The sequence below is a fragment of the Podarcis erhardii genome, assembly GCF_964252035.2.
Source record: "Podarcis erhardii genome assembly, chromosome: Z".
Lineage (NCBI taxonomy): Eukaryota > Metazoa > Chordata > Lepidosauria > Squamata > Lacertidae > Podarcis > Podarcis erhardii.
Window position 1 is genome coordinate 20925101 of NC_138504.1, and position 562755 is coordinate 21487855.

A 562755-nucleotide genomic window follows, 5' to 3' on the forward strand; every position below is an offset into this window, starting at 1 on the left:
CACTGGAAAACAGACACACACAACTCGTTATGCTTTGGATAAAATAAGTTTCTCCTCTCCCTCCCTCTCTCTCTTTTTTCGAAAAGTTCAGGTGTGCCACTTTTGAAATTAATCCATCATGCTGGATAGTTAGCAATGTCTGTGGGTTGACTTCATCACTTTGCAGTGCAAGGTCAATTGACAAAACTGAACAGTCAGGGTTGAGTTGTATATAGTAAACTTGCTTGCATGATTTTCGTGGTGTCAAAGGGCAGGGGGTGGGGAGCCCGACATGCTGGGGTGTGTGAATTGACTAGAAAGGACCATTTCCCATGGTAGATATCATGGTCAACTTAAGTTGGGAGGTGATTAGCAGGTGTCATTCAGAGAAAATTACATGATGCCTATGCCCATTTTTCAAGTGTGTCTTGGAAATGGTGTGATCACACAGTGACCATTTTGGGAGCTTTAAATAGTGCAGAAGTCACACCATGCTCCCCCTCAAGCTAATGCTAATGAAGACCCTCCAACTTGCCTAATCTGGGAAGGTCACAGCTATAGCGTAGTAATGGTGGGTTGTTGTGTTCACTGATAAAACTTGTTAGCCATGCACTTAAACCTCATTGATTTTTCAATCAGATAGAGGGGTGCCTATCTCCATTTGGGCAGTGCTCATTGTAAATAGAAAACCTGTGGGGCAGCATAGCAGGAAGGGTGTGTATGACACTTACCCAGAATCAGCCTAATGATGTGTTTGATGGCAAACACTCATACTGGTGTGTCTGCCAAAATAACATCATGTTTCCTGACAATGAATGTTAAGCACAAGAATGTTGTCACCACTGCCATAATCACTCTTGCAAGGGAATGAGGTGGGCTGATAAAAAGAATAATGAAAATGTGCTTTCGAGGAGTGTGGCTGGTGATTGTTATATCCCAAGGCAGCTATCTTGGGACTAAGCTTTTAAGCAGTTATTATCAAATTTGTTTTACCAATTGTGACTGTTATTATTATCTTGATAGCATATAATTTTCTGTTTTGCATGTAGAGCTTTTTGTTTTCTTGTTCAGTCCTCTATACAGTACTGAAAAAAAATGAAACAAACCCCGAGTTTTGCCCAGCAAAGTTGTTTTGTTAACAAAATAACTCCAGTTTTACTCCCACCTAAAATATTGGAACTTTGGACCAGAGTAAACTGTGGTTTACTGTTGTAAATCATCTCAATTTCTGATCCACAACTAGCATATGCTTTCCCTACCCTTCAATTTTGCATTCCCAGGCAGGCTGCAAAAACAGGTTAATCTACCCGAAGCGAGCTTCCATTTATGCTTTGTTGGCTGCCATTATACCTTGCATTGGCCTATTTATTGGTAAAAATGAGGGCAGCACCCAAAATAGAAATCAGAGAGAGAGAGACGGAGAGAAACAATCTGTAGGAGGGGGGGAAATAATCAAGGTTTCCATTTGAAAGGCATTAGGCATTTTCTACTTTTTTCCAGAACTTTGAGATTTGCCTCTCTCTTTTTTAAAATCTTTATTTTAAAAAAATGTTTTCCCAGATTCTGCAAATTAAAGAGGCATACCCAAGGAGCACCATCAATTAGGAACCCAATAAAATGAACTAAATTGGACAAGAGCACATTCCACACTCTTGAACACTCTTGATCTAGCTCTGAGGGCCTTCTGCCGATTCCCTGTGAGAAGTAAGGTTACAGGGAACCGGGCTGAGGGCCTTCTATGGAATGCCCTTCGATCAGATGTCATGACTTTTAGAAGACATCTGAAGGCAGCCCTGCTCAGGGAAGTTTTTCATGTTTGATGTCGTATTGTGTTTTAATCTGTTGGAAGCTGCCCAGAGTGCCTGGGGGAACCCTGTCAGATGGGCAGCAAATAAATAAATTATTAATAGTATTATTTTTATTATTAGTATTATTATTATTGGCACACTTCCCAATCATTTCATTAGAACACCAACTGGAGATGTTTGTAGCTCAACAGCAGAGTGGTGTTGGTTATGCAGCTACAAAATAACACTTTACTAGGTTTTTGTAGGGATTTGTTTTGTGGGTACACGGGCGCTCCCTTCCCTCTCTTTTCTCACAGCGTGATGGATGTTGGGTCATTTTGGGAGCTGACACATAACAGTCTGTATCTGTATCAATAAGCCCTTAACAGTTTACAGGGGGCAAGCCTACATATATCTTTGTTAAAACAAAATAAATATATTTGTAAGCTTGATTTCTTAGCTGTCGACTGAATTTTTTAGATTATTGATGTATGAAGTTGGTAACTCTACGAGATGGTAATATCAAGTATGAAATGTTCTTTTTAAAAGTCAATTTTATTTTTTAATTGGGGTGGGGCGGATTCAAGTCCCCTGATTTTTTTAACATGTTAATACATGTGCTTCAGTGCAGCAGTCTCTAGTAGTAATGGGCTCACTAATGAACAGAACTTGCCTGCAAAGCGCATTTTTCTCCATTTCATGGGGTTTGCCATACACATATCATGAAATACCTTTTTACCTGGAGCTTAGTTCTTCCCACTGAAGTATATGGGACAGGCAGCATCTATACATAACAAAACCTCTTGGCTATGTGGAATAGCCACAAGTCGCAACATTGCCTAAAGGGCTAACATAATGGACTTTAATATGGGGAAGAGGAAGTCATGAATGATGGGCAAGATGACCAAACCTTCCGGGCAATTATTGCTTTTTAAGAATGGAGTACAAAAGAGACTAGAGCTATACTGAAATTTCCGCCAGGGACACAACAGGTCCCCACAGGTTTTCTCAATGCAAGCTGATACACTCCTAAGGAATCTTGGGGAAGCCATCTCATCTTATCTCCAGAACTGACACATCTAAAGCAACAAAAAGATGAGGTTGTAAATCACAGCTCTGAAGCAATTAAGAAATTAAAGGACTTCACTACGCATCTGTCAGGGGTTCAGGAGCAGAGGCAAAGCAGAGTGAGCAAATGGAAAGTGAGGAGGAGGAGTACGAAGGGGGAGCAGGCAGTGACAGTGGGCAGAGTCAATCCACAAGCCTCTCTAGCGAATCGGAGGACTCACAGAAGGGAGCACCTATGGCCAGAGCGAGGGGGGTTCCAGGGGGGAAGCCCCAGGAGGGAGGGGCCAGCGGGGAGTCCCTGAGCAGCAGTTGGAAATCAGGACCAGCTTCTCCACCAGAGCGCAGTGGGGAGGGGGAGTCCCAGGAGTCGGGACCAATGTTCTCATCTCCAGTGGGAGGAGAGGAGTCAGGCTTGGCAACGCCCACATCAGGGAGCGGGGAAACGGTCAGAAGGAAAGTTACCGGCTGGGCGCGCGCGCCAAGTTCAAATGTACAGGAGAGCGGCACAGCAGGGAGTCCTGACAGGGAGCCAGGTCCTAAAGCCCGCCGAAAGGAAGGGGGAGACTCAGGGGGGTCAGCGTCAGAGGAATCCAGGAAGGAGGTAAGATCAGAGGGCAGAAGGACCCAGAGGAGGAAAGAACAGCGTAGGAGGTGGAGCAAGGCTAGAATCTTAAACTGGTGTGGGTTCAGCAGCGAGTCAGAGGGAACTTAGCCGGTCTAGCGTCAAGACGTGGGTCTGCGCGCCCAGAGCTTGGAAATGGAAACTAAGCTTCAATAAAGACTTTTGTATATGACATCCACTGGGCGCTGGTCCTCTGTGAGCTGGAACCTAGCGGCAGGCCTGACAGTAAGTTCCCTCTCTGCTTTTTTCCACCAATTTTACAACCTCGTGGCGTGTGAGAAAGCAGTGGGGGGTGAAGATTGGTGCTTCGCGAGCTCACGAAGAACAGGGAAATGACTACCGAAGAGAAGATAGCGAGTCTGCAAAACGCAGTGACGCAGCTGACCGCAGAAATTGCAGCGTCCAGAAAGAAGGAACAGGAAGCAGCTGCTGCCTACCAGGATCTGCAAACCAGGTTTGAAAAGCTCACTACACAGAGGCTACCGGCCACCAGACCAGAAGGGATTGGGCTGGGGAATAGAGGAGGGAGCCTTGTGTCCCATTTCAATGGGGACCTGCAGGAGTACCCTAACTTCAGAGCAGATGTAATATATGCCCTGCAGCTGCTAGACCAGGACTTCAAAAATGAGGAGGAGAGAGTGGGATTTATTGTTTCGCATTTGCGGGGAGAGGCGAAATCGTGGCTGCGGAATCTCTGGAGAGATAAGGATCCAGCCCTCCATGATGCAGTTGCCTTCGTTAAAGCGATGGATGCGTGTTTTTTGTCTGAGATTGATGTTGACATCGCCAGGAGACAGATTCATGGGCTAAAGCAAGGAAGAGCCACTGTCCGGCAGTATCATTCACGCTTTTTCGCATTGATTAATTCACTGGGGTGGGAGAAAGACTCAGCTGCCGTCAAAGACCTGTTCTGGGAGGGGCTGAATGGAGCTGTGAAGGACGAGATTGCAAGGGGGGAGAGACCCCAAACCACCAAAGAGGTTGTGCAGAGGGCTCTTACGATTGGAGTGAGGCTGGAAGGACGCCCTTGGGAAAAAGAGGAAGGGCATTGGGGACGCACACCAACGAAAGCACCACCCCCCTTTCCCAAGGAAGCGGCGCGAGCTAGATCCCTGCCTCCAATGGGAGGGGGAGAAGAGCCGATGGAGATAGGTGGTGCTAAGGCTCAGTCCACAGCTGGAGCCCTAACGCTGAGAGCAGCCAAAATGAAGCCTCCTAGAGGGACCAGGAAGTGCTACATCTGCGACAGTGCTCAGCACATGGCAAAAGAGTGTCCCCAGCGGTTTCACAAGCACACTGCAGCAGCAGCAACAGTAACAGAAGCAGTGCAGCAAAGAGAATCGCAGCAGGAAAACTCCACTGTCTGGCTGGAAATGGAGCCTCTGGGCAAATCAGTGAAGCAATCCCCAGGGACATTGCAGCCCACGGACCCCCTCCCACCCAAACCAGTGGTGCAGCTCACCGCATCCCTTCAACTTCCCAATGGGCTCACTGTGGAAATTCCCATTACCATTGATTCTGGGAGCAATGCAGATTTTATAGGCATGGAGTTCGTCCAGCAACATGGCATAGCCCTTCTGCCAGCGACGGTACCTCTGAACGTCGTCACGGTGGACGGCAGGGAGCTACTGGGAGGGCAAGTGCTGCAGCAGATGCCGCCTATGGTGATGCGTATTGGTAATCACCGCGAAGTCATCAGCTTCAACGTCACCAGACTGTCGGACACGCCCATAGTGTTGGGCATGAGTTGGCTGGATAGGCACAGCCCGGCGTTAGCTTGGTACCAGCGTCAACTAACCTTCGGCTCCTCCTACTGCGCAGAACACTGCATCCTGGCTGACTTGGAAGGTGAGGGGCATGAGGATGGACCACAGCTAAACTTCGGCATGTTGCAAGCAGTACCCAACAAGTACAAAGAGTTTTTGGAGGTCTTCTGCGAGAAGGAGGCGGACAAGCTGCCGCCCCACAGACCCTACGACTGCAAGATTGACCTCCTGCCGGGGGCGACGCTGCTGACGGGGAAACTGTACTCCATGTCTGAAGATGAATTGCAAGAACTCAGAGAGTTCATAGAGCACAACTTGAAGCGGGGATTCATCAGGGAGTCCAAGGCGGCAGGGGGCAGTCCCGTGTTCTTTGTAAAGAAGCGGGACACGCCCCAGAAGAGGCTGATCGTGGACTTTCGCATCTTGAACCAGAAAACCAAGCCCTCAGCCTTCCCTATGCCCAAGATCGATGACCTGCTGGCGACGGTGAGAAAGGGTTGCATCTTTACCAAATTGGATCTGCGCGGAGCGTACAATCTCATTCGCGTAAGGGAAGGCGACGAGTGGAAAACGACCATGTTTACGCCGCTGGGAACTTATGAATATAGAGTTATGCCTTTTGGATTAAAAAATGGTTCCCACTGTTTTCAAGCCTTCATGCATCATGTCTTGGCGGGTCTCCTCTACAAGAAGTGCGTATGCTTCCTGGACGACATCCTGATCTTCTCAGAGTCGCAAGAGGCTCACGAGAGAGATGTCAGGGAAGTTCTGCAGAGGCTGCGGGAGCACAGGCTGTACGCCAAGCTGGAGAAGTGCCAGTTCGACAAGACGGAGGTGGATTTCCTAGGCTACAAACTGTCCGACAAGGGACTGGCCATGGACGGTGCCAAGGTACGAGCAGTGCTGGACTGGAAGAGCCCACGCAATCGGAAGGAAGTCCAGAGGTTTGTCGGCTTTGCCAACTTTTATCGCAAATTCATCAAAGGTTTCGCCATGCAGACAGCGGCCATCACCGACACCCTCAGTTCCAAGAAGAAGAAGTTCATCTGGACGGAGCAGGCGGAGCAGTCCTTTCAGAAGCTCAAGCAGCTCTTCGCTTCCGAGGAAAACCTGCTACACGTAAATCCCAGCAGGCCCATGAGAGTGGAGACGGACGCCTCGGACAGGGCCGTGGGAGCCGTTCTGTTGCAGCAAGACCACCAGGGGGACTGGAAGCCGTGCGCTTTTTACTCCAGAAAACTCAGCAAAGCGGAGCAGAACTACACCATCTGGGACAGGGAGTTGCTGGCCATACATGCAGCCTTCAAGGCGTGGCGGCACTTTCTTGTCGGAGCCAAACACACGGTGCAGGTCCGCACAGACCATAAGAACTTGGAGTATTGGCGCACGGCGAGGTTCCTGAACCAGCGACACATCCGCTGGGCGGAGTTTTTTGCAGACTTCGACTTCAGAATTGAGTACATCCCAGGAGACAGCAACGTCTTGGCGGACGCGCTGTCCAGGAAACCGCAGTATCTGGAAGCAGAGGCACCGGCAGCGGCCAAGCACATTTTCACACCACAGGCGTGGGCATGCGCGTCAGCCACGGTGGACCTGGACGCGGTACGCCGCGCGCTGCAAACGGACTCTTTCGCCCGGGCCAAGATGGAGGAGCTGCGCAGCGGCACGGCGAGGGACGACGAATTCCAAGTACGCGACGGCCTGCTCCTCCGCAAGGGAGTCCTCTACGTACCAGGAGACAGCCTCCGTGCGAAGGTACTGCAACAGCTGCACGACGCGCCCAGCGCCGGGCACTTCGGCAAGGAGAAGACGGTGGACTTAGTGGCCAGAGACTTTTGGTGGCCTAAGATGCGGGGGGATGTAGCGGACTACGTCAATAGGTGCGACACCTGTCAGAGGGCCAAGCCTGTACACCAGCCGCCGGCGGGCCTGTTGGAACCGCTACAGACGCCGTTCGAACCGTGGGAGAGGGTGGCACTGGACTTTGTCACGGATCTGCCTAGCTCGAGGGGCAAGACAGCAGTACTCGTGGTAGTAGATCTGTTCACCAAGATGGCCCACTTCATTCCTTGCGCGAAGGTGGCCACGACCGAGCAGACCGCTAAGATGTTTATAGACCACATGTTCAAGGTGCACGGCCTACCACGGTCTATTTTGTCCGACAGGGGGCGCCAGTTCATCTCCAACTTCTGGCAAAAGCTGATGGGTTTCCTGAACGTCAAAGTCAGCCTGGCGTCGGCGAGACACCCGCAGACTAATGGGCAGGCGGAGAGGGTCAACGCCATCATGCAGCAGTACCTGAGATGTTACACGAACCAGCAGCCCTCGACCTGGGTGGACTATCTACCGTTGGCCGAGTTTGCCTACAACAACACGAAGCATGCGTCCACGGGGGTGACACCGTTTTTCGCCAACAACGGGCGGCATCCCAGAACCTTCCCGGGGTTGGACACAGTGAGGGAGGGGGAGCCGCAGGGAGCAGAGGCCGTGGCAGCGGAGTTGCAGGAGATACACAAGCAGCTCAGGAGGCAGTTAGAGATGGCGAAACAGGCTTACAAAGTGCAGGCAGACCGACACAGGAGGGTTGGGGAAGACATCCAGGTGGGAGACTGGGTCTGGTTAGCAGCCCAGGCAGTTCCAGCCAGATCGTTGGCCAAGAAGAAACTCGGACACAAGCAGCTAGGGCCTTACCAAGTAGAGGCGCAGATCAACCCAGTGGCCTTTCGGTTGACACTCCCGGAGGGGTCCAGAATGCACCCGGTCTTTCATAGATCAGTGCTCACACCCTACAGAGAGCCCCACAGGTTTCAGGCACCAGGGACGGCGCCAGACCCGCTCAGGGAAGCGCCCAAAAAGGGGGGGTCGCCGAGAGGGGAGCCACTTAATGAAGCCACGGAGATTTTAGACTCAAGGTGGGGGGAGGACGGGATTGAATATCTTCTCGCCACAGAGGATACCCCGGCCAGCACCAACAGGTGGGTGCCGGATTACGCGGTGGAGGAGCAGTGGCTCAAGGAAGAATTCCATACGCTTTTCCCGCACAAACCCATGCCGGCGGGCTTTTTCGACGACTGTCTGTTCACACCCACCCTTTCAGCCAGCACCTTCAGGGGTTTCTCTTCAGTGGAGGACTCGGTTCAGGGAGGCAGTTCCCCAGAGGGATCGCTCTCGGGTTTTGGCACGGGGGGATCTTATTGGTGGGAGGACCAACCTGAAGTGGGCTGGCGCAGAGACAGGCCGAAGGGACCCGGGGAAGTGGAGTCCCCGCAGGCGACAGGGGGAGAAGGGGTCTTGGGTGATTTGGGGGCGGACTCAGATTTCGAACACACCGCTCAGGAGATGGAAGCGGAGGAGATCGCCGTCGACGAGCCCTTGGGGGACTTCCCAGACTTATCCCGATGGCTGCATGCCTCGGGGGACGAACTGTATCCTGGACTCACCCCCACAACATTGGAGCACCCGGAACCCGCACCGAAAGAGGGGGAGGGGGGAAGGGGGGGCTTCGAGGGGGGGATGGATGTCAGGGGTTCAGGAGCAGAGGCAAAGCAGAGTGAGCAAATGGAAAGTGAGGAGGAGGAGTACGAAGGGGGAGCAGGCAGTGACAGTGGGCAGAGTCAATCCACAAGCCTCTCTAGCGAATCGGAGGACTCACAGAAGGGAGCACCTATGGCCAGAGCGAGGGGGGTTCCAGGGGGGAAGCCCCAGGAGGGAGGGGCCAGCGGGGAGTCCCTGAGCAGCAGTTGGAAATCAGGACCAGCTTCTCCACCAGAGCGCAGTGGGGAGGGGGAGTCCCAGGAGTCGGGACCAATGTTCTCATCTCCAGTGGGAGGAGAGGAGTCAGGCTTGGCAACGCCCACATCAGGGAGCGGGGAAACGGTCAGAAGGAAAGTTACCGGCTGGGCGCGCGCGCCAAGTTCAAATGTACAGGAGAGCGGCACAGCAGGGAGTCCTGACAGGGAGCCAGGTCCTAAAGCCCGCCGAAAGGAAGGGGGAGACTCAGGGGGGTCAGCGTCAGAGGAATCCAGGAAGGAGGTAAGATCAGAGGGCAGAAGGACCCAGAGGAGGAAAGAACAGCGTAGGAGGTGGAGCAAGGCTAGAATCTTAAACTGGTGTGGGTTCAGCAGCGAGTCAGAGGGAACTTAGCCGGTCTAGCGTCAAGACGTGGGTCTGTGCGCCCAGAGCTTGGAAATGGAAACTAAACTTCAATAAAGACTTTTGTATATGACATCCACTGGGCGTTGGTCCTCTGTGAGCTGGAACCTAGCGGCAGGCCTGACAGCATCCCTCACATTTTATTTTTACACTGTATTGAAGCTAGTACATACAATTCTCCCAAGTTCAGTAGGTGTTATGGCATAGCCCAGAGCTATGTACCGGTAGCTAACCTCCCCTTAGAAATATGATTTAGTCCTATGCTGATGTGGCTTCTTGGGCAAAATCACCCCAGTTTACTTCTCAACCTTTCTAAAGTTGTTTCAATGTGTGCTACACAGTTCAAAAATGGTTAGGAGAGTTGGAACATGGCGTATTCACTATGTCTCCCCTTTCACACACAATTCATTCTCCCTGATTGGTCCTAATTATGCATTATTCTGCAGGTATACTTTTGGATTATTATTTTTTTGCAAGCTAGGCGAGGAGGGATTTCTGTCTTTTTTCCAGGAAAATACAAACAAAAAATGAAATGATAATTTAAAAAATGAAACAAAACACCACAACCCAATGTATCCTAAAGCATTTTATCCACACTTTGCACACTTGTTTTTTCTAAATAAACTATCTTGTGTGTTCATATTTTTGAAACTTGGAATGCTTTGCTGTTACACACACCCACACCCACACTTTCCACAGAAGCACAAACTCCAATACCAGAATTGCTGCTGGAACTTGAATACCGGGAATCCATATACTATTAGTGCTAGGACAAATATCACCCTGTGGCGGAGAATTCACTGAATCCTGGTTTGGAACAGCTAATTCAACTCAACCATGCCTGCAATCCATGGCTCATGTTGCCCTGGGAAGGGAGGCGAGAACGGCTGCACCTGAGGGGAAGAAGGAACATGAGCCTGTTCCAGAATTCAAAACCCTGGCTGGAAGATTAGGAAAGAAGCTGAATCAGCGTCTACTGTAGCCCGTCACCACCTTTTTGGGAGCTCTTTTTTTTTTTAATGGTCATTTGTAGTTCCCTTGCAATTAAGATAAAAAGAAAACAAAGAATTGCCCATCCCAGTGTAGAGCTATATAAAAAATAGTCATATGCTTTGGTCACTTATCAACAAGATTTTGAAGAGCCACCACAAGTAAGTGCAGGATGGATTGGGTAATAGTGTGGAGCCATAAAATACTTGAATGACACATCAGGGAACCAAAGGGTGCAAAGGCTTAAGCAAAGGTACTTTTTATATGCCCCACTGGATACTTTTGGAGGATACACCTCCATGTTACTGCTACATCACAGTCAATATCTGGTATCAAAAGTGATCTCTGTTTCAAAAGTGGTTTGTCAAGTGGGTTCTGTGGGGCAGCAAAATATAAGCCAGGAAACATCTGGAAAAAGTTGAGCAGTAATCTGAATCTTGGCCTAGTTTGAAAAAATACTTTTTTTTTTTTTTTGTATTGCTTGATGAAATAGATGTGCAGAGATGTTTGGGAAGCTGCTATAAAAAGTCACTTTTCCATCAGTGATTTGGTCATTCTAACTAAGGCTCATGTGCAAATTAGCCCTTTTCCTCAGCGCATCTCACTTCTACGAATCACTGGCTGATGAAAGGGAGGAGTTTGAAGGCAGAGTCAAATTTTGAGTATTGCAGGACCATGTTATGGAAAGCACTAGGAAGCAAAATTAAATGTTAACATTAGAAACATGGACCAAGCACACACATCCTGATCCTAAATATGCTTCAAAATTTACTTTGCAGCAAGTCTCACTTCATTGGTGCTTATTTTCAAGTTCAGTGAATTTAAATTTTAGGTGCAAGGTCACTTAATATAAAAACAGTACTGGAATGCTATTTCATAATAAAATTAATGCACCCCCCTATGCTGTGTGGCATTTGCCAAGCAGAGATATCATTAGTACTTCCTTTTTGGAGCACGCAGGCAGATGCAGCAAGCTGTTTTACCCTGCTATGTTTCTACCGGCATTGATCCAAATCAGGGTAGCTGTTCTGTTGCTGTTATTTTGAACAGCCTTGTTCCAATACTTGCACTATGATCAGAGTGCAACCATGGGAGCAAGCTGCCTGCTTCCACACAAGCCTGCTAGTAGTATATGTGCATGCACAAACACACATACAGTGCACACTCAGGAGTGAGGTGATGCCATTTAGTCAACAAGTTCTTCAAAAACACTAAAGGGAGGGGTGGCAAGTACACTTTTTAACACAGGTACATACTGTAATACCACATCATGATGGAGCTTAAAATGAATTTAGTTGTACTTTTTGTCTGCTTTCAATACCACTGTTCCAGCTCTCAGTGAACTACAGGTACTGCAGATTCAATGAACGGGCAATATTGGTTCACTCAAAGAGGAGGCAAGACTGAATATGAACACAATTTTTAAAATCACACACTAACAATTAAATGAAAAAAGTCTTAACCACTATCTTTTTCTGTAAATGAGAGTTCTGTCTTTGCACTCTTAATCAATTACAATTAAAAAAACAAATCTGACGCTTACTGTGATTGTGATTTACAATAAATCCTCAAAAACAGTGATCAGGATGTCAACAATTAAAATTTGAACTAAATGATGAGTAAGCAAAACAAATATCTAGCCTGAGCAAGGAATGCAAACTTTTTCAAGAAGCTTGGAGTGCAAGAGATGCATTTTATTGTATGCTCATTACAATGAGTAACACATTTTGAAATAATAGTCCCACATAACAGTGACAATCTTATTTTACATCGTGTACATCATTTTTTACAGCCACATAAAACACAAGGTTTCCCAAAGTTAACTTTCTGAAGTTTAGAAATATAAAAAAAATTTATTCTCAAGGAACTGATTCTCATCTGGTGCAAAAACAAAGTATGAACATTATCTGAAACACAAAGCCACAATATAGTAGCATGAAGTAAAGTTACAATTTATTATGTGAACAGCTGTGTGCAAACATAAAGCAACTTAAAAAAAAAAGTTTTAAAAAAGTACACATTATATGCATAACATTTATGAACAGTTTTTAATTATTAAATAGCCCTAGACCAGCTTGTTATATTAAGCGCCATTTTGATTTGCAGCATGCTAACACAAAGCATTGTTTAAAGGGATGCATATTTCAAATGTATACACTGTAAACTGAAGATCCACCTCCAAACTCTAGCGGCAGCATATTGTTCTGGTTAAATACTGCATATATAACTTTCTTACAGATTGAAAATGCATGTTTATAGTATGGTATATGTTTTGTATGAATTGATTAAAAGGTGCAATTTTCATTTCTAAATGGAAAGATTTTTAATTTGCAAGGAAGGACCACAGTAGTCTACCCTTGCCAGGAACACTGCCCCCTAAGATTCCCTAGGCATTTCCAACTAATGTAATCTTGATACTCTTTTTTGAAAAAGGAAAACAGTAAAATAGCAAGAAAAACAGTGCCAAATCATAGCACCAACAGCCGCAGCCATCAATTTTTTATTCTTTTTCAAAAATATTATAATAATTAGATCGGCCAAAAGGTAATTTTTTTATATCTGCCATACTGAACATTCAACTGCAGTTTTCAGATAAAAAGGGAAATTATATACACACACATCTTCAATCCTAGTACTGAACAACACCTTTTGAGCTCAAAAACAATGCTGTATTTTTAACACCATATCCTGCGATAACATAGGTCAGCAGCTCTGGAAAAAAAAAGTTTAAATATTGCTCATTGAACCTAAATAAAGGAAGGAAACTATGTTTCCTGGTGAAATGTGTGTTTGCTTTAACAACAACAAAAAAGACAGATCTCAAAATCTAACCAATTCTTGTTTCCCAGCACAGTTAAAAAATGTAATGACAAAGCAACTGACTTCTACCTGCATATTGTAGACTTGCCATAGCAAACATTTCTAAAAACTCCCACCCCCAGTTTTCATTAAGGATATAAATGGCGTTATTGATAAAGGGCTAAGATAACGGTCTTAGTATTTTCTTTAGCTTAATTATATATAACACTTTAAACAGAAGACATTCAAGGTCTCTTTCCGCAGCTTTTCAAACATTCATCTCTGCATTTTATAGTGTTCTTTAGGTTTTGATGAGCAACAATCATAGGGCTATGAGATCCCCTGTCAACCCTAATACTTTTAAAGACTTGTAATACAAAGAATGTAAAGTTATGATTTAATATCAAGCTTTGAAACCAGGAGAAACAGTTCATGAGAGTTTTCTTCCCCAATTAAGCAGATCACAGTTTCTAAACCGTTTTCTTCTACAGCTCATATGTTACATTAGGGCCTCTTTGTGATGTCTCATTATATGCTGATTTTTCTCTGATGGTCTACGGAATCCCTTTTTGCAGTACTCACACCTGTGCGGATAGTCTTTTGTGTGTATTGATATGACATGCCGCTTGAAGCCTGATGCATCTGTAGTGCTATACTCACAATACTGGCATTGATAGACTTTCCTTCCACTGTGGGTCTTCATGTGCTTCTTCAGTTCAGTTTGTTGCCTAAATCCTCTCTTGCATCTTTTGCATTTGAAAGGCAGGTCCTTAGTGTGAACTGAGAGAATATGCCCACTAAGTACAAAAGGATCTGAAGTCTTAAAGTCACAGTGCCTGCACTGATGTACCTTTTTACCTTTATGTGTTTCACTGTGCTTCTTGAGCTCCGATGGACGGTGGAAACCTTTTTCACACACCTCACATTTGTGAGGAAAGTCCTTTGTGTGAACAGATATTATGTGCCGTTTCAGGTCACTTGAGTTGGTGCTCTTGTGGTCACAATGTGGGCACTGATGAGTCTTATGCCCTTGAAACAACTCTGTGTGCTGCTGGAGTTCTTTCTCATCTGTGAATGCCTGCGGACAATGTTCACATTTAAAGGGCAGGTCAGTACCATGCTTGGTTTTGATGTGTGTCTTCAAATTGGACTGATCAGCACAACGAAAGACACAATGCTGGCACTGGTAAGGCTTCTCCCCTGTGTGGGTCCTCATATGCTTTTTGAGCTCAGAAGGATGGCGGAATCCTTTCCCACACTCAACACAAACATGAGGGAAGTTCTTGCTGTGAACCGCAAGCAGATGTCTATTAAGCAGTCCTTGCTCTGCTGTCTCATAGTCACAATATTTACACTTGTGCAATTTAGGTTCCTTGTCCCTTAAGATCAGTTTATTTGAACTCAGTGGGCTTGCTTCTCTGTATCGCCTGGTGTACTCTGTGAATTCATGCGTTTTGTCAACTTTGTTGATGAGCTTATGGCTTTCCAAATGATTATGAAAGCTTACTTTCTTGTTAGTTGTAAAATCACAGTCTGTGCATTGGTATTTCTTCTTAATCATGTGATCTGGGTGGTTTTTCATATGCCTTTTCAAGAATCCCCTGGATTTAAATTTTTTCCCACATATGTGACAAGGGTAGACGGTTAAGGGTTGTCCATCAGGACCTATTATAACAGCTGTTTTAAACAAACAGAAAATATTATGAAATAAATTGTAACAAGAAAAAGAATGATTCTGACATCAATGAAGCAGAACACAGTATCATTTTTAAAAAAACACCAATCATGTAATGTTTTGAATAAAGAACAGAGCAATCCAAAAGTGGGAGAGTGAGAATTAAAGGCAGATTAATTGCTTTTTCCTATGACCAACTAGGTTCTTGCCAGCAGGGGAGAAAGTATTGGGCCCCCACATTTTGCCTTTTTAATGTTCCTTTCCCATGCTAGGATTTATTTATTTTTAAGTTTCCCTCCCACTGATTTCAATAGGATATCAGTGAAGTGGGAGTGGGTTGAATTCTGTGGATCCAGTCTCAGCACATTTGTGGAACATTCTTTTTGCCATTTTCAAAATCTGTGCTTCCGCGGTCTCAAAGAGGAGGCATACAAAGTTGGATCACCCTCTTCTAGGGTCAACCTCTCTCCCATTCACTAGATCTTAAGAATCCTATTACGACTAGAATTTGTATTTATTGCTTATAATACTTATAGTCTTTTCACTTTCTATTATTCAACCATATTTTCAATTCTTCATACTTTTGTCAACGTATGCTGAAATTTACTGCTGATAACAATTAAACAAATCTTCACTTCTGAGGATTCACCAAGAGGCACTGAAATTTAACACTTTTACAAAAGAGACTGAGGAATGAAAGACAGTTCTTGTGTCCAAAGCTGAAACTAAGAACTTCAAACTTAGCAAGCTTCTAGCTGGATAAGCTCAAAACACTTGTCATCAATATTTGGGCTAACAAGTATGGAGATTAAGTCCTAAAACAATACCGGAAAAACAACAACTTTACATGGATGGCTTTCAAAGACAACTGACCACCTCAACCAAAATTCCAAAGTCAGGGTAGTACAATATTCCAAAGTGAAAAAGTGTGGTGCTAGAAGGATGATGGTTAAGTCTATTTCCCTGTATCAGTTTTTGTTTGAAAAATGGCGTGGGACATTTTTACCAACACATTAAGTTGGCCGGAACAAAAAAACTTCCTAATAAGGCATATTCTATGCACCCTGGTGTTTAGAAGCACACACAAACATCTCCAAGGTTTGGGTATTTATATGTATTCCTGGATAGTTTCTGTTTGACATTTTTACTCCAGTATTTTACACTGGCTGGGGTAAAGAAATACTTCTATTGAAAAATTCAGTTGATTTCCTTGGAATTTTTATGTGGAGACTTTTTATTTTTGTTTTCAGAAAGAAAACTGTAAATGTCAGTGGCTGAATTACCGAAACATGGATTTCTGCTGTGCAAATGACTATGTCCCATAATGACTACACTGTAGTCTAATATTGTGTAAATTCTACAATGAAAAATGCACTGAGTGGTGGTTCTTTGCCCTTGCTGATTTTTTAAAAAATAATTTTTTGTGCTGGCTGTGCACAAGCTGACAGTGCAACACAACAAAGAATAATCTCTTATAAATTACCTTTTAGGAATTTCCAATCCACATGCCTCCTACTATATTAATATAACAAGAACTTAGCTACTGCAGAAATACTACATGAACTTGTAGTATAAGAAAGTCAGGAAATACTCTTCTGACTATGCAGCTAATAAGATAAGAGAAAACTCCTAACACTGTAAGAATACGGAATCAACTACACTTTTATCTTCTAATTTAAGAATGCTAAAAGCTACAGATAAGTAGGTAAAAGCTAGCCAAGGAAGTCGTTTTACCTGTTTGCCACTGCCTTGCTTCCCCTCTCCTCCTTTTCTTGGCTTTCTGTTTAAGCAGTCTGTTTGTGCTAATGCTATCACAGATTTGCAGGAATTGTGTTGCATTAACATTTTTGTTTTCTAATCTTGCATCCAAGTTGGTTCCTGATGTAAAAGACCAGATACGCATCACAATGTGGCAAGAGGCTACCTTATAAGAGCTTATTTTGAACACTGAAGCTGTTTAGAGAAAGGACCATCTGTTGCAATTGTGTTTGCACTGAGATTGGGACAATGGGATTCTGCTTCATCATAAGATGCTAGAAACACACACTGGATAATAGCTACATATATTTTTTTAATACAACACACAGAAAGCAATGATTTGCTTTTGTTTCTATTCATCTTACACAAGCTGTTCTGAAGCTAAGACTGTGAAGAACAGGAGGAAATACTTTGAATTAATAAATGAAAAAAATGTCAGCCAACATCATTCTCACATTCAGGCTGTGATCATATGCACGTTACTAGGAGTAACTCTCAATGAACTCAGTGGGGTTTATTTCTGATTAGACATACTTAAGGTAACTTATTGAAAAGAACTCCTATAATGAAAGATTCACCAGATCCAGCACTGGGGATAGAGCAGAAAGGCACAAAAATTGCTCCAGCATAGCTTCTTCTTGCTTCCTTTTAGCATTTTAATGGAGTATTTCATCCAAAAATGAAACAGAGGTAGCTGCTTGTAAGAGCTGGTGCCAAGTTTAAAAGGAAAGAGGGTTTGTTTTGGGAATGTCACAGCAGGGCTATTGACAGCCCTACGCAAGGGGCTGGTTAATATCATAATTGTGTTTTCATTTACATTGAATTATCTGCTGTATTAATATTAATGTGCCAATTCTTATATAGTTGCTGATGAAGCCTAAATGTAGTTCTCAACATCTTTGCAATACTAGACATATGAGCAATTCTTCATCTACTGACCTGTTGTTTGACAGTCTTCATACCTCCGGGGAAGTCTTCTATCATCTCCTAGGGGAACAGGTAGTTCCTTGAAACAGTTCACACATTCCAACTGCATGATGATTTCAAAGCAGTCCAACACAGAAAACAACTAAGCTAATCATTTCTATTTCCAAGTTACTTTTTTACCAACCAACCTCCCAAATCTCACACTAACTTTCACTTTAGATACATGATTTGCTGTCAGTTGCTTCAAAAATAAAACTTAGTAATAGTCACTGCTTTCCAGACATTCATCTTTTTTATGCCATAAATGTAGTGTCTACATTATTATTTTTCATTACACACAAAAATAAGTAGCAACTAGCCTTTAAATGTTTGTATGAAGCTATTCTACAAAATAACATTTGCACATTAGTTCACAGCATTAACAGAAACACTATACAACTTGTTAGCACTGAGCCTCTGATTTGTCGGAATCATATGAAGCAGCCTTACACGGAGTGTGACCATTAGTCTTTCCTAGTTTTGTCAACTTTGACAGTAACTTTCTAGGGTATTAGATAATTGTCTTTTTTAGCATCTTATACTTGCGATCCCTTTTTAAAAGAGATGCTGTGGATTTAACCTGAGACCTTCTACAAGCAAAGCATATTCTCTACCACTGAGCTACTGTCCCTTCCCATAGGAACATAGGTATGTGCACACATTGCTACACATAAGCGGTTGTTTGGCTAACTAGGGCCTTCAAGCTACAGGCTAACCCTCCGTATTCCCTTTGCCACAATCTTTTATTCCAGTGCAAAGATTCAGAAAAGCGTATATATATAAGAGGGAACTAAACAGAATGAGGAAAGTTAAAAGGAAGTTTAAAAATTATTCTCTTGCTCAGCCAGTTGTGAGGACATGGGACAGGATGGAAGACATAACAGCAGTCTATACTGCAGCAGACTTGGGCTGCTTAAAAGGGAAAATGTTGGCACTTTAAAAAACCAAAAGGGCAAAATATAAGAGCTTTTCTATTCTGGAGACCATACCTACAATTCTGACTACCAGAATTAAATTGTTGTCTGGTATGGAAAGTGTGTTAACAGTATTTGTGGACCTCTGCTTTGTACAGTGGTCAGATAGCATATGACTTTTGTCACATTTGTAACACCATTTGAATTTGCCATCTAGTGAGAGGTTTTTAAAAAAATGAAATATATATTTGTATTTTGGGGATCTGGGTTTCAAATGCTTCTCTAATTTCATTAGGTGAATTCAGCCATTTTTGTAACATTTTCTGGAAAAAGAGAATGGGTAGCACAGGGGTAAACCTCAGAAGCCTAGGAGCAGCACTTTGAAGTCTAAGTGTAGGTGGGCTGACAATTTCCTATAATTACAAACAGAATATGCAGACACGTACATGAAAATGGGTTCTTTGAGCAAGTGTTTGAAGTTCCCTTACTATTTTAAAATATTAAAACTTAAGACTTAATTCTGAAAGCTTCATTTCAATTGCCACATGAACTGCTAAAGGCAGAAAGAACTCTGGAGAGTCTTTAAAACGAATCCATGGTCCTCTGTACAATACATTTTATTATGCTTTTATGTCCACTAAATGTTAAAATTATTATTGGGGTAGAGATGGGTTAGTACAATTAGAAAGGAGAGAAGGGACTCTCATGAAGTCATAATCTAGCATCCTACCATAAGCAGCAGCCCATGCAACAGGAACAAAAGTTTTATTCACACCAGTGTCTTCAAGCTGTGCTTCAGGCAGCGATGTTGCTTCTTCTTCACCAACAATAACCTCCATGTAAACTTCATCAGCTATTTCAGCACAACCTATATTTAGTTTTAAAGGGTATATAAATTAATGACACTATATATGCCATTTTCCAGCTTTGCTCAATTAATTTGTATTTGATTTAGTAGTTATCTCCTAAACCAGAAGCTACCAATCTATTTGTGAAAATCCAAAATCAGAATGCCAGATTCATGAAATTGCCATCAAGAGTTTCCCCTCTATGTTCAAGACTACAAACTGATACAGATCTCATAGGAAAGAAGCCCACTTAACTTGGTAGGGGCTGTTTCTCAGCAGGAGCAGACAAGAGGAGAGGGGCACACCTACATAGCTGACTTCCTGTTAGTGGGGTCAATGTGCATACCAGGAAAAAGCTCTGATGGGAAGGTTGGTGCAGTACAGGCTGCACCTAGTTCTAAATAAAAATGCTGAGGATTGCATTTCAAAGAAAACTGCCCATCTATGTATCGGATCACAAGTCCATGATGTGCAATATAGTGCAAACAACAGCACACATGACAAAGTTTGGAATGACCTCTCATTTGCAGTTGATTGAATTTCAGCTTGTTTCTGGACTGGTGCATGTAACTTAGGCGGGGTGTGTGTGTTAGGATCTCTATCCTCATTTTAAGTATAAAATAATCATATAACTATATAGGGATAAAATCCCTTCATGTTCACAGTGGTTGTGGGAGGGAAGAGAAATGACAAGATTACTTTCTTAGCAACACAAAAATATAATTCTTACCAATATCTTCATCCTCTTGAGAGGAATCTTTAACAGCCATATAAACCATTTTCTCTCGCTGTACTCTGCCGACGCCGCCTTGGTCTAAAACTCCAGTTACAGAATGCCCATTATGAAAGTCACTTTCTGTTACAATTTCTGTTCCACCTTGAAGAGAATAAGTAATTTTTATTTGATAACGTTTTGATAGGAACAGTAAAATGTTTCATTTCTTTTCTGTGTGCTTGATGAAATAACAAGACAACAACTGTCATTGGGGGGGAAAGACAGCACGGTGGGGCAGCATTTTAATTTCCATTTAGCATGACAAATTGTCATGGGTTGGACATATGGGAGAAAGGAACAAACTCAGAGGAGTCCTTACAAGGGCATGGGGAAAGGGGTTGGTTCTGGAAGTTGAGTGAGATAGCCAAGGCAGAAGCTGGGGGTGCTTCAAGCTATATGTAATCTATGGGCAGAGTTTTCATGGTTTTGTTTTGGTATCTTAGTTATTTTAGATTCCCTTATGAAAGACAATGGAAGGAATTTAATTGGAAACCACTACGAAGAAGTATTTGTTTTACACAATGTAAGCAACTGGATTTTGTAAACACTACAAACTAGCAAGTTGTGATACTTACCTATTTCCACATCATCCTCAGCTTCAGCTTTAAATATGTAAACTTTAATGACTTCAGAACCAAAACCATCATCTTTAGATACATCATCATGTGAAACCTCAGTGCTGATTTTTAAAGGTGTGTTTCCAATATGGTCTAGCTTTTCCCCAACATCATCCACTATAAAAAACAAACAACAATAAAAACCAGTTAGAAGGAAGCAAGAAGCAAGTATTACCAATGTTGCTCAATTGTTCTTAGCTCGTATATGCAAAACACAACATGATTTACAATATAAAGCTGGCATGCAGACCAATCACCTTATTTTGCCTGTTTTGTGAATATTTCACATATGAATAATTTGTTTTATTTTACTGTTTTAATAAATTTCACCACCAAAAATTACAAGCACACTGTAGAAACGTGTCTGTTACATTATAATGTCTGATTAAGCAACAAATAACTCAGAGTTATTTTTGTATTGCTGCCCCTTTCTCCATAAATATATATATATAGAATTAAAGGGTAGGCTTGTCCAATTTTAAAAAGGAAATTAACACAGTATATATTTTCTTTGCAAGATTTTCAAAATATCAAACAAATCCAAGATGTGGCTTGCTTTCCAGACTATAGCATTCTGAAAGATGACAGAGTGACAGAACAACAGTATAAAATGTTAGCAAGTCACCCTGCAAGGGTGATGTAAGACTCCAGGAGAGATGTAACACTTCAGATTTATAAATCAGAACAGGATAGCATTATCACTCCAATATACCCCTTCCCGACAGGCATTATTAAACTTATGCCAAACTAACCTTAACCATGGTTGGCCTAATGAGGGTTCTTTCTTAACTCAAGTATGCTAAACAATTCTAGATATTGATCAGTATGAGTTGTATTCAACCAAGTCCTACTCAGAATAGACCCACTAAAATTATGTATGTTAACTTCAGTGGGTCTACCCTGAGTAGGATTGGTGCTGAATGCCACATTATATCTTGTGTAACTATGCTTCAGGCCAGTGCCAATGCATATCCTAACCTGAGTTAGACTTACAGTGCAAGCGCAGGAAGAAGAATGAAAGAAAGCATTTGATATGGCCCTGCTTCTCATCTCTTAATCATGATTTAAGAGATTTGGAACACTACTTCTATACTGAGCTTAATTCTGAACTCATAAACAACATACCAATTATTCTCTTTCAATACTATGAGCAGTATCATCAAGTCAAGGTGCTTTAAACTAACAAAATTCAGTAAAATTTCCTTTGCTGGAACTTGGAATTAAATGCCCAATATGACACCTCTCTGCAATTGGTCAGCAATAGGCAAATAGGGCTCATTTTCACATAATACATATTTACATCTACTAATGATATGTAACACTTGAATTTAACAGTGCAAATTTGTGTGTGCTCATATTGCCTGTGCTGGATGTCATTTAATGATACCTGCTGAACAGCAGCAGTATTTGGTGTCATTGATGAAAGTGGTATTTCAAAAATCTGTGAATGTATCAGAACACTGCTGGAGCTACTGAAAACAGAACTAAGTAAAAATAAAAAAGCCAAGCACTATTTTTGTTTTTAAATTTATCAGTAATGCTATGGTGAATCATTTTTTTTTTTTTTTTAAAAACTGCCTTGACTGAAGTTATTTTTAAATGGGTGCTTGGTTTTTTTTTTTTGTTTTTTTTTTTTGCAAAATGGGCATTATCCATCACTCCTTATGCAACCTGCTTGTGAGAGAGGGCATCTCTGTGGCATAGAGTAGCTTTCCCCAACCTTTGGTCCTCAGATTTTGGAATGCAGCCTCTGTAATCCCCGCCAACATGACCAGTGGTTGAGGATGATGAGGACTGCAGCCTAACACCTGGACTCAAGGCTGAGAAGTTTGGCAAGCATAATGGGAGCCTTTGCTGATCAGAGTAAATAGTGTGCATGCTGAAAACTTGGGGGACTGCATTGTTAGGGGATCTCCTCCAATTTGCACAGGAAGGGAGGATCAAGGCACCAGCACAAAAAAAGAGTTGTTCTTTCAAAAATATGGTTAATAAATAACTCCTTAACTACTCACTTAATGGAGAACCTAATCCCAGATTGGAACAATGAACATTTTATTCTTCTATAATAGTCCCTTGTTTTTAAAATGCAAAGTATTTTTAATTCTTTTTAAAATTACATGGATCAGTATAATCAGTATACCTATGTCACAGTGGGATTTTAAAAAGGCAATATTCTCTATAGAGGATATTGGTGATAAAAAGTAATGTGTAAACGCTTGTGGCTAGAAAGCCTAAGAATTTCAGACTATTCATTAACAGTGAAGCGATAATTCAGCAATCAGAAGATGTGTACTCAAATGTCAAAACTAAAAGATGGCAAGCATGCATAAAATGTGACGTTTTTGAAGATACAGTGGTGCCCCGCAAGATGAACGCCTCGCAAGACAGAAAACCCGCTAGACGAAAGGGTTTTCCGTTTTGGAGGCGCTTCGCAAAAGGAATTTCCCTATGGGCTTGCTTCGCAAGACAAAAATGTCTTGCGAGTTCCTGCGGGTTTTTTCCCCTTTTCCCTCCCTTTTTCTAAGCCGCTAAGCCGCTTATCAGCTGATCCGCTAAAAGCACTAATCCGCTAAGCCGTCAATGGGCTTGCTTCACAAGACGAAAAAACCGCTAGACGAAGAGAATCGCGGAACGGATTCTTTTCGTCTTGCGAGGCACCACTGTAACATTAGTGCCTTGCCTATTGTTTTTTTCTTCTGTTTCCTTCTTTCAAGGTTCTGGTTGAAAAACCCCGTTTGATGGAGAACAGCCTGGTTCTGCAAATTCTCATGCACTGGTTTAATTTTAGTCATCAAATATAATTCTCGGAAAACAATTATAAGGCAATAAGAACATAAATGTGAATCATAAGACAAAGAATGCCATAAAAAAATTCAAAGTTCCTGAGATGCTAAATGCATAGGAATAAGCAAAAACAAAATGACAATGCTTAATCTCTAGCTGAGAAAAAAAGTGAAGAAAAATGGGCAGGCACATTTTTGTGAAATGAACCAATCTAGTTGCTCCTACCTGTTGGTGTTCTTAGCCAATGAGTGAAGTCAGAGCTGTGACTGATGAGTTGCTTGGATACTAGGCAACATAACATTTCACCCTGCACTTTAGTATTTTTCTTACTTCTGTCTTATTTGCTAGTCCTTGGATCCACATAACTGCTGTTCTGTTTTGTTTTGCTGCCTGCCAGCCACACAGAGCAATATGCAGGTAGCCACCTGAACTGCTTAAAAACTGGGAGTAGAAGAAGCAACTCCCCAATAACTGCCTGTGGGCCATATAGAACAACTTTTTGAAAATGTGAGGAAAAAATTATGGGAATCCTGCTGATGCCGCACTGTTTGTTTAGTTTGCCTGCTGGAACATGCAGCGGAAAGCTGCTTGAGAGGCCTCCACTGAATACAGGAGTGGGTGTGGATATAGTAACCCTTTTCTTGTTTCTGCTGCATACCCTACAACATGGATTGTCCCAAAGTTGTGGGATGGACTCATTACAGAGGTGTCATAACAACAATAAATTAATTCTCGCTATTCCAAAATTGTGGAAGCAGTAATGCTGAGTCATTATTTTTATCATCACATTTTTCCTGATTGTTTCCAAGTTGTTGTTGGGGGTGCATTTTAGAGGCATCATTATCATCACGAACTTTTCCTCCTGTGTGGTGCCTAGCAAGGATTGCTCCCAATATGTTTTCGGAAGGGAGTGTTCAGTACAAAGGCCAGAAACATTACTATTATCATCTCCTCATACAGCCCTAATTTTGAAAAAAAAACTTCTAAATGACAGTCAACCTCAAGCATTGCAATGTTCAATGCCTACTGTGGTGAGTTTTATATTCATTTTGTTATTTTCCTTGTCTATCTATTTTTTCTATTCAATGCAGATAGCCAGAAAAGAAAAGAAAAGAAAAGAAAAGAAAAGAAAAGAAAAGAAAAGAAAAGAAAAGAAAAGAAAAGAAAAGAAAAGGCAAGGCTTGCCAGCTAGCATCATGCCTTTATTTGTGGCTATGTATGTATATGGCTGGCTATAGTAATTTAAAATTATTTCAGGATTCAGTTATATTTTATTTTCCAGTTCTAATCTACAGCAGCACACCAGAACAAACATAACATCCAAGACTTAACAGCGTTTGGAAAAGTAGAAAGCATTTCAAAACTTATTTGCTAACGAATTAACACAAAAGAATAGCTTTTCCTCCATTTTTGAACCATGTTCTATTCCTGTCTGGTTTCTTTTTCTGCTCTTTTGGAAGTGCCAGCCATTTTCTGACTGGTGCCCTTAGCACCTTCTTAAAATTCCAAATGTTCCTTCAGGCCAAAATGTTGGAAACCAGTGGTTTGCATGTCATCCAAACCAGAGAGGTGAAGGTATCTCCTCTTTATCCACCAAGGTTGTTTTACAGGTGTGTATTGTAGTTAAAGAGGAGAGATCTTTTTTTAAAAAAAAGAAAAACTTTTATTGGTTTTCAGAAAAGGAAATACTCCCCAAAAGTAAAATACAAAATATAACAATACAAACAAAAAAAGAGGTAATTAGCATGTTGTATGGCTTTCATATTATTATTATTATTATTATTATTTTAAAAAATTCTATACCACCCTTCATTCGAGGATCACATATGACAAAGGTGCTAACAAGGAGAGACTTTAACCACAATCCCTGGTTCTGATGACATACTAAACGAAACACTGGCTTAGATACCACTCTATGCTGAAAGGACTGAGAAGCAAAGGAGGTACAAGTTCCTCTCTTGAAACAAGCAGGTTTGCACAGCCCTAGCAAGCCATAATATGGTGAATGAGGTTGCTGAATTCCTAAAAAAAAAAAAAATCTCCTCTGTAAATTTCAGTGCATGACTTATGCATGAGATGAGATTAGACATTATGTCACTGAGTTGATGATAAGAACTGAAGTATTCCAGTGGTCAAGTGTAATTATATTCTTCACCATTTCTTGCCCATTTATCCTATATAAATGTATTCTATCAAATAGTAACTATATGGCGTGGCAGGTGGGGGGAAGCCAGGAAAAATATTTTTATCACAAAAATAGTACCTTCAGGTAAAACATTAGTACCAGCATTATTGTAACACATTAAAAAACACATAACTTACCTCTCTTTCTCTCCCAAACACTTCTGTTTAAAATTGTTAAGTCTTGCCTGAAAGGCAGCAGCATTACAACAGGCAATATAATAATGAAGTAGTATCTTGAAATGATCATCCATGGTTCAAAGGTGTGTACCACACAACAAATTAACACCTGCTTAACAAAGTCCTTTAAACATAATAAAGTTTGCATCTAGTCACAAAATGTCTGCAATGTAGGATATTTTAATTGAATATAGTAATTTCTGCTTTTAGAATGTCTAGTGTTGCAGACAAAACACTCTTCCCTGTTCAGGTGGTTCAAGCAGTAGGGAGTGCAGTGGTACCTTGGTTTAAGAACAGTCCTGTTTAAGAACGATTTGGTTTACGAACTCAGCAAAACCGGAAGTAGTATCCCAGTTAGCAAACTTTACCTCGGTCTAAGAACGGAATCCAAACAGTGGAAGGGCACCAGCGGCGGGAGGCCTCATTAGGGAAAGCGTGCCTCAGTTTAAGAATGGTTTCGGTTTAAGAACAGACTTCCAGAACAGATTAAGTTCATAAACCAAGGTACCACTGTACTAACATTTCTTTCCCACACATGCTGCCTTAAAAATGTGGAACAGTGACATGGATTTAGTCAGATGCAAACAGAGGAGACATTTAGGATACAGTCCTACACACACTTACCGGAAAGTAAGCCTGACTGAACTCAGACAGGATTACTTCTAAGTAGATATTACATTGTTAAACTCTACTGAAAACAGCTGCTTGAAAAGAAAGCTTTTCAGCTGGAATCACAGGAAGTCAGGAAATAACATACTGTTTCTGAAGTAGTTATCAACGTTCTGTGATTTATTTATTTATTTATTTATTTGTTTGTTTGTTTGTTTGTTTGTTTGTTTATTTATGGTGTTTATATATTGCTTTTTGGGTAGACCTTACAAGTGGTTACAAAACATTAATTTATCACACTGTTGTTGTTTTTCCATTTTTTAAAGCCCTTGTTACAGAGACATGTTAGGTGCTTAAAATATTGGAAACAAGGGGTCAAATAAAAATGTCGCAAACGTGCTCACATTTTTCAACTCTTGCAAGGTATTTTAAGGGATGCTACCATTTCTTTGTGTGTGTGTGTGTGTGTGTGTGTGTGTGTGTGTGTGTGTGAATACTTCAGACACTATAGAAATGTACTGTATCGATCAACCAATTCCATTCAATATGCACACTTTGGATTCCTCTTTCAACCCATGCTTCTTTCTCAACAAAATATACCTAGGTGTAACAAGATTTGCACAGACATCATCATAATTATATAGATATGAACTAAATGAAGAAATTTCAGTTTCATGCATTAATAATCCCACAACTCTCCTCACCAAAATTTTCATTTTAAAGTAATAGCTGCAGGACTATTACTTTCTGGTCTGGTCCACATAGTAAACCCATTAGTGGAAGAAACTGAATAAATTCTGTAAATTCCAGTTATATTATATTGTTGCTCTCAGCACAAATAAGTGTGAAGGGATTGTTTGCAAGAGAAATTCTGCAGAAAAGCCTGTTTACCAAAGAAAAAAAAGGATAATATTTGACGCCTCTAACTTACCTTTTCAGCTGTTTCCAGATGTGAGATGTTCAGATTCACTGTAGATTGCCAGCTCTCAATTCATATGATGTCTCAGCATACACTATGCTGGTGATGTCACACCAAGCACATAAGTCCATGAGACGTAGTTTTACAGTTGTGCTTTTATTAAGTAAGTTTAAATTTGCTTTACCTAGGTTCTATCTCAATAGAGGAATGTATTCTTAATTTTAGCAAACTATGCAGCACCATATTGCAGGACTAGGTAACTTTTGGCCAGCATAGGAAATGTGGCTTAGCCACCCATATTATGGCTCAAATAATAATTTCTGAACATGTGGTCTACAGCATGACCCACAATGTGAATCTAAACATTGCTTGTAAGAAACTCCACTACCATTTCAGATTGCCGTGATGACATTACTGGTGGTGGAATGCTAAGGGAAGTGGCGTGACACCACGAAAAAGTTGTCAACCTACTATACTGTAGTAAGCAATAAGAATAAGATTGGACCCTGTTATTACTAGGTTTTTTTTTTGTTTTTATGATACTTTTTGTTTTTACTGTTTTCATGTCTGCATTTTTGTATACCACTTAGAGACTTTCAATTTTAAGTTGTTTAGAAATTGCTTTAAATAAAATAACAGATTTTTGAAAGAAGCTGGTAGTGGAATATTATGTTACCCCTAAAGAACAGCTGCAATGGGTAGCATAGGATTACCAGTAGTGTGCATGCAGGGCTATCATATGGATCAAGAGCTAGCAATCCACTGTGGGTGTTTGAACATCACAAACATAAAAAACAAAAACAAAGAGATATTTCATTATTTGTGTGGGGTTTTTTTTTAGCTTACACAGACTGATGTCTTCCTTGTAACAGTTGTCATACCATGTTAGTTTCCCTCAGCAAAATCAACAAAGGAGTATTGGTGGCACCTTAACGGCAACAGAAACATCTTTCTAGCTCAGAAAACCCTGCATGCATCTGATGAAGTGGGTCATAATCCACAGAAGCTCATGTCATGGTAATTTTTTAAGTCTTTAAAGATGCCACAAGTCTGTTGTTCTTACTATCCGATCTTCAATTCATGTACCTTGGAAGTCGAACGGAATCTGTTCCGGAAGTCCGTTCGACTTTCAAAACGTTCACAAACCAAAGCATGGTTTCCGATTTGCTGCAGGAAGCTCCTGTAGCCAATCAGAAGCCGCGGAAGCCCCGTCAGACGTTCAGGTTCCAAAGAATGTTCGCAAACTGGAACACTCACTTCCAGGTTTGCGGCATTTGGGAGCCAAAACGTTAGACTTGCAAGGCGTTCGGGATCCAAGGTACGATTGTATTGCCACTAATTCCCATAACTGCCCATTATAAAATTAGTTTGTTGTTGTTGTTGTTTTCAAATTAACCTTTAAAAATGTCTACTTATTTAACATTGAAGTATTCCATTTGGAAATGTGTTCTAAAGAATGCAAAGAATTGAAGTGTTGTATGTGCACTGCTATGGAAGTTTTTTGTTTTGTTTTTGAAGAGTCTTTCATAAGAATTGTCAAGTCCTCCCAGCCATGGTTCCAAGAATATATATATATTAGAATGTTGTACTGTTCCCATAAACCTCTTTAACTGTGAAAACAAAATCTCACTGTGAGCTGTATTCTATCCTATCGTGTTCTTCTGCTGATAGAAGGCTCTTTGATCTAAGAGGTTTCTGTTAGCAGAAAGGGAAGGTAGAATTTATTTTCTCAAATTCTCTTTCCTCTGCAACTCCTCCAAAATCTGCTCAAGAGAGCTGGTGAACCCTTTGGAAGTGAAGTAGGAAGTGTGAATAATTGCAGGAGAAAGGGGAATTTGCAGAAATTTCCATTTTGGCTCACGGAAGCCTCTTCTCAATCCAACAGTATTCTTTAAGCAGAGGGGTACAACTCGATAAAGATTTATGTACACTAGCCACCTACCGCTACTAACTAGAAACCATTTTTAAGCAGTATTGAGTATTTTACGGTTGTAATGCTATTTCTTCCAAAATTTTATTGGGAAAATTATATTCAAACTAACAACCAATTATACTTCATAATCTCCCATCACTGGATCACTTCTAGTCTGAATAGACTCAAATGTCATATAAACCTTAACTTACAAGATATCATTAAGTAGTCTTCAGATGTGCTCTTGCCATCATCATCATCTTCAGTCTTTATAGTAACTGTAGAACCAGGAACAGTGCCAGCTGCCTGAATCACAGTTTCTGTATCTGAATTGGTTACAAGAACCTCTTCTGAAACCATTGTGGGAGAATCTGCTCCTGACACAGAATCTTGTACCACATGTTCCAAATGACCATCAGGGCCCGTAACAAGATCAGCCACAAAAACCTGATCAGGAACTCTAACAGTTTCTGTAATTAGATCTGAAGTCAAAACATGATCACTGGTATCTAGTGCTTCTTCAATAGCTACATCAGCCTCCAACACAGATTCAGGAACTATCACCCCTTCTGTGACAACATCGGTTTCGGTTATGATATCAGGTCCTTGGACAACTTCAGCCGCTAAGCCATGATCAAGAGTTATTCCATCATCTGTGACAACATCGGAAACGAGTACAGCTTCAGGAACTGACACAACAATATGATCTCCATCAATGTGAGCAGTACCAGCCATTCCAGCCACTATGAAACAAATGTAAATGAGATAAAGTATTAATAGTTATATTGCTGTAGAACAATACTAGGCATCTAAGAAATACATAGAATGAATGCAGTCAGACAAACTACTCTCCTACCTGTCATTACATTTAATTTTAGTTTAAGGAGGGCATATTAGGAGAGTGTTCTGTAATTGAGCTATCCTCCCCATAGGTAGGATAGGTGACAGTAGCTCATGTGAAGTCTGGTCTTCTGAAGGGAAAGGGAGGTTTTGCTGGAAATATTTGATAACCATATTCAGAAAAAATGGTGACATTCAATAATGTCCGCTTGCTTGTGCAACAAAACTCCACTACCACAATGAAGTTTTTGGTTTCTATTCTCCAGCCCCCAAGATCTGCTCCAAAGAGTCATCCAACCCTCTGGATCACATTTTAGGTGCACATGAAGACCGCAGGGTGAGGAGACAAAAGAGAAATCCCACTACAGGAGCAGGCACCCTCTTGTGGTGCTATCCTAGATATCACCCAATGCTTAAGGAATTCAATCTAGTTGTTCAATTATATCATTATGCATATAATGATCAACTTTGGCAAGTATTTGTGCTATAGTACAACACACCTACTAGAGATTAAAAATCAGTACATTCAAAGAACTTACTTCTGAGTATACATGCTTAGGTTGTTATAGAGCAATTCTATACACAAGAAGCTGGTGTAAAGCAAGCCAGTATAAGTTAACGGCTTACACCAGAAAGTTACACCAGATCCAAATGCTATTCAGGAGCACAGTTACTGCCCTAAGTCTGGCAGAGAGAAAACAAGCCTTACAAATATATATATATATATATATATATATATATATATATATATATATATATATATTTGAGATATAGTACCTTTTTTGCTAGCTTGACTTATGCCAGATCACATGACTGAGCTGAACAGGTTACGATCCAGCCTAAGTCTCTCTAATTCTGCACACACCATGTTATTTTTACAAGACTTATTATGCCAGCTTAAGATCCACTGGGCTCAAGTGAGTCAGTTGAGTTACAGCTGAGCTGCAATGGGGGAGATAAACTGGTGTGCAATGAATGAGAGAGTTAAACCAGCATAACCTAGCTGTGCTGGAATCTCCTGGATGAGCTGAAGATTTGATGGATCCTAACCCACTCATCTTGGCAGATCTAGTTATAGAATTGCTTTTCTAGTATATGGAATACAACTAATTAAAAAATAATTTTAACTCTCTACTGCCATCTAATATTGCGGATTCAATTATTTCAAAAATTAAATACAAGAATATTATAAACAATTGTGTATACTGCAGTCCATACACATTCCCCATGCCTCTGGTCTACTAAGGCAGCAAGCCAGCAATACTGCTACGCAGAAGAGGTAGCCAAAAGTGTCAGCCACCCACTGTGGTACAGCGACTCTCAGGCTCCTCTCCTACTATCTATGCCATGTTTTGCACCCATGCCATTCGTTATTCATTCATAATATACAGCAGGTGATTAGTAAACAGTCAAGTTAAAAATAAAAGTTTGTTGTTGTTTTACCAAAATCCTGCATAATCATAGTGTGAGGCATTTTGGACTCCTGTGTCTGCAACCCAAGACTTCCACCACCTGGATCCATAATCTTCTATGCTCACAAACTGAGAAAAGAAAGTGAATAGAAATTACTACTTGTAGTAACATAACTATCTTAGAATGTGTTTCATACAGAATTCAGTGCACACATATTTAGCAAGTGCATGTGTGCATCTTCTTCTTACTAGACTTTACACCAAGAGCAAATATCAGCATGACTCCTCAGCCTCTCCTGGTAGGGCAGGGGAGATAAAATAATGAATGCATTTATTTTGTGCTTTGACAGCTAACGATTTTTGTTGCAGTTTTTGCACATTTATAGAGTGTGAAATAGTAAAGAGTCATGCAACAGGTGTGTAAAGCCACTGGGACAAGGCTGCAGCAATAATTTTACCACCACATAACAAAGACCATTTCAGGTTCTCTGTCCATAAACATACCTGCACAATGACAGCTGCCAGAATCCTATACGTGCACAATTGGAAGGAAGAAAAAGTCCCAACCAAAGAGGAATGGGTTGCAAACCTAAAGGACTATGCAGAACTGGTGAAGTTGAGAGTGAGAGACCAAAGTGACCAACTTTTTATTGAAGAATGGAAACCCTTTTTGCAGTATTTGAGAAAAAACTATACTCAAAATTATGGACAGGATTTGAACTATGAGCAGTGGATTGAGAATGACAATAAATGTAACAAAGGAAACATGTATTAGATATAGTTTGACATATAATACAACAGAATATGGGTGGTAATAAAAACAGCACAGAGGTAAGGGTGGGAAGTCACCTTGTTCGTTTTGCAAAAGAAACATATCTTGAATTTGAGGTTAATGTGTTTAAGCTTTTAAAATTGAATAAAATGTATTATTACATAAAAAAGGAATATGTAGCACCTCACACAGGTATGAATCAACGTGTGGTATATCCCTCAGCATTGTTAACACTTGTGCCTATGTTCACCAGAATCCCACAGTGTCTGAATGAGACAAACTGGAATCTTCCTGATTGCCCTACCCTTCCTTTCTAATCATCCTTTAGTCACGGTGGGCCAGTGTGAGAAAAAGGATGGCCCCGAGATGGTCCAGTCAACAGGGCTTTCCTCTTACGTTTTACTAACCATGCTCTAACCTTGTGGAGCAGTAAGTAGCAACCTGCCTTATGCTGAATAATTAAGGCTTCCATTTGTTGCCCACATCCCAAGGAGTAACTTGGGGGAATGGAAGATATCACCTATGTGATTTCAGGGGCTTATGACATATTTATTTATACCTTAACCTTCTGACCATGCACACAAAAGATAATTTCCCCTTATCTTCCAACAATGCATGTTTACAGGTAAAATTAACTGAGCAGGGCCTGAATAGCCTTGTTCAGTACTGTATGAAAAGGAGTGCCACCTCGGAGGAGTACCCAATCTAGCAGATCAGGACAAGTGTCCCCTCTGTGTGAGAAAGTGAATGTGTTGCTTCATTTTTATATGTGAGAAGAGCGTATGACAGTGACAGGAGACCCACCAAAAGTCATATTCACAAGGCTCAGAAAAACCTGGAGCTAGCCCTGGTTCAATGGGGGCTTGCTCCTAAGAAATGTCCACAGCAAGGGTAGGCACATCTTTCTGTTAAAGGGCCACATCTGGGTACTGAAATTGCAGGGTGGGCAATAAATAGCACTGCAAGCATTACACTCATGAGGGATCCATCTTTTTGCAAGGCATATAGAGTCCCTCCTGGGCAAGACCACATCCCTGTCAACAGCAGTAACTCTGAGTCACTCAGCTGTTAGGCAGCAAATGTTTGCAGGTAGTTGTTTTTTTTAAGTGGCTGCTGCAGCTGCAATTGTCTCGCCCGCCACTTTCCCAACCAGCACAGCAGATGAGCTAAGCAGGACCAAGTCAACAGAGCTGCCATTAGCCACTAATAATAATAATAATAATAATAATAATAATAATAATAATTTATTACTTATACCCCACCCATCTGGCGGGGTTTCCCCAGCCTTTCTGGGTGGCTTCCAATAAGAGATAAAAAATACATTAAAACATCAGTCATTAAAAACAGGGCTCCCTTCAGATGTCTTCTAAACATCAGATGGTTCTTTATTTCTTTTTAAAGTGTGGAATTACAGGTGCTAATAAAGAAACACCTAAATTTTGTACAATTATTTTGTACAACCAGGCATTTTGCACAATTAAATACAAATGGAAATGTCCAGGACAAACATATATGGAAAAGGACTTGACCTACCCAATGAAGACTGTGGATGCAAAATTATACTTCCCCAGGTAAAAATAAACTATGCTTGCTTGCAGTAAGAAATCTAGGTCTACAGCCCTACTGAATGTCAGCTGCACTTTACTTCCCACAGCAAAAAAAGTGAGTTGCAGCAGAACACAAGATCAGATGTTTTTAATCATATGCATCCGATGAAGTAGGCTCTAGGCCACTGAAGTTTATAGCATAAATCTGCAGCATCTTAAGGAAGTCAAAAGATTGGGTTGGGATTTTTTCTGAATCATTTCCCAGGAAACCCGAACAGGCTAAGCTCTGCAAAACTAAAGCACACGGGCGAGTGAGTTCCAACTGAACTTAAAAGTAAACATGCAGAGGAGATCGGACTGCTTATGAGAATCAAAAACACATGTTCGAGACCAAGGCGCATTGCTTTGCTACCTGAATTTATATGCTTCATTTCTATAAGGCTTCTAGCTTGCTATTCCTCAGCGCGCAACAGACAGCTGGGGAAATGCGCGTGCATGGGACGGAGACGCGCATACTATATACAAACACACACAAAAACACACACACACACACAATCCTCCTCTTCCTCTCGCTTCCAATCAGCGCCCGTGATGAGCAAACAATAAAGCGGCGCTTTGGAGCCCGAGTCGGGCAAAAGGGGGTGGGGTTGTACCCATCCTTCCCCGGGGCGGTGTTGCGCGGCCGAGGAAGGGCAGGGAGCCAGCGGTGCCTAGCGCGGGGCCCGAGAGGAAGCACGGCAGCGAAGGGGCCCGTCGGCTGTGGGAGACAAAAGACTCTCTCGGGGAAGGCGGGAGGCGGCTTCCACCAGGGACAGCTCCCCTAGCAGGAGTTGCGAGGTGGGAAAGCAACGCTTTCCCCGCATCGCCGAGCCTCGTCTTCACCGGACTGCCGCCGCTTCCTTCTCTCTCTCTCTCCCCCCCCCCCTTTTCTGTCGTGCTTCTACGTCCCGCGGCACTATGAGGCGCAAGAGGGAGGACGGTTTGTCTGATTGCTACAGCCGCTGGGTGTCAGTTAGCGGGCGGGCAAGCATGTGTGTGTGTGTACGCGCGTGTTTTAAAGAGCTTCTGTAAGGTGGAGGGAGACGAGGGCCTCTGCCGAGCTGAGCTTCTCTGCTGCAACGGGCGCCATTTTATTTTCCGCCATTTTCTGGCTGCCTTCGGGCCCGGCCACAGCCCCGGCCGAGCAGTATGCGGAGGGGGAGAAGCCCGAGCGCTCGCTCGCGGCCGCCTGGCTGTGAGGCGCGAGCCGGTTCATACGCTTCGTATTTTTGCTTCGTTCGGTTTTTTAAATTAAAAAAGGGCGGTTGTTTAGATGAGCGGCCCTGTAGGCCTCGGGGCGCGGCCTGCTCCGGGGCCTAAGCGGCCTGGCGCCTCCTCCCCCGCCGCCTCCCCGTTTTTTAAAAAATAAAATCGAATTTCTGCTCAATTCCCTTGTCGCGGCTGAGCGCACATCCCCTTCCCCGCTTCCCCCCACACCGCCGCCGCTCTCCTCCTCACCTTCGCTTGGCGGGCTCGGGCCCGAGCGGGTGGGGAGTGCAGGCCCGAGGACCCGGCCGCCTCGGCTGTCGCTTTTCGGGGCCTGGCATTCGGGGTCCGCCAGGTCCGAGGCCTGCACCAATCACAGGCTAGGGCTAGGAAACGGCAGGCGGGCGGGAGCGCGCGCGGCCTGCTCACTCGCAAACTCACTCCCCCCTCCCTTTCTTCACCCTCGGCCCCCCCCCCACGCAACCACCAGCAGTCTCGCGACCAGCCGTTGCTGGAACACACGTCACCCAGGCGCAAGCATCAACCGCGCGCACTTGCGCGCCCCCCTCATCTTGTTTAACCCCCCCCATCTTTCTCATCTTCTGAGACCCTGCCGCCGCCGCCGGTGTCCAGAGCATGCGTAGCAAAAGCGAATGAGGCTTTCTATATGCCAGTACTTTCCTTGCCATTAGTTGTCGCGCGCGGGGAGGGGGAGGGGGGAGCCCAAGCAAAACAAAAGCCATTCGAGAGGCGCCCTGGATTGACTGCAGTGACTGGGGAGGGGGGAGGATCGCGGCCACCGAAGATGCGCGAGCGCTCGGTGGTCCGTCGCTTCACGCCATCGCTGACCAGAAAGGAGAGGTGATGTGGTCTTGACGATACCCCAGAAAAATAAATGATGGAAAATAACCGACCTGGTTTTTTTTTTGGGTTGGGGGGTGGGTGGGTACCGCAGGAGTTCTGATCTCGAAACCCGCCCCAGTCAAAAAACACACGGGAACTTAACAGGTCATTTCAGCACCGTTACAATAAACGATAACTGAGTTTGGTACCTCAAAACGTGTCGAATGGTTATTTCAAAGAGGCAATAAAAGGTATGGCAGGTGTCCCCCTCCCCACAAAAAACACACAACTGAGTTTCTCTACCGTTCGCTTTTTCTCATGTACAAGTCGTGATTCTTGCTCCCCCAACTCGTTTTTAAACGTCGCCCCGGTTGTATCTGGCCAGCCCTTTTAGGAATCTTTTGACCCCTCAGCGGTTGGCAAAGGGGTCGCGGCTGCCATCCTAACCAAGGGCTACTTTGGAGTAAGCCTTGTGGAACCCAGTGGGCTTGCTTTTTAAGTCGGCAAGCCTTCGGATCGCACCCCAAGCCTCGCTGAATATTCAGCTGGGCTTCGGACGCACAAGATGGCGCTGTTGCTCTCCTTTACTGGAGAGTTTCCCATTTGAAAATAGGAAACAGCTAATCACCCTGAACCCAGAGTATTTTAGGCTATAATCCTCGACACACTAATTACGTTCACTGAGATCAAATAATAAAGTTGGGAGGAACCCCAAGGGTCATCTAGTCCAACCCCTGCTATGCAGGAATTTCAACGAAAGCAACTGTGATAGATGGCCATCCAAACTCTGCTTATAAACCTCTAATGAAGGAGACTCATACCAACTTCTGGAAGCTTTTGCCATCATAAAGTTCTTCCTAATGTTTAATCAAGAGTCCATTGGACAGGAGCAGGAGAAAACAAAGCTTGCGCCATCTTCCATGTGAAAGCCCTTTAGACATTTGAGGATGGCTATCGTATATCCACTCAGTTCTCAACTTATCCAGGCTAAACATTTCCAATTCAACCATTCCTCAAAAGGTTTGGTTTCCAGGCCCTTGATCATCTGCTCCTGCACATATTCCAGCTTGTCTGTATCTTTAAATTGCAGCACACAGAACTAGACACAGAAGACCAAGACACAATAGAGCAGTACCAGTGCTATTTTTCTAGAAGGTGCCATGAACTACCTGGATGAAGGGATGCTCATAAAACTTGCTGATGACTTCAAAATGGGATGAGCATCCCTTCAACTCCTTCATCCAAGTAGCTCCATAAAGACGTTGAACAAGACAGAACCCTGCACCCCACTTGTTTGTGCTATTAATATCCATTTCAACACATAGCAAATGCTGTATTGTTTTTAACACTTAATTGGAAGCCGCCCAGAGTGGCTGGGGTAACTCAGTCAGATGGGCGGGGTATAAATAATAAATTATTATTATAGCAAATAAATTCTCTTCCACTCTTCCATTTTATTGATAACAGATTTGAATTCAAGTGTGAATGGATCATGTTTGTGATTTTTTTGTATCATTTCTATTGATAAAAAATGCTATATAATACTTTCAAAAATCTGATTTGTATTGAACAAGTACTTTGTCCTGAATATCCCACCAATGGAAAATATAAAGGGGGGTGGAATTCCTACTTTCTCACACAGTACACAATTTTATGAATCTCTACACGCCCCCATTTACCTTTTTTCTGAACTAAAAAGCCCTAAACACAACCTTTTCTCATATAGGAGTTTCTCTAGCCATCAACAGTTAGCATGATTGGGAATGGTTCAAAGATCCACACCACAGCATGTGGTCTACTGGCAAGACTCCCCTGGAACTACTATAGAGAGGAGACAGATTCACCGGGGGGGGGGGGTGCATGGAGAAAACCAGGACTCAAGACTTGTTATCAAGATAAGAAACTGCCAATATGGTGATACAATCAAGCTCGGTAAACACCATGCCAAATCATGCCCAATGCTCCCAATTTTTATTGGATCCCAATAAGTTCAATTTTGCTATGAAGTAGCCAAGTGAAACTCAGTAAAGCTACCGGTAACACAGTTTTAAAAAACCTCACTGACAACTGAATGTAACTGAAACACATTACATATTACTTGATATACAAAGCTTAATTGAAATGAAATGAAATGAAAATAAATTAAATGAAAAAAATTGAAATGAAAATTGCAAATGCTATTAAATAGAATTATGAATGATACAAAATTCATATAGAAAATGGAAACAATGGATATGATTGGCATATGGGTTAAAAAGTAGCATTCAAAGTAAATAATGCAACTCCTACACCTGCAGCAAATCTAGTTGTGAAATAATTTGAAGTTCCTAGCATATTAGAGCAGTGAAAATTCACTTACTGAACGTAGACCAGGCCCTGTTCTTACCACAGGCAACGGACACAAAGCAAGGCAGATATCAGCAAGAAGAAAGAAAAATACAGCGATGTCACCTCCTTCGCTCCAAAAAAGTTAAAGGAAGAGCGCAAGAGCTGGGTTGCTTTTTAACTGTTGAGCAGGCGGAGCAGGAGGGTTGGACCTTCCCACCAGTTGCTCTATTCATAGGGGTGGACCAACATAAAACCCATATGAATGAGCTAAGGGCAACCTGGTTGTATAAGCAGTCCCCCCACGCAATAACCTTTGTGAAACTTGCAGAGTTGGCTTGCAAGAAGCGTTATGCCCCCACGTTGTTTGGGTTACATGTACGCTTTCCCACCACGCTAATCAAGCTGCACTGCCAAGCTCTTCATGAGCTTTTTATCAGAAGCAGCAAAAGTGTTCACAGATCCAAGCAGCTTTCACAGGAAAGACACAGACTGGCATAGCATAATCCATATTGATCCACCATGGCTCATCTACCGTGTGCATAAAATACACCTTAACTGCTGGTTGTGATGCATATGGAGGTCCAGCAGGGCCTGGGATTAACAGCCCTGATAACCTGTTAGGCTAAGGTCTATGGATAGCACAACCTATTGGATCAAATTGTCTCATCCATATTCATTGAGCAACACCAAAGAACATAACTACTCTCTGAAACATTTAGTATCAGAAAGTCTGCATCAAAATACAAACAACATGAAAGCTTTCAAATGAACACATTTTACAAGGTGAAGATAAAGGTAAAAATCAAAGAATGAACACCATGAAAATGAAATAAATTACCGGATCCAGGGTCTTGGAGCCACTGGTGCCCAGTCTCACTTATGACTATATTGCCAAAAGCCCAGTTCTGGAAGCGGTATTGGTCTTAAATTATACAGAGTACATTCAGCCTGATATCTAACAAAGTGCTTGTTGCATTTTGCAAAATATTCAGATCAATCCTATCCCCACTGCAAACAATGTAATCCCAATGGACCTTTCCAAACTGCTTCTACTGGTTGACCAAGCACTGGACAAACTGATCCTTTATTAGCTTCCAGGCCTTGTAACCCATTTGTCTTAATAGCATATCTCATAGCCTTCAAGTCCCCCAATTTTCCAGGGTCACTCCCAGAATTCTGGAAGCCATCTTGGCTTCTGATTTGATCCTTGAATGTCCTTATTTCTCCCACCAGTGATACTGCCACCAAGATTGGGGAGGAGGAGGATCTGGCGCTTCTCCCAAGCAACGGCGATGGCAGCGGCTGTGAGGGAGCACCTTGTTGCCTCTCCATGGCCACTGCTGGCTTCCTTCCTTGGGCAGCTCATAGCAGCTATTGGAGAGTGGAGGAGGAGAACAAATAACAGAACAAATAACACTAGCCCAAGGTACAAGACAAGGATGTCCTCTTTTCCCAATTTTATTTGTATTGGTCATTCATTGTATTGTATTGGTCATTCTGAGAGGCAGGCAGAGGGCAGGGCTGCCCTAGGTGGGAGAAAGGGGGAGTGGGGTGCCCACTTTCTACTAGGGAACTACAGAACCCTTACTCCTGCCCTAAATATTTAGCTTCTGTATCACCTTGCCCACCATTTTTTATCCTCTTTTGCCAATCATTTTTATTGATATTCTATCATTTTTAACGAATTGTCACAAAATTAATACAAATTCAATATACTGTATTTTTCGCCCTATAGTTATAGGACACACTTTTCCCCCTCCAAAAATGAAGGGGAAATCTGTGTGCGTCCTATGGGGCGAACGCAAGCTTTCGCTGAAGCTTGGAGAGTGAGAGGGGTCGGTGCACTCCAGGCTTCAGGAAGCTACCAGCAAGCCTGGGGAACCTGTGGGAGCTGGGGGGGGGATAATTTTTTTCTTCTTTATTCCCCCCCCAAAAAAAACTAGGTGCGTCCTATGGGCCGGTGCGTCCTATGGGCCGGTGCGACATTCTCCCCCTCTAACGCTGCCAGTTTCCCAGCGTCACCAACCCTTCTCTTCTTTTCTGTTTGAAAGTCTCAGAAGTCGTCAACACACTGTGGTCCATCCTGTCCCATTCACTGTTCTTATTTCCAACTTCAAGCTTCAAAGAGGGAGGCTGGTGTAATCTCAACAAAATCCCTGTCTCCTCTCCATCCTCCCCCTCCCCAACTGATTAATTTTCCTGCAGTCCATCTTTCCAATCCTCAGTTCCATTAGTCCTTAGTTATAAAATAAATGCAACGCAAGGAGTATCTTTAAAGTCCACTCTTCCCAAAAAATTTGCATTCCATTGCTTTAGGGGAGGGTAGATAACGCAGATCCCCCCCAAAAAACCCATTACTTACAACATTGACTTCCTTTCCCCTCCTTACACTATTTAAGCAAAGCAGAAATTAGCATCTTTCATTCTTTTCAAGCCTTTCCAAACCGATGATTTTTTCCTCCAGCATAAATCAGGATCTTTTTAGCTGGTTGCCTCTTCACTTGCCAATTATGTCCAAATTCAAAGGTATTCCAGAGTTCACCATGGTAGCTTGCTGGGGCTGTCCTTGGACGCAGCAATTAAACCCAGCGCCCTTACCTTTTCATCTGGGAGACGGGGATTTCCATCCCCGTTCACACACACAAAAAAAGCATTAACAGACGACCGTGGATTGTGCCCTTTTGATAGCCTTGAAATGTTAGGGGAGACATGCCCCTAACCCAGTGCTTTTTTTATTTAAAAAAAAATGTTTAGGGGTACTCTCACTTTCCAACTCATATTGAAATACTGCCCCTCAATGAGGTCAAACTTAGATTCACAAATGTATCTATATCTGTATCATCTATCCACTTATGCATGTGCATAAACTAATTTTAAGTGTACTTTCCTTACAGGATGGGGGTTGATCTAAGAGAATAAAAGTACCCAGAGAGAGTAGGACCCACATCATTTGTTCAGAAATCCATATGTGACCAAAGACTTTTAAAGTTTGGCAACCCCTGTTTTACAGACACAAGTACACGTTGTGGGGGAAATTTGCAGAATGTTCTAAAATGACTGAGGAGCCCTCCCCGTGACTGAGCCTGTCTCCATCCAAAGTTCAATAATACCAAAATAATAATAATAATAATAATAATAATAATAATAATAATAATGTGTTATTTATCCATATGCCTCCCATCTGACAGGGTTACCACAGCCACTCTGGGCAGCTTCCAACAAATTAAAACACAGCGAGACATCAAACATTAAAAGCTTCCATATACTGCTTCCCTATACTGGGCTGCCTTCAGATGTCTTCAAAAAGTCAGTTGTTTATTTCCTTGACATCTGATGGGAGGGTGTTCCACAGGGCGGGCGCCACTACCAAGAAAAAATGGATCCACTGAATACCAATTATTGCTATAGAGCAGAACATAAGACGCTTTGGACAGGAAGAGGTGGATTGGTAGGTTCATTTATTAAATAAGAAAGATGCTGCCCAAACAGATTTCTCATTTTAATGGCTGTGCTGATTAAATATTTGCTGCGTCTTGATAGGTATGTATTCATTGGGTGTGGCTTGCGATAAAGCCCTCATGGAGAAAGCTAAAGGTAAGAGAGCACCCATAAAAGGCTGCACCAAACAATGGAGGACGATTCTGCAGTTGCACCTGTTTTCCATATTTATTAAAAGTTCCTAGGTGTATCTATTCTGCTGGTGCCCAATCCCATAGGGCCTTCCAGCTCTTTGACCATTCAGGTAATTCACTGGTTGATGGCCATACTTCTGGTGCTCAGGCCGAGGTACCACTGATGCCCCGGGTCTCTGAAAGGGAAAGTTAAAATATGAAAATTGGTTGATGCATTGGAAGGACTCCCTGCCCCCTCTCTAGAGCCTCCTTCCCACCAACTGCCATGTGGGATTCCAGGAGCATGAAGGAAGCAGGCAAGGATAACACCAGGCCCTTACTACAGTTCTAGCAAGACTGTTTTCTCTCCCCCACTTCCCACAGAGCCACCTACCACCAACTGTAATTTGCAGCAGGTGGAGAGAAACACCACGTGACTGCTCTAGACAGACTCCTCCTCCTGCTACAGGGCCAAAATTGCTTCTGGGCATGTTCATGAGTTATTTTTTCCCTTTTCCCACCAGCTTCTACTCCTGTGGATACACTTTCTTAAAGAGCCATGGAGAAGCAAAGAGTTGCAGTGGGGTTGGTGAGCATAAGACAGAAGAAAGGGAGTGGGTAGGTGGGGAAGTAGATTAAGCCCTGGGGCTGCATCCACACCATACATTTAAGGCACACACACACACACCCTCAGGAATTCTGGGAACGGTAGGAATTCTGGGTAATAAATGACAGCTCTCAGGTTTCTTCGTGGGGTTGGGGTAGGGATGCACTTTAAATGTATGGTTGTGCACACAGCCTAAGAATCAGGAAGAGGGAATGAGTGATGTAACAGACAGGCTCTCATAGTTACTTCTAAGGGCTCTTTCCAAATCCAGGTCCAAGCAGTGAGTTGTTTTTTCTTTTATGTTTTGTTTTCTGGTCTTTTGTTTTGTCCCACTGCTTCCCCATGAAAAAAAAAACCTCTTTACTGCTGAATCGGAACAAACAGCAATCCACAGAAACCTCAATTGCTGTTTGTTCTGATTTAGCAGTGAATAGCAGGCTTTTCTGGGGTGGGACCAAAAAACCCCCCACAGCTTGGACATAGACCTGGAAACTGTGGGTCTGTGCCCGAAAGCATGGCAAAGAAGGAAGTCTGAATAAGCCCTAAAGCTTCCTGAACACCTATGTAGTAAACCTGATACACAAAGGCTTCACATGTGCTCCATTTCCAGTTTCCTAGTGCAAATTTTATCAGTGGGATCTAGGGAATCGTGAACAGAGTTCTGTTTACAGATGGGGATTGCTCCTTTTTCCTACTGCAGCCCTGAAAACTAACCCCTGAAGACTGGGAATGATGTGGCATCTGGTGTAGGGCATCCTTGCCCAACCAGGTGCTTTTCAGATGCTTTGGGCTGCAGCTGCCATCCTCTCAAACCATTGGCCATGCTGACTGGGGTTGGTGGTAGTTGCAATCTAAAACATCTGGCGGCACCATGTCAGGGAAGGCTAGTGTAGCGGGTTCCCACTGGAAACTGAAGAAAGAGGTCCTTCCACTCATGCAGAGAGCTCTCTCTGAATCCTGTCCCAGTAAAAACAAAACAAAACACCCCACTCCTTGTATAACTGAGATTATTTGTACATACAAGAAATTGTTGCATGGGCATAGCAGAAAATGGGTTTATGTCCTCATAATCCACATCAGGCACCTCACTCTCCCAAGAGTTAAGCTGGCCAGCTCGGAAAGACCGACCCACAAATACATCATCTTGGCTTGGAACAGCTCTTCTCAATGGCTGGTGAGGCATCTGACTATAATAATCAAATTAAACACTTTTTTTAAAAAATGCAAATATAAATTTCTTATGGGCAGATAAATGCAACAAAGAGTTATGTTTCAAGATAAATATGGCACAGTAAACCATTAAGGTGCTGCAAGTCTCTGGACTCAGCTACACAGCTGCAAATAAAACATTTTAAATGTGTTGTAAAGTGCAATATACAAATGTGAGACAGTGAGCTATGCCAAATTCAATGTATTTTTCAAAACATTTTTTTAAAAAGCATTTTCACAGCGTTTTTTAAAAATATGTTTGTAGATTTCACCTCTGTTACGTTTGCTGCAACAGAATAACATGGCTACTTCTCTGGAATACAGATCTAGGCAAAATAGCAACATGATAACCGCTTATTGTATGCACTGAATCAAAATGAATGGCCTCAGTTTTGGGAGCTCAGTTTTGGCATCAGTTTAGCCCAAAGCATCCCACCTGGCTGCAGCAAAAAGAAAGATGGAAAGCAGGGCCCAGTCCATTGGCTCAGCTGAGAGACCAGCTCCATCTAGCTTTTCCTCTCCTAAGAGGAAGTGGGGTGTAGTGGTTAAAAGTGGTAGACTCGTAAGCTGTGAACCGGGTTCATGTCTCCGCTCCTCCACATGCAGCTGCTGCTGGGTGACCTTGGGTTAGTCACACTTCTTTGAAGTCTCTCAGCCCCACCCACTCACAGAGTGTTTGATGTGGGGGAGGAAGGGAAAGGAGAATGCTAGCCGCTTTGAGACTCCTTCGGGTAGTGATAAAGCAGGATATCAAATCCAAACTCTTCTTCTTCTCCCTTAAGCGGATCCTTCATTACAAACTGGTCATTATAGAAAACTGCTAATGAACTTCTGTCTCGGTTTGCTTGTTTCCTTCTTCATCCCTTTTCCTAGTTGCGTCATATGAGCTCCTGCAGATCACAGGCACCACCACAGCTTCTGACCTGCACTCATTCATACAAAGGTCTGAACATAGAATGAACATGCAGCCGAGGACTCTGTCTTTTGCAGGTTTTCTGTACATAGAGATGAGGTAGGCAAGCAGCTCCTATGGCAGGAGTGGGAAACCTTTTAATCTCGAGGCCCACAATGCCTTCTGGGCAAACTTCCATAGGCCTCATGGTGGTGGAGGCAAAAATTGATGCATATAAATTTTGCCTTTGTGCAGTAAGCTAGTTTCTATATATACACACACCTATATCCTCTGTCCAGGCAAAAACACTTAAGGAAGGTACAAAACAAGGCCAGTGAGAGGTGTGGCCTGGGAGGAGGTTATATGGCCTGAACAGCTGGGAAGGTTGCAGGCAACTGGATAAATGTTTATTGGTAAGAAAAACAAACAGAAAATACGAGACTATGTGACAACTATAAGGCATGTTCTAAACTCCAGGTCCATACAAATTCTAAAATGCCTTGAAAATGATGCAGAACAATGGACTCTTCTTCCTCAGGAGAAGAAAGCTTTCAAGCAAATGGAGGGCAAATTTCAGAACAGTTCAAGATCATTTTACATTTGAAAATATATAATGGTTTCCATCATTGCCGAGCAGTGTGCACAATTTATCTTCTAGCAGGAAAAATATATCATCATTGTGAAAAAGTTTGACCAAAGGACATCATACCTGTAGTCTCCAGCATATGGTGACTGTATTTGTTCACGAGGGTGACTTTGGAGATTGTACCTGGGAAATTTAATATCATCCTATACCAAGAAAGAGCAAAAAGAAAGAAGGGGGAATTAAGCGACAAATTGACTTCTGTTTTGTTATTTTAAAATGTTTATTATGAAAAACAGATGATAAAGATGCAACCCTTAAAAACAAATATGCAATCCCCAAAATACTGAAGACAAATAATAAGATAATATGTCTACTGTTACTCACCAGCCTTCATCAACCGTATGCCGTCAAGATATGGGACCCATGCTCACTGAGGCAGATGGGAGTTACAATATAGCCTAAAAAATATCTGAAGGGCATGAAGTTGATGAAGGTTGGTATACAGGAAGAGAAAATCAGAGTGAAATAAAGACTAGTTGCAAACACATCATGACAGAGTTAAAAACAAACCTGGTTATTGTACCTTGTCCTTCCTATATTTCTTATTGCAAAAACTCAGAAAATACTGCCATCATTCTACACATAAATGATTAAAGTTTCTGTTCCTTAACTGTATATCGGGAGTGGAGAACCTGCAGCTCCTAACTCCTTTTGGCCCCAGCCAGGTGACTAACGGTCAAAGATAATATTAGTTGTAGCACAGCATCTGATGGGCTACAGGTTCTCCATCCTTGCTGTATAGGAATGAATGAAAGAATTAGTGGCTTTCTCTCCCACAGAAGAAATAGAAGTGGTAAGAGCTGTTTGACCGTGGGACCAGTTACCAGTGTCCCTTACTGGAGGTCTTCAAGCAGGGGCTGTACAACCATTGGTCAGTGGTGCTCTAGCTAAGGATTTCCTGCACTGAGCACAAGGTGTTGTTGTTGTGGTTCTAAAAAAACTGTATGATACCAAACCATAAAAGGGCCACCTATCTGCAGAAATGAACTTATTTCCTTGTCAGGCACACTCCCAGCTTAGCTTCCAAACTATCCCTATAGCATATTTGGCTGGCAGATTTTCTAATAAGATTTTTTTTTTTTTGCTGCACTTTATTCTTTTGTCCTTTACAATACCTACCAGGTGTGACATTTCTTCTAGCCTTTTAGACCTCCTTAGAAGGCAAACGAGACATTTTCTAGATAAGATGTCTGCTGCCTGATGTAAACAAGTTAATTAGCTGCAGGATAGCTTTATCCTGTTAGAGGCACCTTTCAGATCAGTGCTAAATGTTAAGGGAAGTTTTGAGTGAAGTCCATGCTTTAAATGCTATTTATTTGTATTATTGGGGTTTATCTGTTTTATGTGATGAATAATCCTTCCCTTGTGCTTTACATATATGTGTTTTATGCTTATGCTGTAATGGCCATTGACTGCAAAGAGTAAAAAAACTTGAACTGGACTCTTGGCACTGCAGCAGCTATTCGTTGCTGCAGATTCCTCCTCTCACCCCACCAGGAGTCTTCTAGGCCTGGTTGGGATAAAGGAGGACAATCATATTGCAGCTTCTAAGCAAACGAAGTCCATTTGATGTCAGCTAATGCAAATGCCCTAATCTCATCTTACATATCAGACATCCATTGTAAATGTCAATTGCAGAGTGGATAGGGGAAGAACGCCTTTCAGAAAAGGCTGCGAGCTATTTCCCTCATTTACAAAAAATAATGCAAAACCCAGGGGCATTTCAAAAATAAACAATGCCATCCATTGAATTAAACAAAGCACCCCTTTTACCACAATTAAATTCCAAGTCCATAATAAGCAAGCAAGCAAACAAGCAAGCAAACAAGCAAGCAAGCAAGCAAACAAACAAACAAACAAACAAACAAACAAACAAACAAAACAAACACAATATTTTACCTGTCTTCCTTGTGAATAAGAGGCAGATCTCAACCTATTGGCTAGTTTAGGAGCATATTCTGAATGATGCTGTGGTTCAGGTCTCAGCTGCCTTGCCTGAGTACTGAAAATATATAAGAGTCAAAAGAATGTGAGCCCTTGATTCCTTCCTTCCTTCTCCCTTCGTTCCTTCCACATATATATAGAAATTTAGTACACTGCTGGCGAGGAGGGGTGAAAACAGGAACAGCCTGCCCCGTTTCACCACCTGAGGCAAAACGGGAATGTGCTGTGCCCTGCCCCCACTTCTACCACTGCCAGAATACCCACTCCTTTCTCAGTGGGGTGTTCGTCTAAGCATTGTCACTTGTCTTCTATGTACAGGGGGCAGCTGTGCACAGGTGAGAGCAGTGGCGTAGCGTGGGTTGTCAGCACCCGGGGCAAGGCAAGTAATTTGCGCCCCCTAACCCGTGGATTTGCGCCCCCTAACCCGTGGATTTGCCCTAACCCCAGATGTTGCGCCCGGTGCGGCCGGCCCCCCCTGCACCCCCCACGCTACGCCACTGGGTGAGAGGAGGGCATTCTGGCACCAGTGGAAACAGTGGGGCAGGTGAGGTACCACCACTTGCATTTCCTCCTTTTTTAAAAAAACAAAGTAATAAGAATAAATAAAAATGTGCACCCCACACCTGAGACCATTCCAACCTCCCAAAATTTCTATACCTATTGCGATTGCCATAGGGCTTTAAAGGTCAGCACCAGCACTTTGAATTGTGCTCGGAAACATACCGGGAGCCAATGTAAGTCTTTCAAGATAGTGTTATGTGGTCTCGGCAGCTGCTCCCAGTCACCAGTCTAGCTGCCGCATTCTGGATTAGTTGTAGTTTCCGGGTCACCTTGAAAGGTAGCCCCACACAGAGCGCATTGCAGTAGTCCAAGCGAGAGAAATTCATATTTCAGTTCGAGAAGTGTGAAGTCCATTGTTCTCCATTAAAATACAAACAGCACCTAATTTCTCATTGATTTCTACTTGGGATCAAACTAGGTAAGTGTGCATAGACTTGCAGCCTACATGGAATGTTCATTTGGGAAAGAAAAGATTTCCACTGCAATATATACTGACTCACCGGCTTCGCTTGGCTTGTTTCTCTGGCTTGTCCTTGCAATACTGGACCCACTGTGTTGTGACAGCAGCTGCAAAAGACAGAGCCACTGCGGGGAAAACCACAACTAAAATCAAGTCCAAAGTGCTCCAAAGCTCCTCGCATTTGACACCCATGTACCAGTAATTTTTCCAGCCATTTTGGTAGGAAGGGCACCTGTGGATGGAATCAAGCAAAGCAACATCAAAATAGTTTGCATCCACCCCCTAATAGTATGATTACAACCCATCGTAATGCTTTTGTGCTGGGGTGCTATCCAGTGACGTGTGGTCAAATTGGGCAGGGCTGCAATTTTTAACCTTGCTGTTTTCCTCACAATGGAACTTGTTTGTCCATGGACTGCTTGCTGGGGCCATGTGACCAGTATGACTAAAGCGCTACTGGCACATGAAGGACCGTGATGAGTGCCAGAGTCCAAGGAAACACCGTTTACCTTCCCGCCGCAGCGGTACCTATTTATCTATTTGCACTGGTGTGCTTTCAAACTGATAGGTTGGCAGTAGTTGGGACAGAGCAATGGGAGCTCACCCTGCCACACAGATTTGAACTGCTGACCACAGAGCCACCTGGCTGACCAGTTCGTGGTTTAGACCACAGCACCACCCGCGTCCCTAATGGAACTTGTACAGCACTTTAGGAAAGTGTGCCATCTTACACATGCAAAGGGCCAGGGGTAAAATGTAGGGTTGCCATAAATCCTCTTTTTCCAGGACATGTCCTCTTTTTCAGGGGAAACATTTCTGTCTGGTTGGATTTTTTAAATTTGCCCAAATGTCTAAGGGTGCAGGAAAGGGGTACTTTTTGTTTTACACACATAGTACTAGACAAGCAAGTGCAAAACATATACATACTGTGTGTCTTTTGCATGATGCAGGAAGGACCAGGTTTTTGCTTTTGTATATTTTGAAGGGACATTGTAGAATGTGTCCGCTCCCACACAGAGTGTATGTGCAATGAACTTTTTCATAGGAAAACAGAGCCAGAGGTGCAACCTTGGGAGGGGCATGGGAGGGGCAACATCATGCGTGCGACATTCTGATGTCCTGACAGATGGGCTTTGGGAAGATGGCAGGACAGATCTTGGACACATTGGAGCCTTGCACCTTCCTGCCTAAGCCAGGTAGAAGCTTCCTGGGCTTTGGGAAGGAGGCACAAGGGGAACATTTAGAGGACTAGCCTCGTCTCCTTAGGCCAAAGGCCACATGTCACTGCCTGCAACCCCTCTCCCCACCTCACCCAACCCCAGGCACGAGTGCTCTTTTTTGCTGTTCAATATATGGCAACCCTAGAACTCAAATGGACTCTCTCTCTCTCTGAACCTTCGGATTCTTCCCATGCTACAGCCTCTTTTCACAGACCACACCCTTCTCGGCTTCTTATGCCTGGTTGGAAAGTGTCCTTGAGCTAGGACAGCGCCTTTTGCATGCTTGGATAGAGAGTAGTGGAAATGTGGGGAATGTCGCAGCCTCTGACATTTGCACAGCTGGGGTGTCACCTGCTGTAGAAAGTTAAGTCATATCCATGGCCCCACTCACTGTGGAATCTGGCTTCTTTCTCCACTGGCATGCAGCCCCCTGAAAGTTGCTTATGGGGGAATGTGGCTTGGGTTGAAAAAGTTCCCCACCCATGACTTAAGCACATGGTGCCTGCGTAGACATGGCAGTTGGTGCAGTGGGGCTGCACCACTCATTTGACCTCTTTCTGGCTGCACTGATGCTGCATACCAGGATGGAAAGGCAATGGGACAAAGCTAATTCAGCACAGCTGCTGCACATCTATCCCATGTCATCCTTGCTACAAGCCTCTCTCTCCCCGCCACCTCTGTCATAATATGCAGCAGTGAGGTGGACAGAGGGAGGTCAGGTGCCCAACCATTGTCTTTCCCCACAAAGCTCAGCCAAACCCTAAAAGGAAGGAAAGTAACTTACTTGCAAAAGGGAATTTGATCTTTACAACCACAGGCAACTCCTTCTGGACAGAAATCACTTGTACTGCCTGGACAATCATCAAGGTCAGCCACACCGGAACAATTGGCTGAAAACAGTGGGGAGAGAGTTGAGCTGCATAGCAATGTCATATTGACCATAATTTAAGATACCCATAGAGATAATTTGTGAGCATATTCTAATGATGTGCTGCTTTGTCTCAGGGACCCTGCGGACCTGAGTTGTTTTGCAGGGGTATTCAACATGCCACTTGGCCTATCGCTAATATCCAAAAAAACCCCAAAGTGCTGCACCAACAAGCACAAAACAACCCCTCTGCAACACCACAATTCCAACTTAATGGTGTAACATTGGAAAAAGTTGACCACTTTTCCTACCTAGGCAGTTATCTTTCCACAAGGGCCAACATTGATGCCAAAATCCAGCATCGACTGAGCTCTGCGAACACAGCTTTCTCCTGATAGAAGTGCAGAATGTTTGAGGACTAGGACATTCAGAGGGAAACCAAAATGCTAGTAACAAGCCATTGTACCACCAACTTTACTGTACGCTTGTGAAACATGAACCTTTTATAAATGCCATCTCCAGCTCCTTGAAGGATTCCATCCGAAATTTTTTACAGATCACTTGGGAAGACAGATGAACTAATGCCTGTGTACTGGATGAAGCAAAGATCACCAGTGTCAAAGCAATGATTCTTCAACATCAACTTTGTTAGACTGGTCATGTTGTTCTGGTGCCTGATTATTGTTTTCCAAAGCAACTACTCTATTCCCAACTTAAGAATGGAAAGCAAAATACCGGTGGACAACAAAAGATAACTGGGAAACTCTGTGAGTGCTGTGATGGAGAACAGCCTTCACCAAAGGTGTCATAGACTTTGAAGAAGCATGAACTCAGGACGCAAAGGAGAAATGTGCCAAGAGGAAGGCACACTTGGCAAATCCACACCGTGATCAACTCCTGACCAGAAACCTATGTCCCCACTGTGGAAGGATGTGCGGATCCAGAATTGGCCTCCACAATCACTTACAGACTCACTGTTAAGTCCGTGTTCATGAAAGACAATCTTACTTGGCTACAAGTGATTGCCAAAGAAGCAGAAACGGGTATTCAACATGCCACCAGTGCAAGAACAGTGCATTAGTGGTGGATTTATATAGGACCACCAACATTTCATCCTGCTTTATTATTTATCATTATTACGTATTATTATTATTTTATATAAACAAACACACCTGCCCAGATGCACGAAGCACCTTTGCTCCCTGCTTCATACGAGCACAATTAAACCAGGGAGCCTCTAATTAACAATACCTATTTCATCTAAACTGAAATTATGGATGGTATTTAACTTTTATTCAGAGCAGACCTGCTGAAATTAAAATAACCTAACTTTCAGGTAGTCATATCCATTCATTTTAACTGGACTAATCCCAGTAAAACTTGGTTGAGTACCACCCAATGGGTGCTACCTAGGGTGGTCTGCTGCCATATGCAACCACATCACTCTGGAAAGGTAGGTCTCTGCTGCTTGCTGGGAGGGACGAGACAACAGGGAGGCTGGTACAGTGAAAACTTGCCTGCAGAGCTGATCCAACTCTCCTGCCAGTGCATTTGCACTACTCTGATGCAAAGATACACAGAGGTATACCTCCTAAAATTACTTCTGTTGTTCTGTTTTTGTTTATTACTACTACTACTACTATTACTATTTGCCTGACCTACACCATAAGGTGTGAGGGTGAGTTACAACCACACAAAAAGATTTAAAACCAGTTAAAACAAATTACAATCAGAAGAATGGGAGCTGGGGGGGGGGTTTAAGAACAGGCCAAGGTAAAGAGATGTATCTATAGCATATGAGAAAACGTATACCAGTAAACACCTGAGAGCAGATCAGAAGCCTGTGACCTCCTTTGCACATGGTTAATAATAATCATCATCATCCACCTCCGGAATTACTGGCAGGGACCACTGTTGCTGATAGGGTGACCATTAACACATTATCATAAAAGAGGACACAGAACTGCATGACATCTCTGTGTACTATTTTATATGTATGGATGCACACTTATGACTAATGCAGAGAAGACTATGATCAGGTAACCTGAGTGCTGCTCTTTCTGCCCTTTAGATGCTAATGGCTGATGGAAAACTTTAAAGTACCTCCCTTCCTAGGGTTATTAGGGGAAGAGCTGTGGCTCAGTGGTAGAGCCTCTGCTTTACATGTAGAAAGTCCCAGGTTCAGTTCCCGCCGGCATGTCCAGGAAGGGCTGGGAGATCCTTTCAAATAAAAGCCAACTCCTCTTTTTCCTTTGAATGTTCTCTTTCAGCAAGCTACTTTAGGGAGCTTTCTAACTGTTGCTATTGCTAGTCAGAAAAACATAAGAATGTAAGATGATTCCAGCTGGATGAAGCCAAATACTTACCTAGTCCAGTATCCTCTTCCCACAAGTGACCAAACAGATGCCTAGAGGAAGCCCTGGTTGATCTCTTGCACACCATCTAGAGATCTTCCAATACACCCTTATCTACGTCTGTCATGCCTACCCCTGCCTGACGGCACAATTCTACCCATATTTCTTCAGAGGTAAGTCCCATTGTGCTCAATGGGACATATCCCCAAGTCCAGGGGCAGAGAACTTGTGGCCCTTTCATACGTTGCTGGATTTTCATCAGGTCCAGCCAGAATGGCCAATAGCCTAGGATATTGGGAGATGCAGTCCAGCATCCTTTGAAGGGTTGCACAGTTCCCCAGCCCTTCCCTGAAATCATAACCTAACTTACTGCAGATTAATATTGGACTCCTTAAGTTCAGGCCCCATGTGCACCACATGTTTAAAGCTGTGTTATACCACTTTAAGAAGAAGAGTTTGGATTTGATATCCCGCTTTATCACTACCTGAAGGAGTCTCAAAGCGGCTAACATTCTCCTTTCCCTTCCTCCCCCACATCAAACACTCTGTGAGGTGAGTGGGGCTGAGAGACTTTAGAGAAGTGTGACCAGCCCAAGGTAACCCAGGAGCTGCATGTGGAGGAGCAGGGAAGCGAACCTGGTTCACCAGATTACAAGTCCACCACTCTTAACTACTACACCACACTGGCTCCCAGTCATGCCCTCCCCGAAAGAACCCTTAGCTGTAGTTTGTTATTGGTGCTGAGGAAGACCCTTATTCTATTTACAAAGCTACAATTCCCAGAGCAGTTTAACAACTAATCGCTTTTCCCTGGAAACTCTGGAAACTGTAGCTAAGTGAGGGGGATCAGTCAGGATTGCGTTTTGCATCTATGGGGATCTTGTTTAACTAGGTCTCATCTATAACCAGCCCCAAATGTTTCTTACGATCTGCAGCTTCCGTCGTCAGCCAACTCTTGGACAACACGGCCAGGAGAAGGAAGAGAGCACCAGAGGTTAACATGGTGGGATGCTGTTTGGAACAAGAGTTAATCCTCTTCTCTGGGACTCTCCTGCCCATCTGAGATTCTCCTTCAGTTTTGATTTCTTGTTCTTCTTCTTTCTCCTTATAGCAGACCAAAGGTCCTGGATTTTGAACTTGTTTTACAGCAGCCTTCTTGTAAGCAATTACTAATTAACTTTTCTAAGGTAAACCTATTTGGATCCATTTTTTTATTTTTAAAAATTACAAAAGAAATTATATATATATATATATATATGCAGGTTTTGGTGTCCTCGGGTGTCTTCCCGTGTAAAAGTTGGGGTGTCTAGGCGACGTTTCGACGAGGTCTCACTCGTCATCTTCAGGCTGGTGCTTTCGGCTTCTTGTTACTGGAACAGAGCAGGATCTCAGTGTTTGAGTTCCTATAAATACTGTAGAGGGGGTGTGGTGTATAGCCTCCAATGTTCTGGGCAGAGAGGAAGTTCCCAGGCTAGTGTGCCTTTTCTTCTTTTGTTCCTTAATTTTTTTACACGGGAAGACACCCGAGGACACCAAAACCTGCATTCCTGTACCCGTGAAAATCTACGAAAGCAAATATATATATATATATATATATATATATATATATATATATATATACAATTCCATAATACCACACATCCATACACGCAAAGTCAATGGTGGTTTAAGGAGCACTACATAACTTAATAGCTATCCTTGGTTACTATTCTATTTTGAGCAGGAGATCAAATTGTATGAGTGAAAATAATATATGAACATTGAACATTGTCCTGGAGTTTTAGTTTTATATTCCAGTTATCTCTCTCTCTCTCTCTCTCTCTCTCTCTCTCCCCCAATATATAAAACACATCCTCTAATAGCTCTTTTATAGCAATCAAAATAAATCAACAATGCTATATTCAGTGTTTTTTTCTGGGGGGGCGCATACCCCTAAACATTTTGTGAATCTAAGTTTGGCCTCATTGAGGGGCAGTATTTCAATATGTGTAGGAAAATGAGAGTATCGCTAAACATTATTATTATTATTTTTAGAAAAAAAGCACTGGGTAAGGGGCATGTCTCCCCTAACATTTCGAGGAGGGGATCGAAAGGGCACAATCCATGGTTGTCCGTTAATGCTTTTTTGTGTGTGTGAGCGGGGATGGAAATCCCCGTCTCCCAGATGAAAAGGTAAGGGCACTGGGTTTAATTGCTGCGTCCAAGGACAGCCCCAGCAAGCTACCATAGTAAACTCTGGAATACCTTTGAATTTGGACATAATTGGCAAGTGAAGAGGCAACCTGCCAAAAAGGTCCTGATTTATGCTGGAGGGGAAAGGAAGTCAATGTTGTAAGTAATGGGTTTTTTGGGGGGGGGGGAATCTGCGTTATCTACCCTCCTCTAAAGCAATGGAATGCAAAATTTTTGGGAAGAGTGGACTTTAAAGATACTCCTTGCGTTGCATTTATTTTATAACTAAGCACTAATGGAACTGAGGATTGGAAGGATGGACTGCAGGAAAATTAATCAGTTGGGGAGGGGGAGGATGGAGAGGAGACAGGGATTTTGTTGAGATTACACCAGCCTCCCTCTTTGAAGCTTGAAGTTGGAAATAAGGACAGTGAACGGGACAGGATGGACCACAGTGTGTTGACGACTTCTGAGACTTTCAGACAGAAAAGAAGAGATATGGATTGTGTTTCTTTATTAATGAACTTGTTGTGTGTCAAAGTGAGGATAAAATATGGCGAAATGTGAAGGGTTGGTGACGCTGGGAAACTGGCAGCGTTAGAGGGGGAGAATGTCTATTATATAAACCAAAAAAATTCTAGAGGTTTCGTTTGCACTCTCTGCACACTGCACCTGTGAGGCTGAGTTGTTAACTACTGGGGCCAGAGGCTGAGTTGTTCATTACTGGGGCCAGATGTCCGATAGCAATGTTCAAGGCCAGTTTAAGGAGGAATATGTGTATGTCGTCAGTGAGGAAGCAAGGTCTGTTCCCCCCCCCCAGGTAAAGTGTTACTCAAGATGTATCAGAAGGAAATGTTTCTAAATTGATGAATGGCTATTATAGATAGATAGAAGAGGATTTATTCTACTTGACTATTTTGAGGACATGTTATAACAATGTATAAAAGCTATAGCAGAAATTGGTAACTGAACAGGTGATGTGTAGGGAGAAGGGATGAATGAAATGGTAGTTGGAAAAGTTATATTATTGAGAGCAGCAAATGAGGAAGGAAAATAGAGGGGACATATGGGGTGGGTAGAAAGTCAACTTTTAAATTTATATTGAATTTGTATTAATTTCGTGACAATTTGTTAAAAATTATGGAATATCAATAAAAATAATTGGCAAAAGAGGAGAAAGAAAGGTTGGGTGAGGTGATACAGATGCTAAATATTTAGGACAGGAGTAAGGGTTCTGTAGTTCTCTAGTAGAATGGGGAGTAAAGCTTACCTACAGCCACACACCCAGAACAGACTACTGAATGTAACTGAAATGAATTACTTGGCTTATTAATATCCCAAGATTAATGGAAATGATACAAAATAGAATCATATAATTTACATGCAAAATGGAAAAATATAAAATTGAACAGATAGAGATTGATACAAAATTGGGTAAAGGATAATATTATTAATTAAGTAGTGGCTGGATATGACTACCAAATGAATTTAAGAGTAGCATCGACAAAGCAACTAAAGCAAACGAAATAACTCCTATCTCCCTCCAGCCCATCTGGTTGTGAAATAATTCTAAGCATATTACAGTAATATTAGGCTGCCCTGACCTCAGGAACTGCAAAGGAAATGGTGTGGGATCCAGGAACAGGAATAGCAATGGCCAGGTAAGCCTTGAGTTTAGGATTGTAGCCTTAGTTGGCTAATCTGCCTGTTAAAAAGTACCATGCAATACCAACAGTATCCCCAGGAATTCTTGATACTGGCAATGGGGCACTATCACCATACATTTAAAGCACATCCATCTTGAATACAATGATGGCAGCACAAGTATCACAAGTGCACAGTTCCTACTCACCCTGAGTGATAAGGCGCTCAACACATGTTCATTCCTGTGAATGGAAGGCACCATGATCTGAAAAACTGCCATAGCACTTGCCTGTCAGAACAGAATTATGTTTTAAGTTGGCAGAAGCCAAAAAGCTACTTTAGACACAGTCAAGGGAAATTCTATGTCCTGTGGAATTCTTAACCCACGGACCCCTTTGCCCTATTTTATTTTATTAAATTTGTATATCTCCCTGTTAGTAAATCAGTCCACCGAAGCTGCATTTTGTAATTCACATGACTATCTTGAGAGAGTGTGAGAACAGGAAGAAACAGTCTTATCTCTTCCAGCTGCATATGTTCTTTTGTAACTGTGCTTTTGCTTTTACATTCCCGTTTGTTCTCAGAGCTGAAGAGAACGGTAACCATTATGCATTTCTCTGTGTATAGTCTGTAAATAAATAGTAGATTAGTTCTACGGTGTCTCCTGCTTATTACTATACAAAGTCAGGAGATTAGTGTGCATAAATCATTATGATGTGTGTCACTGGAGCATCTGGAGTAGAAGGCAGTAGCTTTTCCAGAACCACGCTCACCGAAGGACAGCTGGAGGAATGGGGGGGGGCTGCCGATACCCCAGGGCATTTTCTAACACTCCCTTCATTATAAGATCTCAGGGCAGTGCACAGAATAAAATGCAGGATAAAGGTAAAGGTAAAGGTAAAGGTAAAGGGACCCCTGACCATTAGGTCCAGTCGCGGACAACTCTGGGGTTGCAGCGCTCATTTCGCTTTACTGGCTGAGGGAGCCGGCATTTATCCGCAGACAGCTTCTGGGTCATGTGGCCAACATGGCTAAACTGCTACTGGTGAATCAGAGCAGCACATGGAAATGCCGTTTACCTTCCTGCTGGAGCGGTATCTATTTATCTACTTGCAATTTGATGTGCTTTCGAACTGCTGGTTGGCAGGAGCTGGGACCTAGCAACGGGAGCTCACCCTGTTGCAGGAATTCGAACTGCCGACCTTCTGATCGGCAAGCCCTAGGCTCTGTGGTTTAGACCACAGCGCCACCCGTGTCCCAAAATGCAGGAAAAAAACAAGTAATTTAAGTAAAACAAACAATAGCAATTTTCACTCCCGTTTCTGTTTCTTTTAGAATTCTCTGGCATCCCTTATCTTAATCTTGAAGAAGTAAAATCAGGCACAGTGCTAAAGTAACATATTACTGACTACACAGATTTTCCATGGACCACCTGAGCAGAGCTCACAAGCCACTGGTGGTTTGTGGACCACTGTTTGAGAACCTCTGCCTTAGGTGACTGCAAAGGTGAGGGTGGGCCTAAATATCACCCATTAGGATTTTTGAACATGGAAAGCTATGATAATAGTTGACCCACCTCTGTGTTGTTTCTTTGAGTCCCTCTCTTTCCCACCTGTGCAAAGCAATTCACTAAAGGGGAGGAGATTAGGGGAGGTAGAGAATTGTGACACTGATCCCATTGTGACTCTTCATATGATCCACATATGCTTAATGGCTCAACCACCAACTGAAGCACAAGGTGGGATGGAAACTGGGCAGCAGCAGGAAGTCAAATCCCCACCTATGTAAAGGGGGAAGGAGAAAACAGGGTGGGGAAGGGTGGGGAGGAATAACATCTTTTTCCCACCTTTTATTTTTTGTGCCTTGGCTAACAATAGCCGTTGGAGATGGTGAATGAAGTCAGTCCCCCAAGGAGAGGCCCAGCAGCACTCAAGCTCCCTTGTGGGAAGTGATCAGCATCCTTGCTGCTTCATGCTCTCAGGATGTCTGACAACTCTCTGAACCGCTTCCGGGTTCGTCCAGCAGAACCGCGGGACTGTAGGGAAATCCTGCGTCTCATCAAAGTAAGCGGGGGTTGGGGAGGGGAAGAGAGGCTATAGGGAAGGAAAGTTCGATTTTTAGGCCATTGGAGACATTTGGATTTTTGAATGAGTTGCATGGGTGCCTCCCTTTCCCCTGAATCTCTCTCCCATACCCCTGAATCTGCCCATCCCTACCCAAAGACAAGAACAGAGAAACACACAAAGACACACACTTCCTTCTTCCAAAATATTAGGGTAAAAATTGGATCAGAGTAAAAAATTGGATCCAAGAAAATTAATCTGAGCACTGAAAGAGGAAGTGAGAAAGAGCATCACTCTTCCACTCTTTCCTCAAGGTAGAAAAGGGTAATTACCTTCGCTACCTGATGACCAGGGCTACCCTGAGGAGTTCTCCAAGATGCTATTGTATCCACTGGTGACCCCTGGGCTTGGGAATGTCATGAAACACAGTCGAATCCTATAAACTGCTAGTCTGGCAGATAAGTATGATTGCGGTAATTTCGGAAGGAAGGAGGGAAGGAAGGAAGGAAGGAAGGAAGGAAGGAAGGAAGGAAGGAAGGAAGGAAGGAAGCCACTATAAAACTTTATAAACTAGGCAATCAAAATAATACATAATTTGTGAAAACTCTTTAAATACTGTATAAAACGAAGAGGACAGCAGATAGCAAAGCCACATAAAACCACCACAACCAGTCACATAATAATCCCCAATGCAAAACCAATGCCATTTACAAAATTAATAGGTTCATTTTATACAAAAGCAGACAAGAAAATAAAAGTCTTTAGGGGCTGTAATGCCATGGGTGACACTAATGAGTGTGACTTCTGCCAGCACAGCAGCAAGCATGCTCTGCTTCTTGTCTTTCCTGGTCAGGCTGTCTGATGGAATGGCTTCCCCCCAGGGGCCAGCCGAGGGAGCAGGGAGGGCTGACGGCGCTGGGCTGTTACAGCACAGCCAAGTTTATTTATTTCATTTCATTAAATTTATATCCCCACCCCACTTTCCTCTTACAAGCTTGACGTAACATGCATGCTTCTTCTGACAACAACCTTGTGATGTAGGTTAGGCTGAGAGACTATAGCTGTCCCAAGGTTGCTCAGAAAACTTCATGGGGATTATGAACCCTGGTTTTTCAGGTTCTAGACCACACTGGCTCTCTGTGGTTGGTAATCCCCATTGAACTCGGCGGGACTTCCTTCTGAATAAACATCCACAGGTCTGTGCTGTTAATGGTTGCTAAGAATGACAAACCCCTCCTCTTCGCCCACGATCATTGCGATCCCGCGTGCTTTTCCTGCCTTCCACCCACACCCGTATACATTTTTTTTTTTTTACACAAGCACATTTGGTCAAATAACACATTTAACATCACATCTAATTTAGCCCTTTACTTTTTGCCCAAATGCAATCAAGGAGATAGCCAGGCAGAGAAAGCAGTCCTTTAATTAGCATTTTGAAAAAAATGGATGCAGTTTCTATTATTTCTGGCCCCTCCACCACTCTCTTCTACTGGTTCAAACCATGCTATTCTGTCAGCAGTTTTATCAATTTATTTTCCTCTTTTAAAACTGAATTACCCCTTTTAGTTGTTGTCATTACCAGTATTCCAGTGATTAAGGCAAGGTGTATATTTTGCAAACAGAACAGCACTTAGGATAGCAAGTGGTGCACCTGTTGTTTTCTGTGCAAAGAGCTCTTGCTCTGATGCTCCAGGACATTTAAAAGCTGGTATGTACCAGTTCCTCTTAGACAAAATTGGATGTGCATCCTTCTCCGTCTCAAAGCAGGGTACATATTAAAACATATATTGAGCTGGAAAACTAATCATGCAGTTTGCCTCTTGAAATATGGAACCAGAAATTGGGGTTTGTTGCTTTCAGAGAAGCTATCTTATCTGAGCTGTTTCCAAGGAACAGGCACAACAAGTTGCATTATGCAACATATAGAAGAATTTTATCTCTCCTACCAACAGAGAGGTCTTGGGCTGATCTCTGCCAGTGCCCTAAGGAAAGCTATGGATTACTAACTGACGTAATTTATCAAGAGTGCTGGCACTGCCCTTGGGACTTCCCTGAAAAATATTGTTTGGACTTTGTCAGCTTCCATAAACAGGAGCCAATCTGCAGCAATGATGGAGGCAACCCAGAGTTAGATGTGTGCTTGTTTTGGCATATTTTGTTTGGTTTGGTTTGTTTTTTAGAGAAAATCTGGAATGTGTGTATATTTTTGAAGTTCGTATAATTTTTATTTTAAGGAAAAGAAAACCAATCAATACAACAATAACAGTCAACCAAAACCTGAACTGATGATCCCCAGAGATTTTCAAGTGTCTCTAGGAAGAAACTTAATATTAGTAGATGAAGTGGCGCTTGTCCCATGCGCTATGACAGTGTTGGCAGCTGCGGTTGTGAGGGAGCATCCGTTGCCTCTCCATGGCTGCTGCTGCCAGCTTCCTTCCTTGGGCAGCTCATGGCAGCTGCTGTAAATGATAATAATAATAATAATAATTTTTTATTTATACCCCGCCCTCCCCAGCCAAGGCCGGGATCAGAGCGGCTTACAAGCAATAATAAAAACAAGATGAATGATTACAAACTTAAAAACAAAAATAAAATACAACATTAAAATAATGGAACATTAAAATATTAAAATGTAGCCTCATCGCAGGAGGAGAAGGAAAAGAAAAAAAAGAGAGAGGGGGGGAGGGAATCAAATTGGCTCCAAGCCAAAGGCCAGGTGGAACAACTCTGTCTTACAGGCCCTGCGGAAAGAAATCAGATCCTGCAGGGCCCTGGTCTCATGAGGTAGAGCGTTCCACCAGGCCGGAGCCAGAGTGGAAAAGGCCCTGGCTCTGGTCGAAGCCAATCTAACTTCCTTAGGGCCAGAGACCACTAGGGTGTTGCTATTTATGGACCTTGAGGCTCTCCGTGGGGCATACCGGGAGAGGCGGTCCCGTAGGTATGAGGGTCCTAGACCGTGAAGGGCTTTAAAGGTCAAAAGCAGCACCTTAAATCTGACCCTGTAGTCCACCGGGAGCCAGGGCAGCTGGAAAAGCACTGGGTGAATATGCTCCCATGGCAGAGAGGAGCCTCGCTGCAGCATTCTGCACCCGCTGGAGTTTCTGGGACAGCTTCAAGGGCAGCCCCGCGTAGAGCAAATTACAGTAGTCAAGCCTGGAGATGACCGTCGCATGAATCACTGTGGCCAAGTCAGGGCGGGAAAGGTAAGGGACCGACTGCTTGATGCGGCGAAGGTGGAAAAATGTTGCCTTGGCTGTTGCTGTAACCTGCGCCACCATGGAAAGGGAGGAGTCAAGGATTACACCCAAACTCTTAACGGAAGGCAATGGTACTAATTGGGCCCCCGCAAGAGAAGGGAGTTGGTCCCTCATCCCCATGCCATCCCGACCTAGCCATAGGACCTCTGTCTTCGAAGGATTTAGTTTCAATCGGCTCCCACGAAACCATCCAGCCACAGCTTCCAAGCATCTGGTCAGTGTGTTCGGGGCCGAGTCGGTGTGGCCATCCATCAGCAGATAGAGCTGAGTGTCATCAGCATATTGGTGACAGCCCAGCCCAAAGCTCCGGATAATCTGGGCAAGGGGGCGCATAAAGATGTTAAAAAGCATTGGGGAGAGAATTGCACCCTGCGGCACTCCACACACCAAGGAGTGGCGCGACGACATTTCCCTCCCTAGTGCCACCCTCTGTCCCCGACCAGAGATAAAAGAGCACAACCAGTTACGGGCTATGCCCTGTATCCCCACGTCTGCGAGGCGGTGGTCCAGAAGATCATGATCCACCATGTCAAAGGCTGCTGACAAATCTAAAAGGATCAGCAGTCCTGACCCGCCTCAATCTAGTTGTCTACGGAGATCATCTGTTAGGGCAACCAGAGCCGTCCCAAAACCAGGACGGAAACCGGACTGAAATGGATCTAATGCTGATGTTTCCTCCAGAAACCTACCAAGCTGATCAGCAACCGCTCTCTCAATTACCTTACCCAGGTATGGAAGATTTGAAACTGGGCGGTAATTGGATAGGTCTAAGGGATCTAATGAAGTTTTCTTTAAGAGTGGACACACCACTGCTTCCTTCAGTTCCCCTGGGAATGTCCCCGTGTCAAGGGACAAATTGATAATTTCAACCAGGGGGGTCCGCACAACATCTGGACACTCCCTAATCAGCCAAGACGTAAAGCATATGAGGAGGAGAAGGAGCAGGGGAAGCTTCCACCGCGGAAGCGCAGCCCTTTGTGACATGTCAGCTCTGATGGGCAGGCAGAGGGCAGGACCACCCTGGGTAGTAAGAAAGCGGAAGTAGAGTGCAAGGAGTCGATTTTTCTTTTTCTTAAAAAAAAAAAAATGCTTTGTGTGTTCATTCTAATCTTGCCGCTTTCTAAAAATTTACTTGTGTGCGATTTTTGTGTGTGTGTAAATCTACCGAAGAATAAAATAAAATCAGGATTAAGGGGTTTCCTTAGGACAGTGTAGGGTGCGTGTGCTGTGTCCCATTGGTCTAGTGGTGGTGAAACCTGCCCTCCTTCTGATTGGAAATGCTTTAGAGGTGGGACACAAAAAATGTAGAGTGGTTGAGGAGGGTCAGTAGGGAGTAGGGAGTGAGAAAAGCCCCTATTTTTGTCTGAGGAAGGTTACAAACTTGCTGCTCTCTAAATGTTTTGCACAAGGACTCCCACTATGCACAGCCAGAGCTCGATTTGTAGTCCAAAACATATGGAGGTCACCAAGTTGATGAAGGTTGATCTGAAGGTTCCAACGCCCAGCATTCTCAGAAACTATCCCACCACACACCACTTTTCAGCCCCACTGACATTGAAGCTTTGTTCAATATGTGAAAGAACCCTGAGCTACTTATCTAACCGTGGTTAAGAAGGAATCATGTATTCTTTATGCAAGCCACCACAAGGAAATGAACAATATATAGCTTGCAGATTGTGTTCCAGGGACCCATGATGCTGCCGTTATATTACTTCCCTATAACTTGCCTATATTGTCTGGTACTATCTGCTGCAGGCGGTATCTCCGTGGCAGAACAATTTATCAGCTTAGCTATCTGAGTTCCTTTAAACTAGAGATGACGGGGATTGAACTGAGCACCTTCTGCCTGCAAAGCCAGGGTTCTGCCACTGAGTTATGGAAAACACCTCCATATCTTCCTTGGTAAATCAAAAAGCAGCAGCAAGTAACAAGAACAAAAAGCAGGCTGCTAGCAAGTTGCACAGAGAAGCAGCAGCATCTTGTTGCTCATGGCATGGAATATTCCAATGATTAATATCAATTATCCAAGTTTCTGCTTTGAAGGGTTTCACTCATAAATCTGTTCCATCCTGTTTCCAGCTCAATCTGTTGCTTTAAAACTTGCACATAAAAAAACAATATTTCTTTTTTATTTGTTTATTGGAAGGTTTGTGCAGTGGGCAGCAGAGATGTATACATGTGATACAACAGAGTCTATTGCTTACAGCCCAAATATTTATGGAGCAAAATAGTAGTAGCTGTTGTTGTTGTTATGATTACGAAAAATACATAAATAGAAGTAGAAGTCATAGAACAAATCTGCCTAACAAATATCCATTGACTTGTTCTGATACTCTGTAAGGCTCCTAATAAAATAAGCGGGTCAACATGATCCTGTACTGCATTACACCAGTGAATAATTTCAAAAGCTCGGATGTCCCAGGGTTGAAAAACATACTCCGTTCTCATGGTGATTCTTTGTGGCCTCTGGCGGGAGGAGGGGGAGTGACAGAGCATCTATTTTCTGTCTCCCCCTTCATTTCATGGTACAGGTGCGTGGGTGGAGCTTGCTGTTCTCTCCCTGTACTTGCCTTTTATCAGAGGCTCCCACATCATGTTTTCCATTCCTTGTCTGCGAGTACCAGACACAACTGCAGCTTCTAATTAGCCGGTTGTTGGTGTTTGCAAACCTGTCTTTGCCCAAAGACACACCTGGTGTCATATATTATATCAAAATTTGGGCAAGTTGCTGCGGCTAATGAGGTCCATGAGCCAGAAGCCCCCCCCCCCCAGCTCAGCTATGGCACCTTGGAAAGGAATCTAAGCATCCCTGTCACCATCACTTTGCTTGTGTCGGTGGCACAGCCACCAGCCTCCCAAAAACTTGCCAGATTCTGTCTCTGTCCCAGTTTCCCTGTTGGGGAGGGGTCACCAATATTCAACCTTGCGTGAGAATTCTTCCACCACTCCTGGTTTCACAGAGAAGGTAATCAATGGCTACCAGCCATGGCGGCTATGTACTAACTCTGAATCACAAGGGGGTAGGAGGATATTGTTGCACCCAGGTCCTTTTTGTAGGCTTCCCAGAGGCATCTGGTTGGGCACTATGAGAACAGGATGGTGGGCCACATGCTCTTCTTATACTCATGTCAAAGTTCTTCTCCTTTATTCATTTATTTACATTTATTAAATCAGTATACCGCCCTTCATCCAAAGATCTCAGGGCATTCAGAGCATTTCTGCCTGCATGGTGGAAAGGCTCCCCTTTGGCACCGGACACAGCTCCCAGGCAGTTATTCCACACAAGCACAAGAAAGGTTAGTGCGACGCCTGCCTGCTTGGCCTCCCACTTGTCCATCCATTCCCAACAGCAGGGGCTGGTAGACTGGCTGGCTGGGTTCCCTCACCCACTTGCTTGCCTAGTCCGCCTCAGCTCCTGGTATAACCAGTACCCCCTGGCAGAGGCACCATTCACCTGGGGAGCTTAGCCAGGGCGGCTGCAGCAAACAGAGAGGGCATCAGAGAAGGGAGGGAAGGAAGGAGGGGCAGAGGCCAGTGTGGCTTGTGGTGCCCCTATCATTCCAAGGCACCCCAGGGTGCCAAGACACACTGTTTGAAAACCCCTGCTCTAGGCCATCTGATTGGTAATTCCGGGAACAGGATGCTTGACTAGATGGGCATATGCCTAATCTCTCAAGGCTCTCCTTATATCAAGGAGCTGACCTTCACTAACAACACCATTCCAATCTTTCATAGTGTTGCTGTTTTTAAAGTCTGCTTTGCTATTTTGGTGATATTCTGGTTTCTTCTCTTGGCAGGAACTAGCTGCTTATGAAAACATGCCTAATGCAGTAAAAGTAACAGAAACAGGTAACGTAGATGCCTAGCATGTTAAATTTAAAGGTAAAAGGTAAAGGTACCGCTGCCCGTACGGGCAAGTCGTGCCCGACTCTAGGGTTGTGCGCCCATCTCACTTAAGAGGCCGGGGCCCAGCGCTGTCCGGAGACACCTCCGGGTCACGTGGCCAGCGTGACGAAGCTGCTCTGGTGAGCCGGCACCAGCTCAGCACACGGAAATGCCGTTTACCTTCCCGCTATAAAGCGGTACCTATTTATCTACTTGCACTTAAGGGTGCTTTCAAACTGCTAGGTGGGCAGGAGCTGGGACCGAACGGCGGGAGCTCACCCCGTAGCGGGGATTCGAACCGCCGACCATGCGATCGGCAAGCCCTAGGCGCTGAGGTTTTACCCACAGCGCCACCCGCGTCCCTGTGTTAAATTTAGGAGGCTGCTATTTATTTGACCTCCAGGCCTTCTTCAGAGCGTAACATGCGATCAAGTACTCGGCCCTGTCTCTCAGGTGAAGAACCACACAGTTTACAATTTTAAAACACTAAAACAAATACATTATATAAGGTGGAGACTGACATCCTCTTATGCCAATTGATGGCCTGGGCTCCCTCACTTCTGCCTCCCTTCAAGGCAGGCATCTTTATTTTTATATACAACTTGCATCACCTGGTGGCAGGATGCTGGTGGTAATTTTAGGATCAGAGCAAGAACTGAGATGGAATTGAACCAGTTTCCATCCTTGCTATGGTCCTGATTTGATCGTCTTTCTAACACACACACACACACACACACACACACACACACACTGCAATTTGCAGGGGGGGGGAAGAAATCTTGTACATTGTGCAAATCCACATTTCAAGTGTAATTTGGCTCACAGAAAACTAATGTGAGGGAAGATGGTTCTAGCTCGAATGATGTGACACCTTCTGAATGGTTTGGACTCCAAGATGTTTGGACAACGCTATGGTTGGCTAAGATTAGACTAGTCTAACATCTCCCTAACATGCCAGTTATTTACACGCAGGGATTTTAAACCCACCAGCACCTACCTACCCCTGGTCAAACAGATTTAGCAAAAAGGCTGGTGTTCATGTGGTCTGGCCTTGCATCAGATCTGCATATTGGTGGAGATGCCTGTTTTGGCCTTTGATCTCTTTTGCCAACACAATTCACATGTTGCTGTCCAAAGAAAAGACCCCCAACAATACAATTTTGTTTGGGTGAACCTCTGATTTCACACCCTCCAGTCCATCATGGCTGCTCTCCCACACCCGCCCAGAATTCTACTTTGAGAAGATGCTGGTGGCAACCATATTCATTTTTATTATTTATTAAATTTGCATACTGCCATTCATCTGTAGCTCCCGGGGCGATTTGCAACATAAAGATACAAGATAACCCCCCCCCAATACCATATTTTCCACTCTATAAGATGCACCAGACCACAAGACGCACCTAGTTTTTGGAGGAGGAAAACAAGAAAAAAAATATTCTGAATCTCAGAAGCCAGAACAACAAGAGGGATCGCTGCGCAGTGAAAGCAGCCATCCCTCTTGCTGTTCTGGCTTCTGGGATAGCTGCGCAGCCTGCATTCGCTCCATAAGACGCACACACATTTCCTCTTACTTTTTAGGAGGGGAAAAGTGAGTCTTATAGAGCAAAAAATATGGTACATAATAAAAACAAGAACAAGGCCAAACCAACAACAAACCCTAACCCTCCCTCCCTCCCTCCCTCGCACTCCACCCCACCCTACTACTACTAATTAGTATTAGTAAGTACTACTACTTAGTACTACAACCTATTATGAATCTTCTTTTATCTTGGGACTATATTTTAGTGCTTTATTCAACTATCTAAACATTTCAGATTTGCTTCGAGATGGTTTCGGATCACGTCCTTTCTTCCAGTGTTTAATAGCAGAAGCAAATAAGGATGATGCAATGCAGGGTAAGCTTTCAAGAAAACAAAGTTATCATTTATTTGTATAACTAGGTATCCCATAGAATGAGTGCCAACACTGAAAATGCTCCACCTCAAGAAGCTACCCACTGGACTGCATCTGGTGGGGGGTACCCAGAGAAGGACCTCAGAAGATAATAGGGTCTAGGTGGGTTGGGGTGGGGAACCTGTGGGCCTCCAGAAGTTGCTGGACTACAACTTTATCACTTCTGGATATACTGAATGGGCTTGATGTGGGTGAGGGGTCCAATTACATTTGGAGAGCCTCATCACTGGCAAAGCTGAGGCTCCCAGTTCAACTGCAACCCTCTAAGCCTCCCTATCTGAACTTTGGTACTCTCACCATAGCAAATCCCACCCTAGCTATACCCCTCCTTGAGGGAATGTAGCATTGAGTTCCTCTTGCCTGCCTGCCTGGATCAAAAAGTGTGTTTGTCTGTAGAAACTAACTTAGGTCATTTTTGGCATCCATTGCTCCACCTATGAGTATAAGGGGTGTTAGGAGATGGGTAGTACATTGTGCACGAAACAATGATGCCCACTGCCCCCCTTCCTATTCATCCTGGCCCTGGAACCTCTAGCAATCTGAATCTGGGCAGCCCGACATCAAGGCAGTGGAAATAAAAGACAAAACCTATAAATTAGGGCTCTTTTCAGATGACCTAATGGTCACAACACCAGACCCCATCAACACAGCAACCACCTTAACCAAAGAACTCAGCACATTTGCAATGGTATCGGGTTAAACTTTGCAAAATCTGAGGCTATGTGCTTCAACACTCCCTCCATATCCAAAAAGAATTCACCAACATCACAAAGATAAAAGTCTGCCGCACCAAGTTCAGATACTTAGGGGTACAGATAACCAGAAAACACAAAAAACTGTACCACCAAATTACAAACCTCTATGGTGACAAATTAACAAAGACCTGACGAGATGGAGCAATACTAACTTCACTCTCTCAGATATAATAGCCGTGATCAAAATGATTACCCTTCCAAAATTAACCTACCTATTCCAAACCCTTCCAATCTGGATTCCACCAACCCAACTCCACAAATGGCAGAAGAAACAACACTTGTTTACCTTCTCACACAAAAAGCCAAGAATAAGCCCCAAACACCTGCACCTCCCCACCTTAGAAGGAGCATGGGGAATCTCCAACATAGAACTATACTACATCGCCAACCATATAATCCCTTACATTCTAGAAGATGAGAAGAAACAATGGGTACACTTGGAGAGAGACATAATCGAAAACACTCCCAGCCCAGCATATAAAGGTAAAGGTACCCCTGCCTGTACGGGCCAGTCGTGTCTGACTCTAGGGTTGTGCGCTCATCTCACTTAAGAGGTCGGGGGCCAGCGCTGTCCAGAGACACTTCCGGGTCACGAGGCCAGCGTGACGAAGCTGCTCTGGCGAGCCAGCACCAGCGCAGCACACGGAAACGCCGTTTACCTTCCCGCTATAAAGCGGTACCTATTTATCTACTTGCACTTAGGAGTGCTTTCGAACTGCTAGGTGGGCAGGAGCTGGGACCGAAAGATGGGAGCTCACCCCGCCGCGGGGATTCGAACCGCCGACCATGCGATCGGCAAGCCCTAGGTGCTGAGGTTTTACCCACAGCGCCACCCGCGTCCCTACCCCAGCATATACTTTCCTCCAAAACAAACTAAGGAAAATCCCCACCACACTAAACAGGTTCACACAGACCAGGCTTCCTCAAACTCAGCCCTCCAGATGTTTTTGGCCTACAACTTCCATGATCCCTAGCTAGCAGGACCAGTGGTCAGGGATGATGGGAATTGTGGTCTCAAAACATCTGGAGGACTGAGTTTGAGGAAGCCTGACACAGACCATGCTTACATAGAAAGAAGAAGTTGGCAAACTGTCCCCAACCCCATGCCCACTAATCCCCCTGGCTTACCACCCACTATTCCACCATGCAGCACAAAATCTCCAGATAAAAACCTGGCAAGCCAAAGGCCTATATCACATAGCAGACTTCTACAAAAATAACAAACCCATATTGACACAAGAAATACAAAATAAATATCCTGGCTAACACATCACCAACTACACACCTTAAACAACCCAGCAGTAAAATCAGCAGCCACTAGGCTCTTGACCACCTTCAAAAGTCTTCTCCTAACAACAACGGGACATAGCAAGGGGATGGTATCTACAGTATACAAAACACTGCTCCAAAGCCCTACAAACCCTCTTCACATAATCAAAAAACGACATAGGCTGTGAAATTAACCCCACCCAATTGACTAGAATGTGGTCTAAACCTCCCTTTAATCAGCAAGAAGAACTCACTCTGAAACTCACTTACAGATGGTACCCAACACCACAGAAACTGGCACTGATACACCCAGGAACCTCACCAAAATGCTAGCAAGGCTGCACCTCCACAGGCTCATACCTCCACATGTGATGGGAATGCCCCCAAACCCAACTCTTCTGGACAACAGTCATACAGGAAATAAGCAAAATAACTAAACAGGTACTAGAAATCATGCCCTACTGAATATCTTCCAAGCTAACAATGCCCACTTACCCTATAAAGAGCTCATATCCCACCTACTCTCAGCAGCCAGAAACAACATAGCCAGACACTGGAGGGACCTGTCTGGAATAAAGATGGAACACCTTACTAGAAACAGCCTTACTAGAAAAGCTAACCAGTAGACTGAAACTGACATGGGGAGAAATAGAAGAGGATGCCTTCACTTCAGCATGGCTCCCCTTTATCACATACACAGCCCAACAAGGCAACAGCATGAACCCACCGACAGAATACAATTCAATATAGCTAACTTAACCCAACAACTCAGAGCAGGGTTTTCATTGCCAGTGCTCCTGTTCTGTGGAACAGCATCCCTAGTGGGATATAGTGAGCCCACCACTTATGTGAGTTTTATGCTGGGAAGTTCCCAGAGTCAGATAAGCAAAATGGAGGGCTCTTTCTGTGGTGGGTTTCCCCTGCTCTCCAACTATTTTTCAGCTGTGTGCCAGAGGTTCTGATTGCGCAGGTAAATTAAGGGTAAATCGTGGACCCACTTTACTTTTGAGGGAAATAAAAGACATTATTGCTTTGACAAGCTTCTACATTTCAAGAGAAAGGTTTCTGCTTTAAATGTTCACTTTGTATTGTTTGCAAGCCTGTATTTAGTTGGATTTTTCCTATTCTTTTCAAAACTGTTTTTCATTTTTATGTTTGTAAATCGCAGACTCACATGAAAGGCAATAATAAATATCTCCCCACAAGAACCCCCCTGTTATCCAGGACCTGAAACATGTAACTTGCACTCCTTGACATTAAAAGTGTGGAGAATATTCTACTTTGTTTTGGAATTGCTTGTCAACAACGGATTGCTACTTCCCTCAAAATACTTTATGCAATTTTAAATGAGTTTCAGCACATGTTGTTGAACCTCCTGCCATTTGACCAAGAGGCACATAGTGTGTCCTAAAAGATGACAGCCTCAATCCTTTTAATTGCTTGGAGAATTAAAAAAACTTTTTTAAAAAAGCAGCTAAACATTAAAGGTCTGGCAATAGCTTCACAATCCAAAAGAAGTTTTTAGATTTGTGTTCTGTTAGTCACAGATGTATATACCACCCTGCTGGATGGCAAATGGTGTTTTGAAGCTAATAAATATTTCAAAAGCAATTCTTGGCATATCCTAATGGGAGGAAGAATGGGTCAACTGTGCAACAAAAATGAAATTAAACCCCCCCACCAAGAATATGAAGATATTTACATGAACCTAAAATGTGAGCCCTTTGATCCTGGCCTTTTTTTTAGAGCTTAGTCAGTGGTTGGGGAGGTGGTATTTGGCTTAGCGCAGTAGTGCTGGGAGAGAGAGGTAATTAACCTCTCACACAGTTTCCCCTATCCTTCCCTATGTCTGAGGTATTAAAATGTTCTCTAGGGGGGAAAGGACAAGTGCAATATAGGCTCTTATTTTTCTTTCCACCCACCAAGATGATATCACTGCATCTAATACAGTGGTACCTCTGGTTACATACTTAATTCGTTCCGGAGGTCCATTCTTAAGCTGAAACTGTTCTTAACCTGAGGTACCACTTTAGCTAATGGGGCCTCCCACTGCTGCTGCGCTGCCGCCACACGATTTCTGTTCTCATCCTGAAGCAAAGTTCTTAACCCAATATACTGTTTCTGGGTTAATGGAGTCTGTAACCTGAAGCGTATGTAACCCGAGGTACCACTGTACAGTGGTGGTTAGTGTCCATTGGGACTGGTAGGGTGGAAGGCAGGGAGGCCAACAGAAGGTGGCACCAGAGTAAACAACAGGTAGAGCCAGAGCCAATGACAGAGAGAGTGAAATAAATTTGCTATGTCTCCATCCTCCTGGCTGCTGAGTTCTACAAGGGCAACAATGGGACTAAGGAGGGGGAAGTTGAGAGGCAGTGGTACAACCTGGTCTAACTGCAGTTAAGAAGGTAGACATGAGGATGCTAGAGGAAGGTAGACAGAGGTTGGAGGGGCAATGCCCCCACCTACCCAAACAGACCAGCCTCTGCTGCTCTAATAGCCAACTCAGGTACTGAGTGCAGAGAGGATTGAAGCCAGTGTGGTATAGTGGTTAGGGTGTCAGACCAAGTCCTGGCTCAAATTCCCACTCAGTTATTAAGCTCTCTGGGTGACCTTGGGCCAGTATTACTTCATAGGGGTGGTGGGGAGGAGGAGCTCCATGGAGAAAAAGGTGGTATATAAATGTAGTAAATAAAACAAGTAAGTAATAAATTGGTGGCAAAGTGGGACCACTGACAACAAAGGAAAGGAGAAAATCTCTGTATGCTCAGGGGGGAGACAGAATTACTAATGGGGCTTCTGAGGCACAATTGCATCATTATGTTAGTGTGGGACTATTTTGGCTTTGTTACTGAAAATGTTTTTAATTAAAAAAACATTGAAGTAGCTTTTCCTTATAGCAGTGTCGTTCTCTTTCCTTTTGTTGTATTAAACAGTAAGCCCTTTTATATTGAGGAAATTTGATTTGCTTAAAAAAATAACTACACATGGTTTTGTTTGCTCCCCTGGCTCCTTTGGAAGGCCATGACAAAAGAATTTTTTTTTTTCAAAAATGCAAATTTAATACTTCTTACAAAAGGTGCCATTACCAAATTCAGTAAAATTCTGGTCTATTTATGTTGAAGTGATCATTTAGAAGGAAGGTGTAGTATCTAATGTTAATTAGACCTGTGGAAATTAATGATTATTACTAAACTAAAACAAATGTGTGCACTCTGAGTAGAAATTAGTTGGATACAGTCTAAGATGATTAACTAATTCATAATTCTCTAGCTGATTGACAGCTTTACACAATAGTGGTTATTTCCTTACAATAGCTGTTTTGTGTCTCACCAGATACCGACATTGTAGGGTTTGCTATGTATTACTATACTTATGACCCTTGGATTGGCAAGCTGTTGTACTTAGAAGACTTCTACGTTATGGATGAATATAGAGGTAAAAATAATACTGTTTGCACATAATAAAGTGAGAGGCAGTGTGGAGGTGTGGTTAGGTAGTTGGGCTGAGATTGGGAAGACCCCGGAGATAAAGTCCTCATCACTTAGCCCTAAAGCCTAAAACTGGGTTAGGGAAACTGTGGCCCCCAATATATTGTTGGATTCCTAGCTCCCATCATCTCCAGCCAGTAGGGCAAGGCAGTTTGCATTTAAAGGGAAACATACCTAATTTGCACTTTCCAAAACAAAATGCAAACTGAAACAGTCATCCTTTGAAATTTGCGATGCAGTTCTCCAACCAAGGAAAGTGTTCAAAATTGCATATACCAGGGTGAAATGTGCATAAAATGCACCTAACTCCTGCACCAAGCTGGTGCCAAACATATTGCTTTCCGTTCCTTTGGACCATCAAGACCATATACACTGTCCAGGCTTGCTTAGTGAAAAATGAATCATGTAAGGGAAATTACTTTTCAAAATTGTTTATACTGGGAGTTTTGCACTGATTTGGAATGTGAATAACTGAATTTAAGACTGCCCGGCATTTCCGTGCGCTGCTCTGGTTCGCCAGAAACAGCTTTGTCATGCTGGCCACATGACCCAGAAGCTGTACGCCGGCTCCCTTGGCCAATAAAGCGAGATGAGTGCCGCAACCCGAGAGTCGGCCACGACTGGACCTAATGGTCAGGGTTCCCTTTACCTTTTAACTGCCACTAACCATGGTGGCTTCTGAAGAACAATTTTGTCCTGAGGAAAGGGGAGAATAGGATTTCAATATTGAGTTATTTCTCATTTTGCCTTGTTTTATTGTCTAATTGTTACGCATGCTTATTGTTAATAATTCTATGGAGCCAGCTTTGTGGGGCAGTATAGGGAAACACCTTGAATAAATATTTACATTCTACATTGAACAACCATCAGTAACCTGGTGCCTTGCAATGTTTTGGACGACAGTACAACTCTCAAAATCATTGATCATCAGCTCTGCTAGCTGGGGCTAGGGATGGAGGAGAAACTAGATTCAGTTCACATTTATAGGCAAAGCTTCCTAATTCACATTTTCTGTAACAATACACAAACTGAAATGCCACAAGCTTTCCTTGGAGATTCACACTTCTCTCAATTTTGCACTACAGTTCCCAAGCCATGTAATGTGTGGAAAAATGCATAAACTGGGCACAAAAATGCATATATTAGTAAAAATAGCATACAAAATGCAAAGCTATATGCTAGAGAAGATTGCAAAGTTGTATATATGTATATATGAGGGGAAATGCACAATAAAATATCACTAAGTTCTCATGAGAATTTTTATTTTTTAAAAAAGTGAAGTGATGTGCCAATGTGGAGAACTGCATTTGAGTGTGAAAAATGAGAAACCCAAATTGATAGATTCACCCATCCTTAGTTGGGGCTGATAGGACTTGGGAGTCCAACAAAATTTGTAGGGCACCAGGTGGAAGGAGGCTAGCCTTGCAGTTCCATTTCCTTTTCTTTCCTAAAATAATGATAAATGTACAGGCTTCTTTGCAATTTCAAAGAAATTAAATTTTTTGTATGTGTATAGGATAATGCATTAGATTTTACCTGTAAATGTTCCTATTTTGTTCATGGCTCATGGCAAAGAAGATAAAATAGCATATTGTCAAAGCAGGCAAATTTTTCACATGGGTATGTTGCAAGTTTTGTCATCTGAGGTTTTTCTGAACTGTGTTTTGGCAGGTTGGGGCATTGGAACAGAACTTTTAAAAAGATTAAGCCAGGCAAGTTATATTTTCCTGTCTTCTATTTACTTGTATGTATTTACTTTGTAAGCTGTATATTCAACAGTACAGACTTAAATCTACTTTAGTCAAAAGGCTGCTGACATATTAAATTTGACTGAGAGTCTTCTCTAGCCTGGTGCCCTCCACATGTTGCTGGACTACAACTCCCATCACTCTTATTGCTCATTCTGGCTGAGGATGATGGGAGCTGGAGTCCAACAGCATCTGGAGGGCTACCAGTTCCCCAGACCTGGTTTCATTATTTAAGTCAGCTGTGAGAATCAAGAAGCAAAAGAGAGGATCAACAGGGTATCAGTGGTTAGAGCCTCTAATCTCATTCACACAAGCAACAGATGAGATTGTAAAAACTGTTGATACAACTGTTTCACGCTTCAGACTGCAGGTAGGGGCTTGCATATGCAGGAACACACACAAAAAGTTCCTGAAATTTCTAACAGAACACAAGGTGAAATGTGAGTTAATAGCAGAATGCAAAGGCTAAAAAAAGGGCTAATGCACCAGCAAAAATATATGTAGATTGTAATAATTTCTTCCACTCTGAAGAAATTCACCTCACCTGGAGTGCTGCATCTAGTTCTGGACGTTGCAGAATAGTGATAATCTGGAACAGAGAGCAATACAGCAACACAGAAAACCTGCCTTCTACCAAATCTTATCATTGGCAGCTCTCCAGGCTTTCAGATGGGGGCAATCCCAGACGTACTTGGAAATGCCAGAGGGTGGAAGGGGAACTTTCTGCATGCAAAGTGTATGCTCTGCCACTGAGCCATGGCATCTCCTCCCAAAGATGGTGAGGGGTCTGCAAACCATGTTCTGTGAGTTGGGCTTAAATCTGGAGGACAGGCATATTCAAATATCTGAAGGGATGTCATATAGGTTATTGTATTTTAGTGTTTTATTGGAAGCCGCCCAGAGTGGCTGGGGAAACCCAGCCAGATGGGCAGGGTATAAATAATAAATTATTATTATTATTATTATTATTATTATTATTATTATTATTATATAAATGGAGCAAAATTGTTCTGTGGAACAGACTTCCTAGGAAGGAAGTAAACTTGTCTTTAGAGGTTACTAAACAGAAAACAGCCACCTATCAAGAATGGTGTAGCAGTGGATTTACTGCATTGGCATGAAGGGGACTAGACTAGGTGACCTTTGAAATCCCTTCTAACTCAATATTTTCCTAATCCCTCTGTACTAATAAATAAAATCAGAATTTTGCATATATAAAACTAGATGTCAGGGGGAAGAGTTATAGCTGAACACTCTCACTGTTGTGCTAGCTTTCTATGTGTGGGGAAGCTTTCAGTATGAAAATACATTGAACCATGTAATCCTCACTTGTAGTCTGAAGGGGTACCAACAATTTTAACCATCTCATCATTTGTATGAATGAAGTTTTTACTTGCATTCCAACTGGTGACTCAGCTTAGTTCTCCAGCTGTGACACAATATCCTCTTCCAGAAGGGCAATCCTAATCAACTTCCTGAGTTTGGGAAGGGAGACTAGGTAGAAAAAGAGGGAAGAGTTACAGGTTTGAAAAATGTGGAAGTTACACCCTAGACTAGAACTTACCTCAAAAAACAGATTGGATTTTAAGTCTTCTCCTTGAGTGCTTATGATTGGGATCATACTATAGTATGATTTCTTACCTGTTTGTGATGTTCACCTTTCAGCTGAACGGGGCAGGAATCATCCTTTTAATATTGTTGCATGAGCACTTTTTAGATAAAATTTCCTGATGCATTGTTTTTAACTGTTTGTAAGCTTTGTGCATTTTATGGATGTGTACGTTGCTTTGAGACATTTGTGAGTGGAAATGAAAACAATTATAGGCATCTTTAAATAAAACAAGGAGAAATTAAATGGTGGTGTGCAATGTACCATCACAGCTACTGTACATATCAACTGGCTCTGAACCAGAAAAGCATTTTGCCAGCTAAAAGGTTTTATAGGAATTCTTAACAAATTAGTGACTAATTAATGACTTATATCCAAATCTCTGATCTTGTATTAATGCTTAAAAATGCCCAAGAACGTGAGAACAGCAAAGAGCTTTAAGTTGTCCCAGTTTAGATTCAGAACTCTAGATGCAGGTATTATAGTCCTACAACTTTCTGTGCAATCCGTGAATGCAGTGCTTCTTGCAAAGAAAGCCAAGTAACTGTGTTTTCTTTTACTCCAAGTTTTGTTTCTGCATTTGCTACAGTAATAATTTCAAGCAACAAGATTAACTGGCAGCTTAAATATAAATGCTTTAAAAAAGTAACTCCCACAAGTAGTAGTGATGGCTACCAACCTCATGGCTTAGAGGGAATGCATAGAGGGAAAGGCAATAAATGGCATAGAGTGGGCATGTATAACACATCGATCGCGATCGACTGGTGGAACCTGAGACTGATTATGGTCGATCGCAGGTTGATCGCTGTGCTCCTGGGGGGACTTGAGGGAGATGCTGCCCTGCCACCTCCGAGGGAGAGCTGGTGTGTGCATATGCTGCCAGCTTGCTATCCTTCCTGCTGCACTGAGCACTGGTGGTGGGGTGGGATGGGATGCTGCCTGAAGAAGGGAGGGAGGGAGGGAGGGGGAGAGGGAGAGGGAAAGGGAGAAAGCAGGGAAGGAAGAATCATGGAGCAACCCAGAAGGGAAAGAGTTCACACACACACACACACACACACACACAGAGAGAGAGAGAGAGAGAGAGAGAGAGAGAAAAGCTGGCTCCTCAGATCTGTGCAAACTAATATAAAAATATAGTTTGACTTTTCTCACTTGTTTAGTTACTTCTCCATCTAGTAACTATTTGAATTTGTCATAATGATATCCAAACATAACTACTGTATCTATGAAATAAAGATCTATCTATCTATCTATCTATCTATCTATCTATCTATCTATCTGGCTTTGGAGGGTGGTAGAGCACTGCTAGTTTTTGATACTTGTTGGTAGATCGCAGGCAACTTAAGCTTGGATGTGCCTGGCATAGAGGGAAAGGCAATAAATGGCTACCAGCACTGGACACCCCTCTCTTATTTCCCCAAATGCTATTGCCTGTGCTTACTTTTCAGATAGCAATCGAAACCAACTGCAGCTGCATGCATTTCCTTGTTGTTGTTTGGAACAAGCCATCTATAGAGTACTATATGAGGCGTGGTGCTTCAGACCTTTCCACTGAAGAAGGCTGGCATCTCTTTAGATTTGACAAAGAAAATCTAGTCAGAATGGCTTCTGGAGACTAAAAGAAGGAAGTCCGCCATTTTTTTTATCACTCTCAAAGCTTGGAGTGCTCATCAGGCTTGCGATGAAAAACCTCACTTACAAGGGGACACTTCTGGTTAACACAGTGGCTTCAAAGCAGAGTGCAAATAGCAAGAAAAATTAAAAGAAGCATGCGCGTTTTATGACTGACATGACTTTGATAAATTGCTTTACTTTTTCTTCACATGGATGTACAACACTTCAAATGCAGCCTGAATCTTACGGATCAGTTTAAGCAAAGGTATACTCAACTGGTGACTCATATGGAGAAAGAACACAGGTGGGACATAATGTGCTGGCCTGGCCAGGAAACCTCTTGCTTTTCTTCAAATACAAAAATAGCTGGTGCCCTAGTGTATTAGAGCGTGTACAAGCTTGTGCCCAGAAGGAAGAACAGGAGTTTGTGGGAAAGAGCACCTGCCTTGCATGCAGAAAGTCCCAGACTCGATTCCTGGTGCCTCCAAGTCAGAGGATGCCAAGCTGGGAAAGGCTGCCTTAGACAAACCATTCTCTCTCAGCCTCAGTCGCCCGATTTCCAGTGTCTTGCCTGTTTATAAAGGTTACAACTAGAGAATGCATGATACACTTAAAAAAACTGTACCTATTTTAGGTATTACCATTAAAATCACAGGCTTTGCATACAGTCAAAGATTCAATCACCAGTTTTTCTGGGTAGGGCTGGGAAAACACACTTGTCTGAAACCTGGATAGCTTTTGCCAACCAGAGTACACAATCTGAACCAGAGAGACCATATTGTCTGACTCAGCTTCCTATGTTCCTGTGGTCTTGCACTTTTCCTACCCTTACCCAAAGCAGTATCATGACATTTGTGTCACATGGCTTATTGCTATATCACCAATACTGGAGAACCAAGGCAACGTCCCAGTACCCACATAAAGCAGGGGGCGGCAGAAAGTAGATCAGTATCTACTAGTAGACCCCAGAGTGACTTTTCAGTAGATCAGCTAGAGTTTCAGCAACTATTTTAACTATAGCAATGACAAAATGACACCCCAAGTTAGGCTGTTGCATTGCAGAAAGCTAACCAGGAGTGGCATTGTGTGTGAAAGGATTGTCCGCTTACTTCAGTTTTAGTATGAAAAACAAATGTGTTGGCTCAGAATGTGCTCAGAAGCACCCTGTTGTTTAATCCTGTATGCCTTTTTTGGCTGGCTCTCTTTGGTAGATCTTTTTGGCTCAGGCGCAACTTCATCCGATTTTGTATCAGGAATAGAGTAGATGGGTGTGACTTGGCCAAAGTGGAATTGAGGTCAAATAAAAAACCTGACAGGACTAATCAGCCCCAGAGGCTGGAAGTGGAGAAATAGGAAGATACCTGCATTCACAACTGTGAACATAGCCTCAGTATCATCTGCTGGGTTTATATGCAAATTCCCGCTTCGCCACTACACAAGGACTGTAGAAAGCAGATATTCATGTCCTGTATGAAGCTACCAAAACACCTCCACAGCAAGCAGTTTGGGAAATGCATTTTTAATTATATATATACCTATATATCCATAAACTATAATTATCAATATGTTTCCCCCTTTCCCTCTGAATGACAGCAAGTTTTTAAAGGCCAGCATATTAGCAAAGTGCTACAGTGTTGAGCAGCCACATCTCCTGGACTAAAGATAAGCCCAAGGAAAAGAAGTTTAAATATTTCTCTTTTCATTATCACTTCATTATCTGTGCAGGAGTGGCACAGAAATCTGTTTCTCCAATTGATTTACATTGATAGCCAGCTTGACAATGACAATCTCATCTGAAACCCTTTGGCTGTCTCGTGATTTCCAAAAATTAAAAGAACACTTGTAGCAATAAGTAATAGGGAAAAAAATGATAAGTGGAAAGGAAGGGTGAGTGAACTGGCTGTGCAGTTAAAGATCAGGTTGAAGAATTACCTGATCAAATACCACCATATAGATCACAACTTTCCCCATTTTAATGTCCCATCATTATTGTAATCCAAAATTTTTGGGAGTTTGTGCTCTGTTAGCTTCTGGTACTGTACATATCCACATCTTCTGGGCTGGACTGGCCATGGTCCATGAGGCTGGGGTCTGGTTTAAACTTTGTTGCCTTCATCATATCTGTTAAGTATAAAAAGGTGTTAGTGTGTGTATGTGTTTGGCACTGTCTTGTCACTTAAGATCTTCAGGACAGTTCCTGGTTATTCATACCTGATCTCACACTTGGCGGTTTTGCTTCAGCTATCAAAGGAACAGAATCTGTCTGCGGAAGTGTCTTCTCTGCATGAAATTGCATTTGTGATGATTTCACCTTTTCCTCTGATTCAAGGGCTATCTTCCGAGCTTCTGAGACAATATGGTCTGTTCTTGGAACTGCTCCAAGTACTTGCTGCTGTTGAAATAATGACTAAATTGTAAAATTAGCCTGATATTGCCAAATCTAAATTTAGGTAGAACACTCCTTGTAACATAGGAAGTTGCCTTATACTAGAGTCAAATCAATGATCCATCACCCAGTATTGCCTACACTAGCTTTCAGCAATCTGGTGCCCTCTGCTGCCCACTTCCCCAGCCCCAGCTCTGGTGCAAAGCATCTGGAAGACACCAGGCTGGCAAGTACTTCTCTACAAGGTTTCAGATAGGAGTCTTTTCCAGCCCTGGAGATGCCAGGGATTCAATTCTGGACCTTCTCAACGCAGAGACTGTGCTACAGTCTTTCCCCCACAGATTGGTGGCTTGTCTTTTGCTTAATATTGCTATGTAAAATGTCATGCACATGGATAGCAGTGCATAAATAAGAAAATAATAGCAAATTGGCTGAGGATCCTCTTTGGCTTACAAATGAATATGGCTGATAGTCATTGTGCCCATTAAAATACTTTCCATTGGTGTAATAGTGTCCATGTTTCATAACCCTGTCTTGTTTAACCATTATGTCTATGCTATAAATATTTCTAGTCACTACCTTCCATCCATTCATATGCCCATGGTTTATTTATTTTGGTTTTACTTCATGTCTTATTTTTGTTTGACAGTGATCCATAATTTTATGTGGTCAATGTATAATTGCCACCAGATACTGTTTGATAACACTCTATATTTTGCAGAATTTTGTATAACTATTTTTAATTTAATAAAAAATATTTAAAAATACACACAAATAATAGCAAAAATATGTCTCTTAACATGTGCAGAGTATCTGTCAGTCTCCAAACCAGTCTACTATATATAGTATATAAAAATCTGTTGCACGTTTGGAAGTTCAAAGGCTGAAAAATGATGATGCTGGATATCTGCAACACTATTGTTTTTATGCATGTGTTTCAAACACAATGTAGATCAAAGAAAGATAACTAGCCCATGCTGCTAAAGGGTAGATTTTGAAAAAGAACCTACCTGAGTATCTTTATCCTGGGTGAGTAGAACTTCCGTAGTGGACTTTTTGGTCCATAGCGATCCTATTGCTTCATAGGTTTTCTGGCTTGCAGCATAGGCCTTTCCACCTATTACCTAGTTTAATATTAGAAATGTTATTGTACTGAACAACCAGTTTTAAAAATATTGTAGCATAGGCAAGGCTAACAAGACTTCTCCAATGAACTGTGATGCAGCCAACAGTGAAAGAAAGAACAAACGCAATTATAGATAGCAATCTATTAGTGCTTTTAAACTTTAAAGAATTTTCCAGTTTCAAATGCTAAAGTGTGATGAACAAGTGGCAATAAAAAGGAAAGCATAAACAATAAAAACAATAAAAAGGAAAGCATTCATACACCATTTAGTAGAACTCACCTTTGCAATAATTACTGACTGAGCTGGATAGCAAACAGATATGCCCAATGTGCAGAGTCCAAAGGGATAGCAAATCTTCTTAAATCTAGATCCTGCAAAATCAATCAATCAACCATATAAGGCAGTGACCAGGAACCTGCAGCCCTGCAGATGCTATTGGATTACAGCTCTCATCAGTTCCAGCCAGCATGGCCAATGATGTCAAGGTCCTATCCCAAAGATGACAGGTTGTGTAGCCCAGCAACATCTAGAGGGCCATGGATTGCCCATCTCTGATTTAAGCAACATTAAGCAAAAAAAATCATATTGAGAAGGCTAGGCTCCACACTGGCTTCCAATGTATAAGCAATATTTTTATATAGACAAGTATTCAGTCAAGTGAACTATCTTCAGCCTGTATCAACACTGCCCATCTCTTCTGTTCTTAATGGGAATGAGGCTGCAAAAGCATCTGAATCTGGATACAGTTACAGACTACTAGGCATAAGGCTGTACTATGTGTTCCATTGCATGCATCCTCATGATTCTACTTGGATGTATTAAACTTACAGTGGGGTAGGTGCATAGGACAGCAAGCTTTGTAACCAACTGCATTAGGATCCACATTCCAATGTGGCAAGGAAGCAACACACACACACACACACACACACACACAAACACAGCTCCATTCACCAACCCCACTTCATCAACTGGCTTCCCCCAACATATTACTAACCCTCCCTCCCTTTGTATCTTACCCACCTGCTCCCTCTCCTTGCTCACCAATTGCTAAACTGTTTTGTAAAGCACTCTCCTTCCTCTATTGAACCTGACTGCAAAAATGTTTAACCAGGGGTGGGGAGGCCACAGGGCAGCTTGCTAACCCAGTATAAGACATAGGTGAAGGGCCTCCCTTCCCTTCTGTTAAACCTTGCTACAAACACATTTAATGGAGGGGGATAGACATTTTGTGCCTCTCCCCATTCATTAAACAGCTTGCCTGGGCTGGCTCCTGTTCTGTTGATAGCATTCTTGTTGAGATACAACAGGTGTCCCACTATCTGCACTTTCTGCAAACAACTGGAGACTATTTTTTGTTTTAGGATGTTTTCCCAGTTGGATTAATGGGTCTTTGCCATAAGTGTGTATTTTGTACTCTCTTAGTTTTGTTTTAAATGTAATGGGGGAGATTATGTGTATGAGTTATAAACTGTTTTTTCTGTTTTTAATGTGAATTGTTTTGACATGTTTGTACAGAAGGTGATTAATAAATTAATACTAATAATAATAACAACAGTAACTTATAAGCATGTAATCCCTTACCTTTTCTTGCAAGGACTAGCCCAGTCAGTCCTGAAACTGTAATCACACCAACTTTGGGAAGGAATTCTGGAGGTGGATTCTTCAGGTAAACATAGGCATCTTAAAAAAAAAAAAAAGCAAGATTTGCTAAGCCTGAATATTATTTTCTAAGAATTAATAAGAATAATAATTTATTTGTAATTGGATGTAGAAATGATTACTTCATACAAATTCAGACTTTGTTAACTGTGCTGTATTTACAGTGGGGCAAAATATTTATAAGAAAATATAAAATATTTATACGAAAATCTGGAATGTCGCCTCATTTTAAGAAGGTTTGTAATTTGCATGGCCAAGAACAAAGAAATGAAAGATTTAAGCTTTGCACATACTCACTCACCTTTTCCAAACTGTACAGATGATATTATCCCATTTTTGACAAAGAGATAAGCATCCTGCACAAACAAAGTAAAATATAATTTTCCCCATCTGATATTTATGCAACTGTCTTAAAAACTCCTAATATTTATCAAATAATCACATTGACAAACAGTTTGAGACAAAACACTGGAAATTTTCCCACTTTGTAATTCAGCTCTTTGAATTTAGTATAACTGATCAGCAAGTGGAACATGGAGGAGGTGGAAAAGAGGCAGATTTAAGTGCAATGTTCCTGAATCACTCAACAATGGGGTGGAGACCTGTGTCCAACTCCATCTAGAATGCTCAATGCTCAAGGATGATGGGAGCTGTAGTCCAGCAACATCAGCAATAACAACATAACGTCTTAGGCAGGGCAAGAGAAAAGCAAGTGTTGGATTGAGCCCATGACTTTCCCCAACAATCTAATAGCTGGTAATGACAAATTTGTCACAGCTATCACTTTGTTGGTGGTGGGGCAGGAGGAGACTCCTACTGTGCTGCTGCTTCTGTGGATTTGGAACCAGTATATATGATGCAAGTAGGGGGCAAATAGTGCCATATTTTATTAATGCCCTGTACCCAATGCTGCAAAATATTACTGTAGCAATAGCAAAATATTACTGTAGCAAGGGTTGCAAACATTTTGGATCCGTGGCCACATTTGTAAGTCTGATAAAGTATCAATGACACACACCCCACAACCAAATACCCCCACAACCTTTTCTATTGGCTACAAAATAATACTTCAAGCCTAATTTCAGCAAGCAGAGGAGCAGGGAACCTCATGGGTTCCAGGGAAGGCCTTTGTGGGTGCCACATGGTGACTCTGCTATAGCATGTGCAGTGTACAATATATTCAATATGAAACTTTTGATCTCTTTACATAGGAAAGTTATTCAGCTAGAGAAAAACAAAAGGCAGCTTTATTAATTTACACTGTGGTACACATTGCATTACCAACAGCAACTCATTCAATGTCAGAGGGAGCAAGGCTGTGTAAAATTCACTCCCCCTCCCACATATACTCCAAACTGAATAATGGCTGGGATCCAAGAAGATACTTTAATTAGGTATGCCCAAGGCCTTATATGTGTGTGGAATTTTGAACATGTCCCCTTTGAAGAGCAGCCCCCCACACCAGGTGCTTATGAAACTTCTGCTTATGAAGTCTGCCATACCTTTTTGGGGGGAGGGGGTTTGCTTTTTGTGAATCATATATCCAAACACACTTGGGCATGCAAAACTAGTCACATGGTGCTTTGGATCCAGGCCACAAATAATAAATAAACTTAGCCTTTCTGAACCACCTGCTGTTAAGATTAACATCCTATTATTTTATTGTGCATTAATTTCCCCATGTTGTCAGCTGTCTCAGTTGCCTGTTATCAGACAAACAGATGGGATATAAATACAAACAAAATAAAATACAAACACACATCCCCCTTGCCTTCCATCATAACTACTGATAGACAAACATAACAGGAAATTGTTATTTCATTGCATTAATCCACTGGCATAGCACAAGCTACATTTATAAGGTGTTTGAGGTTTTCTGATTTAGCCTTTTTGATACATCATATTTTCTAGCACCACCAGAAGATGTAAACATTCTTATGCATCAGCACCAATTTTTAGGTGGACATCTTATGTATTATATTTCTTTATTTAGGACAAGCTGCCTTCTACCTGGTGCTCAGAAATTCCAAGAAACCATAAAATCTTTTTTAAAAGGTTCAGTCCACAATCTTGATTTAAAATGGCATTCAACTGTATCCAAACATAAACGAAAAACTGCTCCTTCATCTTAGGAACTAGCACACAAAACTTAGGTAAGATATCTTAAGAGGTATCCAAATGCATAGTGCAACTTTCTAAAATATGTAGTAGATCCTAACTCTGCACTCCTATAGTCTCTGGGAGGACATCTTAGGGGCCAAAGTTTCATCAGACTGAAAACAGAGAGAGGTCTGCTCTCAGGAAGGAAGATCTGTAGTTGGAAGCCTTTTGCCTGTGGTTGCAGAAAGGTCTGCAGCTGATTCCTCTCCAACCTCAGAGAGGCCAAAGAGGAAGCATTCTGATGGCATGTTGGGAATGTGTCAAGAAGGAGAAATTACATTTACTGCCCTCTCATTGATTTCAACAAGAGGCAAAATGTTTTGGAAAACTCCTCCCCAATGCTCTACCTTCATCTTCCCTTCAGTTTTCCCTCCCCTACCATCTGTTATTTATTTCAGCTGAAATAACATATTGCAGGAACGAATAAGGAATAGAGTTTGGGACATCAAAGTGGAAAATATATTGTGTGTTTCACAATGATACATTTCAGTTTATTTTGCACTGGTGTTTTGTGAACAAAACTTGGCACTGAAAATTTATTTTGAATTTACACCACAAGAGGTCACTACGCTCCAAGCTTTGAAACACAACAAAAATAAAGAGAAATTACTGACTGGTGGGCATAAAAAGGTTGGTTCAGATAACACAAAGCAAACTTAAAGCAGGAACATCATTCTTACTCCTAACCTTTCTTCTACCAAAAGGACAACTTCCTAGGCAGAAGGTTTTTTAAGAGTGTTTGAATATGTTACTTCTCTTCTTAAGGGTTTGACTAAGAACTCTGAACTCAAAATGCACTGGAAATCCTGAACTGAACTAATTCATAGAAATCTTATTCCATGCTGACTCCAATTTATCCAGTTGCTCACTTATGGCAAGACATGTATGAGAATTCTTGATCTATTAAATTAAGTAATATTCTTACCTTGCACCCATTGACATAGTAACTTGTTGTGTTTCTTACTGATGAAATCCTACTTTGCAAGCGGCCAGGCTTTTCATCAATGTATCTTGAATTAAGAGGTGGTGCATTATAAATAGGAAGCTGGAAGGAAATGGGGGGATAGGAGTTATAACAACGTTTGTCTTGGGAAAACCATGAAAAGGGAGGGGCAATCCACATACTTGGAAGGGGATTATTTTATCCATGGCCTCAATCCAGCAAAATTTGCCTCTGTAGTACAAGACTTGCATGAATAGAAGAGTTGTTCTACATCCACAACTACTTTGGATACTAACATCTACTGGATAAAAGGGTAGATCCAAAGACTTCTGTGTGTAAGTAGGCATGTATGATCATTAAGTGCCAGTAAGTTGACCCCGACATTTTGCCATGGATATGGATGATCAGGGAAATGACACACACACAGGGATCTGAGCTTAAGTCATCTAATGCAGTGGATTCTACTTTCAGAGAATTCCTTCCATTTCAATATGGCTGTTGAGGTCCCCAGCACATCTAGGAACATAGAAAGTGGTCCATCTAGCTCAGTATTGTCTACATTGACTGGAAATGGCCTTTCAGAGTTTCAGATAGGGTCTCTCCCAGCCCTACTTGGAAATGATTGGGACTGAACCTGGGACCTTTTGCACAGAAAGCAGATACTCTGTCACTGAGCTATAACCATCTCTACCACATAATACCTGTACGCAGCACAGGGTTCAGGGTTGTGTTCTGGGGTACTATGATCAGCTGAGCTAGCACCTAACTTGAATGAACCAAGAGTTGTCTTTCAAATGCATCCAAAACCCCACTGCATCTGCAGGAGAAATTGGTAGTGGCAGACAAGCAGTTTTTCAGTGAAGCTTGCCAGCCATTACCAACTTTCTCATTGACGAACCTAAAGATCCCTCAGAACACAGTTTGAGAACCACTGGTCTACTGTGGGTGTAGCCAGTGTGGCCCCCCCCCCCGATATTGTCAGATGCCAACTCCCATCAGCCCCAGCCAGCATGGCCAGTGGCTGTGAAGCAAGTTTTAGTCCAACAATACCTGGAAGGCACCATATTGGATACCCTTGGCCTAGTGCTATCTCCATCACCCTTGATCAGTGCAAATGGTGGTGCAGATTACCACCAGCTTCATGGTGCAGATGGGAAGGCTCACTCTTGTATGAACACTTCCGAGTCGCACAGAACACCTTGTCCAATGCGACTGCTGTGCTTTGGACCATATGTCAGCAGCAGTTGTCCTAAGTTTTAAGCCTCCAAGTGGGGTGGAAATCAAGAACATAATCTTCTTTAGCCCTACACAAAGAATATGTAGAGTAGGGAGCTGGAGCACAGTAGCAGGCCCTCATGCTGGTCTCTATGCACTGCGTACCTAACGTACAGAGTGCAGGAGACGTTAGAGTGTATATATGTAGGCTCTGTACACAAGATATGATGAATGTGTTGAGGTCAAGAGATGGCAGTGGAGCTTGTTGCTGCAGTATACTGCCCTCTTCTTAAGTTCATCATACCTAGATTGATAACAATCAAGCATAAATAAAGCAAAGATGAAAGCAAACCAAATCTCTCCCCCCCAACCCCCCCCCCCCGTGCATTAATACAAAAGCCACAGTAAATTTAAGTACAAATATGATTCAGTCTTCCAAGTGGGACTTGCAACAAAATGTTGCACTGCGGAGTGCTGCTGTTCAATATTCCAGCTGCTGCACTGCATAGCCTCTGCCCCTGGTGTTCCATACCCTCCCTATCACTTAGCATTCTGTAGACACTGAGCACACACTCAGTCCTTATTGGGCTCTCCCTCTCCCAGGTTGTTTTAAAATGCAAACCTTTGGGCTCTCCAAAACTTGAGGGTATCCCCTTCTTGTGTGAGCGGTACTACCTTGGCTACATAAGAAACAGTTCTCAACAAATGAACATTGAAACTATAGAAGGAATGCTTCTCTTCAGCTTTAAATTATATTATGTATTATATCACATATTTGCATTAGCTTATCTTTTCAGTCCTCCATTTTTGGATCATCTGCAATGGTAAGTGATGCTGCATTGAGAATCATCATCATCACAACATTATTATTATTATTTTACTATATCACTTGTTGCATTCTATTATATAGTTCTGTTTCCTGTGAAACAAAATTCAGAAGAAAGCCTTCACTGCACCTAGGTGCTTCTGCTCATTCAATTTTTAAAGAGGTCATACTAATCCTACCTGATGTGCCTTCATGCGACGAGATTCTGGTTCCTCTTCAGATGCAGCATGTACAATAGATGCACCTGCCAAGGCTGTAGGAAAAGCCACCCATTTTGCTATCTGGGGGCAGGGGGGGTAGAGGCCAAAAGAAAGCAAGAAAGAAGCTTAATCGCTGAATAGCAAATAAATGAATGAATGAATAAATGCACATGTTCATCAATATTCAGACCAAGTTCAATAACAATATCCATTAACCAGCTAAGTCTGCTAAAGAGTATAAGCACAATAAATTATTGTTTTTCATACATCTGATATAGGAAAATACAGAATTGAAAAAAATGTATACAAAAGCATTTTAAGAAACATGAACATTCTCACTGCAAGGGGGGCGCGGTAGGTGTAGAAAAGGTTTCCAAATTGCAAATGTTCAGGTTGTTCAAACTAATCATTTTTGGGTACCAAGGAAGTTGCTTACTATAATTTATTGAACTGTTTCCTTAAAATACGCTTTTCAGGAATATTACTTGTGATGTGGTCCTAAGCTTCTTGGTGCAGGGACTCACATTTTAAAAAATATTTGTCACTGTGAAGCACCATGTGTACACTGAAGATGCATTATGCATGGTCTGCTGCAATAAAGTGCTGGTAAAATGCAGGATCACTGTAGAAATCCTTAGAATTAAAAAATACCTAAAATATCTCCCAAGATGAAGGAAGGGACACATCTCAGTGGGAGACCATCTGTCTTGTATGCAGATGGTCACAGGTTCAATCCCTGATGTCTTAAAGGCAGGGCTGAGAAAGAAAGCCTAGAGAACCACTGCAATCAGTGTAGACAATGCTGAACTAGATGGACCCCCAAGGCCTCACTCAATTTCAGACAGCTTCCTATGTTCATATTTTAACAACATTTAGTGGGAGCAAAACTGCCTTAAAGGTATAGGCATGAATGAGGACGCTACACAGAAGTCTGCTCTCTAATGCCCAAATGGCGTTTACAGAATATAGCAAGAACGTTTTAAAATATATATTCATTAAAAAGGTCAAAGTTTTGAGACCTCAAGAAGACAAAAAAACATGGAAAAGAGTGAAAGAGCATTGCTCAATTAGACCAACAATCTGTGAAACCTGATCACAGAAATGTAGAGTTGGAAGGGACCACAAGGATCATCTAGCCTAGTCCATGGATAGGCAAACTAAGGTACGGGGGCCAGATCTTCTAAATCTTGCCTGTGGACGGTCCGGGAATCAGTAGACAGTCCGGGAATGAGTATAATGTGTGCTTTTATTTAAAATGCATCTATGGGTTATTTGTGGGGCATAGGAATTCATTCATTTTTTCCCTTCAAATATAGTACGCCCCCCACAAGGTCTGAGGAACAGTGGACTGCTGAAAAAGTTTGCTGACCCCTGATTTAGTCCAACCCCCTGCAATGCAGGAATATTTTGCCCAGTGTGGGGCCTGAACCCATGACCCTGCGATTAAGAGTCTTATGTTCTACCAACTGCTTCCAGAGAGTTAAGCAGCTGGGCAAGAAAACAGGAACTTTCATCCAGTGTTGCTCTGCAATAGTACTTAAAGGGACCCCTGACCATTAGGTCCAGTCGTGGCCAACTCTGGGGTTGAAACGCTCATCTCGCTTTACTGGCTGAGGGAGCCGGCGCGTACAGCTTCCGGGTCATGTGGCCAGCATGACTAAGCCACTTCTGGCGAACCGGAGCAATGCACATAAACGCCATTTACCTTCCCACCAGAGTGGTACCTATTTATCTACTCAGGAGGAACTGAGCAACGGGAGCTCACCCGCTCACGGGGATTCGAGCCGCTGACCTTCTGATCGGCAAGTCCTAGGCTCTGTGGTTTAACCCACAGCACCACCCATGTCCCTCTAATAGTACTTACTGCTACTCAATATATACTGAATGGAAATGATAGCCTATGAAATTGTCATTGGAAAGCCTTCTAAGCCAACAGCCACCACATTTTATTGTAGCAGTGAATTCTACAAATTAATATGTGCACACACCATACATTTAACGCACATGGCTTAACACAAAGAATCCTGGGAACTGTAGTTTACTTCTCAGAGCTGCAATTACTAGCACACTTAATAAACTAGTCTCTAGGATTCTTTCAGGGACGTTATGTACTTTAAATGAATAGTATGTATGCAGCTTGTGTCAGTTACCTTCTCTCTGCAATATGCTATCCATTCCCTATTATGTTGCATCTCTGGAAACTACTTCCTCCAGGTGCTGCATCTCCTCTTCCCCTCTAATAATCAATTTCATTCCTACCAGGAAATGTCTTATGCTCTCACCTCTTTAAGGATAAAATGCCAGTGGAGGTGAATTAGCATAACAAACCATTTTTACTGCATTTTTTATCATGAGTTAATGCTTGATAAGCCCCGTTTTATTACTGTGTTGTATTTATTAATTCCCACACTAGCCCATTTCAGACATCATCGCAAACCACTGCTAATGATACCAATAATGTTGATATCACATGCACTTTCATTTTTTCCGTGTGTGATCAACAAGTCAAAATCTCTGACTTAGTGTTATGCATGAACTGAGAATTGTGGTTTGTTTCACTCAAACCATAATTGGCAAGGCAGCAACCAAAACCTGGCTTCACGATGAAATTTCTTTGTCAAACCATTAACCATAGTTTACAGTGATATGCAAATACAGCCATTGAGGAATGGAGCCAATAGTTGAATCTAAGGACACCAAGTTTAACTAATTTGTGGATTAAAGTCTCCTCCCAACAGAATGCATTTCTGGTGATCTTTTCCACATATTAACATTATTATTTATTTGATTTCTCCATGTTGAGGCCCAGGTGGGCTACAACAATTTAAAAATAAAATATTAAAAAGGATTGAAACATGAGATGATAAGAGTTGTAGTCTGGCAACATCTGGAGGGACAAATGCTCCACATTTGGGATGTAAAGTATCAAGCTAGCTACAGCAGAAAAAGAAACAGACAATGAAGCAAACTGACCGTGTTGCAGGAATAGACAGAGGGCGGACAAATGAAGCACAGGGGGGAAAGAAAAATGCAAAAATTAGATATTTGATGGAAAAGCACAAAAGAAAATGGCATTCTGAAATTATACCAGGACTGTCAACTGTGTGATTTCTTTTTTTTTTAAGCATGCAGAAAAGGGGGGAGTATTGCCCATCCCCTAAGAGCAATTAACTCTCACACTTTGAAGTCACTGAACATTAATGAGCAGGAGCATAGAAAGAGTATTAGGAAGAATACAGCAGAATGAAATGATTAACTCAGGAGAAGGCGCATGTGTGATAAATGTGGTAAACGTTCAGAATCTGACTTATAAAGTGATAAAATGCTCTCAGCCAAATTTTATCTAGTCATTTAAATACCAAGTGTGATAAAAATGTATTCCTGTATCCAGAATTGGCCTGCAAGATAGGAGATTTCTCTGCTCTTTTGATGTTAAGGTGCAGAAGAGTGGCTGCAACTCGAATATGTAATTTATAGCTAGAGGAAATAAGTTCACATTTTATGTTTCTTGGGAGAGCTGAATAATGAAGTAAGTACTTAAGGGATGAAGGACAGAAAACATGTGAAAGTACTCTCTGCCCAGATACCCACTCTGCAACTTAACTTGTATCTTCCAAAGCCACAAGTATCAAAGAGTTGTGGCAGGATAAAGGCCACATCTGCATCATACGTTTAAAACACTATGATGCCGCTTGAACAGCCATGGCTTCCCCCAAAGAATTAATAATAATAATAATAATAGTTTTTATTTATACCCCGCCCTCCCCAGCCAAGGCTGGGCTCAGAGCGGCTTACAAGCAATAATAAAAACAAGTTAAATGATTACAACTTAAAAACAAAATTAAAAAATACATTAAAATACTGAAACATTAAAATATTAAAATGTAGCCTCATCGCAGAAGGAGAAGGATAAGAAAAAAGAAAGAGAGGGAGGGAATCAAATTGGCTCCAAGTCAAAGGCCAGGCAGAACAACTCTGTCTTACAGGCCCTGCGGAAAATCAGATCCTGCAGGGCCCTGGTCTCGTGAGGCAGAGCGTTCCACCAGACCGGAGCCAGAGTTGAAAAGGCCCTGGCTCTGGTTGAAGCCAATCTAACTTCCTTAGGGCCCAGGACCACAAGGGTGTTGCTATTTATTGACCTTGAGGCTCTCCGTGGGGCATACCGGGAGAGGCGGTCCCGTAGGTACGAGGGTCCTAGGCCGTGAAGGGCTTTAAAGGTCAAAAGCAGCACCTTAAATCTGACCCTGTACTCCACTGGGAGCCAGTGCAGCTTGAAAAACACTGGGTGAATATGCTCCCATGGCAGGGACCCCGTGAGGAGTCTCGCTGCAGCATTCTGCACCCGCTGGAGTTTCTGGGACAGCTTCAAGGGCAGCCCCACGTAGAGCGAATTACAGTAGTCAAGTCTGGAGATGACCGTCGCATGGATCACTGTGGCCAGGTCGGGGCGGGAAAGGTAAGGGACCAACTGCTTGATGCGGCGAAGGTGGAAAAATGTCGCCTTGGCTGTTGCTGTAACTTGCGCCTCTACGGAAAGGGAGGCATCAAGGATTACACCCAAACTCTTAACGGAAGGCAATGGCACTAATTGGGCCCCCGCAAGAGAAGGGAGTTGGTCCCTCATCCCCATGCCATTCCGACCCAGCCATAGGACCTCTATCTTCGAAGGATTTAGTTTCAATCAGCTCCCACGAAACCATCCAGCCACAGCTTCCAAGCATGTGGTCAGTGTGTTCGGGGCCGAGTCGGTGTGGCCATCCATCAGCAGATAGAGCTGAGTGTCATCAGCATATTGGTGACAGCCCAGCCCAAAGCTCCGGATAATCTGGGCAAGGGGGCGCATAAAGATGTTAAAAAGCATTGGGGAGAGGATTGCGCCCTGTGGCACTCCACACACCAAGGAGTGGCGCGACGACATTTCCCTCCCTAGTGCCACCCTCTGTCCCCGACCAGAGATAAAAGAGCACAGCCAGTTACGGGCTATGCCCTGTATCCCCACATCTGCGAGGCGGTGGTCCAGAAGATCATGATCAACCATGTCAAAGGCTGCTGACAAATCTAAAAGGATCACCAGTCCTTATCCGCCTCGATCCAGCTGTCTACGGAGATCATCTGTTAGGGCAACTAGAGCCGTCTCGGTCCCAAAACCAGGACGGAAACAGGACTGAAATGGATCTAAAGCCGATGTTTCCTCCAGAAACCTACCAAGCTGTTCAGCAACCGCTCTCTCAATTACCTTACCCAGGTATGGAAGATTTGAAACTGGGCGGTAATTGGATAGGTCTAAGGGATCTAATGAAGTTTTCTTTAAGAGTGGACATACCACTGCTTCCTTCAGTTCCCCTGGGAATGTCCCCGTGTTAAGGGACAAATTGATAATTTCAACCAGGGGGTCCGCGCAACATCTGGACACTCCCTAATCAGCCAAGACGGGCATGGATCAAGGAGGCAGGTGGTGGGCCTACTAACTTGGAGGAATCTATCCACATCAGCAGGGAGTATTTGATCGAAATGGTCCAACACTGGACCTGAAGTCAGTCGAGGGGCCTCCAGTTCAGTCACTGTATCTAAATTGGCAGGGAGGTCACGGCGGAGCAACAGGACTTTCTCCGCAAAAAAGCTTGCGAATGCCTCACAGCTGTAGGTCAAATTTGTGCTTAAATTTGGTTGTCCTCCTAAGGACGTTATTGATCTAATTATTCTAAAAAGTTGTGCCGGGCGAGAGCTAGCGGATGCAATGGAAGCTGCAAAGTAAGATTTCTTAGCAACTTTCATAGCCATCTCATAGGCTTTCATAAGCGTCCTATAAGATGTTCTTGAGGCTCCGTCACGAGTCCGTTGCCATACTCGCTCTAGCCGTCTGAGATCCCGCTTCATTTTCCGGAGCTCCTCAGTAAACCAAGGGGCCCGGTTTCGATGGGGTTGCAGAGGGCGCTTAAGCGCGATCTCATCAATGGCTGCCAAGAGCCGGTTATTCCAGTCCTCAACAAGGTCATCTAATGAGTCTAAAGAATTGCAGGAACTGTAGTTTGCTATGGGTGCTGAGAATCATTAGGAAACCCCTATTCTCCTCACAAGGTGACAATACCCAGAGCAGTTTAAAATCAATCCCTCTTCCCAGGGAACTCTGGAAACTGAAGCTCTGGGAGAGGAATAGATGTTTCACACACTGCCATTTCCTCAGGTGGCTGTAGAATAAAAAATAGTTATGCTCTTGTGCACTGTTGTTTCTAAAAATTGCTCAAATGTCTATTTTGTCACATCACAAACATGTTTGGAAACAGCAGCACTCAGTGGGCAGACTGTGTGGGAGTGTTTTGGTTTTTTAAAAAATTCAAACTGTTAAACAAAGCTGTATGCATTATAACACACATTCCACTCTACTTAAAGGGCTAGGAACTGTGCTGTGACTTTTGGAATTAGCTCAATTCTTGAATGACACTAATTGCTCTGCTTTGGAAGGTCTACTGAAGTCAACTGTGCAACGACTAACAAAATGATACTGTACATCACTTCACTGCCCAGTAATTATTTTGAATCAGTTTATTGAAAAGAAAGATTTATTCAGAAAAGAACTATTAAAATGGCAAGGCTCAGCCAGATCCTGCCTCAGGGGATGACTTTGTTTTAGCTTTTAGCTAAAACTGGAGCAACATTTAACTACAGGGTGGCTAGCCTTTTTTTTTTTTTTTTTTGCTTGAGGAGCTCATTGAAGTTTTGTCAACCATCTGAGGGCAGCATGCCATCTATGGGCTTGGCCTAAATGGCCAATACACATGCCACATACACATGGTACCTCGGGTTAAGAACTTAATTCGTTCTGGACGTCCGTTCTTAACCTGAAACTGTTCTTAACCTGAAGCACCACTTTAGCTAATGGGGTGTCCCGCTGCCGCTGTGTGATTTTTGTTCTCATCCTGAAGCAAAGTTCTTAATCTGAGGTACTATTTCTGGGTTAGCAGAGTCTGTAACCTGAAGTGTCTGTAACCCGAGGTACCACTGTACAGTGGTACCTTGGGTTACATACGCTTCAGGTTACAGACTCTGCTAACCCAGAAATAATGCTTCAGGTTAAGAACTTTGCTTCAGGATGAGAACAGAAATTGTGCTTTGGCAGCACAGCGGCAGCAGGAGGCCCCGAGGTACCACTGTATACACAAAGGGAGGCTCACACATTCATTCACTCACACAGGCAGATAGCATTGCCCCACACAGCTCTTCCGCTGATTAGCAATGGAGCAGGAGAACTTTGCTTCCATCGCTGGGCTGTGAGGAGAGGACCCAAGAAGTGTGCTGGGGGTTGAAAACCCTCACTTACCTTGCAAAGAGAGCCTCTTCTCCCCCTGGGGTGGTACCATTGAAATAATGTTTCAGGGCTCGGGAAACAGGAAGAAGTGCACCTTCCTGTTTCCTGAACACTATGACCTTCAGGCCCCACACTATTTTTATTTCAGAGCTTTCCCAACTTTTCATGTTAGTGACACATTTTTTAGACATGCATCATTTTGAAACACAGTAATTCAGTTTTACTAGCAAACCGGAGGTTAAACTAACCCTTTTCCAGCCCTGGCAGGAGAGCGAGCTGCATTTGCATGACACACCTACACACTGCAGCTGATTCATGAACATGTCACGACACACAGTTTGGAAAGCTCTGATTTATTTGCTTAACAAAATTTTCATACCACTTAACTGTAAGCAAAACCTTTACAAATAATATAAAATATACATTAAAATTGTCAATAAAAATAATTGTTAAAAGGTTTATAAAAATGCAAAATGAGTAAGAGCAAGTTTGACTAAACAAAAAGTTTTCTGTAGGCACCAAAAAGTGTTCAATGAAAGTGCCTGCCTGCTGTCAATGGGCAGGGAGCTCCAGAATGTGGCGCTCAAGAGACAAGAGGTGCCTTTGCAAGGTATGCTGAACCAGAGGCACACATTTTTTGGAAAGCTGGCAGCCCTTCGAGTCCCACAGAGGAAACTCCACAGCACTACAGTGGGAATTACATTAAGATTATTATTTTTCATCTTAAATTGCCAAATCGCTGGGGATCTTGGAGGACATACCCATTTACCCATCCTTTTGGGGAGGAATAGATCCAGTCTGCATGCTGCAACTTAGCCACTCTTGCTATATGCTAATAGCAAACTCATTCTTTGATTGTGGATCCCATATAGCAAAAAATGACACCATCCAAACACAAGAGGGCTTATAGAAGTACCTAAAAGTTGTTTGTACTTTTAGGTTTGGGTGTAATCTTAAGATGTTTTAAGGTGCATACAATATTATAAATGTGATGAAAACATTTAACTTTTAGCATGATCCCCAATAATTTAAGACCTGGGTTTGAAGCTTTTTTCTCTATTTGAAAAGTCTGATCACAGATCATCACTCAATTTCGAGATTTGTATGTTATTCAGCAGTTATTCAGAAGAACAAGATGGAGATGGGACCACACATGTTCAGATACTTTCCTCATCTTAACTAGTCTTTAATGTCCAGCAGTTCTAAGAATTGCTACATATTTTCCCACTAGGGAGTAGAAGGAAAGCGACAGAACAGAGTGGACACAGGAGGCAGCACTCTGCACCTGCTCAGACACACTTTCGTTTTCAGGACTATGCCTGAAACTCAACAGCAGCTTTATAAGAACCTGAGAGCACTTAAGATTTCCTCGCTGAAGCTGCAGCAGTAGGAAAGAAGCAGAGTTGGGACTTTTCTTTTTCAGAGTTGGGACTTTTTAAGAGCAAAGGCAGGCAGAATGGGATCTGCTTTGCTTGCTAGAGCCGATAAATCTACCAGCCAGAGCCAGATGCAAGAGAGATCGAATAAGAGAATTCCGAGCCCAGAAAATATATATATATATATATTTAGTGTCATAACTGAATACGAGTTCCACACAGTCAGACAGTTCATGGATCCATTCCTGGTTACCCAAAGTCCTATTCATTTCAGCTGTGCCAAAGTGGGGAGTACAGTGGTACCTTGGGTTACAGACGCTTCGGGTTATGTGTTTTCAGGTTGCGGGAAACCCGGAAGTACTGGAAAGGGTTACTTCTGGGTTTCGCCGCTTGTGCAGAAGCGCTAAATTGCACTTCGTGCAAGCACAGAAGTGTCAAGTCGCATCACGCACGTGCGCAGACGTGGTGCTGCAGGTTACGAATGCTGCAGGTTGCGGACGTGCCTCCGTCACGGATTACATCCGCAACCCGAGATTCCACTGTAGTGGGATGTAGTTTTGTGACTGTTACTGTTAAACAACCAAAAGAAAACATAGTAATAATATAACAATAACAATGCATTGTCAAGCCACACCGAGCTCCACCAGCTGAGCAGCATGGTGGTTGCAGCCTTTCCCAACCTGGAGGTGTCCAGATGATTTGGACCACAACTCCCATCAGTCCTTGGCCACCCAGGCGTGGAAAAGCTGGGTGTCAGACCAACCCCTAGGAGACCAGAGTCCTCACTGGGCCGAGTATTGTCTCTTAAGAGCCTGAGCTATCTCACAGGGTTGTTTGTGGAGATTCAAATGACATTGGGTGGGGGGGAAGGCAGAGGGAGGGGAAGAAAGAAACCGTGCCCACTACCTTGAGAGCGGAGGAAAGCTGGGCCATACATGCTATGAGGCATGGAAGCGGGGGCGCTTTGCACATGCTCAGGCGCCCCTCGCATCTCCACGACCGCATTCAAGAAAGTTAAGGCGTCCTTTAAACGAAGGGGAAAGCTCACCCTGTGTGTCATCTGTGCCGTTTAAGCGCTGCCCACTCAAAAGGAGGGCGCCTCACGAAGCCTTTCCTGGGAGGGGAGGCAGGGGAGGGGAGGGGGCAGAAGGTAGGATGATAAGCACGAGGAGAACCACTCACCTTAGCCGCCATTTTGGCTCCTCCTACTCAAAGGAGGCGACCAGCCGAGCGCTCGCGACCAACGGCGCCAACGGTCAGAGACGTCAAAAACAGTGTGGGCGGGACTAAACAGGAGAGCGCCGCGGGATTGGCGGAGAGGAGAAAATGACGCGTGCTTTCCCCTCCCCCTCCCAGTGTTCTTGGTGAAGGGAGACGTTAAGATTTTGGTTGTCCACCAGCCGCAAATGTATCTTTTTGTACAAAGAGGGACGTCGGGATGATGATGATGATTGGGGGGGGGGGGGAGGAATAGGGCGCTGCCTAACACAGCGTCAATACTAACGGTCCCCTCAAGCTCAGTATTGGAGGGTTATTATTTTACCCCCCCCCCCCGTGCGGTCTTTTCCCGGGTTTCAGCTATGGAACTTCCTACGTTTGTTTTATTTCTTAAAATTTTTATACACCGCTTGATTGTAAAGACAAACAAACAAATAAAAATAACAGGGATTGACGTGGCCAGGAACAATATACTTTATAGTCCAGTTAATCGTACCTTCTGGGCGGTTAACACCTTAAAAGTCAACAAAATGCAAATACAGTAATCTGTCAGCTCATGTAAAAGCTGCACCAGTAAATGGCTACCTGCTGTGTGGATTAAGCTTTGGTATTCTGTGGTAAAAGAATCTTTGGGTTTGTTATGTACTCCACGTCTAAAACGTGATATACTTGAATGCCCTTTTCATGCATTCTGGAACAGATACCTAATAGTATTAATACAGTACTGTAATGTGTTCTCCAAAGAAGATACAAAATTAGGCAGTGCTGGCTTGTGCAAGCATCTCAGGTACAGTCATACCCTGGGTTAAAGTTGCTTCAGGTTGAGCGTTTTCAGGTTACACTCTGCAGCGACCCGGAAGTAAGGGAACGCATTACTTCTGGGTTTCGCTGCTCATGCATGTGCAGGCACTCAAAATGACGTCACGCACATGTGCAGAAGCGGCAAATCGTGACCCGCGCAGACACGGGTTGCGTTCTGCTTTGGATGCGAACGGGGTTCTAGAATGGATCCTGTTTGCATCCAGGGGTACCAGTGTAGTTTAGAGCAGCAATATCTCCCTCCCTCCATTGCTGCTCCAAATACAAATAGGAGGAAAGGGTGTGTGTGTCAGTTTTTAATATTGTTCTAAATTTGTATTAATCTGATGACAATTAGTTTAAAAAAAGGAAAATCAAAAGTGTAGCAGTATTTTAGGGAGGCCACTAAAGTACCCAGGCAACTCCTGACTTCTTTTGCAAGGGATTCTGGAACACACCTTTCAGAACATTCATTATTTGCTTCCCACATTTATACCCATCCTACCCAGGAGCTTAAGATGTTATGCATATAACTTTATCTTCACAACAAACTTTTGAGGTGGACTGGCCTGAGAGTTTGACTAGGATGACCCAGAAAGCAAGGTTCAAACCCTAATAATCAGGATTCATGTCTACTAAACTGCACAGTGCTTCAGGAGGTCCAACAGTCCAGGTCAGGGTAAAATGTTTTGCACTAAAATTGTATAGCCATGTTGGCTTTGGAGTAAACCATTCACTTGGGTCAATTTAAAAACAAGCCCAACTATTGTGACCCAAGCAGAGTTCATCATGTAGAATTTCTGCTCTTCATTTGCTCAGATTTGTAAACTGGGTGTTCAAGAATTATGTTTACTTGTTCCATTATAAATAATAGGTACGGTGCAGTAGGAGTCTCCTAAGAACTATCAGCAGCCTTAACAAACCACAGTTCCCATGATTATTTGGGGAAAGCCATCTCTACTTTTACAGTATGATACTGCTTTAAATGCATGGTATGGATATGGTCTTGGCCTCTTCCATGAAGCTGGACAAAAACTGGTCATTAGTTGTATTCTGCTATTCCAAAGAGACCCTTCAAGTGGCAGGCCTAAAATGATAATCTGAGTGATTTCCTTATTTCACCAAATATATTTCCATCACAATTCTTACTCATGCACGTGCTTTGAAACCCTTTCGGTATGTGGCCCTGATTCCATGACATATTGATAACTATAGCTGCACTGAATGTTCATGTGTAGATATTTTCACTGCAAAAGTGTGGCTTGGTTACAGCTAGTCCATGGCTGATGGTTTTCCTGTTCCAATGTTTTGGCATAACTTTTGTGAGTGTGTGTAATTTTCCACAGTAATATGGTTCCAGAAGACTGAAGATTGAGTCATGAACATGATGCTGCCGTGAGGGCAGGAAGCTCCAGGTTAATTTTGAATTGGATTTGTGACATTGCCTATTCTGAGTGGCTATATGGTAATGTCACAAGGCCAACGTAGAGTATAGACAAAATCTGGAGACTAAGTATTGAGATTTCACCCCTCCCATATCCAAGAATCTCCTGACGAGTCTGCTGATTCTCCAGAGAGGAGGAGCAATGTTCTGCTTTCTACTTATTCAGCTCCAGCACCAAGTCAGTCAGTCAGTGTGTCAGAGAGAGAGAGAGACTGAGTGTTAGAGATCGTGCGTAGAGATAAGGTTGCTGCTAAGAGCAGCTGCAGACACTCAGTGCAGCATTCATTTATGCTTAGACCTATTCAGCTCTGTATATAGTTTTGTATTATAGTTGTAGTTATAGACTAAAAAAGATATTCTACAGAGCTGCTCTCCAAGTCGTTCATACACTACCAGATTCTGCTGTACTCTGCTGTGCGACGACTATATTGTGGAAGTGAATCCGGTGCTCACATCTCCAGCCTGTGAGTCCACAGCACTTCGACCTGTTCCTGTATAAAAGGTGGTCTCTGGAAGTGCTACCCAGCTCGCCTAGCCCAGTCGGGGTTGAAGTGCATGAGTCCAGTTGGTGACACTGGCTCAAGGGCAATGCTGACAAATATGTGACTTCTGGGCTTTTGTCCTGTAGTAATAGGGAGATGTAGTGTTGTTCTGAATGCCCAGGGAACTTATATAGGATGGGCTGGATAAACCTAGCTCGAATGTCTATGTAATACAGTCATACCTTGGGTTACGAACGCTGCGGGTTGCGCGTTTTCAGGTTGTGGACCGTGCCAAACCTGGAAGTACCGGAACGGGTTACTTCTGGGTTTTGGTGCTCGCGCATGCGCAGAAGCGCCGAATCGCATCATGTGCGTGCGCAGACGCGGCGCTTCAGGCTGCAAACGCTGCGGGTTGCGAACTTGCCTCCCACACGGATTATGTTCGCAACCAGACGTATGACTACTGGCAATGAAGAAGGGCATGCTCCATTGTTTCCTGCTGCCCAGAGCCACATGGGCATTTTCTCTCCTCATATGGTATCTTCCTATAAGGGCCTTCGTGAACTGCTGAAGGGAGGGCCTGACAACAGGCCAAAGTGAAACCCCTTCATGGTTTTGGTATTTCAAGGTTAGCTATGTATGGCATTTGGGAAGTCGATTATCTTCTAGTTTTGTTAATTAAAATTTGGGGGGACCTGGCTAGGTCTACCTGTCATTCTATGTCTACCACACACTGTTTAATAATGTTTTTTGCTTGTCGTGCCCCATGTTAAGTAAGATCTGTGGATTGAATCCTAGAGTTGTTATTATATTATCCACTGCTCGTTTCCATAACAATTGGAAATTGTCTTTAATAGTCAGGGAAGCAAGGCCACTCGGAAGGGAGGCTAGTCTCAGCCAGTGATTAAGAGTGGCGAGCCACACTCTGGCCTCAATTCTTATGAATCCAGTTTTGAGGCGTATTGTAGCATTGGAGATATATTTAGGTACTTGTAGGACAGATCTTAAGAATTTGGATTGCACCAATTCTAATGGAGCGCAGTTGGCAAAGGGGCCTAATTGGGCACCATATAACAGTTGTGCAATCGATTTGGCCTCAAACAATTTGAGGGCTGCCGGTACATAGTGTCCACCTTTGGACCTAAGGTACCTAAGAATGGTGTTAGCGCTTCTCTGAGCATTCCCTGCAATGTAGATGCCATGGATTTTTCTACTTCCCGATGAGTGAAGGGCTATACCCAGGTATTTAAAGCAGGTGACCTGCTTGATCTTATGACCATCAATGTACCATACACGTAATTTAGGCCTTTGGGCAAAGACCATGATTTTGGTTTTCTGATAATTGAGGTTCAATTGGCTCTCTTTGCAACATGCAGTGAGTGTTTTCATGGCTCTTTTGGTGTTCTGTTGGTCTATTGGTGTTCTAAGAAGAGAGGATTGCAGCAGCATCTGCATATGGCAGCACTGAAATATGATTTCCTGCAAGTTTTGGAGGATGGAAATTAATATTGTGGAGATAAGGGATCATATCATTTGTATAATAATTGAACAAAGATGGGGCCAGTATGCATCCTTGTTTGACTCATTTCTCGGTTTCTATTGCATTAGATAAGTGGCCCTGGGAGGTACAACCCACCTTTAATGAAGTCCCTTCATGTAACATGCGTATTAGGTATAGTATCTATCTATTGTGGAGGTCTCCAGTTTTTCCCATAACTTTGTTCTGGAAATAGAGTCAAAAGCTGCTCTGAAGTTAATGAAGGCCACGTAAAGAGAAGCAATATTACTAAATGAGTACTTCTCTATTAGATGGTGAAGAAAGGCCTTCTTGAAATCCCACTTGCTCATCTGCAAGGATGTTTTCTTGTTGTAGCCAGTCTTGCGTACAGTTTGCTTATTATGTTAAGAAGACTGAGTAGTCTGTAATGGCAGGATCATATTTTTGCCTTTTTAATATGTTGGGACAATGATTGAAAGCCCCCAGTCTTCATGAATATATCCATAGGTGTCTAAGCTGGTGAAAAGTGAGGCTAAAATCGGGGCCCAAAAGACCAAATTATTTGTAATAGCCTCTGCAGGTATTAAATCTGCACTTGGGGCTTTCCCCTGTTTCAGTTGGGCTACCAGACTCTCAATCTCTGACGTTGTTAAAGGGGCCCATTTTGGGAGGTCCAGAATACTTTCAGGGATTTGGCCTCTCCCCACTGCTCTGTCTTTGTAAAGTTCTCTAAATGTGACTCCCAAGTCCTTGGCATTATATAGGGTTCTTCCATTAGTGGTTTGTTTGGTTGGGAGAACATTATAGCATTCCAGAAGATGGCAAGGTGCCACAAGGCTTCTTGTTGTTTGTTTTGCAAACTCTGTAGTTGGAACTATAATTCACTGTAGTTTTAAATATGCATCCAGGTATTAAAACAAAAATTAAAAGGCATTGCTGAGACAAATTAAAATGATAAACCTTCCACAAGATTCATGTAGCAGTTCATTATGTGTTTTCTTGCCTGCCTGAAGCATATACCAGTTTCCCCTTTTTAAGGATACAAAATATTAAGAAAAGAAAGAGCCCTCAAACATCAGAGAATTCAATTTATTGAAGTCCAAATTTACAACTGAAGTTTTACAACTTTTTCCCAAAACAAAAGCTACTTTTGAATTTAGGAAGAATAAATGTCCTTTTTCAATAATGTACAGTCTATATAGTTTTTTTTTAATAAGTTAATATCTTTGAAAAAAGAGCAATATGTTCCTTTTATAATGTTGCAGTGCAACTTACAACTTACAAGTCTGTGCAATGTACCATGAGGTATATGCCCAGTGAGCAACACACAGTGAAATTTTTCCATTCATAAAGTTTCATTGTAGACACGCAAAAAGTTAACAAGTTAATCTGTGGTAGAAAAAAAAATTGCAGCCAAGTACATTAATTCTAAAAAAGGAAAACAAAGGAAAACAAACATTCATAGCCTATATAAACCAGTGGATCACTTTCCAACATAAGACAAGTATAAAATTAAAAAGACTTTGGTGAAACTGAAAAACACACATACAGACACATAAAGAAACCTGTATTATCCAGGGGTTGAAATTTAGTTTTACCTATCTGAGGCTGCAATCCTGTACCCACTTACCTGGGAATAAGCCCCAATGAAATCAATGGGACTTACATTTGAGGAGAAATGTATAGGATTGCGCTGTAAGTCCATTTTCCATGTGCATCCATGAAAATGAAGGCTCTTGACTGCTAAGGGATGAAAGTAGAGGCAGCCCATGAGAGAGACCTCCCTCATCACAAGTAAAGATGAAGGATATGTTCTGAAGTTTTCAAACAACAAGGCAAAACATATGAATGGGATCTTCCCTGGTTAATGATTTAACATCACATTTTGGTTTTCTTTCATGGCTAAATTAGGAAAATTACAATAGGTTGGAGTTAAAAATAATAGCTACAATATAGATGTACAGTTGCTTAAAGCTTTCACTTTTCAAGCTCCTATGCAGGAGGGTTCCCGCAATATAACATTTTTCTTTCTCTATCACAGAAAATATTTCTAGATGACAGACTCTTAGAAATAATCAAGCACAACATAAAGTATGATAAATAACAGTTCTGCCTCTAATATATATATATATATATATATATTTCCTTATATATACATATTATTGTGTAAACAAAAATGCTCCTAAGACTGGTTCTCCATGACTTTTTTTTAAAGAATACAAGGCGCTAGAGATTTTTTGTTGTTTGAAAACAGTCCAAGTGAAAGTTTGGTATATAACCTCCTATTGCTACAGAAATAGTTAAGAATGTTCATATTTACAAAAGAAAGACCATGGAGAGACCCCATAGCATAGTCAGTCACAGATGCTGACTTTTAACTTAGCAGATTTTTCAAAATACACTTATTTGACCTCTTTTTGGCAGGAGAGTGGTTTTACAGAGAGTTGAAGGTGGTTTGAAAAGCTTGGTGTTTATACTAAACAGCATCATTCCAAAGCCCCTGGAAAACATGGTTTGGAGGATTGTGAGCAAGTGTAGTATGTGTGTGCTCCTTCCTATTTGTTTTTCCTGTCTCTTGCCGGTCATGATTTCTTATCTCCTGTTTGAACCAAACCACAGGCAGGCATAGGCAACCTCCGGCCCTCCAGCTGTTTGGGGCTACAACTCCCATCATCCCTAACCACTGGTCCTGTTAGCTAGGGATGATGGGAATTGTAGTCCCAAACATCTGGCAGGCCAGAGTTTGCCTATGCCTGGTTTACAGCAACATCCAAAGTAGCAAGGTGAGGTTTTAACAATCTGATTCCTCCCATTACCTCTGACTATTGACCATGTTTATGGGAGTTGGGAGTCCAACAAATTCCCCACTCCTGCTGCTGTTAAACTACCATTTACCAATCTGGGTATCACAGCAGCAAACTGTAGCTTGATTCCTAGAGAAAGCAAGAAAGTAGTTCTGAAGAGGAGTCCTGTAAGGAAATAGTTTAGAGCAGATGTAGCCAACATTGTACCCTCACTTCCCAAAAGTAATCAAACTACAACTTCCAGCAGTCCCAGCCAGCACGTCCAATGATCAGGGAAGGTGGCAACTGTAGTCCAACAGCATCTAGAGGGCACATGCTGGCCACCCTAGTTTAAAGGATTGTCAGAATCTGGCTATTGATTGTGTAGTCTTGATCCACATTGGTGTTTGCAGTCCTTTAAGTGGTTTATCAATTGCATTCTACAGTGGTACCTTGGTTTATAACCATTATCGTTTCCGGGGGTCCGGTTGTAAACCGAAACAGGTTGTAACCCAAGGCGCGCTTTTACCAATGGGGCCTCCCCCCCAAAATGGGTTGTAATCCAAAAAAAATAATGGGTTGTAATAAAAAAAGGGACACGTACTTCCAGGTTTGACATGGTTGTAATCCAAAGCGGTTGCAAACCAAGGTACCACTGTATATAGCAACCTGGCAAGAGTAATTATCTCATCCATGCTTGCAAAGCCTTTTTTTTCAGCTAAGGGAAGATTGGGTCCTATTTGGCCCAATATTCCTGTCTCTTGCCACCTTCAACTCTCTTCAAAACCCTCATGTCCGTCTCTAGTCTGAGATTTCTTTTAACAGTACAGCTTGAAAACCAGCCATGTAGTACTAGTGCTTTGCTACTTCAACCCCTGAATATACAAAATAATAATAAATTACTACAGCCTACTTCACAGTTTATATGCAGGTAAAGTGCAAGCCATAGTACAAGGGTGTCATACATTTTCTACATGTAAGCATTTTTCTTTTTTTCTTTTTTTTTAAAGGCTCTCTATTTGTACAAGTCTTGTTATCTACTTAGTAAATTAGGCAAGAGTCACCTATGGCCCAGCAAATTAATGGTGTTGACAACGATATTTTTGTTGTAGTACAGTTTCAGTGTCACATATTATAAAGATTCTTCATACGAGTGCAGATGGGTCTCTCCTGCCCCAGTTTCCCAGCTCCTTTCAAGTCACATCTGCAGGACAAATTTAAATCAGTTTCAAACCAGTTCAAGTGGTATGGCTCCCTTCCAAAGAGCACAAACCATTATAGTTCTGCAGGCGCATCTGCAACGGTTAAAGAAAGGACACTCCTTACAAAAGTGTAGTTTACAGGTTTCTTTGGAGAAAGCCAGGGCATTCAAACTGATTTGAAATCAGCTGCAAAGTAATTTATAACTGAGACCCTAACTGAAATGCTTCAGGTTTCTTTGCTTCAGTATATGTAATAATCCACTAATTTGAGGGGCAGAGTTCCTTGGTTGCTTCCAGCAAAGCAACAAAGCACTCTACTTAATCTTTTCAATATAAATCTTTACCATCAACTAGTACGCCACATACTACATAGGTAGTGGCATTATTGCACACAACATAGTGCTTTAGTTACTTAACTTCATGCAAAGTGAGTGCATTTTTCAGTTCAAAAAAATAGTTATTTTTGATTTCACGTTTGCCTGAACTAAAGTGATATCTATCAGGAAGTCCTCCAGTGCAAGACCCTTTGATATAAGCTATGCAGTAGAGCACAGCAGGGCCTAGCAGTGTGTGTCTGATGAATATTAAATAGCATGCTGTTGCATCCAGACTAAGGCTGCATTCCAAACCTCCCCACCAGTGGGGCTGTATGGAGTGGCAGGCCCACCGCTGCACGGCAGACGTGGCAGAAGAGCAATCAGGCCCCATCCTGTCACATGAAGGCAATGAAATTGGTTTGGGAGCCAACTGGCTGAGCCCCACCCTTGGAACTCCCATTCAGTGGCTTCCTGCTGGCTGCTGACCGGGGAGATCCTGCCAGTGATTCCCCCTCGTGCCTGCATGTTTGGCAGCTTGCAGGAGGCCAGATTAATCAGGAGAGCTGGACAGAGGGACATCTCTGCTCAGTCCAACCACCTCTGCCCAGCTTGGCATAATGGGGAGGGGACTAGATTGTTCTGCCCATTAGCTGCACTTAGTTTCCATCAAAATCAATGGGACGTAAGTCATGAGAAATTTGTCCCTTTCAATGGGAACTAAGTACAGCATGTGTAAATAAGGCTGCAATCCTTTAAACACATACCTAGAAATATGCCTCATTGAGCTCAGTGGGGCTTAATTCTGGGAAGTCATAGACAGAACTGTGTAGCTAGTGCACTAAATGTAATTGGATACAACTCATGGTGTCTTTAAGAAGTAAACTTATGATCTTTTACATCCTTTCAAAAGTGTGATCAACTTATTTCTACAAAATAACATTTCTTTAAAAACAACAACACCCCAGGGTTTATTTTCTTTCTTTTAAATGCCATTCATTTTATTTCAGGGAAATTAAATTTAGATTTAAGTGTGTATACAATATATCCTATGGAAATGAACCCCCCACCTTGAAACTAAAGTATTTTATTTTCATATTTGTTAAATGAAGGCTGTTAAAAGGAAGAGAAATTGCTAAGGTAGGCAGGATGTCTAGAAATGTACTAAATCAAAGAAATCAGATACATCCAAATCTGGCAATTAGACCTATAAAAGAATAGATTTAATGACCATGATTTGTTAAGGGGACTGACAATGAAATTGTCAAATGGTTCCTGTAGAATTTTGAAAGATTCAGAAGAAGGCTTTGGGAGACCACACTGTAAGGGGTAAAGTCATCCAACCTTCATCCTTGGGATTCACCAAAACTGACTACCTTCAGTTTTGCAAATACCGGTACTACCTTCTGCAGTTTTAAGCTTCCGTACATTGCCCTGAAAGCTGGGCATTTTCCCTAGAACAAAAGCCAGTAAACCCAGGAAGTCAGCATCTTTGGGAAATATATTTGTTAAGGAACTGGATTCTAAAGCCAGTTTCATAAAAACATCAAACCATTTTTTTTGTAGGCCGACAGCAAGTGTTGTACCTTTGTTTACCCTGCCCCCCTTCTCTACTACATGGTGTTTCTCTTGTAGGTTATTAAACCACTTCCTGATCTATCTGAACTGGAAAACTGTGGTTTAACCCGAGCCTTCCAACCAGGAGGGGTTGGGAAGCTTTGACTTTCACTTTCAATTAACAGCAGTTTATAGTTATATTTGAACTCTTACTCTTACTGAAAGAAGTCAGCTTGAAGTTCACTTGTTTTAGTAAATAATAGTTAAGACTAACCACAGTTTATTTCAGAGCTCAGACGTAACAGTAAACTACTGTAAACAGTAAGCTTGCGTCCATGTTGAAGAGGAGAGGGGGGAAGTGACAAGCCCATATATTGGGTTCAATATGTGTTACTGATAACTTGATGTCAGCGAGTATTGATAAGGCTGCTTTCTAGTAGCGTGCTTCTGGTGCCCAACAAGATGTATTGATACATGTGCGTGTATTGATACATGCCAATGTATGCAGCACAGGATAACATGCATAGAAGAAAAAGCATGGGTGACAGATGGATGTCTAGATTCAGCATAATTTAGGTTTATTAGGGTTACAGGGCCACCTTCAGCCTAATCTGTTCAACAAATCCAGTGTGCAATAGCTACTGCTGAAGGGAATGGATGATGTTTTACTGCAGGCTATCATAGCTGCCAGCTCCAGCACCGCAGAGCTTGCAACTAGAACACTCACTATTCCCCTGGGCAACTGCAAGTGGGATTAATATTTGTTGCCTTATTGCTTCCTGCCATATGTGAGGTAAATATAAAATGCAGCCTCCTTTGGGTCCTAGCTTCCTCATGCCATTCTAGCTCTAATTAAGATTACTCTGGCTCTCACCATCAGGTAGGTCATTGCTGGTTATCCTGTAAATTTGGGAAAGGAAGTGCATCCATGGATGGTATAGTACCAGTTTGAAGGGGCCCTGAGCAAAATGCTCTCACTGAGCCCTGGTGGGTTAGCTGGCAGCATTGTAGGAGCAGGGCTCTGAGCAGTACTGAGTGGCTGCTATTTAAATTTCTCACAATGCCCCAGAGTTATACTTTGTTGTGGGGCACTGTAGTGAAATTAAAATAGCACCAGACTGGGGGTGGGTGGCTTCTGGGCAAGCATCTGTGGTGTGCCCTACTAGGTGGCCCAGCAGCTGCCCGAGGATTTTGGGTTCTGATGGCAGCCTTGAAGATATGCATGCAACTAGTGATGGGGAGGGGGAATGAATACAAGAGATTTAAAGGCAAATGTATGAGATTTGACATTGCACTTACTAGCTCTGGAACAGCTTTAGCTGGTGAAAACAACCAGTGGTCTTTGTAAAGGGAGGAATGCTATGGTTCAGTGGTATGGCATCTGCTTTGCATGCAGAAGGTCCCAGGTTCAATTTCTGGCATTGGGAAAGATGAGACCATGGAGAGCTGCTGCCAGTCAGTGTGTACAATATTGAGCTGGATGGACTCATGGACCTGACTCAAATATAAGGCAGCTTCCTATGTTCCTACTGTGGCCCCTTTGTTATCTGGGACTTGCACAATTCCCAATCTTAAACACACACACACACACACACACACAGAGAGAGAGAGAGAGAGAGATACCTGCAGCACAAGGAGGCAAATGCAAATATTGCCATCAAAGCAACAAAACAAGCTCTCTAATGATGAGTTCGCTGAGCTCAGACCCCCTGGAGAAAATAAAGAGATGTCTGCTGTCGACCTACAAAAAGCCTTGCTCCACTTCATGGAGCCCCAGGAAAGCAGAGCCACTGCCAAGAAAGTGAGGTATATTCTTTGGTTAAAAATAGTACTGGCAGCAAGCCTGGATAAAGACAAATAGGGATGGATTTAGACATTTGTGTGCTGATAAGCTCATTTGGGGTAACATTTCTTCCTTCCCCAATGGTAAGGGGGTGTCTCTGTCTGGGCATGCCGAAGACAATTCCCAAAGAGAGAGTGCCACTGTGTGTTCAATGTTTCAGACAATCCATCTTGTGTTTTTTTCAAGGTATTTTTTATGGGAATAGGATGCTGAAACCCTAGAGCAGAAGTGGTGAATCTCAGGCTCAGGGGTCACACCATGAGTGTTTTGGCCTGGCTGCAATGTCCTAGAACTCTGATAATGCCTCTACCTTGCCTGGATAGAACATATGAAGAAATGCGTGTAGAAATTAGTATACAAAGGTAAAATGCATATATGTTTCTTTCCCTACTTTTTCATCTGGCTCCACCCATCATTGACATGTGGCCCCTGGAAAGGTGCCCAGAAGGAATGTGGCCCTTGGGCAGAGCAAGATTTCTCACCTCTGCCCTAGAGAGCGACAAGCTTGGACTACTGTTTCAATGCCACAAATGGGCAAAGCAGGAAAACTGGGATTCCAGCTATCACTGGTTGAGTTGGAATCCTGCTAGTCAGGGGCAGAGCAGTTGTAAGGTGTTGGTGAGGAAACGAAAGAGACAGCAAGGTTTAGGAAAGGTGCTGCAGCTTAAGGGCACATTCACACCACATATTTAAAGCCCCATTATACCACTTTAAATCATCAGGGCTTCTTTCTCGGAGCTGTAGTTTGTTAAGGGTGCTGGGAGTCATTGGCCCTCACAGAGCTACAATTCTCAGTGTGGTTTAACAACCAAGCCTGCTTCCTAGGGAACTCTGAAAAGGGACATTAACAATGGACAAGCTGCCTTTGAAGGAAACCCTCTATGATTGATCTTCTTATTGAGGAATTCCCCATAGGCCACCTAGAAACCCAAGATGGGAAGCAACTGTGTACTGTACAGCAGGGGTAGGTAGACCTCAGGTTTACAGGACCTTCTTAGTGCTTTTAATAGAACCTTAAGGTGCACCAGCTGGAGCCACATGCTCAGGTTGGGGTCAGTGATCTACTGCAGTGCATGAACCACACATTTCGATAACCTGCACACACTTACACAAGTTACATCTGAGTTACTACAGAGCAGATATTCTAACTAATATGCAGATTGTGCATATGTGCGTGCAAGCCCTTTTCTGTTGCCATTGTTGAATAATTGGTAAACCCTTGCAGATCTACTACAAATCTCCCAGAGATTTACCAGTAGATGCCAATCTATTTTCTGTCCGTGAAAAACAGAATTTCATTTTTAGGATGCAATATGCAGCTTATAGCTAGCAGTGGCAGGGCTTGGTGGAGTGGCAGAGCTTCTGCTGCAGCCATAGTTTCACTATTTGCACCAGCCAAAGTAGAAGGGGAGGAGAGGAAAACTGACCCTTTGTTACACTAGCTTCTAGGCTAGCACAGCTAAGAGGCCTCGATCAGAGCTGTTGCCATCATGTGACAGCCGTGGGAATGGTTCAGGATCTAGTGAACATTGCGCTAGTCCAGAAGTGCCCTATTTCCAATGGCTACCACAAGCAGTAACACCTGCTCTATCAGCATTTGGGCAGGCACATTGGGATGTTCCTTGAGGCTCACACATTGATGGATGCCAGCAGAACCAAGCAGAGTTGGGCGAAGGGGTATCTCCACCTCATCAAAAAACAAAAAAACAAAACCCCAACATGTTGGCTTGGGATTTCTGTTATCTCATGACCTCACTTGATTGGGCAGCCTTCTAGCTGAGTTCAGTTATGATTCTATAACCTCCTTTTCCTTCCTTCCTATTATACCAGTTTAGTTCTCAAAGTGGCTTTTCACATCTGATGACATCACTTTCTTCCAACTTGTCCCTGATTTCAGGGGCCGGGGCCTAGTAAATCACTGTTCCTATTCTTGACATTCAGGGAAGCATGATTAAATTTCTGATTGCTAGACTTGGCAATAGGTGTTTGTGGGATAGATCAAGCAATTAAGATTGGTACCATGGCAAGCAACAATGTTAGCCACCAACCCACTTGAAACCTGATGAAAATCCGCTCCCCCACCTGCTGTTTGCATTAGAATGAAAGATCCCCTTAATGCCAACCTTCCTCCATGTGCAAATAGCAACACTGGGGTGTGTGTGTGTCAGGATTATGGCAGGGAGTGAAAAGGATAAAATTCCCCTTCTAGTGGCAGCTATTTACACTTTAAAAAAATCCATATCTGCTAAATGCCAAAATGCTAGCAGGTTTGGCCCCAGCAAGCTTGGAGTAATAAGCAGGTGAATTTTCTTTCTAGTGCATAGGTAGGTAAGTGCTCACACTTGAGCACTAAAAGGCCCCATACAGGGCACAGCTTTCAGGTTCACAAGCTACATCTGGTTAAATCAATTTTGAATTGGCAATAGCGTATTGTAGGACAAGGAGTAGCTTCCAAGCAATAAAACTGCAAGCCCATTTGTAAAGCTAAGCAGGGTCTGTTACGGTTTCTAATTTGATGGGGGACCGTGTGTTGAGATTCCTGCACTGTAGGAGGTTGGACTTAGATTACCCGTGGGATCCCTTCCAACTCTATGGTGCCTCCAAGTATACCCTTTTTAAAGCATATTTTTAAAACACCCCCCTTCATTCACATTAATGGAGCACGCTACAGAGTAAATGAAGACAGAGTATAGCAAAAAGAAAGCAAAGAAAAAGAGAGTGGAGACCTCAGCCATGTGCCATTGTCCCAGGGGGTGGTCTATGCATATGTATATCTCACAGAAGATGGTGTCATTCTGAGGAAAGAGACTGGACTATGCTTCTTCAGGCTACACGTGGAGGATCAACCAGCATATTTAACCCCCTTCAGCCAAAACCTTCCTGCAAATACAAACTGCATAGCAAGTAGAGTTTGCTATGGTCTGCTAGTCATCTCCTCATTCTGCTTCATTTGTAGCATCAGGCACTGGCATCCTCAGGCAGCTGCTAGAGACTCAGCAGTGCCCACTGCCGACACTAGGCCTGGGCTCCCTTTTCCTGGTGCTCTAACAAGACAGCCCACTAAATGGCTTTGAGTTACTGTTTAAATTTCCTGCTGTGCTTTCAAACACTCTCTGATAATGTGCTGCAATGGGGTATTGTGAGAAACTCTAAGGGTGGCTTCTACACTATTGGATTCCTCCAAGACACCACAACTCATTTGACCACCATCACCGTTACTGCTCATCACCAGGTAAGCCTGCCAACATATATGCTGAGGCACAAACACAGGCAGGCCCCACCAAGAAGCACAATGCTGAGGCCACCCTCAGACATGATACTGATTCTTCTGTCAACCCATCCTGATCAAACTCTTCACATAACCTCCCACCTCTTCTGGCACTATGCTCTCCAAGGGAGTCTATTTCACACATTCAGCTGCATGTGCCAAGAAATCTACTGCTTCTATGTGCATGTGTGAACTGGCAGTGCTAAGTAAATGTGTTTAGTATTAAAGGGTTAGGTTTCCAAAGAAAGGTTTTGAAAGAATATCAATATGTCTTGTGTATCTGTTTAAAAGCAGCCATTCCTTACTGGAAAGAATGTTTGCATTAAGGATAGCCATTGAAACTGTTGCCTCCAGATATTGCTGGACGCTGGATCCCCATCAGTCCCAGCCAGTATGGCCAGTGGTCAGGGATGATGGGATCTGTAGTACAACGACACCTGAAAAACACCTATTTTTCACGGATAATTCATCATAAATTACATGTATTATTGTCAACAGTGAACTTCATTTTTAAAAATAGGAATCCCATTCTTTTCCTTAGGCTTAAGTCATCCAATGCAATGCTGCCGATCAAATGCTCTGTGCGGAATTCAGTAAACTGGCCTTAGTCGGTGCATAATAGGGATCATGCCTGCATTCCATACCCCTACCCTTGGTCTCCACACATTTGGTGCAATAAAGAATGGAGAACTCACAGCTCTCAATATATTGTTGGGCTCCAACTCCCATCAACCCGAGCCAGCATGACCAATGGCCAGGGATGATGGGAGTTGCAGCCTGACAACATTTAGAGGGCAACAGGTTCTTCACCCCAGGTCTATATGGGATATATGCATGTAGAGTATTAAGTGAATATGCCCAGCAGAGGTACCCTTTAGAATGTAATGTTTATGGGGAGGGGTTACACATTATTGGTCATATCTGTGCACATACACACCATCTGGACATTAGGATGGCGAGATGCATTGCTATTGCCACCCCATGCTTTGAATTTACCCGCTCTGCCAAAGGCAACAGGTAAGCAACATGGGTATGGCATCCCACCAAGCCCTGTTATTACACATTCCCCAATTCTTTTCTGCAGGCTGTACGGGGTTTCCATTGAAAGCTCCCTTCCGAATGAATGGAGACTCTACAACAGTGTGGAGAGTGTGGTGAAGTGCTTTTAACAGTCGTCACGTAAACAAGTATACTGCAATGGTTTCTAAACTTTTGAAGTAAAGCAAATGGTATTTTTTCCTGGCTGTGAGGCTCACCTTTACTTATGGTTCTATACTGTCTTGCAGCACTTACTACCAGATCTGTCTGAGACAAGGGCATGGTGGCCCATCTGAGAAAGCAAATCGGGATGCCAATTAAGGGCGCAAAGCCTGCAATCCTATATGCACATACCTGGGAATAAAGTCCATTTACATCAATGGATCTTACTTCTGAGTAGATAGATATAGGCTTGTGCTGTTACTGGTCAGTTATTTAGTTTATTATTATATCTGTATCACCATTTAGATATTCTACGTCAGGTACCAAATGTCTTGGACCATCTCTGCTCACTGCTAGCAGTTTATGCCAGTACCGGAAAAAGGCTTCTGTAGGCCTTTGGGAGAATGCTAACAAGGTTTATCTAGGAGGCCCCGATTTCTCCCTCTCTCTCTATAGTGAATCACTATAAGTCCTGAGTACTTCCAGTGGTCTCTTTGTTTCTTTTATTCCAGTAAACATTACTTAAGTCATAAATACGAATGATTCGCTTAACTCCATCAGACACTGTACATATAGAAAACAACGGTTTTCAGTTCAGACATCCCCCCCCCTTCGTCCTTTGTTTTGAGGCAGCAATAGACAGTATCGGAATCTTGTGGTTCACAGGTCTGTGGCACTAAATTCACAGTGGATAAACGCCGACAACTGAAATAGCTACCATCTTCTCAGATTGAGGGCACGCATCTTGTGGACTACCCCATGATGGTGCAAAAGCGACCGGAAGCTGCTTTAGGTAGCAGCAGAACTGAACGGGCCACTTTGTGTGGCCCCCTTCCGTACCATGTGCATGAGCACGCCCTCACCTCATACACATGTGCGTTGCCTATGCCGGTTCTTCCTCTGAAAAACAGGCACGTTATTATAAAAATAGCACAGCGTTTCAACGGCATGTACAGTTTACGCCTCAAGAGGCAAAAGGGAACGTAACATTTTCCTGGATATAGACGCTATACATTTTAAGGCACACCAAAAGGGTTTAAGCTTACCATTTCCATGCTACTTGAAACCTTTGTTACGCTCACAAAAGACAGTAGCAACGATTGACTGGAAATGCTGAACATTTAAATGTTCATTCCCTAGGAGTGGCCAATGCTTTTCTTTACTTTTCTTAATTTTTGTTTTGTTTTTTTGTATGCTCTTAGGGTTTAAAATTTCAATTTGGAAAAAAGACAGAGAAATAAATAAAGAAAGAAAAGAAAAGAAATACATGAGGATGGGCGTTTCAGAGTATTTTTAAAAAATAATATTTCATGTTACATTTTATATATATAGACATGGCTACATGCAGTACATCTACATATATAAAATGGTAAGAGAGCTCCTTTAACCCATACTCAACTTTAGTACAGTACTCAATAATATAACTGGGGTTTCAATTATGCCAGTGAATACTTCACTTCTTTCTAATGCAGAACCCAATCAGCAAACAAACAAACAAACAAACAAACAGAAACAAAACAAAACAAAAATCCAATAAAATAAAGTAAAATAAAATAAAAATAAGACTGTCTTAACATGCAATGCAATAGGCATCCTGTGGCACGAGTTTTCTTATCCAATCTATTTACAATACAGCTGAGTACATTATTTACACAGGTTACAGTGTTTTGTCACAATGGATTTTTCATGGTCCCCCCACTAGCTCACTCCGCCCCCAAGTGTTCCCAGTGCTACATCCTGTCAGACGTGCGTTTCAATGAAGGAATGAGTGTGTGTCAGCAGAGGGGCTGAAGCTGCAAGTTCAGAGGCTCCGTTTTGGGTTTTCAGAACAGCGCCGTACTCACAAATGTCCAGGAAAAATTCATAGTTCTTCATTTTCCATTCTTTGAATTTCTTGGATGTCAAGTTGGGCTCATGGAGCAGGTTATTGATCACTGCAAGATCTCCTTCCTTTGCCTGCCAGAGGTTGGAAAGACAACATTCTGTTTAAGTGTGGAGTTATACGCTTGTCACAGTTTCAGCTAGGGTCGGATGAATTTGTCGATTTCGGCTTCTCTTAATTTCTAATTTTCCAATCTTACATTCAGTTTTCCACATTTCTTCACCAGAATGAATATTTCACTCCTCACCTTGTCCCCCCCCCCCGGTCCTCTTGGAAATTCATCAGCATTTTAGTTTTAGTTGCATAAATTTCTTATGCAATTTTGCTAAATATGCACATTTTTACAAAACGGTTTTCCCTAACAAGCCATTTTTTGTATCTTACTTTCAGTATTCTATGCTTTTATATGCACACTTTACCCTGGTATATGCATTTGTGTGCACATTTCTTAGCTTGAGAACTGCACTGCAAGATTCAGAGAAGTGTGAATTTTGAAGGATGGACACGTTTCACGTACAGTATTGTTTTGGAAAGTGCAAATTATGTAGGGTTGCAAACTGAACCCCATTTCTTCCTAATCCCTATTTACACACGGTAGTGCTTGACATAGTTGAATGGACTTTGGTTGCAGATGAGACTACTGTAATGTACTCTGGCTTAAAAAAGCATCTGGAAACATCAGCTGGTGAAAAATGCAAAGGACTGCTGGTAGTAGCCTGAATTGTGAACATATGTACCAATTTTATTGGCTGCCAATTTGTTTCTGGGCCCAGTTCAAAGTGACAATTACGCTTTGGGACTTTGATAACTGAAAAAGGCTCTTCTGATATGACCTTATTATCTTTAAAGACCAATGTAAGTGGGTGACAGGAAAACACCACATATGTTAATTGTGGCTGCCATTAAAATGAAGGTGACATTTTCATATGTACTTTGTGCACAAACTGCAATCTCTACTGGCTGATGCAAATAAACATCTATCTCATCTCAGGTGCAACAGATGGGCACAGGGGAAAAGAGAAGGCGTGGGGAACCGTTAGCCCGCCACATGTTGCTAAACTACAACTTCCATCATCCCAGGCCAGTGGATATGCTTGCTGAGGCCAATGCAAGTTGTTGTTCAGCAACATTTTAAAAACATTTTTAAGAGCCAAAGGTTCCCAGCACCTAATATAGAGCCTTCTCAGTGGTGGCACCTGTTTAGGAAACTCTGTGCCCCATCAACACAGGAGTTACCTAATACCAGGTTAGGCTATTGTCTACCCAGTACTGTCCATTTTGACAGAGTAGAGGCTCTCAACAGTCTCCAGGAGACAGTGGTCTTTCCTATCACCTGCAACTTCATTATTTAACTGGAAATGCTGAGAATTGAACCTGAGGTCTTCGTCATGCAATGCATGTGCTCCACCCATTTAGCCATGGTGCCCGCCCCCATGCTTAAAAGGTAAAGGGTAAAGGGACCCCTGACCATTAGGTCCAGTCGTGACCGACTCTGGGGTTGCGGCACTCATCTCGCTTTATTGGCCGAGGGAGCCGGCGTACAGCTTCCGGGTCATGTGGCCAGCATGACTAAGCCGCTTCTGGCAAACCAGAGCAGCCCATGGAAACACCGTTTACCTTCCTGCCAGAGTGGTACCTATTTATCTACTAGCACTTTGATGTGCTTTCGAACTGCTAAGTTGGCAGGAGCTGGGACCGAACAACGGGAGCTCACCCCATCGTGGGGATTCGAACTGCCGACCTTCTGATTGGCAAGTCCTAGGCTCTGTGGTTTAGCCCACAGTGCCACCTGCGTCCCAATGCCCCCATGCTTACTTCCTTCCATTTCACTTTCACTATGATTAGAGCAGGGCGAACCAACATGGTGCCCTCCAGGTGCTTATGCACCGAAACTCCCATTGGCATCTCTGGCCACTAGCCATGTTGGCTGGGGTTGATCGGAATTAGAATCCAACAACATCTGGAGAGAACAACACTGGCTGTCCCAGTGTCAGAGAATGCTCTCTGAGAATGTGATACCCTGGTTCTTGGAATTTGTTTTTTATTTTTTAACTACCGATTCATTGGTTATCGCTGCTGGTTACAACTGTTTTGTTTATGGTGTTTTAGTGGCACATTATGTTTTCAGGATGGTTGTCATCTTCCTTGAGGGTCCCACTTGATACAAAATGGCACAACAAAAACGTTTTACTTAAGAAATAAATAACACCCAGGTGAAAAGAAAGAATCCTTTTAAAAGGAAGGCTTTCTGTTAACAGGCATGAGGCATTACATGATTTATATAGTCATCCAGTTTTGTGGTTACGGTACTTCATTATGCTTTTGAGACTCTGAACAGCTAGGGAAGTTCGAAATGGTTTCAACAGTCATGCATATCTCTGTACACAGCAGAGAGCAGAGTCAATCTGATGCAGGGAGTTGAACTTCAGTGTCCCCACTTAAACCAACACTCAGCCAGTGGAGTTTTCTCTGTGATCTTGGTCCAATCCCTTCCCTCTCCACTCAACTCACCTGGCAGAATCATGGTGAAAATAGCATGGGGATGGGGTGGAACCTGACATATATTACTTTGAAATCCTTGGATGAGGGACGGGATTCAAGAAATCAGCAATATGCCATCTGTCTAATAAATATTCTGAAATGTTTGTCTTGTTCATTCACAACAAGTTTTACAGCATTACACTGGTCTTTCATGTTGATGCAATAACATACAGAGGCCTGGTTTGTACAACTTGGTAAGCTGGACTATGGCTTACTGGTAACTTGGAAATGTTCTGGCTCCCAGAGAGGGAGCTCACTGTCACCCTTTGCTCCTTCCCCCAGTCCTGTATTCTCAGTGTGGCAACTAAGCCAAAGTTTGACTTAATGTATTTTCTGAACCCTGGCTCTTGGTTAAGCTCTCTCCTCCTTAACCCTGAACTGTAGCCAAAAATAAGGTGCAGGAGAGATCTTAAACATGACTCCAGGTTCAGACAACACAGTAAGGCAAAGCTTGGGTTAGCTGCCATGCTGTGCAATTTCAGAATGACTGGGGAGGAGCAAAATGACTGTGTTCTCCTCCCTGGGACCCTGTATGTTCACATTAAGCCATGGCTTAGCTTAATCTTATGTGTGTATGCAGCTGCAGCATATCAAGGACAAATGCTTACTTTTAAAGTACTCTTGAGAGCTCGGATGTGATGAAGCTTTTCGTTGATAGCAGGGTCGTTGCTTCTCTTTACGAAGGACCTTCGGTATTCCTGCTTGGTGGAAGGGCGTTGCTCTCCAAATGCTGACAGACTAGCTTGCTCCAGAGCTTTGTACAACTCATGAAGACCATCTGCACTCTGTGGTCGCTCTTCTGCGTTATCTGAAAGAAAATCCAGCTTCCTTTATTTGTGCGTGTAATAATAATATACGGTGGCAGAAAACAATAATAATTTATGCCAAAACAGGACACTTATTGTTTTTCTGAAGCAGTTATTCAGCTTTAGGTCTGCCTGTAAACCACAGTAGTCTGCACAGTAGGCTGCAGGTGGAAGGCAGGTGGAACCCTGCCCCAGCAACCTTGGCCCACCCTCAGCTAGCTCTTACCTGCCTGCTTTCCTAACAACCAGTCCAGGAGGTGGGGCTGGCAATCAACACCTTAGTCTCAATGCTGCCCCTTGTAGAACTCAGTAGAATTGGGGGAGGGGGGTTTGGGAACAAAATTAGGCACCCATCTAAGTGTACATTAACAGAAGCATCATGGCTTCCCCTACAAAATCCTGGGACCCCTATTCCCCTTACAGAGCTATACTTTAAAGAGTTCCCTGGGAAGAAGGCTTGACTGTTAAAGCACTCTAACCTCCTGCATACTATTGGGGCCCATCTACCTAAGCTCTGTCTGCTCTGGCAGGCAGTAGATCTCCACAATCTCACCCGGGTACCCTCAACCACCAATCCAGGAGCCCTTCTTACCTTCTTCACACAAGCTACTTTGCCTTCTAACAGGCAGCTTTTCTTCAGATCTCTCTTCTGTTATCCCACTGGGTTTTACACGGCTTTTCGCTCGGACATCTCTGTTTCGTGGGAGGCTTTGACTACGTTGCTTCTGGGGTCTGGCATGAGAGCTGTGGCCTCTGTGGCACTCCACCAATGGGAAAGGGCCATCCTGTTCATGGTTGTGTCGTCTTTGGACTGGTAGCGTTGCTTGTCGCCGCCTCTCTGGTGATGACCCGGGTTGCCCGCTCGTGTACTCTGGGTCAGGAGGGACAGTCTGCAGAAAATGGAGCCCTGAACTGGTCAACGGGGTCTCAATGAGATCCTGCCAGGAACGCCTTTCTCTGTAGGGAGGTCTGCAACCTGATGAGTGTGTGCTCGCTGCTGCATCCTGCCGGGAATCTTCCGCAGAAGAATGAGAATAGGTTGATTCACTGGAGAAGTGTCGTCCTTGTTTAGGCTCCGGGAATGGGCTCGAAGAATTCATCTGGAAATAATTAGAAACAGTCTGTTATATGACACAGTGTTGGGAACATAAAGGAAAAATCCAGTGTGTACTGTACAATAAAACCTACACTTCTCTCTTTAGTCATTCTGTTACCAGTGTGATAGTTGATGCCCTCAAGAGTTGCTTCTGTCTTGGCAAGAAATCTAAACCTGTGGCCCTCCAAATATTGTTGGACTCCAACTCCCATCAGCCCCAAACCAACATGGAAATGATCAGGGATGATGGATGAGTTGTAACCTGGAGGCCACAGGTTTCCTATCCCTGATCTAAAGCCTTCTCCTACCCACATGAGTTACTGTGGCAACGTGGTTGGCAATAACACAGGGAATATTTAGCCCTCTTCAAAGTCCACTGAATGTGTCATCTTAGCATCCCACATGGGTGGAAATCTTGTGACATCCTACTGCTTACTCAGGAGCAACCACAGAAGCATCAACGGTGGTGGCAACTGCACATTTTAAAGTAACATCTAACATTAATGCTAACCAGCAGATCTGATGTGCGGATTTGAAAATCACAATCACTTCCCTTTGTAGTTGTTGGAAAACATCCTCAACCACTCCCTATTCTTGTTTCGACACAGGTTTTTAAGAAGTTTTTCTTGAGATCTGCTTAATGTAGTTGCAATTCAATGTTGCTTTGCAGGGGAGATTTTAAAGCCTCCTCAGAAGAAGTCAAAACTGGATTTCCAGTTCTTTCCTTTAAAAAAAGAACAAATGTTCCAACAAAATAGGGGGCAAGCAACATGTGAACCCTGTAGTGCAGAATTTTTTTTTAAGGGACTGCTGAACATTATCCAAATTCTTTCAGCTAAGTTCTGAAAAGGAAAAGAGAGAAAATGAAAAAAAAAATATTGGGGGAAAACAGTAAGGGAGGGGCTTAACCTGCATCCCAGTTGATGGAACAGCATCACATGGGTGAAAAGTCAGTCTGAGCTTCACCCATGTGATGCTGTTGCCTCAGTCATTCTCCCTTTGGTTCAGGCTGTGTGAGGATCACATCATTCACGCTGAAGTAAAATCTGAAAGAAAAATACAGAAAGAGTCCTATCTGAACTTAAAAAACACAGGTAAAAGGAAAGGAAACTAAAAAGCAGGTTGTACGCATTCGGTAGACTATCCACCAACATACTTATTAACCACATGATCGCCATGGCTTCAAACAGTTTATTTTGCAGATTGGTACCCTGCCCACCTCTCCCTCCAAAAATGTCAAGATACATTTGGCAAATGAAAGAGATTATCATTACCATCACTTTCTAGACATATACAGCCCCCCCCCTTATGTTCTGGGCCCCCATGTGCATAAGTGAGATTGTGTAAATTATGGAGCACCCTCTAAAAAGCTTCTAAATGCCTATTCCCCATTCTCCAGCTCTCTCTCCTGCTCTCTCACTCCAATACAGACCAAAACATCTGGAGTTGAAGCTCTGGGCTTAGATGGAGGCTGGGAGCAAAACCAGCTGTCACTGCTGTGCAACCCTGTGCGTCAGGCTTGGGTGCCAGATGTGGCCTTCCAAGTATCTCTGTTTGGCCCTCAGGATCCTCCATGCCATACTCCCTATCCCCAAGCCACACCCCACAGCGCCCCAGCTTCATATTCCCTTTGAGTATTTTTCCTTGGCTGGAAAGTGCCCTCGAGCTCTGATAATGCCTGTTGCTTGGCTGGCTGGCGGAAAGAGAGAGGTGAGTGTGGTTGTAAAGCAGCCTATTGTGGGGAGGTAAACATTACATTTGCTGCTCTGCCCACTTATGCTTCTGCTGTCACCCAACCACTGGCATATGGCCCCTGGAAAGTTGCCCAGAAGAGAATGTGGCCCTCTGCTAAGCTGTCAGTGAACTGTTTCCTCTCCAGGCATGAAAAGAGAAATTCAGAGTCATGTTAGTTGCTACCTGTTCATTATTTCTTTTATGAACTGTTCTTACACCAGGGGCTTTTCGCATAATTAGGAAACTTAGTATTGGCAGAATTTGCTTGTGTGTGTGTGTGTGTGTGTGTGTGTGTGTGTGAACTGCAACTTCCAAACCAACTTCAATCAGTTCCTAATGTCATTTTTTTTAGCTTATTCAAAGATCAAAGAAAACTTTCTTTTTAAAAAAAGCTCCAGATGGTTGGAATACTGATTAACTGCATAACATTATGCATGCTTACTCTGAAGTAATTCTCACCGAGTTAAATGGGACTTACTCCTAGTTATCCATGCATAGGATTGCAGTAACTCCCAATTTCCCCCACCATTAGCCATGCTAACTGTGGCTTGATGGGAGTTGGTCTCCCACATCTCACTGGAGGGCCACCAGTTCTCCAACCCTGAATTTCTTTTACCTGTCCTATGGGAGGAGGATAAAATGTATTATCTGGTTGCTGCAGCTCAGACAGCATGGCTCTTACAAGCCATTGTTGTGTTCCTATACCAATAGTTTAGGAACTTTCACCACCGTAACTACCGGTAAGTTTTACCGCCTGTGTTTTCTGACCCATGTATGGAAAAAGCACATGAACCTGACCATTGAAGAGTTTGTAAGTAAACAAATTTTTAACATATCAAATGTGTAGTCTTTTTCTATGCGAATTATGGACTTTGGGTTGTGTGGGCAGAAACCAGTCCAACTGATGGAAGACAGCCAAAGCTGTTTGAAATTATCTCAAAGTGAGAAATTTCATGTGAGAACCAAACACATTGGGCTGAAATACCAATAGATATGTGAGGTGATGCACGATGGACTTGTTAAATTGGCCAATTGTCAAACCAAAGAAATGACAGCCGACATACTAACCAAGCCACTTCTGACAGCACTGATACATTTGAGTCAAGATGCGTCTTTGGATAGTTCATTAATTGTGCATGCAATTGTTATATATGTCTGAGAAGGGGTCTGTGGGATAATCAACCTCACATAACCAACATGTTTAAGTCTAATGCATGAATACCATAGTATAAGCTGTCATGCTAGGCTGAGCTTGGAAGGAAGGTAATGTAATCAAGTCTATTGTTGTAGCTCAGTCTACCAGAGAAAATCACTGTGAGAAGAGGTTTTGAGCTGGTTGCTGCAGCTCAGACTACATGGCTCTTACAAGCCATTGCTGTGTTCCTATACCAATCATTTAGGAACTTTCACCACTGTAACTAAGTCAAGATTTACTGCCTGTATTTTCTGACCAAAGTATGGAAAAAACACAAACGTGGGCTCTTTTTATGCTAGGGGAAGAGGGGAACTTTGGAAGGAACTCACAAGGGCATATTTCCACACTGTACTTTGCTATATACTTCATGATTTAAAATCTCTACTGGGGTTCTCTCACCAAAGAGTACTTGATCAAAACCTGGATCTTGACATCCAGGGAATTCTCTTTTTACACCTATCTTTTCCTTGCCAACCAACACTCCTATTTTCTCCATGGAATACCCCACATGATGCCACTGCCTTGCTGAAGCCAAGCAAATCTGGGTATGGATGGGAGGCGCCCCTGTCCTGGGAACCACATGCCTTCTGCCTTGAGATCAACAATGAAAGAAAAGCGAGAGAAGACAAAGTATATAAATGATTGTAATGATGTGACTAGATAATACTGTGGGGTCATGCTCATCCCTTCAGCATTCTATTGCTTTGTCCAACTGATGTGATCAAAGGACCAGACCAGTAGGGTAACCATGTGTGGGGTTGAACGACCCTCCTGGCAACAGCATCAGTACTGTTTACCTGGATGGGGCAGGGCAGTATCCAGGTTGGGGCTGTGCAGGTTCAATGGCAGCATTGGAGCAATGAAAGCAGCCTTGACAGTGCATGCACTCACACAGCTCCAACTTTGCATCCACCTACCCCTGCTCCGGAGGGGACGCGGGCGGCACTGTGGGTAAAACCTCAGCGCCTAGGACTTGCTGATCGCATGGTCGGCGGTTCGAATCCCCGCGGCAGGGTGCACTCCCATCGTTCGGTCCCAGCGCCTGCCAACCTAGCAGTTCGAAAGCACCTCCGGGTGCAAGAAGATAAATAGGGACCGCTTACCAGCGGGAAGGTAAACGGCGTTCCGTGTGCTGCGCTGGCTCGCCAGATGCAGCTTGTCACGCTGGCCACGTGACCCGGAAGTGTCTGTGGACAGCGCTGGCTCCCGGCCTATAGAGTGAGATGAGCGCACAACCCTAGAGTCTGGCAAGACTGGCCCGTACGGGCAGGGGTACCTTTACCTTTACCCCTGCTCCATCCCCATCTGTTAAACAACGCAGATGTCAGGAGGGCAGTTCTGCAGATCCACCCTACTCCATTTTCCATTACTGGCCCAGACGGCTCACCATTCACCAGGTTAAAAGGTAGGGCTCCTAAGTCCATTAAGCATGACTGAGCATATGGGAATTTCTGCATAAAAGTCAACAAAGCCAGAGCTTTGTTTTTTCTTTATCAATATATTATTATTTAGCACTACTCTTGGTCTATTAGGTATAGTCATGTTCTCTTTACTTACAGTAGAAATACTTATCTGCTCTGCTTTACTTACAGTAGGTGAATCCCAACAAAGTTCTTTGAGGCTGGGTCCCACTGGAACCGATGGGGCAATTTAGTCATGGCACCACCAGTTTCGGTTATTTCAATGGAAACTATGTGCAACTAACTTAGTCCACATCCAACACAATGTCAGTAGACACTCTTCCAAAAGCCAGAAGGATTAAAAAAAAAAAAAAATACAGCCCAAGGCTCAAAAGTAGCCTAGTGCATGCCTCATGTAACTTACCGAGGGTGTTCGGTGGTAGGTGTCGCAAAGTGTTATGGGTGCCTCTTGCTTCAGAGTTAATGAGCCATCAATATCTTCCTGGTCACTTTCACTCCAGTAATCTGCTAAAAAGTGTTTGCATTTGCCATTGAAATGAGTCCTACATTAGGGAACATTTTTCAAAACACCACAGTAAGCTGTAGCTTACTGTGTAGCTATGCAACTTGGTAATTGTCCCCGAATGTGCAAGTTAAAAAAAACCACAAGAGCAGCTTGTTGGATCAGGCCGATTGCTTATCTAGCCCAGCATCCTGCTCTCACAGTGGCCAAGCAGGATCCAAGCACCAGAGCACTCTCCCTTCCTGTGGTTTCCAGCAACTGGCACACAGTAGCATTGCTGCCTCCAGCTGTGGAGGCAGAGCAGAGCCATCATGGCTAGCAGGCATTGATAGCCCTATCTTCGATGAATTTGCCCAGTCCTCTCTGAAAACCCTCCAAGTTGGTAGCCATAACTGCCTCCTGTATGTGTTGCGTGAGGAAGTACTTTATTTTATCTCTTATGAATATTCCAACATTCAGCTTCATTGCATATCCATGAGTTCTAGTGTTATGAGACAGAGAAACCTCTCTCTTTCCACCTCCAGGCCATGCATTTGTGTATGTGCAGGCTCTTCTTTTGTGCTGATATTCTGATAGGAGGTTACCAGAAGGGACATAGACATAGGGGATACAGCCAGCAGGGCAGCACAGTTCCCCTATCTACGTGTTTATGGTTGACTTGAGGATGCACAAATCTGTCTATTGTAATTGTATTTGTAATTCACATCACTTCTACCTGTTTTTACCAAGAATACTAACCATTCTGTTCCCACATTTAGGTGCACTACTAGGCTAGTGATATCTATTAACTCTGAGAGATCTACTCTGAGTAGGACTAGCATTGGGTATAACCCACTATCTCCAAAAAAACTGGCTTAAATGCCTATTTTCAATACATGCTGTGAACTTCCTTCAAACGTTGTAAGGAAGTTCACAGCATGTATTGAAAATAGGCATTTAAGCCAGTTTTTTTGGAGAGGTGGGAAATTCAATGGATACGTAAACTCTTAGCATCCCTAAGCTCACTTGTAAGCAAGCATGTTAAGGGTCATGGATTCTCTACCCCACACTCTGTACATGTCTCCGTTCATCCAGATGGATGTCAAAGAATAACGATGACCTTACCTTCATCGGGTCGGATATCCTTGTCATCAGGTGTATAACCAATGGCTGCAAGACCCAAACGGTTCATCCATCTGATGATAGAAAAAAGAGACAAGGCATTTGAAACACACAAATATACACCTTGCCACAACTGTTCGTTTAAAGCATTTAAAACCTGTTCTGAAAGAGAAACAGTTCCCAGGAAGGCTGGCAGATCGATACAAAACAAGACAATTGGCTTTAAGCAGTGGCCTACATAAAACAAAATAAAAAAAATTAACAGAAGAGTAAAGAAAGCAGAAGATGAGAAAATGACACATTTCAGAGTGCTAAAGACTACTCTGTCACCACCACTGTTTTTCTGTAGTTGGTTTAAGTACCATTTTCCATTTGAAAATTAACACAGTGGTACCTTGGGTTGTCAAACAAATTGGCTCCCAAACGCCGCAACCCCAGAAGTAAGTGTTCTGCTTTGTGAACGTTTTTTGGAAGCTGAACTTCCGACGCGGCTTCCGACTGAGTGCAGGAAGCTTCTGCAGCCAATCAGAAGCTGTCCCTTGGTTTTCGAATGGTTCCAGGAGTTGAACAGACTCCCGGAATGGATTAAGTTCAACAACCAAGGTACCACTGTACTGGACTGGATGTGGAACAGTACAGTTGACTTTGTGAGGCAGGCATCATTTCCAGCTTTTAATTGCAACTGCGACATTATACAGATTCACAGTTGTTCTATTGTTTGGTTTTAAACTTTGGTTTGTTTGCTTTTTAAATTTTTGCTCACTGAAAGCAAGGCCATCGGTCAGACTTAAAATAAAGGGGCGTCCTATGATGTGGGGCAGGCCTGAGTTATGAAATACCATTCCCTACCCCAACAACTTGGAGGATTGCAAAGAAAATAAAACCAACCAACCAACAAAGAAAGATTCCCTTAAGCCATTGATTATTTAAAGGGTAGAGTGAAGCTTGCATGCCAGAAGCGTAACAGAAGAGGATTTTGATCCTCCTGTGGTTTGCACTTGTCTTTTAAGCTCAAAGAAATGCTCATTGACAGTGACGGCGTAGAGTGTTACTCTTCATTATTTTTTCATATATCGAAACAAGCGATCAACCCCCTCCCCCAACAACCTTATAAACTTGAAGTTCTTTAGTGCCTGAATCTCAATCAGATACTACAGTTTCAATACTCACCCACTTTCTTTCCTCTCTATATGCCAGGGACGCTACCAGTTTTACCTAGAGATACTGGGAATTGAACCTGGCACTGTCTAAGTTACGACCTTTCCCCAATGCTCAACTAGATGCTGAGTTAGTGGCCTGACTCATCTGTGCTTCTTCCTAGGTTCCTTTCCTTTAAAATAAAAGCCTGAAGAAACAAGGCAACTGTACTGTGTCACATTTATCCCTTGGGGGCAAATTGAAACAGAAGAGAATTGTAATAAGCTGCAAACGAAATTCTGTCTCTCTTTCTGGAATGGGGCAGGAATAGTTTCAGATGCCTGGAGTTGTGATGCTGGTGAGATGAGAATTAGTGACATTTAGAATTAGACTTACAACCCTCCCGAGGACAAACTTCCTTGGACCAATTATAGAAACCTTCTTTTATTCCTTTGAGGCCTGAACAGATTTTCTGTACAGTATAAGCTATTAAATCCCCATGTAAAGATGGGAATTTTGCTAAAATAGCCTTGCATCCTTCGTTTGCTAATTCATATTTTGCCCTGGCTGGTACCCCAATGATATAATTATTCACCTTCTCTCCCACCCTCTATATTCCATGCAATGGTCCCTGTCATTAATAGCAGCAAGGATGTCTCTTAATAACACAATCACCCTGAATTGAAGTTGTTCAAACCTGTTTCATTTAAACATTCATCACTTGCATAACCCCTGTTTTAAAACAGCTGCACAGTTTGTTTCCAGGCCCAATTCAAAGTGTTCACAGGGGCAAAAATAGGCTTTATTTCACCTGGTTCAAAGACCCAGTTTGACACCCCCTTCACATCTGCATACATACACACACAGGTTGGAAGCTTGAATGTTGCCCCCTCTTGAGGCTTCACCCAGCGCAAAAAAACCCTGGCTAGCCCCTTCGTAGCTATGACACTGTTTAAAGTCTTAAAGTAACTTAGGCCCGAAATATCTGAAAGATCACCTCATTCTCTACAGACCTTCTTGGGTGTTAAAACTGGCAGCAGGGGGCCCTCTGGGTAGTTCTGCCACCCTAAATAAATATGTTGGGGCGGGTGGCAGCCTGAGAGAGGGACAGCCCTTAAGCTGTGGAATAGCCTTCCCACAGACGTACATCCATTGTATAGTTTCCATCAAATGCTTAATGACACGCCTTTTCACCCTAAACTTTGACATCTGTTGTGCATATTTCTGGACTCATTCCAAAAGGAATTGGAATTTTCACGAATCTTCCGACATTCAGCTTCACTGGAGTTCTGGTGTACACACATGGATGCCATATGAAGGGTTTTTAACAGCCACTCTTACCAGGAGCACCAGCCCAACATCTCTAAATGAATATATATTTTCTGAGCCTTTTCCAGTTGTTGTTCCTGATGCATTTTCCATTATATGCAGGAGGGCATTTCTTATTAAAACCTCATTTGATTCACTTTGCATCCCCTATATTGTTATGCTGGGGCAGGGGGCGGGCAGGAATGATTTAACAGCAAGGGACTCATAGCGCTGAAGGACAATTTGATGTCAAAACATTATTTATAAATCACATTATGGAAGGCCAATATGGTTTGCAAACTGTGCGTGACTTGCCATTTATAATGTTAGGCAGCTCTATATCTAGAAAGGACCTCAAAACAGAGGCGCTCACGTGGCTGTAATTGCTTTGCAAAAGAATAGAACTGCAGTAGACTGAAGGCTTGGAATAAAATTACAAGAAAACTCTTCTCCCCACACCACCCTGCAAATAGTATAGTAGGAAAGCTTATTAAGACTGCTTGGGTGGTTTTAAAAGAGAACATGTAACAATATTGTCTATTCTGAACACTTCCTAAAACAGAAGCTGCACATGAAAAATGAACGGCTGATCACAAACAAGCTTGCCAAACACCCAAATCAGGCCTAGGCATGTCAGGAATGTGATCTAGGATCAGGGTACCATGGCTTGGAGGCCAGCTCTGCACCTCCTCAATGTTCCTTATTTGTAAAGCGTGAGAAAGGAACCTCCAGTCTTTGGGCCAAATTTGGCCAAGCACAGGTCTTGATTTGGCCTGCAAGACCGCTTCACACCCACCTGCCCCACACCTGACATCCTATGTGAGGTCATGTGTGGGGCACCTATAGAGCTCCCACATGAGCTCCCACATGCAGCTGATCCCTGCAGAAAGCAGGGGCGAAGTCTCCGCCAACAGCTGATTCAGGGAGAGCTATCGTCCCGATCCAGGCCATAATGTCTCAAGGAGCTTGGCAGATACTCATTTCTTAAGTTTTCCGTCAAGAAGAAAATGTATACACAGGGAGATTAAGCTGCCACTGCAAGCAGGAATAACAAGCGTGCTCCTTCCAAACATATAAAGTCTTTGCAGTCTGCCTTCCCCACTGCTGCATCTGTCACTGTTGTGGCATTTTTTAAAAAAGTAAATGAAGATCACCAACAGGAGAGATGCTCTATGTGTTTTCTCTGATTTGATAATTTGACATGATTTTGCTGATCTCATTTCATGCGGTGCCTGCTTAGGTTTGTCAAGCCAACAACAGAGGAATAAGCCCAGGACAGCTTAGCAGCTGAGAAGTGAACCATAACAATTCATGCTTTTGTGTGCATGCCTTCCACCTGCTTAATGGACTTTGACAAAAAATACACACCTCTTTTCATCCTATTAACTTTCTTTTCTATCCAAAGCCACTATAACCCCTTGCCTTAGTGCCAACACTAAGTTTTTCACACTTTCTATGGAAAATCCTCATTTAGAGCAAAAGTAGACTACTGTAATGCAGTATATGTGGAGCTACCCTTGTGTCTGGTGTGGAAACTGCAGCTGGTGCAAAACTCTGTTGCTACGGTGCTTAATAGGAAGACACTCTGCTTTACACATATTATGCTGGTGTTGAAAAATATGCATGGGCTGTCTATTAGCTACTGAGCCAAACACAAGCTTTTGTTTCTGACATTTAAGGCCCGAACAACTTAGGAGCATGATACCTAGCAGACCACATTTGCAGTACAGTGGCACCTCTAGTTATGAACTTAATTCGTTCCGGAGGTCCGTTTTTAACCTGAAACTGTTCTTAACTAGAGGCGTGCTTTCGCTAATGGGGCCTCTTGCTGCCGCTGCACCACCGGCACACAATTTCCGTTCTCATCCTGGGGCAAAGTTTTCAACTTGAGGTAACTCTTCCAGGTTAGCGGAGTTTGTAACCTGAAGCATTTGTAACCTGAGGCATTTGTAACTCGAGGTACCACTATATAGACCAAGATGATATTTAAGATCTTCAAAGGAAAACATGCTGGCTGTTCCATGATGCTGCCTTGGTGACAATGCAGAAGAAGCAGGCATTCTCAGTGACAGCCCTGAAGCTTTCACGGACCCTGACTGTTAGGTTTTATTATTGTTTTGCACACTGTCCAGTTTTATTTCTTATATAAAGTTACATTTTGCTTCCATCTTGTTCTGAGGAAATTGCTGATAAGGCCTTATACAAACAGGAAGCCAGGTGTGCACTCACAAACACTCACAATACCCATGCAACATCCCTCACATGTTCAAAATGCAACTTTAGCACCTAGCAAGGCCACAGGTCCCTGATGCTAAAGGTACAGGCCAAATGGGGCAACCCTGTTGAAAGGAATATTCTGGCACACGAAGCACAGTATGACTAGCTTTTGTGTGTGCTGATTGGGTATCCCATCAGAATAATTTAAAGTCAACATGAAGCCACAGTCAGTTATAGCTCTGATGAACCTGTAGGATATACCTGTTCCCCAATAGCTGTTTGTCCCATTCACTGTTTACATTTTTACAGGCAAGGTTAAAAAATCTGGATCAGCACCTGGTTCGAGGATGTCCTGGGCAAAGTGCCCACAGCTGTTTTCTGATAGGAACCTAAGAAAAGCCTTGCTAGGTCAGGTCAAAGGCCCATCTAATCCAGAATCCTGTTCTCAAGGTAGCCAAAGATGCCTATGGTGTGCATTCATATTGCCTCCGAAAGTGCAGGCAGAAACATAGGCATTGTTGCTAGTAGCCATGGATAGTGAAATTCACGGGGAATCAGGCTAATCCTCTTTCAAAGCCATCCAGGTTGGTGGCCATCACTACATGTTGTGGAAATGTATCCCAATGTGGGCTGTTGTGAAGTACTTTATTTTTGTCTGCCCTGAAGCTCCCAAACATTCAGTTCCACTGGATAGCACCAGTTCTGAATATTACGAGAGGGAAGAAAAAAAACCTTCTCCCTACCCGCTTTCATTACACCTTATTCATAATCTCTATCATGTCATCCCTTAGCCACACACTGCTGGTGCCCCTGCTCAAACAAGTGTGCCAGGTGGAGGTGCACAGCAGCAAACTGTGTCAGGGACAGGTGGTGGTAAGCAGCAGCAGAGGGGTGGGTGAGGCCAGATGGAACTGATAGATTGCAGCCGCTCCAGCCTCCTCCTACTCTGCCAACCCTGGTACTGGCAAGCATCCACCCAAACTACAACAGCCATGTATTCTGCCACATCAATGACAGTCCTTTGACAGAAACTGCCCTGCAGTTGGAAGGGCTGTCTGGTCTGTGAGCAGTTGGAAGATAAAAAAGCCCAAAGTAGGGAGAGCAGGAGGGGACTTGAATTTGCCCATCAGCAGTGAGCACCTGGGCGAGAGCTGGGAGGTTTCACTCTTCATGAGTGTGGAATAAGGGTTAAGGTATAATAGTGATAAGCCATCCTCAGATCTTGAATGATGAAAGGTGGTTCAGAACTTGAATAAATAAAATTTGAAAAGAGAGAAATAATAACAATACCTTAAAGCTCTTTAACACTATTGTTATCTTCTCCTGCTTCTTTTCTTTTTCTTTTCTCTATTTCTCTCTCTCTTCCTTTTTGGTTTCTTCCCCATCTATCTCTCTTAGATGGGTTTGGCTTTTATTGTATTCTATGTTGAAAACTTTCAATAAAAATTGATTATATATATAAAAAAAAACAGTGAGCACCTAGGCAGCAAAAGAACACAGGAAGCTGCCTTATGCAGAGTCAGGCCACTGGTCCATTCAGCTCAGTATCGTTTACCCTGGCTGAAAGTGGCTTTCCAGGATTTTTGACAAGGGGCATTCCCAGCCCTACCTGGAGTTGCCAGGGATTGAACCTGGGACTTCTGAATCAAAAGCATATGCTCTGAGCTATGACCCTTCCCTAAAGCCGACTGAGCAGGCACATAGGTCTCCTATTCACAGTGTTCCTGACTATACATAGGAATGTAGGAAACTGCCTTAATACAGACTCAGATCACAACTGACTGGCAGCGATTCTTTAGGGTTTCAGCCCTGTCTGGAGATGGTGGGTTTAGAACCTGGAATTTGAAGAAATCTATGTCCTATTTTGGGGGGCAATATGCAAGTTGTCCCCCTAGGTCAGGCAGCTACAGCTGCCACTATCTTCATTTTCTCAAAATGCATCTGGGGACTGACAATGTTACATTGGAAGTGGAGATCAGAAGCATCAAGGATGGAAGTTGTATCTACCTGGCTTGGTGCTCCTCAATACCAGGCCATAATTTTTGTTTTAAAAAGGTGAATGCTAGGGTCAGCTGCAGTGGGCCCTGGCATTTTTACCAGAGATGCCAAGTATCTGTCTGTCTATTTGTATGAATTCTTGGAAGTCTGGAACAATCCCAAAGCAGATTTTGAACAGCGTGCCCAGTGGTCTTATTTTGGGGAAGCTATCCTGGATATAACATAAATGATTTCCATGATCTCTCCTAACAGCCTTCCGTTTTGCAAAACCTTTTATGCTTCTCAGTAAGGGGAAAGCTGCACATTCAGAAAGGCAGCCCTCCTGCCAGCCATGCAAGTCTCAAAGGGCCATGGATAGTGTACAAAAATTTCCTGTAAATCCAGCTAACATACACTTAAAAAAACCTTTGCAGGAAAGCAGTGATGATCACTCAGCCTGCACCGGAAATAACTCAGGGTTGTTATTTGCAAACAAATACATAAATAATAAAGAAAATTAAGACATCTTGATCTTGAATTGGTTTCCTTTAGGGCTGCGATATCACAACATTTACCGTTTTGCACATGTATTTATAGAAAATAATGCCCACCACGAGTTAACCCACTGTGTCCAATTTGGTAAAACAACACTAGTACAGCAATGGCACCTACCACTTAAGAGACATTCATATGCCCATATTTGAATCAGAACTCACAGAAACTAAAAGTCTTTGCAGTTCTACAAGTCCTGGTGCCTGGCTCCACATATCAGAGAGCCTGGTTTGTTCCCCGCATGTGATAGTGGAGAGGAGGGTGCTAGCCTTGTCCCCAGGCCCATTCATGCACCGGCTTCAACTGGCTACCATGTTGCCTGGGCAGGCCTTATTTCCAGGAACCAATCAGCAGTACTGCTTGGCTCTTGGGAAGCAGGACATAGAGAACATGCTCCCTCTGGTCTGGCAATCCAGGCAAAACCAACAAGCAAAGGTCTGTACGTGCCTACAATTCCAAGCTGGAAGGAGGCACCACTATGAACAGATACCCCTAGGTGCTGATGGGGAAATGTCCTACTACAAACTCGTAGTTTAGAAGATGGTAATAATAACAACAATAATGACAACAACAGCAAGAAGAGTTTTCAAAATTAGTTAAATGTTGTTGCAAAGCTTGATTTTTTTTTTTAAGTGTTTTTCCTTTCTAGTCTTCTCAACAGCTCACATCTGTTTCAAAATTGCAGCCTCCCCACCAGGGCTTTTCTTCAGTCTGAGCTGAAGGCAGAGTGGGCAGCAGTACTATTTTTCTTAAAAAGAGATGCTAGAGCTCACCATGAACTTCTCCCGTGTTCTTTTAGAATAGCAATGGTGCCCATCTGCCCCCACCCCCAGGGAGCCAAAGCTTCTTCTTCCTCCTCCTCCAGCTAAGTGTCCTCTGTTGTCATCTTTAGCACGCTATCTGTAGGAGGTAATTTAAAGTGCTAATAAGTTGCTGCTCTTCTTTACTTGGGATGAATGTGGGCAACCCCTGCGCTCTGTTTTTTTCTTTTAATCTCCCATTTTGATTTTTCTTTAAGCGACAACAAGAATCACAATCTTTGCTGATTTATTCAAGTGTAATAATTGCATGAAGAGTGTTACGCCAGGAAGGATCTCTCAATTCCAAACCTATTTGTGGTTTGTGCTATTTGTCTCTCTGCACAAGGCACTGAGTGACCGAGGCAAACTAGAAACAAATGTATTAATTTCATGACTAATTCATTGCAGAGAACATCAGTGTGCTTGTGCAGACCTGACAAAGCAGCATGGCAGCATTAATTTTGCAAACCAAACTCTGTCTGCAACAGTCAGAACAGCAGGAAGGGTTCATTGGAACAACTATGTGAATTGCCAGCAAGTCCCCACTCATTGGTATTTAATCCTTTCATGACTTGCGCCCAGTGCAGATATAGCACAAGCCTTCCAGCAAATCATACACCGCAATTTTGAGGCCAGTTTTTTTTGCATGGATGCACACTCCTAAGAACATAAGAAGCTCCCTGCTGGAACATACCAAAGGGGTCATAAGAACATAAGAAGAGACATGCTGAATGAGGCCAAAGCTCATCCAGTCCAGCATCCTGATCTCACAGTGGCCAATCAGCTGCCTAAAAATTATTTGATTACAGTGGTACCTTGGTTCTCGAACGTAATCCGTTCCAGGAGTCCGTTCGACTCCCAAAACCATTCAAAAACCAAGGTGCGGCTTCCGATTGGCTGCAGGAGCTTCCTGCATTCAATCGGAAGTTGTGGAAGCTGCGTCGGATGTTTGGCTTCCGAAAAGTGATCACAAACCGGAACACTTACTTCCAGGTTTGCGGCATTCGGGAGCCGATTTGTTTGGGAGCCAAGCAGTTCGAGTACCAAGGTACCACTGTATTTGCATTTAAAAAATACAATTCACACAGCTGGAAGCATTAGGAGCTTCAAGCAAAAGGACCCAGATAAGTTAAAGCACGAGTTTATGTAAGTCAAGTACACAATGCAACTACACAATCACATTCAGCCTGTTGAGAACCATGGAAATCTCAGCACACACGGAGGAGGAAACACAGTAACGTTCTTTCGTCTGCTGCTCTGAATACATCAGAACAAAATTACTCTAGTATAATATCAATGTTTCTTACCTATTCATTTCTTCCAGGCAGTCAGTAGCAAAGTAGAAACTCTTAATTTTGGGGTGGCAAGCTTTGAAAGCACTGTGAGGAAAGCAGAAAGAGGGAAAAGATAACTGTCTTGAAGTTCAGAAGGTATTTGGGGAGTTGAACTTTAACAGCAAGTTACCTAGGGAAACCGATATTCTGAGAATCCTGTGTTAAGTTCCCTTTGAATATGATGTCAAGTTCTTTCCCAAATTAGAACTTGACAAACAGATGAAGAAGAAGCCATGACTTTAGCTCTTTGTCTTTAGGAATTTCATCTTGAGTCCCACCTCTCAGAGGATGCAGTGGATACCCTGCCCATAATATTAATTTATGTGGAATGGTACCATTTTTTCTTTTTGTATTCATGTGCCCAGTAAATCTATGCTGACAATTAAAGGGTTCCCCCCCTTTTTTCTTTTTAAAAAAGGAAAACAATCTAAGAGATGCATCCTTTCCGGCAATTTTATTGAAATTACCATGCAGTTTGCACCTCCCTGGTCACATGCTTCAGGTAGCAGACACAGCCCAGGTTCAGTGCAATGCCCCAAATGCCTGTGATGTCCTGTGCCCCACTGGGATGTGTTGTTAATAGGCATTTGATAGTTAACCTTTTTTCTTGGGGATTGTGATCAGGTGTATGTGGGTTGGAGGAGGCAAGGGAGGCTTCTGTCTGTAGCTTTTAGAATTTGCCCATTATTATTTTTAACACTTGTTTTTAATCTTATGCATATTTTGCAGGGTAAGATGCCTTGAGACTTTTTAATCAGGTGTCTAACAAATGATATAAATGCTAACGGTGATGATAGGAGTGCAGTCTTAAAGTCTACAAAATAAAGAACTCCTACTAGAAGTAAAAGTATGAAAGAGGAACTAAGCAATGAAACTAGCATCTGCTACTCTCCACCTCCCCTCTTGAACAAAGGATATTTTAGCAGGGCTCTTTTTGTTCCTAGCTCAAAGTCCAGGATGCGTCACTGACTAATTCCTTTTTCATAACACTCTCTTATTAAATGCCTTAGGATGGCATTCAACGAACTGGTTTCCTGAATTTTCATTATAAACTCATCAGACCAGGTCACTGCCAGCTTTACATGTAACACCCTCCAACGTGTGACCTTTTAGGAAATGAACTGGAAAACCCTTTCAAAGCAGCCACTTGCTGTTCGCACAGCAAAGTTTTTTGGTTCCTCCCGCCCCCTCCACCTCTCTAGCTTACATTCCCTGGCACGACAGCTCTCTGATGGCATTTGCAGGTAGGGGACAGAACTAAAAAGCTATGTCTGAGTCGTTGGTCCTCTCTGGTGACTGAGCTGAAAAATGGCTCACTAGAGAATTGGCTCTGTAGGAATGCAAAAGCAAGAGCTACATGGATAGATGTGACAAGGATGGGGTGATATTCTAAATAAATGAGTTTGGAGCCCAGGTTTCTTGTTTCTTTAAGCATTTTGCCAATCACAGGCATTTTGCCAAGACTGATGCATTTCAAAGTGGCAGGGATTTACAAAGCAATGGAGATGCCACTGTGATGGAATTAGAAGAGTAAATGAGCAGCTAGCTGATGTTCTGATCTCTGTCCTTCGAAGCTAGCCAAGAAAAGGCACCCCAGCCTTGTCATTGTGTCCTCGGCCATCAAAGAGACCTTCGTCCTACTGACATTTTCTTCTTCATACAGCTTTTGCCGCACAGTGCATGCTTCCCAAATCCAGATATATCCCACAAGTCCTCCCTGTGGTGAAGTGGGCTTACTTGAATAAGATTGGCAACATGAAAGGCAGCCTGCGTGTGAGCACACAACTCAATGGCGCTTTCTTTTGAAGCCAACCAATAATAGCTTCCTAAGGACTATTACTGCCTTCTCCTCATTATTTGCTTAGTGTCTGGATGTGCTGCAAGGAGATGGCCCACACAAAAGAAGAACAGGTCTCTAGAAAGTGTAGGAAACCAGGAATCGGCACTTGCATCAAATGACTTGTTGATTCACATTTTAGATACAAGGAAGGGCTGCTCTGAGCTTCTTTCCCGTGTCTGAAGAGGTGTTCCTATTGAACTCTCATAGAATCATAGAGTTGGAAGGGACCATGAGGGCCATCGTCCAACCCAGGAATCTTTTGCACAACATGGGGCTCAAACCCACGACCCTGACAGCAAGAGTCTCATGTTCAGGGTCAACTTTCTATATTGTTTATGGTAATGAAAGGATATGGACAATAACCTGCTAAACTTTTCCCCCCTATTAGTCAAAAACATTCTAATTGGAATGGATCTGATCGACACTTTTCAAAGTAAATGCTTGGATCAGAACTTGGTTATTCGCCAGCTCCCACACTTCCCAAATGCTCCAAGGTGGTTCTGAAGCCCCAAAAACGATTGTTTCAAAATGTGTTATTAAAATGTGTATTTTGAAAGAAGATAAATATGTAAAGAAGTAAAAAATATGTGTTTAAATGTAGATTTCTGTGCAGTTTTTTTTTAAAGAAAAATGGTTGCAGAAGGGATAGCTCCAGTCAGTTGAGCAAGATATTCTTAATCTCAAGGTTCGAGCCCCACCTTGGGCAAAAGATTCTTGCGTTTCAGGGGGTTAGAGTAGATGACCTGCGTGACCCCTTCCAAATCTACAATTCTAGGTCAAAATGGGACAGAATAGACTGATGAGTGAGCACATGTGAAGCTGACGCTGAGTGGAAATAGGCTTATCTGTCCATCCTAAAAGAACAGATAACAAAGGAAGGACAAGTCTTAAAGAGAATGGAATATTCTGACAGTGTGCACTAGATGGCAGACATCTGTTGTTTAGCTGAGCTGCACAAAGCAATGCTCTATGAAGTGCAATAGCTCTGAGAAAAAATTGGGGGGAAATAAGCTGCCACCAGAAGTGTGGTTAGGTCCTTGCACCAGAGTGGGTATAAGTTGCCCTGTTAGGCCAGCCCTGGATTTTCATGTGCCTGATCCTGAGAGTGCAATATCACCAACCTAATGAATGTATGTTGAGAACACAACATTTGAGAAGAATATTGACAGATCAATGTTAGATAGGTAGTGGTCCCAGTGCTGGCCCCATCAGACAAAGGACCCTCAATGGGACCTTGTAACATGAAAGAGGTTGTGTGTGCAAGCCAGGAATTCTCTCACTCTTAAATCATATTCCTATGGTGCAGGGACTAACAGATAGACAGCAAAAGTGGACCCTGCAAGCCCCTGTGTCTGCAAAGAGATTTGTACTGCAAGGCTGGAAGGATGAACACCCACCATCTATTACCCAGTGGTCTGAAGATGTCATGCTCGAAAGCATAGCTTATATTTGTCAGACTCATTCTGAAACCCATTTGGGCATATGAACTGCCTATGTTGCTTGTGTTTAAGTTGGGATCAATAGACTATTCTTACTGTTAATGCCAGCGGATGATGTTTCTTTTTTCTTTATATATGCAAAATTTTAATTTTATTTTAGATTCTCTCATGCTCCCACCCTGGCCCTATTTCTTGACTGTGGTTTGCAAAGTGATTTTTTTAATTTTATTGCTGGGTAGATGAGCAAACCCCTCATTTTGCCTTCCTTTTATGTCAGTTCCACATGTACTGGGAAAAACTCATTTGCAATACTGGCGACCAATCGTGCTTTTGTGACAACGTTCTGATGCAGTATGGTCCGACTGCTGCATCTTCCTTTCTTTTTCTAAGCTACACTGCAAAAATGGGATGCAGCAACCATGTTATTGTTACTATTTGATTTGTGTGGGTTGTTAAACATCTTGCAAAGCTGCAGCTCCCAAAAGATTATCCTGCTATCTAGGGAAGTTGGATTTCTAGTCCTGAGATTTCTGGCTGCCAGAGGCAGAAGAGTGATTCTTGCAGATTTTCTCTCTGCTTTGCCTTTAGGCCTGTGCAGTGACCTATTTCTCTCCCTTTGATGTGCTACCAAATCAGTGAGTGAATGAATGTTTACTTGTGTATGAAACACAGGTCATTACATCAGATGAAAAACCAATACAAAGCAGTGACAAATCTGGTCTCCAAAATGTTAACCGATTTCTGGATGCTGCTAACATGCTTACCCACAATTCACTATAAAACAACAAGTTCCACAGGCCCCATCTGTTACCATACATTTAAGCCATTATGATACCACTTTTAAACAGTCACAGCTTCCCCCAAGAGTTCTGGGAACTGTAGTTTGTTAAGGGATCTGAGAGTTGTTAGGAGACCCCTATTCCCCTCACAGAGCTACGATTCCCAGGGTGGTTTAACAATCAATTCCTCTTCCCAGGCAATGCAGAGGACAGCAGGGGATACCCTAACAACTCTCACCATACTACATATCCCAGAATTCACAGGGGGGGGGAGTGATGCCTCTTCAAAGTGGTATCTTAGGGCTTTGAATGTCTAATGTGAATGTGGTCTTAGAATATCTTATCTGGGTGCCAGGCATAGAAACTGCTGGGCCAACATTTCTGAGAATTTTCTTTTTTGAGCTCTATTCTGCTGGACAATTTCAACAGATAAGGTGGTGGAGAATGGGGAAGGATTGGCTGAGGTTGTGCTTTGCATTTAGAAGGTTCAATCCTGGGTATCTCCAAATAGGAGAGTCTTGTGCCTGAAACCCTGGAGAGCTGTTTTCTGAAGACTTTACTAAGTTAGATGTACTGAAGATGTGAAGAAGCTGCTGATGTTCCCATTTTTGGGGATCTGAGGATCCAACCCAACATATAATATTGCTGAAGGGGTTTGATCCCCTAACTCCTTCTAGCTTTCCTCTCAGCCCATCGCTTATGAACAAACAGTAAGTTTTAATTTAACTGAGTTTAAAATTTCCCAGCAGGTAACTTTTTTTCACCCCCATTCTCTGCATGGATTGGCTCTTTCATTTGCAGGCTCTTTTGACTCATACTTACTGTTTCCTCCTGCACTCGATGGCTCTGTCTATCCTGAACTCTGGCAAACTGATGAATCCTTCTGCTTTTTCATCCTATCATGAAAGAAAGAGAAGAAATACAATTGGCAAAGAGCAAAAGGTTGAGAGAGAAGATTCCATTCACTCTCGTTATCCTAGATACTGAGTTGCCAGATCACTGAGCAAAAAGCTACGGTTAATAATGAATCTGTTTGCGGATGACCTTTAAATATGAGCACTTTCAGTGGGTAGACGGCAAGTTCGAAACTATTAATAACTTAGTGCTTCTCAAACATTTGCACTGTGGTATTTTTTCCCACCCTTTGTGTGATGGACAGTGCTTTCTGAAGTAAAGTTCTGCTGCAGTAAAGTTCTAGCTTATGCCACAATCAAAACCAGAGTTTATTTTATTTTATATTTAAATTTGTATCTCACCTTTTCTCCAAAGAAGTTAAGGTAAAGGAGTTTTAATTAAGGGTGAGCCAAAGACAGTTACAGTGGTACCTCAGGTTATAGATGCTTTGGGTTACAAACTCAGCTAACCAGGAAGTGGTTGCTCCAGAATAAGAACTTTGCCCCAGGATAAGAACGGAAATTGCGCGCCAGTGGTGCAGCGGCAGTGAGAGGCCCCATTAGCAAAAGCATGCCTCAGGTTAAGAACCATTTCAGGTTAAGAACAGACCTCTGGAACGAATTAAGTTCTTAACCTGAGGTACCACTGTACTGGTTTTCTGGACATTTCCGTACATACAAACATGCACGCTCCACTTTTAGCAATATTTTTGTTTTTGTTTCAGCAACTCAGTCAAAAGTGTTCGTTGGTTTAGGAAGCATTGTTCTCACTCACAATTAACATAATTTGCCCTCAGTGATCACACTGCCAAATCTGAGTGGCTGCATAAATTATTACACTTATCAAATTTTTTGCTTCTTGAATGTTAAACAATAACACATATACAACTCCTCCCCTCTTAATAAAAATGTTGCAGTGCAGAATACAGCCATGTTATATAACACATCAAAAAAAGGAGAGGATCTAGAATATCCAATATAAGAAAAAACTACAATATCAGAAATCAAATCAGCCAAAATATTTTATATGCTGTAGGAAACTGCCTGTTGTCCACCTTGTTCATTCAAACGTATAATAAGACAGTACCATGCTGTGTAGCATTCTGATGTCAACTTTTCCGCTATGTGACCCCCTGGCCCAACTGAGGGGAATTGACTGTCTGATGGCTCCAGAGAGCACTGTCTTCACTCTCAGTTGGCTTTGCTTGCTTTCACCAACACCCTTACAGAGCCAAATTTGATTGACTTTTTAGTTTCCGATGGGTTTGGAAAGGTATTCACTATGTGAGGAAACCTTCCAACCCTAATTAATACCAGGAAGGTGCAGGAATCTGGAAAACTTCCACAGCTATATTTATTTGTGTACAACAGGTCAACAACTCAGCATAGCAGCTAGGACTTGCTACACAGGCTAGACTAAGACTCCTACTGAGATGTGGAGGGAATTGTACCCAAAGAGGAGAGCTTCTATTATAGTCTAAGCATGTCTTTTAAAGACAGGCCACACTCACCCCAGACTGGAAAATGCCTCCAGAAAAGGAGGGCCTCCCACCAAAGGCAGTCTGCTCCACTTACAAATAACTCTACTACTAGGAAGTTTCTCCTAATTTTTTAGCAGGCATTGGCTTCCCTGCAATATCCTCTGATTGGTTGTAGTCTTGTGTGTTGATCCAAAGGTGAACTGTTCCGGAATCTGTGGGAACGCCATCTTGGTAGTCAAGATAACCCCACAATTAATTGGTAGCTGTTGTAATAATGAGCTCATAGATGTTTATATTTACTTGCTTTGATATAATCGGCTTGCTTTGATGTGGCTCTCATCTGTGGAGCTTGGAGTGCTGGACTCTGGTCCAGAAAGGGAGACTATCTGTAAGATTTGGGTACGTGTCACCTATGCCTTCATCTAGTCAGGTGGGAAGTCCTGGGCAAAGTGATATATGATGCTTTGTTTATAATGAATGTATGAACAACATTTGCTTGGGTGTGGACAAGCCCTCTCCATCCCACGTTTGTAAAATCTGGCAGACCTGGCAGGCTGCTTCGCTGTAAGTCCACACCTTTCTTTAATAAAGCACTTGAACTGATCCCTCTGATGTTTTTGACATCCTTCTTTGGTATCCCTGCAACAAACCACTCCCAAGTCCTCCTTTGGGCCTGAGGTTCAGAACATCCTACCCCCTGCAGCGACAGAGACCCAGTCTGCTGCATCTTCTGTGTGACTGCCCTTCAGGTATTTGATTTGAAATAGCGTGACTCCACTTCGTTGTCTCTTCTCCAGGCTAAACATACATTGGCTCTTTCAACCATCCCTCATAGGACTCATTTTCCAGACTCCTCACCATTTTGGTTTCCTTGCTTTGAACATTTGAATAGGCTCCAGTTTGTCAATGTTGGGAGATTGAATCACAGTTCTCCTGCATCATAGGCTGTTTGTGCCTCAGCTGCTTGCTCTCTTCTGCTTGGGTCTTGGCTTGCAGATGGGAGTCAGCAGCTGGGACCCCTGGCAGTGATTGCATTGCCCCTTTCCTGAAGCTCAGCTTGAAAGGGAGTTGGGCAAAGGCAACACCTACTGCATTCACTTCAGAGCAGCAGGCATGGTTTCCTCCATACACATGCCTCATTTTTTCTTTACAACAACCCTATGAAGCAGGTTATACGGAGAGATTGTGATGGCCCAAGGTCAGCTAGTAAGCTTTGTGGCCAAGTCATAACCCAATCCGGCGTCACCCTAAGTCTAGGGATAAATTGATTTCAAAGAGGCTCATGATGGGCAGGGGAGGTAAGAATCTATCCCACTTGCCAAATCAGGTTCCTTAACCTTGGGTTAGAACACCTGCTTCCCACGCAAAAGTTTCCAGAATCTGATTCGGTATAAGGCAGCTTCCTGTGTTCATCATATCATAGACAGCTGCTTTCGTGGGTGGCTGACATCCTCTTAACCATTAGAACAGAGAACCCAAATATAAGCCTGTCTTTCAGCATCGAGAGCTGTTAATTTCCCGTGGAAGTATTCAAGTAACACAAATTTACTTTTTGTTTAATGTGATTTTTGCTCACACTCTGTACGTGTAGGCATCTCAGAAAAGCAATCGTTCACACTATGGAGCGGGTGCTGTTATTGCCCACTTTAATCTGAGAATAATCTCTGGCTGCAGTGGTACAAGCTGAAACAGAAGACAGCTAACTACCTTTGCTGATTGATCACAATGCCAGGTAACTTCCTTATTCATATTCAAGTTGCAGATATGGAATTACCCAATAAAAACCTAAGCTTTACATATGGAAATAAATCTCACCTTGATATTCCCCTCTCCCCTATTTTTATTTTACTCAAGACAAATTCATTTACTCATTCACTGCCCTCTCATTGAGAGCTGGTACAAATTGGTGGCTAAAAAGAAGACACACCATGCATCCTATTGATGTTTACCCAAAAGTAAGTCCTGCTGTGTTCAGTGAAATTGACTCCCAGATAAGTCTATAAAAGACTGCAGCCTGAGCTATGAATCAGGATGTTCAAGTCCAAATTTCACTCCAGCCATGAGCTTATTTGGGGAACTGCATATGGCCAATGGGCCTGGTTCTTACATCCTGAGGACCAATTCTGACTGGCTTGACACCACATTGACATCAGGTGACCTGTTTTCCTTTGCCTGAATGGTTTGAAATCAAACTGCCCGCATAAAGACACAGCACATTGCAAACTCCAACAACCAGCTGATTGGTGGTGCCTGCAAAGCCAGGATCTGCAGGGATCATGCTCTTTACCTGCTTCATATCAACATCATATATGACATCAGGTGTAGGGTAGGTGAGGATGGCTTGGCTGAAATAATCTCCCACACTTTCCCCTAATATCTGCATTTGGCAGATGGTTTTGGGTTGGAGAACTGCATCACAAAGTTAGGAGAAGATTGTTTGTTTCAGGAAGTCTAAATGAAGTAGGTTTGCATTACATTGCAAACTGGACCAAATTTCTCCCCTATCCCTACTTTTGGGTAGACATGGACAGGATCACACTAGAAGTGTGGATGAGCCCTTACACTAGTCCTGTGCCTAGGAAGCCTGGGTCTGAGAGGTTCCCCACTATTCCCACCACTTTCCCCAGGAAAACCCACTGTTTAATGCTGAATTGGAACAATCGGTAATCCGCAGAAAATAAAATTGTTGTTTGTTCCAATTCAGTGATAACAGTGCGTGACTCCGAAGGAAAGTGGTGGGACAAGCAGACGTGTGGACAAGCTGATAGTTGCTATTTGGTCTCAGGAGCATTTGCATGGCTGAATTAGCAGATACAGTGGACAAACAGCATGGATTCTTTCCACAAAGCACCAGTGCCACCATGCACCACTCGCTGAACTAACTTACACTTAGGCTACTCATTTTAAAATGCGGAAATCCTCTGTGTGCAGTTAAATGCAGGCCCACGCACTGATCTGCGAAGACGCATGGGAAGTAACATTTAGATTGGCAAATTGGAAGGATCTTGGTCATCAGAGCTATTCTAATGTATGCATACATGCGCACATATGCCCAACTCTCACAGTACTTCCTGCATGCGTTGTTTAGCAGGGTCTGAGTCCATCCATGTATGGAGAATTTCCACAATTAACCACTGTAAGCAAGAATGTCAACAAAAATATTGCTGCATAGAGTGCTCCTGTTAGGGAGGCTTCAGCAATTCAATCTGCAAATTCTGATGTCAACTGACCTGAACAGCACACCCTGGACCCTGACTAATGTGCAGAGAGGAATCTAATTATCCTTTAGATTTCATGGTTCTCCCAAGTCTTGGGATGCAGCTCTCAGCTCAAAAAGTGTACCAAAAATGTATTTTAGGATAGAACATACCTGTAAATATGTATTGCGTGAGAAAATATGTTCAGTGCCACATATTTAAATACACATTCTCATGATTTTGTTTTCTATTTGCAGATCAGTGTAGAAGCATGATGGAACTGAGTTCTAAATGAACACAAGCATCGTTGACATTGTTCAGGATTGCAGCCTGGATATTCCATTCCATTTCCAAATCTCCCTTAGTTTCATTTTTCCTCCTTAGAATTATCAGCACCCCCTGCTCAAAATGCATGCTCAGTCCTCACTGGCCTCTTTGGGGTGACAACTCCCCTTCAGAGCCCACCCCTCAAATATTTTTGTACTTCTGCAAGCTTTGGGGCTTTCCCAAGCCTGCTGGTATCCCCAACTTGTGTATGATGGTACCATTTTTGCAACATCAGGACCAACACTCTGAGAACTGAGATCACCGATAGCATATTCGAGTATGGTGAACTTGTCTACACACACAACAACAGCTTAGAATGCACCTCATTTTTTCTTCTTCTCCAAGGGCCCAGCCCTTGATCTATGTTTCTTGGCTTAGGTCTAAGTGGGTTTCTGCTTGTCTTGCTCTGTTCCCAGGGAAAACCTGCTCTTTAGTGTTAAATCGGAGCAAACATCAATCTGAATTGCAATTGCTACAGAGCAGTTTTTCCTGGATGGAAAGCAGTGGAACAAGAGGAAGTGTGGATGAACCCTAAAGGTAAGCAACTGAATCTCTCTGCCCATATATTCATTTTGGGATTTTTCTTTTCTGCATTGTGGTAGGTACTCACATTTTGGTTAGTGTACCAGTAGAGGGAAGAATCCTTCAGGACGAACCAGTATTTTTTCCACTTCTGGGTGAAGTAACCTTTGGCATCCTTCTTCTTCCACAACCAACCCTCGCAATCTCCATGCCCCAAGTCTTTGCAGGATATCCTTCGTCTGCTGCTGTTGTTCAGTGAACCTCCTTGAATGGAAATGAGAACATGAGAACTTCCAAAAACAGGAGAGAGTGCAAGCGTAATCCTTAAGGGTGACTGATAAACATGATATAAGATTCTCAACAAAACCCTTTTAAATAAGAGGGACATTCATATGCAATTGCGAAATCCTTGCAGCATTTTATCCATCTGATTCATGGCGTTCATAGGGTGCAAAGGGCAGTCTGCCACATTTCTGAATCAATGTACATGCTTTGGTTTCCCTAATCCTCATTATTAATTCATTAGCGATTTGGTGCTAATTTTTCCTGATATACAAATTTGTGCAAGCAATTCCCCCTAATGCAGTTTATTTGTTATTTTTATACATACCGTATTTTTCGTCCCATAGGACGCTCCGTCCCATAGGACGCATCTAGTTTTTTGGGGGGGGCAATAAAGGAATTTCCCCCCTTTTATTTCCCCCCCAAAACCAGGTCGGGGAAACCGAACAAGGTCGAGGAACAGCGGGATGGTGGTGCTGCGCCTCCTTGCTGTCCCCCGAGCTTGTGGGGCTGTCCGACGTCTGTCCGGCAGGCGGGGCGCTCTGCTTCAGGGCGCCCCTCGCACCGGGCGGCAGGCTGCTATCCGCAGCGTGGGGAGCCCTGTGGGGAACTCCCCAGGGCTCCAACACGCTGCGGATGTCTGTCCGGCAATGTCTTACATTCCTAAGAACTCTGTGGAATCTGTTAGTTTCATGGTTGAAAAGGGATTTGAAAGTGGATCTCCACAAACAAAATCAGATTCTATCACTATACAACTAATATTTACAGCAGCCCTATATGGTAGGACAGTATTATTTTCACCTTTTGGTGAATAGGAATAGGGGTGGCGGGAAGAAGGAAGGAAAGCTGCATACCTAATCGAAATATATTAAAAAATTGTCCAGTAGCACCTTAAAGGTAAAGGGACCCCTGACCATTAGGTCCAGTCGTGGCTGACCCTGGGGTTGCGGCGCTCATCTCGCTTTATTGGCCGAGGGAGCCGGCGTAGCAGCTTCCAGGTCATGTGGCCATTTACCTTCCCGCCGGAGCGGTATCTATTTATCTACTTGCACTTTGACATGCTTTCGAACTGCTAAGTGGGCAGGAGCTGGGACCGAGCAATGGGAGCTCACCCTGTCGCGGGGATTTGAACCGCCAACCTTCTGATCAGCAAGCCCTGGGCTCTGTGGTTTAACCCACAGACCAACTAAGTTTGTTCTCGGTATAAGCTTCCGTGTGCATGCACACTTCTTCAGTTGGAGAAGGGTTATGGCTCAGTGGCAGGACACCTGTCTCGCCTGCAAAAGGTCCCAGGTTCAATCCCTGGCACCTCCAGATAAGACTGGAAATGTCCCCCTCTAAACCTCACAGAACAGCTGCCAGTCTATGTAGGGAATATTGAGCTAGATGGACCAATGGGTGGGAAAGTAAAAGGCGGCTTCCTAAATTTGTCGCTGGGGTTTTGGAAGTTAGTACCTGCCACCTCACACTCAGGGTTCGGTCTAAAAGTTCACTCAGCAACTTCTTGAACCCGACACTCGTAATATATGGATGGGCTGTCTGAGTGTGTTAAATGAATATTGACATCAAGTGATTTCTCCAATTAGATTTATCAGTTTCCCAGCGCATGGGATGCACGGCATTGCTGGTTTGACTTCTCCTCCCTTTTGAAACCGAATTACCAAATGTAGAGCAAGGCTGATCTGGACACAAATGTCTGTTAAATGCTGTTAGCCTCTCTTGATTCCTGATTTCTTTATAGTTCAAATAACATCAGAGGATGCTATAGATGATGGTGATTAAAAAGTGCTGTGACTTCTCTGTCTGATCTCTTTTTAACCAAGTAAGAAAGAATGGTCAGTGTATAGCAAAAGTATTTTTCAATAAAATCTGAGTCTAATTCATAAGGAGTACTTTGGCTTTATAAGGCTGATACTGGATGCACAATTTATTTTCAACATTTCAGTGCATCCCACTTCATAACTCTTAACATTTTATTCTCCCTTACTTTCTCTATCACCAGAAAGAGACCCCCTGCCCCTAATATTCATATCACTTTCCCTTAAACGCCTTGGGCAAATTTAATTAAAACATTAGACTATTCACTGTGAAAAATTGAGTTTACATTGTTATATTAATTATATTTGTCCTACAGCTGTGAAGCAGAGTCAAGAATTTAGATCACATTAAATTACTATCCTTTCTTCTTTGGCATCCAGCAGCTAAGCTATGAAAAGTTTATTCCTTTCTTGAAGTGACATCCAAGCCAGTTTTAGAAGAACTGCCGAAAATATAAGCTGGAACTAAAGGTTTGGGGTCTTGACAGCTAATAATAACCATCTTTCCCCATCTCTGTTCATTGAGATTTATCATCTGAATACCTTTGGTGACTGTCCTTGTCTTCTGATCTTGAGGTGGGTGGTGAAAGGGACAGGACTCCTTTTGCCTCATCTTTGGAACATGCTCCTGAGAAATATCTGCTGTTTGCTTGACATCTCTGTATTTACCAGTTAGAGGACACTCCCTACATAGAAGTTAGTCCTACTGAGTTCAGTAAGACTTATTTCCATGTAAGTGTGTACAGGATTGCAGCCTAAGGTACCAAGTGAATTACGCTCTTCCTAATGCGATTCTAAATGCAAGGTGGATTTGAACATCCAAATATGACTTACAAGGTGCTTTATGCTAAAGGTCTGCAAATGCAGGGCTCCCCCCCCCCCGCCCAGTCGGAACTCAGTTCTGGCACCTCTCAAGTGGGAGTCATTGCAAGAGAACAAGGGAGGTGTTCATGCTGAGTTCTGGCACCTCTTTTTCAAGAAAAAGAGCACCGTGCTACAAATGTAATGCTTTCACAAAAGTGGAACCTTGATTTCCAAGTTCTGTAAGGAATATGTAAGCAGATGAATAATTAAAACAACTTACCTTTGGGCCATTTCTTGCTTTTTACCCTCAGGGAAGCATAGTGAAATGACTGGAAGAAAAGACGAAAGAGAGAGAGAGAGAGAGAGAGAGAGAGAGAGAGAGAGAGAGAGAGACTGGTCAGTTATTGGCATGTGGAATGTTGAGCTAAGCCATTGTAGACTAAACGTCAATGCTTCATAATGGTGACATACATTACTGCTTCCAGCTGGGATTCCACTCTCCCTCTCCAAAATATTGCCATTCTTAAAAAAATCAAACAAACTTCCATGCCAGCTGTTTAATAATAATTACATATATTCTAACAATGGATAGGGTGAAGACATACATAATACCAAGTGTGGTGGAAGTGGCTTAAAAATACGTTATTGTCATGGAGGCAGGCAAGACTTGAGTCAGGAGGAGGAGGAGCTTATAGAGTCCTAGATACCCATATCACCTGCAGAAGGGCAAGCCGTCTTCCCCTTATATTCAGCCTGAGGCTAGCAAAGTAGAACAGGGGTGGAGAACCTCAGGCCTGTCAACCTAATGTGGTCCTCCAAGCCTCTGTATCTGAACCTCAGGACTCTCTGCAGGTTGCTATCCCCTCCACAGCCACACATCTCTCTCCCAGGCCACACTGGTCCAGCTTTGCATCCTCCCTGTTTATGCCTGTCTGGGATGTGTCATTAAACTCTGATAATGCATGTTGCTTTGCATGATGGAGAATAAAGAGGTGTGTATGTGTGTAAAAACCAGCCTGCTGGACAAGGAGGGAAGTTTGCGTTAATTGACCCACCTACTTTTTCCTCTGCTTCCACCCACTACTGACCCCCCAAAAGGCTGCCTAGAAGGCAATGTGGTGCCCAGTCTGAAAAATATCTCCCAGCCCATAACTAGAACCTGAGGCTCATGAGCCAGGACCTATACAGGTATGACTTCCTTTGTAGGAAGTACGATACCCCTCCCCCAAGGAATCTATCACACCAAGCACCTCCCACTTCACAACTACTATTCCTTGTTTCAGGGAGCACAATGAGCATGAACTAACAGTAAAGCAACAAAGTGCTCAGCTCCAAGTCAGAGGACTCTCCCTTTATGAAATGTCACTTGTATTCCAAGGGGGTGAAGCCTGGGAGGAATAATCCGAAGTTATAATGCCTCCATTGGGATCACTCAGAGCTATCTGAGGTCCTGCAACCACGACATTGCCTGCTACTTGCTTGGCTACAGGATCCTCAAGTGCCCCCATAAGCCTTCTGGGCTACACTTATTAGAAGGAAGAGACCAGTTTGCTGTCCTGCATAGAAACAACTCAGAAAGCAGTGAATGCGCTTTCAACCTGGAGCTGTGCTAAAATCTGACCTCCAGTTTCTCTAAAGTCTCGCCCCCCTTCTGCATGAAAGAACCTTCAATTTGCCTGCCTCAGTATCAGGACACTTCTATTAGAATTCTGGTGGGTGTGGAGTTTTGAGTATCTCTTATTGTTGCTAAGTGTCCAGGGCCACAAGTGGGATATACACTTTTATTTTCAGGAAGCACTTCTATAACACTCTGCAGCCTCCTTGGGTGCCTGTACTTCCTGACCTGAAACAGCTACTTCCCGTTGTTTTCATCTTGGCTTAGATGAAGGGAGGGCAACCGGGAAGGCTGTAAAGTGCAGGCTGCTGGTGAGATGATTTTTAGAAAGCTAGGAAGGTCATTCACAAACAAGTATGGTAAGCATGACAAAAATTCTGCACCCCACCCATGAAAATTTCAATTATTCTTTTTTTAAAAAAACCTTTCCCCTTTCATAATTTTTGAAAGCAATTTCTTTTATCGCTACCTGATGGAGAAAGGTAGGAGAAAAATGCAAGAGAAAGTTTCAGAGTGGAGCTATTGCAAACCACTCCCAGAGCATTTCAGAGCATATGCTTAGCCTGGTCTACACACACAGCAGGCACACAGTAGAATGAGGTGGTAGAATGCTGAGGTTGCAAAATGGACTGTACCACTACAGGAGGTGGGCTATATTTTCAAATTGCCCTTGGGGAGTGGGGAGTCCTCCTGCAATTGGAAACTGTCACAAACACCAAATGGACTGGATAGTACCTTTTTCCCCTGGTGTGTCTTGGAGCTTTTTGTTTTTTGAAGGGAAGGATAATTAAAAATTGGTATCCACACCTGTAGGCTGAAATGGTACAACCCAATCTATCACCTCAGGATTCCAATCATCGCATTTGGGGACATGTGTAGACTAGTACTAGATTTTCACCCTAAAACTGCAGCCGTGAATGTATAATAGATGGAATAACTTGAATCACATGGGATTTGTACCTTTTCATTCCTCAGTAAATCATTCACACCATGACAGGACTGGTTCCACCCAGTGAGCCCTGAAGGTGGTGGTGTTTGAGTATGCAAAGGATATACATAATTTTTAAATGTATTTTTTATGTTAATCTATTGATTTGGTCTTATTATGGATGCAAACCAGTTCGAGATCGTTTGAATAGTAAACTGGTCTATGAACAGATAAAAGAGACAAAAACGTCTTGTTTCCAGTGGGAAGCCAAGTGTGTGGCAAGAAATGCTGTTCTGCCCCCACAGGGTTCAGTTATTTAGTGATAACAAATCTATGTACAGTGGTACCTCGGGTTAAGAACTTAATTCGTTCTGGAGGTCCGTTCCTAACCTGAAACTGTTCTTAACCTGTAGCACTACTTTAGCTAAGGGGCCTCCAGCTGCCGCCACGCTGCCGGAGCACGATTTCTGTTCTCACCCTGAAGTAAAGTTCATAACCCGAGATACTATTTCTGGGTTAGTGGAGTCTGCAGGGGCACCGACTTATAAAAAATATTGGGGGGGCGGTGGCCCATACCGACTTATAAAAAATATTGGGGGGGCCCAAGACCTCCAAACCGCTGCTGCTGGGGGAACGAAAGGGGCGAGCCCCGGGCTGCCCCGACCTTAAGTGAACCTGTAAGGGCCCGCTCTTTGCGGCAGCCGATTGGCTGCCGGCGTGGGCGGTGAATATTAATGAGCTAGGGGGAATCCCCGCTTCTCGCGGGGCTGACGCCAGCCCCGCAAGATTGTTGATGGGTTGAGAGCCCGCAACCCCACCCCCTCTCTAGATCGGGAGTGGCTTTGTTTTAACTCATTACTGAATGTATTTTAAAAGGTAACTATCGTCAAACAAGGAAAATAAAAAATACCAACATAATTTTGTGATTTTACAAAGCATAATATAACTAATAATTTTCTTAAATTATTGGGGGGGCAGAGCCCCCCCAAACGAATTTTTGAGGGGGCTCGGGCCCCCTCAGGCCCCATGGAGCCGGCGCCTATGGGAGTCTGTAACCTGAAGCGTCTGTAACCTGAGGTACCACTGTACTGTACAGTCATACCTCAGGTTGAATATGCTTCATGTTGAGCGCGTTTGAGTTGCGCTCCATGGCAACCTGGAAGTAACGGAGTTTCGCCGCTCACACATGCACAGACGCTCAAAATGACGTCATGCACATGCACAGAAGTGGCGAAAAGCGATGCGTCCATGCGCAGACGTGCCATCGCTAGTTACCGTATTTTTCGCTCTATAACACGCACCCGACCATAACACGCATGTAGTTTTTAGAGGAGGAAAATCCGTAGGCATGCCACCCGTAGGCATTCCCTCCATAATACACACAGACATTTCCCCTTACTTTTTAGGAGGAAAACAGTGAGTGTTATGGTGCAAAAAATACGGTATGTTTGCTTCTGGATGCGAACGGATCCCGTTCACATCCCGAGGTACCACTGTATTAATATTAGGTAGAAGGAATACCAATGCTGCCCCTTTAAGGAAAGGTAGTGCATTCCCCCCTTTTTAGATCCCAAGGCAGGTTGGGAAATGCAGGCACAGCAATATTCTACTTTCTGCTGGCTCTGCCAGAGAGCAGGACAATACCTCCCTTCCTCCTTTGTAATCTAGTGGCAGTCTAGTTATGGCAAACCCAAGAAGAAGGGTGAACTCACTTCGTCCTTACAGAACTCCACAGAGAACTTCATAAAAAGCTTCTAACCATCTTCATTCAGAGCCATAGAACAGCCTATTGGAATGTGAGTAATATTTCTACATGTGCCTTAATAATCTTCAATAAATCTATGTATAAGAGTTTGTGGAGTTGTGTTAATACTATCCAGAAAGAGAGAAATGGGAACAGATGCACGCCACAAAGAGATGGCCTTGGGGGAGGTAGCAAGCATGTACTGGTTTTTCAAGGCCTTTGCCTGTGACTTTCAACAGGGCACCATGGCCGAGTGGCCCGGCTACATGCCGTTTTTCATTATGTCCTGTGCAATGTGTGCCTCCATCAATTTTAAACCAACTCATGTTTTCTACCTGCTTTTCTGGTTTCAAAGTGAAGTTTGCAACCACAAAGGGCTAGAAGAAAGCTGATTTCATTTTTTTCCCCAGTGGAAGCTTCCACATTGCAGCAGAATCAATAAGCAGCAGTGACCGCCCTGCAATCTGTTTGAGTGCACCCTACACAATGCAGTAAATTTCCATGAGCAGGAATTATTTTGAATAAATCAAAATCAGACAGCAGGAGGACGTAGACAATCACATCCAACCTTATCAAGAGCTCATGAATTAACTCATTTTTCAGACTGCAGAGCCGCAAGCCACAGCCACAGCCACAGCCACACACACACACACACAGAGGAAAATGTGCACAGTGCCTGCAGAACCGACATAGGAAGAGCCCTGCTGGGTTAGATTGAAGGCCCTCTAGTCCAGCACCCAACTCCCCACAATGGCCAACCAGATGCCTTTGGGAAGCCCACAAGCAGGGCACCAACACAACCAACTTTGAATGCATTGACTAATCCAGTTAGAAAGTGATCAGGAAGGAAGAAATGGAAAGAAAACTTTTGTCCAAGACCCCAAAGACCTGTTGTTTTGATTCTAATATTGTATTGGACAGTGTGAATTATGCAGGTTCACATTTAGATGCGAAGTGAATCAGATTTGCGCCCCCCCCCCATCCCTACCCTTATTACCTATTTGGAGAGCTCTCTTTAATGGCGAGCAATGGCCATCCCCCTTAGGAATTGGTTCTCCCACCTTGGCTGTTACTTGGCTGAAGACAGAATTATTGGCTGCTTTTGGTGGACTCTGGTCCAGATTCTTTCCACCGAGAAAGCATCGCAAAATAAAAAATAAAAATATAGCCTCAGATAATGACCCAGGGACCGCTATGTGTTGCTTTAATGGAAGTAAGTGCCAACTTGGATGGCTTTAAATGGGATTAGATAAATTCATGTCGGACAAGGCTACTTGCCACAATGGCTGTGTTCTACATCCACTATCAGAGACAGGGTGTCTTTGAATAGCAGTTGGGACAACCACAAGTGCTTCCCATAGGCACAGGTTGGTGGACTAGATGAGCCTTTGGCCTAATCCAGTACATTCTTCTGTTATGTTCTAGGTGAGAACATTAAATGTGTTGTTCCCAAATAAAACTTAGGATTCAAATTTTCCAGAAGTCTTTGACAGGCAAGATATTGTAAAAACAAATTTATGTACACATTTATGTATTGCATTTATATATCACTCCCCCCCCCCAGGAGCTCAAGGTGCACAGATGGTTCTATTCCCCCTCCTCTTATCCATCCCCACAACAACCCTGAGAGGTAGGTTAGGCTGAGAGATGATGACTGGCTCAAGTTCACCCAGTGAGCTTCATGGCCAAGTGGGGATTTGAACCCTGGTCTCCTGTGTCCTAGTATGATTCTTCCTCATCCCCCCCTTGATTTATGTAATGTCTTGCCTGATGAGGACACCTGGGGAATCTGAACGATTCTGTGACATTCTGGTTGGCCCTTAATAGGGGCCCTGCCCAGTTGTGGGTTTTGGAGAATTTTCTTTTTGTTCTTCTGTTAGAGAAGATGTTTTATGGCATTCTTCTGGCACAAATAACCGTGCAGAAAGCTCCAGCAGAGATCACTGCACCCGCGTACTATTCTGTCTTCTTTTTTGTCAGAAAATTCTTCCCTGACCATCTAGCCTGAAATTTAAGATAAAAATGCAGGAAGGGAGGCAGCTCAGCCGTGCAAACTCTGTACATATCTATCAGAGCTACTGAACTAACTTGAGTTCCATGGAAGATGGAACTCAACAAGATGGCACCATTAGCCTCAGACAGATGGCTGGAGCACACAAGTGCTCTGCTTATAGGATACGGGTGGGGAATCTCAGGGTCATGGGCCAAATGGGGTCCTCCAAGTCTCCTAATTTGGCCCAGTCCACATCCCCCACTGGCCCTGTTGTGCTTAGGGCTGGCAGGTACATCCCCTTCAATTCTGTTAATATTTTCTTGTCTGGATGGAAGAAGGGAGCGATGAATACAGGCAGACACTAGCCTGCAAATTTATATTTGTTGCTCTGCACACTTTTGGCTGCACCCAAAATTGGTGTACAATAGTTTTAAAAAGCATTAAAACAAAATACAACTACCTAAAACCAATAAGCAGCAGCATAAATATATATACGGGGGGGGGGGGTCAGGAATTCAGGGGTCCGACATAAAATAGGGTCTGATCTTATTGGTCACAGACAGCATGGCCAAATGTTTTAATGATGTACTGTATTAGTACCAACTGGTCATCAGAATCAATGCAAGAACAGGCTGTTTGTGTGTAAACCTTTTAGGGTCCTTCCCTAAAAATTGCTCAGCTATAGCCTCCTGCTCTCTCGACCCCCACTTGAGTAACTGCAACGGTGGGATATGACTGAACAACCTCAGAAACATGAGCGTAGCATGACTGTCACGCCTGAGTCACTGAACCGCAGTGTGTTATGGAAATGGCTCAGGGAGCACATCACTCAGGTGACTACCTTAGCATCAGAGGATTTGGGGGAAAGCAGTTACTATGAAAGGAGTGGGGAGCCTTTTTTGTGTTTATGCCTTTCTGGGCAAGCTTCCAGTGTGCCAGTGGTGGGTGTGTGGTTCATAAATGCTTTAAAATTACTTAAGTTTTATATGGCGTTGGACAGGAAGGGTCCAGGGTAGAAATTGTATGCAGTTACCTGAAGCCCTGTCCAGCATTTCTAGTTAAATGAACTCAGTTAGAAGGATTGGGAAAGACCTCCTCTGCCCGGGACTCTGGAATGCTGCTGCCAGATCACAGAGTCATAGAATTATAGAGTTGGAAGGGATCATGAGCGTCATCTAGTCCAACTCCTTGCAATGTAGGAATCTTTTTGCCCAACATGGGGCTCAAACACAACCTTGAGATTAAGATGGCCCAGTGGCCTTACTCACTATGATACAGTTTCAGATCAACTAGTGTGGTGTAGTGGCTAGAACATTGGACTAAGACACAGGAAACTAGGATTCAAATCACTAGGTCATTCTGGGCCAGTCTCTCTCTCTTAGACTAACCTATCACAGGATAACTGTGATCATAAAATCATGTACACCACTTCTGAGTGTACTTTGAAAATGCACATCCTTCTATGTGACATCTGGGGGATGAGAGCCTACTCCAAATTCTAGCTGCCTTTTTTGGTTAACTGCAGATCTGTGCAACTTACACAAGTTGGTGGTTCACAATACATTCATGGAAAAGACCAGTTCAAAAGGATTTCATGGTACGGCCCAACACAGCTCCTTTTCCAACTTTGGCAAGTAAGAACACTTGAAAGTGGAATTATCCAAAGTAAATGCAACATTTGGAACATCTGTGAGATGGTTTCCTTATGGTGTAAAAGATTTGTACCCAAGAAAAAATAAGCTCTATTGGAACCAATTGAAGGATTTCTATTCAAAGGAACAAAGGCACACCCCTCTCTGGTTTGTTGTAAAAGACTCTGAAGATCATGGTGAACAGGCCAGCAAAAGAGATCAGAGAAAGCAGAAGGGATTAGTATGTCTAAAAATAGGAGTCAATCAGCCTCATTCTTCTTGTTTTCCTTCCTGCACACTGAATTATATTGTTCAAGGGAACATAATTAAGGAGGACTTTCTGGGGATGATAGAGGAGTCTAAGCAAGTTCATTGAGCTGTGAGTTAGGAAAATGCATGGGAAATTATTTTAAAAAGCCACCACTGTACAGTACAGCATGATGGTCATAATGCAAGGGAAGGGCATATGCCTTGCACATACGTGGTCCCATTTCTTGCACCTCCAGCTACTGGAGCTCAAATAGCAGAACACTGAAAGACCACACCTTGGAGAGTTGCTAACTGTCAGTAGGTGTGGAAGAGACATTCAGTTTCGTTTGCATTTTAATGAGAAGCTACCTAATTCACAATACTGAACCAATGTGCAAACTAAAACTCAGCTGTCCTTCAAAATCCACACTTCTCTGAATTTGGCAATGCAGTTTTCCAACCAATCAATTTGCATAAAGGTGCATTTATTAGGGGAAAGGATATATGTTAGTGAAAGTAACATACATAAATCCATTATGTTAGGGAAAATAACTTGCAACAATTGTAATAAACTAGATGGGCCAATCCATTATGTTAGGGAAAATAACTTGCAACAATTGTAATAAACTAGATGGGTCTGAATTCAGTATAATCTAGCTTCATACTGGCATAAAAGAACTCACGGTTTCCAACTGCTCTAGAAAACAGGAAGGGGTGTGTATCTGAATGCAAGATAGAACAATATACTTTATGGCTCCTTCTAAACCACAGCAAGTAGCACGTTATCAGTGCCTAGTGCCTGCAATGCAGGATGTTGAGTGTGTGGTTTTGGTTCACACACGGTTTAGTTCCACTGGCAACATTTACTCCTCTCCCCTCTCCCATATAGAGAACTATGTAAATGGACTAGGGCTGGAAAAATAAGTATGCTAAGTACTCTGCTGGGTATGGGCCAGTCATAGAGGGGACATGTTGCTGTTATGACATTTAGCTGGAATTTCCCAAAGTGACGGAACACCCATTTTGCACCTTAAATGCTTGCTTTACAACTTTTCTCTTGCGTGGCTCAACAGAAAATGTGTATTTGATTACTGATGGGTCTAAGCTGTAATGAGCCATCTTTTGAGACATCTTCATGGCTGCCATACTATTTTTCTTGTCAGCTTTAAAATCCTAAATCAAGGGCAGCTTAGGTTGCTGAGCTACAATTCCCATCAGTCCCAGCCAGGATAGCCAATGGTCAGGGTTGACTGGAGTTGTATGTCAGAAACATCTGGAAGGCTGCAGCTTAGCCATCCCTGTCATGGCCAACATGGGTCCCCAATATTTCAAGTAGCATCTTCTCTACCGCGCTCCTTTCACACTCACCATGGCCACTCAAATCTAATTAGAAAGTCCCGTTCTGGGAACCATCAACAGAGGATGCTAGACTATCTCAGCAAGGAGGTAGTGGCCCCTATTCTTTGAGGGGTGAGAGACTCTGTGTTGGCCAGCAGGCAATGGTAGGGTTGCCATATTTCAAAAACCCGAAGGTTTTTGAGCAAATATTAGGGGAAACTGGACAATACACGCATTAGTGAAAATAACATTCAAAAATAGTAGGGAATATTGCTTGCAAAAATGTGTATATTAGAATAAATGAATAGTAAAATCCTAACTAATTTTCATGAGGACCTTTTTTAAAGCAAGCTGGTATAGAAATGTGCTGAACACAAGACTGAGAATGGTGTGAGTTATAGTCCAAAACATCTGGAGGGCACCAGATTGCCAGAATGGTTTATCAGTCAATTCCTCTTCCCAGAGAGCTCTGGGAATTGCAGTTCTGTGAGAGGAATAGAGGTCTCCTAACAACTCACAGTACCCCTAGCACATGCCAGTCCCCAGAGTTCCTTGGGGGAAGACACGACTACTGAAGTTGCATCATGGTACTTTCAATGTATGGTGTGGGTGTCATTTAGCAGCAGTCACACGCAAGCTGCATGGTTTTCATCAGGACCGCAGTGGGGGGTAGTACAAAGGGTTATTCCCCATTTCCAGACACGATGCCATCCCAAGGAAAATGCTGCCCTCACACCTGCTAGTAATTGCTTTGCGAAAAAATTAGATGCAGCTGAAAGTGATGCACAGAAGTCCCAAATGCAAAACAAGCACAGAGAAAGCCAATGAACGTGACACACAATCTTCCCTTATGATCAGATAAGTGATGATTTTTAATGTCTCGCAATGTTTGGCTGAGGCAGCTAAGGAAGATAGTAATTCATAAGGGGCTAAGAGCACTGTGTTCCGATAAGGAGGAAAGAAAATAAATAAATAAACATTATTTGTCAATCTCTTATCCACAGGCTTCACAATTTCCTACAGTGCCTCTATGAAATCGCATAATCATAACTCAGTATGCACAGCAAGAATGGCAAAGCTTTTTTATTATTATTCTGATACGTTCTTCGTGCAATTCTGAAAACCATTCATTGAAGTTCTACAGATATCAATGAGCTGAGCTCGGACTGTTCTGGAGTAAGCCACTCAAGGACATAGATGTGCTTAGCATTTCCCCCCTGACATTGTTAAATCTAGGCACAGGGCAAGGGAATGAGTTGTCTGCACTGTGTTTGAGCCCTGTTCCGTGCTGTTTCTACACTAAAACATTTCCACAATGCTGCTCACTGCCTCTCATGGTGTAGAAACATCCATACCTTGCTGCTATAAGTAAAATTGCATCTCCCTCCTGCAGCTAAGGATGGGGAAGATTTGATTCATTTTGCACTTAAAGGCAAATCTACATAATTCACACTATTCTAAACAACATGTGATTAGAAACTTAGCCATCCTTTGAAATTTGTGCTTCTCAAACTTTTGCAGTTCAGTTCACCAGCCAAGTAATATCCACAAAAATGCATGTACTTAGGTGAAGTGTGTATAAAAATGCAGATACTATTTAAAAATACACTTTGTTAGGGACATAACTTTGCAAAAAATGTGTGTATTAGGGGGAAACTGAATACAAACATGTATATTAGGAGAAATTCGCTAATTACATTTCATGGAGAATTAAAAAAAAAAGGCTTTGCAAACTACTGTAGAAATGTGGAAAACTATACTAAAGATTGGAAAAAATGAGAAATGGCAAGCAATCAAAACTGACTGATTTGTTCATCCCTATTGGCAGTTGCATTTTCTTGCTCTCTGTGTTTTTAAATAGGGACTTATGATAATGTATTTCAATGTAACTTGCAGTTTTGCTCTATAAGCCCCTTCCCTGCAACTTCAGGTGAAGAACCAGCTGCTTCCCAGTCCAGGAATAAAGGTAAAGGTAAAGGGACCCCTGACCATTAGGTCCAGTCTTGACCAACTCTGGGGTTGCGGCGCTCATCTCGCTTTATTGGCCAAGGGAGCCGGCGTACAGCTTCCGGGTCATGTGGCCAGCATGACTAACCCACTTCTGGCGAACTAAAGCAGTGCACGGAAACGCCGTTTACCTTCCCGCCGGAGTGGTACCTATTTATCTACTTGCACTTTGACGTGCTTTCAAACTGCTAGGTTGGCAGGAGCAGGGATTGAGCAACGGGAGCTCACCCTGTTGCAGGGATTCAAACCGCCGACCTTCTGATCGGCAAGTCCAAGGCTCTGTGGTTTAACCCACAGCGCCATCCGCGTCCCATTAGTCCTGGAATAAAGAGGGTTAAAGAGATCTTTGCTTACCTCATCTCCCCTAGAAGAGAGTGACTGGCTGAATTTAAGAGCTTTCTATTTCTTGCTCAATTCAAAATTTGGCTTAAATCTATCAAGCACTTGCTGACCTAGTGAAAACGTCATTTGTTACAGTCTTTAAAATCTTCTTAACCAATAGTTTGATTCCTTCATAAAACCCTCCACTAAGTTTCCCAAGTAGTTTAGACCTACAGGCAATGTTTATGGACTCTTAACGGATCACTTCCTAAGCTGTAACTTAAAAAAAGCAAGCAGTAGCACAACCTATTATCTGTCTGGAAGCTGAATCTGCATCTATAAATGACAAAATTTACTCTCAGATGCAAGAGATTACTCATCCCCTGTCAAAAGCCACACAAATCAAGTCTGAAGAAAATGAATGCTATCAGCAGCTGCGCTCAAAGTTTGTGCCTTGTTTGAAATCCTGAATGCCTACCTAATTGCGCACTTTGCTACACAATGTTGCTCTCGATTACTTAGAATGGAGTTTAAAATGCAAGACGTGCACTGCAAAGCCAATGGAACTGCCAGGCCTTCTGTTCAGAGTATTTGGCGGTTCAGCTAATTACCCCACGTTCACTCCATGAAGAATAGCCCAGAGGAAGGGGGGGGACCCCATAAAACTCTTAGCAGCCTCCTGGCAAGCAGCAATAACATCTCACGAACACCCCCCCCCCCCGCTCTGACTCTTCCCAACAGCATCTGGACGTGCATATTCAAGGGGCTGGATTAGATACCCAGGGTAACCACAGGGAAATGCCTCAGCAAAGCCAATCCAAAAAGCAAGGGGGAGAGATCTGGCAGAATGGTCATCTTAAACAGCTGCACTGTTTTAAACTGATGGATCCAGCTTTTTGTCGGCTTTGGGGCTTGTATCCAAAGCAGTGCTAAATCTCTTGCTCTATTAACGCAACAATTAAGCTTTACACAATGAAACTCCTCCCCTCTCCTCCTCTTACAACCCCCCTCCATTTGTTCTGAGGGTCTCCCCCCACGCTCTGCAGATTTGTGGAGGGTGCAGGTTGCACATGGGACGGAGAAGGGGGGGAAGCTTCTGTTGCACTATCATAAATCCTTGCAGTAATGGAATGAGGGTGCTGGAGACCACTCTTAGTCCCACCCCTCCGCCTTATTCTTCCTGTCACTCAACTGAGGCAAGCCCTACTTGGGGGTTTCTGCCCTTGGTAAAACACAAACTCTATTTTGCTGCATAAAGAGACACCGTTGATGCTTTTAAAACATCCCACTAGTGCACAAACACACACAGTGGAGTTCCTTTCATTTCCAGATCCCTTGTCCAGATCTCTAGAATTTAAACCTGAGGAGCAAGTGGAGAATATCTCTCATAGCTCAAGTGCACCATCTCCAGGCAAAAGCATATATGTGGACACAAAATGGCAGCACCCTTTCCCTTCAAACTCCTTTGCCGCCTCGCCAGAGAGTAAAATGTGGCTGAATGTGGGTTTGAATTGCAGCTCTTCTATTAGAAGTACAACCAGCTGAATCTACTGTGAGGGAAAATGGAGAGAGAGAGAGAGAGAATATTCTCCTCTCTCATAAAACCAGGACCCAGAGCCATTCAGCAAAGCAGAATGGCAGGAGGTTCTGCAGAGACAAAAAGAAGCAGGCCACCACACAGTCATTGTTAAACTATGAAATTTGCTACCACAGGCATACATAGGACTGCAGATACACAATTTCCCCCTCTATTTTTATCCAGGCAATATTGCATAGTAAGTGAGAAGTTCCTCGGCCAGGGCAGGAGAGAGGAGACATTGGAAGTTAATTGCTCCTCTCTCCTTCCATGCCAAGTGGGTCCTAACTGTAGAACTATGCCTTGGTGCTGGCCATGCTGCACTGGAGATGGATCTCATGGGTGGCATCCACTTGAACAATGGAAATTTGAATGCACAAGTAGGACTTACATTTGCTCTACTCATCCTCTTGACCTGCTCTGTGGCCTGGCAAGCTAGGGAATGCAGCAAACTGAAGTTACCCCAGAAAGAAACAAGCTGAATTAGTGCCCTTTTGCAGCAGAGGGATCAGCCTAATCACTAAGAACACCTGTGCTGCAAGAGGCTGCTCTACTTAAAGGGGCTCAGCCTTCCCTAGTAGTCTCCTACTGTAACAGGGTGGGGAAGGCACAGGTCTTCCAGGGACTGTGGAATCAGTGCAACATCCTCAGGCTGGGGGGTCACCGGTCCGACAGGGTCATTGGGGAGCAGTTTCTTGTTGACTGCCTCTGCAGTGCCTTTCCCTTTCAGGTTTGGAGTCCTTGCTTCCATCACCTGATGAAGGGGACTCCTGGTCCCTCGTTATGTCCCTAGTCACAGCAAAAAAGAGTCTCCCTACTCTGCAGGAAAGATTTTAGTGGCATGTGGGGTGCAGGTCGGGAACTCTGCCACATGAACAGGTGTCTGCTCCCCCTGCATTGGACCTCACCCTGGGATTTGAGGGAAGAACTGAATGCAGTCGAGGATACGTGAGCCTCCGAGTATATGGTATAGGAGAGATGAGGTGGAGAAACTGGAGCCATACCACAAGATGCTGCCCAGACTTGGCTACAGCACTGCTTCCCTTCTACCTAGCAAACCTTTCCCCTCCACAATGAATACAGTTCCCATTAGGTACATCTACTAGATACAGCTTGGGGTATTTCCTCTCAAAAGGGATTGTGCAGATCTGGAGAGGATATGGAAAAGGGAGAACAGGACAATCAAGAGATGGGGGTGGAGCACCCATGCAAATAAATCTTAGGTTAGGGTAGGGTTTCCCAAACTTGGGTCGCCAGCTGTTGTTGGACTACAACCCCCATCATCCCCAACTACTGGTCCTGCTATCTAGGGATGGTGGGATTTGTAGTCCAACAACAGCTAGAGACCCAAGTTTGGGAGGTTCTGGGTTAGGGAACTTTGTATGGGGGGTGGGAAACATGGATTACTAGGAAGAAACAGAAATTTGAAGAATCGTGAATGGTGCAATGATAGTAACAGGCAGAAATATCTTTTTTTCTGATTCCTGATGCTCAAACTCAGACTAACCTACTGTTGGCAGTAGATTGGGGGAGACAGGGAGCAAGAGGGAAATCACCATGCAGCTCACAATTAACCAGGAAAAGAAACCCATTCCTTCTTACAGCAAGCTCAGGTTGTAGGTGTCATCAGGATTTTAACCAACATGGGTCCATTGAGAAACAAGTGGTGGTGGGGAATACTAGTACAGTCATACCTCGGGTTGAAGTAGCTTCAGGATTAATATTTTCGGGTTGTGCTCCGTGGCGACCCAGAAGTAATGAAGCGTGTTACTTCCGGGTTTCGCTGCTCACGCATACGCTCAAAATGACCTCACGCACATGCGCAGACCCGTCTTACGTTTACTTCAGGATGCGAACTGGGCTCCGGAACGGATCCCGTTCATATCCAGAGGTACCACTGTATACTTGAATGAACTCTGAGGTTTGTAGAAGTTCAAAAAATCTTTGGAAGAAAACCCCCCACCAAACATATACCCATGCTGGTGTGGACTGAGTGTTCTCGGTACCTAGGGCTGCTTGTGAAGCAAGGCACTCCACAGGATTGAATCTTCTGCTCAACAGCTGATGAGTGAAGGGTTCAATCCTGCTGGGTTCTCCTACCCTTTGCACTCCCTGTGGTGGAACATGCTATAACTGCTTGCTTCTCCATCCCACCTGCTGCCTGCTCCAGATTGCTCTGGGAAGTCTGACCCAACCCACAGCAACCCAGGGCTGCTCCACTTGGCTTCTGCCAAGCCTGGACCCTCCTAAATTGGCCTGATTCATTTTGGGATTGGGAGCGAATCCAGTGCAGCCATATGGGTGGATTCAGAATGTAGAATGACAGTTGGAAAAGAAAAGAAAAAGAAAACAGGGAAAAAAACACAGAATTGGGCAGAGTGTGGAATGTGCAGCTCAGAGGGAATGGATGGCCAGATCTCTGAACAGCAGCTTTTATTTATTTTATTTTTTTATTTTTACACTGCACCCATTCTGATGCATGCCACATCTATTAAGGTGTGCCAGCAAAATGGAGCTTCCATGTTCAGAAGCAGTTGGCATCCATCTATCTCAATAGACAATGCACCTGTGGGTGAAGTCAAACCGCTGTGCTAACAGCACTGAAGTGACCTCCTTGGAGAGCAAGCCTGGGCAGTGTGCATGAAGGTCCTAGGCTGATAACAAGACCCCTCCCCTTGGCCTCGCTGATGTGGTCCAAAGGAAAGGAAAGCAATACATCTGGCACCAGCTTGGCTGCAGGAGTTGCCCAAAGGAGGCATACAAGGTGCCATCCAACTGTCTTAGGAACTCCACTCTATATTTGCTTAGGGTTTACTCCATAACCTCTTCTTCTCCCAGAGATGTCCCCCATAAGGCAGCAGAGGTTTAAGATCAGAGTTTACCTGCTCCTAGATAGGTTACCTTCCCAGGCTGACGAGCCACATCCACCCCTCGCTTCTCTCTATGACATGTACCTTCGTGACCCACTATTAGTCTTGTCCGCTCAGTCTGCCAGAGCCTGTCTTCACGTGCAGGGAAATTCCCTAAATCACTGAGAGTTTGAGACCCATCTGCTACCCTTACCTGGTTTAGACAGGCTGTTGAAGCAGTTTCCTGGGGTGTGGCTGCTGTGGCACACTGACAGCATCCAGGAGCCACAGGTGAGAGCTGAGTGCACACTGGGGACCAAAGGTGGACCAACTACCTCAGAAGGAACACGTGTCCCCCACCGGAGGTACCACCCCTAACACCCCACACACCCCTCAGAAGCAGTATTCAGAAGCAGAATATCTCTGATTGGGGACAAACAAAAAGGGAGCTGCTATACCCGTGGGCTTGTATCCAATGCAGCACTAAGTAACTTGTTCAATTACAAAATGATTTATGCCTGCACAACCAGACTTTTGCCCCTCTCCACACCGCAGCATGCCCCCTAAATCTGTTCTGGGTTTCCCCCAAGCCTTCTGGAGCAGATATGAGGAGGGTGCAGGGTGTGGGTGGAGAAGGGGGAAAATTCAATTGCACAAGGGCAAATTATCATGCTAATGGAACAAGTGCATTGGATACTGCGCATTCTGTCCCATTCTTCAAAAGTTTTCGCTGTTGGGAACAAAAAGCTTCGCTTGATTGCTCTCTGGTGCAAGTAATCCAGCTAAGCATTTCTTATATACTCAAGGAATGGCATGGCTTACAAATCCATAATTTCAGCAGTACATTGCAGAGTGATAAGCTGGGGAAAAAAAATCTACATTAGCCTTTGCTTGAAAAACAACACACATAACACTGGATTGTCAGATGTGCCCACCAGCATAGACACAAATTTAGAGACAACTCTATATTATCAACACATAGCAATGAATGATTTCTCTTAGGATAGGACAGTCATTTAGCAAGGAATTACCTTCCTCATGGATGTGCCTCCTTGTCGCTCAGTGGCAGAACTCACATACCTGCAGAGAGATTGAGGGGAAAGGAAGAGTCTATAACTTCAGACAAATACAATCTGAATGAATAATAAATATGGTTTATTTGCTCAGTGACTGCCTGATTTACTTGCCTGCCTGAGCATGGGGCTTATTCACCTAGCACGTCTCTCTTACACACAGACGTTGATCCGAAGACGGATCAATGAATAAGTAGGTAGTTCTTAGACCCGCTCAGTAAGAGCCACACAAACAACGGCTCCCCCAAATCAAAGAAGAACAGGGTCATTCAAAGTCTTCTGAGCTATTTAATACAACGTGCGTTGATTTGGTCTGTAAAAAAGATTGCGAAATCAGGGAAAAGTCTGCTCAAAATGCTAGCTTTAAGAAAAGCTTGGCGGAGAGGGAGATCAGCCTAAGAAAATGTAACTGGTTCATGGGAAAGCATCTGCTTTAGCAATCCTCAAAGCTGATTAGCTGATCTCTATTAATGCTAGCATTAGGGGCTGGGGGTTGGGAATGAGAAGGTGGAAAACAAGTGTCTCCAGAAAGAATTGAAGCCAACCTGACATAGTTAGGAACATGGAAAGCTGCATTGGTACTGAATCAGACCCACTGGTCTATCTAACTCAGCACTCTCTACTCTGAAAAGTTTCCAAGTCCTGCCTGGAGATGCTACAGCTTGAACCTTGGAACCTCTAGGTGTAAATAATATGCTCTACCAGTGAACTATGGCTCTTCTGTAGGAATTAGAAGTGTCATAGTTCAGTGATACAGCATCGGCTTTGCATGCAAAGTTTCAGACCCGGGCATTTTCACAGAGGGATAGGAATGTCCTCTACCTGAAACCTTGGATGACCTCTGCAAGCCACCACAGATCAGGTGTGGGGAACCTTTGGCCCTCTTGATGTTGCTGAACTACAACTCTCACCAGTCCCATCAAGCACAGCCAATTGCCAGGGTTGATGAGAATTGCAGTTCAGTAACATCTGGACAGCCAAAGGTTTCCCATACCTGCCATACAGAGCTAGATGAACCAAAGGTCTGACTCAGCAGAAGGCAGCTTTCCATTGAGTAAGTTTCTTCAACTCCCTCTTGTATTGCACCATGAGTTTGCTTCCTCTTAAGCCTCTGTCCCACTCCTGAATTCCAGTTTCACTAGTATTCCTGAAGTTAATTCCACAATCAGAGTGTGGTCAGTTTGTTGTGGCTTTCAGTTCTTTTGCATGTATATGTTAGTAAAACCCTACAAGAAAGCAATCCTAATGCAAGCCTATATATAATTGCTTCACAATTCTTTTTGGTGTGGTGTTTTACTTCATGTGCAGCATGTACTCCTACCAAACTAATTTTGACAGAACTGTACATATATATGATGGCACAGATTGCTTTTTTGCAGGGTTTTACCGTGATGCACACATGAGGAACACATAGAGTGTGGGAAATTGTTCTATATAGGAGCCAGAAATTAAAAACAAAAACAAGCCAGATTACTGGAGGATTCCTAAAGCATTGGTTCTATTTTGGAAAGGAGACTAGACAGTTTGGAACTCCAAAATCCACAGGGAGTTTTGGATGTGGAGAATTTTGCAAGAATCCCAACACAGTTCTACTGTGAACCTAAGCAGATTTGACCAGCTAAACCTGCATGGGAGACGGGGAAAGGCAATTCTGACAATTTTGGTTTCCTTCAGTTTTGTGTTTTTCCATTCTTAAATTCAGTTCACCACATTTCCAGATTAGTTCATATTTTTCTTCAGCATATTAGTGTCCATTTTTCCAAGTAAGCACATATTTGTATGCATTTCCCCCAATGAACACATTTTTGCAAAGCAATCTTCCCTAATATATGCATGCTTTTCGGTATACTTGTTGGCTGGAGATCTACATTACAAGATTCAGAGACGGCTGTGTTTCGGTCCACATATTGTTTTGTAATGTGTGAATTAGGTAAGTTCGCCTTTAAATGTAAACATTTCTATTTTCTCATCCATCCTAGTGGGAGGCCCCATGCAGCCACATTTGCAGACCTTTCTAAACAAGAAGATATGCAGGGAAATAACAAACAGATAAATCCTCCAACATGGCTCGGCTCTCTCCTTTTCATTCTAGCAAATTCTCCCTGTCTGAGTCTCTGGCTATTTATAGCAGAATCCTTCCTAATATGAGCATCTTGCGCCTTTCTGCCCCTCAAGTAATTAAGAGTTCAGTTATAATAAATATCTGCAAATTGATGCTTGTCCAAGGGAAAGCTATTACTGAAGTTGCAACACCAATGGTGTTGAAATAGATGGCTTTTCATGCTTCCCAAAATGAAAGTCTCTAAGTTGATCCCTCTTAAACATTTCAGATCATTTGTATTCTCGAGGCTAATTCAGTGTAATGCAAAAATGGCAAGCTTGTTTCTAAAGGCTTTATCTGTACTGCAAACACTGGAATGGAACTCTGAGACAGAGACAGATTTAGGGCAACACAAGTGGTTCCCCCACACAGGGTGCAGAGGCCAAGGGGGTTTCTTTCTGTCTCCTTCCCAAAGCCTAGTGAGGCTCTGACAGAGTCCTCCAGCCTTCTTCCCAAAACCTAGTTAGTACTTGCCTAGCTTTGGGAAGGAGACAAGGGGTTCTAGGACTATGCCAGAGCCTGGTGCCTGCTTCCCAAAGCCTGGTGTCTCCCTTACCCAGCTTTGGGAAGGTGCCACATGGGCTAGCGGGCAGGGGTCATCATATTTTGGCCTCTTGCAGGGCACCATATTACCAAGGTGCGCCACTAATGAAGGGAGAGTATTAGGTGGAAGAAATGCCACATGCCACTATGTAAGGGTGGGGATTAGATTCAGTTCAGTCTAAAGGCAAATCTACATAATTCACACTTTCTAATACAAAGTCCAAACCAAAATACAAGCATCCCTTGAAATTCATACATTTTTGAATTTTGGAATGCAGTTCTCCAGCCATTCAATATATGCAAAAATGCACATTGCCTGGGTAAAGTGTGCATTAAAATGCAAATGTTAATGACATACAAAAATACACTAGTGAAAACTGCTGTGGAAAAATAGGGATATTAGGTAAAATTGCTTTGCAAATATGTAAATAATAGGCAGAACAGCATTGTTCACTTTATTACTGAAGTTGCAGAACAGCATTCAAACGTGTACATTAGAAGAAATTTGCACTAAAATGCTGATAAATTTTCACGAGGAATTAAAAGAAAAAAGAATTTGCAAAGTTGTTGAAATGTGGAGAAGTGAACAATCTTCTGGAGTTTTGTTTAAGAAATCCAAGATTACATGCACAAGCTTTGGCCTGAATGATCCTATTTCAAACTGCCCATAAGGTTGCTAAAAGTTTTCGTACAATCCTGCCAGGGTGTTTTCTCTCCCTTGTTTCTGGAACCGCTGATCTGACCCATCTGGAATCTGTCAGTTTCAATGCTCAGCCTCATTTTTTACAATCAGCACACAGCTGCCCTTCTGACTGGACAAAAGCCTGCTGAGGCAAAGGTTTACTGCATGTCACGAAACTGGAATAACATGAATCTTTTCTTTTTCTTTTCTTTTTGTGTGGGGAGCAGGATTTTTTTTCTCTCTCTCTCTGCAAACTTCAAAGTAAAGAAATGGGTATGCTTGGCTAACAGACTGCTGAAAGGCCTAATCATTTGGAAAATGAGAATGTATCCATGAACAGTTTCGAACACAGTGTTTTTCCCTACTCGGAGAGCACATCCATGCAGGAAGTGTAAGCCTCGAATAAAACAAAGAGATCATACAGGTAGACACAACAAAACACATGCTTCTGCAAAAAATATGGTGGAAACATTTTGTTCATTTTGTAATGCGTGTGTAGAAAACAACAGTGATCTTTTTTTGGATTCATAAAACCATCACTCAAATTGTCACATGCATGATGATTTGCATGTGGCATTCATGCACTTTAGCCCCCATCTAGGCAGAATAGGTCAGATGGTCCTGAGAGCCTCTAGCAAATAAATATGTGAATACTGAAGATATTAATATTGTGCATATGGAAGCAAATCGGATGAATAAAAATGGACTCTTCTTTGAAATAATTTTTTCCCAGTTCAGTCATATGCTTCACAAGTTTTACTGCAGAACTTAACTTCAAAACAACTTGAAACAAATAAAGTTACATTCAGATAGATGCATAATTTGTATACTTGTCCAGGTATAAGGCACTTTACAAAACATATTGCATCCGGAGCTAAAAATCAAAGCTCTGTCTCTTATCCATTCCAGCTTCCTGGAGAGAGATTAGTATTTCCATTCCCTTCAGTAGCTTGAGAACAAAGATCCATTCCACCCAAGATGGAAACCCACAGATTAGCATATGCATAGACTTGTAATACAATCCTTTTTGTGTGATTCTGAGCTCATCCCCTTGTGACTGAGGCACAGAGATACAGCCCCCCTTAATGATTAATGTTAGGCTCTCTCTTCAGCTCTTCTTTAGCTTCAATGGAAATTCCCATGCCGTGCTTCACAGTATACATATAGACACTTTGGAGTTATTTCCCATTTCAATGTACATTAAACAATTAATACTTAACAATTGACATATATGTTCCTCGCCTTCCAAGATCTTGCCTTTCTGAAATTACATGGATTTGTTTTTGAAGCAGGATCACAATGCATAGAAATTGGATACTGGTCCTCTGAGAATGCTTACGTCTCTTGTGGGTGTAAAGAACTGGAGTTTCCAATCCTAGACTCTAGTCCTGGAGCCCAGCAATTTTACTACCTACATGAGGAATGTGGGCCCCTCCAGTCCCCTCTATCTGGCCTTTGGGACTTTCCGCAGAGCACACCTCTCTCTGGGCCTGCTTTGCACCCTACTTGAGTGTTCTTGCCTTGCAAGAAAATGTCACTTGAACTCTGATCATGCTTCCTGCTTATCTGGATGTTATTCTGAGTGTGTGTAGAAACAGGCCTAGTGTAGAAAGGTAAAATCAACATTTGTGCCTTGCCTCTTCTGGCCTCACTTTCTGCTGGCACTGGGCCCTCAGAAGGTAGCCTAGAAAGGAATGTGGCCCTTTGGCTGAAAAGGACCCCCAGCCTACACCATGGCAGCCAGAGGAATGGAGAGCCTGATCTTTGTTGTGTTACAGCACCATCACTGCAGGTGCCTAGGTTTAGTGGTGCTGCATCTTCCAGGAGGGCGAAAGGTTCCCCATCTAAGTGCTAGGTCAAAGAATGGTTGCAGAAGACCAAGACATTGCCATGTGGTTAGCGGGGAGGCTTTTCAGAGTTCAGAACTGGAGCATCCTGGGATGGGCTCACAGCATCTGACCTGAACTTTGGATCATGTGGTGGAGACTGGACATTCTTAGGTCCCCCGACATCCACATATTACACTCGAGCAACAGAAGCTGCTTTGAAATCATGGATCAAGTTTGCAAAGCAGGTGGCTTCTGGCCTGTGGTTTGATTAAAGGGACACAATGCAGTCATGTGCATTCCCAGGCTGCCTGAGATTTCTCTTTCCTTTGCCTGCCTTTTTGGTGTTAACAGCAGTGGGAAGCAAAAGTGCTAGTTTGCTGCTAATTTGGCTACAGCCAGCATTCTTTAAGGGTCAGCAGCCTGAGGGGCTGGTGTAGGGGACCCAGCTGTGACTGAGAAACTTCTTTTGCCTCCTTTCTACTTCCTGCAGCTTTTGGACTGGAGGGCTGCTGAGCAGAAATAGCAATGACTCAGTACATTTCTGGTCAAACAGAGAGGATGAATGCATTTTGTTGGGTTTTTTCTCTGAAGGGTTTTTTTTTTTTTTAAAGCAGGATAGAGAGCTTGTCATATGATGACAATTAAAAATACTACTACTGAAGCTGCAGTCCTGTTCACTGTTACTTGGGAGTAAGTCTCACTGAACTCAATGACATTTACATCTGAGCAGAGATGGGGAACTCTTACATTTGTTTTGGTTTCTCTTGTTTCAGTTCTCCTCATTTCCACATCAGTTTGTGACTGATGTCCTTTTGAAAGCTCATCAGCATTTTAGTGCAAATTTCTCCTAAAATGCACATTTTCCATAATATACTTTTGCAAGCCAATTTTTCCTAATATAATGCAGTACACATTACTTGGCTGGAGAACTGCATGGCAGGATTTAGAGAAGGTCAAATTTCAGGAGATGGCTCTATTTAGGTTTGTGTATTATTTCAGAAAAGTGTGAATTAGGTAGGTTTGCCTTAAAATGTGAGCTGAATGCCTCTCCCATCTCTGCATTCATTGGATTGCTCCGTGGTTAGATGGTTTTATTGTAAACTGGAGCAGACATTATGTTTTCTGCAGTGATACCACTGGGAATGGCCTCCCTATGACAATGACCTATATCTCGGTCATGACATCTACATGTTCCTCCCATGAGGATCAGCACCATTCCCTTTGGCTAGTGTGAAGGGGAACATCAATCCAGCCAGCCAGTTCTTGTTGTCAGGGCCAACTCAATACATTCTTCTGCATGAGGCAGAACAGCAAATAGCAACAACACCTGCCCCCCTCCACCCCACCAGATGCACAGTGTACATGGCTGGCCAAGTTATTTAGCACCTGAGGCAGAAAGCGCCACAAATGCCTCTGCCTGGAAGCAAGGATACAAAAATAAATAAATACATTAAATAGCGAACAAATATGTGACCCCAAACCAGCTGCCTCAGACGTCCATTCATTCTGCTTAATAACAGAGCCAGCCAGGATTTGTGGGTAGAACATTGGGTTCTACATCTGAGCACTAGGACTGCAATCCACTTTCCTCACCTTGATGGGTCCATTTGTGATGACCTCCCTTCTGATGGTGCATCTCACAACATCAATGTGTGCTTTTCAACTATCACTCAAGAAGCATCTCTTTACCCACAGCTGTGGCTACAACTTACATCACTGTTCTGTGTTGTCTTTTTCTTAATTTTGTTCTTGCTTGGCTTCATGGTTTTACTGTATGATTTTAATGATCATTTGAACCTGTTTTGATTGTGATATATGTGATATATGTGATATCTATCTATCTATCTATCTATCTATCTATCTATCTATCTATCTATCTCCCTTGGGACCATTTGATGGGATATAAGTACAAATAATGAGTAAATAAATGCACAGAAAAGCTACAGTAATCAAGGGCAGGTTTCAATATCTGGTCAAATGAGGAATGATCTTAACAACAACTCTTGGGAGACATAGGCAAGTTGTGTGCTGGCTGAACGAGTTTCCCATTGCATGCTTATAACGAAATCTTAATAAAGCTCTGATTGCCATGCTAAAAATGAACAGCAAGTGCTTCTTGTTCATTTGAACAGCCACACAGTGGCAATCCACCAAACGCACACACGGGTCCTGTAAATAAATGTATTAAGCTGACAATAAGGACAAGCATTTACGTAATCACAGCGCCAGGATTTCTTCAGTTTACCCAATGTTAATTAGAGTGAAAAGGATTTTTTTTTTAATAATAAAAAAGTTGTTTCATTTAAACAACACAGCGGAGCCCCTCAAGACGTGTGCATAATCCAAGACAGAGATTGTTTTGTCTCTCTGCCTCTTCAACAAGGTAATTTACATTTCCTATTAAATAAATAAAATGAGATGAAGAGAAAGTTAGGAACAAATGTACTGGAGTCTTCTGATAACACTCAAGAGCAGGCAGTGCAAGTGTGGGGCACATGGCATGACGCTCACAAGGACTATCCTGGAAGCAGTCTCTGCGTAAGAAGAACCCTCCTGGATCAGGCCAATGGCCCATCTGGTCCAGCATCCTGTTCTTACAGTGGCCAACTTAGATGCTTGTCGGAAACCTGTAGGCTGGACATAAGCACCAACATGCGATTCCCAGTGACTAGTAGTCAGAAGTGGGTATTCTTATCAAAACTGTGCATGGACCCCCTGATCTGGGTCCTGATCTTGCACTTTGGGGTGGCCCTGATCCAGATTCGACACTGTATTGATCCAGAGGAACAGCCCTAATGGTTAAATGTGTGGTTGGCAGAGGGAAGGGAAAGGAGTAGCAGTAGGTGAACAGAGTTGTGTTGCTTACCTGATTTCTCAACGCAACATGCCCCGAGGCTGGATTACTGCAATGTGCTGTATGTGGGGCTGCCCTTGGGCCCACTTCAGAAGCTCCTGCTGGAGCAGAATGCAGAAGCCAGATTGCTGATGGAGGCATCTAGCCAACAACAACAGCAGCACTATTCTGCATTGGTCGCCCATCTACAACCAGGTTCATGACCCTTGTATTAATTTTAAAATCCCTGAACAATTTAGATCCAGGGTACCTCAGGGACTACCTGAATCCTTATATCCCAGCTTGATCACTGATATCATCTGTAAGAATGTAGCTGGAAATTCCCCAAGTTGGTGACAACAAAAAACTGAGCCTGCAGTGCCAATGGCCCAGTTTTATGGAATACTCTGCCAGTAGAGATTTAGTGGGCACTTTCTGTGCCAACTTTTAAATGCCTGCTGATAACTTTTCTATTCTGCCAGGCCTATGCAGGCATCTTTCTATAACAGCTGATTTCTGATTTTAACTTTTTTTAATTTGGTTTTTATTACATGGTTTTATGTGCAATTGTTGTAAACCGCTCTGATGTTACCGTGTTGGCCTGAATATAAGCCACACTTTCCCCCCAAATTCCGACCGTGAAAAGTTAAAGTGCGTCTTAAATTCGTGACCTTACAAAAATTGGCTTTTACACACCAACCATTTCAGTTTTAATTACAGGGCGGGGGCAGTGGCGGAAAGATGGGATCTCCTCTCAATCCTCCTTCCGTGCCTCTGCAGGTTCTTTTTGGACACGAGTTCCCACAACCTCACAAACCCGGATGCCTTCCTCCCTCTGTCTTCCTCATGGGCGGAGCAGGAGCCTGAAAGCCTGGCCAGGAATTCAAGAGGGAGGCTCCCAGCTTTTGGAAGCAGAATCACAGCTCTGCCCCCCGTCCTTTGCCCCATCTCTTTCCATGGAGCTGCGCAGAGGTGTGCCCTCCCTGACGTCGATGACTCCATTTATGCGGAATTTTAAGGGAGCGGCTTATATCCAGGTATTGTAGTCCCCCCACCCCAAATTTTAAAGGTGTGGCTTATTTGCAGATGCAGCTTATATTCAGGCCAATACGGTATATCTATATCTCTTTTTCTCTATCTCTCTGAGAGGCAGAGGCCCAGGCTTCCCAACATCACTGGTTACTGAGAGGAAGGATGGAGAGGTCACAGGAAGCTCTGCATGATGCAGGTACAGTGGCAGGAGTGCAGCTTGGCTCCATCACTGCACTGACACACCACAGAGTTCCCAGCTGCCCCTCCCCTCGCCTTCCCCGATAGTGATGTGTGGAGCTGCAAAGCCAGGTAAGCCACACCACCCTATCCATGCTACCCTGAGAGCGCCACTGTGCATGCATACATGAAATGAAGTCCCAGAGAGTTAAAGGGAGTTGCTTTCTAATTAGAATGCACACTTGCCTCTGCTTCTCACCCTCCCCTAATGCCCAACCACCCTGCCTTTTTACAGCTCCAGGTTGCTCCAGGTGTTCCAACCTGACTTCTGGTGATCTGGGGCCACCTCAAACCTGGAACTGCCTGAATTAGCCCAATTTGGGGCTGAGTTGAGGTTTTGACTGAAGTGGGTGCATAGCTCTAATTCTGTATATTTGTATTGGATTTGACGTTGTTCTTACATATGAAATTGTTTTATATGTGTTTTTATTATTGGAGATGCTTCATAGGACACAGGAATGCATGGAGGCATAGATTTCTGCCCTGCTGCATATTTGTTCATGCAGTGTTGTTTCCATTCCACTGCGGTTCTGACAAAAAGCTTACATTACTCATCTCGCTGTGTGCTGTGGTGAAATTTTATATAATCAAGTAAGTGTGGTTGTGGCACTCAGATTACTGCAAATAATTTACGGTGGGCTTCCAAAAGGTCTAAAATGCCATTTCCTGGAGGAGATGTTAACAGTTCATAGACAATATGAAAAGCTGCACTGGACACCTGAGGATGCGATGGAGGCAGAGAAATGGCCCTTCTTTGCCACCTCAACACCACAGAGTAGGCATGTTGTTTACTTGTGCTTCATGTTTTCCCACTTGTGCTCTCGTCATCATCCAGCTCCACAGTGGCAGAGAGGGAGCTCAGAGAGACAACCGTGTCAAAAGCCTGATGTACCCTGCTCTTCCCCAGGATGGCAAGGGTTTCAGCAGGGCCACCTGCTCTTTCTACTGGAAACTCCCCATGTGCATTCAGAAATCCATTGGATTCCATTAGTGTCTGGGTGTGGACCATCTTAAATTTGTCCACCAGATTACTGAATAAATAAGGGACCAGGTTTATATGTGAACTCTTTGGAACTTTTGTCCATATATGTATTGCTGTGAGTTTGTGGGTGCCAGAGTTTTAATCCCTGGCTCCGGCGAGTGTTAAAAGCTAATCAAGCCAAGCTAGCCTCTTGGCTGATGGGTGCCATTAAGAGGGGCTCATGTGAGATAGCAAATGGCTGGGGGTTCCCTCCCTCAACAGATAAAGCCTGAGTTTAGAAAGGCACGGGTGTGATGTGACCTAGATGCAAAAGCTGCAGGCTTGAAAGGCAGAGAGGCAGAGCAATGGCGGATTTCTGTTTGAATCCAAAGCTATGGGAGAAAGAAGACCCTTTTGGGTCTTGTGGTGAATCCTGTAAGCAAACCATGTATCATGAAGATATATGTGCCTCATTTTCAAAAGGAAACAGAAACCCTGGGTAAGCGCCTGGAACCCCTGGAATCTTGAAGTGCTTGAAGATTGGGGTGGTGTGAAACAATATGAATTATTATTATTATTATTATTATTATTATTATTATTATTATTATCTTTGCTAATTTAAAAACTGCCATGTTTCTCTTTAATTGGGGGGGGGGTTGTTATTGGGTTGTGGTTTTTTATGTATTTTGTGTTTTCATATTGTGCTCTTATGTTGTAAACTGCCCTGAGACCTGTGGGTATAGGGTGGTATACCACTACTACTACTACTAATATCCCAAAGCTGCCTGGAGATACCAGGGGCCAAAACTGAGACCTTCTGCATGAAAAGGGAATACCACTAAGCTACAGTTCTTCCTCAATCTTGAAAAGTTGTTTTGTGACATGTTTGCTAGTTCTACTAAATCAGAGGTGGGAAACCTGTGGCCCTCAAGATGTTGCTGGACTCCAACTCTCATCAGCCCCATCCAGCATGGTCAATCATCAGGGATTATAGGAGTTGTAATGCAACGACCTCTGGAAGCCCTTTGTAATAAAAGGGATTACCCAACGATGGATTTTGGAATTATTCTTAGGGCACATACACAACATAGTTTCAATACACATTTAAAGCATATGAATTATCCCAAAGAATCCTGGGAACTGAGGTTTGCTAAGAGTGCTGGGAATTGTAGCTGTGGGAGGAAAACTACAGTTCCCAGGATGGTGGAGGGAGTCACATGCTTTAAATGTGCATTGAATTTTCTTTAAATGTATGGTGTGGATCTGCTAATATATATTTCTTGCCACTTTCACATTGCACACCATCCATTATTTTGGACATAAAACTTCAGAGGCGTTTCCTTTTATTTTTCTGGAAGATTACTTGGGGGTTTATTTTAATGTTATATTTGTGCTTAGAAGCTCGCCTATTCCCTTACAGAACTAACATTCTGCTAAGAATATCTGACAAGAGTTGTAACGATGAAACGTGGCCTGATAAAACGATCCCTCTCTGCCTATACTTGGGGTTTTCAACTTTTGACATTGAACGCAAGAAGTAACATAATGCCCAGAGTGTTCAATACCAAATGTTTTTCTTTCTGCCTTAATGGGCCTATGATTGACTACGCCACCCGTTCAAAAGAAGAGGCAAGGCAAAGCTCTCTGAAGGGCAGGCAAACAGCTGAAATGTATCGACCCCCAATTTCATTGTACACATTTTGTAAAGGCAGAACGTGGGCTGCAGATGAAATCACTTGCAGGGGTACAGGGGGGAAGAAACATGCCCCCCCCAGCTCTTGTTGGATGCAGATGTGGGTAAATGCTTCACCTCTGTTGAATTTGTTGAGACTTAGCCTCCTTGGGCACATTCAGGATGACGAGGGTACTTTTACAACAGATATAAAACAGGAATTTAGAGCACCTGAGAATGAAATAACATAGAACCTATGAAGAGCAGTACTGGATCTGACCATAGGTTCATCTAGGCCAGAATCTTGCTGAACTCCTTTTGGAAAGCCCACCTGCTGGTTGAAGGAAGTAGCCTTCTTCCTACAATTGCTCCCAGGTACTGGTATTCAAAGGCACGGTGCAACTGAGTGGAGGTTGCACACAGCAGGTGTGGGAAATCTTCTTCTGGCTGCAGCACGCTTGTGGAAAGCTGTGGAGGGCTGCATTGTATCAGCAGGTGGGACGAGATGCACACACAATAGCATGCTCTTTACCCACACAGGCACAATGTTATTCTCATGGAAATAGAGACATGTACTTGTTTCTTTGCAATTCCACTCTACACAAGTTCCACATTGTTGTTGTTGTTATTTTAAAAGCCTTCCAAAATCATTTCGCTATTCTAAATGTGCATAGACAAAAGGAACTCAATGCTCCAAGAAGAATGCAAATAATGTTAATCCACAGCTGAACAGCAAGCCCCGCCTTGCAGTTTAAAGACCCAAATGCCAAATGCAACTGCATCCCAAAAATTACGCACACACAATTGCAACATGTATGGGGAACGTTCTGCAAGGAAACGAGTTGACCTCCACCAGGACATTTTACCCTCCGCTTTGAACTTCTTCTACCAGTTCCTCTTGCAGAAACAGATGCCATTAGACACTTTGCATAGCATCAAAACCCTTCTCCCTCTCAGCTGCTCTCTGCTGAAAAGAGGGAACAGACGCCATTTCAAATTCAGCTGCAGGCAGCACCTGTGCTAAGCATTCCCCATTCCTGCTGCAGAGGTGTGTGTCAGTGTGTAGCTTGGCCAGGATGCCTTTATGGGCTCTCATCCCTAGGTAAACCCACCTCTTAACCACTGTCATTTCAGTCCATTTGCTTCCCTTCTCCTGCTGGACCAAATCTGTGCCTCGACCCAGAAGCATAAGGCAAGCCAGTGTGGCATAGTGGTTAGAGGGTTGGGCTAGGACCTGGGAGACCAGGGTTCAAACCCCGCACTTGATCATAAAGCTCACTGGATGATCACCAACTCCCAGTTTAACTTACTTCACAGGGTTGTTGTGAGGCTTAAACGGGGAGGGGGAGAACCACGTAAGCCACTTTGAGCTCTTTGGAGAGAAAAGGTGGGATATATATAGAATAAGAAATAAATGAAATCAGTGAAGACACATACACCTTCTGTGTATACACCAAGCTGTGGGCCTTGGCAGTTGCCCATAAATGCTGGATACCCCTGAACTTGCTAACTCTACACTTCTCTATAAAAGCCCCTTGACCTGTTACATTCACATTAAGTTACAGGTTATTAGGTAGACATCCATGGGCCAAATATCAGCTCCATTATGTATACTTTGATGACATGAGTCAATCTTAACATAAGAACATAAGGATGTAAGAAGAGCCTGCTGGATCAGGCCAATGGCCCATCCAGTCCAGCATCTTATTTTCACAGTGCCAGACTGGATGCTTGCAAGCAGAATTTGAGCATAGGAGACCTCTTCCTTCTTTAGTCTTTAGCTCTCTCCCCACCACTTCTGGTATCTATGGACTTACTTTACACGGCTTTTGTAATGTTTATTAAGATTATATACATAAAGTACTTCAAAGAGATGCACAAAATGAATACTAAGCATCGCCCTTTAACAATGAAGCTTTTTTTCGTTTCCATGTCATGTATGAGATTTTGCCCCTTCTCTCCCTCAATTAAAAGATTCTGGATACTAGCCCAGGATTAGTGCCAAAATAATACTGGAGCACAGGCTTTCTTGTCTCTCAAGAGCAGTAAAAAATAAATAACCTCCAATCCAAATTTTATTAAAAAAAGACTTATGGGAAGTGGCCAGGCTCCCATAAGAACATAAGAAAACCATTACTGGTTCAGACCAATGGCACATTCTGTGCTCCCAGTGGCTCACCAGGATCCTAAGTGCTTGTGATTCCCAGCAACCAGTATTCAGAGATAGACTGCTTCTGATGCTGGAGGCAGTACACAACCATTATGACTAGTAGCTGTTGATAGCCTTAACCTCCCTGAATATGTCAAACTCTGCTTTAAAGCCTAACAGTCCAGTGGCCACCACAGCAACTCAAGGGAAACAGCCCCTAGGTCTGTTTGTGAAATACTTTTAAAACCTTAAATGCATTTGCATCATGACCAGTTGCAGATCTTGTTAAAAGCAAGCAAAAATAGTCAGAAAGAGGTGGGTGGAGGGGAGGAAGCAAATGGTTCATCACTGGACGTTAAAACAAGGAAAGAAAAAATTGTTCAAACGAGTAGCTGGCACATCCCGTGTTGTAAACATCTTTGAAAACATGAAGGGACGCATCCAACTAAGTTACACTCAGGGCAAACCCACTGAAACTAATGGAGCTATGTAAGTCATGTCCATTATTTTCAATGAGACTATTTTGCATAGACTAGCATTTGATAAAACCGTATTTTTTATTTTAAAAAATGTCAGGTGTGATGCAAAGATCAGAATAAATGAATATTTGCTCCATGTTAAAAATCCATTATATATTTGTTTTAAAATTAAATTACCAAAAAAAGTGAAGATGACTAAAAATGGTCAATCTCCAGCGTCCATCTCTTTCTCATGTAATCTTTAATGGCCCACTTCAGAGAGGTTTTTTTAATGCTGTTCATTATTGGCTACATGCTATTTGACAAACTATGCAGGGCTACCTTTTACAGAGTGCAAAGTTTGCAAGGAACTGAAAATCACAAGCACATTTTTGAAGCTCAGTTAGGGCAGCAACTCTCTAATTACAATTTGATTAGTAAGAAGGCAAAGAATAGTTACCTTTCAGAATCACCACCGACTGCCTCTCCTGCTCTCTGCAGAAAGGAAGAGGAGAAAAGAAGAAGAAGAGAGTGACGTTTAGCATTTCGGGTTAACTGAGAAGAATGAAAGAGTTCCCGAATATGATCAAAGTTACATTATCTCCAAGAAAACAAGGAAGCAGAACAAACCCCAAACCACCACCACGGCTGTTCTAACAGGAAGGAAGCTGAAAAGTTGCACCCACTCTGAACAATGATTTTACACGAAAAATGAAATACTGACCGCATAATGTAGAATAACCAGAGATGTAATGGAAATGCTTTGGGGACCGTTTCATTTTCGTTTTTAATCTGGTATAGATAATTTTCAATAAATTCAGCAAAAGGTCGATCTGTACACTGGCTCTCTTACAATTTTTAGTAGATACACATACTAGGTTTGTGTGTGTGTACACACACACACACACACACACACACACACACACACAATGGCAGATTATACCTCCAGGGGTTGGGGAGCATTTCTTGTCAGGGAAATGGTACTATGGAGAAGGATTAACCTTCCCAGTATCACAATTTTGGTCTAAAAGAGATTCTTAATCTCAGTGTTGATCCTCGTGGTCCCTTCCAACTCTATGACTATGAATCTGGCCCTCTTCTTCCCACAGTCCCTCCTATTATTATTATTAATTACACACACACACATTTTGTCTAGTTTGGCCCTAAAACTGGCTTTTGTTTGCCACCTGGTTGTCTGTCTGTGATCTTGTCCAGACACTACCTGAGATGCTTTTGGCATCACGGAATGCTCAGGATCATTCTCATTGCTATAGGGAAGGGACTACCGTAATTAGGAGAAGGCTTAAAAACTGAGTAGTGGACATTCAAAGAACCCTAGATGTGGATGTGTGTCGCCATCAACTCAAGGAATTCACCCAACCATGTGGCCTCTATGAACAATGCAATGTGAATGTGAATGTGCACTCAGGTGCAAGTTTGCATCTGTATCGGACATATGTCATTGCTTCCATGGACCAGTCTCCCTTGCTAGAGGAAGTTAGTTAGAGTAGCCAACTTTGGAACAGGTAAGCAGAGGAAACTGTGTCGGTAAGAGTCTTCTGGGAGGAAAACAATTTGTAAAACATTTTAGGTGTCCACAGACAATGTAAAAAGTGTGGGGTGTTTGTTTTTCAAATTAGGAAAATGTTTTCCCCTGTCCCTTTCAAAGTTAAGCATGCAGGAAATGATGTAGATTTTGAAGCCAGTCAAACAGCTTGAAAGCCCAGGCAGACATGCTCTAAAAATTGTCATACCATTTGTCTATTTGCAAACACTGGGGAAATGTGTGAACCATTTTAAAACTGCACCCTGGGACTTTTGCAAGTCAGCCGTTAGCAGTCACAACAGTGAATGGTAAGGCGCTTTGTCCCCCCGCCCCAAGATATGTATTCAATATCGCAAGATTCTCGTGTGTAATAGCTGTTGCAGTTAGTTAATGTTGAGTGGGGCATATGGCTGAGAAGCATTGTGCACAATCCTGGAAATATTTCTGGAATTATGCAAGGGACCTTCTGATGTCTTCCCTGCAGTAATACAGTGGAGGGGGAGCTCAGCTCTGGGTTGCCATCTGCTGGAGCACCAGATAGCTTATGGACCCTTCTTGCTCTGGCAAGTGAACAAAGTGCTAATTGAGGCTTTCAATTTTGCAATGAGAAAAACCAGTGCACAGTAAGGCAGAGAAGGAGGGAAATAATCAAGCAGAGGGTCAATACATCTTTCCTTCCCCCACCCCATGGAGTTCCCCCTTCATATTTGCAGTTTAAACAGTGACTTTTTCACAAGATTGCTGGCATTCCCACCTAAAAGCTAAAAGCTGCATTTCTGCTGGCTGAGTATCTTTTGTTAAAAGCTCAGTGTGTTTTACAAGTCAAACCTCTGTAACCAGGAAATGATGCATATAATCGAAGTTATGCAGATTCTAAGAAACTTGAGTATTGTTCTATGCACCACTGCTTTTTGATGTGTACACGTGTGTGTGTATATAAAATAATAATGGATCAGTACAGGTGTCTGTTTTTTGGACTCTCCTTGGGTTTTGTGCTGCAGGACTGCCAAGGCCCCTGACGCTCAAAATGTGCTACCACACCACTAGCAAGTAGAAGTTTAGTGCCCCTGTAGCATGAGACAAATGGTTAACCACTTTGAGCTTGCTGAGGAAAGGCAGGGTTTCAAATATTCATGTGGGTTCCGTTTAAGAGCGGCAAGCAAAACAGATTGTAAGCAAGCTTCCCCCCGCCACAAAGTATATTAGATATGTTTATTGCCTGAATGTAAAATCGTGTAAACATCAACATCACATTCCCTTTTTTATTTCTTGCCGCTCGGCAGTCAGCAACAGAGCACATGCTCAGAATGCAGAAAGTCAGGGGCAGACTTTGGTAATATGGCACCCTGAGCGAGGACAAAATTTGGCTCCCTTTCTAAATATTTCTCATTTTCACGGTAATTCCTTTTGGTACAGTTGCTTTTTAATGGATGTTCTCAGTAGGTGCACACAAACACACATCCACACACACCCCTCTCCAGATACAATGACATACAATTTGTACTGCAAAAAATACAAAAGCATAAATAAACTGCAATGAATTAAAAGCTCTCTGAATATTAACATTCAGGAATGCTTTTATATCTAAAGATAATTATTATTTTAAAAGTTTACTTAACTCACAATTCAACCACACATCAGTTGCTCCATTTGCCATTTCAATAGCACCATTCACGAAACGTTTACATAGCCATTACTCACAGCCATGCTAGAAATAGAATATGCCACTGGACTTGCCACAAATGTTCTCCAGTTTTCCTTATTTATAGGTTTATCCAAAGATTTATGAATTTATAAAAAAGGGTGATCACAGCTACACTCAATAAATACAAAACTGGGATCTGAATCCTTTGGGGATTGAGAATATTTAGAATATATATATATATACACACACACAATTTTTTAAAGGCTAGATTTAACCTTGTTTTAAACATTTCATTAATTGTATTTCTTTCCATTTCCCTATTCTTCCTTGCTCTTCTACACAATCACCAACTCTTAGGCTTGATCATGTGGAAGTACCAAGCCCCCATTTCACAACAGGTTGGGTGGTGACCCACTGGATATCATGGGTTGTGAAGACCACAATTTCAATTCCACTACCTTTTTTTCTTTTTGAAAACTTGAAATGATTCCTGCTGCTGAACAAAAGAGTCTGCAGAGACTCCTCACTGGGACACTCCAAGAAGTGAAACTAAAGAGATAAAAGATGATTGCACCACAAATGTCTGCCCTGCTCAAACAAGCTCTTCTTAAAAATAGCTTGTATCATAGGGGTTAACCAAAGTCTGTCTTTCTTTTTGGTAGCACAACAGCTCTGGGCAAGAAGCTTGTCTTGTTCTGAGCCAACACACACTCGTTCAAATTGTTATTCAATTTTTAGTTCAGGGTGGGATCAGTTTGCAGGTACAATGGGTTAATGCTAGGCACCAGAGATTCAGTAACTTTAATAACTTCAATGGCTGTGCTGTGCTCCATGGAGACTGGATCCGCCACCTTCCTTGGCACACCCCCCCCCCACGCCGCCTTTACTGCAGCCAGGAGGGGGAATGATGAAGCAGGACATCTTGATGAAGAGCACTCCAACTTGTAACATTTCTTTCTTACATAAACCCACATTTATACCACATAGAACAATGCTCTCTATCCATGTGAAATTTCCCAATGCTTTCCACCTTTGTGTGATCCTAACACAAGACACCATAGGTTATACGCAAGCCAACCTCGTACACCAATGGGGCTGTATTTGGGTCTTGAAAACAACAGGGTTTGGTAAAACAAGCCTTATGAGGAGTGGTTGAGGGAGCTGTGTGTGTTTAACCTGGGGAAGAGAAGACTGAGAGGTGATATGATAGCTGTTTTCAAATATCTGAATGGAAGATGGAGCACAAGCTTGTTTTCTGCTGCTCTGGAGGGTAGGACTAGAACTAATGGATTAAAATCACAAGATGGGAGATTCTGACTGAATGTTAGGAAGAATGTTTCTGATAGCAAGAGCTGTTTGACTGTGAAATGGACTCCAGAAGGTGGTGGTAGTGGTGGACTTGAAATGAAGAGGATCTCAAATTTGCACCTTGAAACCAACAGGTTTGTGTTTGTTTATGACTGACATTTTTAAATATTTCACTTCTTTTTTTAGCACACACAAAAGTTAAAAGGAAGGGGGGTACACATCTGATACTGGTCATCAGATTTAATTACTCTGCAATGGAAGCTATGTTGTAGTGGTGATAAATATCAATTTAGCCTGATTACTAATATGTTATTTAACAAAATCTATGAAATTGATATTTAATTAATGAAGGGTTGACACAGAAAACCCCACTTAGCTTGAGGAGTACTTCATCACTCAAGTAGTGCTGCTGAATCCAAAGGAATGGCAAGCACCACCGTCCTTCAAGATTTCTACACCAAGGCCCTTAATTATAATCATTTTTTGACATTACCTCCTGATATCATATTAATGGGCTGACGACACAGAGCACTTCATGTATTGCAGCCATTAATTTGCAATTCACGAGCTGTTTTAATTTGGAGGCATCTGCCGGAGAGACAGTCAAAATGTCTATACAAAACGAACAGCCTCTGCTAAAGTGTTTAGCAAGCTGAGGGTGAAAATAGATGCATATAAGATAATTAGTAAGAGCACCTCTCTGGATTCAAGCAGCTTTGAAGGTCTCATCCCATGTGGTGTTCCTGGCTGAGTAACAGGTTGCATTCTTTAGTCCAGGCATTAATACATTTAATCTCAATACAGTGCATCTTGCAAAACCAGATTGTGAAAATCACAATTTAGTACCCAAACTATGGTTTCAGTTTGGACTATAACTTTGAGCAGGAACAGATGTGGAACATATTGCCTGGTGGGCCACCCTGTGATGAATGGGAGCTTAAAATCCTGCTTCTGTGGATAACTGGCAGATATAGCCAATGCAAAATTGAATCAAACTTACTCCACTCATCATAAAGCGATGATAGCTGATCGGCAAGTGGGTGTTTGGGGAAAGTGAAATTGGACCCCATGGTGGGCCAAGATCGGCCCAAGAGCCAGTGGCTCCCCACTCCCTGACCTCCTCCTCAACTCCCTAGTCATCTGCTGGGTCATTGTTTACAGCTGAGTCTTCTGGGACATCTCCCTCCTCCCAAGCAGACACACCTGCTTTAAGAGACATCTGGTGTGAAGGCCTTCAGACCGCCAAGTGAGTGTTTCTGCGCACACTGGGATTTTGCACCTTTACCCCTCTGCCAGCCTTGTGGGAGAATCAAAGGTTGAGGCAGGGATCAGAGCATGCTTGAGCGGTTATCAGGGGCCCAGGAAATACATCCAAAAGACTAGGAACTTCTAGAGCCTTGCCCAACCCTCTGGAGCAGATCTGGGGAGAGTGCATGATGTGTGCAGACTTTGGGGAGGGAGTCCAGTGGTGCAAGTGGAAATCCTTGTGTTGAATGCCCCCCACAAGGTAAATTTCAGAGCCTTGAGTGAGGGGAAATTGGGGCAGAGGTGATTGAGTAATGAAGAAGGGGTGCTTGCTTCTGAGAGTCCCCCCCCCCACCTTCCAGTGATGACACCCCTGCGAGATTAGCAGTTTAAAGCAGAGAGGGTGAAAGAGGCAGCTCGGCAGCAGGCTTTGCAAACCATTCTGGATCCCTGGGAAAACAGGGAGAAAATTTAACCAGCACTCTGCATTTTCTTCTCAATCTCAAAGATAACTGCGTGATTGTAAATGCACGCATATTAGATCAGATTACTTTTGTAACGATGAGAAGGGATTTCCATGAAACTCTGACAGTCAGACATTGCAATCTGATAAAATAGGATTATCCGCTGCTGCCTCATAGCAATTTCACTGTGAAAAGAAAAGGGAAGGGGTGGGGAGAGAAACCCTATCTGGTTCAGATAATATACTCAGCAATGTTTCACCCCCCCCCCAAAGCAATATACAGTATGGATTTCTTTCTTTTTTAAAAAAAGGGAAGCTGAATTCTGGAAAGACAGAGGTATTATGCACCCCAAGTTCTTATGTCTGGGAGTTCTCTGGATGGGGTTGCACTCCCATGATGTGGCCAGATGTGGCTTTTGGACTTACTTTAATTTCTCCTTCACCCCTAGTCAGCACTGAAGGCTAATCAAGAATACAGGCACACACCAGAGCTCAAGAAGACCTTGTTGCTCAAGCAAGGCTCAACTAGAACAGGGAGTTCCTGTCCAAGAGGATCCAATGGCCAGCCTGGCAGACAGAGTCAGTCCAGGGCTCAAAGATACTTCCCTAAGAAGATGCCACCTGCAGTTCAGTGAGAGCTGTTCAACAGTGGAACAGACTCAAGGTGGTGGACTCTCTTTCCTTGGAAGTTTTTAAGCAGAGGTTGGATGGCCACCTAGTTGAAAGTCCTGCATTGCAGGGGGTTGGACTAGATATCTGGGGTCCCTTTCAACTCTACAATCCTGTGATTGTATTATTCGAATTCTGGGACCCATATTATCAAGGGACATGCAAATTAAATCAAGAGGTCTGAACTTGGCCCAGAAGCATATGGGCAACCATTGCAATTGGTTAGGAACTGGAGCTATATGCTGGTAGTATGACCTCACGAATTAGCCACCACATTTTGCACCAACTGGAGGCTTCCAGCCTAGGTCCGACATACAGCACGGATGGGGATCCTGTAGCTGAACAACATTTGGAGGGCCACAGTTTCCCCATCCATGTTCTACAGAAAATACACAAAAATGATTCACTTTGTATTCATTACTCAGATTGTTGTGCGATCAGTTTAACCTGCCAGTTGCCCCCCTTCTGCTTGCCTAACAAATGAATCAACAGCTTTTTCTCATCTTGTTCTCTGAAACTACGGTGCGAACGATCACTTGTTCAATTTCACTCACATCAATTTGCTGCCTATGAGACTCCTGACATGTTGAAACTTTCAAAGCTAACCTCTGCTTTAAAATCCATTGGCTTCCTGGGAAGAAAATGTGTCAAGGAAATGCTTTCTAATGTTATGAGAGAATGGATTTTTGCCTTATTTGATGGGGGAGTGGGGGGAACCCTGGCTTCTTATTCACCAGCACAATCTACTCAGCTTTGCTGTCCTAATTTTCATACCCATAGTGCTAATACAAAACCTTGGTGTTTATCTAGTCCTAAATGAATAGAACCAAATTTAAGTGATACATCCCAACTGGCCAATTCTGTAGCGAATTCTCCTTTTGAAGTTCATTTAGGTCAGTGATAGAGTGTTTGAAATATTCTCCCACTGCTTTCTGAATGTTGCCATTTTCAATATGAGGTCTGCACCCATTTACGCTTTTATCATTCAAAACAATTTTGAATAGCTAACTATCGGCTCCCTCTCACTTACACACACACACACACACACACACACAGCAATTCATGCAGCCAGGAATGATTTGAATATTCCTGACAGGCACTGCAACCCATCATCATCAAGAAAGATGCTTGTTCAATACTATGGGTGCTCCATGTAAGAATTTGTGGTACTCTATCTATTAGAGCTAGGTGCTGACCAGCATCATTAATCTTCCAACTTTGCTGCTTTACCTTGGAAGGGTTGAAGGATTTCTCCTGGGAGAGATTCTGCTGTGGCTGTACCAGCCTCCATTTTTCTTAATTATTCCTCTTGTCATGTCTCTAATACATCTAAGAGGACAGAGGCAAATGTCCAGTCTCCTTTGCAGAGCAGAAATGTGTCTGGAATATGTTTCTCATCAGCAAGGTGTTATCACACAAACGTTACAGGTCATGTCATTATCTTCTGGCTTAACATTCAATAGGGTTTCCGAGTTCAAGCCGGGACTCTTGATCATTTTGCATGTGAATCAACACAAAATCCACCAAGGTCACACAAACACACTCTCCTTCTCTCTCTCCTCCCAACCGCCTCCCTGAGGTGTGCTGCCTGTGTGATTCAAAAACTGTCTAGGGATCAAAGGACATGGATAATCTTTGCTTGGGAGCTGACACCTTTGATATACATGCTTTTTAATTCTGCTTGCATACAACAACACTCGCAACAACCTCCTGTGGAGAAATCTATTGCTTCAACTCTGGCACCAGACTATGGTATAAATGATTGTGGGAAGTCAGTGCAGTGCAGTGCATAGAAATATAAGCATAATTAAAATAGTGCAATCAACAATCAAGCTGGCATCATTGCAGAAATGCTGCAAAGACCATGTTTTGATGTTGAACCGCAAGGGTGAGCCAAATGATTTCTATTGACAGCACACACTTTTTAGGTAATCTGTCAAGGGTGCATGCTGACTATGGGTAGAGCCAAAGTCAGTGGTGGGCAAGATTGCAGCAAAATGTGGGTGTGCCCACTCTACCCCTCCTTTCTGCCCAACAGGCTGCTATTTCTGATAGTTGCTTGTATAACCAAAGAAGTACAACCCCATGCACAAAAAAGAGATGTTAACCAACTTTGAGGGAACCCTGAGATTTGCAGAAATAACACAAAATCTTTGGAAACAAAATGCAAAGGAAGAATCCCTTACCGCCTTCAAAAAAACAACAGCTGAATGAGAACTAGGTTTGGTTAATGGCTAGAGAATGCTGACTGTTGATGGGAGGGTAACATGGACAATATTTTTCCTTTTATTTAACAAAATGTAGTGACCACATGGTTGTTAGAAAAGTGTAAGAAACACATGAAATAAAACAATGAAATTACCAATAAAAACAGGAATTTAAAACATTCAAAAGATGACTGAAATCAACAGTAGCTAAAAAGGAATAAAACTCATGCAACTTCTACATGTTTGGGTAGGCTTGTCTAAACAAAAATGTTTTAAGCAAGCATCTGGCTGATATCAATAGGCAGGCAGTACCAAAGTCTGCCAAACTAAAAGATCAATCCCTTAGAACTGTGGAATGAGTATTATGTGGCACCTGTAACTGTAAATAAAATCCTGAGCTCCACATAAATTAGGGGTCAGCAACTGGACAGCCCCTTACAATGGACCACATTCATCCACCCAAGCAGTGTTATCTAGCAGTTTGGCATAAATGAGAGATGTGAATGAGCAGTGGAGTTGGCAAAGGGCTCTAGGCAGCAGTACACAGAGAGGAGGGTGTGTGTGTGTGTGGCCTTAGTGCGCGAGGGGTGTGTGATTGTGGATGAGCTTACTCCTTGGTGAGAGGTAGAAGCAGCTGGGTGGTGAAGATATGTAAATCAACCTGTTTTTTCTCCAAGCTGCATCTATGGTGAAAGGATGAATGCAATTCATGAATGCATAGCCTGTGTGCAAACAACCAAAACAGAGTATTTTACATCAGATCAAACATTCCTTGTCCACCTTGCTTCTCTTGGAGGAGCCAGAAGATCTGGTCAGGTCGTCCTGCTTGTGAAAAGCATGAACTTTGCCACAGCTCTACTTGGTTTCTAGGAGCAGAGCCTATTATTTGGGTGTGGTGGGTGACCACCAGTGAACCAGCCCCTGTGGCTGCTCTTCTGGAGTGTGACAAGGCTGAGAGCTTTCTCTGTGGGTGATTGGTTGTGAATGGGCTTGCTCACAGGTGAGAGGTTCGAGGATTAAGGAAGGATTGCATGTGTGTGAGAGATGTGAGTTAACCCAACTTTAAGAGAGAGGTAGAATGCTAGAGAGCCTCGTCAGTGGTGGGATCACAAATGCAACTCACAAATTCATATCCAGTGTGATTAGTGGGTACTGGGTTTTTCCTTTACTGTACTTCTGTTGTATCTTCATTTTGTGTTAATACACTCCTCCTCACTTTGGGGCCTCGGGGCCAAAAAGCGGTATGTAAACAAACCAGAGAACAACATAGCTACACAAGCCTTTTCTGCAAGCAGTCTCCAGCAAAACTAGTTGCCGACCAGGGATATAAATGCTTCCACAACATCAATAACACATCCTTGCCCAAGGAAGAGAAAAGATTTGACTGTCTCAAGTGGTTACACTAATGCTTGCTGACAAGGTGTAAGCTGGCTACGAATATTAAATTCTAGGGCAAAGCTTTCATTTTAGGAAAAGGACAAAAAGAAAAAAGAAAAAAGAAAAAAGAAAAAAAAAAGAAACGCGACCAAGCGAGCCCTGCAACAAAATACTCCATTGTGAGAGCCTGCTTTGCAGGATTCCTGCTACTTCATTCCATTCCCACCTTCCACCCCCACAGCTATCAGCCACCATTCCATGGCCACGGAGCATGCTCACTGCCCATTCAGTAGTAGGGAAGGAAGAAGACATCTTTCCCTATTCTGCCCTGTATCTGTCACATGCAGCACTGTTTCTGTCCTACTAGAGTTCATCTTCCACCCAAAATGGCATTATTTGTGTCATTAATCACTGTGACAATATTTATGTTATTAATTGCAAAAAATATGTAAATTACATAACCTACATTGTCACTACATTGCCCCATCCCATTTAGTTCAATGCAGAGAAAATGCCATGCAAATGGAAAGAAAGAGTAATCAATTATGCTTCATTTGGAGACTGAAAGTAGCAAAATACCAATTGTATTTGTTGGATTGATTTACATTTCAGATATGAAACCAATAATCAGTTTTGGATTTTCAACTCCCATTTCTGTTTTCGATGGAATTCTCTGACATCCCTATTCAGTAGTTTGGGGGTCCTAAATGTCTTACATGTTTTTTGTGGCATCAGCTTTTGTGCTGTAGAGTCCACTTCAGTATGTATGTGCTTGTTTCTTTTCAAAGGTGGCAATGAAAACTTCAGCCATGAATACTGTAACTTTTTTATAATAGTACAATATTAAAATATGAATGAAACACCCTGATATTCTTCTAAATGATGGTGGACTGGAAGCAAAACCATTCCAGTAAAACAGCCTTTGAAGAGAGGAGCCTCATCACTCAGTTCTGCCTCTGGCCTATAATTTATTCATATTTAGAGGCTAAACGATGTTCTTCTCATCGGCCTCTCCATTCTCACATTATTAATTTTAGACATTGACAAATATGTCCCATTTGGGTGGTTTAACTCTCTCCACTCCCTGTGTCCAATAATGAAGCAGTTTATTTTTTAGAATTTCCTATTGGGTCTACAAAAAAAGGAGGAGGACTGCTGTAAACTTGGCCCCAGCTAGTATGGCCTGGCCCAGGGTCAGAACAGGTGAGAACTGAGCAATAACTAAAGGACCATAGGTTCCCTATCCCAGTCCTAAAGTTGTATGTGAGTTGGCCAGCAAGGATGGGGAAGGCATAAAGGGATGGAAGAAAAGGTGGGAATACAAGTTCTTTGTCCAGCTCCCAAGCTCACTGCACAGCAAATGTGCACACCCATTTCAGCAAGAGCACAGAGGAAGGCTACGATCATTCCCTTTCTTCCCCCAAAACTAAACCAGAGACTAAATTCTTTCTCTTGCTGTGTCTGAGTACAGCTTTATCAAATCTTAAAATTCAATCACATACATTTCAGGTCATATTACAGCCGTAATTTATGGGCCTACATTCTGTTCAAAATTTAATATTCCAGTAGCTTATGAACAAAACCCAGTCGTCCAAAAATAGACTGACATATTATCTTCGTCAGAATCAAATGAAATTCATTAATGTGATCAATAACGGAGGACGAAGAAGAGCGAGAAAAGTACACATATGCCACCGGAGATAATACCATGGTGTCCTGTCGGGCTATATGACATTTTCTGGTGAACCACCTACTACTGGTCTAGGCCAACCTTGGTCTGATCCAGCAAGGAACTTGTTATATTCAGAAGCTTAGTCAGTTTAACACATAAAACAAATAAGCAAGAATGTATACTCAGGGTCACTTAACACACATTCATTGTCAGACCCTCCAAGGGTCCTTATTTTCCAGGGACGTCCCTGATTTAGAGAAGCTGTCTCAGTTTCTGATTTGATCCTAGAATGTCCCACTTTTTCTTAGAATGTCCCTATTTTCATTGGGGAAATGTTGGAAGGTGCGAAGTTATCTGACCCCCAATGTTTTATTATGTTTATATATATGTTGACAGCTGCCCAGAGTGGCTGGGGCAACCAAGGTATAAATAGTAAAATTATCGCTATGGAATGGGACATCCCTATTTTCACTGGAGAAATTTTGGAGGGTATGCATTGTTCCTTAACTGCAAAGACAGCCTTTCTGAGAATGCATTCTAAGGCGCCATCCACACTGCACATTTAAAGCAGTATCATACCACTTTAAACAGTCTTGCTTTTCCCCAAAGAATCCTGAGACTTATAGTTTGTTGAGCATGCTGAGAATTGTTAGGATGCCCTGTTTCCCCCACAGAGCTGTAATCCCCAGAGTTCCCTGGGAAGAGGAATTCATTGTTAAACCATTGGCTATTGACTATGCCAGCTGAAGAAACACCTGAAGAGCCACAGGTTCCCTGTACCTGCTCAAAGGGTAGGCATTGCAAATTTTTGCAAGCTGTTCTGGGAGCCTTTTTGGCTAAAGAGTGGGCAAGAAGATAGATGACAGACAGACAGACAGACAGACAGAGGATGCAAACCTCTACATGCTTACAGAAGAGACATGTGCCAGGTTTTACAGCAATGCAAAAATACAGGACTGCACTGTAATGCTCCCAGTACAGCTGGCCCTAACTGGAAACTTTCTTGCTTACAATTAATCTAAATACAGGAAGTGAATTATACCCTGCCATCTCTGAGGATGCCCTTCCTGTGCAAGATTGGGAGCATGCATTAGAATGATGGACAAATGTCCATCTGCGCCATTGTTTAGAAAAAATAAATCCACCCCTTGGCTGGTCAAATTAGCAGCTTTCGCAGGAAAGCTGTACTCTCTGAAAGGGTTTAATAGATGCTCTTGAGACTTCAGCAGGGCTTAGTCAAGAAGGTGTGTGGGGTTGGGGTGGTGGTGGTTTTTTACTCTGCAATGAAGGAAACACTGCCTTCGTAACATCAAAATGCATTTTGTACTTCAATAACCCTTTAATTTTCATTATGGAGATAAGGGATATTAGCTGTTAGAGAGAGTGCAATAAATAAGATTATTATCTTACATTTGTAATGATAAATGGAACCTAAGGTACAGTAAACAAAGATTAGGCGACATGAAATTCTATAGAGACAGCATGGTGTAATGGTCAGAGCATCAGACTAGGCATGGGAAAGACCCAGATTCAAATCCCCACTCGGCCATGAATCCCATTAGCCTTTGGCCATTCACTTAATCAGCCCAACCCACCTCACAGGGTTGCTCTGAGGATACAGTGGAAGAGGGGCCTCCTTGGGACAGAATGAAATAAACATATCTACTGTGCATTGTGCATAAACATATCTAAACTGCATTTTGCAGTTTGTCAGTTTGCCTGTTTGTCCTCTATAGGTTTGGCTTCCTCTCAAGGTATCTTCACCAAACTCAGCACACAAGTTTTCCAAGGTGGAGGCATCAGTTTTCCCTGATGTTTGGACATCAGCTGCCATTTTGAAACAAAATGGTAGACCAAAATGTGACTTTGGTGTGACTTCACCCGATTTTTGGTGCAACAGGTGAAAACTCACAAATTACACAGTCCATTTAAAAATTACATATTTTGATTTTTAAAAGCTCCTAGGCAGTGCTGGCCATGAATAAGGAAAAAATAAATATCACAACCGTCATGAGCTCAGCTGTCTACTCAACAGGTGGAATAAACAGTGCTTGTAAATATGGTAGCAGTGACATTCGATTTTTTGAAATTTATTACAGTTGCTGGAGGGGTTTATTCTACACCAGGGGTGGATACCTTTTAAAGCTTGAAGGCCATATTTTCGCATGGTGAAACCTCTGAGGGCCACCTGCCATGGTAGGCATTAAGACAGAGACAAAAGGGAGGGAAGGAACAGATGTGGTTCTTTGCACATGTTTGTACAGTAAGGCTATCTCTCTATATCTATCTATCTATCCATCTCTATCTATCTATCTATCTATCTATCTATCTATCTATCTATCATCTATCTATCTATCATCTATCTATCTATCTATCATCTATCTATTCCATGCCAACGTCAAACACCCAACCACCCAGGCAAGCAAGAAGGATAATCACAATCAGTGGTATTTTTCCAGAAAAAGAGGTGCTAGAACTTACCCTGAACTTTGTTCTTTTATAATGGCAATGTGCCTACCTGAGAGGTGCCAGAACTGAGTTCTAGTGAGTCCTGGCAGAAAAAAGGACACATTTCATCCAGGCAAAAGCCCCTGACGAGGGCACGGTGTGGGGCTGGTGAAAGGTGTAGTTGGGGGTTGGGGAATGGAAAGAGTTAGATGGAGTCACATTCAACTCCTGAGTCTGAGGTTCCCCATGCCTCTTCTACATCCTAATAGACTGAGAAATCTGCCTCCTTCATACTCCAGAGCATGGAGTTTTGCCATCTAGCCACAAGAATAGAATCAAAATATTAATGATGAATGAGTTTTTATCTATATCTGACTGTTTGTCTATAACAGAAGTCTGTGTGTCTGCCCACCTATCTCTGCCTGCCTATCCACTACAACCTGAAACTTCATTACAACCAATCCCCTTGGCTTTCACAGTGGCAAGACTGAAGCTTGGTTTTAATTTAATTGGGCAATGAGCTTCATGAGGTTAAATAGACCTTTTGATATCAGATCTGAGCAGAAGGCTTTTGATCTGTAAATCACAGAAGGCCTCAGCTTATGTTTGTAGTTAATTGCACTAATGTGAAAGGAGCCCCTGCCTATTGAAATTTGCCTTGCGAGATTAGGAGATCAAGGAGATCCACATCAGATTTCAAACCTGCTTCTTTTCTCAGATGGTGAAGGGCTGTGATTCTCTACAAGATGCTGTAACTCAAACAGTTGTGTTTATGATGCAAATGCAAGGAAAGGTTCCGGGAACAACGAAATCTCTACAAATTCTCTGCAAACTCTACAAGTTTCAACCGTTACATTCATTATGCAAAAGTAAAGGTTTACACACACAGACACACACACACACACACACACACACCCCTTTCCCATGGACCTTAGGGAGGAGGGTAAACAACAATAACAACAGTAGCAATAATAATAATGGAAGTCCCTGATCATCTGAATGGGGTCTAGGATATTAGCTGGAACAGCAATGCTTATGGTGAGGTAGGCTTCTGGGAGGCTGTTTTCCCAGTCATGCATCTCTGGTTCTCCAACACGGCATGCAGAGTATCAAGATAAGCGATTTATTGAGCTACCGATGTAAAGTGGTCCCATCTTCATCACTGATGCTGTTGTACTCTATTCACTTTTTCCACACACCACACAAAAACATTTCTATTTCTTTTCCAAGCTTTGAAAATTAGAGATCCTTCATCCTAAGCATTTCCCCCTTTCGCCCAGCAGCAATTTCAATGCCAGAAGGCTTAACTTATCTCTCGAGTTCAGTAAGCTGACGCTAAACCCATCATAAGATACAACAGAGACGTGCAGAATTTTGTGTGTGTGCTAGGCTAAAAATAAAAAGCTGCCTCTGAGGTTATTTTGTTTCTCCCCCCACTAGTGGATAGTGGGGAGGGAGAAGAAGGAATGTTGCTTCCAGCAACAAACATTTTGCAATTCTTAAATTCTGTGCTGGGGAAGAAGAAAAACAGAAAAGGAGCAAAAGGAAGACAGAAAGTGAACAACAGGGCAAAGGTGGTGTTGGTGGTAGAGAGGTAGGGGAGAAAAGAAAAGGTAAACTCAGACAAAGCACATGTTTTGTTGCTTTGATTCTATATCAGGAGCACGGTACAAATAACTTTTAAAAATGTGTTTGATGGGTGCATACTAGCAGTGATTTGGGACTGAAGTCTGACAAGTGTCCCAAATCTCCACTGGCACAAGAAAAGAGTTGTTCACACACTGTGTGGGAATGCCCTCACCCCCAACCCCAGGGTGGGCACAAAATGCGTGCAGGATAGCTCAGAGCAGGAGTCTCTTAAGCTCAAGGTCTTGGGTTCAAGCCCTGTGTTGGGCAAAAGATTCCTGCATTGCAGGGTGTTGGACTAGATGACCCTCGTGGTCCCTTCCAACTCAACAACACTAAGCCTGGAAGGGAGGCACAAGTTTCCAAGAAAGGGCAAGAAGTGAGTAAGGGGTGGGCAAACCTGTCCATTTCACTTCCTCCTTTCCTCAATCTTCCTCGGAATTTCCATTATCAGTCTGCAACCTTTTTTTTAAAGCCTTCATGAAAAGTTGCCAGTATTTTAGTGCTGATTTGTTCTAATATCCATACCCTTTAATGCAATTTTGTGTAATATCCCCTATTTTTGCCAAGCAATGATCCCTAATACGATGCATTTCCCTGCATGTCGCTTGGTGGGAGGATGATGTTGCGTGGCTATTCACGCCCCCTCCCACAGATGGAGTAAATAAAGACACCGGACACCAGAATTTAGGTTAATGGGCGAAAAATGGCCACAACTTTATTGATTACAGGTGAGAGCGGTATTGGCTTTAGGCATTGGCTCTAACAGACTATCCGGACTAACCGGGAAGGGTTAAACACCAGCAGGGGGAGCCCCTGAGATGTACATCCCTGGGCGTTCCCCAAGGGGTTACCGCTCGGGAGCGCGCTTTAGGCCCTAGCCTCCGTAGGTTTCGGACGAGGCGACGCCCCTCGGAGTCCTTTAACGAACTACCCTTCATGAATTTGGGGGAGGTGATGGCCTTCCTCCCCCCCGATCTCATTTGCATGACAATACCCCTGCCAATGCCTAACCGCCAAAACACGGAAGTTGTGACATTTGCTACAAGGTAGGCGAAAAAACCAAATGGTTTCAAATAGGAGCCAATTAACCAGATGGAAAAATTCCTATCAGTCCCCTTGCGGCGACCAGCCGAAGCCCATAGCAAAGTCCTGCGAAAACCTAAAGGGCGGGTGGGCGGGAGACCGAATCTGCTGCTCCCAGGGAGGAAAAGGGGCGAGCCAGGGCTGCCCCGACCTTAAGTGGACCTTACTTGACCCCGCCCCTGCCGCCAGCCGATTGGCTGGCGCTGCAGGCTATGAATAATAAGGGAGATCCCAGGTCCCGCGGGGCTTGCGTCAGCCCCGCGAGAAAGTAGGCGGGTGTGTGAGCCCGCAACCCCCCCTCCTGAGCTCGGGAGTGGCTTTGTAAAAATGTGAATTTCGAAGGATAGCTGTGCTTTGGTTCGTGCATTATTTTGGAAAGTGTGAATTAAATAGCATCCCCAAAGCAAGCAGAGCCAGGCATTTTTCGGACAGCAGTGGAGGCACATCTGAGGATGTCCACCCATCCTGGCAAAGCACACCTTTAGTTCAAGACCTGCTCCCCCTACCTGGGAAAATGCTTATGTGGGAGCAGTGCCTGTATCTGGGAAGCTGCCCAAGGTTTGAATTATGCCCCTTGCCCTGCAGGGTGATGCTGTGTGGCTTTGTGGGAGATTTACAATTCTGAGCAGTTTTCTAGACCCAGCCTCTGCTGCCAGATAAGCCCATGGTAGCTTCCTACATTCCAAGAATGATGGGTACTGATATTGGTTCTGACTCCATATGTTGAACCTGCAGTTCTGTAGGCTGTAGGTTCCCCACAGGCTCTGCGCAGATCCCCTTCTCAAAATGTGGAAGCTGATTCCAGGCACAGTATGTCAGGTGAGTCCTGAAGTGGCCTGGGGAAGCATGCTATTTCTGGGACATACTATTTCTAGGTTGCAATGTCCTCCGGCTATGTTATGCCTTATCTTGAAAGGTGAGGGCTGGTCTGGCTTGAAGACCGCATGCTATTTCTGGGACATGCTCTATATGAGATGTCCTCAGGCTGTGTACGTACGGCCTTGCCTAGCACCTAGTATAGCACTGGTAATTCTATTGAGTCTAGTATTCCTGAGGACTTTGAAGCATGCACAGGGAGACTTAGGCGCATTGAGAGGTCTTCCTAAGGAACAGAAAACCATCGAATGGAGTGTCCTTGCAGACAGAATGACTGGCTGGCTGAAAACTTGGAGCAGGAAAACTCCATACAGTAACCTCTTGTTGCATGCGCCATCTTCACGTTCCATCAAACCAATTTTATACCACTTCAACAGCCATAACTTCACCCAAATAATCCTGGGGACCGTAATTTGTTAAGGGTGCTGAGTTGTCAGGAGACACCCGCTCCCCACAACAATTCCCTGCACAGACGTACAATTTTCAGAGTTCCCTGGGAGAGAAGAAGCATTGTTAATCCACTCTGAGAACTGTAGCTCTGTCATGATAACAGGGGTGTCTCTTAACAACTCACAACACCCTTAATGAATTCCATGCCCTAGGATCCTTTGAGGGGAGACATGGCAATTCAAAGTGGCATGAATCTGCTTTATACGCATTGTGAAGATGGGGCCTGAGAGTGCATTGCAGCAGGTAGACCTCACTTTATTTGGTGTGGTATTTTACAGTGATGCCTTCCAAAATGAAATTTATTAGTCCTATTTAGGGCAGGATGTAAAACCAAGGGAAACACCCCCCCCCCACAAACCTTCCTAGCAAAGATGGCAAGACCTTTAAATTGCCTTTACGACCTTGTAGTGAAAAGGGTTATGACTCCTGACATTAATATTCCAGTTAGTCCAGTGTTGCACAACAGCATCGAACCTGGGCATCCGGCCAACATTGCATTAGTTAAAGACACCATTTAATGAAGCAAAGTTTGCATCCTTAAAGCAATTTATGAAATTGCTTCACATGTTTTAATTTTAGGTTTCGATTCCACACCACTTCCTAAACATTTATTTTAAAAGATGGTTCTGTGTAATTATCAGTTTTGTATTTTTTTTTTTACTCCAGGTCTAATACATCCAGTAGCTACTTGCATGTAACAAATCTTCCAAACGCATGCTGTGAGGAAGAAATGAAGCAGTAGCATAAATTACGCCGTGTGCGCGAATCTTAATTAAAGCACTTGAAAAGGAATGCACAGCCCTATTTCACTGGCACGCTGGCAGAACTAAGAGCCAAGCAAAAGTTAAGATGGTGGGCCTGGTTGTAGGAATATGGGTCTTTGCATCTAAAAATCACAGAGGAAGGCATGATTTGGATATAAATAGGCAGGGGTGCCAACTTGAATAAAATATGGGGGGGGCAGGTAAGCCCTGCCCCATATAATTGATCACATGACATTGTGCATGCAACATGGCAATGCCCATCAACTTTGGGGAGTCCCAGTCCCCTCAAATATTTTATTGGGAGAAGGCCGAGGCCCCTTGGCCCCTAGGAGTTGGGTCCTATTAAGATAGGGGTGGGGTACTGGATCCCTCCATTAACCACTCCCCCTCTCCCAAGATACACATCTGTAGCAAGGGGGGGGGTGAAGGAGAGAAGCAGTGGGACATGGTTATGCACTCTTAAGAGTTCATCTGCACCATGCATTTAAAGCACTTTCAGTGCACATCTGATGCACAGTCCTGTCCCCCCTGCAAACATTCTCCAATTTTACTCATAGTTTCCAGCCCCAAACTCTGCTAATGCTGGAGGAGTTCACTTATCACTATTAGGCAACCCTCTTCCATGCATTTCTATCCTCCACCCTCAAAACCATGCCTTTCCTCTGCACTCAGCCTTCAGGCTCTACTGATACTGTACGTCTCCAGGGAAGGAAGCCTAACACACTCCAGGGGACTGGCATTTGTGGAGATGCATAGAGGATCCAGCACAGTACAAGAGAGACTACAGAAACACTCTAAAATAATTCAGCAGAAGTCAGCTTCCTCAGCAAGGAAGTGCAAAGAAGGGGGGAAGAGCCTCGCTCCCCCACCCTCAGTCAAGTCCAGCTGAGCAATTAGCCTCTCCCAGGCCATAACTTCAAGAACAGTAGAAGCAGCTGGGAAGGGAGAAGAAAAATTCAGGGGTTTAAAAAATAGTAATTTTAAAAGTTGTGTGTCTTTGTTTCTCAATTTGACCCTTTTTACATTGTTTTTTATGTACTGTGGAATTTTATGCATTGTTACTTGTAGTTATATTTATTGATCATAGTTTAGTAATTATTTTTTGTTAATTGTTAAGAGCGAATTCTTGTTTAATTAGTATTTGCCGATGTTCTGAGAGTTAATTTTGCTGTGTACTATTATAGTCCAATAGATAATTGAATATTACTTTATTTGTTATGTCGTTCTGTTTTAAAGTTTCATTTTATTGTGACTTTTTTTGTATTGAACCAGGTTATTATAAGATGTACTGTCTTTGTTGTGTATTTTGTTGCTGCAAACCGCCTTGTGTATCGCAGTACAGAAAGGCAGTACATAAATTAAAAGTGAAATGAAACCTTTAGTTTGCTCCTCACACCCAGAAAGCATGAGCCAGTGGCAGTCTGAGGAATGCCGCTCTAATGATCCAGAAAACAAATGTTGTATGACTTCACAGTCAATAGGCTTACCTTTCCATGTAGCACAAAATGTGCCAAGAAGCAAGTAAGAAAATAGAAGATCGGGTGGAAGACAGGGGCTGGGGCTTTCTCACCTCCTGAGCTGGGAGGTTGATTTTGCTTTTTACATTGCTATACAGTGGTACCTCAGGTTACATACGCTTCAGGTTACATATGCTTCAGGTTACAGACTCCCCTAACCCAGAAATAGTACCTCAGGTTAAGAACTTTGCTTCAGGATGAGAACAGAAATCGCGCAGCGGCGGCAGTGGGAGGCCCCATTAGCTAAAGTGATGCTTCAGGTTAAGAACAGTTTCAGGTTAAGAACAAACCTCCAGAACGAATTAAGTACGTAACCAGAGGTACCACTGTACATTTAAAGCCCCCAAGGTCTGAATCCACACAGGCCAAAACTTCCTGAGTGCCACTGGCAAAGCAGAATATATGCCAGGTTAGATCAAATAAACCAGAAACACCATGGACACGAATTCAGTCTTGCAATGCTATGTATCTACCTAAATTGCTATTTTAAACTCTCCTCCCCCCCCCCCACCCGGCGCAAGGTAGAAAATATGATTTCCAAAATGCACTCAACAGTTGCTCTTAACCAACTGCTGTAAATTTTATTTCTTCAGTGCTTCCCTCCCATTATGCTATCATCCTGGTTTTGGCTACCAACCGTACATTTCTCACGGCTGCTGTAATGAAAACAGTAATTTCAAGAAATGCCCAACTGTGAAAGAGCCGAGGACAGGTTGAAAAGAAACTCAGCTGGAATACACAGGCTTTTTAGCAAGCATTTCCCCTTAGTAACTGCTGTCAATATAAAATGCCAGACTCTGAGCAACTGCTTTGCTGAAAAACACTTTAGTGCAAGTAGCTGACGTGGTTTCATGGTGGTTCATATTGTCAATTAAAAACCTGTGCTCAAATAAGGATGAATCCAATGTCCTGAAACACAATCCTTTGTTGAACATTTTATAGGAAGATGACCCAAGAACTGGTTGACCTCTGTTATTTATTAAGAAGTATTTATAAACTATCTTTTAACTCAAGGACCTTCCAGAAGTACTTTTCATTGTGCATTCATGATTATTTTTGCTCATGGTGGTATTCGAAGCCGTTTGACGCAATCTGGCTTTCAATAATACCATTTGCGCTTGTAAAAGGTTTGGGCAACGACATACTGCTGCTTAGTTTCCTATTGACGCATGTCCCTGAGCTTCTTGCTGAAAACTCTGTACCTTTTCATGCCACAAAATGTTCTGGGTTATTGTTGTTGTTCAGCGCGGACACTGAGATCCAGCTCCAAGGGCCTTCTGGTGGTTCCCTCACTGCGAAAAGTAAAGTTACAGGGAACCAGGCAGAGGGCCTTCTCAGTAGTTGTGCCTGCCCTGTGGAATGCTGTATAAAATAGCACCGATCTAGGAAAACAGCACTAATGATAATGATGATGAGGATTCTTCATGCTGCTTTTGTCCAGATGGCAATAATGTGATAACTTTAGGGAGACATCACATTTAATAAAGTTGAGTGATGTTTGGATAGTCCAGTAAAAATCCACCACTAATGCACTATTTTGTCGATCACATGTTGCAGATTAAGCCCACAAAAAGGAGTCCTAAATGAGTTTAAAATATAGCTTCCCTCCAAAATATCTGGGAGGCCACTGGATACTGTGGACCTTCTTTGAGAAATGGGTTTCTGGGGGCATGTAAAAAATGTATTGGGGAGCTGCTAGATCCATCCAATTTCCTAAACATACTTCCAAAGTGAAATGGAAACTTTGCCAGTCCTGGAGATGCCATAGTTATTTCCCCTTCCACTGGATCCAATGGGAGGAGATAATTTTAAAAAGAAAGAAGGAAAAGGAATTAGTGAGGGACGCAAAGGTAAAAAGCCACCTTTACCTTCTGCTTTAGCCAGAACAAGCCTCGTGGGGCTTTGGGAGTAGCAGTCCCTCCACCACAGGCTTTCCCTACACCCAGCCACCAGAGAATTGCTTTGTAAAACAGACTAGAACAATAGCTGGCAGTACAATCCTATAATATCTACTTGAAAGTCAGTCTTACTTAAGTGAGACTGCTCAATGCTTATTTTGCAGAGTTTTAGGCAACAGTCTAAGATAGTTTTATTCACCCAGGCTTTTAGACTGCAGCCCTATGTTACAGCTTAAAGTTGCTACCTAAAACTCAACAAAGTAGGCACCTGGGCACAGCTGGCCCAAGACGTTTGGTGGCTGAGGGCTAGGCATGTAAGAAGGCATCATTTTCCATTCCACTCTGCATTTGTTGCATGCAGCACTATTCCATTCCGTTGCAGTTCATGTTTTGCTACAAAAAAAAGCAACGCGTTATTCACGTTGCTGTCAACTGTGGCAAAATTACATAATCCACGCAATTAATTACGTAAATCACATTTTCATTGTGTTAGTCCACCCATTCATTCCAATGCAAAGGAAACACAATGCATAAGGGGTGGAAGACATAATCAATTACATATTGTTTGAAGACTGAAGGCAACAACAATGGGGAATACCAACTGTATTCATGGGATTGATTTTTTTTTTAATCCTGGAAACAGGGCAAATAAGCACTGGCAATTTCCACTCCATTTCTGTTTCATTCTGAATTCTCAGATATCCCTGCCTAAGGCAGACAAGAGGTTCCATCCCATTCCATATTTAGCAAAATGGCCTGGCAGTTCAATCTTACTTCAGCATTGCCAATAGGACAATAGTCCTCTGTTGCACCAGAAATTTCCTCTTCTACACCATACAGCTCTTAGGGACGCGGGTGGCGCTGCGGGTAAAACCTCAGTGCCTAGGACTTGCCGATCACATGGTCGGCGGTTCGAATCCCCGCGGCGGGGTGAGCTCCCGTCTTTCAGTCCCAGCTCCTGCCCACCTAGCAGTTCGAAAGCACCCCTAAGTGCAAGTAGATAAATAGGTAAGGTAGGAAGGTAAACGGCATTTCTGTGTACTGCGCTGGTGCTGGCTCACCAGTGCAGCTTCGTCACGCTAGCCACGTGACCCAGAAGTGTCTCCGGACAGCGCTGGCCCCCGGCCTCTTAAGTGAGATGGGCGCACAACCCTAGAGTCGGACACGACTGGCCCGTACGGGCAGCGGTACCTTTACCTTACACCATACAGCTACTAAAGGTGCAGAAACCCTGTCATCTTTTGTGCCTGACCAACCTAATTATAATCGTTTCAGGCAAGAGGAACTACCAAGGATTAAATCTTCAACCCATAACCATATGAGAAAGTTATCCAAAGGGAGGAAAACAGACTGAGAGAGACACCACAGTCTCTTAAGAAGAAAGTTAACTACAGTGAAAGTTGGTGCGCGCTGGGAACTGGTAGGGCAGAAAGCAGAAAGGCCAGAAGGAAGGGGAGCAAGAGCAAATGGCCGGAGAAGCTAGAGACTATGACAGGGAGAACCAACAACTAACTCTGGTTTTATCCCCATCTTCCCTGCTGAATTCTAAAATGGTGATATAGACTAAGGAGGAAGCTGACAATCAGTGCCATTCTGTATACTGGTTGTAAAAAGGAGGTAGGCAGGGAGGCTGGCTGGCTAGGGGCAAACTAAGTTGGCAGGGCAAACTTGCCCTAATGAATCGGTCTCTACTATACAGGGGTATTTTACTGGTTATGTCTCCCTTCTGGTAGAAGTGAGTGTCATTGCCTTCCTACTCCCATCATGGGCTTCCCAGAATAATCCTTCTGACCACTGTGTGAAACAGGATGGTGGAACAGACTGATGCTTCATTTGATCCAGCAACACTGTTGACATTTACTTATGGAGTATTTTATATGTGGGAGCATTAGAAGATTTGATTATATTCCAACTATACTTTGGAGCATCATGAGAGGCTCCTGCTGTATGAACCCAGTATCAGAGGAAGAAGCCAACCAACCAAGAGCCTGCAATTCTGGGGAAAGGAGGGGTGTGGCCCTCTGGATGTTGTTGGGACTACAGCTCCCATCATTCCTGGTAAGGTTACCCTGGTAAAGTTACCCAGGGATGGTTACCCACGCTATGATGGCTAGATGTGAGGCAAAAGACAAAAGGAAATGTGACAAGTGTGATAGCATAGCTGCACACTGCAGCAGAAAGTAAAGAAGGAAAATAGGAACCATCATTTTCTGTTGCATATTCATGCTCGTAGATATTGTGGTCTTAAAACTAAATGCCTTTTGTTTACTGGGACTAATGAAGTATAACAAAGCTGAATTCTGGCGCATAACAGCTTAATTATGTCTCAGGGGTTATCATTTTGAGTAGCTTCAGGAGTGTGTGTGTGTGTGTGTGTGTGTGCGCTGTCAGAAATTCACATGCACAGAACACATTCAGTGGGAGCGCTTCAAGGGACATAAACGGAAATTTTGGTGAAGCAGGTGGAGATAGTTGAGTGCAGGTGTTTTATTTAGGGGGAAGAAATATAAGCCACAGTAACACACACAAAATGCACTAGTTATTTTGCTATGGTGACTCTGAAACCTCTGTCCAGGGGTTGCTTAAACTGCCTTATTCTCATAGAAAAAGCTAAGAGTCTCTGGCTGTGGTTGGCTCGGCTGTTTATATCTGCAAAGCGGGCCTAGGATTCTAATGTGGCCTCCACACAACGCACCATGTCTGGGATCTACATTGAGGGTAGAGATGGTGTGTCTCCAGCACATGACAGAAGCTGCACAACCAAGATGCACACCTTTGTGGGCAGAGAATTCCATGTCAGTGGCTGCCACAGAGAAAGATCTCTCTCCTGGGTCAACATTCCTCACACTTCTGTGGGAGGAAGAACTACCAAGAGGGCTTCCAGCAGTGGCACATCCAAGTGGAATCCCAGACATGATGGTTAGGAGTCAGCATGCATGGGCAGCTCAAGCTCTCTTCCCCTGCTTGCCACATGCCCAAAGGTTGTGAGAATATGCCTTAAGTCATCTTCAGGAGAATGCTATAAATTTACCCAGTAACTTTAAAAGAAGGAGGGTGGCCAGTTTTGAACAGGAACCATATGGGAAATCCACAGGAGCTACTAAAATTTATCTACACCTCTCTTCTGGAGTCAATGTACAATAACTGTCATGAACTGGCTGGGCGAAGAAGAATGGTGGGAGGCACCCGCCAGGGAACCCCCAGAAGAAAGCTCAGAGCCAGGGGATTGGTGGGGGGACACTGAGGAGAGGTCAGAGGCAGGGAGGAGCTTCTGGATGCAACATGGTTTAGTGAGCAGGAAGAGCCTGTGACAGGGAGCAGTTCAGGCTGAAGCAGAGGAGGAGGGTCAAGGGACTGCAAAAGAATTCCAGGAGTCTTCCTCTCCTGCTGTGACAAACTCCCCTCGCCCTGGTCTCTGAGAACTTGCAGAGTAATAAGAAGAGCAGAACAGAGGCCAGAGGTGTGCAGGTGCAGTTCGAGATTGCTTAGGAAACATCTGGGAGAGGAGGAGACTTAGAGAGGGCAGAAAGCAGAGACCTTCAGTCCTGGCAACGGCTCCATAGGAAGTGTTGATGAGACCACTAGGCTGAGTTGTATGTTCATTTCTTTGAGTAAACAGTTAACTTCACTGACCACATAGATCTGCTTCCTTTATTGATGCCCTGCATCTGACTCCAGCCCTGACAATAGCACAAAAGAACACTGAAGCCTGGAATAAGTTACAAGCTTCTTTTCAATCCATGCTTCCTCACTTTCTGACACAGTATGCCAGTTCATTATCACAAGGCTCACCAAACGGTACTAACCCTTCTACCAACAAGATCGCTGCTATATAAACCCGACACAGAGGCTTCGAAGATTTGTGACACCTTTGGAGCAGTTAAATCAAACTTGTAAATTGCAATGATGAGCTTGAAGCCAGCGTTATGATTTCCCTGTCGCTCTTCCAGTGACATGATTGCCTCATCGCCATGATGGATTGACTGGGTCCTCTTCCCGCAATGCATTTGTATAAATCTATTACCCCTCCCCCCTGAGTCTTTTCTGACCCAGAAAGATTATCACAGAGCAAGCAAGGGCGAAGGAAACTCCAGCCTTTGTTAGAGATTGTCACTGTTTGCTAAAAATACTCTAGTAAGAGCCAGTGTCTCATTTCAGAGACAATAAAACGACACTTCTTCCTCAGGTATACATCCTGCCTGGTTTGAGACTTTAAACAACAGCCGAGTTAATATAGTAAGGCAGAAAACACACAGCTGTGCAGGAAACCTTAAGCTACCAAGATCTAGAAAATAATTCCGTTGTGTGTTTTTTTGTTTGTTTGTTTTTAAATGGTGCTCTGGCATGAGCAGAGGGACGCAGGTGGTGCTGTGGGTTAAACCACAGAGCCTAGGACTTGCCGATCAGAAGGTCGGCGGTTCGAATCCCCACGACGGGGTGAGCTCCCCTTGCTTGGTCCCTGCTCCTGCCAACCTAGCAGTTCAAAAGCACGCCAAAGTGCAAGTAGATAAATAGGTACTGCTCCGGCGGGAAGGTAAATGGTTTTTCCGTGCGCTGCTCTGGTTCGCCAGAAGCAGCTTAGTCATGCTGGCCACATGACCCGGAAGCTGTATGCCGGCTCCCTCGGCCAGTAAAGCAAGATGAGTGCAGCAACCCCAGAGTCGGCCACGACTGGACCTAATGGTCAGGGGTCCCTTTACCTTTACTGGCATGAGCAAGTGCAGAGTCATCTTGGAGGGAGGGAGAGCCAAAGGTTTGGTCACTGTGATGCAGGTCACACCCACATTTAAAGCACATGACTTTCCCCAAAGAAGCCTGGAAAATGTGGTTGACCTCTCACAGAGCTACAATTCTCAGCACCTTTTAAAAAACAAACTGATGCAACCTCAGCCTAACCAATCTCACAGACCCCTCTAGAGGATAAAATGCGAAGAGATAGCTCCATATATGCTGAGCTGAGCTCGTCGGAGAAAGGGTGGGATGCAAACATGACAGTTTATAAGGCCCCCAGTGGGCTACCACATGAATCTGTCTTGAGCCTTAAGATGAGCATCACAGGCCTCACTCTCTGGCTCATCATTAGCAAATATTCAATTGGTAAATATGAGGAACACGGATGCCTTGGTGGTGGTACCACATTTGTGGAACTTTCTCCTCAGGAAGATGTGACAAGCCAAAAGGGTATATATACATATATAGTCATCTCAGGTCCATCTTCTTCGCTCATCCCATCTTGTTGGCACAAACCAAACCACAAAAATCAAATGTACGTTAAGGAATCTTACGTGATAAAGTGGAACAGTGTTGCTCTCAGCTAAGGAGAAATTCAAGGCATCTTGCTGTCCGGATTCAAGCCGTACATTTATAGAAGAGGTCAACATGGATGGGCTTATGGGATAGTTGGGGCTGCCACTGTTCTTGCCCTTTTTCCTTGACCTGCGACCCGTGTCCCGCTTGTTGTCCTTCTGAGTCAATGGCTCTTCCTGGATCACCAATATTTTGTCATCACTCAGGTATCGCAGGAGTGAATTCTCAGAGTCTGTTATGGGGTGAAGGAGAAAAAATGAGGAAGAACAAGCTAAAGAAGGTAGCAAGCTTTGGTTCAATGCTGATGGAAACTCAAACATACTTTTGTGACCAGGACTGGGGCGGGGATACATAAAGAAAAGCCCCAAGCAGCTTCTTTCTTGATGCCTTTAACGTGACATTTTCAGGGGAACCAACAAGCCACAATGGTTCGCACAACTGCATGTCATTTTTAGACCTGAATGTTTTTTTAAGATGCACAAACACAAACACAAAAAGGAAACGAAACACAGCTATTCTATCAGCTCTTCCCAGTCTATTGATCCAAAGAGCCTTCTTTCCCGGAAACAAAAACAATCCTTTTAAAATTACTGTTTTTTGGCACAAACCACAGCTCTGTATGGCATGATAACTACAAAATGCACATTCCTTTTGTCCTTTCCCCTGGGGAAATAAACAGAGGCATTGTCTCTTTGTTCTTGCATTTATTACACGGGTCCTCCGAAACCATGTCCAAAAAGTCTACAAAATAGAATCACTGTCATAGTTTGAACTGAAGTGAAATTCTGAGGTCAATTTAGAGTAGGATAATCTGTGGCCCTCCAGATGTTGCCAACAGCGGGCCCCATCAGTTCCCAGCCAGCATGGTCAATGATCAGGGATGATGGCAGTTCTAGTCCAACAATGTCTGGTGTGTCACAGGTTTCCCAACCCTGATTTAGAGGCTCTTGCTTGGGTGAAATGTCTGAGGACTTCTGAAGGAAGCAAATGAGCTAGATTAGCAAAGGTCATATGTATAAACCCGTAACCATGTGCATACCCCTAAACTGTCCCAGAAAAACCAGGACATCCCATTTTTTCTGTAAGAGCACAGTGGCCATTCTGGGCACTGCGATCTCGTGCAATTTTGCACTGCAATCTTGCCCCTATAAATCTTGCACTTTTTCAGAGCCGTGATCTCTTGCAGGTCATGTGACTCACAAGGGAGTGTGGCCCCGGAAGATGGCAACCCAGCTTTTCGTTGTGACATGTTAGAGGGTATGCATGTGTGCTTATGTGTGTATACACAAACCCCAGAATAATGTTTTTTGTAGTTGTAACAGTATTTCCTGCTCTTTACCAGCATGGCCCATGGTGGGTTTCAGCCCTGTAACATTCAGAATCAAGAACGGTTTAAACAAATAACAGTCACAGCAATAGGTTGGGTCCTGAAAATCCACATTTCAAGTCTTTGCACTTGTGCATACACTCACCTCGGCTACCCCTCTTGAACATATTTGGCTCTTTTGATTCTCCTATCCAGCTGTATTCTGTAGGCATAGAAACTGGCCTCAGATCACCTGGGGGGAAAGTGCAAAGGGAAGCCAATCAACATTCTGGAATTCATTAAAACAAGAATTAGTTAGCATTAGAAAGGCACCGTGCATGTGGAGTTGGCAGGAAAATCTTAGCAATTTGACGCAGTTGACGGTACCTGGTTCTAGTCTCTGGAATGTAATGGAATTGTAAAATAGCAAGTAGCCAGTGGTTCGCCTGTTCACTCCCCTATTCAGAAGGCAAGGCCTGCAGGGAAAAATAAGTTCTCGCTTCCTCTGTAGGAGAAATATGGTGAATCTGTGGCCTTCCAAGTGGTGTTGCACTCCATCTCCCATCAGCCCCAGTCAGCACAGCCAGTGTTCAGAAATAGCAGCAGTGGTAGTTCAACAACAACTGGAGGGCCTCAGGTTCTCTATTCTTGCTTTAGAATGAGAATATGGCCCAGTCTTCAATATCATTTAAAGCAGTATTGCACTACTTTAAAACAGGATGTTTTAACAGTCAATCCTTCTCAAGGAACTCTGGGAATTGGAGCATCCTGAAGGGAACAAGGGTGTCTCCTAACAAGTCTTGGTACCCTTAACTAACTACAGCTCCCCGGATTCTTGGGGAGGGCATGACTATTTAAAGGGGTATATCCTATATTATCTCTGTTTTGCTTGTTCCTGCGTTCCTTAAAAGCAACATGTAGAGAAAAATAGTGCTTGTCAGGGGTGATAGAAGCTGACTTTAGGCTGAACCTCAATCCAGTTTCACTCACGTCATGTGTTATTCTTTTAATATTTGAACTAAAATCCCCCGGTGGTGGTGGTGGTGGTGGTTGTTATTATTACTATTATTATTTGTCCTCGTTTAATTTCAAGAAGAAAGCCCAAGGCAGTTCACAGAAAAATAAAAACCAATGGCAAAAAAATAATGATAAAACAAATTATCAGAATACAGTAACCTGCAATTAAAATGCGTAGTAAAATAACCACATTAAAACACCCATAGTTAAAATAAATAATAAATAACCACAACAGTTAAAACAGCAATCAAAGCAGGGTATTCAATCAAGGAGATTGGAGAAATGTTCATCTGAACAGGTGTGTCTTCAATAAATGATGGAATGCCAATATCCAGTGGGGACTCCTGTATTTAATCAAATGGAGCATTCCACAATTTTGGTGGTAATGGTGAAAAATCCCACCCTTGTGTTACCATGAGCTGATAACCATCAAGCTCTGTTGCAAAACTAACCAAGTTCCATTTGTCAAACTTAATGCTGTTACTGGGCAGCGGAGGGATAGACAGTCTTTTGGGTAACCTGGTCCAGAGTTATTGAGAACTCTGTAAGTAAGCGACAGGATATCGTTCAGCCTCCAGATCAGCTGCAACGGAAGCCTCACATTACAATAGTCTAACAACGAGGTCACCAACGCACGTTTCACAGTGGCCAATTATACTTGTCCTATTCTGTCCTATGCCTAACCATTGGGTTAAGAAACAGGCCAACCTTTCTCTGAAGAATCATGAACTCTCCTCCATTGTGATGCTGGATGCTGTAGAATGATCTCCAAGACTATATCTAAGTTGATTTGAAACATAGATCTAAAACCGATGTTTTATTCATACAAATCTTTCAAGTGTGCCCTGTCATCACACTGGCTGTGTATTTCAACACTTTTAATTCTCAACCGAGAAAGCAAAGGGAAGCTGGAGAAGTGGCAGCATTAAGGGAGAAGCAGTTCTGTAAAACTGTCTATGTGGGATCATATTTCTGACATTGTCAGTGCACATTATCATCAACACATAAAAACCACCCTCCAGTTCATGAGTCAACTCTCATCTGAAACACACAGCCGACTTTTATACACACACACACACACCCACACACACACCACATTAGCAAATGTCAGTCTGGCTCTGGTTTTGTGGCTTGTTCGCTTGAGACACTCGGGTTATTTTCTGAAACATTAGACATTGACCAATCTTCTAGCTCCCAAAATAAACCCAGAGCTGGAGAAAAAAAAAATACTGAACAAAATCAAGAATTTCTTTTCTCTTTTCTTCCACTCCAATAGCTCATTTCCTCAATTTTGTGCTCTCTCTCTCTCTCTCTCTCTCTCCCTGTGTGTATAAGGAGAAAGCAACACACACATACACACCAACAAAGATTCAATGCGCAGCTACGCAGATGGATAAATGAAGCTTGCTGTTTACTGATTTGTGACACATATTCACCGATTCTTCCGCCTGCTAAATGAGATGCCATTAATTCAGAATGTCATTACATGCTTTGAAGAGGCCAGGTTGCACCCCACTCCCCGATTACAATCTTGCAGAATATGATGAAAGCAATTAGGTTTTTATTTATCTTGTTGCCTTATTACTATGAACTTTGCAATAATCAGTTATATATTAGAACAGAGAGGCGGTAGCAGCCGGGGGGGGGGGAGATGGGGGAAGCACAAGACTCAGAAGCATACCATCTGCACTCCAGAATCTTCATATCACTAAATGTACAATGTGGTTTGTGTACTTGGAGCTAGACGATAGCTCAATAGTTGAATGCAGAAGGTCTTAGCTTCAGCCTTCAGCATCTTCAAGGGCCAGGGAAAGACTCCTGGTCGAAACCCTGGCAAGCCCACTGCCAATCTGTGCAGACCATACTCAATTAGATGGACCAATGCTCTGACTCAATATAGGACAGCTTTTTATGGTACTACCTACCTGCGTATAGCTGTGCTTCATTCGTTCCAAAAGATCAACATATCAGCTTTCCCTTTTCAAATATCAAACCGTTTCCCTGCAAGCATTTTTAAGAGAAATGTATATGCCCTTCATACCATATATGTTAAAAATCCCCATTATCTTAGCAGATAATCTTTGTTCCTGAACTGTGGCATCACATGCCCAGAACTATTGTTTACAAGGCACACGCAAAATTTTCACAAGAGTAGAATTTTCAGAATTGTTATTTGATGTGTTCAACCTGGTGATAGTGACAGATGAGTGCTCCCTGTCTCGTAATAGATTCAGGTTTTCTGAGCTTTCTAAGAGGAGTCTAGGGAAAAGTTTGAGTCATTCTAAATAGGTTTTTTTCCCTCAGAACCCTAAAACACAAAGCAAATATGGGGAGTTCAACCAAATTTCCTTGCTATTTGAGCAAACCTATCTTGTAGGTGAGGAGAAAACCTATGCTCAAGAGCAGGACTGGGAAACTCTGGCCCATGTGCTAAATGTGGCCCCTGGTCTTCTCTTTCTGGCCCTTGGGACTCTCCCAAAGCCAAGCCTCCTTCTCAGGCCACACCCCTCACTGGTCTTACTTCACATTATCCAGTTCTTTTGCCTGATGGGAATGTATCCTTGAACTGTAATGATGCCTCTTGCTTGGATGGAGAAATGCAAGTGTAGAAACTTCTTGTTGTGCATGGCTGGACCATAGCCTACTAGAATCACATCTGCTGCCCCACCCACATCCATTGAGCCCACCCTATCACTGGTTCCCCACACCCCTTTGCAAAGGTAACTTTGCTTGAGAGAAGGACGAGAAGTGCTGGAGAGATCTACCAGCAACTATTAGCCACAAATAACTAAATAGGACTTCCAGGTTCAAAAGCAGTATGTCATGGAATACTAACTGTCAGCAGTGACACACCAGGGAAGAGGGCTGTTGCCTTCCTGGGGAAGTGCCATAGCTCAGCTTTGCATGCAGATGGTCCCAGGTTCAACCCCTGGCATCTCCAGGTAGGGCTGAGAGAGATGCTGCCAGTCAGTGTAGACAGTACTGAGCTAGATGAACTAGAGTTCTGACGCAACATGAGACAACTTCTTATGTTCCTGCCTGCTTATGTTCTTGCTAGAAGAACATGAGAGACAGGGATGGATCAGTTTATTTATGGTCGATCCACATTTTGCCTGTGTTTACATCCCAATCAACGGATTAGTTCTAGAGGTGCACATCAGGTCAGTTTGCACTGGGGTGCATAGAAACTGAAGTGACCAGCCATCCCTAGGAAGAAGTAGGATGATGTACAGGATGGACCTTTGACTCTTTGGAGTGCACTTATGAAGATGGATGCATAAATCAACTGAAAGAGAGAGACTAGGGTTGATGTCCAATGTAAATCATACTCTCTGAAATCAATGGACATAACCTGTTCATTCATTCCATTGGGTCTATTCTGAGCTGAGCTTAGTTGGACACAACCCCAGCCATGCACCTGCTCACCAGCAACTTTCTCCACTAGCTCTAGCACTAATGCAATTTGTCTATACCTGAAATAGCCTCCCACTTGATCTATACTTTTGCTAGCACTTTTGTTACTGAATTAAAAAATCAACTTGGGAGGATCGGATCATGGATGTGCCAAAATAAACAAATGAAATAGAAATATCAGTTCAGAGAATGACATCATCTGCAATAGGCTGTTTCCTACAAAGCAATATTTCATCAATTACATACTTCCTTTTCCTTTCTTCTCCAACCACCTTTGTTTTGTTATTGTCTCAAGTTACCCCATCTGCATCCCAGGAGACTGCAGGTTGTTTACAGCAACCTCTCTCTCTCTCAATCACTCTCTCTCCTGCTCTGAGCTACCTGTCTGCAAAGCACCTTTGTGTGGCACAATATATTAGAATGACAGGAGAGAAACTCTTAATTTGGCAGAACATAAAACACAGCTCTGCACCTTTTCCCCTTGTGGGCATAGGTCACCCCATGTTCCCATAGCCCAACAGCTATGCCTAAAGTGTTCAAGATGGGTGTAAAAACACTCAGGGTCAAGGGTTAAAATTAGGACTGAACAAATAGACAATTTGTTTGCAGCTTTGAGGTCATAGAATCATAGAGTTGGAAGAGACCACAAGGGCCATCGAGTCCAACCCCCTGCCAAGCAGGAAACACCATCAGAGCACTCCTGACATATGGTCGTCAAGCCTCTGCTTAAAGACCTCCAAAGAAGGAGACTCTACCACACTCCTTGGCAGCAAATTCCACTGTCGAACAGCTCTCACTGTCAGGAAGTTCCTCCTAATGTTTAGGTGGAATCTTTTTTCTTGTAGTTTGGAACCACTGCTCCATGTCCGCTTCTCTGGAGCAGCAGAAAACAACCTTTCTCCCTCCTCTATGTGACATCCTTTTATATATTTGAACATGGCTATCATATCACCCCTTAACCTCCTCTTCTCCAGGCTAAACATGCCCAGCTCCCTTAGCCGTTCCTCATAAGGCATCGTTTCCAGGCCTTTGACCATTTTGGTTGCCCTCCTCTGGACACGTTCCAGTTTGTCAGTGTCCTTCTTGAACTGTGGTGCCCAGAACTGGACACAGTACTCCAGGTGAGGTCTGACCAGAGCAGAATACAGTGGCACTATTACTTCCCTTGATCTAGATGCTATACTCCTATTGATGCAGCCCAGAATTGCATTGGCTTTTTTAGCTGCCGCGTCACACTGTTGGCTCATGTCAAGTTTGTGGTCAACCAAGACTCCTAGATCCTTTTCACATGTACTGCTCTCAAGCCAGGTGTCACCCATCTTGTATTTGTGCCTCTCATTTTTTTTGCCCAAGTGCAATACTTTACATTTCTCCCTGTTAAAATTCATCTTGTTTGTTTTGGCCCAGTTCTCTAATCTGTCAAGGTCATTTTGAAGTTGATCCTGTCCTCTGGGGTGTTAGCCACCCCTCCCAGTTTGGTGTCATCTGCAAATTTGATCAGGATGCCGTTGAGTCCATCATCCAAGTCGTTGATAAAGATGTTGAATAAGACTGGGCCCAAGTCAGAACCCTGTGGCACCCCACTAGTCACTCTTCTCCAGGATGAAGAGGAACCATTGATGAGCACCCTTTGGGTTCGGTCAGTCAGCCAGTTACAAATCCACTGAGTGGTAGCATAGTCAAGTCCGCATTTTACCAGCTTCTTTACAAGAATATCATGGGGCACCTTGTCAAATGCCTTGCTGAAATCAAGGTAGGCTACATCCACTGCGTTCCCTTCATCTACCAGGCTTGTAATTCTGTCAAAAAACGAGATCAGGTTAGTCTGACATGACTTATTTTTCAGAAATCCATGCTGACTATTGGTGATCACAGTATTCCTTTCTAGGTGCTCACAGACTGTTTGCTTAATGATCTGCTCCAGAATCTTCCCTGGTATTGATGTCAGACTGACTGGGCGGTAATTATTTGGGTCCTCTCTTTTCCCCTTTTTGAAAATAGGGACAACATTTGCCCTCCTCCAGTCTGCCGGGACTTCGCCTGTTCTCCAGGAATTCTCAAAGATGACTGCCAGTGGTTCTGAGATCACATCTGCCAGTTCTTTTAATACTCTTGGATGCAGTTCATCTGGCCCTGGAGACTTGAATACATCTAAACTAGCCAAGTATTCTTGTACTATCTCCTTAGTTATTCTGGGCTGTGTTTCCTCTGCTGAATCATTTGCTCCAAATTCTTCAGGTCGGGCATTGTTTTCTTTATCGGAGAAGACTGAGGCAAAGAAGGCATTGAGGAGTTCAGCCCTTTCTGTATCCCCTGTTTGCATTTCACCATCTTCTCCTCTGAGTGACCCCACTATTTCTTTGTTCTTCCTTTTGCTACGAGCATACCCATAAAAGCCTTTTTTGTTGCTTTTAACCTCTCTAGCAAGCCTGAGTTCATTCTGTGCTTTAGCTTTTCTGACTTTGTGTCTACACGTGCTGGCTATTTGTTTGAATTCCTCTTTGGTGGTTTCCCCCCTTTTCCATTTTTTGTACACATCCTTTTTTAATCTTAACTCAGTTAAAAGTTCTTTAGATAGCCACCCTGGCTTCTTTAGGCACCTTCCATGTTTCTGCCTCATTGGTATTACCTGAAGTTGTGCTTTTACTATCTCCCTCTTAAGAAACTCCCAGCCATCATGAACTCCCTTTCCTTTTAGTATTACTGTCCATGGGATCTCACCTAGCACTTCCCTAAGTTTTATGAAGTCGGCTTTCTTAAAGTCAAGAAATTGAGTCCTAGTATGCTTGGCTGCTCCTTTCCGCTGTATAGTAAAACTTCAGAAGAGCATGATCACTCGCGCCTAATGATCCTTCCACTTCTACCCCACTAACCAGGTCATCAACATTGGTTAGGACCAGATCTAAAATGGCTGTTCCTCTTGTTGCTTCTCCCACTTTCTGTCTCTTATTTAAGGATTTTTTCCTCCCATCACTAGGTCTGCATGCTGTTTGCTCCATTTGGTCTATGACATTTGGATGATCATCTTCTTTGACCTTCAGGAGCACTGTCTCCCTCCCCCACATTAGTCAGTTTAAAGCCCTCCTGATGAGGTGTGCTGATCCCGGGGGGGCAGGTTACCATAGGCGTAGTCAAAGTCCGGTCCTGAGTCACTAGCCTGGAAATCAGTCCACAAGGAGCGGGGCGAGGTCCGAAACAGGAAGCCGGGCGGGGACAGGAGCACTGGAGAGTCAGGTCTGGGTCCGGGCAGGAACAGGAACTCAACAACGACGTTGCTCCCACAACCTGGGACCGGGCCGACTGGCCTTTATCTGTTCTGAGGCCAGGGGCAGTCCCGACCCCCAGGAGACCCGCCTCTCTTGGCCTTAAGGCGAGCACTCCTCCTGGGAGCAACCAGTTCCCTTCGCCTCTCTGCCCTGAGTCTCTGCAGTTCAGGAGGGGCTAAAGGGTTACTGGGCCCAGGGGGAGACTCACCTGCAGGCACTGAGTCTTCAACCACCTCTGAAGCCAGAGTGGGATCACCTGGTGCCTGCTCCTGAGGCTCCGACACAGGTGCAGGCGCTTCAGCATCAAGGCCCTGCCCCAATTCAGCCGGCCCTGGAGGTGGGGACTCCTGTGCAGGCTGGGATTTCTCTGGTTCAGCCTCTGAATCGGAATCCCAGGCCATCACATGAGGTTTCTGAGATTTTTGGCAAAAACATTCCGCCCAACCGTTGTGAGGTGCAGCCCATCACTTGCCAGAAGTCCATCTTCAAGAAACTGCAGTCCGTGATCTAAGAATCCAAACCGTTCCTGTTTACACCATTTGCGAAGCCAGCTGTTCACTTCCACTATTTTTCTCTCTCTCCCTGGGCCACGTCGTTCAACTGGGAGGACAGATGAGATGACAATTTGTGCATTTAATTGCTTCAATTTCCTGCCCAGAGCCTCATAGTCTCTTTTGATCTTCTGGAGGCTATTGCTTGCAGTGTCATTGGTTCCCACATGAACCAAGAGGAAGGGGTATTTGTCAGTGGGTTTTATGATTCCTTGCAGTCGTTCAGTTACATCTTGGATCTTAGCCCCGGGGAGACAGCACACTTCCCGAGACATCTTGTCAGGCCCACAGATCACTGCTTCTGTTCCCCTCAGTAGGGAATCCCCTATCACCACTACACGCCTCCTCTTAGGTTTGGTCGGGGTTCTTCCGTGAGCTGTTCATTCCAAGGTCGCCTGCACGTTCCCTGAGGACTGACTTTGCTGCTCATCTTCATATACCTGATCGACTGTAATGAGGGAGAGATCCTCAAATGGAGTCTGCTCTTCGTCTTCCATGCTAGGGGAGAGGACCTCAAAGCGATTGTGTATTTCTAAACAATCAGAGCGAACCCTGGGCTTCCTACTTCTTTGAGTCATGTTTCTCTATATATCTGGCTCCTGTGTTGGTGAACTAGCCTCCTTCTCAGGGGAGTCCCCTGTCTCCTCCTTGGTGGAGACGGTGTGCTCTGTTGCTTCCAAGAAGAGCTCCAGCTCTCTAATTCTTTGGAGCATAGCTACACGTTCCTCTAGTTGCTGGACTTTGTCTTTTAAGAGGGCAATCAACATGCAATTGCTGCAGGTAAAGCTGCCTGCAACCTTTGGCAAGATGGCAAACATTGTGCAGGAACCGCAGGCGACTGCAGCTGTTCCCTCACTCTCCATCTTGAGAACGTGTCGTTGGGGGTGGCTACAGCGGTCAAAGAGCTTGCAGGGCAGCAGCTGAAGAAGGAGCAAAAAGGGTTTCCTCCTGTGTGTGTTTCTTTGTGGCTGATTAGCTGCTCTCCCTGTGCAAAGGTAAGTAAATGAGAGGTAAATCCATCTCATTTCAGGGATGTAGCAAATTTCAAAAATGGGGCTGTAAAGCTCACCTTTGTTCTTCTAGGCTCTTCCTAGGATTATGGCTGCTTTGTTTATTTCCTCAAAATACCTCCAATGATGCTACAGCTTGACATTGTTTCACTCTGAGTGGCATTCTGAGGCAAAAAATATGGTAGCTTTTGTAAATTTTGCCCCCAACCCTGAAATCTGAAAATGGGGAGTCAGTTTCTCTGCTCCAAAATTTGGGCTAAATCTGTTGGTATTATTATTATTATTATTATTATTATTATTATTATTATTATTATTGAAAGGGTCCTACTACTGCTAATTATAATTATATCCCACCTTTCCTTCAAGGACTCCAAGGAGACATATATGGTACTCCCTTTCTCCATTTTATCCTCACACCAACCGTCTGGTGAGGCTGAGATATAATAACTGCATCAAGGACATGAAGTGAGCTTTTTGGTTGAGTAGGGATTTGAACCCTGGTTTTCAACAACCTAGTCCCTCATTCTAACCATTACACCACACTGGTTCCCACTTGAGAAGTTATGGACCCAGAACTGGGGAAACCTAGCCAGATGGACAGGGAAGGAGGAGGAGGAGGAAGTGAGAGCTGGACCATAAAGAAGGCTGATTGCCAAAGAATTGATGCTTTTGAATTACGGTGCTGGAGGAGACTCTTGAGAGTCCCATGGACTGCAAGAAGATCAAACCAGCATGAGTTTGACCAAACTGCGGGAGGCAGTGGAAGACAGAAGTGCCTGGCGTGCTCTGGTCATGGGGTCACGAAGAGTTGTACATGACTAAATGACTAAACAACAACAAAATTGTTCAAAATGAGAATTGCTCCATCTGAGAGAGATTTTCTGTAGGCAATGGCTTTTCCACCTGCCTTGCCCAACCCTCCAGCCCTCTTTGGGAGCCTGTTCCAGACCATGACTTTGAGAACAGCAGAAGCAGCTGGGAAGAGAGGAGTTCAGGGATATTTTTGAAAATTAATTTTATAAGTTGTGTGTCCTTGTTTCTTAATTTGATCCTTTTACTTGGTTTTGTATGCTTTGTGGTATTTTATGCATTGTGATTGTAGATTAGTAATTCTTTATTGTAATTGATAAGTGTAAACTGTTTAATTATTATTTGCTGATGTTTAATTTTACTGTTTACTATTGGATTCTAACAGATTATTGAATATTGCTTTATTTGATATTAGTTGTTTATTTTAAACTTATTGTGACTTTTATATTGGATCAGATTGTTACTATTAATGTTTTATTATTATTATTATTAGTGTTGGAAGCCATCATTATTATTATTAGTGTTGGGCAACCCAGCCAAATGTGCAGGGAATAATAATAATAATAATAATAATAATAATAATAATAATAATAATAATACATTTCTATACTGCCCTTCATCCAGGACCAGAGGTGGTTTACAATATAAAAACACAAAAAATGCACATCATAGTAACAAACAAACCACCCCCACCCCACATTTCAAATGCCATAAATTGTTTAATTAGCCAATGGCCTGAGAGAAGATGAATGTTTTTGCCTGGTGCTTAAAGTTGTGGAAGCTCAAGCAATGACTACATGTTGTTTACCAAAAGTTTTCGGGCATGCAGGTATCTATGAAACATTATTAAAATGATGTGGTTGGGCTGCAGCAGAAACACGTTGCATTAATGTTATAGGTGAAATGACCCCCCAATTTTTAAGAAAGCAGCTTTCATCTGCTAATATATTTTCCTTCAAAGAGATGCCGCAGACCAAATGTGAAGATCAGAAGAAAATCCAAACGCTACTGGAACCCAGCTCTAGTATAATGTAGCTGGTGTCTTAGCTAGAAGTCATTGTTCACTCAGACTTTATGAAAGCAAGCCAAATCCACCTTACTGGCTCACTTTTTCTTTTTTTTTAAGGCAAAGCCATTCCATCTTCGCTTTGATCCTACTATTAAGGCAAAATGCCAACGAGATTTTTGTGGCTCAGGGAAAAAGCAGAGAATGAAGATGGTAGTTGTATTAAGTCCTACTTAAGTTCTGCTCTCCAGTGTCAATCGAATAACACACCTCAGCCAAGTGCTGATTTGTACGCAATAAGGAGAGAAAATCACCCACATGTAATAAAACTCCTTTAAGGATTCATATCTCCCTCCAGTTAGGGTTCCCAGCAGCCAAACTCTTAATTCCTTATCTTTTACACCTCCTCAACTGTTCCAAACCCAGCTCTGTGCTTCAAGGGCTCCTCCTAAGTTGTGGCCGTGACCCAGAGCATTGGATCTGCAAACACTGCCCCCAAATGTTTTGTATATTGTATTGTATTGCATTGTTTTTGTATGTTTGCATTGTTGTATGTTATTTTCAGCAATAAACACATTTCTAAGTTTTCCCCTAACCTATGCAGTTTTATGTACATTTTTTGCTTGGAGAATTGCATGACAAAATTAGGAAAAAGTGCGACTGCATTTTGATCTGCATATTGTTTTGGGAAGAGCAAATTAGGTAGGTTCTCATTAAAATGCGAACTGAATCGAATTTCTCCCTAATACCTAAGTATGTGATAACTTCTATGTGTTTCCACATCTGCACAAAACCTCCTCCTTTCCATCTTAAGAAAGGCAGGAGCTTTTCATGTTGTCAGCGATATCCTTCCTCTCAACAATCCTCTTTCTGTTTTGTTTTTTGTTTGTTTCATTAAGCTTTCAGCCTTCAGAAGCATTCTGGAGAATTCAACAGCTTGGTCACCACTTTTTGAAGTAGTTAGTCAGTCCTAAGAAAAGTATTGCACTTGCTGTTGTTACTATTATCTAAAGGAGCAACGTGGTTCTCAATGGGTAGCTATGAGAATGCATTGCAGCTAAGGATGGAGCAGAAAATCAATTCAGGTTGCATATAAAGGGGGGCCAAGTTCATCTGCACTTTAAGAAAGAATGTGTGAACTGAAGCACAACCATCTTTCAAGATTCACAATGAATGTGAACAAAAATGCACATATTAGTGAAAATAAGATACAAAAATTCACATCAGTAGGCAAAGCTGAATACAAAATGTGCATATTAGGATACATTTGCACAAAAATTCTGATGCATTTTCATGAGGACTTTTTAATATCCACAAACTGATGTGGAAATGTGAAGAGCTGAACTTAAGATTGGAAAAATGAGTAACAGAACTGAGGAACTGACAGATTCCCCATCCCTTGTTTTGCTAACCAACATGAGATTTTGTGTCACTTTGAAAAGTATTACATTTGTTGTGACTTAAACTGATGTCATGGCCTCTTCCCCTCCACCCCCAAGAGCTTATAAATCAATCAATCTGTTCATCTTTAGGGTTGCATAGTACTCCACGCAGTTCCTCTGTGTTTTGCAGAAGCTTTGAAGGAGCCATGGAAAGATATGTTTGCACGCTAAAAGGAATCTAGAAAGCATAAGTCGATAGTCCACAAGATTTTTATGAATGCATCCATCTCACTAAAATGTATCAAATGCATCAAATCTCAAAACTCAACCTTCACACTTTCCTTATGATGCATATGGAGCTATCTATTTAATGTGTTAGAAAAAGAGCAGGGAGATTGCCGGGGGGCAAGGGGAAGCCTTAAAACAGCTACTAGAATCCGTGCTATAAATTCTAGAAATGACTGTCATGTCTAATCCTTTTGGGAGCAACCAACACTTTGGAAATTCTCATTTCAAAGGATGCAGAGAAAAGACAGTTCAAATTTCAAAGAACTGTTTTTCAAAAGTAAGAAAGAAGAAGCTATTCTACACTATGTGACAGATATCCACTGCAATCTCTGCATCCAGCTTCCTGGCTAATATGTCTTCTTTCTCAGCAGAACCTCTCATGGTGTTGCTTTAGAGGACTTTCATTTCCTTTGCACCTGGCTTTTAAAACCCCACTTTGGACATGACCTAGTTACAAGTCCTTTTAAACATCTGCCAAAGGAGAAACCACAGATGTTCTACTCAGGGGCATAGAGACATATTTCTGTTTCCTTGTCTTCTTTTTTACTTATTCATCATATTTCAAGCCTGTTGTTCCTGCATGGAGTTCAGGGGAAATGTATGTAAGATTTCCCCTCACTGATACCCTTATGGAGGTAGGCTAGGCTGAGCGAGAGCAACTAGCCCAGGTTCATCCAATATGTTTTATAGCAGAATAGGGATTTGATCCTGGGTGTCCCCATTCCAATATCAACACACTGTACCCTATGCCATGCTAATTGGGAGACTTGATGTTATACAGCAGTCTTCTCCAACGTGGTATACTCCAGATGTTTTGGACTACAGTGTCCACCATCCCTGACCATTGGCAATGCTGATGGGAGTTGTAGTCCAACAACATCTGGTGACTGGTAATTCTAAACTAGATGGTGTGACTCAGTATAATGCAGACTTATGACGGTGCCTTACATTAACTCTGACCATTGGTCCATCTGTTTCAGTATCGTTTACTACACCCATTGGCAGCTGCTGTCCAGGATTTCAGACCGTAGCTTTTTTCCACTCCTACGTGGAGATACCAAAATTGAATCTAGGACCTTTTTCATGCAAAGCCATGTGGTCAGACAATGAGCTGCGGACTTGAGCTCAAACTAAGGACTTATTTGATCCCAGCTGAAGTCAGACAGATGCCATTGGGAAACTGATATGCAAGACATGATAGAGATGCCCATTCCCTTTTTACCTCTCAGCAGTATGCTGCATTTAAACACTGAGGCTGCGTTTAGCTATCATACCTGACAGGCATTGATAGATCTGCCCCCCTTGAGTTTGAGCTACTTAAACGAATCATTGCAAGGGAGCCACTACAGCACTGGAACAGAAACTGTTCTGTGCACTGTACAAGTTCCAACAGGTCACCTGGTGCGTCAACAAGACATCCATCTCTCAGAATCCGATTTATTGTCATTTCTTTCGACAGCCATGCAAAAAGTAAAGACCGGGAGCAAAAGCTAATGAGTTTCCAGGCCAGCACTTCTTGGCAATCGATTACCAATCAGCTTCAGAACCTGTCCAAGTGAAACCTCTTTGCAATCATATAAGCAATGTTTATTAATGCTTGCACAAGTTGGACACCTGTGTCTGAAAAGGAAACAATGGCTATCCTCTCCCATTCCTCATCCTCTTCTCAAATGGAAGAGATTCCCACAACTGGAATAATGATATTAGTGAAACATCTAAGGGCTCATCACTTGCGCAAAGCTATTGGAGAGCCTAGGATGGTGCCTTATACCAGGCCAGGTTATTTGGCCACCTATTTGGCCATTATCAGTGGTGGCCGGTGACCACTGAGCAGGGAGTCGAACCATGGGTAGCACCAGAGCCAGGGCCAGAGCCAGGCAAAGCTGACTCATTCTAGATTGGCCCCTATCCTTCTCCTTGCTGAGTTTTGAAAGGCTGCACTGCGACCGAGGAGGAGGAGGAGGAAGGTGACAGGCAGTGCCATCCTCTGGACTGGACTGGTTGTAGGGGCTGGCTGAGGACAGACTGTGGTTGGTGGGGCAGTGACCCATTTGCCCTAATGGACAAACCTTCTCTGGGCAGTATTGCCCAGTAATCAGCTGTCATGGCTGTGTGCTGAAACCCAGATTTGGGGTGTGGGTCACCCTTAGGAAACCACCATTTTCCATCATGGCCATTCAGAATAAGGCCTCAGTTTCCCAGCTGAACTTAGGCTGTGAAGTGGCCTACCATTGTATGAAATAACAACAAGAAAACAAAAGGAAAGTGTACCATGTGTGGGTGTCTTTTCTCTTCGTCGCACCCCCGTCGCTCTCCCTCTTTCATATTCAGAGCTTACTGGGTGGCCCTCGCCTTCGATTAATGTGTAATACTTCCCGCTTTCGTGCTCCAAAAAGTAGCTGGGAGACTCAGAACCCTTCATCCCAGACTTTCCACCGCCATACTTGCTGACATCATCACAAGAAACCATTCCAAGATCATCTCTGTAGGGGAAGAAATGAGCAAAACAGCAAATCGGAGGAGCATCAGTAATGAAAAGCTGCAGAGAGATAACCTATGCTTTCCCATCCAGTACAAAGAATAAGCATGCCATATATTGCTGCACTATTATTATAGATCGTATCCTGCTCTGCCCCAGAAAGCACATGTGGGGTTCTCATTGGTCTCCTATTTAGTCCTAAAATAGTCAACAAAGAGAGGTGCAAAGTCAATGACTGGTGCTTGAAAATACAAGCCTGGTATGGTGACAGATCATTTCTACTTGGGGGAAGCAATGGCTTGCCTTTGAGACATCCAGTGGTGGAGAGGGAGTCCTGTGGGTTAGTTGCTCTAGGCTGCGGTTGGCTTGATGCTGTATTTTGGATTTTGCTTTAAAAATGGGGGGTAGGATTGAGAGGGCAAGGGCAGTGCTTGCAGACCCCTGAAAGCATTGGAGGTATATTTATTTATTCATTAACTTTGGATTTCTGTGCAGATTTTTAGGAGTCGAGCCCCACATTAGGTGAAAGACTCCTGCATTGCAGGGTGTTAGATTCAATGATCCTTGCGGTCCCTTCCAACTCTGCAATTCTATGATTCTATGAAACAGCAACAGGTTTCCAGGTTTCCATGCAGGAACATTCCCCAGCACTACCTGGACACACCAGAGATTGAACCTAGGATGTTCACTGCTAAAGCATCTGCTCTGCATACCAAGCTACAGCCCTTCCCTCATTTTAAGCGTTTCCCCTTTTAAATTTGCATGTACACAGGATGGTCCTGGTCTAACACTCAAACCATTAAGCCACACTATCCCTTCACATGATAGCAAACCTTCTCTGTCCTAAGACAGATTGGATGATACACTTACCTGTTCTCTCCTTACATGTTTCAGGGAATGGAAAGGCCCCTTCACTCGCCTCCCATCAAGCACACTGTCTTATGGCCAGTGCCAGTAGACTCGTACATTTGGATTCACATTCAAACATGAGTGCGAAACCTGTGGCTCTCCAGATATTGCCAGCTCCTATCAACCCCAACCACTGCTCATGCTGGCTGGGATGCATGGGAGCAACTACATCTGGAGGAACGCACTCCCTGAAATTGGGCAGATATGCATGCATCCATATCGTGGGGTCGAATTGCAGATTCCATCTGGGATATTGATTGTGTGGTCTGGACATATGCCCACTGATTTTAAACATGCATGCCTTAGTTATGCCCACACTTGAATGTTCAGTGGCATCAGAGACAGGACAGGAGCGCAGGGTTTTCTCATTCTCTACCATGCACAGGAGAGTGACAGGGAAGAGTATTCTCTGCTCCAATGCACTAATTGCTGTGACCTTTTTTTTTTGCATTTGAATTAATGGCTCTACGTGTGCGCACGAGTGCACTTGCAAGGGAGAAAGCCTGATAGAAAGAGAGACTCTTTCTGTTCTCTAGCCTGAAATTATGGCTATGCAAAGCCAGGATTATTGTCAAAGGGCAAGGGATACCTGGGGCCATAGAGTCCTGACATAGGGGAGAGGATGAAAACATCTTGGAGAGTCGAGGTGTCCATTTTTGAGCCCATGCCCATCGTGCTGGTTGGTGTTGTGCAACTGCTAGTTGGGCTGGTAGGAATAACAGGCTGGAGAGAGAGAAGGAGAGAGCACACAATGAATACTCTAGCCAGTTCTACCCTTTCTTCTTCTTTTTTGCCAATGCAACAAAACTGGAATATTCACTGCCCCAGCAGGCACCAGCAACTTATTGGAATCTCTCTCCTAAATTGGCTGCAACAAGAATTTCTCCCCAAAAGATATTTGCAGAAATTACTCTATTTAGTAGAAGCATTGGAAGCTCCAAGAAGATGGCACAATAGCAAAGGCCACTCTTTCTCTTTCCACCCCACCACAATAATAATCTCCCATGCTTTAAATTTTTTTTTTAAATAACACCTTACTGATGGTAGTAAATCGCTGGTAACATGGATAACGTTCAAGATTCAATCCAGGCCATCTCCCATTATGAAATCTCAAGGAGCAAATCAAATCAAACAACGACTTACCTATTGCAATTTGACCCTGAGCACAGATGCCCCTGCACCAGTGCTTTACCTTGCCCCCTGATGGCAGACTCCAGTGAAGAGTACCAGCACCTTTTGCAGTGGCCAGGGGGCTTCAACTAACCAAAGAAGTTATGGAAAAGCAGTGGGGATTTAACAGGATAAAACGTAATAGACCCAACGTGCCCTGAAGTGTGTCATGGCACCTATAAAATGTGACCTTTAAAATGTTTAAAAATATTATTTTTATTATGTGTTTTTATACTTTTATTATTAACTTTTTAATTAAAACCTCATCAAAAAAACAAAAGGGGGAGTGGGGAGGTGTAGGAGAAGCATTTTATAGTTTATCATGACATGCCCTATATCCCCCTTATTTTTTTCCCCTTTAATCTCTCCCTTATAATCTTTTTTTTTTTGCATATGCTGTTCCATATTTCTCCCTTCCCCAAGATTCATTCATGTATAATGTGCTGATTTCTCTTTGATGTCATTACATTCGTATCTCACATAAGCTGTTATGTGTTCACTTGCTTTCTGCTGCTGCCTTCAAAATAAATATTTAATTTTTTAAGAAACAGATTTTATTGGAATTTAGAAAAAAGGTTTACAGAAATTAATACCAAGTATATTTTTTTGTCAAAAGTAAAACACTAATCTAGATAAAAGCACAAAACACAAAAAAGGGGCGGAAAGGAAAAGAGAGAAAAGAGGAGAAAGTTAGAGGAAGAGAGGAAGAAGAGAGGAAATAATGAGAGGAAAAGAAGGAAGGAAGGAAGGAAGGAAGGAAGGAAGGAAGGAAGGAAGGAAGGAAGGAAGGAAGATAAAGAAATTCCTTTTATACGTACAAAATAAATATTTTCTAATGTTTTTAGCCTCTTGAGTTCTGTTTGGTTACCACCCTCTTGCCTGTTAGATCAACTTAAATACATCATTTTTAGGTCAGAATAAAATCCAAAGCATTTCAGAAGAGGTATATGTTTTGCCATTGCAATTAAAAATGCACATGACTCAGAATGTCCAGGCTAATTATAAGTAGAGCACAAGTTTGAGTTCAGTTCATAATTAGCTAGCTTTCATTTCTCCTTTTCACCTTATGGCTTAAACAGGGATGAGAAAAACTGCAACTGTCAGCCTTCTTAAGGGAACAGCAATATTTTTGTGTGGGGAGCCCTGAGAAAATTAATTTCCCAAGGCAGGTCACAAGTTCTTACTTGGCTGTGTGTCACTATCCAGTTTTCCCACTACCCATCCAGTTTCCTCCCATGAGGAAAAGGAAGGGGTATTGTTAAGGGTTGTTCCAGGGACCACAAGCCCTGAGACTTTTGTGATGGGCCCCAGACCTGCTGCCCATTTCCTGTTCTTTAAGCTTTGCTTATAGGGCAGCTGGGTTTCAGTACTGCAAGGTGCAGTACTGATGAGACTCCAACTACTCACTGTCTTAATTTCTCAGAGGCATCTAGACATATAAATTCATATATGAAAATTTTATACAAATATGTAGTATGGGGGAAAGTGGTGGGGGAAAGGCAGGACCCGTGCCTAAAAAATATGGGCAAGCGGAAAACGTATCGAACACATACTTTCCAGACACAGAACAAGCAGATGTGTTGACAAGCCATGAGTCAAAACTGCATTAAAAATGTGTTTATTAGGAGAAATTCACACTAAAATGCTGAATTAAGAATAATAATTCTAAATTGCTGTTGAAATGTGAGGAACTGAAATTAACAGTGAAAAAGTAAGAAATGTAAAATTGATAGATCCGCCCATCCCTACTATCAATACAGCAGGTCAGGACTCAGTCTTGAACCATTTCCTGGGCATCTAACAGCCCTTGAGGTTAGTCAGCACAGATTCAATGCTCCAGCGAGCCTGACACTATTCTTGAGTATTTCAGAGGAACTGGTAAACAGCCACAAAGCTCCAATACAGCATGTCTAATTCATAAATACATTCCTGCCAATATGAGTATTTAGATACCACTTGCATTTGAAATATGTTGCTTTTATACTTTGCAAAAAATTAATTTAAGCCCTAGGTTAATTTATTTTAAGCCCTAGGTTAGTCAGTGTTGATGCTACAATGCTGCACAGTAAGTCAATGAAGTAATCAACAGCTCTCAACCATAAATATTCATAAAGCTGAGGAATGAATGAGTATTTAGCAGTGCTGCAAGTAGTTGGCAGGGAGGGGGACTCTGAACAGTAACAGTAAGGAAATGAGGCCATCTCAAACACCCACATGGGTTCTGATAAGAAAGTAGACCACTCACATATGGCAAGGCCCACTGGGGGCGAACACAGCAAGGCTGGCACGACTGCCATGTGTTCTAATTAAAAGCTGGCAACAGCAGAATAAAACAGTGTCACAGGATAACGTCCTTCTGCTGATTCGCGGAATGTTGTGGCAAAGCCAAACCGTTGATGGGAAATGCTGAGATGGGGCCAAGAAAGATCTTTCAGGGGCTTCGCTTCAGTGGCTTTTGTTACACAGATACTGAGGGCCAGTTCATACATGCAGGCAGCATCACTGCTTATTGAACAGACCATCTAAGGATGGTTTCATATTTGAATTTTCCTGCTGACTACAACAACAAGCATGGGACGCGGGTGGCACTGTGGTCTAAACCACTGAGCCTAGGGCTTGCCGATCAGAAGCTTGGCGGTTTGAAACCCTGCGACGGGGTGAGCTCCCATTGCCGGGTCCCTGCTCCTGCCCACCTAGCAGTTCAAAAGCACGTCAAGTGCAAGTAGATAAATAGGTACTACTCCGGCGGGAAGGTAAACGGTGTTTCCGTGAGCTGCTCTGGTTCGCCAGAAGCAGCTTAGTCATGCTGGCCACATGACCCAGAAAAACTGTCTGCAGACAAATGCCGGCTCCCTTGGCCTATAGAGCGAGATGAGCACCGCAACCCCAGAGTCGTCCATGACTGGACCTAACGGTCAGGGGTACCTTTACCTTTACAACAACAAGCATAATGCAATCAACTAATATTTACCACAATCACTAATTATTAATTAATTAAATTATTCATTCAATTTATGTCCCACCTTTCCTCCTGACAGGGACAAGGTCCAAATGCACCCCTCCAGGCTTTTTCATTTGGCCCTTGGGACTGTCCCCAGGCCATGTCCTCTGTTCAGCCACCCCCCTTCTTCCCAGGTCACACCCTTTACCAGACATGCTTCAAACCCCCTTTTAGTGTTTTTGCATGGCTAGTATATGTCCTTGGAATGGATAACGCCTCTTACTTGCATAGATGGAGGACAGAGAGTGGTTTTTGTAGAAACTAGCCTATTGTGCAAAGGTGAAGCTTACATGTGTTGCTCCACCTACCTTCCCCTTCTTGTCAAGCAGAGATGTCAAGCAATCCTGTCTCCTAAAAGCCCAAAAATTGGGCAGCACTCATTGGCTGGAGATGCCTCCAATGTTGCTGCTTTAAATCAGTCCCATGTGGCTGGTATATAACACACACCGCATTGAAATGCAAAAGAAAAATTGACGATGAGTGACAAAGCATGTCATTTAAGGAGAAAATATTCCCTACTTTTGAGAAATCTCCTAAATAAACTCTCACTCACTCATTCAGCTATTACAACCGTGATGACAATGGAAGCATCAGTCATTCAACAGAGAGCATACCACAATACATTTTCACTCTGCAGCAACCACTTTCAGTGCAATGAAAGTGTGTGTGTATTTTACTCCTTTCCAGATCCTTAACCACAGGGCAACAGAAAGGAGGGCTCTTGCTCTGCCACCACCCAGAAATTCTGGGTTGTTGCAAACTGAGTTTTACTCAAGAGTACACCCACTGAAATTAATGGGCCTAAATTAATCATGCCCAGTAACTTCAAAGGGTCTAATTTAAGGATGGCTAAAACTGGATACCACTGGATACCACTGGATAGGGACGCGGGTGGCGCTGTGGGTTAAACCACAGAGCCTAGGACTTGCTGATCAGAAGGTTGGCGGTTCGAATCCCTGTGACGGGGTGAGCTCCTGTTGCTCGGTCCCTGCTCCTGCCAACTTAGCAGTTCGAAAGCATGTCAAAAGTGCAAGTAGATAAATAGGTACCGCTCCGGCAGGAAGGTAAACGGCGTTTCTGTGCGCTGCTCTGGTTCACCAGAAGCAGCTTAGTCATGCTGGCCACATGACCCAGAAGCTGTATGCTGGCTCCCTCAGCCAATAAAGCGAGATGAGCGCCGCAACCCCAGAGTCAGCCATGACTGGACCTAATGGTCAGGGGTCCCTTTACCTTTAACACTGGATACAACCATTTATTTTAAAGGTGATTTTTGTTCCAGTGAGCAAAAAGAGCTCAGACAGGAATGTCAAGCACATGGTTCCTTCTTTTTTTTTTTTTTTTAATAACATAATGCAAATCTCTAAGCAGTTCACATACAAACAAAAAACCACAACCATGTTTGCTCTATGTATGTAAACCATGTTGAAGCATTCCAGTAAAAAGAAAGGAGGAGGTGATTTTTGTTTACTGTGAAAATCTACAAAGTTTTGGACTTTTGAACACGCTCATGCATTTCGCATTCCGTGTGTTCTGGCCCTTTTCAAGCCAGCGTTTTTGTATACCATCAGGGCCAGCCCTACTATTAGGAAACTACTGTGGGGTTGGAAGAAGCAGTGAGGTTTTGGACTGCATGCTTGCCCTCCAATGGTGCCCATTGGGACTGGTAGGGTGAAAAGCAGAGAGGCCAACAGTAGGTGGAACCAGTGATAACAACAGTGTCAACAAACTCTGGCTTTGTCCCCATCCTCTTCCCTGCTCAGTTCTAAAAGGGCAAAGCTGAGACTAAGGAGGAGGATGAAGACAGCCAGTACCAACCCCTGAACTCTTTGTAGATAGGAAGAAAGCTGGACTTGGAAGAATCAGTTCTGAGGTTGGTGGGGCAGTGCCCCTTTTGCCCTAATGGGCTAATCTCCTCTGCTGCCCTTGGGTGCAAAGTTGGACTCTGCTCTGTTGCCAGGGCTGAAGCAAGATCCAACAGCCAGCAAAGTTGGCTTCTGTATATGGGATGGGGAGGTACCATCTTGCCTGCCTTAAGGCAACAAAATGTATTGGGCTGGATTACTCTGAGCTGCCTGTTCCAAATCACGCAGAAAGCTCCAGCAACCCCAGCAGGCGAGGAAAAAAACAACACCAGGCCAACAATAACTCATGATAGCTTCAATTGTTTTCATACTGAGAAACGACTAATACTTGTCTTCAAACTCATAATCCTCTGGAACAAAATCATGAAAGCAAGCAGGCTGTGAAATCCAAAAGGGATTTTTAAATTTCTTCTTGAAAAGTGTAGATGGGAAAAAGGCAGCAGCGGGAGGGGTGAATGAGGAGAGTGAATAGCGGTGATATGATGGAAAGAGAGAGTGATTTGGCCTGATAGTATTGACTTTGCCCAAGAGATCCCAATGAATGCGTAGCGCTTTGGCTGAGGGCAGTGAGCAGAAAATGTGGTGGTTGTAATTGTGCTCTCCCTCCATTTGGAATCCCGGTAATAATAAAAAGATATGAAGGGGAAGTCATTAGATTTATGTCCTCTCCTCTCAAAGGAACAATTCTCAGAAAATGCATTGCTCTCAATTTGCAGGTCACTGCTGAGCTGGGAGAGCATAGCGGCTGCCGAGGATGGGAGCCAAGAAGTTCCACCTTCAGATACATCAGGACTGCAATCCTACGCACACTTCCCTGAGAGTAAATCCCACTGCACTCAGTGCAATTTATGTATGAGTAGAGATTTGTAGGGCTGCACTGTTAAAAATCATGTTGGTGGCTGTTTAGGTAAGCCATTTGATATAAGAAGAAAGTCCCACCCATCCACTGATATTATAGGCCAAAGCCAGAATTAGTTGGCTCTGCCTGCCATTGGCCCTAGCTCCATATTCTGTTGTCCTTTCTGTCTTTCGCCCTACCAGTTCCAGCAGGCACCCTTCACTACTGTCCCCCAAACCCAGAAGGCTACATATGTCAAGCCATCGCTGCTGCTATGTGTGCAATTGTTCACCGGGCCTGTTGAAGGCACCATTGTTCTCTCCCCAATACCAGAAAGAAGAGAGGACTCTATAGTGATTTGGCCCTTCATTAAACAGTGTTTACCAGACAGAAATGCAGTGCCAGGTTTGCCTTACCTGCAAGGCAAGAGGCTTCCACCTCACATTCTTCAGAAGAGCAGGAGCAGACACCAGGGTGTTCTGAGGCCGTTTCTTCAAGGTTAAGATCACTCCGTTCGGGTCTTCACGCAATGCATTTACCAGGTTCTTTAACTGCCAGCCAACCTGGAGAAAAATCCCATAATGGAATTTTGAAAGGTTTTTCTTTTTTTCTTTTTCCATTTTATCTTCCCAAAATGGTTAAGGGTATTTCGTTCAGATTTCTGTATGGCGAATAAGGGATGTCTTATTATCAGCATTCTTTCTATCTTTCTCTCTTATAAATAGTACTTATCATTCTTGGCAAGAAACAGACGTGGTAGCATTTCTGTTAAAACCATTTTGGGTTATATCCAACAAAGTTGTACTCAGAGTTAGGGTGGGGATAACTTCAAATTTAGTTTGCATTTACAGGCGAACCTACCTAATTCACACTTTCTAGAGCTATACATGAACAACAACACCACAACCATCTTTTTGAAATTTACACTTCTCCAAATTTTGCAAAACAGTTCTCCAGTGAAGTACATGTGCACAAAAATGTATATACTAGGGTAAAGTATGCATTAAAAGGCATCTATCATTGAAAATACCATATAAAATGCATTATGTTAAGGAACACTGTTTTGCAAAAATTATGTATAAAGGTATACACGTTAGGAGAAATATACACTAAAATTTTAATAAATTCTCATGCGGACTCCCCCAATCACAAATAATAATAACAGCTGCAAACTGGTGTGGAAATGTGAACAATTGATCTTAACATTCAAAAAATGAGAAACCGAAATTGACAGATTTGCCCATCATTACTCAGAATAGACCAATTGAAATTAATAGACCTAAGTTAGTTGCACCCATCAATTTCTGTAGAAATTGGATGTAACCACCTGCTTCTTTCTCTTCAACTAAAAAGGTAATGATAGGTGCTCTTATTTCAATAATAACTCAGTGATAGAATATCATATTCCAAAAAGCACAAACGTGTTTTTTAAGACACTGATGCACTGCTCTAATTTTTATATCCTCTAAACAAACTGAATTATTACTTTTAATTATCTTTTCTACTGAAGTATCACTGTGTTTCACTGGGGGATTATAGAACAGCAGCTTCAGAATAATTACAAAATGAATCCTGGCTGTTGTAATGGAACCTGTTAATTTGGTGATGATGGGGGATGGGGGGAGGGAAGTTTGCTAGCATATTGTAGAACAATATTGGTGCAATTTCTTCAAGGTGTTTAATTAAAGATAAAACATCATTTATTTGAGTTACTGAACACTCCACAGAGAGGAACTGCATTTCTTAAGTCATTGCAAGCTATAACCACCATCTGAAATTAAAGCTTCACTAACACACAAAGGCCACACGTTTGCCTTACCCCTCTAAAACAGCTAAGAGGTGCTCCATGGTTGCTTAAGCATTAAAAAAACTCTCCTTTGCATTTCTCTTCGGAGGGCTCTGCCTTGCTAAGAACACAGGAAAAGCACCCCACTTTGTTCTCATGAATAAACATGGCACCGGCTTGTAAAATGCAATGTTTAAACAATGTTTTGAAACAGCTCCGAAGCAAACAGTCTAAACTCATAAATGGAGCATAAATAAATAGATTTATTTCCTCTTAAAAAATTCTTCCCAGACTATTTCCACAGGTGCCATTTGAGATTTCAGTGGTGGGAAGAGAGAGATGCAGCTGGGGGCAAGGCTATCAGCAAGATTTAAAACCCCAGCTTGGGTCAAACTTTGGGGTTTTGCTAAGCCTGCCAAGACCACCGTCTTTTGCAGAGAGAGTGCCATTTTTGGCTACACAAGTTTCCACACTCAGAGGTGTGGAATGCAATTCATATACAGCAGGTGGGGAACCTGTGGCCCCATCAGATGTTCCTCCAACTCGCATTAGCCTCAGACAAAACAGCCAACAGTCAAGGATGATGGGAGATTTAATACAGCAACAACTGGAAGGCCACATGTTCCTTCCATCCTTGATAAGCAGGATTTTGTACCTCCCGATTATTGCACAGATAAAGCAGTCACCCATTTGTGCATTTGGCACGCACATTTAGCATCTAGAGCTTTTTAAACTCCCTCCCACCCATGCTTACCCAGAGTGCTATTTCTTAGCTAACTTTGTGGCATGAGAGCCATGCAAGGAGGTTCCTCCTGCAATGTGAAGCTATTTGGAACACGGGTTGCCACAGACTGAATGGGCATAGTCCAAGCTATAACCCCCTCCTATCATTAATGTTTTGACCAAACTGCGGGAGGCAGTGGAAGACAGGAGTGCCTGGCATGCTCTGGTCCATGGGGTCACAAAGAGTTGGACACGACTAAACGACTAAACAAAAACAACATCATTAAAGTGCCTGCTTTCAAGAGAAGGGACAATGGAGCATGTAGGAGCAGCAGTGGCCTGGGTATTTCACATTGCCTTAGGAATATAGGAAGCTGCCTTACACTAAGTCAGACCATTGGCCCATCTAGCTCAGTGCTGCCTACACTGACTGGTAGAAGCTTTTCAGAATTTCAGACCGTGGACATTCCCAGTTCTGCCTGGAGATGCTGGGGCCTTCTGCATGCAAAAGGAGGGCTTTACCACTGAGCTACAGCCAGTAAAGCGAGATGAGGGCTGCAACCCCAGAGTCGTTCACAACTAGACCTAACGGTCAGGGGTCGCTTTACCTTTATGGCCCATTTTAAGCATCCCCCCTTTATATTTGCATGGCTTCTGTGAGACAAAGGAATTTATAACAAACCTGTTGTAGATGGAGGTAGAGTACTCATATAGGACACAGCCCTAACTCTTGGCTTATGCTGCTCAGGCACCTAAGTCCATTCCTCAATGACTGGCTACTACAGGGCAGAAGGATTTGCCACATCAGTGATTAGGCTTATTTGCTGTTATTTATTTAGCTATCTTGAACAAAGCTATCTTCCTGGAGCCTCTTTTGGCTACAATGTTTTTATTATTGGTTGTTAGCTGCCCTGAGCCCAGTCTTGGCTGGGGAGGGCAGGGTATAAATAAAAATTTATTATTATTATTATTATTATTATTATTATTATTATTATTATTATTATTCCATGAAGGTGCAGGTTACAACAAGAGCCAAGGTGACATTTTCCCACCTTCTCCGCATCAAGCAGTTGGTCCTTTACCTTTCCCGCCCCGACCTGGCCACAGTGATCCATGCGACGGTCATCTCCAGGCTTGACTACTGTAATTCGCTCTACGCGGGGCTGCCCTTGAAGCTGACCCAGAAACTCCAGAGGGTGCAGAAATCTGCAGCGAGGCTCCTCACGGGTTCTCTGCCATGGGAGCATATTCACCCAGTGCTTTTCCAGCTGCCCTGGCTCCCGGTGGAGTACAGGGTCAGATTTAAGGTGCTGCTTTTGACCTTTAAAGCCCTTCACGGCCTAGGACCCTCGTACCTACGGGACCGCCTCTCCTGGTATGCCCCACGGAGGACCTTAAGGTCCATAAATAGCAACATCCTAGAGGTCCTGGGCCCTAAGGAAGTTAGATTAGTCTCAACCAGAGCCAGGGCCTTTTCAACTCTGGCTCCGGCTGGTGGAACGCTCTGTCTCATGAGACCAGGGTCTTGCGGAATCTGATTTCTTTCTGCAGGGCCTGTAAGACAGAGTTGTTCCACCTGGCCTTTGGCTTAGAATCAGTTTGATTCCCCCCCCCCCTCTTTCTTTTTCCTTTCTCCTCCTGTGAAGAGGCTGCACCCTAATGTTTTAATGTTGTATCTTAATCTTTTAAATTGTATTTTAATCAACTTGTTTTTATTATTGGTTGTTAGCCACCCTGAGCCCGGTCTTGACTGGGGAGGGAGGGGTATAAATAAAATTTTATTATTATTATTATTATTATTATTATTATTATTATTACACAAGCATCTGGCTGGCCACTGTGAGAACAGGATGAAGGCTAGATGGGCTATTGGCACGATCCAGCAAGCACTTCTTAGGTTCTTATGTTCTAATGGACAGAAATAGACACACTCTTGAGGACCTGTGCTTTGAAGCATGAGGGGAAGGGAAGACCTCCTTATTACCACCCTGCAGCCCTCCACGAATGCTCTGGCTTGCAATTTCTTTACTGATAAAGCAGATAGTATCCTGAGTGCACAGCTGAAATTCAGCCTTTTCTGGAAGGGTTTTTTAAAAACAGAATTTAGGGTTAGGTTACAATTTTGAACTCACTTACCAGGGAGTAACACCCCCCTGCAAAAACACAGTAGAACTTATTTCTGAGTATATGGGTAGAGGCTTCCACTACTATTAATATTAATTTAACTCATACAAGAGTTCTTCTCTTCCTTCAGGCATAAATTAAACAGTTTTATGAGGTGATTTCTTCTCACCTAGAGAATGTCCTTAGATATAAATTCACCTCCAGTTTATTTCTAAAATATCTTCCTTTTTCTTCCTCTGCATCTCTGTATTTTCAAGATGTGTATTCAGAAATGTCTGATTTTCTTAATGTTTGATCATGTCTGAGAGAACCAGATGCAATTTTGAAGCTGGGGGCAAACGTTAAAAAATCCAGGAGCCTTGATGATTTCGCAAGCTCCTTCTCACAAAATAATGCTAAATAATTAATGTCCTGAAGATAAATTGCTCTAAGGAGAAACCTTAATGAGGGAACCATTAAAACACTAATAATATATGCAATTTAGGGCAGCCTGCCCTGAATGTCAGCAGGATAAGATGGAAAGCTCTTAGGACGTTATCGATGGTATTGCTGAGATATTACATTTAGGCAAAAATAGTAAGATGACATCATGGCAGACTAGAATACTGGACAGAGAATTGAAATTGGGCTTAGCACCAACACTGAACTAATTTGTCTTTAAGAGCTGCTAGGCACACCAGAGAAGGTCATTGTTGGGACTTGCATCCTCCTTGTGTTAAACTCAGAGGAGAGCTCCACAGATGTGGATCCAGTCATGAGTCCCAGCATGAATCAGGACTAGGGAGACAGAGCATTCAGCACCCTGAGACCATAGCTCAGAATAATACCCCCACTCAAGGAACCAGCAGAATCAGGTGGCTTAATGTGACCTTAATGGAATCATCTATCTCTGGGACTCTTTGCAATCATCACTACTGGGTCCTCAGGAACAGCAATGGCAGGAAGCCTGAACTCAGGCTTGAACCTGAAAATGCTGTGCTTATTTGTCAACACAAAACATACCAGGTCCGTGGCCTTTTCAGAAAAAGGCAGCATGGTCAGGATCAGGGCCTCACAAAGACAATGATAGGGTAGGAAGCCTGAGTGCTTACACCAGGAATGGAGAACTTGAAACCCTCCAGATCTAAATTCCATCATTCCTGACCTTTCTGTTTGGAGCTGATGATACCTGGAGTCAAACAATATTTCAAGGAACACAGGTTCCCCTTCCTAATTTAAACCTTCAGCTGATGCTTGGAAGATGCAAATGCTATAGTTGCCATATATGTGATCCTAGTTCAATGATCTTCTGGACAGCTCCTCAGGTGATAAGTAGTAGACCCTCTTTCTGCTTATACTGCTGGATAGCTCCCCTGCTGGGTTTGGGAGACCAGAATGTCAGAGATATCATCTTGGAATCATTCTTGGCCAAAGAGAGAAGTATATTGTAGTAGTCTTCAAATTTTGGAATCCACCTTCAACAACTTGAAAAATGAGGTCAACTTTTAAAATAATCCACATATGATCATATTTCTCCACTTATCTTTTCTTGCTTTCCCCTCATTCTCTTGATTTATTTCTCCTGTTCCTTCTTCCTCTATTCCTTCTGCCTCTCTTTCCTAAAAATAGTTAGGTCAAAGTATGATTGATCATGTGTTCCAGTCCATCCATTGAAAACCAGTGAGAGGTGGGGAACTTGTGGCCCTCCTGAAGTTGTTGGATCTCAGTTCCCATCAGTCCAAACCATGGTTGAAGCCGAAGGATGATGGGTGTTGGAGTCTATGAATACTCTCTCCCTCACTCAACAGCAAAAGGCTGTCAGAGTGGGTCATTAAGTCCTTCCAGATCAGGCTGCCTGACGAACATGTAGACTCTGTTGCTATTATTCTCTGAGAAATAACATCTTCTTCTGCCTTCTCTATCTCCTCACTACTTCAGTTTGACTGAGTGGCAATTTAAGAACTGTGTGTCAAGATCGCATGAAATGAAGGCCTTCTGAGTTCTATTTAAGAAAGATAGGGCACTCTCTACGCACAAGAACAAATGGAACCAAAATCCACCATATAGATAATATCCTGCGTTTTGGGAGATCAAGCCAGTACACGCGGTTCCTGCTTTTTTACCCTCAAAACAACCCTGGGAAACAGGTTGGGTTGAGAGAGTGAGTGGCCCAAAGTCACTTGCTGAACTCTATGACTAAGTGAGGATTTTAATTGGATCTCCCTGGTTCTAGTCAGACCCTCTAACTACAAAGGCTCACAGATAGTTTTCAAAATTCCCATTTTGCAGATTTCAAAGCTGGTTATATTCCTCTTACGATATTTATGCACCTACAGCTCTCACAAATGGTTTAACACACATCTGGTATTTGGATAAAGTTAGAATTTTGGCAAAGTCTGAAAATTCTTTGTTTGGGGCACTCTCTCCAAACTGAAACATGTCTGAAGCCATTTATGAAAGCTGCCACAAGGAAAGTTCAAAAAGTCATATTATATTTCAGGGATGGAGAATCTCTGGCCCACACTTGGCTCCATAAAACATCAGATGTGGAGCAGAAAAATCTGCAGTTGCAAGGGAACAAACAGGAGCCTTAAAATGTGCTCTTGACTGTTCCTCTGACGGCAGGGCTTCATTCAGTTATTTTTCAATCTGGTGCCAAAAGCAAGCTCCGCTGGGACTGATTTCTCTCAAGAGCTTCGAAATGGGAGCTGCTGAGTAGAGTTGTTCTCTGCTGAAACTATGGCTTCCAGCTCCACTGGAATTGGCTCTACTCAGACCTTCTGACTAGGGACAGCCCCTGCCAAAAGCAAAGCTTTAGATTCAGCATAGACTGTAAGCTCCAATTTCAGTGCAGATATTTGCAGCCACAACCTCAATTCAAGTCAGGGTTGCAAAGGGAAACCAAGACTGCACCTAAAGTGCATTCCTGATTCTTCCTTTGAAGTTAAGTCACCTGACATCATACGATGCCCCAGCAGCCAGACCCATTTTCACACCCCTATTGTGGTAGAAACAAATAGCTTGATTTCACCTTAAGCCAGCTTGGAAGGTGGAATTCTCTTACCATTTTTCGGCAAGCCATTTGTTTACCTGAACATTAAGGTCCTGTTTCAAGGCCCTACTCTGGGTGGCTCTGTTGAATGAAGTGAGGAGGTAACCACTGGGGAGAAGACCTTTTGGTCATGGCACCTGTTAGGAAACAACCTTCACGGGGAGGCTCACCTGACACCATCTTTGCAGTCTTTTCAGTGCCAGGTGGAACTATCTGCTCAGCTTGGCCTTTATCATAATGTACTGTATACAGTTTGCATGACTTACAGATGTTTTAAAATTCATGTTTCATCTTTGGGGACATGGGCGGGTTTTGTTTTTGCTGCATTTTAAGTAGCTTTTGATTTCATGCCTTATTTTGTGTGTGTGGGGGGGGGGAGAGAGAGAGAGAGAGAGAGCGCTGCCTAGGGAACTTTATGTTCTGGGGTCAAAATGAAATGCTTTGCAGAGACAAAAAAACAGACACAGTATTTCTTGGAGGTTAGGTACAGACAAAACTGTATCATCAAACATCATCTCATTTAAGAATCATTTAAACAAAAGTACATCATATTGTTTTCAATGGGATGTCCTCCCAGATATAGAGAATTGCAGCCAGAATTCTCTGGTTCTTACTAAGGTAGGTGGACCTGGTGACTACAAGGTAGAATGTGGGAGGGCTCGTATAACTGAACACTTCTCTGTTTTTTAAAGAACAGATGGCAGGGAGAAGCCATATGAAGCTGGAAGGGGGGGTTAACTTCACCCCTGAAGGCACACTTCATTGTCTCTTGAGAAAGATGGATGCCAACACAATCTCAGTCATTTAATAATATGAGTTTCACTTGCAGCCCAGGCATAGGTTTATGAGAACGAGCTCCAAGAGACTGTGTGTTTGGAACTAATATCAGTTCATTATTCTGGCTCTCCCTTACAAGGTTTGTTTGTTTGTTTATTTAATAAAATTTATACATCACTTGATTGTGAAAACAAATAAACCTTCAAAGCAGTTTACTTACTTTCCTTCGCCAAACCTTTATTAGGCAGTACAAATATGAGCCACCATAAAACATTCATATATAAAAATTTAAAATACAGTGGTACCTCAGGTTACATACACTTCAGGTTACAGACTCCACTAACTCAGAAATAGTGCTTCAGGTTAAGAACTTTGCTTCAGGATGAGAACAGAAATCGTGCTCCGGCGGCACGGCAGCAGCAGGAGGCCCCATTAGCTAAAGTGGTGCTTCAGGTTAAGAACAGTTTCAGGTTAAGAACGGACCTCTGGAACAAATTAAGTACTTAACCCGAGCTACCACTGTTTTTACAAATTAACAGCCATGTAATTATGAGGATTTTCATTGGAAGTTTCTTCCTGCTAAATAATGCCATTCACCACTCAGAGAGATACTACTGATAAAAACTCAGCCACCCTTGCAGTTACTTCCAGGTTAATGTCAGACAGATAAAATTTGATATTTTCATTGTGCTGTGATGTTAGACTACCCCAAAAAGAGTAATGCATGCGTTTGTGAAGCTGCTTGTACAATGGGCAGTAGAAAGGAGTATGTTCTACTGTGTCCAGCACATTCAAAAAACATCTGCAATGTCTCTCGTTTCTAGGGATGTTGTAATATCTGCCCTTGACAAAAGCTGAGGGGGAAACGTTTATTTGGGCTAACATAAAGGTTGGACTGGAATTATTAAATTTGAAATATAAGTGACCCTGTTATCTGTTATATTTAAACCATAAAACTTGGGAGAGCAAATTTTATTTACAGCTGACTCGATGTTATGTTTTTCAATGTCCCTTAATCTGATTTGAATATTACGATAAATATATTGCTCACTTGAAATATATAAGAGTTCAAAATCAATACCAATAGATCTGATTTTGCTATGTAAATGTTGGAACCCTCTGGATTTATAAGAGTCCCTAAGTCAGAAAGCAGACTTGAAGCAACGCAACCAGTATTTTAAAGTGCTAGCCCACACCCAGTGTATACACACCATCATGTGTACACCTAGTTCAGCACACATCCTCTTATACTTGATGAACTTGGGAGCCCCAGGATATGTCTCAAGAAACTTGAGTGTATCTTATCTAAATCACTATTATATGCCTGTATCCATATTGGGATCCCAAAGAGTTGCTGGGACAACACTTTGGCTTGAAAAATGTGAACAGCAGCTGGCATAAATTGGTTACCTTTCTGAAAATAAAAATGAGCTACTGCTGAGGAGGTAAACTTTGCCTGTTTTATAGCCCCCGTACAATGGCTTGACCAAAGCAATTTGCAATATCAAGAAAAACTCAAAACCTACAAAATTTAAAATACTAAGAGATTAAAACTACTGTACCTCAACTTTCTACGCATCTGGGTAGGCTTGTCTAAGCAGGAGAGTTTTTAGCAGGCACTGAAAAGAGTACAGTGAAGGCACCTGCTTGATATCAATAGGCAGGGAGTTCCAAAGTTCCGCACTAAACAATCAAGTTCATACAAATACAGAACGGGTATTACGTGGCACTTGCAGTAGTGCCTATTCCACCAATCAGAGTGGGCAAGTAGGCAAACTTGGAATAAGGTTAAGATTTTAAGACCAGTTAAGTCTGAAGGAGTGACTTCCCTAATGCGTGTAGACAGCTAACTCTCTTGTCCCTTACATTCTTACCTATTAGCTGTGTGCTGCTTATAGAAGGGATGTTGGACGGTGCTCTATGCATAAATGGATGCAGCCAAATTCAGGTGGAGCCATGTTGCAGTCAGCTAACTGGGCACTTGGGTCTTGAGAAAAGCACTCCAGCAGCGCAATCCTAACGGTGTCCATTCAGAAGTAAGTCCCATTGAATCCAATGGGGATTACTCCCAGAGCAGTGGATTTAGGATTGCAGCCTAACTGAGGATTTGGCAAAGGCGCATGGAAATGCAGAGCAGAAATAGTGCTGTAGCCACAGCTGGAGATCTATGCTTTCTCAAGCTTCCCACATAATCGTGTGGATGGATTTGGTTACGGTTTAGTTATATACCTCTAATTGTGTGGTACAGTTTAGTTATATACCTCTTTTTTAAACCCCAAGCTCCCAATGCATAAATAACATAGATATATACGATGTGTTTTTAGTTCATTGCTGGTTTTAATTTTTAGAACATTTTAATGGTTCGATTTAATTGTTTTTTTTTATTAATAATCCTATGATTTTATTTGTCTTATTCTTTTTGTAAATTGCTTTGGGTTTTTCTACAATCAAGTGGTATATAAATTTCATAAAATAAGTAAGTTAAATAAATAACTTGGCCACAAATACAGATAATGTAATAGGAGCAGATTATCACCAGGTTTAGTGCTCTGGGGGAAGTAGAACTCTTTCATCTACTTCAGTTCTTTCTGGGAGTGATGAAGTAATCAGGACCAACTTGTGGGCATTTCTTTTTATACACCATGTTAGCCAAACCCCCTCAAGATACTGGCTCTATTACTTTCTGAAACGTGTTCCATGTTCTGCCACCAAAAGCCATACATTTGAATGGAATGAAAGCTTGTGAAGCTGCAGAGGCAAAAAGCAGAAGAAGACTGGTAGGCATCACAGCGACAGGGATTCAGGATGGGCAGCTGTGCCCAGATTAAGAACATAAGAATTTAAAGAGCAGCCTCGCTGGATCAGGCCAATGGCTCATGTAATCCAGCAGTGGGCAACCTGATGCCTATGTGAACCCACAAGAAGGACTTCAGTGCAACAGCACTCACCTCTCCTGCAGTTTCCAGCAACTGGTATTCAGAGGCATTGTCCCTCCGGTGGTGGAAGCAGAACACAGTAATCATGGCCATTAGCCATTGATAGCCATAGATTGTTGAATCCTCTTAAAGCCATCAAAGTTTGTGGTTATCACTGCCTCTTGCAGAAGCAAATTCCATAGTTTAACGCCATGCTGTGTCAAAAAGTTCTTCTGTTTGCCTGCCCTGAGCCTTCCAATGTTCATTGGGTGGCCCCAAGTTCTAATGCTATGAGAGAGGGAGGAAAGCTCATCTCTTGCTCACTTTCTCAATACCATGCATCATTTTATACACCTCTGACATGTCCTCCCTTACCCTTAAAGACTGTTTTGGAGTGAAGCTTTTCACAATGTTCAAGCAATCCAACCTGCCATGTCTATAGCCCCAGGCTTCCCCTCCAGACATCAGTAGACTACTGATAGTTTCAAGCTCTGGCAACACAAAGCACCCTTCCCACCACAACCCTTCCCTTCACAATTGGCTGTAGCCCTCAAAAGTATGTTCAGGGTGTGGGTCACATCAGTTATGGGGGAAATGTGCAGATTTAATGAAGAAGGACCACCCGAGAGGCAGAATCCAGTGGAGGAAGGCATCATGTTCACCTCTGAAGTTGGCTTCCTAACTACTGGAGTGATCCATGGTGTTGCTCATATTTTGTAAGCCAGGAGAATTGGAAGCAATGGAAGAGGCAATTCCTATACCAGAGGAGGAGAATTTGAAGAAAAGCAGCAACAACATGGCAGGTCTGAAATCTAGGAAGCCTGTTCTGGAGTCAAGTGGGTGCTGCTAGGCCAAGGTATGGTCAATTGGTAGAAGAGCTAAAAACCAGAAAATGGGATGGGCAGAAAGCAAAGGAAGTGTCCAAAAACTTCTGAAAGCAAAGGAAGCAGTGCCAAGGCAAAGCTATTTAAAAAACAAAAACAACAAAAAAAAGAGTAACCTGTTTTGACTAGACAAAAAATAAGACTTCAGGAAATATACAGAACAGACTTGGAATAATCAAGATTAGAACCTGGAACAGATAACCAAGGGTATCTGGGAAAATGTGTACTGCTTGCAAAGCTGGAAGTAGATAAGAGTTTTATTTAAGAGAATTGCAGGTGTTTTGAGAGTGGGTTGACTTCTCATGCAGCACACAGACATTTCTTTTGAAACCATTTTAAAATGTGCAAAACCTGTTTGCCAGAGGCAAATGTGGAGTGAGAAGCCATCCATCTTTCAAATGGCTTCCAGTGTGCTGGCATCCACCACCATCACCTATTGTCTGTCCTCTGCCTATGAAGATTGATGGGCAGCTACATTAGGAAAGGTGCCCACCACAGAACATTTCTATATCTACAAGTACCTGCTGAAAATAGAACTATTAATACTTTAATACATTCCCTACTAGAGCAAACAGCAGCTGGAGGGGGGTGGGGAGAGGGAACTCTCTCCAACTACAGGAGCGAGGGAAGTATTAACCAGGAATGGGGAACCTGTGTCTTTCCAAATGTTCTTGGCAACTCCCATCATCCCTGACCATTGACCATGTTGGTTGAAGCTGATGGGAGGTATAGTCCAATAACATCTGAAGAGCCACAAGTTCCACACTTCCTACATTAACAACTCTCCCCCCACAGAACTCTAGTCCCAGTCTGAATTGGGGCTTCTAATTGTTGCTTTTTATAAAAAATGTAAAGCGATGGGAGATCTAAAGACAGATGTCAATTGTCTTGATTTGTGTGTCACAATTTACCTCGTTTTAGATCGATTTAAAACTTGCTCCCTCTGGCTGAAGCCTTGGCAGCAAAGAAGGTAGCCCAGTTGTGGAACACTGGAGCTCAAACAGGATGAGGTCAAGGTGCAAGAATGAATAAATACAGTAAGTCAGTACGTATTTATGATAAAATTGGATCCTGCTGTAATAAAGAGAGCACTTGTGGTTAGCCAATTCAAATAGGATGAAAACGGTCTGACTGCACAACAAATTTCAATGCCAAACATGGTGAAAGTGATCTGTTAACATCAAAATAGCCAGTTATGAATAGGGATGCCAAGCCTTATGGGGAACAGTTGAGGGAGTTGGGCATAGTTGAAGGAGCCAGGAAAAGAGGAGACTAAGAGGAGATATGATAGTCATCTTCAAATATCTAAAGGGCTGGGGCATGGCGGATGGAGCAAGTTTGTTTTCTCCTGCTCAAGTTAGAATATTTAATAATAATAATAATAATAATAATAATAATAATAATAATAATGGAGATTCCAACTAAACATCAGGAAGAACTTTGGCAGTGGAATGGACTCCCCCAGAAGGTGGTGGTCTCTCCTTCATTGGAGGTTTATAAGCAGAGGTTAGATGGCTATGGGTACTTTAGTTGAGATTCCTGCATTGCATGAGGTTGGACATGGGATCCCCTTTGGATCCCTTCCAACCCTACAATACTGTGATTCTCTGATCTCTGAGAATGATTTAAGTATTCCAATTTATGATTAGTGCACCCCCCCCACATAGGTGATTTAATTAGCAAATCTACTTTTGGACTCTTGAAGCTGAACATAAGGCTCTGATATTTCTACAGACAGTTCTTACCTTACTGAAAGTAGCATTTGTGCAACTAATTAGAAATAAGTGTGTTGAGTGGCTCCTTAATTTAAAGGGCAGAACAGTTTGGAGGCTAAATTAAGTCTGCTGGGTCACAACAGAAAAGATAAGGTAAGAAACCCCAAACTGGAAGTTTCAGATGCAAAGTAACTTGTATCCCAGCACACATATGGCTGTGGTGTGATTCAAGACTTAAAAAACAAAACAAAACACTTTAAGTATGTAAGAAAATCCCAGCAGTATCGGGATAAAGGCCTTAGCCCAGTACTCTGTTCTCATTGGCCAACCAGATGCCCTTAGTGAGCCCATAAGCAGGACCTGCATGCAATAGCACTCTTTTCACCTGCAATTCCCAACAACCTGTATTCAGAGGACATGGCCGTTGTGTTTACTAGGCTTTACCTCCATGAATCTAATATTTCAAAGCCATCCAAGTGGGTGGCCATCACTGCCTCCTGTGTGAGCTAATTTCACAGTTTAACTATGTGCCATGTAAAATGCACTTTCTTTTATCTCTTCCGAATCTTCCAGCATTCTGCTTGCATGTCCCCAAGCTCTACTGTTATAAGATAGGAAGAAAAGCTTTTTTCCCTTCCACTTTCTTCACACAATGTGCACTTTTATCTCTTTCATGCCCCCACATTTTTCTAAATGAAGAAGCCCCTAAACGTTGCCACTTTTCTCGGAAGAGCGTTGCTTCAACCCCTCAATCATTTAGCATATCCTTTTCTGAACCTTTCCAGCTCTGCAGTATCCCTTTTGCCTTAGTTATTTTGTTTTTTTCTTTCTGGGAATGTTGTATTTCTGTCCCTCCACATTCCTTCTAGCATTGCTTGTATATAGTCCATAGAATATGTACAGGTATATTCTATATAGTCTACGGAATATGACATATGTGTATTCCACACATTACATACAAGCAATGTTAGAAATGTACAGTCAGTTTAGAAAACTAAATGAGGCTTCCAAAAAGTCTGCATGGATTATCTGTATTGCAATGCATCCAAAAGAGGATTAACTCCCTTTTCATGCAGACATTTTTGCATAGTGGCTGGTCCCTATCTCACTTGTTAGCCCCTGGAGAGAATATGACCATTAGGTTGGGAACATCTTCCCAGATGGATTCCCCAACATGATGACACTAAAAGATGTCCTACAGCCATGTTGTGAGACAACACTATGAGATAGTGGGTTTGTTTTTCAGTGCCCACCCCTAACAACTCATGTGGGGTAGATCAATCAAATAGCTATTAGCCATTATAACCAAATGTGTGCATTTAAACTATTTGATGGCTTGATGGAATTTGTCTGACTGCATCTCCCTGTACAGGATTTTCATGCTGTGTTGGTTTTGCTGCTTCAATCCCATAAATCTGGGGGGAGCACAAGGATCATAGGAGAGACCACAGGCAGGTGGGGTGTGTGGCAGCTGTGGGCATAGCAGGACATCCATTCTCCTCCTTTCAGTCAGGAAAACCCCTGCAGTTGCCCCTCCACCTCCAGGTACCCCACCTTTCCTCCAAGGAGATCCAGGTACTATGTATGGTTCCCCTGCACCACATCTTACATGTTTTATCCTCACAGCCACCCTTTGAGGTAGGATAGGCTGAGAGGCAGTGAAGGGCTGAAGTCGCCAAGTGAGTTTTGTGGCTGAGTGAGGATGTGAAAGTGGCTCTTTACAGGGAACCAGGCAGAGGGCCTTTTCAGTAGTTGCGCCCGCCCTGTGGAACACCCTCCCATCAGATGCCAAACAGATAAACAATTATATAACTTTTGGAAGACATCAGGAAAGTTTTTTTTTTTAATGTTTGAGCTCTTATTGTGTTTTTGATATTTTGTCGGAACTGCCCAAAGTGGCTGGGGCAACCAATTCAGATGGGCGGCATATAAATAATAAAATTATTGTTATTATTAGCCCAGCACTATAACAATTATACCACAGTGGCTCTCACTAGCAATCTGGGTGTGGATCTTCCTCTTCCCCTAATATGCTCCCAGAATGAGAAGTGGTTGATATGCCGCAATTGGAGCTTAAGTACTTATTTCCCTTCCCACTTGGATAAAATGGGGGGGGGGGTTCATTTTAAAACAGGGGCAAATCTGTTTTGACTTTTAAAAAAGGCAGGAGAATTCCTTCAATACCTTCAATTCCCCTCTTTTTTATTATTTCCCTGTTACAGGACTTCCGGGTTAGTGCCATCGGCAATGGCGGCGTTCCTCTGACTGAGAGGAACCCGCTCCGTGGAATTCGGAATTTTTCTGTAACCTTTAAAATCTTAATAAAAATTCATTAAAAAAATATTATTTCCCTGTTACTGATTTATGTTTTTACTGAAATGCTGTATATTATGATTTTGTCTTTCTTATTGGTGTGTAGCCTAGAGAAGGGTTTTCCAAACTTGGGTTTCCATCTGTGTTTTTGTTTTGTTTTTAAAAACAACCTACAATTCCCATCATCCCTGCTAGCTAAGGATGATGGAAGTTGTAGACAAAAAAAACAGCTGGAGACCCAAGTTTGGGAACCCCTGGCTTAGAGCATTAATCCTCCATTGGTGGTTTGGGATCTAGCACTGGATCACAGCCTGATCTAAGCAGCACTACCACAAATATATTGATTTTGGTTGATATATGTAAACCACATATGCATTTACTGAAATATAAAGCAGTGTACAAGTATTATTAATAACAGTATGCAAGTATTATTATTAATAACAGTAACAAAGAAATTGGTTCTCAAACATATGTTTTGGTTAAAGATGGGTTGAGGGCTACTAGCCTAGAGAATATTTGTATTAGGTGAGACACAAATTGAAGCAAGCAAGCAAACATTTAAGATCCACCTTTCGCCAAAGTTCAGGGAATCTTACAAACAAAATTTGCAACATACAACACAGTACAATCAGCCCTGTACAGACATGAAAGAACAGCAATGAAATCCAGCAGTCAAAAGCGTCATAAAACATTAAGAGAAGTCAGGGTAAGAAAAGAGAGATTGTGCATAATTATGATGGTAGGCAAGCAATTGAAAAGAGAAAATAAAGAACCAGCCCCTAAAAGCCAAAGAATGTTGCATTGTGGTGGAAGGCGAATACAGAAGGGGCAAGGCAAACCGCTCTAAGGAAGAGTATCAAATACTGGGTGAGGCCAAAGAAAATTCCCTTCCTCTTTGTCCCAGCCAAATATGGATTCGGAACTAACAATAAGGTTTCTGTGGATGATCTTAACAATGCCAACATATGGGGGCAGCACACCTCTTTGAGTAGATGTCATTAAACAACAGAGGTAGCCTTTATGACTTGCTCATGAGCTTCCAGAAGCAAATGGCTGCTCCTTGTTGGACACAGTTTGCTGGACAGGATGAAACCCTAATCTGATCCAGCAGAGCCACCCTCAGATTCTTAGAAAATTGAACTAGGCTTCCAAACAGCCTGCATGGGTATCTGTCTTGCAATGCTTCCTAAAGAGGATTGCGTCCCTTTTCATGCATGTTGACAGCACTACGGGTGGAGGAGAAAATTGTTTTAAAGTGGCCTATACATATAATATGGCAGTTCTAACCTGGCTAAGCCTAGCCCACACTAGACTGCCTCTTATGCAGAGAGCACACTTTATACCCACACTTGCCTGATTCTGTGTGAGCAATGCAAAATTATACACAGAAAAATATATATCATGTGCATTCTGCATATAATATACATTAACATATACATTAATATGTATGGAAGAGTCAAGCTCTATGCTGTATTATATTTCTGCAAAGTATTAATACATCGTATTAATAGGTAATTTCATATAGTAATATATGTTGCTGTATTTGTTTATGTGCTGGTTAATTAAGGAAACCTGGAGAGTATGTGTGCATAATACGGCACTTTTTACAGTATATAATGCTGTATATATTATGTAAGAATTGCTCACATTTTTAGTGAAGCTGGTAAAAAATAATAATACCTCACTTCTCATTGAGATCAAGGAACAAGATGAAAATTAGAAAAAAATCCCTGCAGATAACAGCAGCACGGAGCTTTTCAGAAAATACCACACCTCTAGTTGGCACTTCTTGTAACATCCAGAGCCAAGCTGAGATCCCATAAGCAGAGGTTATTCCCAACCAAATCTGCCCTGACAAATTCAACTTCAGTTTAGTTTTAGTATGTGCTTATTGTTTGCATTTCTTCAAACATTATTGCTCAACACAGGTGGCTTGTAAAACAAAGATTTTTTTAAAAAATCATAGAGCCAATAATCCAAATCACCAAAATAAAAATATATATTTCAGAGTATAAAATAAGTACGGTAATAACCAGAGTAAAATAGACAATAGCACCAAAGACAACAGCGTGTGCAAACATGACAATCCACCAAAATTTAGCAAGAGGTGAACCAGGAAAATATTGTTGTTTGGGGAGTTCTAGAAGCAGGGCACCACCACATAAAAGGCCCTGTTCCAGTCACTTCTACAAGTCTTATCTGAAGACAGGGGAATGCAGAGAAGAGACTCCAAAGAAGCTCTTAATTATCAGGCAGGTTTATATGGCAGTAAACAGTGCAATCGCAGCAATGGTATTATTAAACACCTTTAAACTGCTCACCATTTTGTAAGCATGGTACAAAAGGGAAGACAGTCTCTGCCTGCAGGCTCACAATCTAATGGACATGACGTAAAAGGGAAAAGAACCGGGGAGGGGAAAGGAATGCAAGCACTGGAGCAGCTGGTCCTTTGTTATGCAATGGATGTGGCTTTTTCCATGATGCACTTCTTGGGAGGCAGGGGGTCAGCCTATTAGTGGCCAAGAGTCACATGGCTGGTGGCGTAGGCCAGAACATGCCTCCCTTCCAGTAACAGGTGGTTAGTGTAGAGTGTTATTTCATGAAGGGAGATGGGTGGGGGGAAGCAAGCTCCCTACAGCTGCTCATTCTTGGGACAAGAGATTGGGATAGGTTAGTCTCCCCCCTGCCATAGGTTGGGGTGTAGCCTCCCACTGGCCCTTGGCCCCTTGACACACTCCAGGATGTGCCTCCCTTTGATTCTGTAACCCTAGAGCAACATAACTTGCTCCATAGATATCAGGAAAGCAGAGAGCTGCCTTACACCAGGTGAGACCATTTGTCCATCAAGTGCAGTATTGCCTAGCAATGTAGGTATATGGAAAGCTGCGCCAGACCTCTAGTCCATCTAGCTCAGGACTGCCTACACAGACTGGCAGCAGCTCTACCATGTTTCAGACAGAGAGTCTTCCCCAGTCCAACCAGTAATTGCCCTACCAATGAGCTATTGCCCCCTTCCCCAACTGGAAAAGACCTTTCACACTGCCTGCTTCCTTGTCACTTTAAATGGAAATTCTGGGGGCTGAATCTGGGAACTTCTGCCTGCAAAGCGCTGAACTATGGTCCCAAACCCAGAAGGGGTTGCCATTAGTTGGTAATGGCTCACAGTGAAAGATACTCTTACCTGGCACTTCTTGCTTACATTAAAACATTAAAGGCTTTATCCCCTCCCTCTGCCAAGAGCCTTTGTTCCGAATCAAGCCTGAGTATGCATTCATTTTGGCAAAAAAGACAAATCAATATATTTCAAACTTTCCCCCAGCAACGTCAGGACAAATTCGCAGCAGAAATTGTGCCTAAGGATAGCAACTCAAAATAAGCATTTGCAATAAGCTGGTGTTGCTAACAAGAGGGGATCTTTATACCAGCCTTCACCAACCTAGTACCTTCCAGGTGTTTTGGAGTACAATGCACACCAGTCCCAGACGGTGCAGTTGGCTGTGATGGTTGGGAGTGATGGGAGCCGTCAGAAATATGTGAAAGGTGGTGAACAATGCAGCCAGGTGGAGATGAATGGAGACACTCGGCTTAATTGGAAAAGTACTCACCACAGTTTGATGGTTGACTTGGATCACTTCATCCCCTGCATGGATTTTCTTGCACTGGTCTGCTGGAGACTAAAGGCAAGAGAATGGGGGGGGGGGGGAGAGAGAGAGAGAGAGAAACTTGACAATGGGAAAACCCAGTGGTAGAATTCTTCATACTTTGCAACTGTACTATTACAATTCTAGTCCATGGCATAATTCTGTCTGGCACCAAGATAATATTGATTCATTCTTTACAAAGTGACACTCTTAAGCCCTCTTCAGGCTTTCAAAAGGAATGTGTGAGGACTGGGGAGGGAAGAGTCTATCAGTTTTGGTTCTCTCTGTTTCTCATTTTCCCCAATCTTAAACTCAGTTCTCCATGTTTTGCAAAGATTTACAGGTTTTGTTTCATTTTTAAACCCTCATGAAAATTCATCAGCACTTTAGTGCACATTTCTCCTAATGAAGGCATTTTTATATGCAGTTTTGACTAATGTACACATTTTGGCAAGAAACCTCCCCTAATATAATGCATTTTCATATGTTATTTTCAATGTTCTATATGGTTTTATGCAGTTTCCTCATAAATGTGCATTCTTGTAAACATGGTTTGGTTGGAGAACTGTATCATAAAATTTAGATGTAACTGATGACTTCCTCCCTCTGCTACATTTGCATTGCATTTCCTTTGCATTGAAACAAATGGGAGTAGAATAATACAGTGGCAACATAATTTATATGACCTAATTACATAAGTTACATAATTTTGCCACAGTGGACAGTGGGACAAATAAAGCAGCTTTTAGCAAAGATGATATGCAGTGGAACAGAAACAGTGGCTGGGGGGACACTTTCATAGGAGGGAAGCCCTAACGGAGGAACACGGGAACAAGTGTTTGCAGGAACACTGGAACAATATGAAGCTACTTTCTGCTGAGTCAGGCCTTTGGTATATCTAGCTCTGTATTGTCTACACTGACTAACAACAGCTCTCATAGATTGCAAACAGGGTTCTCTCACCCTATCTGCAAATGCCAGGTATTCAGCCTAGAACTCTGTACATGCAAGGTAAAAGGTAAAGGTAAAGGACCCCTGACAGTAAAGTCCAGTCATGAATGACTCTGGGGTTGCGGCACTCATCTCGCTTTACTGGCCAAGGGATCCGGCGTTTGTCCTCAGACAGTTTTTCCGGGTCATGTGGCCAGCATGACTAAGCCGCTTCTGGCAAACCAGAGCAGTGCACGGAAATGCCGTTTACCTTCCCGCTGGACCTGTTTATCTACTTGCACTTTGCCGTGCTTTTGAACTGCTAGGTTGGCAGGAGCAGGGACCGAGCAACGGGAGCTCACCCCGTCGCGGGGATTCAAACTGCCGACCTTCTGATCGGCAAGCCCTAGGCTCAGTGGTTTAGACCACAGCTCAAGGTAGATACTTACTAATGAGTTGCAGCTCTTACCCTTCCTGGAGATTATGGGGACTGAACCTGGGACTTACTGCATGCAAGTAAGATGCTTTACCACTGAACTGTGGCCCCTTCCCCCTCCTGCGTGGATCCAGCTCTGCACCAGAGATGGAATTTTCTAATCAGCCCAAACACATGATATTACAACAGTTCCCACATTCAACTGGCACTTATTAAGCATAGAGAAATCAAGCGAGACAGATGCATGTGTGAAGCAGCTGTCTGCTGTGATGATGCTTGATCCATTATGTCTCATTCCCCATGAATATGTATGAACTCTCCCTTAGATCTCTTCCAACATAAGCTGCAAAGGTTCAGGCTAGGCTTGTTTTTCAAGTTGCCTCTCTCTTCCCTGCCCTCCCCATCTCTTGACTCTGACCCAGCTTTTTCTGGTATCTTTTTCAATTACATCTTGGCTGGGGTCAATTATTCCTTCAAAAGAGAAGCCAAATCAATTGGTTGAAGTACTAGGAATGAAACATCTTTGATGTTGCTTTTATTTCACTGAGCATTTCGAGCAGAAACGAAGTGGCAAGCTGTGGGTGTGTCCCACTTCCTTATGTTTGCTGAACAGCAGCCCCAAAGATGAGGGACATTCGTCACTAAAAGATTTATGGCTTTCATTTGGTCGTTGACTGACAAATTTCTCCCATTAAAACATTTATAAGCTCTTTAACAAAAGATGCTTCTTCTTCTTCTTCTTCTTCTTCTTCTTCTTCTTCTTCTTCTTCTCTGCCACCTTCCCTATTCCTCCTCCTATTTTTCTTTTAATAAAGTATGTTGCTTTCGGTAGCAAAAACGGCAGTGGAGGTGGGGATTCTGTAATAAGATAGTGTACAATTGATTTTGGCTGGAGTTCACAGCAGATTCCTGGATCTGGAAAATACTGTAAAGTATATCCAAACACCAGAAGGGTATAACTAAAAAAGACACTTAAGGAAAGTGGCAGGATTTTATTGCACTTGTCAGAAACCAGATGCCTGAGAAAGCCAGGGCACAGCTAGCTGTAAACAAAAAAGTAATATTCTGTATTAACCTACGAACAGCCCTGTTGGATGAGGTCAAAGGCTCATGTAGCTCTGCAGCCTGTTCTCACAGCAGCCCAACCACATGTCTATGGGAAGCCCATAAGCAGGAACTGAGCAACGGGAGCTCACCCTGTCGTGGGGATTCGAACCGCCGACCTCCTGATTGGCAAGTCCTACACTCTGTGGTTTAACCCACAGCGCCACCCGCGTCCCAACTACTTGTAGTTCCCAGCAATTGGCATTCAGAGGCATACTGCCTCTGCTGGTGAAGGTAGAACAAAGCCATGGTGGGCTGCAATCGTTGACAGCCTTATACTCCATGAGTTCACCTAACCCACTTTAAAGACATCCAAGTTTGTGGCCACCACCACGTCTTGTTGCAGAGAATATCATAGTTGGAACTATGCGAAGAAGTACTTCTTTTTGTCTGCCTAGGTAAGGCAAGGTTCAAAAGCCCAACCTACCAAAGTAGCTGGCCTGCTCAGAAGGCAACAGGGCAAATGGGAAAATAGGAAGTTGCCTGAAGCAGACCTATTGGTTCATCTAGCTCTGTATTGTCAACAGCAAGTGGCAGTATCCCTCCAGGGTTTCAGGAAGGGTTCTCTCCCAGATCTACCTGGAAGTGCCAGGGATTGAAGTGGTGGCCTTCTGCATGCAAAGTGATGTTCTGCCACTGAGCTATGATAACCCTTCCATATATAATTAATGGCAGAGGTATGGGGGTAGGTGAGGGAAGATTGCAGGGGAAATTGCATTTCTTCACTGGAAGGAAGGTGTGACAAAGGGTTTCTTGGTGGCTGCAAAAGGAGGACAAAACTCAAAAATCGGGCAATAATAGGATGGTTTAGAAACAACTTCATCTAGCATCTGGCATGGATCCTTTCCCAAAAATACCGAGAAAGTATGGAGAAAGTTATTTTGGGACAGTTAAGAAGCCATGCTTGTCTTTTTTTGCTCTGGCTGATAAACATGGTGGATTACAATTTTAACAGTAAAGTGCTACAAATTAAAGACTCTTAGTGGGACTTTTGCCTTTGGACTTTCTGTTTCTTTGTTGTGGGTGCCTTTGGATGGTTACAATTGCCTCCTCTAGAGGGCTTCAGTTGTATTACGGTGTATCCAGCGGGATTTTCCACTTGCAACTTTCCTGTGTGAATGACCTTGAGTTATGAGCAACCCGCCAGAAGAAATTTCAACAAGAAGTAAAACAAAGCAGGCTCAAAAACAAGCTCAAAAAAGAGGCTCTTTATCAGGAGCAGCAGCTGCACAAGAAAAAATAACAGCAGCATCAATGGAGTCAATGACACAGGCTCTGCTCAAAATAAATCAGTCATTAGAAGTACTCACCAAGCAATCTGCAGAACTTACTAAACAGTCTACAGAGAACTCTAAGAAACTGACGGAGCTGACAACAAGACTAGACCTGAACACAACAACAATCTCATCTAATACAGATTCTATAAACCGTTTGGTTCAAGAGTCTACGGAAACAAGGAGAATAGCTGAGAGTGCTAGGTCTGCTGCCGAAGAAACCAAAGGAAAGTTTGCGCCTATTGCAAAAAAAGTACATGAACATGATACAGCATTAGCCCTACTAGAACTGGAAAGGAAAAGCAAGAACTTGAAATTAAGACTGGTTCCAGAAGAGGAAGAGGACAAGCTTGGGGAATTCCTCACAGATAAATTTCAAGATTTTTGGAATGATGAGTTAGATGGAGAAGAAGATGAATTTGTGATAACCTCAGCCTTTCGGATTGGCAGGAAGCAAGGGAAGAAGCCAAGAGACTGTTTAATTACCTTGGGATCAAAGGAACAAAGAGACAAAATACTGAACCTACATTTCCAGAAGGCCTTGGTCATTAAAAATTCTCAGATCCAGATTTTCAAGGATATTCCTAAATACTTTTTGGAGGTTAGATCTCAATTTAAAGAATTAGTTGATCTACTTAAACAGAATAATATCCCATTCAGGTGGGAATTTCCACAAGGGTTGTCCTTTAACTTTAAAGGGAAGAAAATTAAAATAAAAACAAACCAGGATAAAGAACTCTTTTTGGAAAGAAATCAAGAGGATCTTCAGAAAGGAACTGTTAGTGAGGGGGAAGTACCGGACATTTCAAATCTATCATTTGGACTGAACCGAGCACCGACCGAGGAGGAACAACAACTTGGTGCAGTCGGTGGAAGAGCTACCCAGTAACAAAAATGTCTCTGCAACTCTTCAGCTGGAATTGTAATGGTTTGAACCACCCTCGAAAAAGGGGTCAAGTATTCCATCTATTAAAGAAGGAACATCTAGATGTAATCTGTCTACAAGAAACTCACATTGCCAGGACACATAGAAAACTTTTAACAAATAAGAGATTAGGACAAGAATTTATTTCATCAGATAGAGTTAAGAAAAGAGGAGTTGTGATCTATGTCAAGGAAAAATTTGAACCAAAACTGATCTTTAAGGATGACCAAGGAAGATACCTGGCAGTGGAAATTCAAATTCATGGAGAAAAGATTTTGATTGTTGGAGTATATGCACCAAATGAGGGGAAGGCTGAATTCTTCAAGAAGTTGCATGAGACTTTAATGGACTTTTTGGACTTTAAAATTATAATGATGGGTGATATGAATGGAGTTGTCTCCACAAACATGGACAAGGCCCAAAGACAAATAATATCTAATGATGGAAGACTACCAAAGACATTCTTTGAACTGACTGACACTATGGACCTGATTGACATTTGGAGAACTAGGAACCCTCTGGAAAGGGAGGGGACCTTCTTCTCTGAAGCAAAAATGACATGGACTAGAATTGATCAAATATGGACTTCTAGTAATCTGGCATCAAAAGTTAAAAAAATAGAAATCTGCCCAAAGACCTGTTCTGACCACAATGCTGTCAAGATGGAAATGAAACTGACAACAGCTGGAACCTTTAGATGGAGAATGAATGACACTCTCTTTGGAGATGAAGAAATTTGTAAAAAGGCTCAAAAGACACTTAAAGACTACTTCGAGATTAACCTGAGATCAGACACTGAAAAAAGAGTTATTTGGGATGCAAGTAAAGCCGTGATGCGTGGCTTCCTAATACAACAGAATTCAATAAAGAGGAAAAAACAGAATGAGAAGAAAGAGAAAATTTGGAATCTAATAAAAGAAGGGGAGAAGAAATTGAGATCTAAGCCTAAATCTCAAGAGATATTAAGAGAAATAAAATTCTATCAAACACAATATATGGAATTGATGAATCAGGAAATAGAATGGAAAATTAAACAAATGAGACAAAAGACTTTTGAATCCGCAGATAAATGTGGGAAGCTACTGTCTTGGCAATTGAAAAAGAGGCAAAAATTGAATACAGTGACATCACTCGAAGTAGATGGGAAGCCTATTAATAAACCAAATGAGATAAGTAATTGTTTTCAAAGTTTCTTCAAGAAATTATACAAACAAGGGCCAAAAAACGAACAGGAGATAGAAGAATTTATTGGAAAATACGGCTTACCAAAAATCTCTGAAAATAATAGAAGGAGTTTAAATGAGAAAATTACAGATCAAGAAATAGAGAGCGCCATTCAGGATATGCAGCTGGGAAAATCACCAGGACCAGATGGACTAACTGCGAGATACTATAAAGCACTGAAGGATTGGTTAATACAACCATTGAAAGAAGTTTGCAATCAAATTTTGGAAGGGAAAAAGGCTCCCGAATCGTGGAAGGAAGCATTCATCTCACTTATACCGAAGACAGAAACTGAGAAACATCAAGTTAAGAATTACCGCCCTATATCACTCTTGAATGTGGATTATAAAATTTTTGCAGACATTTTAGCAAAAAGATTCAAAAAAGTTTTGTTAGAGGAGATTCACAGGGACCAAACTGGCTTTCTACCAGGCAGGCAATTGTCAGACAATGTGAGGAATATTATAGACATTTTAGAACTCCTGGAAACTGACATAAATAGAAAAGCTGTTTTGATTTTTGTGGATGCAGAGAAAGCCTTTGACAACATTTGTTGGAGCTTTATGAAGAGGAATCTCCAAGGGATGGGGGTAGGCAAAAACTTTGAAAATGGTATAAGTGCAATTTACTCTGAGCAAAAGGCCAAACTAATTGTAAATGGTATGGTTATGGACGAAATTCCAATAGAGAAAGGGACACGACAGGGATGCCCAATTTCCCCTCTATTGTTTATATCGGTACTGGAGGTTTTCCTAAATATGATTAGAAGAGACCAGCTGGTTAAAGGTATACAGGTCGGAACTAAACATTATAAGTTAAGAGCATTTGCAGATGATCTAGTCTTGACATTACAACAGCCAGAAACCAGTACAAAAAGAGTTTTGGAACTTATTGAAATATTTGGTCAGGTAGCAGGTTTTAAATTAAACAAACATAAGACAAAGGTGTTGGAAAAAAATCTCACGGTGGGGGAAAAAGATAGTTTTCAAAGAGAAACTGGTTTGGAAATTACTAAAAAGGTAAAATATCTGGGGGTGAATTTAACATCTAAGAATGTGAACCTATTTAAAGACAATTATGAGAAATGCTGGGCCGAAGTGAAGAAAGATTTCGATATATGGTCAAGATTGAGACTTTCCTTGTTAGGCCGAATTGCTGTTATCAAGATGAATGTATTGCCGAGATTGTTGTTTCTGTTCCAGACATTGCAAATTTTAGATAAGATGGACTGTTTCAAGAAGTGGCAGAAAGATATATCTAAATTTGTCTGGCAGGGCAAAAAACCCAGAATAAAATTTAAGATTTTGACTGATGCAAAGGATAGAGGGGGCTTTGCCCTGCCGGACTTAAAACTTTATTATGAAGCAGCGGCTTTTTGCTGGCTGAAACCATGGCTACTTCTTGAGAATACAGACATTCTGGACCTGGAAGGTTATGATAATAGTTTTGGTTGGCATGCATATTTATGGTATGACAAGGTAAAGGTACACAGAAATTTTAAAAACCATATTGTTAGGAAAGCATTGTATAATGTATGGAATCGATATAAAGATTTGCTTGAAAGTAAAACCCCCAGGTGGTTGTCACCAATGGAAGCCAAGGCGGTAAAAAGACTGAACATGGATACAGAGTGGCCAAAATATTGTGAAATTATAGAATATGATGGTGAAAAGTTGAAACTACAGAGTTTTGAGAAATTGAAACCTAAAGTTCGAGATTGGTTACATTATTTCCAGATCAATGAAACTTTTAAGCAGGACAGAAAACTAGGATTTCAGAAGGAGAGGTCAAAGTTAGAAACAGAATTGCTAGAACCCAATACCAAGAATTTGTCTAGAATGTATAATCTGCTGCTAAAATGGAATACACAGGATGAAACGGTTAAATCAGCTATGATTAAGTGGGCACAGGATATTGGTCATGATATTATGTTTGCTGACTGGGAGCAGTTATGGACCACAGGTATTAAATTTACGGCATGCAGTGCCCTGAAAGAGAACATAATGAAAATGATCTATAGGTGGTACATGACTCCAGTCAAGCTTGCAAAGATATATCATTTGCCCAATAACAATTGTTGGAAGTGCAATGAATGTGAAGGAACTTTTTATCACCTTTGGTGGACCTGCCCAAAGATTAAGGCCTACTGGGAAATGATCTATAATGAAATTAAGAAAATCCTTAAGTGGACATTTGTAAAGAAACCGGAGGCTTTTCTCCTGGGCATGGTCGGCCAATTGGTACCAAAGAAAGATAGGACCTTTTTTATGTATGCAACAACAGCAGCAAGAATCCTTTTGGCGAAGTATTGGAAGACTAAAGAATTACCTACTCTGGAAGAATGGCAGACCAAGGTGACTGAATTTATGGGATTGGCAGAGATGACCGGCAGAATTCGTGACCAGAAGAAAGAGACAGTGGAGGAGGACTGGAAAAAATTTAAAATCTATCTTAAAAATTGTTGTAAAATTTCGGAATGTTAAGATGTCAAGGGATTGGATACAAAGAATTACAGCTATAAATTGAAATTTATAAAATAGAATTTTTTTAAAGAGAATTAAATATAAAAATGGGATGAAGAATTGCTAAAAATTTTTAAAATATGGATGCAGGGAAGGGGAGGTTTGGGGAAGTCGTGTTATGTTTATTTGTTTTTTGTTTATGTTGTAAAATCAATAAAAATTATTTAAAAAAAAAAAAAAAGATAAACATGTATCAGGTTTTAGGTTTAAATGTTTTAAATCTTCTGTACCCCTGTGTTTGTTTGCCCTTTCTGAGAACTAGTTTCTGAGAACCAGAAGCTAGGATTGTGGGCTTTTGCCTGCGTAAGGATTAAAACCTCAGGCTGAGAAGCCACAATCAAAACGGGTCAGGAACTTAGGAAGCTGCATTATAATGGGTCAGACCCATTATAATTCTACCAGGGGCCCTCCAGGATTCCAGGCAAGGGACATTCCTAGAGAGGCCGGGGATTGGAACTGGGACCTGTTAGGCTATGGCCCTCCCAAACCACATTGCCTATTTCTTTCCCTTTCCTTTCTTTTTCTCTCATGTAGACTTTGACCCACCCACTCCCTCCCCCACCAAAAATAGCTGACATCCTTGGCATTGTGGTGCTTCTTTCCAGCCTGTCTCCCCCTTTCTAATTATGGATTTATAATACTGGAGTAGATTAAAATATAATGAAGAAAGTGAAAGCCTGCTGCTGGCATCTTTCTTTTCTTTTTCTTTAACATATAAAGCTTTTGATGCTATAAAGAAAATTATTATCTTGACACAAAGGCTATTTCTTTGCTTCAAAATGTAGAAGTGTGCTGATTCGAGGCTTCCACCATCATTTTTTTCTGCCATCATTAAAATAGCACTTTATTCAAAAGCTCTTTATTACTTGGTTTTTGCTGAAATGATCTTTACCACTGCCCGTGTGTTTATTTATCACATTTGCACCCCTCCTTCCCTCCAGGATATATTACTTTATTTATTAAATTTACATACTGTCCTTCTTCCGAAGATCTCGGGGCAGTTTACAGCATAAAAATGCATTTATGATTTTGTAATTTTATGATGTTTAATTGATATTGTTATACACTAACATAGCATTTTGCTTTGAGAGTTAGCAGTTTATAAGATGTTCTTATAAAACAACGAAATGCACTGATCTTAGGAAACTTGGAAGCTGCCTTATACCAGATCAGACCAATTGGTCCATCTAGTTCAGCACTGTCATGGACTAATTAGACACAGAGGAATGGTGAGAGGAAGCAACTGGTGAACCATCAAGGGGAGAAGGCTGAGTCCAGGGACTGGTGATGGGATGACAATGAGTGCTCAGAGGCAGATGAGGGAGAAGACTGGGAAGAGGAGGTGTCAGAAGCTGAAAAGGTAACAGTGCTTAGTGAGCTGGGAGAGTTAATGGCAGATAGAAGTCCAGAATCAGAGGAAGAATCTGAAGCTGGAGAGTGGGAGAGGGAGAGGGAGGCCAAGAGGCAGAGATTAGTCAGGCTGGAGAAGAGTCATAGATGCCGCAACAAGCTCTCATCCCTCCTTGTCTCCCAAAACCAGAAGAGAGCTGAAACAGGTAGAGCACCAGCAGGCTGCACACAAGCACAGTCCCTAGTTGCTTAGAAAAACCCCTGGAGAAGAAGGGACTTAGATAGCTGTGGGGAGGCAGGGACTTCATGAATCAGTCTTGGCAACTGATTCATGGGGATGAGCTGCTGCACTCATTAGGCCTAATACCCTGTCAAGTCTGTGGAGATGGTGTTTCTGCTAATAAAGAGTTAACTTCAACTGTGAAGGGTGTGATTTACTGACAGCTTGGTCTTTGACAGCATTGCCTACAGTGATTGACAGTGATTGGGAGAGGGTGCTTCTCCCAGCCCAACCTAGAGATACTAGGAGTTGCACCTAGGATCTTGTTCATGCAAGGAATTCACCCTACCACTGAGCTACAGCCCTTCCCTATCATGGACCTACTCTAGCTGCCTTGATTTCCACTCATCCACCGTTTTATTGCTGTTTTTCTACCCAAAAGGCATGGAACGGCTTTGCTCAGCTGTTCTCCCCTCTTCAGATTGATCACTGGTAACAGTGTCAGGCTCGTTCCTACTAGCATTTTCCACTAGCCTAAGAAAACAAAAAAGACCCAACAACCTTCCATCAAAACCCCTGTCTGAGACCTGGGGATAATGTTTCTAAGCAGCAATAAAACTTGCTCTTTACCTAGGTAAGCAAAAGCACAGTGCACTTCAACCAAGAGCAGGGACAATGTGTCATGCTTCAGAAGATGCTGCTTGCTACTTCCTGGATGTGTTCTATCTCTCCATCTAAGTTTCATTTGAGGTTTTTAATTGCAAATATGCCTGCAGACAGAACTCAATAAAAAAGAACGGCAGAACAGCCCTCCAGACCTCATCTTAATACTAATAGCTAAGAGCACTGAGTGTCTAAAGTGGTTCACATATTAACTTTGTCCCGAGAGAGCAGAGGGGCCAGTGGGTCTAATTAGACCCATCAGGACTAGGTCTGGGTGATATCTGCTTTCCAACATCGTAATATATTGCCAGCTAAACTTCGCGATATGGCGGTATATTACAATGTCAGAAAGGAGGTGGGGAGGAAGAAAGCAGTTATTGGTCACAGTTAGCATCACTGTGTGAAGCTTCTGCCTCTTCCTGGAGAGGTCAGGCAGGCGGCACTGGCCTGGGTGGAACGTCCATTCTTTGTTCAAATGCCTCCAATGAAACCTGGGCTCTGGTCATGCAAATAATGTCAAACCATGGTAATTTGTAGACCGTGTTTGTAGACTGTGGTTTGGCATTACGTATGACTGTGGCCTCTGTAGTTGTGGCTAGTAAAAAAAGGAACAATTCTACGAAACGGTTAGAGCAAGGTGCTGACAATGCCAAGACTGCAGGTTCTACCCCCCACATCGGACAGCTGCATACTGTATTTGGGCTGGACTAGATGATCCTCAGGGTACCAACTCTGATTCTATGAGTCAACATGGGCCTTCTATGAAAATGGACAACACCGTCAAATTAGCTTGACATGCAAAACTTATTCCGACTGTAACATTTGCGGGGGGGGGGGGGGTGAGTTGTTAGCCTGGCATAGGATATGGGGTGGGTTTAGTGCAGTGTATGCACAGCCTTTCATACTGTCAATGAACAGCATTTAAAAATCTATCAGCATTAGAGTCCATTAGAGTCCATCAGTGGCCAGCTACCCTGCAGCTGGCAGACGAGGATAGAAAGGCAGGCCAAGCCCTTGCATCAGCCTGCTGAGAACATTTGCGTGCTTCCTCAAGCAGTGGAAAGTTTCAGGACCCTTGCTTTTCACAGGGTCAGTTCCCTTTGGGGAAGAAACCACTGGAGACTTTTGTCCTGCTCTTTCATTAACTTATTTATTTGCATCTTGGAACAGGGGAGTGTGCGGAGGAAGGCATCCATACAATTTATAAATCTGATTCATTTCTTCCTGCCATCCCACCAAGGTTATTTTCTGGTAGCTTTGCTGGCTATGTTCAAGTTGCTACCTTGGGGGTGGGAAACTTCAGTCCTGATGGCCACATATGGCCCTCCTAGTCTCTTTGACTGGCCCTTGGAAGTCTCCCCAGGCCATGCCTCTTACCATGCTTTTGTCAGGCTGGAATGCACCCCCAAACTCTGATAATTATTCTTGTTTGCATGGATGGAGGATAGAAAGGGGCATGAGAGTGTCTGCAGAAACAAAGCCCACTGTTCAAAGGCAAAATTGCAGGTTACTTTTGCCTCTCCCCCCCCCCCGGCATGCGGCCTCCTGAAGGTTACCCAGAAAGGAATGTGGCCCTTCCTGGCTTCTGTGCTAAACATTCTCCTTCAGTCCTCATCATAAGAGTTTTCTGAGCCCTTCCTAGCTCAAACAAGGCACCAGTCTCTTTCTTATATAAGCCTATATTTCCTTTAAGTTATCTTCAGGATAGAAAAAAGAAGGGAGGCAAATGGAGAGAGGGGAAAAAAGAAGGGAGGGATAAACGCTTTGCAAGGTCTGCCAAATTGTCATGGATATGACGCTTTATAAATATCACAATAAAATTAGTGTGCGTGTTTTGTTGCTGAATTAGAATAATTGCCACAATTTATTCTAAATAGATTTTAGAGACATCTGTGAAGACAATATAATAGGCCAATAATCTCTCTTCCATTTCCTAACAATCAGAGTTCCACAAGCAATACAAATTGTTTAAGGCTTTCTCATCTGAAACTGTGTTATTCCTCCTATAGTGGCCATGTGTCCTACCTTACAGAGGAGTCCGTTTCAAGGGCTGTCAGAAGGCAGCCCTCAATTGGAGGGAGTATTTTATCTGGTCCAAATCTGGCTCAAACCTAAGAAGGCAGAGCAGGAACCTTGAACTTGCCCACCAACAGTGACCACCTGGACTGCAGACTGGGCAGGCACACATGGGACCTACCGTAGTCATATATCCTTCTCCATGATGTACTGCCTTGTTTGAGTCCTATTTGAATTATAAATGGAATCATGGGGTTGTAGCCAATGCTACTTTTACTCAGAAGTAGATCCATTTGTAATTAACAGAAATCACTACCTTAGGTCTATTAATTTAAATGGGTCTACTCGGAGTAGAAGTAAGTGTGCCACAACCCACAGTCTTTCTATTTAAATCGTAACCATTATTTCTAAATTTGCATCTATGCATACAAACTAGCATATGCAATTTTAATGCAAATCTGTGCCCTCTTGTGTTTTTTAAAAAACTATGCATAAATGGCCACTCTTTTCTTCTTCATTTGAAGAGATAATACTTTGCTTCCTAAGGGTCAAATGAGACACGTCAGCTTAGCTCCAAGGCAGGGGAGGGGTTCTCGTCTAGGAGCAGCGTTTGTGGAGCCTCACGCCACCCCTGCCCCATCCTGAGATGAGATGCAGCTGTGGCGGGGGCTGGATCTGTGGGGGGCCCTGAAGATGGGGGTGGGGTCAAGCAGGGGAGGCCCCTAGAAGATTACCTGTGAGGTCCCTAAGATTCTGCAGACAACATCTTGCCCACAGGTTGGCAGTTCTGCAACACTAATGTATGGGGTCTTAAGCCATATCACGTACAGTGGTGCCTCGCAAGACGAAAAGAATCCGTTCCGCGAGTCTCTTCGTCTTGCGGTTTTTTCATCTTGCGAAGCAAGCCCATTAGCGGCTTAGCGGATTAGTGCTATTAGCGGCTTTGGCTTAGTGGATCAGCTGTTAAGCGGCTTAGCGGCTTAGCGGATCGGCTGATAAGCGGCTTAGCGGCTTAGCGGATCAGCTGATAAGCGGCTTAGCGGCTTAGAAAAGGGGGGGAGGGAAAAAACCCCCGCAGGAACTCGCAAGACATTTTTGTCTTGCGAAGCAAGCCCATAGGAAATTCGTTTTGCGAAGCACCTCCAAAACGGGAAACCCTTTCGTCTATTGGGTTTTCCGTCTTGCGAGGCATTCGTCTTGTGGGGCACCACTGTAATGTTTTCTGGGCTATCATGATGCACCAGTAGTTTCTTTACTGCTTTGCCTCCTCAATGTCACTTTTAATGATTTCAGTTTAGCTGATTTTAAATGGCCCAGAACGCTAGCGGGTATAGTCCTAGCTAACAGGGATGGATTGAGTGCTTGAACTAAATGGACTTTACCCATCTCTAGTTAGCACAGTTCCTCGGCTTAATTACATATGACTATTTTATAAGCCCACCTAATTTCCTGGACCCAAATATGCTTCATTAAGCTCAAGGCTTTGAAACAGAACTCTATAGCAATCGCAGTGAGATTAAAAATTGGAAATTGAGGGTCGGTGGGTGGGTAGGTAAGCAGGGGAGTGGAGGAGACACAAATGGCAGGAGGTTCAATTAAAAGCTAGTTTAATGATCTATTATCAGCAATAAAGATATTGCTATGCCTTCACCATCCTGGTGCCACCCAGCTGTTTTCGACTACAACTCCCATCAATCCAACCAGAATGGGACTGATGGGAGTTGCGATTCAAAAGAGCCATGTCAGTTGAAGGGTGTGTCACTCTCCCCTACTCCCCCACAAAGACGCTCCTGTTAAAGTTCACCCAGCTACTTTTGGAAATATAATAGAGAAGTAGTGAGAAGGATAGTTTGGCTGCAAACTGGGCCTCCCAGACAATGGGCAGGCAACAGATTCAGATTCTGTCTATGTGCTGAATGGGTTAGGGTTGTGCTAGGCTATCTATATTATGCACATCTTTATTGGGGGGATTGTGTGTATGCATTTTTTGGTAAAAGGCAACAGCACCCCAGTATTATTATTACTATTTTAAGAAGGAAAGGAAAGCTATTTTTCAGGCCTATACACTGTGGTGGGAAATTTTTCTTCAATCTGAGGTCCACATTCACTCCCAGGAAATCTTCCATTGGTTGCACGATTGCAGTGGATGGAGCCAGCTGCAAAATTGGGGGTGGGCTGGAGGCAAAATGTGAGCAGAGCAATAGATGTAACTCTTACCTTTGCACAGTGGGCTACATTTGAGCAGCTAGATGCCACTCAGAGATACCCATACCTAAAGAGGCATTATCACAATCCAGCCAGGCAAAAGCAACAGTGGAGGGCATGGAGCAGGACCACTGAGGGGTGTCTGGCCAAGGGAGGTGTGCCCTGGGGAGATTCCTGAGGGCTTGATAGAGAGGCTTGGAGGGTCACTTTCAACTCCCACAGATAATGCCAGGCTAAATCACAGAGCCATTTAATCTAAGCAGGACTTCCAGAGATCAAACAGTAGGCATCTGATCAGATCTTTAAACAGTTGGAAAGGTTATCCCCCACTATGACAAAATCAGAACAAATTATGCATAAGGAATTATGCATAAGGAGCCTGAGCAAGTATTCATGATTTGTAGAATATTTAGAGTTCAAAATCCAGACTTTGTTGGTGCTGTATCTGGGCAATGTTATTAAAAATGTTATTAAAATAATTTACACCCCAACTTTCCATTTTTTATATTAAAAAAAATGCTGTTATGCAGCTTGGGCTGGTTTTTAGTGAGGAAATTGAAGTGGCTGATATTTTGTGTTTTAAGTGTGCTTTAAATGTTTTAACTATGTCTCAGTTTGTATATTAATTGACTAGAGAATGTTGTTTGGGTGGTCACTGAACATTATAAACAAAGCAAATTAATAAATTTCCCCATACTCAAGGTGGCTCACAATGTATTTAAAAAGCAAATCACAATTGCAACAACTCTGTTAAAATCCAGATTAAAATTGCAGATAAAACAGACTCCTCAAAATCTCAGTGTGTTAGAAGAATAGGTTCAGCTCAGCAAAATACAGCAGAGAAAGGTCTTCACAAAATGGTGGAAGGCCAGTGGAGAGGGGCTGAAATGGAGCCCCATATTTATTTATAATTGATTTATCTATACAGTTTTTAGACTGATTTACATCAAAGGTCGCAAATGGTTTCCACCAACAAAGACACATGTAAAAACAGATGTAATTTAAAATCAAAGCAAACAATACAAAACACAGAATAGGATGGGTAGGCTAAACAACTCATCGACTAGATGACGAAAGGCCAATGATGTAATTGCCATTTGCACCTCTAGGAGGAGAGAGTTCCACACCCAGGGTACAATCACCAAGAAGGGCCTGTCCCAGCAGAGCATAGCAAGTAGTACTCACTGGCAGAATTGCAAGCACAGCGCCCCCACCAATTGATCTCAGAGATTGGGTATGCTGATATTGCAGAGATGCTCCATTTGGTAGCCATATGTAGGACGTTCCATAATATTGGCATGGCCATATGTTTCTATACCAGCTAAGTATCACCCACCAACAGGATGCAAAGAAGACTCAACACCCGCTTTTTCAAAAACCTATTTAAGAGAGGCAGATTTGACAGCTGCAACTTCCCCATCAGAGCATGGGTACAATGCAGATCCTATGAAATATGACGGAGTCCCTTTTGGAGTGGCACACTTTGATTAAAACTGGGTATAGTAATCAGGCGGAGAGGGGCAGATAAAGTTGCTTTGAAGCCAGATCTGGCCCAAGGTCTGTCAAATGGCCACCCGATGTGAAATATATCCAGGCCCATTAGAGTTGTGTGAATTGGCTGAGAGTTTGTATACCATCATCACTTTCACATCTAGGTAATGACAAAAAAGTGATGGATGTAAAAAACTTAATGAACAAAATGGCAAGCGAGGGAACTTTGCTCATCAATCACAATTCAGTGGCTAACTTAGGATTTCATGGCTCAAACTAAGCTCCTTTCCGCAAATGGACAATTATGAATTATGAACTAAGTCCCAAGTATGGTCTGACCATTACTAAATCTTCATTTTCATCTCCATTACCAAGAACCTGATTCCATCATCTTTCAGAATTGAACTAACCCCCTCATTTAACATCAAGATATACTTTTTTTCTCTAGGAAACTGCTTTCTGTTCAAGTGTGTTTCTGAAAACTCATAATGATTGTGAGTAGACTGCTTAAGTTCACACTTTGAAATACTGTAAATGGGATGACTAACATAGCCAGTATTAAGAAGATTTCAACAGAACTTCCTTAACAGAGCAATTCTATTTTCCTGATCTTTGCTGCTAGAATGGGTTAGGTCCATTTTCTCCAAAGAATGCCCATCTTCCCCACACCTAACATAGGTGACAATAGGATACTTCTTCCTGCTACTCCTCAATCCTTGACCAGAGAAATTGCTGACTGGGGAATGAGGTGTGGGGACCCTCCCATGTTATGACTCTATGCCAGGACTTGTCTTCAGTGCAGTTCAAAAATCTAGGCCAGACATCATAATTATAGCAAGGTTCTTTTCTCTGGGAGCAATACACGAAGTGTCTATGCACTGTTGAGAACCTTGATTTTCTTAGATGCTATTTGTGGAATTTACTGTATTTCATATGGAAGATAACTAGAGAGAGCAAAAATAATGAGGCACAATTTGCCGGGAATGTCTCCTGTTCTTGTCTTACTGAAACAAATGAAGCAAATCCTAGCATACTCTGTCCATGGAGGATACCCAGTAAAACAGTTGTAACATTCAACTTATGGAGACAGAAGAATCAAGAAAATGATCACAGTGAACAAAACCTACGTTTTCTGTCGTTCCAGTGATCACGTGCAGCCCGTCATATGTTGACTTGATGTACATCCCCTGAGAAATAATGAGATGAGCAATGATTAATATACAACAGGCTATTAAGAATTTGCAAACAAATGGAACCCGAAATCAAATGCTGCAGTGTGGAATGCACCTGCTCAGGGTTCCAGAAAGCAAGCTGAAGTCTCTTTTCATTCTACCTCCCCACCACTCCAATTTCCCATTTCCCCCTATAACAAGCAGCATCCTGTGGCCAGTAATGATGCAAGAAGGCATTGCTTTCCGTCCCCTCCTGTATTCATTACATGCAGCACTGTATCCATTCTGCTGCAGCCCATCTTGCACCCAAAAACTATGTTGTTCAACTTGTTATCCACTGTGGTGAAATTAAGTTAAATTATGTTATTACATTGTCATCACATTATCCCTCCCCGTTCATTCACTGCAAAGGAAATGCAATGCAAATGAGGAAACATAATCAGCTGTATATCGTTTGCAGACTGAAAGCATCAGTATCAGCATCAGCAAATACCAAATGTATTAGCTGGATTGATCACTGTTCCAGACATAGGGAACTGTCAAACTCATTAGCCATTAGATGAGGGATCTCAGCAGCTAGGTTTTTATCACAACACCAGTTTCAACTAAATAAAATATGCATGTTTTCATTTTCATATGTGGGGGGCGGGGGCGCCAAATGGCAAGGAATTGCTGCTTCCGTCAAGCCCTCCATATGAACTTCCAATGGTCATCACTGTTAGACAAAGAATGCTGGGCCAGATGGGCCTTTGGTCTGATTCAGCAAGGTAATTTTTGCCTGTCAGGAAGAGAAAGTGCATTTTGGAAGACCCGAGTCTAGAGCTGGGATGAAAATTCCACCATACCAACCCAACCGCAATTCCCCAGCCCACTGATTGGCAGACACATTCTGCGGAGGTGCCATTTTGGCAAATGTTACTCTTCTCCCAAATGGCTATTGCGTGTTTCTTGAGCTGCCACCTCCCCCTGAATTTTTATTTAATTTTTTAATTCTGGGAGGAAAGGGGGGCTTCTAGTCATCAGGATAAGTTCTGCTCTTAGAATGGGAAAAGAATGAGAAGAATGAGAAAAGAGAGAGCTACTGTACCACCAGTGATAAGCTCCCTGGATCCTATGATGCAACTTAGGGATCCCAAAATCACTATCCGGGGTTTTTGCACTCCCCAGGATTTGAGCCATAAGCACTCATTTTGAAAAGAGCTGCTTGCAAGAACTCAGCTCCTCAGCAATTCATGACAAGCGATTGTAAACTCTGCAAGACTTCAAGCAGCAAGTCAGAGATCTTCAGAACCTGCTAATAAAGTCTTTTCGTTTTAAAGTGCTCACATCTACCATTCAGCTTTAGTACAAATCAATGCAAAATGCCTGAAAGCCTGATCCTATGTGAGCCATTGTATCTACAAAGGAATGGCTAGGATGGCAGAGGTGGGGCATAGCAGCTGCTGCCTCACTGTACTGCTGGAAAAATTTCTAACTTAAAAGGAAACAGGTTTCTTTTCTCAAACTGAGCAAAATGTGTGAAATCTACCTGAGAGCTGAAATGAAAGTCTGTCCTAAAAACTTCCCATTCCCTTGATCCTCAAATAGAAAAAGCTAACGAGGTTGCTTTTGTTGTTTCCAGGCATTATCATTGCACATGAAAATCCAGAGACTGGGGGTGGGGGTGGGGGGACAACAGTATATCAAAATGAGAAGCAGAAATGTGAATAAGATTTTTAAAAGGAGTATTTTTATCATCAGAACCCACTTCTGTCATATTCTCTACGTTGAAGTACAGAGCTTCATCTCATTAAAAAAAAAAAAAGTTGAAATATTATATGCTGTTTTTATTCAGCTTGTCTAGATGCATTGCTTTGTACCTAGAGCAAGATAGCTTTGGCTCCATTTTATATTTAGGACAGATGTTCTGCTATATCGCTTTGAAACTGGCATGGAAAATGAAAAACAGGCAAGGGCAGTCTTTGCCAACCTGGTGCCCTCTGGAGATATTTGGGGCTACATTTCCCATTAGCCTCAGCCAACAGGACCATGGTGGCTGGGGCTAATGGGAATTGTTGTCCAAAAGGTCTGGAAAGGGCAATCGGTTGCCAAAGGTTGATCAAGGGTGTAGCTAGTCCCCCTTGCTAAGTGGGATTTCAAAGAAATGGATAGGAAATAGCCAAAGAACATGTCTGGATGCTTGTTGCTAAGCCAAAGCTATGTGCATGAAGACTGCAACCTGTACACATTTACCTGGGAATAGCCCTATTGAGGGGTGTATGTGATGTTAGGGGAGGGGAGGTGCCATGTTGTGCTCCTTCTGGGGTAGTTTGTCCACCTTTGGTTCCCACCCTGCACTCAGCTCTCACCTGTGGCTTCTAAAAGCTGTCAGCAAGCGATAGTGGAAAATGGCTTTGGCTGGCCGGTTAAACCAGATGATGGCAAGCAATATTTATATTTTACATTTTTATATCTTCATTTTAGATCTTATGATTTATGTGGAAAGTGTTTGTTTCAGTTGGTGCGGTTTTTGATGTTTTATTTATTGCTTATGACTACTTTTGTACTTTTTCATGTTGTAAGCTGCCTTGAATGTGGCTTGAACTATGTAAAAGTGGCATACAAATACAATTATGTATGTATGTTCTGCATGCGGACGCGGGTGGCACTGTGGGTTAAACCACAGAGCCCAGGGCTTGCCGATCAGAAGGTCGGCGGTTCGAATCTCCGCAACGGGGTGAGCTCCCGTTGCTTGGTCCCAGCTCCTGCCAACCTAGCAGTTCAAAAGCACGTCAAAGTGCAAGTAGGGAAGGTAAACGGCATTTCCGTGCGCTGCTCTGGTTCGCCAAAAGTGGCTTTGTCATGCTGGCCACATGACCCAGAAGCTGTATGCTGGCTCCCTCGGCTAATAAAGCGAGATGAGCGCCACAACCCCAGAGTCACTTACGACTGGACCTAATGGTCAGGGGTCCCTTTACCTTTACCTATGTTCTGCATGCAAGGGAAATGTTCTGCCATTGAGCTACGGCTCTTCCCTCTTGTAACCACAAAGATCTACTTTAACGTTTTCTTGCGCTCACTGTTAGGGAGAGTCTCTAAGGGCCAGTTTATCCTTCATGGTAAGAAGATTCTGACACTAAAGGAAATGTATTGTTTCTGCAAGACAGCCTATGTCATGATGACACTGCTTCAGGGACCATTCCGCATTATGTTTAATCAAACAGGCAGCTCAAGCTGTACAAATTACCTGCACAGGGTTTTTCCTCAGTTGCCATCAGTTATGGGGTGGAAAAGGAGAAGCTGCTGCAGGCTGTCTTTGGTCACACCAGGAAGCTTCTAATTTATTGTTATTACCAGCAAAGAAAGTCAGGTGTGCATGGCTGATCTGTTACAAGTAGTTCTCTCTGTGTGCAAGCATGTGTGTGTTTATGTATTTTTATTGGGGGGGGGGTGCATGTGCATGTGACCTCTCACTACCAGGACTGAGAGGCAGGTTTTGCCCCCACTGGAACAACAGCCCTTAGTGTATTCTTCATTCTTTCCAACAAGAACGGATGACAAGTGTGTAGGAACCCAGGTCACTACATCTTAGCGAGTTGGATCACTGGTCCATCTAGCCCAGTATTGTCTTCTTAGACTGGAAGCAGCTCTTCAGGGTTTCAAAGCAGCAGCTTCCCCCAGCTATACCCAGAGATGCCAAGGATTGGACTTGGGATCATCTGCATGCAAAGGCAAATGTTCTACCACGGAGCTATTGCTCTTCACCACTGATTTGATAGTTAAGACTTGCTTCCCTGCCAGCAGTAACTGTGTCATTGTTAAACTCTGTGCTGGAAACAAGACAAGCACTGTTGACAGTTCTATTAGACCTCTTTTGCAGTTTTGATACCAATGTCCATGTTGGACCACCTGATTTATGGTGGTGGTGATCACCCCTGGAGGGTAGGCCTCAGAGCGGTGGTTAGTAAGGATGGATGAATCTGGCCGTTTCTGTTTCTCGTTTTTCCAAACTTAAATTCACATTTTCACATCAGTCTGCAATTTTGATGCAAACTTCTAATATACATGTTTGCATGCAATTTTGCCTAATATGCTCATTTTTTGCAGAGCAATTTCCTGTAAAACAATGCTTTTTTGTATGTTATTTTCACTAATATATGCATTTTCATGGCATCACAGAATTGTAGAGTTGGAAGGGACCCAAGGGTCATCTAGTCCAACCCCCTGCAGTGCAGGAATCTTTTGCCCAGTGTGGGGCAACATGGGGAATATGTGTGTACACAGTACTTGGCTGCAGAACTACACCGCAAAAGCTATGTGTATTTTATTTTGCTTTCACAATTGTTTGGGAAAGTGTGGATTAGGTAGGTGGGTTTGCCCTGAAATGCAAACTAATTCACATTTCTCCCTATTCCGTAGTAGTGAGGATTTCTGCTCATCCCTGTGACCTTCAGTTTATTGGGGTTCTGCAAGGTCTGCTCTTGTTGCTCCATCCTGTTTAACAGCTTTGGCAAAAGATTTGGGACCCTGTGCACTAAATATGCTGATAATTTAAAGCTCTATCCATAGCTCAGTGAACATCTGATATGTATGCAGAAAGCCCCAGATTCAATCCATGGCATCTCTGGATAAAGCTAGGGGACACCCCTTTCTGCAACCCCGGAAAGCCACTGCTAAACAGTGTAGACAATCCTGAGCTGTAGGGGCCAATGACAGCTTCCTGTATTCCTATGTTCCTTTTCATCTGGTCCCAGGAAAACTGTGGAGGCTGTGAACTGACAAATGGATCATAAGATGATTGTTATACATTTTATGAAGCAAACCGGTGTGTGATTTGAAAAGTTATTGTGCAATTTTATGATATCATGAAACAGACGTCTGTAAGAAATGGCTGATCTTAGCTTCACTTTTATTATCTGGATGTAGCTGAAGGAATAAAACTAATCAAGGTTTATTTTTAACATCTGTGCTCTTTCGCTACCCACCTCTCATGTTTGATCTTTTGTAAGGAGGGGCTCCTGATCCTATATCCTAGAGTGCTAATGAAATGATCCTTCGCCAAAGCCATCTGCACACACTATCCTAGGTTCTAGTTCTCAGTAGTACTAAAGTATGACAAAATGTTGAGAAAGGGCACTTTTACACCCAGGGCCCATTGTTCACCATTTCTTGCTCACCAGAGCAGGCAATGTACAGGTCAGGAGCCTAGTGAGAGTCAATGAAGTGCTAAATTCCCCTCTACTTTTCAGGAAGAAGGCGGAGGCTAAGATGGGTAATCAGGTCCAAGACAAGCTCCAGACCTTGTGCTTTGAACTAACCATGGTCTTGGAACTTGACTCTGACTCTACCTGCCTGAGTGAGTCACCTTCAGGATTCTTTCATGCCCCACGGTAAGAACTGTGGATGGGGAAGAAATTTAGTTCTGTTTGCATTTTAATAAGAAATTACCTATTTCATGCTTAACAAACCAGTGTGTGTGAACTGAAACACAGTTCTCTTTAGAAAACTGCACAGCAGTGTCTGAAAAATTTAACAAAAAATTACATTACAAAAAGAAAAAGAAAACTGCACTTATGAGAAATTTGCAATGTGGTTCCTCAGCCAAATTTTGTGTACAAAAAGGTGTATTTTGGGGAAAGGTGACACAATAAAATGCATTATACAAACATGTGCATATTAGGAGAGATTTGCACTAAAATGCTGGAAATTTTACATGATACTTAAAAAAAACCAACTATGCAAACTGCTGTGGAAAACTGAATTTAAAATTGGGAAAATGAGAAAACAGCACATTCACCCATCCCTAGTGAAGACTGAACAATGAGCTTTCTTGCATTTAAACACAAAATGTTGAAACACAAACTGTTTCAACAGCTATCAGAGAGTGCTGGGCAATACTGGGGGGAAGAGGGGGACATAAAAGTCACAAAATAATGCAAACAATAAACATGAAAAATAGCATTCAAAGATGAGCCACCTGACAACAAGCTACATTAAGCTCAGCTGGGAAAAATATACTAACAAAACACTCAAATAAAAGAGTATAATTCTACAGCTTTTAGGCCACCAGTGCAAAGGACCTTCTTCTGACAGTTATAGTTCTAACTTCAAACACCAAAGGACTATGAAATGAAGCCTGATTCAAATAATGCATTCTTAAATAGCCCTCTGCTTGGTTCCCCAAATTTCTCCTGGGAAATGCTCCTATTTTTGCATTGCTGCAAAAACCTTACCATACAAGCAGAGCTCTTGAATGAAGTAAAAATAAAATTGCATTATTCTATACAATGTTTGTGCTTGGAGGGAAACAAATTATAAAACGCCCCCTCATTGAAATAACTCGTAGTCCTGCACTATCTAACAATCATACAATGTAATCCATTCTGCTGTAATCTATGGGCTCCAGCCACCAAACACTGTTCTTGTACAAATCCCATTAATGTAAATGGAGTTTGCATAGGAACGACACTTGGTTGAATGCCTCCTGTATTGACAAAATGTTAGGTGAAGTGAAGCAAGAATAGCATATCATTCTGAAAAAGAGACATCTCTGTTGGTCACCAGGGAAATTTCATATATCAAGGATTTGCTTGCAGCAGTTCTTGCCAGAGAGAAGGGAGATTTTTGACAACAGCATTTTCTGGAAATTGGATAAGAGTGAAATGGACTTCCCATGTTTCAGGCACTTGAGTGCCTATGAATTTGCAGGAGCAGAGAGGTCACAGAGAAGAAGCCAGAAGAAGCAAAATGTTGTTGCTAGGAACCTGTCTGAATCAGACCCTGCAGAGATCTCCTTTGAGGTCCGAGACCCCCAGAGATCCCTCAAAACTGAGAAACTAGAAGAGCCTGTAACACCCCCAAGGCAGCCTGAAGGATTTCGTCAAGGGACATTTATGCCCATTGGTTTCAATGGGTCTACTCAGAGTTTGACTGATACTACAATCCTCTTCCTACTTACCTGAGAGTAAGAGCCACAGAATTCAGCAAAGTTTTATTCTGAGTAGACATGGTTAGGACTGCAACATAAGGCAAGCACTTACTGCCTTATGAACGAGCACATACAAAATCAACACAGATTGGAAATAGACTGGCCAATCCAGCCCTATCATATTTAAATTTCATTCATTTCAATAAAATAAATCAGATTAAAGGGATGGAGGATAAATTCTATACTTCCCAAAACAATATGTGAACCAAAACAGCTATCCTTTGAAATTCACAGTTCTCTGAATTTTGCAACGTTGCTCTCCAACAAGATAATGTATACAAAAAATGTGTGTATTGGGGTGAAGCGTGCATAAAAAGGCACAGGTTAGTGAAAATAATGTACAAAAATGCATATTAGGGAAAACTGCTTGCAAGAATGTGTACATTAAGAGAAAGTGCATGAGAAACTGTATATATTAAGAGGAAAATCCCAAAGAACTTTCATCAGGACTTCCTCAAAAAAAAAAAAGTTTGAAAGCTGATGTGAAAGGTGAAGAATCCAATACAAGACTGAAAATAAATTTGAAGAAATCAAGATTGCCAGGTTTGTTCAAAGCCACTAACTCTAGCAGGCAGGTTGCCAAGTTCACTAAAATAAATGTGTAGCGGGATGTGGGATGAAACCTCAAAACCTGGGTGTCCCCACCACTTCACAAGCACCCTTTAGTATGAGGTGAGCATTTCGTGCATTAAATGCCTACCCAGCCTTGCTGAAAACCACCTTCCTAGATTGCTATTACTTACCAACCCTTCACTGGGCATGATGCTGGTAAGGTGAACAACTTCAAGGTGAGCTGATTGAGACACCAGAGAATCGGATGAGAGCGAAATGATGTGATCACAGATGCCAGAGAGTGTTTTACACTGGGGAGAAGAGAGAGAAAGATCATAAGCTTTTTTAAGGGAAGCACTAAACAACTCAGCGTTAAAACATTACTCACAGGAAACAATTCAGTATCATGTATTTTGCAAAAACTGGCTTAAGACTCTACTTGCTACACAAAATAATAAGAGGCAAGCCCCTGTTCAAATGACATAACCAAAGTTAGTGTCGGAATACATGGGTGTGAGGAAACCTGCAGCAGGGGTAGCTAAATGGCAGCCCCTCAGATGTCGCTGGACGACTCCGCAAATCCCTCACCATTGGTTATGCCTGCAGGGGTTGTTGGAAGTTATAGTTCAGCAAAATCTTGTGCAAGGGAAAAATCAGAGACAAACCCACTGGCCTCTTACACATGTCCCTGCTGCCATTCTAGCAATCCCCACATATTGGGCACTGAACATCTATTTTTCGAAGGGGTCAGCTTTGTTCAAGTAGGCTCCATGTTAGATTAAGAACTCTGTAGATAAAGATTCTATGTTGTGCAGGGAACTCACTAGAGTAGAGCAGGCACCCCACTCTTGCAGGTATTCATCCCCCCAACATAGGGAGGGGGCTTTTAGAAATGGTGAAAGCTGCATTCATGTCATAGGTGGAAGGATCAACCACTCCTCCTTTCATGATGGCAATCACAAGTTAGTGGAGACTGAGTGCAGTGTCTCTGTCCAATTGAGAACCGAGGATTCCCACTCACAAGGAGGGAACTATGTATGCATAGCTTCCATGCAGACTTTCCAATGAACTCCTATATGGCCACCTGTTCACAGAAGGGTCCTTCTCATCCTCATCTCCAGCTCTGATGTCAGCAGAACTTTCCTCTCCAAGTTAGTTTTCATTTTACACAAAAATACCAAATTCAGAGCATCTTCAGATGCTGTGATCCTCTGCTGCCAGGGGAATGCATAATCACTTCTGTCGTCAGCTGGCAACACAGAATTGCCTTGTGTAATGTGAAAAACTGAGCAGGGAAGTTGTTCAGATTGTACATCCTCAAACCTGTGAAGCTTCCTTTTACAGGAGAGTTCCCCTTCAAGACATGTCAGTCCAGTGCGCATTCTGCTGGCTGCATGGGGCTGTCCTATCTGCACATTTATGACATAATCTTTCAACTGCCTACATGGAATCCTAATAGCTAAAACAATCATTTAAAATAGGCTGAACTTGAGCACTAAAAACACAACAGATGAACCAGTATTCTATTTATTTTGATTATTTATTTAGATAATTTGCAGCATGAGAGCACTTCTGCGCTCATGTCCTGCTGTTGGGCTTCCAATAAGCCATCTGGTTGGCCATTATGAGAACAAGATGCTGGACTAGACAGGCCACTGGTCTGATACAGCAGATCTCATCTTAAGCTCTTACGGCCTCAACTGAAACAGCTCCCACAAAGGCTGTATAATCAATTAAAAACAAGACAGCTCCTGCTCTCAGGCTTATAAACTAAAAGACACCACACAAAGTTGGGGAGCAACAGAGGAGGAAGAAATAAAAAAGCAAACTCAGGGTCCAGATCCTAAAGTTAAGCAGTAGTTCTTCTAATGGGCAACTTTAAGAACAGAAGAAGAATTAACTCTCTTCCATTTTCTTTTACAGGCAGCTCCACTCGAAAAACACAAGTTAACAATAGGAAGGAAAATATATTCTAACCCATTTGCAATAACAGTCAGCATACTAAAATGGTACACTGTTCCATTCATTGTTCACCTTTGCTTTGTTTAAGTATAACCTATCACCCCACAATGGGGTAGACTGTGACCAGATAGTCTGAGTGCCTGCTCAGTCTCTTGTCTGGGTGTTCAGTGTCGGTGGACAATTTCAGAGTCCCTGCCTGCTCTCCCTTCTTCAGGGTCTTTTAATTCTAAACTGGACTTGGATCAGGCAGTCCTTCAAACAGAGGTTTGTATTCTGCAAAGTAAGACACATGTCACTACCCTAGCTCCCCACAGTTAAAGTGCAAGCGACCCATTTTTGTTATTTTGGTAACTGAGGCAGAAAATTCCATCAGCACCTCTCTGGCAGTAAAGTATCCGTAATGTCAAATGAAATAACTAGGGATGGGGAAGAAGTTCAATTCAGCTCTTACTTAAATGTGAATCTATCAAATTATCCCTTCCTGAAAAAAAGGTGAGAACCGAAATACAACATTCCTTCAAAATTCACACTGATCTGAATTTTGTGATGAAGTTCTCCAACCGAACAATAATGCATATTTTAGGGGAAAGTGTGTGTAAAAATCAATACATTAGTGTACATTAGTCTTAAGTACATAGGAAATTGGGTTTATTTGGAGAAATTCCACAAAAGGTTGATGAATATTCATGGGGATTTTTAAAAAATAATAATAATGCAAATTGCTTCAGAAATGTGGAGAATTGAAGAGCGGAAGAATGAAAAGCTAAGAGAACTGTAACTGACAGATCATTCCACCTAGAGAAATAACCATTTGCTGTGCCCTTTCATGACACACAAAGTCAGATGCCTGAGACAGCAGCATCATTCTGCCTAACAGTAGTTGTTTTACAAGTTTTTCCTTCTTTTTACAGTGTTCTCTGGATGGAGTTTGAGCCAGCTGGCACCTGCCCTAGCATCAAGCTTATCTAAACAATGGATAGTTTGTTCCGCTGTCCTGGCAGGGTCAAAAGTGCTAGAGATAACAAGCAGTGTGTCATTAGCATACTAATTTACACATCTTTGTAGCAGCTGCAGACTCATTTAGACAAGGAGCCATCAAAGCCGCAGGAGGAAGATCAGAGTGACAATTGCTAAAAACAACAACTGTGAGGTCTGTGTTGTACTGATGCTGGGCTTACACAAACTACATTTTTCCAAGCTTATATCTTGGAAAACTACGTTTTTTTCAAGCTTATATCTTGGAAAATAAAAGCAGGCCTGCTGGATCCAAGCAAATATCTGCATCCTGTTTTCTGTACTGGCCAACCTAGGAATGTGAGAGTTTGCTCCCACCTCTTTCACACTTCCTAAATCAAAAACGTGAACCAAAACTCTGATATTCTTCAGAATCCAGATGTCTTTTCATTTTGAAATGCCGTTCTCCAACCAAAGAATGCATGCATGCAAGCACACACACACACACACACACACACACAGAGAGAGAGAGAGAGAGAGAGAGAGAGAGAGGGGGTATATTAGGGGACTGTGTGCACGCCAATGTTTACACTGGTGAAAATAGCATACATTACAATAGCATCCTACATTGTACTCAGGAAAATTGGTTACAAAAATGAGCATGTGAAGCAAAATGTGTACATGATGTATATATTAAAAGAAATATATGCATAAAAAATAAATGCACATGGAAATAATGAATAAAAAATACATCACCAACTGATGCAAAAATGGGGTGAACTTAATTTAAGATTGGAAAAATGCGAAAAACCCAAAACTGATAGATCCATCTATCCCAGGGCCAATCCTCTAAGCCTGATTGGGCTCATGAGCTGGAGGTTTCTCAGTGCAGCTATAGAAATTCTAGATGCAGAACTTCCTTTTGACACATAGCAAAAGTAAATTGTTTGGCACTAGGATATCTGAAGTACACTTGCAGCCATATGAGCCTGTCTAATTATTAAGATCGGGATCTGAGGTACAGCTGTGTAGTATGTCAGTAAGGGTTGTTGCATTTGGGTGTGCGAGGGAGAGGGCCTTCTGAGTAGGAGCCCCACATCTCTTATTACCCGGCAAGTAAATACTGTACTATCTTCATCAACTAGCTATTGTCCTTGACAATTTCATGGGGGAGAGGGGGACACAGAAAGGAAAAACATCAAAAATTACCATTCAGAATCTTTGAGTTTTTCTAAAAAATGTATATTGAAATACTTTTTACCCAGTAATATAGAAACAAAATGCATGTTATTTTAACAAGGACCTCTCCACCCCACCCTCTGCACACACATACCCTGGCCTGATCCTGTCATTGAAGCTAAATCAAATATCTGTATCTATACTAGAAATAAAACAAATGTTTTCTGTAAGTCACACAAAGAATGTGTATTGTCTAGTGAAAAAAGAAACAGGGAAACACATTTGCCTCTTCATCCTGGCTGATTTTTAAGGAAACTCAATGACTTGTTACAAATTATACTTTCAGTCTGCCTTTGGCTCATGTGTTGTATGTGACAATTTTAGTTGCTGGTAGTTCCAATGAGATGATATTGGCTTAATGGTTGATATTGTAATGGTTGTATTTTTTATGTGTTAAAAATTCTTTGGAGACCACCTCATTGAAGACAGGAAGCACACCCTGCTTAATAGATGAGTCAGATATTCTTGGAATAGATGAATGAAATAGTGGTAAACAGATGCTTCTGGCACCCTCAGCTAATGTTCTCTCTTGATTTCAGAGTTCCAAATTACTGCGTCTTACTTCCTTAATGGAACTGATGTGTTAGAAATTGTTCATTGTTCATGTTTTTCCCAGAACACTGGGCTTGTGCATTAGCTTTCTTCAGCTTTTGTATTCCTATCTCCCTCTCTGCTCCATCAACTTGTAATACCAGTGTACATGAATCAAACAGTACATTTATTATTTATTTCACAAACTTTATATAATTGCATACATTAGTCCTATTCAAACATTATAGTTCCCCAGTGTCCCAGCGTCTGCTGGTTGGAAGTCTTTGCATCTACATTGGTCCATGTGAAAACTTTCACATGGGGTAGAACCTCAATTGTCCTTGATCTTAATTGGGAATTAGCCTTGGGCTTTAAAAATGCTGTTTTATTTTCCTTTTTTGGGATTTTTATTCTTTCTTTTTATTTTCCTAAGTTTATTGTTCTAGCCAAAGGCCATGATGAAACTTGCATTAAGCAATAATATTAATAAAACAATACAAAGCATACATCCATAATATAAACATCTGCAAAGACTTTGCCAAGTTTGTGAGCATTTAAACAGTTTTTCCCTTGTGTTACTATTACTATTTATGCACCTGCCACACACTTCAATAAAGGCCTACATAGTTCTGTGCAGAATTAAGTCTTGCAAAACTGTGGTACAGCTTGCATCACAAGAGGGCTTCAGTATCACATGGCGGAATTAGTTAAGCCAAACAAATGATCTCAGCTTTTATGAACTTTGAGCATCATTCTAATGCTGTGCTACTGTTCAAGAAAGGGGGGGGGGGGAAACCCCAGAAGTAGACATTTCCAGTAACTGTATTTAGTGGGTTCACAGAGAAACTGCATGCTAACCAGAGAAATAACATTTTCATAAATACTTGTTCATCCACAATCAGCTAAGAACTTATAATGCTCTGGTTTCTTTCAGTGGAGCTGATGAAAGGAGAAAACGGAAAGCTGAAGTCAGAAAAACTGTTTTCTCTGGAATTGCCTTTTAAGTGGCTTGTCCAGTGCTTTTGCTCAAATTATTTGTACTGGAAGCTTACTGGTGGGTTTCTGATGGAAGACTGGCACTTGACTAGCAACACTTCTGAGTACTAAATTGCTGCATGGAGATTCATATAATAGGAGAATTTTCCAGAGCCAAGCTTGGAAGGGGCTCGCCAAAGAAGAGCAAATTTGGGCTCTGTTCATAAATGTGAACCCATTCAAGCCCCCAGAACCTGTGATCCAAATGACATAGTTAGGAACATGAGAAGGCACTCACAATACTGCCGCTGTCGAATTAGAAAATATCCATGTTGTTGCCAACAAGAAGGCTTAGTATAGTAGAGAAGAGCAACTGGGGATGGATGGAAGGTAGGCAGGCAGCAATAAATGAAGCCAGAGTCAATGAGAGGGTGATGCTATGGTCTAAACCACTGCACCTCTGGGGATTGCTGATCAGAAGGTCGGCGGTTCAAATCTGTGCAATGGGGTGAGCTCCCCAGCTCCTGCCAACCTAGCAGTTTGAAAGCGCACCAGTGCAAGTAGATAAATTGGTCCCGCTGCGGCGAGAAGGTAAACAGCATTTCTGTACACTCTGGCACTCGTCACGGTGCCCTGTTGTGCCAGATGCGGTTTAGTTCTGCTGGCCCCATGACCCGGAAAGCTGTCTGTGGATAAACTCCTTCTCCCTCTGCCTGAAAAGCAAGATGAGCACCACAACCCCATAGTAGCCTTTGACTGGACTTAACAGTCCAGGGGTCCTTTACCTTTTTACCTTTACCAATGAGAGGGAGAACTAACAAATTATAGTTCTGCTCCCGCCCAACCTCTCCTTGCTAAGTTGTACAAGGATAACACTGAGACTGAGGAAGAGAAAGTTGACAGGCTGTGCTACCACTTTCTGCTCTGGTTTATGCAAGCCGGGAGGCAGGCAGGTGGGCTTGGAAGGAATCAAGACTGAGGTTGTTGGGGCAATGCTCAGTGTTCCCTAACTGACCAGCCTCACCTGGAGTAGAACATTGCTGTGTGAGTTGGAAGGGCCAGTACAAAGGCTAGAGTCAGGGCCAGCCAAATTTCAAAAGAAACCTGCATTTTTGTACTGACTCATAATTGGCCTATAAGTTCCAGAATGTGGAAGTTCATACTCCCAATTCAAAACAGCAGCATTCAGAAGTAATTGGATTTCAGCCCCCTGCTGTACCTGAAAAAAAAGACAGTATGGATCACTCATTGCTAAGGAACATTAGCTAATTTAACTGCAACCTGTTAGGCTAGATTCTGTCACATCTAGCCTGATTAGTTCTAAAGCAGGGCTAAAATCGCCCTTCCCGTTTCCTGGAAGAATTATCTGCCTGCAGAAATGGTGTCTGATTATCTGCTGCTTTCAGCGAGGTTGGGATTTTTAATTTTTTTTTTTACATTTTCAGGAGATGATTGTTGTTTACCAGTGTGCTCTTACTAAGAAGTGTGACCAGAAGAAAGTTGTGGTGGCAGCTTCAGGCTGTTTCCTGATCCCCAACTCTCCCAAATCTTGAAAACCATAGTTCACAGAACAACAGTTCCCAGCACCCTTAAAAAAACACAGCTACAGTTTCCAGGATTCTTTGGCGGATGTGCTTTAAATATACAGTGTGTAGACAGAGCAAGAATCAGAGGCCTTCTTTAAAGTTAAAAACATAAGGTTAAGTAGGACAAGTGCCATCTCCCCTGTCTCTTGACAATTTCAGTTAAATTTCACCAACTATTTCATTGTGAGGGGTGGGGAGGGAGAATTTCTGTTTTAATTGCCATTTTAACTGTTTTTAATTGTGCTGTTTTGATGGGCTTGAGTTATATACATTTTAATTCTTGATGTTTATGTTAATGTTTTGATGAAATTGTTTTATTTTGTATTTTAATTACGCCTACTTTGGTTTCACACTTGTAAGCCACTTAAAAGCAACCTTGGCAATTAAGCGGTATATAAATTAAATGATAATAATAATTCCTACTCATCAAATGGTCAATTTTTTAAATTATTTTAAATAACTGCTTTTGTTAATTCTTCTCGAGTGTGTGAAAGAAGCAAGAACTCTATTACTGCTGGGCTTGCCTGTTTTTAGAAAAATCTACACTCCAGTTGTCATTGACTGATGAAATTCTAGGCATGACAAATTGCTAAAAAACTACCCTTAGCATAATCTATAAAGAACTGCAATCCCACTGTGAGTTATTGACACACAAGACTATAATAATTAACATGATGCATCAATAGGGTTTAGGGTTTTTGTTTTAAAAACCATTCTATAAATAGCCAAATGGTTACAACATCTCCTTTGAAGCCACTTGGCAGTCAATATTGATTTAAAACCTATATTGAGTTTTTAATAAAGTGACATTTACTATAGCTTAGTGGAAATGTAGACTGCCTACAAAGTTAATTATACATCTTTGCTTAAAAGAAATGAATTTCTTTTCTTTTTCTTATTTTACAAAAGGTAGCCCTAAAGATTATTTCAAAGCAGCAGTTTGCTAATTTTAAATGAGATTCAAAAAATGAAGAACCTCCTCTTATTCCACGTGCACAAAAAAATATGAAATTTTGTCCAGAGGAATGACAACAATCAAAATGTATCATTATTTTTTTAAGTCTGAGTATCTTTTTCATTAAATACTATGGTAAAATCCATCATTAAGAGAGCTGGAAAGTGAACAAGGTAGGACTTTTTTCACTTCATACATTTAGGTAGAAACATCCACTTCCTGTATTGTATTGTATTGTATTGTATTGTATTGTATTGTATTGTATTGTATTGTATTGTATTGTATTTTAAATAATGATAATTGGAAGAAAGATTTATTATTACCAGATTTATTTATTATTATTTCAGACCCTCAGATATACAGCAGATCACTAACATTGGCAATTGGGTGAATTTAGCATACTTATTTGCCAGGCTGAATTTTTGTCATCACTGCACCAGATTCTCAATTCTTCTTATTTATTTTAAAAGTGGTTCAAATCAAACAAGGGCTCTGAAGCCTCTTCCAGTGCATATTAACATCCACCATGTCCAATGGGCCTTACTTCCAGATAGTGAGAGGCTTGATGAACCGACCTTGTGACAGCCATGTTTGAAGGGCTGTCACTCAGATGATATACAAATCTTTTGCTCCAGAGCAAAGATCTTCAATCAGTGGGTTCAACTTACAAGGACAAAGATTTAGACAAAGGTCTACTGGGATGAGCAGATCTCAGGCTGAGATGGGCTCAACAGCAGCTATACAGTGGTACCTCAGGTTAAGATCTTAATTACTTTTGTAGGTCCGTTCTTAACCTGAAACTGTTCTTAACCTGAGGTACCACTTTAGCTAATGGGGCCTCCTGCTGCTGCCGCCACACTGCTGCTGCGCGATTTCTGTTCTCATCCTGAAGCAGGGTCCTTAACCCAAGGTAATATTTCTGGGTTAGTAGAGTCTGTAACCTGAAGCGTCTGTAACCTGAAGCATATATAACACTGGCTGAATCCCCTCACTCCAGCTAAGCTTATGAGTTTATATAACCCCAGAATATTATTATTATTAATAATAATCATGTTATTATTTATACCCTGCCCATCTGACTGGGTTGCCCCAGCCACTCTGGGCAGCTTCCAACAGAATATAAAAAAACGTAGTGAAACATGACTGAAGGGATAGTTCAGTCAGTAGAGCATGAGATTCTTAATCTCAGGGTCATGTGTCCAAGCCCCTAAAAGATTCCTGCATTGCAGGGAGTTGGACTAGATGACCTTTGTGGTCCCATCCAACTCTACAATTCTACGAAATCAAACATTAGAAATTTCCAGATACAAGGCTACCTTCAGATGTATTCCTGAAGGTTGACATCTGACAGGAGGGCATTCCACAGGGCAGGGGCACAAAAGTGCCCCTGCCTGGTTCTCTGTAACTTCATTTCTCGCAGTAAGAGATCTGCCAGAAGGCCCCTGGAGTGAGATGTCGATGTCCTGACTGAACGATACTCCTTCAGCTATACATACTCTCTATTTTATGGTTCTGCGAGCTCAGGCAGGGCATATCTTGAAAGAAGGGCCATTCCAGGGAACAGACAGGATAAAGCAGGGGGAGACTTACCTCTATCACAAACTCTGTTCGGTTCAGCCACACACACAACCTGGAGTTGTGTGACAGCAATTAGTATGTTGGGTTAGAATTTGGGCAACTAGGTTCAAATGCCCACGCCGCCCCAGAGTTCACTGGGTGACAATGTATGACAATGGGTGACAATGTCACTCAGACTAAACTGTGAAGATAATATTGTTACAGGGACAGTCCTGTACACCCCCTTGTGCTCCAAGGAGGAAAGGTGGGTTATAAATACAAAAATAAGATCCTATATACAAGATTATAACATGGATATGGGACAGACATGTGCAAAGCACATCCATAAAAAAAAATCAAAATGTGTACTTACCACGTGAAGAATTTTATTTTCTGTTTCATACACTGTGCAATCCTGTAACAACAGGAGGGAGAGAGAAGCAGTATTTAATATCCTTAGAAATCCACTTTGCCTCAGCTATGTTAACAACTCCTTGAAAAATAATGTGCCACTCTAGCCATGACTGATTCAAATTGCTTTTAAGGTTTATAAGAAAATCTCGGAAGCTTTTCCCTGCTCTTTCTGGGATGCAAACAGCAACAACCTCTCTCTTTCATATGGTTAAATGTTCATTGAATTTACAAAGATGCTTTCAGTTCAAACTTTTATCAATTAAAGGAGGTTAATCATACACATCAAAGAGAAAAAACCAACCAAGATGAATGAAAAAGAATGTAGAAAGAGAATGGCTGGAAGAATCCTGCATTCTGTTCCTACACTGGCCAATCAGGACATGTACACAACAGGACTCTCCTATTTGTGTTCCCCAACAACTGCCTCTGAACTTGAAGAAATGTGACTATAGAGCCAGGATACATACAAATATTAAATTAAAACAATATTGCATTTAATAAATAAATAAACAGAAAGGAATATGTGGTAGCTGATGCCCCAACCTTCAAATGGTTGGCCAGTCTAACTGTATATATTTCATGCAGTATTTTGAATCCTGAGATTTTAAAAACATAAAGGGATAACATTTTAAAAACACAAAGGAATAACATTTGCTCCCTAGACTATGACAACCGTCAGCTCAATACACTGTTGACACTAAGTCAGGCATGGCCAAACTTGGCTCTCCAGCTGTTTTGGGACTACAACTCCCATCATCCCTGACCACTGGTCCTGTTAGCTAGGGATGATGGGAGTTGTAGTCCCAAAACAGCTGGAGGGCCAAGTTTGGCCATGCCTGCACTAAGTGAACTAATTCATCTATGTAACTTCAGACTAGCTAGAACAAAGCTCTGTTTGACCGTAATTACTGGCCACATGCAAATTAAATATTATCAACAACAGATTTCAACTGACCACAAATACTGACAAAAAACATTTCTGTTAATTGACTCCTTAAAAAATTACCTGCAGAATAAGCAAAATGCAGGCTAATTAAAGTATTTGGCAGCTCCACAGCATAGATGTGAGTGCCAATGTCAGCTTTGTTCCCTTGCAAAACTGGTTAGGATTGCAAAGAATCACAAAATATATTGTGGTGCTTAATTATAATGGCTGGGATCCAGCAGAGCTCCTGACACAGAAGTTGTGCCTGGATATATTTTCTTTGTTTGATTTAGTTTGAAATGCAATTTCACACTACCGGGGGGGGGGGGGTTGTTGCAACAGTGTGGAAAACACAGCCCCTTCCCCATTTCCAAAGACAGATGACATTTTGTAAATTGCAGCCATTGGCCTATAGATACATTTTGGGTGTAAGAAGGCTCTGATCTCCCTTCTGCCCCATGTTTGAGTATTATTTCTGTTCTGCTGCAGCTTGGCTTCCAACAAAAGATACGCTGCTTATTATTACATTATTCACACCATTCACTTCAATGCAGAAGCCATTAATTTCAATGTAAAGCTAGCACAATGCAGATGGGTGGGAGGTGGGGGAGTCATCAGTTAGGTATTGTTTGTGGACTGAAAACAACAACAATATCCACTCCCATTTTTGTCGGAATGGTTGCCATACACAATGCACACTGATCACTTGAAAGACTGCATCTTTCAGCTCTCAACTATCAACAAGTTGTGTGAATGGTGTCCACCAGAAAACTTGAGCAACGTTCTAGCAAAGTTCTGGTTCTCTGCTCTGATCTAGAAATAGAATGTAAGAAGAACCCTGCCAAGCCAAGACAAAGGCCCATCTGGTACAGCATTCTGTTGTCCCTGTGACCAATCACATATCCTCCAATACAAAGTGCCCCCAAACCAGGACACAATCTTCTGGGGCTGGACTCCCATGTGAGTCACACGACCTGCGGGACATAAGTACAACAGCACTCTCCCTACTAGTGTTTCCAAGCACCTGCTATTCAGAGACATACTGCCTCTGCTAATAGAGGTGATCTATATTATGGCAAGTAATCATCAACTGCCTCAATGAATTCATCTAATCCCTCATGGCTTTCCACAAAGGATCTTGAGAACTGTAGCTTGCTGAAGGTACTGAGAATTGTTAGGAGAACCGCCACTGCCCCCTTATTCCACACATAGAGGCAGAATTCCCAGTGCTTCCTGGGAAGAGAGATTGGTTGCTAAATCACTCTGGGATTTGTAGCTCTCTAAGGAGAAAGGGTATCTTTCAACAACTCTCAGCACTTTTGATGAACTACAGTTCCCATGATTATTTGGGGAAACCCATGATACTGCTTTTAATGTATAAGTGGGGCCTCGATCACTAGTGATCTACTTGTGCACTGCAACATTTTAGCAACCTATACTATCTGGAGACGTGATGGAGGGCATGGTGGGACAGCTGGACACTTTTTAAATAGTACCCTCTCAACATCAGCTGGAAAGGAAAATAGAGACAATTATTTGGGGAAGATGTCGGAAAGCAGGGAATTATTCCTGGTGAAAGAGAGATAGCTGGAGAGAAATGCTATCTGTTTGGCAGTCCAGCCATTTACTTCCCAGTTTCTTTTCAAGGCTAGATGCCAGTAGTGGAAGGGACCAGCGGCAAAAGTGGGTGGAGTAAGGAATGTAAACACAAACCCTTCTCTACTTTTCATTCAGGTAAGCAAAAGGCATTTATCAGAATTCAATGACACATTCCAGCCAGGCAAAAACACCAGAAGTGTGAAGAAGGGTCAGTGGGGATGGGTGTGGGCTGGAGAGTCATGGAGGCCACGCAGATAAGCCTGGAGGCCTGCATTTGGCCCCCAGGCCTAAGGTGCATCATCACTGCTGTATTTTATTGGAGAGCAGCTAACGCCTGAAAAGTCTACCTTGCTAATGCTCGACTGCATAATTAAAAAGCAAGACCCCTCCTCCCATTTTTTCTTTAGCAAGCTTTGACAGCAGATAAATTTAGTGAATATCTGCTAGCCTGTTAATTTGAAGATCCTGTCCTGCAATAACATGCATCTGTAATGAAAATCTAAAAGATAATATGATTTTGCTACAATACAGGAACTTAGTACTGAGGGGTTTCTTTTACGGATATAGAAGACTTTCTGAAACACCTTGGCAACGGCTGAAATATTTGAGAGATTTGCATCTTCCCGAAGGCAAAATAAGAAAATCAAACATCTAGATCAAACATCCAGATCAGTGGTTTGCACATTACACAGAGAAAGCCATTTAATCACAATCAATTGCATAAATATATGCCTTTGTCCAAATTGTCAATTTTATCCTTTGAAGCACCATCTGGGACTCTAACTCCTCATGCGGAAATAAACTCCATTGAAAATAATGAGATTAACAGTGCAGTAATGAGATTAACAGTGCAATCCCATATATGTCTACTCAAATATAAGTCTCATTAAGTTCAGTGGAACTGACTCCCAGGTAAGAGGGACTGTTGCAGCATTCCTTCCAAGGTATTGGTTGCAGGCCAGGCTTGTGTTCAGGATAGTGTCACTTTATAGTTGAAATTACAGAACTCAAAAACTCAGATATGAAAGAGAAAATCGACTGATACAAAATCACAGAAGTTTGAAAAAACAAACCTATATTTGTAAGTATACACACATGAATTTAGGTGTGTGTGTTTGTGTGTATCATATTATGTCAACAGTTAAACCTTAGCTAAATAGCGCAAAATGTATTATTATGGATCTAATACATGCTGGCAATTAAACAAAATGCCGATTTTCTGTAGTTACAATATTCTTTGGGGCCTGCCCATGATAATGTTGGGGCTTTTAAATGAAATATTAAAGCCTAGTTGAGAATCTGTGGATTGTTGCCAGAATAAATTTGGCACAGAATCATAGAATTGCAGAGTGGGTCATCTAGTCCAACCTTCTGCAATGCAGGAATCTCAACACGAAGTCCCCCATCCAATTTGAAACCATACTGGACCCTGATTAGCTTTGCAATTGTGCCAGCAGTTGTCCTCATGAATCGGACTGGCTACAAAATGTAACAGATAATATAGATTGCTCTTATTTTCAATGTTTGCTTCTCTAAGTTGTTTTGAGTCACTTTGGTGAAAAAAGTTAGAAAAAAACTAATAATAAATATGATAATAATTACTATTATCCCATTCAGATTTATAGTAAGTCCTACCTGAGTATTTCGTGAGTATATGAACACAGGTAAAGGTAAGGGGACCCCTGACAATTAGGTCCAGTCGTGGCCGACTCTGGGGTTGTGGCGCTCATCTCGCTTTATTGGCCGAGGGAGCCGGCGTACGGCTTTCGGGTCATGTGGCCAGCATGACTAAGCTGCTTCTGGTGAACCAGAGCAGCGCACGGAAACGCCGTTTACCTTCCCGCCGGAGCGGTACCTATTTATCTACTTGCACTTTGATGTGCTTTCAAACTGCTAGGTTGGCAGGAGCAGGGACCGAGTAACGGGAGCTCACCCCGTCGCGGGGATTTGAACCGCTGACCTTCTGATCGGCAAGTCCTAGGCTCTGTGGTTTAACCCACAGTGCCACCTGCGTCCTTTCATGAACATAGGAGGCTGCTTCAAACCAAGTCAGATCACTGACTGATATGATGCTCCAGAGTTTCAGACGGAGTCTTTCCTAGCAATTCATGTAAAAGAGGGATGGGGAATCTCAAGCCCAGGAGTCAAATGCGACCTTTCACGCATCTCCATCTGGCCCTTGTATGTTTTCAAAAGGCCACATCCCCTTCCCAAGCACACCTGCTTCCCCCAGACCACACCCCTCACTGGCCTCACTTTGTGCCCCTCTTGAGTGTTTTGACTTGGTGGAATGTGCCCTTGAACTCTGAAATGCTCCTTGTTAGCATAGATGGAGCATAGAGATGAGCTACAGGGGTGTGTGTGTAGAAGCTACCCTGTTGTACAAAGGTAAAATTCACACTCGTTGCTCTGCCACTTTTGCCTCTGAAGGCTGTATTAGAGACACCAAGATCACTCATGTAGAGGCACTTGAAAAATAAAGGTTGTGCTTTATTTGTGCCAAGACTGGGTCAAGCAGAGCCCTGCTCCATGAGCAGGGTGTGCCAGGCAATGCTTGACTCAATCTTGTAAGATTCATCCTCTACCTCTTCCTACCTCCGCATTCCCAAAGGTCAAGAATGACCATGGCTGGCAAAGTGGAAAGTGGTGGAGGTGGCCATGGTTGATTCCTAAGACCCAACACAGCAAAGACCCCAGTCAGAGATGGGACTAGACTGGGGAAACAACACTAGTGGAAATGATGTGAATAGTATCATTTTCCTACAGGGGATTCCGAGACTGACAACCCCATGCCCAGTAGGGAAAGATGCTCCTCTAGAGTCCCGGAAGCAGTTGCCACCACTTTCTAAACTTCTTGCTTTGCCAGACTCAAAGTCCTTGACATATGATATTGGGGAATGGAGAGGCGTGGGAGGTCACTATTAAATGCTAGCATCTTGGAGGCTTTTGAAAATGCTCACATCAAGTGCCTGCAAGCCTGACTGGATCAAACAATGGGCTAGTCATGCTTTCTGAGCCTACCTATGCATAACTGTAGAAATGAGCTACATATCTTCTTTTCATTTCACCAATGAATCTTCCCACTCTAACGTCACTGAAATGAACAGAAGCCATGGGACAATAAAGCTTGCCAGATTGTGTTCTGTTCATGATAAGGTCATGTTGATATGCACATAGTTGGCATTATGGTCAAAATATTCTCATTTATCTTGTACATTGGTTCAGTCCCCTCTCATTGTGCACGTACACAATCATACATTCATATAGATACACCAGCCCAGAGTCACATAGGGACATCTCTGCAATTTCTGCTTAATTTTGTTTGCTCACTTGTAAGCCTTCTTACTCTGTCCGGAAATCTAGCAAAGAAGCCAAACAGAAAGAAAATATAAATACCACTTCAAATCATATTCTGCTAAACAAAGCTGGGCAGGGAGAATGGAAATAATAATGCTAACAACCACTTTCACTTCTTAGTGAACTGCGCATAGAATTATCTTTACCATTCATGTGCATTAATATAAGTGGTCAGGAAGGCTCAGGTGCATTAATGCTTTTATTTCAGCTCCAAAGAGATGTACTTGATGTAGCCACTATTACCTTTGCAATTACATATCGGAACACACATAATTTCCTCTAATATGTATTCACTTAAACTGTATCTCCAGATGTGTTTCGTTGCCTTCATGCTGCACGTGGAAAATTATGCAGCCCGGATTGAATATTTATTTGTTGTTTACTGATTACACTTTTTATCCTGCTTGTCCTATAATGAGGTTGGGTAAGCTGGGCCAAGAGGTGATGACTGGCTGAAGGTCACACAAAGAGAAAGATGGGTGGAATCTGAACTTGAACCTGCTTCACCGCATTGATCTGGTCCAGATTATACTGATTCTGTAACTGTGGTAGGGAGAAAACCAAGTACACGCCTTCCTATTCCTGACCACTGGGTGCCCGTGTCCTGCTGTAGAGATCCTTGGATGTCCATCTGCAGACATATCATTTGAAGAGCAATCGTCCATTCCAGTCAAGAAATAAAAAAAAAATAAAAAAAATCTTCAGAGGCTTTTGGAGTGGTCGGTTGAACTGCCTGGAGGTGGTTGTGGTTGTGTACAACCTCCATTCCATGTTAGGTCTGTTCCAGGCAGGTATAAACGCAGTCAGGCCAGAAATTATGTGGCATGATGTGGGGGGAGATGCTGGGAAAACTCTGGCTCTGCTAGCATGAAGAATGGAAGATCAGCTGAAGGAACCAAGAGAAATCACTTTACCATATTGTCATAGGAAACAGAAGAAATACAGAGATGGCCACAATGACAGAGGAGCAGCTACAACCAAGAACTCTGTGTGAGGCACCCAAACCATGCTGGATAAAGCAGGCAGCAGAAGAAAGAGAATTTGAGTAGCAGCTGCAGAGGCAACCTTAAGCCCCAAGAGGAAACTAATGATGAGAAGTCCTGAACCGCCTAAGGAAAGGAACAAGACATTCACCCAGTATAATAACTAGAGGCAGACTTGGAGATTTGAAGGTCTCCTATAGTGCTGCTAATCATATATGTAAATTCTGAACAAGAATCAAGGATGAGAAATAGTGAGGGGGAGGCCAGACAGTTGGGAAGGATGGTAGCAATGGTGAAAGTTGTTGTTGTTGTTTGTTGTTTAGTTGTTTAGTCGTGTCCGACTCTTCGTGACCCCATGGACCAGAGCACGCCAGGCACTTCTGTCTTCCACTGCCTCCCGCAGGTGAAAGTTGTATAAGTCCTTAAAACAAGCCTAATCCAACAGCCTGGAGTCCATAAAGCTAAACGGGGAGGCACAGAGGCTGACGCCTGGAACTCTGAACAGGAACACTTCTGAAGATGTTATTGCACATGCTTTTGCATTTAGTTTTTCAATTTTTTTTAAAAAAGGTTACCATTTGTTCACGTACCTTCCAGCACCTTGGAATATATACTGCAGAATATATAACACATCTGCACCACATGTTAAAGGATATTGTCACCTCTTTTAGTGGGGTGGAATTTGTAGTCCTGCCTTGTTTGTTTAATTCTGCTGAATTGGGGTCCTTAGTCACAACGAGAGAACCCACACAGCAACAGCTGTATGTAGATAACCTACATGAAGGCATGAATGTGTGTGGAGCTCTCCACAACAGACGTTCACTCACTGAAGGTGTATCCCATGAACCGATGTAATGATTAAAAAATACTTAAGGAAGTAAATAAATCACAGCCTTCATTGGATGAGAAGAGAAGCAAATTGTTCAATGCTGTTGACTCTCTCCTGTATTAACCAAATGTGACACGCCTTGCCTACAAAAGGCGTTTGTGGGAAATAAAAACAGCTTCTCTGAGAAAAATCTGGCTTGTCACCCGAAGGATTATTCCAAAATTCTCTACCTGCCAAGTTATCTGCTTCAAGTCTAGCATTCCACAAGATCTCCCCTTCAGCGACTTCTTTAGATTTTTCTCTTCTTTAAGCTGAAATGTCAGAAGATTTCTTTCAAGCCAAAGAGATCTGATATAACTGCACAGTGACTAGGAGGCAATCAGCCTCTGGCATTGAATTTGGCTTTTTGGGGGTGTGCTACCTTGCAAAGGGTTTCACTCTCCCCTCTTTTTTTCAAAAAAAAAAAAGAAAGGAAAATCATTATCATAAGGGAAACCTGCAATGTCTTTTTTTTTAATAAAAAAAATCTAACAGCAATTTTAATACAAGCCGTATGGTTTTAAAACTCTAGCAGCAATTGTGAAATTAACATTCATCTGGGTAAAAAATGCTTTGACTTGAGTAATCATTATATTATTTATATGACCTACTTCTCATCCAGCCTTAGAACTGTGCCCTGAAACTTAGTTATATGTTGAGTGATAGAAAATATTTGGGATTTTTGTTATTACTCTGTTGATATAGAGCTTAACAGGATGGTTAACTTTAATAATGGAGGAATTACAGTTAAGTAGGGCCTGATCAACTGTCATGCTCAAAAATCCAGAGCACTATTCCTCATTAGGCAATCTGCTAAATCCACATTAGTGCCCCTGGTTATCTCCAATTGACCCATTCAGCCTCTGCTCCTGCTTTTCACACTCTCATTAACCAGAACGACATCTTTTCCAACTCCTAGCTGGCAGCAGTCAGGAGTTGATAGCAAGGCTTGTATCTCATCAGAACAATAATTTATGTGTGCACAAGAGGACTTTCTCCTCATTCTTCTGCCTGTGTGCCCCCTAAACCTGCTCTTGTGCGTCCCCTAACCCTTCTAGGGAGTGGGGCCAGGGGGCCCCCACAGAGGAGACCAGGGAAAGTGTTGTGCAAGCAGAAGTCTTTGTGCTGATGTGACAGTTAGCAAGCCCTGCACTGGATGCTAGTCAGTGTTCCTTTACAATACTGTACTGAACAATATTATAATTAGGGTTGTGTGTCTTCTACAAATACAGTTCATTAAGGTTGCTGAAAAATTACTTCATTTTGTATTATTATTACTTTTATATTCCATCTTTTTTTTCTTCCAAGAAGTTCAAGGTTCCCTACAGTTATCCCCCTCTCCATTTTATTCTCACAACCATCTTGTGAAGGGAGGATTTGAATCCTGATCTCACAGGTCCTAGTCTAATACGCTACCTGCTATCCCACATTGGCATGGATGTTCAACATGGAGCAATGATTTGCTCAAACAGATATGTCTTTTCAAACAAGTACCTGAAGGCTTCTCACCTAAAATAGAACAAAGCCCTGTAGATTCAGCACAGATAAAGAAGCAAGGGCTGCTCAGGGGAACCTGGCCTAATGAGCATAATTACTCTCCTCAGTAGGCCTTGCCCCTATGAGGCAGTTGTGGAGACTGAAGCTTCCTGCCTTCCCACAGCTATCTAAATCTCTCCCAGGTCCTTCCCAAGCAATCTGAGACTCCACTGACATGCCCATCTCGGCTCCTCCCTCTTCATACCTATTCTAGTCCTGGGAGACTAGGGGGAAAGGGAGCTTATCACAGCAGGAGTGGGGGACACCCTGGCTTCTTCGCCAGCCTGACTTATCCCTGTCTCTTGACCACCTTCCTCTTGCGTCAGCTTCAGATTTGGGGCCTCTCTCTGCCACAGCCTCTCCCAGCTCACGAAGTCCAATTAGGCTTTCAACACCCAACAGCTCTTCTTCCTCGTCTTCTCCCTTTGACCACCACCAGCCCCTGGGTTCTTCTTCCCTTGGGAGTTTCCCAGCTAGTGCCTTCCACTATTCCTCCATGTCCTGTCAGTCCATGGCAGTAATTTCCAACATTTTTCTAATGTTGCATTTTAAAGTGTTGTCATCTTCCCTAAAATCTTAGGGTGAGAGGAGGAGGGGATAGATAATAAATAAAAACAACAACAACAACATACAATAAATTCCATTATTATTATTATTAATCTGGAAGTATGGAGAATCCCCATTTACTTACTAGAAGACACCTCCCCCCACCAGGGCTTTGTACAATATTTGTTCTACGATATGAAAAGGAGAAAAGAAAGTGTGAGCATGTAATTCAACAGTGTATGCAACCTGCAATGTAATGGAAAGAATGGTTGCTTTTTGTTTGTTTTTTTGTTAGTAAAATGAAGATTTTTTTTTAAAGGAAGAAAAGGTGGGGGAAGATAAGAAATGTCTACAGTATTTTTTAGAAATTACAAACATTAAATCAAACAACATGCTACGGGTAACAAATGTTTATCTTGGGAGCATTGTCTAATTTTGGTTGTGGGGAATCATCTTTAGTTTGGTAAGCTTTATTAAGCTATACAAAACTGCAGTTCTGGCTGTTTTTTGTCTGTTTCTCTCCTCTCCTGGGGTTCCTATTTCTCTTTCGTAATTCAGCTTTATTGGAGTAAAGCCAAAAGGCCGTTTGTAAAATTAAATAACTCAGCAGTGCAATCCCAACATGCAGGGAAGCAAGGAACAGCACCTATACAAGATGGTGTTACCCAAGAGATGATATTATTATTATTATTATTATTATTATTATTATCATTATCATTATCATTATCATCATCATCATCATCATCATCTTTATTATTATCTTTATTATTATTATGGTTTAGCACTGGATTGGAACAAATGGCATTCAGGTTTTTTGCAGAGTGCTGTTTGCTTTGATTTAGCACTTAAGAACAGATTTTCCAGGGGAAAGCGGTTTCCACTTCTAGGCACAGGACAAGTAGAAGTGTGGATAATCCCTGACTTTCAGATGTCAAAATGATTGATGAAACATTTATACGGTGTGAGCCAGAGTGCTCCTGTGGTTAAAGTGTCAGACTAGGACACGGTAGACTAGAGTTCAAATCCCTCACTCAGCCAGGAAGCTCAATGGCTGGCCTGGTGTCCGCCATGTACAAATGAGATAACCCAAACCCTCCACTCATACACAAATTTGTGAAACTCATATTCTGCCCCCCAAATAATCAGATAATCCCCTCACATCTGGAGAGAATGAATGATCCCTTGAAAATGGGGGTTGGGGGAGAGAGAGATTTCAGCCTCCAGTTAGCAGAAAGAGCCTCAGCCTGTGCTAAAAGCCTTCGAGAAAAGCCAAGTTTTCACTTGGTGCTCCAAAACAAACAAACAAAAAGGAGCTAGGCAGCTCCACCCACCCTGTGCTGGGAGGGCATTCTACTGAGTTAGTTACATCACCCAAAAGTGACTGCTCTCAACTATGCCTTTTCCAGTCTCAAGTGGTAGAGAATTTGCCGCACCCCTCCTCTCCTGAAAAGAAGTCTCCAATGCTTTCTCCCAGGGGAGGACTAGGGTTAGGCATGCAGACTGGGAGGGGCCGTTGCCAGGCTTCTTAAATTAGCCCTACTCCACCCTCTTCCTTCTTTTATGGTAGTGCCCTCCTTCCCTCCCTCCGCCGTGTAGGCTTTGCTACTCACCCTATTTGGGGGCTGAATAGGAATTTGGTGGGAAAGGAGCCCCAGTTGTGGCCCAAGAGAGGGGAAGGATCAGATCTCTCCCCACCCCCCGCCACCACTTATTGGATAACTAATTTGGAACACAGGCAGCGATCATTTCGTGCAGGGGTTCCATTCCTGCACCCAAATGCATTGGTGGAGCACACATAAGCACCCCAGGCTGTTATTTCCCACTCCCATTCTTTACTCTTCCAGATCCAAAAGAAAACATGTGCTGGTAATCATGCGTCAATTGGACTCACCTAAATGGTCGTTGCCTGTACATAAAATGGCAATCAAAATTATCAAGGCAACAGGGAGTTTTTTGGTTTGCAGAAAAGGCAAGTAAGAGGTGGCAGGATAAAAGTGTATAAATTCATGCACACCATGGGGAAAGTAGCAAGAGAAAAGTTTTTCTTCCTTTCTCGTAATAGCATTAGAATGGGGATTTCAGCCAGTGAAGCTGAATGTTGAATGCTGAATGCTGAATCTGATACTCCTGCTGCTGCACTCACTCTGCATTGAGTTCTCTGCTGCCTCACCCTCTCAGTAACCAACAGAGACACAAGGCACAGGGGAGGCAGGTATGTAATGCTGCCCTGCCTGGTTGGACTAATGGGGGACATGACAAAGATGATACATGCTGTGCAGAAAGTGAATAGGGAGTAATTCTCTCCCTTCTCATTACCTGAGACCCAGAGGTCATCTGATGAACCTGAATGCTGGAAGATTCAAGGCAGACGAAAGAAAACACCTTTGCACATGGTGCAAATTTGCTCCCACAGGACACAAAGATGGCCACCACCTTGGATGGCTTTAAAAGAGGATTAGACAAATCCACGAAGAAGAATGAGGCTACCAATGGCTAATAGCCATGATGGATTTGTTGCATCACTGCTGTTGGAGGCAGTACAGTGGTACCTCGGGTTACAGACGCTTCAGGTTACGGGTTCTGCTAACCCAGAAATAGTGCTTTAGGTTAAGAACTTTGCTTCAGGATAAGAACAGAAATCGTGCTCTGGCGGCGCAGCGGCAGCAGCGGGAGGCCCCATTAGCTAAAGTGGTGCTTCAGGTTAAGAACAGTTTCAGGTTAAGAATAGACCTCAGGAACAAATTAAGTACGTAACCAGAGGTACCCCTGTATGCTTCTCAATACTAGCTGCTGGGAGCTGCAGGTAGGCAGAGAGTCATTGTGCTCAGGTCCTGCTTGTGGAGAACAGGATGGGCCACTGGTCTGATCCAGCAGGGCTCTGCTTATGTTCTTGGTTCTTTCCTGCTCAGACTACTGTGATTTAGCTAATCTGCTTAACCAGTTTGTGCAGATAGGTTATGTTTTAAAGAAATATAGCCAATTAAGACCTCTTTGCCATGCATGTTGCATCTCGAACCTTTTTTCATGGGTGTGAGAACAAAACTTCAGCTGGCAAAGGAGCAACTTCAGAGCAGGACCTGAAGAGAACAGGCAGTCCATGGAGGAATGCAAATGTCTGGGGGTGGTAGGGGAGGAAGTCCTTCAAATAAGCACATCCCAAGGCATTTAAGAACCAGAACCTGGAAATGAACCTGGGAATGTAATCAATGCAGATTTCATAACACTAGAGTAATAAGCAACCAGCATCCTAGACTATCAACAGTTTGGTCTTGGCAATTAGGTTTCCTTTCCTTCTGCCGCCTTGTGTGCCATCTATGGTGTCATTATTGTTCTGCTTTTTTAAAAAAAACTTTATATTGGTTTGTATTGGCAACTCATTTTCATTTTTATGAACCACCTTGGAAATTATGAGTGGCAGTCAACGGAATGTTGCTCAGAATGGACCCACTGAAATTAATGAGCATGACTAAGTTACATCCATTAATTTCAATGGGTCTGAAATTAGGGCCTATCCACACTTATAGCTCACACTTTAAAGCTCCACGTCCAAGAATCCTTCGCCCCCTTTTTTTCTTTTTGCTCCGTAGCTTCCACTGTGAATACCTGCTCTTTAAAGCTGAATTAGAGCAAATGGCAATCCATGGAAAACCCGCATTGCCGTTTGTTGCACTTCAGCTTTAAAGAGTGGGATTTCGCGGGGGAAACTCCAGGGCAAAAAAAAAGAGTGTTCAGACCAAGACTTAGAAAGTGTGGATCTGTGCCTGGAAAGAGTGGGACAAAAAGTAAGTGTGGACAACCATTTTAAGTGTGTCCAATTGACACAAAATCACCAATGCATGGGTCCTTTTGGACCAGAAAGAGGGCAGAATGGGTGTGGGGTGGGGGTGGGGCATGCTTATGTGTGCTCTGCCTACACACAAATGAACCCCTGGGAATGGGAATGAACCCCTGCATGAAATGGTCACCACCTGTGCCACCCATTTATGAAAAGATTACATTTTATTTTTAAAATGTAGAAAGATGGTGTGTGTGAGTGTGTGTGTGTGTAAATAGTGTAATTAAAGTAACCAGCTAGTAAATAAGTAAGGTATGGTGGTTGGGATGGAAGGACTTCAGTTGGTGATTCTGGGTTTCCCAGCTATCAAAAACATGAAACTCGCCCACACTTCTGATGCAGAAAGATTACAAAAACTGAAATTACGGAGGCACAGTCCAATCATCCAAGGAGCACAAAAATATGGAAGGCTCTCTCTCTATACACTTGATGGTCAAGTATGCCTTTGAAGTTTTCATTTCTGTAGCAAGGGAAGGCATTCAATCAGCTTGCCCGTCTGGACCCCAAGGCAATTCTCTCTCTTTTACACACACACACACACACACACACACACACACACACTGCCTGTACTAGATGAAAATCCTTCAAATGGAATATCCATTTTAGAAGACGTGGCTTCCATTTAACTCTCAAACACCAAGAGGATAAATCAATCGCAGCTGGGCTTTTGAGCTAACGATGCCAATCAAACATCATTCCTTTTAATTTATGCATCAGAAAGGCAACTCAAATTTCCTTTGCAGCAAACCTAATTATTTCAGGTCAGAGAATAAAGGCCTTCAGTTGTAGAGTGTATCTGAAATTTTTTTCCCTGTTTTGTAGAGTGGAATGAATTAATTTCAAAGAACAGACCAGGCCTGGGCAGAGAAATCTGATGGTTTGATAACACAAAGCGTTCTTTGCCCAGATTGATTGGGGATTCATATCACACAACAGAAAAATCTATTTGCTTTCTATACCCACCTCATTTAAATTAGAGATTGGTTAGACGGAGCTTTCTCCCCAAATGTATAAAGGCAGTCTGTGAACGGCTTAGAAAAGGGCCCAAACTCAGGTAGTCAGATGGTTAATTAAACAATAGAATCATTTACTTAAGGCCAAAGGGTTACGTTGAGGAAAAACATAGGCAAGGGAGGACATGGGATATAGGTTCATAGAATGATGAAAACTGTGAAGAGGATGGACAGAAATATATAATTTTCTTCCTCTCTTATGCTTAGAGGCACTCAGCAGACTAAATTAGCCATAGATATGGGACAAACAACATATAACATGCCCAGCCCTACCATTAGGTAAAATGAGGTGGCTGCCTCAGACAGCATTTGCTAGGAGACAGGCTAAAAGTTGTTGGAAGACAGAGATGAAAGCTCCATTCTCCCCCCAGTCTCAGCCACCATGGCTAACAGTCAGAGACAGCGGCAGAGTGTACGCCCGCACTGCCTGAGGTGAGCGAGCAGGGCGCCCCCCCCCAGGGCGGGGCACAGAGGGCACCCTCCCGAGCCCTGCAGTTCAGGGTAGAAGAGGGGTGGGGAAGCTGCTGCCCACTCCCCTCCTGCCTGCCACTGCTGGGTCAGGCCTGACCCATCAGCAGAGCTGCAACAGCCAGGCCGTAGCCGAGGAGAGCAGATGGCAGCTTTCCTGCTCACTGTCCCCCTGCTCTACGTCACCAGGTCAGTCCTGACCCAGTGGTGGAGCTGCTGCGGCTGGGCACACCTCACTGGGATCAGGGTAGGATGCACTCCACTACCGGGTCAGACATGACTCAGCAGTGCCTCACAGTCAAGGAGAGTGAGTGGCAGCATTGCCACTGAGTCCCCTTCTCTCCACTGACCTGACCTGGTGATGGAGCCACTGAGCCGGGCATGCCTCACCACGGTCAAGGAGGGCTGCTTTCCACTGCTGAATCAGAAGTGACCCCCTGCGTCAGAGCCACTGCCACCGGGTACAAGGTGTGCTGCAACCAAGGAGGGTGGGCAGCTGTGCTGCCGCCCACTCGCCTGCTATCCTCCCCTGGCTCAAGCCTGGTGCAGCTTCTTCGGGTGCAGAGCCTGTGGGTGCCCCCTCTCAAAATTGTGCCTGGGGCCATGACACTCACGGCACCCCACAACCACACTATGCCTCTGGTCAAAGTTGATGGGAGTTGAGATCCACCAACATCTAGAGAGCCATGGGTTCCTCATCCCTTCAGTAGGATATGGGGGTCATTGAGGTTATCCAAAAGCTTCGCTGCGAAGGTGAGTTTTGAAGTGTGATTTCTAGGGAAGGAAAGGTCAGCAAATGGACAAATGACGAAGCTATTCCATGAATTAGGGAGTTTTTTGGGTGCTGTGGCACTTTGTATTTCCGTCATTATTACATATTGTGAACTGATTCAATTATAATTCTGCAATGTGGCTTTAGTTGTAGAAAGTTTTCAACGATGTTGGAAGTGGAGGCTCACCTGATGTCTTCGTTATGTCTTTAATGGTGTCTTTAAGAACTAGGGAGAAACATTCCTCTTCTCCCAGGCCTTTGGCTAATTAAACAATCTGTGGCCTTTTGTGGGGGGTATTGTTTTTGAGAAACCTCAGGCTAAGCAGGGGGGGGGGGCAAATGCGGCCCTCCAATCCTGTCTACTCTTGAGACAGTCCTGCACCACACCACCTTCTGAATCACACACCCTCTCCCAAGGCTTTGTTCTCCTATGGGTGTTCTATTGCATTCTCCTTCAGTATTTTTGCCTGGTTGGAATATGTTCTTGAACTCTGTAATTCCTGTGGTTTAAACCATAGAAACATTTAAGGGTCAGGTTTTGTAAGCTGAAGAAACCCATTTTTGCTGGAAACCACTGCTTTGACGTTCCTTGCTTTGCCTAAGCGCAACAAAAACTGTGCAGAGTAATTTAGTAGAAGATTAACTAGCTCTTACCTGCTGCACTATGGTTGTTAGTTCCAGGCACAGTTGAACAATGTTATTTTTCAGCAGTGAGTATTCTGTCACACTGACAAATGGAGACCTATTAAGAATAGGGAATTTAAAGAGAAAGCAAGTTAGGAGTCTTCACATTTACAGTTCCGGTAATCAGTCTAATGCTATGCACTATTCATATTTCCTATAAGGAGAGTCTTACTAATGAGCATGTACACACTGATTTTGTACAATTTTGCACTGTATTAATGGAAATATGCCAAACTATTAATAGGCCAAAGAAAGGGCAGGTTCTACAAGACCTAGTCAACTGCCTACATTGATCTTGGCTTCTTGCACTGTAATTATTAAAAATGGGACCGTGCACATTCTTTCACAAGACTTTCACAAAGCTCTGTGAAAGCAGCAGAGGGTCCTGTGTTTATTCTTTGACATTTACGCTAAAAAAATTCAGTCCATACATTCAAATGGGCACATGACACAGTCTTCCATGTGTTTGAGAGGAAGAAGAAAAAAAAGAAAAGACTGAAAGCACCTGCACTTAAAAAAAATTCCCCTGCATGAGGAAATATAATGCAACAGGAATGTTAACTATCCACATATGGGATAGTATGCAAATGTATACACATATGTACCTGGGAGTAAATCCCATTGAACTCAGTAAGAATTTATTCTGAATACACATGTGCAGGAAGGAGGGCAGAGAGTGGGTGAGTGGGGAGATAATGTTTGAAATAAGCAGTCCCCCAATACAATCTAAGTTAGCAGGGTATAGTCTCCGTTTATAGTTCTTTGCAAACTGCTTAGAAGTTTTAATTACAGTTAAGTGGAATACTAATTTCAGTAAGTATAAACAAACATATAAATAACTGAGGGACGGTGTACACACATACGATGAAATTCAGACTGAAAAGTTGGGGCCTTGGAGACCCAATCACAATATAGGGTTAGACTGATCCTTATGTTTATGCTTGCAAAGCAGGTATGGAGAAACCTGAGGCCCTCTAATGCTGCTGAACTACAACTCCCACCATCCCATGTCATTGGCCATGCTTGCTGGGAGTTGTAGTTCATCTGCAACATCTGGAGAGCCAAGGGTTCCCCACCCTTGCTGCAAATAATAGTCTCAATAATTGTTGGGAGGTGCAGAGTTGTGAGGTGGTGGGAGATTGCCTGAATTTGAATCCAGCCTGAAAATGTTGCCTTTTCCAGCTTGACAAATGGCAGATCACCTTCCCTGCTCAATAACTGCTTATCTCCTGAAGAGCAGATAGGACTGTTGCTCAGTCACCTTCCAATGATATATGAATTTGTTCACTCCAGGTAAACCTAGAATTCACCATCTCGAGCAGGGTTGAACCCAACATGTGCCCTGTTCTGCCCTTTTCTTTTGTCAAGGAAAGGGACAAAAATGTTATTTGTGAATTCTACATGTGTGTCAAGGCAATTTATTATAGACATATAATAAAAAGCTAGCTTTAAAAACTACAAAAATAATTGAAGTCAGATTTAAAAACAATACCAAATGAATAGAGACTTTTTCAATGAGCTGGACAAATTAATGTCATTTCAGCACTGTACAAATAAGTTCCAGGCCTTTTGAACAGTATTGAAACATCCTTTTAATATCACCTGGACGCACCCAATATTTTAAAGATTGCTCTACCATCTTTAGAGACTGGTATTAGTACTTTTGGTCTCCCCTGAATGATACCAGTTGGTTCACTTTAGTGCTGAGATGGTTTTTAGCTCTTAAATGTAATATGAGTTTTCTGCTGAGTGTCGTTCCATTCCATCATGCAAACTTTGGCATTTAGTGTTCTTGTTTAAATCTTATACAGTGGATGCTTGGGTTGCGAACGTGATCCATTCGAACGTTCGCAACCCGCAGCGTTTGCAACCTGCAGCGGCGCATCTGTGCACGTGCGGGTTGCGATTTGGCGCTTCTGCGCATGCACAAAGCGTGATTTAGTGCTTCTGCACATGCGCGACCACCGAAACCCGGAAGTAACCTGTTCCGGTACTTCCAGGTTTCGGCTGTCCGTAACCCAAAAAAACGCAACCTGAAGCGGCTGTAACCCGAGGTATGACTGTATTATACTCAGGCCACCTAGAGAATTAATAATAAGGTGATCAGAGAATTAATGATAAGGTGTTCATCCTCCCTCCCATCTGATTTGGGGTGTGATCATGTGGGAGTGGCCCTGATCCAACCTGGAAACAGTCCAACCTTATCCAGGTCCTCAACTGATTCAAGGGCCTTGCACAGTCATGCAATGCAGACCTGATTAAACACTCGGAGTGGACCCTATTCAACCTGGGGCTGCTGTAACCTGATGCAGCTGAATCTCAGGTCAGTTTGGGATTCATGATTTGGCTGGATCTAGTGTAAAGCCCTAATGAATATTTATTTATATTCATGTTTATAAGTTGCGGGAAATGTTAAACAGTGGGCAGTCATGGCCACCTGCTTCAGACCACACCCTTACTGCAGTTGAGGCCACCAGTAAATACTCTGGTGTAGCCCTGTGGTGTTGCTTGGGTATAGTGCTTTGCTTAAGGATAGAGGAGAAATTTGTCTGGTTCACAGTTTTAAGCAAATCAACATCATCTGTACCTCACAGACAAGAATGCACATCAGAAAATCACCATCCTTCCCATTTTACACTTCTCTGAATTTTGCAGTACATCTGCCAGCTCAAAAAAGCATACCGAAATGCATTATAAATACATATTAAGGATAAAACATGTTCAGAAATGAATGCATTGATATATAATTATTTAAATTTGCCTTCTATGTGGATTTTTTTTTTTTAAATCACAGATTAATTTAATTATTTGAACTGACTTAACAAGATTTCTATATACCACTTAATGGAAAAAGAAGAAGAAGAAGAGGTGTCCCTCTAAGTGGTTTTCATGACATTATATGAAAATGTAAAATGGGATGGAAGACCCATATGAACAAACACACGTGAAACTGACACAGACCTGACCATAGCTAAGTCTTTGCTGAGAATCCTATCACTCTGGGAGCTGATCGTGATATTTCAATTAATATTTTATTGGAGAACAACTCCCATTTCTGCAGCCAGGTCCTGAAACTCCACCTCAAGCCATGACAAATGAACAATGGGGAAACTGAATGTTGCAGAGGGAAGGGAACCCTCCAGATTGGTGTTTCTTTGCTGGTATATTCTGCAATATGCTACTCACTGAAATAAGAGTGGATTAAGTGGTGGATTTATACTGGACAATCTACCTTACCCATCATATCACTGAAATGGTTCCCCAAGGTTCCGGGGACTCACGTACTTTGGCATTTTCTGCTAATGCTCCTCTTCTGTGGAATTCATTTCACTCTGCCACCACAGTTGAAGCAGCAACCACTAGTTGCTTCAGACATCTTGTAAAGACTTGTCTTTTTACCCAGGCTTTTCCTGATCCATAACACTGGCCCATGATTGATGTGTATCAGCCCCCCAAATCTATGCATCATTTGCTTTCATTTGTCTTGATGGGTTTTTACCAGATTTAGGCTGTATCTTTGTTTTCACAGATACTATTTTCATATTGTACATAATGTCCACCAATTAGAAATTTTTAAAATACTAAATGGTTGAAAAATGTTTTTCAACTTGCAAAAAAGCAACAACAATCTAGAAGATTTGCTGCATAGCAAGTAACAGGAGTTCAGCAGGAAACTTCAAGGAGACCATGCACTGATAGGAAACAAAGCAGTGCATGTATAGCTGGCTTGCTACCATTATATGAACACAAATCGCTGTGAATGCACAATGAAAAGAACTTTTGGAACCTCTGCCTGTCCAGTGCGTTTCCCTGTGCAGAAAACACTGCTTTCCCCTCCGCGCAGTCTTCTGGGAAAACTTCACCTATGGCAGAATAGCAGAGTAGCAGCGGTTGCCTTCGTGTGGAAGGAGAAGGAAAGAGTCCAAAACACTGTACTTCTACTCTACAGCGTTTATTTACAAGCAAATACAGCAAACTCCATCAGAGCTTTCTCCTCTCGCTCTCGGAGAAAAGTGAAAGTAACTCACACAGACAAAGGAATTACATGACTTCCCGTAGAAGTCCCTCCCAGGCACAGGGCATTCCAGAGGTTAACCCATTAACCACCATACTCCACAAGAACATCTGGAGAAGTTCAAAGGCAGAAAATACAAAGCCAGTCTTGTATCTTTCAAACATGTCTTAAAAAACAACAACACTTCAATTACCTGTCCAGCCAGGCAAGCAAGTTCTTGGCAGCACCAATGAGGTCAACCACAGAGGTAAGAAAATCATTTGGCAGTCTTCTGGAGGCCCTGCCATCATAATGGCCACTCCTCCTCCTACCCGTGATGAAGTTCTGGAGGTTTTTGGCGGAGGCATTCAGCTTGTGGGAAAGAGTTCGCAAGTTTTCTGTCTCCAGACCATAATTCTGAAAGCAAATGAGACATTTGGTACATTTAAAACACACAATGAAACAGCAGTGTGCAAACATTTAAACTTTTTTTGGATTTCAGACATCTTTTTGAACTACAAAAGCAATGAGAAAATTTATTATGATTATTTCTTGATTCTGTTTACAGGGCCACCTTTTGTCACCTCAGATTAGTTTTCAGCATACAAATAAAATAACATGGGACTTAAAATTCGTAAGGACCATTAGGAAACTATTATTATTATTTTTTTGAAAAAGAACACCTACTTTATTAAGCTACAGTATTTGTTTTAATTAATAAAAATTAACAGTGCTGTGGCATCTTGTTCAGCGGACTCCTTGCCTACCAGCCTTGGGTTCCTGATTACTAGCATGCGAGTGACAGGACTCAGCCAGAAACGTGGTCTGGCTCCTTAACCATTGATATTGTAACCTCTGACTCAGCTCAGTTCTCTTCACCAACTGGTGTTCTGGTCCTTGCTGGACTCTGAAGTCAAGACACCAGCTACCCATGGTTCCACGTTCATTTTGCCCATTCCAGAGCTCCAAAAGACCTGTCACTCACAGACCCTTGGAGCCATGCTGAAACATGTAGGCATAATGCTTGTACTGTATTTGCACCCAGCATTAGAAACCCTCAAGACTCATATTTCTGAGCTAGGGTATCGAAGACCCAGCAACATATGTGGCTGATGGGTACACCTGGCAGTGCCAGATTTATGTATATGCTAAACAAGCTATAGCTTAGGGCCCACTCTCTTGGGGCCCCCAAAAAAAATTTAAAGGAAAAAAACCTTGGATGTACATTTCCAAAATATAAGATAAAAAACAAATAAAAGAAAACCTACATACAGCAACAGTGTTTTGTGTTGTGTATGCTCCTATGATGTATTTCACTTTTAATATACTTCTTCTTAACTGTATTTCAGTTTAACAATTACTTTGATAAAATACATATTTTGTTATGTGCAAATGGCTTTAGATACCTATTAGGTTCATAAATTACCATAAGGTAAAGGTTAAAGGGACCCCTGACCATTAAGTCCAGTCGTGGCCGACTCTGGGGTTGCGGCGCTCACCAAGCAACAAAGTCAACCCTATATACCCCATATACCTCCCAGATGCCTTACCAGCTATCCAGACCATTTATACATTTGTGGCTAGCTTAGTAGACAAGGGCAGTAGGAATTCAACCTGACAGCATTATGCAGGGAGTACCTGCATTCTCTAGCCACTCAAGCCATTGCTGGCATCTTTGTCTGTTCTTCTTGCTTGCTTTTCAGCAACCTGCTTTCCCAGCTCCCATGCTAACAATACAAGCCACCGTGCCTGCCCATAATTCATCCCTCTCCAGCTACCCAGGGAGCATACCAATTTCCTACCAAGAGAGACTATTATGGCTATCAGAGGTAGACAATACTAACAGTTTCTAGTTGCTGGATTTCGGATAAGTCAGTCAATTCCCCAAGCACTGGATGAAGTGAGTCTGTGCTTTGTAAGTTTCTTCACCGATGGGGATAGTGTAACACCCCACGTGCTATGGAGAGCCGCAGCCACTCTTTTTAGGGCAGGGGTGGGGAACTTCAGGGTCAGGGTCAAACCTTAGGTCCTTGCAACTCTCCTAGGCTATGTACTTGCCGTAGGCCACACCTCCACTGCACCCTCCACAAGTGCTTTTGCCTGGCCAGAATGCATCCTTGAAGTGTGATGATGTCTCTTGCTTGCCTGGAGAAGTGGGCATGGGCATGGGAAACCTCTGGTTTTTGCACAGCTGGAATGTAACCTACTGTACAACGGTCATATCCATGGTTCCACCTAGTTTTGCCTTTGGCATGTGGCCCTCACAAAGTTTACTTTGAGGGAATGCAGCCCCTGAAAAAACTTCACTACTTCTACTGTAAGCAGTATTGCACTTGATGTACCAGTGGGCTGACTCAAAGTAAATAAGCTTCCTACGTTTCTTGTATCTATGTCCCAAACCAACTGGGGCTTTCCAGTTCATTTCTAAGTGTAATTCAAAATGTTGGATATCAACCTATAATGACCTGTAGAAGTTGGGACCAGTATAAATGAAATACCACCTCCTCTGAGTCATTGCTCCATTACCCACTATCTTCAGAAGTCCATTTACCTAGGGCATGGAATAGGGCCTTTTCATGTGCACCATCCAGGCTTAGGAGTGTCCTGTTTTCACTGGGATTCTGAGTAAACAAGGCAAATGCCGTTGGCAATACCAATGGAGAAGCAACTATAGGGGCATCCAGGGCTGGCCCAAGGTCAGAGTCCAAGAAAATAGAAGCCACAACAAAGGATTGAGCGAGAGCTAAAGTCTGAGCTTAGGCAGGAGGTCCAGTAGCAGGTAGGGCACAAACAGGTACCATGGGCATAGCTGGGGGGCAGATGCCAATCAAGCACATCAATAAAAATACTTAACTAGCTGAGGTTCTGCCCCCCCCCAATAAATCCTGGCTATGTCCATGGTAGGTACATATTGTTCTAGAAACTCTTCCACCCCAGCACTGGAATTTTTGAGCAGGAACTGCTGGAACCACAGCCCAACCTCAGCTAATCCTTCTCAGCTCCCTTCTCTTCAGACCTTTATTCCCAATGAGTCCTTGTCTGTAGTCAGACATTTCTCCAGATGGGCCAGGTCTCCATCTAGCATTTAATGTTAAGTTTGGTTCTTCACATTTCCACATCAGTTTGTGATTTTTATTATTTTAAAAGGTCTTCATGAAAGTTCACCAGCATTTTAGTTTCTCCTAATATACACACCTTTCAATCCAATTTAGCCTAAAATGGTTCATTTTTGTATGCTATTTTCAGTAATTTGTGCCTTTATATGCACACACATTCCATGGCTGGAGAACTTCAGTACATATTCAGGGATGTGCAAATTTTGAAGGCTGGCTGTATTTTGGCTCCATTATTGGTTTGGAAAGTTCACCTTTAAATGTGAACTGAATCTAATTTCTCCCCAATTCCTATCCAAGCTACAGAACTCCCATTATGAAGAGGATCCGTGGTGGGGTTATTGTTGCTTGTTTCTTTGTTTTGTTAGGCAGGTTTCAAAAATATTTTGTTCCACCAAGCATTCGATTTGTTTGGAATTCCCTTTGGTGCTTGGCTGTGTGTTGATGGCTCTGTTTTAATGTTCTCTGTTTTATTCCATTTGTTAGTATACATCTTTATAGCTGTAAGTTGCCTTTGGGGCCCCTTCCCAAGCCCTAGTGGTGGAGAATAAATGATTACAGAAATAAAAATAAACATAAATGTTGTCCATGAGTGAACCTGGAAAGGAAAAAAGGAGGAAAGGAAAGCAGGAACACCTCAAAAACTTTTAAAAATTCAAAATGTTCTTCAGAAGTGCGTAATAAATTTTCACACAATTTTAGGAATCTTTGGTAATCATCCAGGATAGTAGCTGAGGTGAAAACTACAAAGCTGCGCGTGCGCGTGCGCACACACCCACACCCACACCCACACCCCAATCCTGAGGTAAATTAGAATCACATAACTGAACATGGATTTGAACCCAAGATGCCCTTGGTCCCAGGCCAGCATTGTGCCCACCAGACCCAGCATGGAGACAAAAGTGTAGCATGGGGGGGGTAGAGGGCTGTGGCCCCGGGAGCAGAAGCGTGGGGGGCATGAACCAGGTGCCCCCACATGCCTCTAGCATGTGAGCCCCCTGGGTGAGTGCAGAGGGTGTTCTTTAACCTCAGCGCCCCGCCCTGCTCCCGCCCACCAGTTGACGGGCAGACCCGCGCACAAATGGAGACAGGGTGTGGAGGGTGCTCTTCAGCTTCTGCACCCTGCTCCCACTGGCGGCAGCAGTGGCTTGGTGAGCGCCAAGGGTGCTCTTCACCCTCCATGCCATGCCTGTGCCCAGCTGCTGCTGCAGCAGCAGCAGCAAGGGCTGAATGAGCATGCTCTGTCCTCACCTGGGAAGTGCGCACACCCACACCTGCCCCGGGCACCTGTGGACTGTGCTACGTCCCTGCGTGGAGAACCTGTTTCCTTCCAGTTGGTATCAGACTACATCTCCCATCATCCCTGATGAATAGCACTGCTTGGTGGGATTATTACATAAGGGGCACATACCGGCACATAGAAGGAGGAGACGGATGAAGAGTAATCACATGGCTACTGTGAAAAGGCTGTGGCACAGTGGCACCTGTTTTGCATGCAGACAGCCCTAGCATCTCCAGGTAGGGCTGTTCGAGAGCAGCTCTTCAGGATTTCAGACAAGGATATCTGTCAGTGTAGACAATACTGAGCTAGATGGACCAGGGGTCTGGCTCAAAAAAAGGCAGCTTTGAATGTTCATACTGCTTTACAGAGCACTTTCCTATTTAATATTCGGCAGAACTCAGGAAATTGCTTCTTTCTGAGTCGGACCACAGGTTCATGTAGCTCAGTATTGTCAACCCTGATTGGCAGCAGCTCTCCAGGGTTTCAGACTGGGGTCTCTCCCAGCCTTATCTGGAGATGCCAGAAATGGAAGCTGGAAATTTCTGCAAGCGCATATGCTCTATCACAGGGCTATGGCCCTTTCTCAGACTTTGGTCTCCACAGAGGAACATTTCTTAAAAACCTAGATCCTGGTATTTGCATTTTATCGATTCAGATCACATGTTAATGCAGCTTCAGTAGTCATGATTTGACTCCCGAGACTTACTGTATCCTAAAGTGTTAACCCAATGGTAAATAAGTGCTTGCCCCAGAGATTTCAAGAAACTGTTAAATAAAAAAGCATGTAACGAGTGCTAATTATACAGGGATGAGTTTTTAAAAGAGAATTTGCAAGCTTTCTCGAAAACAGAAACACGCAACAGGAGAAAGACATGCTTTAAAGACGTTTTGTATTGTTCATTAGCAAATATTACACTTAAGAAATTACTCTGATCCATTTTATCTCAGGCCAGTCAGTGAACAGGCACTGAAGAAGTAGCTGAGCAGCAGAAAAGTTTAGAAAATCCTTATCCAAATGTTCTACATGTGTGTAGGTTGTTGTCTAAGAACATAAAAACAATTTTCAGTGATGGCATCTTAATGGGGGGTTCAGTTTCCACACAGCATCTGGAAAGTGTTGGGGTACAGTTTTTCTGACTGTGTGACCACCACCAAACATCCTTGGGCATAGGGAAGAATACAGGTAGAGCCCTACTAGGTCAAGCCCAAGGCCCTTCTAGTCTAGCATCCTGTTCTGACAGTTCCCAAACAGGTGCCTCCTTGGAAGCTCACCTGCAGGATCAAACCGCATCAGCACTTTCATCCCCTGTGATTCCCAGCAACAGGAATTCAGGGACAGACTGAAGAACTGAGTATGAGTATGAGAACTGAGTAGAGAAACATCGTGTATGAAATAGAGAGGCAGAAAGAAATTCATCTGAGTTTGGTATCAGCTCAAAGAGGGACTCACTGCTGTGACTAGCCTTCTTGTTCCTGCTCCCTGTCTGTTCAAACAAAGGAATAATTTTTACAAAACTAAAAAACACACACCCGTAACTTTGCAAAGGTAGATTTGCAGTGTTCCCTAGGAAGAGGGATTGGCTGTTAAACAGCTCTGGGAACTATAGCTCTCCGACGGGAATAAAAGGTAAAGGGACCCCTGACCATTAGGTCCAGTCGTGGCTGACTCTGGGGTTGTGGCGCTCACCTCGCTTTATTGTCCGAGGGAGCCGGAGTACAGCTTCCGGGTCATGTGGCCAGCATGACTAAGCCGCTTCTGACGAACCAGAGCAGCGCACGGAAATGCCGTTTACCTTCCCGCCAGAGCGGTACCTATTTATCTACTTGCACTTTGACGTGCTTTCGAAATGCTAGGTTGGCAGGAGCAGGGAGCGAGTAACGGGAGCTCATCCCGTCACTGGGATTCGAACCACCAACCTTCTGATCAGCAAGTCCTAGGCTCTGTTGTTTAACCCACAGCGCCACCCGCGTCCCTGAGGGGAATAGGGGTCCCCTAATAACTCTCAGCCCCCTTAGCAAACTATAGCTCCCAATATTTTTGGGCTGTTTTAAGTGGAATGATGCATAGTGCAGATGGGACTGCTGTTGCGCCTTCAATATTTTTTGCAAAACTAGCTCTGAATCTGCATACATGCACGTACACACACTCCACCTCAGGACCATTTGGCTTCTGTGCAATCTGGTATTTCCAGAACGTTATTCTTTTTCATTCAGCTGAGAGATGAATGCCAGAGAAAGGAAAGGGCACTGCAGTTGGAGCTGACTGATGAATTGAAACAAACGCACACAACAAAACTCCTGACTGACGATGCAACATCTTCACTCATCATTATATAAAGTTCATGATATTTAAAGTGAGTGTTTTAAATAACACAATGAAGCCAGCCAGGACTTTTGCATCCTGCAAACATACTTCCTCTTTGTGTGTTGAGAAACCCTACAATGTAATTTGGCTTTTCTGTCTTTCTTTTATAATGAAAAAAGCACATCAGATGTACATTTCCAAATGGCTCTCATCCATAGTCTAAATGGTGCTGTCATAAAGCAGGACAAAAACTCTGCTGTTCAAAATAACTTTGTTTATTGCTTTATTTTTTAAGGTTGTTTGGAATGGAGACATTTGGGGAACTGGATAAGTGATGTTTAGGCCCCATACACTAAAGGCACATTCAAAGCGCCTGCCTTCCTAAAAAAAAAAACATCCTGGGAACTGTAGCACACCCCTTTCAGAACTACAATTCCCACCACTCTTAACAAAATACAGTTCCCATAATTCTTTGGGAACTGTATGCTTCCATCACAGAAATAGAGAGGAAAAACACAAGGCAAAGATAAGCATACTTGCATATTGCAGAATTCACTTTGTCTATGGGTCTCTTTCGGGACCCAAGAGAATGAACACCTTTGGCATCCACCCACAGACAGAATGACCAGCACACCTATTTGTTCAACTTTTGAATTGCCTTCCCATTTTTATATCATTTGTAGACCATTTCATGAATTCAAAGCACAATCTGCATACTGTACCTGTTTTATCCCTATCATGTGAAATGACTGATTTGTATGCATGCATGGTTCTGATCACAATCACCCAAATGCACACTGTTTAGTTTCTTCCTGATGAGAGACACTGTAGTGGCTACAGAGCTAAACGAGAACCTGGGAGACCAGGCTCTACATCTCTACTCAGCCATGATGCTCAATGGGTGACCTTGGGCTAGTCAACACCATCATGGGCTCCTTGGAGAAAAAAGGTGGGATATAAATGCATGCATGCATAAATAAATAAATAAATAGTACACTGGTATCTTGGTTTGTGAACAGTCTCGTTTGCATACGTTTTGGATTCCAAAATGTCAAACCCAGAAGTGTGTGTCCCGGTTTGTGAACTTTTTTTGTATTACAACCCATATTTTTTTGGGGATTACGAACAAAAATTTTGGGGAGGCCCCATTGCCAAAAGCGCACCTTGGGTTACAACCTGTTTTGGTTTACGAACAGACCTCCGGAACGGATTATGGTTGTAAACCAAGGTACAACTGTATATGTGTCCAATATGACATCATTAATTTACAAGAGGGAGGCATTAGAAGGCTTGGGTAACCCCAAGATTTGCAGAAGTACAAACTATTTTTGAGGTGGGAGAGATGACCCAAAATAGGCCCATGCAGACTAAGGCTGCCCTGTGGCCACACAAGGCTAACAGACTGTTGGAAGAAGGGAATGGAATCATGGGTAGTAGCACTCCACACTGTAACAATACATGCATACACACCATGCATTTAAAGCATGTAGCTTCCACCCAAAGAATCCTGGGAATTGTAGTTTACCCATCACAGAGTTACAATTCCCAGCTTGCATGGAGATTACTTTCCAGGCAATTGCATTTAAAGCTGAAATTGCATACAGTCAGAACAACCCTGGAACCACCCTGCAACGACCATCACTACCTTTCTGAAGCAGGTACAGTGGTGCCTCACAAGACGAAAAGAATCCGTTCCGCGAGTCTCTTCGTCTTGCGGTTTTTTCGTCTTGCGAAGCAACCCTATTAGCGGCTTAGTGGATTAGCGCTATTAGCGGCTTAGCGGCTATTAGCGGCTTAGTGGCTTAGAAAAAGGGGGGGGAGCGAAAAAAATCGCAAGACTCGCAAGACGTTTTCGTCTTGCGAAGCAAGCCCATAGAGAAATTCGTCTTGCGAAGCGCCTCGAAAAACGGAAAACCCTTTCGTCTAGCGGGTCTTTCGTCTTGCGAGGCATTCGTCTTGCGGGGCACCACTGTACACAAAGAGGGACTTGACCTCCATGCAAAGCAGAGAGCTTTTGAGCTTTCTGCCTTGCTTACTGAGTTCTGAGAGGCTCTCATGGAAGCTTCCTAGAGCCTAGTAAGCAAGGAAAATCTAGCGTGGAAAGAGCTTTTAAGCTCTCCACCCGGCGTGCATTTAATTTGTGCGATTTCAGCTGGCCGGCCACTAAGCACGTAAAATATACAAGATTCAAGGATATATTCTAATAATGGTCATGCATTCCCTTTGTCAAAAGAGCTATGGTTTGTGGGAGGAGAATTGTTTCTGACTGTAACAATGTGGTGGGAGATCTGCTTTGCATGCAGAAGGTCTCGTGTTCAACCTCTGGCATTTCAAAGTAGTGCTAGGAATACCCTCACTGGAACTCTGAAGAGCCACTGCCAGTCAGTGTCGAAAATACTGAGCTATATGGATCATTTTCTAAAAGCCAGGATTTGGAGACAGATGTCCAGGCATGGCAAGCAGTGATTTTCTGCAAAATATATGACGATGGTAATGTTAATATGCCAGCTCTCACAGTGTTAAATGAGATGTAAGGGGAGAAGTCTAATAAGCAGGAAAAAGTCTGCTCAAGGAATCCCCCATGTCAGGTGTTATTCATGCCCTGCCAGTCTTGTCACTCCCACAGCAGTGTTTTTAATTGGGTAATGATGATAATCACATACTCCGTGGGCAAGAGAGTGAGATATCTGAGTAAGAGGCAATTGAACCCAACATGACCTAATTTTCACAATGTCTTATCACAGAAACCCACTTCCATGTAATTTAACTTATAATTTTGCAGGGAGAGTGTCTAGTGGAATTACTATTATGTTGACTGCTAGAGTTACTACAGGGCAGCTCTCATTGTACTGATTTCTAAAGCTCTGTTTATGTTGAGCTTCTACTGAGTGAGTGATGTCAGGGGTTTTGCAGCACACTTCAAATGTTCCCTTTCTCAGCCTTCACCAACCTCGTGCCCTCCAGCTGTTTTGGGACTATATCATCCCCAGCCTTCAGGCATGCTGCCCAGGGGCTTTGTGTCCAAAACACAATACTACAATATTGGGGAAGGCTGGTCTGGTCTATTACATATATGTTAGTGGTTCTGTCCTTTATTAGGACAATGAATCATATCCACCTAAAGGGGACACTGAAAGTCTAATTGCAGGGGAAGGACTTTGTTTGGACTATCAAGGAGTAAACTTTTCCATCTGCTGTGCCTCAGCTCAAGTTTCCAGTGGAGATACGACTCAAGGTGGTGGGCATGTCTCTCTTCACCATTTTAACATCAGGGAAAGCTGGTGAGGTAAGTGATTAATGCATTAGTCATGTTCAATACTTGATGATTGCAATGAGCTCTGTGTGGGGCTACTCTTGCACTTTGTCCAGCTGGTGCAAAATACTGTGGTTGGAATGCTGGCAGTGACAGACTAACGCCAGCTCGAAAACATGCACTGGTCACCCATATGTTATAGGGGCAGGTTCAAGGCTCTTGTATTAATTTACAAGGACCTTAACAACTTGGGTTCCTTGATCCCTTAAATTCCTGCTTGATCACTGAGATCTTTAGGGGAGTCTCTGTCGGTGGTCACCCATGGCTCAGGCACGCAGCCTAAGAGACATAACTCTCTCTCAACTGAAATCACACTGGCACACTCTGTTGTTGAACCTCAGACACATGAAAAAGACTTTCTTAGTCATGCAGGAATTGTAAAGTAGTGTTCATGTACTGTCTTATGACTTTTTTAAAAAAAGTTTTATTCTCTGTATTTTACATGCATGGCTTATAAACGCTCATGGTTAAGAAATATATAAATGCCTTAAATAAAAACACACATGTTAGGCTGAGAGACAGCAACTGTCCCAAAGTTGTCAAATTATTTCATAGCTGAGTGAGAATTTGAACCCTGGACACCCAAGCTCCTAGTTCAACACGCTATAGCATACCCAAGGAATACCCTCAGATCAAAGGGCAGCCCCCTGGTTTTCTTGTACTTCCTTATTACTACATTAGAATATTCACTGGGGCAGCATTGATTATATTAAGGGGTATTCGTTTTAATAAAAGATACTGCTGACTTCAAAGACACCGCATTAGATTCTGAGCAGCTGCTGAGTTTCTGTAATGCAAAGCTTGTAGGGAATGCAAGAGAGGCAGCTTTAAATGTATTTTGCATTAAATATTAGCCTAGCAGGCTGAACATGCACAACTGTAAAGGTAGCAAAAAAAACACACACAAAAAAAAAACACCAGGGCTGCTCTAAATTATGGAAAGCTGGCACAGCCTAAAGGCAGGACAGAAGCAGCAGTGGCTGTGAAGAATACAAAGATGATAGGGCCCTGTCCTCTATTTCCATGAGTTCTCCTTTGTATTTCAGTCTGAGGCTATGTACACATGATGGGCTTAACAAAGTCAGTCCACGCACCCTGGGCTGGCCCAAGATGATTTGGCACCTGAGGTGGACCATGAAATGTACCACCACTGGAAATAAGGGGAGAGAGAAGATCTACATTGGGAACAAAGTGGAGGAATCAAATCCACCTTATCAGATGGAATCAAACACTGACTGACAAGGAGGCAACAGATCCAGCCTCCAAGGTGTGCACCACAGGTATTGATGGCATTGCAGCGACAGCAGCAGGCGATGCATTTCTTGGAGACTGGATCTTCTGCTTCTGGGGATCCTGCTGCCTGAGGCGGTCGCCTCGCCTTGCCTCATGGATGGGCCAGCCCTGCATTCCTGCTGCCCCCTTGTTTCAAGGTGCATATTTGTGTTGCTGCACATACCAGGGAGACGGTGGGGATGCATTAACATGACACACATTACTTGTTTCCCTGTGTTTGCAGTCCCCAAACTCCTATACAATGAAACTGTTATATGCCCATGAGCTGCCACATGCACAGATGCTACAGCCATCTCAAATGTACGCACCTCAGCTTAATAGTGGCTCATGTTTTGAAATTGGATGGAAATTACTTTGAAGCATAAAATAAAAATAGTCAACTACTTTCCTGAAGAAAGGGACTATCCCAAATAAGGGGATATCTTTGGTGGGATGTTGTTGTTATGTTATGTTATGTTATGTTATGTTATGTTATGTTATGTTATGTTATGTTATGTTATGTTATGTTATGTTATGTTATGTTATGTTATGTTATGTTATGTTATGTTATGTTATGTTGTTATGTTATGTTATGATGTTTTATGCTCAGAAGGCTTGATTGTCCTTTTCCTCAAATCTATGATCATAAACTGGGCATCTTGTCATCCCCCCCCCTTTCCTCTGGACAAATTCATGAGACTTCTAGATATCTGCAGGGGAGGCCACAAACCAGAGCACACCAGTAATCCTTATCCATTGTAAGTGAAACATGAACATACTTTATTAGCCTATTTATCATAAAGTGACATTTATCAGGCTTAAATGATGCAAAAATGACTTAATTGGGCACATCCATTCAAATGAGAAATAATGGTAGCAAAACCAAATATCCTGCTATTTTAATTCCCCTAGGGAAGCCAGCAATATTAAAAAAATAAATAAAAAGAAAGTTGTTACAGCAAGGAATATGTGAAAACAAATAGAGCAATAATTTGAAATAAGCACTGGATTTCCTTTAAGGGAAAAAAATGAAACAGGATTTAACAGGAGAGCTAGTAAGCTGTAGCGATTGGACAAGGACTTGGAGGCCAGGGTTCAAATCCTCACTCAGCCAAGAAGCTCACTGAGTGACATTGGGCCAACCACCAACTCTCAGCCTAACCTACATCACAGGGTTGTTGTGCTGATAAAATGAGGCAGGGGAAGGACCATGTATGTCACCTTGAGCTCTTCACAGAAAGGTGCAATATAAATGCAATAATAAATGAAACTAGAAATAAACAATTGAAGGCTGTAGTCCTATACATGTTAACTCAGAAATATATCCCATTGAATTCAATTAAATATACTCCCTCCCAGGTAAGTGTGCATAGGGCCAACAGCAAAATCTCAGGCTTTTTTTTTCAGAATTAAGTTCCATTGAGTTCAACATATAGGATGGCAACCTTAGGATTCTATTTTCCTGGAAGTAAGCTTAAATGAATTCAATGGGATCTAGACATAAATGTGAGATTTGTGCTCCAAGATTATTTCCTACTCAAGAGAAGTAAATTACACTCTTTCCTTAGCCGGGTTTTGATGAACTAAAGAAGCAAACTGGCTGAGAAGCAATCTAAGAAGTGCTCCCATCTGTCATTTCCTGACACTGTAGTTCTGAGAAAGAAAAGGCTTGAAAGGATGAGCACTCTGTGTTTGTTTATAATAAAACAACATAAAAATAAAATTTACATTTTTAAACAGAAGAATATTGAAACATGCTGTGTGCCTTTCAGTGTTTGGGAGCTGTTTGAAGGCTCTCACTTCAGAGTACTGCATTCGAGAGAGCAGAAGTCTGTTGGAAAACTCCTACCATCACTGTCAAAGGAACAACTTAGACACAGGTGTGGGGCTCAATGGCTTGTAATTATTGTGGCTCTTTAGAATCTTGTACCTGGTGAATATTTGCTTTTATCTTTTTTTCAGATTTAGAATGGCTCCCCCAAGACCTGGGTTGGGCAAATTCCTAGGTGCCTATATCCAAATTTGAGGGAGCTGTTACCAGGTTATCATTTTGCATTTTTTGATTGGCATTGGTCTTTCATATTGATGAACAAATGCTTCCATTTCCTAAACACCAGCATGAAACAAGACGTGCTCTGGGGTACAATCCCTATAGGGCTTTTTACTGGAAATGATTTTTGCAAGAGGATCAATGTGCAAGTTTTTTGTACAGATGAGTAAGATATGTACATCCTAAAGCAAATGGTGTCCAAGGAAAGAAAAGTCTTTGGTGATGCCTCCTTTCTATTTGTTAACTTTTGGATTACCTTATTTTTAACTGCATTGTATCCCATCTCACAACTCAAATGCAGAATCTGCATGCCTGACTTATTCCTGTCATATAAAATGACAGATCCCTGTGTGCAAATGTGATTAAAATCACTCACATACAGCATTTTCTTATAATGGACACTGATGTTGAACATTTTCTCAAAAAATAGTAGCAACAATATTAATGCAATGCCTACCATGCTTGTCACTGCTGCTCACTTTAAAAGTGAAGATGAACTGTCTATACTATTTTTGTTTCCATTGTTGTCATTTACAAATGACTAGCATAATTTAAACAGAATTACAATACCCTAATATAAACATTTTTAAACATAGTGTTTGGAAACACATTGCAAATTTGGAGAAGTGCAGAATTTGAAGGGAAGCTGTGTTTTGGATCACACTGAAAAGTGCAAATTGGGCAGTTTCTCATTAAAATGCAAACAAAATCAGTTTCTACCCCATCCCTATAACCACTGGAAGCTAAACCAGATAAGACGAAGGCATTGTTTGTTGGGACCCATTCAGTTCAATGTTCATTTCTCATGAGTAATGAACACCAGGATAAGTACTGAACAGGTACTTTTTTTTTAATTAAAAAGAAAAATGCCACCCCATTTGCCACTAACGGGGTGAGAGATATAACCTTTTCTGGTTGCAGCAGAGCTGATTTCCATGCTTCCTAGCCGACAACATTTTATTCCCGGAATGACAAGATCTTGTTCTGGGACATTCTATGAAAAACAGGGCAAACACTAACAGGAGTCATTTCAAGGGGGTGATGGCAGCTACTTCCCCAACCACAATGTTTCACAATGATTTAATGTCTGGGGCATTCTGGCAAAATAAAACTGTAGGAAACAAGAGGCGGGCGGACACCCAAATCAATGCTTCTGCCACCACATGTGCTAGAAAGAAGCCAAACAAAAATAAAAGAAGAGGGTCTTGGGAAATGAATATGAGAATTACATAATGAATGGGAATGTAATGAATGAATAACAAAGCCAATGTGATCTTAATGAATAAAGAACAAAATGAATGAGGTCTTTAATAATAAAAATGAGTGGAGGCACAAAACAAAGCAAATTTCTTCCATACACTTATGTGTGAAGCACGAACTGAGAGAGTGGCACTCTGGGTGGCTTGCTTAATGAAGCCCAACATCTGTCAGACTCTGCCAATCTCTGGCACTGACTCACCAGGCACTGACACCAGTCATGAACCCCACTCCCACTTCATTTCAGTGGGAGTTTTATCAGAGCCAATGCATGTTCCCATTTAATATAAAGAGAATGCAAATTGTTCTAGACCTTAGTGGTTGAAATGGTGCATCTGACGGCAACTTCTAGGGAGTGGCCCTTTTGTAATGGTAAAAATAACCATGGTACTGTATATAGCATGTCTGCACACCTTATGTGCAAGCATCTGAAGCTGCTCCAATCAAGGCATTAAGCTGCTAATATTTAAAATGTGCTTTAATTTTTATTTTGTAACTCCCCCTCTCCAAAACTAGGCTGCTCTTTTAGAGGATTTCTCCTTAGACTGCACGTAGCAGACAATGAGGGCAGGCTAGGGAAGAATAAAGGATAACTAATCCAGTGATATTGAAACGCTGGGCTGTGTATGAGTCAGAGCACATCTGGCAATGTGGACTCAGTAAATTAATTTGGATATGCACCAATGGACAGTAATCAAGCTTTATGTCAGCCAATAAACAGCAGTGTAATGAAGTACAAAAGCTTGCATTAGGTTTAATCACACCAAAGTTCTAGCCGCTTTAGAACTTAGCAGTGAGGCCTAAAACAAAATGAACACCCAGGTGTCTGCAAAGAGAACAGTGTATTCCTACTACCACCACCAAAACCAAAATATTATTATTCTAAGTTGTATGCGTTTCTATTTTTCCCATGATTCTGAAGCAAAAAGAGAAAAGCAATGGCACAATTCGGTGTGTGTACAAAGTGGTTTATGTCAGAGTGAAACGTGATTACAGATTACAATCAAATTAAAAAATACATTCTGCAATATGTGCAAATCAAAGACTACGCAAGCAAAATGGGAGAAAATGTCACTTCTTTCAAGAGCAATGCTTGAAAGTAACCAAGAAGGCCCAAAAAACTTTGAGAGATTATTTTGAGATAAATATGAATACTACAGTGGAAAAAAGAGTAACCTGGGACGCAAGCAAAGCGGTTATGAGAAGATTTTTGATACAACAGAATGCAATTAAGAAGAGAACACAAAATGAGAAAAAGGATAAAATCCTGAAGAAAATAAAGGAAGGAGAGAAGAAACTGAGAACAAAACCAAAATCACAGGAGATCCTGAGAGAGATAAAGTTATATCAAGTACAATATATGAAATTGATTAATCAAGAGATAGAATGGAAGATTAAACAGATGAGACAAAAGACATTTGAATCGGCAAATAAGTGTGGGAAATTGTTGGCCTGGCAAATGAAAAAAAGACAAAAACTTAATACTATTACGAATTTGGAAGTGGAAGGAAAAAATATACAGAATCCAGTGGAGATCAGGAAGTGCTTCCAGAGGTATTTTAAACAACTTTATACACAGGAGAAGCAGAAAGAAATGGACATTGATCGATTTTTGAAAACAAATGGTCTACAGAAAATCTCTCAGGAAAATAAGTTAATGTTGAATTATAAAATAATGGATCAGGAGGTGGAAGGGGCCATACAGAATATGCAATTGGGTAAATCTCCAGGACCGGACGGTTTGACTTCAAGATATTATAGATCTTTGAAAGAATGGCTAATACAACAATTGAAGCAAGTCTGTAATGAACTATTGGAAGGGAAAAGGGCACCAGAGTCGTGGAAGGAAGCCTATATTACACTTATACCGAAAACAGAGACTGAAAAGACACAGCTTAAGAATTACCGCCCCATATCACTGCTTAACGTGGATTACAAAATTTTTGCAGATATTTTGGCTAAAAGATTAAAAAAGGTGCTAGTAGAAGAAATTCATAAAGACGAAGCGGGCTTTCTCCCGGGCAGACATCTGTCTGACAATATGAGGAATATAATTAACATTTTAGAAAAACTACAAGTGAATATTAATACTAAGGGAGTTTTGATATTTGTGGACGCGGAGAAAGCTTTCGATAATATTTCTTGGAGCTTTATGAAGAAGAATTTACAGGGGATGGGGGTAGGTCAAGGTTTTGAAAATGGTATAGGTGCAATTTATTCAGAACAAAAAGCAAAATTAATTGTGAACAATGTAGTTACAGAAGAGTTTAAGATTGAGAAAGGAACACGACAAGGTTGCCCAATCTCTCCACTACTTTTTACAGTGGTGCCTCGCAAGACGAAATTAATCCGTTCCGTGAGGCTCTTCGTATAGCGGTTTTTTCGTCTTGCGAAGCAAGCCCATTGACAGCTTAGCAGATTAGCGCTATTAGCGGTTTAGCGGCTTTTAGCGGATCAGCTGATAAGCGGCTTATCAGCGGATCAGCTGATAAGCGGCTTAGCGGCTTAGGAAAAGGGGGGGAAGGGGGGGAAACCCGCAGGAACTCGCAAGACATTTTCGTCTTGCGAAGGAAGCCCATAGGGAAATTCGTTTTGCGAAGCGCCTCCAAAACGGAAAACCCTTTCGTCTAGCGGGTTTTCCGTCTTGCGAGGCGTTCGTCTTGTGGGGCACCACTGTATATCGGTCCTGGAGGTTTTGCTAAATATGATTAGAAAGGACCAATTGGTTAAAGGTATACAAGTGGGAGCTAAACAGTATAAATTGAGGGCATTTGCTGATGACCTAGTATTGACTTTACAGGAGCCAGAATCTAGTACAAAAAGGGTACTGGAACTGATTCAAGAATTTGGACAGGTAGCAGGTTTTAAGTTAAACAAAATGAAAACTAAGGTTTTAGAGAAAAATTTAACTCTGAACGAGAGAGAGAAGTTCCAGGAAGAAACAGGGTTAACACTGGTCAAGAAAGTGAAATATTTAGGGGTTAATATGACTGCCAAGAATGTGAATCTGTTTAAGGATAACTATGAAAAATGTTGGATTGAAGTGAAAACGGACTTAGAAATATGGTCAAATTTGAAGCTATCATTGTTAGGCAGAATTGCTGTGATAAAAATGAAGGAAGTCCAAAGCACTAGTCCAAATATACTTGCGAGGCAAACTATAATGACACTGCTGCCTTTTCACTGGTGAATTAGGGAAAAATGAATTGGAGAAGACTAAGCCACTTCTGGTGAACCAGAGCAGCGCATGGAAACGCCATTTACCTTCCTGCCGGAGCGGTACCTATTTATCTACTTGCACTTTGACGTGCTTTCGAACTGCTAGGTTGGCAGGAGCAGGGACCGAGCAACGGGAGCTCACTCCGTCGCGGGGATTCGAACCGCCGACCTTCTGATGGGCAAGTCCTAGGCTCTGTGGTTTAACCCACAGCGCCACCCATGTCCCAGCTTCCTATTACACCAGCACAAGTTCATGGGGAAATAATGACAATAATCATAACAAAAGCAAATGTACACAGTGCATTACAGATTGTGTTAAAGGATTGAAAATCTGCATGCAGCGCGTTGCAGAACAAAAATACAAAAACAAAACACCAGGTCTTGTCAATGTATTTTTCATTTCACTATTTAGTAAAACTGGCACCTAGTTCATAATAAGGTTTTATGTTTGCCATTACACTGCACTGCCCCCCCCCCATGCTAATTGTCAAGCCAGAGCTTGGAAAGACAGAAGCAAATGAGATATCATTATCTCTAGCCTTTACTTGGAGTGAGCTACAAGGTCAAAGTCATCTAGAAAGAGCAACTCTTTGATAAGAGCTGCCAATTGCTCTTTTGGCTCATAAATATACACAGAGAGAAAGATTATGGAGTTTTCATGAGCAGAATCTTAAGTTCTACTCCAAAGGCATTTCATAGTTTCAATGGTATTTCATAGCTTTATGATATATTACATGGTGCAGGGCAGAGAAAGGGGGAAGTCCATCAAAGAGGTCAGCAATTGTGAGTTCTTGGGTCAAATCTGACCCAAGAAATAACATCTGCTCTCCAAGCACCAGTGGGCAGCATTTCTTACTATGGGGACCAGAAAAATGGCATTTTATCCCAGAAGACACAACTCCTGTTGATTCTCTTTGATTTTTCAGCAGCTTTGATCTTTCAAGCATAGCATTTTTCTGGAATGTATGTCTGAGTTGGGAGAGCTGTTCGACAGTGGAACAGACTCCCACAAGAGGTGGTGGACTCTTCTTCCTTGGAGTTTGTTTGTTTTTAAGCAGAGGTTGGATGGCCACCTGTCATGTATGCTTTAGCTGCAATGCTTTAGCATTGCAGAGGGTTGGACTAGATAACCCTCGGGTCCCTACCACTCTGCACTTCTATGATTCTATGAACACCCGCATGAAACCACTGAGTGGCGCCGTCCAGAATTTTGGAGTCAGCTGTCAGAAATATACTAATGCAGCACAGCTCTATTTCTCCATTACATCTGCAGCTGTGGCAGTGGGCGTCTGACCTTGGTAAAGAACTGGATGAGAGCTTAATCCAGATAATACAGTGGTGCTGGCAGTGGGTGGTTCCCTAGCATGTCCCTGGCATTTCCACTTAAAAAGAAAAGAGAAGGTGGTAGCAGTTGATGGGGAACATAATCTCTGCTAGAGATCCTAAAGAGCGGTTGCCATACAGCTTAGAAAGCCAAGTGCACAAATTGTCCAACCTGCTATCAGGGCTGGAGTGTTCTATTTTGCCGCTCGAGGCAAAATGCAACCACACCCTGCCATCACTGCGCCCACATCAGTGCCAACATTGGTGATGATTTCTGGCAAGATCTCGCCAGAAATCAGTGTTGATGCCAGCCGTGGAGGCCATGAGGTGGCCGAGGTTGAGAAAAGCTAGGAAGGAAGGGGCAGCCAGCTGGACAAAAGAGGTGATTAATTGAACATGCCAGAACATGCTAGGGAGAGACCCACTAAGAGACCTCATTCTTCTGCTTTAAGCTCTCCTCCTATCCATCACCAAGACCAGGCTCCCACTGCCACAGCTACTGATGTAAAGGGAAAATACAGCTGTGTGACATCAGCATGGTGCTGGCAGGTCACTCCAAAACTCTGGATGACACTACTCAGCAGTTCCATATAGACATTAAACAGCATGGGGGACAAAATAGAACCCTGTGTCACACCACCCTGAAAGCTCCACAGGGCTGAAGAAAACGCCCCAAGCATCAGCCTGTGAAGATGGCCATTCAAACAGGACTGGAACAAAAACCAAGCAGTGCCACCCACGCCCAACTCAGATACCCTCTCTAGAACAATACCATGGTCAGTGGTTCGTATAGCTGATGAGAAATCAAGGAGGGTGAACAGGGACAATGTGGCCCTTAGTGGGTGAATCCCCACAATGCTGGCTTGGCAGCCATTCGGGGGGAGGGGACGTGGTGACAAGGTCAGGCCAGGCTCTGGGGCCGAGACCCCCAGCGGCAGGTAGGACAGAATGGGGATCCCTGCGTGGGGTGCCTGGTTCATGACCCCTAAAAATTGTGTGCCAGGAGCTACAGCTGCCCTGTCATCCCCCCATGCTACACCCCTTGCCTCATCTAACTTTAGGGTCATTTATGGATGTGACTGGACCTGATTCCCCATGGTTGACCTTGGTTTTATGAGATTATGCTGCACCTTGAGCCTTGATCTCTTGGGTAAGCGTTTTGCTAAGTTTCTAATTTTTTATTTATTTATTTATTTCCTCCAAGGACTGAGATCTGGGCCCCTGAGGCACCCCATGGACCACAATAGAAGCTCCAAAATTCTGACAGTAAGAATTTCAGAAGCATTGTTATGACTTGATCTGCTTACTTTGGTTTGAAAGATACACAGAGATCAACATGGAGAGCATTCCAAGTAAATAGGTCCACTTACCAAAGCACAGAGCAGATCCACTGCTTCCAGGATGAGTTCTTGGTGACCGATTCGAGTGACTCCCAGCTCTTCAAGTTCCTGATGAGTAATGTGTAACAGCTGTTCTCCATTGATCTTTTCCCTCTCAAAGTTCTTTATGTATTGTTGAAGGCAGTCATCAAGGCCTAGGTTCAAACAGCAACAGGAGCACTTGATTAGGAATATATATAAAAAAAGAGATAGCATACTTTGCTGCCTCATTGCAGCTTCAGTTCACTGTTTTCAGCTTGATGGAATATAAAAGCCTATGTTCTTTTAAGGAAAGAACGCAAAATGGAATGATATCATTTCACACCTTGTGCACTGGTACACATCTTTTATATTGCATATAATGTGAAATTAAGTGCCATATCCCATGGCTAAGAACATGGGGAAACAGTTCTCTTGACTTGTCCTACAGGGCCATGAGTTGAACAACACAAACAACAGAGAAGCTGCAGCCAGTTTTGGCTTCCCATTACATGAGTACGCCATACCCACAAAGGCAACACTCACACATCTGTTTTATAGGCACAATCATATACGATTTCCCAATCCAGGAGTTGGGAACCTCAATCTGAGGCAGGCCCCGATTAAGACTTGGGGCTTAAGTGATTTCCTTTTATAGGGCCACAATCAAGGCTTGCCAGGTCTCTGTGGTTCCTGCATTTGGTAACCCCATGTGTTGTGCCTTTCTCAGAAGCAGACTCCAGGGACTTCAGGTGAACTAAACACGAACAGTATTATTTAAAACTACAGCAGACATGAAGCCTTACTTACTCCTAGGCCTACAGGCCCACACTGACTTCTCCCCCCACTCACCTCTGTGAGAAATAGTTCCCTTTTCAAGTCATTGCTCTTGGCCTAGGAACTAACTACAGTGGTACCTTGGTTCTCAAACGCCTTGGTACTAAAACAACTTGGAACCCAAACACTGCAAACTCGGAAGTAAGTGTTCCGGTTTGCAAGCTTTTTTCAGAAGCCGAACATGCTCCGTTTTGAGTGTTACGCTTCTGATTTGAGTGCCACAACTCCGTTTTGAGTGTTACGATTGGGTCTGTCTGTTTTTGCTATTTATTTTGCGTCTTTGTGCCTCTTTTTTGTTTTGTTTTTGTGACTGTGTGGAACGCAGTTCAGCTGCTGATTGATTGATTGTGTGACTGAAGTACATTGTTTATTGCTTTCATTTTATGGCTCAATGGTCTCATTAGATAGTAAAATTCATGTCAAATTAGTGTTTTAGGGGTTGTTTTTAAAAGTCTGGAATGGATTAATCCAGTTTGGATTACTTTCTATAGGAAAGCATGCCTTGGTTTTGGAACGCTTTGGTTTTGGAACGGACTTCCGGAACGGATTAAGTTTGAGAACCAAGGTACCACTGTATATAGTTAATGTTCTTGTCATTTATATGGTGGATGTGCCATGTTGGTTTCCCCACAAATGTTATGTTAGATGATGTATTGATGTATGGTATGACCCCCCCTTCCCCCCTTGCTTTATGGTATCGTGTGTGTGTGTGTGTTTTGCTGTAAGTCGCTTAGAGGCCTTCTGATGACAAGCGACTGTTAAGTATAACAGATAACATAAATAAAATAAAATATACTTGCCCCAAGATTCTAGCATTGCAATGCACTATGCACAGGTCTGCCCTGGACATGAGCTGATGCTCAGCTCCAAGATGGAAGGCAGCAAGTATAGCATAAAACTCAAGAATACATACACTCCAACCCTTCTATTTAACTAACTATATTATGATTTATTTTGACAATTTCTTGACTTAATTATTATCCTCTCCAAGCAGCGTGCAAAAATCCTCAATACACTGAAAATAAATTTAAAAAATCAGTTAAAATTATAAAATGAAAATTCTGTTCCAACGCCTCCTGGAATTTAATCTTTCTTTCTTTCTTTCTTTCTTTCTTTCTTTCTTTCTTTCTTTCTTTCTTTCTCTCTCTCTCTCTCTCTCTCTCTCTCTCTCAGAGCTATTTAAACAGACACAAATGTCTTCCAGACCATGTCTTCCCTTGTTTTTCTAGCCTCTCAATGTGGCTTTCCCACCCCAGTCCCTTGGACACGTTTTGCCTTTCGTCGTTGTTGCTATTTTAGATTCTCCGTTCGCTTCGCAAAGTGCTCTGTGTCGTGGCAAAGCAACGGTGAAGAGATCGGGCAAGGCCGGGCCAGCCATGCACTTTCAAGATCAGGCATCATTTCTATAATTACCATTTCCTTTTATGATTATCCAGACACGGGCTGTGTACTAGAGGCATCACGTTTCTGGCTTTATGGAGGGAAATAAATCTAGCGTGCCATTACAATGAAATCATCTCTTACTATTTCCTACCATTACTGAAAATTAGCAGAGGTGTGAAACGAAACAAAGGAAAATGTTTACTGCTGGGTTCCCCCTCCACCCCTCTCTTCTGTTTCTCCGGGATATATTTAAACAATGTTCTGTAAAGCGTGTTCTCCATAACAGAGAGCATGTGTTGCGATGGGGGCCTAAAGGCCACCCCACTGTTGTTGGGGCAAATTGGCCACATGCTGTGATTGGGCAAGGAGTGTTGCTGGGGAGATTGTTATGTTGCTAAATGGTGGGAGGGGTCAGAGGTCTTAAATACAGGGCTCGCAGCCTGGGGCCTTCTCTTGGGCTGCGTGCACCGCATCACCCTCCCACCCTCCCTGAAAAGGGGAGGGGTGCGTTGTCCTCTGACTTTGCTATGCCTGTCATGGGGTCGTCTGCCGTTGGGGCAGGGGCCTGGTAGGAATTTTGTCCATTTGGCTGATTGGCCGTTGCCATTTGGTTTTTGCCTACTGCGTAGCAAATCGTCACAACTTGTAAGGTTGGCGGTTAGGCATTGGTTAAATTGGTTGGTGGAGGGGTAAGTGCCTACCCCTCCAATGGTGGTGCAGAAAGGGAATTCCATTAAAGGAATCCAGGGGCTTGCCATTCTTTTCGTCTTTGTCCCTGGCATCGGACTTGGGCCGTGCAAGCCACCAGGAGCATGAGGGTGAGAAGTGAGGGACTGAGGCCCAGCTTCATTTTCTCTCAAAATTCTTCTGGGTCATGTGGCTAGCATGACTAAGCCGCTTCTGGTGAACCAGAGCAGCGCACGGAAACGCCGTTTACCTTCCTGCCGGAGCGGTACCTATTTATCTACTTGCACTTTGACGTGCTTTCGAACTGCAGGGTTGGCAGGAGCAGGGATCGAGCAACGGGAGCTCACCCTGTCGCGGGGATTCGAACTGCCGGCCTTCTGATTGGCAAGTCCTAGGCTCTGTGGTTTAACCCACAGCGCCACCTGCATCCCTCATAGTCACCCTCGCGACCTTCTGATAGTCTCCCCTTAATTCTCTGTTGCCCAGATCTTTCAACTGTTCATTATAGGAACTTGGCTTCCAGAACCCTCACCACTGTCCTTCTTGCTCTGGACATGCCCCAAAGTACTTCTTAAAATGAGGTGCCCAGAAGTGGACACAATGGGTTGCATCCAATGCTAGTCCTACTCAAACCACTGAAATTAATGGACATTGTTAACTTAGGTCCATTAATATCAGTAGGTCTCCTCTTGAGTATAATTTACTCCATACTCTTCATGGTTAAGCAGCACTCCAGTCTCTGGCATTTAAATCACACATTGGCTATGTGAGTGTGCGCAGGGGTGTATCTAGTAACCAGAGCACATTTCCACAAATGGTAGATGCATCAACACTGAAAGGCAGTACATAGCCTGCCATTTTACATACCACTGCTGATGAGATATATTTTGAACTGTTTTTACTGTAGAGCAATTGTGTTTTCTTAGCATATCTTTTGTCCAAAGAACACACACATCCCTTTGGCTTTAAAAATAGTGTAGAGGGCAATAGAAGGATAAAATAAGATGTCAGGCAACAGACAGAATAAGGCTTCTGCAACATGTAATGATGCAGTAGAGAATCATGTCAATGGCCCTTGGCTGGATGCTAGAAGTGTGTTCCCATTGTTGTCATTGGAGTATTGGAGGGTACAATAGTTTGGATGCTCTGCACCAGCAATGTTGGACTTTTCAAAACTATTGCTGGGTCGCAGCTTGGAAGATAGCTTGGCCATGAAAGATATCCGTCTCAGCACAGTGTTCATGGCCAACAATCAACTGGGTTCCTTGGCCTTTTGTTCTTTCCCCTCCCAACATCAGCTTAATGCTCTACCCAACACATAGCAACCCTCACAATCTGAGTGACACGCATATTCCCCACTCCATCCCTATATCCAGACAATTTGATTTGGCCCTTGGCCAAGTCTGGTGCACAACCCTACTTCAAACTACAGTGGTACCTCAGATTAATTACTTAATTCATTCCGGAGGTCCGTTCTTAACCTGAAACTGTTCTTAACCTGAAGCACCACTTTAGCTAATGGAGTCTCCTGCTGCTGCCGCGTTTCCAGAGCATGATTTCTGTTCTCATCCTGAAGCAAAGTTCTTAACCTGAGGTAATATTTCTGGGTTAGCGGGGTCTGTAACCTGAAGCGTATGTAACCCGAGGTACCACTGTACTGTTCCTGTATACTCAGAGGCACACAGTTGAATGTGAAGGCAACATGAGGGAAGAGAAAAGAAGGTAATATATTTAAGCAACAACACAACAACGCAGCAGTTAAAATGGGGGAGGGGGCATTCAGAAGGATTTTCCCCAAAGTCCCCTTCTGTGCTCTTGTCTTGCTCTGGGATAAACCAAACAAGTGTGTCGTGCTCCGATAAGGAAATTATGTGTAGCTGGTTGATCTAAATATGCCTTTATGCCAGGTACATCTATTATGAAAAAGCAAAACTGGCATTTTTTATGACTCAGGCTGCTCTTTCATAGATCCCCAGGGCATGAGCCTTTTTGGAAGACATTTACTTAATGGTTCAAACAGTATGGCAGGTGACAATGCAAAGAACACAGAAAGTCACTGATGAAGAACCCAGCTGTCTTGTAATGTGACAGTACACAGTGCATACAAAAGAAAGCACGGCTGAACAGCTTCTACACAAGCGTATGTGTAATGGTGAACATTGTGACCCATATTACCAATGAATTTCATGTCTTCCAGTAATTTGGCCACTGCAAGTTGAGGAGATGGAATGGAAGAAGATAAAAATGAATCCTTTTCTGTGGTGCTTTCAGCACAATGCCCTTCTTCTCTAGCAGATATCTATACTCATGTCATGGTTAGCTGTTTTTTTAAACAATTTTGCTATAAAGCTCTGAGTTCCATTCCAATTCCAGCATAAACCCAAATACACTCATAGGAATACTGCCACCATTCGCATTTCCATCAACGTCTGTCTAAAAAGGTAAAGGGACCCCTGACCATTAGGTCCAGTCGTGGCCGACTCTGGGGTTGTGGCGCTCATCTTGCTTTATTGGCCGAGGGAGCCGGCATACAGCTTCCGGGTCATGTGGCCAGCATGACTAAGCCACTTCTGGCGAACCAGAGCAGCGCACAGAAACGCCGTTTACCTTCCCGCCAGAGTGGTACCTATTTATCTACTTGCACTTTATGCTTTTGAACTGCTAGGTTGGCAGGAGCAGGGACCGAGCAACAGGAGCTCACCCCGTCGCAGGGATTCGAATCACCAACCTTCCTTATTCCTCAGGAGACCATCCTAATTTTTCTCTCCAATTACTCTCCAGCAGTAGTAGTCCAGCTCATCTTGAGGAAGAAGATAGAGACAGGCAGCATTCATCTTTTTCAGCCAGCCCTGTCTTCTCTGCATCCTGGGAAGTGCCATAGCTCAGTGGTAGAGCAGCCACTTTGCATGCAGAAGATCCTGCTTCAATCCCTCACATCTCCAGAGTAGGCTGGGAGAGGTCTCTGTATGAAACTCTGGAGAACCATCAGTAAGTGTAGACAATACTGAGCTAGGTGGATCAATGGGGGTACCAGAGCAGAGGAAGTCTTAGTGTGACCTGTTATTTTCCTCTGCATATAAAAGTTGGGTTTTTTAATGCCATAACCGATTCCCATTGTCTACATCTGTGCCCCCAAGTGATCCTTATCTGGTATGAGGACAGGGATTATACTTGCACACAGTGGCCCTATGTATTGCTTTCTTGTCCTGAACCCACTGTATAGATGAAGGTAGGGGAAAGAGGAGGATGAAATTTAACTGCAATTTCAAACTCCTATAGCTTGTGCTCACTTGGAGGGAGATGCCATCAATTGGCTCAAAAAATCCAACATATGGCTCAAGATAGCTTACTCACGTTAGCTTAATAAACTGCCAATCAACTAGGCACAAATTATGGACTATGGCATCCCCAGTGAGGACAGCTTAGTGGATCACTCATCCACATTTAACACTTTAAGAAACCACTGGAGAAAGCAGATTCCCACTACCCAGGGATGGGGAAACCTGTCGCTCTCCAGATGTGATTGTACTCTGACCATTGTTCCTGCTGGTTAGGGCTGATAGGAGAGCTGCAGGGCGACAGGTTCTCCAATCCCTACTATAAATGCAATGGGCTGGTCATTAGCTCTGAGGCTTTAACAAATTAGGGAACAAGAAAAGAAAAAGGGCAGGTCATAGCACTTGCCAGAGATTATGAAGTTCTAAGAGTGTTTAAAATCTATATGGATCATCATGGCTCCCCGGATTCCCTGGGGTCCTGCATCATTAGGAAAATAAGATCTGGCAAGGTCAGGGTGTTCTGCTCTGCTTGCTCACCCTTACAATTAAATCTTCACAGCCATCCCTATCTAGATATAGGCGCTAATGCTGATGACTCATGTCCAACCTGCCAAAACTTATGCCCTCTAGCCTGATGTAAATTCCTTTGTCTCCCAGGATCATGTCTTAATCTGCTCATCTTCTTTTCCAGTTATCTAATATATCCCCCATTGGCTACATTACTGGCAACCAACAATTTTAAAAAAGTTTTAGGATCGTCAATCAATCTATCTCCTTCCAATTTCAGCCATGGACCAGTCAGGTTTTAAAAGTTAAACCCATAATCCCCAAACAAACCAATATAGAATCGTAATCATAGAATGGTTGAGTTGGAAGGGACCACGAGAGTCATCTAGTCCAACCTCCTGCAATGCAGGAATCATTCGCCCAGTGTGGGGCTCTAACCCATGACCGTGAGATTCAGAGTCTCCTGCTGCACCAACTGAGCTATATAATATTGGGTCTGATGAAAGATTTATTTTTTAATAAATAATGCAGACAAGTTCCTTTCCTCAACATGGTGTTTCAAAGTGCCAACGCGTGATCCTATAACCTACCCCAAAAGTTTTATATCCCACCCACCCACATTAAAAAGGTCCTAGGGGCCCACTAATCTCTCTATATATTTTGGAAAGTTGTCCGTTCCCTTGCTAAGCATTTGGATACCTCTTATGATATCTGAAGATGGGAAGGAGAAAACCATGTATGCCACCTTGAGGTCCATGGAGAAATACTGTAAATAATAATATTGTAACCACAGTTTGCATGATAGCTCCTGAGATCAACGAACAGGTTTTAGTCTATATCTGGATGCAATTGGATGCCAATTTGAATCAAGATGACTGATTGAATCTTTCAAAACTGCACTGATATCTTGGTTTCTGATATTCCTGAGCAACTCAGGTTATGAGGCTGCCATAAAGTAAATAAGCATTAAAGACAATTCAGTTAATCTCTGTACAGTGGTACCTCGGGTTACATACGCTTCAGGTTACATACACTTCAGGTTACAGACTCCACTAACCCAGAAATAGTACCTCGGCTTAAGAACTTTGCTTCAGGATGAGAACAGAAATCGCACAGCGGCAGCAGCGGGAGGCCCCATTAGCTAAAGTGGTGCTTCAGGTTAAGAACAGTTTCAGGTAAAGAACGGACCTCCGGAACGAATTAAGTACGTAACCAGAGGTATCACTGTATTAGAGAAGGAGTGTCTTTCACACAGATGAAATGAATTCAGGAATGTGTGTGATCATGGCAACATGATGCTTTATATCTGTCTGAAACCAAAATGCCATTTGCCTTATTCTCCCCACTCTTTTTTGTTTAGATTTCCTACACAACATGAAAAGCCTCCTGCAGTATCAAGGATATGGATGCACAACATTTATCTTCTGAAAGGACATAGGAGGTCCAAAAAAGCACCTCCCCACACATCCAGAGTTTGTCATTATCACACCAGTGTTTTGGAAGGCCTATCATCTGATGCAACTGCTGACATTCAAGTTAAGGTTGCAATGTGTCTTCAAAAAGGTTTGGTTTATGAATGCGAAGCAAACTCTAAATTAAGCTCACCATCAACCATTCATGAAACAATGCCTCCCTTTTGTCCAGCCAGTTATTGCATTCACAGTTTACAAATTTGTAAATTTGATCTTACATCATCTGAAAACATGCAAAATTCATACAACATCAACACAAGTGGAAGACATAACCTTTCCTAAATGGTGACTTAAACCTCAGTTCAAGATAGTGATGTTCTTACACTTGCCATGACCTAAATAAATTTAATTTTAAGTATTTCAGTTCTTATTCATCCTGTTTATTACACTTACTTGTTGCTTTTTACATAATAATATCTCAAAGCAACTTAACAAAGTAAGAAAAGAAATATTAAAACCAAATATAATAACAGCAATAAAACAGGAACCTAAAATGTTCATCCATAAATATATAAGAAAAAGGACGGATTCAACCAAACCCTTTTAAGTTGTTTATATAATAACTAAAGCTGGGGTGCACAGTGATGTGGCCACATTTGCTGATGATATTAAACTGCTCAGCATCATTCATATATATATATATATATTTTCTCTCTCTCTCTCTCTCTCTCTCTCTCTCTCTCTCTCTCTCTCATGGGACCTGAGCTGCCAGTGACTGACCAGGTATGAGACCTTGGGGTCATAGTGGACAGCTATAAGAAGATGCCAAGCCTTTGTGATGCAGCTTTGAAAAAGGCAAATTCCATATTAGGAATCATTAGGAAAGGAATGGGGGGGGGGCTGACAGTCCCATAATGCCGTTATAAAGATCTATGGTGTGACCACACTTGGAGTACTGTGTACAGTTCTGGCAACCTCACCTCAAAAAGGATATTGTTGAGTTGGAAGAAGTTCAGAAAAGAGCAACAAAATGATCAAGAGGACAGAGAAACGCTTCTTCGAGAAAAGGTTACAGCTTTGAGTAAGAGGGGGCATGACTGAGCTTCTTGACACCCAATGAAGTAAAATGTTGGAAGATTCAGAGAACACAAAAGAAAGTACTTCTTCACACAACACACTGCAGAATTTGCTCCCACAAGAGGCAGTGATGGCCATCCACTTGGATTGCTTTCAAAGAGGACTGGAAATATTCACAGGGGAGAAAGAGATCCATAGCTACCAGTTATGATGGCTGTGCTGTGCCTCCACAGTTGGAGGGAATAATGCTTCTGCATTACCAGTTGTTGGAAAGCACAGATTGCCAGCAACACACACAAGACAAGAAAGATGGGTATATTTATTAAAACATAACAACTATAGAATTGGGAGAAAAGCAATGACAAACCTAGACAGCATCTTAAAAAGCAGAGACATCACCTTGCCAACAAAGGTCTGTACAGTTAAAGCTATTGTTTTCCCAGTAGTGATGTATGGAAGTGAGAGCTGGACCATAAAGAAGGCTGATCGCCGAAGAATTGATGCTTTTGAATTATGGTGCTGGAGGAGACTCTTGAGAGTCCCATGAACTGCAAGAAGATCAAACCTATCCATTCTGAAGGAAATGAGCCCTGAGTGCTCACTGGAAGGACAGATCCTGAAGCTAAGGCTCCAATACTTTGGCCACCTCATGAGAAAAGAACACTCCCTGGAAAAGACCCTGATGCTGGGAAAGATGGAGGGCACAAGGAGACGACAGAGGACGAGATGGTTGGACAGTGTTCTTGAAGCTACTAACATGAGTTTGACCAAACTGCGGGAGGCAGTGGAAAACAGGAGTGCCTGGCGTGCTCTGGTCCATGGGGTCACGAAGAGGCAGACACGACTAAACGACTAAACAACTAAACAACAACAACATAGAATCTGCCAGTCAATTCAACCAAATTAACCAAAACCAATGAGGTCTGGGAGCTGAGATGCATTGACGGGAAGATTTCCCATCAATCCTGAGCCAGCTGCCAGCCGCATGCTGTGATCATGCAGGAAGGCCTGAGGGAACTCCTCTGACCCTCACTGCCTGCTCCTTCAGTATATGAACCCGACATGCACACCATGGCTCCATTGGCCAACATTCACCCCAATGCACCCAACTGGCCCAAAACTACTCTGGCTCTGATATTAGTCTGATATTTTCCAAAATCCACTCAACCACCTGAGCCAAATGCCAATTAACCGAATTCAAACAAAATGCCAGTCAAGCAGACAACACCCAACAGTGTGAAGAAGGCGAGAAAGAAGTGATACGTGTCAATTAGTGTCACCCAAAAAAATCCTACTTAATGAAGGCAACTAGCAGAGCCCACACTGGAAAATAGGAGGGTGAGTGTCTTAATGGGTAGACGGAAGAGGGAAGGGAAAATTGCCCCCACGTGGCTGCCTCCTTTGTGGGGGAGGAGGGTGTGGCAAATGAATCCCCCTCACCATATGGGAAAGGAATGGAATTACAAGTGTGCTGTTGTATGGTCCTGCTTTCAGACGTCCCACAGGCATCTGGTTGGCCACCAAGAGAAGAGAATGCAGGTTGAGATGGGCCCATAGCTGTCAACTGTCCCTTATTTGGTGGGAAAGTCCCTTATCCCAGCGCTGTGTCCCGCTGCTGTCCCTTATTGATGATGTCCCTTAAATTTCCCAGGTTTCAAAGAAAGCAGCTCCTCTCCCTCCCTCCCTGCCGGCCAGGGAGGAGGGAGGCTCCAACTGTGTTGCTTGGTTGCGTTGCTCACCCAATAAGGAGTCTAAGAACGACTGGGGGTGGAGCTTGCATGCCTTGTGCCGATCAAATCGGCCGTGTTGCCTGGGGACTCGCCTTTGCTCAGCGCTTCCCAGCGGAGAGGTGACGGTGGTTTTCCTTGCTGCATCCCCTTTGCTGGGTTGCTGCGCTGTGGGAACCACCACATGAGGCTTCGTTTGGCTGCTGGCTGGGCTTTCTGCCTTTGGCTTGGAGGGGCTCAGAAGCTGAACATATACCTGTGCTTGGAAAATCCCTTATTTTGGCTGCTGATCCCTTATTTTTGAGGCTGCTGCTCCCTTATTTTCAAATCTGTAAGTTGACAGCTATGGATGGGCCACTGGCCTGATCCAGCAGAGTTATCTTTGTTTTCAATGGTGGAGCTCTTGCTTTGCATGCAAACAAAAATGCAGAGCTAGACAGGCCAATAATCTAACTAGATATAATGCTGCTTCCTATGTTAACTCGTTTCTGAATGTTTTACAGTGCAAAGGGCTCTTTTTTCAATGAAAAGGGAAAATAAAATGCCCAGAAAGATTTCAGGCAGAGTTTAATTTCAGCATTTGAACTTCTGCCATATTTGCATTAGGAGAAAACACTTTATTTTCTAAGAAGGATATGTTTTCTCCACAGTCTCTAAAATTCATTAACAACTAACAGGATTTTGTGCAAAATGAACTAAAAGACCAAGCACATAACATTCCAGCCCCTAAGGAGAATGGCTTAAAAGGCTGAGTGTATGAAAATGGAGGTTGTTGATGCAAAGTGCTCTCAAACAACCATTACCAGCACGCTCACTTTCAAATAGAATGAGGTGTGCAAAATATGTTTTATAAGCGGTCATAAAGTCCTAGTTTCAAAAATCTGCTGCCCTCTTCAGATATGTTTGCATACAAGAGAGATTCTCTCTCTCTCTCTCATTCTCTCACGTTCCACAGATTTGGGTAGATTGAGTATAATATTTTTTTTTAAGGTTTTGCATTCTTTTCCATATGAAAATAAAAAGTTGTAGAATAATCCATATTTAATTATTAAAATCAGACCAACACAAGAGAGCCCTTTCCGCAATGTTCCAAATATGTTCCAATATTTTCTACACATTAAAACTGGGGAGGGGGGAGAAACCTTTTGAAAAAATCCACGTAAAGGTTGAGAACACGAGAACAGAACATGAGAACATCAGACCAAGGGCCCACTCCATCTAGAGCAGTGTTTCCCAACCTTGGGCCTCCAGCTGTTTTTGGACTACAACTCCCATCATCCCTAGCTAGCAAGACCAGTGGTCAGGGATGATGGGAATTGTAGTTCAAAAACAGCTGGAGGCCCAAGGTTGGGAAACACTGATCTAGAGTTCTGTTTTCCCAATGGCCAACCAAATGCCTGTGAGAAACCCACAAGAAGGACATAAGCACAATAGCAACTGAGTCAAATCTAGCCTGCAATGTGGATCTTGAAAAGGACCTGGCCCTCTGAGCTCTAAAAGGTTCTTCATCTCCCATGTACAGAAAGGAAGGAGCAGGAGGGTCTATTGTTTTCTGAAGAAGCGAGTAACAGATATGGGACCCAAGGGGGCTTACAGATAAAACAGGAACAGCTAAGCTCTCACAGCCATGAATTGTAAACAGAGGTGCTGCAAGGGAGAGGAGCTTGAAGGGAGTGCATGGAGTGATGTCTCACAGAGTACACAAGACCAAGAGACATGAACGGCAAGGGAGCTGCTGCTGTGACTTGCAACATCTGTGCCATTTCTGTCTTCCTGACTGACATTATGCAAAGCTACACCTGCAGCAATTGCAAGCTAGTTGCCTTGCTGGAAGAAAAGGTACAGCAACTTGAGGCTGGCTATCTACACTTTGTGCTATCGGGCAAGCCAGATGAGGAAATTCTAGATCAGAGCAGAGCATCCTGGAACACAGATGCGGGTGGAGGTGGGAAATCGTCCAATGCAGAAGACGAACCACTGGATGAATGTGACACACAAAAAAAGCAGGACAACCAGGGGACCTGCTTTGCTGGGAACTGAGGGGCGCGGGAAGCCACCAACTGCTTCCCTTTTAAAAAAGCGGCAAAAAAACCCTTTTAACACGGGTTGCCATACGTTCGGGTTTCCCCAGACATTTACCATGGGAATTGAAATTCCCAGCCACCTTTTCCGCTTGCCCAGGATTTTCCGTATGTATGGCAGTTGGAAGGGACCTGGAGGATCATCTAGTCCAACCCGCTGCAATGCAGGAATATGCAGCTGTCCCTTATGGGGATCGAACACACAGCCTTGACATTATCAGCACCATGCTCTAACCAACTGAGCTATCCAGATAGTTTTAATTTGTATATGCAAACTGGTGGTGCATGTGTGTGTGATGAATTTCCCTTTTTCCCCTGACATTTCTCTTTTTTATTATTTGTAACACCAAACTATGCTTTAGCATTATATCTAAACCAACCCCTGGTGAGGGAAACCACCCAATAACAGAGAAGCACATTCTGGGCATTTAAAAGACTAGCACCTGGGGTTGTGTGCAGGGGCACTCTCCCCCCGCCCCCCACTGGCAATGAAAAGGACTTCTCTCTTATAGCAGCTCCTAATCTTTGAATAAACATATCTTCCGATGAAGCGAAATGAGCATGAAATGGATTATGTGCTTACATGGCTCTCTTATATCGCTGGACACTCCAGAGTTTGGGAAAGGACTAAATAAGCAGGGCTGCTTGGCGTAATTAATTATGCCACAAGCCCATGACAAATTCAAAGCAGAAGCAAAAGACCAAAAACGAAAAAGGAAAAAGAAAAAAACGACACATGTCACTCTTAGCAGTACTTAATTCTACAGACCATAGCACAATTATATACTCAGCTGCTCCGATAAGTAGGTGTTAAAAGAAGGAAGAATTACGGTATAACATTTCTCCTAATCATGCCATGCTGGAAATGATGCAAGGAGGGTATAATCACTTTGGCCCAGTGATCTAAGAAAGTGCTGCAACATTTAATTCAGGGACGGTGAACCTCTAGTTCTCCAGATGAAATTTGTTTGTTCGTTTCTACATTTTTATCCCATCTTTCCTCCAAGGGTCTCAAGGTGGAGTACATGCATCTCTCCATCTCCCTAATTTTACCCTCATAATAACCTTGTGAGGTAGGTTAGCTTGAGAAACTGGCACAAGATCACCCAGTGAGGTCCTAGTCTGACACTCCCATCAGCCCCAGAGAGCATGGTCAATGGCCAGTAACAATGGGAGTTCTAGACAAGCATCTTCTGCAGAGCTGTAGGTACCCCATCCTAAATTCAATGGATTGATTGGCTAGATTACTTGAATAATAATAAAAAAACTCTTTGGAGTGACCAAACAACCAGTGTTAATTATTGTTTTTAATTTAAGTATTTGGGTTGTGTGGTTTTTTTAATAGAAACCGTAGGTGGCAGACACAATCTTAGATGAGATGATTTCCCCTTCTATTTTACCCACCAGAAAATGCCTCTCCAGGATGGTGCCTGCTGCTATGGATCATTTAAAAACAAAAGGATGAATGCTTCAGAATGAGTCGGATGGATCCAAAAGACAAGAGCTGAAACCAATGAATTATCCATTCCACTCACAAAAAAAGTCCTTACATGAGCAGAAAATTTGGATCAGGCCCTCTCCTTGGGATTCATCCCAATGTTTTTCTTCATATGCTAATGTCTGCAAATTTAACTAATCAAGTACGCTAAACCTGCTTTTTCATGCATGGGAGAAGAGGGTATCTCAGGAAGCTCAAATGTTCGCTCTCTTGTAATTGGCAGCCAATGCAGTTCCTCTACAACCTTTGCTGAACTCATCCCATCAGCCCCCAGAGTGGTGGGATTTTTAGTGGGTGGGTGTATTCTGTGCCATGTCATTGACGAATAATAGTTCATTAGTGCTGGATTAATACCAGACCCTCGACACAGCACACAACTTCATTAGTTGTTCTGTGATGCTTCCCTAATATTCTTGCATCATTGCTGTCCAGAGGACACAATTTGCATAACATGAGACATGCAAATCTCTGTAGACACGCAAATCTCATAATGGATACTAGAATTTAAATAGCTTCATCATATAATGCCTCTTGCCACAATGGGAGAAAGTTTGACCAGGTAAGCTATATGTCTACCCAGTTTAGCATCAAGGACAAACACTTGATAGGCAACTTCCAAGGCTCCTTTTCTCCCTCTTATTCAAAGAGTTTAACTGGCCTTTGAACAGATAACCCTACAAATTTTTGAGGACCCCATAAAAAATAGAGGCTGGAGTAGAAGATTAACTTTGTAATGGTACATCCAGACAGTGCCATAGCTACAGGAGGCTAGCTGGGTTTTTTGCCCCGGGTGAAGCCTCCAGAGGGGCGCCACTGATGCTCCCAGCCTGTGTGTGAGGGGGGTGCCAAACTGGGTCTTTGACACAGGAGAAATAAAGCCAAGTTTCACCAGTTCATCAGGTACATGAACTGACCCGGACCCCAAGATGATCATTTGAGACACTTCTTTATGTACCCCCTCCATAAGAGGTCCAGAGGATGACAACATGAGAATGGGCCTTTTCTGTGGTAGCTCCGTGTTTGTGAAATGTTCTCCCCAGGGAGGCTCAGCTGGCACCTTCATTACATATCTTTGGGCACCAGGCAAAAACATTCTTTTTCTTTCAGGCTTTTGGACGATTAAAGGATCTATGACCTTTTTTGATAGTGTTGTGTATTCTTGTGATTCTCTGATGAAGAGATGATGATGATGATGATGATAGCTGGTTCTCTCTAAAGTAGGCCACTCAAACTGCCTGTGACACCTTCAGTTTCTGTGATGAAACATGCTTTATAACCCAGGTGAACAATGGACAAACAAGCATTAAATGGTAGGTAGCATGTTGTAACACAGACACACAATAGCAGCCACTTACAACAATATTTGCCTGTTCAAGCTTCTGAATTACTCAGCCTCTTTATGTCAAGCTTCAGATCATAGTTAATTGCTTTCTATTGAATTTGGCACTTAGATAAGTGTCAGAATGTGCTGAATGTTGCTGGTGGGGGGTGGGGAGAGAGAGAAGGAAATATAGCTATTTTAAATCTTTCAATTCCACCCGCCATGTGTCCCTTGATGGTTCTGAGAATTAAACAAATTAATCACAGGCCGAATAACAACAAAACTAGGAAAAAATAGGAGATTAATCCCTTGCTTAAAGCACATTTTATTCAGCAAAAACTAAACACACCATGTTAAAAATCGTCAATGTTCTTCAGCTGGTGTGAGCGGAAGGGAGGAATGATGTTTTAATAGTGCTACATTATCAAGCAGGTTAACATTAATATCCTCAGGTAAGACAACAAATAGGAAGGCCATCTGCATGGGGAGAGAAACCATGCCTTATCTCTGATAGAGGCTAGTGATGAAATTGATAATTATCTGATTCAACTCCACTACAAAGCAAGCTCCATTTCCCCCAGTACAAACTTGGTACCTTGAGCATTGCAATGGCAGGGACCCAAGGAAACGTAATTTCCCCAGGGTTTCCAAGTCCTCAGTTTGTACATCAGGTACCTTGCAAACTAACCACGACAGGGCTACTTTTACATGGGATACTACTGAACACGCTGCAATTAAACACAGTGTTGGATTAAGAAGCCTAGCCCTCTGCTTCGAAGTGAGACTCTCCACGCAATGTACAGCTCTTTTTCCCTCACCCACCTCAGAAAAGTGTTTTGTTTTGCAACTATGTTAGTTACAGATATAACTTAGGCTGCCATTTTGGAGAAAATAATAATTTTATAAAACTGTCTTTTGATTATTCTGTTTTCTTTTGAGTCTATTGTCTAGCTAAACTGAAGGGACCTGTACAAGCCTTTTACAGCACAGAACCAGCTGCTTTTAGCTCCTGTACATAGTGAATAAGCACTGAAAAGAATAAACTGTTAGAATCTATGGAGGCCATTGAATGCATGAAAAGAGAATCAGCTAGGCATGGCAACTGCGATTAATCTTGAATTGTTTTGTAGACTGATGGAAGACTTTTAATGAACAGGAAAATTAGTCAAAGTCTTAATAAAGAAAGACACTGTTTATATGTAAAATGTTTATATGTAATCACGCAATATTATGATAAGGGCTGATCTGAAGAGTCAAATGATGTTGATTGGTTCAGGATGATGACATTGAGTTGCAACTACAGTGGTACCTTGGGTTAAGAACTTAATTCGTTCTGGAGTTCCGTTCTTAACCTGAAACTGTTCTTAACCTGAGGTACCACTTTAGCTAATGGGGTTTCCTGCTGCCGCCAGGCCGCCGACATGCAATTTCTGTTCTCATCCTGAGGTAAGGTAACCTGAAGTACTATTTCAGGGTTAGCGGAGTCTGTAACCTGAAGCGTCTGTAACCCGAGGTACCACTGTATTAAGATTGCTGATATCCTTTGACTGGTGAACTGTCGACATGTGTAATCTGGTTATGTATAAACACATTGCTTTGGATGTGCTTGCTTGCAGCCTCCTTATTTTTGACGCCGTCCTATGCTCATTTCTATTTCACTGAAGGCCCATCTTTTCACTTGGAGCTACATCCTTTTCTTTTGGGTTTCTGTGAGCGTAACCTCTAGTCTAGGAACCCGCCCCCCCTTTTTAATTTCCCCAACAGCCACTCAGTTCAATAAAACTTAGTGGATCTATCATCAGAGTTTTAATTAAATCTATATGTTTGCATATGAAGAAAAACAGCTTTTCCTCCTCCTTTTCATTTTAAAGACAATGCTCCCATCTTATGTTAACAGCAAAGCATTCAAACTGGGGCACAACCAAGAGAGGGCACATCTGCTACTGTAAGTGACGCATGTTTAGCTGTAGGCACATGAATGCAGGGAAAGCGGCGCATACCAACCAAGGCAGCATCTGCACCAAACACACTCCGTTTTTTCTTGACTGCCTATTTAAGATGAAACGGTTTTGATGCTCACAAAAAGACTGATCATGAAACTACCCTTACGTACTAAACTCAGCTAACAACAATAAGTCAGAGCCCTACTCGCGATCATTACCCAAACCCTTACAAGCTTATTATTATTATTATTATTATTTATGTAAAATGATACACGTGTAATCATCTCACATGGACAGTGGATTTTAGAGCCGCTCAAACTGAGAGGAAGATGAGCCTGACCCCATTTGGAGAAATAGCAGCTGCGGGGAGCTTCCCTCTTGCTCCTCACTAGGAAGAACTTGGCTCCATTATAGGGATGGCTGAATGTGTCAGTTCTGGTTTCTCTCAGCTGCTCATTTTCGCCATCTTAAGTTCATGTCCCCAAATTTCCACCTCAGTTTATTAACTGCCTTTTAAAAAAATATTCATGAAAATTCATTTGCACTTTGATGCAAATTTCTCCTTATCTATATACTTTGGTAGAGGGATGCGGTTGGCACTGTAGATTAAACCACAGAGCCTAGGACTTGCCGATCAGAAGGTTGGTGGTTCAAATCCCCGTGACGGGGTGAGCTCCCGTTGCTCGGTCCCTGCTCCTGCCAACCTAGCAGTTCGAAAGCACGTCAAAGTGCAAGTAGATAAATAGGTACCGCTCTGGCGGGAAGGTAAACGGTGTTTCCGTGTGCTGCTCTGGTTCGCCAGATGTGGCTTAGTCATGCTGGCCACATGACCCAGAAGCTGTACACCAGCTCCCTCGGCCAATAAAGCGAGATGAGCGCCGCAACCCCAGAGTCGGTCACGACTGGACCTAACAGTCAGGGGTCCCTTTACCTTTACCTTATATACTTTGGAAAGTGTTCTGTAGTTTGTCAGTTCAGACCCCTTAGGGACACATGCTAGAGGTGTGCAGGGTCAGCAATGAATGGGAAAAAAATTGCTTTGTACAGTAGGCTATATTCTACCCACCCCTCCATCCACACAAGCAGGAAATGTCCATCAGAGATCAAGGACACATTCCATGCAGGCAACACCACAAAAGGCAGGTGTGACACAAGACCAGCGAGGGGCGTGGCCTGTGGAGAGTCCTGGGGGCCAGGCACAGAGAAATGGAGGGCCACACTTGGCTGAGGCACCACATTCCTGGTTTAGATGTTGCATATTTTAAGGGGAAAGAAATGGACAGTTTTGTAATGATTTATTTATTGTGCCCACCAGCATTCTGATAGGACAATCAGTAACCATGGCACTTTGGGGGGGGGGCTCACTGAAAGAGGGGTAATGCATGAGGCACAGGACTCTTGTGATGAGATGATATTTCACATGCATGGGAACCGAGTGCTCACAATATTACATTGGTGGATAAATTCCTTTGCTTTGCTTTGTACAAGCTTGTAACTGGAATAACTCTCTGTGGTTACGTTTGTTGTTTATAGTGTTTAATAAAAATAATAAAGAATTCGTGTTTTTTTTTTTAAAAAAAAAGGAGAAAAGGAAATGCCTATTTATACTGTAGTGATGTGCAATGCAGCAGGGAGTGACACTTATTCGTGATCTTTTCAATACATTCTGATTTACCTTGATCAGAAGCACCTCTCAAGAGCTCTCACTTTCGCAACCTCCTCATCTTTTCTGGCACCTTATAGCAAACATCATGACACCTTTACTACTCTTGGGAAGAAAGAGAAACTGCCTGTGAAAGGACATCTCTCCTCCAAAGATTCTGTCCTTAGCCCACTCGGCTCAAGATGTACAAAAAGGATGCCTTAGGAACAAACAAGTTATCCTAGCACATTAAAGACAAAAAGTGTTTTAAAATAATGTCAATAGCACTCAAAACACCAAGTGTAGATATGTTGACCCACATGAAGAAAAACCTAGCACTTAAATGGGTTGTTGTTGTTTTTTTGCAATTCAGGAGGATAAAATCCCGCAACCTTTTATTATTAATACTTAATGGAACGTGAAGAATTCAGCTGCATAAAATGTTTTTTTTTCCCTTTCTTTGCTCAGTTGTTTGGCATAGAAGACCTCACACAAAGCATATCATTATTAATTTTATCAATATTCCAATGTTGCTCCAAGGAGCTCAAGGATCTTCCCCCTTGTCCCACGGTATCTTCACAATAGCCCTGTTCGGATGTTAGCCCAAGGGGCAGTGAATGGCTCAGGTTTATTCAGAAAGCCTAAGGAAGGAGAATGGATTCAAACCCAGGTCACGCTGGGCATTATGCTAACGGCACCACCATGCTGAGCATCTATTGCTTGCCATAAATGGACTACGAGCATAATATCTAAACCCTAACTATTTCAGCAGAAAAGAAAGGGTGATTAACATGGGAACCTGCCTTAAAGCAATTCAGATTGGTGGTTCCTCTAGCTCAGGGTTTCCCAGACTTGGGTCTCCAGCTGTTTTTGGACTACAGTTCCCATCATCCTTGACCACTGGTCCTGCTAGCTAGGGATGACGGGAGCTGTAGTCCAACATCAGGTGGAGACCCAAGTTGCTTAATACTGTCTCTTACTTAATACTGTCTACATTGACTGGAAGCAGCTCTCCAGAGTTTCAGACAGGAATATTTCCCAGCTGAACCTGGAGATGCCTGGGATGACCCAGTACATTTTGAACAAAGAGCCATGTGCTGCACCACAGAGCTACAGCACTTCCAAAGCATGAAATACTCATAGGTTGCCATCCCTAGTTGTACGTGAATATTTTGGTCTTTGTATATTACTAGTATTATTGAATGTAGCATTTCAAATGCAGCCCTCCAGGCCTCTCCATCTGGCACTCATTCTGGTCTTCACTTACCTGATAGGGGAAGACAGGTGACCTTCACTGGCCTCTTTTAAAAGATATCCTTTGGTGATAAGTGAGATTACCTTTGTACCTGGTCCAGAAGCTGCAGCCGGTGAAAAATACTGCATCTAGACGGTTGATGGGAACTGACTACCATCACCACATAGCTCTGGTATTTTTAAGCTTGCACTGGCTACTCAAATGAAACTGGGCCAGGTTCAAAGTTCTTGTATTAATTTACAAGGCCCTTGGGTCCAGGATAGCTTGAGGACCACCAGGATAGCTTGAGGACCCCCCTGATGCTTCTCATCCTTGATCAATCTCTGAGATCTTGTGGGGAGACTCTGCTGGTCTCCCATGACTCAGATACACAACTTTTACCCACCAGAAACTCTGCATTTAGTATTCTGGGCCGAACTCCTTGGAAGCTCCTCAGCTCAGATCAGGCCAGCCCACTCTCTGTTGAATGTCAGACACTTGATGAAGACCTTTTGGATAACAATATAGTGGTACAACAATAAAACTGCTAGCGCATTTTTGCAAAGCTAGGCAGGGTCTGGTATGGTTTCAGATTGGATGGAGTACCACGTGTTGAAATTCATGCATTGAAGGGGGCTGGACTAGACAACCATTGGGGTCCATTCCAACTCAACAATCATATGATTCTATTTCAGCAGGCATTTTAAGCAAGTTTTCTGTTTTTAGCATTTAAGTAATTGCATCCACAGTATGCTTTTGATTATCATTATGTGCACCACTTAGAAAACAGTTGACATAAATAAATAAGATGCTATGGTGGATCTCCTTCCACTTGCACACCCAGTTTTAGCAAACTGAAGACGCTTGGGGCAAATTCCCAGGATGTCGGAGAAGAATAAAAATTGCTGATGTTCAATACGATCTGCAATTAATTACAGAAATTACATGTTGTGCAATTTTACTACAGTGTGCAATTTACTACATGTTGTGCAATTTTACTACAGTGGACAGGAAGACGAATAATGTAGTCCTTGGTGGAACATAAACTGCAGTGGAATTCAAACAGTTCTGTATGTGACAAATACAGGGCAGAATAGAAAACAAAGCCTTATATCCACACCCACCAGACATGCCTTAGGTCCCTGATTCAGGAAAAGCTTTGGGATTTGAGTTCCTAGGCCTATATTCTGTCATGCCACACTGTGAAGTCAAGATATCCTTGCCCCTGGCAAGCTTTGCAAGGGGGCTTCACACACTTTCTAAGGCAAGGCTGCACAGCTTGCTAAATACCCTGTGGCAGATGCACCCTTTATATTGGTTGGTGCTGTCAACAGTTCACAGTTGTCTTAAGCTGTTCTTTTATTACATATGCCTTTCAGTATTTGTCTGCTTGTTTCCTTTTGAAATCTTGCCAAAAATTATTCATTGGCAGCATGCAAACATCCCAGTAATCTATTAGTAACAGCAAGCCAGGCTAGATACTCCAGTCACACACAAAAAAATGTAGGAAGCAAGCAGGGTTTCTTTTCTTTTACAAATATATAAAAAGCTATCTATTGCATTTTTGTAGCCTTTTTTTTTAAAGCCCACTCAAATCTGAGAGGAGATGCAGAATAGAAAGCATGACTACTGGAAATTCTTTTTTAAGAGTCATCAACATTGTCGAGTCAAGCAGCCTCTTATTTACTCCCACACTCTCTCAAACACACTTACTTTAAACCCATCATCTCATTTCTAATACTCTAAGTCAAGATGATAAAAGGTAAAAATCAGACATTCTGGCACTTATAAGTGCTTTTCTTGGGGCTGATTCATATCTTCATGAACACTAACTGGATTAATTCTTTGCTTGGTCATTGGCAGCACACAGCACTCCTAAGGCAGCTGCACAGATTCCAGGACTAACTGTGGCTCTGACACCTGCCCTGACAGCTACCATTTTAATGTCCCACAATGCCCTTGACAAAGCCCTGGAGCATTGTGGGATATATAAAGGGCAGCAATGTCCACTGGGGCTTACAGTTACAGATGGATTAATCTGTATCTGTTCCTGTTCCACTTTGGTTTTGCATTTCTCCCCTATCCCTGTCCATCCATTTCAGCTGCCTCATGGTTCTTCTCTTCCAGAAAAGGTCCCTGAGAGAGAGGCAACATCATGGCATTGCATCTCTCCCAAAGTTTTGGCTCCGTTTCCAAGACTGATCTTATGCCAAAATTCTGATCCACACAATGGTCTGGACGTGCATAAAGTTCAGCAATGGATTCCTCAAGCTTCTCTGCTCACAATTTCCTATTAGGCCTTCGTGCAATGCTGTACATTGCAGGAAATATAAATTGCAACCCCAACACACCCGGTAGTGAATGCAACACTGCATTCACCCATAAGCCCCCTGAGGCTCACAGGTACAGGAGAAGGCCAGCAGAGAGAGTGTTCTTCAACAGGCCCCTAAAACTGGAGCTGATCCTGAACACAGTACCCTTAGAATTGCACATCCTTCACTTACTGACTGCACCATCAAGTGATTCCATGTGCAGAAGAGCCATTACATCACAAATTTATATGACTCACACAGCACCCCAAACACCATAAATACAAACACTTTCACCTTCCAGTTCTAGCTCCATGGCCCTCAGACATTTGAGAGTGGCAGTGGCTCAGAGAGTACGTTCTGTGAGACGATTCCTAGGTTATGGAATTCCCTCTCCATACAGATACATCTGGCACCTTTATTCTACAGTTTCAACCACAGGCTGAAAACCTACCTCTTTACCCAGGCCTTTAACAACTGAGATGTGTGTTTTCAAGACACACCCTATTTTGTAATTCTGACAGCAATCTGTTTTTATTGTTTTTAATAGTGAATTTTAGATTGCTGTAACCTGCTCTGGGACCTGCTGGTGAAGGCTGGGTAATAAACTTAACTTTTATTATTATTACACAGCAGCTGAGGCAAGCGAGGAAGGGGCACAACTCAGTGGTGAAGCTGAAGAGCCAAGTGTCAGTTAGTTGGACCCATTTGTCCATTGAACTAAATGGACAAATGGGTCCAACTCCGTTTTAACTCATATACATGGGTTGCTATAATCCTAATACAGTCTTTACAAAGATGGCCTGGGTTGAGCAGTATACTTTTTAATCATACCTCCTTTACCCTCTCCAGAGCTATTCCAGGATTCATCTGCTGAATCATTCTGTACATGTTAATTTTCTTATTTGTGGACAAATATTCCACACTGCAAGTGTATCTGTCAAAGCCACAAAAGCTCTGAGGCTGTGAGCTAGTTTTAATGAGTCCCTAAACTAGTTTATCTTGGGGGGGGGGTGCCTGAAATTATTCTGCTTTGTTACCACTACTGAGGGCATAGGAAGCTGTCTTATAACATGTGTCTTAGCCAGTATAAATTATTTTGACTGGCAAGTAACCCATTAAGAGTCTCAGGCAGAGGCCTGTCATTTCATTTCCTCCTTCCTTATTAGCCTGTCTAAAAGTGTCTAAAATCTGGTGTGGAGCCTCTTCTCTGTTTCCCAACTAAGGTGGAAGCAATGACTGGCTAGACTGATAACTCTCTTAGTGGCTGCACTCAGCTTGTGGACTACCTTGCACCATGATGTTCATTTGGCCTCCTCCCTTGCTCCTTTCTGGCATTTGGTGAAGATTTTTCTGCCATGCACATGTTATTTTCCATAATAAAGTGTGTTTTCACCTGCTGAACCTGTGTCAGGGAAGCTGCTAAAGTCTATGTATGGCTGCCCCATGTGGTGACCTACTGAACTGCAACTAGCAGCCTTCTTGGTGATGAACCTTCTGGATGGACTCAGCTCATCAAGGCTGACCATTGGATTTCTCTGGGTGGACAGAGTATAAAGGGCTTCCTTCACTAGCTGAGCTTTGCCTGAACATCTCCCTGAGCTCTGGTCTTTCCCCATATCCTTGGTTGTGCTTTGAGTCCTGGACTTCTGCCATGCTCTATGATCCTGCAGCCTATCTGACTCATCCTTCTGTCCTGACTTCCTCTTTTATCTTGATTTCCTGTTTGCTCTATGACCTCAACTCCTGGTTTGTCACATGGCCCTGTCTTACTCTTCAGTTCTGACTAAGGGCTCATCCAAAGTTTTTGTGTTGTTGTTTTTTTAGGCAGAGGTGTCCAAGTGGGGTTTTTTGGTCCCAGATCTTTCACCAGGGAAACCTGCATTTACTACAAATTCGGAGCAAATGGCAATCCACAGAAAACCTGATTGCCATTTGCTCTGATTCAGCAGTCTTCATGGGGAAAGCGCCAGGACAAAAAAAAAAAACCTCCACCACAACAACACTTGGATGTGGACCTTTAAAGCCCAGACCTGTGCCTAAAAACGTCACACCCAAGGAAGTCTGGATGAGCCCTAAATGTGGTGCTGTGCACAGTCTGTCTGATGAGAAACATAATTAGCGTGTACTTGGGAGAAATCCTTTGTAAGGTAGCTTATAGCTGTTAGAATAGCATAAATAAATGTTTCTGTGTCTGTCCAATGTTGGCAAGACTGCCAAGAGTATGTGAAATTGCAGGGCAGCTAAAGATTTCTGGGTAGAATTTAACAGGGTATTGAATAAATAATGGGTTTTTAAATTATATTTATAGCAATGTTTTGGGATTATACAAACCACCTGATTATCTGCTGTTGCTAAAAGCTTGGTTTTTCATAGCAAAGAAGTGGTGGGCAAAATGCCCAAGGTTGGAAAACTGTAGTGTTTGGGCAACAGCCCACCCCCCGAAACATTAAACTTATTAAGCAGCAGCATAACTTGCCGATTGAAAGTAGCCTTATTATACACAAACACAAATGCATACATTCTAAAAGCTAACACACACACACACACACACTATTTCTTTATGTTGCCTAGTGAATTCATCCCCTGCACCTGTTAGAAGAAATTGTTCTGTCTTAAAAACACAACAATCTCAAAGTAACCATCAAACTGTAGGATGCCCCCCCTTCTTTTTTAAAAAATAATATTTATTCCAGTTTTAAAGGTTACAAAAAACACACACTAAATTAAGCAAGAAAAAACAAAGCAATACATCACAATAGATACAGACAAAAAAGAAAGAAAGAAACAGCAAAAAAAAAAAACAAATCAAACCTTCCCATAACTTATTTTTCATCTGCTTGTTTCCTTGACCTCCTCACACCTCCCTTTTTTGTATTCTAGTTCAATTAGATATTTCAGCAAATCCTTTCCATCTTTGTTTTTATCCTAATAATTTATCTTACCATACTGTAATTTTACACTCTCTCCTTTCACCAATTAACAATCCATTATTACTTAATCCTTTATAACATTTCTGCTAAAGCCACATAACTTCATTCCAACATCCTTCTAACATTCCTTAATTAAAACTGTAGGATGCCCCTTTGGCATGTTTCCCAATTCCCATAGACCAATATTTGCATGGGCACCATCACAGGAGACTATTCTTGATTAGTCTATGTGCATTTTAGTACAGTGGATGCTCAGGCTGCAAACGTGATCTGTGTAGGATGCACGTTCGCAACCCACAGCGTTTGCAACCCGCACCTGCGCACGCGCAGGTTGCGATTGGGCGCTTCTGCGCATAGCGCGATTTAGCACTTCTGCAGATGCGCGACTGCCGAAACCCGGAAGTAACCCATTCCGGTACTTCCGGGTTTCGGTGGTCCATAACCCCCCCAAAAAAAACGCAACCTGAAACGTCTGTAACCCGAGGTATGACTGTATTTCTCTTTCAGCTAAGTTGTGTGGATGCCTGATAAAGACATCATTGGTTTGTTACCTGATGAAGCAGTCCCTCCCTAAGGCCCCACTGTTACAAACTTAATTGTTAATCGTGTACACACACAAGAGAATTTTTACAAATATTCCTGTCATACTACAGTACAGCTATGTTGTTGTTTCTGTCAGAATTTGCATCATTTACATGTTGTCACGATGAACAGCACGCATGCTTTGGTTTTCATCACATTGCTATCATGCATAAACATATTCAGAGTTTAGGATGTTTCCAGTATTAAGCTGCTAACAAGGTGCAGAATTACTACCCCTCCACTGATGAGCTGCAGGCTCCTCCTCTTCATTTTATCTTAATTTCCTGTTTATATCCCACTACATCTCACATGCAGCTATACATCCCTCTCTGTCTTTTACCCTGTAGAGCAGCGGTTCCAAATTAGCTAAGTACTGAGGACCCCCTGTTGTTGTTTTTCGAAAGCCAGGTTATGGATCCCCTACTTCTGAAAATTTTGATATCGCAATGGAAGATTTTGTTGTGTGAATGGAGTCGTGGACCCCCTGGGATCCATGGACCACCAACTGGGAACCACTGCTGTAAAGTATGTCCATTTGCCCTTCTCTGGAGGGCGGCTTTGCAGGCGGGCTCTGAGCCACTCTCGTGAACTGGCCGGATCGTACCCTGCCTCCAAACTGACCAATGGTGGCACTTGGCCTCATGCCCAGGACCAAGATCAAAGGTGGCCTGCCAGGCCATTCGGCCTCTTCCTCCTTCGCTTGTTCCCCACCCACCCTCCCCCAGTTCAGGGTTTTTTGCTACTGGTACAGCCTTGCTATGGACTACGTTGGTCACCATATTTTTGGGCGAGGCTAGAATTTTCCCCATTTGGCAAACTGGCACTGGCTATTTGGTTTTTCACCTACCTCATAGCAATTGTCACAACTTTGTAAGGCGGATAGGCACTGGGTAAGCCTAGAACTTGAATGGGAGGGAGGTTGTAGCTTCCGCCTGCTCCTCCACGGGTAAATGTATCCTGTTAAAAGGATCCAGGAGAAATGGCTCCTGTCCAACACCCAGATGCGCGCAGACTGGCTTGCATGAGAGACACAGTAGCTTATCCCAATGCCTATGGCCAAAACCTACACATCTGTACCCAATAAAGTTGTGGCCTTATTTGATCACATAAAGCCAACATACGGTGTACTGTCTGATTATTTCATCCTCAGGGAACAGGGTGATCATGGGGCCTCACCACGGAAGTATCCCTGGATAGTTATCATTGACTGTTTCCGTTCCCGTAGATTTCTGTCCCCCACCCCTCCTTATTTATTATTTTCCCCCATCATGGCACAGAGGCTTCTAGGATTGCCAAATAAGCACCCCTATTTATTTGCAAAAAAAGGGGGCACTCCTTTCTTTTTTTGCAAAAACAGAAACAACACCTTTTTTGTTATGAGGTTAAGAATATTTCAGAGAGAAAACCCAATGGCATTTTTTTTTTTTTTTGCCAAATTTCTCTATTGTGTATCAAATTTATATCCCAATTTATATCTTGATACAACAGAACGCTGTAAAGAAAAGGACACAAAATGGAAGGAAAGACAAGATCCTGCAGAAAATCAAAGAACTGGAGAAGAAGTTAAGATCGAACCCGAAGTCACAGCCGATTCTGAGAGAAATTAAACTTCACCAAGCACAATATTCTAAATTGATAAACCAGGAGATAGAGTGGAAGATCAAACTAATGAAACAAAAAACTTTTGAATCGGCAAATAAATGTGGGAAACTGCTAGCTTGGCAGTTGAAGAAGAGACAAAAACTAAACACAGTCACAAATCTAGAAATTGAAGGAAGAAACATTCAGAACCCCGCGGGGATTAGAAAGTGCTTCCAGAGATATTTCAAAAAATTATATACTCAAGGGCCGCAAGACGAGGTTGAGATTAAACAATTTTTGGAAAGAAATGGATTAACAAAGTTGTCACAAAAAAACAGAACAATCCTGAATAATAAAATAACACGACAAGAGATTGAACAAGCCATTCAGAACATGCAACTGGGCAAATCTCCAGGGCCAGACGGTTTGACCTCCAAGTATTACAAGACATTGAAAGACTACTTGATCCAACCAATGATGGAGGTCTGCAACGAAATTATGGAGGGGAAGAGGGCGCCGGAATCGTGGAAGGAAGCTTTTATCACATTGATACCAAAACTGGAAACTGAAAAGACACAACTTAAGAACTACCGTCCCATCTCCCTTTTAAATGTGGATTACAAAATATTTGCAGATGTTTTGGCAAGCAGATTTAAAAGAGTTTTAAATGAGGTAATCCATAAAGACCAAGCAGGCTTTCTTCCAGGTAGACACATGTTTGCTAATACAAGGAACATTATTGACATTTTGGAACTTTTGCAAACAGACATAAACACAAAAGCAGTGCTAATTTTTATAGATGCGGAGAAGGCCTTTGATAATATTTCTTGGAAATTTAAAAGAAATGGGAGTGGGACGGGGGTTTGAGAACGGGATTGACGCAATATATTCAGAACAAAAGGCCGAATTGATAGTTAACAATGTGGTTACAGAAGAGTTCAAAATTGAAAAAGGAACACGACAAGGCTGCCCGATTTCCCCTCTGTTATTTATTTCGGTTCTGGAGGTGCTCTTGAACATGATCAGAGGGGACCGGCTGGTGGAAGGGATTCAGGTCGGAGCGAAACAATACAAACTTAAAGCTTTTGCAGATGACCTAGTTTTGACCTTGCAGGAGCCAGAATCTAGTACGAAAAGAGTATTGCAACTGATTCAGGACTTTGGTCGGGTGGCGGGATTTAAATTAAATAAACAGAAAACTAAGGTGTTGGGAAAAAATTTGACAGATACAGAGTCAGAACGGTTTCAGAGAGAAACAGAACTAACTGTGGTTAAAAAAGTAAAGTACCTAGGGGTAAATATAACAGCAAAAAATCTGAGTCTATTTAAGGATAACTATGAAAAATGTTGGTCTGAAATTAAGAGAGACTTGGACAGTTGGACAAAACTGAAGCTTTCTTTGTTAGGCCGAATTGCTGCTATTAAGATGAATGTATTGCCAAAGATGTTGTTTTTGTTTCAAACATTACAGCTTGTGGACAAGACGGAGTGCTTCCGGAAGTGGCAGAAAGATATTTCTAAATTTGTCTGGCAGGGCAAAAAGCCCAGAATTAAGTTTAAGATATTAACTGATGCGAAAGAAAGAGGGGGCTTTGCCCTGCCAGACTTAAAGTTGTACTATGAAGCCGCAGCTTTCTGCTGGCTAAAAGACTGGCTACTTCTCGAGGACACTGACGTACTGGATTTGGAAGGTTTCAACAATGCTTTTGGTTGGCATGCATACTTATGGTACGACAAAGTTAAGATCAATAAGGCCTTTAAGAACCATATTGTTAGGAAAGCAGTATTTAATGTCTGGACAAAATACAAAGACTTATTGGAAAACAAGACTCCGAGGTGGCTTTCGCCTCTGGAAGCTAAGGCCCGACAAAGACCCAATATGGAGGCCAAATGGCCAAAATATTGGGAAATATTAGAAAAAGATGGAGACAATTGGAAATTGCAGAGTTTGGAGAAAATGAAGGATAAAGTGCGAGACTGGTTACATTATGCTCAGATTAAAGAAGTTTTTAAAAATGACAAAAAGTTAGGGTTCCAGGTGGAGAAATCGAAATTAGAAACAGAATTGTTAGAACCAAAGACTAAGGTACTATCTAGAATGTATAACTTGCTGTTAAAATGGAATACACAAGACGAAATGGTTAAATCGGCTATGATAAAGTGGGCACAGGACATTGGGCATAACATCATGTTTGAGGACTGGGAAAGGTTATGGACCACTGGGTTGAACTTCACCGCATGTAATGCTCTGAAGGAAAATGTAATGAAAATGATATATAGATGGTACATGACCCCGGTTAAACTTGCCAAAATATACCATTCGTCTGATAATAAATGTTGGAAATGTAAAGAAAATGAAGGAACATTCTTTCACCTCTGGTGGACATGCCCTAAGGTGAAGGCCTTCTGGGAAATGATATATAATGAACTGAAAAAGGTATTTAAGTATACCTTCACTAAGAAACCAGAGGCCTTCCTCCTGGGTATTGTCGGCCAGAAGGTGTTAAAGAAGGATCGAACATTTTTTATGTATGCAACAACGGCAGCAAGGATACTCATTGCTAAAAATTGGAAAACTCAAGATCTACCCACACTGGAAGAGTGGCAGATGCAGCTGATGGACTATATGCAACTGGCCGAGATGACTGGCAGAATCCGAGACCTGGGAGAAGAGAGGATTGAAGAAGATTGGAAGAAATTTAAGATGTATTTACAAAAACATTGTAACTTGGTTGAATGTTAAGAAGGATGCTAGATTATAAAAAATTGGCCACCACTAAACTAGATTTGAATTTGATGATAAGTGAGATTAAAGAAAACATAATTATTATTTTTTTATTTTTTTTGAGAATTGCTAGATTATATTTAAATGAGTGGATATAAGACTGTAAACAAGTTGATAATTTGCTTGGAAAAACCTTTTACGATGAAAATGGATGCGGGAGACGTGAGGGAGTCCAAAGAATTGATGAAACTACGTTGCGTTGGAAGTAAGATTGTTTATTATTTGTGTATTTGTATTCAAAAACTTTAATAAATATTTATATAAAAAAAACAAAAAACTAATTTATATCCCAACCATCCTCCCAAAGGAGCCCCAGGGTGGCAAACAAGTGATCAAACAATCAAGCCAACCACAGATGCTACCTTGAGCTCCTGGGAAGAAAGACCAAACATAAATGTAGTCAATATGTATCATAATTGCCCTGCTAATAATAACAATGGGTGAATAAAAATTATTGGACTACAGAATATCTGAGTGATATGCATGTTCAATTCAGGCTGATCTAGCTGGGCATATGGGACACTGCCCCACAAACCTTCATCTGCCTTCAGCCTGCCCCCTACTTGCTGGCCTTGTTTACAACCAGTTCTGAGAGTTGGCTCAGCCTACCAGCTCAGCCTCTGTAGAACTCAACAAGGGGAGCAAAGGGACAAGAGTATAATTTGTTGGCTCCACCTATTATTGGTTCTGGCTCCACCCACTGCACACATTAGAGGCGATCCCCATTTCAGTAAGGCTTTGAGTTTGCCTTGATAATGGTTAAGCATTTATCAGGCATTTGCATAAGACTATATATATCTCGTTATTAGAATCACATCTGATAGCAAGCAAAGATTCGGGCTGTGTGTGTGTGGCAACACCCAACAAGAAACCCCATAGGACCAGAGGAGGAAAACAGTCTGAAGACATATTAATGGAATAATCAAGTTTTTGATGCCATCAGGGAGAGTCTGGCAGCAACAGAAATCATTAATAATATGAGGCAAAGTTTCTTGTAAAGACTACTGCCCCCCACAAAAAAACCCATTTCAACTCCCTGTGAAGATTTCTTCCGAGTATTTGCATGCTCTGGTTTTTTGTTTGCAGACTCCGAGTGACAAATTTTTATGAGTCAAAGCTATCCAGCAAGCAAGGAGATAAATCTGCTTGGTTTTCTAAGGAAGCAAGAGGTAGGGGTTGGGAAAAAACCCCCAGAAGCAGAATCTTTTGCAAACTCACATCTACACTCACTGTTTCTGTGTGCTTTGATTCACATTCAACATAAGCCTTGAAACAAAATAGGCATTCCTTCTTACTAATGCTTTAAGGCTGTAACTACATGCTGACCTACATCAGGGGTAAGAGCCTCAAGCCCAAGGGTGACATGTGGCCCCCTGGGTATTTCTGTCTGGCCTAAGGGACCATCACAAGGCAATGTTCCTTCTGCAACACAGTGCTGGGGTCCTGCCTCCCTTTCCCTATATGCAATCAGTAGAAAGCACAACGTATTTAAGCACATATATCAACAAATAAATGTTTTATATAGTTTATTACAGGGGTTGACAACTTGGCGCACACCCCCAAATGTTGTGGGTTACAACCTCCACTGGTCCCAGCCAGCATGGTCAATAGCCAGAGATGATGGGAGTTGTAGTCCAAAACATCTGGAAGACACCATGTGGGCTACTCCTGGTTTATCATGTAGTACAGGGGTCAGCAAACTTTTTCAGCAGAGGGTCAGTCCACTGTCCCTCAGACCTTGTGGGGGGCTGGACAATATTTTTGGGGGGAGGGGGAATGAACGAATTCCTATGCTCCACAAATAATCCAGAGATGCATTTTAAATAAAAGCACACATTCTACTCATGTAAAAACACACTGATTCCCGGACCATCTGTGGGCTGGATTTAGAAGATGATTGGGCCGGATCTGGTCCCCGGGCCTTAGTTTGCCTACCCATGATGTAGTATTTAATTATTATGAATTCATTCCTAACTATGAGTGTCAGTTCAGCTGACAGATAAATTTACTTTATGACATAACAAAATTATGTATCATTGTAGTTTCTGCAAGCACTAGCTACCAAAATTAAGAAGAGAAATTATCAACTGTTTGCATAACCCAAACACAGTGGCGTAGCGTGGGGGGTGCAGAGGGGGCCGGCCGCACCGGGCGCAACATCTGGGGGTTAGGGAAATCCACGGGTTAGGGGGCGCAAATCCACGGGTTAGGGGGCGCAAATCCATGGGTTAGGGGGCGCAAATTACTTGCCTTGCCCCGGGTGCTGATAACCCACGCTACGCCACTGCCCAAACAAAAAGTCATTCATTATGAAAAATTATGAATCACTTGATATTTAAATAGGTATAGCCTACTTGAATGACTTATTGCTTGCTCTCTCTTTTTTTCTTTGTGAACTTATGAGTTAAATGATCAAAAAAGATTTAGATAGCAAGTTTACTTTCTTCTGAGAGCATAAGACCATTAACATTTCTTGCCCTGCTTTTGATCGACTTAGGTGATCCTTTCTCAGTTCCAGTTAACAAAAAGTATGCTCACCAGATGCAACTGATGTCAGGATGCAACTAATCATTTTTAGAGTAATGCATATTTGTAGAAATAGATTTTTCAGGCCTGTGGCATATATTTGGAGTGAAACAAAATCAGGGATGGAATATGTAGTGTTTGTGACAGACCCATTCCTTGATCCAGACCAGGATATCGGAATGCTCTGAGCTATGCGTAGACTCGTTCACCACAGGATTTACAGCAAGCAGACAGAAGTAAGAGGAATTCTGGAAGAAAGAACATCACTCTGCGTGTAGCTCTAAGCAAGGAAGGAACTCAAAAATTAAACTGTTCATCTTTAAAGCATAGTCTTACTCCAGATTCTTATTTCCAAGACTCTGAGGCCTCTGAAGAGGAACACAACACAATTCTAATTCAGAAAGAAGGTAGGGCCAGGTTTGCATTTAAAGGCAAGCCTACCTAATTGACACTTTCTGAAAATAATAAGGGAACCGAAACATCTTTCAAAATTCACACTTCTCTGAATTTTGCTGTGTACAAAATTGCGTATAAAAATGCATATTGTAAAGTATCCATAAGAAATGCTTGGTTGACTCACAATATATGTGCATTGAACTTGCACGATCGCAGCTTTGTGCACTTGGCAGCCAACCAGCTGTAAATACACAAATCAAACACATGCAAGGCACAGGGCTTTAAAGCTCTCAGGTTTGTGTAAGGGGCAATGTCCTCTTGGCACACCAGCTTCATAAACGTAGGGATGGTGAGACAGGGGTGCTTTAGGAATGTTCTGACTAAATGGGATTTCAGTTTTATGTGGAAACCCACCTCCCAAAAAAAGGTAATCCCTGCACAAGTTGCAAGCCAACTGTGCATCAGTAAAATACATTACAAAAATACATTGTGTTAAGAGAAAATTGCTTTGCAAAACCTTTAGGCAAACTTGCGCTAAAATGCTCAATTTCAAGAGGACTTTTTAAAGAAAAGAAAAATACAGTGGTACCTCGGGTTACAGATGCTTCAGGTTACAGACGCTTCAGGTTACAGACTCCACCAACCCAGAAATAGTACCTCAGGTTAAGAACTTTGCTTCAGGATGAGAACAGAAATTGTGCGGTGGCAGCATGACGATAGCGGGAGGCCCCATTAGCTAAAGTGGTACCTCAGGTTAAGAACAGTTTCAGGTTAAGAATGGACCCCCCAGAACGAATTAAGTTCTTAACCTGAGGTACTACTGTAGAAGATGGAAAATTAGAAACTGAGGGAAACTGGCCCACTCAGGTATGAGAATCCATTATCCTTCTATCACAATTAAGACTAGTACAATGCACCACAAGAAGTATGGTAGAAACGTGTATACAACAACTCAAACACGCACAAAATTATCCACAAGGTTACACATTAACTCACAAAACATATAACACACATGTTGTTAAATCTGGAACTTTTTGGGCCTGCGGAACTAGCACGTAAACTTCAAGCACACAGTACAGAATACATGATTGATAGATGGATGACTCCATGTTGGATGACGCCAGGAGATTTCTGTGAAATCTCTGCCCAGAATGCAAGCCAAAAAACCAGAAGCATCTGGGCAGGGCAATGTCACAGAGAATGCAGAGATGCCCAACCAGCCAGAAGATAAAAGGTGGGGCTAGTGGCATGCCAACAGCTGGTCCCAGGGAGGGAAAATGTAGAGAGAAAGCAGGAGAAAGCGAGGGCAAGCAACAGAAGGCTGAATGCAAAGGCACCCAAAAACAGGGCAGCTGACAATCTTAGCCTCAAAGAAGCAGTACCCAACAGAGTAGAAGAGCAACATGAGGAAGTTGGGGGGTGGGAGACACACCCCAGTGTTGAATCAATGAGGGGCAGGAAGGAGTGTTGGGGCCAGCACTACACTACACTACACTACACTACACTACACTACACTACACTACACTACACTACACTACAGAAATCAGAAGCATTTCTGGCCAGTTAAGTTGCTGGAATAAATACAAAAGGCATTTCATGATGACAAGGGTCCCAAGCTCAGTGGAGTTCATAAGGTGGTATATGGAGATAAGAGACACCCTGGTGTTCTGGAGATCTCTTGGACTTGTAGGCTCAGGTAGATTTAGGGGGATGTGACTTGTTCAGTCACACTGGGCACGGAGCCTTGGAGGTGCCACAGCTATGATGTAGAATGAAAGGAGGGGCATCAAATTTGGGTGATGCTGAAAATTGAGACCCCAATATCTCCACTGCTTGTAGGCCTTGCAGAGAAAGAGTTCACATCCATTTTACAGAGTACACTGGTGAGAATAAAATTAGTTCCATGGGCAGTGAGTGAATCACTGACATAAAACTGAGTCAAAACAAACACAGAACAGTAGATCCATCAAGAAAAGTGAACCAAGAAGCTAAAAGCCACATATCAACTTTGCTCACATGCATTTAGGCTGCAGTCCCTAACCCTGCTTACCTGGAAGTAAGTCTCATTGAATTCAACAGGATTTACTTCTGAATATACATGGTTAGCATTACACTGTTGGTCAAGGACTTGAGCATGCAAACATACAGGCAGGATGCTTATGGCCTAATAAATATGCCCACGCTTTTCATTTCCTTGCCAGAACATTTTAACTGAGGTCCTGTCTATGAATTTAGCCTCCCCCGTGCAACAAACTGCAATATTCCTGGAACAATAATGTAGCCAAGAGTGATTTAAAATGCAAAGAAGTGATTTATTTGGGGAAAAATGAGAAAGATCCATACAAAGCAGGAAAGTAAAAAAAATAATGCTTTTAAAAATTCCCTGACATGAGCCTTTAATTTGTCTTGATATTGTCAGTTTAGTAGAGGGGCCAGCCTCTCCTGTCGCAACCCACACACTCAGGGTTACCAGGTCAAGAGCATCCCAAACTCTTGAGTTTCCAGGGTCCAAACCTGAAACTTAGGGGTGGCCCCCGGTGATGTCATTAAGCACGACACATTAAGCAATGACAGTAACTGCTGAGAGCAAATCATTCAAACAAAAAACAAGAAGTATAAAAAATGAGCAACTATGTCACTAGCTGAAAATTAAGACACAAACCTTAGCTAAAGGGATGTTCCTATGAGCCCCATCCCTACACAGAGAGCCTAGATAATAATTTGCAGTTGGCTGCAGCCGTTGTTATTACTGTTGTTGTTGTTGTTGTTGTTAAATGGCACTCATTCACCTGTATATTCAAGCCCTTCACCTGCCACCTGGACCAGGAAGACAGGCAAACCTGAAGACTCTAGGTCAGTCCTGAAGATGGGGCAACCCTACCTACCCACTCCAACTGGCCCTCCAAAAACTTGGTATTTTACAAAAAAAGTAGTAAGCTTACCTGTGGTCATAGTTCTGAACAGCTTTCAGTCCAGCTTTTCAAAAGCTCTAAATGGAGATTCCAAAAGAGCAATAGATCTACCTGAGCCAAAGTTTTCTTCCATCCAGGCTCCTGAGCCTCAGTTTGCTTCTCAAACAAACTTTCCTACTCAGAGGTAGAACTGCTGGGAAAGGGGAAAGTTCCCAGCAGAGGGGGCAGATGGGAAATGGAGTTCCTGGCTCAGTGTTGTATTATGTTCTCTTGTTCTTTGATACAGAGAGGGGGGAACTTCCTGTGATTTCAGTGCTGGTACCCAGCTCTCAGCTTTGTGGCAGCAAGGCTCAACCCACATAAAGTCCTTGTGTAAGGGAGCAGATAGATTGTTGTTGTTAAAATTTCTATACCGCCCTTCATCCAAGGATCACAGGGCAGTTTACAATATAAAAACACACAAATGCATAGCATAGTAACTAAAAAAACAATAACTCCACGCCCCCACGCCCCCGCAAACACAGTTTAAAAGGCCATAGATTGTTTAATTAAGCAAAGGCCTGGGAGAAGAGAAATGTTTTTGCCTGGCATCTAATAAGAAAGGGTACATATGTTAACTATTCTTTCCTGTAAGCTCTTTTTAAAAATAAGAAAATTAATGCAGAGCATTTTAGTAATATCACTTTGCGCAGTATAAAAGCTTATAATTAAAATATCAAAACAGCAATTGTTTTCACTGCAAGTGTACTGAAAGTCATTAGTATGATGTGACTTGTGTAATGTGCACACACTGTCAACCACAGAATTCATTCTAAATCATTCCCTGGACAGATTCTAATTAACTTCCCGAAAGAAAAAGAGAGAGAGAAAAGATTCCTGTTATAGTTAGAATGAAATTATGTAAAAACTTTCCTGGTAGGAAATTCTCTCAAACAATGTTGAGAGCTCTCCTGATTTGTCATGAATGAAACACAATTACTCATTTCAAAATGGGAGCTTGGCTTTTATAGCTCTGTACAGAAGAGTGGAAAGCTAAAGTAACAGGTAATTAGTGAGAAAACAGAGTACTAAATTGTATTATGATTGAAATGTTTAGAATTCACTCGTAAGCAGCTCACCGGCAGAAAGATCATCTCACCGCATTGGTAAAATAAATGAGATACAGTATCAGTGAGAAAGTTACTGTCCAAGCATTCTTGATGCCCAAGTTCATTAGCATTTTCCCCTTGATCACATTATTAACAAAGTCTGGAAATGTATTAAGTCATATTCAGAACATAATCATAAAGAACCTCCAAAAAGCCAAAAGTGTTGTGGCTGTTCATCTTCACATCAAAGTCCATTTCAAGCAGACATTCACTGTAAATGCACAAACTGCAAAAATAACATAAGAGTATAAGAAGAGCTCATGGATGAGGCCAAAGGATCATCTAGTCCAGCATCCTCAGCTCACTGTGGCTAACATTGTTTTGTTGTTATTATTTATTGTGACTTTTTAGTTGCTTGTTCCCCAAATATCTCCAAGTTACTTACAACCATGTTAAAAACCCAAATACATATTTTATCATAAAGCAGAACAAGAACAAAAACAAATCATGCAGGACCTGAGTGCAATTGCACCCTCCTGATTTGTGATTTCTAGCAACTAGTTTCAGAGGCTTACTACCTCTTTGTGCAGGTGGAACGCAGCCATTGAGGCAAGTAGCCACTGAGAGTCTCAGCATCCATGAATTTGTCTAATTCTTCCCCAAAGCCATCTAGTATATAGATGTATTAAGCTTCTTCCAAGTGCCAAGGCTTCTTGCGAAGAACTTTAGTTAGCTGGAGTGCTAAGTGTGGTTCTTGGGAGTAGTCTAGGGTGATGGAAAGGTTGTTAAAACTCATGGGAATATAACTACAGAATTAAAAGTGGTACTGTATTCAAACAGCTTTGACTGGAGCCATGTTGATATCTTCTAGTCGATATGTGGGTGAGCGGTGGTGGTGGGGTTTGGGGAGCAGGATTGCAGATGTCCCACAGTGTTCATCAAAAGGTCTAAAATGAACCTCTGTATGCCCAGTTGTGTTCTCCATATGATCAGGAAACCTGCTTTTCCTGGTCTCCTGATATTTTCGCTTGGCCTAGAAGCAGTTGAGTAATTTGGATATGCAGAGTCTTAAGGAGAAACTGAGGTCAAGTTTGGTGAGGTAGTCCAAGAATAGGCATGGTCCAATAGTAGAGTTGAGTGCTAAACTTAACCCAGCTCTGGTGCCCTGGAAGCCTCTGCCTCCATGATTGGATCTCTGCTGGATCCAGGGGTCAATATACCCTGATCAACACATGGAGATTGGTGGGGTGTTGCGACAAGAAGAAGTATGCCTCCTCCCCACACATCTGCACATGAGTGTGCATTCATTTGGTGTTTGAAGAGCGTGCTTCCATAAGGGTGGACAGATCCATCATTGTTGGATTTCGGTGACATTTGCTGGTGGCTCACATCTCCATGACTAATTGCAATTATGATGTGTTTCTATCAGCAGACATAATCTATTGCAGCAAAATGTACTGGTTCCTATAGCCCCTAGCAATTACTTTCAGACATATTTAATTAAAAATAGTACCACAGGATTTTTTGTTCTTCTTTTTAAAGACCACTGGATAAACGCCTCATTGTTTTAGGCATGCTTCAGTCTTTACCATAAATGATGTACATACAATTACACAGCAACAGTTCATTAATTAAAACCATAATTAAAAGCACACTGCAAGAGTGTAACTTTGATTAAAATTAGCACTGCCTCTGTAATTTTATTACAGAAACATGTATCTAGAGTGACACTTGATATGTGAAATGCAAGACCAACTTTCTGAGTTTTGTGTCACTTGAGTAAACAAAGTATTTTACCTGATTTGTAAATGAGTCATTCAGAAAAAAGAGGCCCGCTTTGTGTTGGCATTGTTAAATTGTTTGGCTTGTGTATGATGTGAAAATGAATGTTATTTCTATGCTTTGACACTAAAATTTCCAATAATCCAAATATTAATTAAGAAGCCTATTCCACAGCTTATAAATACAGTATACACAGAGGGCTCGCCCCATGCTTTCTAGGCAGAGGTCTTCACATTCAAGTGCCAGATAGAAGCCCCCCCCCTTTTTTTTTTTTGCTTTGATCCCAGCACTTTCCCTGCAAAAACCTGCTAATGTGGAATTGGAACAAACAGCAATTCAGATTTTCTGTGGAATTGTTTTCAGCAATAAAGAGCAAGTTGTTGTGGCAAAAAGCATCAGGGCAAAAAAACCCCACAAAACAAAAATGCACTCAGACACAGTAGTCTGTAGTACAGTAAAGAAGAAGAAGAAGAAGAAGAAGAAGAAGAAGAAGAAGAAGAAGAAGAAGAAGAAGAAGAAGAAGAAGAAGAAGAAGAAGCAGCAGCAGCAGCAGCAGCAGCAAAATTCATTTGGCCATTAAGTGCACTGAAGCTAGGCTTCCGCAACTTTAAAGTTTGTAATAAAGTTCTCTTACCAGACTAAATTTTATCTGCATTAAAGGTATATAAAATGCTCCATTGTCTTCTTCTGTACCTCTTAATGACATATTAAAATACAGATATAATGCTTTTCCTAAAAGGGAACACATAACCAAGCTCAAGCAAAATGCTTAAAAATCCCACAGGAAGCAGCAGCAAGGCCTTTGCGCGAGATCAGGTTGAATGCAAGCTCTTTCTAAGAGCCTAGGTAGAAATGAGGCTTGCAATTTTACTTCAGCCTACTGCCTGGGGCTCTGCACTAGGACCACAGTAACAAAATACATCCAAACCCAAATTAAACATGCAATTTGGAGGAGGGAGATGCCCCCAGAGCTGCTTGCATGTCTTCTTCGCCCTCCTCTCCACTACTCCCTTTGACAGCTGTGGATCACTCTGGGTGGACCTGATCTAAACTGGGGTGACACAGGGCTGCTGTAGCCAAATCCTGGGTCAACCCAAATCAATCCCATTTGGTTAAATATATGGGGTTTGACCAGAGCCCTAGTATACCCTAATAACAAAGTGATTGTATGTGTGGAATCTTGAAATTATTGCCTGTGTGGATCTTTATGTAACAAAAATGGCACCATTTGCACAGAAGGAGGAGATATTATCAGGCTTGGGAGGACCACATGGTTTGCAGCAGTATCCCCCCCAAAAAATAAAACACCCCAAAGGGTTTACCTCCCCAAACAGGTGACTGAGGGGTGAACATAGTTGTGGTTGCAGAATGTTGATATTCATAGAATCATAGAATTGGAATAGCCACAAGCGTCATCTTGTCGAACTCCCTGCAATGCAGAAATTGTTTGTCCAACATGGGGCTTGAACTCACAACCCTGAGATTAAGAGTCTCATGCTCTGCTGACTGAACTATCCCCAGGATAGTCTGAGTATGTGAGTATTGGATGGGTAGAAAACAAAAGAGAAAACTGGGGGGATGGGGGTGGAATGGAGCTTGCTAGAAAAGGACTGGAACTTTGAATAGGAGCCTTCCTCACTTCAGCGTTTTGTTACAGGTCCCACTTGTTCCCCTGAACACATTGTACAACCCACTGGTCCCTTTCCTTGCTATCTAGTCCATCCTTTGCAATTGCTAGTATTTTAAGGCCCAGTTCACATGCTGAGCAGGCTCCAAATGAGAGCATGAATGAGAGGCTGGGACCACTGGGATTACCTATGTGGAGGCACTTACTACATGAAATGGCACTTCCATGCTGAACATACATACAGTGACCACAATTACTCTGAATGGCAAACCTTCTCACTCTCTTTTGCAGCCACCCCTGAAAGAAACTTTGAGATAGCAGCAAATGTTTTCCACAAACCATACCACTTCCCATTTCAGCTCCACCTAAGTTTGCTGACCCAAACCTGGGGCAGCAAATAATAATAATAATAATAATAATAATAATAATAATAATAATAATAATAATAATAATTTATTATTTATACCCCGCCCATCTGGCTGGGTTTCCCCAGCCACTCTGGGCAGCTTCCAACAAAACACTAAAATACAATAACCTATTAAACATTAAAAGCTTCCCTAAACAGGGCTGCCTTCAGATGTCTTCTAAAAGTTTGGTAGTTAGCCAGTGTGGTGTAGTGGTTAAGAGCGGTAGTCTCGTAATCTGGGGAACCGGGTTCGCGTCTCTGCTCCTCCACATGCAGCTGCTGGGTGACCTTGGGCCAGTCACACTCCTTTGAAGTCTCTCAGCCCCACTCACCTCACAGAGTGTTTGTTGTGGGGGAGGAAGGGAAAGGAGAATGTTAGCCGCTTTGAGACTCCTTAAGGGGAGTAAAAGGTGGGATATCAAATCCAAACTCTTCTTCTTCTTCTTTGACATCTGGTGGGAGGGCGTTCCACAGGGCAGGCGCCACTACTGAGAAGGCCCTCTGCCTGGTTCCCTGTAACTTGGCTTCTCACAGCGAGGGAACCACCAGAAGGCCCTCGGCGCTGGACCTCAGTGTCATCTCATTTCAACACCTGAGCTGAAACAGGAAGATGCCAAAACCTCAATGAAATCTCTTGAAATCTCACCAGAAGTCACTGCATTGCAACCCTGGTGACGGGTGCAGGAGGGGTGCCCAGGGGGTCACCAGCTCACTACACAAGATTCTAGTGCGCAAGGCTTCAGCCCATTAATGGGTGAGCCAGCCCTGAGTCCAAAACACATGAAGACTTCTCCTTCCTGCTTCAAGAATCCAAACTAAATGCAGCATTCCTTGAAGGAGTTCTCTGGAATTCCAACTCAAGGCCATTTTCTTGGAGCAACAGTGGTGCAAGAGCCCCCATGTGCATCAAGGACTTGGCGCAAGTACTTAACACATGTGCAGCTCCCCCCCCCCCGAAAAAAAGAAGAAAAAGAAGAAAAGAAAACCTTCATCGGCAATTCATCTGAAAAACATTGGCTCAGCAGATTTGAATGCTCACTCCTGTTGTATTATTAATGGTAGCTGCTTCAAGTGTTCTTTTCCTCACATCTCTCTGGGGAAGTGGGGAAGCAAAATAACAGATTGTTAAGAGGATGAAACCAAATTAAAAAATAAAGCACATGGAAATGATTTGCTCTTGGTATGGATTCAGGAACTTAAGACAGCACACAGCAGAGCACAGCAGTAGCACTGTGCCGAGTGTAAACCAGGGCAAAATTATGCCTACAACCAAATCTATTGACAGCATATTTAAGTCTCTGAACTTTTTAGCACAGATGGGCTGGATTGGCTGGGGCACTTGCATTTATGTGTGAGGGCGGGGAGATTTGTAGATATGTGGCCTCTGGTGTTTGACAGATTAAAATGGCCACATTTTCTTTTTCTAAAACAAAACATTTTCTCTTAAGGTCTTTATAAAAGGGGATATTATATTGCACTAATATCTAACATACACGCCCATATTCCTTAAATATGAAGCATTGTATAATTAATGATCCCTCTTAAAAAGGTGGATGGTTTCGTTAACAGCTGCGATGCACCCAGATAGAAAGCATTTCTGTAGTAGACCAAAGGGATGGCTGTAAGTAAATGTTTACTACATTTGCCTAATTCTAGCAATTAAGCAAAGGGGCCTATCTTACTGATAACACTGGATGCTCTCTTTGAGTCAGAAGAAGCTTGTCAAATGCCATAAAAGCTGCAAACTGATGTTGGCATCAATGCAGTGTCGCTCAGTGCGACTATTCATCCTTCCTTCGATAGCTGGGATGAAGCGGTAATAAGTGAAATAAGCATCAAACCTGACAGATGAAATTTTTGCATTGCCTTAGATTTAATTGGTTGTCTGTTGGGCCAGTTCACACATTCAGTTACGAGTCATGAAGAGTTCATTAATCAAATACGTGGGTCAATTGTCCCACAAAGGCACAACCTTGTCATCCTTTCCCATGGGGATGACTTTACAACAGGCTTAAATAGAACTGGCAAGGAGATTCTCAAATCATTCGCCCCAGGCATAGAAGCCTTACTCTCTGACATCTTCACAAGTGGCCGAAAGAGTGATCATGAGAGGCAGCTGCTGCTGTTGATTATTTTAATTGCCTCAGTTTCACCCACCTCTATTCTCCTCTTCCTCTCCATTTCTTGCCTCATTATTCTCCCTTGCAGCTGCACCATTTATTGACATCTCTCCACCCTTTCTCTCCATCTTCCTTCCCTAGGTGGAACAGCCATAGCTCAGATATAGAGTATCTGCCTTGCAAGCAGAAAATCCTAGGTTCAACCCCTGGCATCTCCAGGTAGGGTTGGGAAGAGACCCATGCCTGAAATCCTGGAGAGCTGATGCCAGTAAGTGTGGACAATACTGAGTTGGGTGGACCAATGGTCTGATTCGGTATAAGGAAGCTGCCTATATTCCCTTGTCTCTCCCCTACCCACTCCATCCATTAAGTCTTCCCTTTTAACTGGGCCCACCTACTCTCCTCTTCCAGCCAAGACATCCAATTGCTTTTGCCTTCTTCCGGGTCAACATGCACCTCCCTTTCAGTGTTAGTCCTGCAATCATTCACACTGATGCTGATGTAAACTGTACAGATGCCCTCAATCAACACTTAATTGGCCATTAAGGAGGCTGCAGCCTCCAACCTACAATTTCAGGTGACAGTAGGGTGTTCACACACCACATTCAACAAGTGTACAATTTGTGTACATAAGACCTGAGTTGCACAAATTAACAGGTGTACACTCTTTCACACCAAGACTTGCACGTGTTATATTCTGTTGGAAGCAACTCAGAGTGGCCGGGGCAACCCAGTCAGATGGGTGGGGCACAAGTAATTGTTGTTGTTGTTGTTGACAACTTAAACCCATGTTCAGTTTAGCAGTCTTACACTGCAGCTCTGTGCTGACTTCTTTTTCACCAGTGACTTAGGTATATAAACTTCTCAAGTTGTTGAACTGCAATTATGCAGTTCAGTTGGGGGAGTAACACAAATGAACCTATGCTGCAGTTGGATTTATGGTGCTCTGAATCACAAAGTTATATTGACCTTATGAGTCGGAAATCCAATGTTTGGCCATGGATGACGACAGGCTTGAAAGAGAGCTTTTTGCCAATGTTCACAGAACAAAAGGACTCTCTCTCCCCACCCACCTTTGATTGTCTGAGCCAGATGTATAACTTTGACTCAGTTCCATTTACCCTTGGCCTCAGGCTCAGGGTAAACAATCTCCCCTATTGATTAACCCCCTCAAATATTGTTAAATCTTATATTCCCTTTTTTCCAAATCACCCAGAAAGATAAAAGTGTACTCTTTGATTCTCCTAGTATCCTTAATGTGTATAACTAATTCAGTTAGGTAGCATTGGTCCCTAGAGCAAGTTGCCTATATTGGCTTTAACCAAATCTGCCTGTTTCAATTGGACCTTAGATACCAAGGCAAACAAGATTAGTATTGGCTAAATGGCGATATGACTTGTAATGTCAACAACCTTAGATTGCTAGCAGTTTTGTGCTCTATCTCTTGTGCGCTCTCTCTCTCTCTCTCTCTCTCTCTCTCTCTCGGACCCCTGGGCTACTAGGCTGTATGTAAAATAGGGCTCTGTTTGCTAAAGTCTGCCCCCCCCCCCCACTGTGCTTCTCATTTCAAGCCACCCCTAGTTCAAATCACCACTGATTCGGGCAAATATTTCCTCCTTGGGGGCAGAACCCAACTTTCTGTCTTGACTTTAGACCAAGAGTTGCCAGTGGTACTCAGAACTCTCTAGGTGCTTTTGGGCTACAGTTTTCATTCATCCTTAATGATTGACCAGGAGCTGATGGGAGCTGGAGCCCAACTACATCTGAGGGGCACCATGTTGGCAACCCTTGCACTATACAAGCTATGCTGTTTGGAAATATGTCCATAGAACTTTTAAATGAATAACTTGCATCCTTGTGGGAGATCAACATAACCGTTGACAAAAGGTGTGGAACTGGCAGACCTCCATTTAGCCCCTGGCAGCACAAAAAATGGACAGGGATTATGTAGCCCACAATATCTGGACAGTCACATGATCCCCACTGCTAATCTATCTATCTATCTATCTATCTATCTATCTATCTATCTATCTTCTATCTATCTATCTATCTATCTATCTATCTATCTATCATCTATCTATCTATCTATTATCTATCTATTATCTATCTATTATCTATCTATCTATCTATCTATCTATCTATCTATCTATCTATCTATCTATCTATCATCTATCTATCTATCTATCTATCTATCTATCATCTATCTATATCTATCTAATCTATCTATCTATCTATCTATCTATCTATCTATCTATCTATCTATCATCTATCATCTATCATCTATCTATCATCTATCTATCATCCATCCATCTATCTATCTATCTATCTATCTATCTATCTATCTATCTATCTATCATCATCTATCTAATCTATCTGCATGTGCACAGTATACACATACTCAGTATACTCCTTTTTGAGGGAAGGGTGAATTTTAGCTGATGCAGCTGCTTGACGGTGCTGTGTGCCAATACCATGGTTAAACTCTTTGCAGAAAGCCCTAGGGTTTGGGGCTGGATATTTGATGCTGGCCACTTACTGCCTCACATAGACCACCAGCAGGGAACACCTGAATAGGTACATAAGGAAGGGACACAGCACAGTATTAGAGCATCTGATTTGAGTACAGAAGGGCTGAGGTTCAAACTCCAGCATCTCCCAGTAAGGGAGGGTCACTGCCAGCCGTTGTAGACAATAATGACCTAGAAGGACCAGCTGCCTGACATGGTAATAAGGCAATTTCATATATGGTCCTCCATGCTGGCTGGTGCTGATGAGAGTTGGGGAGGCTCACAGGTTCTTCTCCCCTGCACTAGATCAGAGGAAATTGTAAATGACCTCCCTCCTTATGAGAGGCCCCATCAGTTTGGGCATTCCACTGGCTCCTGCAAGCATTCCAATGAACAGAAATTGTGATTTTATTAACTGTTTTAATTGCCATGCTTTTAATTGTTTTATTGTCTTTCTAAATTCAGGATTTAAAAAATGTTACTGTGTATTTTAATTATTGACTTTATAGTTGTGAACTGCTTAGGATATAGATGGTATATATATTAATTTCATCATTATTATCAACCTGTTGCAAAATAAGCACTGCTGGTAGTGGTGGACTTTTGATTGCTAGAATGACTGTCATGCTTCATCTGGGCATTTTGTATTTTTCCTAGCATACGGAGGATTCCATACAGCCCCTATATGTGTTGGCTAAGTTTGCAATGCACCTTACTCAGTAATTAAACACCACAAGGTTATCTAATAGGACAGCTTGTAGCTGAAGACCTGTATATTTTTATATTTAGTGGAAATGTAATTATTCCATTTGACAAGTTAATGAAACTTGTTGACTCACATTAAGAGTGTTATTTTTCAGGATATTCATTCTGCATCCAGTCATCTGGTGACATTCATTTATAGTGACTCAAATAAACCTTTCCAAATATAGTTTTAATAAGGTTCGGGTAGCAGAGGATGTCAGCAGAAAGGTAGAGGTATTATAATTGCCTCAAAACTATAGCAGCAGCAACCCAAAGCGTTTTATTAGTTCATTACATTATTAAAAAGTTTGCCCTTCTGCGTGACAGTTAATAAAGAAAGCTGGTACAGAAGAACAAAGCTGCACCAGATACTGTCCCTGTTTGTTTTAACAAGCATTTGCACTGCATTCGATTTTTCAGTTTTAGGGCACAATCCATTGGTGCCTGGGAGGGTATGCCAGGACCATAGGATCTGGTGAGTCTCTGTCTCCATAAGTGAAGATGAGGCACACCCTTAGAAGCCTTCTTCCAGCTGACATAGGAGGACTTCCACCATGGGCCATGTATCTGTGCTCTGATGGCAGAGAACACGAAAATACAGAGTTTCCTGGACTGAACAGGTCAGACTTGGGATCTGCTGGATCCAAACCCCATCCATTCCCCAGACACACATAAGAACATTGGAAGAGCCTAATGGATCAGTCCAATGGCTCATCTATCCAGCATCCTGTTCTCCCTGGTGCCTGTGGAAGTCCTCAAGCAGGAAACCCAAGGAAACCCAAGCATAAAAGTACCCTCCCCTCCTTTGGCTTCCAGCAACTAGTTCTCAGAAGGCTGGTGTCCCCGATTATGGCGACAGCGCATAGCCAAGGTACTTGGCCCTGACAACTGCAGTGAACAAATATTTGCAAACACAGGTTAATAATGGTGCCACATTTGTCCATGACAGTTGGAGGGCCAGGCTGGGGCCACAGGCCTCCATATCTACATCTGGAAGTGGAGAGTAGCTTCTCCAGTCTAAGAACCCTGAGGTCAGTTGTGGAATCTGGACGTTATCAGCTTGATAGGGGAAGGGACCTGTGGACAGGTGTAGTCAGCAAAGAATCATTGTGATACGATTATAACATGGTAATATGATTAAACAACATTGTGATGTGTTTGTAATATAATAAGGTTTTGATTTGCATTTTGATTTTTTTTAATAACTTTGTGATATGATTATAACGTTGCTTTCATCTGCTTGTTATATTGCATTTGTATGTATCTGTGAACCACCCTGGGAACATTATATGCTGAAGGTTGGCAAGCACATGCAAAAGAAGAAGACATTTCAGGGTAGGGTGGCCATTTCGGAAAAATGCGTCACGCCAAAAAGACAAAAGGGGACACCAATTTTCATGTGCTAATTCATAAGCATAAAGGCACATTTAGAAATAATTGCTATAATTTAAATAGAAGCACAATTGTCATAGGGAATAATGTGAGCAGATAATTGCTGTCCCTGCTCAGTCTGCTGGCCAGGTGCTAAATGTTGGCTACGATTGTCTGTCAGTTGACCTCCCTGCCTTTTGTCCTACCAGTCTAAATGGTCATCCAGTACCTGCTGCCTTGTGGACTTCTTTCCAGCTGTCCTATTCAAGCTCAATTTCTCCATCAAGCCCAGCACCATCTACTCTGACTGGAAGTGGCAGCTCCCAAGTTACTAGGTAGATGAGCACTTTCCCCAACACCCTGCTATGTGGTGCTTTTAACTGGGGATTGAACCTGGAGCTAGAATGTCTGAATCGGTGCTTTCTTTCTATAAAAAATAAATAAATGTTTAAGGTACTCTCATTTTGGCTCAAGAAAATCACCATCTTATAGTTCAAATCAGGGAAAATAAATACAGTAAATGGACAAAAGTACAAATATTCACAAAATGTTTAGGGGTATGCGTATCCCTGTGTACCCCCAGAAAAAAGCACTGGTCTGAATGTAGCCATTACTGTTGCTGGGAGGTGATACAACAGAAGAAAACTGGGACAAAAAATAAACCAGATCATTTGTGGTATATGAAGTGATGGGTCTCAGCAGGAAGTTACGGGATGTGCTCTGATTGGAAATAAAGCAGTGCGACCACCAGAAAACGTTTGCAGGCACAGAAAGTATTGAAAGCAGGATTGGATGTGACTGTCCTGATAACATCATGAGCACAAATACAGTGGTACCTCAGTTTTCAAATGTCTCCATTGATGAACATTTCGGTTTTCAAACACTGTAAACCCAGAAGTAAATGGTTCTGTTTTCAAACTCGCCTTGGAAGTTGAACATGCCATGCAGCTTCCGTACTGAATTTTCCATATTGAGGCTTCCGTACGGAGTTTTCAGTTTGTGAACGGATTACGTTCTCAAACCAAGGTACCACTGCACTCATGAATGTACACTAAAAAGGATGTGTGGCCCAAAGTCAATCTGTCTCATGCAGCCTTTGACTCAAGAACCTACTTCTCATGCACTGCTGTAACAAAGCCTAAAGCTGTGGTTTCCAGAGCTGCCTCCCCCCCAAGACCAAATTGCAGATGATCTTGATGGGCCACTTAATGATTTTTCTGTCTACCATAGCAACTTTGGTGTGCTGTGCTAAATACTGTGTGGTTTGTCACCACTATTTTGCCAACCAATCAAGTCTTCATTCACAGGGAGAAGATACATGGGCATACTTTCATATGTGTTTAAAACCCTCTTTGCAAGCCAGCTGAACACACAGAAATAGCTACATACAATGGCAGCAGGATGCAAGGCTAGGCCACATGTTCCTGATACTCCCCATGTATTCTTGCAATATGTGAAGAGGCATCTGAATGGGGTGTGTGTGTCTTTCTCAGCTTAATTTTGAGGATAACATGGGATGAGAATCTCATGTACGCATTCCTTGGAAAAAGTCTAGGAAGAAAATGTTAAAAGAAGGAAGGATGAATGAATTACCTTTTTAATTTGCAAAAACAGAGGGATTCTGTTCAGCAATTTAAAGTCTGTATTTTGCTGAAAGGTTCTGCTCTTAGACGCACGCACGCACACACACGCACACGCGCGCGCACACACACACACACACACACAAACTGAATGTATTAAAGGTACAAGTAGCATGCATGTTGCATAAAAGTTTCCCAGTGGGTGATGAATAGGCTGCGGAGGAAACAGGTCACTTAGGTTTAGGAGATGGTGTCCTCTGTCCAGAGCAAAAAAAGAGAAAGAGAATGCTGCCATTTCACCTGCACTGTCAACAAAACAAAGCCAAACCAGCAATCATTTCAGTTCAAAATCTGTCATTTTACTACTACAGTGATTAAATCTGTGGTTCTTGGCTATTACTGTAAGTCAGTTTTATTGTGCCGTGTCTTCTCGCTCACCATAAATATGAATGACATCAAAAGGAGTTGCTGCTTGAGTGCCCACCCAAAAAACAGAAAGTCTCCATCTGCACCGTACATTTAAAGCATCACCAAACTACTTTAAACAGTCATGGCTCCCCCAAAAGGATCTTGGGGACTGTAGTTTGTTAAGAGTGCTGAGAATTGTTAGGAGACCCCTACACCCCTCCCCAGAGCTACATTTCCCAGAGTATTTTAACAATGAATCTCTCCTTCCAGGAAGCTCTAAGAGGAGAATAAGGGCCTCTTAACAACTCTCAGCAATCTTAACAGACTACAGTTCCCAGGATTCTCTGGGGAAAGGCATGGCTGTGTGGTATGATACTGTTTTAAATGCATAGCGCAGGTGAGGCCTATTGAACCAGGAAAGTTGGAGAAGTTAGTTAATATGGTAAGCCACCAACATAGTGGGATAAATGATTTGTTCACACAATGTTAGATCCTGTTGGTGGTTTGGGGGTTGTTTGTTTGTTTTCACTTGGTTTAGGAAATAATTCTAAATCTCAACACCTGACAAAACAATTGTTCTAAAAGCAAAGGTGATTGGATGAGAAAGGTAAAAAGGAGGGTTTTTTGTTTGTTTGTTTTTGGGTAACTGCTTGAGTCTGCAGGCTTTAGACCTGCTCTCAGGAATGCTTCACTATAATTACTTGGTCATATACATGCACTATGAAAGCCTATTTTTCTTTATTCTCTCTCACTCTGTTTTTTTAATTGAACATATTGCCGAGCCTAGAGCTATGATAGCAATCTGCCATGTGGCTGATTGAACTGTTTCGACAACTTTGGGCTTCATTTGTTGCACTGCCCAGAGAGCATTTTGACCAGGCCATAGTGACCTTTAGGCACAGACATGCATTACTTGTGCTCATGTTGTCAAATACAGTAGGGCCACACCATTAATTATATCCCAAGGGTTATGTGGCTTCCCTCAACATCCATGCACAAGGTGTAGATTTCTACAGGAGGGAGATCTATGTGCATAGGCTTCTCCAATACCCAGAACTCTGATTGCACAGGTTTTCATGTCCTACAGGAAGCTTACATACATAGAGATTTCTCTTTGTGTAGGCTTTCTGCTGGTAGATGTGGATGTTGTGAGCAGAGGAAGCTGTATGACTGGCCAAGTCCACTGCAAAGTTTGTCACCCCCAGTAGGCAATGTCTCAAGCAAGAAGACCTGGAGTCTCAAGCAAGAATGTCTCAAGCAATGTCTCAAGCAAGAAGACTCCTCACCTGGAGTACTGTGTCCAGTTCTGGGCACCACAGTTCAAGAAGGACACTGACAAACTGGAACGTGTCCAGAGGAGGGCAACCAAAATGGTCAAAGGCCTGGAAACGATGCCCTATGAGGAACGGCTAAGGGAGCTGGGCATGTTTAGCCTGGAGAAGAGGAGGTTAAGGGGTGATATGATAGCCATGTTCAAATATATAAAAGGATGTCACATAGAGGAGGGAGAAAGGTTGTTTTCTGCTGCTCCAGAGAAACGGACACGGAGCAATGGTTCCAAACTACAAGAAAAAAGATTCCACCTAAACATTAGGAAGAACTTCCTGACAGTAAGAGCTGTTCGACAGTGGAATTTGCTGCCAAGGAGTGTGGTGGAGTCTTCTTCTTTGGAGGTCTTTAAGCAGAGGCTTGACAACCATATGTCAGGAGTGCTCTGATGGTGTTTCCTGCTTGGCAGGGGGTTGGACTCGATGGCCCTTGTGGTCTCTTCCAACTCTATGATTCTATTCTATGATTCTAAGACATTAGGTAAGGCAGTTATATGAAGCAGGGCAGATTCAGCACCATGGACAGTGCTGCAGATTTTGGGCCAGAAAGCCTTGGAATGAGTTCAGGACCATGGCTAGAACCTCTTGAGCAAGAAACAGTTTGCTTGTGCAGCAGCCTGCAGCAACTGCTAGAGTTTTATAGACTGGCCAAGATGCCCCATCTGAAGTTACACTTCATAACACTGTATCTGACTAATGTAAAGGGTTGCTAGCTCCCTCCCAGGTTGTTCCCTGAGTTTGGAAGGCCAGGAGGCAGAAGCTACTCTTCCTTTGAGCTGCTTCTGCTGCTGCTACTGCTGTTACTGAAGTCTCTGAAGGTTCTCAGTCCAGGGCTATGGTTTTGTGGGTGAGCAATCTTTCACGTTAGTAACACTATGAAGGAGCTTCTCATCAGACCCAGTCAGTGGGCAGTGGTCGGGGATGAGGGACTTGTAGTCTAAAACATCTAGAGAGTAGCAGATTGAAAAATGCTAAACCATGTGAGCAGTGGCTGTTCAAGATTCCAGGCAGAAGTCTTTTTACATCATTTGCTATCTTAGATCTTTTAGAATGGTATGAACCTGAGAAATTTGTGCTCTGTCAGCAAGTTATATCTCTTCCTCTGTAGCTCTACAAAACATAAGAGTTTCCATAGTGTGTTAAAGTTATGTGTTCTTTTTTTGATGGTTAATTGGCACTGTGGTCCATGTACTCAGTTGTCCCATCTTCAACGACTTTGCTAACCATTTAGGAGCATCAGAAGCTGCCTTATACTGAGTCACAGCAAGGGTCCAAGTAGCTAAGTATTGACTACATTGTTTGGCAGTGGCTTTCCAAGGTTTTAAGCTCAGGTCTTTCCCAGTCCTAACTGGGGATACCAGGGATTGAACCTGGGAGCTTCTTAATGTAATGCAGTTCCTCTACCACTGACCTACAGTCCTTCCATGAACAGCACCAGGAAAGAGCTGGTTGTTTTCCCAGTTCTGATTCTTCCCAGAGGAACCTGGTGGGCTGCTGTGGGAAACAGAATACTTGACCATGTGGGCCTTTGGTCTGATCCAGCAGGGCTCTTAAGTGTTACATCCCATTTCCTGTTTGTTTGTTTGTTATATTTCTATATCACCCTTCATTCAAGGATCTCAGGGCAGTTTGCAATATAAAAAAACATAAGAATACATAACATAGCAACAAACAAAAACAATAAACCCCAATCACAGCTTAAAGGCCATTTTGTTTTCTTTACAGAGGGATTTTTTAATTTGTATTGAAGAGAATGATCATCACATTTCAGAATCAGGTTTTGTACCTCATTGAGGATTTGGCCTCAGTAAATGAGTGCCTCCTTTGCAAGAAAGGCTGCTATATGTTGGGAAAAGCATGTAGGCACTATTGCTGCAAATTGCCCTGGCCTGGGTATTTGAAAACATGTGAAATGTGCCTTTATGTAAGTTTATAATGTGTCTAATTTAAGAATATGCCACTGCAACCACCCAAAGAAGGACCGGGCCACGTCCTGGTTTTTCTTTTAGAGAGGGGTGTTCGGTCCATTGCTGTCACTGTCTGACACCAGCCCTGTCTATCCACTGTCTGGGGATTGAGATTTCACAAAGCACTCATCTGTTTTCTAGCTTGTCTAAATAAAAAAAAAAAGAGGAAGCACAGGAGGAGAGGGAAGCTCCAAGCATATGCTTGATGGGGGAAAGAGAATTCTGCAGCACGGAGGGCAAGAATTTTGTCCACTATCACTGACCTCAGTGAAGGACTCTTGGTAAACTTCCAAGGAAGCCCAAGGCACTCCAGACCACCTTTTGAGAAAAGCACTGAGCTAGAGAAAGAAGTCGGTAAGACACTAGGGTGAATTATGAATTGGAGCCAGGATTCAGCATTTCCTACACGATGGGAGTCATTAGTACAGGAGATTTAATGACCCTTTGTTTGGGTCTTGCAATCATGATGGTGTTCGAAGCTGGCATATGGCTTTCATTGGTAATGACGACAAACTATCTACCGGAGCAGAATTTTGGCATGTCAGCCATTCCTGGATTCTACTCGGCAAGGGTGGAGGCAGTTTTGTAAGAGTCATTAGCATTCTGCCTCTTGCAAAATTAATGTAGAAAACAGCCTTTGGAAAACAAATACTATCCTGCCAACTTCAAATGGGAAATTAGGTCACTAACTCAAGAAGCAACATCATTAGCTGGCTCTGCAAGTAATATTTTTTTATTTTTTTGGTCTTTCTGTCAGATTAAACAGTAATGGACCATGAGATTCGGCATCTGCAGTCTTCATGACAGAATCCTTACCATTAACTGTCTGCAAAAGACAACTGTTTGAATTCATTCTTAGGGTAAATAGCTAGGAGATCAGCAGCAGTATGTAAAATCAGGACCATGAAAGAGCTGTGCTGATCATGCTTGAAACAAATCAAGGTTAGCATTCAGGGTGGGGGTTGGAAGTACTTTATGGTACGATGATTGAGGAATTCAGTTCCTATGGATTCCAATGTCAGCTGGCCTGATCCTCATCTCCTGGACTAATGTACATAAGAAAAATAATTATCCTTTAGATTTTGCATTTTTCTGAACTTTGCAATTCAGTTCTCAGCTTTATAAAAACATACCAAAGTGCATTTTGAAATGCGTATTTTAAAAATGTATTGAATTCCTTATTTAGCAGTGAGAACTAAACTACTCTCACTTGCTACACCAGCCATCCTCAGCTTGGCACCTCCAGATGTTTTGGATTTCAACTTCAATCATTTCTGACAGTTGACTATGCTACCAGCATGACAGACTCCCTGCCCCTGGTGTATAGGTAACACACCAAACATAGCCACAGCCTTCTGAATTTTGCAGCACCGTTCTCCAGCCAAGTAATGTGTACAAAAATGCAAGTAACTAGAGCAAAGCATGCATAAAAATGCATATATTAGTTAAAATACAAAATACAAAATGCACTACATCAGAGAAAATTAATTTGCAAAGTTGTGTATGTTAGGCAAAATGGCATATGAACAGGAGAAATTCCCCCTAAACTGATGTTGAATTTTTATGAGGACTTAAAAAATAAATTACAAACTGATGTGGAGAATTTAATTTAAGATTGGGGGGGGGGAATGAGAAAGTGAGAAAAACCAAAATGGACATATTTACTCATCCATAACTGCATGAGATGGACTTTTGGTCTGATCCAGCAAAGTCTGCTCTTATGATTTAATTATCTCAGTTCAGTTTCACCACAATAGATGTGAGGTTTCAGGGGCTGTAGGATGCAGAAAGGGAAAGGGAACAATGATTTCAGTTGCCGCAATTTTATGCACTCTTACTTGATCAAAGGGGCTTACTTGAGGGTAAACATGCTTAGCATTGGGCTGTGAAACTATTTATTTTTAATTAACTCTTTGTGAATCATTTTATCTTTACTGTGCTGACCTAAATACTAAACAATTTGCGATGTATGTATGCTGGGGAAAGAAAGAGAAAGAGAGGAGAAGAAGGAACTCTTCCTATTTAGTCTCTGTAATTGGGTCCTTTGTTTGATCTTGCATTTCACTTTTCCCCGTTTCGAGACTCCTTGCAAGGATTAGACAAGCCTCTTCCAGTCTAACTTCAAAACCGACTGACAGCACTAAGACTTGCAAGGCTGTTTGCTTCTCTCAAGCAATGCCACCCATTGATCCATGAATAAATGTTCTGGCTTTAAGGCACATCGTGGCTGCAAAGCTATCCCTTCACATTTCAAAAAGAGAGACATAGAGAACTTCTTGTCTGGTGCCTGCTGTAGTTAGAGGGGGATGTCGGAAAATGAAAGTTATGGTGCATGCATGAGCTTCAGCTTTCTGTCCTACTTGCTCCAGCAGCCAGTTTTTGTTCTTGAAAGAAAGGAATATGTACACATATAAGGCTTGATTTCTGGTTTCACATGTGCACATTTAAGGCTTGATTTCTTTACATTTTGATTCTTGTACACTGGAAGCCTGTCAATGGAATGTGTGAAAATTTGACTCCACAATACAGCACAGTTGAGCTTAGCAAGATCGAAGGTGATTTGCAGGTGTTATCTGTGATAGGTTAGGGTTGTTGTTGTCTGGTCGTTTAGTCGTGTCCGACTCTTTGTGACCCCATGTACCAGAACATGCCAGGCAGGTTAGGGTAAGTGATAGAAACTGGCAAAATTTAATATGTGGCAATTTATTTTGCAAGGGGGAAGTAAAGTAGGGCAGGAGGGCAGAAAAAATTAGTGAGTGGCTCGCTGTTTGCAGAAGCAATCAGCCTTCTATTTCTTCTTCCTCTTTGTTGCTACCTCTGATGGTCATAGCAGCAAAAGCAAGGTCCCCTCCCCCAGGGACCTGGACACCACTGGCCCTTATACACTTTACATTTAAGGGTTAAAGGTACTGTGAGTTGTTAGGAGACTCCTATACCCCACTCCCTCAGAGCTACAACTCTCAGAGCAGTTTAACAATCCCAGAAAACACTGTGATTTGTGCCACCTCTACAGTTGTAGAGTAGATGGTTCAGTGTCTTACTGAACAGCATCACTTCTTCTGTGGCATAGAAATCTCCCTAGCACTAACATTGCTTAGATTATGTGATTATTCCCTCACTTTCAGTTTTGTTCAGCAATATGGTTTACTCTGACTACTTGTATTAGTCAAATAGATGATCCAACTCAATCAGGCATTTTGTAGTGAAATGTGTTGTGTGGTGCACAGCCCGTCAGGTTAGACAGTTGTGGCAACATCACTTAGTGCAAAAGAGAGAGATGTCAAAATAAACAGAAGGAAACAATTTCACAAGGTGTATTCTTGTGTGTGTGCGTTGGTGGAAATCACTGAAAATTGTTTGCAACCTTTGACACAAACAAAGAATCTGTAAGTCATTTTGGCTCAGCAACAGTTATGTATAAGCAAGTTAAGGAAGAAAGACTCCAACGAAGAAACTTTTAAAAATTGGGAGTAGATTGTACCACTAATCCAACAATTACATGGCTGTTTTATAGCCTATTGTTTTGCACGCTTAGAATATTAAACATTATAATAATTGGTTCTTATAGGAAGCAGTAAATCTTCGAAGCTCTTCCCCAACATTTACTAAATAGCTTGCCAAACACGCATGAAAGCTACATTTGAAGAAGTTGCTAATTACCAATTCACTGCACAAGCCACTACGACTTCTTAAGAATAATCATGTAATTAAGCAGCTTCTCAAAATGTTTAAAGGAACTTTGTCATATCTTTAATTACATAAAACTAAAAACAGTGGTGTTTTATAGCAGCATAAGAGAAAGCTCTACTGTAATTGCCCAGAGATGTAAAAAATAAAGAAGCTGTTATGTTTTCTCAAATGTTTGCACAAGTGCAAAATTTTGAGCAATTCTCTGAATTATTCATTGCTCCGTGTGACAGCAACCTGATGACTTAGAATACTTTTAAATATAAAAGTGATCTGTGTCATGCATGAGAAACATTTTTTGCACCTGGTTCATGTCATGAATATGATCAAATAAATTTCTACTAGGACCAAGAAGATCTATTTCATTCCCCCCTCACTTTGTTCACATCCCCCCTGCTCACTTAGTCTTGTTTTTCTCTTCTGATGAATATTGCTTAAACTAACATTTTAAAATGAGCTCAGGAATTGGAACTTGCACAGTTTCAAACGTCTTTCAGATACTTGCATTCATCTACATCTTCTTCTACACTACATTACCAAAACAGGCATGCACATAGATGAAATACAGACCGCCCCCCCCAAGCAGTATCTTTGTGGTCATAAGTTTGAATCAAGATTCCTTTTGTTTACTGTTTTATTTAATGATTGCTCTGAAACACATCTCTCTAATTTCAGAGGTTCAAGTTGCTAAGGAGCAAAAGCAAAGGAGAGTGATTGCTTTCATGCCTTGCCTGTCACTTCTTGGAAGCACCTATTTAGTCACTGGTGGGGAGGAGGGAATATGCCATACCAGAAGGACCTTTGAACTGATCCAGTAGGACTTTTATGTTCTAAAGGTGAACAAGGTACACCAAGGAAAGATGCTTTCAAAACCAACAGTTCAAGAGAGTTTGATCAAATGAGCAAAGCCAAAATGAATCATCTGAGCAAACCTCAACTAAAAGTCCTAAAATGGTCTCTCCCCTCCCCCAAGCCCAGTGCACAATATGTTTTATCCTCCACTTCCACAGACACCATTAAAAAAATTGAACAGATGAAGTTTCTCTTCATTTTCTGCAAGTGATCAACACAATTATGCAATTAACTCAAGTTAATTGCAATATCTGTGCATAGCACCCATCAAAGGCAATGTGCCAATCTACTTCATAAGCCATCACTTCCAAGTTAGCTACAAACAAGCACAGGTCTTCATTGTCTGACAAACAAAAGTGAATTAAGTTAGCAGTTTCTCATTCAATTATGATCTCCCCCTTGTTCAACAAGGCTTTTGTAACCTGGATCAAATATGTCTTGTCAGAATATTCTTCAGGTGGGTTGTTCTCATTTAGTCATAAATTTCAAATTGTCAAGCAAATGAGATTAATGCTTCTGTCCAGCAATCAACTGTGTTCAGATAATTTCTTCCTCAATATAGATAAATATAGATTTCCACCCTATGTATAAATCCCCTTTATTTATGTAGATTCCCAGCAGTGAAACAACAGCACTGATTTACAGAAATATAGACGTTTTATTTTGTTTAGCAATTACAGCCAGCATTGACTTCTTCACACAATGGGTAATTAATTCGCAGAATCTTTCAGTGACTTAGATCTTTTCTTTGTTCTGTTTAAAAAGGATTAGCCAAAATTGTACAGCATAGCTCAATGGAACCTTTGGGTTCCAAAGCAATATACCTTTTAATTTCAGGTGGATGGGGCCAAAGAACAGGGAAGGACTTTTGCCTTCATGCCCCATTTGTTTCTCTGGAGCTTCTAGTCCAGGGGTAGGCAAACTAAGGCCCGGGGGCCGGATCTGGCCCAATCGCCTTCTAAATCCAGCCCGCAGACAGTCTGGGAATCAGTGTGTTTTTACATGAGTAGAATGTGTCCTTTTATTTAAAATGCATCTCTGGGTTATTTGTGGGGCCTGCCTGGTTTTTTTTACATGAGTAGAATGTGTGCTTTCATTTAAAATGCACCTCTGGGTTATTTGTGGGGCCTGCCTGGTGTTTTTACATGAGTAGTATGTATGCTTTTATTTAAAATGCACTTCTGGGTTATTTGTGGGGCATAGGAATTCGTTCATTTATTTATTTTTCAAAACATTTATTTTTCATAGTCCGGTCCACCAAATGGTCTGAGGGACAGTGGAGCAGCCCCTCGCTGAAAAAGGTTGCTGACCCCTGTTCTAGGGGATCACTGCTGGCAATAGAATGCGGGACTAGAAGAAACTATTGTCCAAATCACCAGGGTGACATGGCCCCAGAACCCAGCAGTGGCCTGGACACAGGATCAAGGCAATGGTGGTGCCAATGGAGGCACTGAGCCTGAGCACCATCATTGTGGAGATTCCTCTGCCCAGGGGCTTGCTCCCTTAAGGCTTCAACTTTCCAAGGAGGAGTAGGCACCTGAGCGAGGGTTCTGAGTGTCAAGACAAAAATGGCTTCTGACTGGTAGCAGAGCAACTTTCTGGGAAATGCAAGTTAGTAGAGGTCTGTTGCACTTAGGTCCTACTTTTCAGCCTCCCAGAGGCATCTGGTTGGCCACTGTGAGAACAGGATGCTGGACTAAGTGGGCCATTGGCTTGAGGCTCTTCTTATATTCTCGCTAAGTACTCTGATTGGTGCTCTGAAAACTGCCTTACCCAGTGGGCTCTTTCTTGGGACTGGAACAGGGCACAGTTCTTGTAGTAGAACCTACGTATGTTGCACCAAATATTAAGGACAGGGCAACAGGGAAGGATGTTGTATGTTCTGCTTGTGAGCTTTCCAGGAGTCTCTTTCTCTATAGCAGCTGAATTGTATAGCTGCTGATTTTCTATACATGTCCTGGCTCCCACCCTGCTGCTATGGAATTCCTCTGCTCCAGCAGGACTTCCCCCTCTACCTTGGCTTTTAAGGGCCACTTCACCCCCCAACAGCATCTTCTGTTTACCTTCCCCTCAGACCCATCGGAAAGCAATGGCCTCCCAAACCCTGAACCAGTCAATATTTGGGGGCTTATGATACCATGGAGGGGAGGAAGTATGCATGAGCCCCCCCACACACTTTCCATGCATCCAGATAAGTACAGAGCCTTGAAAGTCTGTTCATGTGTTTTCTTGCCCTTTGACTGCAACCAAGTTGCACATATCTCATGCAATGAAATTGGTTGTCCATTTGTTTTCTAGCAGAACATGTTACTTCTAAAACAAAGTGCAAAATCCAGCTCGTGTGTGTGTGTGTGTGTGTGTGTGTGTGTGTATGAGAGGGAGAGATGGAGAGAGAATATGCCCAATTTTTATTCCCAAGGTTTTAGAAACAAGGTTTTAGAAGTTTCTTAATAGTTACATTTCAATATTTAGTGATATAAATTCTCACTTTTTTAAAGGAACAAAATAACTTTTTTTTCTTCATACATGCATTAACTACAAAAGGTGTGATGTGTGTTTAGCTGGGCATGCCACTTTGGTACACCTGCACACAAAACTAGATTTCATTAATCTCTATTAAGAGGCTTGTAAGGCCAATAGCTACTGTCATCATGCAAAATCTTCCAGTACAGTGCCACTCAAAGTAGATATTGCTCTATTTACCTTTTTCTGGCAAACAGTCCATACATTAGTCAATATTCATTTTCCAGAACCAAATAGACCTCTTTCCCCAAATATTTTTGCTTCAGAGTTTCAGCTGAAATTCCCTCTTCCAAGTTCAAACAAACTCCCAGAGTGAAACGAAAGACCAGCCATATTACCCACCCATGCGGCTACCGCTCATTGTTATGGCCACATCTTCATGCATATTACCATCACTGAAATACTCTCAGTCATATCACAGCATCTCCAAACAAGAACAAGCAACTGAGGTTTCCACTTCACTTTAACTTTGATCTGTGCTTTAAATGTTGGAACTAGTTTTATTAGGCAACTAAAACCAGGGTGGAGGGGAGTTGCTGGGTACAAAGTTGCCCATTCATTCCATCACACTTAAGCATGAGATGTCTCTATGGTACCACACTGCTTGAAGACTGGATGACTTGGACACACACATTTAATATAAGAAGTTGATCTCAATTATCTGCTTACTTGACATGTCATTAACAATCGATAAGAGGACACATGGCATTTGGTAATGGCATTTGTAAAATACACATCACAATTAGAGCATCCGTCTACGATGGCTGATCGTTAGTCTTTACTGGTGCTCTGAGACCAACTGCCGAACCACGATGAGGCAAGCGGACTTTTGCAAGCTGTTGCAGCATGTCACCCACTGGATAGAATTCAAATTACCTGCGAGAGCCACCTAAATAAACGGCAGGCTCCATGGAAGTATTGAGAAGGGCTTTGTCTTCCTGATTTGCAAGCACCTCCAAAGCATCAGAACCAACATGCACCCATGGTCTACTGTGGTGTGGTAAATAGAACTGGAATACTGTGTACTCATTTGCTCTGTTGGTGATGGGGAAAGAATGCTATGAAGTGGAGAACAGAAGTGGAGAACCATGAACCATTTTTTCAGCCTGAGGCCTGTGTTTCCTTCTCGGCATTCTTCTGGGTGCTATATACTAATGGTAGTCAGAATCAGAGACAGACGTGAGTGGAGTGACTATAGTAAAATCTAACTGTATAGGCTAGTTTACACCCACACCCATACACCTGTTCATTCTGGAAAGAAGCTGGCATTATCAGAGTTCAGGGCCACACTCCAGCCAGGCCAGAACACTCCAAGCAATGCCAGTGAGGGGAGTGGTCTGAGGAGTGTGTGTGTGGCTGGAGAGAAATCCAAGGGCAAGATAGAGAGACCAGGAGGGCTACATCAAGGCCCCAAGGCTGAGGTCCCCCATCTTTGAGAAACCAAAAGAACAGAAGAGGAGCCCTGACGAATCAAAAGGTCAACAATCTTGTTTCTGACAGTATCCAACCAGGTGCCCAAGGGCCTGTGAAGACAACAATGCTCCTCCATTGCTTGATAGTCAGAAGGTCCATTTTGCTTTCCTACACATCCACCCCATCTACTCTTCCCTCTCCAAATTGCTGGATCCATGTGTGTGGCTGTCCTGAGTGGTGGACCATTGAACTGGAGGTGGCCATGAAGCACTCAAGTTCCTTTGGGTCCTGGAATGGTTCTTCTCACCCAGGCTGGGATTCCAACCCTGCTTCTTGTTTTGACCTCCTTATCTTGGCTTGCTATTCATTGCTGATGACTGACTTGTCCTACGATTCCAGGCTGACTCCAGACAGATTGTAAGTTCATTGGGGTAGGAGCAGATGTTTTGTGAATGCTAGAAAGTGTCGTGCACATCAACAGCACAGTATATAGATGATCTTTTTGCCCCCAAGAGCTAGGGATGGGGGAGAAATTTGATTGCATTTACATTTAAAGGAGAATCTATAAAATGGGCACTTTCGAAAACAATACGAGAAGTGAAACAGTCATCCTTTGAAATTGCCCCTGTCCAAATTTTGTGATGCAGTTCTCCAACTGGACAATGTTCACAAATAGCACAGATACAGAAAAATGAATATATTTATCACAAAAATGCATGATATTATATATGAGGAAACTGCAGGTGTCAACATTTGTCAAAACTGCATACAAAATGTGATTATTAGAAAAAATGTACTAAAATGCTGACAAATTTTCATGAGGATTTTATATAAATCAGACTGCTGCAGAAATATAAAGAGCTGATTTTAAGATTGGAAAGAGAGAAGAAAAAGTAAGAGGGCCTTCCTTCCCTACCGGGAACTTAAATATTCCCAATTACCAATATTTGGTGCAGAGCAGTGAAACTTTGAAGCCCAGTTTATAAGCAAGATGAACTGTGCTTTTGGACAAATAGGTGCAATTGGAAGGCATGATCCTGCATTAAACAGAACTACGGTGCACAGTTGCAATGCAGTGCAAGGAAACAGCCTGATCTGTGCATGTTTATTTGGAATTAATTTCCACTCAGTGTGATAGAACTCACTCCCAAGAAAGTATTCAAAGAATTGCAGCCTTAGCCAATCACCAGAGCTGTTGAAAGATGCTGCTATCTTATATATTATGCACAGGATTTGCTTTCAAATATTTGCTACCCGTTCAAGTGCAGTGGAATAAAATCAAAGCCACATAAATAAACAGAAAAGTATTTGGAATCAAAGAATAGAAAATAAACATCCCAGCACCCTCTATGCATCTGTTAGAGTGAAAACATTAAGTTTGATGAAATGAAATGAACTATAACTTCTGTTTCTTTCTGTTTGATTTTAAGTGGTTATAGTTGTCAGAGGTTTTTAAACTCACTGATTGTTTGGCTCAACAAGTTGTTGTTTCAGGCAGTCCTCTGAGGGGCACAAACATTTTATTCCGATGATTTCTAGCTCCATAGGTTTTCTCACAAAATGTAGAAACCGGAGGTCAAGAAACAGGCAAATATAATTGCTTCTGCCAAAGTACCTGTGGGGATAAACTGAGAACGACTCTACAAATTGTCAAAAGGAATTAGCTGGTTTATAATGGTCAAAGGGAGATTCTGAGAACAGATTGCCCTAAAAAGAGATGTCCCTTTAAAGCTAGAAATTTAAGATTTGCAGTATTTGTAATTAAATATCTGCTTACATCTTTCCTTTTTTACTTTTCCCACCTCTCTTTCTTAAGGAGATATTCCAAAGAAAATAAGTGCCCTTATTTCAGGATTCATGAGAAGAATCATGAGAAGTGGTAAAGCATTTACTTTGCAAGCAGAAGGTTCTTGGTTCAATCAGAGGCAGCTTCAGGTAGGTCTGGGAGATTCCAGTCTGAAACGTGAGAGTGCCACTGCCAGTCAGTGTAGTCAATAATGAGCTAGATGAAGCAACCGTCTGCATTTGGGATAAGGCAGCTTCCTAAGGGTTGAATCCAACTAACATCTTCCTCAATGTTTGGATGCCGGCCACCATTTTGAATCAAGGTAGCAGACAGAAACGTGACCTATTCAGTACTTTGCCCAAGCAGGCTCCAATGAGTTCAATGGGATGTATTCTCAGATGCATTATCTTCTGACACATCTTTTAATGCACTACCACAAATGGGGAGTGGATCAATACACAATTAGCTCAATGCAGACATGTGTAGATGGGAGCCAATGCTGTGAGATTCCCTGGAACCCAAAGGCACCATATGCTAAACACCAGGGCAGTCTTAAGCATATCTGGCGCCATGGTGCAAAGATTCCTCCGCGCGCCCCCCTTTCCCAGAGTTGTCAACCTTTTTTTAGGACTGGAGGAGGCGGGCAGCAGCTGGAGGGTAGCTCTTCTGGCAGGGAAGAGGCAGAGGCTGGATGCGGTGCCTCCTGGCTCAGCTGGCCGCTTTGTGCCGCGGTGGCCACGGCAGGGAGCACACTGAGCGAATGGGGCTGTGCCGAGCAAGCGAGGGTGCATGCGCCATTCTCCCAAGCATTGGCTCGGTTTTTTTTTCCTTTTTAGCCTTCTGGCGCTCCGCAGAATTCAGTGCCTGCAGGCTAAAAGAGAAAAAACCGAGCTGACGCTCAGCGGGAGCAGCGCACGCATCCTCGCTCACTCAGCACGCTTTTTCGGTGTTCCCCGGACTCTCGCCTGGTGCCTTCCAGAACTTGGCGCCCTTGCACCCCATGCCACTAGCCTCTGTGGGTAAGACGGGCCTGCTAAACACCACTTTGTACCACTTTGGTAAAAAATAATTAAAAAATCATATGCTGCATAGATAATGCAGGGGGTTCAAGTTATCTCATCAAGAGCAAAAAAGCAAACAGACCCCAGCATTTCATAACAGAAAGATACCCAATTCTGTGGCTTTCTGTTCCAAACCTACATTGTAAGGACACCTTATCAAATTGCATGATCCAAAAGAAACATAAGCTTAGAGCTGAGGGAAGACAGGTAGGGAGAGGATGCATATAAAAGGGAATTCCTATTAAATCAGTGATGTTGTTAAAGGTCTCCTAAGAAAAGGGAGTAGTATAGGAGAGGATTGCTCCAAGAAACATTGGATGAATCAGTGAAGCAGTCATGTGACATAACTAGGATGCTCTGATCTTTGCTTAATGTCTTTCCAAATATGCTTACTGTACATGGATAAAAATAAATCAATACTGCATGTGCATTCTGGACTTTGACAGTAGCAAACAAACAGACTAAAGAGTTTCTAGTTCAAAATCCTGAGACAAAATCTAAGTGGCATTTTTGGTGAACAATTTATACAATATAAGCATGCTATATTCTGCAGCTTTTTTGTAAGACATACATCTAAAAAAGGCCTGTAGGAGGGAGAGATGTTATTTTTATCACAGTGAACAACATATATTTAGGTAGCTGTTTCTCTAAGGCGGATTTGGACAACCTGTGCCCCCCCCCAATGTTGTTCAGCTCCCATCAGCCTCAGCCAGTATGGCAAGGGAGAAGGATGATGGGAGTTGTGGTGCAGCTACATCTTGTTCTAATGTATAATAAAGATACCAGGATACACATTAAGATTGGCGCACAGCAGAAGAGCCTCAACACAACCTATGAATAGAAAATGAGGAGAGATTGCTCCTTATAACAAAACAATTGTTCCACAAACTTTTCCTGGCATCTTTATTTAGAAGGATCAGGGAGTCAAACCCAGAAGAGCAACTACCAGTCAGATTAGACCAGGAGGTGGGGAATCTGCAGCTCTCCAGATGCTGCTGGACCCATAATTCCCATAATTCCATGCCAGCAGGGGCTCCCCATCCCTGGGTTAGGTGACACAGAACTAGACAAAAGAAAATTTCATCTCAGTATAAGGCAGCTACATATGTTCCTGTGGCTTCTGGTGTGCAGAAGGGATGTAGGACCACCAGGTGTCTTATGGGAAGGGGCCATGACTCAATGGCAGAGCTCCTGCATTGCATGCAGATGGCCTCTGCTTCAATCCCTGGCATCACCAAGTTTAAAAAAGAGATCCCCTGGCAACCAATAGCAAAAAGGAGAAGGACTTTCACCCAGCAACAGAGGAGCTGCCTTGCATGGGGGTTCAGTCCCCAGCATTTCCAGATAGGTCTGGGAAAGATCCCTTGACAGCCTCTCAGTGTGGACAGTACTGAGCTAGGTAGACTAATGGTCTGACTTGGTATAAGGCTGTCAAGCATAATTGATTTATTTGCCACTGAAATGGGAAAATGCCTATGTGTATTAATGAAGGCTTTGACATGAGGGTTTTCCACAGGTCTATATCGAAGCCAAGAAGAGCCCTCAGGGCTCTTACTGAGTTGATAATTAACTAATTATTGTTTTCTACTAGCTAATATATGACTGTTGTAACCTTAGATCAGGTGACAAAAGTATTGAGATACAAATTCACCATCTAGAAAGGGTGGTGGCTGTTAGTCTTTCTCTGAATGCCACAGAGAACAAAAACATGTGATATGGTTTTCCAAGAAGCTGAATAAGCTTGTCAGAGGCTAAGGCAGGCTGGAATGTGGGAGTGATACAGTTTGGATTTTTGGAGTTATCTTTTTTTCTAAGATTCTGAGCCTGTGCTGGACAGCACAAGATATTGAAAGGATATTTTTGTATGTATCATTTGATGTTTCTCTTTTCTTTTGAAGAGTTCTGCAAGTAAAACTTTGAATAATATTTTTATAGGTCTGAACAATGTGTGTCCTGCTGAAATTTCTGGACAGGGTAACTTTGGTCCATTATGGTCAATAAGTCTACTCTGACTAAAACTTAGTTAATGATAACCCTTTCTTTTGCAGCTCCAGAATCTATGCAACAAATTTCCCTGAGCAAGGGAGCTGGTGAATACCACCTCTTTTAAGTTGGTACTTCAACCTTCAAACTCCATTTTGGAGACTGCCGTTGGGGACATGGTGCTGATTTGCTGTATATTTTTTATGTAGCTATTTTAACTTGCCACTGTTTGTTTTGTTCTTGCATTTATGTTTCTAATTGGTGTTACATTGGTTCTTATTAGCTTAGCAAGCCACCTCAAGCTGTAGAGGAAGAGAGGTATAAACAAATAAACAATACACTTCAATAAAAAGAGAATTAGGGTTATTTGTCCATCCAGTGTATTGTCTACTCTAATTGCCAGGAAGAAAGAGGGAGAAGCATTTGCCACCACACCCAAGAAGAAGCCTTGAGATGCAACAAGTAAAGTGAAAACATGTTACATTTATTAAAACATAACAAATTTAGAGGCTCTGCAAAAAAATCAATTAGCCAGATCAAAGTAATCTGGGCAGAAGAGTTATCCAATAAGGAGAGATCTGATCTCTCACATCTCCTGAGCATGCTCATAGCACGCACACAGCAAAGGACTGGAAGGAAACTCTCCCCTACTGCTACATGAACTATGAGCATGTGAACATGATGCTCACACAGTGGCCCCAATGTCCAGTATTCACATGGGGGGGGGAGGCCAAACCTAAAGGGTAGCCTAAGGATCCTCCAAGCCAAAGGCAGTGGAAGGTGGCTCAGGAGTGCCCATAACCCCAAAATGCCTTAGGTTTTCAACCATCCAGGTTTTAAATTTTCTCCCCTGCCCAGACTAAATGCTAATTAAGCCAAATACAGTCGTACCTTAGATCGCAAATGCCTTGGCTCCCGAACAAATCGGCTCCCAAATGATCAAAACCCGGAAGTGAGTGTTCCAGTTTGCAAATGTTCTTTTGGAACCTGAACGTCCGACGGGAGCTTCCTGCAGCCAATCAGAAGCCACGCTTTGGTTTCCAAATGTTTTGGAAGTTGAATGGACTTCCAGAATGGATTCCGTTCAACTTCCAAGGTACATAAAATGCCACTCCAATTACATATCAGGTCACATCCACACCATGCATTTAAAGCACTATGATACCACTTTAAATTGTTGTGGCTTCCCCAAAAGAAATGTGGGAGCTGAGAGTTGTTAGAAGACCCCTTACTTTTGTGAGTGTAGGTTGTTTTAAGCTGTTTTTAATGTTGTATTATAATATTGCAACCCACCCAGATGATGATGATGATGATGATGATGATGATGATAATAATAATAATAATAATAATAATAATGTGCTTGCATTTTCTTCATCTCCCTATTCCACATGGACTATTGTTGAATGACCCACTTGACACATTGCAATATGGTTTTGGCTTGGAGTGGTGAGAGGAGACTGGATCACACTCCTCTTTAAATGCTATCTCTGTTTGCACCAGCATGTGCAAAAGGTCTCTGGAAAACCATTGCAGCTCCAACTGGAAGTGCCTCGATGACAAAGTACAATAAGAAAGGCCCATTACAGGCACTCTGGGGGTAAAAATAACCTGTGCAAAGGGGGAGAAGGCTGTAAAGCAGAGATGGAGAACCTGTGGCCCTCCAGCAGCTTCCGGACTACAACTCCCATCATCCTTGACCACTGGCTGTGCTCTCTGGGGCTGATGGGAAGCTGAAATCCAGCAACATCTGGAGGGCAGGCACCAGGTCGGGGAACGCTGCTTTAGAGCCTAAAAACTTACATGCCTATATGCTTTGTATGCTCACCCCACACCCATAGATAACAGGCAAATATGATTAAAAGAGGATAGCACTCAAACAAAGATATTTAACAGGCAGATGCAAGCTGCACATTATGTAAATGTGGGAGTTTCACTGGCTGAGCCAATGTGCTTCAAAGCAGGTACAGCAATTTAATAAAAGGCAATGAGGGAAGAAGATTTTTTAAAGGGGTTTGCCAGAGCACTGTGTGTGTTGAATAGTAAATAGCCTACTCACGTCATCAGCATCCCTGCAGTCCTGTCCCCCCCCCCCCTTGGAAGCCAGCTAGAAGTCAGTGGAATTACATGCTAAGGAAAACCCTTCCACTAAACCTATAATTATTCTAAACAGAATCAATGCGGCACAGTTAATCAGTTTACCAACTGAATTAGGTTATATTTTTGTCATGTCTGTATCTCCTGGTGAAATGAGAGAGGATGCATGAGTCTGTCTCTTTCTCTCTCATAGTAGTACCCTTTGGGGGTTGCAGAAAAATGATGCACACTCTTTAGACAACACAGGCCCTTGTTCCCTGATTATATGACTGAGGCTGTGCTTAAAGTTCTCACTAGAGAAGCACATTATGCATTGTTCCAGTGGTGGACAAGAAAGTCTGGGAACTGTGGTGGAAACAGAAACAGGAGTAGAAATTTCTGGTGCTTGCTTATTTATCTCACATCTAGAATGGAAATCAATCCAGTAAATATGACCAGTATTCATTTTTGCTGCTATTATTTTTGTGCACAAATGATATGTAACTGATTACATCCCCCAACAATTTGAATTGCATTTCCTTTGCATTGAAATTAATGGGGTGGAAAACCATAATGACAATGTTTTTAATTATATAGATTATATAATTCTGCCACAGCAGACGGTGAGATGAATGATGTAGTTTTTTTGGTGGAAGATGAGCTGCAGGACAAAAGAAGTGGTGCTGCGTGCATCAAATACATTGCAGAATGGAAAATGCTGCCTTCTGGTGGCAGGGTTTGATGAATCTGTCAAGTTTCAGTTTCTCAATTTTCCAAGCTTAAGTTCAGCTCATTCTGTTTCTGCATGAATCTGCGAATGTATGTGGGGGTCTGTGGGGGAGATGTGCATTTGTTCTCTCTGTGTATGTGCACATGCGCACGAGAGTGGGTGTGGGGTGACCACACAACCTTCCACTTTGGCCCTTGTACCTCTGGCACTGTGGAAGTTTGGCCAACATTGAATAAAGCCCTCAGGCTGAAAAGAATTGGCTATGCCAGCATTACAGATATAAATTCTATGCCAACTCACATTATATCTCAGACATAATGCTTTGCAATGGAGCCAATACACACATTCAGCTGCGAGTCAAAGGCAGTATCATACCATTCTAAACAGTTATGGCTTCCTCCAGAGATTCCTGGGAACTGTAGTTAAGGGTTCTTCAGCTGTAGAGTGGTTTATCAGTTAATTCTCCTTCTCAGGGAAGTCTGGGGACCGCAGCTCTGTGAGGTCCTAACAATTCTCAGTTTTGGCTTCTCTCAAAGAATCCTGGGAATTATAGTTTGTTTAAAACTATAACTTCCAGGATTCTTTGGGGGAAGCCATAACTGTTTAAAGTGATACCGCTTTAATACTTTAAGTGCATAGTGCAGATGAGACCGGTGATATATTTTTATTAATTAATATTTGTGTGTGTGTGTGTGTGTGTGTGTGTGTGTGTGTGTGTGTGTGTTTGTGTGGCTTACAACCAGAATTCCTATATAGCAGGGGCACCAACTGTAGGGGGCTCTGGAAGTCAGGTTCCGAAGCCAGGGTGCATGCATGACATCATGATGTCACAAGCACCCATAACCTGGGGCCCAAGTCAGCTCCCCTCCTATATACTGCACTATAAAAATTAAATCAGAGGCCTTCAACTAAGTCTTATAGAAATTTATTTTCTTAATATTTTTGTGCACCAAGGATGTTGGTTTCTCCTGCATATAGGCCATGGGGGTTTCAGATTTTAAATTGTTTCCTTCTCACACTATTCAAACCAGAATCAGCTCGTTCCAGGGATTAAATTCCATAGAGGAAACACACAGCTGAATCACAGGTTCAGAAGAAGCATATGGTGCATTCCTACTGGGACTGTACCATTTTAGAATTCAGAAGTGTGGCAATGTCTGGATGCTTCCCTGCACTGAAGATTAAGCTAATACATTAGAGGAGAAGCTAGGAAGCCTTTTATGCAGGAGACAATTATGGGACCACCCTTCTGAACCCCAAAGTGGTACAGCCCTGCCTCATATGCTTCTTTCCCCTTGAACACTGTTATCAGTTCTTGTTTTGGAGTTTGGAGGGATCAAATTGTGGAGCACAAGAAACAAAAACAAATAACAACTGAAATTATTAGTAGGATTGGAATGACACTTGTAGCTAAAAGTTGGACTATGGTGTTATTGAAGACTTCAATAGAATTGGATTAACAGAGAAGATGCAGGAGAAAAAGTTAACATAAGGAACCACAAATGGGAAGGAGAGAAGTCAAAGGGGATTTATGGATTTTTAAAATTTGTTCTCTTTGTGATTGTTTGTAAACCTAAAAAAACCCAAAAGAAACTATAAAAAAGAAACAGTAATCATCATAAGCCACAGCCTCAAAGGCCATGCCAGAGCAAAGACAGGCAGCAAAAAGTGTACTAAACTGCCCCACAGTGAAGCTTTAAAGGCGGGTCATTCACAAGGTTAATTCACCAAGGCAAGAAAGAAATGTCAACAACTAAGTCCCCAGCATTCATAGTGGTGCTTGACTATAGAAACCAATTTACTATTTCTAATCTGGGAGTGTTGCAGAGGAGTGAAGAAGGGGGCTCCACTACCTTGTGATTTATTCCAACCTGACAAGGTCCCTTTTAACATGTAAATTGGCTTAACAATGACACTGTCTAGATTGCGGAAAGAGATTAACCCTCAGTGCAGAGGCTGCAGCTATAAAATCCTCCTGGTTTTCAAGTGCCACCTAAGCCCCAATAAACTAAATGCATTTCTTTCATAAAGGAAAAAAGGAGAATATGTCAGAATATAATTAGCCAGGCTGCGTTGTCAAGCTTTCTTGCAGGAAGCTATTTAGAGGGCAAATCCTTGAATGTAGGATATGTCCTAAGTGAGCCATTCAGGCAATAATGTATATATGAACACACGCATGCAAAAGAGATTCCCCTATAATAATCTAAATCAAAAGTTCACACCCTTCTCTTAGTGTTGTTGTTGTTGTTTAGTCGTTTAGTCGTGTCCGACTCTTCGTGACCCCATGGACCAGAGCACGCCAGGCACTCCTGTCTTCCACTGCCTCCCGCAGTTTGGTCAGACTCATGTTTGTAGCTTCGAGAACACTGTCCAACCATCTTGTCCTCTGTCGTCCCCTTCTCCTTGTCTTCTCTTAGTATTCCACCATAAATTATCCTAATCCCTATTTGTGCTTCCAGAAGGGTAACTAAGGGCATGCTTAAGGAACTACTGCAGGGGTCTGCAACTTTTAAGACAAAAAGAGCCACTTGGACCCGTTTCCGAAGGGGGAAAAAAAAACTGGGAGCCACAAAACCATTGCAACATTTAAAACAAATATATCTCCGGAGCCGTGATCTGACAGCGGGCGGGGAGGTGACGGCGGGACGGTGCGTGACTGACGCACGCACCGCCGCCCCCATGCAACGTCACAGCCAGTACAGCGCCCGCCACAGTGGGGAGTGTCGGGGCGCACAATGTGCCTCCTCCCCTCGCTAGTATCCGCCCCGGAGCCGTGGCAAAGGTGTAAAAGAGCCACATGTGGCTCCGGAGCCACGGGTTGCTGACCCCTGAACTACTGAATGAGAGCCCATGGCTAGAAATACTCAATGAGAAGGGAATCCAAGATGGATGGGAGTTTCTTAAAGATGAATTATGAAATGCACCAAGTCAGACAATTCCAACAAGAAAGAAAAGTGGAAGGCATCTAAAGGAAGCCAGTGTGGCTGTGTAAGGAGCCTACAGATGAGCTGAGATGTCAGAAGATATAAGAATTGGAAGAAAGGGAGAATCATGAAGGAAGAGTGTTTACAAGTAGCCAAAAGTTGCAGAGAGAAGGTCAGGTGGGCCAAAGCTCAGAAAAAACTCAGGCTTACAAGAGAGGTTTTAAAAAAAACTTAAAAGGTTTCTTCTGCTATGTTTGAAGCAAGAGAAAGAACAAGCAAGTGATAGGTGTTTTGTGTGGAGAAGATGGAGAAATGCTATTGGGTGACAGAGAGAAGGCGGAACTGTTCAACACCTACTTTGCCTCTGTCTTCACCAAAAAAGAAAGCAATGCCCAGCCTGGTGATAACAGAATAAAACTTTCTGATGATGAGCTGGTTTGCCAGTGAATCGGACTCCCTTTGAAGATAGTGGGCTCTCCTTCCTTAGAGGTTTTTAAGCAGATGCTTACATGAAGCCCAAAAACAGAACCTATGCACAACAGCTTTATCCACTCCAGCAACTGATATTCTGAAGGATACTACTTCTGGGTTGGAGAACTCCAGAATAAATTTATGGGGTGAAAAGGGGGAGTGTATTCTGCTGCACAAGGTGAAATTAATGTGCTAATGCAGCTTTAGACTTAAGACCTATGTTGAATACATCCACTGCTATTTTTCAGCTGGAACTGAGTTCCAGCACCTCTCAGGTGGCTGCCATTGCCATTATAAGAGAACAAGGGAGGTGCTCGTGGAGAGTTCTGGCACCTCTTTTTCTAGAAAAATAGCACTGAATACAACCCAGTGTGTGTGTGTGTGTGTGTGTGTGTGTGTGTGTGCGCGCGCGCGCTTGCTTTGGGGTGTGTCATATGAAGTGATTCATAAATGGAATTAAAGAAATAAATGAATAAAACACATAGACATATTGGAGGGGAGCCAGACAAATGTCTTTAATAATGTTATTGAAGATATTTTTGTAGACACATTCATACATTATTTCAAATATCTAATTAAATCAAACCTTTATTTTGATACCATAGGAAGTAAATTCAAAAGTGGAAATAAATATGCACCCATTGCCAAAAAAAAAGTTCCAAATAAATGAATCAATGTTTTTTGAAATGCCAGGGAAACTTGGCTTCTCATTGCCCATTTGGATGTTAAAATTGGGAGGGGAAACGGTTTTTTAAAAAAATAAAAAATCAAGTCACTCCTTTCCCTAAAAGGAGAAAGAATGGAATATCCTAGTCACATGGACAAGTTTTAATCTGGGCCAAGGCCCATGAGTGCTTGGCCCTTGAAATCTGAAGTAGTAATCTCAGGCCATGGGCATAGTAGCTCTCATCATGAGGCCTTCATGAGGTTGTATCCAATACTAGTCTTACTCAGAGTAGACCCACTGAAATGAATGAGCATGACTAACAGGTCCATTAATTTCAGTGAGCCACCTCCAGTTTTGAGGGTAGGACTGACTCAGTTAAAAGCCAGGGACCATAAAGAAAGCAGCAGAGTTGAGGCATTTGATTGTTGCCACCATTGTGGAGCTGCAAGCAAGGTTTTAGTTCCACCATCACACATGAAATTAGAACTCAGCAAATGCAGTTACACAACAAAGGCAAATGAACAGAAACATAGGAATACTCTGGTGAGAAAAATTGTCTCAGGAAATTTCCTTCAGAAAACAAGGAGTTGAGGTGCATCTCCCTGCTTTGATATGCAATGCAGGGAAGGGAAGCAGGGTCCAAGAACTCCAACAGGTTGAGATAAAAGCCTAAAATGCTGTCCAAGCTTCAGGTTGCCTCATTGCCCTTTGCCAGCAGGAAACAAGTACCTCCCACACAGCTAGACATGAAAGAGCAGTGGATGGGCCCTTGGAGAGGCCTCAGCCACTGGAGGTAGCTTCCTGTGATGACCTTAGCAAGACTGGGTGGGAGGTACCAACAATTAGTAGGTGTTGGTGGCAAGGACTTGCTTGCTCTAAGCAGGCATAAGGCAGGCAGGGTTGTCACATGACTTACACTGTAGCAGACTTCTCCAACCCACTTCCCTCCAGATGTTTTTTGTTGCTGCTTTACAACAACTCCCAACAGCTCCAGGCAGCATGGCCAGAGATTATGTTGAAGCCCAAAATATCTGGATGGTACCAGACTGAGGGAGGTACCAGACTGCACTATATGCTGTCTTCTGCCCTGCCTAACTGCTAACTTGAGATGTCTTTCATTGTTCCCTACCACCACCTTTGATTAGCAGGGTGGTAAGGGAGCGTCCCATCTTTCACCCTATAAATGTAAGAATAAGAAACATTTGGCCCTCCAAATGTCACTGAGTTATGATGCCCAGCAGTCCCAGGCAGCATGACAAATGGCCAGAGGATGATGGGACTTGCAGTTGAGCAACATCTGGAGAGCCAAAGTTCCTCCATTCTTGTTTTAACGGAAGAGCCACTGCTGATTTTCAAGATTCACTGGGGAAAGTGGATGCGTGTTGAAGCAATTCCAGTCTGTACAACAGCTTCACCCAGAAGAAAGAGCTACTTAAACATATCAAAATAAAGTGCTCCTCTATTACCCAGATATTGCTGGATTACTTATAAACAAAGTGTTATCTTCTTGGACCTATTTCTGTAACCGTCTTACTTTATTTACACAGAGTATGCATAATTGCACTGATATTCTTACAGAACTATTAGTTCTTACAGTGAGGAAGCTCTAAAAATAAATCTGTTTACTTCAGCTGAACTCAATCTGCATTGATTGTTACAAATTGGTTTTGTACAATTTTAGAAGCACAGTGTTCTATTAAGAGCCTTTTTACGGGTTGATAAAAACAGGAACTCAAATGAACTGCCCAGTCAAGAATGGAACAATCTCACAAGGCTTACAAACAGTACTACCCTTCACCACGTCTACAACGTTCTCTGTGAAAAGCTCGGTAAAATATGTGAACTATTGTTTGGCCTAATTTGAGATGTATTACAAGGACAAAAAGAGGAAAATAAGTTTTAGACCAAGTATTTATTTTTAAAATGGAGGCAGATTAGTAGTAGAATGGACATAATTAGCATTTCCCCAAAGATTCTGGCACTCTGTGGCTGGCTATAGAATGTAGCTACTGTAGAAAAGTAAGAATCACATGCATTGTTCTGCCCACTTTTTCCTCTGGTCCTTATTCACCAGCAGCATGTGGCCCCCAGAAGGTTGCCTCTAAGGCAGTGTGGCCCTTGGGCTTTAAAAAGTTCCCCGTCCTTACCACTTTGTCTTGCACACACCTTCTCGACGCTCAACCCAGGCTTGCAGACTAACAAGCACTAGCTACCAGAACGTATCATGTAAGTGGGAGCAAGGCCACCATAAGAAGCCCTCCAGAAAAACAATAATCCAGGAATGGATTCAGGAGGCATGCTGAGTCAACTTCTGAGAAGAGACACACATTAGGAGTTTGAGTGTAGAAGTATCATTTGTTTAGCAGGTGCCTGAGGACGCCTGAGCTGAATTCAGGAGTGGGAAAAGGCATCATCTGTGTCATCCACTTGCTGGAATCCTGATTTTCTGTATTTCTAATCAGTAGGCATGAGCTTCCAAGCTTTCCTATTATGGTACAGCTAGACCACCCTAGACCATCCTCTTACATTCTGGAGTGGGTTCTGACATTTGGAGGAGCTTTGTAAGGGTTGTTAGACTCCAAGTTCCATTAGCCTCAGTCAGCATGGCCAGTGGTCAAAGATGATGAGAGTTGTAGTCCAGCAACTTCCGGAGGGCCCAAGGGTTCCCCACCTCTGGCCTACAGGGTCAAGACCCAGAGACAGTAAAAACCAGTAAAAAAAAAAGAACTACCAAGCTCTACCACACTCCGATTAGATATCTGCAGGTCATACATCCCTTCCTTGCACCAGTGGGATTGCTAGTGAAGATGCAGTTTGAACTGGGATAATAACTCCACTGACTGAAATCCTCTTTGAGAATCAGGTGACCTTAGACAGCCAATCCTATGCCACTGCATGTAAGATCTACATCACTTCCTCAGTATGGGAAACACATTGCTGAAGGAGGCTGTTGGGTATTCTTGCTGTGCCTCTCTCTGTGTGCGTGTGTGTGCGTGTGCGCCTACCTCTGTTCAAGGTACTTGACACTTCTCCAACTCAGGGTTTGGGGGAGGGGAGGGAATAGCTGAAGTTTGTCAATGCTCAGACCAGAATGTGGATGTAGCCAAAGAAAACATCCTTGTATTTATTTATTTTACAATGCTACTGGTTAATTCCCATAAAAAACAAAACACTCAAAGCACCTGCTTGCATTGGGACTGTGGTAAGGCAGGTGTCAGAGAGCCCAACAGTCGGTGGAGGCAGAGCAAATGACAGGCAGAGGATACCAATGCTTCTTTTGACTACATCACTCTCCCTACTAAGTTCTTGAAGGGCAACATGGAGAATAAGGAGGTAGAGGAGGAGGAGGAGGATGACAGATAGTGCCACCTCCTGGTCTGGATGTAGGTAAGAAGGCCGGCAGATGGGGTTCACTGAGGGCAGGCTAGTGTTAATGCAGAAGTGCCTAATTTGCTCAGTGACCCAGCCTTCACTGCCTGCTGTGGTTCTCTGAATTATACGTCCTTACTTTCCACCATGCTCTTCAGCATGTCCTTTCTGGGATACAAGCTCTTGACATTTATACCACCGTGCTTTAATTTCATCTCTAATATAATTACTCTATTAAATATTGACAGGATTTATACTAGCACATTCTTCCCATCCCACATACCTCTTCAGTCTGTCATTAGCGGCTGAGTCAATGGGCACTGGAGTCTAACTCAGAGCTAGCAATTTCGGATTTCTTCCTGAATGGCATGCTTAGATTAATCAGTATATTCCATAAACAAAACCATCAGATACATAAGTTGCCATTCCCTGCGTCTCTGGCTTCATCAGAGCTGATAAATGCATGTACCCAAACACTCTCTCCATTCTGCTAAATTACAGCGGAACAGAACATAAGAAGTCGAGTTTACCCCACCTCCCAGTTAAATTGTATATGTGTGTGAACTTTCCAAAACTGTGGAGTTTTACAACAACCAAACCCATTTCGTGATGTAAAAGCATTCAAACCTTTCTCTTTCTCACTCTCTTATGTAGCTGTGTGTGTGAGTTAGGGATGAGGAAATCTGTAAATTTCAGTTTCTCTGTTTCTCATTTTTTCCAAACTTAACTTTAGTTCTCTACATTTCCACATCAGTTTCTGGGGTCTCTTTTATAATTTAAAGTCTTCATAAAAATTCATCAGCATTTCAGTGCAAATTTCTTCTAATGTACACATTTTTATATGCAGTTTTGTGTAATATACACATTTTTTGACTCAATGTTACCTAAAAAAAGATTTTTGGATATTTTCATAATGGTTCATAATTTATGCATTTTTAATGCACATTGCATATGAATTTCTGTGCACATTATTTGGCTGGAGAAGTGGACTGTTAATTTTGAAGAACGGCTATGTTTTGATTCTAACATTGCTTTGGATAATGCAGATTGGGTAGGTTTGCCTTTAAATTTAAACTGAACCAGATTTCTCCTATCTCCCTAGTGGCTTGCAAGTAAGGGACCTATGCATGTGAGTAAGTAATCCTTCCAACTCCTACTTGGCTTGAGGTTGGGGTCTTCTTCTTCTTCTTCTTCTTCTTCTTCTTCTTCTTCTTCTTCTTTCTTCTTCTTCTTCTTCTTCTTCTTCTTCTTCTTCTTCTTCTTCTTCTTCTTCTTCTTCTTCTTCAGCGTCACTCGTAGTCGAGTAAGATTGTCTTCCATGACACAGTCTTAACAGTGAGTCCGTAAGTGACAGTGGAGGCCAATTCTGGATTCACCCGTCCCTCCACAGTGGGAACATAGCTTTCCGGGTGGGAGTTTATCATGGCGAGGGTTTGCCAAACGTGCCTTCCTCTTAGCACATTTCTCCCTTTTGCCTTGAGTTTGAGTGTCTTCAAAGCCCATCCTCCCACTATATATTAGGGTCTGGTGACTTCTGTTTCAGTGTATCTGAAGAAGTGTGGATGCACACAAAAGCTTATACCCAGAACAAACTTAGTTGGTCTCTAAGGTGCTACTGGACAATTTTTTTTTTTATTTCAAAGCCCATGACACCTTTGGTAAAGGCTGTTCTCCAATTGGAGCGCTTGCAGGCCAGTGTTTCTCAGTTGTCTGTGTTTATACATCATCATCATCATCATCATCATCATCATCATCAGGGTATGGTCTAAGAAGCCATGGTCTCCCTCTCTGAGCCTTCTAGTTGCAGAATGCAACATAGATATCTGGCTCCTTGCTGTATTATACATTGCTTGAGTACTATTGACTGTGGGCTGCTCTCTATCCTAACTTCTGGGTCACTTTTTGGGCCTAGTTTGATTCTCTGTGCTTGGCCTAGGCTTGTTGAGACTATGCTGCACCTTGAACCCTGCCTTCTTGGGTGGCTGCTTTGCTAAAAAATACTTTTACCTCCTGGACCCTAGAAGCTCCAGAGCATCCCTTGGAGCTTAACTCATCCTTGGAATTGGGTGGTCTGTTCCTTTGTGATGGGAATCCCTGCATGAGGTGCCAGGGTGTATCTAATTATGCACAGAGCACACAGAGACATATTGCACCCTCCTGGTCCTTGCAAATACACAAAACTGCTTTGCAAACACACACCACCTGTCATAAGGGACACTTATCTTTTCTCTCAACATTAATATCAAGATTGGAATACCTTTTTTCTGGATTGTGTGTTGTAAGAGGTGAGCACCTTAAACTATCAAAGAAAGCAAAGGTCACTGAGGTGATTTTTGATTATTATTTTTTACTATTTGTAAAGCTCTCATAAAGTGATAGTTTTGTGATATTTTCATAGCTATTAGCTAATGATCCCCAAACCCATATGGCTGTGCCAGCTGTCTCTGAGCCTTCCTCAATCAGACATATTTTTCCTCCCTAGAGGAGCCATTTTTGAGTGCTTGACAGCAAACAAAACCACAATTGACAGAGCCGCTAGCCACCAAAAAAAAGTCATGGCAGACCTAGGGGTTTCTGATGGGGAATAAGTGTCCATAGAATTTCAAAGGAAGAAAAACCCCCAACTCCCGTAAGACAGGGGTGAGGAACTGTGGCCCTGCAGTTGTTGCTGAACTCCAATTCGCATCAGCCTCAGAGGCAAGGCCAATGGTCAGGGATTGGGGGAAACTGAGCCCCACACCATCTGGAGAGTCACCAGTTCCAAATCCCTGCAGCTAAGATGAGCTAATATCCTCAATGGGTTCCCAAACATGCCCCTGAGTTCCACCATAGGCACCGGTGCCAGCCATTGTGCCATTTACTCTAGAATATGCATCTAGGCGCAAAACAGGAAGCTCGTTTTGGAACGCGTTTCTCATTATGCTCTGCAATAGGAATAGAGCATCTATGGGAGGTGATGCGCCAAGAGTGAGCGTTTTGAGATTTCCCCCTATGATATTAAACACATGAGCAGGCATGTGGGTTGCTAGCCGCCATTTCTCTGCCTTCCAATTCCTCCTCTCTATTCCCTCTTTCTGTTATTAGCATTAAACATTTATAGCACAGTGGCACCCAAGAGGACCTTGATCAGGACTGAAGCCCAGTTCTGTCTCTTCATATTTCTTTCTCTGTCTGAACTACATCCCATCCAGCCACACTCCCTCCTTGCAGCAGCAAAACACTTAACTGCTTCCTTCCCCTTTTCATCAGTTCAGCTTCTCTCCTGACTGAATTGCCATCTTTTGCTGCTGGTTTCCTTTTTTCTTTTTGACCCACATGTTTATGCGGTCTGGAATGATAGCTGGAAGCACATAGTAGTGGAGGTAATTAGGTGGGGTGGCAATTTTTAATTAACAAATGATGATGATGATGATACTGACCCTGTGGCTGGGGCCAGGATCAGAGTAGGAATTTCCCAATCTGTCAAATTTGGTTCTCTCCTTTTCTCATTTTTTGCAATCTCTAAATTTCTGCAGCTATTTGCAATTTAAACTAAAAAGAACTTACGAAATTTTGACAGTATTTTGGACAAGTCTCTCCTAATACATTGCATTTCCATGCTTGAGAAAGCTGCACTACCTGAATTTCCAGCAGAAAGAGGAGTCCCTTCTAAAAAAATAAAAACTGGATCAGAGTGTTAACATTCTTCCCCAAATTTCAGCTTAGACCCTTTTCTTTAATTCTCTCACCACCTCCAAGTACTGTAGACATTTTGCACTGTGCACTTCATTGTCTGGGTCGTATTTAGCTATGCTCCACTAAACTCATCACCTATCAGCACAGAGCTGGCTGCATTTCATTTTGATATAAAGCTATCCTTGTACATTGTGTAGAGTGCTTCCTTGTACCAAGGGACCAGCTGAGATCAAAGGCATTTTGCAATAATGAAAAAACATTGTTTTACTGTATAAACAAGGTCCTTCGTTACTCTACCTTGGACACAGACAAAAAAAATCTGGATATGAAAGGCTCTCACTGTTAGCAGCATTCCCAAGATGCCTACCAAATCCAGAAGTAGCAGCAGAGCCAATGCAAATGGCAGAAGACCAGAAAAAGAACCTGGTAGGTTTCTTAGTGTTCAGCAGCGATGGAGAGCTTGTGACTCTCCAGATGTTGTTGGATTCCAGCTCCTATTGTCCCCAGCCATCATGAGTTGCGATCCATCAATATCTGGAAGTTCACAGCTTTCCCCCCTCCCCATGCCTGGGATATAGAAAATTTAACCTTTATTTAATGAGAAGGGGGATATAGTCTTCTAGAAGGAGCACATTTGCAGCTTGGGGGGATGCTCCTGAATTCAACAGTCATTGGGGCTTAGGTGGCTATGAGATCCTTTTTTTCAACTCTGGCTGGTTCTCCAACCATAACCCATTTTGGACAGGGGTTACTTGACCATTGGACTCCATGCTCTGGTAATTTCCAGAACGAGTTACTGCAATGTACTCTACTTGGGCCTGTCCCTGACAATGACTTGGAAACTTCAATTGGTCCAAAATGCAACAGCCAAATCACTAGCTGGGGTTCCATTTAGATCCCATATGTTTTAAAACAGTTGCAGTGGTTGCCAGTTCATTTACAGGCCCAATTCAAGTGCTCACATTAGTCTTTAAAGCCCTGAACAACTCCGTCCCCAAATATCTGAAAAATCACCTCATTCCCTACAGAACCTCTCGGGTGCTAAGATCAGCACAGGAGGCCCTCTTAGTAGTTTCAACTCCCTCAGAAATTGGGTTGGTGGTGGTGGCCCAGGAAAGGACATTGTCTGTGGCATCTGCTAAGTGGTGGAATTCCATCCTGATGGAGGTGCATCTGGCTTCTTCATTGTACACCTTTCAGTGTATCTACTTCTAAATGAGCTGAGTCAGACTATTTGATCATTGAGCAACAGCTCTCTGGGGTGTCTAGCAGACAGGAGCCTTTCCCATCACCACTTATCTAATTCTTCTAACTGGAGATGTCAGGGTTAGGCACTTGAAACCTTCTGTATGCTCAGTTGTACAGCGCTGCTTTGTAATGGCCCTACTCTTGAACAATGTCCTCATCTTTGCACTGAGGTTGAAATACATGAAGGTCAATTGTTCACAGATAATGCACAAGATTAGATCATTTGACAGATTTGCCTGGGCAGTTTTTTTCCTTGGGGGAAAAAAGCTATACAATTTATCATTTATTATTATTATTATTATTATTATTATTATTTTAAAAAGACCCTTTGTGTTAATGATATTTTCAAAGCATATGAGAGGAAAAAAGCAGACTGTAAAAATTCCCAAGATAGTTTATCCAGGTTTCTCATTGTTATGGACCAAGAAAAAAATACCAAACTAAATTTACATTATTGCCAAATTCTCCAACAGAGGTGTTTTTCTGGAATTAAAGGAAGTGCAATCCAAAATATATTTTTTTCTGAGATAGTGGAAGGTTTTACAAATTTAATGGGGGTGTAATCAGTGCTTTTCTTCTAAACAAGGTGCTGCATACCCTTGAGGACCCCCAGCAAAAATGCACTGGGTGTAATCTGACTGGGCAGGGCAAGCATACCAGTAGTTAAATCACCAGGCTGAAAGCCCTACCAGGCTTGTCAGAAAGTGGGAGAGTCCAGATGACCTATTTATTGAGCATTCACTCTGATTTGTTCGCAGGGAAGGTAGATGATGTTGCATCAAAACAAGTGTTATCCCACACCGTTATCCAGTGAATTTCCCCATCACTTAAAGCAAAACAACAACAACAATCCGATATTTTGCGGGAGGAGGTTTGTTGCCAAATAACCACACCTGTGCAACTGGAATTTGCCAATGCATGATTGAATCCAACTTGAATATAGTGAGAGTCTGGAAGTCCGCTGTGTATGTATGTATGTATGTATGTATTGTCCTTTCCGCTCTCTCTTTGGGGACTTAAAAAAAGATTCCCAATCCCATTGCTCCCAATATATATGTTAAGGTTTAGTGTGTGTAACAGCCTGCTATTGTGCACATTCACCAGTCTCATAATCTTTCCATAAAGAGGGAACACTGTACACATTTCCTGGTCAATATACTTCAACTGACTGAGTTTTGTACATTCTCCGGTTATTATGCATACACCCCAAAAGACTTTGAAGAATGTGCGTATCTCAGCTGTTTTGTTTTTGTTTTGTTTTGTTGCATTCTCTGAGTGATATGCACATTCTCTGGTCAGTATGCATAGTCTCCAAGAAACATGCCTCCCCCCATTTGGCACTCCCTGGGCTGTTTCTGGCCCACTGCCTAATCTTACAAGGTTTGCAACATAACCTTCCACTGATCAGTCAATCAGAGGGGGACTCCAGATACGGCTCAACTCCACCCCCCAGTCCAGCTCTCTTTTGCCATTCTCAGCTGTTCCCCAGTCAGCTGGGGCAGCCCAAGGGTTTTTTTCTCCCTGTTTCCAGGGTACTCTAGGAGGTAGGGGAGCTTTGGATCCAGCAGATCAAAGGCCTCCCTCAATTCATCCCCCTTTTGACCTCCACACTGTCTGAGCACTGCCAACAGAGGTCAAACAGCCACACGTCTTTCTACTACTGGTGCAGGGAGGAATCCCATGATTGGGCCACCCTCTCCACAGTCCTATGAGCCCCTGAAGCACCCTCCCAGGAACCACTGGATCTCAGCCTTAAATAAATCTTCCACTCATTGCTAGAAGGAACAACAGACTTTTGGGCCTGTTGAAGTTCACACACCAGAAGAGTCACAAAAACAGAAGTCTGCTCTTATCTTGCAATCCCTATCACTCATTTAACTTAAGCTTAAGCAAAAGGGAGGGACACGGGTGGCACTGTGGGTTAAACCATAGAGCCTAGGACTTGCCGATCAGAAGGTCGGCAGTTCGAATCCCCGTGACGGGGTGAGCTCCTGTTGCTCAGTCCCTGCTCCTGCCAACCTAGCAGTTCGAAAGCATGTTAAAGTGCAAGTAGATAAATAGGTACCGCTCTGGCGGGAAGGTAAACGGCATTTCTGTGTACTGCTCTGGCTCACCAGAAGCGGCTTAGTCATGCTGGCCACATGACCTGGAAGCTGTACGCCGGCTCCCTCAGCCAATAAAGCGAGATGAACACTGCAATCCCAGAGTTGTCCATGACTGGACCTAATGGTCAGGGGTCCCTTTACCTTTTAAGCAAAAGGGAGGGGGTGGGAGAACAACAAATTGATAGATTCAGCATTGTTGCCTGCATCCACAAAAACTAGTGTCAATACCTATCCTAGCCAGTTAGAGGATGCAGCTCTAACTCATGCAGTTAGAACTAAAATCAGCCATTACATCTCAGAATAAACAGAGAGAGAGGTTTTGTTTGTTTTGTATAATGCATTAGTCTGATGCCACTGGCCAGCATTTAGATTTCATTAAGATAGAGAGCAATATATTCAAAACCTTGCAGCAATAAAAGTCTGAATCATATATAATCCTGTGTCTATTGTTTAGTACCTTCTCCATGTCCTTTCCCAATTCACACAATACTGTTTGCTCACTCAGTCCAACAGGGCTTGGCCACAGGGAGCAGCAATATCAGATGAAGCAGGAGCTGCAAATCAGAAGCCATGTAACAAGCCATGATGGGACCAAAAGACAAACTAGGAGGCAGAGTTAAAGAACAAAATTTAATTAATTAAATTTAATAAGTAAGGGCCACAGAATAACCATGGATATAGCAATAGACTACAACGCAAGAGGACAGTGCTGCTCAAGCAACAGGAAGCCCTTTATACTCCTTCCTGTTCCAGGAGGTTCCAGTGGCCAAGCTGGGTATGTGAGGTCAAGTTGAATGTAGTTCGCCAAGATACTGCCATTGCAGTTTGGTGGTTTACCACACGGGGTGATGCAGACAGATCCAGCAGCTCAGGATAAACTGCCTCCCATCTCCAATCCCCTTTCCACCAACATCTGTCTAGAAGACTACTATGTGTGCAGAGTTTTTTGTTTATGTTTTTGAATAAACACCCCACAAAACCTCAGCAGCTTAGTCAGTATCTATAGGGAGAAGGGAAGGCATTTAAAACAAACAAACAAAAAACCCTAGTCCTCTTATTGCTAATAGCCAGGGAGGTTTTAAAGAACATCCTGCATTCAACTCCAGTTTTCTATCTCCCCCCAAAATCTGCAGCTTCCAACTGCATGAGCCTCTGTCTCTCTTTGATGAAGGGTAAACATCCTAACAGATTATCCAAAGCTACACCAAGTTCAACATGTCCAAAAAGAAACTAACTCCAATTCACATTCAGCCCTTTACAAAATGTTCTAGTTTGGTTCACAGTTCAATTCAAATTCATCCAAATGACCCTAGGCAACAACAGCAAAAATCAGCATCCAGAATGTTACAAATATATAAAATATTCTTAAGTAAGAAAAGATTAACACACACAGCGTAATGTTAATTTACTTCCAACAATTATTATCTTTAAGTTTAAAGGTGCATGGATGAGTCTTAAACATTGAAAACATGTCAGAGAATGAATGTGAAGATCATCTAGAAATAATTCAAAGTTCTCCCATAAAATGAGCTTAATTCATATTCAGCTCACCCAACAATTATGGGAGGTACTTTCAATTGTAGTTCAGAGATTTTTGAACAAATTCAGCGAACTTGGTTAAAACAAACAAGTTTATTCCAAGCACAGCTTTATGTGCATGTGATCCCTAAGAATATGAAATATAGCATGCATGATAAATACGAAATACTATGAGACTGGAACTTGGGTATCTGCTGGAGTATGTAAGTGCTCCTGTTTTTAAATCTAAAAATCTAGAGGAACTTCTAGGTCAGTGTAGTATAAGGACCCAAAGTACACTGCATGCCTTGATTTTGTAAATCTATCTCTGGACAGGTCACGGTTCTGAAAGAGGAAAGATAATTCATTGCAGCCATTAGTGAACAATTTAAAAATAGCAAACATTTATAACAAATGTCTTCTGAACACATCATCATTTGAGCCATTTAGTAGCTCGTTAGAGCATCCACTGCTTGGTGGTGAGCTATTAATGATGAGGTTGACATTCACGCTGGAGTAAGGGGGGGGGATCAGTCTTGATCAAAAGCCATAAGGGGTCCTTTCCTCTGCACTTCAGAGACTAGGGGAATAGGAATATACCATAATAACATAAGATGGGATGGTGTCTTCTTTGACTGTGCTTTATTTCATCATTTTGATTCTGGAAACCAATGTGGTGTAGTGGTTAAAGTATTGGACTGGGTGACCCTGGGCTCATCATTAGCTGTCAGCCTCACTGACATCACAGGGTTTTTAGGAGGAAAATATTGGAGGTGGGGGGAGAATCAAAGGAAAGGGTATAAATCTTATGCTGACATCAGGTTTAAAAGTTCCAAAGGATAACCATATCTAGCCAAAATGCTTGGAAACTGTCAACTAAAAACTTAACTGACCAATGGTCTGTGGAAGTACAACCTCCCCAAAGTATGATACTCAGAGGTATACTGCATATATATGTGGAGGTTCTGTTTGACACCATTTTAAAGCTGCCCTTAAGGCATAGCACGCTCAATGTGGTTCATACAATTTTCATAAAATCACATTAAAAAATTCACCCAATGATCTCTCTCACACACATACACCCTGGTTAACAAAAATTAACTTGAAAGCACTGTATTGACCAAAGGCAAACTGACATTTTAAAAACAGTCAAGGACCTCTTAAAGGCCAATACGGAGAGAAGGCATTCATAGAATCATAGAATTGTAGAGTTGTAAGGGACCCTGACATTCTTCTAGTCCAGCCCCCTGCAATGCAGCAGTCCCATGCAAGGATTGAAGCGCCACACTCTAACCAACTGAGCTATCCAGTCATAACTCCCTTGGGTTACCAGATTGTAATGATGGGCCAAAAAAGTAGGACTTCTGAAGATGATATTGAAATCCATGCAGGCTTCACTGCCCTTAAAGTTACTTAGAGCTACCACCATGGCTATTCTTGCTGTTCCAACATTTCTATTGCTCCTGCAGTATACCTGGTGAAATTGTTTCTTCAATGCTTAGGGAAAAACTTGTCTGCTACAGGGATGAGGACTCTGACTCTCCATATGTTGCTTAGACTACACCATCCTTTGGACTACAGCATCCTTTACCGTTGACCACAGCACCACCAGAAACTATAGTAAAATCTGCAGGAATGGATCCTATCAGCACCGAATGCAAAATGAAGAGTACCTTTGTGTTTGCTTGGGGTAGCATGGTTTTGTCTACTTCCAAGGATTTTTCATTCTGATAAAATGGCAGTCCTTAAAATAAAAAGTACACCCAACTGTTCACTGCCACTTGTCAATTATGGAACATCAATAGTTCTTCAAGTACTGGATCAAAGCTTGACGATAATGCCATCGCAACATGAAGGAGTTTTTGCTGCCTCTTAAGGCTTAACAAGGACATGCCTCCTTTTATCTTTTTAAAAGTTTTGTTGTTGAGATATTTGCATGTGAAAAGTGGAGCAAAAGAGGGAGCAGGGCAAAGCAGCTTTTCAAATAATAATTTAGATGATTATCAGGTGCATTTCTTATCTGGATAACCCAAGAGCAAAAATTATCATGCGCCACAGTGGGGAACCCAAGGCCCTCCCCTCCAAGCCTCTCTATCTGGCCGCATGGGACTGTCTGCAGGCCATGACTCTCTGCTCCAGGTACTCCCTTTCTACCCAGGTCACACACCCTGCCAGCCCTGCTTCACAGCCTTCCTTAATATTTTTGCCTGGCTGGAATGTGACAAAGCCTCTTGCTGGCAGGAATGGAGAAGGGTGTGGAAGTGCTTGCAAAAGCTGTCCTACTGTACAAAAGGTAAAATTCACAGTTGCTGTTCCTCTAGCATGTGCCTCCTGGAAGGTAAATGTTTGGGTTTAAATGTTCCTTGCCCCAGAACTACATTTTTACGATATCTTGCAATGGAAACACTGTACATTAGAGAAAGAAAAATGTTTTAAGCTGCACTGCCTCAACTCTTCTCCTGCTTTCCCGACCGCCTCCTGCCTTGTTGCCCCTGAATCTTGTTAGCATGTATTCCCTTCATTACTGCAGTCTAATCACAGAGGCGATGCCAGGTGATGGTGCACATAGGCAAAGATTTGATTGAAGAAACACTTCACTTCTTCCTAGCTGTATTGCTATAATGGGAATTCATGTAGGTAAACAAGAGTATCCTCTGTTGACTAGTTTTCAGATTCCCATCTCTAGTCATGGTGCAAATGAAAACAGAAGATGGAAACAGCAGGGAAAATGACTGAGCAGCAGAAATCAAGCTTGCTCCACCTTCCATGTGACAGCTCTTCTGTCACCTGGAGATGGCTGTCATATACCCACTTAAGTTGTTGCTTAATCCTGGTCAGAATGATTTCTCATAAAAATGGGCCAAGTCCAACCTTAAAATACTACTACTACTACTACTACTACTACTGTATTATTTATACCCTGCCCATCTGGCTGGGTTTCCCCAGCCACTCTGGGAGGCTCCCAATAGAATATTAAAAACACAATAAAACTTCAAACATTAAAAGCTTCCCTAAACAGGGCTGCCTTCAGATGTCTTCTAGAAGAAGAAGAAGGAGGAGGAGAAGAAGAAGAAGAAGAAGAAGAAGAAGAAGAAGAAGAAGAAGAAGAAGAAGAGGAGGAGGAGTTTGGATTTGATATTCCGCCTTTCACTCCCCTTCAGGAGTCTCAAAGCGGCTAGCATTCTCCTTTCCCTTCCTCCCCCACAATAAACACTCTGTGAGGTGAGTGGGGCTGAGAGACTTCAAAGAAGCGTGACTAGCCCAAGGTCAACCAGCAGCTGCATGTGGAGGGGCGGAGACACGAACCCGGTTCCCCAATCAATCAAATGTTTATTCGGCTTTACGCCCATCATGAAACACAACACAACAAAACAAATCAAATAAAACAGCAGACTCGTACAAGCCACAAGTAGTATAACACAGTTCACAACTCACAAGGACAAATATTAGCCAATTCATAAGAAAAGTTTAAGATTAAGATTAAGATTGAAATTAAAAAATTTTTGCACTACACTAAAATCAATATCTGATGTCGTTATAGAAAATTCTTATAGCTATCAGTAATCAGCTAACATTCCATTCCGTCTCTTGTACGAGAGGACGGCTGTTAGGAATTTAGCAACCTGTAGGGTAATATAAGGATCCACATCTTAAAGAACCCAGGCAAGCTGTAGGTCTACTGGTTTGTCAGCCATAGGCTGGATTATGTGGTTTAGTATACTAGCACGGGCTGAACTGTACAAAGGGCAGATAAACATAACATGATGTAGAGATTCAGATGTTTTCATTTCACAAGCACACATTGAAGGGACTTGGCCCTTAGTGAATCTATGTCTCAGCACGTTTGTTGGAAAGACATTAAACCTAGCTCTAATGAAGGCATATCAGTGAGACGTGGCCATAAGCGATGTTAAGTAGGACGGAGTGCGGTAGATAGGGGTTATGCCGAAATTTAACGGCGAGCAGGCTCCACCACCAGCTACGAAATTTTGGTATAGCTCCGCATCATCCAGCCTTTGATTTATACACCTTTTTGCCACATTTAAATCCAGTTTAAGCAATTCAGTGGGCGAGATCTCATAGGACAGCAATTTGGCATGGATTTTTCCTGACCACAAATTTGTGAAGTCATCTCGCCACATGCATTGAATGAGATAGTGGTTCGGGAGTTTATGCCATAGGGATATCCAATAAATCAAAGCTCTCCTCCATATAACTAACTCCACTGACGGGATCTTCATTTCTAAGCGAATAGCCGCATTACTTACGCATGTTGGTAATTTTAAAAGTCGACGTAAGAATTGGCTTTGAAGTGACTCTAATGGTGAGAGGTTTGCAAAGGCAGCCCATAAAGGTGCAGCATAGGCCATTGTGGCCATCACTTTGATGCTATACACTTTCAGGGCCGCAGGGATGAATAAGGCCCCCAACCCGGTTCCCCAGATTACGAGACTACCGCTCTTAACCACTACACCACACTGGCTCTCAAAAAAGTCAGACAGTTGTTTATTTCCTTGACATCTGATGGGAGGGTGTTCCACAGGGTGGGGGCCACTACCCAGAAGGCCCTCTGCCACTGAGCCATGGGAGATAAAACAGAAACAGACTACAACACCCATCATCCCTAACCACTGTGTGTGTTGCCTCATGGCTGAGGGGAGCTGGGAGTCCAGCAACATCTGAAGGGCCACAGTTTAACATTTTAAAATCTCTGTTTTAAAATTTATGCTCCTGACCCAAACGTTTTTTTCCTTGCCTGTTTGGAATAAGGGTTGGACATGCCAGTCTGTTTCTGATTCATTTCATTTTTAATTCATTCACAATTCCATTCCAGTTCTACATTAATGTGTGGCTAAAATTAATAAATACACATATTAGTATTTAAATGCTATTTTATCAACAAAATATGTATGTTATTTATTTACAAAATTTATACAACGTTTGATTGTAAAAAAACCCTCAAAGCAGTTTACAAAAACAATAAAAATAAAATTATCAGGAAAAACAGTTAAAGCAACTATTTAAAACATTAAAAAAAATTAAAGTCAGTGATAAAGTAGAAGCAGATTAAAACACACATCAACATTCTACATATCTGTGTAGGCTTGCCTGAACAAAAGTCTTTTTAGCAGGTGCCAAAAAGAATACAGTGAAGGCACATCTGCCTGGTTTCAGTATGCAGGGATATGTGTCTTTTTTAATGTACACTTTTCTAAACACATTTTATTCTAAAGCCCACATTTAAAATGTATGTTGGTAGACTTTTTGAGCAGAGAACAAAATTCAGAGAAGGGCAAAATCCAAAGGGCATTTGGATCTGCAGAGGTGTAAATTATGCTTTAAAATGCAGGCTGAACAAACCTTAGTTTGAAGTTCCCAGAACAATTCCTGTCAGGAACCTAAAATCCTGGTCTTATTGCCATTATCAGCCTCGTGCATCCTGCCATAAACTTCCCCATTTGAATCCAAAATTAAATCTCATTTCTGTCTGTGGGATGGACTCTCCCCTATCCCTGCAAACAGATGCGCACCAGCAATTTTCTCTAACTGCTGAAGAAAGCAGAAACCCCTAAACAAAGCAGGCAAACAAAAAAATAGCTCCACGTGTCAGAAGGAGCAGTATGATGCAACTGTCACTTCTGCGTCTCTAGCTGTTAGCCTGAGAATCCTTGTCAGCATTTTGCTGGCTCTTTCAATGACACATGTTCTCAGGGGCAATTTATGCAGAGTCAAAGCTGGTTACTGATAAACATGCCACAGACTTCATTGCCTGTTGAAGTGAACAAGCTCAGATTGCTGGGTTAAAAGAATTGGTGGCCCTGCGCTATGCCATGGAAGAGTTTTTGGCACCTAATAACATACCTTCCAAAGGTTCTGGGCTTGTAGGTTGCCTTCCTAATGAAGCTGTTATGACTGCCCTAAAGCCCAGTGAACATATTCTGGGCACACAAGGCCTATTTTCTGTTATCTATTATTCCAGGACTTAGTGATGACTACAGCAGGAACTCCATTTTAACACAGCGTCATTAAACACGAGAGCAAAAGAGCTGCTTTCTGCTTGTTCTCCCTGCAGCTGTGTGGTTCTCTCAAGCAAGCAAAATCGTATGCATGCCATTTTACCAGAGATGCGGGCTTCTTTTGGAACGATGATGCTCGGTTTTGGTAAGAGAACTAAGACACTTTTGCTTACCCCATGCTTCCTAGGCATGGGTCTGAGAGGATTTTCATTTGCTCCACCGCTCTCCCCACGAAAACCTGCTGTTTACCGCTGAATCGGAACAAACATAAATCCACAGAAAACTCAATTGGTGTTTGTTCCAATTCAGTGGTAAACAGTGTGTTTTCCTGGATGAAAGTGGCGAGGTGAGTGGAATAAAACATGGGATGAGCGCAAGTTTGGATGAGTCCGAAGGCTGCTTTCCTAACCTCAGTTACCTGGGAGTAAGCCCCACTGAGTTCAATAGGACTTGCACCAGAGTGAGGATGGGGAGAAGTTTGTTTAGATCACATTTCAATGCAACCTTCCCAAATTCACGCTTTCCAAGCTAATAATCAGTCAGAAGCACAGCTCTCCTTTGAAATTTATACTTTTCCAAATTTTGCAGTGCAGTTCTCCAACCAAATAATGCATTCTCTCAGGGTGAAATGGCTTGCAAAAATACTAGGAAAAACTGTTTATAAAATATGTACTTTAGGATAGATTGCACAGTAAGCCTTTAATTCTCTGTGGATTTCCTTAGTTGTAAGACTTGTTGGACACAGTGGAACAAGTAAACTCACAGAGGCCTGCGTGTTTTGGTTGAACCTCATTTTTCTGGTATTGGAAATGCAGAATTGTTAGGTCTAGGTAACAGGGAAAATGCTCTGCTTTGTTGACCAAGCAAGGGAAGATTACTAGGCTCCTAGCAATTATAGGTCCCTGCCTTTGCTAATCCGGAGGGATTAAACAAAGGGTGTAGCTGCTGATCCTTGTTTCTTTTTGAGCTTGGAGAAGACTCTGAGATTTGGGGGAGACAGAACATAGTCCCACCCGTGCCATTAAAGTTTAATCAGTCAACCACTGAACTTCTCTTTAAGCACATCACAGCCTCAAATTCCCTCCTAATTCTCTCTCTCTCTCTCTCTCTCTCTCTCTCTCTCTCTCTCTCTCTTGCCTAGGAAGAGGGTGGCCATGCATCCTACATGACAGGTGATAGGCCTCTCTTTGAAGGGTTGTCTGAGAACTGAGGAGCATCTAAGAATGGGGGAGACCCAGGTTTAAATCTCCGCTGAAGCTCATTGGATGACTTTGGATCAGCCTATCATCATTTTTCAGTGGCTGCCAATTGATTCCCTGGCCCAATTCAAAGTTCTGATTTTGGCCTATAAAGCCTTAAACGGCTCAGGACTGCAATACCTCAAGGACCACCTCTTTCCATATGAACCCACCCAGACCCTGAGATCATTCTCTGAGGCCCTTCTTCATGTGCCTTCTTCACAAGACACCCAGAGTGTGGCAACATGACAACAGGCCTTTTCTGCAATGGCTCCCCATTTGTGGAATGCTCTTCCAGAGAGGTTTGGCTGGAGCCTTCATTATACCTCTTCAACCAGGCTTTTGGCTGATTGACATCCGATTCCCCTTTAAATGTGTTGTGGGAGGGTGGGGAGATTATTGGTTTGTTTTTGTTTTTATTATGTATTCTGTATTTTTTATATTGTAAGTTTATGTTGTGAACCGCCCTGAGATCTACAGATAAAGGCAGTATACACATTTAATAAGTAATAATGATAGTAATAGTCTGATTCAGTAACAAGACACCTTCCTATGATCCTGTGTTGTTCATTTGTATTTAGGTAAGATGCACCTGATGTGGGGCACAGATTGCAACTCTACACTGTTCAGTGTTTATAGTTCAGTGATGCAGCCTATGCTATGGATGTAGACTGTCCCAGATTCGATCCCTGTCTTCTTAATTAAAGGATCTCAGTTATTAAGGCTGGGAGAGACCTCTGTTGAGACCTTAGAGCAACTTCTCCTAAGCTGGTAGCCTGCAGATATGTTGGACTGAACCTTCCATGAGCCCTGCCATTGGCCATGCTGGCTGCAGTTCATAGGAATCCGAAGGCCAACAACATCTGAAAAGCACCAGGTTGGGAAAAGCATGCCTTGCTGCTAGTCAGAATAGGAAAGCAATGAGCCTGTTAAGAAGTTAGCTTCTTAACATTCTAAAGAACTTCTTTGTGCAGGTGCTGTTTCATGTGATGCTACCACATACACCAAGACCTGATTTTTGCTCCACCCAGAGTGAAAACAGCTGCCAGTAGTGGCACATCCCATGGGGGCAGAGCTGTCGTGCTACTTACCTGGATGGACCTGGGGAGAGTTTAGGGCTATGTGATTTTAGTGGGAGAACTGCCAATCTAGTGCTCCCATTGCTCCACCACTGCAGCCCCAGCCTCCTCTGCCCCTGCACTGTCTAGGGAAGCAGCAGCTGTGCAGGTAGCAGGAGGGTGGCTGCATCCTTCCACAAACACCGTCACTGATAGCTATAAGCATCAGGCATTAAATGATGCTTTGGAGGAATATGTTTTTTCGAGACAGTTAACAAGCCCAGCAGTGACTGCTCAACTTAAGGTTCCGGCTCCTCCTCCGAGACTCAGACTCTCCTAAAAACCCTGCCACGGAAATAACGAGGCCTAAAAATAGCTCAGGTATTGCTTGAAGATGCTGAATGCTCCTCCATCTATGCCTGTCATAATCCTGCCAAAACATTCTCCCACCAGGTAGATGTGCTACTGTAAGGTACGGTACTGGTTATGATTCAGACACAGGTTTTGGGGGAAAGCAGTGGGAGGTGGGGTAGAAGCAGCCTTGTCGAGAGAAAAGCCAAGCAAAGTACTGCCTGTGCAAGATTTTCTTTGCTCTGTCTGCAGCACGGGAAGTTAATTCACCTCTGCTCACAGATCATCTCATAAGACAATGTTGATTAAGGGTCCAGGTTACGATGTTTGCACAGAAAAAGCTGTGGGGTTGGTCTGCCCTGATGGAACACTGAATGTAAGAACATAAGAAGAGCCTGCTGGATCAGGCCAATGGCCCATCTAGTCCAGCAACCTGTTCTCAGAGTGACCGACCAGATGCTCGTGGGAAACCCTCAAGGATTTGAGCAAAAAAGCATTCCTTCCTCCTGAGGTTTCCAGGAACTGGTATTCAGAAGTGTTACTGCCTCCAGCTGTAGTGGCAGAGCATAGCTACTATGGCTATACCCTCCAACATTTCTCCAATGAAAACAGGGACGTCCTATTCAATAACAGTAATAATTTTATTATTTATACCCCACCCATTTGACTGGGTTGCCCCAGCCACTCTGGGAGGCTTCCAACATATATAAAAACATGAAACATTAAAACAACTTCCCTATGCCTTCAGATGACTTCTAAAGGTTGTATCATTGGCGTCAGAGTCACATAACCCCATATCCTCCAACATTTCTCTGATGAAAATTAGGGACGTCTTAAGGAAAAGCAGGACATTTCGGGATCAAATCATAAAACCAGGACAGCTTCTGTAAATCTGAGGCTGTCCCTGGAAATTAGAGACACTTGGAGGGCCTGCAGCCTTCTCTTCCATAGTCATTTGCAGCTTTCTACATTGTTTCATTTAGTCCATCACTGCCAACTCTGGCAGTTATCAGCTAGATGTCTTTCCCATCACTTATTATGTGATTCTCTAAATCAGGGACACAGGATTTGTGGCATACCAGATGTTGTTGGAGTCCAATTTCCATCAGCCCCAGCCAGTGCAGCCAATGGTCAGGGATGATGAGTTGTAGTGTAGCAATATATGGAGGGCCTTTGGGTTCCCATCTCTTCTTTAGTTGGAGATGCCAGGAACTGAAACAGGGAGGACCTGCATGAAGCATACATTCTCCACCAATGAGCTACAGCCCCTGTCCCCTTTCACAGGCATGAATCGACTTGTTTAACTTTCAGATACAAGGTCTTGAGGTGTGCTACTGCAATACTTATTTTAACGTAATTGCCCTCGTTCACATCACCGAATAAGAGATAAAAAGGTGGTGCAGATTTGCATGGAATTTGAATACACTATCTTATATGTATAGATGCCTGATTCAAAATAATTACTGTAATGTACACAGAAATTCAGTACATCTCACCATGATGGGATGCAGCTAGATCACCTGTGTACCTACGTGGTCTGCTGTCCAGGCTCTCATAACTGATGGACAACTTCAAGGTCTCTTCTCTCCCTTCTTATGGTTCCCGATGTTTAAGCTAGACTTGCATAGATCCTCCCCAGCTACACCCTGCACCAGACTTGCTTCACACTTTTCTTGAGTGTTTGTGCCTGGCTGAAAGGTGCCCATGAACTCTGATAATGACTCTAGCTTTCCTTGATGGAGAACTGAGAGAGGTCCGTGCAAGAGTATGTGAAAACGAGCATGCTGTACAAAGGCAAAATTTGCATTTGTTGCTCCACCCACTTTTGCCTCTGGCCCCACGCATGTGGCCCCTGGAAGCTTGTCTAGAAGGGAATTCGGCACCCACTCTTGTTCTAGACTAGAGCAGTGCTATGCCGGTGCATTATGGGTAATTATGGGGGGAGGGGGATAGACAGTTCATAGCTTTGCGTGCTGTCACCAGGAGCTCCCAGAGGCCTTATTTATTGTTATATTTTAGAGATGGAGTTGCTATTTGGATTTTCTGTTTCAGGCTTGAAAATGTCCAGGCCTAACCCTTTGGAGGCTGGGCATTACATTCAAACAGACCAACAAACCACAGGTAAAAGAAGATGGCACCTGATAAGCTGCCAGTATGGTTCAGCTCTCAGGTTCTCATTATACAGAGGTGTCACTCCCTGCTCCTATCTTAACCAGTCAACTGTGCATTCAATTTTCTTTAGTGCACATTTAAAGAATAATTATCTCAGGAGAACCGATCATGATAACCATCTCCAATTAGGAACTGCTTATCTCACTCCTAGCTACACTACCAGCATCAATATATGTTGGGCAGTGCAGCTAAGGGCTTAGATAATAATCTCCAACTGGTCTAAAACCAATATACCACTTTTATAGGTCATGGGATTACCTCCAGAGAACCTTGGGTATTGTAGTTCAGTGAGATGTTTGCTGTTAAGATATCCCTACCCATCTTCTCCCCCCAAAAGCATACAATTCCCAGGATTCCCTGGAAAACGGGAATGACAATTAAGCTGTTTTAGGTCTCTCATGTGAATATGCTCTCAGTAAACAGAAATGGCACAGTGCATATGAGAGGATTAAATGTGGAAGGAACTAATAACAGGTACAAAGCCGCTTGGCGAGAATATGGTATAATGTGCTCTGGTGCAGGAAGGGGCAAATATGTCAATTTTGGTTTCTCCCAGAATCTCCTTTTTTCCAATTATCAGTTCAGTTCTCCACAGTGGTTTGCAAGATAGATAGATAGATAGATAGATAGATAGATAGATAGACAGATAGATAGATGTCATGAAAATTCACCAGCATTTCTCCTAACATATGCCTGGGGAAGGGCCGTAGCTCAATGACAGAGCAACTGCCTTGCATTCAGACGATCCCAGGTTCAATCCCCAGCATCTCCAGTTAACGACTCCTGTCTGAAATCACGGCGAGCCATTGGCAGTCAGTGTAGACAATACTGAGCTAGACAAACCAGCAATCTGACTCAGTATAAGGCAGCTTCCTGTGGTCCTAGGTATGCACTTTCTCCTAATATTCACTATTTTGCAGAACATTTGTGTTCATTATTTTCACTAGTATGTGCATATTAATGCAAACTCTACCCCAGCTTCGCCATTTTTGTATACATCACTGGGCTAGAGAACTGCATTTGGAAATTCAGAAAAGTGCAGATTTTGGAGGGTGGCTATGTTTCAGTTTGCTTATTGATTCCAGAAGAGTGAAGCAGGTAGGTTCCCCTTTAAAATGTGAAGTGGAGTGAATTTCTGCCCCATTCCTAGTCTGGCATTCCATGGTGCATTACCATTTTTATGCACTGCGTTCTGCAAATCTCGGAGACTCCCTTTCCATGACACATTGCTACAAAGCAGGTAGTGACTTAATGAGAGGCAAAGGAGAGAGACTGAAGAAGGGATTGCCAGAAGCTGCATGAGGTGAATGTTAACAAGCCCATTCACGTCATCAGCATCTTTGCTCCCTGCTCCCATCCTTCTACCCCTCCCCCTTTTTATGAACCCTATTGGAACCAGGGAATTACGTACTAAGGAAAACCCTTCTGCTGAGAACATGTAATTATTCTGGGCAAGGATCAATGCAACATGGTTAATCAATTTACCAACTGAATTTGCTTATATTTTTCTTTTTCGTGGCTGCAGCCTGGCTGAGAAAGGAGGGGAGGTAGAATTAGGAATGAGGGTGAGAAACTGGGTTTTGCATTTGTGAAATGGGGCATTTATAGCTGAGCATTCATTATCACTGGAACCTCCAGAGATTTTGGCAGGCAAAACACTGCTATCAATCAGCAGGACTTGGAATAAATGACTCCATATGAGGCTATTACTTTAAAAGGTGCATTTAAGAAGGAGCTGATCTTATATATTTACGTGCACACACAGCTGTTTAATCACCTTGCAGGCTGCCGAGAACCACAACTGATATTGTTGCTGTTTAACTTGAAACACTGTGATGTCACACACAGAACCATTCATTTATACACATATGGTGCTCTCTTGACTGCAAAAGAAACACATCGGAAGGAAAACAAAAATTGGCTGCTCACAATTCTCAATGAAATTTTGCAACTGTGATTCTAAAATAAATGCAGCAACAACACTTATACCTTTCATTTAACAATAAGCATGTATTACTGGAAGCAGACAGGATGCTGCCACAATCTGGGTAGGGACTGGAATTCCAGAGGTCTATTGTGGGGGATTCCCAACCCCTCCCTGCAACAAATAATGGGTTCAGAAGAAGGGTTGTCCTCAGAACTGCTGCAATAGCTGCAAGAATTTCCCTTCTGTGATTGCTCTGATATTGCTGATTATCAGACCCCTCCACCACCATGCCAGCTGAAGCTATTTGCATTTTGAAAAAAATCTGCATCTGAGAAACAAAGATGCATATAACTCTGTGCCTGATTTGGCCCTGATTTTCCGGTGGTTTCAATTTAAGACATTGTTTAATAGTTAGCTGTCATTTTATTCTGCAGTATTTCACTTCAAGTGCTACTTGATGGCAAAGAACATTTTTTTTGGGGGGGCGCAGTTACCATCTGTGTGCATGTATTTATATAGATATAAAAATGTGATGAGCATAGGAAGCTGCCTTATACCGAGCCAGACTCTTGGTCCATCTAGCTCTTTGCTGCCTGCACAGGCTGGCAGCAGCTCTCTTGGGTTTGAGGCAGGGGGCTTACCTGGAGATGCCCGTCACTGACCCTGTGACTTTCTCCATGAAAAGCAGAGACTCTGCCATTGTGCTATGGCCCTTCCAAGAAAATTTATGGTTTTGCTGAATAGAGGTGCAAACCTTGTGGAACAGTTACTATCTGCAGCACATAGCTAAACTAGGGAGCTGACTCCCACAGGGGGCAGTGATGGTCACATGGTTTCAGCAGATTCATGGAGGAGAGGACTATTGGTGGCTATTAGCCATGATGCCTATGTGCTGCCTCCATAGAGACAGTAATGCTTCTGGATACCAGTTGCTGGAAACTTCAGGTGGGAACAGAACAGCTTTAGGGCTTCCCACAGGCACCTGGTTGGCCACTTTGGGAAGAGGGTGCTGGACTAGATGGGCCATTGGCCTGACCCAGCAGGCTCAAGTTCTTACGCTATGTTCTTCATGAGGTTGCACGGCAAACAGGGATTTCTCTCTCTAAGCTAAAATGCCAGCATACTCCCTCAAGCTGCACAGTGGGAATTGGGAAATTGCAGATTGTTAGACTATAACTCCTCGACCCCCTCGGGGGCAGACAGAACATCAAAGTGCACTTTGCCATCTCACATGATCAGCAAATGCAATAGAACAGCTACAGAATATATCTTAAGAACCTAGGAAACACTGTGCTGGCCCATCTAGTTCAGAATTCTATTCTCACCATCGGCAATCAGAGGCCTCTGGCGAGCCCCAAAGCAGAACCCGATCACAACAGCACCCTTAGCAAATGACAGTTCACTGAATTTCAATTTTCATGCTGTTGTGGGAGGTATGAATCAGGCCCCATCTGCCCCATATATTTAAACCAGTACAGTGGTACCTTGGTTATCGAACGGCTTGAGTCCTGAACAAATCGGCTCCCGAACGCTGCAAACCGGAAGTGACTGTTCCAGTTTGTGAACATTTTTCAGAAGCCGAACATACAGAGAGAGCCAGTGTGGTGTAGTGGTTCAGAGCGGTGGACTCGTAATCTGGTGTACTGGGTTCGCGTCTCCGCTCCTCCACATGCAGCTGCTGGGTGAGCTTGGGCCAGTCACACTTCTCTGAAGTCTCTCAGCACCACTAACCTCACAGAGTGTTTGTTGTGGGGGAGGAAGGGAAAGGAGAATGTTAGCCACTTTGAGACTCCTTCGTGTAGTGATAAAGTGGGATATCAAATCCAAACTCTTCTTCTTCTTCAGTGCGGCTTCTGCTTGAGTGTAGGAAGCTCCTGCAACCAATCGGAAGCCGTGCCTTGGTTTTCGAATGGTTTCGGGAGTTGAACAGACTCCCGGAATGGATTAAGTTCGAGAACCAAGGTACCACTGTATCTTATCACTGTTACAGTCATGGCTTCCCCCAAATAATCATAGTAATTGTAGTTTGCTAAGGGTGTTGTGAGTTGCTACAATACACCTGTTCCCCTTACATAATCAAAACCCTCAGCGTGGTTTAACTAACGACCCTTCCCCAGGGATTGTTCTGTGAGGGGACTAGCAGTCTCCTCCTAACAACTCTTGCCACCCATAACAAACTACAGTTCCCAGGATTCTTTGGGGAAAAGCCATGACTATTTAAAGTAGAACACTGCTTTAAATGTACAGTGCAGATGGGGTCTTAATCAGCATCCCTTGGAAGCTGAACATGCTCAAGTAGTCATTGCTGTTTTGGGGTTCTTGCCCTCTCCACTTTTTAGGGATCAGTTTTGTACTTCTTCTATCCCCAGGTTCCCCTGTACCTACCTCCTGTGCAAGTCGCAACCACTCCTGCAAGTGCACCTGCTGAAACTTCCCCGTCATTTTGCTTGCTCTGTGCATATACAAAGGCACATACAGTAGTACAAAGCTATTTTGAATCTCAGAAACAAGTTGTAGAGAAGGAGCCTTTAAAAAAAACCAATTTCTCAAAGCACAGTGGTACTTCGGGTTAAGAACTTAATTCATTCTGGAGGTCCGTTCTTAACCTGAAACTGTTCTTAACCTGAGGTACCACGTTAGCTAATGGGGCCTCCTGCTGCCACTGCGCCACCGCTGCACGATTTCTGTTCTCATCCTGAAGCAAAGTTCTTAACCCGAGGTACTATTTCTGGATTGTTGGAGTCTGTAACCTGAAGCGTCTATAACCTGAAGTGTCTGTAACTTGAGGTACCACTGTATCTCGCAAGCTTTGCAGGGCATCTGCAATGTGGAAATCAGAAGGTGTTTGTATGACATATATAAGGGGGGTGCATGTGCCCTATTTGTTGATTCTCAGATGCCCAGGGAATCAAAAGGAAAATAGAAAGAATACTCTATTGAGTGGCCATGGGGCTCAAACCAGGAGTCTTATGTATGACACACTGGTTATGAGAACATATTAAGTTGCCTTTTACTGTCAAACCCTTGGCCAACCTGATCTACTCTTTCTAGCAGTGGGTGTCCAGGAAGTCAAGCTCAGGTCTAAATTATGGTAACCATTTCTAACTTGGCATCTGTACATTTTAATTCAAATCAGTCCAGTTCAATTAAATTTATCTACTGCCCATTGGTGTGTATACATATTAATTAGTACATGCAGATGTTATGCAGATATGTGTCCTCTCATGTGTGTGTGTGTGTTTGTGCAATGCATTTTTTTAAAAAAATAAATAAATTGTGGGCAGGGGTATGATGCAAAGATGGGCAATCTAGGCTGCCCTTTGTGCCTCTGAGGAGCCAGACCACCCACCATGTTCCTGCCCATTGCTACTGTCTTCTTCAATGCTTCTGTTGCTCTATGGGAGGCCTGAAGCTTTGAGAAGGGGTGTGTGTGTGTGTGTGTGTGTGTGTGTGTGTGTGTGTAAAATGAATATGCAATACATTTAGCTGCCAACTCTTGCCAGTTCCTGCCCTGGAATAGGCTTATATGTGAACATTAATTATCTCCGGCAAGTTCCAAAGATCTCAAAAGCCCACTTTGAAGAAATTTGGAGCAGGCCTTTTAAGGTGGCTACCTCTGTTCTTTGGAATAGCTTTCTTGCTGGGATACAGCAGGTGCACACTGTCTGCGCTTTCCCGAAACAACTGAAGGCAATTTCCCCCACCCAACAGGTTTTCGCAACCGGAGATCAAGTCTTTGCTATGAGTGTCTATTTTGCATTTCTTTAGCTTTGTTTTAAATGTATCAGCTGTTTTTGGGTCTGTGTGTGTTTTTTTAACTGTTGTTGTTTTGCCATTTTTAATTGTGTATCACCTTGAAGCAATTGTGTGAATGGTAATTAATAAATTGATGATGATGCTAACATCTCTTATTTTTTAATACAGCATGGTGAATCTGCAGCCACCTTATCATGGAATCCACACCCACCCCTGTCCTGTGACTGGTGAAATCCCTTGTTTAAGTCACATTTCATCTCAGTTTGTTTGCTTGTTTATTCATTTATTGCATTTATATCCCACCTTGCCTCCCAAAGATGCCCAGGGCAGCGGCAAACACACCAGCAATAAAGTAACAAAATAATAATGAAACAACTTATCCAAAACTGACCAAACACAATCACATACTTGCACAGATAATACTTTCAAGGTGCTAGGAACAGAAATGTTCAATCATCGAATGCCTGGGAAAACAACACTGGTTTAAAATTCTTCCTGAAAGGGGGGGGGGTGAAGAGATGCACTTCACAAGGGAGGGCATCCCACAAATGGGGAACCACCACTTTAAAACCCTTTTCACAAATGGGGAACCACCACTTTAAAACTCAACAGAGAGAAATGAGGAAGCCTCATTACAGGTATTTGGCTATCTGAGCAGGTTTGCAAAATGTAGAAGTTGAATTAGTTGGGGGGGGCTGTGCAACTGTCAGGGGTCCTGTACCTTTACCTTTTTTACCTTACCACCACCACCACTTTGCTCTATAAGCCATGGACCCCTCAGAGGTGCACGCAATACTAGTGGACATGGATTGACAACTTTCCTTTCTCTCTTCCACTAGCCCTGTTTTCCATGCTTTTTAACAGCAGCCATATACACAGGCATTTTATTTATGTTGGCAATTATCTATTATCCTACCTTTCCATTCCAGAGCAAAATGCTCAGGGCAGCTAACACCATAAATTTAAAAGCAATATATACAATACAGCAGTTTTAAAAAACACAATGAAAGATATAGCACTAAATTTAAAAAAGCAAACAAACTAACACTGAGGAGGAACAATGTAAGCTGCCTTAATACCAGGACAGACCACTTGTCTCTCTAGCCCAGTGTTGTCTACTGCAATGCTCTTCTATGTTGGGTCCCCAGGTGCTGTTGGAGTGCAACTTCCATCATCCCTTACCATTGGCTAAACTGGCTGGGAATGATGGGAGTTGTAGTTCAGCAACACCTGGAGATGCAAGGAGATACATTTCCATCCCCTGCCACTGGCTTCTTTTTTAAACTGGATATGCTGAATAGATGCTCAGTTCCTCATTTTTCCTGCATTTAGCTCAGTTCTCTAAAATTCCACATCAGTGTGTGTGTGTGTTATGAAAATAAACCAGCATTTTAGTGTAAATTAGTTCTAAGACGTGCATTTTTGTGTGCAGTTTTACCTAATATGCACACTTTTGCAAATGTATAATGGATTTTAAATGCTAGTTCCTTCAATATGTACCTTTTGTTGCACATTTTACCTGAGTATACGGATTGTTCTACACATTGCTTGGTGGAAGAACTGGAGTCCAAAACTCAGAAAAGTGCAAATTTCTAATGATGGATGTTTCAGTTTGGGATTTGATTTTATTTTTTTTAAGAGCAAACTAGGTAAGTTCATACTGAAATGAGAACAGAATCAGATTTCTCCCCTATCCCTCCATTCTGCCAGGCAAAGGAGGTGCTCTGCAACTAAGCTATTCTGAAAGGAGCAAAGGGGGTGTGGGGTGGTGGGATCTGGTTGAAAGCCTCCTGAAACAGAAGAGTCTACAGATACACATGGGAATCCTATAAAGAAGAAGCTAAAAAGATTTCCCAGAACAAGGACATCCTGGGTGCTGCATCAAAGAAACTCCCATAGAGGAGTGTCATGTCAAACCTGAATCCTAAATACTAAATACTGTCAAGACTCATTTGCTTCCTTGGAGTAAGATTGCAGTTGAGGAAAACAAGTGTGTGCATCTGCACTGAGCTCCACAGAATATTCACCAGTTTTGATTTTCTGAAAACTAGCAATTTTGGCAGAGTAGCACCCCCCCTCCCTCGCCTGCAAACAAGGCTCAGATTCTGCAAATATTTACACTTTTCTGAGTACTATTTGGCTGCTGCTGCTGCTTCCTCTTCCTTCCTTCCTGAGTCATATGGGTGATGCCCCCAATCTGGAATCGCATAGTAAATGGGAAGTTATTGTGATGCTATGTCTTAACGTAGTGGTGGCATTGCCAGACACCTCTAAATAAAGTCAGGCAGGTCAGCACAACCAATCAGTTTTGGCTACAAGACAATGCTACTGAGGGCGATTTTTGAGCCTCATGCAAAATATGATAAGCAGCTTCAGCTCTAATTTGGGCAAGTCCTCAAGTGGCCACACTTAACATTTTAGCTGCAAGATAATATTTAATGAACCTTTTTCTCCTGTTTGGCTGCATAGCTCATGCTATTATATCTGTTCATTGGTATGGAGCAAATGCTAAAGGAAAAATCTAATCATTTGTTGGTAGCAAGAGCAATAGGGGGCTTTTGTGTGTGTAAATGAAGCCTACATGTCTGTGTGCACTCAGAAAGCCTCCTACTGAAGGAAAGTCCTGTCTGCTGCTACACACACTCCAGTTTCATCATGCAAAATTTCATTTTGAAATAATAGCCCATAAGGCTGAAAGGAATCCCCTTGCATTTGTTTATATCACGATGTGCAAAGAGATAAAGACACAGATGATCTATAAGCGCACCATAGCATGTTTTAGCAAGCAACTTAGGGTAAAACTTGATGCAATGGTGGTAGACCCATGTGTTAAAACTGCTAAATTTTTATGAAGTGGTGGGGAAGGGGGCTATTTAATCCTTACTTACACACACACACGCACACACACACACACACACAGAGAGAGAGAGAGAGAGGGAGACACACGGAGAGAGAGAGAGAATTCCCCCTACACATTTTTCTCCTGCTGCAACTTTGACTTGGAGAATAGGGGGAGCAGGTTTGGAGCTGGAAGGAAAAGAGTTGACAGGCAGGATCTCAGCACCCTCTTGCACAGCATTTTTCACCCCCAAATTCCTCTTGCATCACATAAATTTGGCACAATTTGCATCCAAACACGGGGACTCTGCTATCATAATCATACTTTTAATCATCATTTTAATCATACTTTGTCTGATTAAATCCTAAGTGTTTGGGATAAATAAGAGTTGTGTCCTTATTTGTGATTCCAAAAAAAAACTGTTTGCATACATAGAGGATGAGAAAAGTGCTCATTCCACTGGTGGTGGATTTTCTTTCTTAGCTATGTTGTAAATATAAAACCAAGATCTATCTGGAATCCAGCAACAAGTACTATTATTAATTTTTATTTATTTATTTAGAAAACCATGCCTCCAGTAGTGTTGTGACCCATTCCATCATATCACCTGCGTTTTGGAAATGTAACATTTTCACTACACCCACAAACCCTTTGAATACAGTAACAAAGCTATCTAAACAGTAGGATTCTTCCCTCTTAGACACCAGTGCTCTATTTCAGTGATGTCCCAAGACCTTGTTAATTTCAAGACTTTTCCTGGCTTAGCCATATTGGAATAATGACCCCCTCCATGAGGGTCAAGAAATGGATTCTTGAGAAGCCAAGTTTTTGGATTCTTCAGCTGTTACCCACCCATACGAGGGCTTATGTTAAGGGTACAGGTGTGTAATAGCACAACACATACTATCCTGCTGGCAAGAAGAGTTGCACAAAACTGTTGTGTGTATGAATAGTGGCAGTTTTGCAGAGTAGAAGCAGGGAGTACATTCCACACAACTCAGAAATTGTCCCTATGCATAACCATGTAGAATTATGTCATGAAATATAAACAGTTTTGGACTCCAACTTGGACCATATATTGAACTGAATTATATTGTGTATCATATTTTGTACATCTCTTTTGGAGATCAGGGCTATATTAATTGCATACAAACCAATATCTGGTTTAATAGTAAAGGAATTTTAAAAGGAAAAGGTGATGGCCCTTCAGCATAATACTACATGCAGATATGCACACACACACACACACACACACACACAGCAATATAATGAATGCCTGTGTATTGCATATGCATATATAAATAGAAGTATATTGCTTGTTACCGTGTGTTCCTACATTACAAAGAAAATGCTTCACCAGAGTTCATTTTGTAAAGCAGAAAACGTGAGTACTTAGCTTGCTCCTTAAGGCCAGCCCTTTCTCGCAATGTAGGTCTCCAAAGATACATACTATTGCTTGCACCCCCCCTCCTTACTCAGGAAAAAAGAAACAAGATTCATTGTGTTCAGAAAAGTACTTCAGTGCCTCCTGTCCAAATTAATGCCTACTGATACCATACACTGAGTTTCCAGATAGAAAACATGGGCTTGTATGGTGGTGGTGACTACACAATGCATGGTGTGGGTGCGTGTGTGTGGAATCCGTAATTCCTGCCAAGTTATCCTGAAGAGTTTCTCCTGCAAGGTTGTTCTCAGGTGTCCCTTGCTGCTCCCTCGTTGTACTCTCCATATATGGCAGGGGCTGCACTGTCCACAGTGCTGGGGCGGGTGGTGGGGAGATTGTCACGGAGGATGCATGACACAAAATACAGAGAAGCTACAAGCAAAGCTGGGGAGCCCAGACTCTAAGCAACCTGTACATGGCTCAGGAATCAAGAGTGTCATCCTCCCATCACTAGCTCTATGCTTGAATCTACACACATACACACACACACACACACACACGCATGCATACTAGTGCTGCAACCTACTGCATCAAGTCACCTGTTCCGAACACATCAGAGATAATCAGGGCATTTTTTAAAGACAGCCAGGCATAAGATCATTACACTGTGCAATGGCTAAATGGGGAGAGGGAGGTGTCTTCTGCTTCTTAGAGCACGGGCACATTCTACAGTCCCGCCAGGGTTTGGGCTCACACATGCAATCAGCTCTCAGCCAAGAGGTTCCAGCGGCACTTTAGCCTTGGAGTGTCAAATTAAACACACACACACCAAAAACAGCCTGTCTCCATTCAGTCGTGCCTCTTTCTCAGTCAACTCGCTTGCATGAGACAGCATACCGATCTTCAAAACTGAGAGAACTCTGCACATTGGAAGGAGCAGGGGCTGGGATCACAACAATGCATCATGCCTAAAGCGCAGGTTATGAAAGGCCAGCGGGGAGAGGACGAGAGAGAGAGAGAGAGAGAGAGAGAGAGAGAGAGAGAGAGAGAGAGAGAGAGGCAGATTGCAATATAGAAATACTCTTACCTTTCATCCAATCCACTACTTGTTTGGGCATCCACTTGCTAATAGGTTCCATAACGAGGGCCATCATCAGACCACTTTATCGTTCACACGAGGAAGAGGAGGGAAAATATTGAGAAAAAGAGGAATGGGAAGCAGGAAAGGAAAAAAGAGAGAGGGGTGGGTGGGCGTGAGGGAAATGAAACGGCTCTCTCAGAGCATGGCTAGAGGAGAAAGCGGGAGGATTTCACGATGCAGTCCAAAGATGAGCTGACGCTTTGTCCCTCCAGCTTTTTCCTGCACTGATTCAGTAATGTATAAAATTACGCTGCTTGATCAGCTCTAGCACCTCCCCTGCCGCACACAGCCAGCAGCCCTCTAGAGCTCACTGAATCAGGAAATGGTGCAGTGTGTCTCTACTTACTTAAGAAAAAAAGGGGGAAAAAAGAAAGAGGCAATCTCTACACCCAAAGATCTACTTATTTAGGCTGGCACAAATATGAAATTACAGTGCACACTTCAGCTGTTCCAGCCTCCCCTCTTTCCCCCTGCTATTCCAGCCTCTAGAGCTGGATTTTTGACTAGCTCTGGGGATCACGGATGAGGGAGGGAGGGAGGGAGGGAGGGAAGACAAGGGGTGGGAGGGTGGGAGAAGACGAATGCAAAGATAACGATATTGCTAGCTGGAACTTGATAGCGGATTGTCTCTGTTCAGAGGCAAAAGATGCTGACTGTCACTGAAGAATTAAAAGAAAGCATGATAGCGTTTGGCAGCTGGCAGCAAAAAAATAAAAAAATAAATGCTGAGCATCTTCATATACACACAAATGCAGGATGTCACCACCAGCATCTATAATCATGTAATTCAAAGCGTCACATGCAGGAGCAGGACTGAGAGCCGTACCAAGGTAGCCCTTGTCCATCTCAGATTAGCCCTCTCTCAGTGTTCGGAGACCCCAGTGCCCTTTTCTCATTTCTGTGCCTCGTTTATGGCAAAAGAACAGCATCACCTCATGAATCCTCTTCTACACTGTCATTGGCCACAGGCTGCAATATAAGAAGTCCAAGGTAGTGCATGGTTTATTTATTTTTTAAGTCTCCAGCATTTAATTCCTTCTGAAATTCACTGGAGATTTTACACACACACACACACACACACACACACACACACACACCCTGCAGAAGCTAAACTTCTGCTGCTTGGAAGAGGGGTTATTATAACATGAGAAGAAGAGTTTGCACTGGATTCATTGCTCAAGTAGGTGTGCTTCTGAAGCTCTATGGAGGACTTCGTATTTCACAGAACATATGTCCTCTGTCAGAGGGTTAAGCGACTGCACACCCTGTGATTATCTGTCTTCCACTGTCCAAGGTGGGTTGGTCACAAGATGCTCACTTTCATGGAAGAAGGAGGGGGAGAGGGAAGAGAAGTAATGGACCACAGCAACATCCTTCCTGCCTCTGGAACAGCAGCCTCTTGCTTAGAATTCTCTCCACCCCAGCCCCCAGCCCTGGGCATGTCAAGGCAACAACTTCCTTCTTCCATAGTCAGGCAACATAGCATAATATTGGAAGCATACAGGGTCTCCTCCAAATGTTGCCTGCTGGAGCAGCACATATGTAGGACTTCTGAGGAGCATTAAATCAGCTTCTGCAACAGTTATGGGAAACCCTGTGGCCCTCTGAATTTTACAAGACGCCGAGTCCCAGCTGCCCTAACTAGCATTGCTGTTGGTCAGGACTGATGGGAGTTGTGGTTTAACAACATTTGTGAAGGCAGAGGTTCCCCTATCTCTATTCTAGAAGGTTTGCACATTTGAGATGAAAAATGGAGGTTCAGCACAGGCAAACACATTTTTGAATACTTCTGAGAAGAAGCTAAAAGAACTTTGATAAGACATAGCAAGAGAATGCTGAGGGATGCTGCACATTTCTAGGAATACAGAGAAATGTCACAGGGGAAAACACACCTGCATAGGTAAACCTTGAACATAGGGATCTGGGTGCATATTGAGGGATTCCTTCATGCTGTCCTACTCAGGGGAAATCTATAGTTGGCAAGAGATGGTAATTTCCAATGAAACTTCACAGATAACTCCACTCCCTTAAGTACTGTTATTGGTTCCTGCAGGGATGGGTGACCTGTGACCCTCTAGTGCAGTGTTGAAGCAATGATTCTTCAACATCAACTTTGCTGGACTGGTCATGTTGTGCAGATGCCTGCTGATCATCTTCCAAAGCAACTACTCTATTCCGAACTTAAAAATGGAAAGCCTAATGCTGGTGGTCAACAAAAGAGGTTTAATGACTGTCTCAAGGCAAATCTAAAAAAATGTAGTATAAACACTGACAACTGGGAAACACCAGCCTGTGAGCGCTCCAATTGGAGAACAGCCTTTACCAAAGGTGTCATGGGCTTTGGCAAATCCACACCATAATCAACTCCTGCCCGGAAACCAATGTCCCCACTGTGGAAGGACGTGTGGATCCAGAATTGGCCTCCACAGTCACTTACGGACTCACTGTTAAAACCATGCTTATGGAAGACAATCTTTTTTTTAAAAAAAATAATATTTATTAAAGTTTTAAATGTTACAAAAAGAGAAAGAGATAATTCCAAGTTAAACAAAAACATAAGAACACATCACAGTAAAAAAAGAAGAGAATAGAAAAAAGAAAAATAATAATAATAAAAAAACAAAAAAAACAAAAAATAGCAACAATTAAAAAACACAACGAACCTTCCCATAACTTATCTTTCATTTACTTGTTTCCTTGACCTCCTCGCACCTCCCTTTTTTTGTATTCTAGTTCGATTAGCTATTTCAGCAAATCCTTTCCATCTTTCCCAATTTTTATCCTATAATTTATCTTAATATAATGTAACTTTACCTTTCCTCCTTTCATCCATTAACAATCTATTTTTACTTAATCCTTTATAATATTTCCGCTAAAGCCACGTGACTTCATTCCAGCCTCCTTCTAACATTCCTTAATTTTACAGTGTTTCTGTAAATAAACTTTAAATTTCTTCCAATCTTCTTCCACCGACTCTTCTCCCTGGTCTCGGATTCTGCCAGTCATTTCCGCCAGTTCCATGAAGTCCATCACCTTCATCTGCCATTCTTCCCGGGTGGGTAAATCTTGTGTCTTCCAGTACTTTGCAATAAGTATTCTTGCTGCTGTTGTAGCATACATAAAGAAAGTTCTATCCTTCTTTGACACCAATGGCCGACCATGCCCAGGAGAAAGGCCTCTGGTTTCTTCAGAAAAGTATATTTAAATACCTTTTTCATTTCATTGTAGATCATTTCCCAGAAAGTCTTAATCCTTGGGCATGTCCACCAAAGGTGAAAGAATGTGCCTTCAGTCTCTTTACATTTCCAACATTTATTATCGGGCAAATGGTAAATTTTTGCAAGCTTCACTGGTGTCATGTACCACCTGTAAATCATTTTCATTATATTCTCTCTTAAGGCATTACATGCCATAAATTTCATACCTGTGGTCCATAACTGTTCCCAGTCAGCCATCATAATATTATGTCCAACATCTTGTGCCCATTTAATCATAGCTGATTTCACCGTTTCATCCTGAGTGTTCCATTTCAACAGCAAGTTATACATTCTTGACAATATGGAAGACAATCTTACTTGGCTACGAGTCATCGCCAAAGAAGAGAAGAAGAGAAGAAGAGAAGTTGTTGGACAACTAAAACTCCCACCAGCTCCAGCCAGCATGGCTGATGGTCAGGAATAATTGCGAACTACAGACTAGTAACAGTTGTGGGGTTACAGGTACCCCATCTCTGACAGACATGGACACACAAAGTGTTTCTTTTTTAAAATCAAGACTCATTGAACTCCATTTCTCACTGCCTTTCTTCCTGCCCAGGGTGACCCTGCCCAATGCCTGTCCCTCAGAGCGAGTGTGTCATGTAGGATGGTACCTTGGCAGCCACAGTCGCAGCTTCTCCTCATTGCCTGCTCTCCAACAGCCACTATGGGCTGCCCAAGGGAATAGGCCAGCAGCAGTAGCTATGGAGAGTCCATGGGATGCTACCTTGCAGCATCTTCCTTCCAAAGCTCAGCAGCGGTTGCACTGGTGGGGGAAATAGGGACTTTCCAGGACTGAATCAGAATGGGATGACTTTTGTAATTCTGTGACCAACCCTGGAAAATCGGGACACTTGGAAGGTATGAAATAATTGATGAGTGACTATGTTCACAAATGTGATTCCTACCCATTTAATGCTGCTGCTGTTACAGCAACAGAGCTGCTTCACCTCACAAACGCTGCTCTGAACCAGGGTGGGCAACTTGTTATCCTCCAGATGTTGTTGGATTATAGCTTCCCTGCCCATTGGTGATGCTGGCTTGGGCTGATGGGAGATGGGAGTCCAACAACATCTGGAGTGCCACAGTTTCCCCACCTCTGCCCTAGACTGTGACCTAGGATTGTTTAGCACTAAGGAGTACCCTAGTTGACTGAATATTGAAAAACTATCCTGCTTGGGTTATATTGAAAATGGACTCTTAAGCAAAATGGAATAGGCCGTGTCATAACAATATATTAACCTATAGTTACAAAGACAGCAGAAAGCAACCTCTGCAACAACGTGACAGCATTGGCTATTAATGCTTCCGTGTCATGTGATGTATATGACTAGAGCATCTGTTTGGTCTTACACAGTTGGTTTTCTCCCCCCCCCCCCTTTTTGGCAATGGTTTTTGTTTTTTTAAGCAGTAGAATATAGCTGAGCTGTTGGCTTGCCCTGTCCTAGTTCTTTAAAAAAAATTCTGCTTCTGATTCAGGCTTGCTCTATTTGCTGCTCTGTGGCCAGAGCCTGGAAACATGCCCTCAAATTAGAAAGCACAGCGCACAAAACCTAGTTGAGCTGACTTATGAGCCACCAGAGGGTAAATTCACACCAATATATCATCTCCGGGTTTTGGGAGGACTTTGGGCAAAACACCCGAGTTGGACAGGTGGGGCTCCCTATCACTGTCATCACTAGGTGTTAAAAACATAGGAAGCTCAGCACTGTTTGCATCAGTGGCAGGGAAACTCAGGATCAAGGGCCAAATGTGGCCCTCCAAGTGCTTCTATCTGGCCCTTGAAACTCTCTGCAGGCAACACACCCCTCACTGGCCATGCTGTGCAACCCATGTGTTTTCGCCTGGCTGGAATGTACCCTTGAACTCTGATGACGCCTTTTGTGTTGCTTAGAAAGAGGATAGACAGGAGTGTGGAAATGAGCACACTGCACAGAGGTAAAATTTAAATCATGGCTCCACCCAGTTTTGCTTCTGGTCCTTGGCATGTGGCCCCCTGGGATGTTTTCCAGAAGGCAATGTGGCCTGCAGTTCCCCACCCATGCGCCACACTAGCTGGCTTTGCCATTCTGGGATTTCCGACCAGAGACTACCTGGAGATGCTGGGGACTGAACCTGGGGTTTTCTGCCCATTCCCACCTGCTCTCTTCCTCTTGCCCCAATCTGCACCAGTGCCCAGAAGGAGAGGGCAAGGAAAATGGAGGTTAGTGCTCCTTCTCCTTGTTTTTGTTTCTGTCTGCATATTTAGATAGGGGAGGGGCACAGATGGCAACAACAGTATGGGAAGTGGAAAGCCAGGAGGGTGGGGGGGGGCATGGTCAGCAGCAGGACACTGCTGAGGTATGGGGCTCGACAGATGCCGGGTGCCAGCATCTAATGTCAACCAATATTCAAACAGCTGCTTCATCTTAATAAGAGCTGACGTTTTTAGCAGCACAACCCTATACATGTCTACTAAGGAGGAAGTGGAAAGAGAAAACTTTTTTTTCTCCCTTTCATTGATGGGAATTGGTAAGAGGATATATTAATTATACTGTAACAAAGGTTGCATGCCACTCCTGATCTCTGCCAAGCAATAGCAAGATTCTGGGAGGGTTCTATGCACTCACTCAGGGTTGTGTTTCCATTGGGAAAACCGAGGCACAGCAGATGCTAGTGTCTTTAAGAGTGTCTCTCATTGTCCCTTTTTAGATTCAGCAAACCTGGGTCCAGAGCAGCAGCCGGTCAAGGCTCCTAGTCTCTCTTGGTGCAGCCTCTTCAATGCACCAAAATGCTTCTCCTTACTTCCTATTTCTTGTTCCCAGAACACCTTTAGATTTTAAACAGGACAGATTCTTCTGTGACACACCTCGTGACCTTGGCAACCTGTCAATTCTCCTGCCTCTGTTCACTTGTCAGAGCCAAGGAGGACAGTTCTTGTGCATTGCATATGGCCCTTAATGGCTCAGTACTTGGCTAGCCCAGCAAGGCTGGGTTGCACACGCTAACCCAGGAATTTCCTTACTGGCACAGTTGTTCAGCTTGTATTTCCCTTCACAACCCAAATATTATCTAATTTCTACCATTCACTGGTAGAATGGTACTCTAGTTCTGGTACTCTAGTTCTATTACAATATTTAATCCTCTAGAGATCCATGTGTGTGGCTGAACACAAAGAAAAACTGTTGGTACCTGTTTTTAAAATGTGGGTGTTATGTACTGAGTCGAATAGGATCCAAACTGCAGCAGTCTGATTGGTCCTAGAACAATAGGATCCAAAAGGCAGCAGTCTGATTGGTCCTAGAACAATAGGATTCAGAATGCAGCAGTCTGATTGGTCCTAGAACAATGCAGCAGTATGATTGGTTGGCAGGAACCACCCAATCATGCTCCAGATTGAAGTGAATCCACAACCTGATTGGTTTACAGTACAATTCCGGAATTAGCCAATCATGTGCAGCCCATTGTGTAAATAATGTATATAAGGCAGATACTTTGAGGGGACTTTCATTCATTCCTCCTCACCACTATGAGCTGAATAAAGAGCATGAAATCACTTTGCGACTCCGAGTATATTTCACTGGCGACAAAGGTGGGATCCCGCTGAGCTGACTGCCACACACAGCACCGCAGCACCGCCACCTGCCGCACCGCTGCCTCGCACCGTGTATCCAGGCTTCAGCTCCGGGACACAAGGAACTCAGAATGGCAACTGACAGCAACTTCTCGCCGTTCAACCCAGCATCTGGAGACTGGGAAGTGTACGCCTCCCGTTTCACCTTCCTCCTAGAAGCCAAAGGGGTCACCGATGATGAAGACGCCAAGAAGAGGGCAATATTCTTCAGCGTCTGCGGAGAGGAGACATTTGAAATCGCCCGGGCTCTCCTTGCGCCTGAAGACGTTGCTACTGTTCCATACAAAACAATAATGGAACAGCTGAAGGGGCACTTTTCGCCACAGCCCTCAGTGGTGGCTCGTCGAAATGCCTTCTACGCAAAGCGGCAAGCCCCTGGGGAAACCATAACTGGGTTTGTGACCTCTCTCCGCCAAGCCGCCCGGTTCTGCAACTTCTCAGAGCTGGAGAACATGCTTCGTGACCGCCTCGTCGGTGGCCTGAGGGATGAGAAGCTGCAACGACGCCTCTACGCTAAGAAGAACCTAACGTTCCAGGTCGCTCTGGAGGAGACCCTGGCAACGGAAGCTGCCGAGAGGTCGACACAAGAGGCACGGCCGAGCCAGCCGTCCCAACCGAGGGTCCACCATGAAGACCTCACCGACGACTCAGGATCTGACAGGGAGGAGGTGCACCGAGTACAGCAGCGCACTCAAGCAGCCCACATACCACAGCTGCCTCGACGAGAAGGAGGGAACTGCGCAAGCTGTGGAGAAAGTCATGAGAGGAGGACCTGCCGTTTCCGCAATGCAGAGTGCAGACAGTGCAGAAAATCGGGACACATCGCCCGGGTGTGTCGGGCTCGGCCCACCCGACACCAGGCATCAGACGACCAATCCAAGAACCCCAGGTCCCGGGGCCCAACGCACCAAGGCAACTCGACAGAGCTCACGGACTTCCAGGTATACCAGTTGCCCCACCCCAACATAGAGAAAATTTATGTAGAGGTACAGATAGAGGGGGCCCCATGCCGCATGGAGCTTGACACGGGTTCAACTCTATCCATAATCTCGGCAAGGACCTTAAGGAAACTGTGTCCTACTGGGGGTCCCAAACTCAGGCCGGCCCCATTCACCCTCCGGGACTTCCAGAAACGTAAGGTCCCCACAATGGGGGTGGGGACCTTCAGGGTGCAATACCGAGGGCGGACGCGGCAACTGGACTTGCTTGTGGTCAAGGGCCCCTACATTAGCTTACTGGGATTGGCATGGTTTGGACCACTGGGGCTAGCTGTCACCGGGGTGAACCACACTAGCTTACAAGTGGACGTGGACGCCATATGCAAGGAATTTCCGGGGGTTTTCGATGGGAAATTGGGACAGTATACGGGCCCCCCCATTGCTCTACAGCTTGACCCCGCAGTACGACCAGTCAGGCTCAAGGCCCGCCGGGTCCCGTTCGCTCTGAAACCCCGTATAGACGAGGAATTGGACCGGCTCGTGGAGCAAGGAGTGCTGGAACCGGTACCTAATGCCCCCTGGGAAACCCCAATCGTCACACCTGTCAAGCCTAATGGCTCAGTCCGCATCTGCGCAGACTACAAATGTACCATAAACAAGGCCCTCACGGCCCATGCATACCCAGTGCCAGTGGTCAGCCATGTCCTTGCCACCCTGGCTGGGTCGAAAATTTTTGGCAAGCTGGACTTGGCCCAAGCATATCAACAGCTGCCAGTAGATGAGGCAACAGCAGAGGCACAGACGATTGTGACGCACAGAGGAGCATTCAGGGTAAAGCGGCTGCAATTCGGTGTCAGCGTGGCACCAGGCATATTCCAGAATCTAATGGACTCTCTCCTTAAAGGGATTCCTGGCGTCACCCCCTTCTTCGATGATGTGTTGATTGCCGGGCCCACACCAGAGGAGTTTGAGGACCGCCTCCGCACCGTTCTGCACCGTTTCCAGACAGCGGGTCTCAAGGTAAAGCGGGAAAAATGTCTACTAGGAGTGCCCCAGGTGGACTTTCTGGGATTCATGGTGGACGCAGAAGGGGTCCACCCGACTGGGGACAAGGTACGGGCCATTTGTGATGCCCCAGCGCCCAGGAACAAGACTGAACTTCAGGCCTTCTTGGGACTATTGAACTTTTACCATTCCTTCCTTCCCCACAAGGCGGCGGTAGCGGAGCCCCTACACAGACTCCTGGACAAGCGGGCCCCTTGGGTGTGGGGCCATCGCCAGGAGGCCGCATTCCAGGCAGTCAAGGACTTGCTTGTCTCAAACTCGGTCTTGGCACACTTCGACGAGAGGCTGCCGGTGGTGCTAGCATGCGACGCCTCACCCTATGGCATTGGCGCTGTCCTGGGACACCAACTCCCAGATGGAAGAGAGGTACCGGTGGCATACTTTTCCCAGACACTCAACGCAACCGAGCGGAACTACTCACAAATCGACAAGGAGGGCCTGGCAATCGTGAAGGGAGTAAAAAAATTCCATGATTTCTTGTATGGGCGGCCCTTCACCGTGGTGACTGACCACAAACCGTTGCTTGGCTTGTTTGCCCCCGAAAAGCAGACCCCCCAAGTGCTGTCTCCTCGTGTCCTCAGGTGGTCAATTTTCCTTGCCAGCTACCAGTATGCACTGATTCACCGCCCTGGGAAGGCGATGGGCCATGCGGACGCCCTCAGCAGGCTACCACTACCAGAAACAGGCCCCGACCCGGCACCTGCACAAGAGGTTATGAGCCTGGAGCTGCTTCCCGACCGCCCCATTCAGGCACAAGAAGTTGCACACCATTCCAAGAAAGATAGGGTCATCTCCCGGGTCCTGGACTGGGTGTGGAGGGGATGGCCCAGCAGCAGCCCCGGGCCAGAATTCGCCAGCTACACAACCCGCAAACATGAACTGTCGGCCCACAAGGGGTGCCTGTTATGGGGAAGCAGGGTCGTTGTTCCCCAGCCCCTCCGCAAAAGGGTCCTCACAGCCCTACACGAGACACACCCAGGGGTAGTAAGAATGAAGGCCCTTGCCAGGAGTTATGTGTGGTGGCCGGGGATCGACGGAGAGATAGAGGCCTGGGTCAAACACTGCCAGGCCTGCCAAGAATCCCGCCCAGATCCCCCAAGGGCCCCAGTCCAGTCCTGGGAGTCTGCCCGAGCACCATGGTCACGCCTGCATGTGGACTTCGCTGGCCCCTTTCAGGGGAAAACATTCTTCATAGTGGTGGACTCCTACACCAAATGGCTGGAAGTCGCACTGGTACCATCCACTTCTACATCCGCAGCCATCCGGGTACTACGCAGGCTGTTTGCAACGCACGGGCTCCCTGACACTCTCGTCTCAGACAACGGGACTGCATTTACGTCAGGAGAATTCCAAACCTTCACAGCGCAGAACGCCATCCGCCACATCCGTTCGGCGCCATTCCACCCTGCCACCAATGGCCAAGCAGAACACATGGTGCGGACCACCAAGGACACCCTTCGCCGCATGACGCAAGGGGATTGGGAGTACCGCCTTGCCACATTCCTTCTAGCACAGCACAGCACCCCCAGCTCAACGACTGGCCGGAGCCCCGCTGAACTACTAATGGGTCGGCGCCTTGCAATCAGATTGGACCGCCTTCACCCCGATAGAGCTCAGGATGAGGTAGGGGTGGGGGAAGGCAGGAACCCCCGGACCTTCGAGGCCCAGGACCCAGTGTACGCAAAGAATTTTGGGGCAGGCCCTGCATGAGTACCCGCCACAGTCACCAGGGTCACTGGCCCCGTGTCGTACGAGGTGCTAACGGATGGGGGGCAATGCTGGCGCCGCCACTGTGACCAGATACGGCGACGATTCCCGGGAGAAAACCAGGAGGAGGAGGACAGGTCAGAGGAGTCCCAGGGGAACAGTGGGGCAGTGAGGCCCATAGAGCAGCAGGGGCCAGCAGGAGAGGCAGAACCAGTAAATACAGAGAGGTCCCGGGAGGCCGAAAGGACACCGGAACCAGAACCACGACTGAGCGAGCCGGTTGCGCCAGACCAAACAGCCCCATCACAGCCAGCATCCTTGGAACACGAGCCAGAACCAGAACCCCGGACCAGGGAACACCCCAGGCCGCAACGCACACGTAGGCCGCCAGCGTACCTTGAGGACTATGAATGCGACCTCCCGGGCAGGACTGGAACTTAGAGGGGAGGGGTGTTATGTACTGAGTCGAATAGGATCCAAACTGCAGCAGTCTGATTGGTCCTAGAACAATAGGATCCAAAAGGCAGCAGTCTGATTGGTCCTAGAACAATAGGATTCAGAATGCAGCAGTCTGATTGGTCCTAGAACAATGCAGCAGTATGATTGGTTGGCAGGAACCACCCAATCATGCTCCAGATTGAAGTGAATCCACAACCTGATTGGTTTACAGTACAATTCCGGAATTAGCCAATCATGTGCAGCCCATTGTGTAAATAATGTATATAAGGCAGATACTTTGAGGGGACTTTCATTCATTCCTCCTCACCACTATGAGCTGAATAAAGAGCATGAAATCACTTTGCGACTCCGAGTATATTTCAGTGGGGCTTTGCAATTCCTCTGGCAGGAGAAGGTCCCTAGCAGAATTTAATTCCTATTGTTAAGCAGTTTCATGAAGTGTGAGAATATAGGCTTTCAAATCTTATTTACTCAATTCCGCTGCATGAAGCAGTGGATCCTTTTTTACCCACTTTTCAATAAATAGACCACAAACTGTTTTCAATAAACAGAGCACGGACTACACAGTAAGTTTAAAATGTTTTACTTACCATGTCTAGGCCTCAGACAAGCATTTTCCTTTTGCAGCAGCAATAAAATAATGTAGAAATCTTATGTAGAAACACAGCAAAGCTGCCTCAGACGTGTGTCTGAGGTTGGCAGCTATGTTGAATGGCTTGCAATGAAGAGAAAGGGGGGGGGGTCAGGAAACAGGCTTTACTTCTCCCTTTCAGGAGAATAGGGGGCATGACTAGATGGCCCTTTGGGCTCCTTTCCTACTCTACAAATCTGTGATTATATGACCTATGCCTACTCTAGCAATTAGAACTCTGTGGTTCTTAACACCTTCATATACTAACTAGAAAACATGCATTGCTAGGTTTGACTGCTAAAATCTCCTACACTCATAACACTCATGGACATCAAATAAAACTGAATGTTGCAGGGTTTAGGATAGACAAAAGAAAGTAGTATTGTACACAATGCACAATTAAAGTATGGCATTTGCTCTCACAGGAGAGGGGCAATGATGGATACCATTTAGGGAGGTTACGGACTATTGTATTTTAATATTTTGTTAGAAGCTGCCCAGAGTGGCTGGGAAACCCAGCCAGATGGGTGGGGTATGTATATATACATACATACATACATACATACATACATACATACATACATACCAGTTTGGATGGCTTTAAAAGAGGATTAGACAGATTCATGGAAGATAAGGCTATCAATGGCTATTAACCCTAATAAACACATAGCTTCTATTTGAATACCAGTTGCTGGAAATCACAGGAAGCGAGAGTGCTGTTGCACTCAGGTCTTGCTTATGGGCATCCTGTTAGGGCATGACCACTATGAAAACAGGATGCTGGAATAGATGGGCCATTGGGCTGATCCAGAAGGGCTCAGAAAAATACTGCTATGTTCTTATGCTCAAATGTGGCAGGGTGCAGGTATGTGATGTTCACTACCACCTTGTGCATGCTTCACCTTATGTAGTCCAAGGTACATGTGAACCTTGTTTCCCAGACATTTTGCAATGACCCAAATCAAGCAGTAGCTTTCACATTTGTCCTGATTCCTGGTTTCCTATGGAAAGCTTTGTTGCTCCTCTCCCACAAGTCTCCTTCAGACCAAACAACAGACCTACATTTTATTTTCAGCCTCTACTTCCCCAGGGACCTTCTATCTAACTACAGCAGATGCATAAATCAGACATGCTCTGTAGGAACTACAAGCACCAGGACAATTGACCTAAAAAAACCAAAAAGAGGAGCAGAGGTCCCCCATCCCCTGCTACAACATGCTGCAGCCCATTCCTCTGAAAGGCTATAACCTTTTCCCAGATTCCCTTCCTGATCCTTTCTGCTCCTGATCTGCTCCTGTTCTGAAAAGGCTCTTCTTAACAGCTTCAGATCTTAGAATAATAATTTAAAAAGCTAAATCTCTTGAGACTCCTCAGGCATCCTTCTGGCATATTCCTCAGTTTGATGCTGCAACAGAAGTCACTTTTGGCTACCTAAACACACACACACACACACACAGAGAGAGAGAGAGAGAGAGAGAGAGAGAGAGAGAGAGAGAGAGAGAGAACCTTCCCACCATCACACACTCACCAGTGTGACAAGGTGCAGTGTGTCAAAGGTGTGATACACTGATGTGCTGTTAAGTGATCTTCCCATTGCTTGTTCCCGCTAAGACGACTGAACAGCTGGCTTCAGAAACCACTGATACTATAATAGCCTTCCTAGTTCCACTGTGAATAGCCTGGAATTTTCTAAAAGGTTACAGGAGCTTTTGCTTCCAGCTATCACTCCGCACAACCCCTGGCAACTTCCAATGCACAATTAAGCATCCAAAGTGCTTTCAGACCTTATAGATACGTAAATGTTTGAGGGCAGCTTCACAGGTGCACACACTCTGTGTACTGCAGACACACATCTAAGACTGTCTGCCGTCTTCTTTCTAGGGCACATGTTCACAGGCAGCAGCTGGGGGGGGGGAAGATGGAGGTGCACATCAGCCCTTCTAACATTTGCTTCAGTGCTGCTTACCTGGATAGGAATGGGGCAGCTGTCAGGTCGAGGTTGCACCAGTAGGACTACTGCTGCCACCATCTGGTGCTTCTGTCAGTGTGTCTGTATGAGCCTGACTTTACCACACTGTAAACGGCATTGGCACTGGTGCCAGAAGGATTGTTCTGTCCCACCACATTACAGAAGGCTTCAAGCACAAGGTTTCCAGTGCAGCCTTTGAAATAGGCCCCCTGAAAGGGATGCAGCAAAGGGAGCTGGAAGTAGTGGTGAACTGGAAAGGGGATACAGGGGAGCATGTTATTTGCATGATGCACAATAGAAGGTGGGCATGCCTTAGAAAAGCTGCAAAAAATAGGCACTGATGCATACAGTATGGCAGAGGTGGGTGGCAGGGCGGAAGCGGCATGGTGGGGGCAAAGTGGAGGGGCAGAGTGGGTCAATACTTTCTGTTTTGCCTCAAATGGCAAAACAGGATGTGCTGTCCCTGCTGCAAATGCTTCCCAGGATTTATTTCTTAAAGATGTCCCTATCTCCCTCTCAGTCAATGGAGCAGATCATTAAGCAAACAGTCTGTGAGCACCTAGAAAGGAATGCTGTGATCACCAATAGTCAGCATGGATTTCTGAAAAATAAGTCATGTCAGACTAACCTGATCTCGTTTTTTGACAGAATTACAAGCCTGGTAGATGAAGGGAACGCAGTGGATGTAGCCTACCTTGATTTCAGCAAGGCATTTGACAAGGTGCCCCATGATATTCTTGTAAAGAAGCTGGTAAAATGCGGACTTGACTATGCTACCACTCAGTGGATTTGTAACTGGCTGGCTGACCGAACCCAAAGGGTGCTCATCAATGGTTCCTCTTCATCCTGGAGAAGAGTGACTAGTGGGGTGCCACAGGGTTCTGTCTTGGGCCCCGTCTTATTCAACATCTTTATCAACGACTTGGATGATGGACTCAAGGGCTTCCTGATCAAATTTGCAGATGACACCAAACTGGGAGGGGTGGCTAACACCCCAGAGGACAGGATCACACTTCAAAATGACCTTGACAGATTAGAGAACTGGGCCAAAACAAACAAGATGAATTTTAATAGGGAGAAATGTAAAGTATTGCACTTGGGTAAAAAAAATGAGAGGCACAAATACAAGATGGGTGACACCTGGCTTGAGAGCAGTACATGTGAAAAGGATCTAGGAGTCTTGGTTGACCACAAACTTGACATGAGCCAACAGTGTGACTAAAAAAGCCAATGCAATTCTGGGCTGCATCAATAGGAGTATTGCATCTAGATCAAGGGAAGTAATAGTGCCACTGTATTCTGCTCTGGTCAGACCTCACCTGGAGTACTGTGTCCAGTTCTGGGCACCACAGTTCAAGAAAGACACTGACAAACTGGAACGTGTCCAGAGGAGGGCAACCAAAATGGTCAAAGGCCTGGAAACGATGCCTTATGAAGAACGGCTAAGGGAGCTGGGCATGTTTAGCCTGGAGAAGAGGAGGTTAAGGGGTGATATGATAGCCATGTTCAAATATATAAAAGGATGTCACATAGAGGAGGGAGAAAGGTTGTTTTCTGCTGCTCCAGAGAAACGGACACGGAGCAATGGTTCCAAACTACAAGAAAAAAGATTCCACCTAAACATTAGGAAGAACTTCCTGACAGTAAGAGCTGTTCGACAGTGGAATTTGCTGCCGAGGAGTGTGGTGGAGTCTCCTTCTTTGGAGGTCTTTAAGCAGAGGCTTGACAACCATATGTCAGGAGTGCTCTGATGGTGTTTCCTGCTTGGCAGGGGGTTGGACTCAATGGCCCTTGTGGTCTCTTCCAACTCTATGATTCTATGATTCTATGAGACTGGTCTATTGGGGGCAAATAGGCAACCTCAATCTGCCCTCAGCCAGCCCGTGCCTGCCTTTCTTACTTGCAACCAGTGCTGGGAGTGTTTCTGCTTCTGCCAGCTTCTTCCTCCCTAGCCTCAGTGTTACTCTTGTAGAACTCAGCAAGGAGTAATATATGGACAAAGCTAGAATCAGTCGGCACAGCCTGTCATTGGCTTCACCTACTGGTAGCCTAGCTCTTCCACCCTACCAGTCCATATGGACACCAGCCACCACTGCTCCTAGCTGTAGGGATCCACAACTATTTTATGTTAGTCCTTGCTTGAATGGCTTGGAGAAGTCAGACTGTGGCAGGATGTGGTCTTCTTTGCCACAAGGCTCATTCACAAAACCAGCAGGTCATTCTTAATGCTGGCCCCCTAGCCAAATAGATTGGATTTTGCTTTTCTGATTGTTCCTTGCCTTGATCTCCAAACTTGGTAAGATGGAAGACAACAGAGCTAAATCAATGTGAATGCTCAATAAAGACCAGGCATAGTCCGACCTCTGTGTAAGCTTTGTGAGAGTAAATTGGGAAGAATGCTCAATAAATAGGTTGGCTGGAGGAGCCCCAATACAGCAATGGGAGTGAAAAGGAGCAGGAGCAGCCACTCATCTTTGTCTCTGGGCTGTGGTGTGGATTGGGACCAAAGTGAGAGGACATCAAATGGGCATTCGTGGCAGTGACTGAAGAAGTGGGCCCAATCAAGGTATTTTGCACAAATTTAAGTCCTTGATTTCACTGGTCTGTGGCTCTTTCAGATGGTCTTTGTGAATATGGACAGAGTGGTGAGAACCTCACCACTTTGTTACCTTTCAGTTGGTAATAATAAAATATACTGTACTACTGCTGCTTTTGAAATTTTATTTTCTTTCTTTCTTTCTTTCTTTCTTTCTTTCTTTCTTTCTTTCTTTCTTTCTTTCTTTCAATGGGTGTGTGGAGCAAGCTGCATTTTTTTTATCCCAAGCCCCATTGTTAGTGCTAACTGCATTCTCATTGCATTTTAGAGGCATGGACATAGCATTATACCTTCATAGAGAACCATAAAATGCTACTGTGGTGCATAATGCTTTCTTGTTCTTTCTGATGAAGCTCCAGCTTTCCTCTAATTTATGCCCCTAATTAAAACTGCTAAAGCATTTGTAAATCAAACCACAATTTCAGGGTTTGTTATCTTCCTGTTTCAAATTACACTACAGTTGGGGGGCGGGGGGGGGGGAATAATGTTTTTCTTTTAATTCCATATGTCTTCTCCCTCTCTGCCTTCTTTAAATATGTTTAAAATGAACCTGTTTCCAGATTTGCTGCTATTCACCACTTGAGATATCATAGTATAAGGTCATTTGAAATAAAATAAAACCAGACAGATGATAGATTCTTGTTAGTTTTTTAAATATTAGGTTTTGTTTTGTTATCTTGGAAAAATCAGATTCAAGATAAGGAGAAAGGGGGAAGCCCACATTAATTATGAATGGCTAACCAGCACAGTTTTGATCCTCAAACCAACCAAAGTTATACCAAGCCCGAGAAAGGTGGTAGAGATCTGATGAATTTTGAAATATGCTAATATAATGCAAATTACTGTATAAATCAACTTCTGCTGCATCCTTTGATGCACCTCCCTAGTGGGATATACACATCCCATTAGCATAATAATATCCATAATAGTTAGAAGATATAAATAGGTTAAAAATTAAAGCAAGCATGCTGCTTACTTCCTTAAAGAAAGGTGTGATGGAAAGGAAGCAGAACGACTTTCTACTCCTCATGGCACCCTCCAAATATCATGCCATCTCAACTCCAGTGGGCAATGCTTGAACCCAGACAGATTCATCTATACTCTCCCCTTTCAGCATCTACAGATTTAGATGCGGGGAGGTCAGAGAATTCAGATGGAAACAGGAATAGAAGTTGCCTATATCTATTTATTCATGCTCTGTCTTGAAAGGAAATCAATCCAGCAAATACGACCAGCATTCACTACTGTCGTTGCTTTTCATCTGCAAATGATACACAATTGATTGCATTTTTTATACACACAAACACCACTTGGTTGCATTGTGTTTCCTTTGCATTGAAATAGATGTGGTGGAATAACAAAACGGCAACATAATTATGCAATTAATTGTGTAAATTAAGTATGCTACATATTTTTTCCACAATAGACAGTGAGATGAATATTGTAGGTTTTTGGTAGAAAACGGACTGCAGTAGAGTGGAGACTGTGTTGCTTGTAGTGAAAAATGAAAAGAATGGAGAACCATGTGTTCTCACAGCCCTACTTTTAAGCATTGGCTTATTCTGCTTTCACTTTATTTCCTCCAAGGAACCCATGGAATTGTAGTTTGGGGAAGGGTGGTATGATTTCCTAGAGAAGAGGAGTAGCTTAAGCAAGCTTAAGGCTGTGGGATAGATGCAATTCCAACTATCCCATTAGCTTTTTGTTACACAGGCCTGTAAGAAGGTTGGGGGAGAAATTTGGTTTAGTGCAAAATTTCCTAATTTGCAGTTCCTTAAACAATATGTGAACTGAAACAATGTTATCCCTAAAAAAATGTGTGGTTTCCTTAATTTTGCAATGCAGTTCTCAGACCAAATAAAGTGTACAAAAATGCACCTGTTAGGGGAAAGTGCACATTTAAAAGTGACAATAACATCCAGAAATGCATTACTGTAGTTACATTAGGCAAAAATGTTTGCAAAACTATGGACAAAGGGAGAAATTGCATACAAAAATGTGTACACAAGGAGAAATTTGCACAAAAATGCTGAATAATTGTATCAGGATTATTATTTTTTTAAATGGAATCAGAAGCATAAATGTGGATAAGTATACATAAGAATTAAAAAAAAAACCAAGAAAATGAGAGAAACTGCAACTGACAGATTCATCCGTCACTAGCCTGCACTGTACAAAGCTACTGAAGCTGAGTTATTGGGAGTTCAGTTTTGCCCAACCTCTTGTCGTTGTGGTAGTAAATGCACATTAGGACTACAGGGTTGGCCAAAGGCATTTCTGCCCAAAGCAGAGCAGGCTCATTCACACATGTAGGCTACCCCTTGATGCTACATCAAGGTATCTACATGCATGTGTGAACCAAACCATTTATTCAGGTTATATACCACACCTCAAAGGTACATAGGAAGGTAGCCACTGAATCAGTATTGCACAGGACTCTACTGATCATTTCATCCCATCCGTAATGTATGGCAGCACATGTGAGCCTCACCAGATTATCTTTCCAAACATCCCAGTGAAAGAGATTTCAGAATCTCTTGAACTAAGAAACCGCCTTGGTCAGCAACCAATGTAACAGGGGTCATATTTTGAATAAAGGAAGAGCCAAAGGGCCAGCATCAATTGTTGTTGGCAGGTGTGGGGAACCTTTGACCTCAGGATGTTACTGAACTACAGCTCTCATCAGCCAGTAGCCAGGCATCATGGGAACTATAGTTCAAGAACATCCAGAGGGTGAAAGGTGTCCCACACCTGGCCTTTGAGTTTGGGTGTTGTCCTGAAGGCCAAATCTGAAGTTGTTTCAGGGCAGAAGGAGCTCCCAGTTGCTTAGCTTTTGCATGACAATTAGGAACTATTTCCCTAATATTTGGCCTCAAACTCCATTTCTGCAAGTTCAGCCCATTGCTTCTTGAGCAGTCCTGAGCAGATAGGTTAGTTTTTGGCTCTTGCTACTTTCTGAGCAAAAAGATTACTGCATTGTTCAGCCATTTGAAGAACGTACGTGAAGAATAAAGCAAGCCTTGAGATGGAATGTGCTGTATTTGAAAAGTAGTGGCCTGTGAAGTATTTTATGGGAAAGAGGGAATTGGGTCAGTGAAGCCCAAGATTAACAAGAGGCGACAGCGCTCCCATTAAGTGTGTGTATGGGGAAGGGAAATGTTGGAGGTTAACCCTTTCATCTTGCAACAGCAGCCAGACGTTTACTGGAAGACCCTGCACAGCTTTTAGCAAATTGGTGTTGTGTATTCTCTTTGTGGTTATAATGTCCTAAGACCAAGCTATTTACATCCCTTAAAGAAATGTAAGAAAATAGACAGTGGAGGGAGGAGGAAGAGAGTACAGTTGGACCTGGGAAAGAGTCTACTTTCAGACAGAAATCCGTTCTGGAAGTCCGTTCAACTTCCAAAATGTTCTGAAACCAAAGTTGGGCTTCTGCAAGAAGCTCCTGCAGCCAAATGGAAGCCGTGGAAACCCCGTTGGACGTTCGAGTTCCAAAAGAATGTTCACAAACCGGAACAGTCACCTGCAGCGTTTGGGAGTCAAAACGTCTGAGTTCCAATGTGTTCAGGATCCAAGGTACAACTGTACTCCACATTTCTGTATCAGTCTGCAGGATTTTTTTTTTTTAAAGTTCTCATGAAAATTCACCAGCACTTTAATGTGAAAATCTCCTAATATACAGCCACCCCAATCTCTGAGCAGTGTGAGATTCCAGGGGTTCCAGGCATGGTTTGGCTTTCTTGGAACAAGGCAGAGTGGAGACTGTGGTGTCCTTATGATACATGGTTTATTTATACATTTATAAACGTAAGCCTATGATGGAGGGGCTTAGAGCATGAACACCCCAGAAGTCACAGCCTTGCAATCAAAACAGAAATAAAGCATGACTATCACTTTTTGGCTTCTGTCTGCTTCTAGTGTGCATGTGCATGTATGCGTGCGCACACACACTGCTGCAAATTTCTTTCTTACCACCAACCTGGTGAGGGAGTGGGCCCCACCCATGTACCCTCTTGCACAAACCCACTTCCTTTGTTATACTAAAGACCATACCTAGGCCATTAACTCACCAAGAAAGTTGCTTCCTGTTCAACAAATGAATTTTAACCCTTGCTGGATCCAGGATTCCAGGAATCAGATGGGACTCAGGCATCACAGAGCCTAACGCTGCCGAAAGACACAACAGTGCACATTTTTGGGTAAGTGATTCTGTTGAACTTACACAGTTTTGCAGAGCACAATATAATGTATTTCTGTATATTATTTCCACCAATATATGCATTTCTATGCACGCTTTGCCCCAATATACCTTTTTTCATGCACATTACTCAGCTGGAGAACTAAATTGCAATATTTGGGGAAGTACAAATTCTGAAGGACAGCTGTTTAAGTTCTTTATATTGTTCTGGGAAGGGCAAATTAAGCACAAAATAAACTTAATTTCATTTCCATCCCCACCAATTGTCTCGTACTCTGTTATTAGCTCTAGTATTTTAAAACTTGAAAAAGCACATTTACACACAATGCTCCCATCAGTTTCACCTGCCTGGCTTCTAATTTGTCTTATTAGTGTCGCTTTGCCCTTAGAGGACCTTTCAGCCAAGTGCTTCTTGGCATTTCAAGATGGGATGATAATATGAATCACAGTTTCAGGCTAATGGTTTCTTCTTCTTTTTGGCAAACCTGGGCAGAGAGAGAGAATGGTTGTGCTGTGAAATATGGAGGACTTGGCTTCTCAAAACCTTGTAAATTCCAAAAATTGGGTAGTGGGATGCCAGTGGATCACAGGGTGCTGGCAAGCGATCTACCCCACAAGGAATAAGAAGGGATGAAATCGTGATCTCACACAATCATAATACCATAAAATTAATAATAATAATAATAATAATAAATCCAATTTATATACTGCCCTTTATCCGAAGATCCCAAGGCAGTGAACAACATTAAAAACATAATTTAAACAGCAGACAGTGGTACCTCTGGTTGCGGACGGGATCCGTTCTGGAGGTCCAGTCGGATCTCGAAGTTTCCACAACCTGGGGACCATTTCTGCACATGCGCACACAGTGAAACCTGGTCAAATACTCCTGGGTTTGCCACTTTCACATCCTGAAGTTTACATAACCAGAGGGTTACATAACCAGAGGTACTACTGTAATAATAAAAAACAATAAAACAATCACGGGGGGGGGGAATCATAGTGACAGTTTCCCCCACCAACCTCAGTCTGCCCTCAGCCAATCCCCACCTGCCTTTCTCCTTGCTTACAGCAACCAGTCCAGAGTATGACACCAGCAGTCAACTTCCTTCTACTTAAGTCTCAGGACTGCCTCTGCAAGGAGGAGGATGGGAACAAAACTACGATTACTTGGTACCACCTGTCATTGGTTCTGGCTCTAGCTACTGTTGGGATCCCTACCTTCTGCCTTGTCAGTCCCAATAGACACTAGCCACCACTGATTTTCACATGAAAATCCACACCTGGTGTGTCCCCCACCTAAAAAAATAATAATAATAACCATACCATTTTCTGCATTTCAGAAGCAAGAGTGACTTTTAATTGTTTCTATTGCCCAGCTGTTGGGAGTTGGAAACCCCTCATAATCTATTGCAATTTACTTGAGGATCTGGCAGTAGATCCCGATCTACCTTTGGCCAATCCTTGCCCAATACCATCTTGTGAAGGGATTTCAGAAGCTGTTAATCTGGTCTGTGTTAGGCCTACATAACCATTGCACCCGGCATTTATGGCATATGTTAGGGACACAGTACAGCAGCCGTTAAGGAAGAAAATGGATGACACTGTGCCGTGTCTTTGTCTCTCATGTAGAACCTGCTTAGAGCTTTGCACACCTATTTGCTGCTTTTGACAAAGGCTCACAGAGACCTTGGCATTGTGTTAAGAGTAACAGGAGAAGCAGCCAGAACAAAGATGAAAGCACAACATGTTTTGTCAAACAGGGACTGGAAGTGTGTCAACATTCCCTGTATGGCAAATCGCTGATATAGCAGGGGTCAAGTTGCTTGTTTCCCTCCTCCCACCCGGACATATTATGGTAGTCCATAGTTTATGTTTTATGTGGCTTTTTATCTTTCTCCTTTCTCCACCTTTCCCATTGGCTTCTTTATGTACCCACATGTAGAGGCCCTATGCTTTTCAGCTAATCTACTGATGTTCAGCCTCTTCAGCCCACTGTGAGGCAGTTCTGAGAAACCACATCCATCTGAAGAAAGGAACATGACTTTAGTGAAACCTCTGCATCAGAGAACATTGAGCATAAGACATGCTGTCACTAGCATCTTGTTTCATTTGGGTGGGGGGTGTAACAGAGGCTGTACAGCCATTTCCACTGGGATGTGTTGGGTGGGTTGGGGAGAGTTTGAGAAACACCACTTTAGAGCCAAAACAAAATTTCATAAGAGTTCAAGTTGGCAAAAATAAGGGCCATTTGAAAAGCATGGCACTTGCTGATAAAATTTAAGGGAGCGGAGTTGAATAACAGCTCCATTATTTTATAGCTCCCCTCCCCTGGCAACCTCAAAATCCAACTGTATCCCTAAGAGGCAAGACTGAAAACACAAACATGACTGGGAGAATACAATGCAATTTTTGCAAGCAGATTTGAGGCAGGGAAGTTTCCTTGAGCTATTGTTTCCACCAAATGCACAGCAGTTGTAGTGTTCACTAGGAACATATGGAATTGCCTTATACTCAACCACTGATCTATCTAGCTCAGTACTGACTGGCAGCAGGTCTCCAAGGTTTCAGAGAGGGTTTCCCCCCCAACCCTACCTAGAGGCAGTGGCATAGCATGGGGAGCCCATGGCCCCAGGCACAAATTTGAGAGGGGTTGCAACCAGCTGCCCCCACGATAGGCTCCCTCATTGAGGCTGGAGCCACGGGGAGGAAAGCTGTGCCCGGGTTAGGCCTTGGGGCTGGGACAGCAGTGATGCCTCCTTCTCCTTGTGTCTGGACATCCTACCCTTGGGCTGGCCGAGAGGGAAGGAGGAAGAGGAAAGCACTGCTGGAGTCACATGTGTTCTCTGGAGCACCACCCTCCAAGGGCAGGAGGGCGAGGCGACACAGTGGTGCTCCTGGTTTCGTGCTTCTCTACCTTTTCTCTGCTCCCAGGTTGGGGCTAGTTTGCAAGGAGAGACTCCTTTGATTAGATGCTGGCTGGCAAAGGGACTGAGTGCTGCCTAGTCCACTAGGGGATTGCAACACTTGCTCTGCCCTGGGCACCGGCAATCCACGCTACGCCCCTGCCTGGAGGTACTGGAGACTGAAGCTGGTACCGTTTGAATGCAGATCGGATGAACTACAGTGCGTCTTTACCTTTCTTTCTCCTCCACCCCCCTCCCACATGCCATTCTCTCTACTTTTCAAGTCTCTTTTGCCCATCATATTCCTCCTCATTGCCACTTGAATGTAATTGGGGCAAACAGTACACAGGAAGAGTCCTTCTGGATCATGTCATCTAGTCCGGCATTCTGTTCTCACAGTGGTCAACAAGATGTCTGTGGAAAGCACAAGCACATCAACAGAAGAGTAACAGATGTGGAAAGGGGACCAAAAAAGGGGGGGAATTGGATGTTGTATGGAAAGATTACTAAATGCCCTAAATGCCACATATGCGCTTCAGTATGTGTGAAGGGTTCTTGAGGAATGCCATGTGCACAACTGCTCAAGGACTGGCTGCTAAATGTTACTTTCGGGATTTGTCATAAAGGGAGAAAAAAACGGGTTTCAAAAATAGAGTGTATCATGGTTTAAGTGGTACTCACTTGCTCTAAAAATATCAGAACTGCATACACATTTAAACCAAGCCTTACTCACCACCAGCACTTTCCTGCCAGCACATGTCTCTTCCCTGGCTCACGTTCTCATGGCATCGCAGTGAGTAAGCCACTAGATGCAGCTCTGCCTTGTTTAAATAACTTAGAAGTGAGCAACACATACAGTAAGTGGGTGACACTCTGCTGTCACCATGAGAGTTTGGAAGAAAGTGATGCAGGTTTGTTTGCCAAGAGTGGCTCATGGAAGGAGCGTGGTGTAGAGAGCCTGTTTCATCAAGAATGATGGTCAAGCAGACATGCTTAAAGAAATGGCAAGGTGCCTTTTAAAATGCCACATAGGATCACACCCACACCATACATTCAAAGCACATCTAAAGGACATAGGTTTCCCAAAAGAATAATGGGAATTGCACCTTCATAATGGAAAACTACCATTTCCAGGATATGGCCTACCTGTAAGTGAGCCAGTGTTGTCCCTTTTCCTGTTGTCCCACTACACTGCACCTGGCTTGTTTATATACACGATGGAGAGAGACATTTGCATGCAGAAACTTCTGGCTATTGCATTGTTGGAATGTAGAAAAGAGCTGCATCAATTGTTCCACCCACTTTTGTCTTTGCTCCTTCCCAGCACTGGTAGGCAGCCCCTGGAAGGTAACTCATGAGGGAATTTGGCCCTCAGACAAAAAAAGTGTTCCCACCCCGGATTAGAAAATCAGTAGGAAATAGCAGGTTCAAATCCCCAATGAAGCTCCCTGGATGATTTTGGGTTAGTCACTCTATCTCTCAGTTGGAAGACAATGTGTAGTGCTTTACAAGGCACGGGCCTCTATTTGAAGGGTTGTTCAAGTCCAGTTTAAAGAAGGGACAGCAGGGATCCTGAAGTTGTCTTTGACTATCTGCATCCAGACAGCACACTGAGCAGGCAAAAGTGCCAACCAGTCACAATCTTCTCCACTTTGGTAAGTTGCGTTGTATTTCTGTTTATATAGTAATTAAATTGGAAGTTATACATATGCAAATCTGTGCCCTCTTTTTCTGGTGGTGCATAAGTGGGCATCCTATCTCTCAGTCTAACCTACTTCACAGGGTTGTTCTGAATATAAAATGGCTCCAGGGACTCAAAAGATGTGGCATCCTGGTGACATCATGGGTGCAAGACAGCCAGTTAGCATGAACCATAGGCCCATTTCGCTTCAAAATGGCAGAACCATTTCTCCCCTCCTCCATCTCCAGAGCATAAGCCATCTCACAAGGTATGTTTGGGTGGATGGTGTTTCCATCTACTTTCATCCTGAAACATATAATCAACTGAAGACTTGCAAGCTTCTATCACAATATCTGGGTAGAGCTCCCATCCCATGGCAAGCTTAGAGTGGGAGCCAAGGGAAAGCAGACGTGTGATTCTCCATAGGGCTAAGGCTTCTGACCTTGCATCTCAAAGGCTTGTCTGCTGCTTCCAAGGGTTGCATCAACTATTCTGACCCAGAGCATATAATGCTCCCTGTTTTGCAAGAGAAAGAGACTACTCACATTGGTTTGTTTCATTTTAGTTACAAGCTCTTTATTCCTAAATGCTCAATTTAGAATACTGACAGTCTCAGTGCCTGTGTCATCGGCACTCATTTCCATGCTCATCTGTGGCTTCATTTCTTCCCGTGCCATTTCCAATGGATTGCAGGTGTCATTTCCATCCTGCCAAGTGACCATGCTTATCTGCTGCCACCAGATGGTCCTTTGCCCTTAACTGTGCAACTTACTCTCTGCCTGCTGCTGTGCAACCCAGGTGAAAAGAGACCTGTGTCCTCTTCTCATCTGCCAGCATTCAGCTGAACAATGGGCACCTGCCCAAACTGGTTCAAACTCTCAATAGGCCAAGGAACAGTGCTTGGAAAACTATAGGGCAGAGCTGCCAGCAGTAGTGGTCATTGCAGAACCTGCCAAGAGCTCCTAGACCTTCATAACTCTATTCCTGAGAGCAGATGAACAGGCTTGGCTTCACTTGCTCCAGTAATGCAGCTGTCTACCCTTTTGCCACAGTTGCTGAAGTATACAATCAAATCTCAAATGCACAAGCAGAGGGGAAGGGGGGAGTATGCACAGGCCGATCCTACTATGTGCTCCCTTTGAAACCATCCTGTGTTCCTGTTGGGAAAAAGGGTGGAATATAAACATGAACGAACGAACGAACGAACGAACGAACGTTCATGTCTCTATTTAAACAGCCAGTTCCTAACATTCTGTGTTTGTCACACTTCTAAAAGCCAAATATTCCATCACACTCAAGTGATGACAAGAAATATAAGCCAAGGTAAGTGTCTATAGCTTGGAGTCATCAATGAAGATGATGTGTAGTTTAGTTCTCAGCTGGGACAAACCTGGCATGCTACAAGTGCATACGCTTTTCTTTTGCCATTTTGTATTACTGTATAATGATATTGGGGTTAGACTAAATGGTGTGTGTTTCTTTCAAATCCTGTTCAATCCTGTGATGTTAGTACAGTCATATCTCAGGATAAATACGCTTCAGGTTGAGCACTTTCAGGCTGCGCTCCGCGGCGACCCAGAAGTAACGGAGCACATTACTTCCGGGTTTCGCTGCTCGCGCATGCACAGACGGTCAAAATGACATCACGTACATGAGCAGAAGCGGCGAAACACAACCTGCACATGTGCAGACGTGCTGTCACATCTTACGTTCTGTTCGGGATGCGAACGGGGCTCCAGAACGGATCCCGTTCGCATTCCGAGGTACCACTGTACAGCCATTACCTTTCCAAATGTAGGAAGAGCCTGCTGGATCAGGATAGTGACCCATCTCATCCAGCAGCCTGTTCTCGCAGTGGCCAAGCAGATGCACATGGAAACCCCACAAGCAGGACCTGAGTACAGCAACATTTCCCCCATCTGTGATTTCCAGAAACTGGCATTCACAAGCATGCTGAATGTAAAACACAGCCATTGTGGCCTGCAGCTGTTTGTAGCCTCTTCCTCCGTGAATTTATCCAATCCTCTTTTTAAAGCCATCTGAGTTGGTGGCTATCACTACTTGTGGGAGAGAATTCCAGTTTAACTAGGCACCGTGTGAAGTATTTTACTTTGACTCCCTTGAATCTTTCAAGAGAAGTGTGTGATCCGATCTTCAGATTTGAATTGGAAATAGACTCATAGGCTTGCTTAAAGCGCAGAATCCCAAACTGTGGCTTTGGTGCTTGCTGAAAATGAATGGGGGAGCAGAATCTGTTTGGAGTGAGTGCTCCCATCTCATGTTCAGCCTGTACATGAAATAAATAAACAACCAAACAAACCTGTATATAAACCTCGCATCACAGTAAACACTCTAGTGATCCAGGGACCCCTGAAAACTCTCACTGCTCTCACTGTATGTTCTGTTTCCACCTTCTCTTGTGGACTGAGCAGGCACATGATCTGGTGGCTTTTCTGCCGGCAAAGCAGTGGCATCTCTCTCCCCGCCCCCCCCCCCCCAGCAAATTTGATGTATGGGATTGCTCCATTAGAAACAAATGTTCCTGATTTCTTGTTGGAAGCCCAAGGGAACATTGCCGAACAACCTAAATATAAAAATGGCTGAGTCCTCGGTGTCCACAATGCAGCAAATACATGCAGGTGTGTTCTCTCTTCCAGTAAAAGGCACTCTTCCCAGGAGACGTAGATTGTGACTGTTGATGCAGCCCAGCAAAATGTGTCACATTTTAGTCTGGGTTATCTTTAGTTTTCCAACAGCTTTTATATATAGACTGCAATGGATCATGCCTACCAACAGGGGAATATGTCCTCTGGATGTATAGATATGGATATAGATAGAGATATATTCTCTGTCTCTTTTTTGCATAAGTTATGTCACCAAATACATTATCACCATCATCTACAATACATTATCAGGTTAAAAGTGTGCACCTTTACTACTTTTGCACAAATGGGTTATTTTAAAAATTGAAATTGTATAGCAGGTAATAGAAGTGACTGAGAGATGAAGTTGAGAAAGGTATATACCAGGCATGGGGAACCTTCTATTGAACTACAGTTCCCATCATTCCTGGCCATCAGCCACGCTTATTAGGGCTGACCTGCAGTACAGCAGAATTTGGAGGAACGGATGGTCCCCATACTTGGTCAGTACAATATTATATGGTCAGTCAGTGGGAAACAGGAGCTGCAGTCCATCTGATTATTATAACTTGACTCACTGACCCTTAGAATACAGGCCATCTCTTATATTTCACATTCTAAACTTTCCACTGACATTGGCCGGAGGTACTCAGTATTTTTTCTATAATTATGATAAGCCATGTAAAACAATAAAAAAGGGAAATCTCTTGCAGATTTGAAGCACGCAGTTAGAGACTTTCCTGGTGCATTTGAGCAAATACATAACTTTGCAGTTTAAATGTTTGTAGACAAACAATGAAATCCCAGACACTTATTTAGATGATGGCTGGGTGAGGCATGTGGGGCTGACAGGTAACCACAGTAATAAACTAGAATTTACACTTGTTTGATAAACCCACAAACTCTGAAATCCATATAGGCCCAACCTATAGAACCAGAAAACTGTTCTTTGTTTCCAGCTTTGTACATTAGATACACTTGAATGTGGTCCCACAAATCTTTACAATATCCCACTTCTGGAACCTTTTCCGAGATCAGGATTAGTGCATACAATAGTTTTTCCCTGCATGGAAAAACCCTGGCTGGATACCCACATCCTGAAATAGGAGTGTCATATAGCATCAGAAGCCATACACACAAAAACATTGTTAGCACAATGGAGTTAAAGATGTGCTTAAGACCATACATCCCCCATGGGCACTATGCCATGTAAGTGAGGCTGAAATTTCTAAGAAATTTTGGAGTCATCATATGACTCCCCCCCCCAAAGCTCCCCCATCCAAACCATTTGAGAGTTTCAACCCTACCCGAATAATATTCAGCAAAATCCACTCCTCCTACACTCCAATTAACCCACCTGTGGATGAAGTGGAAAATTTCAGGTACAGCCGAGGGCTCAGTTTTAAGAAGGTTGGCGGGTCAAAGGTTGGTGGTTCAAATCCCCGCAACGGGGTGAGCTCCCGTTGCTTGGTCCCTGCTCCTGCCAACCTAGCAGTTCAAAAGCACGTCAAAGTGCAAGTAGATAAATAGGTACCGCTCCTGCGGGAAGGTAAACGGCGTTTCCGTGTGCTGCTCTAGTTCTCCCGAAGTGGCTTTGTCATGCTGGCCACATGATCCGGAAGCTGTCTGCGGACAAACGCCAGCTCCCTTGGCCTATAGAGCAAGATGAGCGCCACAACCCCTTTTATCAGTACAGTGGTACCTCGGGTTAAGTACTTAATTCGTTCCGGAGGTCTGTTCTTAACCTGAAACTGTTCTTAATTAGCTGAAGCACCACTTTAGCTAATGGGGCCTCTCGCTGCTGCCACGCGATTTCTGTTCTCATCCTGAAGCAAAGTTCTTAACCCAAGGTACTATTTCTGGAGGTCTGTTCTTAACCTGAAACTGTTCATAATTAGCTGAAGCACCACTTTAGCTAATGGGGCCTCTCGCTGCTGCCACGCGATTTCTGTTCTCATCCTGAAGCAAAGTTCTTAACCCAAGGTACTATTTCTGGGTTAGCAGAGTCTGTAGCCTGAAGCGTATGTAACCTGAAGCGTATATAACCCAAGGTACCACTGTACTGTTAATACTGTGTATCAATACTGTTGAAGGGAGTGCTGGGCTTCACCCCTAACTCCTTTCAGACCTCTGCCCTTTCATGTATTAGCGAGAATTAACGATATGGTTTCATTCAGTATTAAATGAGTCAAAATTTCGCTGGAGACAATTACCCAATAAATTTTCATTTTCGAATTGTCAGAGAATGCGGCTATCCCAACCACAAATGTATTTTGTGAAATGTTACCCCCCACCGAAAACCCTGCTGTGAAGGTGGAGAATTTTGGGGTACCATTTTGGGGTACCTTTCCCATCCATTTGGACATGCACGCAGCAATGTACCAGTATATATCTTCATCTGCTATAGGACTCTGTTTTTTTGTTTTTTGTTTTTTGTTATTACCTATATAGCTCATCTGGGATGGGTGGCACTGTGGGTAAAACCTCAGCGCCTAGGACTTGCCGATCGCATGGTCGGCGGTTCAAATCCCCGCAGCGGGGTGCGCTCCCGTCGTTCGGTCCCAGCGCCTGCCAACCTAACAGTTCGAAAGCACCCCCGGGTGCAAGTAGATAAATAGGGACCGCTTACCAGCGGGAAGGTAAACGGCGTGCCATGTGCTGCGCTGGCTCACCAGATGCAGCTTGTCACGCTGGCCACGTGACCCGGAAGTGTCTGCGGACAGCGCTGGCTCCCGGCCTATAGAGTGAGATGAGCGCACAACCCTAGAGTCTGGCAAGACTGGCCCGTACGGGCAGGGGTACCTTTACCTTTACCTTTATATAGCTCATCTCAGGTAAAGCCAGCATGTTGCCCTCCAGGCAGTTGCTGGACTACAATTTCCATAAGCCCTGACCACCAGCCACCCAGTATTTTGAGGGCACCACACATTGTCTTCTCCAGGCCTCTCTCTTCTTCAGTTAATTCTGACTTTCACATTCCATGTTCCAGAATGGCAGGCCATGACATCCATTTATTTACGTTAGGAGTTTGGGTGTTGCAATCAGGTTGCTTTACTGCTGAGTTTATCTTACTCAAAGGGCAGGAGAAGGGAAGTATGATAAAATCATATGCTGGTTTCAAACAGTCTAGTGGTGTAGTGATAAGAACTTCAGAAATTTACTGGGATGCACTTTAGGAAGCTGTTCTGTATAAACCGGGGAAAGCCATCATGGCTATCCTCCAGCTCAGCTCCAGCCAGCATGACCCATGGTCACAGAAGATGGGAACTGTTCTCCAGCCTCATCTGGAGAGTGCACGTTGGCTGCCCCAGGCGTAAATATTGCATTTGCCCCCTTTTGAGGGATTTCTAAAGCAGCACCAAAGGTAGCTACCAAATAATAAAGAGATGTAATACTGTCAAAAGTAGAAGGTGTGTTTACCTTGCCTGAATATTTTTTTTTAAAAGAAAATAACGTGCAGCATTTTGCTGTTTTTTTAAGTCTCCCTTTCCAAATGCCTCTAAATAGAAAAGCTTCTGGAATTACAGTTGACACTGTGTTGGCATAATAGCTCTCACTTGTGCTTTCCTGGGCACCTTTGTTTCGAGAATTTGGGGTTGAAAAAATCAGAGCCGATGGCAGAAGCAGCTCAGGGGTGGAGGGATTGAAAGGGTTTAAATCAATATGTACCAGCAGTCTTCTTTAATTGTGGATCCCAGACAATTATACTCATGCCAGCAGCTGGAAGGCAAATCCATCAACCAAGATACTTTACTGGGAACCTTGTCTGTTGCCATGCTTTGGGCATTTAGAGAAAGAGACTGCTTTGGACTTCCCTTACCTCTTTAGTAACATGCCTTAGCTCTGCACCAGATCATTGGTTTTCATCGTGGTGCATACTGACTGACAGAGGTTGTCCAGCATTTCAGACAAAGCCTAAGACCTTCTGCATGCAGAGCAGATGCTTTGCCATTGAGCTGCAGCACTTCTTCACCTCAACCTGGGTCCCACTGGCCAGCTTTTTCACCCTATCTCTGACACTTTTAACTAGCTGGCACTTCATATTGCTGCAATCCTAATCATGTCCACTCATTTACTCAGTGGGACTTACGGTGCCCAAACGTAATTCAGGGTCCTAATTTGAGATTAAAACTTGTCCGCTTTTTTGCAAATGATTCTTGCCTGCCTGACACAAACTGGAAACAAGGTGAGAACATTCTAGGACAAAAACTGTCTCACAACTATATTAATAGCTGATCTGCTCACCGGTTGTTATGTAGGTGAAAATGCTTCTCACCCTTTGAGCATCGATACCAAAATTTACCCTCAACCAACTAGACCACTAGAACTGGACAGATGAGGATCTTCAAAATAAAAGCAGAAGATGGGTTTAGGTTAAGCATTAAATGAGGTTAGGTGGGGCAAAATATGGGAGTCTGTACCACTGAAGTCAACTCTGCAGAGGTGAGGCCAAATACATCCTTCCAGGCATCTCCAGCTGCTCCTCAAGGCTCTCCACAACCACATCCGTCAACAGCCCACAGCGTGTTTTTACTTGGCTAGAACTCTGATGATGCTTCTTGCTTTCCTGGATGGAATGCAAAGAGGGGTGTGTGAATGTGTGTAGTACCATTTTGAAAAAATGCTTTTATTTCTTGAAATACAGTGGTACCTCAGGTTAAGTACTTAATTCGTTCCGGAGGTCCGTACTTAACCTGAAACTGTTCTTAACTTGAAGCACCACCTTAGCTAATGGGGCCTCCTGCTGCTGCCGCGCTGCCGGAGCATGATTTCTGTTCTCATCCTGAAGCAAAGTTCTTAACCCGAGGTACTATTTCTGGGCTAGTGGAGTCTGTAACCTGAAGCGGCTGTAACCTGAAGCGGCTTTAACCTGAGGTACCACTGTACCAGCGTATGTAACTTGAAGCATATGTAACCCGAGGTACCACTGTAAACACAAATTACTCTTCCCAGTACTGGCATATGGGCATCAGAAGGTTGTTCAGAAGGGAAAGTGGCCCTCAAGGAAAGTGGCTGAAAATAGTTCCTGGCCCTCCCTGTGCTACTGGTTACAGACGTGCAGAGCTGCCCCCAAATTGGGGGGGAGGCATCATACGTGCATGACATCACATGTATGTTACCCCCCCAACCCAGTCAGGCTGGCTTGATCCGCCACCCCCACACCTCCCACCAGCTGCCTTCCCTTTGTGAAAGGGACACGCTAGGTAGCTTTTAACAGGTCTCTAGACCTTTTCCAATTCCAGTTAACATAGAGGAAAAATAAAAATAAATTGATGTTAACAATGCTGATTTGCAAAATGGGAGAAGCAAGTTGATAGGATAGTTACAAACAGATATGTGAGGAAAGAATACAATAAAAAATAAACTGAACATATATAGTCGTATGTTTCTAACATAGAAATAAATAATTATAGTTAACTCCTAAAACAGCATTTGTTCTGCGTGCTACTTCCTACACTTTTATGAAGACAAAAGCCTAGAGAAACCTGAAGTATGGAAAGGAAGAGTCCACCCAGGCATGCTCATATCAGTGGGGACGCAGGTGGCGCTGTGGGTTAAACCACAAAGCCTAGGACTTGCCGATCAGAAGGTTGGTGGTTCGAATCCCCATGACGGGGTGAGCTCCCGTTGCTCGGTCCCTGCTCCTGCCAACCTAGCAGTTCGAAAGCACGTCAAGTGCAAGTAGATAAATAGGTACCGCTCCGGCGAGAAGGTAAACAGCATTTCTATGCGCTGCTCTGGTTTGCCAGAAGCGGCTTAGTCATGCTGGCCACACGACCTGGAAGCTGTACGCCGGCTCCCTCGGCCAATAAAGCGAGATGAGTGCCGCAACCCCAGAGTTGTCCGCGACTGGACCTAACGGTCAGGGGTCCCTTTACCTATCAGTGGTGCAGTAGCATACCCTCCAACATTTCTCTGATGAAAATAGGGATGTCCCATTCCACAATGATAATTTTATTATTTATACCCCACACATCTTACTGGGCTGCCCCAGCCACTCTAGGATGCTTCCAACATATATAAAAACATAATAAAACATTAAACATTTTTAAAAGAAAACTTCTCTATACAAGATTGCCTTCAGACGCCTTGGGGCGTCAGATAACTTCACACCATCCAACATTTATCCAATGAAAATAGGGACATCCTAAGGAAAAGTGGCACATTCTGTGATCAAATCAGAAATTGGGGCAGCTTCTCTAAATCATGGATGTCCCTGGAAAATAGGGACACTTGGAGGGTCTGCAGTAGTAACATCTGAAATGCAGGACTTCATGATGACAGAGGCCCCCAACATATGCCCCTAAGCAGTGTCCCTGCTTATGGGGGTTCAGTGCAGGATCCAATTAACAGACACTAACAAGGAGGGTTCTCTTCATGAGCCTGTTCATGTGGTCTGTTTACCACCCCAGTTTGCCATGGAGAATAGAACTATTACTATTTGAAATGGCATTCTTATGCATCTACATATTTTTAAAGCTTGGAGTCGCTATTTTTTTAAAAAATAATATTTATTAAAGTTTTAAATGTTACAAAAAGAGAAAAAGATAACTCCAAGTTAAACAAAAATTTGACAATACATCACAATAAAGAAAGAAAAGAATAGAAAAAAAAGAAAAATTATAAAAAACAGAGAAACAGAAAAATAGAAACAATTAAAAAACACAACGAACCTTCCCATAACTTATCTTTCATTTACTTGTTTCCTTGACCTCCTCGCACCTCCCTTTTTTTGTATTCTAGTTCGATTAGCTATTTCAGCAAATCCTTTCCATCTTTCCCAATTTTTATCCTATAATTTATCTTAATATAATGTAACTTTACCTTTCCTCCTTTCATCCATTAACAATCTATTTTTACTTAATCCTTTATAATATTTCCGCTAAAGCCACATGACTTCATTCCAGCCTCCTTCTAACATTCCTTAATTTTACAGTGTTTCTGTAAATAAACTTTAAATTTCTTCCAATCTTCTTCCACCGACTCTTCTCCCTGGTCTCGGATTCTGCCAGTCATTTCCGCCAGTTCCATATAGTCCATCACCTTCATCTGCCATTCTTCCTGGGTGGGTAGATCTTGTGTCTTCCAGTACTTTGCAATAAGTATTCTTGCTGCTGTTGTAGCATACATAAAGAAAGTTCTATCCTTCTTTGACACCAATGGCCGACCATGCCCAGGAGAAAGGCCTCTGGTTTCTTCAGAAAAGTATATTTAAATACCTTTTTCATTTCATTGTAGATCATTTCCCAGAAAGTCTTAATCCTTGGGCATGTCCACCAAAGGTGAAATAATGTGCCTTCAGTCTCTTTATATTTCCAACATTTATTATCGGGCAAATGATAAATTTTTGCAAGCTTGACTGGTGTCATGTACCACCTATATATCATTTTCATTATATTCTCTCTTAAGGCATGACATGCCATAAATTTCATACCTGTGGTCCATAACTGTTCCCAGTCAGCCATCATAATATTATGTCCAACATCTTGTGCCCATTTAATCATAGCTGATTTCACCGTTTCATCCTGAGTGTTCCATTTCAACAGCAAGTTATACATTCTTGACAAGTTCTTACTTTTGGGATCTAACAGCTCTATTTCCAATTTTGATTTTTCCACCTGGAAGCCATTTTTTTTGTCCAGATTATATGCCTCCATTATTTGATAATAATGGAGCCAATCTCGCACTCTACTTTTTAGTTTTTCAAAACTCTGTAGTTTTAACCTATCTCCCTCTTGTTCCAGAATTTCCCAATATTTCGGCCATTTGGCCTGGAGTCGGTATTTAACAAATGCATGGTAGGGACTGTGTGGCCAGTGAAATGGAGAATATTTTACTGATGCTCAAAGTAGGAATGGATTCACCTGTTAATTTCAGTTTCTCATTTTTCCAGTCTAATATATGAATCTTTATAAACATTGTTGGCTGGAGAACTGCATCACAAGATTTGGAGAAGTAAGAATTTTGAAAGCTAGTCATGAATATTCACTAGCAGAGTCTGATCCAAACCTGGAAACATTATGGTTGAATAGAATTTTATTGCAAATGCTGTCCATATTTTACATCATAAAATATGCGTTCAGCTTTGGGGCACATTTCATGTTGTTTGCCATGTGTGTCAAAATAGTTGGTTCCTGCCCTGCAAAGGGATTAATACTGGACTGGAACTAGCAGTTATGAATATGTGACACACTTCTCAACAATGCTGTAGCTTAGATATGAAACTGGAGAAGAATAGCAATAACAGTTCCTTTTTGTGGAAGATAAAACATCCAGGCTTGCATGGATTCTGCTACATATATATATATTTAGAAAGGTGACATGGTTATTGCATTAGGAAAATAATGTGATAAGACATCATGAATACCTCAACTTTATAGCTGTTGCAAAGGTATTAGTGTAATATCAGAAACTTACGTTCACGAGCAGAAATGTTTTACTACAATGAGCTTCCAGCAATAGAAGTAGCAGGTTTTGATAAAGGGTGATATTTTGGCAAAGAGGTGTATGCACTATGTTGAGGGACTAAGAGCTGTCAACTAAAGAGGATGAGGGCCCAGAAACTGTCAGCTAAAGATAATATTCAATCGAGATCTATTTCCCGGTAACTTAAGCCTATTAGATCTTATTCCTCCCTCTGAGACAGCAGAGAACAAGTATTTGTCTTCTTCTACATGATAGCCCTTCAAATGTTTGAAAAGGCTACCATGCCCCCTCTTGCCTTTGCTTCTCCAGGCTAAACATGCTTAATTCACTCGTTCTATATCCCAGACTGCCTTTTCCCCTTCCTTGGAATCTCTTCCAATTTGTCTACATCCTTCTTAAAATATGGTGCCCAGGACAGAACTGGACACCATAGTCCAAATGGAGTCTAACTAGAGGAACTATTATGTCTTGTGACTTGGAAGCTATGGTTTGATTAATAGAACCTAAATTTGCATTCACCTCTTTTGCAGCTGCATCACACTGCTGACCCCCATTAATGTTTTGATCAACACCAATCCTGATATCCTTTTAATGTTTACTACTTTCATACTAAATATCCCTATCTGATGTCTGTGCATTTTTTAATTTACCCAAACAAATAACTTTGCATTTATGTTTTTTGAATTTTATTTTGATGGGATATTTAGTATTTAGTATACCAAATTTCTGTTCTACCAAGGACATTTTGAATATTATTCCTGTCTTCTGTTAGCATTCCCTCCCAATTTTATTTTTCGTCATCTGCAATTTTGATAGAGAGCCCCATCACTCCTTCATCTAATCCGATTGGGCAAAGCTTTGTCCCTCCAGATGTTGCTGAACTACATTGGCTATTTACAATGGCCATTGCTGCCATGGCTGATGGCCAAATATCTGCAGAGCCAGAGGTTCCTGTCAACAGAACTAGATAATTGATAAAACTGTTGACGTGCACCATGCCCAGAACAGAGACCTGCAACACCCCACACAAAGCCTCTCTACAGTTTGATGGGAAGCAGTTAGTGAGTTTTCTTTGAGAATGGTTTCTCAGACACACCACTAGAAATCCAATTAAAACAAACATTTTGGCAGGATTTATTCCTTACAAACACATGCTGGTTTCTACTAATTACTGCATTGTTATAAAAATGCTTACAAAGTGACTCGTTTATAATGATCGGTTTCAGTGTGTTCCCTGGTATCAAAGTCAGACAGACCAGTCTCTAAATTCCTGAGTCTTCCTTCTCTTCCCATGGTGAGCTTTAACTGGATATGTGTTTTATTTTAAAGTATATTTTGTTCACTTTTCCATTAATGCAATGGTCCAGAACTGGAGCTTCCAGGGCTGGCTCACCCATGAGGCAAGGTGAGGGGACTGCCTCAAGTGGCAGGATCCACTGAGACACCAGATCCCAGTGTCAATCTTTCTTCTCCCTTGTTCCTGATGTTCCTGATGTAGATCTTCTCTTTTGATTTACAATGTAATGGTACATGTGTATTATTATTATTATTATTATTATTATTATTATTATTATTAAATTATAATGTAATGTATTGTTTGTTTGCTACATAAAGTCTCTAGAAAACATAAAATCGGAAAAAGTAACAATATGTTACGATAAAAACTACCCAATAGGACAGACCCAGTATAACAGCAGTCCCCTGAAATAAAAATAATTTAAAAATGGTGGCAAACCATATCATTCAGCAATACTCTAAAACCCAAAGGATGTGGAACCCAAAGGATATTTCACTTTTCCACTTTAAATATTTATATACCACCCAATAACAAAGGTTTTTGCGCTGTTTGCTAATAGCAATTGAAACAAAAAAAATGCAATATAAGTGAGAACATTAATGGAGCATAACTAGAGGAATTCACAGATGCCTCATTTGGGGAGTGGGCAGCTAAATATATGAAGAACTGTTCCCACAATTCACAGACAAAACAAGTTGGTTGTAGCTATTTTGGAACAAGACAAAACAAGAAGGTATGTTGGTGATTTGGTTGTGCTAAGCTGCATTGAATAAATAGCGCCCTTATGTTATTCTGCAGCAGATATGATAGAACATAATCCAGCCGAAGTTTGTATTTAAGTATTTAAGTCCAACTGAACATAGTAGGAGAGATCCATAAACACGCTTAACAGTGCAATGCAAATGGTATCCTCTCAGAAGTCATTGTTTGTTTGTTTTTTTGTTCACTGGTAACAGTACCAGGTAACTGTATTTTAGAATTTCAGACTCCCCCCCCATATAAGTCAATGAGGCTTAAATGTGCTTAACACTGCAAATGATTTTAAATAAGAAATGTTTGCAATGTAAGTAAGATAAAGAAATGGACAAGTGAATAAAATGCAAAATTTAAATACTTGGTAGTGGCATTTTTACCAGCAGGTGTCATCTTACTATATCAATATAAGATGTTTTAATTGTTCCATTAAAGAAAAAAAAAACCCCAAAATTGTATACTTTACAAAGTTATTATTGTACTTCACCAGATCTTAACCTATTACAGTATTTGTAAGAATGGATTCCAAATATCATTGAATTTGTCCATGGCAAGTCTGCATTTAATGCAAGGTTTTGAGTTTGTATAAGTCTTTAATCCAATCGTAGAAGGGAGCTGCATTTTCATTTTTCCAGTCATTTTGCTGTGGTAAGGGCACAGAGAGTCCACTCATATTGTCCTTTTGTAAGGTTCCATGTGCTGGGCATATAATTCAAAAGGATATTTTGCACTGTAAATGTAAAATTATTCCGTATAGTTCTTTGATAGTTTCAATTACCTTCTGCCAAAAATCTTTCAATATAGGACAATAAAAAAGCATGTTTTAGAGAAGCATGATCCCTATTGCATCTCCAACAGTTTGATACCTTAGATAGCCCTTTTTAAAATAAACATAATGGGGTCCAGTGGACATCACCAGATGGCCAGCATTGAAATCAGATTGATTATATTCTCTGCAGCCAAAGATGGAGAAGTTCTATACAGTCAGCAAAAGCAAGACCTGGAGCTGACTGTGGCTCAGATCATCAGTTTCTTATAGCAAAATTCAAGCTTAAACTGAAGAAAGTAGGAAAAACCACTGGGCCAGTAAGATACAATCTAAATCAAATCCCTTATGAATACACAGTGGAAGTGAGGAACAGGTTTAACGATTTAGATTTGGTGGACAGAGTGCCTGAAGAACTATGGATGGAGGCTCGTAACATTACACAGGAGGCAGCAATGAAAACCACCCCAATGAAAAGGAAATGCAAGAAAGCAAAGTGACTGTCCAACGAGGCCTTACAAATAGCGGGGGAGAGAAGGCAAGCAAAATGCCGGGGAGATAGTGAAAGATACAGAAAATTGAATGCAGATTTCCAAAAAATAGCAAGGAGAGACAAGAGGGCCTTCTTAAATGAGCAATGCAAATAAAGAGGAAAACAACAAAATGAGAAAAACCAGAGATCTGTTCAAGAAAATTGGAGATATGAAAGGAACCTTTTGTACAAAAATTACCATAATAAAGGACAAAAGTGGAAAGGACCTAACAGAAGCAGAAGACATCAAGAAGAGGTGGCAAGAATACACAGAGGAATTATACCAGAAAGATATGGATGGCTCGTACACCCCAGGCAGTGTGATTGCTGACCTTGAGCCAGACATCTGGGAGAGTGAAGTCAAATGGACCTTAGAAAGCACTGCTAATAACAAGGCCAGGGGAAGTGATGATATTCCAGATAAACTATTAAAATTTTTAAAAGATGATGCTGTTAAGGTGCTACACTCAATATGCCAGCAAGTTTGGAAAACTCAGCAGTGGCCAGAGGATTGGAGAAGATCAGCATACATCCCAATCCCAAAGAAGGGCAGTGCCAAAGAATGCTCCAACTACCACACAACTGCACTCATTTCACACGCTAGCAAGGTTTTGCTTAAAATTCTGCAAGGCAGGCTTAAGCAGTATGTGGACCAAGAACTCCCAGAAGTTCAAGCTGGATTTTGAAGCGGCAGAGGAACCAGAGACCAAATTGCAAACATGCGCTGGATTATGGAGAAAGCTAGAGAGTTCCAGAAAAACATCTACTTCTGCTTCATTGACTACGCAAAAGCATTTGACTGTGTCGACCACAGCAAACTATGGCAAGTTCTTAAAGAAATGGGAGCGCCTGATGACCTTATCCACCTCCTGAGAAATCTCTATGTGGGACAAGAAGCTACAGTTAGAACTAGATATGGAACAACTGATTGGTTCAAAACTGGGATAGGAGTACGACAAAGCTGTATATTGTCTCCCTGCTTATTTAACTTATATGCAGAATTCATCATGCGAAATACTGGACTGGATGAATCCCAAACCAGAATTAAGATTGCTGGAAGAAATATCAACAACCTTAGATTTGCAGATGACACAATCTTGATGGAGGCTGGAATTAAAGAACCTTTTAATGAGGGTGAAAGAAAAGAGTGCAAAATATAGTCTGAAGCTCAACATAAAAAAAAAACCTAAGAACATGGCCACTGGTCCCATCACCTCCTGGCAAATAGAAGCGAAAGAAATGGAGGCAGTGAGAGATTTTACTTTTTTGGGTTCCATGATCACTGCAGATGGTGACAGGAGTCACAAAATTAAAAGACGCCTGCTTCTTGGGAGAAAAGCAATGACAAACCTAGACAGCATCTTAAAAAGCAGAGATATCACCTTGCCGATAAAGATCCCTATAGTTAAAGCTATGGTTTTCCCCGTAGTGATGTATGGAAGTGAGAGCTGGACCATAAAGAAAGCTGATTGCCGAAGAATTGATGCTTTTGAATTATGGTGCTGGAGGAGACTCTTGAGAGTCCCATGGACTGCAAGAAGATCAAACCTATCCATTCTGAAGGAAATCAGAAGGGGACGACAGAGGACAAGATGGTTGGACAGTGTTCTCGACGCTACCAACATGAGTTTCACCAAACTGCGGGAGGCAGTGGAAGACAGGAGTGCCTGGCGTGCTCTGGTCCATGGGGTCACAAAGAGTCGGACACGACTAAACGACTAAATAACAACAAATGGGGTCCAGTATATTCTAAATATTATTTTTTGTTGTATGAGCCTAAGGTCCAGAGACACCCTTGTTATAGCACTTAAAACAGTTTCTCACTGTATGGTCGAAATTGAGATCTCTAATTCTTTATTCCATTCTTGCCTCAGTACCTGTTTATCAAATTGGTTTGCTAGTAAAAAAGTTTTATATACGTTGATGGCCAGTTTTTTTGTTGCGTAAGAATTAATCAGCTGCTTCAATATCTCTAGGGTCTCTGAGACTGTAAAAGCTGTTGGTCTGTAGATGGTGGTTAGCAAGTGTTTCATCTGGAGATACTGCCATTGAGCATTTGTAGGTAATCTGTATTTGTCTCTTAAGACAGAATAAGTATAAAATTCATCCTCTTTGTTTATCAGCTGGTCTAATGTTAATACACCCAAATTCATTGAATTTATTTATATGTTGCTTTTCCACAATAAGCTGTGCCCTAAGCAGCTTACAGCAAACATTCAAAACATTGAAATACAAAGCATTAGAAATGCAAACATATAAAATACAGAACATGTAAGTAAATTTTAAAATGACAAAAGCCAACAATTTGGCAAACACAGAATAAATTCAGTATTACCCCCCCACCCCCACCTAATCTAGGTTTTCGTAGATAAATACAAACTGAAACAAGAGTTAAACAACAATTTCTGGTATGGGTCTCCAAGGAGCCTGGTTTTAATACAGTTCAGAACGGAGGAGATTACATACAACTGGCTCCTTACTCCAGAGAAGGCTGATAGGAGCAAAAAGCATATATTAGTTGCAAGTACCAACTGCTTGTGCTTATTGCAATTGGGAGGTACTGCCTTTTGGTGGGGCTGTTTTGGTCTCTGTTTCCTTTGTCTAGGCGTGTAAGCATCTTGCCTGTTTTGGATGGTGGGAGGAATCTGAGCACTGATTAGTTTTCTTCTGTGATATGGCTATTTTGTGGTGCTGATGACTTCTTTTTTAAAAAAATTAAAAAATGCTTTTCAAGTGTGCCCCTGGACTCCTAAATGTTTGTGGCTCCTATACCATTGCCATGCTTGATTTCTTAAAATATCTTGCACTTAAGCTTAGTAATTTTACCGTGGTGGGTGAATTAAACTGTTAAAGCAACACACAGTAAATAGATGGTAACAGAACAAGCATTGCAGCAATTTACAATAAATAAAACATAGCAGTGCTATTTCTAGATCACAATTCCCTGTAATTGTGGAAGTGTCTCCCCTAAGCAAAGCTCTTTATGTTTTAGGGAATTATTATCATGTGCTCAGCTCAGGCCATCTAGAATGTTGAGTACTGATTATGGACTATTACAGCTCTTTGAAATTTTATTAAAATAATAAGCTCATTGCCAGCTAAAGGTATGTAATTATATACTTGAAAATAACTATCATTTAGGCTCTGCAGTAAAAAGCACCATGTAGCCTCTATAAATTCCCACTTGTGCTGTTCAAAAATGACCCCCTTCTCAATTATTCTGATAAACTCATGCAGACTAGGAGTTAACTTTGGATTGTGGGGCTGTATCTAGTGGAGAAGCATTTATTCAATTGAAGGCACCATTATAGTCAGTATCTGCTAAATAATGTAGACATGCTGACCCTTCGAGCTTTGAGTTTTCCCTTTTAAAGAGAGGGATTGATTTATGCAGTTTGTAACTGGTGAGTGTAGCGTTTAGGAAGAGAGCATGAATTTGGCTAGTTTGTTCAAATCAATATCTCAAATCCAGCTTTTCTATTTATTTGTTTATTTATTTGGCTTTGTTGGTACCCAGACCCACACATACCCCTTGCCTGTCCTCACCTGCCACACCTATTGTCCCTAGTTTTTCACCAGCCTTACCTTGACTCCTTTCTTCAATTATATGCTTCTTTCACTCACTGTTGCCTCAGGTCCGAACTTACCAGCTCTGTAGTTGCTCCACTAACATGGTTACACCCCACCCCCAAATACAATTAAATAACAGGGACTGTAGCTTACCCATCACAGAGCTACAATTCCCAGCATGTTTAACAAACTATAGTTTCCAGGATTCTTTTGAGGGAAGACCTGTGCTTTAAATATATGGTGTATTTGCAGCCTAAGACTCTAGACTGGGTTTGCCCAACAGGATGCCCAGGGTCAATCAGAAGGGGGGGGGGGTTAGGAGGGCCATTTAAGCTCAAATGCATGGGTGTAGCCGGGGGGGGGGGAACAAAGCTGCCCCTCTAAATTAAATAAAACAACAGAAATTCTTAACTAACTAACTGACCAATCACATCAGTTCCGCTCCCCTAACAAAAGTCCTGCCCCCCCCAACAAAAATCCTGGCTATGCCCATGCAAAGGGTATCTCAAATTTAACACACTTTTTTTAAGCACATGGCACCAAATTGTGAAACACTCTAACAGCTTGGAGCTACAGATTCAAGCGAGCAAGAGATATGATTTGGTAAAAGACAGTATGTTTTTTGGTAACAGATGCATATTTTGCCATTCGCTCAATGTTAAAAGTGAATGGCATCAAGATTTTTCCTCAATAATTAGTGCATTTGCGCATAAAACAGCTAGAAAAGCATTTGTTAAATTAAGCATTTATTAACCCCCCTGCTAAAAAAACCACTTGACATCTCTGCTTATCTGCCTGATCTGGAGGCTGTGGACTTCGCTGATGTTGCTTAAAGGGGGGCCCAGGCATAAAAGAGTAAAGGATGAGGGAAAGCCTTCCTAAGTTTGTCTATTTTTCTTGTTATGCCTGTACTCTCCTAGGATAGGGCCCACAAAGGGGAGCTACTCTTTTCTTATATAACTTTATTATGCTATTGGACAAAAGGGTCTTTTGTGGCTGTATATTAACATATTGGAATAAATAATATATTTGGACCTAATGGTGTGGATGGGGGACGCAGGTGGCGCTGTGGGTTAAAGCCTCAGCGCCTAGGACTTGCCAATCGAAAGGTCGGTGGTTCGAATCCCTGCGGCGGGGTGCGCTCCTGCTGCTCGGTCCCAGCGCCTGCCAACCTAGCAGTTCGAAAGCACCTCCGGGTGCAAGTAGATAAATAGGGACCGCTTACCAGCGGGAAGGTAAACGGCGTTTCCGTGTGCGGCTCTGGCTCGCCAGAGCAGCGATGTCACGCTGGCCACGTGACCCGGAAGTGTCTCCGGACAGCGCTGGCCCCTGGCCTCTTAAGTGAGATGGGCGCACAACCCCAGAGTCTGTCAAGACTGGCCCGTACGGGCAGGGGTACCTTTACCTTTACCTTTAATGGTGTGGATATTGGGGGACCTGCTTGGATCTAGTGTTTCACCCATCTACCTATGTGGGAGTACCCACGTGGTGCCACATTTCTTGGATACAGGGCAAATATTGGCCCACCTAGAAATCTCTAGTAAAAGATGACAGCCCTCCCATGACACCAAGACATAGGAATTGTGGCAGCATTTATTCGTCTCTCTGTGTGCAAAGTTTAGCAGTGCTTTTTTTTAAGAAAAAAAGGTGTCAGGACTCACTGTCCAAAAATGGCCAGAGGAGGGACAGCCAAGTGGACAAAAGGGAGAAGCACTCTGCACATGCTCATGGAAGGAGGAAGCAGGGCTGCTCCCCAAAGCAGGGCAGGCAGGAGGCAATGATGCTCTGGTTGGAGAGGGTTGAAGAGCCCTGCCCTCCCTCAGTGGGAGTGGAAGGGACTGTGGTACTGTGGAAGGAGGCAGGGAAGCCTTGGGCAAAAATGAGGTTCGTACCCCCTCAAAAAAAGCACTGAAGTTTAGTATTATTATTTCATTTTATAATGTATGTAAAACAGAGAGAACAATTAACAGCAGATAAAAATGAAAAGATGAAAAGCAAAACTATAAAATAGGCACAAAGAATGAGTATGCGCACATGAGTTTAAAAAACAAAGTCCAATTAAATACTATAAATGCTATCAGATTGTCAAAGATAGTTCCAGATTTGCCAGGCTTGTGATTGGGGTTGTTATGAAAATGATGGTTCCAATGTTTATGTCATTAAAAATTGCCAACTCAAATAAAAAGTGTCTGGAGGTTCTAGACCTTGTCAAAATCTCAAATTGTGTGTGATTTTCTTCATTATTACAGTACTTTTCCGTGTATAAGACAAGGTTTTTTTACTTTAAAATAAGGTTAAAAATCTGGGGGCATCTTATAAATGGATAGTGCATATGGCCATTTTCTAAACGGAGTCCTCAAAAGTAGGGGGAGTCTTATACATGGGGGCGTCTTACACACAGAAATTTATGGCAATTCCAGAGTGGTACCAAGTATACAGTGTAAGATTGTGGGCCATTTCCCATTGAGTTTCAATTACTATTCATGCGGCCAATATCATACTGTATATAAAACCAAGTCTTTTGGCAATATATTTACATTAAATTATAAAAAATATTCAGCAACAGTAATTTTGGACTGCAGGCAGAAGTTTCTTTAGTAATATTTATCATTTCTCTCCAAATTAAATTCCAAAAATCTTGCACCAACCGACATTCCCACCATAAATGATAGTAAGTACCAAGTTCATATCAATCCTTCCCATGATTAGGAGATATAGAAGAAAACATTTTTGACATTTGCAAAGGAGTGTGATACCACCTGTGTAATATATTTAAGGGGTTTTCCCTAAGAAAACTGGAAAAAGATTTTAAGGGTTGCAATTCCCAAATCTGATTCCAATCCTTGAGAAGAGTTTGTGTGCCAGCATCTAGTCCCCATACCGTTTTTTAAGGGGTTCCATACATCCCTATGTTACGTTAAGCAATTTAGTGTACAATTTACAAACTATCGTATTTTTCGCCCTATAGGACGCACTTTTTCCCCTCCAAAAATGAAGGGGAAATCTGTGTGCGTCCTATGGGGTGAATACAGGCTTTCATTGAAGCTTGGAGAGCGAGAGGGGTCGGTGCGCACCGACCCCTCTCGCTCTCCAGGCTTCAGGAAGCTATCAGCAAGCCTGGGGAGCCCGCGGGAGTTCCCACAGGGCTCCCTAGGCTGTGGATAGCAGCCTGCCGCCTGGCGCGTAGGGCGCCCTGAAGCAGAGCGCCCCGCGCGCCGGGCAGACATCCGCAGCGTGGAGAGCCCTGGGGAAGCAGAGCGTCCCGCGTGCCGGGCAGACATCGGCCAGCCCCACAATCTCGGGGGACAGCGGGGAGGCGCAGCGCCGTCATCCCGCTGTTCCCCGACCTGGTTTTGGGGGGGGGGGGAATAAAAGAAAATTTTTTTCCTTTATTTCCCCCCCAAACAACTAGGTGCCTCCTATGGGACGGAGCGTCCTATGGGACGAAAAATACGGTAATCCTTTTCCTCCACTAGCATTTGTACTTAATTAATTTTCAGAATGTGTTAAGGGTCTCAAGAGCTCTTTTTTTTTTTTTTACATATTATTTTATAATTAATCTATGACTTTTATTCAAATAAATGCAGTTTGTGTTAAGATTAGATAAAATTCATTCAATCAATCAATCTCCTTTATCAGCACAGAAAAAGTGCATCGTATACATGGATCAGAATACAACACAGTTAACGAAACATAGTAGGAAATACTTTAGGATAAAACTGTCCAAAAAGGATAAAAAGGAAAATGATTGTTTTACTCATGCATTTTCTTTTCTTTTTTTTAATTCTATTTTTATGCTGTGAACTGCCCCGAGATCTACGGATGAAGTGTGGTATACAAAATTAATAAAATATAAAAATGATAACTCATCATCTTCAGCTATTGCCCATGCTTGCTTGGATGGGAGGATTCCATTGCTGAATTAGCTAGGCAGGTTACACTTCTTTTCCTCCTTCTGGTTTATGTTTTTATTTAGATTCTTTTTTTTTCTTTGATGAAAAGATATTGGATATCTGATATTAACCTTTGTATATTTTCTTTCTAACCTTAATAAACTTTATTGGGAAAAGCATAACAAAGGACATTGCTCTGTAACACAGTGCAAATAGGTGGACCCCCTTCCTCACCTGGCTAGTAGTAAGAAAGACAAAAGCCAAAGTGTGTGTGAGCTAGGCTGGAAGCAAGCAGAAGCCAGAGAATGTGAGCCATGCTTGATTGCTTCTGGAATCCAAAGCTGTGACTTTGGGAGAAGCAAGACCTTCCAGGGGGTGGATGCTGTGAGCCCCTCCATCATAGGCTCAGGTTGTACATATGTGTAAGTAAACCATGTATCTTAAAGACAACATATTCTCTGCTGTCCCTCATTCCAAGGAAATCAAACCCATGGTAAGTGCCTGGAACTGCAACAATATTTTAGCATTTCAAACATCTCCCATGCTGAATAGCAGTGACTTCAGCACCTGCACTGAATGAAGAGCTCAGGATTCATACTCAGTAGGGACAGCTCCAGGGGATGGCAGTTGCTGTATCTCACCTCTCAATGCATATGTTACTTATGAAAATGCTTTGAGACCATAATGGTTCAGGAAATATAGACTTTTATATTTTATATTACAGAAGGAATGTGCTTTGTTTATGGCTAGCTTGGCTTCCTTATTGCTTTTTAACTATGAAGTCCTGTGCTGCTTAGAAGCATACATGCTCTTTCTCTTGACAGAAGGGACACAGCAAGCCCAGTCAGCTATTCTGGGAATCCGATCCTTATCCACAGGGTTTAGGATCCAGCAGATCACAAGTCTCAGCTCTTGCTCCCAAATGCCCTCCCTGGGTTTTTTTTTTTTTTTTTTGCTGGTTAGTGCTGATGATAGCTTAGTGCTTGTTTGGGCAGAGCTAGGACCTCCACTGAAGAGAGCCTCTTCAATCAGCATTTAGGTGGATAGATTAGAATTGCAGCCTGAAAAAGACAACATTAAAATAAGATAATAGTAAAGGCACAACCATTTAAACATGAGTAGAACACAACTATCAAAATTAATAGCACTTCAGTAACTTATGTGAGGGTTATGTTCCGAGGAACATGCCTAAAGTCAAAACCCATTGAGTTGTAGAGTCAAGATGCTGATGAAATTCTAATGAATATATTTTCTTTTTAAAAAATAAATAAATAGCGAATTGCTGCAGAAATGTGGAGAGCTAACAAAACTGCAATTGATAAGACTTGCCCATCGCTACATCGGAATTAGGCTACAAACCAAAACCCATATATGAAGGTAAGTTCCAATGAATTCAACAGGATTTACTCAGAGTAGATATAATAATAATAATAATAATAATAATAATAATAATAATAATAATTTATTTATACCCCGCCCTCCCCAGCCAAGGCTGGGCTCAGAGCGGCTTACAAGCAATAAAAACAAGATGAATGATTACAAACTTAAAAACAAAAATAAAATACAACATTAAAATAATGGAACATTAAAATATTAAAATGTAGCCTCATCGCAGGAGGAGAAGGAAAAGAGGAAAGAAAAAAAAGAGAGGGAGGGAGGGAATCAAATTGGCTCCAAGCCAAAGGCCAGGCGGAACAACTCTGTCTTACAGGCCCTGCGGAAAGAAATCAGATCCTGCAGGGCCCTGGTCTCATGAGGCAGAGCGTTCCACCAGGCCGGAGCCAGAGTTGAAAAGGCCCTGGCTCTGGTTGAAGCCAATCTAACTTCCTTAGGGCCCGGGACCACTAGGGTGTTGTTATTTATGGACCTTGAGGCTCTCTGTGGGGCATACTGGGAGAGGCGGTCCCGTAGGTACAAGGGTCCTAGGCCGTGAAGGGCTTTAAAGGTCAAAAGCAGCACCTTAAATCTGACCCTGTACTCCACTGGGAGCCAGTGCAGCTGGAAAAGCACTGGGTGAATATGCTCCCATGGCAGAGACCCCGTGAGGAGCCTCGCTGCAGCATTCTGTACCCGCTGGAGTTTCTGGGACAGCTTCAAGGGCAGCCCCGCGTAGAGCGAATTACAGTAGTCAAGCCTGGAGATGACCATTGCATGGATCACTGTGGCCAAGTCAGGGTGGGAAAGGTAAGGGACCAACTGCTTGATGCGGCGAAGGTGGAAAAATGTCACCTTGGCTGTTGCTGTAACCTGCGCCACCATGGAAAGGGAGGCGTCAAGGATTACACCCAAACTCTTAACGGAAGGCAATGGCACTAATTGGGCCCCCGCAAGAGAAGGGAGTTGGTCCCTCATCCCCATGCCATTCCGACCCAGCCATAGGACCTCTGTCTTCGAAGGATTTAGTTTCAATCGGCTCCCACGAAACCATCCAGCCACAGCTTCCAAGCATCTGGTCAGTGTGTTCGGGGCCGAGTCGGTGTGGCCATCCATCAGCAGATAGAGCTGAGTGTCATCAGCATATTGGTGACAGCCCAGCCCAAAGCTCCGGATAATCTGGGCAAGGGGGCGCATAAAGATGTTAAAAAGCATTGGGGAGAGGATTGCGCCCTGTGGCACTCCACACACCAAGGAGTGGCGCGATGACATTTCCCTCCCTAGTGCCACCCTCTGTCCCCGACCAGAGATAAAAGAGCACAACCAGTTACGGGCTATGCCCTGTATCCCCACGTCTGTGAGGCGGTGGTCCAGAAGAACATGATCGACCATGTCAAAGGCAGCTGACAAATCTAAAAGGATCAGCAGTCCTGACCCGCCTTGATCCAGTTGTCTACTGAGATCATCTGTTAGGGCAACCAGAGCCGTCTCCGTCCCAAAACCAGGACTTAAGTTTGCTGCTGTAGACACAGTACCATGAGAAAATATTTCAAATTTTGCCTAGGATGGCAGTCTTAATCATATTAGCTGCTTTGGGAACAGCATTTGGGGTTGAAGGTGTGGGATACAAATCTGAGAAATGTGATTGTGGTTACTTCTGAGTAGACATTGATAAAACGATCAGAGCTGGCCCATCCATGAGGCAAAGTGAGGCAACTGCCTCAGGAGGCAGGATCCACAGAGGCAACAGATCCTGGGGTAGATCTCTATTCCCCCTTGTTCCTGGTGTAGATCTAAATTCACCCCTTCTTCCTTGGAAGGGAACCATTCTGTGGTTCGCCTCAGGCGTCAAAATTTCTTAGGTCCGGCCCTGGAGGATCTGCTGTTAATTAGGCATTATGAAGTGTAGAGAAGTTACCACAACTTGATGTCGCTGTCAACAGCAGCGGTGTTCCAGATCTGCTACTCTTGAGAGTTCCTGTCTTTAAATCTGAATTATTTATTCACCAAAAAACAGCTTTTAAAGCCATGGTTGAAAAGTGCCTCACAACTATTGCAAACTATGTTACAGCAACTTTTGTCACATTTTAGATCGTCTTGAGATGTAATGGCAATTCAGAATTTTGTAGTTCATTTCAGTTATGTGTGTATAATCAAAAAGTGAGGTCTTTTTAGCAAGCAAAACCTAACAGGCCGGTGTTTGGTGTTCTATGCTTGTGGTGACTTCAAATCTTGACCAGGGAAGCAGGAATCACTATTTGTCCCCTCAGGTGTTGTGTTTGTCTGAACGCTTGACACGCGGGCAGCGCCGCCTACTACCTCAGCTCCCGCCCGCTCCCGTTTTCCAGGTCTTTCTCCCGTCAGGCAGAATCCCGGTGAATATCTCTTCAATCCCAAACGCCGCCGTTCCCCGAACCGGCCAGCCCTCCCTCCGTCCCTTGGGCAAGCTGGTTCATCAAGAGAATCGCCACGGACGCTCCTCCTCTCCGTTATCCCCCATACACGGCCGCCCTCCACTCTCCCGCCTTCCAAGCGGGGGCTGTTCCTTAGATCAGGCTCTACCCCCCGGGGGGGGGGGAGATTGAGAGGCGGGGGCACAGAGACTGTCCCGGCCAGCGCTGATCTCGAGCTCCGATTGGCCGCTGTCTACGCTGACGTCACGATCATGATGAGAATTAATGATCGGAGGCGCTGATTTCATTGTGTGACGCCGGGACCGACCCAGCCGAAACCGGCTGAATTCGGAGCCCTGGGCCCCCCCGGACCAGCCCCGCCTGCCCCACAGAGCACGGTGGGTTCGGCGGCAGGGGATCGGGCGCAGGGAGGGGGGGAGGGGCGCGATCGGCGCGCGGACCCTGAGGGGGGGGGGCCGAGTGAGGAAGATCGTGGGGAGGGGGAGAAGGGCGGCGGTGTGAGGACTTGACGGGCGGCCTCTTCGATGGCCTGTGGGGGCTGCGATCGAGGAAGACGCTGCCCCCTCCCCCGCGCTATCACTTCTTGGCTGAAGGCTTTGAGGTGAGGGGGGAGGAGCCGGGGAATCGAGATCGAGGGAGGGAAGGAAAGGAAGGGGGGGGGGACACAAAAAAAAACTCCCGAGCCTCGGCTTCAACCTGGAGCTCGCGGACCATAACTCGGGGGCGCATGCGCACCTGAGCATTCGGTTGATCTGCGGCAGGAGACGCCAGCGTGATCTTGCGCGAACTTGGAGGCGCTTACGCGCTGCGCGCGAGTATAAAACGAGGCGCTTGTGCGCATGCCCTTGGGCGGAGAGCGAGGCGGGGCTGAGAAGACGAAGTCGTGCCAGCGGTAGCCCAGGGTTTGGGAAAGCAGCGTCTTGGGCAGTGCTGTTTCTGCCACCAAAGGGCAGCACTGCTCAGGTTTTAGCACGCTGCTTGCTGTTGGGGTTTGCGGCGCACCTCGAGAATGTCTCGGATTTTTCAATCCAAAAAAGGGAGCGGGCGTCGCGCCACGAGAATATCTCGGATTATTGAATCCATAGCGCCCGACGGATTTATCGATCCCTACAGCCCCAATCCTCCAATATTTGAAAAAGTACGCATGCGTAGTGGCAGGTTTAGTTGCTAAAACTACGAGTTACAGAAGTTGCACAAGGAGTAGGCAGAGAAGCAAAGTTTGTGCAAGTTGTAGGGAAAAGGAATAGGCGTTTGTGCCTGCTTGGCTTGCCTGTGCGTCTGCCGTGTAAAAAGTCGAACCTGGTGGTGGTGTATAATTGGTGGTGGTGTGCCTCCTGTAACGCTAGTCTAACTTTTTTGTTGGTAAGAATGCGAGTTTTCATCTTCATTAATATGTATATGTGTTTTGAAAATTGCAATTTATGGGGGAGAGTGCAGGACAATAGTTGCATTTGGCAGGTGTTGGCAAGAAGAAAAGAAAATGGGGAGTTGCTAATGGTTTGTCTGTGAACACAGTCAAGTGTTCTTATGTCATGTGTGTCTTCGGCTTTTCCTGAAGTAAATGTTCATGAAGGCAAATGTAATGTACAGTGGTACCTCAGGTTAAGAACTGAATTTGTTCTGGAGGTCCGTTCTTAACCTGAAACAGTTCTTAACCTGAAGCACCACTTTAGCAAATGGGGCCTCCTGCTGCGGCCGTGCCGCCGCTGCACGATTTCTGTTCTCATCCTGAAGCAAAGTTCTTAACCCGAGGTACTATTTCTGGGCTAGCGGAGTCTGTAACCTGAAGCGGCTTTAACCTGAGGTACCACTGTATTTGCTTCATAATGTGGTATACAGTGGTACCTCGGGTTATATACGCTTCAGGTTACAGACTCCGCTAACCCAGAAATAGTACCTCGGGTTAAGAACTTTGCTTTAAGAACTGCAGAAATTGTGCAGTGGCAGCGCAGCGGCAGCGGGAGACCCCATTAGCTAAAGTGGTGCTTCAGGTTAAGAACAGTTTCAGGTTAAGAACGGACCTCCAGAACGAATTAAGTACATAACCAGAGGTACCACTGTATAGTGATCTTTGTGGTGGTGAGGTGGTATTTTTGCAAAAAAGGTTATCAGTTGTGATATTGAGACAGGTGCATCTTAGGGCTGATGAGATAAATGCCTAGGAATCTTCTTCATGCAGTGTCTAAAGGAGCATATTGTTGCTTGTCAGGAAAAAACAAAATGTGCATGGTGGTGTGGTATGTTACGAGTATCTACATTGCATTCACCATCTGTGTTGGCTTTTGGTCTTCAGTGGCATCAGCATAGCAGTAATAGAAAGCACCCAGTTTTTTAAATTATTTATTTATCGTATTTATAGCTTACCTCTTTTTTTCCAGGAGAAAAAGCAATTTGGTTCCAGAAATTCATTCAGATAGTGCATATAAAATATAACTGATAGAAGTCTACAGTATGCGGCATTATTGTGCGACAACAGTCCAAATCCAGTGATCTCCAGATGGTGGAGATGTTAGATGTCTAGGCATTTTCACTTGGTTGCAAGGGGTCGAAAGCCAGGAGCAAAATGCCCCTGGCTAATTTTGAATACTGCTCACCACTCCTTTCATCCTCACAACAACCCTGCGAAGTAGGTTGGTTAGGATGACTGTCCCAGGGTCACCCAGGGAGCTTTATTACTGAGTGGGAATTTCAATCCTGGTCTCCCTAGTCCAACATTTAACCACCAGACTCTGTTTTTGTCCCATGGAAATTGCAAGTGGATATTAAATTTCCCAGTTAAACCAGAACTTCAGATATGGAAGGACTTCTGTATGGCCATACCTGGTGTTAAGGTGTGAAGGTTAAGAACATCCCTCAGCACTGTTCATGCAAGGTCAGGTATTTTGTGTAATCATGCGTTTGGTATTCCTATTCTCAGTGCTGGATAAGAAGTACCAGAGTTAGTGTGTTTGATCAAACACATATATCTGCTGTAACATCACACAGTCTTTGTTGTTGTTGTTTAGTCGTTTAGTCGTGTCCGACTCTTTGTGACCCCATGGACCAGAGCACGCCAGGCACTCCTGTCTTCCACTGTCTCCCACAGTTTGGTCAAACTCATGTTGGTAGCTTCGAGAACACCGTCCAACCATCTCGTCCTCTGTCCTTGTCTTTACCCATTTATAATGGCATTAAGTTTTGTGCACCAGATTTAATCTTGTCAGGTGCAGTAAGTAGTACAGTGGTGCCTCGCAAGATGAAATTAATCCGTTCCGCGAGTGTCTCTTCGTCTTGCGGTTTTTTCGTCTTGCGAAGCACAGCTATTAGCGGCTTAGCGGCTATTAACGGCTTAGCGGCTTTAAGAAAAAGGAAACAAACTCGCAAGAACTCTTTCTCGCAAGAACGAAACGTCTTGCGAAGCAAGCCCATAGGGAAATTTGTCTTGCGGAACGACTCAAAAAACGGAAAACTCTTTCGTCTTGCGCGTTTTTCGTCTTGCGAGGCATTCGTCTTGCGAGGTACCACTCTATCTGACATTCATATCCATATATCATTTCTATCATATGTGACTAACCTCCAGACACTGAATTTCGACTCCCAATATTTATTAGTAAAAATTGCTACATGTAGCAATTTCATTAAAAATGCAAATATGTTGCACAACAAATATATAAATTCTAGAAACCAAATCACAGATCACTAACCATAAGAGTTCCCCTCCCTTTCTCTTTTATTGTCTACATAAGCCTAGTGATATAGGGGGGGAAAATCAGTAAACTGATGGTGCCTACTGCATTCCACAAGACTGGGCTGATGACACTGAAAGCTTGTGTTGACATCAGATGAGTCTCACCTACTTGCAGTGCAACCATAGACACTCTTGGCAGATGATTTCAGTGGTCAAGTTGCAATTAATATAAGAGCCACAAACCTGGTAGCAGGTGGCAAGCAGTGCAGATGTTTTCATGATGTCATCTATTGTCAGCTATCTACCTTCATCAACATTCCAGCTGCCACATTCTGTACCAGCTAGAGCTTTTGGATCAAACCCAAGGGTAGCCCCACATAGAACGCAATGCAGTAATCCAGCCTCTGGGTTAACCATGCCTCTGGCTTAGCCATTCTGACTGGTGCTGATGAGAACTGTTGAGTCCAATAACACCTTAAGGTCCATAGGTTAGTCACCCCTTGATTCTAAGCTGTGTGCATTTAAAGAAAATGATGGTCTCTAAAGAATCCTGGGAACTATAGTGTTTGAATGGTGCTAGGTGTTCTAGTTGTGAGTGGTAAACTACAGTTCCCAGGATTATTTGGTCATGCACTTTAAATGTGTGTTGCGTATTTAGGTGATGTAAGCAACCAGCTTTTCTGAAAAAGAAAAGCACACACTAATCTGAGGATCTGCAACATGCACATCTTTGCAAATGACAATGGTCCTTTTTCAGCAATAGTAGCCATACAAATAGCTATTGCTGATATCCTCCTTTGAGCCTCAGAATAATTTGTGGACTAGCATCCACTGATGAATTATATCTTGCATCACATATTAGAGAGATAATCCAACTAGCATTCTTCTGGGGTCTTTATCAGCAAGGTGGTATTTTTTTGCTATTGATTTTTCCCTGCATTACTTTGTTCTCTGGCTGTAGTTGGAAGTCTCTTTAATGAGTGTCCACTTCATATGCAGTTACTGACTTTTCATTCAAAACTAGTACATTTCTCTATGGGGAAAAAATGGAGCCAACAAGTACTTCCAATGTCCAGGTTGATGGTACCAATGGATTGATAAAGGCTTCTAAAAAGGAACTTGCCATTCTTTTGGGCTTACAAGTATAGGTTTTGCTAACCCATTAATTGCTAGAAAATGTACACGTTACCATGGAGGTAGCTACGAAGATGGCAGCAACCACTGCTCAAAGTTATGTGTGCTGTAGGCCTAAATACCATTGAAACAAATGAGATTTACTCTGGTGCATATTTGATTACACTTTGTTTGCTGGTCCCTCTGCCTTTTCCAAGTCAACTGTTTTGGAGCTATGTCTAACCTTGGTATGAAACGTGTAGCACAATTTCTTTTAACTCATTTCTATAGCCAACATTACTCTTGCTATCAGGTTAAATCTAAGATGTTCTATATGTTGTTAAATCTAACACATAATGAAGTATTGTCTCAAGTTAGAATGCTGTGTCCATTTATTTGGAAATCAACCTTGTTGAAGGCCTTTAGTTCAGTGGTAGAGCACAGGATTCATCTGCAAGAGGTCCAAGGTTCAATCCCTGGCACCTGCATTTAAAAGGACCAGGTTGGACAGGTGTGGGGAACATTTGGTCCTACACATGTTGCTGAACGACTCCACCCATCTGACCAATCACCAGAGATGATGGGAGTTGTTGTTCAGTAGCATCTGGAAGGACAGAGGTTCCCCAGACCTGAAGTAGGAGGTGGTAAGAAACATCTCTGCCCAAAACTTTGGAGAGTTGTTGCAAGACAGAGTACACAATGCTAGGGATGATAGAATCCTGCTTCCTATATTTCTGTTTAGGAAAGTGAGTAGACCTGTTAAGAACGCTTTAGTTTTAGATCCATGCTTACTGTGGGCTAGGAGATGTTATAGTGTGTGTGAGGATACAATTTATGGTTAAATATGTGGCAGTTTTTCCTCTTTGGTATTTAATTTAATTTAATTTTTTTAATTTTTTTGCATTTGAGCCACATATAAATGGTTTGTGAGAAATAATAATTCACCTAGCAATCATTTTTTTTTAAATATTAAGTTTTCCATTTTAATAATCCAATAAAATCACATTAAAACATTCCAAATTACAATACAATAAAAAAGCCAAATATAAATGCCAAATTATGTATCTTTGGGTGTCTTCCCATGCTCTGAATTTCACAAAATGCTGATCATCTAAATATCACATAGCATTTCTTAGTTAGTCAATAAACCATTCCGATGTCAATCCTTCATTTAATTTTCATTTATTTTTGCAACCACTGGTCTGTTCAACTTTTGCCTTCATAATTCTGGATGAAATATTTTCCCTGTTGTTATCCACACTTCAGCAATTTCAGTTTCAGTTTCTGCTCACAGGAGCCATAATATTCCACATCCCAAACCCTGGGCAGAAATCTGAAATTCCCCTCTGTAATCTCGCTCCATCTCCCAACATGCTGGTACCTCTGCAGAAACACATTAACTCCAGCCCAGAATTCTTTCCATCTTCCACTGAGGGTAGCTGCCAGAATCTTCACCCAGTCAGTATTACAGTAGAACCTCGGGTTGCGAAAGTGATCTGTGTGGGAGGCACATTCGCAACCCACAGCACCGCGTCCACGCATGCGTGGATCACGATTTGGCGCTTCTGCGCATGCACGAGCGCCGAAACCTGGACGTAACCCGTTCTGGTACTTCCGGGTTCGGCACGGTGCGCCACCCAAAATCATATAACCTGAAGCATCTGTAACCCGAGGTACCACTGTATATTTAAACCACAACAGAAGCAAAATGCTCTTTCAGGCCCGCTTGCGTATTTCAAACAGTTGCCCTTCGGGCGAGGTTTACCAGGTAAAACTACAAGTACAAATTGTATAGTCCCCCTGGGGCTATACAGTTAATCCATCAGTTAATTCAACAAGCGGATTAGTCCTTTGTGATGTTATTCTTGCTCCTCATTGACGCTACTTTCGTTTTCTGCTCACAGGGATAATTTTAACTGTGTCACAGTCCACCATTAATCCTGGGCAGATATCTAGAATTCTCCTCTTTGGTCTCCTGCTAACGAGATGGTGCCTCCCCGCTAACTCAGTAACTCCAATCAGGAATTCCTTTCATCTTTCCCTTAATGGTCATTGCCAGAATCATAGTCAAAATTTCACAAAGTTTATTTCGCATGTAGCTTAGCGCCCACTCATATATTTCAAACAGTTGTCCTTTAGTTACGACGAAAGTCTTTCTCCACATCAAATCCTTCTCAGTGGCTGGTTAAATTAGCAAATTATTTTATCTCTGCTAGTTCAGAGCATGCCTGTTAAATAAGTCTGAATTTTTATCTTAAGAAACTGGTGTCCTCTGCTCATGGCGCCAGCTTTGAGGAGATGCCAAGATGTGCAGTGCATTGCACCCAGCGCCCCTTGCATTCCTTCAGGATGGGCAGCAGGTATCAGATGATCTGGGAGTGGCCTGCTCCCCCCAGCCCTGGTGGGGGGGCCTTTGGGAGGACAATTACTCCCATATTATCCTTGTCTGCACGAAAGGGCTGTACTGTTATGGGCACAGCCATTCACCATGGCAGCAAAATAGGAAGTCCAATAATTCACCTAGCAATCTTATTTCCTAACACATAGTAGCCTTCATATACTCTTCTATGTTTGAATAGATTAGCACTAGTAGAGCAGATGTGGTTGTTAAAGTAAATGTTCCATCCATGGAGCAGAAGGTTTGGGCAAAATTTCCTTTTTAGCTAAATATTATTATATATCAATATACAGTGGTGCCTCGCAAGACAAAATTAATCCGTTCCGCGAGTCTCTTCGTCTTGCGGTTTTTTCGTCTTGCAAAGCACGGCTATTAGCGGCTTAGCGGCTATTAACGGCTTAGCGACTTTAAGAAAAATGAAACAAACTCGCAAGAACTCGCAAGACTTTTCGTCTTGCGAAGCAAGCCCATAGGGAAATTTGTCTTGCGGAACGACTCAAAAAACGGAAAACTCTTTCATCTTGCGCGTTTTTCGTCTTGCGAGGCATTCGTCTTGCGAGGTACCACTGTATCACAATGTCTGAAATGGGAATGGAACTATGTAGAGGGGAACGGAGCAATGTCCTGGCAACTGCTATTAATTAGGAGTCTAAAACTGGTAATTTTTTACTTACCTTTAACATACTGTTACTTTACAGTATAGATAATTTTTTAATTAGCATATTTTCTCTAAAATTAGAGGTGTAGAAGTACAGCAAGAAGCAGTTAGCAACTCAGGTATACATCTTTCATACAAGATACTCTTTCCATTTGAGTATCCATTTTAGACACTCTATACAGGGCCCAGAACAGACTCTTCCTGCAAGAACTTCACATGACTTAATCTGCTTTTCTTGAGCTGGATGATATACATTAATTTCAACAACCTTAATATTCTCCATGCTTTTTCAGAGCCATTATTTTTACTGTTTGGGTAACTCATTCTTGCATTTATATGACCATAAAATGTGATCTGTATATCAGTTCTACTTGCGCTGTAAGTTGTTATACAGTGGTACCTCTGGTTGCGAATGGGATCTTTTCTGGAGGCCCGTTTGCAACATGAAAAGAGTGCAACCCGCAGTGGCGCGTCTGCGCACGCACGGGTTGCGATTCGCCACTTCTGCACATGCTCATGACGTCATTTTGTGCTTCTGTGCATGCACGAGTGGCGAAACTCGGAAGTAACCTTTTCTGGTACTTCCAGGTTGCCGCGGGACGTAACCTGAAAGAAAGTAACATGAAGCACACGTAACATGAGGTATGACGGTACAGGCTTTGTAATATATGCACCACTTTAGTAGAAACTTTGGGTTTAGCTTTTTCTATGTTTGCTTAAATTTGCACAAAAATAATAGTTTCTGGGGAACCTCTTGTAGTTTTTCCTGCACTTTGTTAGATTTATGTGGGATTCCCAAGCAGTCACCCATCCAGATACTGTGCAGAACCAGAACTGCTCGGCTTCAGAAATGGCAAGTTTTTAGTCACTTTCAGGTGTTGGAAAGGGAAATCAAGATACCTCCACAGTGCTACTTTATAACTAGGCAAGTCCATGTGACTGAAGAGAAGGCTGAAACATTTGAGAAGGGTCCTTATGCTTCTGGTCCTGGGCTCTGAGGGCAACATTTTTTGCCCTTACACATACATAGATGTGTATAGAAGGACTGTAGCTCAGTGTTAAAGCACCTGCTCTTCATGCAAAATGTCCCAGGTTCAATCCCTGGCATCTCCAGGTAGATCTAGAAAAGCACCCTAGGGCCACCGCTGTCCAGAGTTGTTCCTGGTATAGCATAATGTGGCTTTGTACATTCTCATATACAGTGGTGCCTTGCAAGACGAAATTAATCCGTTTCACGAGTCTCTTCGTCTTGCGGTTTTTTCGTCTTGCGAAGCACAGCTATTAGCGGCTTAGCGGCTATTAACGGCTTAGCGGCTTTAAGAAAAAGGAAACAAACTCGCAAGAACTCGCAAGACGTTTCGTCTTGCGAAGCAAGCCCATAGGGAAATTTGTCTTGCGGAACGACTCAAAAACCGGAAAACTCTTTCGTCTAGCGAGTTTTCCGTCTTGCGAGGCATTCGTCTTGCGAGGTACCACTGTACTTACAAGTTCAGTGATAGCAAGCCAGCTATATCATATCAGATAAGCTGTGGCTCTTTCATTGAAGTATATTACAGAGATCCCTTGCTGCAATGTCTGCAAGATGGAACAAATCTCCCCCCTGTTCCCAGTCTGTGCAATCAAGTATGCCCCAGATTGCAAGCAATTTCTTTTTTCCAGTAGAACTCGGTGGAAGCTATTAAGAACCAAGACTGCCTCAGCTTCATAGCCTTGTTTGGTGTCCCACTTCTTGGCTGAGAGACAGAATCCATTCCTGAATGCCTACAAACATGATTCTATCAACAACCCTCCTAGTTATTTAAAAAATGTGGCAGTTCTCTGATTCTTGTATGTATTAATATTTTTGTATGATTAAGAAAACTGATAACAGATAAACCAGAATATAATAGAGCTCAGTCCACTGTAGTTTTCTATTTGCTTGGATAAGTAAGCACCTGCTTTAAAAAATAATAATAATCTGCAAGTCTTAAATTATTCCAATTTTCATAGTATCTTCTTTTATTTTTAGATGAATCTGCGTTCTGTATTTACTGCAGAACAACAAAGGATATTGCAGCGTTATTATGAAAATGGAATGACAAATCAGAGTAAAAATTGCTTTCAGCTCATATTACAGTGTGCACAAGAAACTAAGCTGGACTTCAGTGTAGTCAGGGTAAGTACTCAGGTCTTCCATGCTAAAATATGCATAACAGTTTATCAAATGCACTTGTTTTGCTTCTTTATCTGCAGGGGACATGGAGCTATTAAGAAACGAAAAAGCTCCTTTCCCCAATATAACTTGTGCTTTGTCCCACCCACCCCCCATGACAGCTCCTTATAGTCTTGCCTGTTGTTTGAGATAGTGCTATGAAGTGCTTTCATCTTGTCCAAACAACTTAAGTCTCTTTAGCATCTGAAGTTAGGGCTTTTGTTGAAATTCTGGCTTTTGTAGATGTTTGAAAATTTTCTTTCATCTTTTTAACTTGGATGTTTGATTATTATTATGTCAAACAAGATTGTGTGAAGTATGTAAGGGACACTTCACACATTACATTGGGGTGCAGTTACATTGATGCTTTGTAGATTTATGCCTACAAATTAAGTGTAACAAATATGCCTTTGTAAGCACCTGTATCATACAGTTATGCTTGTCAGGAGATCATTATTGGCTACAGTTCCCTGTTGAGTGTATGCTTGGTGGCTTTGCCTCCTCCTAATGGGTGCCTTGGTAGAAAGATGGTATATAAATGCAGTAAATAAAAGAAATAAAGGCTCTGAAACAGTGTGAAATGAATCTGAAACAGTAGTTTAATTGCATTAGTTTGCACTACATTAGTAAAATGTTGTGGTTTAATTTAGTTTCTGCTAAAACAAGAGTGGGTGGGCAATTAAGTTCATTCTATGGTAAGACAACACCCCCCCCCCCTTTCTCAACTGATGAGGAAGACGCTGGGGACATTTTAGCCATTATATGAAATTCTTGATCTGATTTGGATATTAGGAAGATTCCTGGTATATGTGTTGTTGCTCTTACAATTTGTGATAATCTTCTTTAAGAATTTATTTTGAGTTGACCTCACTTGTTCTTATGAGTGGTGGGGTAAATGCTAAGTCCTTGTAGTTCTAGGTGAGGACAGTACCAGGAAAGTACTAGCTGCCTTGGAAAAAAAATTTCAGCCTTGTACATTGCAGTGTGTTGTTCAGGGGCCTTGCTTGGAACTATTATGTATCTATTATGCTGAAGAAATGATAGAATATACTCTGATAGCGGGACCAGCATGTTCTTCACGCCCTAACTGTTCAATAGCAAAAGTTCGATCTTCAGAAATGGGTAGATGGAGATCTTTGCAGCATGGTTGTAAACATTAGGAGGTGGTGATGTGTGCACATCAAGCTGCTATTAAAGGTACAGTCACATAGGACAGTTCAAAGGTTTACTGCTCAGTGTCCAGAAATATTAGAGTTTGGTATTGATCCTTCCTCCTCCTTGGAGAAGGAAAAGATAAAGAGACAGAAAATTATGGTGGAAAGGGCTTGGGTGGGGGGAGACGAATCTTGCACTCTGGTGGCTTGTTTATGGGCAAGGGCATGTGGTATGTAAGCAACAGCTGGAAAATTGCAAGTGGTAGTTAATAGTAAAGTTACTCATGTGTCTCATTCATTCACTTTTTTAGTCTTTGTACTGTGATACTCTGGACTGAATGAAATGAATTTGAGTTGGATCCTTTGCTGATTAACCCTTTTGTGTTTGCAGACCTGGGTTGGCAACAAAAGAAGGAAGATGAGCAGCAAGAATGTTGTGGATTCTGGAGGCACCCCATCAGGGACTGTTGCCAGCACGTTGAACATACCTACAGTAACGAATGTCCGAAGCCTAGCCAACCTTGCTTCCCCCCAAACCCAACAGGCATCTTGGACGTCCTCCAACAACGATGTCATGGTGACCGGTGTATACACCCCAGCCAGATCTTCTCACAGGCTGGTGTCCACTAAGCAGTCCAGTGCATCGGTGAGTGATCTGCATAAAAATTCTCTTCCAAGGCCACAAACAAAAAGTGAACCTGAGTTTCAGCGACAGCAGATTGCAGTGGCGCAGCAAGCCCCCCACTGTAAAAATGCTTCTCTGTTCCTGGGAGAAAAGACTATTATCCTGTCAAGGCAAACAAGTGTGTTAAATTCAGCAAATTCTATTTATGACCATGCTAAGAAAAGCTATGGTGGTTCTTCGGTTCAGACTGCAGAGTTGGTTTTACCTCAGAAGCCCATGTTGTGCCACAGACCAAGCAAAGTGGAACAGATGGGATGTCAAAGGTTACCGAAACCGGAGCATCCAATCCTAGCCTCACATGTGCCATCTGGGCAAAGGGCCAGCATTAGAGATCCTTCCTGCAGCACGCACAATGTGGAAATTCGAGAGGTTTTTTCCTTGGCTGTTACCGATCAACCTCAGAGAATCCTGGGAGGAAATACTCAGAAGCCATCGTCCTCTTCTTCTGCAGATGGCAGTTATTTGTCCATTGCCATGGAAACGGGGGATGTCGATGATGAGTATGCTAGAGAGGAAGAATTGGCATCAATGGGTGCCCAGATACAGAATAACCCCCGACTAAGGGGCACATCCCTCATGGTGGAGAACCCAGGCACAGGCCTACCAGGGTCAGGCAGAAGTGTTGGCTGCAGTTCACACTTGGTTAATTCCAGGGACTTGCACAACAGTACCCCGTATCATAACAGAGACTACCACTTGCCTCCACGTACCTCCTTGCATACTATGTCGAGCACACTATATAGCAGTTCTTATCCATCAAGAGGTAATCTGTCTTCTCATTCTGCAGCTTCCAATCAACGAAGGCTGTCTCAAAACCAAAATAATTACCAGGTAATTGGAGTTCCTCCTACGTTTTAATGCTTGTGCTTTGACATCGTCTTCTGTTTTGTTGATGTTGTTGTAAACCGGGAGTTCCAGCAAGTTAACTTCTGTGCAGTGAATTGCAGCTTTATGCATTTCTTGCCAAGAAAACACCTTGAATCATTATGCATTCTATTCCATGATTTTGGACACCTTATCCTCTGCACCAATACATGAAGCTGCAGAGTCTTGCTGTATAGTGGAGCCATAAGTGTGACGGCCATAATGTTCTCCTGCATGTGCGAATCACATCTGCCTTTTGTTTCCTTTTCATTGCTACTTTGGCCTAAGGCCTCTATCCATGAATGGTAAAGGTAACTCCAGTGTGCCTTTGCTGAGTCTGTCTCACCATTCCTGCTCTCTTCATTTGCCTTGAAAGAGGTATCATGCCTGGACTTTTCACTCATTCAGTGTTCAAAACTCCCATTGTTCTATGTGCATTTTGTGAATTTCATTAGCACAAGCAGTTTCTGAGCTCTGGGTGCAGTACTGTGCTGAAGATTTCAGACTTCAGAGTGGAACAAAAGGAGGAGCTTTTTCTGCCTCCCCACTTCCAGCTACTCTCTGAAGAATATTAGGGGGGTGGGCAGGGAAAGGACTAGACCATGTGAAAAATGAACATAATGTTTTAGCTGCAGTTCATTCATTTTCAGCTTTGTATTCTTGTTATTAAAAAGATTGCCTAGACATTCTGTTGTTGCACCCATAACCTAGGCTTTCATATCTCAATTTCTAACCCTGCTCATATTTACAGAAGCAGTGAAACATGACAGTCTTAGTTTTCCTGCGTTGGCACTTGCTGCAGTTGCCTAAGCCACAAGGATGCTGGTACCAGGCCTAGAGAGGTTCTGGTTGGACCTGCCTCAGGATTTGTGACCAGTTACGTTAACCTGATGGCTAAATTGCTATCCAGATTATCTGCCATCCTGAGAGTGACCGCTTTTTTAACCTGAGAGTGGCTGCTAAATTCATGGAAGTTTTTTTCAGTGTATGAAAGGTTTGACTGATGATGTTTTTGCTCTAGTGCAGGGGTCAGCAAACTTTCAGCAGGGGGCCAGTCCACTATCCCTCAGACCTTGTGGGGGGCTGGACTGTATTTTTTTTGGGGGGGGGGGATGAACAAATTCCTATGCCCCACAAATAACCCAGAGATGCATTTTAAATAAAAGGACACATTCTACTCATGTAAAAACATCCTGATTCCTGGACCGTCCATGGGCCAGATATAGAAAGCGATTGGGCCGAATCCGGCCCCTAGGCCTTAATTTGTCTACCCATGTTCTAGTGTGTAGTTTTACTACAAATACTAAACCAAAGATTGTGAAACTTTGTGCTTTTTACTGTGAATGTTGCTTAATCAGATTTCAGCTGCTGCTGAAAATGCTTTTAAATGTTTTAAAATAGTTTTAAAATAGTTTTTAATCTGTGACGTTTTAAATGTTGGGTTTTGTGGGGTTTTTGCTCTGTTGGGGTAGGATAAACGTTTAGTTGGGGCTGGGGATTAGTTTAATTTTAGTAGAAATGTAGTATTGGTTTCTACTGTTTGATTGTATAGTTTGTATTTTGTTTAGAACGGCAGAGGGTCAGGGCTGTTTGGGAGTGAGCCCCAGTTAACAGAATGGCTGGGGTTCCATGGGAAGGGGTGTACTGGGACAACTGATCTCAGTGACCAATCTCAGGAGGAGGAGGAGTTATGCTAAGACCAGACCATGTCATTACTGAGGAGGCAGGTTTAGTAGTTGGTTGAAGACTATCCCTGCCTCCGGGTCTGGTCTTGACCAGAAGGATACTGAAATTGACAAGGGAGACCCACATGACCTTAAGGTGCTGCTTGCAATGCCAAGTCAATGATTCACAAGACGGCTGTCATCCATGACTTGATCGTGGATGGACGACTTGATTTGGCATGTGTAACAGAGACTTGGTTGGATGAAGCAGATGGGCCTGTCCTTGCCACTGCTTGTCCACCAGGCAACCCAGGTCAGCGATGGGGATGGAGATGCTCCTTCAGGAATACTTTTGATGGCCTTTCAGCTGATGCCCTGGTGGCCCACTGCAGTGTGGAGTTAACCTGGGCTATTGACTGTCTGGCTCTGAAGTGCCCTCACCGATTGCATTGAGCTCAGACAGCCCCATGGTTTTCCCCAGAGCAGAGGGTGATGAAATAATCGCTGAAACAGCTAGAGAGCTGGTGGCAGAAAACTCATTCTGAATCGGACTGGACACAGGTTAGAGCTCAGTGTTGAGCCTACCAAGTGGTAATAGCGACAGCAAAGAGGATCTTCTTTGCATCTGCAGAAAACAGCAGTAGAGACTCTTTTCAGGTGGTTCACAATTCAAGAGAACCACCTTTGCCATCGGGGCCTGGTAAGGACCCCAAGATCTCTTGCAATTTTTTATTGCAGATAAAGTCGCTCAGATTCGGAAAGAGGTTGACTCCACCTTGGGAGCAGGGCCAGGGCAGGAGAGTGCTAGAGTCCTGTCTAGTCAAGTTGCATGGGATCAATTCCAATCTGTTACCTCCATGGATGTGGACAGGCTGCTTGGACAAGTGAAACCGACCACCTGTCTCCTTGATCCTTGCCCATGCTGGCTAATAAAAGCAAGCTGGGAAGGGCTGGGCAATGGTCTCTGTGGGGTGGTGAATGCTTCCCTCTGTGAGGGAGCCTTCCCAGACCTGCTGAAAGAATTGGTTATTAAAACATCTTTGGACCCAGCCAATATGGCCAACTATCACCCAGTCTCACATCTTCTATTCTTCAGCAAAGTGATTGAGCGGGTGGTTGCTGAACTGCTCCAGGCATGCCTGGAGGATGCGGACCATTTGGATACTTTCCAGCCAGGATTCAGGCCACTTCATGAAACTGAAACTGCCTTGGTCGCACTGGTTGATGATCTCCAGTTGGCTAGGAACAAAGGTGAAAGCTGTTTCCTGGTTCTGCTGGATCTCTCAGCGGCTTTTGATACCATCAATCACGACATCCTTCTGAACGTCTAGTGGGACTGGCAGCTGGGGGCACTGTTACACAGTGGTTCCGCTCCTTCCTCCTGGGCCGTGTTCAGAAAGTGGGGGGGGGATGAGTGTTCAGACCCCTGGGCTCTCATTTGTGGGGTGCCTCAGGGTTCTGTCCTCTCCCCCATGCTTTTCAACATCTACATGCAGCCGCTGGGAGAGATCATCAGGGGGTTTGGGCTGGGTGTTCATCAGTATGCGGGTGATACCCAGCTCTACCTCTCTTTCAAATCAGAACCACTGAAGGTGGTGAAGGCCCTGTATGAGTGTCTGGAGGCGGTTGGAGGATGGATGGCGGCTAACAGATTGAGGCTGAATCCTGACAAGACAGAAGTACTGTTTTGGGGGGACAAGAGGCAGGCAGGTGTGGAGGACTCCCTGGTCGTGAATGGGATAACTGTGCCCCTGAAGGACCAGGTACACAGTCTGGAAGTCATTTTGGACTCACAGCTGTCCATGGAGGCACAGGTCAATTCTGTGTCCAGGGCAGCTGTCTACCAGCTCCATCTTGTACACAGGCTGAGACCCTACCTGCCCGCACACTGTCTCACCAGAGTGGTACATGCTCTAGTTATCTTCTGCTTAGACTACTGCAATGTGCTCTACATGGGGCTACCTTTGAAGGTGACTCGGAAACTACAATTAATCCAGAATGTGGCAGCTAGACTGGTGACTGAGAGTGGCTGCCGAGACCATATAACTCGGGTCCTGAAAGACCTACATGGGCTCCCAGTACATTTCTGAGCCAAATTCAAAGTGTTAGTGCTTTAAAGCCCTAAATGGCCTCGGCCCAGTATACCTGAAGGAGCGTCCCCACCCCCATCATTCAGCCCAGACACTGAGGTCCAGCTCCAAGGGCCTTCTGGCGGTTCCCTCACTGTGAGAAGTGAGGTCACAAGAAACCAGGCACAGGGCCTTCTCGGTAGTGGTGCCCGCCCTGTGAAATGCCCTCCCATCATATATCAGAGAAATAAACAACTACTGTATCAGACTGAAGGCAGCCCTGTTTAGGGATGTTTTTTATGTTTCATGTTTTATCATGTTTTTAATATGTTGGGAGCCAGAGTGGCTGGGGAAATGCAGCCAGATGGGCAGGGTATAAATAAATTATTATTATTATTATTATTATTATTATTATTATTATTATTAATTTCATTGAGTAGTGAATGGTAAAATGACCCTTTTATAGTGAAAGAGTGAAATTCTATGGCTAGATTAGCAGTTCAAAAAATATTGTTTCCGAATTTATTAATGTGGAGAGGAAATTGTACATGGATTTGGCTCTGAAAAAGTTGGCTCTGAAAACGTTTGCAAGCCTTTAATGTGCAATGTTTCTGTTTGGGAAGGGCCCCCAATCTGGATCCAGGACCATGGTGAATGGATTCTTTCCTTGTGCACTAAGTTTGTATCAAATTTCCATTCCTTACAAAGCTTGCATTGGGAAATCAGTGGAAGCTTTCTTATGGGGCTAAAAACCACCTTTGGGTGGGTTTTCTGTGAGATCACAAAATGTGGGGAAGCAGCCCCACCCCCGACTTAGATTTCATATTTGAAGAACATAGATTGTGAGCTTTTGGACTTGCATTTATCAGTTACAGAAACAACTGTCTTAATGTTTTTGGTTTTATTTTGTTTGTTTTAAAAAAAACACTAAGCAAAAATGCTTTCTATTTAGATGTTACAGGTGAGTGTTGTGGTTATCTTCTGCCATTCCAAATCCTGCTTGTTAATTTGCATTTCACAGTAGAGTTTAGATTTCTTTGGGTAATAAAAGAATAAAAACCTGTGGGGTATGTTTCATGGAAAAGGTTGATAGGCTAATTACGGGTTATTTTTCCAGTTTGAAAACCAGAACAATTGTGATCTTTTGCTTGATTATGAAAAGCCATTGACTGGGGACAGAGCGCATTTTATCTTGGCAATTTCAATGTAACAAAATCTGATTATAGAGGAACAAATTGCTAATGGCTTTCACTGCATGCAAATTTTTGCCAGCAGAAATAGTATTGCGTTATGTTCAGCAATGTGATACTTCTAGATATTGAAATGTACTTTTCCTTTGGGATGAAATGTTTGTCTTGAGATGTAGTACTTTTGATATTTTAAAATACTTTAAAATAGTGTGTTCTTAATAGAAATTCTATTAGTATTTTTTAATAGAGTACACTTGAAAAATAGTCATTCACTTTCAGAAGCGAACCTTGTTCCTATAGCGTGGCATGCATAGAAAACACTGGTAGTGTGCAGGGCTACAGCCGTGTCACGTCAAAGTAGCCTTGGCTTGGAAGCTTCCAAACTGTTTGCTGTACTAGGAATGGGACAAGCCACAGCAGACTCTCTTGGTGATAATGATGATGGTGATGATAATAAATTATTTATACCCTGCCCATCTGGCTGGGTTTCCCCAGCCACTCTGGGCAGCTTCCAACAAAAGATTAAAAATACATTAAAACATCGGTCATTAAAAACTTTCCTAAGCAGGGTTGCCTTCAGATGTCTTCTAAAAGTCAGACAGTTGTTTATTTCTTTGACATCTGATGAGAGGGCGTTCCACAGGGTGGGTGCCACTACCGAGAAGGCCCTCTGCCTGGTTCCCTGTAACTTCGCTTCTCGCAGGAATGGAACTGCCAGAAGGCCCTCGGAGCTGGACCTCTTTGTCTGGGCTGAATGATGTGGCTGGAGACGCTCCTTCAGGTATACTGGGCAGAGGCTTGTGCCCAACTGTGTACAAGCTACTAGGCTATAAAAGCACTTTACCAGACACCTGTCCGCATCTGTCTGTTGCAGTGTGTCTTTAATAGTAGGCCTGGCAAATTATGTATCCAGCTTCCTAAAAAGGAATTATTGTTCACTTTTGATGAGTAGTTAACTTCACAGCTGCTTAGGTTGATAAGACAGATCCTGCCAGATCAGATCAACAGTAAAACAGCCAGTGGGTTTCCGGCCTGATGTCATGGTCATGGTGGACGAGCTCTTCTGCCCTCCAGGACAGTGGAGATGTCTGAGCAGGGGAAAGCAATAATTTATGAGGAAAAATTCCTGGCAAAGCTCCTCAGCGGATTCTGGGGAGTGCACGGTATCCTGCAGTGTCCCTTAAGCCTGTATCTGCCAGCTTGAAAGGCAGAACGGGTGCGACCTGGGAAGTGTGTCTCTGCCATGGGTGAACCTCCGTCTTTGGCATGATCTGTGATCAGTTCCTCAAGAATTTGGAATATTGGCTTTACTTAAGGGGCACTCCTGAAATGGCCTCCCCTGCAAAACGAAAGAATCGTGTGCAGTTGTTATGATGTTATTTTGTCTGATACTGAGGAAAAGAAAGGGGGCACTGATTTATGCTCAACAAAGGGTTTTCACAGTGTTTTTCTATACCCTCCACTCCTGACCAAGGTAAAGGTAAAGGGACCCCTGACCATTAGGTCCAGTCGTGGCCGACTCTCGGGTTGCGGCGCTCATCTCGCTTTATTGGCCGAGGGAGCCGGCGTACAGCTTCCAGGTCATGCGGCCAGCATGACTAAGCTGCTTCTGGCGAACCAGAGCAGTGCACGGAAACGCCATTTGCCTTCCCACCGGAGTGGTACCTATTTATCTACTTGCACTTTGACGTGCTTTCGAACTACTAGGTTGGCAGGAGCAGGGACCGAGCAACGGGAGCTCACTCCATTGTGGGGATTCGAACCGCCGACCTTCTGATCGGCAAATCCTAGGCTCTGTGGTTTAACCCACAGCGCCACCCGCGTCCCATGTTCCTGACCGAGGTAATGGACCCTATTTAAATTAGCTTTGGACTGAACCAGGAGTGGAGGAGAGAGTAATTTGGCAAGACAAAGGACTGGTAATTACATCTGACAGGACTTTATATATGTGACTTTATTCTTTAACTGGCGGGCTGAGGAAAATAATCCCCAGAGTTTTAATGACGGAGCAGGCATCTTGTCGGGGCATTATTTATAGCTCTGTAAGGCCTTGAACAACGGAAGGAATGTTTTCAAAGGAGTGGAATGTTAATGGACAAAGGACGATGGCATAAATTTATCACTGCACACCAGGTCTGGGATCAGAGTTCTGGAAGAACTACACATGTGAAGTGGACTTTTATCTGTTTGAGAAACAACCAAGGTTGCATATTATGAACAACCTCCATCTGAGGATCTTGTTTCCAATCTAAGTGTGAAGATTTTATTGGATAGCCTTCTCCAGGTCAGCTGAAACAGATTCTCATTCAGGTGCCTAGCTATGTGATTCAGACTACAGATGACATTTGGACTCATTGTAGGGGAACATGGACTTAAGGACGATGGCACCCAGATTAATGTGAGAGTAGTTGGTTTGTTTGGGCTTAATATTACCAGGATGGACTTCAAGACACTGCTGGCAACATAAGATAGTCAAGACAACACAAGAGCCAAGCTCAGTATTGGAGATGGAAAAATCTCTGACTCCTGAGGCCCACCTGCTCCCACACTTGACATCTTACAATGTCTGGGGGAGAGTGGGTAGAGCCACAGCTTTAGAATGTGCTCCCAGTTGTTCCTGTGCATGTGGGGCTTGTATTTGGCGCCTTTTAAATTTGGCACCAAATGCAAATCCATGACTAGAAAGGAAGATGATGATTCACCCTTTAAAGTTGAATCACTTGACTCCAGGTGACTGGCTGGGGGGACGGGTGTGGACCAGGTCCAGATGCAGTCCACTGACCAGGTACAGTTTCCCTGGCCTGTGACAACAATTGTGTATCTTCCCAAATCCATTTTGAAGAATATTCTTTTTCTTTCCTCAGATTTCAGGAAATCTTCCTGCACCTTGGACTATGGGGAGTTCACGAAAAAGAGCTGTAAGTACTTCTCACTGAAGCAGTAAGTGAACAAAGTGCAGACTTAGATTAGGTATTTTAAGCTTAGAACTTTTAAACTAATACGAGTAGGGTTTTAAATAAAGTTTGTCTTGAAACGAAATCTTTCCTCCCCACCCACAGCCCCCTTCCTGCTTCCTCAGCATCTCCTGTCAAAGTGCAGAGATGACATTGCTAGATATGTGTAACCCACAGTCAGAAGTATGCACTGTCTTTCCAAGCAACTTTGCATATTCACATTGCCTTTGCCATTGATAGTAATTCCAATTTATGTTACACTTAACTTGCAACCTTGTAAAATGCTCGAAGCATGTCTGTCAACACTGACAGTAGTGAATGAGAAAGGGTGAAGATTATCATCTGCATTCATGGAGATCCTAAAAGTCTCCCCATTGACAGTAATGTTTCCTATATTTTATTAATAGCTAGCAGTATCAACACGGATTTCTCACTGTTGGCTTAAATAATGACGAAAGCAATAAAACTTCAAAATTAAACCTGCTGTTAGGAATCCTCCTTTTGTAAGATGGACTGCAATGTATTTCCAGTTGTCAAATAATTCTAGTGATGGATTGGTGTCACTAAAATCAACTGGGAAAGCTCAGTGGAGTGAAAAATAGCATGGCATAGCCCTTTAGAAATGCAGAATAAGACTTAAAAGGAGATGAGCATTGCTAATGGCAAGAGTAACAAAGACGTCTCTAATGGATGGCTCTCAAAGTAAAACCTTCATATTTAGAATTTATAGTCCATTTCAACTAACTATTGAAAGCTCTCCTCTTACATTCTGTGTGCCTCTAAATAGTTTTGCCTTCTCCTTTTCTGTCTCATTTAATTAATTTAGAGAGAATGAAACCCAGGCTGTCTGGCACATAGCGAAAGGAAAATGCAATGACAGAGAACTATAAATCTTTCAGTTCAGCAATAACTCTAAATCTACCATGGAAAAACAACAGTGCACAGACTCTGCTTTTAGTGTTGTTGGTTAACTAGCTAACTATTAATTTGTGGTGGCATTGAATAGGCTCAATCTCTGCAATTGAATATGCTTTTAAAGCAATTTTAAACCTGTCTGTAGATGCTGTAGTCTTAACAAATGACACAATTTCTAGACTTTCATATAATCTCTCTATTTGCACAAGGAAATTGTATTCAAATGAGATTTGCTAAAAGAGTAAAGTATGTTATAAGTGTCTCCACTTGTGCTAGGACAACAAAATAGCTCCATTGGTTTTGTGACCTAGGACAATCTTGAATGCCATTCTTAAATGAGCTGCAGATAAATTTTGACCCAAAGCCAAAGAAGTGTGCATGCACACGAAAGCTCATACCAATAACAAACTTATTTGGTCTCTAAGGTGCTACTGGAAGGATTTTTAAAATTTTGTTTCAACACTGTATAAGAGATTCATCTTCTTGATACTTTCAGCATCACATTCCCCCAAATATCAATGACAGCTAGGAAAGGGGCAAATACCTCTAGTACAGCTAAATTATGTGTGTGTTGAATGTGTTGGAGCATGTACTGACCCACCTTGTTCTCATCTGTGCTGTCAAAATGTTTCTTTCAGCTGAGCTTCTTTTCCATTTCCCATTGACTCTTTGTGGGAGTGGGGCAGTGCAATCCTATTTTTCAGAACATAAGAATCCTCCTGAATTAGATGAAGAGCTCGTCTGTTCCAGCATCTTGTTTCTAACAAAGACCAACTAAATGATTTTGGGAAGTTTGCAGGAGATCTGGAAAACCTTCTCTTGTTTCCCCCAGTTTATAACACCCAAGTATTTAGTATCCTGGAATTTATTGCTTCTAAAGAGTTACATTTTATTATCTAGGGCCTTATCCATAAGTTACTGCTTTCCTGACCCTCATTTGAAATCATCTATGTAAATCTCTCAAAGTTTGTTAGTTTGAATACACAGTATATTAATTTCGTTAAATCAATAAATTTCAGCAAAACCCTCACATACTGGTGGAGCATACACAGGCACTTACTGTCCCCTCTAAAGACAACTATTACCAAGAGGATTCAGTCCACTTCTTAATGTAATCTTAGAAGGAGAATGTGTAGTATGCTAGCCCTGGAAAATAAATTCTAATCCCATGGAAGCACCCTTGTATGTGCCACTGTGCATCTCATACAGGATCTCATCCAGTGGTACTTCGGGTTACAGGTGCTTCAGGTTACAGACTCCACTAACCCAGAAATAATACCTTGGGTTAAGAACTTTGCTTCAGGATGAGAACAGAAATCGCACGGGGGCGGCGCTGTGGCAGCGGGAGGCTCCATTAGTTAAAGTGGTACCTCAGGTTAAGAACAGTTGCAGGTTAAGAACGGACCTCCAGAAACAATTAAGTTCTTAACCCGAGGTTCCACTGTATTTGGTTTGTTTGATAGGTTATTATTGCAGTTGTACCTCAGGTTAAGTACTTAATTCGTTCCGGAGGTCCGTGCTTAACCTGAAACTGAAACTGTTCTTAACTGAAGCACCACTTTAGCTAATAGGGCCTCCTGCTGCCGCCACGCTGCCAGAGCACAATTTCTGTTCTCATCCTGAAGCAAAGTTCTTAACCCTAGGTACTAATTCTGGATGAGCAGAGTCTGTAACCTGAAGTGTCTGTAACCTGAAGCGTATGTAACCCGAGGTACCACTGTACATTTGTTTTAATGCATTTTTAAAATTTATACTTCATGCTCTTCAAATTTTGTAAACTGCTTATGTGTAAAGGGATTAATAAATTGAGTAAGTGCACAATAGTAGTTCCTGGATGGGGAAGCTTCGTTGGTTAGTGGTTCCCAACCCCTGCTTTTGATATGGTGCCTTACTATAGATCAGAGAATCTAAAAATTGAAGCTTTTCTTATATATAGTCAGGCACAGTCTTTAAGTATTTGCAGTTGTGCTAGATGCTGTCCCAGGGGTTTCAGTCTTTGTATAATTGAGGCAGGAACCCCAGAGAGGTGTGAGGTTGCCTACTCTGGAAAAACTGCTCAGGAATCTTCACCTTAACTCCTTTCTTGGTGGAATGCCACAGGCATGAAAGCAGTTTTGGGATTTTAGCTGTTCAAGTGAACATGGTCTTAATTAGCTGAAGAATATAATGCCAGATAGTTAAAAGAAAGGATAATTTTAAGGCCAATAGGTATCTCAAGGCATTGATAAACACCTCTTTATCCCATACCTCTGTTTTCTCCTAGTTGCGATGCAAGTGAACTTAGGTTAAAGAATCTTTAAAGGGACCCCTGACCATTAGGTCTAGTCGTGACCGACTCTGGGGTTGCGGCGCTCATCTCGCTTTATTGGCCGAGGGAGCCAGCGTACAGCTTCCGGGTAATGTGGCCAGCATGACTAAGCCGCTTCTGGCGAACCAGAGCAGCACACGGAAACGCCGTTTACCTTCCCGCCGGAGCGGTACCTATTTATCTCCTTGCGCTTTGACGTGCTTTCGAACTGCTAGGTTGGCAGGAGCAGGGACCGAGCAACGGGAGCTCACTCCATCGCGGGGATTTGAACCGCCGACCTTCTGATTGGCAAGTCCTCGGCTCTGTGGTTTAACCCACAGCGCCACCCGCGTCCCAAAGAATCTTTAGCTTTGGTTAAAGAATTGTGAGCGTTACCTTCAGCACAACATTGCCCATGCTGTGGCATAAGAGATATTTTTGCATGGTGGTTAGAAGGGGTATTTATTATTTATTTCAGATATTTATATGCTGCTTAGTATTCAGGGTATGGGGACAGGGAAAGGAAGCCCTTCAAAAGAGTCAGTGCTGTTTGCAGGCCATCCCTTACCTAATGTTGAAAAGAAACAAATGTTGACCTTCACACATGAGAAACCATATGTAATCTTGAGCATGACAGAGAGGCAGCCTCTACTTAGCCACAAGGGCTGCTTTTTATAGTGTATTAATTGAAGTTCTTTGCCAGAAAACCGTCTGACAACCTGTCCTTCAGAATCTGTATAACATGACTGATGAATTTAAGGCCAGGCAAGATGTGAATGATTTAGCAGACAGTGGTGCTTTAAAGGGCAAAGTGAAGTCTTCAGTCAAAGAGCTTGTTTACATGGTTTGTTTTTTTTAACCACCTGCTTCCTAATTCTTGGTTAGTGACAATCACCATGTCACTTAAAAAATCCCTTTGCTTAGCGAGGTGCCCTGCTGGCTGTCCTCCAGTTTTGGAGTCTTCTTCCTTCTCAAGTTTGCCAAAGTCCAGCCCTGAGCCACTTGGGTGGCTTCTTATTTGGGGCTGGTGTTTAGTGACCAGAGATTAATGCCACCGCCCCCGCAAAGTTCATTTTTTAATAGTACATTTTATATCCAGATTGGGGAACCTGTGACCCTTTAGGTAGACTCCAATTCCAATCAGCCCCAGCTGACATGTCCAGTAGTTAGGGATGATGGGAGTTGTAGTCCAGCAGCATATGGAGGGCCACAGGCTCCTCACCCCTGTTTTATATTGTGCAAGTTGGCTTTGCAGCCAATAACCAATGGAGTTATTATGCTTCCCCCTCAACTTGCATGGTGAGGAGGAGAGCCATGCTTTTCCACATAAATGCAGCCATATTTATCCCCCGCAAGTGACCAGGCATGTGCTTTATCACCAGCCTAATCTACATGGTAACTTCTCATTTCATTCAAAGGTTAGGAGTTAGGAACTGGGCTTTCATTTTTGACTTTGCAACACCATGTGGAACACCTTCATTTTCAATTGTTGTCTCCTTTCTAGTACTTAAAACAATAAAGTGTGTGCTTGATTTACAGCTACAAGACCGTACACAATTCAGTGACCGGGATTTAGCTACCCTTAAGAGATACTGGGACAGGGGCATGACGAGCCTTGGTGCAATTTGCAGAGAGAAAATTGAAGCAGTCGCTGCGGAGTTAAATGTTGACTGTGAAATAGTACGGGTAAGAACTTCCAGTCCTCCCGTTTCTGGTTGCAGAAAATAGCCTAGATGAAAGCTTTTTTAAAAAAATTACATGAGGTAGACTGAAATAGACTGCACGTGTTACATAATGAATGGCCACGTTAGGAAGTGCTCTCTTGCTCTGTTTCCTGTCTATTTATAGTTAAAATCCCTCAGGTGAGACTTTTATCAATTGGCAGCAAGAGCTGCATGTTTGACAGTCCAGTTGGACTGGGATTCTAAAACAAGCAAAGGCTTTCTGCGGAACTGAAAAGGAATAACTTGTGCAGTTAGTCAAAATATAAAAGCTCCTTGTGAAGGAGAAGGGAGCTGAGTTTTATTTTTATTTTTTTGCAAGGGAGCAATACAGTTCTGTGTTGGGAGCTAAGTATGTTATGTTATAGTATGTTATTTTGCTAAGGGAGCAACACAGTTCTGTGTTGGGAGTAACCCTTTGCATGTTTCTGGTCCTATGTTCATTGTCACTCACCTTGGGAGTTGTGAAAGACCTCTGCTTGGTACCCTGACTGGTCCAACAGTGAGCTTAATGGCTGAGTAGAAATCAGAATCAAAATCTTCCCCAGTTCTACTTCAACACCCTAACCCCTTTAACTTGTTGTCTCACAGTGGTGATGATGATGATACTCACCATTATCTTTAAAATAACAAATTGGTGAAAATTACCTAAAGCAGGTAGAAGCATTTCCCCTGAAATATATATGTTTGTAAATATATTTCCAAACAACATTAATATTCAGGAATTTATGTATTCTGTGTCCTTTCTCTGCCCGCCCCCTCTTCCCCCAATACTAAAGCAGGAAACCCCAGATTTTGTTCCCAAAATGAAGTATTCAGAGCAGGTAAACATGTTTTGCAGTGTTTCATTCTGCGTTGTTGAAATTTCAATAGAGGGAAAATACTTTGGGAAATATTAGCATATCCTAAAGGTTTGTGGAGAGGAGCATACAGTGGTACCTCAAGTTACATACGCTTCAGGTTACATACGCTTCAGGTTACAGACTCCGCTAACCCAGAAATAGTTCCTCGGGTTAAGAACTTTGCTGCAGGATGAGAACAGAAATCGTGCTCCGGCGGCGCGGCAACAGCAGGAGACCCCATTAGCTAAAGTGGTGCTTCAGGTTAAGAACAGCTTCAGGTTGAGAACGGACCTCCGGAATGAATTAAGTACTTCACCCAAGGTACCACTGTATTAGGTAAAAGCCTGGTCTAACTCAGTGAAGTAGAGATAACTGATATCCAGGCCTACATAGCCCACTGCACTCAGTGGGACTTAAATGTCAGTGTTTATTTTAGAAATTTCTGCCCTTCTTTCCTTCCACTAGGGGAACTCAGAGCACACAAGAGGATGGAGATACAGGCAAGCAACGTTTTAGGCGAAACAGATATGTGCGCGATTGCGCACACACGCACAGTGCCGAACCTGGAAGTGACCTGGAAACATAAGACGTCACTAAAAGGGCGGAACGGGAGTGGGGTAGGGGCAGGTTGTGGGCTGAATGAGGTGAGAGCGGGATGAAATGGGGTGTTTCAATTGCACACGATTTCATGCAAGTGCACAATGACCCAGAACCCAGAATGCCTGTACATATAATCCATGCAATATTAAGCAGCATGATAAAGTGTTGCAAGAAAATCAGCAGGCAGAACAGATGTTCAGTAGCTTCTCTCAAAAGGCCTGTAAAGAGCCAGGTTTTCACCAGGTGCCAGAAGGCATGGAGTGACAGCCTCCATAGGGCAGGCAGTGCCACAACTGAAAATGTGTTGCTTCTCTTTCTCAACTGATGAACCTCAGTTGGAGGAAAGACGTGAAGTAGGACCTCAGATGCTGAACCGAGTTTAGGAGAGGCACCTGTGGACGAAGGTGGTTCTTAGGATACTTTAAACTGTGTAACTTCAATGTAATTGGTCTACAGGTGGCTAGATGTGGAAAAAAAGGAGTGGTAGATAGTGTTGCAATTCGATCTCCTGACCACTGGGAAACTTAGTTTCTCTTTGGTTAGTCATTCCTTATGCAGAACTATTAACCCCAAATTTGACTGTCTTCTGAACCTCCAAAAATGATAGCAAAGACCCGCACACCCCTTAATCAGTGATTATGTTTCAGCTAGCGGTTTGCATGTGTGAAACAACTGACGCAGGTCAAACACTGCAAAAGTGATTTTTGGTCTTGTAACACTTGCAGTCTCTACAGTGAGTTGGAAGTTGTCGAATCAGCGCTTTGGAAAATGCTGCAGATTCTAGGTACTAACCAATGTGCTAATGATTAGCAAGAAGATGGTGCCTAGCTGGGAATAGTGGTTAACAGAAATTGAGGACAGAAAATTTGCAAAGGCAAAGGTGGTAGCTCCTGGCCTGTGAACCTAGTTAGACTCACCTTCTGGCTTATGAGGCCATTTCAGCTAAGGCTCACCTGCCTACCATGTGGGTGTGGGGCAAATAAAGATACGTTGGCTTGGGGTGGTGTGGGAGACATAAGGATCTGGCCCATTTAACCATTAAGAAACTTTTCAGGGAAAAATAAATTGCTGTTCTGCTACAAAGTTGATTATGTTGCCAGAGCAGCAGTTGTCAAAAGATGTTGTCTTCTGACCACTTTAACTAATGTCCTTACAGGGCAAGGTGTAGGGGGTCCTTGGCAAAGTGTCTGGCTGGCAGACCTAGCTGCTAGTGCCTGGCAGCAGCATACCAGGGAATGCTGGGTGGCTCCTGCTGATATCTGGGAGCTGCTGCTGTTAATTCCCCGCAGTATTTCAAAGTGACATTATGCTAAACTTCAGACCTTCACTGTAAAGCACCCAGTATTTTTCAGGAAAGGGTAGAAAGAGCATGCATCAGTGGTAGGGCCTGCCAGGGACTGGCACCTCAGCAGCTAACATATAATAGAATCATAGGATTGTAGATTTGGAATGGATCCTGAAGGCCATCTAGTCCAAGCCCCTGCAATGCAGGAATCTCAACTAGATCATACATGACAGATGGACATCCAAGTTTTGCTTAAACACATCAAAAGAAATACAGCCCACCACTTCTTGTGGAAGTCTGTTCTAGTGTCTTAACAGCTCTTACTGCCAGAAAGTTCTTCCTGATGTTTAGTTGGGACCTCCTCTTTCATAACTTGAAGCTACTGGTTAAGGTCTTACCCTCCAGAGCAGAAGAAAACAAGCTGGCTCCATCCTCCATGCAGGAGTCCTTGAGATATTATAAGATGGATATCATGTCTCCTCTTGGTCTCCTCTTTACCAGGCTAAACACATGCAGTCGTCTCAATCGTTCCTCATAAGGTTTAGTTTCCAGACCCTTGATCATCTTGGTTGCCCTCCTCTGCACACATACCCTCTTGTCAATATCCTTCTTAAACTGTGGTGCTCAAGACGACACAGGACTCCAGATGTGATCTGGACACTATACTTTTTTTTAATGCAGCCTTCTTTTTAGCTACTACATCTTTTGATTCATTAAGCATGTGGTCTACCCTATATCGTTTTCACATGTACTACTGGCAATCCAGGTGGTTCTCATTTTATATTTCTGCAGCTGGTTCTTCCTGCCTAAGTGTAGAACCTGAAATTTCCTCCATTGAAATTCTCTCTCTTTAGTTTTTAAAGTTTTTAGCCGTTATTCCAATCTGTTGAGGTCATCTGGAATCTCAATTCTGTCTTCCACAGCATAGGCTACCTCTCCCAGTTTTGTGTAATTTGCACATTTGATGAGCATCCCCTCAATTACTTCATCCAAGTCTTTTATAAAGATGTTGAACAACGGACCCAGAACAGAACCCCACGGCACCCCTCTTGTCACTTTTTTCCAGGATCACAAGGAACCATTAGTGAGCACTCTTTGGGTTTGGTTAGTCAGCCAATTACAAATCCATCTAACTGTTACGTCATCCAGTCCATATTTTACCATCTTTTCTTCAAAAATATCATGGGGGACTTTGTCAAAAGCCTTACTGAAATCCAGATACACTATGTCCACAGAATTCCCCTGATCCACCAAGCTTGTAACTATCAAAAAAAAAAAAGAAATGTGATTCATCTTCCAAGATACCCCTTGCAGACCTGGAAGGTTACTTCAGCTTCATGGAAACTATGCTATAATAACTAATGTGCTTTAGAGGGCTGAGGACGGTGACCTGAAAAGCAACTATGATGTAGGAATGTGGTAGCCAACATACAGGAGCCTTGTGTGATCTGGCCAGATTCTCAGCTGACTTGCAGAAGCATCACATGGATAGATCTAGGGTCTAGGCAGGGTGGTGAGGATGGTAGGGTAGAAAGGAGAAAGTAGTTAATGAGCCATTTGGCCCCAACAAGAGCTCCAGAGTTAGGCATTGTTAGGCTAGGGTGGAAATACCAGTGCAGTTACTAGGCTCTCATTCTGAAGCCCTTTGCTGCACAGCTATCTAGGAAGGAGGCAAAAATTTTCTGGACAGAGAATTTCTAACCAACTGTTTCAGCCATAGTGAATTTGTGAGAAGAGAGACATAATGTCAGTTCTTTTTTTCTGCCTCTTTATACCTAAATTCTACATACTTTCCTCCCCAGGACTAAGGTGCTTCTTTAGCAATGTTTTATTTGTAGTTCACCACCCCCACCACTTCCTTTTCATTCTGCAAGAGCTCAATTAAACATTGCCATAATGGAAATACTATCTTTTCAAAAAGACTAAGTAGGTCTCTGGCCAGTTCAGTTTAATGTAATCAACAATTAATTCAAGCATATTGGGTTTTGTACTGTTTTGTTTTAAAAACATACAAAACAACTTTGATTTGTTGAAGCTGTTGACTTTCCAGCTAAAGGAGCAATTCATGAGCCCTTGTGTTTTTGACTTAGTATTTCACTGATCTGTTGAGGGTGCAGTAATGCCACAACATAGTCCACCATTTCTAAAAGTGGAAACACCACTAAATAAAGCATAGCTTTTAAATTGTTGGTCTACTGAGGTTAAATATTTAAAAGAGAACAGGTGCTATATATTTTTATTAGTGCCATTCTGTCATGCAAGAAAAGAGCAAGGAGATTGTGAGAGGAAGAACTTTTAGAGATACAACTCCCCCACTTGCAGTGCCCCGGTTCTGTACCATGAGATGCAGCTGTGTATGTTGATTGGCTGTAACCATGCAGAGAATTGGCCATCTCATGGAAACATTTTGATGAGGTCTATATCATTGGCCATCTAAGTGGCTGGCAAGCAACCAACAAGGACACAATAGTATTGTGATGCTATATACTCCCCAAAAGGCCCCCAAGAGGGGTCTTTATAAGAGATGGGGTGAAGGACCAAGCAAACACCCAGGGAAAGAGAGTTCCAAAGCCTAAATGTGGTTTTCAGAAAGACCTTATCCCACATACTCGCCAGCCCTACTTTATAAGAACATAAGAAGAGCCTATTGTATCAAGCTAATGGCCGATATAGTCCAGCATCATCTTCTCATAGTGGCCAGCCGATGCCTATGGACCAACCCAGTCCTCAAGCAGGACCTGAGCACAAGATTACTTTTTCCTACCATGGTTTCCAGCAACTGATATTCAGAAGCATTACTACCTCCAACTGTGGAGAAAGATAATAGCCATCATAGCCAGTAGCCATTGATTGCCATGAATTTGTCAAATTATTTTCTAAAGCCGTATAGGTTGGTGGCCGTCACTGTGGGAGTGAGTCCCATACTTTATATGTATCTTGTGAAGAAGTACTTTCTTTATCTTTCACAAATCTTCCGTTTAGCTTCATTGGATGTCCATAAGTTCTAATGTTACAAGTGATGGAGAAAAAGCTTTTCTCTGTCCTCTCTCTCCATGCCAGCCATTATTTTATAAACTTCTATCACTTGCCTCTCTTACTTGCCTTTTCTCCAAAAGGTCCCAACTCTGCAGCCTTTCCTCATAGGGGAGTTGCTCCATCTCCTTGATTATTTTGGTTGCCCTTTTCTGAACTTTTTCCATCTCTGCATTATCATTTTTGAGCATATCAGATAACAGGGACATGGATCCAGGACCTCAGCTGAAGATCTATCAGAGCATGTAGGTTCCTGTGGAAGGAGGCAGTCCTTAAGACGAATGTGGAATTTGAGGCCCTCTAGATTATGTTGGCTTGAAATGCCATCAGTCCCAGGCAGCATAGCCAATGGTCAGGGATGATGGAAATTGCATCCCACCAACTGGAAGGCTATCAGTTCCCCACTCCTCTTAAAATATCCTATTTCCAGGCTACTTAGGGCTTTAAAGGTCAATATCTGCACTTCGAATTGGGCCCAGAAGTAAATGGGGAGCCAGTAGAGTTGACACCACACTAGGGCCATATGCTCCAATTCGGACTCTTGCTGCTGCTTGTATCTTTGGGGAACCTCTGCCTGTTCTTTAGCACCAGGAAAACAGTAGGCAGACTGTTTCCAGTTGCTTTATGCAGGGAAATTGTGGTCTCCTAGACTTGGAGATCTCAGGGCTTTCCTCCTTTACATTCCAACTTCTGAATCAATTATAACTTCTTTTAGTATAATTTTTAATGATTTTTTTATTTAAAAAAGCTACAAAGAAATGCAGTAGCGTGCATACAGAAGTAACATTTCCATTAACACAAAGTTATACTATTATACAGAATTAGTTACAACTTCTGATGTTCTCCATGTCTGCTTCTCATTACAAGACTTGGATTGGGAATCGAAGACGAAAATATCGTCTAATGGGAATTGAAGTCCTCCCTCCTCTAGGTGGCCCTGCTCTTTTCCCCAATCAATCTGATTCCAGCAGTAGATCAATAACCATTCCAGAAGATGATGCTTCGACAGATGTTGGAGATGATAATGACAGGAATGATGAAGTTTCAATATGTTTATCAGAAGGAAGCTCACAAGGTATTCAAACTTGTCACTAGTATTATATTGTTATTTCTGTTCAATCTTAACCTAATAGTCTGAATGTTGCCTGAATGTTGCCTCCCTTTATTCCAAAGCTACTCCCAGGAAGTAACTAGCATTTGGATCCTAAATGCATTTACTTGGGGCTAAATCTAAATATGTTCAGGATTACAAAGTTTTCCTTTAGCCCTGGGAAATCCTCAAAAGATAAGGAAGCAGCCTTATAAAATGTCAGACCATTGGCCCCCCACCTACCTCATTGGCTATGTTTACTGGCAGCAGCTCTCCAGAGTTTCAGATAGGGTCTTTCCCAGTCCCACCTGGAGATGCCCGGGATTGAACTTGGGACCTTTTGCACACAAAGCAAACGGCATACCTTGTAGTAGTCAGTTGGGCAGTGAAGGCAGGGTGGTGTTGCGTACCTGACTTGCAGTTAGCAAGCACTGCTGCTGCTTGCTGTGTGGGGGATGGATGAGGCATAGAGAGCCTGTTGTTCGGTGGGGATGATGGCAGAAGTGTTGGATTGACTTCACTGCTTGCATGTGCTGCATTCTGCTCCCCTTGCCGTGCTCCTGCCTCAGTGATGCTTGCCATTCGGAAGCCAAGTGCAAAATGGCTCCTTGCCTTTGCTTACACCTCTGACTGCTACTGGGCATACCACTGAGCTATAACACTTTGCCAACTGAAGACACAGCTGAAAGTTAGAAGTGGAGAAAGCAGGATTTGCTAGAAGAAAGCATGTGCTCAGTTGAAATGAGGCTCATATTGCATGTGGAAGTGCCATTGTACACATTTACAAAAACCACATGTCAGGGAGTGAGAGCTGGATCTTCGAGTCACAGTGAATGTGGTTTGTCCCTCAGGGTCAGAGAGGATTGTTCAGCCACCTCTCTGGATTGAATACATTGTTGTTGCCATGAGGATGTAGGATAAAGCTAGCTGCTTGGTAGCTTCTGTACATCCTCAGTAGTTTGTTCCAGATTTTTGAGGGTGTGATTAAGAATGGTAACTGCCAGTGCTTTTTTCCTGGGGTTACTCAAGGGTACACAATACTGGAACCTTTTTTTCCTAGAAGAAAAGCACTGGTAACTGCAGCGTGGTTTGTGTAGGTGGCTTTCCCCCATCCCACCTCAAGATATTAGTTCTACTCAAGGAAGAGGCATCAAAGTGCCTGCCACATGGGAAGATGTCTAGAAAATGTCTGCCTCTTCAAGCCCCATCCCTAGTGTGGAAACCAGTCCCAGTCAGGGTGGTGATCAGTATCAGTATTTTTGAACATCTCCCATTAATCAGTTGAGCAACAGGCAGGGCCAGCTGTGTAATAGGGTGGCTGGCCTTTCAGGAGGAAAGGGGTATGACAGTGACCCCTTAACAAAAAGCCAGTTCCTTGCCCAAGTGAAATGGCAACTGTAATTCAAACTTGACTACATAGCAGGTGGTAGAGCCACAACAGCATTGCTTTTGATGCAGTGTTACAAAACGGAAGAACCAACAACTTAGTTAGGAGTGAACTTGCAGTTGCACATTTCACTAGCTTTACAAGTTCAGCTAATTGCTCCTGGTGTTTCTGACTAGAGCAAACCCAACAAAGACTTTGGCTTCTGAACTTCAAAAAAAAATAAAAAAAAATAGACACATTTGCAGATTTGTATGCCAGTCTTGATCTTATCATTTTGTTTGAACAACTTGCTGAGAAAGTGGCTGAAGAACCTGAGAACTGTTGGGAGCAAACTTGTGATGGGTTTGTCAGAATTTCAATTATAAAAAGAGTAAGATAACATAGAATTGGTTGAAGATGACTGAAAGCCAAGTAAGTTAACAAAGTCTGCAGATCTTCTCTGCCTTGGGGTGAAGGAATCAACTCCTCCAACAGGACAGTAGAGAAATAGTCAGAACACACTGCAATTCAAGTGAAAAGCTGCCTTAATATTAATTGGGTCTGGCACTCTGACACTTATGAGATGGAACTGCCAGGGAGAGGCAGGAAGAAGATGATTGTAATCAATACCCCACACAACTGCAGGATAAATACAGAATTTCTTAGGAGCAGAATAAAAAGAGGCTTGGTTATTATCCACACACACACACAGCTCAAAACTTGTCCAATCAGAGAGGAACCGCTGGCCCATGGGCCAAATGCGGACCTCCAGGCCTTACTGTCAGGCCCTTGGAGCTCTCTCTAGGCCACAACCTTGCCATCCCTGCACAAAGGTCAAGTATTCTTACCTTGCCTTAACGTGTCCTTTAATATGCCTGAAATATGTGTATGTATAGAAATCTTTGTGTGACTGGAGTGTAGCCCACTGTAAATATGTCCATTGCCCTGCCCCTTTTACCTCTGACCCCATCCATACCTGGCACACAGCCCTGGAAGGTTGTCCATGGCAGAATACAGCCCTTGAGTTGAAAAAGATTCCTCACCCCTAACTTAAAGAGACACCAATGGGACTCTAGGACATACAATGGATCTGCCACTCAGTATTCACTGTTTTAGCTGTCTTGTGTACTTGAATTTTGGTGGAACTTGGTTACTGTTTTGGATTGAATAATGTGCTTTGATGCAGATAATCCTCAAAAAGAAATTCGTTTGCCATCCCATGGTGATGGCATAGTGATCCTTATAGCTGGACTATAGATTGTAAGATTATTACGGTTTCTAACAATGTTAGCTTCAGAATATGACTACTTAATAGTCCAGAACCTCTATGTTAACTAAAGGTTATTTCTTCTGATTGTGTAAATTAATAGGCAGCAGAGGTTGTATTTGGAGAATGGATCATTACTATAAGCTTCCAGGTTTAATTCAATGCTGGAAAAAAGTATGGTGTGTATGAAATGGGCAGCATTTTTTTTTCTCTGTAAGGTGTGAATTGCATAACACCTTATGAATTCAGGAGCTTATTCTAGAAACACATATTTTGTTTCATTTCTGTAGAAGAACAAAGTGAAGTTCTTCAGAATGAAGACACTGGCCACGGAAGAGAAGACCAGGCTACTCTAACTGACACTAATGGGGTACGGATGTTTCCTAAAACTTAATAGTTTGATTAAATCCAGTTACTCTGATGGGCTGATGTATGAAGGGCCACAGTTTTTTCCATTGTTTTTCTGGTAGGTTCTATATTCAAGGCTCTTTTATGCAAATGCAGGAACTATGATGTGCACAGAGTCACACATCCTGAAAACCTCTCAATTGGTTAAAAACAACCAAAAAGATGCAGGGGCATCTGATGTTCTAATCGTATGTCAGTACCTTTTTGATTTCAAAATGAAAAGCACCATTTGCCTTTTCAGACAATACAAATCATAGACGATGAAGAAGATGGTATGATAAGTGAAATAGAACAATTGAATTGTCTTCTGGAATTCAAAGTAAGTAACTCCTGTAGAAAACAGCTAACATTTGTATACAAATAGAAAGGTGATTAATCAGCTTAAACCCAAAGTGCAGGCTTTGTTCAAGGAATCGAAATAGGAGCCTGAAAGGACAGAATTAGTTTGGAAGAAATTCAAAAGAAGCAAAGAAAGACACAAGACATCAAATGTTACCTTAAAAAATCAAACTCTTAAATGATAACAGTTTTTTTTTTTTTACAAAATATTGAAAGCCCAACATTCTTCAGTTGAAGGCAGCTTTCTTTGGGGTAACTGAAAAAACTAACATAGGAATTGATGAGCCAACTAAAATACAGTTAATTATAAACTTATATAAAGTTTAAAATAAGTTTATAATATATCATAAACTTAGGCACTATATGGAACAACCTATTTTTAATGTATCCAATGTCAGAGTAGACCCATTGGAATTAATGGACATGACTAACTTAACATTTACTCTGAGTAGGACACAACCCATTATACATGGGACATTCTGCAAAATGAAAACTAATCTATTTTCATTTTTGCCTTAACACTGGTGAGCTGGTAACGGAAGGGAGAGAGATAAGGAATTTATTTCAGTCACACAATACAACAATTCTGCTGTTCCGTTATTGCCAAACTGTGTGACCCATTAACCTTTTGAGGCAACCCATTTCTGCTTAATGTCTCTATCCTAAAACGTACAGCGTGCAGGAACTTGAGGGTGGGTGAGTGATGAGGAAGGGGAATATTGCCAACTAAAACAGTTCAATGTCATGAGGATGAATTGAAGTTTGTGGGGATATTATTGCATGCTCGCAGGCAGATGGCGCAAGACCCAATGTTTAGGAAGAAGTTGCTGATTGCTTTGAAGACAGACGGCTGTTCCAATTTCAGCAGCTTGCAGATTACAGCTGAACATTTGCTTTTGATGCTATATGAGCAAAAGCATTTGGAAACCGTGACAACTGTTTTTTGCCAAAATTGCGAAAGGTTACATGTGTACATAAGAATTGGGGGTGGCTTACTTTCAATTCAGACGCCCTCAAACAAATTTCAGTTGGTGTTAGAATAAAATATGTATTTTTTACTAGAACTTTACCTACAGTGAAATGAGTAATGTCTTTAAAGTACGCACAACGTGTGCATAATTGATGTCCATGCACTAATTTCTGGACTCTGCCTTCAGGATAAGAGCAGTGCTGAATGAATGAATGTGTGTGTGTATGTGGAAATGACCTTTTCTTAATGTCACTTGTCACAATACTGAATGTCTTGTTGTGACAGTATGTCCTACAAAACCCTGTTTGTTGATTTTTTGAATTATGTTTTGACATGTGGGCTTCTTGGTCACATAGTCCATTTGCATAAATATGCATGTTTGCTTTCATAGGTTCCCAACAAGCTTTTTTAGCCAGTAAGAAATTGGATAAGCTTTTTAACACCCCCCAAGCTTTCTGTGGACCCCACGACAGCTGTTTTGAAAGCCACTTTGTACTGCCTGTTGTTCTCAGTTAAGGGGCCAGTTGTCCAGTGGTGGTTTATCGCTGCCCCCAGCCCACCCTTCTCTTTTTTAAACAAAAACAAAAAACAAAAAATATTTAACTTGTGAAGCTATTGCTGTTTGCTTTACTGCTAAACGAAAACTAGCAAACATCTATGCTAACTGGAGTCTGTTTGATCTCTAGCAGCTTCTTAAACTAGGGTAAGGAAAACAATTTCCCTTTCCCCCAATTTTTTTGTGGTTATACCATTTCAAGAGCTCTGGAGTAGGGTTTTCTGGTTTTGTAAAATAAAAATAAAATTAAAAAATCAGCATATTCCCTACAAAGCTCTGTAGGGGTTAAAACTGCAACACTGATTCATTATTTGCTGTTTTTGTTTTTAAAATGTGTTAATACTATTGGGGTACACTGGACCCCCTCCCATTATTTAGGATGAGCTCAGTATTTCATTAGGGCATTTTTTGCTTTCTGATTTGTCTTTGTTTTTTTGTCAGGCTTCCTCATAGCCCAGAGAGAAATTTCAGTTAGTGTTATCAGGTCTAATGAGCCCTATTAGCTTTTTAAAATTCAATGCCAATATTTTAAAATTTCTAATCTGGAGTCACTTTGAAATTGATGATTAACTTTATTTCCAGTTAGGACTTCAAAAAGAATTCATTGGAACCCCTACAGCAGATACAGTTTTTTAAAAAGTTGTTTGACAGTTAAAATGGCTTTCATTCAATTTTGATTCTTGAAATAAGTATAAATAAATATTTTATTACAGTAGAATAACTTTTATTGTAATAAAAGTTATGGACATCAGCATCCCTCAGGCCTTCAAAGGTGCCTTACAGTGCTTAGGGGTCATGGGGAAACCTCTAATAGTTAAAGGCCATGAGCTGAAATAGCTCTTTCAATTCAGAGCAATATGTTTCCAGTGGTTTCCCCACCGGAATGAACTCAGCATATCAAGTAAAACTTAAGCGTGTTTCAGAATTTGTTTTGCCCATTCCTGTTGTCTGCCCTGCAAGGCAACTACCAAATGGGATCTGGTGTTGCAGCCTTGCATTTCTGTGATGTTAGAAGTCATACTGTGGTTACGCTTCGCATGATTCAGATGTGCCCTGGAATAGGATGAGTGTTTTTATTTGTTGTTGAAAAGGCTAGTGTAATGGCTACAATGAAGGACTTAAGACATTTCTATCCGTTTCATTTAGGACTGTGAACCACCACCAACTGTTTTTTGCACAAGTTCAGTGTCGCTGCATTGTGTACTAGTAGTTAATCAGAAATGAAAGTGCTAAGTTCATAAGGGATAGCTTAGTTGATAGAGCATGAGGCTCTTAATCTCAGAGTTTGGGGGTTCGAGCCCCACATTGGGCGAAATATTCCTGCATTGCAGGGGGTTAGACTATAGATGACCCTTGTGGTCCTTTCTGACGCTACAGTTCTGTGATTCTGAAGTCCTCAACCCAGAGCAAACCACAGTATGCCAATTCAGGATGCTGACTTGCTTGGCATCACTAGTTAAAAGGTGGCTGAGGTAACAGCCGTTTGCAGGCATCTGTAGGACTGGGCTATAAGGGTAGTTAACACCATCCTTTATTTGAACTTGAAAAAGTCATTGCCATTCAAACAAGGATAACAAGCATCAGGCTTGTAACCTTCAGAATATTCTTAACCCAATGCAAAATTAATACATGGAATCCACCGCTACATTGATGGCCACTCATGTAGGTGGCTTTAAAAGGAGAGTAGACAAATTCATAGAGACTAGGTCTGTCATCAGGTATTTGTTCTGATGTCTTAAACAAAGTTTTATTGAATTTTTTGTCAAAGACAAAGCAGTGCATAATTGTGGAATAAAATAACAACAGCAAACCAATCTACCAAATTACAGTCTTTCTTCACTGAATATCGTATGGTATTTAAATACTCCATAGCAAAGAATGGGAAGCTGGAGGGATGTGGGAAGATCCCTCCCTGTCAATATATCATGTGATGTCTGTATGGAACCCCCATATTCATGGGATGTTTGCCACTGAATCAGAATGCTGTACAGAAACCTGTCCTCCAGCTTGACGAAAGTTTTCATCCTCTGTGATAGGGACTCCTATTTTTCTGCCTCTTGGGAAATTTAGGATTTCTTTATAATTTCAATATCTACAGCATTGAACTTACTTTATTGCAGCAAGGTGGTCGTGGATAGTATACGTGGATTTTTCCTTTTCATTAAATATTTCTGCAGCCTCTCCAGTTGCCTGAAAAAGCCCTGTGGGAGAAGTTAACCTCATGACATATTTACATTGCAGTATGGGACGCCAATAAGGCATCCACTGCTTTCATTTTTAAGGGAAGTTCTTCCTTTTGGTATTAAAAACTAACTCCACACTGATTTCTTTAAAAAGTAAAAAGACTTCATTTAAAAACAGAACAGTGAACAGCTGTCAGGTAGACGGTAGGCAGCCTCCCCAGCTTCATGTACTTACAGGAAAGCAAACTGAGAACATTACGGGACTTTCATAAAATGCAGTCACCCAGGAAAGTTGAAGAATGCATACAGATCATCAAAGAGATGACCCATAGATGGGAAGAAGGGAACTCAGACCACCACTTGGACACCATAAAAGTAAAGACAACAAAAACCCTCCACCTGACACATAAAAAAATTTCGCTGACATTTTCAGTCCCCTTTAATAATATTCTAATGCAATTTCATCAATCATTAGTTGATAGAGAATTGTCAAAAAAGCGCAGGAGACATTTTTTGGCATAATACCTCTGAATGCCATTTGCTTGGTGTGTGTGTGTGTGGGTGTGTGTGTGTGTGTTTCAGGTCCTGATTATGGACATCTTACTAGCCACTGTGGAAAACCTTTGGTGAGAATGTTCTTAAGGGTATTAATCAGATGTGCTGCAACTACTTGGCTGTATGTGTAAACAAGACAAATGTATGCTCTTGACATACTTTACTTGTCCAAATTTGATCTGTTCTTTGTTTTAAAATGTTCCCTTTTTATATTTCCCCCCTGTTGTTGTATTAAATGAGGAATGTAACAATCAATCCTTTCATAGCCCAGTGCTGAACTTCCCCCTGTCACACGACTGCTCTGCCCTCAAAATATATTTGCTCAGAAAGTACACTGTGGAGTTCTAATTTGCAAGTCATCCTCACAAATGAGAAAAGGGAAATCATTCATGCTTGCTGAAATGTTTTTCTGTGTGCTGTCTTTCTTCACACCTTTTATTTAGGAAAGCTCACATCTTTCAAAGGGGGGAGGGGAGAGCCCTGATCAAGCCCTCTTAAGAGGAATCACAGTGGATACCTGTGCAATATTTCTAGTGTTGTACTCACAGCAGTGTTTGTTGAATGAGCCTTGTGGAATGTCCTCCTTTTATCACTCCCCTGTGATAAGAGAACTGGAGGTGGGAAGGTGGTGGAAGCACTGCAGGCTAATCTGTTTTCAGGCTAATGAAGAGGAGAAATGGCAATTTGCAGGGAGCAAAAAGGGCCATCAACTTAGCTTCTCCTCACTCCTCTGGACTTGCTGGAGCTCTCATCACCATTCCCTAGTGTAAGGCCATTCACACTTCCAGTTGTAAAAGTTGCAGTTATCATGGAGTGCAGGGCAGTGTCTGACCTGGTGGTGACTTTACCCCCACAGTCCATTCTAGTTGGTTCTTGCTGGCTTGAGACTCTGAATGCTGCTGCCCCTCAATCACTAGTCTTCTCCTTGAGTGGGCTGTATCTGCTCCTTGCCAGTCTTGCTGCTCTTGCCTCTCCTCCAGGGCCTGATTGGTGCCATCTATCCATAGAGACAGAGATGGGCTCCTTCTCTGTTGTTGCTCATGCATTCAGAGAGGGCAGGTGGACAAGCAGCAATCACAAGAAGGAGCCGCAAAGCCAGAAAGCTCCACTGATTGGCAGTGGTGCCTTGGTAGGTGCCCAGTGATGCTGGCCCTTGCTCCAAATTAAGTGCTCTGCAATAAACAACTGGGGTGTAGTTTGACTTGGAGCCTTGGTTGAAGCAGGCTGGAAGTACAGCTCTGTTCACTAGGCAGAAGATACTTGGTACCAATCCTGAGGGATCTTTCTCCTCTACACTCATGGGTGGTAACCTGTTCCCAACTTACCTGTACAGGGTTTTGGAACCTGAACACAAGCAGACCTGATTAGACTGGACACTTTGGTAGCCTCAGGTAGAGAACATCTGTTAAGCATTCTCTCTCTAGATTTTGCCCATTGTTGATACTGTTCCTTGCATACTTTCAGATTTTCAAGTAGAACTTCATTCAGTTATTACCATGTATTTGCAACATAATCTCTTTTTTAAAAAAACCAAAGAAACAGCTAGGGGTTTTATTCATATCAATCTGACTTGGAACTGAATAGCCTGAGTTAGTCCTTTAATTTCAGTGAGTCTGCTCTGCATATGATTAACAAAGGGAACAATTTGGTTCATTGTACTCCGAGGATGATCTTTGGAGTTGTGCATATATATGTAATTCCCACCCCCTCTCCGCTTAGACCCAAGAAGTAAGGTTCGCTGAAGAAGACCTGGAGCATGAAAAAAAGAAATATGTTGAGCTACAGGCTTTCACTCGGCGTTTGATACTTGCTGTCAAAATGGATGATAAAGAACAGCAGCAGGTAAGACGAAAGTGTAAACAGCCGAGAAGATCTTATTTTATAGAGGTGTGCAGCGACCACAAATTTTGCCTTGTATCTCTAGCACTTGGAAGCAGTCCAGTCTGCTTCAGATCCACTCTGTGCCATTCTGATTTAATTTTTTGTTTGAGTCTGAATCTGATCCGTAAATATGAAGCTCATTTTTGTTCCCATTGACTAATTGAGAACCTACAAACCTCTATACTGTTTTTCCCTTTTCACATAGATGGATGAAATTTGCAGACAAGAGAGCACATCCAGAGTGAATTATGCTTTTCAAAATTTCAGGCAGATCCATGCCAGGCTTTTTATGCAAGGAATTGTTGAACTCACTTTCTTTTTTCTTTCCTGCCAGAATTGGGTACAAGTTTCAGGCATGATCACCCCTGCTGAGTAAATGAAGCCTGCCAAATATCAGAAAGATAGGTGCAGTGGTTCTCCCACATGGGCAAACTTTATTGGTTGGGGTAGGAAATAGAAATTGTTATAAAAAGCTATAAATGTAACTCTCTTTCTCACTGCTCCTCCCTAGCTGAATACTCTCAGGGAAGAAAAGAGAGAGAGAGCAATAATTTTTAATTGTTTGTTATGAAAAATATTTTATAGTCAGGCAGGCTAAACCTAAGCATAATGATAAGGGTTCATTTCAAAGGAACTATGGTACCTATGCAGTCTGCTCCTCTGTACAGTCATACCTTGGTTTTCGAAAAGCTTAGTTCTCAAACATTTTGGCTTCCGGATGCCGCAAACCTGGAAGTGACTGTTCCGGTTTGCCAACTATTTTAGGAAGCTGAACATCCGACAGGGCTTCCACAGTCAATCAGAAGCTCCTGCAGCCAATCAGAAGCCGCGTTTTGGTTTCCGAATGTTTTGGAAGTCGAACAGACTTCCGGAACTGATTCCTTTCAACTTCCAAGGTACGACTGTATACGGTTATTTAGAAATAAGCTCCACCAACAGAACTAAATTATTTATGCCATGAGCATGTTTAAGGCAAAGCTCTTTGTCGCCTTTGCTGGAAACAGGACTTGCCAGAACTCACCGGAACTCAGTTCCAGCACCTCTCTGGTGAGAGCCATTGCCATTCTAAGAGAACAAGGGAGCTGTTTGGCACCTCTTTTTCTAGAAAAATAGAAATAGAAAAATAGCTGCAGGAGTGCAGCTACCCCTCTGAAAACATTTTTAGATAGTAAAGCCTGCATGATCCAATTGAATTATATTTCTAACAATTAAAGTACAGTGGTGCCTCGCAAGACGAAATTAATCCGTTCCGTGAGGCTCTTCGTATAGCGGTTTTTTCGTCTTGCGAAGCAAGCCCATTGACAGCTTAGCGGATTAGCGCTATTAGCGGTTTAGCGGCTTTTAGCGGATCAGCTGATAAGCGGCTTAGCGGCTTAGGAAAAGGGGGGGAGGGGGAAAAACCTGCAGGAACTCGCAAGACATTTCGTCTTGCGAAGCAAGCCCATAGGGAAATTCGTTTTGCGAAGCGCCTCCAAAACGGAAAACCCTTTCGTCTAGCGGGTTTTCCGTCTTGTGAGGCGTTCGTCTTGCGGGGCACCACTGTACCTAATTGTTAAGAGGCTTATTTAATAAATTTATACCACAGTATTTGGGCAGCTTACATTAGCCATTGAGAACAACTAATGAGGCCCTGCAAAAAACTTAGCAGTGTGCAGTTCTCTTGTTTAGGGTTTCATCCAGCAGTTGCTCTGTAGAATGGTAGCACTATGAAGCAGTTGCTGAGATCTCCTTTCTCTTTGCCAAGGAGTGTTGCTTTCCTTGTTTCCCCTCCAAGGAGTTGGGTCAAATACGAACTACGGTGCAGGAAAGTAACCAGGACTGCTACTCCACCAGAAGCTGTTGCAGCTTCTCATTTATTTATATTTTGTATTCTAATTCAGGCACTTCTGGCAGACTTGCCTCCAGAATTAGAAGAGATGGATTTCAATCATTCATTTCCGGAACCTGATGATACCTCGTTCAGCTTGTCGTCTTCATCGGAGAAAAACACCTCGGACAGTTTGTGATCTTTGATGCAATGCAATGTACTTGCCTAATCTGTATGTTTTGAACAAATTGCATTTTGTTGGCCAGTACCCTTGAATATGAAGGTGGGGGGTAGGGGTGGAGGTGGAGGTGGGGAGACTAGCAGCCTCGTTAACTGGGGGAGGTAGGTGGTAGCCACAAATTCAGAATTTTGTTTTTGTTTTTTTATTTTGGTGAATGTGAAAGCTACTTGAGAAAAATACACTATGGTTCTAGCATCTATTCCTTGGTTATTGTACCTTTTTATTCATTACTGACCTGCTTCGGTAACAAAGCCCTCCTCTGAGCAGGGCAATAAGTAAAATGGAGAAAAAGTTGTGAATTGTGCCAACAATTCAACCATACTTTCCTAATCTAGCCCACTAGTTCTGTTCAATGCCTTCACTCCCTTGCCCCTCCTCAGGTAGGTTAGCAGGTCACTGGAAATTAAGGCCTTCAGGAGATCAGTGAATAAAAGTTGGGCCCTCACTAAAACGATGATGGTGATTCCAAACAAGGGATCAAGCTAAAGAAGCTTGCAAGTGTACCTAACAGCAAATCATTGCTTCTTCTCTCTTCTCCACCTTTCTCCAATGCCTGAAAAATTATTGGAAGAGTAAAGCTAGCTATCTTAATTGATTTCAGTAAATTATATTGTGCATAGTGGCAGATAGAAATCCTGAACAAAAATAGTTGGCTTTTTTTTTTTAAGGAATGCCCAAATGCTGGGAAAAGCAATAATTTCCAGTAGTCCCAAGACTCTCTTCCATTGTACATAGTGAGAGTGTGTGGCAATAACACAGGAGAAGTCACAAAGGAACAGCATGTACACAGATCCAAAACTTGCATTTGACTTCTGTAGCTTATTTATATGACCAAGCCTCAGCTGAATGCTGCCCAGAAGATGCTTCTGTAGTTCACAAGGAAGCCTTCTCCTTGGCTGAGACTGAGAATCAACAGACAGAGCTTGGGAACCTGAGGACTGAGAGAACTGTTGATAAATGATGTTCCCAGTGGAAGTACTCCCTGGCATTGCTATTTGGAACAGCTGCTCAATTCAAATATGAATTAGCCTAGATTCCCCCCCCCCCCATACCAACAACAACAACACTCACTTGTGAATTGGCTGTGGCATACAGACCAGTAACTTAAAAACACTTTTAATATGTTCCTGACTTGGAAGTCATTTATTTCAACTTGTTAGGCAAATACAAGCGCATGCAGAACTGAGCTCGATGACAAATGCATTTTAGTCACCCGTATCTGTTGCGTGGGTCGAAATCTTGATGTGCATCAAGTGTTCAAAATAATGAGTTTTGAGATACCCAACACACACACGTCACTATTTCCCTCAGCTCTTAGGACTGAGTCTGTTTAACCACTTCAAGAATTTTTATCTACAGTTGCATATGTTAGATCTTTAATTGGATGTTGAAAGTGTTAGATACTCCCCCCCCCCCCAATTGCCAAGAAAGATGTATGGTTTGCTCTTTGGGATGCCGTTTCTCTTTTAAAAAGACACATTTTATTATTTCTCTGATTCAGTAACAAAACTTGGTGTGAAAGAGCTGTTATCCTACTCCCAAAGTAACCTTGCACATCATTGCTAGCCTCCTTCACTCTGTCCATCACAGCCTCAACGTGTAGCTCTGCTCCCTCCCTCCCTCCCTCCCTCCCTCCCTCCCTCCCTCCCTCCCTCCTTTCAACTGCTTTGGTCCTTGCTTGAAATGGCAAAGGGAAACAGCTTCAATACAAAAACAACTCTCCCCCCACCCCATCTCAAGAAGACAATTTTAGTGGCAAAGAGAGAAGAGGTGTTACAACTTGACTTTTTATCCAAGGGCAATTGCTCTGTGTCCCAAGGTGGGGAGGCAAATGACGTATTGCCTCTCTGTATGATAGTTCTAATCGACTTGGCTATGATCACAGATGTTTTTACTGCGCACTAAAAATATATAGGATACTGTTCTGCACCCAAGAATTCAAAATTCCTTGCCAAAAAAGGATGTATTCCTTGGACCTGTACGATATATCCTGATTTCTCTTATTTGACACAGTTCTGTTATTTTTGCTATTTTTCTGCATCACTCTGATTTGCTTCATTCTGAGGAGGGGCAGGGAAGTATTCAGGACATTGAAGCCCCTACCCCCACTTCCCCATGCCCATTGGAAACCTCATTCAGCCATCCCTCTGGGTTCTGTAATTTCAGGAGGCATTACCCACAGAGTGTTTTTAGCACAGCTTTGTTTGCAGCAATAAGGGCTAGAAACCTGCTGCTTAAAAATGAAAGTTGAGATTCTCAGGAAGCTTTTAAATCTCTTCCCAAGGCCATGTTGTATATCTCCCCACCCCTTGCATCCTCCTGTAATCATGTCACAGGCATAACTTATGCTGTGAGGAGTAAAATCCACCAGAAAAGTACTTTCAATTAAAAAAGAAATGAAGAGAGTGGGAGTGATAGGGAAGAGGCAGAAGTGTAGTGGGTAGCAATGTGGAAGACGGAGGCAGTTAGAGAAAGGAGGATGTTTGGACAATAATGGGGAAAAGGAAATGGGAGAAGCAGTACAGCAGGCACATATTGCCGAACGCTGCAGTTATTTTGTGTCATGCAAGTCAAAGTCCTTTCAGAGAGCACAGATTTTGATTGTGTGCCATTAGATATTGTGGAAAGGATCTATACAAGACCTAATGGACCTGCACAGTACCTTGATGCTGGAAACCTTTTTCTTCCACTTACTTCAGTTTAGCACAAATGCACTGCTCGCTATAGCTATTGGGTTGTATCTGACTAAGTCATACTTGGAACGGAGCCATTGCCATTAATGGCCCTCAAAAGCCATTTATTTCAATGGGTCTGCTCTGAGTATGGATAACATTGGTTTACAACCTGTTGAGTTTTGGCAGTTAATTGCTTTTTTCTGCCCTAGCATTCTATTGGTCATCGTAGAATGCAAGTGAATGGATGAGAGTAGAAAGGCAAGGCATATCTCTGAAGAACCCATAATTTGCTAACCTTTCAATGAAAAATTTAGTTTTCTGTACTTTTGACTACCTCCCACTTAGGTGCCCAGGTTTCCCCAAGCGGACTCACATTTTACTTGGCTAGAAGTAAAATGTGAGAACTTGAATACTGCTTAGGCACGTCCCTTGTGATTGTCCTGGAAAGTCCTGCATCAATTTTTATTGTTTTATCAATCATTTATTGATGCACTTCCCTTGTGCCAGGGAACTCTATTCCTTCCCTCAAGAACCCTTGACAGTAAGACATTTTTCTAGTTCTACACGCACAACACAGCCAGTGTGTTTAACGGCTTGGGTGGGATTTGAATATAACTCTGCAAGACTTTAATTTTAACATCTTGGGGGCCTTGTTTGCATATTCTTGTGCACTTCTTGATGTCATGGAATCTTAGAGTTGGAAGGTACCCAAGGGTCATCTGGTTCAACCCCCTGCAATGCAGGAATTTCAGCAGCTGAAATGTATGACCTGACTTAGCCCAAAAATGTATTTTATATGGATGTGACTGAGCCGCAATAGCTGTTTGATAGAGTCTTGCAATCTTCAAGTGATGCAAATATGCATTTTTATTTATTTCTATTTATTTTATTTATTTAACTGTCTGTGCCAGCATTCTACACTCAGGTTAGTTTGCAGCGGATCATAAGCCTGTTTGAATTCGTTAGCCTGTATATTCGGTAGAGCAGACATTATGGGTAGAGCCTGTGGCCCTCTAGATGCTGCTAGACTCCAGCTCTCATCCACCCCACCTTGCCGCTGCCAATGGTCCAAGGGGCAGGATGGGAGTTGTAGTCCAGTTAGCTCTTGGAGGGCTGTAAGTTCCCTGCACCACACCCATCAGGTTCTATTCAGGACTTGTCTTTTTACTAGAACCTTTAACATGAACCCAGGTGATCAGACACAAGGGAAGTCAGGACTCCCTTTTAACAATTCTATAAAATGGAATTTTGGTGGAATCGGCTTGTGTAGGGGATAAGGGCACTTGCAGCTGCTGTAATTTTCTTTTCTGTACAGCTGCAGGAGTGGCTGACACACTCTCTCAATCCCTCTCTCTCAATCAACCCAGAATGGTAACATTCTGGCTGTGCCACCTGCATCCTATTTTGATCTGAGTTTGGCCCACTTTTTAGATCCTTGCATTATGTGAAGACTAATCCACAAAGACATGCTATTCTGTACCCACTTAACCTGGGAGTAAGTTGGGGAACTAACTTCTGTGTACGGTACCTTTTCTACCTTGGTGATGTCCCCCATGTGCAAGAACCCAATGACTTTACCACACTAACCAACTTATTTCATCCAGATGGTATTTATATGAGGGTTGAGTTGCGTAACTATTACAACTACTGGAATAGTTTTTGATATTTGGCATTGTATTATGCGCTTTCACAGAGAAGGTATTAATGTTTGATTTTCATTGGAGAACCATTGGGAAAATCCTCCCCTGCTCATGAATTAATGTTAACTATGGATGGATGGGGTATAAATTTAAATCCTGATTTATTCAGATGACTAAAGCAAGAATAGCTTGGACAAATCAGCACATTCTAGTTTAATGCCTCCTAGCTGCACCTGGAATGTGGAACAGTTTAATGCATTAAAACAACAACAACCACCCAGTACTTAAGCAAACCACATGCCATTTTTTACATGCTACCTCTGCAAGATGACATCGCTTAGAGGCCATGCCAGACTATAATGTGACATTTCCCATCCTATGGCAATAAGTGACTTGCAGCCAATGGTCACTTCCTAACACACACCAGCCTTTTTTTTGAACATTGCCTATATCTGGGGTGGCTGACCTGAGACTTCCAACTCCCTCCATCCTCAGCCAGCATGTTCAAGGATTAGGGGTGATGGGAGGTGGAATCCAGCAACATTTGGAGAGCCACAGGTTGGCCAACTGGCCAGATAACTGCTGTTACAGATTTTTTCTTTTGGTAATATGGTTAGCACTATGACGGTAATTGATGGCTGTTTTGATAGGCAGGTGTGTGTGTGTGTGTGTGTTTGTGTTTGTTTGTTTTAACCACCGTGAAATATTACTGTATTGTTAAGGCAAAGCACTGCTGGGAATGTTTCCATTGAGGTGAACAGAATTGTACAAGCTCCCCACAGCATTGTGCCTCAAAGCTGCAACAGATATGCTAAATAAGCTGGTAGCTGCAGGTATTTCTCAAACCTCCGTCTTTCTCCTGGAGTAGCTGTTCCAGTGTTTGTTGCAGGTGGCTGGAGTTAATTCCGATGAGACCGAACTCTACCTTTTGTAATTATCCAGCTCTTCCTGCTACTTTCCCCATAGAAATCTCTTAGCTGGAGATGCCAATTGGTTTGGAAACAGGTAAAAAGCAACTTCTTCCTCCCTAGTCACCTCCCTTGCCATATAGAGGAGTTTTCTTCAGTTGAAGAGTCTTTCCTCTTGTTAAATGCTCCCCCTTTCTAGCCTGTACAATAGGCTCCGCCTACCTCTTGGGCCCAAACCAGCCCACCCTCAGCACTGGCTGTGCCTCGCCCAACATTCCTGTAGCTTTTTTAAAAAAAAAAGCCAAGAGGGCACAGAATAGTTTAAAATCCAGTGTGGTTCTACCAGAACTCATTGACGCTTTATGAAAAACACAGAAAGCCTCTGCCCACCCATGTCAATGTGTAGGTTGGAGCTTAATTTGTTGTCAAAGGTAGCATATGTGATATAAAAGTGACATGTTTCAAAAGAAAAAAAAAGGGGTTGCAATTTTTTTAATGGCTCTCATCTACTTTTCCTCTGCATAATATTCATAGGTATTCATAGAGCAGCCTCCTAAAATAGTGCATTTAGTTCTCTTCCCCACCTAGAACATTTGTAGGAGTTAGATCAGGTGTTTAAAAAGAACTGACCAGTTGAATGAATTAATGATATTTTCTAAGCAAGTGAGGGAGCGTGATGTGCCCTCCATTTGCTGGACTGTATTATGGTTTTGGCCTTTTATCTGGCTGCACTTGAAAATGAAGCGCTTGCGATCAGCTATGATCCCAGTATGTCAGAGTCACCAAGACAATTGAGAAAAAGATGGGTGTGCTTCGGGCCTGTTGAAATCAACGAGACATGCCACAGTGAGGTCCTTAAGACTTTGGTCTTAAGTTGATTTCATTGGGACTCGGACATTGCAAAGGTTGTCTTTTATCTATAGCAGGAAACTAATGACCTAATGCCAAGGTTTGTGGTTGGTTTTAAAGGCGCACAATTCAGACACGCCTATATCCAACATCCTGTAACACAACAAAATTGGGGGGGCACATGTGTTGGCAAATGTGTCACTGTGTCTCTTGCAGAGAGTGCATGGAATCTGCTGACTGAACATTTGCTTGGAAGAGACACATCTGTGCAGAAATGAAAGTCTGCTCTGCCCTCCTCACCGCTGCCCCCAGCATGGAAGGCAGGCAGCAAAGCTTTGAGTAACTAAAGGAGCAGGAGTCAGCAATTCGCTGTGCTTCCCAGCTGTTGAAAATGCTTTTTTCCTGGGGTAAGGAGATCAAGGGAAAGAGATTCAAGTATTAGCTCCTTGCCCTTTCAGCTCCTTGTGTTGTTGTAATCTTGCCGCCAGAAGACTATCTCCTGCTTATGCGTACAGTACATGGAAAGCAGGAGATTGCAGCTGAAAGAAATATAATGTCATTTTTATATGAGTTGGTGAATATTCAAATGCAAAAGCTCTCACGTCCTTTCCCTACCCCGCTGTCTGTTATTAACTGGTTCACTCCGTATCTAGTTATATGCAAAACAAATTTGGGATTTTTTAAATAAAAAAAAATGAGCATACTGTATAACTGTTTAGAGCGAACAGTCTTCACTCTGTTCATTGTTAAGCTGCTAGCAGCTGTGGAGGTGGTCCCAGCACAAAATGGTCAATGCATTCTCAGTACGTAAGCTACCCTTGTAAAGCTCCCGATTTCTTTTTCTTTTGTTTACTGTAATAACACTTGACTTCAATTTATCTTGAAAGCTTCTGATGGTTTTCCTGTATTTTTTGTTGTGCATGCATATATATATATATATATATATATATATATATATATATATAGTATACTATTAAAATGTGCCAACGAAGTTGAAGTGAATATATCTTTAACATAACGTCCGTTGGACCAGTTTGGGTAAGTTTTGTAAATTTAGTGTGATTTCAAAACTGAATTTCTCTTATGAAACTCAGTATTTGTATTGCAATTTTATGACCTGTAAATGGTATGTGTAGCAAGAAGAATTATGACAGATATTTAACTTGAGTACCTCCACTGCAACCCAGGACATAAGATCTTGGTTTATTGAAAGATGGATTCCATCCATTTGTATTGATCTTGTTTTTGTGTGTATATATATATAAGGATATTTATAATCTTGTATTAACAAAATCCATCACACAACAAAGGTTATTTCATCATTAGAAACCTACTCAGCTATTTTTATATAAACTGTTGGTTGCTGCCTTAACTTTTTTGTGAAAATTTGTGCCATAGAATTTTTAACTTATCAACAGATAGTTTACCAAGTTTGATTTGGTCCACACTTTAAAATAAAATATGAATATTGTATTTCAGTTATTGAATAGTTTTTAAGTCACCTATTTTGGTTAAAGATTGTATTTCTAATGTATCCATTTTGTATAACTGCATCTTTTTTTTCTTTTTCTTACTATGTTTTTCCTTTTTAAAGTTAATGCATCCACACTGAAATGCACACTTTTTAATAATTCCAGAAATGGTCACTGTTTTTTTGTTTCCTAAGTTTTCTGGATATAGTTTCACAAAACTTTAATTAATAAATTGAATTTGTTTGTTACAAACTTGTATCTATTAAGTCAAATTGGTTAGCATAAAGGGCTAACTGTCTTTGCTACCTTTTGTCTATTACACTTAAGGATATTTTTCTATATCTACCAAGTATGAAAGACTGAAGAAATTCAATAAAGGCTAAGTGATTCGTTTTCCTATATGAAGTTTTCAGTTTCTATATTCTCAATCATTGGCCTTGTATGAGTTCGTCACAAAGTAAAATCTGAATCTCACATTTTTGAAGTCTGTCATCATAGGAGTAGGAGGAATAGTGATAAATTGTGAAGATGGTGATATTTATATAAAGTACTACCCACCAAGTAGTGAACTTATGTGTTGAAATAGTGGTGCAGGGTTTTCACCTCTTATGTTGATGTTCATTCTTGACCATATATTCCAGAGTGCTTACCCCAATCTTAGTGAGGTCGAGATTGGTTTTGTTTTGTTTTGTGGGGGATGGAGGAGTTTGATGTTGGAAACAAACTAATCACTTCTTTAAATCAGATATCCCCCAATGTAGTTACTAGGAGGAAGGTGTTGGGTGGTTTTTTTGTTTTTTAGCATTCTGGCCCAAGTCAAAGATTGAAAGTTCCCCAAAAATACTTCTTTCCCCCTTCTGCCTATTCATTTTCCAGTGGTACATATCAGCTCAGAAGAGAAAGTTGCATTAAACAGACTTGCGGAGAAGTGGGATATAATGAGGACAAAAAGACGTCTAAATAAATAATAAGAGCTCCTTTCCTTCTGTTCAGACCACCTTCTCACTCAGGCCTTCCCTCTATTTTGCTTTCAGCAAGCTGAGACACGCAGTCTCGGGCCACTGATCCTCTATTGCTCTCTGCAGCTCTGTTGCTGTTCCTGCTTCACGGCCATGTCTCTTGCCTTCCCAGATGGTTGCAGGACACAGATCCTGCTGCTCTCCTGTGAGTCAAGAAAAGTCAAATGTGAAGCCCCATTGAAGGTTCTTTAGCTCCTGGAAGCTCTTTGGTAATGCTTTTCTCAGGTTCATTATTACCTTATAGGAGCAGCTTACAGATGTTTCCTTTCCCTGTTCCTGCACCTTGCCAATTTAGACTGGCTAGACAAGATTGTAGGAAGATACCACTCAAGTCAGAAGCCTTACTGGACAGTGTTCTTACTGGAGTGGTGCAATGAAGCAGGAAGCAAGCACCATGGCTGTAAATCTGCTATCCATTTTCATAGGCACTGCACCTCAATAGGCCAGGAAAGTCATAGAAAGTCATATCCTAGGCCATCCGGGGTAATGCCTCCACCTATCCTCACTCAAGGACAAGGATTCTCTGAGATAATGTTTGTAGCTGGTTTTTATGTGTAATGAATATTTTAGTACACAAGAGGTTTTCCAGATTACTATTGGCCTTTAATAGCCTATGGTGTAAACTGCTTAGAGATCTGTTAACATATAAGCGGTATATAAATTGCCGAAATAAATAAAACCCACCCTGGAGGCTTATAATATGGGATAAAGCCTTGAGATGACGGAAAGAGGAAGAATCACCCATGCCCTATGCTTTGCAGCTGTCTAGTACACCAGTTGTTGCTGCTCCCACCCCCTCCAGCACACCCCATCACTACAAATTGAGCATGGCACATGCCACTGGCATAGAGTATTGCCTGTATCACCCCCAGTTCAGGGGTACATGTATAGTGCTGGGGGACGGGCTCCAATCCCAGCATGAACTGATGGGAAATACTATACATCAGTGGTCTTCAACTAGCACCTGGGGTGCCTTGAATGGGGTGCCAGACACTAGCCTCTGTCCCTCTTTCCTTCCCTTCCTCCTCTGATGCTATCTCATGTCTCTGCCTCCCAAAAGCTTGCACAGCAGTTTGTTGCAGCAGCCCTGGCCATAAGCTCTGCTGGCTAATGGTGCCACTTGAAGGCACCTCTTTTAGGGGTGGGGTGGGGGTGCAGCTCGGAGACTAGGGGTGGCAGCTGCCCGGAGGACTCACAAGGAGAGGAGGCTGAGGGAACACTCCACAAGGGAGTGTGTTCGGAAAAGGGTGAGAGGCTGCTAGCTCTGCAGACAAGGGGTGACGTTACTGGGCTCCTGAGCCCCACAGGAATGCCGCAGAAAGAATGTCGTTGTTCAAGGGAGCCATGGACTCAAAAAGGTTGAAAAGTGCTATACATGTTCACAAGCCCAGCAGGTTTTCTTCCCAAGTGGGGATCTAGGTCAGCCTTCCCCAACCTTGGCCCTCCAGATGTTTAGAGACTACAATTCCCATCATCCCTGACCACTGGTCCTGCTAGCTAGGGATCATGGGAGTTGTAGGCCAAAACCATCTGGAGGGCCGAGGTTGAAGAAGCCTGATCTAGGTGTTGATCCACATGTTCTTGTGAGTCTCAATTCCATGACTACAGTTCATGTTGGATCCTGTTTCCAACTGTACCGCACAGCAGGTTCTGGTCATAACAGATTCTCACGCACAGGATCTATCCTCTCGATCTAACTAGGAGTTCCTCATTCTGTAGCACCTGGCTGCCCAGAATTAATAGGAGGATGTTTATTAAAAGTCATATGTCTCATTCAGTCCAAGAAGCCCAACTATAAGCATAAATAGACCTTCCTCTGGATGATAGAGGGGATGATGTTACTTTTCTTGGAAGGAGACAACGCAGTACAGGTGAGACCATCCAAAGTTCCCAGAAACTGTGAAAAGCAGCCTTCCTCTTGATTTCTGTCTACCCTGAAGTATATGCGGCCTTGTCCCCAAAAAGATTAATTATTCACTAAAGAGAGACTAGATCTGTACCAAAGACAGGCTATGAGAGTGCCGCATCTCAAGAAGAGTAAATAGGGATGAAGGAAGATCCGAATACTTTACCTCTTTACACAGATGATTCATTTCCAGGTCATTCAGTGGAGGGAGTCTAGGTGAGGAAGAAGTGGGTCTTGCCACATCAGATTCCAAGGATTACATTTTAATAGATCTTGCTGACTGGTTCTCACATCTGGCTCTGACATGTACCTTGCACTTTGTGGAATTAGAAACATTTGTCTGCACTTACCTTCTTTGGATCCTTGAATTCTTAGTCCACATATGCCCACCACAAATCTGCCTTTAGCATGCAGAGTTTCTTTGTCACAGAGGCAAGTTATATGTGATTTTCTCATGTGTATAAATGTGTGTTCTTATGCTGGCTGATTTTATTTTGTAGCGGAAGCAGCTGTAGGGTCCTGATCCAGAGCTTGCTTCCAATATGGATCAGGGCCTTCTGCCGGCTTTCCACTGGAAATCTTTCTAAGTCTGCGTCTTGCTGCCAAAGCACTGTGTTCTATAAACAGCATGTCTGGAGGCAGGCAAGAGGGAATTATCAGCACACACAGACAGTGAGAAAAAAACTGGCTAATGAATCCACTCTGGAATGGTAGCATATCCCGCCTTGCAGCCCTGCAGCTGATTTCTCTCCAATATAAAACCAGCCAGGTTAAGCACATTCATTTAAAGCTTAAGAGTAACATCACGTATAGTTTGGCCCTGTAATATTTTGCAAGACACTGAGTGCAATTTTGTAAGGTCTCTACTTAACGGGCATTGTAGTGATACCTATAAAATGTCTTTGGCCGGCCCAAAACAACTCCTTATTGGATGAATAATTTTTGTAATGGTTTTCATTACAGTGTAGCACAGTTCTTACTTCCCCTTCCTCACCACAAACTCTCCTGAATGTGCCATTAAATTCCACACTGTGTTGAGGATTTGAACGCAAATCTCCCACGTCCATGCTGAGTTGTCATTTAAAAGACTGTAATGGCAAAAAGCCACAAACACCCACTCATTAGGTTCATCTGCACGGCAATTGCTATACAGCGGTGCCTCGCAAGACGAAAATAATTCGTTCTGTGAGTCTCTTTGTCTAGCGGTTTTTTCGTCTTGCGAAGCATGGCCATTAGCAGATTAGCGCTATTAGCGGCTTAGCGGCTATTAGCGGCTTAGCGGCTTAGAAAAAGGGGGGGGGAGAGAAAAAACTCGCAAGACTCACAAGACGTTTTCGTCTTGCGAAGCAAGCCCATAGGGAAATTCGTCTTGCGAAGCGCCTCAAAAAACGGAAAACCCTTTCGTCTAGCAAGTTTTTCGTCTTGCGAGGCATTCGTCTTGCGGGGCACCACTGTATAGGATTCAACGATAAGAGGCTTATTTCCCCACCTGTTGAACATTATGCTTTATTATCACTGCCCATTTATTTATTGAGCGCTTCCCCAGTATACAGTGCTATTACTATTATCCATCCATCATCTACCCCCACAGCTGCAGGTAATGAAAGGTAGCCAGGCCAGGAGCTGCACTTTACAGCAAAACACTAAATGTGAAATTGCTTCTCTTTGCTCTGTAAGCTGGTACAAAAATCCTGGTTAAAGCGGTTTACTTCCAAATGTTTATATATGGGACAACTGATCTCAATGATCACGGGTAGGAGGAGGAGTTACACTAAGACCAGACCATGTCATTACCGAGGAGGCAGGTTTAGTCGTTATTTGAGGACTATCCCTGCCTCCAGGTCTGGTCTTGTCTGCATGGATACTGGAATTGGCAAGGGTAGCAATGAGACTAAGGAAGAGCAAGCTGAAAGGCAGTACCACCTTCTGGTCTAGCTCTAAGGAAGGTAGGGTAGTGCCTCATCTGCTCTAGTGATAAGCCTTCATTGGGGAGGCATGACTGCAACGTCCACCCCTGGTTGTGCATTCCTAGATGCTAGCAATCTACTGTCTCTACAAGTGGAGGTCACTATTATTATTATTAGCCACTGGTGCTATCAATTCATCTCTGCTTCACTGCTTTGTGTCTGACACTAGTTCTTGTCACTACATTTCTTGTCTACAAACTGGTGGAATGCTTCAAAACAACAATTTTTGAGGTGTTCTTCATACACACATGAAAGGTCATCTTAGATGTCTCTCAGCCTTGAGAAGAGCGTTTTTGTTGGTTCATTAAAATGGACATGGCCAATGCCTTCTCTTCTCAATGTTGGCTATCAGAATGGTGATTATTATACAGATGACAGCAGCATCTATGTGGTTAAATAAGGGTCTTGGATACAAATGTGGCTTGTCATGGGACGTAACCCAATTTCAGATAATGAGGCATTCTGAGTAACAAGCTGCCTAGCCCACAGATTTAATGAGTTATATTTATTGACAGAAAAAGAGATTACAAAAATGTAGCCATCTTTTGATGAGGTGAGGGGCGCCTGCCATGTATATATAACAGAAACATTCCCTTACTTGTTTTTCCCATCCCTCAAAAGGGCTGTCCTGTGGTCACAAGAGAGAGAGAAAAGGGCCTGTTTTCTGGATTTTGGAGCACATTTTTAGTGCAGCGCTGTTACAGTTGAGGGCTAAGTCAAAATGTACCCCAAACTTTGTCATCCTGTTTGTTGGGTGCACAAAAGGATTGGGGGTGGGGGTGGGAGACAAGTTCAGTGATGTTGGGGGGAAATGTGTGAACAGAGGTAAAGTATGGGGTAAACTTATTAACAGTAGGCATTGCATACGTGGTTGGTGGTGAGCACAATGATTGTCTCCCACAAGGCTCTAGAGTGAGGTCAGGAAGCAGTAGTTTCTGATGCTTCATTATGAAGCCACAAGTCATCATGAAGCCAAATCCAAGTGAGTACAGTGGTTTTTTGCAGCATTATTATTATTACTACTATTTCTTAAAGGCTCACTGGAAGGACAGATCGTGAAGCTGAGGCTCCAATACTTTGGCCACCTCACGAGAAGAGAAGACTCCCTGGAAAAGACCCTGATGTTGGGAAAGATGGAGGGCACAAGGAGAAGGGGACGACAGAGGACAAGATGGTTGGACAGTGTTCTCAAAGCTACCAGCATGAGTTTGACCAAACTGCAGGAGGCAGTGGAAGACAGAAGTGCCTGGCGTGCTCTGGTCCAGGGGGTCACGAAGAGTCGGACACGACTGAACGACTAAACAACAACAATTTCTTATACATCACCTATCTGACTACGTTGCCCCAGCCACTTTGGGCGGCTTCCAACAAAAGAAAGAGGGGAAAAACAACAACACATCAAACATTATAAGCTTCCAGAAGCAGGAAGTCTTGATGGAAACAGGGGTGGGGGAATGGCCAACAACAACAACAACAACAGAGAGTGCACTCACTTTTTCCTGGACCACAAAACAGGTAGTGGTATTCAGTGCTTTTTTCCCCCTAAAAAAATATGTTTAGGAGTACTCTCATTTTGACTCAACAAAATCACAATTTTATAGTTCAAATTGGGAAAAATAAATACAGCAAATGAACAAAAGATTCACAAAATGTTTAGCAGTATGTGTACCCCTGCATCCCCCCCCCGGGGGGGAAAGCACTGGTGGTATTGAAAAACGTGAGTGGAGGGGAGGCAGTTTTGTGAAACTTTTGTCCCACTTTCAAGCAAAACAATTTCTGTTAAGATCTTCTGGCTCAGTTGTAGTTGCAATGTGTGTCTTGCTTGGCCTCTACAGTGAAGAAAGGAAGGCACCAATATAGCAAAAAGGAAAGGGGAGGTCACCATGAAGATGCAGAACAGACAAATTGTTAGATCTTAGATGAAGTGCCTTAGAAGACACTTTTATGGGACAATTTCTGCCACTTTCTTTTTCTCCCCCTGCCCCAATTCTCCAGTATTAAAAAAAATAAAATTCATAGTGGCTGCCTTCTCCACTCCCCACATCATCCCTGCATCTTGGAATGACACCAGGGCAGTGGCACAACGGAGGAAGCAAAAACGACATCTAGGCTGCCAATACTGTTGCTGTTACAATCGCTTGCAGTGGCAAGGGGACTGGGGGGTGGAACCTTAGAGGGAAAGTGAGAATCTGTACTACAGCCACTGCTGATAGGGAGAAGACCCCCAAGAAACTGCTAACAGGTTTCTCTGCCCCCCTGTGGATAAATTTAGTGAAATAGCCCGGCTCCCGATTTTTCTGCTCAGAAATAGAGTTGAGAATTTCAATGGGCACTGTTTGCACATTGGGAAAGGGCTGTAGCTCATTGGCAGAGCATCTGCTATGCCCCAGGGACAATCCCTTGCATCTCCAGTAAGGGCTTGGGATGTCCTCTGTGTGAAATCCTAAACGGCCACTGCCAATCAGTGTAGACAATAATAAGCAGGATGGAACAGTGTCCTGACTCAGTATAAGGCAGGTCCCTTTGTTTCTAGAATCATAGAATTGTAGAGTTGGAAGGGATCTGGAAGGGATCATCTAGTGCAGGCATAGGCAAACTCCAGCCTTCCAGATGTTTGGGACTACAATTCCCACCATCCCTAGCTAACAAGACCAGTGGTCAGGGATGATGGGAATTGTAGTTCCAAACATCTGGACGACCAGAGTTTGCCTATGCCTGATCTAGTCCAACTTGGTGCAATGCAGGAATATGCCACTGTCCCATACAGGGATCGAACCTGTGACCTTGGCAGTATAAGCAGCACGCTCTAATCAACTGAGTTATTCAATGTTCTTATGTGTAGTTTATTGCCCAATGTGTTTTGAGCATTTAAACTCAAGGACAAGAAGTCTTGTGTACAAACCATCAACAATTAGTATTGAACCCTAATGTAAAAACTCATATTTATTTCCATGACGCATTTAAGTTTTTAAGATAAAATGTTTTTTATTTTTTTAAAAAATGAACTCCATCAGGTATGACTCACCTTCCTGTGGGCACTGTGTACTTTCTTCAAAAACTGGAGCTTGTACCATTTTTAATTATCCCCCCCCCCTAGCTTTGAGTCAAAGACAGCTTCAAAGGGAAGAATATTTTCTATCAAACATACATACTTTTTCCTAGATGTGCATAAACATGTAAGACGCAATGATGAGGAACATCAATTTTCAACCGTGGCCGGAAACTCGCTGTAAATTTTGCACAGCCAGAATAGAATTGTTAGCTAATTATGCCCTCCTGCCACTTACACATCTTCCTAACTCTAGTTGTTTACTTCTCTTTGAAGGAAGGGGGTGATCCATAAAGCCCTTCGGAGAAGCAAAGAATGTTCTGCAGGAACTGAGATGCTAGGAAAACTGCCCAGCATTGATCCAAATCCCTGGGGGAGGGAGAACATAGTTGAGAACAGGACAGGTATCAGTAATGAGCTGCGCCAGGGCACTGGGTTCTGGAAGCTGCCTGAGAGTGCTCTGTTTGATGCCATGCATGAGCAGCAGATTGTGATACATGCGCTGGAGATTGATCCATTTGGGGAAATGAAGAACTGCCTCACCAACTTCAGTCTGCCCTCAGCTGCTTGCCTGCCTTCTTATTGACAACCAGACAGGGAACGCGCTGTCTGCTTCCTCCTCCTTAGTTTTACCCTTGTGGCAGTGGAGGACCTTGGGGTTTCAAATTTCAGCTGTGCCCTATCCTATGTGACGCCAAAATTTGGTGCCCCTAGGGCTCTGCGCCCGCTGCGAGTGAGTCAGTCACCCTCCCTGAAATCCACCTCTGCTTGTGGACCTCAGGGAGGATGATGGGGATGGACAGACTAGAATTAGTCATCTCTGCCTATCACAGGCAGTTGACTTCTCTGTCTTCCACCCTACCAGTTCCAATAGGCACCAGCCACCACTGGGCACACGGCACTGTAGTGCTTGTCTGCATACCTGGAGGCTATGATAAGAACCAACAAACTGAAGCTGAGTACTGGTGAGATGGTGGCTTTGTGGGTAGACAGTTCCCGTGTATGGGATTTAGGTAGATGGCCTATTCTGAGAGGGGCACCACTGCCCCTTAAATAACAGGTGGTTAGTCGGGATGCTCCTAGAGTCTAAGGAGGCTTATGTAGCCTCTATGGCTAAGAGTGCCTATGCCCAGCTGCGGCTGTTTTGCCAGTTACTGCGGTTGGTTCAGAATGCCGCTGCCCCGATGCTGTTGTGGGGTAATACAATGGGATCATATACACTTATCCTGAATGAGCTGCACTGGCTACCAGTGCCCAAGTTGTCAGTAATAGCACACAAAACTAGAAATGGCTTAGGACACAAATACTTAAAGATTGGGCACATTATCCAGTCCCAACCAACCCATGTTTTGAGATCTGCAGATGAGATCTGGCTTGTGGTACACTTGGAGAACATAATCTGGGGGCACATGAGACAGGTCCTTCTTGGTGGTGGTGCCTTGGTTATTAAACTCCCTCCCTGTGGAAATCACTGCTCTCTACATTTATATGCTTTTATACCCATTTGATCCAACAGGCCTTTGGAGTATAATAAGACGGACATTACTTTTATTGGTCCTTGTGTGATTCAGTGCTGACTTCTCTGCTGCACTTTGAGTTGCATGGCTGGACATTTCCATTGGCTCCCCTCTTGAGAGGAAGGGTGTAGTCAGTAGAGGTTGGCAGGATAGCATTTCCCTGAATTCCTGTGGCTTACTGGGATGGGGGGGGGTGCAATCTGTAAGATTTGGGTATGTGCCACTTATGCCTTCATCTAGTCTGGTGCCATGATGGGAAGTCCAGGGCAAAGTGATATATGATGCCTTGTGTATAATGAATGTATAAACATCTGCTTGGGTGTGGACAAGCCCTCTCCTTGCTGCGGTGTCCGTCCCACGTTTATAAAATCTGGCAGACCTGGCAGGCTGCTTTGCTGTAAGTCCACACCTTTCTTTAATAAAGCACTTGAACTGATCCCTCTGATGTTTTTGACATCCTTCTTTGGTATCCCTGCACCCAACCACTCCCACAAGTCCTCCTTTGGGCCTGTGGATCAGGACATATTAGTCATGATGGGAGGAGGTAAAGTTCCTTGCACTGCTGCCCACTACTGGTTTGGGTGTAATAAATAAATGCAAACACGAACCCATTCTAAGCAAATGCATGCACCTCTCACTTGGATAATTCACTTCTAGAGATTTGGGGAAGGGAAGGGGGCTGAATTCTGCAGAAGGATGACTTGCTAAATAAGGATAGTTGTAGAACACACCCTCCCATTTTTGCAGTCCCAAACTGGCAGCAAAACCAGGCAGTCTTGCAATCTTCTGCTGGTCCAATATAACTGGTGGGTTATGACTAGCTTGGCAGGGTACAGGCTATGCATACTATGTGTAAACTATGGTTTCGAGTGCACAGACCAAAACAGGCTAAAGCCAATCATGAAACCATCTTTATTTCTGCTTTGACTTAAAACATGAATAAGGCTCTGCTTCCCTTTGAAAACTCTTTCCCCTCATTGTCTCACCAGAACAAGGAAGAATGTTCCTTTTGCCATCTCTGGGTCTCTGCCAGGCATTGCTGTTTATGCCAGATGAAGATGAAAGTCCTGCATGGGGCTGCTTCCTTTGTAGCATCCCCTGCCACTCTCCCCCTCTACAAGCTGTTAATTAGCAGCATCAACAGTGGGGCGAATCAGAAAAGGCTGGATTGAAATCATTAATGAAGTGTGAGGTTTGCAATATTGATGGAGCTATTAGCAGTCCGCAAAAGCACATGTATACAAAAACTGAAATGAGCAGCTTTGTCTGGAGGGAGCAAACCAGATTTTTCTATAAGAGACAGGGGGTGGGGTAGGGAACCGAGCCATGACAGCATCTTTCAGGTCCATGGGGACATTGGAAATGAGGAGGGTGGAGGGATGGGGGGCAGGTATAGGACCATGCTAGGTGAACAGATCCGCTTGGCTGGATCTAGACACATCAAATAAGCATTTCAGTTTTTGTTGTTTAGTCGTGTCCGACTCTTCGTGACCCCATGGACCAGAGCACGCCAGGCACTCCTGTCTTCCACTGCCTCCTGCAGTTTGGTCAAACTCATGCTGGTAGCTTCAAGAACACTATCCAACCATCTCGTCCTCTGTCATCCCCTTCTCCTTGTGCCCTCCATCTTTCCCAACGTCAGGGTCTTTTCCAGGGAGTCTTCTCTTCTCATGAGGTGGCCAAAGTATTGGAGCCTCAGCTTCACGATCTGTCCTTCCAGTGAGCACTCAGGGCTGATTTCCTTAAGAATGGAGAGTTTTGATCTTCTTGCAGTTCATGGGACTCTCAAGAGTCTCCTCCAGCACCATAATCCAAAAGCATCAATTCTTCGGCGATCAGCCTTCTTTATGTTCCAGCTCTCACTTCCATACATCACTACTTGTAAAACCATAGCTTTAACTATACGGACCTTTGTTGGCAAGGTGATGTCTCTGCTTTTTAAGATGCTGTCTAGGTTTGCCATTGCTGTTCTCCCAAGAGGCAGGCGTCCTTAAATTTCGTGACTGCTGCCACCATCTGCAGTGATCATGGAACCCAAGAAAGTAAAATCTCTCACTGCCTCCATTTCTTCCCCTTCTATTTGGCAGGAGGTGATGAGACCAGTGGCCATGATCTTGGTTTTTTGGTGTTGAGCTTCAGACCATATTTTGCACTCTCCTCTTTCACCCTCATTAAAAGATTCTTTAATTCCTCCTCACTTTCTGCCGTCAAGGGTGTGTCATCTGCATATCTGAGGTTGGTGATACTTATTCCGGCAATCTTACAGGGAAAACAGGTAGAGAAAAACGGGACTCCACGTCACCATCTGATGGCAGAATGTTATACCACATATACAACACATATAAATCTATTTTTCTTACCAGTCTAGCTGAGTTCCCAGTCTCTCCTGCTGTGGGATTTATGCAGCATCCATCCAGCAGTAAATGGGGTGGTCTGTTAATACTTTGAGAGGTATCCTCTTAATCCTGAGTGCATCACTTAGGCGATTTAATGTGGATGGGTTGCCCCTTTTAACCCATGCTGAACATAGCCATACATAATGTAATCTCTACAACTTCCAAGAGCAGTTTGTCCATGAATGTTATAATTAAACTTGGAGATAAAAGACTGAGGGTGGTACCCAGCAAAGTAGTTTAGTTTCATTACCTCAAGGACTTCTGGATGTGCAATGGGACTTCCATTCCATCTTCCCTCCTTGCATGTCCCCTAAATCTGGGTTTCCCGCACAACCCTCAGAGCAGATTTGGGGAGGGTGCATGGCAAACAGTGGGAGCGGAGAGGAGAAGGTAAGTCCAATAGCAGAAACATAATTTCTTGCACTGATGGAGCTACATTGTTGAATACCTCTATGTATTTTAAACATGCGCTGCCATGAATTAAGGATGAAGGTTTTAAAGATCACCATTTTTAAAGAACCACCTTGAATTCAACATCAAATAAGTAAAATTGCATGTTAATATTTGTTTGTTTAGGCTGCATACACTGTTAAGGCCCATCCATTTAAACCATATCACTTTCCCTCAAGAATCCTTGGAACTGTAGCCTACCTCTCACAGTGCTACAGCTCTTTCCAGGATTTCACAGAATCACAAAAGTGTAGAGTTGGAAGGGACACCAAGGGTCATCCAGTCCAACCCCTTGCAATGCAGGGATCTCAACGAAAGCATCCAGGACAGATGGCATCCAACCTCCAAGGAAGGAGAGTCTGTTCCACTGTCAAACAACTCTTACCATCAGAAAGTTCTTCCTGATGTTTAATTGGAATCTCCTTTCTTATAACATGATTTCATTGGTTCAGGTCCTGCCCTCTGGAGCAGCAGAAAACAGACTTGCTCCTTCTTCCATGTGGAAGCCCTTTAGATATTTGAAGATTGCTATCTCCGACTCCTCTTTACCAGGCTAAACATACCCAGCTCCTTCAAGCACTCCTCCTAAAGTTTGGTTTCCAGACCCTTGATCATCTTGGTCACTCTCCTCTGAACACATTCCAGCTTGTCAATATCCTTCTTAAAATGTGGCTCCCAAAACTGGATGTGGTACTCCAGGTGTAGTCTGACCAAGGCAGAATAGAGCAGTACAATTATTAAATGTACTCTAAATGTATAATGTATATGCAACCCTAGAATACTTATACCCCACTTTACAGCCCTTGAGGTTCTCAAGAGTGGCTTACAAAAGATCAACCCAGGCTGTTTGATGATGTCTTTCTTGTAAAGAAAAGATGTGGTCTGGCTGTTGTTCATTGTTGATTTTAATGAGTATCTACTTTCCTTTTGATTTTGGTGGTTGTAGTTATTGATAGGCGGGCATGTAAATTTAATAAATCAATCCATTCTCACAATACAGTCCCCACAAATAGTTATGTTAGGAACAGAAACAGCATGATGTCTATATGGTGCCAAGCTGGCTTATTCAGGTAGAATTCCTGCCATCATATTTGGTCTTCCAAGCCCTGTGAGCCTCTCCAGATTGGGGTTTTCTGCAACATGTTATTGATGCAATAATGGCAGTGGAATTAGTGGTGGATTTATATTGGCTGTCCACACATCATTCAGCTTTGTTAGTTTTGAGATGCTTCTCCAGTGTTGTTGCACTATTGCCATATGGAGGGGCACTCCTGCACCATACCACAACAAAAGCAGGGCAAAAAATTAAATCAGAATGTTTGCGGTATAAAAACCACCAGGATTTCAGGCAGGCACTGCTTCGAAACAAAGCTGCAAGCCTGCCCCATAACTTTAGCAGGTGCAAACCGATGGGTTGCATATAGCTTCCCCAATACCATCATGAGTGCAAATCATCATGTGAGAGTGCACAGTAAATAGAGCACCTGGAGGGGCCATGAGAATCCCTGAAGCTGAGCAGCTGAGCCTATGATGCAGGTACACTTTCCTTTGCTTGGTTTACTTACAATCCCCCCCCCCCAAAAAAAAAATATTTTGCAGTTATGTCTCATTCTCTGCAGAACTTGGAATTCTGGGAGTTGATGGGCTGAGTGTGATGGAACAATGTGGGGAAAATGTGGGGCAGGTGTGAAACATGAGTGACTATGAAGGAGCACAAGGGCATAGTATCCCAACTCTGCAGCATCTGTTACACAAATTCTCTGTGTGCATTTTGCAGGCTATCTCTGCTATGAATGTGAGAGGCAACATTTCTTTGTGGAAATTGTTTTCTCAAACCCAAACCATTACAGTGGTAACTCGGGTTACATACACTTCAGGTTACAAATGCTTCAGGTTACAGACTCTGCTAACCCAGAAATAGCACCTCAGGTTAAGAACTTTGCTTCAGGATGAGAACAGAAATCGCAAGGCGGCGCAGCAGCAGCAGGAGGCCCCATTAGCTAAAGTGGTGCTTCAGGTTAAGAACAGTTTCAGGTTAAGTACGGACCTCCAGAACGAATTAAGTACTTAACCCGAGGTACTACTGTATTATTATTATTATTATTATTATTATTATTATTATTATTACTACTACTACTACTCAGTGGCGTAGCGTGGGGGGTGCAGGGGGGGCCGGCGCACCGGGCGCAACATCTGGGGGTTAGGGTTAGGGGGCGCAAATCCACGGGTTAGGGGGCCCAAATCCATGGGTTAGGGGGTGCAAATTACTTGCCTTGCCCCGGGTGCTGACAACCCACGCTATGCTACTGCTACTACTACTACTTTAGTGGAGCAAAGAAATCTGTTTGCTCTGGTTTTGTTTGTCCAGGAATGAAATTGAGATTTGTCCAATTCTGCCTGCCTTTACAGCAGGGATAGCCAGTGCAATGTTCTCTAGATGTTGGTCAGCTTCATCAGCTCTGGCTACGATTGTCAGGAATGATGAGGGGTTCTACCTGCATTTGGAGGGCACTATGTTAGCTGTTGCTGCTTTACAGGTTCTTATCCAGAACATTGAACTGGAGGTGTCTCTCACTCCTATCTGGAAACGCTGGGGGTTGAACCTGGGTGCAAAACAGACACTGCTCTGCCACTGAGGTGACAATTATTGGGGAAACAAATGGGGCTAAGGATGGAATTGTAGCATAATATGTTCCAACTGCTCTTGACTTGAAGGGGACACAAACTGTGGATTCATTCTCTGTGTAATATGCGCTACTGTACTGACACCCGGTGGTGAGGTTGTGTAAAGAATCAGCTGAACTGAAATGCTTTGTTGAAAATGTCCTATTTTCCTGCGCAGCGGTGGTCAGATTTCACCCTACTTTTGGATTAGTTGTTTGCTCTGTAAGATACCTTAACACTGGGTTGTTTGGGGGAAATGCAAAGGAGGAGGATATATTGCCACCTTGAGCTGCTTGAGTGGAGAGTGTGGGGGTCAAAATTAAAGAAACAAAAAACAAAGAGGTGACTAAAACCAGGAGGAGACTAGCTGGCACTAACCCAGTATTGAAGATTCAGGTGGCACTGTGGGTTAAACTACAGAGCCTAGGGCCTGCCGATCAGAAGGTCAGTGGTTTGAATCCCCGCGACAGGGTGAGCTCCCGTCGCTCGGTCCCTGCTCTTGACAACCTAGCAGTTCGAAAGCACGTCAAAGTACAAGTAGATAAATAGGTACCGCTCCAGTGGGAAGGTAAACGGCATTTCCGTGCACTGCTCTAGTTTGCCAGAAGCGGCTTAGTCATGCTGTCGGAAGCTGTACGCTGGCTCCCTCGGCCAATAAAGCGAGATAAGCGCCACAACCCCAGAGTCGGCCATGATTGGACCTAATGGTCAGGGGTCCCTTTACCTTTACCTTTACAGATGGAAGAAACACAAGGGACACCAATGGGACACAGCAGACATACCCTCCACCACCCTGAGAAAACCCCTGAACCCAATTTTATTTTATCTTATTGTTTGGTAGATTTAAACAAATTTTAGAAATGGGCAAGAATAGACATGGAGGCACAAAACATTTTTTTTAAAAAAAATTAAGACACCTTGGGCTCCTGCTTTGATTCCTGCCCAGGGTATCCCTGCCCTCTGCCTTCCCTTCAGAGCCACCACATCACATGGTGCAGGGCCACGGTGGTGGAAGCCCCTCTTCCTCACCCACTTTCCCAACAGCTGCTACGAGCTGCCCAGCAGAGGAGGAGGCCAGCAGCAGTGGCCATGGAGAAGCCACAAAGAGGCAAAGGGATGCTCGCTGCCACCATTGTCATTGCTTGGGACAAGCATCCCTTGGGACAAATCATTCTTCTCCCTGAGCTTGACAGCGGTGCAGGTGGGGGAAATAGGGACATTCTGGGACCAAATCAGAAGCTGGGATGACTTTCGTGATTCCAGGACTGTCCTTGGAAAACTGGGGCACTTGGAGGGGACGCCATCTTTAGCTTCTTGGGGGAAGGGTGGGATATAAATGTAATGAACAAGTTAAATAAATCAATAGCCTGGGTATTGACCATCTCAGAGACATCTTGCCCTACATGACCCACCCCAGGATTTGTAAAGACATATGCTGTGCTACCGAGTTGTGGCCCTCTGTCACCACACACTAAGAATGATGCTTCCAACAATGCATCATTAGCCACTCTCAAACATTTCTCTTCTCCCCAGGCCTTTGGCTAATTAAACAACCTAAAGCCTTGTTGTTGTTGGTTATTGTTTGTTATTATGTTATTTGTTTTTATACTGTATACTGCCCTGTGATCCTTGGATGAAGGGTGGCATATAAGTTAAATAAATAACATATGTAACAGAAAATAGTTCTATGAAAGTGCACTCACTGTAGAGGGGAAAATTGCCCTGCAACAAAATATATACTATGCTATGCTATGCTATACTATACTATACTATACTATACTATACTATACTATACTATACGGGACGCGGGTGGCGCTGTGGGTAAAACCTCAGTGCCTAGGACTTGCTGATCGTAAGGTCGGCGGTTGGAATCCCTGCGATGGGGTGAGCTCCCGCCGTTCGGTCCCAGCTCCTGCCCATCTAGCAGTTCGAAAGCACCCCTAAGTGCAAGTAGATAAATAAGTACCGCTTTATAGCAGGAAGGTAAACGGCGTTTCCGTGTGCTGCGCTGGTGCTGGCTCACCAGCTGCAGCTTCGTCACGCTGGCCACGTGACCCGGAAGTGTCTTCGGATGGCGCTGGCTCCCGGCCTCTTGAGTGAGATGAGCACGCAACCCTAGAGTCGGACACGACAAGGTGAGCTCCCATTGCTCGGTCCCAGCTCCTGCCAACCTAGCAGTTCGAAAGCACGTCAAAGTGCAAGTAGATAGATAGGTACCACTCCAGCGGGAAGGTAAATGGTCAGGGGTCCCTTTATCTTTACCCATACTCTACTCTACTCTACTCTACTCTACTCTACTCTACTCTCTCTCTCTCTTCAGGAAAATATGCACTGAAATGTAGATTAATTTGAGTAAGACTTCTTTTTAAAAAATACGAAGTGATATGGAAATATGGAGAACTGGATAAGAGTGGGAAAATGAGAAACAGAGAGAAACTGAAATTGACTGATTTGCCTATCCCCTTAATCTGAGTCCTCTAGGGTGCTCCCTCTTCTTCTTTCCTTTAATAGTACTGTGTTTTGTTTATTTAAACAATTCCATTACCTTTGGTTTTTAAAACTGCTTCTGTCATACCATTTTTGTCTTAATTTTTTAAATTATCTTGAAAACGTAAGTTGCAAGATGGAATGGAAATAGTCTAAATGAATAAATAAATACTAGGGTAAGATTCTGGGCAAGCTGATAATAGACTAATCCTCTTTATTGTGGCAATACTGCATTCATTCTCACCCATCTTCCTTTCTGTTTAAAAGCAGTTTTTCCTTTCTTCAGTGCACTAGCATAAAATAGCAATTCAGTCTGAATTATTGATGGTAGCCTTTGGAAAATTCCCATTTGATAGTGTGTGGAGTTATTTTTGGTTAAACTTTGGACTGATCCTCTTGACTATCATCAAGAGGCCATTTGCTCTGCATTTGTGGAAAACTTTCCACGCAGGATCCATGTAATTATCCAGATGCGTGCATACCCTTCACAAAGGTGCAATCCTGATTTTAGAGGCATATGATATTCACTGCATGATGGGTGTGAATCTGTTAACAGTAGCTCAATTCATGATAGATCCAGCAAACAGTTTGTTGAAGAAGCTGCATAAATCTGATAAGTTTCATTAGTGTGGATGGTAGAGGGTCATCTGTCAGGAGCTGGAGTCAGGGCAGGTCAGCAATAGAACACCCGGTGTCAGTGGTTCAAAGGAACCAAAACAGTGCAGGCCTAGTGATCACAGCAGCTCTCCCCAGTAGGTCTTGCCCCAATGAGACACCTGCAAGGACTGAAGGTCCCCACCTTTCCACAGCTCCCCCCCCCCCAGGTCTTTCTCAAGCAATCTGAGACTATGCCTATGTGCCTGTCTCTGTTCCTCCTCTTTCATACCTCTTCTGGTCTTCAGAGACCAAGGGAAAGGGGAAATTGGTTTCTTCACCAGACCAACTCATCTCTGCCTCATGGACTCCCTCCTCTTTTGCTTCTGGACTGCTCTCTGCCACTGCCTCTTCCTGCTCACTAAACCCTGTTACCTCTTCTGCTTCTGACACTTCCTCCTCCCAATATGCTCCCTCTTCATCCTCTGAACACTTATCATCATCCCACCACTAATCCCTGTGGTCTGAGAGTTCTTCCCTTGTGGATTCCTTTGGGGATTCCCCAACTTGTGCCTTACACCACTCCTCTGCATCCAGCCAGTCCATTACATAATCATATGTTGGATAATTTAAGGTCTACTCCAGATGACCTGGTTATTGAATATTCATCTTGGTATTTTTTGTTCCTCTTTTTGTTTTGCAGAGCTTTTGTTCAGAAGTTATACAACACCAGCCCAGCCACTTACTGAGCCTTCATTCTGATTTGTTTGTGGAGAGGTTATACAACAGGCATCCCCCAAACTCAGCCTTCCAGATGTTTTGGGACTACAACTCCCACCATCCCTAGCTAACAGGACCAGTGGTCAGGGATAATGGAAATTGTAGTCCTAAAACATCTGGAGGGCCGAGTTTGGGAATGCCTGTTATACAATGTCACCTCAAGCAATTGTTATCTCACACTTTCCTGTACATGCTCTCATCAATTTTTATTTTTTTTACTGCCAAAAGTCTGATGGTTTTCAGAAGAGTTTTTGATGCACCTCAGTTGCACAAGCTGAATTTGTTGGTGTGTGATGAAACAGTGACAGCCTGGAAGTGCTCAAGAGCAAACATAGTTTATTGTGCCTCTGTCTGAACTGTCAATATCTTTTGGATTTTAGTTTTAATTACGGAGATTTGGCTGACCTGTCAAGAAGGAATAAAAACATTGCTAGGTCGGAGCTTCCCCGAGATCTACTCTTCAGCATCAAAGGAAGGAAATTAAGAACAAGATCAGCAGAAGACAAAGTAAAGTGCAGGTATAAATATGAAGAAGACCTGCAGAAGGCACTTGGAAAAGAGTTAAGAGCCTCGGACAGAAGATCACCAGGTTGATGGACTATATAGAATTGACGGAAATGACTGGCAGAATCCGAGACCAGGGAGAAGAGACGGTGGAAGAAGATTGGAAAAAGTTTAAAGTTTATTTATAGAAATACTGTAAAATTAGTGAGTGTCAGAAAAATGTTGGAATGAAATTATATGGCTTTAGTAGAAATGTTATAAGGAGTTAAGCATAAATAAGTATTATAGTATTAATGGAAAATAAGGTTAAAATAAGTTAAGATAATTATATGACAGAAAATATAGAAAGATGAAAAGGAATTGCTGAAACAATTAATAGAAGTGGAATACAAAAAGGGAGGTGAGAGGAGGTCGATGAAACCAGGGAATGAAAGATAAGGCATTGAAATGGTATGATGTATGTTTTTAAATTGTTTTTGCTTTGTTTTGTTTAGTCTAATGTGTTAATGTTTCGTTGTGTACTGTTTATATATTGTATTGTATTGTTTTTTTCTTTCTTTTGCTTCTTCTTTTTTCTTTTCTTTTTCTTCTTTTTTGTAAGGTTTAAAAGTAATAAATAGTATTTTTTTTAAAAAAAAAAAAAAAACCCAGACAGGGCAGAAATCAGTCCAATTCAGTTCAGGATTTCTCCGAATCTTCTGTGCTGCCCTGCTGTATTTCACTTTGTGTATTGCTTCAAAAAGTGTGATTAAGTAAGCTCACTTTTAAATGTGAACTTAATTGCATTTATCCCCCATCCCTAATTATAGATATGCATTTTTCAAACAGTAACTAAAATGTAGAGGTTGGGGGGATTTGATCACTTAGTATTCCCCCAGGAACCTCAGGCTGGTGTACCTACTGGGATAATAAACCTGTGTAGCAGGCTAGGCTGAAAAACAGTGATTTACCCAAGGCCACCCATCTGCTCTATTCCCTATTTTAAGATGACTTCCTGCTCATTTGGGGCATTAAGTTGTAGGGCTTTCAGAACAAAGATGACCTATGATTGTAATATAATCATTTAAGCATGTATTAGGCAACTGCTATATTCAAAAGCTGCCTCTGAAGTCTTTTCCACCATGCAGAATTGACAATGGACTTTTTTGGGGGTTGTTGTTCTAAAAAGGAGCAAGAGCTCTGCTCAGTGAGTGAATCATACACACATTCCCATCTGTACTATAAACATGTTGGGATAATTCTGCCAAATATTTCTTATTGAATTGAATCTTCCTTCCTCTGCACACTTCCCTCTCCCCGTTGTTCTAATTCTGCCAAGTTTGATTCAGCAAGTCATCATCTCCCTCTTTCCACAACCTACATATCTCTGTGACCTTAATTTGTTCCACCCCATTTGATCAATCTGTAATATTGTTACTTTCATGGATCATGGACCCCAGTGTTCTGTATTTGGGAGTATCTCGTCCCCTTCTCCCACACACACAAACAACCCTGTAAGGTAGGTTGTGTTAAGTATTCTGGGAAAATTAAAAAAAATCCCTTGGAAGTCAATGGGCAAAGATTATAGGACATAACTGTGGAAACAATACGTCTTTCTGAGGAAAGGGTTGGCCTTCCCCCAGCAGTTGCTAAAGCTGCTTCCTATCTATTTATGTAGAATCATGCTGCAAGGTAGGTTAGGGGGAGAGAGAGAGAGAGAGAGAGAGAGAGAGAGAAGTTGAAGTTGATCCAGTGGTCTTCAATAGGATTTGAACAGAGGTTTCACACATACAAATCTAACACAACAGCTCAGGCTTGGGCTAATCTCAGTCTTGAATGGTCTATTTATTTATTTACTTTATTTTTTTAAAAAATGGAGATCCCATGGTTTCCTGATGCACATGCATATGCATTTTAAAAGCAAGCTAGCTTAACATAAATTAACAATGTGATGTAGCAGCAAAAAATATATACACTAATGCTATTCTAAGCTGCACCAACAGAAGTCATGAAGGGAAGTCTTTCTGTTCTGCCTTGGTCAGACCACACCTGGAGTACTGTGACCATTTCTAGGTGCCACAATTTAAGAAGGATATTGTCAGGTTGGAACATGTGCAGAGATGGGAGACCAAGATGTTCAACGGTCTGGAAACCAAGCCTTATGAGGAGCGGTTGAAGGAGCTGGGTATGTTTAGCCCGGGAAAGAAGAGATTGAGAGGAGATAGGATAGCCATATTCAAATATCTAAAGAGCTGTGACCCGGAAGATGGGGTAAGCTTGTTTTCTCTTGCTCTGGTGGGTAGGACCTGAATCAATGGATTCAAGTTTCAAGGAAGGAGATTCTGACTAAACATCAGGAAGAGCTATCTGGCAGCAAGAGCTGTTTGACAGTGGAATGGACTCCCTCAGAAGATGGTGGACTCTCCTTCCTTGGAGGTTTTAAAGCAGAGATTGGATGGCCATCTGTTACAGATGCTTTTGTTGAGATTCCTGCATTGCAGGGGTTGGACTAGATGAGCCACACGGTCCCTTCAATCTCTGCAATTTTATGATTCTGTGATTCTATGCACATTTTATATATTGCAAGGCATAACTACACCGTCTTTACTGCTTTAAGTGCAAACTTTTGCTTGGTACCTTGCAGGGCAAGTCCATCTTGCACTGACTGAACATTCTTTGTTAAGAATCCCAGCAACCAGCAGATACATGATGATTCACCAGAAATGGTCTGCCCTTGGAGCACAGTATACATTATGTCTGCATCTGATATAGTTATGATACTGCACTGGTTATCAGGAGATAGTCTGGCAGCAGAAGGCTGTTTGCCCTGGCATGAGGCCTTTGCCAGCTCCCTCTGTTTCTTTTAGGACCCTTTTGATTACAGATGTTCCAAGTCCCCCTTAGCTTCTTGCATGAGCACCAGCTCACCCTGCGCTCGTGACCTTTTCCTCTCCAAATAGTACTGCTGTTCTAGCTTTATTTTCCAGACTCTTGAGTCCCCATCCTCTGCTCTCTATATGTCACTAGCCTCCCTTGTTGGCCTGAAACTTCATCCCAAGCTCTGCTTTCCTGGCTGCTGCTTGAGTTTGCCTACTAACCTCAGTGTGCATTATGCTATGTTTCACCAACTGTTGCTATTAACTGCTTTGCCATTAAAGCACACAATTCGTTACCAAGAACAACCATCTCTTCTCTCTCTCTCTCCCCCCCCCCAGCTTCTGCATATTCAAGCATGGTGTGAATCCATTATACGTCTCAGTTTAAGGCAAGAGTGTGCATTACATACTGAAACCAAAAGCTCAGTCTCTTTGCTCTGAGGCAGGGACAGCCTCACATCAACACCTCCACCCACTTCAACCTTTT

At 42.9% G+C, this 562755-nt stretch overlaps 6 protein-coding genes and 3 long non-coding RNA genes across 33 annotated transcripts; 3 read left to right on the plus strand and 6 right to left on the minus strand.

Annotated features, from left to right (window-relative positions):
• Positions 1-12037: 12037 nt before the first annotated feature.
• On the minus strand, positions 12038-36434 carry ZNF711 (zinc finger protein 711). 9 transcript variants are annotated; one of them, XM_081848487.1, is made up of 9 exons: positions 36264-36434; positions 31585-31682; positions 29514-30044; positions 20675-20833; positions 20055-20201; positions 19207-19344; positions 17536-17583; positions 16573-16716; positions 12038-14840 (listed from the first exon to the last, which is right to left on the minus strand). In XM_081848487.1, the coding sequence occupies exons 2-9, from the start codon at positions 31661-31663 to the stop codon at positions 13663-13665; spliced, it is 2424 nt and encodes an 807-aa protein (XP_081704613.1). In that variant the 5' UTR covers positions 31664-31682; positions 36264-36434; the 3' UTR covers positions 12038-13662. The 9 variants fall into 9 exon arrangements, with proteins under 9 accessions (XP_081704613.1, XP_081704616.1, XP_081704615.1 ...); XM_081848490.1 differs by lacking the exon at positions 36264-36434 and adding an exon at positions 35370-36208 and having other exon boundaries at positions 17536-17580; positions 19252-19344; XM_081848489.1 differs by lacking the exon at positions 36264-36434 and adding an exon at positions 35370-36208 and having other exon boundaries at positions 19252-19344.
• A 5295-nt stretch (positions 36435-41729) lies between these two features.
• On the minus strand, positions 41730-58100 carry LOC309333998 (uncharacterized protein). Its single transcript, XM_081848140.1, has 9 exons — positions 58053-58100; positions 56685-56765; positions 53587-53764; positions 50223-50328; positions 48259-48450; positions 47153-47255; positions 45317-45396; positions 43528-43693; positions 41730-42096 (listed from the first exon to the last, which is right to left on the minus strand). Exons 2-9 carry the CDS (start codon positions 56754-56756, stop codon positions 41968-41970), a joined length of 1026 nt encoding a protein of 341 aa, XP_081704266.1. The 5' UTR covers positions 56757-56765; positions 58053-58100; the 3' UTR covers positions 41730-41967.
• A 95-nt stretch (positions 58101-58195) lies between these two features.
• Positions 58196-79882, plus strand: SATL1 (spermidine/spermine N1-acetyl transferase like 1). Of its 4 annotated transcripts, none has more exons than XM_081848210.1 (6): positions 58196-58539; positions 65594-65645; positions 67499-67579; positions 72995-73096; positions 74821-74861; positions 75551-75694. In XM_081848210.1, exons 1-6 carry the CDS (start codon positions 58459-58461, stop codon positions 75677-75679), a joined length of 486 nt encoding a protein of 161 aa, XP_081704336.1. In that variant the 5' UTR covers positions 58196-58458; the 3' UTR covers positions 75680-75694. The 4 variants fall into 4 exon arrangements, with proteins under 4 accessions (XP_081704336.1, XP_081704337.1, XP_081704338.1 ...); XM_081848211.1 differs by lacking the exon at positions 75551-75694 and adding an exon at positions 77959-78294 and having other exon boundaries at positions 58197-58539; XM_081848212.1 differs by lacking the exon at positions 75551-75694 and adding an exon at positions 78356-79882 and having other exon boundaries at positions 58198-58539.
• APOOL (apolipoprotein O like) lies at positions 79624-98606 on the minus strand. 3 transcript variants are annotated; one of them, XM_081848178.1, is made up of 9 exons: positions 98501-98606; positions 88616-88717; positions 86378-86497; positions 83594-83648; positions 83215-83313; positions 81913-82004; positions 81517-81630; positions 80332-80509; positions 79624-80241 (listed from the first exon to the last, which is right to left on the minus strand). In XM_081848178.1, the coding sequence occupies exons 1-9, from the start codon at positions 98510-98512 to the stop codon at positions 80144-80146; spliced, it is 870 nt and encodes a 289-aa protein (XP_081704304.1). In that variant the 5' UTR covers positions 98513-98606; the 3' UTR covers positions 79624-80143. The 3 variants fall into 3 exon arrangements, with proteins under 3 accessions (XP_081704304.1, XP_081704302.1, XP_081704303.1); XM_081848176.1 differs by having other exon boundaries at positions 80332-80512; positions 98501-98605; XM_081848177.1 differs by lacking the exon at positions 98501-98606 and adding an exon at positions 98367-98490 and having other exon boundaries at positions 80332-80512.
• Positions 98607-115405: 16799 nt separating this feature from the next.
• Positions 115406-438166, minus strand: LOC309333926 (connector enhancer of kinase suppressor of ras 2-like). Of its 3 annotated transcripts, none has more exons than XM_081847924.1 (24): positions 437842-438166; positions 330361-330524; positions 310071-310273; positions 305833-305920; positions 289236-289277; positions 279295-279414; positions 271540-271599; positions 254017-254085; positions 234560-234706; positions 227862-227995; positions 226156-226367; positions 211307-211393; positions 209813-210066; positions 182191-182225; positions 167192-167240; positions 150190-150238; positions 147095-147270; positions 141409-141482; positions 136502-136573; positions 127207-127277; positions 126004-126107; positions 120747-121254; positions 119957-120156; positions 115406-116881 (listed from the first exon to the last, which is right to left on the minus strand). In XM_081847924.1, exons 1-24 carry the CDS (start codon positions 437906-437908, stop codon positions 116666-116668), a joined length of 3201 nt encoding a protein of 1066 aa, XP_081704050.1. In that variant the 5' UTR covers positions 437909-438166; the 3' UTR covers positions 115406-116665. The 3 variants fall into 3 exon arrangements, with proteins under 3 accessions (XP_081704050.1, XP_081704049.1, XP_081704048.1); XM_081847923.1 differs by lacking the exon at positions 437842-438166 and adding an exon at positions 332720-332870 and having other exon boundaries at positions 126004-126104; XM_081847922.1 differs by lacking the exon at positions 437842-438166 and adding an exon at positions 332720-332870.
• Positions 333928-339013, plus strand: LOC309334063. 2 transcript variants are annotated; one of them, XR_014152823.1, is made up of 3 exons: positions 333928-335570; positions 336037-336243; positions 338401-339013. It is a non-coding gene; the product is annotated as an uncharacterized lncRNA (long non-coding RNA). The 2 variants fall into 2 exon arrangements; XR_014152824.1 differs by having other exon boundaries at positions 333928-334977.
• Positions 438167-484515: 46349 nt separating the features above from the next.
• Positions 484516-488103, minus strand: LOC309334057. The gene is made up of 2 exons (XR_014152808.1): positions 487973-488103; positions 484516-485856 (listed from the first exon to the last, which is right to left on the minus strand). It is a non-coding gene; the product is annotated as an uncharacterized lncRNA (long non-coding RNA).
• A 159-nt stretch (positions 488104-488262) lies between these two features.
• Positions 488263-532713, plus strand: HDX (highly divergent homeobox). 9 transcript variants are annotated; one of them, XM_081848014.1, is made up of 10 exons: positions 488263-488960; positions 498428-498574; positions 500156-501280; positions 509101-509154; positions 513932-514078; positions 520741-520948; positions 523887-523966; positions 524246-524323; positions 530327-530449; positions 532369-532713. In XM_081848014.1, exons 2-10 carry the CDS (start codon positions 498428-498430, stop codon positions 532492-532494), a joined length of 2088 nt encoding a protein of 695 aa, XP_081704140.1. In that variant the 5' UTR covers positions 488263-488960; the 3' UTR covers positions 532495-532713. The 9 variants fall into 9 exon arrangements, with proteins under 9 accessions (XP_081704140.1, XP_081704144.1, XP_081704142.1 ...); XM_081848016.1 differs by lacking the exon at positions 488263-488960 and adding an exon at positions 488982-489184; XM_081848012.1 differs by lacking the exon at positions 488263-488960 and adding an exon at positions 489451-489721.
• A 1236-nt stretch (positions 532714-533949) lies between these two features.
• On the minus strand, positions 533950-540656 carry LOC309334060. The gene is made up of 2 exons (XR_014152819.1): positions 534200-540656; positions 533950-534164 (listed from the first exon to the last, which is right to left on the minus strand). It is a non-coding gene; the product is annotated as an uncharacterized lncRNA (long non-coding RNA).
• Between the last annotated feature and the right edge of the window lie 22099 nt (positions 540657-562755).

What these genes read in the sequence shown, in the direction of transcription:
- ZNF711 (XM_081848487.1), bottom strand. Translation starts at nt 31,663, where the DNA reads ATGGATCCAGGTGGTGGAAGTCTTGGGTTGCAGACACAGGAGTCCAAA. An exon ending in TATGATTATGCAGGATTTTG is followed by an intron (nt 30,045 to 31,584) that starts GTAAAACAACAA and finishes TTTGTTTCATAG; the next exon opens with TGGCTGGAATGGCTGGTACT. An exon ending in TCAAGAGGATGAAGATATTG is followed by an intron (nt 19,345 to 20,054) that starts GTAAGAATTATA and finishes AACTAAATATAG; the next exon opens with GTTGTGCTGAAATAGCTGAT.
- LOC309333998 (XM_081848140.1), bottom strand. Translation starts at nt 56,756, where the DNA reads ATGGCAGTTTTTCAGATCATGGTGCCTTCCATTCACAGGAATGAACAT. An exon ending in GACGACGGAAGCTGCAGATC is followed by an intron (nt 50,329 to 53,586) that starts GTAAGAAACATT and finishes CACTGTTTTCAG; the next exon opens with CCAATTGTTCCGGTGTGGCT. An exon ending in CCATATGCTGGAGACTACAG is followed by an intron (nt 43,694 to 45,316) that starts GTATGATGTCCT and finishes TGATTATTATAG; the next exon opens with TCAGATGCCTCACCAGCCAT.
- SATL1 (XM_081848209.1), top strand. Translation starts at nt 58,459, where the DNA reads ATGTCTGACAACTCTCTGAACCGCTTCCGGGTTCGTCCAGCAGAACCG. An exon ending in AAATCCTGCGTCTCATCAAA is followed by an intron (nt 58,540 to 65,593) that starts GTAAGCGGGGGT and finishes TTCTCTTGGCAG; the next exon opens with GAACTAGCTGCTTATGAAAA. An exon ending in AAAAAGATTAAGCCAGGCAA is followed by an intron (nt 74,866 to 77,958) that starts GTTATATTTTCC and finishes CTTTTCAGATAG; the next exon opens with CAATCGAAACCAACTGCAGC.
- APOOL (XM_081848176.1), bottom strand. An exon ending in GTCGCATGAAGGCACATCAG is followed by an intron (nt 86,498 to 88,615) that starts GTAGGATTAGTA and finishes ATTTCCTTCCAG; the next exon opens with CTTCCTATTTATAATGCACC. An exon ending in ACTATGTCAATGGGTGCAAG is followed by an intron (nt 83,649 to 86,377) that starts GTAAGAATATTA and finishes TTGTTTGTGCAG; the next exon opens with GATGCTTATCTCTTTGTCAA.
- LOC309333926 (XM_081847922.1), bottom strand. Translation starts at nt 332,861, where the DNA reads ATGCTCTCTGTTATGGAGAACACGCTTTACAGAACATTGTTTAAATAT. An exon ending in GGAAGCCTCTTGCCTTGCAG is followed by an intron (nt 227,996 to 234,559) that starts GTAAGGCAAACC and finishes CTCTCTCTCCAG; the next exon opens with CCTGTTATTCCTACCAGCCC. An exon ending in TGCCTGGAAGAAATGAATAG is followed by an intron (nt 127,278 to 136,501) that starts GTAAGAAACATT and finishes TTCTATCATCAG; the next exon opens with ATGGATGAACCGTTTGGGTC.
- HDX (XM_081848012.1), top strand. Translation starts at nt 489,593, where the DNA reads ATGTCTCGGATTTTTCAATCCAAAAAAGGGAGCGGGCGTCGCGCCACG. An exon ending in AAAACCAAAATAATTACCAG is followed by an intron (nt 501,281 to 509,100) that starts GTAATTGGAGTT and finishes TTCTTTCCTCAG; the next exon opens with ATTTCAGGAAATCTTCCTGC. An exon ending in ATTGTCTTCTGGAATTCAAA is followed by an intron (nt 524,324 to 530,326) that starts GTAAGTAACTCC and finishes CTCTCCGCTTAG; the next exon opens with ACCCAAGAAGTAAGGTTCGC.